The 576,716-nt window shown below is 43.4% G+C and overlaps 8 protein-coding genes, 5 long non-coding RNA genes and 2 other non-coding genes across 35 annotated transcripts in view; 7 read left to right on the top strand and 8 right to left on the bottom strand.

Annotated features, from left to right (window-relative positions):
• Nucleotides 1-9,752, top strand: part of SLC46A3 (solute carrier family 46 member 3) — a 17,049-nt gene extending 7,297 nt beyond the window's left edge. For all 3 annotated transcript variants that reach the window (XM_015243321.3, XM_015243322.3, XM_072976060.1), the window contains 3 exons: nucleotides 1,448-1,531; nucleotides 6,389-6,545; nucleotides 8,555-9,752. In XM_015243321.3, coding sequence (XP_015098807.1) covers nucleotides 1,448-1,531; nucleotides 6,389-6,545; nucleotides 8,555-8,639 — 326 coding nt within the window. In that variant the 3' untranslated portion in view covers nucleotides 8,640-9,752. The remainder of the gene's footprint in view (nucleotides 1-1,447; nucleotides 1,532-6,388; nucleotides 6,546-8,554) is intronic.
• A 25,048-nt stretch (nucleotides 9,753-34,800) lies between these two features.
• Nucleotides 34,801-46,180, bottom strand: POMP (proteasome maturation protein). 2 transcript variants are annotated; one of them, XM_072976059.1, is made up of 6 exons: nucleotides 46,063-46,180; nucleotides 44,221-44,318; nucleotides 42,464-42,524; nucleotides 40,594-40,695; nucleotides 39,191-39,284; nucleotides 34,801-34,975 (listed from the first exon to the last, which is right to left on the bottom strand). In XM_072976059.1, the coding sequence occupies exons 1-6, from the start codon at nucleotides 46,063-46,065 to the stop codon at nucleotides 34,908-34,910; spliced, it is 426 nt and encodes a 141-aa protein (XP_072832160.1). In that variant the 5' UTR covers nucleotides 46,066-46,180; the 3' UTR covers nucleotides 34,801-34,907. The 2 variants fall into 2 exon arrangements, with proteins under 2 accessions (XP_072832160.1, XP_015098821.1); XM_015243335.3 differs by lacking the exon at nucleotides 46,063-46,180 and adding an exon at nucleotides 44,464-44,745.
• Nucleotides 46,165-65,124, top strand: LOC107033993 (uncharacterized). Of its 3 annotated transcripts, none has more exons than XR_001459520.3 (3): nucleotides 46,165-46,274; nucleotides 61,213-61,418; nucleotides 63,394-65,124. It is a non-coding gene; the product is annotated as an uncharacterized lncRNA (long non-coding RNA). The 3 variants fall into 3 exon arrangements; XR_012079866.1 differs by lacking the exon at nucleotides 46,165-46,274 and adding an exon at nucleotides 46,289-46,439; XR_012079864.1 differs by lacking the exon at nucleotides 46,165-46,274 and adding an exon at nucleotides 46,289-46,639.
• A 13,803-nt stretch (nucleotides 65,125-78,927) lies between these two features.
• LOC140685478 (uncharacterized) lies at nucleotides 78,928-83,643 on the top strand. Its single transcript, XR_012058716.1, has 5 exons — nucleotides 78,928-79,016; nucleotides 79,660-79,805; nucleotides 82,526-82,742; nucleotides 82,940-83,000; nucleotides 83,384-83,643. It is a non-coding gene; the product is annotated as an uncharacterized lncRNA (long non-coding RNA).
• LOC140685477 (uncharacterized) lies at nucleotides 80,003-80,639 on the bottom strand. The gene is made up of 2 exons (XR_012058715.1): nucleotides 80,552-80,639; nucleotides 80,003-80,216 (listed from the first exon to the last, which is right to left on the bottom strand). It is a non-coding gene; the product is annotated as an uncharacterized lncRNA (long non-coding RNA).
• Nucleotides 83,644-151,415: 67,772 nt separating the features above from the next.
• Nucleotides 151,416-308,714, top strand: FLT1 (fms related receptor tyrosine kinase 1). Of its 4 annotated transcripts, XM_072976055.1 has the most exons (30): nucleotides 151,416-151,829; nucleotides 176,574-176,670; nucleotides 177,051-177,277; nucleotides 198,217-198,341; nucleotides 202,253-202,415; nucleotides 202,543-202,679; nucleotides 206,721-206,895; nucleotides 207,852-207,969; nucleotides 210,080-210,249; nucleotides 210,661-210,820; nucleotides 228,881-228,995; nucleotides 237,137-237,245; nucleotides 243,390-243,698; nucleotides 248,092-248,238; nucleotides 263,805-263,936; nucleotides 275,125-275,231; nucleotides 280,218-280,350; nucleotides 283,056-283,160; nucleotides 286,775-286,888; nucleotides 288,107-288,195; nucleotides 292,080-292,236; nucleotides 292,667-292,764; nucleotides 293,492-293,614; nucleotides 295,099-295,210; nucleotides 296,616-296,715; nucleotides 301,238-301,343; nucleotides 301,617-301,759; nucleotides 303,637-303,721; nucleotides 305,377-305,471; nucleotides 308,393-308,714. In XM_072976055.1, exons 1-30 carry the CDS (start codon nucleotides 151,766-151,768, stop codon nucleotides 308,592-308,594), a joined length of 4,017 nt encoding a protein of 1,338 aa, XP_072832156.1. In that variant the 5' UTR covers nucleotides 151,416-151,765; the 3' UTR covers nucleotides 308,595-308,714. The 4 variants fall into 4 exon arrangements, with proteins under 4 accessions (XP_072832156.1, XP_072832157.1, XP_072832158.1 ...); XM_072976056.1 differs by lacking the exon at nucleotides 243,390-243,698; XM_072976057.1 differs by lacking the exons at nucleotides 263,805-263,936; nucleotides 275,125-275,231; nucleotides 280,218-280,350; ... (11 more) ...; nucleotides 305,377-305,471; nucleotides 308,393-308,714 and adding an exon at nucleotides 249,386-249,840.
• On the bottom strand, nucleotides 205,472-209,007 carry LOC140701076 (uncharacterized). 2 transcript variants are annotated; one of them, XR_012079863.1, is made up of 7 exons: nucleotides 208,730-209,007; nucleotides 208,228-208,417; nucleotides 207,923-208,047; nucleotides 207,195-207,337; nucleotides 206,541-206,716; nucleotides 206,062-206,224; nucleotides 205,472-205,840 (listed from the first exon to the last, which is right to left on the bottom strand). It is a non-coding gene; the product is annotated as an uncharacterized lncRNA (long non-coding RNA). The 2 variants fall into 2 exon arrangements; XR_012079862.1 differs by lacking the exon at nucleotides 207,195-207,337.
• Nucleotides 216,192-307,903, bottom strand: LOC116283354 (uncharacterized). Of its 6 annotated transcripts, none has more exons than XR_012079857.1 (6): nucleotides 307,611-307,903; nucleotides 241,047-241,214; nucleotides 235,370-235,511; nucleotides 234,634-234,736; nucleotides 233,273-233,428; nucleotides 232,676-233,103 (listed from the first exon to the last, which is right to left on the bottom strand). It is a non-coding gene; the product is annotated as an uncharacterized lncRNA (long non-coding RNA). The 6 variants fall into 6 exon arrangements; XR_012079856.1 differs by having other exon boundaries at nucleotides 235,315-235,463; nucleotides 307,611-307,901; XR_012079855.1 differs by having other exon boundaries at nucleotides 235,370-235,463; nucleotides 307,611-307,898.
• A 6,352-nt stretch (nucleotides 308,715-315,066) lies between the features above and the next one.
• Nucleotides 315,067-426,381, bottom strand: PAN3 (poly(A) specific ribonuclease subunit PAN3). Of its 5 annotated transcripts, none has more exons than XM_072976052.1 (20): nucleotides 425,310-426,381; nucleotides 411,259-411,380; nucleotides 410,110-410,176; nucleotides 408,207-408,277; nucleotides 393,785-393,946; nucleotides 374,839-374,986; nucleotides 344,261-344,508; nucleotides 343,087-343,143; nucleotides 342,046-342,150; nucleotides 341,168-341,225; nucleotides 338,609-338,770; nucleotides 338,256-338,372; nucleotides 338,070-338,171; nucleotides 335,200-335,365; nucleotides 334,026-334,116; nucleotides 329,500-329,639; nucleotides 326,916-327,045; nucleotides 326,382-326,446; nucleotides 320,458-320,596; nucleotides 315,067-318,013 (listed from the first exon to the last, which is right to left on the bottom strand). In XM_072976052.1, exons 1-20 carry the CDS (start codon nucleotides 425,737-425,739, stop codon nucleotides 317,873-317,875), a joined length of 2,721 nt encoding a protein of 906 aa, XP_072832153.1. In that variant the 5' UTR covers nucleotides 425,740-426,381; the 3' UTR covers nucleotides 315,067-317,872. The 5 variants fall into 5 exon arrangements, 4 of the variants coding, with proteins under 4 accessions (XP_072832153.1, XP_072832152.1, XP_072832154.1 ...); XM_072976051.1 differs by having other exon boundaries at nucleotides 338,609-338,767; nucleotides 425,310-426,318; XM_072976053.1 differs by lacking the exon at nucleotides 393,785-393,946 and having other exon boundaries at nucleotides 425,310-426,316.
• TRNAG-ACC (transfer RNA glycine (anticodon ACC)) lies at nucleotides 339,661-339,733 on the bottom strand. The gene has a single exon. It is a non-coding gene; the product is annotated as a tRNA-Gly (tRNA).
• Nucleotides 353,852-353,925, bottom strand: TRNAG-ACC (transfer RNA glycine (anticodon ACC)). Its single transcript has one exon. It is a non-coding gene; the product is annotated as a tRNA-Gly (tRNA).
• A 23,908-nt stretch (nucleotides 426,382-450,289) lies between the features above and the next one.
• FLT3 (fms related receptor tyrosine kinase 3) lies at nucleotides 450,290-511,453 on the top strand. 2 transcript variants are annotated; one of them, XM_072937359.1, is made up of 25 exons: nucleotides 450,290-450,424; nucleotides 471,171-471,292; nucleotides 473,245-473,447; nucleotides 476,278-476,393; nucleotides 480,186-480,315; nucleotides 481,995-482,122; nucleotides 482,442-482,581; nucleotides 482,679-482,832; nucleotides 483,819-483,987; nucleotides 492,010-492,113; nucleotides 492,788-492,896; nucleotides 493,384-493,562; nucleotides 494,352-494,458; nucleotides 494,546-494,678; nucleotides 494,764-494,868; nucleotides 497,041-497,151; nucleotides 498,035-498,188; nucleotides 500,002-500,084; nucleotides 501,786-501,913; nucleotides 504,384-504,506; nucleotides 504,917-505,028; nucleotides 505,337-505,436; nucleotides 505,845-505,950; nucleotides 510,650-510,830; nucleotides 511,327-511,453. In XM_072937359.1, the coding sequence occupies exons 1-24, from the start codon at nucleotides 450,382-450,384 to the stop codon at nucleotides 510,788-510,790; spliced, it is 3,000 nt and encodes a 999-aa protein (XP_072793460.1). In that variant the 5' UTR covers nucleotides 450,290-450,381; the 3' UTR covers nucleotides 510,791-510,830; nucleotides 511,327-511,453. The 2 variants fall into 2 exon arrangements, with proteins under 2 accessions (XP_072793460.1, XP_072793459.1); XM_072937358.1 differs by lacking the exon at nucleotides 511,327-511,453 and having other exon boundaries at nucleotides 510,650-511,139.
• A 3,455-nt stretch (nucleotides 511,454-514,908) lies between these two features.
• On the top strand, nucleotides 514,909-527,374 carry URAD (ureidoimidazoline (2-oxo-4-hydroxy-4-carboxy-5-) decarboxylase). The gene is made up of 4 exons (XM_072937356.1): nucleotides 514,909-515,261; nucleotides 517,419-517,506; nucleotides 519,257-519,594; nucleotides 526,693-527,374. Exons 3-4 carry the CDS (start codon nucleotides 519,420-519,422, stop codon nucleotides 527,037-527,039), a joined length of 522 nt encoding a protein of 173 aa, XP_072793457.1. The 5' UTR covers nucleotides 514,909-515,261; nucleotides 517,419-517,506; nucleotides 519,257-519,419; the 3' UTR covers nucleotides 527,040-527,374.
• A 7,620-nt stretch (nucleotides 527,375-534,994) lies between these two features.
• Nucleotides 534,995-541,594, top strand: CDX2 (caudal type homeobox 2). 2 transcript variants are annotated; one of them, XM_072937354.1, is made up of 3 exons: nucleotides 534,995-535,904; nucleotides 539,370-539,515; nucleotides 540,396-541,594. In XM_072937354.1, exons 1-3 carry the CDS (start codon nucleotides 535,364-535,366, stop codon nucleotides 540,633-540,635), a joined length of 927 nt encoding a protein of 308 aa, XP_072793455.1. In that variant the 5' UTR covers nucleotides 534,995-535,363; the 3' UTR covers nucleotides 540,636-541,594. The 2 variants fall into 2 exon arrangements, with proteins under 2 accessions (XP_072793455.1, XP_072793456.1); XM_072937355.1 differs by having other exon boundaries at nucleotides 535,364-535,904; nucleotides 539,370-539,511; nucleotides 540,396-540,519.
• Nucleotides 541,595-569,123: 27,529 nt separating this feature from the next.
• On the bottom strand, nucleotides 569,124-573,797 carry PDX1 (pancreatic and duodenal homeobox 1). The gene is made up of 2 exons (XM_072937353.1): nucleotides 573,191-573,797; nucleotides 569,124-569,641 (listed from the first exon to the last, which is right to left on the bottom strand). The coding sequence occupies exons 1-2, from the start codon at nucleotides 573,756-573,758 to the stop codon at nucleotides 569,196-569,198; spliced, it is 1,014 nt and encodes a 337-aa protein (XP_072793454.1). The 5' UTR covers nucleotides 573,759-573,797; the 3' UTR covers nucleotides 569,124-569,195.
• Between the last annotated feature and the right edge of the window lie 2,919 nt (nucleotides 573,798-576,716).

The following is a 576,716-nucleotide window of genomic DNA, read 5'->3' as shown; positions in this document are numbered from 1 at the left end:
ATGGATTTAGTCTGTTGGGTGAGAAACTAATATGAAATTCTTGATTTAATACATTCTAGTTCAATTAAAGGTACTTTGTTAAAAGCTAGTTTGACAGAAGCTAAAAATCAGTTTACTTAAAAAAAAAAAGTAATTCACTAAATAACCACAATTTTCCAAATTTGTGTATTTGCCAAAAATTGTCTTGAGGAACATTCTTCATGTGAATCAGTTCTGTAATATAGCTTTCACTAACTTAAATATTTCTTAAAATGCTGATAAGAAGGCTACTTTACATAAAAAATTTTAAAGGCAATTATGTAAAGTAACTCAAAAGATTTATAAGGAAAATATTTATTGACTATATTCAAGAAGATTTTGCAAATTGATCTTTCAGCAGATTGGCCATTTCATGAATTGGCTTTTGATGAATCACTTTTTGGTAAACTGACTGCCTCCTTAACTGCCTGCCTCATAAGTGGCTTTTGCAGGGCTTAAGCGGAATACTGCATTTGAAAGGGTTAAGGGATCTGTAACCCTGTAAGGGATCTGGAGCCTCAGGAAAGGTCCGGTTTAGTTTTTTCTTATTTTTTCTACAAAGGCAATATTAATCCTTGCTACCTTGCAGGGAAGCAGGATGAGCAAACAGAATTGGGCTTAATTTCTGTCTATAGTACTAGGTGATCTTGGGCAAGTTACTTAACTACTCTGAGCCCTTATTTTTCATCTATAAAATGGGCGTAGTAGTACTTAATTCAGAGGGTTATAATGAATATCAGAGGAGATAACTGTAAATCACTTAGCACAGTTCCGAGTATTCAGTAAATGCCATGTAATCCCCCCCATCTCCCTTGGAGCTGCCAAGGCCAAGTACGTTAACGTATGTGAAAACACACAAAACTTCAAAGTGATCTGCAAATGTAATATCTTACTATCTTGTCATATAACTAAAAATGCTACTGACTATTAAGAATCATAATTTAAGAGCAGAGGAGATTTGTGTTCATGAAATTATTCAGCCACAGAGATGAATAAGCAAGCAGATAAGGAACCAACTTATCAATATAATAAAAGAATGCTAACACTAAGAATGCCAAGTCTGAAAGTGCAAAAATATAAAGTAGAAAATGAATTAATAGTCTCAACCTGCTAAACACGAGGCTGCTATTATAACCAGGGAAGTCGATGGATTTCAGTTAGCAGGTCATACAGCTCTGGACTACAACTTGCATGAGCTCTTGCTCTCTGCACTGGGATAAGAATTTGAGAGGAAACTAACCTTAAACTGACCTGTCTATAGTCTATCTTAATTCATCACACAGAATTCTACCGTTAAGTAACTCAGCCATTAGATGCAATGAGTGATGCTTATAGGAAATGCAGTATTTAGAGAGAAAAGTATTTCGCCTTTGAAACGGACCCGTACTTTTCCGATTCAGCCAGTAATTTCCGACTGTTCCCCTCCCAGTCAGGCTGCCGTTCCTTTTCACTGTCGTGCCGCTCTCTGTTCTACGGTCCATGATGACAAAAGTGGTGCGTCCTACTGAGCAAGGTGAGTGTCATCTGCTTAAGGAATGGAATAAATCTGTGATCCGTACCAACTCGCATCTGTGTGCCATCCGTGTTTGACTCTTCAGAATATTCTACACCCCTTTTCCTGCTCAGAACTCCTTTTGAATTAAGTGGTAAAGTCTGCATTAGGGAAAGGCGTATATTCAGGCAAGGGGACCCCTGCCCAGGGCCTCATGCTTTAGAGGGCTTCCTCTGGACATGACCCTTTCTGAGCAGAATGGAGCAGGGGGTAGCACACAATGTGGGTGGGCTGCAGCCTGCAGGATGGGGACCAGGGGGTGACAGCTGGCTTTCTCAGGGCTGTCATGTTCCTACAGAGAACTCTAAAAAGTCTGAGAATTCTAAGTTTGTGTCTGACCTTCCAAAGCATTAGAAAGGTATATCTCTCAGAGTCGGGACATAGACCATATCTCAGTTAACTGTTATTCAGAGTTATAATTTTTAAGTACTTAGAGTATAATTTGTAGGCCTCTAATTATATCCTTACACTGGACCTCACAAACGACAGAGCTGGGCCTGAGTCAGAGCCCTAACCAAAACAGGATCCCCTGAGCTGCTTCAATCGAGAGACTTGAATGGAGGGCAGCACAGAGGAGAGGATGGCCCAACAGGGAGGGAGCAGAGAAGAAACTAGCAGGGAGGTCCCCGTCGTGTAACCCGAGGGGTCAGCCTCCCAAGCACAGAGCAGGACACAGAAGAGCCAACGGCTGATGGGGCGGGCAGAGAACAACCAGTACAGACGGAAACCAGTAGTAAGGCCTCCAGTTAGAACTAGTCATCAGCTGCACGTCAGGCACATGGGGTTGTCTTCCTTTGCTTTGATCATATGAATATTATTAGAACCTTGGAGCTTTCTTTTGTTCCGTGTCTTAGCCTGATGCAAATGTTCATACTAATTGTTTATGAATAATTCATAATTATGCTTTTGTATTTCTGGCACTTTAATAAACACTAGGGAAGACTACATAATGCAATACATTTTAAAAACAGTATTTCTTGATTCTTTTCCACTCATAAGATGCAGCTGTATATTCACACAGCTGTTCATAGACTGTGTGATGAAGATTAACTGGAAAACCACTTAAGAATATAAAAAATAGTATGGAAAAATCTACCTGCTTCCTCGGATCATGCAGTGGTCTCTTAGATATGACACTAAAACTACAACAACAAAAGAAAAAGTACATAAATTGGACTTTATCCAAATTAAAAAATGTTAGACTTCAAAAGACACCATCAAGGAAGTGAAAAGACAGTCCAGAGAATGGGAGAATATATTTGCAAATCATATGTCTGATAAGGAATGTGTATCCAAAATATATAAGAACTATTAAAAGTCAACAGTAAAAAAGACAACCAAATTAAAAAATGAACAAAGGATTTGAATGACATCTCTCCAAAGATGTACAAATGGCCAACAAGCACATGAGAAAATAGGGAAATGCAAATTAAAACTACAACGAGACCCACTAAGGGCTGAATGAAAGAGACAGACCATACGAAGTGTTGGTGAGGATGTGGAGAAACTGGAACCCTCATACACTGCAGTGGGATTGTAAAATAATGCAGCCATTTCACAAAACAGTTTGGTAACACCTCAGAAAATTAAACAGAGTTACCTGGTGACTTGGCAAGTTCCACTTATAGGTATATACCAAAGAGAAATGAAAACCCATGTCCACACAAAATCTTGTACACAGATATTCCTAGCAGCATTATTTATAACAGCCAAAAAGTATAAACAATGCAAATGTCCGTGAACTGATGAACAGATAAACAAAATGAGCTATGTCTGTCCACTGGAATATGATTTCGCAATAAAAAGAAATGAAGTACTGATAAACCCTACAACAGGGATGAACCTTGAAATCATTAGGCTAGATGAATGAAGCTAGTCACAGAAGGCCACATATTATCATACAAATATGATTCCATTTATACAAAATGTCCAGAAAAGGCAAATCCATACAGACAGAAATTGGATTAGTGTTTGTCAGGGGCTGGGCAGAAGGGGAGTGAGTGCTAATGGGCACAGAGTTTCTGGGTGATGAAAATCTTCTAAAATTAGACAGTGATGATGGCTGCCCAACTCTGAACACAGAAAGAACCACTGAACTGTACAATTTAAAAGGGTGAGTTTTATGGTATGTAAATTCTATCTCAATAAAGCTATTCAGGGAAAAAAGAAAAATCTACCTGCTTTTCCTTAGAGCTAAAACAGACTTGTCAGAATGTATCATTTATTTTTATTTATATTTGGTTTAGTTTAGTTTCTCTATAAAGGCTTTCTTAAAAGTCATTTATTTCATACTGTTAAATACAGTGACATTTAAAAATGTTTAGTTTACAGTTCGGCATTTCTTATTCTGAACTGCGGTAACTGGACTGTGATCCCATTGCTCTAGTATAGCTCACTCCCTTTGTTCTTAACTGCAAATGAAGAAATCCTTTTGATGGTATTAAAATTCACATAACTGAATATATTTCCATTTATCATTTTTTTAAATTTTGTTTTTCATTTTTCTTTTTTAATTTTGGGGGGGTATTTAGATTTATTTATTAATGGAGGTACTGGGGATTGAACCCAGGACCTCGTGCATGTTAAGCACGCAGTCTACCACTGAGCTGTACCCTCCCCTCATCGTTATTTTTTTAATGGATAATTTTTGTGACACATTAGGTACCTTAAAATAATCAGAGGAGAAAGGAAATGCTACAGAGGTCTTCAGATGCCTCCCCGTCTCCTCTCTCCGAAAGGGGAGTAAAGTGACTTGGCAATTATTTTGAAATCTCTGTGCTCCACACAGCTGTGTAACTCTTGGCCAGGGCCACCCCAGACTTCCTCTTGGCTCATCATCACCTGTGTAGTCCTTGAGATTATAAACTGAAACACAGTAAAAACAGACTTGAGTCCTGAGGTCTGTTGGATTTTTTTAAAGTTTAGAAAATAAACTACACTGCACTTGTATTTATTCCAATCTATCCCCAGCAACTATTAAACCAGTTGCCTTGCTCAGAGGAGTTCAGCAGCAAGCTGGAGTGACTTCATAGGAGTAGGGTTATTTGTGTCAGAGCACAGCACTGCCCCACCGAGTTCCCGACAAGGAAGGACGCAAGCCGTCAGGTAACAGGATTAGTACTGCGCAGTCTGTCCTCCGTGACCCTGTCCCTGGCTGCAGCAAGGGGTCAGAAATAAAATGAAATGATTATGTTGTTAGACAAGTAAGAGGACACCTTCCCAATTAAACTGACTTACTGTATCATCATAAATCATGGAGGCAGGAAGTCCATACACTACTTGATGATTGATAACTGTGTCCTTGAATGAAGCTTTTATTCATTCATTTGACACACAGATATTAAATGTCTACTATGTGCCAGCACAACTAGGCCCTGGGGACACAGCCGTGAACAAAGCAGATATGTACTTGGCATTGACAGAACTTTCATTCCAGTCAAAAGAAGACACGTTAATGATAACCCAGTATTCTGCAGAGAGATGTGTGTTTTATGAACATGTGTCCTGCTGCTCAATGAAGCATTTGAAGCAATGTGAAGAATACATATAACAGAGTGAAAGTTTAAATAGGTAAAAATCAATACAGTCTAAAAGGTCAAGGGCATGGGGAAGATCAGAGCATAGACATGAAAACCACAACCTAGTTATGAAGGTGACCAAGCTTGCCTTCTCCTTCCTACCAGCCCAATCACAGAATTTACATGATCTGCAGTGTCTGTAAAAAAAAGTGCATTACAGTTCATCCCGGAGAAGTACACTCGGCAAAGCAGGGAACAGGCCCCAGGGCTTACAGACAGTCTGCGGAAACCACTGCAGGAGCCTCATAGAGCTGAAACCAGCCGGCACGTTTTTAGTGATGCAAAGTTTGAAAAGGGGGAAGAAAATTACATCAAAATGACCGGCGAGCTTTTGGAGGTTTAAGTCTTCAGTCAATATGGTCTTAGATTCTAGACAAAACTAAAAACTGTAGAATAATGACTATTCCCCTGGTTGTGAGCCTGCACTGACCACGCAGCCATTTCGGGCTGCCTGGTCAATGCCCCAAGGCCTGCCCTTTCCCACACCCGATGTGGGGCCAGCAGGAAGGACCGCGGACTCCCTCAGAGGGGAGGCGTTGTAGGCAGGTCAGGCAGAAAAAGACGTTTTAAAGAATTACTTAACGTCAAACCATGGCATAATCTTCACTGGAGCACTGGTAGTTACCTACCTAGTTACTTGATGAGTCAAACTTGCAGGAATCTTGTGATGACTGAATTTTTTGTCACTTTGGAAGAGGGATCAAATTCGAACTGCAGGACGTATGATACAATCATCTCTCTTGGCCTGCACCTGTCACTCTTGTTAGATCTGACTTTACGTTTCAAAAGGCCCCTGATGGGACATTGCTCACGGGGAGCCATCCTGCCCTTACAGTGTGTGTCACAGACTAGCACAGGGACCGAGAGGGGACGGTGGCCCCTGGAGCCTCAGGAGCGTTGTGGCTGCGTCTGAGGCTGTGGCAGGGAGGGAAGACATGGCAGGGAGGGGAGATGTGGCAGATTTCACTCGGCTCAGCATCTGGTACCTCTTAGCTTTGCCCTGTTGACACTGGAACTTCGGTGTTTCCAACTCCTCTCACCTCAAGTCCGAGAAGAAGTCCTGACCTCAGTTTCTTCACCCACAAAATGGGTTGCTGAGTTCTCAGGGATTTGAGGGAATAGCTTTCCCTCACAAGCAGCGCCCCTGTGTTTGCACTGTGAGTAAGTTTGCTCCATTATCTGTGTTTGCTGTTGTGCAACTCAGCCTGTTCTTTCTCCCTCCACACCCCAACCCCAACAGGTACCCTGTTTGCTTGTATTGCCTTCTTAGAAACACTTGGCGGAGTCACTGCAGTTTCTACTTTCAATGGAATTTATTCAGCCACCGTGGCCTGGCACAAAGGTTTCGTCTTTCTGCTCTCCGCCGTTCTATTACTAATCCCAGCCATCAGTCTATGGTATGTAATTATTTTTCATCCTTTTATCAAAGGAGAGATGGATTGAGTGAATTCCCTGAACTTGCCAGTACAATTACATAGATCTGTTGAAGTTTTGCCTCCGAATGTACTTTTCTCAAGAACTTTTAGATGTGAAGACATCTGTCAATAATTTTGGAGACTTAGGAAGAAAGAGACAGTGACGTGACCAGCCAGAACTAGAAGACAGACTAGGCTAACCTCTGAGAAGCTACCTCATCTTTAAATATGAACAACTGATGAAATTAGCAGCTAAGAAAAAAAATACATATATATTCGAACTATGATATCCTAGAGTGTAATATTCCCTGAAAGTCAAAGATCAGTACAGGAAGATATATCTTTTTCCCTATATATCAGATATATATTTATACTGTGTGTTTTCCTATCCTCAACATAATTTCAGTAGATCAGGAAGATACACTTTAATATAGATTAAATGACAAGAGCAGAGGGCATACACCGAATATTAAGAATTTTCTTTCCAGAGAGTTGGCTTTTTTTTAATGACTTCCTTTTAAATGTAAATATCCAAATAAATACAAAGTACAAAATTCTATTTGTGAATAGTACATAGAGTAAAAAGATAAGAGGCATAAACTTATGAGAAATATGTATTTCCCCATCTGCCTTTTAATTTAACAAAAAGTGGAAGCCAGTAGAGAAGCAGTTGTGAAGACGCACAAGCAAGTGTATCTGACAGACTCTCTGGGGCCCGGCGCTGAGTGAGAGCTCACCGGTCTGCCTCTGCCGGGCTCTGTCCGGCCCCCATGGCTGCCGCCCAGCACGTGATGGGGGCGGACGGAAGGTGGGGCACGGCGGTCTGGCACCTGCTCTCCCCAGGCAGTAGGGGCCGTGGCTGCGCGGGAGGGAGAACGGCGCCTATCTGCACCGGCGTTAAACTCCCCCGCAGCTGAGAACTCCCTAAGGGGCGGGCCCACGTCCTATTCAGAGTGGGACCTCAGCACACGGGGTCTCGTGGAACACTGATCTGCCTAAGGCGGGCTACAGTAGTAGTTAGGGCTCCTCTGTGGCTGTGCTATTTTTACTCAGTATCTTTTCAAAAAGACTATTCACTGATGGCACTGGCAAAATTAAACTCCATGCTGTGCTAGTGAGCACACGATGAAACCGTCAACCCTGTACCTTGCTGATACTGGTGTCATCAGCATGATCATTTTTGGAAAGCAATTCATGAACGTGTATCAGAAGTTTCAAAAAAAAAGTTCATAGTATTTGAACCAGTGATTCCATTTAGAAACTTACCCTGCGGAAATGGTCAGAAATATCATTTATATTTTAAGAAGTTCATTATGGCAAAAAAAACAAAAAACAAAAAAACTGTCATGACCAAAATGGCCAACGACAGGAAATGGTTAAAAAAAAAGGATGGTGCATACGTATCATGAAAAATGACTTTAATAAGAATTGCATTCTTATTAAAGGAGGTATAAGGATGGGTTATTTTAGTTTTATTCTTCATGTATTTGTAAATATTCTGTTATGAACACATATGACTTTTAATAACTAGAAAAATTAGCACAGAGGGCTAAAAGGTCATTATCCTTTTAATAATGCTTCTAATGTAAATGTAGGTGTCTTCTGAGATTTTTTTAGCCCTACATTATTCAATATTTTTAAAATTAAAATTACATGCTATTTTAATTCTTTCCAGATGTCTTCTTGTCCTAGTTTCAGTTATAAGTATTAAACATGAACTTCAGTAATAGCTTTAGCTGTAACTATTTTGTGTGGCCTGCACAGAGTAGACAGTGGGACAGATGGACATCTTAGGAATCTGGAAGAGAAAGAACTCATGTAGATTTTATTTTCAGAGAGCTATGCGTTAAGAAGTCTGTTGATTCAAAATATCAGTATGTTCCTCCGTTGCATAATTTATTAAAAGCCATGTAATGAGGGAAAAGATGGAACACAGATTATTTATGTATGGCCTTCATCGCAGTTTGTTAATGTCTCATTTGCTCTGGCAGTGCCGTCAAGTGCATCAGCAGGAACGCGGGAAGCCACGTCCTCCTCGTACAAGAAGAACCCAGCGAAGACACTTCAGACAGATGATTAGTTGTGATTCAAAAAAACCCAAATGCACATACCATACACTCTTACTTCTGAAGAATATAAACTAGCTCCACAATCAATACTTCATGAATAATCAATGCTACAAGTCCTTTCTTCTAAGCAGTCAGAGAAATAGTTCCTGGCTCTAGCTTCTTGGAGTACCATGCACTTTGAGCACTTTATGAAGATCATGTGATATATTTCCAACACAGAGAACAAATCTCAAGACACTTACCACTTTGGGACTTAAAAGAAAACAAATTTATTGGTATAAGGCTGGACTAAGAAACTTGATACAATCAAAAGTGATAATCTCCCTGATAAACTCCAGGAGATTGAGATTGTTTGCTTCAGTTTCTTCATCTGCAAAATGGGTTTCTGACCTCTCTCAAGGACTTTAAAGGCATAACTGTTGAAAATTATGATGACTCATTCACTGATAGGAAAAATGATAGAAGTTTTGAATATTTACAATATAGTTTTACCTCTGCTTGGGTAATGCTTTGTTTTATAGAGCCCGCCAAAGTGCTGGTGACAGTCAAAGCTTTCAGTAGATGCAAAAATCTTCAAAAGGGAAGCACTTGAAAGAATCCATGTTTTTACTTTTCCTAGTATGTTTCATCAGTGACACGAATGATAATATTTCTATAAGTAAAACAGAGGTGACTGGAAAAAAAGATAAGTAGTTTCTAAAGAAATTTAAAAACCAAGTAAAAAGCCAATCATGATGTTAAGTGATTAGTATTTACAGAGCCAGTATTCATTCCTTCTTTCAAAAGATATCCATTTCTTCCTGCCTTACACTCACCCTGGGACCGCCAGGGTCCCTGAAAACACCGCATCTTCTCCGGCCTCCTGTCTTAGCACACAGTGTTCCATTTGGCCTTCCTTCCCACCCCCCACCACAAACGTTCAAGTCTCAGCCAAAGCATAGCTTCTGCTTCCCCTGTGTGGCTTTCCACCCGCAGGCCAGCCACCGCGCTCTGTGCGTGCTTCCATCCTAGCGTTTTCCCTTGTCTTGTAAAGTCTGTCTCCCCTACTTGACAATGGGCACCTTGAGGACAGGAACAATCTTCAATTCCTCAATAAATGTTGAACTAAATGACTACAAAATTGTGTTTGCACTTGTAAAAATCATTTAAAGTTATATATTTAATGCATTATGAGAGTAACCAATGATACCATGCCATAGTCATTAAGCCAGCCTTGCAAGTAAACTGAAACCTAGTGCTAGCCCATATGCATTATAAATTGGTTTATAGTATTTTCACAGGTCCTTCAATATCTCCCATCTTCGAAGTTTCCATATGTAATAACACAAATGTCTTGAAGTACACCTACATGATTAACTCCTCTGTAATCTCTTAAAAGTAGAGTCTTCTGTTTCATAGCACTGCTTCCAGCTTTTCCTGTAGGGTAATCAGTGACTGCTTGACTAGCAAGTGGCACTCATAACTTAAAATACCAGAAATTCTTATTTCTAAGACCATTCCTTTTAGGTTTGGCTAATGTCTTATGGCTATTCTTAGATTGACTGATTCACTTTTGTTTTACTTTCTGTTAATGCTCTTCCCAAATGAAAAAAAAAGTACTTTACAGTTTACGAAATGCTTTCCATATCAACTTATTTTATCCTCTTAATAATCTTGCAAAGTAGATTTTCATTTTCCCCATTTTATAGACAAGAGAGGCAAGGCTCAGATTTCACCTGACCGAGTTTATTTAGCTACCACTAGGAACAGTACTGGACAGAGGTGGATTTGGCAATGCTGACGTTCTTCACAGCTAGAGTGTACACGTGACAGATTATAAATCCAATGTCGAGAATTGTATCAGGTACAGTATGAAGGGTCCCCCCGCAAAAAACCCACATTAGCACTATCTGTACCCAACTGCCTCCAAGATTGCTTTTTTCTGAGCTTAGAAAAGATCTATAACAAGGTCCCTTCCAGCTCAGCCTCCCCTGATTTTACACATTCCACCTGAACTGACGGGGACACTACTGGGATTGTTTAATACTGTGGGAGGATTAACAGACAGTTTCTCACCTGAGAAGAACCATTTGAGGTGCAGTAAGTATATCGGGATTGGACTGAGGTGGCCCAGGGCAGAAATATAGCACGAATGGGCTTAGCCATCTCCAAACCATCCATCCTAAGAGATGATTAGTAAATGTGACACTGAGGAGCCTAGAGAAGCATGCGAGCTGATGGGGTAATACAGTCAAGACACAAGGTGGGGTGGGAGGAGCTATGATCTAACCTCCTATAATGTGACCTGATTATCTAATTATCTCAACAAAGAATGTTAATGGAATGACTTGTTTCTAAGGAAGTCCATATAAAGAGGAACCAAAAGGAAAAACATGTTCCTTTTGAGACAGGAGGGAAGTGGGCAGGGCACAACCACTGAAGGAATGACTGGGCAGTTGAGGACAGGACAAACTGGTTAGAATAAAGACGGTGGAAGATTTGACTTCCAAAAGACCTTGAGCCTCATGGTGCACCCACAGGTGCCATGACAGTTCCTAGGCTGACCATAAAAGGTCAAAAAGGGGGCCGGGGGATGTTTCCTGGAAATCCTCATCTCTTCCCCAAAGTAGTTGGAATAATCCTCCTGCTTATTAGCATATGAAATTACCGAGCCCGTAAAAACTAACAACTCTGCCCTGGTGGCTGTGCTCTCTCTTGCTTTCTGAGATGGCGCGCGCTCTGTCTACGGAGCGCGTCTCTCTAAATAAACTTGCTTTCACTTTACTATGCCTGGCTCCTGAATTCCTTCCTGTGCGAGGCAAGAACCTATTCCCTGACAACACTTTCCCCCACCACTGTACAAGGGGGGTTAGCTATACCATATCTAATAGAGACACACTCTTTTCATCACTAGAGAGGGTGTATTTCTGTCTCTACAAGGCAGGACCACTCAGTAGGATCATCCAGAGCCTGCACTGCACAACTCAAGAAATCCCTCTTCTCCGCTGCTGTGCTCACTAAAGAATCCTCTGGTTACTCATTTCGTACCCAAAACTCTTGCTAATAAGAAGGTGCCCTAGGTTCAGTCTCTTTTAAAGACATGTCTGTATCTCAGAACCACCTGAGGAATTTTTTTAAATCTCTGGAGATTTCTAATTCAGTTGGTCTGGAGTAAGGTCTTAGAATCTCTTTTAATAACCTCCTTCAGGTGACTGACATACATTCAGATCTGGAAACTGCTGCCCTGGATGCGTGCTTCTCACCCCTAAACGCACAGGCAAACAACCAGTGTGGGGCAGGCAGGTAAACAAATGCAAGCACCGAGCCTCATCCGAGGCCCGCGGGTTCCAGTCTCAGCCGCCGGGCAGAACCGCCTGAGGGGCTTTACCGCTGCCAGCGCCCAGGGCGCAGCCCAGGACGACTAACTCAGAGCTGCCGGGAGTGGGAGGTGAACAGCAGCACTTTCCCCGATGTTCTTCAGGTGACTGCAGTACGCGGCCAGGGTCGAGCGTCACTGCTGTACCTCAGGGACCAGCAACTTCTGTGAATGGCCACAGAGGAAACTCGCTCGGCTTTGTGGGCTACACAGTCTGTCCCAGCTACTTACAGGCCTGCTGTCCTAGCACAGCGCACCCCAGACTATGCAGACGAGAATGGCGCGGCTGTGCTCCAACAAACAAAACCAGCAACAAGCTGGACTTCGCCCAGGGCAGCAGTCTGCCGGACCCTGCGCTCGGTGAGGACACACAGTATTTTGGTTTCTGCAGAGATAAGTCCCTCACTGTAATTACTGGGCTTTTAGGTTATAGTATACATAAAATAGTGTAAATATAAAACCCTTGGTAGAGCTCTTGGCTGAAAAAATCGGCCTCATTTGATTAGCGAGAGGCAGTCCCTTGAGTCAGACTGACTGTGGTTGCTCCGACAGAAGTTACTGAGGGATGACATGTAGCTGGGATGGGAGCAAGATAGGACGAAACATTACGGAAACGACAGGCCAGCCGAGAAACAAGCACCACTCGGAGGCTGCAGTACTCGGGTTTATTACGGCGGCGGATTCAGAGGGGCTTACGCTCTGAAGCTCTGAGTGCCTCTAGGACGTGTGCGTGAGGCTTTATGCAGCTGGTTACAAGCTCGGGGTCCATCAACCAACAGGCTGAGTACAGCTAGGCAATATCATAAAAGTGGAAGCAAAGGGTCGCTTGCAGAAACCCGGGGTCCATCAACCAACAGGCTGAGTACAGCTAGGCAATATCATAAAAGTGGAAGCAAAGGGTCGCTTGCAGAAACCCGAAACCAGTCTAGCAAGGTGAGACTTAAAATTCATGAGTTAGCCCAGCCCAGTCTTGGCCCAGCCCACCTCGTCCTTCTCATTCCCCCCTCTTGTTTTCACAGCCCAGGGTGGAGTAGGCACCATCCTCCATCTGGTGCAGAGGCTCATAATTGGAGGCTAACATCTGGAGCTTTACAGCCTCTATCTGTTCGCTGAAAAAACGGGTCAGGACGTTTAAGATGCAGGGCCCCAATAGTAGAGCTGCACAGATTAGGAGCAAGGGGCTTATGAATGGTGCCAGCCAGGAGGTCCAGCCTCAGGGGCCTATCCATGGGCCCTTGTCCAAAATATATTTTCTCCATTCCACCCGGTCCTGTAACTCTTGGACCATCCCCCTGACAATTCCTGATTGGTTGGCATAAAAACAGCACTCCTCATTTAGGAAGAGGCACAGTCCCCCCTCTCTGGCCGTGAGTAGGTCCAGACCCGTCCTGTTCTGTAAGACCACTTTGGTCAGGGAGTCAGTCTGACTCTGCAGAGCCCCCAGGGTTTCTGCCACGTGTTGGAAGTCCTGATTGAACTCCCTTGAGAGCTGACAACAGTAATAAGAGGATGAGGTTATGCCCCCAATTTCCATGCCCACCCCGGTCGCCACTCCCAGCCCCACAAGCAAAGGGGTTAGTTGTACAGCCCACTTTACTCTCCGCAGATGCTGGTGAGCTACAACCGAATAGGGAGACTCTGGTTGTTGGGCAAAATATCCACCTCGGGGGTGAGGTAGGCTGAAGCACACAGCCCTGTCCAATTTGCGGGGAGGCATCGGTAGGCAAACTCATCACACACGAAGTAAGTCCCGTTATTAGAACACCATCCCTGTGTGGGTTGGCAGCCCTGACCCATACAGTGAGGGGTTTTATGACATTGATTTATGGTCAGATAGCCTCCTAACAGATTGGTTCCATTGTTGAAATGACTTTCTGGTGCCTTGTAGGTGAGCTGCACCCAGTTTAGCCTGGGACTCCTAGCGGTGGAGGCGGCATCATCGTTAGTCGTGGTGAAAACCTTAGTGAGGTTTGCCAAAGGCAGAGCCAGGTGCTGGATGGAGCCAAGAAGCAGGCACAGCCAACAATCCTTTGCTAGGTTTGGATTGGAATGATTAATTCCATGGACCGCGGCCAACAGCCCATCTATTTGCGGAGCTAGATTCCGAGGCTCGGATAAAGGCGGGAGTCTTATGGGCTCCCGGCAAGGCAATCATTTCTGATGTAGCCTCTGGACCGCTTGTTGGACTGCTTGCCGGCGTGCCTGGTCTTGTACCCCTCCTCCATCACTCGTCCCATAATGTGTGTGCTTGGTCCAGCACACCGGCTTGCCTGGTGTGCCATAGCACTTGATGCCGGATACAGAGGAAGCCTTGACCGTACCAATCCAGTAGGGCCTGCCCCGATATGTGCACCCTGAAGCTGAGTCATTGACTCGGCTGATAGGTATAAGCTGTGAATCCAGGTTGGTATTTGGTTCAACGCAAGTGCATTGCAAAGCCCAAGGAAGTGAAGGCATTAGCGCCAGTAACATCAGCCTTATTATTATCTTAGACACACTGCCATCGTGAGAGAGCTAGTTATAACAAGGTATAAAAGGGCTGTCAAGATCTTTTGGCCTATGCTCCAGTCAGGTGGAGCAGTGCTGGACAGCCCCACCGCTAGTAGGCAGGCTAATATAGCAAGTAAGGAAAGGGGTAAGGGGGCACAAGAGGAGTACATTCAGTAGTTTTTCCTCAAGCTTCAGCCGTGCGTTGACTAGCCAGCCTCCGGGTGTGGCTAGAGTAGGGCTTGTAGTCTTTCTCCTGGGTTCTCCAGATCTTGAGCCTGAGTGGATCTCCCAGGACGCTCTCAGCTCTCCCGGGACCTTCTGCCTGGGATGGAGTCACCATCTTAATCCTGGAGTGATGAATCCATGGGATGATTCCTGCAACTTTAACAGCTTGGCTCACAGGGTCATTTCCTTTTTGGTGTCCCTTACAATGGATAACAGCCACTTCCTTCGGATCCCATACTGCCTCCAGTAACTGTAGAATTTCTTCTTTGTTCTTGATTTCCTTTCCCCCAGCAGTCAAGAGTCCTCTCTCCTTACAGATGGCTCCATGTACATGTAGGGTTGCGAAAGCATATTTGGAGTCTGTATATATATTGACTCGCTTTCCTCTCCCTTCTCTTAGTGCCTGGACTAGAGCCCAAATCTCTGCTAGTTGGGCAGACCATCCTGGGGGAAGGGGTTCTGCCTTGATCACCTCGCAGGTTGTTGTGACGGCATATTCTGCCCGCCACTGCCCATCTTGCACGTAACTGCTGCCGTTCATACAGAGTTCCAGGCCTGGGTTCTGCAGGGGCATGTCAGTCAGATCAGGCCTGCTTGCATCTGCTTCTTCAATGACTTCCTCACAGTCATGGTCAGGCTGTCCTTCCCCTTCGGGCAGGTGAGTGGCTGGGTTTAAGGTTCGCAGTCTCCAGGCGCACCCTGGGATTCTCGCATAGAAGCCTCTGGTAGTGAGTCATCCTTGCAGTAGTTACCCACTTATACATGGGCCATTCATCAGGGTCACCACGGAGTGGGGCACTTTTACGTTTAAAGTCTGCCCCAGCGTGAGTTTGTCTGCCTCACTGACCAGGAGGGCTGTGGCAGCGAGGGCCCACAGACAGGGTGGCCATCCTGGGTCCAGTCTTTTGGACAAATAGGCCACTGGGCGCTGCCATGGCCCCACGTGCTGCGTCAGGACTCAGAGGGCAATCCGATCTTTCGTGTATGAGCAGGCTGAATTCCCGTGTCCCATCTGGCAGGCCCGGTACCGGGGCCTGGGTTAAGAGTTTCGCTGCCTGAAGGCATCTCCTATTCAGCTCCCCACCTGAGGGTTTCCTTTCCTGACCCGGCAGTTGCCTCGTCGAGGGGCTTGGCTGTCCTTGAAAACCCAGGGATCCAGACCCAGCAGAAACCGGCTGCGCCAAGAGCTCCCGAGCTCCCGTATTTTCCTTTTCGTTTGTGGTATCGGTACAGCGCAGATAACTTGGTTTTGTTCTGGCCCCAAGGCTCGGTGTCCTTCTGAGATAATGAATCCCAGGTATTTGACTGTTTTCTTACAGATTCGGGCCTTTTTCCATGAGACCTTCTATCCCGTCGTCTGGAGTAACTCCAGGAGGACTCAAGTTCCTCTCCAACAACCTTCTCCATCTGGACTGGCTAGTAACAAATCATCCACATAGTGGAGCAGGGGGCATCTCGGTGTTCCCCCAGGGAATTTTACAAGGTCTGCAGCTGGCGCCTCTCCTAACAGGGTGGGTGAGTTTTTAATCCCTTGGGGAAGGCACGTCCTGGTCAGTTGGGTTTTCCTACCTGTAGGAGGATCCTCCCATTCAAATGCAAATATGGGTTGGCTCACCAGCGAGAGGTGAAGGCAGAAGAAAGCGTCTTTAAGGTCCAGACAAGTGAACCATCTGGCACTTGTGGGAATGAGGCCTAGGAGAGTATATGGGTTTGGCACCACTGGGTGTATGGTGATGATTACTTTGTTGACCTTCCATAGGTCCTGAACTGGTCTATAGTCTGTTCCCTCCACTTTCTTTACTGGGAGCAATGTTGTGTTCCAAGGGGATCTGCATTCAGTTAGGATCCCCTCTTGTCAGAGGTGCTGTATATGCTCCTGGATTCCTAGGTGGGCCTCTCGAGGCATGGGATATTGCTTCTGCCTGACAGGGCTGGCTCCAGGTTTGAGGTCAATCACCAGTGGTGCCTGATTATGTGCCAAGCCTGGCAGTCCATTTTCAGCCCAGACTAATGGAAACTCTTCCAGGAGTTTGTTAGGATTTTCCTGAAGTTCTCTACTCTCATACAGACGCCACTCTTCCTCTTGGGGAACCGAGATGGCTAGAATCATAGACCCTTCCTGTAGGATCAGATGTGCTTGTTTCCTGTGGACGAAGGTAATTTGAGACCCCGATTTAGACAGAAGGTCTCTTCCGATGGTATTGGGCATTCCGGCAAGTGTAAAAATTCATGTGTCACTAGATGGCCCCCTACTTGGCAGGATCGTCGAGTCCTGCCAATGGCGGGCAGTCGAGTCCCCAGTAGCCCCTATAATGGTCGCCTTTTTCTTGGTTAGGGGGGCTATAGGCTGGGTCACCACAGAATATTCTGATCTTGTGTCTACCATAAAAGTCATTGGCTGGCCCCCTATCAACATTTCAACCTTGGGCTCCCAGGGGGCCAGGGGCAAGGAGCCCGGTCCTTCCTATTCCGAGTCGATTCCGGCCAGTCCAGTGAGGTTTTCAGTTGGCGGTTCCAGTTGGCAGGCAGGCTTCTTGAGGGGTGCTCTCTCCCCATCCTTTCTATTTGGGCACTTGTTCTTCAGTGTCCTGTCTCCCGGCAGTATGCACACGGCCTTGACTCGAGGGCGTCCGGGGTCAGGGTCCCCTCCTCCAGGGTGGTGCGGGATTCTGGTTGAAGCCCGTTTTCCCCAGGGCTGCTGCAAGGAGTGCAGCTTTCTGCTTCATTCACCGGTCTGCCTCTCGTTGGGCTTCCTGCTCTTGATTTATGAAAATCTTGTTTGCTACTTCCAGCCGCTGTGTAGAGTTCATCTCTGCGAACCCATCCAGTTTCTGGAGTTTCTGGCGTATATCTGGGCACGATTGGGCTATGAAGGCAGCGTTGACCACCCGCTGGTTTTCTTGGGCCTCAGGATCAAATGGAGTATAGACTCGGAACACTTCACACAGTCTCTCATAGAAGTCAGTGGGGGTTCCGTCTGGCCTCTGGGTCACCGTGGTCGTTTTAGACATATTAGTCAGCTTCTTGGATCCCGCCTTTAGCCCTTGTAGGATGGCCTACACAGTGCTTCTCTCCCTTCCTGGGTGTTAAAGTCCCAATTTGGTCTGGTGCCAGGGGCCCGTGTCATGGCCTACCCTTCAGTATCCAGTGTGTCCCCGGGGGCTCGGCCCCACAGCCATTTTCATGCTTCAGTGAGAACGCGTCTCCTCCTCTCTGTATTGAAAAGGGTCAGAAGCAGCTGGCGGACATCTTCCCAGGTGGGCCAGTGAGAGTGGAAGATAGACTCTACGAGGTCAAACATAGCCTGCGGCTTTTCAGAGTAGGAAGGAGTGTGATGGCACCAATTGAGAAGGTCTGTGGTGCTAAAGGGTTGGTAGTAGAGTACGGGGTGCCCGGGTTGGACAGTCCCGTCTTCCCCAACTTGCTGTGGCCCATGTGTCTCCCGCAGCGGCATTGGAGGGCCGGTGGTGCTGGCCTCCCAGCTTGTGCTGAGCGGAGTCTCCTTCCTACCGGCTCAGGCTGGGGGCTGGGCTCTGCCTCTGGATCCTCAGGTTGGGGAGGTGGTGACACAGAGGCGGCAGTCTCTCCAGCTGGATGGGAGTTGTCGGTGCCCCAGGGACATACAGAGGGGAAAGGCACTTCTCGTCCTCTGTGTCTCCCTGGAAAATAGGCTTTTCTCTGTCTGTCTTCTTGGCCTGGACCGCCTGGGCTGCTAATATCTTCCATTGTCCAGGTCCATTTGTGCAGAATCGAATCCATGGGGTAGAGTCTGGGCGACATTCATCCAGGAGTCAATGTAAAGGAATTGGTCTGGGTGGCCTGGGGTTCCAGTAATTATTCGATAGACTGCTCGCATTGTTGCTAGGTCCAGAGTTCCTCCTGAGGACTACCCGACTCCAAAGGTCGGCCATTAGAGCTCACACAAGGTGCAGGGCTTGCCAGGGGTCATTCGAACTCCATAGTCTCCTGTGTACCCCTTTTAGATATTCTTAATCATGCAGTCTAGGATGGTGGGTTCCGACTTCGAGCCTCCCATTTAGTCTCGGCGTTTTAAGGGTGGTAGGCCTGCTGCTTTGGGTGCTTGGGAAGGTAGCCTTTATATCTCCTCCTTCTCCACTCTTCAAAGCACAGGAGCTCCCAGAAGGACCGCTCTCTTGCTGGCTCTATGAATCGCCTGAAGGCTAACTTGGTCAGAGAGTCCAGGTTCCAGCCACGGCTGACATCTCTGAAGCCCAAGGCAAGAGCTAGCTCCAGGGGCTTCCTCACCAAATCCTCCTTATATCCTGAACATACCAAGGGACTGGGATTGACAGTTGATGGCTAAACAAATGGACTGGAAAGGGGACTTCTAAGGCCGGGTGAGCCTAGTCTTGAAGAAATCTGTTCTAAACTCAAGTCCTGAGGGTCTGAGATTAGGCAAGAGGGACACGCATTAGGTCGGTTCAGGAGCTGGGACAGAAGTCTCGGGTGTTGTGTGACCAGGTTAGGTAAGAGACTTTCTCAAAGAAATGGTGTCCTAGCCTCTGGGGGCACGGGGGCGCTGACTCATTGGCTGTTTTATGTCCCTTTCCTTGCCGGTGTGGCCACCCTGTGCCGGTGTCGCAGACAAGACAAGGGAGGGTTTTCGCTGCGTCCGCCTGGCTGCTCCCCTCGCGGGGATGGAGATGCCTCTTAGCTTTGGCGGGTCAGTATAAGCCGCTGACTCCGATCGATACCCTGAGGGGTCAATACTGCCCTGAGCCGTACGAGGTCACCATGGAACCGCAGGTTGGGACTCACTCGAACTCCATAGCCAGAGGCTGTGGAGCTACAAATTCAAGCCTGATCGCATGCTTTCCAGCCCGCATGTTCACACACATACACAAACACACACACACACACAGGTTAACAACAGTCCTCCCACATTATCCTGAAACCTGGTGCACCATTCGGGTGCAAGAGGGGATCAGCCTCCTCTTCTGTCCACTGGGACAGGACCTGACCTTTCCCGTGGTCCTACCTTGTCCGGACGGTTGCCTGGTGAGTCTGTCTGTCCCTCCAAGTCTGGCTGAGGTCCAGCCTCATGGAGGGCTGAGCCGCCGCCATGGAAGAGAACCTGGAATACCATCAGGTGGCACCACCTTGTTTGTCACCAGAGTTTCGTCCCCCACATTGGCCAGAGCCACCAGTCCAGTGGCTCAAGGGGCCGGTGTGGTTGAATCTCGCTGGGGCCTCCAGAAATGTTATGGAAACGACAGACCAGCCAATAAACAAGCACTACTCTGAGGGTTGGAGTACTCAGGTTTATTATGGCGGCAGACTTAGAGGGGTTTACACGCCGAAGCTCTGAGCGCCTCTAGGTTACAAGCTCAGGGTCCATCAACCAATAGGCTGAGGTACAGCTAGCAGTATCATAAAAGCGGAAGCAAAGGGTCACTTGCAGTAACCCGAAACCGGTCTAGCAAGGTGAGACTTACAATTCATGAGTTAGCCCAGCCCAGTCTTGGCCCAGCCCAACCTTTTCCTTCTCACAAGCCCAAATGATTTCATTGCCAAACATTTAAGGAACAAACAGATTAATTCTACACAAGTGTTTCCAGAAAGTAGAAGAAAGGAACACTTCCCAATTGGTTTTATGAAGCCAGCATTATCCTGATGCAAAACCAGAAAAGAAACTACAAGGAAAGCAAACTATTGTTTAAAAAAAATACTAATTTAAAAGGACAGGATACAAAGTTTAACACTTCATGATGCGGACAATCTCCATGTGGAGAAATGCAAAATGGGGCAGAAGGCAGGGAGCTTTCAAAGGATAAAGAATAAGGATCGAGGAAGTAAGTCCAGTGTCCCTTGGTATTCTCAGGATCAGTTCCAGGACCCCTCCCTCCTCCTCGCCCTGAGGCTACCAAAATTCATAGATGCTCAAGTCCCTTATATAAAATGGCATAGTATTTGCATATAACCTCTGCACATCCTCCCGTACACTTTAAATCACCTCTAGATTATTTATAATACCCAATACAATGCAAATGCTATGTAAATAGTCGCTGGCATGGCAAATTCAAGTTTTGCTTCTTGGAAGTGTCTGGACCTTTTTGGCTCCCCAAATGTTAGATCTGTGGTTGGTTGAATCCATGGATATGGAATCTGCCAATACAGAGGGCCAACTGTACAGACCCCATAGCTGACTGGCATTTGGGAACTGGCTGACGGGATATACTGCTTTTCCAGTCAGGAGAAGCACCTTCAGACATAAAGTTACCTAGGTTTTGATTTGCTGATGTGGCGGCCTGGGCGGAATGAGCTCCATCCAGGGCCCAGAAAGTGATTTCAACGCCTCAGGCTAATATCCCTCATGAACATAAATTAAAAATTCACAACAAAATATTAATCAATCAAGCAGTACATAAAAAAAGATATAATGTTCTGACCGATTGGGGTTCATCTAGAAACTGCAAGGTTGGCTCAATATTTGAAAATCACTTAATGTAATAACACATCATATTAACATTAGACAAAAGGGAAAAAACCCACATGATCATATCAACAGGTGCATTAAACAGAATTCAATATCTATTCATGACAAAAATTCTCAAGGAACTAGGATTAAACTAATAAAGGACAACTACAAAACAAAAACAAACAAACAGAAACCCCATACAGCTAACAGGATACTTCATGGTAAAAAGACTGGATGCTTCCCCCTACCACTGGGAATGAGGCAAGGATACCCGGTCTTATAATTCCTATTCAACACCACACTGAGGTTCTAGCCATAAGGCAAGAGGAAGAAATAAAATGCATACAGATTGGTAAGGACAAAGTAAAGCTGTTTTTCTGCATATGACATGACACAGAAAATTCTAAACTTTCATTAAAAAAAAAACAGAACTAATAAATGAATCTAGCAATCTCACAGAATTCAAAGCCAATGTACAAAAATCAGTTGTATGTCTACACACTAGCAACAACAACTGAAAAAATAAAAATCAAAAATAATACCACTTAACAACAAAAAGGTGGCATCAAAAAACAAAACACCTGGGGATAAATTTAACAAAAGATGTTTAAGACCTGGACACTGAAAACTATAAAACAATGCTGAGAGAAATTAAAGAAAACCTAAATAAATGGCAAGATACATGTTTATGAATTAGAAGACAACATTGTTAGGATATCAAAGTTAACATAAAATTTCCAGAAGAAAACACACAGAAAATCTTTGTAACCCTGGGTTAAGCAAAATTTCTTAGCACGCCAAAGGCACAAAACACCAACACACAGATCGATTAACTGGATTTCATCTAAATTAAAATTTTCTTTTTGAAACACATCAATAAGAAAATGAAAAGGCAAGCCAAGATTCCAGAAGGTATTTGCAATACATATATCTGACAGATCCTTTATATCCAGTATACATCAATAAATAAATAAATAAATAAATAAATAAATTAAATAAATAAATAAACTTTTGAAACTCAATGAGGCAAGAAACTACGATCTTTGGCTTATGGGGTTAAATCTGGATAAGCCCACTGTAAACTGAAAATATCATCAATCAAAAATGCATTTAATACACTAACTTCTGGAACATTATAGCTTAGCCTGGCCTACTTTCAACATGCTCAGAACACTTACATTAGCTGACAGTCAGGCAAAGTCATCTAATGCAAAACCTATTTCATAATAAAGTGTTGAATATCTCATGTCATTTATCAAATACTGTACTGGAAGCAAAGTCAGAATGGCTGTCTGGGTCCAGACCGATGTAAGTTTATTGACTGTTTACTCCTGTGATAGCGTGGCTGATGGGGAGCCCTGCATCACAGGACAGTATATACTGCAGGTCTCCAGCCCGGGGAAAAGTCACATTAAAAATTCGAAATACAGTTTCTACTGATTTCCAATTGTTTTTGCACCATGGAAATGTCAAAAAATCATAAGGTATAATTTATACAAGAAAGACTACATGGGTGCTTTGAAGCCAGCACTAACATACGTTTGAAATCTTGGGTCAAGGTATAGTTGTCTAGCTTATCTTGGGAAAGACAGATAGGTGGCCAGTGAATAGGGATTTACACAGGCAAACCACTCCAACCTTCCTGTCTCTCAATTCAATTTGCTCCCTCTATACCTGCAGTTCTCAGAGTGTGGTCCCTGGATTCACAGCATCACCACCACCTGAGAACTTGTTGGAAACAAATCCTTGGGCTTCCCCAGAAACCTCCTGAATTACAAACTCCAGGGATGGGGCCCAGTAATCTGTTTTCTAAAGCTATCCCGTGATTCTGATGAACACAACGTTTGAGAACCACTGTTGTGCACTACACTAATGCCACCTGGCATCTCGGCTTCATCCAGCGTGGGCCTGAATCCAATTTTGCAAATTATTAAAAACACATTCAGCTTCTTGAGTTAAATGAATCTAGAATCACTTTGTATAAGGGCATCGCATTGATATTCCAAAAGCACATTCAGAATCTGTTCCTTCACATGTTCCTGAAGTTCTTGCAGGCATAAATTGGCAAAGTCCTCAAATTCTTTCCATGTTAGATTTCTTTGTTTGGCCGCCAGGGGGCATGCTCAGCTCTCCCCACTGGCTCTGCGTTTGGAAGCAAAGAGCACTGTGGCAAGAGGCTTATTGGCTTTCCCTGAGAGGCTGACCCCTCAGGTGAAGGAAGTCTTAAGGAAAAAAGGAACGCCATCCTTCTAAGTGAAGAAACTGCTCCCTTCAGTTGTTCCCACTTAACTCAGTTCTCAGGGTCCTAATCAGTGCTCCAGTTTTCACACTTTAAATCTGGCAGGACAGTAACTTTAACAGCCATACTGAGTCAGGAGACACATCTGTCTTTTGCCCTGTGCTCCACCTGTAAGAAATGACATTCTTTAGATTTCTGTACGTTGGTCTGCAGATTTGAGCACGTAATTTAAACTTTCCAAGGCTGTCAGAAGCAGCCACCCCACCACGCTGACCTTTTCATATCCGGTTGCTCAGAAGCTTGCTGTAACTGGACAAGGGAACTCATGTGACCAGATGAGGTAGCTGTTTTGCAACTGCCTGCCAGAAACAGCTAGATTTCCTACCTGGATTCACTGCCTAAACTTAGTTGGATAACGAATCCCCCATTTCCCGTGTCTCTCTGGGGATGTATTCCCTGTAACACCAACTGTCTGATGCCAATTACTGTATCATCCAGAGGTGCTGACTGAAAGCAAACGCATGCCTTCTGTTTATCTTAAGCACACGGAAATTCACTGGGATGATAGTAGGCGCTCACAACTTCAATAAAAAGCCTCAGAACAGGCTAGGAAACAATGAAGAGCCAGGGGAGCGCCAGAGATAAAGCAGCACCATCGCAGCAGTGATCTGCAGCACAAAGGGCAAAGGGCACTGCTCCTGCCAGCGATGAGTCCTCCTCCTGTTTCTGCTCTAGAGTCCAAGCCCAGGATGCACCCAGAGCAGAGCTGTGGACCTTCTTAGCATTCAAGAGAGGGAAGAGGCACTATCTCCCCCAAGACGGCACACGATGGAGGAAAGGTGGTTCCCCTAAAGAATTCAGTGTTATCAGGAAGTGAGGGTGGATGCCAGACAGCCAAGACAAGGCGGATGAGTCCTTCAACGTTCAAGGTGCAATAAAGAGTCATGGAATCTGGGTGCTGACCTTGCCTGTCTTTCACCCAAAGCCAAACCCTGGAGGTATTCAGTTTTTGTTTTATTAAGGGAAGAGAGAGCCTCTGAAGCCAGACCCGGTCCCTAAAATGGTAGTTTGGTCTGTGATCAAGCAAGCGAACAAAATAAAACAAAAATACTGATTAAACAATATGCACCTTCATTATGATACTGACAACAACAATAAAAATGAATTGGTCGCTGGACAGAGTATTTAAAAAAAACTTATTTTGAAAATGGCTAAAAATAAGTTAAGAAGAAAGTATATTTTCCCTGCCCTTGCTGTATCAACTCTACCCCTGGGTAACCAAATGGGAGGTCCCAGTAAGTTTCCTCTGAAGGAGGTATTCTGACGTGAAGTGGAGAAGGAATGACAGGTTCAGAATCACCATTTCTGAAGACTCTAATAAATAAATGGATCTATGCATTGTGCAGCAATGGCCACCAACATCACGAAATGAAGCCTGTTAGGCATTAATGTCTTATTATGGAAAAACACACCATCTATGAAGTGATCTCAAAAATAATGAAACTGAATCCGATCAAGGTGCAAATGGTAAAATCTAGCCTGTGGGAAACTGTAGAACAGCATGATTTCCTCAACAAATAGCAAGAAAAAGAAAAAAAGACAAGAAGGAGGTAGAACCCATAAAATAAGAGACAGTTGGCACAAAAACCAATCACAATGTGTGTAACTTACTTGAATCCAGATTCAACAAAACAGCAGAAAAAAAAAAGACACTTATTGGGGCTTCAAAAGTCTGAATACTGACTGGGCATTCAATTATGAGAAATTATCATGAACTTAGGTGTGGTAACAATATTGGCTATAATATTTACACATATAAACAATATTTACACATATAAATATTTACACATATAAACAATATCTGGAATTTCAAAATAATATTGAAGGGGTAAGTAGGTGAAAAAAATATAGATGAAATAAGATTGGCCACAGATTAAATCATGGAAGGTAGGTGATGGGAACATGAGATTATATTATCTTTTTCTATCTACTTTTGGATGTTTGAAATTTTCCATAATAAAATGTTTAAAAAAGAACAATGCAACGCTTTTGGGGCCTCATTGGATTCCCTTTGTCTCCTCTTAGATTTTCATAACACAATGCCTACTTTTAAGCCACAGTGCTGAATGAAGCAAGGCTCTAGCTGCCCTGGCTTGTCCTGATCTTGTGACTTTCTCACATAATCGGGCAAGACATCAGTAGTATTAAGGGCAGTGATGCCTCCCTACGGCAAACATAGGGTATCTTTGTCGTAACTTCTAAGACAACGATGATTGTGATAACTAAAGTAGGTGAAGTATATTCAATATTCTGTGAAATAACAATTAGTAATGCTAAAGTTTAAATTTTTAGCATTTTAATCCCAATGTAATGTTTTTTCAAATGGAAAGTCTGTATTTTCATTAAAATGATAAGATTTAGGGCATTTAGGAAGAGTAATGATAGAAATGGATTATAAAACATTAAGAATTCATGTGTCCATAAGGATACCTTAAAGAGAAAGAGAAATAGGGGGAAATCTGGCTTTACAAATATTTGTCAACCAATCAAGGCAGGAAGAATAATAAAACATCACAATTTTTCAATCCTTTCCCATCCCCAATGACTGTGTTATAAATGATTGAGGCAGTTTTTTCATGGATGCTAAAACCTCAGGGTGAAAGACTCTTAGGGAACAGGATACATGCAAGGTCTCAAACTATTACTTCATAGATTACTTACTAATTACAAAAGAAAAGCTGTACTTTTACAATGGAGAGCTCAGCAGCCACGACCTGTCAACCAAGTGATCACACTTCGCAACACCAGTAAGTGGGACAAACTGACCTCACGTGGCTCCTGACGTGACACAGTTAAGTACATGCGCCAGCCACCTTCTTGCCAAAAATGCTTATCCTGAATCTAGTCATGAGGAAATAAGACAATAAGTTGACAACTGGCAGATCTCATGAAGGTTATATTGGGTGTTCTATGTACTGTTCTTTCTGTTTTTCTCTAACTTTCAAAATTAAAGTGGGTGAAAAAATTACTTGGTTTATGTTTTGCAGGGTTTCTAAAACCAAAAACAGATAAAAAGAGTGGTCTAAGTCTTGAGTTAAAAATCAATCCGTCTCTCCAAAAGTAGATAAGCCTGGCCAAACTGAGAGCAGATTCCACCTGGTCCCTCGCTGACCCAAAGCCCTGTCCTCTGTGTGACCTCTATGTCATCACAGAGGTGAACAATATATAGCTCTTTCCTGTCTTCACCAGGTCAAGACGCCAAAAAGAAGCAAAAAGACAGAGTACAACTGACAAAGCACGTCTACTGGCTCCAGAAATAAATTCAAGATCTGGAAGCAAACTCTCAATTTTCAAGACTTGATTTTTCATCTTTAAAGGAAGAAACATTTTAAAGTCCCTTATATTTTTTCAATCTGAAAAAAAAAAAACCTCTGCTTAAATTCTATTAAAAAATCTAATAGTATGTTCTCATACTATAATAATATTTAAGGACCTATAATAAAAGTACAGGGGTTTGTTAATTGAAATATAGTTGATTATAGTATTTTGTTAATTTCAGATGTACCACATAATGATTTGACATTTGCATATATTATGAAGTGATCGTCACAGTAAGTTTAGCAACCACCTGTCCCAATACAGTCATTACAATATTATTAACATATTCCTTATGCTGTATATTACATCCCTGTGGCTTATTTATTTTATAACTAAAGGTTTGTATCTCTTAATCCCCTTCACCCATTTTGCCCAACCTCCCCTCACTCCTCCCCTTTGGTGATCACCAGTTTGCTCTCTATATCTATGATTCTAATTGTTTTGTTATGTTTGTTCCTTTGTTTTGTTTTTTAGATTCTACAGTAACTGAAATCATATAGTATTTGTCTTACTCTGTCTGACTTATTTCACTTAGCATAATACCCTCTAGATCCATCCATATGTCACAAATGGCAAAATTTCATTTTTTATGGCTGAGTATTATTCCATTGTATAGATACCACAATTTCTTTATCCATTTATCTGATGATGGGCACTTACTTTCAAAATCTTGGCTACTGTAAATAATGCTGCAATGAATGTAGGAGTGCAGACATCTTTTCAAATTAGCGTTTTCGTTTTCTTCAGAAAAATACCCAAAAGTGAATTGCTGGATCACATGGTAGTTCTAGTTTTAATTTTTTGAGGAACCACCACTCTTCCACAGTGGCTGCACTAATTAATATTTCCACCAACAGTGCACAAGAGTTCCCTTTTCTCTACATCCTCACCAACATTTGTTATTTGTTGTCTTTTTCTTAATAGCCATTCTGACGGTGTGAAGTGTTATCTCACTGTGGTTCTGATGGGCATTTCCCGGATGAATAGTGATACCGAGTATCTTTTCACGCATCTGTTGGCCATCTGTATGTCTCTGGAAAATTTCTATTCAGGTCCTCCACCCAGTTTTTTAAATTAAAGTATAGTTGATTTACAATGTTGTGTTAAGTTTCTGGTGTACAGCATAGTGATTCAGTTATACATTTTTTTCATATTCTTTTTATTACAGGTTATTACAAGATACTGAATATAGTTCCCTGTGCTCTACAATAGGACCGTTGTTTTTCTATTTATGTACAGTAGTTTGTGTCTGCTAACCCCAAACCTCTAATTTATCCCTTTCCCCTTTCTTCTCTGATAACTATTAATTTGTTTTCTATGCCTGAATCTGTTTGTTTTGTAAACAAGCTCATTGGTATCATTTTTTTAGATTCCACGTATAAGTGATATTGTATGATATTTGTGTTTTTCTGTCTGACCTACTTCACTTAGTATGATCATCTCTAGGTCTATCCATGTTGCTGCAAATGGCAGTATTTCATTCTTTTTTTTTCATAGCTGAGCAGTATTCTATTGTACATATATACCACATCTTCTTTACCCAGTCATCTGTCTATGGACATGTAGGTTGCTTCCATGTCTTGGCTATTGTAAACAGTGCTGCTATGAACACTGAAGTGGATGTATCTTTTTGAATTAGTTTTTTTTCTTTCCAGATATATGCTCAGGGAGTGGGATTGTTAGATCATACGGTAACTCTATTTTTACTTTTTTAAGGAAACCTCATACTGTTTTCCATAGTGACTGTACCAATTTACATTCCCACCAACAATGTAAAATGGTTCCCTTTTCTCCACACCCTCTCCAGCATTTATTGTGGACTTTTTTAATATTGGCCATTCTGACCAATGTGAAGTGATACCTCATTGTAGTTTTGATTTGCATTTCTCTAATAATTAGCAATATTGAGCATCTTTTCATGTGCCTATTGGCCATCTGTATGTCTTCTTTGCAGAAATGTCTATTTAGGTTTTCTTCTCACTTTTTGATTGGGTTTTGTTCTTCTTGTTGATTTGTATGAGCTGTCTGTATATCCAGGAAATTATGCCCTTGTCAGTTGCATCATTTGCAAATATTTTCTCCCATTCTGTAGGTTGTCTTTTCATGTTGCTTATGGTTTCCTTTGCTGTGTAGAAGCTTATACGTTTGATTAGGTCCCATATATTTTTGCTTTTATTTCTATTGCCTTGAGAGACTGACCTAGGAAATGCTCATTTTTTAATTGGGTTGTTTGCTTTTCTGATGTTGAGTTGCATGAGTTCTTTGTATATTTTGGATATTAACCCCTTATCAGATATATCATTTGCAAATATCTTATCCTGTTCAGTAGGAGGCCTTTTCATTTTGTTGAGTTTCCTTTGCTGTGCAGAGCTTTTTTCCCCGATTTTAATTGGGTCCTCTCTCTTTTTTTCTTGACGAGTCTGGTTAAAGGTTTATCCATGGTTTTATCTTTTCAAGAGATCAAATCTTAGTTTGGTTTTTTCTACTTTTATTTTTTAGTCTCCATTTATTTCTGCTCTGATCTTTATGATTTCTTTCCTTCCACTAATTTTGGGTTTTGTTTGTTCTTCTTTTTCTATTTCCTTTAGGTGTAAAGTGAGATTGTTTGAGATTTTTCTTCTTTGCTGAGGTAGACCTGTATTGCTATAAACTTCCCTCTCAGAACTGTTTTTGCTGCATCCCATAGATTTTGGCTAGTTGTTTCCATTTCCATTTGTCTCCAGATATTTTCTGATTCCCTCTTTGATTTCTCTAGTGACCCATTGGTTGTTTAGTTGCATATTGTGTAGCCTCTACATTTGTATTTTTTGTAACTTTTTTCTTATAGTTCATTCCTAGTTTCATACTGTTGTGATTGGAAGAGATGCTTGATATCCTTAAACTTATTAAGACTTGTTTCGTGGTCTAGTATGTGATCTATTCTAGACAGTGTTTCACTGCACTTCAGAATTTATATTCTATAGTTTTTGGACAGAATGTTCTACACGTACATGTGCACGCGCACACATGTGTGTGTGTTAAGTTCATCTGGTCTAATGCACTGTTTCTTTCTAGATGATCTATCCAATGGCCTAAGTGCAGAGTTAAAGTTCCCTGTTATTGTGTTACTGTCAATTCTCCCTTTATGTTTGGTCATATTTGCTTTATGTATTTAGGTGCTCCTATGTTGCGTTATGTATATAATTGTCATATCTTCTTGTTGAACTGATTTCTTTATCCTTAGGTAATGTTGTCTCCTGTTACAGTCTGTTTGAAAGTCTATTTTGTCTAAACATTGCCACTCCATATTTCTGTTTCCATTTGCACCTTTTCCCATCCCCTCACTTTTCTGTGCGTACCTTTAGATTTGAAATGAGTCTCTTGTAGGCAGCTTATATATGGGTCTTTTTTTTTTAACAGTTTTGCCACTTTATATCTCCTGAATGGAGCATTTCATCCATTTATATTTAAATTATTGATATGAATGCACTTACTGCCATTTTGTTACTTGTTTTCTGATTGTTTTTGTAGTTTTTTCTTTCTTCTTTTGCTCTCTCCCCTCGTAATTTGATGACTATCTTTAGTGTTATGTTTGAATTTTTTCTCTTCTTTTGTGTATTTATTACAGATTCTTGGGTTTTGGATACCATAAGATTTATATATAACAACACATATGATTATTTTAAGTTGATGATCCCAAGTTCAAATACATTCTTACACTCTACATTCTCACTCCCCCCACCATGTTTAATGTTTCTGATGTTGCATTTTACATATTATTTTGTGTATTCTTTAAGCATTTATCGTGGATACAGATGATTTTTCTACTTCTCTTAAACTTCCTACTAGCTATGTAAGTGGATAATCTACTACCTTTACTGTGTGTTTGCCTTTACCAAGGAGATTTTTCTTTCATAATTTTCATTTTCTAATTGTGGACTTTTCTGCTTAGAGAAGTTCCTTTAACATTTCTTGTAAAGCTGGTTTAGTGGTGCCGAACTCTACGTTTTGCTTACCCGTAAAACTCCTTCAATCCTGAATGATAACCTTTCCAGGTAGACTGTTCTTGGTTGTAAGTGTTTTCCTCCCATCACTTTGAATATGTTGTGCTACTCCCTTCATGCCTGCAAAGCTTCTGCTGAAAAGTCAGCTGATAGTCCTATGGGAGTTTCCTTGTATGTAATTAGTTGTTTTTCTTTTGTTGCTTTTAAGATTCTCTTTATTTTTGCTATTTTAATTATAATACATCTTGTTGTGAACCTCTTTGGGTTCATCTTGTTTGGGGCTTTCTGTGCTTCCTGGCCTGGATGTCTATTTTCTTCCCCAGGTAAGGAAAGTTTTCACCTATTTCTTCAGATACGTTACATGCCTGTGTCTCTCTCTCTCCTCCTCCTGGGACCCCTATAATGCAAATGTTAGTACACTTGATGTCTCAGACGTCTCTTTAAACTGTCATCATTTTAAAACACTCTTTTTTCTTTTTCTATTCAGCTTGGATAATTTCCACTATTCTGCCTTCCAGATCACTAACCTACTCCTCTGTATCATCTAATCTATTGTTGATTCCTTTCATTTTTGTGATTGTATTCTTCAGTTCTGTGTGGTTCTTTATATTTTCCAACTCTTTGCTGAAAAACCTATGTTCACTCATTCTTCTCCCAAGCTCATTCAGGGTCTTTGTGATCATTACCATGAAGTCTTTACTGGGGAGATTGCTTATCTCCACTTTCTTCAGTTCTTTGTCTGAGGTTGTCTTGTTCCTTCATTTGGAACATAATCCTGTCTCATTTTGCCCAATTCTGTTTATTTCTATGTTGGGTAGGTAAGCTACTTTTCCAATCTTGGAGAAGTGGTTCTGTATGGAGACGTCCTATGGGGCCCAGCAGCATGTTCCCCTCTGGTCACAGGAGCTGTATGCCCTCAGGGTGCCCACTATGTAGGCTGTGTGCTCTTCTGTTGTGGTGGGGCTGCCCTCAGCCCATTTGGCTGTAAGACCTTGTACCTGCTAGAGAGCAGGGTAGGCTTCCCACATGGTTGGGTGCTTGACCCAGTGGGGCACAGGGCAGCTGCTGGTCCACTGATAGATGAGGCCAATTCCCTGGTGCTAACAGGCTGAGATTTCCTATATGGTGCTTGTCAATGCTGGTGTTATCGTGGAATAAAAGTTCCCAAAAATGGCTGCTGCCAGCATCTCCATTCCCAGGGGGTGTCCCAGTTGCCTCCTGTTTCCCTGGATCCAAGATCAGCAAGTCTGACTCAGTTCCTTTCGAAGTATTAAATTTATGCTGGGAGTTGGAGTGCATATGCTCTTTTAAGAGCAAAGTCTACAACCTTCCAGCTCCATGGTTTTCAAAGCCAGGTGTTTTGGGGAGCTCATCTTCCTGGGGCAAGACCTCCAGGCTGGGGAGTCCGATGGAGGAGGATCTCCAAAATTCTGATACTTTTCCTATTTCCTCACCAACCTGTGGCTGTCAGTCGGTCCTGACTATACCACGTCTCTGCCCCTCCTACCGGTCTTGTGCTTCCTCCTTTATGGTTTTAGTTGTGGAAATCCTCTCCTGTGTGTCTTCAGGTTGTTCTCATAGATAGTTGCTCTGTAAATAGGTGTAATCTTGGGATGTTCATGGGAGGTGGTGAGTTCAGGGTCTTCCTGCTCTGCCATCTTGGCCACCTCCTCTTCCCAAAGTGTAAGTTCTTAATTAAGGATTTATTGTACATGGAGGATCATGAATTTCAACTTGGAAATCATGAGCTAAGTAAGTCCAATGAAAATACCACAGCATTTTTGGTTTTGCTTTATTGAAACAGTAAGTCAAAATTTAGATAAACTTAGATTCACCCAATTGGAGATTCCAGTGGAAGATAATACACTACACAGTCTTTCAGCTTTTCAAAAGTAATCTACTTATTTAGATCATCTTTTACATTCTTGAAATGTCTGCATTCAAAGGAATAACAAAATGCAGGAAAGCACTGGGCTATATTTTGTGTACTCTTGAAAGAGGGATAACACCCACTGCAAAAAGAAAAATGAATAAAAACCAGGAAGTCTATCATTTATATTTAGTACAGAGGGTAGAAGTGAAGAGGTGTGTTTAGTGAAAGAACCATCCCATGATGTGCCAAACAGTGCTAAATTGTTTGCCAACCCACTCAACACTTCCAGACAATAAAACTCACAAATTCCCTTATTCTTATATATATACTAAAACCCTTAACATAGAATAGGTTGTGCTCTCATTAAGTATTTTGTATCTTTTCTATTTGAATTTTATCATTTTAATGTTAATATTAATTTTAAACAAGCATCAACCTGTGAAATACCTCTTTAACTCAAAGATTAGTATTTCACAAACAAAACAGACAAGGAAAATACTAATTCCTAAAAAAAATCAAAATTGAAATTAAATCACAGCATCACTGCAATAAAAATGCCTAATTGAAGAGTCTAGCACCTAGGCAAAGTATCTCAAGATGAACCTACAACTGAGCCTTATGAGGGAACCTGAATTATCCAACTCCAGGCAAACACTGTAGATTGCAGAGGAAGAAACAGTAGCAAATTTTTCAGCACCAAGGTACATCTACATCAGAAGAATTAATTGATGCTAATGAATGTCACTAATATAAAAGCAAAAGCAAGCGACAAAGGAAAGCAAGCATATAAACCAAAGGTTCTAAACCCTGGAGAGTTTTTCCAAATAGACATCTTGGGATCCACCTCAGACTAGTTCTACTGGGATTTCTGAGATTCAGACCCTGCCACAATTTTTTCACAAGATTTCCAGGTGATTTTACATGCATCCAGGGATGAGGAGCATAAGTATAAATACAAAGAAGGTAAAGAGGAAAAGGAGAGGGGGGAAAGCAAAAAGACCTTCAGAAAATAAGCACTAACCATGATTACCAATTTCTGTGTTTAAAGCGTCAGCTTTTCCACTTAAACTATGCTCATTAAATTAACAGTACCCTCTACTGGTCAGGAAGAGTATCTATTATTCCTAAAACTATGGTACAGGAAAAAAATCTTCAACTTTGCTAATTAGCTGAAAGAGAACAAATTTAGAAACAATCGATTAGTGAAACTTCATTATGTCTACATTGTCTCATAATTTAAGTGTAAAATTAGTTGGCAAATATTGTGTTGACAAAGATGGTTTTAAACTTAATTCCAACAATCAGGAGCCATTTTTATTGTAGAATTTAGCACATCCCTGCCTCCACGCACTAGATGCCAGTTGGAAACCCTCCCCTACAAAATTGTGACAACCAAAAACTTCCCTAGACATTGTCAAATGTTCCCATACCCACGGAGGGAGGGGCAATACTGCCTTCAAGTGTAAATCAATGACTTATACAATCAAAACGTTCCTGAGAAATTGGTAATCTTTAATTTTTGTATACATAATAAATACCTTATTAAGAAAGAACAGCCATGGTGAAGATTTATTTTTAAGTAAGTTATTACGGAGTTTGCTCATGGATATGTGTGTACATGAATGTTCTATTTTTTTTAACTTAAGCATCTCATGATGTATAAACCTAAGCAGTACCACAGTTTAATCAGTATGTTTGTTCTTTTATTTTTCAATTTAAAGACCAAAATCAAAACCTCTGAACTTACACTTTTCAACATGAAAGAATCAAAGAATATAGTTATAATTATAAAGTAGCATCAGTACAGCAAATATTATCCCTATGAGTATTAATGGACTATATACTGAAACAAGGTAAAATATAATACTTTTATTTTGTACTTACTTTGAAGTGTTGCCACCAAAATCAACTACAAAAGTTTATTCTGAAAAATGCTACTGTGAAGCTGCAGACTCAAATATTGATAGTTATTCAAATGGAATAACTAGGAAACAGACTGAACTGGAACCCGTGGATGGTTTTATAATATTAACTAGCAACATTTTTTTAAAGACGTAGAAGGCTACTGTTTTAATATAAATGAGGAGTCTTAAAATCTCCTCCCTTTAGTGCTTTCAATTACCACATGGCCTTAAACCAAAGACTCAAATAATTTCAAATGATCACAGATACTAATTAGGCAAAAATTCTCAGGTGTCAGTACTTTTAATGTTGTGCACATCAAATCAGAGTAAAAAGACAACTATATAAACAAGAAGCAGCCCCTCTATTTCCATGAACAGCACACACTGCATTACAGTAAACCGAGCTTATATTCAACCATCAAGTGTGGTTCTCCCATTAGTTCACTTTGTGACGGGTCTGAAAACAAACAAAAACAAACATATTAAAGATTTCAAAAAGATAAACTCAATGATTCTACTCATATGAAAATTTAGAACAGGCAAAACTAATCTAAAGGTACAGAAAACAGACCAGAGGTTGCCTGGGGCCAAGGGTGGGGAACTAACAGCAAAGAGACCAAGGAAACTTTTGGGGATGATGAAAGCATTTACATCTTGATTGGGAGGGCTAGTTACACAGCTGCACACATTTACTAAAATTCACAGAACTAGACACTGAAAATGGGCGCATTCTAGTGTATGTCAATTGTACCTCAATTCAGTCAATTTAAAAAGAATATACAGATTGAAAAAGTTCTGCTTTTTCAAAGTCCTTAAGTTTTCCAGTGGCTTCCCAGATGACTCTAACAATCACTAATTAAGAGATTAAACAATCTCTTAATCTAACTTGCAAAAAAAAAGCAACACATTTTACATCTATCATTCTGTGCTCTGTTATAAACACATATACACAAACCAGAATTCTAGAGCAAGGAAACCTTAAATAATCTTCATTCTCTTGTTTGCATTGATGAGTCAAACAATAGTCTTACTTTACCTGTGATAATGCACCTAAGAGTTTTTAAAATGAATACCAACAGTAAGCTTCCTACAGACAAATAGCCTTTTTTCTTTTTCGCCCTCTACCCCTCAACATAGGACGAGAAACAGAATACTCAATGAATTAAACTGTAAAATCACTTTGTAAAAATAAATAACCATTAAAATAATGATTACCAAGAGTAACAGATCAATTTGGATGTTTCTTCACTGGATTTCCTAAGAGACTAAGGATTATTGCCTCCCATCAGTTCAGCAATCTCTCTACTCTCGACACTTGTCACACAACAAAGTAGCCTTAGCAACAAATGACACTGCTATAGTTATTAATAGAGTAAACTGCTAAGTATACAATAGGCATTCAAAACCTAAATTAAGAAAAAAATATGCACACAAGTACAAAGAACAAAAATGTTTGCTGCAGCACTGTTTCATGTTACTGAGAGAGAAAAACATACGCATTCATCAGTAATGTATCGACGCAGCATACGTGCTGTAGGATACACAGAATGCCATACCAACTGTGCTCAAAACATATACACTAAGCAATACCAAATATTTTCTGACTATATATATTTGTGTGAAGTCACAGAGAGAAAAGTCTGGAAGGATATACACAAAAAGCAGCAGCCAACCAGGGAAGAGGGAGACAAGTGGGTTTGTGCAATCATGGAGAGGACTTTAGTTTCAGCTACAATGTTTTCAATTTTTAAACAAAGAATATCCTCATTTATATAATTATAATTTTCCTTTAAACTCTACTTTTTTAAGCTTCTGACTTTAATAAAATATGTGCTTATTAAATAAGTCACTTGCACCAGAAGACAGCACAGCACGCAGGCAAGGGCTTGGCCCGTGGTTCTGCCGCCTCCTCCCATGAGGCTTCCAGGCAGGACACGGCCTCCTGGTCAGTCTCAGCTTCCACATCTTAAAGTGAGAGAACCGAGTAAACGGAAGACCATTCTCAGCACTAAGAAAAAGTCTAGTTTTGACTTTCCTACTGCCCTCCTCACATTGCCTTCCCTTCCTTATAAAATAATGTGAGGATTTTTCTTGGCCAAACTGGCTTGGCTGATGAGCAAGCAAGCAAAAACCTCATCATCTGCAACACTTTAAAAATTGCAGATTGGAGAAATATACAGATATTCATCACAGTTTAACAGTCTTCATACAGTGTTAGATTAATACATTACTCCCTCATTATAGACTTGAAAACCTCTTCTGGGTCAAAGGTGATGAGGAGAATGTGGTGAGCAAGAGCTCTCAACACTTACCGTGGATCAAACACCTTATGAGGCACTGGGGACACAAGGGTTAACAAGAAGTCCTCAGTCTCATGAGATTTATATTTAAGTTGGGGAAAACAAAGAAGAAACAAGAAAAATACCAGACAGGTGCTATGCAAAGAATTAGTGACGTGACAGGCTGACCAGGACCACTTTATATTAAGTAGTCAAGGAAAGCCTCTCTGAACGAATGACATTTAAACTGAGATCTGAAAAATGGGGGGTGGGGGGGTATTCTAAGCAGAAGGAACAGCTAAGGCAAGGCCCTAAGGTCAAGCCATAAACTGTCCATAAATTATGCAGTTACAGTTCCCACAAGGGGGAAATGTCCCAAAGAGCATTGCAGTGGTCTGATCCTGATAAAAATCACCTACTCAGTCAGGGGATTTTTCCAGTACATCACTACCTTAGAGACATGCAATTAATGAATACAAAAAAACATAAGATACTAGTAATCTTTTTAAACATGAAATTACATCACGTCACGTCACTGCTTAAAACTATTCAATGGCTTTCCGCTGCACTCTGAATAAACTTTCTGTGGTCTGCAAGACTCTGACTCCTGTACTGCCCAGTTTTTCAACCTCACCTTTTTCTACTTTTCACTTCCCTCAAAACAATCCAGCTCGATGGGCCCTCGTACTATGCTCTTATATGTGTTGGGAGATAATTCTCTAGGCGTCTCTTCAGCAAGCCTGAGAAGCAGGCGCACTGTCTGCCTTTGTTCTAAACTGTCTTTCCAAGTCTGTTTCTAAAGAAAGATGGTGTTTCCCTTGGAGCACAGAACAGGCAGGCTGACTGCCTATTATAAGAGATTCAGGCATCTTGAACTTGAGGTTCCCCTTACTGTAACAAAATATACTCCATCTGCAGGTTTCATCTAATCCTCTCTTGCTGCCCTGTGGGAACTGGGGCTCAGAAACCCAACAGAAAAGCTGATGCTCTGGCCTCTGCTACTGCTGTGAGTAATACACTGCCCTTTGTCTCTAGGAGTCTGTCTCTGCCAGCACCTAGGAAACCATGGCAGCCTAACTTGTTAGTTTGTAAGTAGGATGAGATCTTAAACTCTTCAGAGCTCTTGAGCTGATCTCAAGTTAGAGACCCTGAAAATACTGCTTCTTTTGTCTTAAATATTCTTTCTTCTACTTTTAACTCAACTATTTCATATGTCTTCCAGGAATCAAGTTATATGTCAAATTCCCAGAGGTGCCTGCCCCTCCTACCCAACAACCCAAAATGAATTCTACCCAAAAGAATACAACTGTTCTTTTTATTCTGAGAATTTAATCACAGATTGTAACTATGTTTGTGTTTTATCTATTACAGCTTACCTCCCCCATTAGAAAGCACAGATGTTTGTTTTTTCCACCATCATACATTCAAAGCCTAGCCCAGTGCCTGACACATATTTGAATGAGTGCTCAGTAAGTGCCTCTCCCTTTTACACAGCTTTACAGACGTTGATTTTTAAACAAATGCATTTTTATAACTAACTAAAAGATAATTATAGACCTGAGCTATCATTTTACTAATTTTAAATAAGGTCTAAGTTCAATGAAAAAGCTTAGGAATTCCAGGTTTTCCTGTATTTAAAAAGTTCCCTCGGGGAAGATTCCCAAATAGAAGGCTCACCAGACAGCTGTTGTGTCCACAGCATTTCCTTCCTGCACACTAGTAGCCAAGCAAAACTAATATAATTTAATCCTGTTGGGTTTTTCTATTTCTCCTGAATTGCTAGGGCATAAGACAGAGGCAATACTGGACAGAATTATAAAAAATTATAATTTATCTTCGTCAGAACCAGAAAAATAAGAGGATACTATATGTATTGCTCTTACTTTCATATATAATGCAATCCTTCAGAAAATCTTGTTAAAAATAATAGATTCTTCACTATTCACCATCTACAGAAGCACAACAATTATTGGGGGGGTGGGCACAGGGAGACTACTGCTTAAACAAAACTCTTATCTTTTTTTTCTAATTGTTTTTAAAACCAGCCATATCCCACAAATGTTCTGAATACTAAAACACTAACCTTGTTTAAGCCATCCTAAAAATACTGTACTGGACTCATCCATCAGACTTTATCATCAGGACATGAAACGAATGACTGTCATTAGCGAACTGAAATGCCTATAATCTCAGAACTCCATAAATAATTTTCATTTTTAAAACCAGTCAGAGAACAGTTATCACCATTAAATTTTATCTTATGTCAGTGAATAAACACAAGTGGATCCAATCAGCTAAAAGCTCCAAAGGGACAAAGATGCTATAGATTTTGTTTGTTGACGTTGCTTTGTACCTTATTGGGACTCTATATAAAGGTGCGGAATGACACTTACCATTAAGAATGTCTTCAAATCCAATAGTCTCATCATTACCCCTCAAAATATCCAGTGAAAGGTTTGAGCTTGGAAGAAATGGAAGACGCTGAACCTTCAGGAAAAGTGTAAAAGGGCAAAATTAGAAAAAACCAAGGGGGAAAAACATACATGATCAAATTTCACATTCTTCATTCTTTATTTGTAAAGTTCACAAAACTAAGTAAAATATTACTTTAACCAGTAAGGGAAAAAAAACACAAGTTCGTATTTTAGACCAAACCAAATTTGTAAAAATTCAAAACTTTACTCAAAATATATAAAGACACTGAAATTTTAAGCTTTTATCAACACTTAATAATCCCATGAGGTTTGCACACATTTGAGGGTTTTGCTTCTGTCCAAGAAAACCAGAGCACAAACCATGTGATAAAATGCAAAATCCTAGAACCTAATACCATTTATTCCTAATAAATGCGAGATGATCAAATTCCTGAAGAAATGTCAACTCAGTGAGAGCATTATTCTACTCAGTAAACTGTTCTTATGTTGTTTTATATCGCTCATAGTGCAAATTTAAATTACCCCTAAAACAGCACTAATAACAGAAACGAAGATCAAAGTCACCTGTGGACCTTTAAAAAAACGCAGCACCATTCTGAACCAGTATTATCTACTTTTTCAATCATTAAATACATATACTGCAAACGAATACCTAAGTATAGTGGAGAAAGCATGGGCTGTACAGTCAGAGAGATGTGTATTCAAATTCTGCTCTTCCTACTTACCAGTCCACTGGCTTTACCTAAATTACCTGACCTGTCTCACGCTCAGTTTCCTCAACCGTTTAACAGGATAATACCATCTTGCTCTTGAACCCATAGCGTAGTGCGGTATAAGGTATGGATACACACTCGTTGGCACTCAACAAACGTTAATGTAGTCAAACCAAATTTTCAGTTTTTCTGTTCTTTGTTAGTTGTCCAGCAGTAACTGGAACCAACGCAGTATGATGTGACAGAACCTAGAGCACAGACTGGGGGACAGTTCTTACACACTCAGGAGGACATTTCTGAAGATCTTACTCCTGAGCAACAGGTATATGCAGTGGTATACAGCCTGCCTATTAGACACTTCCACTTGGATATTCCTAGCGGCATCTCAAATTCAATGTTACCCCCCAAAAGGGAAAAAACATGAAAGTGTATACAGGTAAGTTTTCAGACAGAACCTATAATTTGAAGAAGTTTTCTGTTTCAAAGCTTCTTTTCTCTATGAAGTTGGAATTGAGCTCATATCCAAAAAGGGGGAACATAGGACAGGTTGTAGGGAAGAAGAAAAAGTAAGGTTTGTACAGCTGTTACTAAAACAGAAGCTCCTTCCAACTGAGATCAACACACATGCGGGATCACCCACAAACTCACCTGCTGCACTGCCTTGAATTCCATTTGTAACTTTAGTGGAGCAAATAGACCCTGGATGTTTCTCAGTGTGGAAAAGTTCATTTTATCTTGGTTGAGCTGGAACTACAAAAGACGACAATGCAATTTTAAATGTGACATTCAACTCTCTGCTGCCACAGCAGTGATACTCATGTTAACACAACACTTAGAGGAAGGGTTTCAATATCCATCACTGCAATAAAAACAAAGGTTTTTACTAATTTCTTCAATACATTTTAGAATATGTATGATTATATTTTATCTAGCATGCAGGTATATTTCATTCGTGTAAAATTACCTAAAATTTAGATTTACAAAACTAATAAATTAAGGAATGTTTTAGATACTGCAAAAAAATATATTTACAAAGCGTAACTGTATTTCAGTGCTTTTGATTAGAACTACTCCATAACTGGCAAAGAAAAGGTATAATCTGAGATCCAGGAACACTTAGATACAGTGACAAAAATTATTAAGAAATTCTAAGTGTGAAAGTATCTACTTCAAAGGATTTCATAAAAGAAATAATCAGACCCATTATACCATCCTGTTGATTAAACTACAATGTTTTAACTCCACTTTTCTAAGTAATTGAGTCTGGGGGGGGACCCCAAACTGAAAATTCTGTCCAATTTGTGTTGGGTACTAAGCAGTTTTTTTCCGGTATCACACTTTTACCGAGCCCTGATCTTCCTTCTAAAAAACAAGTCAGGTTTAGCCCATCTAAATGTGCATAATTTTTCTTGTGAACCCAAACACAGAACTTCACATTTACCTCTTTAATTTAATGGTTTTTCTTGGAGTTTGGGCCTAGGTTTTTGGTCTGTTGTGTCATCTGTGACACAGTTCACTTATTCATCAAAATGAGCTAATTTTACCAGCTTTTCCCCCCCCACAAACCTGATTTATACGCTTTCTATGGTTAATCTCAGATCTTTGAAAAACAACCCTCCTGAGTCAACTTCTGAGCCTGAAATCAGAACGTACCTGAGGCAGCCAGGGACCCTTTCACAGTCTCATCTAATTTGCATTTCAGTTTCATCTTTATATTATTTGTTCTACTCTTTCTTATAGAAAGATTTCTCCCCTTGCTAAAGAGGGAGGAAACAAAAAGGAGCAGGTCAGCGTTCTGTTAACTGGGGAACACTGCACCGTCATCCCCGAGTAGTAAGATAACCTGTTTCTTCTGCTCTGAACATGTATTTAAAACCCTTTAGGTTGTCTTTAGGACATCTGTATAGGCTATACCTTTTTTGGGAATGACCTTTCCCCACCTATTTATCTGGTTAATACTGGCCTAAAACTGTTCAAATGTCCCCTTTCTAGAAAGCCTTCCACAAGCCCTAAGCACAGGTGGTTGCTCCATCCTTCGTCCCCTACAACACTTTATGAAGCCCCTGTCCACTGCCTGTCCTCCCATTAAATTTTCAGCCCCTTCAGGATGGAGATTACATCATATTCACCGTGTACCTACTGTGCCTAGCAGTAACTTGGAGATGCAGTGCTTGAAAAAGAGATGAAGGTTAGAGACATGGGCTTGGAGAACAGTAACAAAAATGTCTGGGGAAAAATATAGCAGAAAACAGGATCACCAAATGAGAAAATACTGAGACGAATGGAGAGGTGCACTAACCTCTAGAAATGTCCATAGAAAAGGCAAAGAAGAATGTGTAGAAAGGGCGCTTTAGTGAAGCGGTGTAACGGTAACGCAAAGCTATGCTGGAAGGATACTGACAACAAGGCCTGCTGTTCTTCGTGGTCAAACGCTCAACACCAGGATTGTCTTAAAAAAAATTACCAACGGTATTTTTCTCATAGAGAATAAAAATAAAGACACAGGTAACATACTTACATTTTTTTCCGATAATTCAAGAGGATGACTGGGCAGAAGTTCATTTTTCACACAGGAAAAACTGGAAATAAACATTTGAGAGAGACTGATTATATATCACTCAATGCCTGAAGTTCAAAACGACATCTATCCATGTTGCAACATAATGAAATGACATGAGGGAGGTTTTTGGGGGAATGATGAAACCGTTCTGTGTCCTGATTGTGGCAGCGGTTATAGGAATTGATACATATATTAAAATTCATATACACCAAAAAAAAAGGAAAAAGTCAGATTTACTGTGTAATTGTTTTAAATGCATCTTTTATAGGTACTGGTTGGGCAAGACTTCAATTCACTGAGAAGCCTCCAAAACATGGTGCCAAATGATGCCCTATATCTAGAAGAAATTTAATAAAGTATGTTTATTACTATTACTCTGATGACATGATTCTTGTATTACGTAAAATATCTAAGCCTCTCCTGTTCAGAGCTAATGCATATGCGACAGTTAATATATTTTTGATAAACACATGTTGAATAATCTGACATTTCCCAAACACCAACTATGTACAATGTACTACATTAGATGACACACACCTAATGACTATCATATTGTCAACACCAGGATTTGAGAGCTGACAAAAACCTTAGCAATCCTGCAACAACAGTATTTATTGAATACTGTCTTTGTACAGAACATCATCCTTGAAGTGGAATTTGAAAATGGTTCTGCTAATGGCAGGCCTAGAGTCTGAGAAGGAGGAGCATTTCACGTGAAAAACAAAAACAAAAACCAAATCATCAGGACCTGGTTACTGGTCAGCTTATGAATTTGATTATACTATAAATTAAATTACATCTCCAATTCCAAAGGCAATATACTGCCATCTTTCACTACAAAATGAAAAGACAATAATGAGGTGTTATGTCTACTGCCAGAAACCAGTCTTAGAATGACATTCCATTATAGTAAGACTAAACACCTTAAAATTAGATATAAAACTCAAAAATTCAAAACACAGTATATACATGGGAGAGGAAGCATGAACCTCATTTGATTAAGCAGAAAAACAATCTGCCAAGAAAAAGAATCAATACTAGAAATTGAGACTAAACAGATCGAAACATAAAGGAAATCGAGGGAAAGGGTATAACCAAAGTGCTCAAACCAGAAAAGAAAAATAACAGCATCTAATACTTAGTGCTTACTAAGGTCAGGTACTGGTCTAAGTATTTTTCATGTATTAACTCATTTATTCTTCAAAATAAGATATATGCTATTACCAGCCTTATTCCACGGGTGAGGATACGGAGGCATAGAACAACTGAATAAACTGCCCAAAGGCATACACCTAGTAAATAGCAGGGCCAGGACCAAAACCCAGGCAGCCTGAGTCCCGAGTCTATGCTCTTTACTGTTATATTGTAATCTCTCCCAAAGAAATGCGAATCACTCCAACAGTTAATGACATAAAGAGACAAATGGCTCTCCAAGCTATTAGCAACAAAAAGAAGAATCCTACCAAATCGTGCTACTGGGTAACATCTCCTGAAAGGATGCCCTACCCTGGGAACCTACTACTCTCATAAAATGCTTCTTACGCTATAGAAAACATCCAAGCTTCTGCTCCCCTCCTTCCCCAGTCTAAAGTATATTACCTGCTATCCCCTAAAGTAAACATATATTTACGGCCTATCAAAACAGTTAAAGAATATTGTGAAAAATAATTCACATTTTATTATAACAAAATCAAAGTCACAATTCCCCCATGTACCCTTTTCGAAGAAGATCATGACTTTCAAAAGGTCCACTTGCTGAAAGTTCAGTAACTGGAATACTGTCCTTTAGCTGAGATCCAAGCCCTCTGGCATTCTACAACACAAATAAAAAAAACTATTAAATACAAAAAATTTTTTTTAAAAATCACACTGAACATCTATGTATAAAACATTGTTTAAGCACTAGAGAGAAAAGATAAGGTCCTTGCCCTCAAGGGGCCCACAGTCTAGATAATTACCACAAGCCTTAGCATTACAGTAGAGGGATATACACGGTTCAGTGAATAATATCAAATTTGCGGGTAGGAAGGATTACTGAGTTGATCTCTGAGTGCTGTCAGATTGAAAAGCATTCCTCTTCCAGTTTTCAATTCTGCATAGCAAGGTTTGCCTGATATGTGATCTCTCCCACCAAAGCTGTTTTAAAAAAACTGATTTATCAATGTCTTGTCTGAAGAAAATGTCCAAGGTCCTAAGCCTGGAACACAAGAACCTGGAAACAACAACTGGTTTCAATCCCCCAACACAGAAGTCATGGTTAATTAGGAAAAGAATCTGGAATCTAGTGTGGGCTGTGACTAACAATATGTGCCTGTGATGAGGCACAGAACCTCTCAGGCCCCTTCCAGGCCTAGAGTTGTATGACTCTACCTGCTACTTTACTAAATAAACTTTCTCCTCCCCGACTGCTTTATAGTAAAGTGACAGAAGAAAGGTTTCTTCTGGGCACAAAGAAAAGGGGAATTCTGATCTCTGGGTTCTACTATTATCACTTTCCCAATTACCCTCTGTAAAACATCACGATTAGTACCTGATGTTTCTAACACAGTATCAGAGGAAAACAAAACTGTGAAAAGTTAATGAACACTAGTTACGCTTCGAGTGTTTATAAAATCTCTTCACTATGATCAGCCGTATTTACCAACAAAAGCTTTCTAATTTGGATGGCCTAGCCGCAGCACTGGCATCACAGTCATGGGCAATGACAATTCAGGAATCTCTCCCAAATACCGTAACTTTTAAGTTAAAAAGAGAGAAAGAAGGGGAAGGATATAGCTTAAGTTGTAGAGTGCAAGCCTGGGATGCATGAGGTCCTGGGTTCAATCCCCAGTACTTCCTCTAAAAATAAGTAGGTAAACCTAATTACCCACCCCGGAAAAAAAAAAGAGAGAGAGAGAGAGACAGAGAGAGACAGAGAGAGACAGAGAGAGAGAGAGAGAGAGAGAGAGAGAGAGACAGAGAGAGAGAAGGGGGGGAGGAGATCCAACAATACTTAAAAGTGGGAAGCAGCAACTAATTTTTCCCCCTCCAACATCTGGCATACTACAAGCTCCCAAAGATATTCGCAGAGTAAACCGAGTGACAGAAATGCGACCTATAGTTGTGGGTTTGTTATCAAGGGTATCCGAGGGTCAGGGATGGGTAAGGCGTTTGAGGACTCGACTCCCAAAGGTTCTCTCCACAGGGGAGGGGTAGTCGGCGGCGCCGCACCCCAGAGCGTTACACTTTCGGATTTGCCCTTTTGGGCTCGGCGCCAACTACCGGAAGGGTCCGGGGATAGGACGGGGACCGGCTGGGGAACGTGGGGATGGGAACGAGAAAAGGAGGCGGGAAAGGATGAAGCCGAAGCGCTGCTCGCAGGACCAGCGCAGGAGCCGGGCCCGGGCGACCGCCACGAACCCCCCATCCCCGTGACTCGACAGATCATGGCGCCCGAGGCCCGCCTCCTCCTCCCGCCGCTGCCGCTACCACCGGGGGCCGGGCTGGGAGGCGGAGGCCTGCTCCTGCGTCCATGGGCCCGACCCCCGGCAGCTCGGGTCGCCCGGGGTCTCACTCACCATCTTCACCTCGCTCTGCGCACACCCTCTCAGCCCGTTACGGTCAGCCGGCCCCGCCGCTCACTTCCGTTTCCGGGGTTGCCCCCCCACATCCGCCGGAAGTGCGTCCGTCCGGGCGAGGAAGGAAGGAGGGCGCGGGGCGCCGGGAGGGAGCCGCGCGGGGCTGAGGCTCCCACGCCTGAAGTCCCGAGGGACCGGGGGCCAAGGGCGCAGTAAGGGTGTGGGCGGGAGGCGGGCGGGCTCGGGAGGCGACGTGCGGGGGAGGGGAGACGAGGCCCTCCGCCCCCGCTCTCATCGCCGACCGCTAGCGCCGCGTGTGGAGATGGGCAGTGCGCGTTGCTAGACGCATCGCCTTGTTAACTGAGAATCTCTTTGAGGTCGAGATTGCATTTTTCGTAAGGGTAAACGAGGCGTAGGTGGGATGAGTGACTGGCCTGCAGTCGTCCAGCTAGTAGGACAAAAGTGGAACACAAGGCTTTTTTGCCAGTTTGTTTCTACTTTTTAAAGTCAGTGTTCGATAAAGCCTGCAACGTTCAGGACCTTGTGCCGAGGCTAAGAATGAACAGAAATGAACCTGGTTGGTGTGGTTCCTGGGCTACGGGAGTAGAGGAACTTGGGGGTGGAGAGGTTAACAACTAAGTATACATTCTGACATTTTGCGGCTCTTAAAACAATTCCAAGGTCTGTACGTGAACTGTCTCATTTAATCCTTTCAATAAACTAATGAAGTGGGTACTACCATTACCTCAGTTTTATAGGCGCTAAAAGCAAGACATACAAGTTTAAGTAATTATGCCCAAGGATGCATAATCTGTTGTAGTCATAACACTATACTGTATTGCCTTCCAAATATAATGTGGCAAAGTGGACTCATGCTCTCTCACCGTGTGGTGGAGATAACTTAAGGAATCCTTGGGCTGACAGCCCAGGTATGAGTGAAGTAGGTAGGAGACTATTTGAAAAAACATTGTGGGCAGGTTTGCTTGTGCAAAAATAAAGTGGGGATGAAGACTGATACTCAGAGAATAAGGTAGCATGTAGTGTGAGATCAAGTTTAGGAGGTGGAAGCAAGCTTGTTACCGGGGCCTATTATTGTGTGCCAGGTTAAAGATAAGGCTTTATCTTTAAAAAAAAATCATTGAAGGATTTTAAGGAGGAAGTGATAAGGGTGTGTGTGTCTTGCATATCCATTGTCATGGTCCCACAACCTTGAACTCCTGGGATAATACAGACTGCGGGTATTCTGCACCGCTGTCCTTTCGTGTTTCCTTCTCACTCTTCAGAATGTCTGTGTTTACCTTGAGATTTGAGCTTGAGTGTTTCATTTGCATATTTTTCCTTTCACTCAGTTCTACCAAAGGGGAAATTTTAAAACTGCAGCTCTTCAAAAAAAAAAAGTCATTTTCATGTTTGTTGAGTGCTCATAGTTTGGTCATTAAATCCTTGTTGAGCATTTGCTTAGTACTAGATTCTGGGGCTAAAGAGAAGAAAAGCCATTTCTCTGTGCTTGATACTTTCATTTTCCTGGGGAATAGACATGTACACAAATATTTAAAATGCCAGGTGGTCAGTGCCTGATAGAGAAAAGAGCTGGATCAGGAGGTGGCTGGGAACAGGGAAGAACGGCATTTGAGGAAGAGGAAACGTGGAAAGGCAGGAATTTGCAAAAGGGTACATTTGAAGAGTATTTCTGTGTGGATGGAGTTTCGGGTGAGTGGTTGGAACAAGGTGAGATGAGATGGGAGGGCTTGCTTGGGGCTAAAATGAAGGACCCTTGTACTGTATGCTGAGGTTTTTAGATGTTTTCTCGAAGGAAACAGGAGATGATGGAGGTCTTGTCATAAAGACTTTTTTTTAATTTTTTGAAGTATAGTCAGTGTGTCAATTTCTGGTGTAGAGCATAATATAAATGATTGGTGTTTAAAAAAAATGATGCAGCACGAGGGATGTATGGAATTGGGAGAAATGAGGAACCAGAATGCCATTTAGAGTGGTGCAGTAGGCCGAGGCAGAGGTGAAGAAATGAATGAAGGTAGCACAGTGTACTGGAGAGACTTCGAGAAGCAGTGAGAAGGAGGGATGAACCTGAGAAGTAGTAGAACACAAGAGGCAACCGAGGAAGGGGAGCCGCCACGGAGACAAGAAAGAAACGGGCGAGAGGCAGACGGAGAAGCAAACTGCTGTCTTGGACTGCAGAGGGGAAGGAAGTGCTGAGAGGTTGAAAGGAAGTCAAAAGAGAGGCTAGAAAATGATTTTAAAGTAGCTTTTAAAAAATCACAAAGTCTTGAAAATAGGCCTATGGTGGCCAATGTGAAGGCACGCAAGGAGAAAAATCGTATTTTGAGCAGTGCACACACCCATATTTATATCCTTTTTAAAAGGTCTGTTACAGCATTAACTAATACAAAGCAGTGTTGAGTAGACTAAAGTAGTTTAAAGAATTAAATTAGATTTGATGCTAGAATGGTTTGATATGTTTGCTTAAGCTTTAGGTATGTTATATAGTTTGGAGGATACAGTGATAATGCTAGTTGTCATCTGCTGTGTGTCAGGCCTGTGTGTCGTTTCAGTTAATCCTCGGTTACTCTATGAGGTAGGTACTACTGCGTCCACATTTTACAAAGTAATCTGGTTTGTTATGTGCCTTGAATGACAACAGGTGCCCCATTTTACTTCACTTTTCGTTATCTTCCTTGAATTCACCCTTAGGCCTCTCTGGCACAAATCCGTGTTGACTATGTTATTGAACGTAGAGAAAAGTCCCATGGAGAATGCAGGCTGGGATTGAAACGGGTGAGGAGCAGGTGAATGAGGACAGCCAGGCAGTAGCTGACGGTGCTGATTAGGAAGTGTGAAAGCGTGCTGAGTTGGAAAATTCCCAAGGCGTCAGCTGAGTCCTCATCCCTCCAAAAGTAGAGAAAGGGTGGAGTAAAGCAGACGCGTGCACTTTGGAAGAAGAGGGAGCTAAGCGGTAATGGTAACGATCAGTAGCTGTCAGGAGCAAGAGGCAGTGGGTCAGGGAAAATGTGAGAACGAGTAGACACCACGGGACAAGCTTTGGAGGAAAGCAGCAGCATTTACAAGAGAGCTAGGTTTCCGTTAAGCTAAGTTGTGGAAAGGACTGGTAGCAAAGTGAAAAATACTGGGAAGTCTAGTTGCACGGTCCAGGGACATAGCGGCAGGGGCTTGTGAAAGCAGGACAGGTGAGTTCGGGGGGCCAAGGGCTGAGCAGGTGACGGTAGCAGAGGATTACCTGGGGTAGAGAGGTCAGGGTTCTCTCCCTTATGCCCCCATGCAGCCTGTACACGCTGCACCACAACCTTGAGCCCTCCCTGTGCTGGCCTGCTTCCACACCTCTCTGTTTCTCTCCCACAGGCTCCTGCAGTCAGGGCCAGTGTCTCACACATTATTGGATCTACATCTGCGCAGAGAGAGCATCCAAAAACTGTTTATTAAATGAAAAGTAGGGGAAGGGAATGAATGGCTGGGGTTCCTAGTAGGTAAGACAGACTAGATATGCTGATCCAAGATATTTGGACAAGTTTCCGGAAGCACCCTCCTGGGCTTGGAGCCCAAGCCTAAAGCGCAGCCCTGTAAGCCGAGTCCCTCAATCTCTATCTGGTTCCAGTTATGCCCTTTCCCCCAGTACTATACTCAACAAAAATTGGCACTCCACCACGAGGTCTACAACTCTGACATCCACTAACATCAGGAGCCACAGAGAGTGTGTGTGTGGTGTGAGGTGCCCACTCTTCCCCTCCCCCGCCGGCTACAAATTCTGACCAGGCTTGCTTGGTCTTTTTTCCCTCCCAGTCTCTGAGGACAGTTCTTCTCAGTCATATGGATTCTTTTGCTTTGAAATCAGAATGGGGGGATTTGGAGAGGGGCTAGTGGCAGGGTCAGTGGTGATGGTTTTCCCATAGAACTTAGGGTAGCAGAAGCATGAGAGCTCCCTGGTCTGAGAGAGATGAGAGCGGAAATAATTCAATCAGTGTGAAAAGTTTGTGAAACTTACTGTCTTCAAGGTACCTAATACTTAGACGGTCATAAGACCATCTAAGTTTCAGAAATTGCTCCCCTACAAGGTTTGGCAGGGGAGTTCATGTGAGGGAGTGGTACAAATCTCTACTAAAAAGAAAGCTCCTGTGTTTCAGAGGACCTGAAAAGAATCTGCAAATTTTACATAGTACATCCAACTCTTCTTTAAACTATCTTAATTCTTGTAGTGTTGGGAGAGTCTCAGTGTGCTTAATTTAAGATAAATCCTGTTCACACATCTTTCTTGGCAAGTCCCTTGTAAGTGTTAAGGGATGGAGGAATACATTACATCAGGTTTATCTGACAGACCCTTCTCTTTAACCCCGAGAGATGAGTGTTTCATATTTCTTCTGAAATACTTTGCTGACTATGATTTCAGTTGGAGCTGCTTTTAAAAGAGTGTCCTCTGATTATGAAAAGCTGGGTTTTGAGAGTAAGTACTTACTAGACTCTTGAATCCAGGTGTTTTGTTTTACTGTTTTACATGTTCATTGCATCAGACACAGCAAAGGTTTAGGATTCCGTTTTCCGTGCTTTCATAGCCCTGTTTTGGGTCTGTGTTTTTAAGAAGTCGTTTATATTTTCAGCATAGAATCTTTATTCCTTTGCCAGTGGAGCATACAGTTTGTAGATTATATGCAATGAATTTTAAGTTCTAGACCTGTTTCTGTTACCCTTCATTTGCTGGCCCACACGTAGGAGCATAGAGTCATTTTAATATTAACTAAGAAATGTAATTCAGAATGCATATCTGCCAAAAGCATTGTACAGTGCCTCAGAGAGCTTGATACATCATACATGTCTGCCTGATGGTTTCTGTCCACATACTGTCTTCACATTCTGGTGTCAGTATTCCCCTCCACTGCCATGGGTAATTGAGAGGGGAAGTTTTTGTATTTTTGAAAATTCAAAAATGTATTCCCTGAAGACAATGAAAGACTTAAGTAGAGAAAATTTGCGTGTATACAAAGTACACCAAAAGGGTTCCTCAAAAGCAATTTACTTTAATCTTATTTGGAATCAGTAAGGTGGTTTAGAATCTAAAAGCTGAAAAAGCCAGCCCAAGTCACTCTGATTGATTGTATGATTGGGTTACTTAACTTTTTTGTTCTTCCTCCTGAAGGCAATGCGTGCTCGTTGTAGAGAATTAGAAACCATCAAAAGGCAGAAAAGCGGGAGCTGAGAGCACAGGTGACCGCAGTGCACGCGCTGGCTCTCAGGTGTTCTGCTGTCAGACAGAATGTATCTGCCTGTCGTTTGAAAGAAAATAGAGTGACTCCATTTCCTAAGTGAGCTGGGAAGGTTTCTCTTGGCTTTTTTCATGACTGTGTTGTTACTTAATAAAATATGTCATTCTGAAGCCTTAGAAAACACCCTTCCTCTCCTTCTTCAAGAATGGTGAGTTACACGTAGGCTGTTTAGTCAACATTTTTCATTCTGTCAGCATGGTTGGATGCCAAGTGGCTGTTCTGAGGGATTTTTGAAGGTACGTTTTTTTTGATACTTTGCCAGGGAAATCATAACTCTTAAAATGCTCCGTAGTCCTAACCATACAATTGGATTTATGGATAGATATTATGTTCCATGTTTTGTTGTTTTCTCACTGTTTTAGTGTCTGGGATTAATGCCAAAGGCTTTTCAGCCTCACTCTATTTATTAAATTAGAGTGTACAGCTAAGTTTACACAATGGAGTTTAGAGGGGGGAAAAGGACCTTGTTTGTTTATCATTCTACCTACGTGTCTTTACACCAGTGAGAAAGGAAAGTATTATTTCTCAAATACCTCAGTGAAATCTCCTGAGAAATCAGGCATCACAGTTAACAGAATCAATTACCTGACGCCTGAGCCACAGGAATAGCTCCTTGCCTTCTTCCAGACCGTCTTTCATAGGGCTGCCAAAAACGTTTTTTCCCCTAAAAGTCAAGTCTGTGACTCTTCTCCCAAAAGCCCTCCACTTGCTCCTGGTTCCTGCCCTCCAGGATTGACTCCAGACTCTGTGGAATGGCAAGCAGGCCTTTTGTGATCTGGCTGCCAACGTCATTCTTAAATCCTTTACTCTAGTCATGTTAAATTACTTGGAATTCTCTGAAAACGGCATTGCTTGCATGCCCCTGTCCTTTTATTCCTGCTCCCCCTCCTTCTGGAAGGCTCTAGGCACCATCGCATGCAGCGTCACTTCCTCTATGAAGCCATTCCTGACTTGCTCCTCGGCCCTGTTCTCCCCCTTCCAGGGAGAGTGGACCCTCCGTGCCCCGTCACATTGACACACTTGTTCCGCAGCATCTGTAACACACTGTTGCACTTCTTGTGCCACAATTTTGTGGGCAATCTTTCCGGAGCTGTTTATATCCTTTTGTAGCGCAGCTTCCTTTAGGAACATCATGGTAGCCTTTCAGCTGGCTGACCTGCCTCCACTCTCACCTGCTCCCTGATTCGCTCTCCATGTCATCTGCAGCGTCCTGTAAGCTCAGTAAACAATAGCTGTATTTTAAAGGCTCAGTAGAGACTGGGTAAAATTAGCTTCAGGGTATAATTAGCACTGGGTCTAATTTATTTCCTATATCAAGATTGCCTAGACCCTAGCACCAGGGCTGTGAGAAATTAGGTAAAGAATTAGATGTAGACAGCCAGAAAAGTCACAGAACCAAAAAGATGCTGTTGCCAGACCTCAACCAGGGCTGCCAGAACTTGCATGGGTGGGATGTTCAGGGGTGTGTTACTGGGGCTTCCTTGTGGTCCTGGGTCAGAGTGGTAATGAAGTCAGGAAACAGTGTCCAGTGACCAGAAGCAGTAGCAATATTCTTTGGAGCTGAGAGGGATGTACAGTGTGGGAGCTACAAAGACCAATAGATTCAGTCTTGTCAAAATATATTCCCCAAGGATCTGAAATTTCAAAATACTGTAGTTTGTATATGTTTACTTGGAATACAAAATAATTCCTTCCTTTACCACTATATTTATCAAAGAATTGTTTTGAGACATCATTTTAAAAAAGAATGACTGGGACATTGTGCTGTACACCAGAAATTGATATCTTGTAACTGACTATACTTCAGTTTAAAAAAAGAAAGAAATGTAAACTGATTCAGAAGGTGTAAATTTGTATTTCTGCCACAGTTAAAATTTTTGTTGACCTGATGGGTTAGAAGTGAGAGCTCACTGTCATTTTAGTTTGTGTCTTCCTGATTACTGTTAAGATTAAGCAATTTTTCATGTTTATCATTTAGATTTGCTTTCCTGGAAATTCCTGTTCATACAGCCTTTGCTCATTTTTCTGTGGAGTTTTTCTTCTTAAAAATTTATAGGCATTTCTTGCATACTATGGTTATTAACCTTTGTCTTATACACTACAGATATTTCCCACAATCTTTTGTTTATGGTAATATTTTTCTTTTGTTTATAGTATCTTTGACCTAAACATTTATAATAAATGTCTCTTTCCCTTTACAACTCTGTGGCTTATTCCTTCAGTTGAAAATGTTTCCCAACTCCTAGTGTATAAATTTATTCTCAGATTTTATTCTAAAATACTGTTTTTCACATTTTGTTTTTAATTTACTTATGAATATAGATTATGATTGGAGTCTGGTTTTATTTTCCTCTAGAGGCTATTTTAAAATCCTGTTTGTATTAAGATACGTTTTGAGACTCTCCATTCCTATGATCTAATTTTTTCCAAATTTAACAAAATTTGGTAACATCTACTGTACATATATGTGCCAAATACTTTCCTAAGTACTTTACATATTTCAACTCATTTAATCCTGGCAGCAACATTGTAGGTCAATTTTATTATTCCACGTGAACTTTAAAATGTTTTTATCAGATTAAGAAGAGACCGTTGGGATTATGATTAGAATCACTTTAGGTTTATACATTGATTTGGGGAGAATTAACATGTTTTATATACTTAAGTAATATTTTTATACATTTTGTCATAGGTCTTAAACCTGTCTGGTCAAATTTAGCCTTAAGTCTCTGCAGTTTTGTCACTATTAGAAGTGGAATATGTAGGGGTTTCTTTCATTTTCACTTCTATCTGGCTGTTCCTGTAAGCACCCTTACTGATGCAGTAAGGGTAGCATGTATATTATTCAGCTTAGGGTAAATTATGCTGCAGTAGCAACCTGAAATTCTCAATAGCTTAAAACAATGTTTTATTCTTTTGTTTTTGTTCAACAATATCCAGTCCCTCTCTACTTCTAAGTATGCAAGATTTATACTTTCTTGTCTCTTAAAATGATACATAGCCATCAGACTCATTGTGGCCAATGAAAATGTGAGTGGAAGTGATGTATTTCACTTTGCATGGAAGCACTCAGGAGCTGGAGAATGATTCTCCATGTTATCTCCCCTCCCATAGTGATTGTGGAAGTATGTGCTGATGTGGAAATACCAGAAGACCAATGTAGCTAGGATGTTGGGCTGTTGTATAGAAGACAGTTGCCTTGCAGACCACCCAGGTGAAGGGTCTGTAGTTTCAAATTCAGAGATTTGAGGGAATTTAGTTTTTTTCCACTACAACATAACCTAGTCAGTCCTGACTAATACAGCATACATATTCTACATATTTTAACAAAAGTGTCGTGTGTGTGTGTATTCATTTATCCATATTGTTATATAGGACAGAGTTCTTTCATTTAAGTATGGGTCCACTGATTTGGATGCCAAATATCTTCTTGCATAAACCACATTCGTAATGCATCCTATACAGTTTCCAGTGTGGATTTCTTTATTATGGAGCAAAAACTTAAAAATACTTGTAGAAAAATATAAATACAGAATCTTACAACTTCCCCTTCATTTTTTGTAATTGTCACAGCCAAACCAACAGCATTTTTTATAACTTACCTTTATTGAACCTTTCTAAAGCAGACAGCTTAGTTTTCATAAAAACAATTTATTCTGTTCATATTATTGTTGGATTCTGTAGTATTTATTTAAATTACTTGTTTATAGTAACAGTACAACTGTCATAAACATGTTTCAGAGCAAACACAACTGGATATTAGTAAGTGTACAATTCAGCTGGTGAAAATGGAATACATGATTGTAAGGTCAGAACATTTAGCTTGCTGTAGGTAATAGTCTGAAGGTTTTACAGATGACATTGAGAGCTTTTTAAGTCCCAAGAGTCATTTAGAAAGAAGTGAATTAAGCGAGTTTCAGTATTATGCTTGTACTATATTTATATATGCATGTACTGCATTTGTATATGTGTGTGTCTCTGTTATATTGATCTTGTATCTAGCCACATTCTAGAATGTTCTTTTTAAAAGCATATCTTGGGGTGTCTACATATGTAATCATATTATCAGCAAAAGATAATTTCATCTCTTTCCCAAATTTATATTATTTGCTTTTCTTACTGCACTGTTATAACCTCCAAAACAATGCTCAGTAAGTGATGGTAATAGTGGGTATCCCTGTCTTTTCCTTGATTTCAGTGGAAGTGTATTTAGTGTTTCACTCTTGAAGAGTGAAATGTCTGCTATCAGCTATTTGGGAAAGGTCCTTAGTATTTTAGGTGGTTCCTTTCTGTGACAGAGACTGGCTAGACACTCACTCAGCACTTTTCCTGTTCTTCTGAGAACACAGGTAGCTTACATTTTCCAGTCCCATTTGTGATAAGCTCAATCTGACTGAATTTTACCTGTGATTAAGTAAGCCCAATCTAACTGAATTTTGGTCAAAAGAATGTGGGTAGAAAAGATTTGCCATACTTCCAGTCCTAACTCTGAGCCTGCTGCATGGTTCTCCACGCTGCCTTCCCTTCTCTGACATTCAGATGCAAAGTACTGGGTCGAGAATTCTGAGGTCCTAGAGGATGGCAGAGCTACTGATGGGAAGATCCTGGGTCTCTGAATAACTGCCTGTAGGAGACATGCATTGCTGACCCACACTGGATTATGATGTGATGAGGAATAACTCATTATGTGAAGCCACTGAGGTTTGGGGCTGTTTGTAAGATAAGCTAGCCTATGCTAATATTACATCCTCTATTAAGGTTATATGTAGAGTTTACATTTGAAGTGACTGCTCACCTTTTTCAAATGCCTTTTAATCATTTCTTTATATGAACATTTTTCCTCATTAACTTGCTTGTGTGATCAATTATGTTGACAGATTTCTTAATATTGAACCAGCCCTGTATTCCTGGAATAACCCTGCTTGGTTGTAATGCATTTTTCTTTTGTTATTCTAAAGTACTCTATTTCCCATAATTTTATTCAGAATTTTTTGCACTGATAATCTTAAGTCAGGTCATTCTATTTTTTTTAACTGTACTTTTTTTAAAAATCAGGTATTCATATTAAGATTTTGCTGGCTTTATACAGTCAAATGTGTAGCTTTCAGTTTTTTTCCATGGTTTATTTAGAATAATTTTTAAAACTTTGAGCTATCTGGTCCTGATATATGAAAAGAACTTTTAAATTATCCCCTTATCCTTACAGTTATACTCAGTTTCTCTGTAACTTAAATGTATTATTTAGTTTTTCTAACTTTTAACCTTTATAATAACAAAATCATAAAGTATATTCATCTGTGACTTCCAATTTTTACTCAGCAGTGTTTTTGGAATGCATCCATGTTGATATGCAGTTGATTCATTTTTATTGCTGTATAATACTTTATTGTGTAAACACCCTCATTTTAAAAAACCCACTCTACTGGGTTAATTAAATTGTTTCCAGTTTTTGCTAATATAGATAGTGGTAATATAATTTTTTGTGCATGTCTGCTGGTGCAAGAGTTTTTCTACCAGGAGTGGAATTGCTACGTTGTAGAGTATACTCACAGCTACTGGATATTACCAAAATGTTAGCCACACTAATTGAAGTAATTTACACTCCAACAAATAAACTTCCCATTTCTCCACATTTTTACCAGTATTTGGGCTGAATCAACTTTTGCATTTTTCTCAATCTGTTGGATACAAAATTGTATCTCATTGTGGTTATAATTTTCATTCTCATATCTACTTTTGAAATTGTATGGTCACTATATTGGCTAATTCATGTTTTCTTTCCTATGAAATGCCTGTTCATATCTTCTGTTCCTTTGTCTATTAGTTTGTGTTTTTTAAAATTGATCAATAGGTCAGCTATAGGTTTTTGATACAGAAACATTTTTAAATTAACTATGATCAAATCTATTAACATTTTCCTTCAGAAGTTTTCAAAGATTTACCTTTCATGTTTATGCCCCTAATGTAACTATAATTGTATATATACACACAGAAATATACACACATATACTGGCTGATGTAGGGATCCAGGTTCTTTCATTTTCCCCATGTGGATTATCCAGCTCTTTTCATGCTGAGAAATCATCATTTTCTCCGCTCACTTGCAAGGCCAGCTTTGCTGAATACTCTGGGTTCTCTCTTCTGCCCCGTTGGTCAATCTGTCTATCTCTGTACAAGTTCTATGTTATCCTAATGTAACTATAGGTTTATGACATCTCTTAGTATATGATAGGACAGGACTTTCTACTTCCTTCTTTAGAAGTAACTTGGCTATCTTTGGCATGTTGCTCTTTTATTTGAGTTAGCTCAAGAGGTTATTTGGATTTTTATTGAATATAGAGTTTAGGGAAGATTGACAACTTTAAGACAGAACTTCTCCACTCACTTTCTATATTATTTCTTAACCCCATAATTAAAACATTATTATTGTTGTTTTATAGTCAGTGATTGTTTAGACTTACCGTGTGTTTATCATTTTCTTTGCTGTTCTGGATCTCTGACCTTCTTTCTGGGATGAGTTTTCCTCATCCTAAAGTATACCTGTGGAAGTTTCTCTAATAAGTGATAGTAAGCTCTCATTTTGTTGTTTGTCAGATAATATTTATTTTGCCCTCATTCTTGAAAGATAGTTTCGCTGGGTATAGAAATTTAGGTTGTCCACTATTTTCTCTGCATTTTGAAGATACTGTTCCACTGCTTTCTGGAATTGTGTTGCTTTTGATAAGTACAGCCAAAGTCTCTTGTTCCTCTGTGAATAATCTGTATTTTTCTCTCTGACTGCTTTTAAGATTTTCTCTTTGTCTACATTTGACTACAGTGTGTCTTGGTGTAAAGGCCTTTTTATATATCCTGCCTTGAATTTGTTGGGCCTATTTCCATGATGAAACAGGAGGAACACTCTTTAAAAAGTCGTATTTACCCTTGTCTTTCCTTCCTCCCTCCGCCACCATCTCCTTTGAATGCAGTTATGAGATCTGGAGCTGTGAGAATCATCTTGAAATCGTGAGGTTACAAGCACAAGAATGGAGAAATAGAAGGGAAGGAATCCATGTCCTTGATAACCTCTCTGGACTTCATGCTATAAGAAGAAAATAATTGCTTTTTTTTTTTTTTTTTGCTTAATGTATACTCTTTATTCAGGTATTCTGTTATATCCAGAAATAATCTTAATCAAAACATGATCCTTTATTTCTCCTGTGAAGTGCAACAAACATTGTAACAGAGTAAGTGCTCAGTAATGTTTTTCAAATGGCTGCTGCTCATTTTGTATCATGGCCATTGAGAAGTCTGTGTTTAGTCTTTGAAAATGTCTGAAAATTTTGATAAATTTTATTTATTTAAGGATGTTTCTTTATCAAAACAGGCATATAAAAAGATGATGTTCAACATAGCTACTAATCAGGGAAATGCAAATCAAAACCACAGTGAGATATCACCTCACACCAGTCAGAATGGTTATCATTAAAAAGAACACAAACAACAACTGTTGGTGAGGACGTGGAGAAAAAGGAGCCCTCACACACTGTGGTTAGGAATGTAAATTGGTGAAGCTGCTATAGAAAAACAGAATGGAGGTTTTTCAAAAAACTAAACATAGAACTATCAAATGACCCAGCAATTCCTCTCCTGGGTATTTGTCTGAAAAAGACAAAAACACTAATTCAAAAAGATACATGCACCCCAGTGTTCACAGCAGCATTATTTACAGTTGCCAAGGTATGGAAGCAACCTACATGTCCATCCGCAGATGAATGGATAAAAAAATGGATAAAAAAAGATGTGGTGTGTGTATATACATATATATGTGAACATATACACATACACAATAGAATACTATTCTGCAATAAAACGTGAAACTTTGCCGTTTGCAACAACATGGATGGACTTGGAGGGTATTATGCTAAGTGAAGTAAGTCAGAGAAAGACAAAACTATGATATCACCTATATATGGAATCTAAAAAATACAACAAACTAATGAATAAAACAAAGAAGAAGCAGACTCACAGATAGAGAGGACAAACTAGTGGTTACCAGTGAGGAGGGGCAGTATAGGGGTGGGGCCAAAAAGAACGGTTACTATGGGATTATATGAAATCATGTGTGTGAAGCTTTTGAAAATTGTGAAGCACCGTAGAATTTAAAGAATCTACCATTCAATTAAAAAAACCTATAGCTGACCTACAGTTCAATTAAAAAAAAACTAATATTTATCAAATAACCACTAAAGTATCAGGTAGTGTTCCTCCACTACACTGTAGCTTGTTAGACTTAACTAGTGTTTTAGGAAACAGAAACACAGTCTAAGATGTGTAAAATACATGACTCCTGTGTGAGTAGGTTTGGTCTGTACCCACTGAGACAAATCATTCTTAGGGATGAGGAGATAAAACATGAAAATCAAGATTAATCAGAAGATCTGGGCTGAGGGAGTGGAGATGTAAGTGGGGAGGAGGAGGGAGAGAGTGAGATGGAGGGGGAGAGAGAGAGATCAAAACAGCTGGTCCCCTTTACCCTTCTCTCCCAATCAGCTCAGCTGTCTTTTAAACAGTAGACGTGTCTTTTAAGGAGCAGTCTGCAAGTGAGCAGGGAACAGACATGCCATCGACTGACCTGTGGGAAGCTCTCCGCTGCTAACTGTCTTCTGTAGTCTGCAGAACGTGATTGTGTGCCACAGTAGGACATGTGCTAGCTCTCTATGGAAGCTCCCAAAGCACGTATTAACCTCCTTTCCCCATCACGTAGATGTACTTTCACAGAACTTAAAGAGCTGGGCAACTGCAAAAACCAAATGTATTTGAAAAGTTTGTTTCTCTAGTTGAACACTGCTAGATTTTCCCCTCGTCCATTATAGGGAATCCCATTTCAGGTTCTGCATAGAAAGAGAACTTCCAATGGCCAGGGTAGTCACTGTAGACTTAGTACTGTTTGTATAATGAAGACATGGAGATACAGGAGCCTGCAGTCTGGCTTGGGATGTGAGAGCTGGTTCCACAGTTGGCAAGATTCCCTCCCATCCTCATGAGAAGTGTGTGAGTACCAGGATTCTCCAGGTCCACCCACCTCATGATCCCTGGTTGGCATAGCCCAGCCTTTTTTTCTTTTTCTTTTTTTATTGAGGTATAGTTGATTGACAGGGTTGTGGTAGTTTCTGGTGTACAGCATAGTGATTCAGTCATATATACATTAAAAAGTAGGACTTTGTTTATCTGTTTTACATATAGTAGTTTGTATCTACTAATCCCAAACTCCTAATTTATCTTTTCCCCCCTTCCTTTCCCCTTTGGTAACCGTGAGTTTGTTTTCTGTGTCTGTGAGTCTTTCTGTTTGTAAATAACTTACATTTGTCTCATTTTTTTAGATTTCACATATAAGTGATATCACGTGATATTTCCTTCTCTACCTGATTTACTTCATTTAATATGATTATCTCTAGGTCTGTCCATGTTGCTACAAGTAGCATTGTTTCATTCTTTTTTATGGCTGAGTAGTATTCCACTGTATATACCACAACTGTTTTATCCAGTCATCTGTGGATGGACATTTAGGTTGCATGGTCTTGATATTCCAGCCTTCTTAATGGGTCAAAATGTCACACACATTTTTAAATGATTGAAGTGGTCACATGTTAAAACAGGAGAAACAGGAGTCCAGCCAAACATTCCTCAAGCAGTTGTTTCTGTCCTGCAGAGGGTTGCAGCTTGACCTGCGAGGGAGGAGAATGGCTGCCCGTGGGGTGTTTGGATTTCCTTCTATTTCCACTATGTCCTGGTCATTAAAATGGGGGATCTCCATAGAGTTAAAGGTTATTTTACACAGGAAGCACATTCAGTATTAGTACAACAAATGTTTTCCTTTCTCCAGCCCTGGAAGAACTCTACTCAGAGGGAGTCGTGATAAACCAGAGCGTCAGCCCTTTCCGCTCGGACACCAATAAGTCTTGCACTTCAAAATTGCTGACCTAAAAAGGATACTTGAGAAGGAGCATGTCTTTTTTTTTTTTCTCAAAGAAAGCAACACCAGAAGCAGTCTGACTTCCTTGTTCACTTCGATGCATGCAAAAAAGAAAAGTGAGTCACTCTGAGTTTCTAAGTTTAGTGTATAGAAACAAAGCCCTGAATCGTATAACTTGTCAGGGAAGACCAAGATAAAGTCTGTCTAGATCATGTTCATGTCGGAAGAGTCTGAAATTCTATTTTTGTGGTAGAGTTATGGGATTGGAGCTGCAACTGTCTACTCACCAGTAATTTTGCAGATCAATATGTGACTGTAAAAAACACTCCAGTAGAGAATTGGCAGGGCCATCTCATAGCACAGTCTCCCTTTACTGGGTCAGCCACACTCAGGCCAAAGCTTCTTCAAATGCAGAATTGAAAAAGGAACTGAAATTAACATTAGGAAAAGCATTGTGGATTCCGTCCAAATATTAATGTTAATCATGCTGTGGATGAAATGAGGTTTTTTTTTTTTAAAGTCACTTATTCAGTCAATTGGAAACTAAATACAAACCTGTGTATGAAACATACTGAGTAGATAGCATCCAAGCTCCAGTCTTTCTGCAAACTAAGACAACTCTCTTGGAATGCTGATACTACAGGGCAAGTCTACCCCAAATAATTAGTCCTGCTTCCTCCCTTGTAAAACTGCTATCCCTGACCCCATCCCAATACTTTCATTATCTCTCGTAAATGTGAACTACCTTTCTAGCTGTTCTGACGGGTGCTTAATTGTAAAATGTCAGTCAACAATCCCCAGCAGTTATTGGTAACAATACCATGAAGTGATTTTTAAAACAATAGTAGCTGAGCTTCTTCATTCCACTGTTCTGCCATCCTGCCTCCCATTAAAGTAAACTGAGTGAAACAAAGTAATTTGCTGATTCAGTGCATTCCAAAACCATGATTTGGGGGAGTATCTGGTGTTTAGAATATTTGCATTACTGCTCTCCCAACCATGAGAGGTTTTTTGTTTTGTTTTGTTTTCTGTAAGATTTCCTGAAGTCATGGGATATTGTTTCTCACACACTGCAGTTCAGTTCCGTCCCATGCAGAGTTTTGAAGAAAGATTGGGTCAGCCAACCCCTCTTCAGCCTGAATATTCTGTCTTGTGTGCCTTTATCAGGGACACTGTCTTTGCTTCAGGACCTTCTTCCTTCTTCCACCCCTCACAGCATGAGCCTGTAGACTGCTCACTGATGAGCATTCTACCAGGCACTTCCAGATCATTCCATGAGATTATAGCAGGAAGGATCCGAGGTGAAAAGAGAGGTGATGTGAGACCTCGCTCAACTGCTGCCTCACATCTTTTCGGTTCCTGGTCATTGATTCAAGGTCTCGGACACATCTCCTTCCTTATGATAATGACGGTCATCATAGAACGCCAGGCCCCAAGCTGAGCCCCTGGCTTGTGTTCAGACCCTTCAAATTAAGTACCATTAATATTTGCCATTTTACAAATGAGCAAATTAAGACTTAGAAACCTTGACTGACTTGCCCAGATCTCACAAGCCAGTGGCAGAATCGGTTGGTTGGATTCTACAGCTCCAGGTTTTAACTATTTTGCTATACTTACTGGGTAGAAAATTTGGCAACGATACCATAAGAAACCAGAAATCACAATCTAGCCACATGCAAAATAAACGCTGAAAGCATTGGTGAAAAGCAGCCGATGTATTTTGAAGCTGCTTGGAGGGGGCACACAAGATAAATGGGAAGAACTGTTGTTTCTCTTTGAACAGTATTTTTGCAGCACCTGATGGGGCTTATATAACTGCCTATGGAAACATCCAGATATTGCACCATCCAAAGTGGCTCAGGCTGATTACAATGGCCCCGGAAAAGGGGGGACCACATTATACAAACCCATCTCTTAAAGGCCACCACCAGTTGAACCAAGAATGTATTTCCATCATACCCTCTACTGGCATGTCAGTCCATAACTGACTTGACTAGCATCACTGACTTAAAGAAAGCCCGAATCTGTAGGTACCTGGGGGCAAAAGGCTTTCATGCTCCGGAAGCCCATTTCTTTTCTTCTTTATTAAAGGCAGCATTAAAAGCAACACAACGTGAGAGGTGCGACGCGCTGGGAAGCAGTTGCCTTCCCTGATGGATACAGAAGCCCGCGCAGTTAGTTCCTGCTCAGTGCTGCACTTTGATTGGATCTTGCCCATACACAGAAGTAAAGGGAAGCCCAAAGTATTGCCTCTTTCTCTCATCATTTTAAAAAAGATTGAAAGACATACTCCCCCAAATGCCAATGGCTTGATTCATGTACTGTCTTCAATCACATCTCAGCATTCCATTCTAAACATGAAATATGTATTTTTAGTGTCCCTAAGTAAATGTTCCAGCGCTCCAACTATGAGGGGTGGGAATCCTTTATCTCGGTGGGGGTTGGACAGTGAAGACTTCTCCCACCCTTCTTCAAATAGCCACCGAATCCCTTAAAGTGAAAGTACTGTTACTTGTCTCTAGCAAATAAAACAAACAACAACCCTTTGATCTTTAGGAAGCCCTTTCTTGTTAAGGTAACATTCTGCCTGACTTTTATGTTTCAGCATTCATTGTATATTTAATTATTTGTAAAAGTTTTGTTTTAAACGATTATACTTTTTCATAACTTAAGATAAACATAGGCCTGCTTTGTTAAAGATTAAAAATAAATCTCACACGAAGCTGCAAAACGTGGCAAACATAATACCACATGGGGTCGGTATGTTCCAAAACACGGTTCTCCAGGGGCCCCTCCAAACACACTGCTTCATTAGGAGTCTTGTTCTGAAAAGTGTCAGGAAGCCCCTGACTCTCACCCGCCCTTTCCTGAAACTGGTGAAAGTATGAAAAAAAAGAAAATTGCCACTGAAGTGAAAAAAGGAGAATCTCAACATATCTGGGAGGCATGTTTTGTCTTTTTTTTAGATTGCTACTATGCTCAAAAATACCTTGATGCTAATCTTGTAATAGCTTTCAGACAGGGAACGCACTGGGATAGCGATTATAAACACAAGGTTGTTGACAGTGTTCAATAGGTATGTTATCGAATGACTGCTGTTAATTCAGCTGGAGAATAATTCCTAGATCTTATTACATGGAAAACATCATCTCATTCCAACCTATTCAAATTTGACTGTAACTTTATGAATAAGGGTTCCCTTTTGGAAATATCCAAATAGAGCTAAAAAAATAAAAAACAAAAAACAGGTGTTCCTTGGCGGCTCACTATTCAGGCTTATTCCCCAGAATCTTTGAGTGTTCACTAACTCTTCCATTTTATTCTTTCTTTTGATTCCAATACATTTCCTCTTTCTGCGGTCGGGAGAGTCGACTCCTCGTGGATTTGGGGCCAGGAGGTCTGAAATACTAATGCAGTTCTTGAAGCAGACGGTAGGTGGAGTTGAAAAGCCATACCTCTCAGCCAGTCCTTTCTGGAAGACCCTAATCAGAAGTGTGAGAAGACTGATGTAATGGGACACAGGAGAAAATGCTGCCCGGAGAGGGGAGAGAAAGAGCGAGAGAGACAGGAACCAGAAAACGAGGGTGTCTTCTCCTCCCTCAGACACCCACGTTGGTGACTAGGATCCAGCTTCCATAATTCCGCATGGAAAACCCTTCCACCCCAATTGAAGAAATCAGATATCTAGACCCGATGAACACTTTGCAGAAGGATTTTACTTACTCAGTGCCCGTGATGTGACATCTTCCAATAGGCCATTGCCATTGGCTAAAGCTAAACAAAGATGTACACATATGAATTCAATAAAGTATAAAAAGAGGGTTTTTTTATTTATAAGTTTAGAATTACGAGTCCTTTACTGATCTATCCTATCCTCAGATTCCTGGAAGGGAGTATTTCCCACTGGGGACAGTGAAGCAGGAAGGTTTGCTAGGGTTTCTCTAAGCGAACAGTTAGGAAGTGTATTGCCCAAAGATGTCAGCCCAAGGTACGACTCAGTACTTAGCTCAGAGTGGAATGTGATAGACCATCAGAAAGGAATGCGATCTGGGTTCACTGGAATGAAGTGGGGCTTATTCCTTATTCTTTCCCAGGACCAAAAATTGACAATTGGTTGGCCTAGATGAAATTGTTGCTATTTGGACAGGGCTGTGGGAATTAGGAGAAAGACTCAGAAAGCTACAAGTTCAAGCACATTATTGTTCTGGCCTTGGGCCACTGCAGTCTGTGAAAAGTAGAGCTAAAAGCAAACTAATGCAGGGTTAAATCTTCATAAAAACTAGACTTATATAACCTTGGAATTAGAGATCATGTGTTCTGACCTCTCTCCAAAAGCAAATATTCCCAGAAGAACATCTTTGAAAGATGACCTTCCAGACGTTTTCTGGAATGCTTTGGAGAAAGCTCTAACAACTTTTTAGAATACCCCATTCCATTCTGAACCCCTAGTTTCAGCATTTCTGAAACCATGCTGAGAACCTGGAACACACGGACATATTCTTGGAGGTCTGCATTCTAAACAAGATCTGTAAATGTTTGTCTTTACATTTGGACGACAATCTAAAAAGAGTTAAGTTGTGAATGTGCCACTTTTTAAAAATTAGTAAACTTTCTGTTTGTGAGCAGTTTTGGCGCATGCATAGAAACTGAGTGAAAAGTACAGACATGCCTCATACACCCCAACTTCTCCACCTCCAGCTTCCCTGTGATTGACGTCTTACATTAGCGTAGCACATTTGTTACAGATGATGAGCTACATATGGATATATTATTATTAATTAAAGTCCATACTTTGCACTAGGGTTCATTCTTTGTGTTGTATGTCCTAGGGGATTGACAGATGCAGTGACCACTTTTTATCTGAGGACGACCAGAGATGTTCTCAGTCTCCCTTTTGTTTATGAGACTAGTTCTACTTTGGGATGAATAAGAAAAGAACAGAGTTGGACTGAACAAGCAACAAATGATGTCAATTTTACTGAAGGACAAAGTGATATCATAGTATGCCTCATAAATGAAGGTTTGTCTGTGGTTCAAATGTGTTTGGTTTAATTTATCACAATTTATGCCGTGGTCTATACCTGCCCAAGACAAAAGCCATCACTGGTACCATATTCATGTCCCAAAGAGTGATTTTGTTTCAGCAAACATCATCTCTCACATTAAAATAAGGCTATTTAAATATTGTGGACATTGTATTTTTTTTGCATTTAATTTATACATTTGTAAATGTAGTTGTTAATTTAACTTGTAAATGTATATCAACATAAGCATAAGGACTTTATACCTAGTTGTATGCCCATAGTGAAGAAGTATTTAGGGGGTAGGGTATAGCTCAAGTGGTAGAGCGCATGCTTAACATGCATGAGGTCCTGAGTTCAATCCCCAGTATTGCCTCTAAAAGTAAATAAATAAATAAATAAATAAACCTCCCTCTCACCTCCCCCAAAAAACTAAATAAATCTTCAAAAAAATTATTTTTAAAAAATGTTTAGAGAAAATATTTGTAAATGATATGACTGATAAGAGGTTAATATCCAAAATATATAAACAGCTCATACAACTCAATACTAAACAAACAACCCAATTAAAAAGTGGGTGGAAGACCTGTATAGGTATTTTTCCAAAGAAAACATACGAGACGGCCAACAGTCACATGAAAAGACGTTCAATATATATAATCATCAGAGAAATACAAACCTAAACCACGATGAGGTATCAGCTCGCACCTGTCAGAATGGCCATCATCAAAAAGACGACAAATAGCAAATGTTGGCAAGGATATGGAGAAATGGGAACCTTCATACATTATTGGGGGAATGTAAATTTGTGCAGCCACTGTGGAAAATAGAAAACAGAACTACTATATAATCCAGCAATTCCACTCCTGGGTATAGTTCGAAGAAAACCAAAACACCAATTTGAAAAGATACATACATCCCAATATTCATAGCAGCATTATTTACAATCCCCAAGACATGGAAGCAACCTAAGTGTCCATCGACAGATGAATGGATAAAGATGTCATGTTGTGTATATATATGTACAATGGAATGTCAGCCATAAAAAGAATGAAATACTGCTGTTTGGAGCAACCTGTATAGACCTAGAGAACATTATGCTTAGTGAAATGTCAGACAGAGAAAGACAAATAGTCTGTGTTATCACTTACATGTGGATCTTTAAAACAAAACAAATGAATGTATATAACAAAACAGAAGCAGACGCACAGATATAGAGAAGAAACTAGTGATTACCAGTGGGGAGAGGGGAGAGGGGAGGCGCAAGATAGCAGCATGGGATTAAGAGATACAAACTACTCTGTATCAAATAAATAAGCAACAAAAATATACTGCACAGGAAAATATAGCCATTGTTTTGTAATAACTTTAAATGGAGTGTAACCTATAAAAATATTGAATCATGATGTTGTACACCTGAAACTAATATAATATTGTAAATCTGCTATACTTCAGTTGAAAAAAAGAAACGTTTTAGGAAAATATTTGTAAACCCTGGGGATTTGCAAGAATATTTTTTCTGTATCAGGGGGTGTGTACATGACTCAGGTTTAAGAAACTCTGCTCTAAGTGTTAGTTTGTCCTTGTATGGAGTGCAGAGCAGCCTCCTTGTGGTTTGCACACTTATCCTGGTTCTGCCTCCTGAGATCTAATCCTTTTCTACACAACAGCCCTCTAAGCATTTACATGTAACAATTACCCAGGTTAAAGTTTTCTCTTTTATATTTAAGAGGCAGAAACAGATTAATAGAGACTGAATATATGTCTAATCCCTGGAGGGCAAGTTATAAATAACTCTGCTCCACCCTCCTTCCACTGGCCATATTAAGAGCCAAGCTTAAGACTTGCCCCTCTCATTTACCAGCTCTCTCAGAAGTGAAGGCAAGGCCGTGCTGCCTGATTTGTTCTCAGCGAGTTCATGATGACTCTTAGGGCCTCTTCCTGGGCATCTTTTCTGCATGCTCACGGTCATGCCCAGGGTGGATTGAGCTGAAGGCTGCAGTTTCTGTCATTCAGCCTTCTCCCATTTGAGCACTGAGACGGAGTTTTCTTACCCATTTCCAGAGTGTTCTGGCCACTCTGTCATTCTATGTGATTTCTCCAAGAACTGAGAATTGTTCTTCAAGCAAAACCTCAAGTCATTTTTCCCCAGGACTGCAATTCCACGCCGTGGGCCTTGAATGAGGAGTGAGCAGTGCTTGCCAGAGAGCCCGATGTCGCTGACAGTGGACAGTGAGGACATTACTGCCTGGCGTCTGTGATGTTGCTACTTTGGGGATTGGGGTCAAGATAGGTGGGACCCAAAGGCCCTGTGGAATTGGGAAAGGTGTTAAGTTGCTAAGACAGAAAGTAAACACTCTCTGAAAAGAGCCCATCCTTTTTACATGAAAGATGATGGTGTATCTCAGACAAAAAATAAGAGTCAACAGAAAAACTAAAGAAAAAGTAGAAGTTGGGAACCTAAAGAGCTGAGAGTGGATTGGGGTGGTGGTGGTGAGGAAAAGCTTCTTCAAATAGGAAGTCGAGGAAAGAGCACAGAGAAGGAAAGTCTGTCCTGAAGCACCACTGATGTGGGTGCCCCGGGTGTGCATGTGAGTGTGTGCACGTGTGTGGGGGCACGTGTGAGACAGTTCCTCCAGGAAGACAATTTTGCAAGCAGTCTGATCTGCACAACCTAACCTTAAAAGCGGGGGAAAGAGGGAATTAAGCATTCCTACCTGCTACCTTTCTGTAACGTGATTTTGACTAATATCTATAGTTAGCTGTGAGGCCCTGAAGAGAAACTACAATTGTTGATCACTGAAAGCCAAGCGGTAACTCCTGTGGGAATCATCAGTGATGAGGAAGAGGTGATGGGAAAGCCAGTGTCGCCGTGCACAACCTTTGCTGATTCAGGCATTGGGTCAGATAGACTCCTGGTTGCATGAAGACAAGCCTGGATCCTGCAGATGACAAAGAGCATCGATCTTGGCGACAGACGGGCCTGGGTGAGAGTCTTTGCTCCAACACTTACTGGTCATGTGCCCCTAGGAAACTTACTTCGCTTCTCTATTGCAGTTTCCTCCTTGGTAAAAACAGGATGATAACAGTACACTAAGCCCCTAGGGTTGTTGTAAGAATTAAATGAATTAAGATATTACGGAAAGTTCTTGAAGAGTGGCATGTGGGAAGTGTTACGTCGTGTACGAATTATTATTCTAACTCGGCCTTGCCTAACTTCAGAGGAAGCTGGGAAACTGCGTATGTGGCTAAGGAGGAAGGAATTACTTCAAATGACTCAAGCCAATTACGACTTTCCCCTGGGGCTGTGTCAGGACTGATTTCCCCGAGAACAGGGACTCTCCACCTGGCATCTATGTAAAATTCAAGGAAGACCGAGGAGGGTGGCAATGGCTGTAGGAGATGCCACAGAGCGTGTCTGCCACACACCTTGGTTTCCAGGTGCAGCCCTGGGACGCAGGAGGCCCCCCCAGGACGGCACATCTACTTGGTGACTGAGCACAGCCAAATCTAGGTCTCTTGCTTCAATGTTACTTTCTGGAACCAAATGCTTTGATAGCGTTGTGCTTCCTAAGTACCACAGCCCTGGTACAAAGTGTTGATATACAAACTATATCGACCTGAGAAAATGTGGAGAACAAAGTACATCCATCACATGGACACATCCCAGCAATTGAAGTGTCTCTCTAAGTAACGGTGCATCCGATTCAGAGCAAGGTTGCCGGGCTGCCGGTCGCGATCCTCGGTCGTTTTCCTCTGAGGGGGTAGCGTGGCTCGTTTGACTGGAGGAGTCTCAGTGTGTGCAAGAACGCCTGTTGCCGCCCCGTGGTGCACAACTCCAGCTTTTAGAGCTTGCACAGAAATGAGTCAGCCCTTTGTTGCCGACTCTCTCGTTCCATTTTGAAGCAATGTAGAGATCCAGTATTAGGGGGATCGTTAAACTATGATTCCATTATAAAATATGATGTGGAAATTAATCTCATCGGGGTAAAGACTGGGCGGCAACAAGGAAGTAGAGGGAGGTGTCATAATTAGTGCGAGGTAAGCAGGAAAGGAGAGCGGGCGCTCTGGGTCTGCCCGTGTCACTTTGGGTTCTCAGTTGTTCCAGCCAAGTTTCAGCTGCCAGGAACATCTCTGAACCTGGAGGCTCTTCCCCACGCACCCCCAGCTGTGGGGACGGACACACACACACACAGACACACACACACACACACACACATGAGGAATTAGCTCCCTTTCTCCACCCGCAAGCAGCCCTTAAGCAGTAGGTGGGGGGAGTGCTCCAGTACCCCTTTGTGCTGTGTGCTTTGCACCGTGTCCCCAAATATCCTTGGGGATTAAACTTCTGTCACTTAATACACGTGCTCTTTATTGGCTGCTCTCCCTTCCCCGCACTGATTCCCCATAACCGCAGCGGTGTTGCCTGCATCTCCCAAATAAACTACCTTTGCGTAAATACCTTGCTTCTGGGAAAATTCAAGCTAAGACACCAGAGAGGGACTCGTAGACGTACCCCTGTTCACCCGTATAGACGACGTGTCCACACGCAGGCCAGGGTGCAGAGGACGTCTACAACTGTGGCCAGCGTTGAATGAGGGTGGTGAGAGTGTGCTAGATTCTTTTCCTTCTATTTTCTAAACTTTCTGTAAAGTTGTTCTATATCTAAACATTTTGTTGTTGTTGTTTTATACTTTTAAACAACTGTTAAAACATCCATATGCCTCAAGTCCACATCCACAGAAGGGTTGGAAACAGATGTGAGAAACAGCTGTTGAAGAAACTGCCCACAGAATGGTCTGTCTTAAGGAAAACAGAGGTGGGAGCCCCGGGTCAGTGAGGTTTCTGGGGCTGGTCAGGCTGGGAGAACATGACCTTGTGGAAAAATCAGACCTCAATCTGGCCCACATTTAACATCGACACAAATTTGAAGTTTACACGGTTTAGTGCCCAAAGCACAGCGAGAACTAGTTTTTCAAAGAGCAAGCTGCATGAACACAGACACACACTGTGTTCCTTCCTACCTTTCTACATTCCAGATAACTATGCGCTTTCTCTGAAAAGTTCCTTCACAAACAAGTGAGATCATTCCTGTTGTAAAATTGTGATCTACAGTTTATATGATCAGAGCTTCTTTTATTTTACTGAGCTGTTTGCCATGTAAAACCTTATTTTTAATGTGAAGACGTAAGTTTAGTGAGCTTGCTTCTAGGAACATTACAGTAGGCTGTAGAAATGAACATATTACTTGTTTGTTCTATCATTTTCTTCTTTAAAACTTTTTTTTTAATTTAAGTACAATCAATTGCAATGTGTCGATTTCTGGTGTGCAGCACAATGTCCCAGTCATGCATATACATGCATATATTCGTTTTCATTTTTTTCATTAATGGTTATTACAAGATATTGAACATAGTTCCCTGTGCTATACAGAAGAAGCTTTTTTAAAATCTATTTTTATATATAGTGCCTAAAAAAAATACACACAGGCACGTGCAATTGATTCCATTTAAAGGGAATGTAGGTCCCAAACCAAAAGCTAAACTGATCATAGAAGCCGAACTCTTTGGACATGTAGTCTCTGAGGTAAATATTGTACCCAACAATGTCACTTTTTGAAATGGGAGGAGTGGCTAGCTACTGCATCTAAGAGGGTAAGTGGTTTTATTTGGAAGGCTAATTAACTCAACTTACAACTTTTTCTTCTTCTACAGACAAAGCGAGGGTGGGGTAATTTTCTACCAGCACAATGAGGAAGGAAAATGTGCTCTTTACCTCTGTTACCTTTTTCTTGTAGGAAAACTGATGGAGGCTACAGAATAAAGTAGTGAAATACCACATACTTTAGAGCAAGAGAGATCTAGGTTCAAATCCCGGTTCAGCCACTTACTGGCTGAGAGATCTTAGTTGAGGTGTTTAACTTCTCTGTGCCTCAGTTTCTTCCTCTGTAAAATCAGCATTATACCCAAGAGCAGCAGCCCTTCATAATGAAGAAGGGAAAGCCACAGAAACGCCCATCAACAGACGAGCGAATGGAAAAATGACCCAGCCTGGTAAATGAACGAACTGCAACTCCTTGTGAAAGCGTGGATGAATCCAAGGAATGGAACGCCGAGTGGACAGAAGTGTGCCACCCTTCGCATGAAGTCCAAATATAACTAAAACTAAGCAATAAAGTATTGGGACATAAAATAGCAAAAAAAACAAGGAAATGCAAAGTTCCAGATAATGGTTGTGTGAGGAGAGCAAGAGAATGGGTTGGGGGGGCAGAGAGATGGATGCAAATTATTGTTCATGTTCTGGCTCTTGGGTTGGGCAGTAAGTTCATTAGCAAGTTTGTTTTGTTATTTAAAATATGAATAAATGAATAAAAGGTGAATGAAAGAGGGCCATGCCTGGAACAACAGTGTGTCCTGAACCAATTAACCCAATTAAAATTCACCCAGTATTGTGCCAGTGCATCTGAAACAGAAAGAAAGAAAGAAAGAAAGAAAGAAAGAAAGAAAGAAAGAAAGAAAGAAAGAAAGAAAGAAAGAAAGAAAGAAAGAAAGAAAGAAAGAAAGGAAGGAAGGAAGGAAGGAAGGAAGGAAGGAAGGAAGGAAGAAAGAAAGAAAGAAAAGGAAAGAAAGGAAAGGAAAGGAAAGAAAGAAAGGAAAGGAAAGGAAAGAAAGAAAGAAAGAAAGAAAGAAAGAAAGAAAGAAAGAAAGAAAGACAGACAGACAAAGTAGAGTTGTGATAAGAACTGAATGAGAAAATGCCGGTCACGTGCTCAACATTCTGCGTAGAAAATTGTACCTTTTTAATAGACATCTCAAATAGGTTGCTATTTTGGAAAACCATTGTTTTTGGACTATTTCAGACATTAGAAATGTCTCATATATTTGGAATGCATCGATTTCAACCAAGCAAGATGAACGCTAAGACTGTCCATTCCGTCAGCTCAGTTCTACCTGTGTTACAGATGAATAGAACAGATCCTTGGATCCAGCCGGGTCTTTGAGGGCCTCCACCCACGTGCCAGGCATCGTAGAGAAACTGGAGACCATGGTGAGTGTGGCAGAGCTGGGGTCTTGGCCGCTGTGCAGTACGCAGTGGGGAAGGGGTAAACAAATAACTGCATGGTTACCGAGGTGATCGGAACAGGAGGAGAGGGCACACGGTGACCTGGCCCTGCTGGTCCACAGAGAAGCAGCCCGGCGTGGTCCCTGCAGGGTGTGTGGGGCCACAGCTGGCTCCACCTCCCTAGCAGGCCCAGGTGAGTATTATATCAATGTTATAAATAAAAAGAAGCAAGTTTACATGCTGGAGGGTTCAGCTGCCCACTTCCGTTCGTGTCCACCACACACAGAGACCTCTTATCTGTAAAAGGGGTTTTACTTTACATTCCACCCACTGTAACAACTACCATGGTGCCTGGATGGCTTATAAACAACAGAAATGTATTTCTCACAGTTCTGGAGGCTGAGAAGTCCGAGATCAAAGGCGCCAGCAGAGTCAGTGTCTGGCGAGAGTCCACCTCCTGGTTCACAGATGGCGCCTTCTTGCTGTGTCCTTGTGGGACGGAAGGGGCACTCTTTTTTTTTTTAATTTATTGTATTTTTTATTTTTATTTTGTTGGCGTCTCTTCTTTATAAGGGCACAAATCTCATTTAGAGGGCGCCACCCTCATGACCGAATCCCCTCCCAAAGGCCCCACCTCCTAACGCCGCACCTTGGGGATCAGGTTTCAGCATATGAATTTGGGGAGTGGGGAGGATCAAAGCTTCCAGTCTGCAGCGGGTCCGCAGCACCTTCCTCCTACGGTACTTGGTGCGTGAGTGACGTGCTAAATAAGCACAGCATTCACAGTCAGTGTTACTACTGTTACCTTTGACGCTGCCCTGCACAAAACAACCTGAGAGAACGCAGCTGCTCTTCAACATTCCGTGTAAGGAAGTGGTGCTGAGTGCCCATGTAAACGTCATGTCGCCTGGGGGGCTGTGAGCAAAAAGCACCGCAAGCCTCCGCCTGGGCTCCCAGTCCTCAGCTTCACCCCTTTGAATCCACAGCACCACTGAGTCCGCCCCACTTCCTAGCCCCCGGCCCGACCACTCAGGACTCAGTTGCAGCCGTTGTTTGGGCATTAGCACAAGCATATGATCGCTCCAGAGCCAAAGGCCCCAGGGGCCTCTCTCCCCTTCCCTCCCCCCCCCAAAAGCCAGCGAGAACCAATTTGATGCAGCAAACTGGGTTCACCCACTTGAGCATTGTGCCTTATCCTCTAAGGACAGCCATGCCCTGGATGACAGACGTGATGAACACAATAAGCTGCAACCTATTCCCTCCAATGAGATTGATGGAGGCATGTGGCTACAATGACCGAGATGCTTTCCATTCAGCAAGTGCTGCTTGAACATCACGCGCACTTACCTAGACGCTGTGTAAAGAGGTATTCGCTTTCACATCACTGGGAATAAATGTTCTCATAATAAGCTTATGAGATTACTCACAGTAAGCTTTTAAATACATTTCTCTGCTTCTGTGCTACACATAGTCGATTCCGTGGGGGAAATGAGGCATTAACATGGGGAAGAGGAATCCGTAATCACCGCAGAATGATCATCTGTGACTCCTTACTCCAACGCAAAGACGTTCTCTCCTCGGCTTCGAGGCCGAGGGGCAGCTGGAATAGGACAATACTCAAAACAAGTTAGGACAAGTTGGGTTTGCTTCTTCTCTGTAACTGTGAAAAAGTGTTAGATAGTTGTGAAAATGGGTAAAACTTTTTGGAAGACCCCGTTCCTACGCAAGGAAGAGCGAATGTCCTTTGAGTGAGGCATGACTGGCGTTCAGTTCTGTAGCGGCAGGGGTGGCTGGCCAGGGCTCTGCTGCTCCACACCCGGCAGGAGGGTGACTCCAAGTGCCCCACGTCTGACCCCGAGTCACCCAGACCCTGGGCCACTCCCCAGACCCCACTCTGCCCCACCTAGATTTTGATGCTAAAATGTTCCTTCCCACGCCCCACATCTCCACATCGATTTCACATCCTTCACATATGCACAGGCCCGCGGGTGGTTGGAACTATGGAGCCCTTTCATTTAAAGCAACGCTGTTGTATTAACTCAGTTTGCCCCTCCTCGTTACACTCAGTGTGGCATCTGCTTGCAGAGAACAGAGCTGGGCAGGCAGTGGTGAGTGATGGAAAACCTGGCCTGGGAGGCGGGGCGTGGGCACCGGTGCTGGATCCCTGCCTGCTGGCCACATCCAGCCTCCTCCTCAGGTCCTGGGTCCTTGTCTCTGAAGTGACAGGCTCCACCTGGGCTGCCTCTAAAGCCCCTGCCGTCCCAGAGAGCCCAGTTCACAAGTCATGCGTTTCTGCGGGCTGTCTGCCAGGTACATCCCTTGTACAGACGGGAGGAATTCCACAGACTTGTGATGAAGCCAGCTCAGCTCATCAGCCCCGTTTCCTCCTGGTGGTGGAAGCCGGGCTCTTGCCAATTCCAGTAACTCAGTCACTTCCAGTTTCAACGCTGTTGCTTTGGGGTAACCCTGCTGTCAACTAGGATCCTCCCGTTTCTCTTTCCCTTTCCTTCTCTCAGGATTAGATCTGGATTAAGGGACGTTTTGCTATGTCTGTGACGGGGTGGGGGACAAGAGCAGAATGTGTCTGTCCTGTGGTTTTGCTAGATGTTGCCTCATCTCAGGAGCTCATCGGTGCCTGGTCCCAGGCTCCCTTTCCTCCCATTCCCTCCCCTGACCCCACTGAACCTATCTTGTCTGGAAAAACAGCTCTTGGGTTATCCTGAATCTCCCTCCATGATTGATTCATGGTATCATCGTTGGTGGTATAACACGCACTGTGTGGGTGAGGGAGCCATTGGAGGATGTGAAGAGAAGGCCTAGTTCATCCTCATGGGAACTTAGGAGAAAAGAAAGACAAAGCCATACAGAGTTTAGGTTGGGTGGGGCCAGGTCTTAGTGCTAATGATGCAAGCAAGATGTCAGCCTCCAGGAGAGTTCCTGCAGATGAGTACTCCACGATAGGTCCGCCACCAGCTTTCATGTCCCCAGGGTGAGCCACAGCCACCCCTCAACCCCCCCAGGAGACCCTCAAAGATCAGCCAGTCTTTGGATCCAGCAAATGATAAATGCACTTATAAACGTGACACACATCACCCTCGACTTCCATGCTGCTCCCTTGGATAAGATTCCCTTCTCGTTTCTTAACCATTAGAAACAGCAGAGTATGACACTCAATGTGGATGTAGACATGGGAAGAAAACGGATGGAAAGAAAACATTTCAGCTGCTGAATGGAAAGAACTGGAACATGGAGCCTTAATTTTCAGAATCTGAGCACGGCTGGGATGGCCCTCCAGCCCTTCGCCTTGATGGATTCACATGTGGACCAATAGGAAATGAGCCTTTTGTCCTGCCTTCCCGAAACAGTGAGTCCTGGGACCAATTTGAGCAAGCTTCCCTCCCGGTTATAGCTGCTCCTACCCTCACCCCACCAAAAAAATTTATAAGGAAACAGATTATCTTGAAACCTGAGAAAGGTCAGAAATGACAGATGAGACAGTGCAGTGGATTGAGCCTATTTTGCAAATTGCAATCCAGAGAGAGGGAGGGGGAGAAGGGAGTGGGAACCCTTGGCCGTGGGTGAGAAGGAAGCCCAGGACCAAGCTGGCTTAGGCGCATGTCCACAGCTGGGGAGTGAACTTGAGGTGTGTGGATTGGGGGTGGGGGTGGGGCCAGAAAGGCTTCTTGAGCAGAACAGAGCTGGTCAAGGAGGGTCGGGGGAAGATGGAGGAAGTGGATGAGCCGCTGGGGAAAGATCTGGGCAGAACAGTGTTGTTTGACCTGATGAGACGATTGCAGAGGGACCCGGTGTAGGAGAAGAGATGGCCAAGCCGGAGACGTGGTTACAGGCTGTTGAAGATCAGGCTTCAGGGAAGAGGGGTGGGGTGGGAGCATCGGGGGAGTCACTACGAAGAACAGTGTTGCAGGTGCAAAGCCGGCTGGGCCTGGTCAGAGGATTCAGATGGGATTGTGCTGAAGGGAGAGGTACCAGCAGAGGAGAGGCGGGCTCTGGAGGAGGAAGCCGCGGTCCCTGGCGGCTGCTGGTGAGTGATGAAAACCCGAGAGGCAGTGGAGATTACCAAGGCTTCAGGCTTGCAGAAGCAGCAGGACACTGGCACAGCCACGGGGACAGAGGAGTTGGGCAACAGGGCAGGCTGGGTGAGGAAGGGTGGGGAGTGTGAGGTCTCGGGGCTGTTTATTTTCCGCTGCAGACGTCCCACAGATCTTGGTACGTGACTTACAGAGAGGAGAGGCCAGGGTGTGTGCTGGGGTAGGTGGCTGGTGGGAGGCAGTCTTGGGCAGTGCAGGCTGACCGGAGGACTGACAGGGCCCAGCTCTGTGTGATGAGGAAGACACGGTGCGCTCCCTGGAAGTGTGTAAGGCAGCCAGGAGCTTTGTCAGCCCTCTGCCGCGTCATCTCTGAGCCTGGAATGCTGAGACCAGAGCCAGGACACGACCCTCTCCTTTCTCCTGCATTTGATGCATCATGTGTGCATTCCCCCACCGTACTGAGGATGAAATAGTTAAGAGGAAGCCCCTGAGCTGCAATCCCTGAAGAGTTGTGATGGACCACACACCGAGTGTCCCAGCACCCCTGGGGCTTGATCAGAGGAGGATCCCAAATTAAGAGGTCACTCTTCCCATCAAAAGAAGCTGAGTAATATCTCTTCTGACACAAACTGGAAAGAATTCAAATGCCACTGGCCAGAACAATGGGTTTTCAGACTTGTGGGGCCTGGTAAAGGTGGAGAAACCCCCTGCAAAACAGCAGTCAGGAGTAACGGGCATTTGAGTGAGCCTGTGGCAGAGAACAAACCTCCTTAGGAATATGATTACCAAATATTTAGTGCGTAAGGTGAAATTTGAGCATGTCCCATGTGGATACATAGCCCTTCCTGGAGGTGTATGACAAGATCAATATGGAAAATGCTTAGGAGAATCACCAGGCCTTGAAAACCCAAGATGGAGAGGACTTCAGACCAGACCAGAACATTCTCTTAGCCACCTCTGGCTAAGAGATTTTTGTTTTTGTTTTTTTATTCTTTAGGGAGAAGAGTTTGGGAATTTACACCAGAACTCCTTTCCATACAATGTACAATTGATTGCATAAAATAATAAGTTAGTTGGAAGTACCCAGATTGGCCTTATTTCACAGCGTGGGTTCAAGCATTCTCGATGCTTCCTTTTATCTTCACAAGGGCCTGGGTCACAGCCAGCCACCAGCTATTATTATAGCAAGATACCTGCACAGGGCGGACCCCTTCTGACTCTTGCAGTTAAAATCCTGGTGCCCGGAGTTTCCAGGTAAGCAGCAACCCTCACACAATGTTGTCTGGGTGTGCAGCCTGTAGCAATGGGGCACCACGCCCAGAAAGACAATATGCCAAAATATTAAACTCTCCTACTCAGCCTCCATGTCACGTAGGACACGCATGGCCTGGCACAAGCCAGGCCCTCGCAAGACGTCGCGGCTCTTGAGAGGGTCATTCAGAGTGATTCAGTACTTTCATATTGCTCTCAACTTTCTCAAGCTGGTTTTTTTTTTTTTCCAGGTGTTCCATGGTCTGGCCCCACCTTGAGTGACAGCATGGCAGAGGGGATGGAACAAGGGACTTTGGCTCCAGGCAGAAGTGAGGTGAGACCCCATGTCTACCTCCTTTCATGGCTGCATAAGCTTGAACATATTATTTAACTTTTCAGAGCCTCAGAATTCCTCCTCTGTAGAGTAGAATTCTAGAAGCTACTCAGGGCTATGGAGAAGAGAGAGGTGGGCAGCTGAAGGGTGCAGGATGCTGCCTGGTCTGTGGGAGCTGCTCCCCAAATGTCGTCGCTGCCCCTCCCCCTCCCTAGGCCACCCCCTCACTTCCCCTGATTCTAATTCTTGCTTCATTCTTTCTAATCTGGGAATTGGCTGGGAGGCCTTGAGCTCTTTCTCTGATGAATGCTCATTCTTAGACCCTCCCGTTCCCACACACCCTGTCAGACCCTGATAAACACCCTCTAATATTCACGAAAAGTTCATTTCTCCCGCCTTTACTCACGCTCCCCTCTTATAAACAACTCCTCTTCCTTTAAAAGAAGACGGACCGGCCTTTTGTTTCTGGGCCGTTGTGGACGACTTCCAGGTGTGTGAGCGGGACGCCAACACTCCGCTGCCTCTAACCTGGCTCTTGCTGGGACCTAGATCTTTTTCATCACGCTCCCCATCACTTGTTCCGGGGTCCCATCCCCCACGTGTGTGAGAAGGCAGCACGTCTGTTTTCTCCCTTCAATGCCAGGACCACTTTGTAACCCAAACGCCGCATCCCATTTGTGTCAGAGGCCCAGCGGGACAGCTCAGGCCCAGCGGGACAGCTCAGGCCCTGCGTGCGCTCTGGCCAGCCCCTCCTGCCACCTCCGTATCCTGCTCGGAACTTCCTCCCAGGTAGGCCCTGCTCCCGAACTTCCTCCCAGGTAGGCCCTGCTCCCGGGTCTCCACGGCTATGTGTTCGAATGAAAGGGCTGGGGTGATGACCGGGATCTCCCTGCTTCCCGCAGGGAGCAGATCAGTCTTTCCTTTCCCTTCAACTTAAAGTCAGCTTCCTCCAGGAAGCGGGTGTTCATTTCACCCGATGTCAGAAGTACCAGTGAAATTCTGGAGTTTTTATTGGAGAAGCTGAATGGAGGGTTTCAACAAGGGCTTAAAAGCAGGTACTTTTCCATAGGTCCTGCTCATCGAATTATGTCAGGCTCCTGTAGGTCCCATTCATCTAAAGCGTGTCCTTGATGTGCAGTTTCCCCGTCATCAGCAACACTGCAGACGAAGCAGTCTGCAGGGTTTATTTGTTCTCTCTTACTAAAAACAAAAACATGGAACTGTTGGTGACTGAGGGCTGCCCTGACATTTAGAAACCCCAAGGTGAGCATTGGTCCCTTGCAGTGAGCTCTTGTAGAACCGTGGGGGTAACAGATGGGGCCCGATAAAACCCGGGGCCTGGCACCTGCAGCTTTTAAACAGTGAGCTGCGGTCAGCTGCCATCAGGAGACCCAGGAGAGCATCTTGTTTATTTCCACTTTCCCCGCAGACATCTCTGGCAACATGTTGTTGCTGTTTTGTTTTGACTAAGTTTGATTCCCCCACCCCCATGATTAAAAGAGAAAACAAGCTTTGAAAAATGGCCTAATCCTTACCCAGTGTTACTTCATGGGAAATCACCAGCCTTCCCAGAGTGTGGAGTCAGGGCAGGCCTGGTGCCAGGAAAAGGGATTTGGAATTTGGAAGCTTCCAATGTGTTGAACCACCATTGAAGTCTTATGTGAGTTTGACCAGGGTTCCGCAACCACAGAAACGGGAGGTACCCTAGGTTGACTGCCAGATTTTTAAATAAGGAAGAAATTTCAAGATACTGCAGTGTGAAGAACGACATAGAGTATTATAATGCTTATAGGTAATAGAATGTAGAGATGGTGTACGTACTGAGAATCTCCCCAAGGCCCCCCAGGCAGGGCTATGATCCCGGTTGATAGTGAAGAGGACAAAGGTTTAGGGAAGCAATGTCAGTGGGAGAACAGAAGTCCTGCCCCATGGGCTACACTTGAGAAGCTTGCCCTTGACCTCCAAATCCTGGTGATGGTTTCCTCAGTGTTAGCATGTATAGATGGCACGTTACAAACGTAACCCATGCTCTTTCTAAAAACATCCAAACAACAGAAATATTTAAAGTATGTAAAGCAAGAGGTGAGGGCCTGCCTCCTCAGAAGGGGTCAGCAGGGCGGTGACCATCCACCTGGACCTTTTCCAGGCACGCACACCGAGGACTGTTTGTTTTACTGAAAGTTACATCATACTCTGTGCATTGTTCTGTGTGACAGTTGCATCTTTTATTCGGAAGTGGATGTAACGTAGGGTGGGAAGTCAGTGCCGGGTCCGCATCAGAGCTGTGGGTCGGCTCCCAGCCCCTTCTGTTGCAGGCTGTGTGTTTTGGGCAAATTGCATGACTTCTTTGAGTCTCATCTTTTAAAATGGGTATCATGCTATTTAACTGTCAGAGCTCTAATGAAGATTAGAGGTGATACGGAGAAGATGCCAGGCACATGCTAAGTAGCAGGCATCATGGTCATTTAACATCAGCTTTAAATTCTAGGGTAATTTTTATTTGAACTTCCAAAATGCTGTATTTTCCTCTTGATCTGAGGGAGCTTGGTTGTAGTTCATAAAGACGCTCTCTTAGATGCTTTGTTTCAGTAAATTCTCAGTGGGTTTCATTCCTGTTTTCTTTTCTTTAAATTGGTGGTTGTCAACCTTGGATCCACACTAGAATTCCTTGGGAAGCCCGTAGAAACCCCAAACCAGGCCACACCACAGAACAGCATGAGAATCTAAGCCTTTGTGCTTTTCTGAAGGTCCCCCCAGGTGATGCCAATACTCAGGCCTGGCAGAGAAAAAACCGTCAGTCTCTGTGATGCTGCGTCTCTCTCAAGAAATAAACATAGTGGCAAGAATGGAATCGATTTCATTCATTCAAGGTGTCTGTGTTACTGGGAGAGTTTATTACCTTTCCTCTTCCAGTGTAGTATAATTAATATAATTAATATTTATATATTATAAATATAATATATAAACACAGTAATCAATATTACATTAAGTACAATGTAATACATAATAGATTAAAATATAATATATAAATACATTGATTAATATCTACATTAATTACAATGTAGTAAAATTAATATTTAAATACACATGTGGAGTGAACGCCAGAAAAAATTACTTTGTAAAAAATTTAAAGTATTGCAAATTGTAAAGTATATATTTTTTATTATAAACACATCAAAGAATATTTTGAAAATAGAAAAAAGCAAGCAAGCAAGCAAATCCCAGCACCTTTACTTATATAACTTTCTGCTGGTGTGCTAGCAATGGAGTATATTTTTTCTATAAATAGATTTTAAAATACATAATGATCATATCACACATTATGATTCCATATGCCTTTTTATTAGTGAACAATTGTAGGGAGCAATTGTATTATACAGAAATTGGCCTCAGGCTGAAAGCACTGAAGGAGCTCAGGGCCAAGTGTGATTCCTTCTAACGCTGTCCATGGTGGGGAGTCTGCGTTCCTTCAAACCCTTTCTGTTACCTTGATTCGTTTTGTCTTTCAGAATGGAATAACCCCATGGAAATGTCCAGGTGATACGGGGATTGGCTGGAGTTGTTTCCACAGGAAACTGTGAAGCCAGAAACAGCAATTTGTTCTCCACCGTGAAAGTCTCACTTTTTAAGAAGCTCTTCCCAAAACCCGTGGAAAATGAACAATCGCGTGGCTGGGGGAGAAGACTCGCCTTCCACACCATATTCACACACTCTTCCCCCCAGAAGGTAAGTGCAGAGTCTGCAACGATCTGTTCTTTACTGAGAACTCCTTTGGTTTGTCCCTTCTCTGGGACAAGTGCTAGGCTGGGTGTTTGTGTGTGTTTTCTCACTTTGTGGACTCACATTTGCCTGGAGTAATAATTGTTCCAAAGAAACAGATTCTGGCTGGACCTTTGGAAGCTCACTGGTCTGTCTGCCCACAGGTATGCAGAGCAGCCCAAGCACAGAGAGCGAACAGTCGGCTCGATGTTGGCCTCAAAGCAGGTGTGTTGGAGGGAACACGTCGTGGGCAGAAAGTATTTAGACAGGTGGGGTGCGAGGGCAAGAAGCTCCCTTGCGGAAGAGGTTCTGGGGAAGGGAGGGAGATTTCCAAGGTCATCTCTAAGGCAGAGGCACCTTTGTGGGGTGTGGGGGAGGAAGCTGGTCCCAGACACAGCTGCAGCCGGAGAGGTTACTCAGCAGAGCAATTCCACAACCAAGGAGGGGACCGTTCACCCTGGGGTCCCACAACCTCGGGAAGTGCCCCCTGGCCCTCTCTTCATCACAAAGTGAACCCAGTGAGAAATGGAGGATGAGCTGAGGACAGTGTCAGCAAAGGGAGGTCCTCCATAGATGTATGCTGACCTCCTGCATTGATCTAACTCCAGGAGAGGAGCCCCCACCTTTTGGGGGACCCGCTGCCCTGCCCTGCACAATCTGCGAAGATGGTGCATTTCCACCCATGGCCCTCAGTGAACTGAAGGCAAAGGAGCCTAGAGGTGACATTGAAACACGGACTGGACAGTTTTGACAGCCCAGGAGGGCCTGGAGACAGAAGGGGAGGCCCTTGGCACCTCTTAGAAGGCGAAGCGGCCAGTGATGAGATGCCAAGGAGGAGGAGTTTTAGAATAAAATGGATGTCCCCCCAGATAACCCACCAGTGATGATTCTTTGGTCAGGCCCTCACCAAAGCATTCCTAGGCACCAAGAAGAAAGACAGGAGTCGCGACCATGACCGTTCCCTCGGCCCCTTCGAGCCCCCCGCGCCACACGTCTGGTCCTCTTGAGTAAGTCAGCGGCTCACAGGGTTCACGCGGTTCTGCTGCAGGGAGGCGTCCCGCCTTGCTTCTGGTTTATTTCCATCAGATTTTATTACAGCTTCCCACGATTTTCTTTCTTTGTGTTCCTGGTTGGTTGGTTTTTCCTTCTTCCACCGCACCGGACAGGAAGCCCGATGACGGCAGGGAGGGCGTCATCGGTCTGCGTTAATCACCTCTGTGACTAGACGGCGCCCAGCACAGAGTAGGAAGTTAATAACTATTTGCTAAATTAAAAGAATAAATTAAAGAATATTAACGAATAGATAAATACACGGAATTTATTAACTTACTTTAACACAAGGTCAAGCTACAAATCCTTCTCCTGTTTTCACCTGTTTCGCTCCGTGCCAGCCTCGGTCTGTGGTTTCAAATCTAATCCCAGCACATGGGTCACTACTTGGTCGTAATTTACCTACTTCACCACCAGGAGGGTGTGAGATGGCTGAGGGTGTCAGGCTAGAAAGCCTGCCCCCTGATCTGATCCCTCTGGCCTTCGTGACACATTCCGACCAACCTGAAGACCTTCCAGACTCTTGAGTGCACCGTGCTCCCTCTCACCTCCGGGCCTTTGCACATACTGTTCCTTCCAGCTTCCTCCTGCCCCTCCCCTGCTTGGGCCCCCACATTGAGTTGAGGGCCCTTCACTTGGGCTCCTATAACATCCTGTGTGTCTCCAATTTCACACTTAGCTCATTAGCTTATAACTCCATGTTCAAGTATTTGTTTTTATTTACTCATTTATCAATAAATATTTATTGAGCATCCATGATGTCTTAGGCACTGATCCAGGTACCCAGGATACAGAAGTGAACAAAATAGGCAAGATCTCTGTTCTCTGGAGCTTACATTTTAGTGGAAGGAGACAAGCAATTGGCAACTAGAGACTCACATAATATGTCATGTGTTAATATGTGCTATAAAGAAACAAAACAGGGAAGGCAGTTAAAGAGGAACAGGAGGCAGAAGGCTATTTCAGATAAGGTGCCTAGGAAAGGCATCTGACAAGGGAGTGTTTTACCACCAGCTGAAAGGAGTTGAGGGAACGAGCTATGAAGATGTCTGGGCACATAGTATTCAGGTGGCAGAAACAGCCAATGCAAAGGCCCTGAGGCAGGAACATGCTTGACATAGTCAGGACATTAAAGAAGCAAAAGTGGTGTGACCAGGCAGAGTGACCACGTCCCCCTCTATCCAAGCTGTAAGCTCCATGAGGTCAGAGACCGTGTCCACCGGGCTCAAGGCTGTGTCTCTAATATCCAGCACGGGGCTGGCACATGCCCTAAAGGTGCTGAACGAAGTCACATCTTGAAACAGTGCTTCCCCATTTGTCTTGTTTCACCGTCAGGTCCTGAATGAGATGGACCGTGAGGGAGACACTGAGCCTTTGGACAAGGTCTGGGCAACAGAAGAGCTGAGCAACTAAACAGGAACAGCAAAGGGTTGAGGAAGTGAGGAACTGAGAATAAATCTAAGGGTCCTGCTTGATGTCCCAGGGGTCAAAGCTCACTGTGGCAAAGGCTTCTGGAAACGGTTTCTTAGAACCATACTGTGTTATTAAAGCTGCGCTCTTTTAAGTCACTAGTGACTGCACACCAGATAGATCCAGTGTCCGTTACTTACTGGCAGGGTCTGTACTGCACTATGCGTTTTCCGTGGGTTCACTTGGCGTGATTGTGTTGGAGATGAGATAAGTCTCCATTTTACAGATGAACAAACTGATATTCAGAGTGGTCAAGTCACCGGCCCAAGGTTACACAATCAATGGCTGAGACAAGCTCTGCACCCAGGCAGCAGGATTCCGAAGTCTTCGCTCCCAGCCACCACACCATAAATGCCACCTCCTCCCAGTGCACCACGGCGACAGCTGAATGCAGGCAGGCTGAAACTCAAATTTGAGTCAGACTTGACCCCAGATCAGTGTATTTTCAAATCAAAGGACAGCAACTGCCCCCCACCCCCGTTTTTCTTCTGGATTGGGGTCAAGCCTGCAGAAATGAGGGTGACAACCAACCAGAGCACAAGGAATGTCTTTGACAAGAAATCCACGTCCCGCACGCAATGCTTGAAAGTAACTGAGGGCAGTATGCCTCACGAGGAGGGGGCCTGGTGAAAAAAAGAAGTCGTGTCTAGCCAGGGAACGTCTGGAATTGTTCATGAAAAATGACAGCACAGCCCTGGAAAAAACCGAGCCATGCTTATCTCTCCAAGCCCCATGAGATGCGTAGAGCTCCCACTCAGACAAGTACCAGCAGGAATTCTGGTGGCAGGAAGGACAGCAGCGCCCACCACAGGGATCAAGATATGCCTCCAAAAACAACGGGGAGTGATTCACTTGCTTACAACGTGAAGGATGCAGGGAGATGCCTTGGCTGTTGTTGCCTGGCATCACCATCCGGATCCTACGGTGGGAACTGGGAAGGGAATGGTTGAGTGGAAGAGCATCACGTTGCTCCGTGTGACCTCTGACACTGTCACTACCCTATTCCAAGGGCACATGGAACTGGTTGTGATGACGAACTCAAGCCCTGCGGAGGGTGGCAGGTTCCCTGAGAGGACCTTTCTTAGGAGTGACGTGGGCTTTCCCATCTCTGTCTCCTTTCCTCTTGGATTCTCTAAAGAAGTCAAAGGGACTGAAGGCAGGAAGTGGCCTTTATCCTGTGATCTCACTGCATCCCACTCAGTGCTTCAGTGCCCAAGGGGAGGCCTCTTCCCCAAAGCGATAAGAAGAGCTGCTCTCTGGAAGATCTGAGCTGACGGCAGTCTTGTCAGCAGGATGTCGACTGGTTGATCAGGGGCTTAACTCGCAATCTCCAGGAGGCTCCTGTGGCTAAAACTGTAAAGAGCTCACATGATGGCAAAACAATTGAGGAATTCATCCCCCAGATTGGAGGGTAATGAGCAGATGCCTGGAAGATGATGGGCTGGTTCCCTGAGAGCATCACGAAAGACTTCAGCACCAGATGAGATCTCCTTCCTGCCCTGTTACTGACTTTCTGGATCTTCTGTGGGAGTACCGACATCTTCATCAGGAACAAGGGTTACAGGGCATCTGTCCCTCAGAGGAAAGCGAACCCGGGAAAACACAACAGGATTAAAACAGCAGGACAAGCTATGACGGTGAAACTAACAGGATACGCCGGAAGCTGGTCCGAAGGCAGCGCGGCGGTGGAGCTTGTGGCTCCGCAGTTCTCGGCTGGAGGGTGCCCGAAACCCCGGCACGGGTCCTTGCCAACCGCAGCTTGAACCCCGCATATTTGAGAGCACCGGGTTGTCACTGCTGTTTTGTTTGTTGTGAACGTGTTAAGTAAGAAGCTGAGAGCTGGTAGTTGTCAGGAAGCCAGATCTTTCCAAACACAGCACAATGATGTTTGTTTGTTTTTTATGTGTTTCCACTGTTTCTCAGCAGCAGAAAAAGTACTCCGTTGAGAGTTTAGAAACCTGGGTCTGATTTCAGTCCTTCAGGATTTTAGAGCTTGTGCAATGCCTTGGGCCACGCCTAATGGAAGGTACAAAGACGAACAGTCCAAGGCAGCTGCCCTCAGGGAACTTGCATCCAAATTGAGGAGACAGGCAGATAAAAACCTGAGAGCATAAGGGAGGAAGTAATAGTTGCTAAAACGAAAGTGTCAAGTGTTAAGATAACACAAAGGATGAGCAGATTAGTTTCAGATGGGCGAGGCTCTTCATGCGCAAAATGCAGGCAGGGCATCCTAGGTGGAGGAGATTGCATTTTTTAAAAACCCACAATGAGATACCACCTCACACCCATTAGGATGTCTACTGTCAAAAAGTAGCTGGAAAGGGGGTGGGGTATAGCTCAGGGGTAGAGCCAATGCTTAGGATGCAGTAGTTCCTGGGTTCAATCCCCAATACCTTCATTTAAAAAAAAAAAGTAACCTATAATGAAAAAAATATGAAAAGGAACAAATGCATGTATATGTAGGACTAAAACATTATGCTGTAAACCAGAAATTGATACAACATTGCAACTGACTATACTTCAATAAAAATAAGTAAAAAAGTAGTTGGTGAGGATGTGGAGAGATCGGAACCCTCGTGCACTGCTGGTGGGGATGTAAAATGGTGCAGCCGCTGGGGAAAACAGCATGGCAGTTCCTCAACAAGTTAAAAATAGAGTTACCACGTGATCCAGCAATCCCACTTCTGGGAGCATACCTGAAAGAATTGAAAGCAAGGAGCTGAACAGATATTTGCACATCCTTCTTAAGAGTAGCATTATTCGTAATAGTTAAAAGGTGGAAGCAACCCAAGCGTCCACTGATGGATGAATGGATAAACAAAATGTGGTCCATCCGTACAACAAAATGTTACTCATCCTAAAAAAGGAAGGAAATCCTGATCCATCCTACAACATGGATAAATCTTGAGGACATTATGCTAAGTGAAATAAGCCAGTCACAGAGACAAATTCTGTATGAGTCCACTTCTGTGAGATACTTGGAGCAGTTGGATGCATAGATACATCAAGTAGAACAGTGGTTGTCAGAGGCTTAGGGACAGGAATCGGAGTTACTGTTTCATGGGTACAGAGTTTCGGTTTTGCAAGATAAAAAGAGTTTCGTGGGTGGATGGTGGTGATGGTTGCACAACCGTGTGAATGTACTTAATGCCACTGGACTGTACACTGGAAATGGTTATAAGATGGTAAGTTTTATGTTACGTGTATTTCAACACACACACACACACAACACGAGAAAGCTCCCAGAACAAAAAGACAAGAAGCAGCAGAGTGGATTTAAAGGGAAGGAGGAGTCTGTGAGCAAAGATCTTAGGAGATGGAGCAGCAAATAGAGGCAAATCAGGTCAGGCCAGGCCAAGTCAAACTTTGGCTCCAGGTTGTGTGACCACGAGAGCAGAGAGGATGAAAAGAAGAAATTCAGAGCAGGTGATCTATGGGGAGAAATAACCATGTCTTGAAAATTACACAATAAACATCATGGTCATGCTATGTATACATACATTTTATGCTCTTTCATTGTAAATGTGGCCCCCGGAGCTGTCCCCGTCATCATTCCTGTTATTGAAAGTGGAGAGAAGCACCCTCAGCCCATGTTAGAAAAGCCCCGCTGAGCCGTGCTCCTCACCCAGCAGCCAGAGAAGCACTCTGTCTCCGGTGAGGATCCTGGGAAGCACGTCGAAGTCAGGTATCTTAGAGAAAGCCAAGGCAAGGGCCCCTTTACAGAGATGTGGGTGGAGAACACGAAGGACAGGGTGGTATTCTAGAGCAGACAGTGGGGACTGTCACCATCCCGAGCCGTGTAGGGTCAGGGTGGGGGTGGTTCCTGGATCAAGAAGGGATGAGTCACACTCAGAGGCTGTCTTGAGAGATATGGTGACTTCTGGTGCCTGGATGCAGCCAGTCCTAGGCAACCCCACAGGCAGGGAACCTGGGGAACAATACCCTTCAGTCACCCCTCCTTCTGTCTGGGGCCTCCTGCCAGGGCTTCCCATTGGCCAAGGCCCAGCTGGACGCCAGAGGTTAGGACGCCAGAGGTCCCATGTGTCTCTCTAACCTTAACCAACTTCAACAACCCTTGGCAGGCTTGGTAAAACACAGATTGCTGGTCCCCACCCCAAAGTTTCTAATTCAGCAGGTCTAAGATGGGTCCTAAGAATTTGCGGTTTTTTTTCCTTTCTCAGTTTTATTAGCTAGAATTATTACAGTTTGACTGCACATATATATTATATTGCATGTGAATACATACATACAATACACTGCACAATTTTTTAGTTTACATGTATGTACTAATCATTGTTTCTAAGAACAGATTAGAGCTTTAGCTCTTTAAACTTACATAGTTATCAAAGGAATAAAGCCAACCACAAAATAAGAATTAACAGATGTGATAATCCAATCATAAAGGACAGTCAGATGCGCTTATACATAAAGAATTTGCATTTTTAACAAGTTCCCAGGTGATACTATGCTGCTCATCTGGGACCACATCAGAGATGAGCCCACACACGTGGGCCTCGCACAGCGAAGGGAGGAAGACAGGTGGGGGAGCAGATCTGGAAAAGCAAACAACCCACTTAATGTAGTTAAAGGTGTTCCCAGACCGCGTAGTAGGGTCACAGCTTCGCAAAGCCTCTTTTTCCTTGCCTGGGAAGTGGGGGAGAGAGCTGTAAGCTCCCTTCCAGCGCATTCTGTGACCCCACGGACACCGGGCTGCAGAACCTAACGCCACATTTTCTGAGCGACCATGAAGCCTGCTCGTGTAACAGGTGAAGCGGTGTCTCTCGCTGCAGACTGATGGGGAGGCAGCGCACTGATGGCGGGTGGGTTGTGTGGGTGGTGTCTCAGTGTATGTTTTCTACGTGCTTTTCCTATTGGATGTAGGACTGCTTGGGAAAGGACCCAAAACCTGACTTTTCCACATTATTTCTTTATAGATGAAAGGAGGTGTTTACTCTATCAGATGAACTATCTTCCAAAGTAGGGAAGCCCCATTCGATTTGTGTAAAATCAGATGTCAAGGAGATCGTTTTAAACATTGCCAGAGAATGCACCTAATTAACAAAACCCTGGTGGGTTTATGCTCATTTCACCTATGAAATCACTATTCACTATTTTGCCTATAAAAGACTTCTCTCTTTTCAAGAGCTTATTTGTTAACAGCAAAAGACACCCGTGGTCCTCCTGCTCATCGGTGAGACAGACACGTGCTCCGAGTGCTTACGCGTCTCCTCGCAGGTGTTTGCTTCTGTGTCCCGGGTATTCACAGGGATGCGGAGGATAGATGTGCATGGCTGAAAGGGGTTAGAAAATTCCCACCTGTTCCTTGGTTCCCCTTTTGTTTTCAATTAAAAAAAAAAAAAGAAACATTTCTTACATTCTTATGCAACGGCTGGTTAAAAATAGACTCCCTCACAGCAGACAGAAACCGCCACTTTCAGGAATCGTAGAACGTCTTTTGAACCATCATTTTGCTTTCTCTTCAGGGTATCTCTGACCCAGAAATTTAAGCTGCTCTTTAATCAATTATTGGGTCACGTATTCACGCGCTGGCTTGTGGCTCGGAAGTCATTCTGTTTGTAAGTCACGGGGAAGATGGCAGTTGGGAAATTTGTGTCCCGGTTCTGACAAGTCGAAGAGTTCCCAGTTTCTTCAGGGTAGATTTTCACTGGGAGCTGTCAGAGGCCTAGCCACTTTCATCCATTCGGCAAATTTCATTGAGCCCTTCCGTGCCTGGAAGCCTGCGTGGCTGTGCGGTCCGGGCTCCCGTGAAGCAGGCGTAGCTGGGCAGGGGGTGGAGGGGGGGCACCGTAGTACCAGGTGATGGGTTCTCCCAGGAGGCTTTGAGGTCCCTGAGGACCGAGACTGAGTTGGTCATTTCACGACTGTATCCCCAGTTGCCTGGCACATCCTGGGTCCTCAATAAATATTTGCTGACCAGGTACAATAACAGAAAAATAACCCAAGATCTGTGAAAGCACAGAGGTACTGATTAATGCTGCCTGGGGCCCACGATGAGTCCCAGCTCACCTGGAGAAGAAGGGGGCAGGGCACCCTCACCCCTGCCTCCCTAGGAGGCCCAGGAGCAGCCCATGTTCCATCTTTAAAGATTCTATTTGTTCTCTGCATCTGAGTTTGTTTCTGTTTTGCTGAATACATTTGTTTGTATTATTTGTTTAGATTCCACATATAAGTGATATCATATAGTATTTGCCTTTCTCTGACTTATTTCACTAAGAATAATATTCCCTGGGTGCAGGGGGCAAGAAGGGAGAGCCCAGTGGTAGAGCGCATGCTTAGCATGCACGAGGTCCTGGGTTCAATCCCCAGAACCTCTGCTAAAAATAAATAACTAAAACCTGATTATCTCCTCCCCTCAAAAATTTTTGAAAAAATAATATTCTCTAGGTCTATCCATGTTGTTGCAATTGCTAGAATTTCATTATTCTTTTTTATGGCTGAGTAATGTTCCGTGTGTGTGTGTGTGCGCGTGCGCGTGCATATATATATATATATATATATATATATATCACATCTTCTTTATTCAGTCGTCTATTGTTAGACACTTGGGTTGCTTCCATGTCTTGGCTGCTATGAACACTGGGGTGCGTGTATCTTTTCAAATTAGTGTTTTCATCTTCTTCGGATATATATCTCAGAGTGGAGTTGCTGGATCATCTGGTAGTTTTATTTTAGTTTTTTGAGGAAACTCCAAACTTTTTTCCACAGTGGCTGTACCAATTTACATTCCCACCAATAAGGGTTCCCTTTTCTCCACATCCTTGCCAATGTTTGTTATCTGTGGTCTTTTTGATGATAGCCATTCTGACAGGTGTGAGAAATCATGGTTTTGATTTGCATTTCTCTGATGATTAGCAATATTGAACATCTTTTCATGTGCCATCGGCCTGTCTTCTTTGGGAAAATATTTACTTGGGTCTTCCGCCCACATTTTGATTGGATTGTTTTTTTGTTGTTGTTGAGTTATATGAGCTGTTTATATATTTGAGATATTAATGCCTTGTTGATCATATCATTTGCAAACTTTTTCTCCCATTCCATAGGTGGTCTTTTTGTTTTGTCAACAGTTTCCTTTGCTGTGTAAAAGCTTTTAAGTTTAACTAGGTCCCATTTGTTTATTTCTGCCTTTGTTTCTTTTGCCTTAGGAGACAGAGCCAAAAAATATTGCTCTGATTTATGTCAAAGAGTGTTCTGCCTATGTTCTCTTCCAGGAGTTTTAATGTTTTAGGCCTTACATTTAGGTCTTCAATCCATTTTGAGTTTATTTTTATATATGGTGTGAGTAAATGTTCTAACCTCAGTCTTTTACAGGTAGCTGTCCAGTTTTCCCAGCACCACTTACTAAAGAGACTGTCTTTTCCTCATTGTATATTCTTGCCTCCTTTTTTATAGATTAATTGACCATCAACCATGGTTGTGTGGGTTTATTTCTGGCCTCTCTTCTTTGTTCCATTGATCTTTGTGTTTGTTTTTGTGGAATTTAAACTATAAAGCAAACGAATGTATATAACAAAACAGAGACAGACTCACAGATGCAGAAAACAAACTAGTTACCAGTGGGGAGAGGGAGGTGGGAGGGGCAAGATAGGGGGAGGGGATTACTGTCTTCAGAAAGGTAACACTCTGGTCCCTTCTGTTCACAATGAGTGAATTTTGAAGCTATAAGAAAGTTGGCTTGAATCTACCACGTGACCCTAGAGTCAAGCGAAACACGTCAAAGAGTGGAATTTACATGGAAAAAGTCTACAGACGTTTTCAGTCTGTTAGCCTTGACAGCCTGAGGTAACATGTTTAGCACAGGATCCGGGTTTGTTTTGTTCGTCTCCTTTGTTTGTCAAAACAAATAGAATCTTTTTTATTTATTGAAATATAGTTGGTTGACATTATTATATGAGCTTCAGGTGTACAGCATATTGATTTAGTATTTTTATAGATTATGCTCCATTAAAAGTTACTACAAAATAATGGCTGCAGTTCCCTGTGCCGTACAATATATCCCTGTTGCTTGTCTGTTTTATACGTAGTAGACTGTATCTCTTAATCCCCTGCCCCTATCTAACTCAAGTAACTTCTCTAAGCTTTGGTTGCCTCATCTCTTAGTGGGAATAATGATGCAGACCATGTGCGACTGTTGTGGGGATTATGTGAGGTAACATCTACAAAACACTTAGCATTCTGCCTGTGCCAGTCAGTGGTATCCGCCGACCTCTTCTCTGCTGGCTGTGCTGTGTGTGCGTCTTGACTCTGCCTTTGTTTTGTGCTGGGAAAGATGCTTCCATAGCAGGAAATTTATCCAAGTAATGCACTGATGATCTGGTAGCAACTTTATGATCCCGGCACCCTTGCAGCTCTTGCTATCTGTAAAATACCCCCAGTTGAAATACTTAATTAATAAGTAGATTTTTTTTCATAAAACACAGTTATTTGGAAAAAACAAACAAACAAACCCAAGCTTACTCCGGTTGCCAGTTGCAGACATCACATGAAGTCCAGGCTCCTCCTGCTTGGGACACTGGGCTGGTAGAAATGACCGCAGGCTCAGCCTGGCTATACTTCACGTGGAGTCTTTTATCATTTATTCATTCATTGAGGAAGTGAGGGAGAGAAACGCCAAGATAATCCACTGTGAAGACCAGGCGTGCCCAGCTGGACCCTAACTCAGCCCCCATTCTGTCTTCTGTGTACAAGTTGCCCAGACACTGTCTGATGCCAGTCGGATGTGGGGAAAGGTGTGGGAGAGACGGCAAAGAGCAGGTGTCCCACTCGGGCAGCTGCAGTTCCCTTTGACACAGAAGGGACACCTGGAGTTCCGTGGGTTTTGCAGGCAGCTCAGTAGATGGCTGGACCTAAGCTCTCTTCAGGTCCCTCACCCAAGGTTGCTGTTGCGGGACTGTGGCTGGAGAGAGTCCCCACTTGTGCCAGAGCCAGCCCTCCGTGCTGGAGAGAATGTGGCAGGGAAGGCCAGCTGAGGGCTCACGTGGAGAAGCCACAGATGTTCCGGGAGACCCGGCACGCGGCCCCTCCCGCACCCGAGGGCAGAGGCGTGGAGAGGGCGGAGCGGCCCCGCCCCCCCGGCTCCCCGCCCCTCCCCCGGCTCCCCCGGCCCCCTGGACGCCCAGGGAAAGGGTCTGCAGACCACAGCCCCGCCCCCTGGGCTCAACTGCTGGGGAAGAGGAGACACGCTTTGAGTGGAATACAAGGTTAATTTTTAGAAAGGAAACTTTGAATTATGGAAAATGTCCAACATAAAGACAGAAGAATAGTAGCTCCTATCAGCCAGCTTTAATTACTACAAACTCACAGCCAGTCTTGTTTCACCTATACCCTCCGACTTCCCCAGCCCAAATTATTTTGAAGCAAGTCCCAAATATTATTATACTATTTCACCCATAAATACTTCAGTATCTATTTTCAGAAGATAAGGGCTCATAAATATCCATTAGACGTCTGAACATCATCCAATATTCCCTGACTGTCTCACACATTTTTATGATTTATTTGAATCAGCATCCAAATAACACCAAGCATAGCAATTGGTTTTTGAGACTCTTTAACTCTGCGATTTTCTCCTCCGCCTACTTTTTTTTTTTTTTTGCAATTTTTTTTAATGAAGAAACCCTGTTTTTCCGGTAGAGTTTCCAACAGACTGGGTTTTGCTGATTGTTTCCATGTGACGTTGCTTAACATCTGCCTCTGTTTCTGCATTTTCTGTAAATTGGTAGTTAAGTCCAGAGTCTTGAGCAGATTTAAACTGGTTTGAATTTTTTGACAAGACTATTTCACAGGTGATGGTATGTTCTTCCTTGGGAAGAATGCAGTATCTAATTGTCTTTCCTTTTTTACATTGTGGTAAAAAAATTACCAGATTTAAGTGTGCATGTTAGGAGTGTTAAATACATTCACACTGGTGTGCAGCCAATCTCCAAAAGTTTTTCATCTTGTAAAACTGAACCTCCCATTAAACGGCTCTCCATCCCCCTCCCGTCAGCCCCTGGCAACCCCCACTCTACTTTCTGTCTCTATGAGTTTGACTACTCTAGACATCTCATTTGCTCATTTATAAAGGCTGAACTCAGATCCCAGAGAGACAGATGTGTGAAGGGCCTTACAGAACAGCTAGAGTGCACAAACATGTAAGCAGAGGCTGGCAAGTCCCAGGCCAGGGGACGTCCAGCTAACCGAGGGCAGCATTTGGGGAACTCAGAGATAAAACAGAGACCGTTGAGTGAATGGGATGCTTGCAGCTCGCGGCTGCCCCAAGAATGAGCTGGAAAAAGCCAAGGATGGACTGGGAGGGGAGTAAGGTTCCGAGGCCCCACGAGGAGAAGTGCCAGCAAGTGGCTGTCGGGGCTCCGTCAGAGAGAAGGAGGCGCAGGCCGGCCTTGGCAGCGGCTGGAGAAGGCTCAGCTGATGGCCGTGGCTCCGTCGGCCTCTGCGGTGGTGAAAGAACAGGTCGCAGCCCGAGACAGATATTTCTCCCCATCCCGACTGGAAGCGGGACGTCGCTGGGGCGCGGCTTGAGGCGGTCCCTCTGCTTTGGAAGTAAGTGCTCAGTCCTACAGCTCGCACCCAGGGAGGCAGGGCTGGGCGGCCCTCTCAGAAGAGAGGTTGCATTCAGTATACTTAGGCCAGTCTTTCAAATGGCCTGAGGGTCATCTGAAGTGCAGGTGCCAAATGTTGCAAAAGTCTCAGATTTTCCAGTGCTGCTGTGATAACCTGGGAGGCGCAGGCTGAGTCCCTAGGTTGCTTCCTTAAAAGCCTGTACTGGGGGAAGTGGAGGTGGGAGAATTCATTTGTTCGTTCAGCGTACTCATACGGGAATGCTAACATATGAATTTTAGCCACCACACCAACTGACTAGCATTCAGTATTGCAGACCGTTTTTTCTCTTTTTTTTTAAATTAAATTGAAGTATTGACTTCAGTTTTAATTGACTTGTTATACAGTATCATATTAGTTTCAAGTGTCCATCATGGTGATTTGATTTATGTGCATTTCAAAATCATCACCGTAAGTCTAGACGTTTCACCATGCCCAGTTATTACAATATGACTGACTGTATTCCCCGTGCTGCATGTTATGCACTTTTATTTTATAAAACTGGTTTTTATTTTTATTTGTAATGATTTACCTGGGATGCAGGAGCCCAGTTTCTCATCCCAGTCATTCCACCAACCAGCTTTGTGGCTGTGGCAAGTCACTCAACGTCTAGGAAGAGAATAAGTAATACCTACCCTGAAGAATTGTTTTATTAAATAAAATTATATATGTGGAGTTAATGTATTAACTGTGTATTACCAAAAGTTTGTATTTTATTTTTATCCTTAAAAAATACATTTTATCAAATTATCAATGAAGTCCTCTGATGGCTTCCCATTGCCCTAGAATAAAATTTAACATCCTTTCCTGGCCCAAGCATCTCCATGGTCTGACCCCTGCCTGATTCTCTGACCTCATCTCTTACCACCCTCTTGCTCACTTTTGTATACAGATTCTCACCACACTGATCTAACTTACTTCTGTTCCTTAGTCATTAGAATACTGTTCCTGCCTCGGGGCCTTTGCACTTGCTCTCTGTCCCACCAGAATGCTTCTCTCATGGTTCTAGACTTCTCCCCAGTCTGCTCTCAACTCAACTATAATTCCATCAGACCGGCCATCATATCTAATGTTGTCCCCTGGACTGTTGACAGTCTCTATCACTGTAAACTCTTTTCTTTTCTTTTTGAAGTTGTCACTCTCTTACTTCTGTATGTTCTACTTATCATCTCTGTTCCCTGCCAAAAGGGGCAAAGACTAGAATTTTGTCTTATTTCTGTATCTCTCATCTAGAATAGAGTCTGGCTCATAAAAAGAGATTAATAAATATTTATAGAATAAACTAATTACTGCTGGGGAAATTCTTTGTGTTAGCTTTTAAAGTAGACTTATTCATGGAAGCAAAATAAATGTCAAAGTTAGTCATTTTATATCACAGAGAGTCTGATTCTTGAGGCCCATATATATATATTTTCATCAAAAATTATATTTGTACTAAACATGTTCATTTATAATCTACATTGTTAGCAATGGCAGTGGATGTTTCTTCTACAGCATCATTTTTAACGGTGACATGTGGTTGTATCATAGCCATTTCACCAATTGCCTGTGGTGTACATATAAAGAAATGCTGGGTTAAAGGGCCTCGCGTAGATATCCCAAATCTCCCCCAAGAAAGGTTGTGCCAATTTACACTCATACAAACAGTGTAAAAGAGATTTATTTTCCTGAATGCCTGCCAATACCAAATTTATCGTTAATAAAACAAAACAAAGTGTTTGCTAATTTGATAAGCAGTAAAGTATCCCATTGTTGCTTTAGTTTGCATTTCTTTAATTACCTGTGAGGTTAAACTGTTTTTTTCTTTGCTTTTTAAAATCATGTTGTATTTCTTCCCTTCTGAATTGTCGCTTCATTTGTGTGTGTGAGTGTGTCAGTGTGTGTGTGTGTGTGTGAGTGTGTGTGTGTGTGAGGGTGTGAGTGTGTGAGGGTGGACGGGGGCTGGTTGTCCTTGCTGCTGATTTTCTACTGCAGTGTTCCTCTTCTATCGATTTGTGTGAGCTCTTTTTGTATTTAGGCAATTAGTCTTTGTCACAAATGGCAAATATGTTCCCAATATGTTGTTTGCTTTTTAATTTTCATTGTTGGCCTATGAATCTCTAGCTAGGCTTATGTCCTGGGACCTAAGTCAGCCAGTTTACCTCGGTGAAATCTAAGTCCCAGCATAGCAAGCCTGGGGCCCTGGGCAACACAAGGCCAGGCCGGGGTATCTGAGGTGTCGAAATAATTCAGAGCTAAAGATCCCCAGGACAACCTCTAGAATGACTGGCCCCATTAACTTACTGATGGCCTGAGGGACTACCCTCTGCCTCTGACCCAAGGTATTTAAAATTTTAAATAGGAACTCATAAAGATCCCAAGGAATGAAGCTATAATGCTGAAATAACAAGCATTATTAGAAATTTTTAAAAATTTTAACCACTTAATTTACTTTTTTCTTAGAGCAATCTTCCTTTGCCTTCTTATAAAGCAAGTGCGCAGTAGTGGCCAGACCAGTGGAAAGAAGTTTCTAGTGAGGAATATTCACTGAGTGTGTGTGTGTGTGTGTGTATGAGAGTGTGTATGTATGTGTGCGTGTGTGCGTGTGCACACGCGCGTATGTGTAAGGGGCTAGGGAAGGACGTCATATTACTTTCTATCGCCAAATGATCATTTTTGATAAAACATTTTCAAATATGTACACACATGCGTACCCTCACTCAGGTGAGGCCGCCTCTCCGGGTAACATGATTGCTAGAATTTGTTGCCTGTCTTTTGTCAAAAACTTCCGGAAGACAGGTGAACCTCCGCTTGGTCCAGCCTAACTCCTCTGGTTGTGTAGACCTTCCTCTCCCATTCCCTTGCCTGTGGATGGCGCGTGCTCTGCCCTGCTTGGAGCTCCTGGGCCTGTTTCTCAGTCCCCTCCGAGCCATCCTGTCCCTGGACCACATGACGGCTCCTTTGGCCTGGACCTTCCACCCAGCCCGGGGCTTGAGTCCCAACCTCTCCCCAGCCTGCTTCCTCTGTGGCCTTGTGTTCATTTCTGCTGGTTCTGCTTTGCAGCAAGAGTGCCGCAGAAGGGGCAGAAGGTGACTTACAAGGCGGAGGGCAGGAGGAATGTGAGAAAATAAACAGCTAAGGCCCCAGGAGTGGCGCTCCATCAGATTGGGTCTTAATTTTCTGCTGCTCCCTGAGGCTCTCACTGACGTCCCAGGTGCCGAGCAGGGGCCTTTCTCTGGCAGAAAACCTGGCGGCATCAGCAAGCGGGGACCTAGTGAGGTGAGGGACAGTGGCCTTCACCAGCTACAGGAAAACCTCTCAGGGCAGCATTTAGGCTGGTTCCCTTTAGGAAGCATGGAGCCAGAATCACCAGTGCTTCATAAACATGGTGACGCAAACACTCGATCTGAACGTTTCCCTAAGAATGTGTGTTTTGACAGAGGCTGAAATTTCATGTGCGCCAGGTACACCTACGTAAATCACGGTTTTCTCAACACACCTATGGGCTTGTTGTAGGATTTGCTGCTGTGTGTCCACATAGCTGGAACAGAGCACCAGACTTGCCATGTACCCACCTCTCCCTAGCCCAGGAGTTACTTAAAGACACAGGTAGTAGTCACCATTTGTGTGCCGTTCCCTCCATTTACTCGTCATTTCCTGTTTATTAGGTGCAAATGTGTTTCCATCCATGGCCCAGCAAAAACCCAGTTCCAACAGTTCATTGGTATTTGCTAGTTTATTGTCTGTCACTTGTGCCCTGGGGCATGGTAGCCTCCCTTTTTTTTAAGGTAAAATGAGCTATGTTTTGTCTGCTCGTATTTCTTCTAGCAGACACACAGCAGAACATCTGGAAGAGATACACCGCAACCTGCGGAAGCTCCCCTATCAAAAAGCTGTTCAGATCCCACAGAGCCAGCCGCCCTCCATGTCCTGGCGCAATCTCTAACGTGAACGACATTTTACCCTCAAATGCACAGGACACGATTTACTGTGGCGGGCATCGGAACCGAAGCCAGCAGCCATCAGACAAGACAGCGATCTGTTCCAAGCTATTTTCCTGAGGAACTACTCTGTGCTGATCATTAGTTGAGATTTAGAGTTGTCTCAGTTAGTAGAGACTGTGATGAGTGGAGGGGGAGGGTAGAGCTCAGTGGTAGAGCATGTGCTTAGCATACACAAGGTCCTGGGTTCAATCCCCAGAACTTCCAGTAGAAAGAAAGAAAGGAAGGAAGGAAGGAAGAAAGAAAGAAAGAAAAGAAAAGAAAAGAAATTCGAGATGAGTAGAAATTGGCAGGAAAGGAAAAGCCTTTTCTGATGTTACTCTTCTAGATAAGCAGGCACCTTCTTGGAGTTCTTTAGAAGAGGAATAGCCTCACCAGGGAAAGCCTACAAGTATTTCTGCAACCAGTCTACTCTGCTTCCTGGATTTCTCAGCTGACTCTGCTATGTTTACAATCTGTCCAGGCCTGGGTAAAGAAATACTAAGAGGAAGAAAGACCTCAGGACCAGGACAGAGCATCATTCCACCAAGACTTCATCCAGTTCTTCATTTTGCCTATTCTGTCCTCATTTCCTTTGTACATTTTTCCTTAATCTCTAGTATGTTTTCCACCCCACGGCATTTCTAACAGTCCCACCCATCTCCCCCACCGACAACATCCTTGGTATTTACAAAGTTTGCTAGGGGTGCCACAAGGGAAATTAGATTATAACTGAGTGTCTATTTGACAAACCAAGAAGATTTCAAAACCCTAGGCATCCAGACTCTCTTATTAGAAGTAATCTTTGTTATGATGTATTTTATGATCTCTTGGAGTTCACAGAATTGGGATTTGACTTGTCATAGCCCTGGAATGTGGCATCAGGTTCTGTTTTGTATACTGAATTCCAAAAAACAAGGACCAGAATATGTGGTCTGGTGGCCTGCTTTGAAGGGTGACAGGGGCACTTAGGTGCTAACTGCATGTTCTCTGAGGATACAGTCCATGGGAAATGGGCTTAGATAACCTTTATTCCCCTACGTCTTGGAGGGTTAGTACAAGGAACTGTGTAGGAGAAAAGCAATTTCATTTGTTGACACATATGCTATGTACTCACTGTTTTTTGCGGTGACACTTAGTACCTGATGAGCACAGGCGGTGCAGGGCAGTCTGCTGGGTGCTGATCGGGAACCAAATGGCCTGGTCTCTGCGTTCATTTGCAGGACGGAGTCAAGGACAGGGGCTGGGAAACCGTGTTGCCAAGCAGAACGGGACGTGTGTACATGACACGTGGTGGGAGTTCAGGGGTGGGAGAGGCCCCCTTCAGCTGGAGTGAGGAGGGCCAGCTCTGCACATAAGGAGGCAGAGGGCAGCGACCGGAGGGGAGCAGAGACAGGAGAGCTCACAGAGGACTCGTCTAGTGACCTGGTGGCAAAAGAGACCACGAGGGAGAGGACAAAACTCACTGGGCTTATCTCTCAATAATAATCATCATAATGACCATTTGTTGAACCTTTAATCTATACCAGTATATACTATGATGTATTTTCATACATCGATTCTCAGTAAAGCCTCCTGCAGCCCCAGTTGACAGATCAGGACCCTGAGGCCCTGATCACCCGCTGCTACACCTCTGAGCTGCGATCTAACCTGGCAGGTCTGACCCCAGGCCATGTTTTCTTCACCGCATCACGTTGCCCAGTGACAGTGAGCACGGTGATTTCTGAGCAACACGGCCATGTGTTACAGCTGTTCAGTTACCTGTCCAGTCCATTCACCCCTTTGTGAAGTCTCCCCAGTGATCTGGTTTCTGCAGTGCTGCTGGGTGGCGGAGTCCCAGGCCCTCCAGGTTGCCTGGCGAGCATTCTGAGTGCAGGACAGCTTCCCCTGTGCTGAGGCATTGCCAGAATCCCTGGACCCACAACCCACAGAACCTTCCCACAACTCACTTCTTATCTTTTCCCAAGCAAGCCCCTGAGGCCTTGGGGTGCCAGGATGCAGCATCGGGCTTCCCACATCCCACAGGCTAGATGCTGGATGCTGGTGACATCTAAGCCCCTGCAGCTTGGCCCCGGCGGATCACCCCCTCCTGTCTGCTCTGCCTCCCGGGCCACGTCGGGCTGCGAGGGCTTCACGTTCTGTCTGCAGAGTGGACAGCCCCCGGCCAGGAACTCCTGGTGGAGCCTTGCCCGACAGGCCCTCTGGCATGGCTGGACCCTAGCAGCTCGGGCGATGCATGTTTCTTTGGTCCTGGATTGATTCTCCTCGGTCCTCAGGCAGTGCCTGGCCCTGCTGCGTCTCCCGGGCAACAGGATGCAGCAGATCAGGTACCACCATCATCACAGAATCCCTCTCTCCATGGACAGGAGCTCCTTGAGGGTTGAACTGTTTCTAATTTAGCTGGAAACGATGGTCTGGGCACAGGACTTGGCACTTTGCGGCATTCCATACGTACTTGCTGGCAAAACAAACGGAGTGTTGGGTGAGGGAGAGGGACATGCAGGCAGGCTGTCTGGACCTCGGCCACGAGAACTGTGGAGGAAATTCAGAGCTAGAGATGGAACTTCACAAACACAGATACTGAGAGAATATCTGAACCGCAGAAGGGGAAGTGGGTAAGAAGATAAGTCAGGACATCCCAGGACAGTTCAGAGAGAGGAGAAGACATTTCAACATTTCTGACTTTTTAGACTTGGGGATACCCAAGAGGTGACATTTAGTCCTTAGTGCTGCACTAAATACATTTGCTGGAGACCTAGAAATTCAAAATGAGTTTGAATCCACAGAAGTCCACACTGGAGGAAGGGGAGCTGGCGTTTAAGGAGTTCCTCTTTTACCCCCTGACTTTTCCCATATCACTTTATGTCATCGTCCTAGCAACTCAGGGAGGTGATTCGGTTGTTCTCATTTTAAAGACAAAGAAATGTAGTCTCAGGAAAATTGAACAAAATTATCCAGCAGCATCGAATGTGAAGTCTGGTACTCCCAACTTCAAACAGCCTGGTCCTCCTCACTTGAAGCTCCCCGGGGGGCCCTCCCCGCGGCGTCAGATCTTCCGCTGTCTGCCCATCCCTGTGAGCCGCTGGAGAAATCCCAGCTCTTTTCAGCCCAGGAAACAGACGGGACTTCAAAGTCCCCTGGGGATGTTACCTCCTCTGCTCTTAGGTCAAATTCGTCCTTTTCATTATCAAAGCAATCTCGACTTGCGAGCCCGTTTTTCCAGCCCCAGCTGCCGGCTCTGTCAGTTCACAGAGGTTCGTCCCTGCATTTTTCCGGGCTCCGTGGGAGCCTCATTTCGCATATCCTGCTGCTTATCTTGTGTTCTTTTACGAGGGGCCTCTTGACCTTTCTCCAATTCTCTTGCTTCTTGAGGCTGAAGCTATCAAAAGAAAAAAAAAAAGACTTACTAATTTGAGGCCATATAAAAACCTCCTAGAGTAAACCAAATGCCTTTGATGAGTGATCATATATAAAAAAGGAATTACTTTTATGGCTTAGTAAGTGCTGACATGCTGGCCTGGGGATAACTGATGGCAGTCCTGCACACACGCCCGAACTCCTCGGAGTGGAGGACGGTGGCAGAGGGCCCGGGGCATCCAGGTCCCGCTCTCAGCACGGTGGGAGGACAGCGTGGGCGCCCCCTGCTTCTCTCCTCCCCGGCTCACGACTCTGGACTAGCCTAGAACCTCTCCGAGTGTAAACCTCGGTGATGCATAGGCTTGCTGCTGCTTGTAACCGATCCACCGGGCCTCTCCATCTTTCACTGGCGACTTCAGTATGTTTGCATATATTTTGAGTTCTGATACAGTTGGACTTACTCTGCTACCTACTTTTGGTTTCTATTTGCTATGCTTTCTCTCTGTGTGTGTCTCTCTCTCGGCCTTTTAATTAATTAATTGCATTTATTTATTAGCTCAGAAAAGCTGTTCTACTCACAGTTTTGGTCTTTACAGAGAAAGGATACAGGGTACAATCAGCCACAGGGAAGGCACCGAAATGGGGTCCTGGGAGGCCAAGCCCAGGTCCCAGTGTCTTCTCCCAGAGGACACGTGCAGAGGGCTTCAGCTCCCCCCAGCAACAACGTGTGACGAACAGAGCTTGTCACTAACCAGAGACGCTCACGGAAGTCTCGGTGGCGTGGGTTCTTGTTGGGGGTCGGTCACTCTGACACTTGTTACCTGGCCCTTTGGTGTCATAACCAAGAAAATCATTGCCAAACCCATTTCCGAGAAGCTTTTGATTTGTGTTTTCTTCTAAGAGTTTAAGGTCTCACATTTGGGCCCTTAATCCATCTGGAATTAATTTTTGGAGATGGAGTTAGATAGGGGTTCAGTTTCATTCTTTTGCATGTGAATATCCAGCTTTCCCAGCACTGTTGACTGAAAACACTGTCCTTTCCCCATTAAACAGTCTTGACACCCTTGTCAAAAATCATTTGACCGTAAATGTGAGGGTTTATTTCTGGGCTCTCTCTGACTTTTAGTTTTTCACTTCTACAGATTTAGAAACACAGCATCCTATTTATAATTCTTTAATGGTTCTCAGAGTTGAGTGTGCACCGAAAGATCCGGCAAGACTTGCCAACACACATACTGGGCTCCTCACCCACAGTTTCTGAGTGAGGGCCTGAGAATTTATAATAAAGTTTCCAAATAATACTGAAGATGTTCTTCTGGGGACCACAACTTAAGAAGCACTGCTTCAAAGCAAAGATGTGTTAACTTTGAGGATTCAATGCTGTTAAGTTTTTTTTTTTAATTGAAGTATAGTCAGTTACAATAGTCAATTACAATATGTACAGTATAATGTCCCAGTCATGCATATATATACAATATTCATTTTCATATTCTTTTTCATTAAAAGTTATTACAAGATATTGAATGTAGTTCCCTGTGCTATATAGAAGAAACTTGTTTTATCTATTTTTATATATAGCGGTTAACACCATTGAGTTTCTGATGAAAATCATTAATCACCTCCCTCCCCAGACCATATGGAACCAAAAAACTTTGCATTCAATTTTTGGTATCTGTAGTCCTTCCACCCAAACCAATGCATGGATTCTCTAGGAAATCGGGGGGACCTCCAGGTAAGATCTTCTACTTTAGAGGCTGGTTGTATTACCTGGTGTCAGGACACAGGTTCTGCTGTCTAGAGTACTATGATTACCTGAGCATGCAACCCATGCATTCATTCATTGATTTCAATCCGTTCATTCATTGATTCAGTAAATCTTTCCTGAACACCTAACGCACGGCAAGCGTTGTGTTAGGCAATGAGAATAAAACCCCGGCCTCCCCAGAGCGGGGAGCCTCCTCTTTGTCCACAGAGCTGCCTTCCTGGTCCAGGTCGTCCTCTCTTCTCACTGGGTTACTGCAATTGTCACTTCACTGGCTTCCCTTTCTCCTCTCCCTGCCCCTCTTTGCTGGTCCTCCCACTGTCGCCTAAGTTTTTTTTAAAATAAGAATCTGATTCCTTCCTACGGTTACAATCTTTCCCTGGTTGGAATCTTCCAATGATTGATCTAATTAAAAATTTTAATGGAATTACTGGGGATTGAACCCAGGACCTCATGCACACACTCTACCACTGAGCTCTACCCTCCCCCCATAATGATCTTTTTTTTTATTGAGTTACAGTCATTTTACAATGTTGTGTCAAATTCCAGTGTAAAGCACGATTTTTCAGTTATACATGAACATACTTACATTCATTGTCACATTCTCTTTCACTGTGAGCCACCACAAAATCCTGTGTGTATTCACAATGATCTTTTATAACTTTCAAGGTGAAATTCAAATGCCTAAGCTCAACACACAAGTCTCTTCCTCAGTGGACTCTTACCTCTTCAGCATCACCTCTGACTTGTCCTCACACCCCAGCTATGTGGAGTCCTCACTCTCCCCCGACCTCATCACGCACTTTCCTGCCTCTGTGTCTATTACTGTCCTCCTTGTCTGGAAAGTGCTTCCCTCACTTCTTCATCTAGAACCTAAATTCTAGTTGACGCCTATTGTCCTTCCAAATTCAGCTCAAGTCTCAGTGTCCCAGGAGACTTCTCTGTGTCCTTGTTCTTCCAGGCCCCCGGGTCATTGAGGCTTTCCTCTGTCGGAGAGATTACCAACAGCGCTCTCTGATAATTACTTACCTGTCTGCTTCTCTCTTAAACCAGATTTGTACCCCACCCCCGGCCTCCGCATTGAGTGCAGTGGCTGGCATACAGTAGGTGGTAAATAATCAACTGTGTAGCAGGGCTACTTACTCCTGCCTGGCACCCCTCGATGTGTAGACAAAACCATAATGACTTTGGTCTATAAATAACCTTATCATTTTCTCATGCTGCCATCACATGGCTCCTGGGAAATTTTTTTTTCTTCCCTTTTATTGAAGTGTAATCGACTTACAATGTTGTGTTAATTTCTGGTGTGTAGCATAGTGATTCCGTTATACGTATATATATGTCTTCTCATATTCTTTTCCATTATGGTTTATTATAGGATATTGAATATAGTTCCTTGTGCTATACAGTAGGACCTTGTTGTTTATCTATTTTATATATAGTAGTTTGTATCTGCTAATCCCAAACACCTAGTTTATCCCTCCCTCACCCCTTTTCCCTTCTGGTAACCATAAATTTGTTTTCTATGTCTGTGAGTCTCTTTCTGTTTTATAAATAAGTTCATTTGTATCATTTTTTAAAAGATTCCACATATAAAGTGATATCATATGAAATTTGTCTTTCCCTTTCTGACTTACTTCACTTAGTATGATAATCTCTAGGTCCATCCATGTTGCTGTAAATGGCATTACTTCCTTCTTTTTTATGGCTGAGTAGTATTCCATTGTATAAATATACCACATCTTTATCCAGTCATCTGTTAATGGACATTTAGGTTGATTCCATGTCTTGGCTATTGTAAATAGTGCTTCTGTGAACACTTGGGTACATGTACCTTTTTGAATTAGAGTTTTTTCTGAATGTACGCCCAGGAGTGGGATTGTTAGATCACACGGTATTTTTGGTTTTTTAAGGAATTGCCATACTGTTTTCCATAGTGGCTGCACCAAATTGCATTCCCACCCATAGTATAGGACGGTTTCCTACTGGGAAATTTTTTTTTTAATTTGGTTTTTATTGAAGTGTGGTTGACTTAACAATGTTAGTTTCAGGTGTACAGTAAAAGGGTTCAGTTATAAATGTACATACTTTTTTTTCAGATTCTTTTCCATTGTATGTTATTACAAGAAATTGCATCTAGCTACTGGGAAATTGTAATTTAATGTCTGATCTGGGTTAAAGCTTAGTCCACCTGATAATTTAAATCACTTCTGCAGGTAGTGCTTTGCTTCACTTGTATAACTACTCAGTGTCTCCGATGGCCTCCCCTTCCCCCTGCTTCTTTCCCCAAGATGGCATCTGCTATTTGGGGGAGGAATGTGTGGCTTATTTGTCCTGTGGGGCTGGGGGCAGGGGGTCCCCGGACTCCTGCAGGCACTGGGGTGCACATGCTGTGGCATCCGCTGGCCTGTGGTTAAAGTCCCTCATCTGCCTGGTTGTTCCCTGCCCTGCTTACCCCTGAGTCTGGGGCCTGTGGCTGCTGAACTCATGGTCTGCCCTTTTGCTGCCATCAGTGATCCTAGTATTGACTCTGCCTCCCCACGTTGCCCCCTTGACTGCAGATACCTTAGCATCTTCCATAGGGAAAACCAGGGGTCGCAATTCCCAAAACTCAGTTACTGAGCCTTTTGCCAGCGTTCCCCACAGTCCATTCTTACTCTCAGTCTTTCTTCTGAATACTCAAAACAGGAAATATTTTGTGGGGCCTTATCTTCTGTGCGTTTGGCTGATTCATAGCGTGCCGATGTTGACCAGCCCCCTGTAACGCGCTGCGCCTTCCCCCACGCTATGATTCTGCGGTCCCCGCGCTGGGTCTCCCCGCCTGAGCCTCCCGATGGGAAGTAGCCCATCTGCAGAGCGTGTGCTGCTCTGCCCCCAGCGGCGGCACTTCATCTCTGGAAGAAACACCAAAAACTTCCTGTTCCCAGGGGAAAGGATTTCACCAAACATTCCCAATCAAATGTAGTAAATAGAGGTGTGAGTCACTTCACAGAGTCCTCTGAGGAGGGGGTCAATGAATAAAGACTCGGTGTGAGTCATCACATTTATGCTGCTAGACCAGAACCATCTAAAAAGCAGTTTCCACGCAGGCAATCTGAGAGATGTGTCTAACATTTCCTCTTCCTTTAGAACATGTATCAGAGGAAGTTCACGGCCCTGGTGTGTGCAAGGCTGGGGGTGAATGCTTGCTCCCGGGCCCAAGGTCACATCTTGGTTTTGGGGTTCCCTGTCTTGCGTGGGTCCAGGATCACCTGGGCGCACTGTTTCATTCTTTGATTCTTTCTTGGCCCTCTAATTAGGCCTAGATTACCCCCTACACCCCACATCCACGTGCCTGCAACATCACACAGGCATGACCCATTAGCACTTGGTCATCAGAACCTGTTTTGACACCAAAAGGAGGCAGACCTAAAAATAAAAGGGACATTTTGAAAAACCCCTACGTATCTGAGACTAGAACTCATCTCAGGACAGGTGTTGGATCTGCTTACAGAGACTGGATAGGTCATATGTAGAAACAGGAACGTGCTGGAGTTAGGAAGGAAGGGAGCCAGAGAGCGTTACAGAGGGACAGCGTTCAGACAGGAGAAGGTTGCAGTGGAGCCAGGAGGATGGAGCCAGAGCACAGAAGGGTGGAAGTGCCAGGTGCCACGGAGCTGGGGGTGTGGGGTAAGGAGAAAGTGGTCGGCCAGTGCCTCTCCAGGCTGTGTCTCCATCCGGGTCAGGGCAGGACTGGCTTCACAGGCAGGCAAACTGCATTTGTCCAGAGTCCGGCACTCAGAAGGGCCTACACTTGGTTTAATGCCCTGTTGTTAGTCTTGAAATTCTGAACAAGGGGTCTGCCATTTTTATTTTGTACCAGGTCCCATACACAGCATAGCCAGGAAATGAGAGTTCCTCAGATGTCAAAGGCAACATTCAATTAGTAAAAAGATACTTGAGAAAGATGCCACTTCAAGTTTTATACACTATCAAGGGCCTTCTGGCAGTAATACCTATGCTGATGGTAGAAGCCATCTCTAGCCTAGATTTGAATGGACTCATTTTTAATTCTCAGTCAGTATATCCTTTGCAGAAAAATTCCCCAAAGAAATATTAACAAGGTTGCTTTTGAGTGAAACTTAAGAACTAAATACAAAAGCATGTATTTGAGCCTCCTTTATGTTTCTTCGCTTTTTGTTATAAAATTTTTGGTTTGAAGCTACGAAAGTATTCCCTATTTCAAATATTATGAACATAAGAAAGAAGGAGATAATGACTTAATTGCAGAGTGAGCAATTAAGGCACTTGTTCAAGGTAATTTGAACTTTCAAATTAATTAAAAATAAATATAGGAAAACTTCAAAAGACTCAGTGATTTCTTCATAGGTTCAATGTCTCTCTCTCCCCAACACACACACTCCCACCAACCTAAGCCAAACAGGGACATTTCTTTTTTCTTCCTAAGTACAGTCTAATTAGACAAAGGGCACATTTATTTTCACCATACAAGTAAAAACCATTTATCTGTCTTGTTCATTTCTTTATTCCTAATGCCCAGAACAGTATTAAATCAATATTTATGAGAATGAATGAATGAAAGGGATTTGGCTGAAAATGTAGGAGTTTTTCAGGGAGGGAGGGTATAGCTTAAGTGGTAGAGCACATGCTTAACATGCAGAGGTCCTGGGTTCAACCCCCAGTACCTCCTCTAAAGTAAATAAATAAATAAACCTAATTATCTCCTTCCTGCCCCCCAAAAAGCCTTTTAAAAAAGTAGGAGATTTTCCATGGTTTCAAGGACAAATGTTAATGTGATTTAAAAGAATCAGCTAGCATTGTGCACTGATAAAATCGCGTTGGTACCCCTGTGGGTCTACATAGGAGTAATCTACACATGCACACAAAGACGAGCAGCAACTTCAGAGAGAGATGGGCAGGAAAGACGTTGCGAAAAAACGCAAAAGAAAATTTTCTGTCTGGTATCTTCAGCCTCACGTTTTTGCTTCATTTTTTCCTCCAGTTCCCCTTCCCCTAAAGTCGTATGTCTTTCTAGGCTCCCATATCCCAGGGCCCATGATTTCACCTGCTTCTTTGCTAGTGAAATCTATAAATAGCAGAGTGTCATAAACTCACTTATACTAAAGTGTGAGTGGTTGCTACCATTTTGGGGGAATGGGCTCTGAATGAGTGTGTGTATACTTTAATAGAGGATAAAGGAATGGCTTACCACTGTGGCACTCCCAGAATTAAGGAATGCCTTAGAGATGTATGTTAGAAGGGAGGCTGGGGAGAAGAGACGTTTCATGCAGAAAGGACCCTGCTTTAAAAACAAGAATCATTCCTCTTTGCAATAAAATAACTGCTCTATCAGGGGCCTTTCTCATAGGAACTGCCATAGCTTTTCTCCCTTTTTACATTATCCAGATGAACTCAGTATATACTGAGAGAGACAGAAAGAGACACAGAGAAAAAGAGAAAGACGGACAGAGGCAAGTCCTACAGGAATCTGAGGTGACTGATCCAGTTGAAAAATCATGTCTGAATTCACACCCTCAGTGGGGGCTCTGTTCTCTTCTCAAAGGAGGACCCGGCCAGGCCTGCACTGGTCAAGGCAGACAGGCCTTCGTGGCTGACCACACGGCTGGACTCTCGCAGGCCAGGCCCAGCGCATCCTGCCCCACCTTGGTCAGCTCTGACAGCCAGATGTATGCTCTAAATCAGTGTTTGTCTTTTATCCTCAAGGTATAAGCTGCCAGGACAAGTCATCCTCTTGGTTTTGGAGGAAATTACATGGCCCAGCTGACCCTCAACCAACCGATCAGTGCTTACTGACACTTCCCTACAGCCAAGGTCTCAGAGCAGGGTCAGGGAGGGACCCAAAGATGGAGAAATGGAGCTAGCAATCCAGCTGGGGGATCAAGACACAGTCTCACGGAAGGTCACTAATGAAGAGGAACCGAATCTGAGGGCTCGAGCCTCTGCTGAGGAAGAGCTCTCCTCCCCATCATTGCTTAGAAAGCAAGAGAAGTGACTGTGCCAAATAAATGGCTAAAGAGAAGTGGTTCCAGCTCTCTACACACCCTCAGCTCAGGCTTTCCTCATCACCTGGGGGAGTGCCCCACGTCTACTTTCAAATTACCCAAACAAGTCAATCTCTTTAATACACAATACAACCTATACAACCTATAGGCATATTGTGTGTGTGTTTGTGTGTGCATGGGCACACCCACGAGGAAATACCTCTTTACCTGCAATAAGAATTTTTTGAGGGGGCTGACACCGTCCCTTAAGACATTAAGAATCTTTCCTTTGAAGTTGTTGAACTTTGTAATCCATGCATTTATCTACATTTCTCTTGAACGTATACATGTGTGTATGTGTGTGTGTGTGTGTGTGTGTGTGCGCGCGCGCGCGCACAGTGCAGAGCAGTGATGACTCAATCAAGGTAACTATCATTATTATTTTAGATTTTCATCCTTTTCACCAAGAGGAAAATGACCCCACACACACTTAGTAAAAGGTCACAGGAGCGTTACATCATGCAGCAGACTCTGTGTAGAGTTTAAATTATATCGCTCTGTTTTCTTCCTCTTTGTATTTCCCTTTCTGTCCGTCCACCCTCCTTCTTCTTGTCCTTTCTTTCCCCATCGCATGTGGATCTCTTTCCTCTGTCTTTGTTTAGTTCCTCTATCGGGGATGAGAGCAAGGAGGTGGAGAATAGATGCGTGGAGGCTGGGGTGGGAGGGGGAGCAGGGGAAGCTTTGGAAAGCTGAACCCATACTCTGACCTTGGGACCTGCTGGCTCTGTCATCCCTGCAGCTGCTCCAACATTAGCCATAGGGCTCGTTTAAGCTTTTGTTTTCTTAAGGACATCAGTAGTCCCGGAGACATCACCTGACCGTTGAATGGGATTATCAATATCAAAGAAGTCCCGTGTGGGTGCAGCAGAAATGCATTGCTCACATGTCCTCAGCAGCAAATAAGGGTTTCTGTCCCTCTACGTGATCATGTTACTCTTTCAACTTAAATCTCAGGTCCTCAAGGTTTCCACCACTCCAGGTCTTTCCCAAATCTAAATTAGTCACTGCATTTCCCATGAGCTAACTTGAAACAACAGAGTCAACTGACCATGGCGGGTTGGGGATTGGGGGGGAGGTTCTCCTCTGGGTTATTGTTTCATGAATAGGCACCACTGGTTCAATGCCAAACATCAAGAGTGGCTGGGTGATGCTTTCCCCACAACTTTTGGGACAATTAATCAGCATGTGCTCTACCACTTGAGCTATACCCTCCCCACAGATTGTCATTTTTACCTTATTGCTGTTCTGTCCCACTAGCACGAGAGAGCCCCGCCACCAAACCCGGCACCCTTGCTGTGAAAGGCCAGCTGTGTCTGATCCCCTGACATACCTAGGGGTTCTTTCATTCCCTGCCTCCCCCTGATGTCTTCTCCCCTGCCCACCCCATTTGGTCTGGATGACTCCTTTGGAGTGCAAAAAAATTACTCTCATCTGATCATTCTCCTAACTGTGTCATTTATAGCACAAACACTATGCCCTAAGTCCTTCAAGACCTTGTTTTTTTAAGACTGAAAACCTTTTTCTTGTATCTTATCTCTGCTCCGAGACTCAAGATCTATTTCAAAATCCAAAAGCTGAGTGTGTCTTTATTTGTTCTCTCTGCATTTCTGCTCTAAACCTTTGACCCTGAGGACAGTGAAAACAGAGCCTTTTACCATTATCTGATTAGACTGGGCTGGAGGGAGGGTGGGTAGTATCACAGAATGTACCAGGGAGATAAAAACGCGGACAAATCCATTTAACAGGACGACACCTTCACACCATGATGATGTTGAGAACTGCTTGCTGAATGAACGCATATAGTGAACCTGATCAATAGGAAACACTGAAATTAGTATATGTAAGGTCAGCAATCCTTTGAAGCAACCTTTACAGAAAATTCTAGTTCTATGGCTTTGTACTGAATGCAAAAGTTTCCACATGTTTTCCCATTCAATCTCCTTTGATCTCTTTTTCAATCTAGTATCTTTAGATGAGAAAATTGAAGCCCAAAGAGGTTAAATGACCTGCACAAGTGGCCCGGTGGTAAGGGGCAAAATAAGAATTTCCAGGGACCCAGGAAATTTCTTGGGTCTCAATCGAGAACTATTCTCATGATATCACCAACCCAGAGGGGACAGAAGAAAAGACGGGTAGGGGTTGAAAGTTATCACACTGAGGCAATTTCTTTGGCTGGGCCAGCCTGCCTCATCAGAGCAACAGTGTTGATAGAGTGATGTTTTTATATTTTGGCCTTTGTCTGGGTTCTGTGTGACAGCTTTCATGTAGCAGCTCCATTTCATTGGCAGAGCTCAGTCTATAATCAACCCATGTTTGAACTCCAAGTCCCGCCGAAATGAAGCCTTCTGGCTGAGAAAGTATGCAGTTATAGAAGACTGAGCTGGGCAGCCAGTCTCCCAGAAGACAGTCTGGAGCTGTGGCCTCCTCCACACTGGCCCCGGCCAACATGAATCAACCACGTTTCATAGACAAGTCCTTCGAGCTGCAGGGTCTAGTAGGAAATTCGAGATCGAATTCAGTCCTGGACTTAACTTCTCTATTGTCTACTAAAATTAGCTGCTCCTGTGATCTTCAGACTGGCCCAGAATCCAGACGTCTTCTCCCAAGCTTTGCCCAGTCTCAGAGGGCAGAGAGGGAGGTGAACAATCCAGGGGACTCTTTCTTGGTCAAAGTTGGGTCTTAGAGGAGGCACTGGGGAGATTCTTGTAGATGTTCTAGCTCCATGCTGGTGTAGCCCCAAACCCTTCTGCTGACCCCAGGTTGGCCCTGATCACCTTAATTCCTGTTAAAAGACCAGAGTGTGCCTTCTGTCAGGACAGACCTCAGAATAGAGCAGATCCACTGGGATGTTTCACCTAAATCTGCCAGCCCCAGGCAGAACCGACTCCAAATGGGTACACAGGAGAGAGATAAATCAGCTGGGACCATGATTTAAGATGGCAGGGTTGTGGCTTCTTGCTCAGATGGGGTGCCTTGCACGGGGAAGACGAAAAAGTGCCTGGAGGCAAAGTGATTTCAGCTGGAGTGGAGGAGAGGGCAAAATGCTCAGAAAAACTGGTGGAACCAGTTACTGGGGAGGTGGCAGGAGAGACTTAGGAGAGGGAGTGAGTGCAGGAGGAGCTGGGTGACTCGCCGGAGACAGGAGCCAGAACCACTCCTGAGAGCCGCAGCGGATGCTCTGCCAGGGCCCAGAGCAAGGGGAAGAAGCAACGTGGATTTCACGTGTAACAGAACGGCTACTGCATCTCATGGGTGTCACTGGTAACCACAGGAGTGTCTTGGGGCATGCTGGCAGAGCTGTGTCCAGTTCAACGAACCACAGGAGGGACCAACCACAGAGCAGGACAGGAACTCCCATCACAGACACCTCAAAACACACTTGGCCGCCTCTGAACTATCACCCTCTTCCTGATCTCTTTATATTCCCTATCTTGGGAATAGCACCTCTGTACACGCAGTTGCTAAGCCAGAAATCAGACTTCTTTTACCCTGATCTCCAAAGCTGATGGATCACCATGAACCATTCATGTCTCTCTTTTTTTTAAATATGTATTTTTATTGAAGTATAATCAGTTTACAATGTTGTGTCAATTTCTGGTGCACAGCATTATGTTTCAGTCATATATGAACATATATATATTCATTTTCATATTCTTTTTCACCGTAAGTTACTACAAGATATCGAATATAGTTCCCTACGCTATTAATGTCTCTTTAATTTCTCTCTCCTCTGCATCCTCACAGCCATCTCCCTTATTTCCAGACCTCATTGTCTTTTGCCACCATCCCAGCCTCCCAGCAGTTCTTCTTGTCCCCGTTCACCACGCTATTGCTGGAGAAATCTTGCTGAAATGTAACAGTGATCATGTCACTCCCTGCTCAAAATCCTTGTTGAGCTCCTCACTGCCTTCAGGGTGAAATACAAAAGCTTTGGCGTGGCATTCGAGGCTTTTCACACTTCCATCCCTGCCTGTCCCTCCAGGCTCACTTCTTCCTCTCTGCCACAGATGCTCTGTGCTCTGGTCCTTCTGAACTGTAGGCTGTGTCCTCTCCTGCCTCTGCATCTGCTCCCACCCCTGCCTGGAGTGTCTTTCCGCCCCTACTCCTACTCCTCAAAGTCTAAACCGTCTGTGGTCCTTCAGGACTCAGTTCATGCGCCCCCTCCCCCCATCTGGCTTGGGAATCCCTGCTCCGGGCTCTCCCGCCTCCTGGTTTCCCTTCATAGGCACTTGCACATCCTACACAAGACTCTCAGCCTTTGGCAGCCTTGCGGGTGTAAGAATGTTGGCATAGATGCCCAGCCATGTGTTTTCAGGGCAGATCCTCCCACCCCCCCTAGTACAAACTAAGCTCTACTTGATGACCATTTTTCACAGGGAGGCAAATCCTTAATCACTCCCAGGTGTTGTTGCCACTGACCACAAGCCCAGCGGCAACAGGGCCTGGGCTTTTGGCCAGGCTCTTCAGTAGCTGAATGGCCAATAGGGCGTCCAGACAGCAGTGAATTAGCCAGGCTTCCCCAAGCTCCTTGGCAGCCTCGAAACAATGCAAACCACCCCCTTCCCGGGAGAAGAGGCCAACCCAGGAAACTCATTGCTTGGCCAACCAGGTTTCTTCTTCCAAATTACTGATCATCTGGTAAACCATCACAAGCCACTGCTGGTAGCAAGTATGGGGGCAGAGAGAAGTGGATGGGCACCTCCTTCATTTCCCTCCTGGGAAGAGGAGTGGAAAGTCCCTCCTTCTGTGGAGACTTGAGGGATGGGACTAAGTGTGTCCCCAGCACATCTAGGTACCAAGGACCTAGTCTTACTCCCCTCAATCTCTGTATTCCTGGGGTTCATCATGGTGCCAACCATACAGTAGTTGTTTAATAAATGTTTGCCGACTACTGTAATACATGAACATACAGCTACTGGTGCTGTAAGTGGTTAAGAACGTGGCGTTCTGAAATCTGACTGCCTGGGTTCAAAGCGAAGCTCCGGCCCCTACCATGTGACCTGGAGCTAATTGCTTCACCAGCAGTGATTATTTCTTTATCTGAGAAATGAATATAATAACAGTTCCTATTTTTTAGGGTCATGAGAATTAAATGATTTAATATGTGTAAACCAATTAGACAAGGGCTTGGCAAAGAGTAAATGTTCCTTTGGTGTCAGCATCTGGGAAGGAGTGTTGCAGATAGGATCCAAGGCGGTCCCAAAGCCAGGCAGTCCAAGAACATTTCTCAGTAAAAGGGAGAAAGAAATATGATGAAATATACATTTAAACATATACAGCTATGCATATATATATATACATATGCAATCAGGTTTTTAATACTCTGAGATTATGTCCTTTCTGCTGTTTTAGTATTTGCATGTCCTGTATTGCATGAAATTGATCATGATAGTAAATGGTAATCGTTGTTTTTGCTATCTTGACAAACCAAAATATATATTGCTCCCCCAAGTGCGTTTTGAAATGTTTCTGGTCTGTGAGTACAAAAGCCTGGGAAATACTTGGTTGCTGGCCAGGGAGTCTCTCCCCCGTGATGTTGCAGTGTTAATGACAGTGGCTCCCAACCTTGACTGCACCATTAGCATCATCTGGGGAGTTTTTTTTTTTTTTTAAAAAGCATACACTGATTCCTGGATCTGACCCCCAGGAGTTCCAATGCAATAGATCTGGCTGCTAGGACTTAAAAAATTGGCCAAGGAGAGACAGGTGGGTGAGCTGGACCAGGAGCTAGCTAGAGCCATTTATTTCCTTTTTTGGGTTCTCTAATCAAATACATGCTCCTTTTTCTTTATTACTTTCAGAGTGGAAAATGGACCAAATACAAACAAACAGGGGTGGGAAAGGGCAGAGAATGGAAAGAAAAGAAAACATTTGCTTTATAATTGACCAGCATTTTGAAACCCTGTCTTATCGACCACCTTCTCTCTTTACGTTACTTAGGTTTAGGGATTTCTTGAGTCCTAATTGCATTTGAGCAAGTCTCATTCTCTTCCTTCTTATTTCATTTGTAAACAGCTTTTCATAAAAACAATAATAAAACAACATACAAAGCAAATCTCTCAAAATATTTCAAAAAAGCCTTTGGTATTTCTCTTCGTGCCATGACTGTGACATCATCCAAAACACTGGGTCACCCAGAAATGTACTTCCTCTCAGTTTTCAAAATGCCTCATATAGTAAGATACATTTCTAATCATATTTCCAATAAGAACCAGATGTTTTAAACACTTTACCTCGAAATCTCTTCCTGATTTTGTTTAAAAACTCTTAGGAGGGGGGTGGCATCTGGGCTCACCCCTTCCCTGACTCTTTCCGTATATTTCCCAAAGATTTGACATTCTCACATATTTTTCCTGGGAATTTGTAAATTTGCCTCTGACAGAAAATTGTTGACATCAACTGACCTTTCGCGAGGCTCAACCATGAGTATTAAGAAAATTGAAGCGTGGGTTTCACGGGTAGCAGCATTGCTGGAGTTCACAGTAACATTCTCGGAATCAGAAAATACCTTAGTGGCGACTCCCTCTCTCTGGGGAACCTCAACTTTCACTTTTTTTGTAAATGGCACAGCCTGCTTGGTTTTAACACTTGCTCTAACTCGGCCTGTGTCTTGCCTCAAGCATGCACGCTGCTCCTGTAATAGGGAAATGGCAAAATAATATGGGAACAATTAGCCTCAGCTTAGAATACAAATTTCTTTTCCTCCTGGGATCTTGCCAAGTCCCTCGTGGCTGGAGATCACATGTTAGCCTAGATCAAGTTCCCACCTCTCTAACTGGATTGAGCCTGAGATTCTAACCTGCCTGGGGGACAGTGGCTGGGGTCCAGGTGTGAAAGGGGTCCAGCTAAGGTCGGGAGAAGAGAAACAGAGGCTTCCAGTGTTTTCAAAAGTTAAGACTGTTGCTGTGTTTCTTATCCCCAACCAAGGTCGCTGAAAAGGAGACAAGATCAGGCTGTGACCCTCACTGGGTGGCAGACTCTTCAAGGGTGAGGACAGTGCCTTTTCTTTGTGTCCCCTGACCCAGCACAGAGATCGGCTCCTGGGAGAGGGGATATGCATTTGCTCGGTGAGGGAGGGAGGAAGGGCACGTGGAGTCCTGGTGAGTCAGCCTCACGGACCAAGCATCCTGGTGGGTGAGAGATGAGAAACATGCTGCTTCCCACTGGCACATGCTTTTTTTTTTTTTAACATTTTTTATTGATTTATAATCATTTTACAATGTTGTGTCAAATTCCAGTGTTCAGCACAATTTTTCAGTCATACATGGACATATACACACTCATTGTCACGTTTTTTTCTCTGTGAACTACCATCACGTTTTGTGTATATTTCCCTGTGCTATACAGTATAATCTTGTTTATCTATTCTACAATTTTGAAATCCCAGTCTATCCCTTCCCACCCTCCACCCTCCTGGCAAGCACAAGTCTGTATTCTCTGCCTATGAGTCTATTTCTGTCCTGTATTTACGCTTTGTTTTTGTTTGTTTGTTTTTTAGATTCCACATATGAGCGATCCCATATGGTATTTTTCTTTCTCTTTCTGGCTTACTTTGCTTAGAATGACATTCTCCAGGAGCATTCATGTTGCTGCAAATGGCATTATGTTGTCGGTTTTTATGGCTGAGTAGTATTCCATTGTATAAATATACCACATCTTCTTTATCCAGTCACCTGCTGATGAACATTTAGGCTGTTTCCCACTGGCATCTGCTTGACCCTGTAAAGATGCGAATGTTTTTCTTCATCATGGACCCCAAGCACAGGGTGACTACTTCTGGTGTCCATAGAAGACACAGGGATCTCTTCCAAGGCCCTAGGCAGGACTGGCCATCAGGCTAAGGAAGGACAGATGACTGTAATCTATGGGCAACTTAAAAGGTTTTCTAGTGTCCTTCTGACTATTTATGCGTTTGGCCTGACGAGCTCATTTGGGAACCCAGTCCCACTATAAATAGTTACTGACTGAAAGCCTCTTTCCCTTTTTAGATTTGATGAGCCGGGAAAGTAGGAGTGACTAGAAAACTTTACCACCTTCTTTCTCTCAGGGGAGGGGGGGGACAACAGAAGTAACAACAACACCTGAGCACATGAACACTTGTTATTTAAACATAGAACACTGTACAGGAGGGTACTCTGCCAGATGTAGGGGGGCGTGATGCTGGTTTAAACAACCAGAACACATCCTTGTTACCTACTCCCCAGCAGGAGGGCTTCCTTTCTGAGAGGGGAAGGGGCAGATCCTGCTTCAGGTTTATTTATACAAATAGCACAGGAGGAGACCAGCCCAACTAGCAGCCCAGGGGTCACATCAGTCCTTCTACCCTCACATTGGCAGAAAGAGGTGCCGCTCCGAGCCATCGTGGTGGCCTGGGCACTTTTGGGAGGTGGAAGTAGAGCAGGAGCTGGAGCAGGAGCTGGAGCTGGAGCAGGAGCAGGAGCTGGAGCTGGAGCTCAGCAGGAACTGGAGCTGGAGCAGGAGCAGGAGCTGGAGCTGGAGCTGGAGCTGGAGCAGGAGCTGAGCTGGAGCTGGAGCAAGAGCTGAGCTGGAGCAGGAGCAGGAGCTGGAGCTGGAGCAGGAGCAGGAGCAGGAGCAGGAGCAAGAGCTGGAGCAGGAGCAGGAGCTGAGCTGGAGCAGGAGCAGGAGCAGGAGCTGAGCTGGAGCAGGAGCAGGAGCTGAGCTGGAGCAGGAGGTTTAGCTGGGCCTTGGTCTGCACCTCGGTCTTAGACTCAGCCGGCAGAGCCTGATTCCTGGGGTGATGCAGCACCAGCAGGCTTCCCGAGTCTGGGGTCTGCAATGTAGGTAAGTCAACTGCACTTGTTGATCCCTTTGCAGTCTTGGGCTTGGCCTTCTTGCCTTTACGAGGACCTGACAGCCTTGACACCTGCACTCGTGGCACTGGCATCACGGCCTGCATCTTCCTTGGGCCCATCTTCTTGTGCTTCTTGGCAAAGCGCATGTTCGTCGGAAACTTGGGGCCCATCCCCTTAGGAGGCTCACATTTTTGTGGTCAGAGTTTCTTGATGTCGTTTCTGTGCCATTTTCAAGACTGGCTGTGCGTGGTGTGGTTCTTGAACTTGGCCATGTCTGCACCCAAGTGCCTGGACCCCAAGAGAAAGGGAAGCCACCAGGAGGGCCTCAATCTGAGAGCAAACTTGTTCCCTGAGCTTGTGGGTTAGTGTAGCCAGCTGCCCCCGCTGCTCTTCAGATCTGCCTCCGTTGTTGGCCGTTTACAACTTCCTGAAGACACTGAGCTGAGAACAGGAGGCGTCGTGCCAGGACGCTTTCCCCCCAGAAAGGACTTCACCCAGCTATCTCTGCTGGCCCCAAATTCGTTCCCTTGGACTCGGTTTCCTTTTCTTCATTCTTTCTTTCATTCATTTGATGATTATGGAACACCTGGTATGTATAAACCTGGCTTGGCCCTCCGTGCACTGGTGTAAATGAGTCTCACGTGGTTGCTGGACTCACAGAGCTCACAGCCTTAGGTGCGGGATGTACCTCAATTACAATAATTACACAATAATTACGCTAGAGGATGCTGAGGGCGCTGTTAGGAAGACACAGTGTTCTCCAAGGAACCCACCTTCTCTCACTGAGCTTCAGTTGCTTTTATATCATGGGCATAATGAAGCAGGGTGTTTCCTTTCTTTCTTTCTTTTTTTTTTTTAATGGAGGTACTGGAGATTGAAGTCAGGACTTTGTGAATACTAAGCCTGTGCTCCCTTTGAACCATACCCTCCCTCAGGGTGTGTTGTTTGGATAACGCTTCGTAAGTAAAATATCTAACAAGTGCCAATCAATGATATTATTTAAGAGCCAGTTTCTAAAATCCTTTTATCTATTTGCCAATTAGAAAGCCTAAATTAAGAAAACAGTGTAAACATGTGTAGTGTGTCGTTCAGTTGGCTGCCAGTGAGTTAATACACTCAAGAGCTCGTCAGAAAATAGGCCTACTCATTGCTTTTCTCCTCTGGTTCTTTAAGCAATGAACAACCAGCTATAGGAAAATTATCTGACAGGACGCTTGATTCTCTCTGCCTGTGCTGAAGGTGTAGTCACGTTCCGCCATGAATGAATGTGTGACCAGAACGAAAGTCACCCCTCCAGTCTGGCCACCTCTTGCGATGCTGTGCTGGGTGGTCATGCCCAGGAGGAGGGCCTCGCCCTCGGGTCTGGCTGGTGCTGGGGTGTTAGGTGCTTGGACTACGGAACACCGCGCCGGCATTCAGTACAGTGAGATGTGGCTGCAGGTTTCACTTTCTGGCTCTGCTGTCGTATCGTGTAATTACAACTGCTCCTCCCCTGCTACCCTCTTCCCTGACTGCTGCAGCCTTTGACGGGGGCTGTGGGGTGCTGTGTCCTCTGTTCTCTTCCTGCCAAGGAAGATGCCTCTTCTGATTGACTTTAGCTGAGCCTGTGCCTTGAGACTGAACTTGACAGTGCTTCTCGGTTTTACGGCTCGAGAGGACTGGAGTCGGGTCTTTCTTTCCCCATGCCAGTTGGGCTCTGATGACACCCCAGCAGGTCAGGCTCTGCTTACCTGGTGCCCCCGAGGGCAGGCCTGGTTAAGAACAGAGGCCTCCGGTGTATTTTCCCGGGGCTCCTTGCCCTTCCTCCTGCCTGAAGCGGGGCGCGGATTTTTTGCTGATATTCACAAGGAGAACCAGGTAGAGCTCCCGGGGCTAAAACTCCCCAAAGTGTGAAGGCCCCTGATGACTCGGTGTCCCAGGAGTTCTCATCTCTCAGACTTGTCCACACTGAGGCTCCAGCAGCTGGTCCATTATCGCTCAGGGTTCCCACCCCAGCACTGGTTCCCGAGGAAGTGTCTATCTGCTGGGAGGTGTCTGCTCCGGGAAGTTGTGATTCTCCGTAGCTGCCTGTGTGTCTTTCCAGTTTGGGGAGAGTCGTCGTTTGCCCTGTGTTCTCACTTCTCTTTCAGATTTAAGACGAGTTGTTAGTTTTTGGGTGTGTTCAGTGTTTTCCTTGTTAGGCTGGAGTATGGACTGCTAAAGCTGCTTACCGGCTGGGCCGGAAACCAAAAGTCTCCAGTGGGTTTTTCTTCTGCCCTCCACAAACCACTCGGAATAGACACGAGGATAACTAAAACGTGGTAGTTCACTTCAGAAAGTCTTAGTGATCCTCGTGGTTCAGAAGAACTTTCTAGAATGATTTAATTGCATATTTGAAAAGGGACTAAGTCCTCCAGGGTTTTGGCAGAGATGAGGTCTCAAGTCACGAGGGTGGAAAGGCTTACTCCTGGTTGCGTCTTACACTTGCACTGACTCATACCTTAATTCCAGCGTGATGTGATGAGGATGTCATATTGCCAGTCCCCCAATTTGAAGAGGAGCAAGGATTTTTTCTTCCTACTCCTCTAGGCCACCAAATCCCAAATTCAAGTTCTCCTGGATCACATTTGTTCTCAAAGCAAAAGCAAGTCCAGGCCTCAATGACCTCCTCTTTCCTACAGATTTCAACCTAGTAAATTCCTTACTCTTGTATCTGAGCTTTTGAGGTTTTTCTTTAAAAAAAAAAAAAAAGATACTTTACCCACCCTTTTTCATGGTTTTCAGTGGGAGGGCTGTTCAAAATAACCTACTCAACGCCGTTTCTGCAAAGGGAAGGATACCGCATTTGATTTTCTTAATAGAATTTATTCATCTGAAGTCTTCCTCCTTCCTCTTGCTTATTATCTGATGATACCAACGAGATGAAGCACTCCCTTACATTCTGTCCTGATCACTTGTGTATACTAGAGACTTGATGAGTGTGCCTGGCACATGGCAGACATCTAATAAATGACCATGAAAGTTAACAATGATGGCAATAATTGTGAGATATTAAAAGCAAAAGATCTTAAACCTGTGATGTGAGCAGTGTCGTAGCTGACAGCTCTGCCCCAGTCGCCGCTTCTCCAAGTTCTCCCACGCGTGCTGGAGATTCCACCTCGGAGTGCGGGTGCACGCCACATCCGGCCGCTCCCCACTGCCTTTTCCCCGGAGCCCAGATTTCTCCGCGTGGTATCCAGGCACGTCTGGCTGTAAACTAATTGTCTATGCCTCGTGGATCCTGTGTTCCCCCCACCAAACCAGCCTACTTGGCATTTCCCAGACTTGGGACACATCTTCACTTTAATTCCTCTGCCTTAGCTGATCCTCCCATCACCTCTTGCTTCTGTTCCAGACTTACTGTCCCCGTGACACACCGTTCAAATTCCACTTCCGCTGAGATTTCGTCTCTCATTCCCTGGCAAGAAGTAATGTTCCTTTCTTTAAATTCCCAGAGGGTTTCGGGGTTTCCTTATATCTCTTATCAATGTGCTCTGTATTACAACTACTTGCAACTTATATCCATGGGTTAACACTGTGCCCAAAACATGGATGGTGCAGACACTCAACAAAAATGAATAGAAAAATACATTGTCAAAACAAGCTTAGATTGTGGATCTCAAATAATATCAAAACAAGGGAATCTGTTTACCACACTCAGAAATGCCATATCTGTTAGGCTCTTAGAGATTTCTGAATTTGGTAAGTGGGATTAGGCATCGCCAGGTGAATGGTCACGTCATTTAAAATGATTATTTTCCAATTGTTTAGTGCCTTTCACAGAATGGTTGGGAGCCTGGTGTTTTTTCTTTTCTTTTCTTTTCTTTTTATTTTTTAATTCTTTAGCACATGTTGAAGGAATTCAGAATTTAAAGGGGTTTTCTTTTGTTTTTAATTTTTTTTTAATTGAAGTACAGTTACAGTGTGTCAATTTCTGGTGTACAGCACAATGTCCCAGTCATGCATACACACACATATATTTGTTTTCATATTCTTTTCCATTAAAAGTTTTACAAGGTATTGAATATGGTGCCCTGTGCTATACAGAAGAAACTTGTTTTTTTAATCTATTTTTATATACTAGTAGCTAACATTTGCAAATCTCAAACTCCCAAAAGAACTAAAAGTTACTGCTAATGATTCCCACGCCAGATTGACTCTGACCCGTATTTTCTATCAGAAGTTCCTGTAACCTTGTTGAATTTCTCATTTGTACTATTACCCCATGAAATGCCACCACCCTGGAAAACAGGAACCCAGGACAGCGCTTCTCTTGTTTCTAGAGGCTAGGTTCTAAAGATGGAAAATTCCAGCAAAAAAAAAATATATGTAATTGAGCATTTGAAATCCTGTGTCTTTAACATAATGTGGTATTTTTTCCCTCTGAAATAAGAGGTGGCAGCTGTTATGATATCAGTTATATTCTTGCAGCAAACAGACTGCATTATCCTATTTGGTTGACTACTAAGAATTTCCTAAGTCCTGCAGAAAAATACTTGTGGTGGCTGGTTTCCCTTTGGTACTCTTTCAAAACACTCATAGAAGGAAGGAGGCCTACTGCTAGATGGCTTCCTACGAATACCAGTACATGAATCAAGGAGATTCGATTGGTTAATGTTTTTGAATCTCCCTTTTGTTCAGGAGAAAAGTTTGAGTCGTCAAAGTAGTATGTTTGGAGTTAATCTCACAAGTAAGGGAAAATAAATCCTATAAAAGACACCGTTTTACAGCTCACACAGAAACAGCTTTAGGAGAAGAAAGCAAACGAGGACATACAAATGGTATATGAAATTAAATTTCAGAGAGAAAAACTCTCTAAGGCAGAAAATGACATGGGCCAAGAAATCTCAGTTGGGTGCCAGAAATATGAACAAGAACCCAGGAGGTGCCAAGTGAAGGAATTCGCGTTCAGTGACTGGGGGGACGCCAAATGATGCTTGAGAGCATTTCAGTCCGCTTAGAGGTTAACTCAGGTAATGTCTCAAAGGCTCTCAAGCCGGGCGTCTTGCTGATAATCTTAGCGGCATATTGGTGTGGAATGTGTTGTACCCAAACGAGGGTACGTGCCTCTAATCCGTTCTTAACTCAGCCACCACCAGAAACCCCAGCCTCTCTGCTCACCCAGAGTCACACCCACAGTCAGCTCTGGGCACCCTCGGTCGGACCCCGTCCCCACTAGCCCCCTGAGGGCTCTCCACTTTGCCATCAGCGGACCCTCAGCTCCACCCCATTCCTTCACTAGAGCCTGGCTCACCCTGAGAATGTTCCACTGCAGCTGGAGCAGCTGGAGCGGTTTCTCACGCCTCTCGGAGCTCAGGACCAGAAACATCCGTTGTGTTCTCCTGGCTCCCCACTGCCCCTCGCAGACCACATCTCTCCCTCACTGTTGCACAAACGGCTGCACCTCTCGCAGGCCATCTCCTCCTCCTCCTGATGGCCGTCATGCCCAGACTTCATACACACACACACACACACACACACACACACACACACACACACACACACACACACAGAATGCTTCAGCTCCTGGATGCCTATCTGGCTGTCCATTCACCTTATGCAGGATTTTGGCCACTTCAGTGTACATGGGGATGACACATCTACCACGCTGGCCTCGCAGACCCTACTCCTCACAGTCTGGGAGGACGCCGCCTGCAACAGGCAGATCCTCAGCAGATTAGGTCACCAGACGCCTCCCAGGCCCTCACCCCACGTTCCTGTCACACACCGCTCCTCTCTGTCTTCCTGAGGCTCCTGTCCACCTTCCTCCACCACGCGATCCCTCAACTCCACCATCACCAGCATCCGCTGGCCAGTCCCTCTGCTGACAGCCTTGTCTCCTGTTTCCCTGAGGGACTAGGAGCCCTGGAAGGGGTCTCCCTCCTCTTCCCACCCCCAAGTCGGCAAACCTCTCGGTGCCTGTTCCCTCCCTCGTTTAGGCTTTTGCTGTCCTGAAACAACACTCTCTTTCTTCTCAGGACCACCTCCCAGACGGTTTAGCAGCCCCAGCTCTGGGGAAGGACTTCCCTCTGAGGCAGTGGCTGCTGGAACTGGGTCGCCCTGGCTCCTCAGAGCCAAGTGCTCAGTGCTCAGTGAGCTTGCAAGCTGTCTGACCTTGCGGTGGTGACTTGAAATTGACCGTGCAGAGTATTTATTCAAACAAACGAAGGTTTCCGTCTCCAAAGGGGGTTCTGTTAAACATTAACCAGCACGTCGCCAAAGCTTCCTGGTGCTGCGCACACACTTCTCTGCGGGCCCTCCCCACTTCGCCCCTGTCCAGGCAAACCTTCTCGAGAGCTGTCCACGGTGTGACCTCCTGTCCCCCGTTCTCTCCTCAAACCCCCTCCAGTCTCGTTTCTGTCCTTGTCAGAGCCACTGAACTCCCCCGGATTACAAATCCAAGGGACATCTTCTCTGGTTTTGTCTCACGTGACTTTTGCATTTAACTCACCGACCCACGTCCGCATCTTAAAGCATGTTCTTCTCCCAGCTTCTCTGATGCTGCACTTTCTGAGTTTTTCTGCTGCTTCTCTTGCTGTTCTTTGGCAGGATCTGTTGCAGGCTTCTCCCTGCCTCCCTCAGACAGACACCCGACTCCTAAGTGCTGGCGTCCAGAGCGGTTCAAGGCTCTCTCCTCTCCTCTGTCCTTTCTCCCCACATGACCTCATCCCATCTTGTGACTTAAGTGCTAAGGATTCCGCAAAGGACACCTCAAACCTCTCCGACCTCCCGAATCCTCCATCTAAACGCCCACTTGACAGCTCTGCGTGGATGCACCCTTTGCTTTAAAAAGTGCCACTCCTGATTCCTTCACCGCCGAACTAGGGCCTCTCCCAGTTTCCCTATCTGGTCACTGCTGACACTGTTCAGCCATTTGCTCAAGTTGAAAATGTGGTCACTATCCCGGATTCCTCTCTCATCCTCACCCCCCCCATCCAAAGCATCAGCAAGTCCTGTTGTTCCTACGTGCGTCTCACTGGCCTGCCTGTCTCCACACAGTCTTCTGAGCCACCCCCGTGCCTCGCTTCTGGGCGCCCGGGGACCTCCTGACTGGTCTCATTTCTACTGCTGCCCCTGCTTAAAAAATTCTCTGCAAAACAGTAAATTTTTAAGAAAGAAAATCCTGGAGATTAAAATAGATTTTAATGACATTAGGGATACACAGAAGAGTATTTCACTATTGTCATTGACAATTACAAGAATGTGTAGAAAATAAACTATCAATACAATGATTCTTTAAACTGCATAGAGATGAACAAGCTTATATAAGATTTTTAGAGGGAAAGTATTACAGGAAAGTCGGAGGGAAATTAGTTTGATGGAAATTATTCATCTTTTGATGGAGCAGTTTGATAGAAATTATTCCTCTTTTAAGTTTATAGAGTTTGCGTAGGCACCATTTCATCTCCTTTCGTTTAAAGAAATTATTTTCATTACATTAATTTAGGCTTTGAAATAGTAGCTGTCATTTTAAAAACTGCAGTACATGCAAAGAGAATTTCGAATTTCAATGCTTAATATTTTTGCCAGTGACCACCAAAGCTTTCTGCATATAAGCTATTAAAATAAAGCTCCTGAATATAAGGTCTTCTGGAAATGATCTAATCAAATAAAAATTGCTCAACTAATGTTCATCCTTTGCTATGATATAAAAAGAAAATTAATGGGGGGAGGGTATAGCTCAGTGGTAGAGCACATGCTTAGCATGCACGAGGCCTGGGTTCAATCCCCATTCAGTCTCCATTAAAATAAATAAGTAAATAAACGTTAATTACCTCCCCCTCAAATGAAAACAAAACAAAAAATATTATTTAAAAAAAAGAAAATTAAAATCTTATAAAGATTTCATATAATTTACTTTTTAAAAACAAACCAGCTGCCCTCCTTAGTCCTTCCTGTGCTAGCCTGGAAATTAAAATGGCTTTAACAATTTCAAGGATACATGGAAAAGTGATTTTCTGACCCTTGAAATTGTCAATCATTTTTCTTTTGAACTTGCAGAAGTTTCCTTATTAAGACAAAAGACTCTGGAATCAAATATTCTTTTAAAAATACAAAACAGATTGCTTTGTCACGATGCCTAAAACCTTCCGGTTACATCTCAGATTAAAATCCGCATGCCTCTCCTAAGAGGCCCTGAGTGTTCTGGCCTTTACCTTTCTCTCAGCTTCATCCTGTCCTCCTCTTTCTTGAACTCCACAAGCTCCAGGCACCGTGGCTTCCTCTGGGTCCCTGGGACACTCTACCTTTCTGTTGGTGGTGGCGGCGGACATGCTGGAGTGTTTTGGTTTTGCCTCAGGGCCTTTGCACAAGCTCTTTCCATGTTCCTGTCCACCTTCTGCTGATTGCATCTCATCTTTCAGGGCTTATGCCAAATACACACCCCCTTTCCAGATAAGGCCAGGAGACAGAGGGTCCAGTAGAGCAAAATGGGCAGATAGGCAAACAGTCTGCAAATCACCTCTCTTTAAAGTAAGTAAGTCAGGGGAGAGGGAAATAACTCAGTGGTAGAGTGTGTGCTCAGCACACACGAGGTCCTGGGTTCAATCCTCAGTACCTCCATTAAAAAAAAAAAAAAGCTAAAAAAAAAGTAAATCAATATGTTAATTTTTCTGTCTGGTTGGTAAAGTAACACTTCCTGAATCGTCTTTTCATCGATTCCTTGAGGGCTGCCAGGGCCTGGCCTGTGTGTGGTTGGTCTTTCTAAGCTCTGCTTGTTCCCCTTGACAAGTGTCAGTCATGCCCCCTGTCTCGGGTCAGGGTCCCTAGAAACAGAGCTGAGATGAGATTCTCGTGCAGAGGCCCTCCGGAGGGATCTGTCGGAAGGACAGCGAAGCAGGAGAGGGAAGGGGAGGCAGCTAAGGAAAGATGTGTTTTCAGCTGAAGTCTAGCCTCAGCCTCCTCCCACAGATGCTTGGAAGGTGAACGGCAGCACAGAGGTGTCCCTCTTTGATGCAGGGGTCCTGACTTCTGTATCCATGGACTCATCAGTCACTGGCTGAGGGCGCCTCGAGGGTGGGGAACACAGGTAACCTGACACATGCTGGGAGGTTATGCAGGTGGCGAGCCTTGAGCAGCCAACACTCAGCAGTCCGGGCATCCTCCGGGGCAAAGGGATCTGGGTGGGGATCCCTGCCATCATGTTGCCTGTTCACCACACACGTTCCTTTGTGTGTGCGTGTGTGTGCGTGTGTGTGTGTGTGTGTGTGTGTGTGTGTTTGTAGTTGGGAGCCTGAGTGTCTCTGCTTTAGCAATGACTTGCTAAACTGACTGGGTCAAGCCAGGATGAAAAGAAAGATAATGAACTTGATCGCTACTTAACAAATAGCAGGAACAGAGTTAGATGACTGAGTGACCGTGACAGCTGGGTTTCTAGCATGGAAAAATGCAAAGACAGGGCAACGAGAGCAAGTCTAGAGGAAGAAAAGACCAGGTGAAATTTGGACACAGTGAGTTTAATGTGCTGGGGCCTCCCCACGGACACAGGTGGAAGGCACTTGCGTATCCAGGTCTGGGCTCCACCCAGGAGCCATCACCAGCAAAGCCAAGGGCCCAAGGGCGGCTGTCTAGGGAGAAGGTACTTGGGGAGAAAAGAAGAGGGCTGAGGGCAGAGCCATAGGAACCTTCACATTTGTGGGGGAGAAGGAACTCGAAATGGTCCCAAAGGGGACAAAGAAAGTTCAGCCATAGAAGCAGGAGGAGAGCCAGGGACAGTGAAGCCGCACACCAGGGAGGCAGGTAGGAGACACTACTGTTCAAAAAGGGAATACACAGCCCCTTAACCTGTCCCTAGGCTCCACTCCCCAAGGATGCTAGGTTTCCCAAGCTAGCTCTAGCATGCCGTCAAGGAAACGTGGCATTCAGGCAAAACATGAGCCTGGAAATTTTTCTGATCAGACATTCCCACACTTAAGGAAAACAAACACCCCACTTTTAATGCACCTATTTTGTTAGGGGAATGTGTGCGCCTGCCACACAGGCTGCCCGTATAGCACACAATTCTCCTACATAGAGATTCCAGAGCCCCCCAGTATGATGGAAGCACCACAGACAGAGGGGGACGCCTGTGTCTAAGCTCTTGCCGTGTGCCCCCTCTGGGGAGTCACTTTGATCTACAGGATTTGGTTTGTTCATCTTAAAAATAGGTGCTTGGGTGATGTGACCACCTAGTATCCTTTCCTACTCTTAGCACTCTCAGGCTCAATTCAAATCCACTAACGTTTATTACATAAATCCGTTAACAAAGGTTCCGCCCTATCGTAAGAGCATCAGAACCGTGAAGCAGATGCCCTTCAGTGCAGCAGAACAGCCCAGGGGGCTTGTTAAGGTACCGGCTCCCACACAGAGGATTCTGTTGTGTAGACAGATTCCACCGTACGACACACGGAATGGGAGGAAATACTGCAAATCATAGCTTTACTAAGGCAGTCTCCAGAATATATCTTAAAATGTCTGCAACTCAACAACAACAACAAAAACAACCTGATTTTAAAATGAACGAAGGGGAAAAAATGAACAAGGACTCGAGCAGACATTTCTCCAAAGAAGATATACACAAATGGCCAATAAACACAAGAAAAGATGCTCAACATCGCTGATCATTAGGGAAATGCAAATCGGACCACAAGAGACCACTTCATACCCATCAGGATGGCCACTATTCAAAACAAAACAAAACAAAACAGAAAATAACAAGTATTGGCAAGAATGTGGAAAAATTGGAACTCTGGTGCACTGTTGGTGGGAACGTAAAATGGTGCAGGCTCTATGAAAAACAGTAGAGCAGTTCCTCAAAGAATTAGAAATAGTATTGCCATATGATCCAGCAATTCCCCTTCTAGACATATAGAGACAGATAGAGAGATATCCAAAAGAATTGGAAACAGGGTCTCAGAGTGATACTTGTACACCCATGTTCACAGCGGCATTATTCACAAGAGCCAAAAGATGGAAGCAACCCAAGTGCCCATCGATGGATGAACGAATAAAGAAAATGTGGTCTATACATGCAGCTGAGTATTACTGAGCCTTAAGGGAAGGAAATTTTGACACATGTCATAACATAGATGAACCTTGAGTACATTGTGCTCACTGAAATAAGCCAGTCACAAAAGGACAAATACCGTATGGCCCATTTAAATCCACAGAGACAGAAAGTGGGGTGGTGGTTACCAGGGGCTGGGGAAGGCGATGAATGGGAAGTTGCTTAATGGGGACAGGTTCAGTTTTGCAAGGTAATAGAGTTACAGAGATTTGTTGCCTAACACTACTGAACCATACGCTTAGAATGTTTCACGTGATTTAAAAAGGAATCCTGCGATACTCATAGAGGAAGAAAGTTGCAAAGTAACTGGTCTATAAATACAACTTGGCATATTTTCCTAAAGCCAGCTGTAGTCTTCCAGTGATTACTAGGAGTGTATTATTCAGATTTGGAGAGTGTTGTTTTCTGATCTACCTGTTCTGAAGTAAAATTTAAAAGACAATTGCTAGATTAGAAACACAGAAGGAAATTTCGACCCTCTGGGGCAGCACGCGCACTGTTAGAGTCTTTGGCTGCCCTCCGACGGGCATTTCTCCCACATGCAGTGTTCCCCGCCCCGCCTCTTCAGACAACATTTGCACGTTGCAATATTGGGTTGGCTACTAGGCATTTCCCGAATGAAGGTCCCAACTGCAGATGAATAAGACTTCCTCAAAAAGCTGGCTTCCCAGTGGAGGTGCTGTTTCCTCCTGCCACAAGCCTGTCTTCCCACCCCACCTGTACCTCTTGAGCGATCATGGCGGGGGAAGGGGGGAGGCGTTCCTCAGACAGACAGCAGAGCATCTCCAAGAGGATTGGAGCATTTAATCTCCTCCAGTTTCATCTCTGTACAACCTGACTTCATCCGTAAAGACTCATTCATTCATTCATTCCACAAACAGTTCTAGAATGCCAACTCTGTGCAAATCTCCAGAAAATAACTATTACAAATGAGGACAGAGCTTTTCCTGAGACCATTTTATTGAGGTATGATTTGCATAAAGTAAAATTCACCCTTCTGGGTGTACAGTTCTCTGAGTTGACAAGTGTATATTGCATCACCACCACCACAATCAACGTATATTTCTTTCACCCTAAACAGTTCTCTTATGTCCTTTTGTAGACAAGCCCTCCCTTCACCCCCAGTACCTGGCAACCACTAATCTGATTTTCATTCCTACAGTTCTGCCTCTTCCAAAGGTCAAATAAATGCAGTCACACTGTATGTGTGTCACTCTTGTGTCTAACTTCTTTTACTAGTGTAATGCTCTTGAAATTCACCTGTATTGTTGTCTGTATCAGCAATTCATTCGTTTTTATTACCGGGTAGTGGTCCACGTGTGGACATACCACAACTTATTCATTCACTGGCTGACGAACATTTGGGTTGTTTCCAGTTTTCAGCATTATGAATAAAGCTGCTACAAACATTTCTGTGTATGGGTCTGTGTGGACATAAGTTTTCATTGCTCTTGGATTCACACCTAGGATTGGGATTGCTGGGTCATTTGGAGAGTGTAGGTTTAAATTAATAAGAAACTGCTCAACTGTTTTCTGAAACGGCTGAACCTTTCTGCATTCCTGCCAGCTGTATATACAAGTTCCAGTTGTTCTGTAACCCCGCTGGCCAGACAAAGCTTTTTGCAAATATCAGCATTTAATGACTTCAAACCTGCAGTAATCATGATCATTGTATAGCATCAGTAATGTGTGGCTGTAGCTTTAAACGTCTCACTCTATAAGCTGAGGCTCAGAAATACGCACTGCTTGGTTTGGTTCCACAATGCATATTTGTCTTTATACAACAGTAATATAAAAAAGCCTTAATGATCTCATTTGGTTTAAGAAATTACAGCAAGGCAGAGTTAACCCTTAGCAAAATAGAAATAGACAGATCATAGACTTAGTGTCAGAAGGGATCCTAGAAGCCTTCTCTCCACCCTACTCACCATGGGATGCTTGAAACTATCTTAGTACGTTCCTGGCCAGAGGTCACGTAGGTTCTGCTGTAATCAGTCCTTTCAGGGATCTCACTTCCCCCTGAGGCAGCGTGTTAACCAGGAGTCTGTCACCAAGAGACACGGCCAGCAGGAATTGTGTCAGCTGTGGACAGTCACCCTCGTTTCAGGATTCTTCAGCTCCCTGGTCTCGTCTGGGGAATGGGAGCCGACAGAATTCCAACCCCTTTCATTATCTGACATCTTTCCAAATATTTGAAAGCAGCTCTCACGTCTCCCAAAGGACTCCCCTCTCTTCCAGACTAAACATCGCTAGTTCCTTCCATCGTCCTCACACAAAGGGATTTCGGTCCCTCCTCTATCCCATCCCTCTCCTCTCATCTCTTCCCAGACTGGGGAGCTCAGCACTGAGCCCAGAGCTCCATACGCCCAGCACACACACAGTAGATTCTGACCCAGAGCCTCTACTTACTTTTAATGCAGTCAAAGGTCACTTTTGAGACAGAGGTCTCTGGTGCCTCACACTGAATTTACCATCAGCTTTCATCTGTGTGGCTGGCTAAGGAGTCCTACCTTCCCCAACCTGTATGTGCAGAATCAAAGTTTGGGAGACTCGAGAGAGACCTTATATGTTCTCATAATCAATTCACCCACTGCTCCCATTTGCTTGGACTTTGGGTGACCCTGATTTTAAAATCAATTATGTTTACTATATCAATTTTGTGACACCTCCATATTTGATAAGCAGATCCATAATACCTTTGATCAGCAATGAATATTTGTCGCGTGCCTACTATGTTCTGTGTGCTGGGCCAGCCACTGGGAATGCAAAGATGAATCAGAAATGGGGCTGCTTCTGAGAGGCGCTCATAGTCCACAGGAGATGCGTGTGTTGTGTTGGACTACAGTGAAAGCTTCCCGTTAGAGTCCCTCAGCGTTCTCACCAGAGCTCTGTGTGTTCTGTCTTCCAACCACTGACCTATCTACTTGTGCCAATATCCAACCCAGATGCTTCCATTACGCCCACATGGCTGGCATGAGAAAGCTTGAAGAACATCTGGAAATCTAGGTACACTGTGTCTGTGCGTCCCTGCTGAGCTAGGGGTCAGAGCATTCAGAGGGACGAGGACTTCAGTCTACTATGAGTTATATTTAGTAACTGGCCAGCCCACACTCACTACCCCCCACGCAACTGTCCTCATCCCATTTCGCTGATCTCAAAACATCACATAAACTTATATTTACATGGATGTAAAGATTACTGAAAAGATCCTAGTACGCAGTAGGGAGTGAGCTCCTAGAGTGGTCCAGCTGACATCAACAGGTAAATAGGTAAATAGGTGTGTAAGCAGTGAATCAAATTGTGTTTTAGGTCTAATCCGGATTCCAAATAATATACCTTGGGCAGCGTGAAAGGGGCTGTTGGAAATACGAGCCTGGAGCTGGACTTCTTAAGAGGTTCCGCTTGGGCTGTGAAGACTGGCAGTCTAGAGCTAGCTAAGTTTTTGCAGGAGGAGGGGAGGAGGGAGGAAGCCCAGAAGGTGCTTAGCACTGACCCAGAGGTCTGGATCTGGCTCCCGCACTGAAGGCCCTCAAACTGCAGTTGGGAGAAAGGTGAGACCTTTAGGTGTGCATTTTCAACAGCCATTTCACCGAGCGTTTGTAGTTCTCAGGTTTGGATTTTGTTCCTGTCTCAATTCCAGCTCCCTCTCCCACTCTGATCTGGTGAAGTGTTTATAGGAAGTCAAGATGGAACCACAGATGTGAGGATAGCTGACAACTAGGATCCCAAGGAGCAAACCTTTGGAAGAGAGTTGTTTCCTCAGGAAATTCTTTGGCCTCTTCTTCCAGAAAACCCAGCGCATCTCAACCCCTGCTCTAGAAAGGTTTCCTCCAGTGCCCAGGAAACTCGCTCGTTACCCGGAAAGTGACCATTGCCAATCGGGTGAAAGGACAAAGTTGGCACCGCGTTGGGGTTGATTTTGTTTTGTCCTGGCTTCCAGTGGAAGCGACCCCCAGCAGGGAGAGCCCGGGGAGGGGCGCCGCATCTGGTTTCTCCGCGGCGGAGGCTGGGTGAACTCCCCTCCTCTTGTTTACTTACTTCTCCCAGGGTTTTTGTTTGGCCCCGGGGAGGCTGCGCTGCGGCTCCTCAGATGTTATTTATCTTTTCCTGCGAGGGACTTGTGACAGTCCAGGGTGTTGTGTATCCTGTGAGATTGTTTATCGCCCAGCCCATGCGGTGGCCGGAGCCGCCTCCTCGCCGGCACTTCACGTCCCGAAACCCCGGGCTACGTGAGCGGGAGAAGGGCGGGGAGGTTACATTTGGGTGCTGGGATGAACCCGCGTCCTCTGCAGCCTGTAGCAACGTGTCCTCAGGCAGCGGCTCTGACCCCGGGGCGCCCAGGTGCAATTAACCAGACGGCCGCGCGCCGCGGGCCGGGGGCGGGGCGGGGGCCACCCGGGGGCCACCCAGGGGCCACCCCGGCGCGGCGCGCACCCGGCGGGGCGTACGCGGCGCTCGCTGCCCCGAGGCAGCAGCCGGTCAGCCCTGCCCGAGGGACAACTCCTCGCGGTGGGGTTCGCTCCGCGTGGGATCGCCCTGGACTCGGTTCACTGGAAGAGCGGGGTTGGCACAGGGTGGAGACAAGGGTTGGGAACTTTCGGTTCTGCCTGTGACCCAGGCCGGTGGAGGGTTGGAAATGAGCCCATAGGGCGACTTGGGGGCGAGTCTTGTCTTTTCCCTTCTCCTTTCCTTTCTTGTCGTTTCCGTCCTTTTCTCTTCCCGTCCCTTTTTCTTTTTGTCCCCTGGGTGTTTTGGAGGGCCAGGTCTCTTGCCATCGTTAGGAGCGCGCCGGGGAAGCGAAGGCAGGACGGAAAGAGGGGCAGTGCCCGTCTCTACCAGCCTGACACCCCTCCACCACACAGACACACAGACACACACACACACACACACACACACACACACACACACACTCTTACGGGGAAAGATCAAACGCTAAGGGCGGCCCAAGGTCTGTTTTCTCAGGCGTCCTTCCCCCATCACCACATTGTTAGCGGGACAATGGGCTCCTGTGTCAGTCTTGTTGGCACCAGTTTTGTACGATGCAGGAAACAGCATTTCCTCTCGGCGCTGGAAAATTAACTTGGATCGTGCTTTTCCCTTTTTATTGCGAATCCGCACACACCCCGGGAAACCCGAGCTCCCGGAGAGGGGAAGGAGCGGCAGCAATAGCCACCCCGCAGTCCCGCCCGGGTCCGTCCCCTTCCCGCTCAGCTCACGGCTCCAGGTCTCTGCCAGAGGAGGAAACTCCCGGAGCTGAACAATGAGATGGGGCTGGATGTCTCGGCAGTGACCCTCCCGCTGGGGCTGTCAGGACCCGCTGTGCCAAGGCTCACAGCCCTCCTGCGCCCCTTCTGTTTGGAAGGGAAAATTGACAAAAGGGAACCCCATCTCTGGAGGTACCTGCGGTCAGCTCCAAGCCGTGCAAGCTTGGGCAATGGGAGGTGTTGCCTCGGTGGTCCCAAAATGTACCCATTTGAACTATTGTTAGGCCCACGGACAGTCTAGTAAACGTTATCCTAGTCCACTTAGGACTTCCTTTTTGGTACTCATCCTACTTTGCCCAGAATTATATGGTGTCCCTTGTCTCTTGGAGCAGCACTAGACTGCAAAATCAAGGAGGCAAGGAGGGGGTCTCCTCTGTCTGCATTTATCACTATAAATGTCACTAAATATGTAGACATTTGTGACTCTCCTTGCCACCCCTGCCACCATCTCCCACTGTTCACCTTTGTAGACTGAGAATACTAACAGCTGGCTACTGACCAGACCAACAGAATTTATATGTGTACATAATTTACATGCTGTTTTCTACACATTCCACGTGTGGACACACACTCAGAGAGCACAGATGTGACAGGAGGTGTTTAGTAACTGCGGTGCGGCTACCTCCCACTCGCCTCCATCCTGTCCGTCTGGAGAGAAGGAAATGGAAACTCCATTCCAAACCCATCACAGGTATACCTCTGCTTCTTGTTCATCTTCTTTGGCAACAGACTCTTCCCACATTTTATGTGAATTTAATTTTTGAAAATGTTACTTCCCATCAAATTTTAAACTCTCAATTTTTAAAATCGACTTTCTTTTCTAAAGCTCTTTTTAGGTTCACAGCAACACTGAGCAGAAAGTACACGATTTCCCATTCACCCCCTGGCCTCCCCACGGGCCCCGCCTCTTCTGTTACCATCATCCCCCACGAGAGTGGTACCTTTCTTACAACCGGTGAACTTACACTGACACATCATAGTCACCCAAAGCACACAAGTTTACATTACATTCACTCCTGGTGTACATTCTGTGGGTCTGAATCAACCTGTAATGACCTATAGCCACCATTATAGGGTCAAACAGAGTAGTGTCACTGCCCTAAAAATCCTGTGTTGTATCTATTCATCCCTCTAAACCCTCATTTTTTGAGTTTATCACGATGCCTAATTGACGTTAAGATCAAAATAAAGCAGGATGAGAAAAGTGCCTTGAGGACTTTCTATCCTACCTGAGCAGGATGTAAATAAGTTACTGCAATTATGGATCTGTTGTGGGGACTGGCTTCTAACACTTCAGGTTTAAGTCTTCTTTTTTCCTGACCACCCACATCCAGCCCTTCTCCTTCTCCAGCTGCAAGAGTTAATGGTCTGTAAAACAATACTTAAATATTTAAATCCTCTAGGGAAGCACTAAAAGGAACCCTTGGGACTCTTTGTAATGTGAAAATCATCCTCTAATTGCTTTGCTTCTTCAGTTCTTACTGCTCTCTGAGGGGAGTGGGGGGTAAAAGCCAAGGCTGCTTAATGCTTCATGAATGAATGAATGATCTATTTTTCATTTCTATATTATTTTATTTATAAGCTTAGAAAAGAGACTATAGCTTGCGGTCTACAGGAATAAATTTGGGGAGACATAGATGGAGCAGTCCCTAGGAAGATATAAATTGGGTGCATCTAATTGCTCAACACTCTTTAGGAATGAAAATGTTGGCCTGCTCCTATGGTTAGCCAAGACGAGGTGAGACTTCCGGCAGCAGAGTGTGCAAACCCCTGTGGTGCCGTGAGTTCACTGAGGAGGGTCCTCGTTGCTTCTGCAAAATGCTCACGGCCCCTGAGAGCCTTGTTGCTGTGGCTTTTTGATAGAGGGTGCCACTCTGCTTTGACCCTATTGTCCTTGTTACTTTTTTTTTTAATATATCTGTGTTCCAGTTAGCTGTGAGCCCCGTAAAGTGTCATCTTGAATCTGCAGATCTAAGTTTCCTACCCCTAGAAATAGGGCAATGAATGTCTGATAAGGACGGTGAGAACCAGCTGGTGACCCACATAAAACAAATGCAGAGGTCAAAAGTCATCATGCAGCAAATTAAATGATGTCTAATGCCCTCCAGTGGCAGCTGTCCAATTGCATTGTCCCTGGATGTGCTTCAAGGGACCAGTGGAGAAGAACCTTCTCCAAGAGTGATTTTATATTTGAGGTCTCACCGCACAGGACAGTTTTGCAAACATCCATCTTAGAAGAATGACAACCATAGGCAAAGGCAGGTTGCCATCCCAAACCTGTTCATGGAAGAAACATTTAAGACTGAACTTTCCCCATCACCAACCGTTTAAAAAAAAAAAAAAACTTTGCTATATTCTCTATGAACTAGAAAGAAAAGAAATTTTTTTTGGATAAGAATTGCTCAGAACTAGGAGAAAATGGTGAAAGGTTTTAATCCTCTGTTCTCTTCGACAGAAATAGTTGTCAGTGTGCAACAGCTCTGATTCCTTAAGCTCCACAGGTCCACACGGTGTTGGCATTTCCACCTCACTTTCCTGCTGCCCGCCAAGAAGCAGGTGGCTCCCCATGACCCCTGCCCCACCCAGTCCTCTCACAAAAGGATTAGCCCAAATATAAGCTACGTAAATCAAGGGCTTATTGAGTTGCATAGCATCTTTGATAACCTTCTGCTGGGAGGATCTAGGGGCCCCTTGGCAGAGGCAGAGTGGTTGCATCTCTTGCCTTCCAGTGGGCTGTTCTCATGGGCTTAACTTGTGTAGGTGGCTACAGAGGAGTCTTTTCTTCCCTTCGTGGATTCTGAAACATCCCAGTCAAGCTGTTCCTTGGCTCCATGAAGTAAAGTCTACGTGAAAGAAATTCATTCAGGAAGTTAGCACCAGCCCTCTCTTGCTCCTTAGGGTGTCCCGCCTCTGCCTTCCATTTGTTGCTCTATTCCCGGGCTTCTGATCTGGTCGTTCCTACCCTGGTTTCCGGCCTGTGATCTTCTCTTTTTAGGGCTGTTGCCACGTCTCTTTTCTCCAGCTCTGTCCGGAGGCTGGGCGTGGTTGAGAGCCCCTGGCCTGCTCCTTCCTGTGACGTATGTCCGTCTGATTTCCTACTCTGGTGCTCTGTACACATCTTCAGGTATCCCTTTCCTTCGTCTTAGGCTCCTGTTCTCATTGCTGATAAATTTCCTGGGCTTGGACTAAAGGTTTCCGTCATCTGTGGGCACCTCTCTCATACGAGCGTCCACAGCACGGTCCTCCTGGCCTCTTTCCCCTCTTCATTGTTTCAGTTTATTCCAAGTATCTGGCCATTGCCCTAATGGACCCAATGACAGCTCAGAACCTTTCTAAAAGGAGACAGGTTTAACTGTTTAATATCAATCAAGAGTCAGTTACAGCAGCTAAAAAAACACAGAAACGTGAATCACAAGACTTGAAATGCCCAGTGATGTTTGCAATCGCCTCGCAAGCGTTAGCCTGCAAGCCCAGGTTCCAAGTCTGTTCATTTTCTCCTGGATATTCTGTTCAGATCCTAAGCAAGCTGCCACCAGGCCAGCAGCGGTGCCTTAGATTTTCAAGTGGCTAGATTGGCCCACAGTAAGAGTCACTGAGTCCAAGAGTAGAGCATAGCTTTAATGAATTATACGTGGAAAAGAAGGTACCTTTAATACAGAAACTCTAAGCATTAACCCTTAGTAAACATTCTTTTAAAATCTTAAACATGAACATTAAAGAGGAATATGATGATCTTTTATTGCCAATAAGTAATTTCTAAATGGCTCTACCCTGTTTGGGATCCAGAGGCTAATTGAAACTTATTATATTACTTAAAGCATGAGTTAATTACAGAAAACATCTGGATAAAAGATGGTAATCGATAAAATTCAATGACTTTGTCATGGATCTTCAGCTGTGCTCAGTCCCTGGCCTTAGGTATACATTTGGGTTGAAAACACCTTTTTAACTCACCTGAAACCTTTCATACCCACGTCCCCATCTCCCACCAGCCTCTTTCCTACATTAAGTCTGGGTTGTAAGAACAGCAGGGCTGTCCTTCCCTGACGCAGATGGTGCTGTTTCTATAAAAATGCCTCCTCTGCCTCTCTCTTGCCCTCTTTGTTTTCCTTCCAAGAGCCCTGATTGAGGAAGAGGACAGGATGAAATAAATGGTGCCAGCAGAGAAGCACGTGGTCATCTTCTTTCTAATCGAAGAATGTATGTTTTGGCCACCTTTCTTAACTAGGCTCTTTTCAATTTGAAGCCAGAGTTCACGTTCAGGCATCAGATATACTGGCACACTCCTCTGCTCACGTGTGTGCATGCACACAAGCACACGCGTGCATGTGCACCTGTGACACCCCCCCCCCAAGGACTTGACTGAGCCAACAGGACTCAGTCTGTTGACAATTTAAATCTCGAAGAGATACAGGCAGAGGGGATGACAGATGAGTCCTTTTAGCAGGGGAGCCCTACTGAGCTTGTGCAGATGGCAGAGTTTTGTGTCAAGCATCTATGCCTCTCCCTTACAATCACCCCAGGAGGCCTGCAGTTTTTAATCCTTGTTTTACAAGCCAGGAAAGTGAGGCTCAGGGCAGTTTCGTCGTTTACCAAGATCACACTGCTGGTCAGCTCAGAGGTGGGATCCAAAGCATCCTCTCTCCCTGGAGGGCAGGAAAGGAAGATCCAGGCGCCCCTTTCTGAAGCCTACTGGAAGCTTTCTTGTACCACCCTCACCTCCTCTGCCACTTTGTTTACCTGACCAAGTCATTTTGGCCTTCAGCTGGGCTCTGAGAACCCTTCAGCGCTATCGTGGAGGGCTGAAGCCTACTCTGTCTCAGGAATTTTAAAAAATTCTTTTACATTCTCCTAATTTTATAAATGAAAATATTAAGCGAACTTAGGAAAGGAGCTTATGAAATGAAGGATGTTCAGAAAAGAAAATTCCCAAGACAGATGAGGCGGTGAGTAACCGTTACTAACGACATGGAATTGGCGTGAAGAAGAGCGTGAATCAGGATGGCTTCCGGGTTGCAGTGCGTGTGCTCAGCCGGCGGTGCAGCTGTGTCCCCGGCGGAGTTGTTTTCCTTAAGTTGCTAAATTAATCACCACTTGCAGGTTGTTTTCCTCTTTTCATTCGTGTGACTTCCCACGTATGCCCTCTAATTTTTTTAAAAACACGTAGTGGCATTTTGTAACTTTTAAATTTTATGGCAGTAATACCTGGTCGTCCCTCTTGGGCAGACACTGGGAAATACTGAATGAAATTAGGCCTCGGATTTCCGTGAATGCTAAAAAAAGGGCAGAGTCAAGTTGGCAATACCCACAAACTGGTGAATCAAGAGGATGAAAGTTCACTTTTTTAAAATAGGCTTAAAAATTTTTAATAGGCTTTTTTTTTTTTTTAGAGCAGTTTTGGATTCACGGCGAAGTTGAGTGGAAATGATAGAGTTCCCATTACCCCCGGGCACCCCCAGCCCGCAGCCACTCCTACTGTCAACAGCCCCTACCAAAGTGGTGCATTTCTTACAGCTGGTAAACCTGCATTGACACACGATCCCCCCAAGTCCATAGTTTACATTAGGGTCCATTCTTGGTGTCATACATTCTGTGGGTTTGGACAAATGGATAATGACATGTAGCCGTCATTGTGGTTTCACTGCCCCTACAGTCCTCTGTTCTCCGCTACTCATTTGTCCCTCCCCCAGCACCTGGCAACCACTGATATCTTTACTGTCTCCGTAGTCTTGCCTCTTCCAGAATGTCATGCCGTTGGAGCCATACAGTATGTAGTCTTTTCAGATTGGCTTCTTTCACTTAGTCAAGGTTGACTTTTTAAACCAGCCAAGGAGTCTCTTCATATCAAGCCCCTGTCTTTGTGTTTTGCTTCTAAAGCTTGTTCTGTTTGCATTCTTCTTCCCTCTGATGGCAGGACACACATACCCGTCTCACTTTTAGTGTCCCAGGGATGTTTCCTCAAGAGCATTGAAATGGCATCCCTTTCTATCTTTAATTCTATAAACTATAATAGGATATTCATAACCAAAAACACACTCTGGCCTCCACTTACCAACCAAGGGTGACATGGACCCACTAGGGGGTCATTTGAAATGTGCGTCTTGGGGCCAGGGTATAGCAGACTTCCTGTTGCCATTCAGGAATGGTGAGTATGCCTACCAAGTTCTAGGCATTCTTCCTCTTCCTCCACTATTTTTAAAGTGGGAGCATTTTAAGTGCAAGAATAAGCAAAGGTCAAAGCAGGCTGCAGCTTGCCCAGCCAGACAGAAGGAATGGTGGCCACAGGAGGTCCAGGCAGGACAGCAGTGTTTTGGTTTCTTTTAAAGGTCTTTACCTATGCCTTCTTCCTGGTCAGCCAGATCATTGGGATGATTGAATGGGGACCAGAGGAGAACATCTGGTGGGCGGAGAGGGCCGCATCCACTGTTCTCCTATCTGAGCCTTTCTTGGGGTCCTGATAACAGTCACGGCCGGTTTCAGCTCTACTGATGGCAGGTAAAGGAAGCTTTTATCCACGCTTGTGGAATGCTGCGGGGCAGCCCTGGGCCCCCAAACACCAGCTCCGTGGTGGGATGAGTGGGAAACTCAGGAAAGGAGATTTTGGGTTAAGAGGAGGATGGGGGGACCCTCACCAAGGTGCCCCTGCCAACCTCGGTGGGTCAAAGGTTTTGCTTATTAAAGGGGCAGAGTTTTCTTACAAAAGCTTAGGGTTTGATGCTGGAACTTCAGTAGCAGAGGCCCATGGAGAGAGGGGATGGGCAGCTGGACCAGGCAGGATGGAGAGGAAAGGGAACAATGAAATGTGATCATCTTAGCTGGTCCTTGCAGGGATGGCCATGATGCCCAGCAGCTTCTTAGGGTGAGGTGTCAGTGGACAGGCCTTCTGGTCTAGAAGATGAGGGTGGCTACTGGAGGCTCTCGGCATCCTAGGACACGTGAAGTCAGGCAGGAGGCAGCATCTCAAAGGATGCTCTAGGGTAAAGGGAAGTGGGTCTACCCTTTAGGGACCAGGCTAGTAAGTGCAGACACTGTGGTGGGCCATGGGATTAGGTGAAAGAAAGTTAGTGAGGGAGCATGCAGGGGGTCATGCCAAACAAACATCACTACTGTAACCTTAGCTGACACTAACTCAGTGTTTATTTTGGTCCAGACACTATTATAAATGATTTTCTAGACTTCTCTTTGAATCTGCACAGCAACCTATTATTATGTCATCACCTCTGCTATGCAGAGTGAGGAACAGATCTTGAGCTAGAGGTTAAGTGGTTTTGCTCCAGGTAATATATCCAGTAAGAGGCAGAGAGCCCGGGGTGGGCTGGCCCGAGAAGCCGCACACGTCCCCTCTATATCCATAGAAGCTCTTTGCTCTCTGCTTTATTTTGCTTTCTTTTCTTTTTTAAATGAAGAAACTGGGACTTGAGCCCAGGACTTGGTACATACTAAGCATGGTACTCTACCACTGAGCTATACCCACACCCCCTAGGCTGCTGTCTGAGTGCAGGTGACCTTCTGCCCAAAGTGGGTGATCTTGACCTGACTGAGATCTGACCTGACCTGTGGGCAAATCCTTCCTACTTTCCTTCCTTCCACTGATTTGTCAGATCATCTCATGCTGACTTGGTGGATGAAGCAACGGGTCTTTAGGAACCAGCTCTCTTTTTATGTCTAATAGGCTTAATACGAAGAGACCAGAAGGGCTGGGGGGCTGCGGGGGTGGGGGAGTCTCAGCTATCAGCCAAGCAGGTCCTTCTGACTCAGGCTCACTGTGAGCAAAGCGTATCATCTCTCTGCCTGTTTCTTTAAAATAAAATCAGGTGGTTGGACTAGATCATCCATGAGGTTTGTTTGTACACTAGTATTTTATGAGTCTATGTTTTATTTTCCCCAGTGTTCTGAAATCTCTCTTTTTCCAACCATTGGAACTTCTCTACTTTACACGTTCTAGAAAAAAATGGCCAATGGTCTTGCAGCATTGTCTTTCTGTTCCTAAAATTTCCTAGGATGCTTGCCAACAAATCCTTTTTTTTTTTTAACACATAGCTTTTAAAGTCTTAATTCCATGAGATGATTAAGCGTGGGTTTCTATCCTTTCACCCCAAATTTCATTTTCTTTAGTTAATGATCACCTGCCACAATTTCGAAATAAACACGATGGAGAAGAAAAATGATTTTCAAAGCTTGTGCATTTCCCTCCTCTCCATTATAGACAGAATTTCTTCCTTGATTCTTCTTTTACAGAATTTTCCTATTTTCTTTCTTATTTTTCCTTCTTGATCTTGTTTCTGCTCATCCATGTTACTTCTGTACACAGCAGTACTTTTTGAATCACGTGTATTTTTCAAACCATCAGTTGTTTCCCTTGTGATTGCTTTACACCTATTCACACCTCTTTATCAACCAACACTGGGCTTTTTGCTGAAAACGCAGGGAAAGACACAGGTCCTCATGGCTGTCAGTGAAACCAAAGCTCTGGTCACCAGGGAACATTCACTGTACCTCTTTCCTCTCCAGTGTCACTTTTTTCTAGGCTCAGATCCTAAAATTGGCTTTGGGCTGATGGTTTGCATTTTCAATTTTAGACTAGGAAAGAAAAATGTGTTTTATCGAGAAAATATTTTAAACATAGAAGAAAGAATTATATATAAATTCTATATCCATGACCCAGCTACAACATTAACATGTGGCCTGTCTAGTTTCTTCTTTACTCTTCTTGGATAATTCTTTTTTGATTGTTTTTTTGTTTTTTAGGTTGTTTTAAAGTGGTTTTTTTTTTTAATTGAAGTATGGTCAGTTTACAATGTTGTGTCAATTTCTGGTGTACAGCATAAGGTTTCCATCATATATACATACATATATTCTTTTCCGTCATAGGTCACTACAAGATATTGAGCATAGTTCCCTGTGCTACACGGTATAAATTTGTTTATCTATTTTATATACAGTAGTGTGTATCTGCAAATCTCGAACTCCCAGTTTACCCTCTTGGATGATTCTGAAGCACGTGTCAGGCATGTTATCACTCTTTGTTTACTTCAGGGTGTGAAGAAAGGGAATTTTATTTAAATAAAATATTTTCTTTAAATAAAATTAAATGAACTATGATTTGGCTGAGTTTTAAATTGCACCAAGAAAAACTACGCTAGCATTTGACTTGATGCTTTGGACACTGATATCTTTTATGTCTAAAACTGAGATTTGTTTACCATATCTTGACATTAACTTTTCTCTCTTACGTGGATAAACAGGGGATATATGCCCAAAAATGAAGCAATGATTCTGATATTTTTGCAGGTGTTCTGAAGAAATTTTGTTATAAAATTATAGAAGCAAAGGCATTTAGCGTCTAAAAATTAGTGGAAAGCAGCTTATGATGTGTCTTTCGGGGAATAATTGGAAGCAGTATTCTTAGCATAGTCAGAAGTTGATTTCATGGAATATTATTTTTTCAACAGAAGAAATCTAAAGCCACTTACTATACTGAACTCTTCCCTCCACAGTTGGATCAGGTGAGCTTGGGGGTCTATCTTTCTTACAAATGCCAGATTTTGCACCTTGGGAAGTTCCGGGGCCGCGTTCCTGCATTCCGGCTGACTTCTGGTTCAGATGCGCCTGTGGTCTGGGGCAGAGAGTGGCTGGGCTTCTCCATGACTTCTGCTGCTGCTGCTGATACGCATGAAAAGTACGTCTGGGAGGAGTCTGGAAGAGATGCAGGAAGGAAAGGGTTGGTCTTCCACCCAAGCTGCCAGCAGACCTGCCCGGAGGCTCTGTCTGGAGCTCAGGGATCTTTGGAAGGAGGAAGGGCTGAAGGTGGTGAGCTCTGCTGCTCTCACCCCTCCTTTCTCAGAGGTGGAAATCCAACTCGTGGCTTTTCATAAACTTCCTAATCAGAGCCCAGACATTACCTAAAACTCACACGTTCTCTGTGTTGAAGATTTTGGTCTAGCGTTAGGGGACAGCAGTCTGATGATGAATTTCTACTTCCTTAAAGTATCTGGGCCTGAGCCAGACTATCACTTTAAACCCTGTCTTGGCTCCAGCAGGAAAATAAAGTAGGGTGCTTGCAAATGCCCTCTCACCTCACCCTGGCTGAAACCAACAAGTCCTCCCCTCTCTTCTCCCCTCCCCCTCCCCCTCCTGGCTATGCTCAGCAGCCTTAGAGTCCTCCTTGGAACCTTGGCGTCCTCCTGGGCTCCTCTCTCTCCCTCACCTCAGCCTCAAAGTGAATTTCTCTCCCCATCCCTTCCCTGAACTACTAGCCAGAGCCACCCCGCCTTCTTGTGCTCTTCTTCCCATCACCGACCTGGCCCCATCCTATCGCCTCTTAATAGTTTGTTTCTTCATAAATTTATTTCATAATACTTTATTCCTTGCGTCTCAGTCTCACTTCCCTTTCATCCCCTGTAGGCCAGTCTAACCGTCCTAAACCATCCCTTCCTAGGGCTGGTAGGATGAAACACATCTAAATTTACCTACCAAGGAGTCAGGGTCCCTCAGTCTTACCTGCTAGAATTGTCCTCCTGTTCCCTGGTAACTTCCCTCCTCCACTGGCTGCCTCTGCCCCACGCTCTCCCCCAGCCCTATAGCTGCCTGGGTTTGCCCCCTTCACAGAATGCTTTCTCGTCTCTGCTGACAACTTCCAATCCGGTTCCCAATTCAGTGATTAATAATTCCTTTTAGTACTTACGCCTGTACCTTGTTCTCTTTTAATTGCCATAGAACTGTTTCCTAATGTTTCAATGTGCACCTTCTCAAATAAACTTTAAGTCCTTCTAGGGCAATAATTCTATCTTCTGTGCTACTAATTTCAACAAGACTGACCCAGGATTGTGCTTCCGTGCCCCCACCCAAAAAACACAAAACCAAAAACCAAAAAACAAAAGTTTACTGAATGAGCAAATGCATTTTGTGGATTCTGCACCAAAAAGACATGAACTTTTTTCTTCTGATTACTTAGCCAGGTTTCTGTTGGATGAAGCTGGTGCAAGTCTCCAGTGAGACAAGAGTATTTGGGGGGGGTGTGTGTATGAAAGGGGATTAGAGGAAGGGGTACTGAGTCTGTGGATGTGCCTAATGGACTAAAAGACATTCCAGTGTCAAATTAAATTCATTTTGGAATTATTTATATCAGTGAAATGGAAATGTCCAGCAGTAGGATAATATTTTATAGCAATTAAACACAATAATTATGAAAGCTATATAGAAACAGAAAAAAAAGCACTCTATAGGAAAAAGACTTAACATTTTCATCTGTCTAAAATGTTTTCTCACTAAAACAGTGTATTAAAAGTAATATCTTTAAAAGAAGAGGAAGTCAGGAATGACAGATCCAGGCTGAGATGAAACTAACCTTTGGGAAAAGCTGCTACCTCTGTTGGTTAGATGATCAATACGATGAGCAGACTTCCTTGGCCAGCCGCTTTCCCTTCAGGAGTTAGTTCCTTCTCTGTTTTGCCTTTTCTCCTGCCCCAGTCTTCTCTGTTGATCTCAGTCTGGGCTTTTTTTTTAAACGCTCCTAAAATATTTTGAATAAAACTAAACTGTCTTGTTTCCTCTTGCTAGGACCATCAATTATCCCTGAATAATGACATGGTAAATGTTAAGCTAATGTGCAGCCTCCAATGGTGCAGCTACATCTAGAGATAATGACACAAAGAATACTTGGGTTTACTCAGCCTCTACGGATTCCTCCCTCCCTCTCACCCTTCCTTCCTTCTTTTCTTCTTTCCTTCCTTCCTCCCTTCCTTTATTCATTCATTCAGCTCTGCCCTCGTCAATCATTTTGATACTACAGAAGGCACATTTTTCAAAGTTTTGAAATAATTTGAAGCAGGTCATACAGAAAATGCATTGAACGGCAGAATTGGAAACGAGCAAGATTTCAACAGGCCAGAAAGATGCACTAAATCAAACAAGAAGTTTAATAAGAGTGTGTATAAGGGTCTGCAGTTTGAGTTGTCAGACGCTGTGACTAATCCAGTACAGCCAGACCACAGCTCCTGTGAAAGAGCCTCAGGGCTTTTAACTCGAGAAAAAGTCCCACAGGCATCCAGGGTACCAAGGAGCCAACAGGAAGGGCTCCTTTGATCTAGGGCTGCAGTAACAGAAGTATAGTGTCTACATCACAGCCTCTAGGGAGGTAGTCACGGGCTGGGTGAAGCATGTGGAGCTAAAGCAAGAGCCAAAAGGGAGCATGTCCACGCCCACAGGCCCCCAAGGGACGCCACCAGAACTTGTCAGCATCTGGAAATGGGAACAGGTGCGTCTGCCTGGTGAGCTCAGCAGAGCCTGCCTCACGGGAGCTGTGAGCATGCGCTGCTTAGAGCTAGGAGCCTGAACTGTCAAACGGAGATGCGCTAGGAAGTGTTTTTTCACATAACATGGAAGACTTCTATAAAGTCACTTGGTTCTTGTGCCCAACCTTATGTGTTTATGCTATGCAGCATGGAGCCATGGACTACAGTTTTTCTTTGCTCTGAAGCTACCTAACCCCTGGTGTGGGGACAGAGAAGGGGGTGCATGGAACAAAGTCCTGATTGAGCCCCAGTGACTGCAAGCTGACCAGCTCCACGCTTGGTCCACTGTAGGAAGATGAGGCCCTGGGTTCCCTTCTGTCTCTCACACGGATGCGCCCACACTATTCTCACTCTTGAATATTAAAGCTGTTCGTTTTTATCAACAGTGTGCCTCTGAATAGGGACTAGAAAGAATCCTCAAGAGAATGTTTGTAGCTGATAACGAGAGAGAGTGTCTGGTTTTGCAGGAGATGAAATGTTCTTTTGTATGGGAGCAGGAAGCAAGCAGCTAGTCTACTTCAATAGCTTTTTATACCCACTAAGCACGTTGAAATTGATCTTTTCCATCACTATTATCTATAAAACCCCTTTCGTTAGTGATTTACTTAGAAGAGGGCTGTAGCCCATTCTCATTCAAACGTATCTCTTTTGCAGGGAGGGGGAGTGTTGAGAATCATACTTTTATTTCCCATCATTTTAGCTTAGATAGTCATCTACCTAAATGCTAAAATTTATGCGAGCTAAATGAAATCACAAACAAAACCTTGTAACTTTTAGCATTTTGAGTTTTTTGTGAAGGAGGCTAATGCAGTTAACAAAAGAAAAAGTAGTAAAGCAATTGCTGACTATAATTAGAAGCCTGCAACTTTTCCAAAGAACAGTTGGGGAATTTGTGGAGGATCACTCTTAGTGCAGAATGATTTTGGTGTAAAGTTAGATTCAACCAGGACTCTTTTAACCTTAAATAATTGAGCAATATGCTACTGTTGTTGCTTGACATCTGAGGCTCTGAAGATTGTTTCAACTGTCCACCATATAGCTGTTCTGGCTTCACAAATGAACTCAATGTAGATTCATGCAGCAGGTATGTGGAGTGTTGTAGCTCAAATAGCATTTGAAGAGCTGTAGTAAACTTTTGTAGATTGTACTACAGACCGCCTCTTCTCTGCCTATCTTGGACCCAAGCTCCCTCCAGCACCGTGACCCTCGTACTGCAACGTCAGCCAGGGCGCTTATGGTCAACCTCCTTTCCAGATTCTAAGCCCCTTGGAAGACATCTTCCCATCACAATGGTTTCGGTCCCAACACAATGTCTGGCTCTGTGAGGGGCTGCCGAAGGGCGATGCTGACAGCCTCTTCTTGGGAGAGAGCGTCGGAGTGACGACAGCTCTGAAGTGAGGCAGTGGAACATTTCGGCTCTGCGCGTGTGTCCCAGGATATGACTGAGGATGGGGGACCGATTGTGAGAAAGATCAGGGCTGTCAGCCTCTAATCCTGAGATTCATACTCAAGTGTTCACGGAATGATCCTCCGGTTTTGCAAGATTAAGTCTGGGGTAGTAGAGAAAAGGAGCCAGGGAGAGTGGAGAGGAGCCCTGGAAAAATAGAAAAAAAGGCGGTGAAGCCTGCAGGCGCACAAAAGCTCCACGTGGTCTTCCCCTGATCTGAGCTGCGTGGGGTTGCGGCTCCCGGGCCCCAGCGCCAGGTGCGCAGACGCATGTTTCCCGCGTGGGGCGCACAGCGGGACGACCTGTCCTCGCCGTGCCGCCCAGAGGTGTGGCAACTTCAAGTTGCCTAAACCTTCCCAAACGTGGGGCAGTCCAGCCCTTCAGTAAAAGTCGCTGGCCCTGTTTTTAGGAGCCATCACATTCTGACCATCCGTCAGGTTCTAACAGAACTATTTTTCAAACCGGCAGTATCTACAGGGACAAGACTGGCTACTCCGTGGAGCCTAGGACGGTATCAGCCTTCGAGGTAATGGAGACGTAATTGGAGAACAAGGTGGAATTAGTGTCATCGCAAAAGATCTAGGGCCTCATGTTAATTTCACCTGGTTTTGTTCGAAGAGCAGTGGAGTCACTCATTCTGCGTAGCAAGCTGCCACCAGAAAGATTCTTTCCGAGCACTTAGAAAATAAAGTTCAAGTGCTCGGCCCTTAAAAGTTGAAGGACCAGCTTCATGCTTCAGCCCTTTAAAAGGTATCATGATGTTATTGCTTGTTTTGCTTCTAGGAAGCGGAGAGGTTAGGAAATGACTTGGGCGGGTGCATATGTGCGGCCGAAAAAGCCACAGACGCGCTCCCCAGGGACCTGAGAGGCTTCGCTCTCTTCCCGAAGGTGCCAGCCGAGCGTCCGGTCCCCGCGGGAGCTCTTGGCGCAGTCCCCTGTGCCAAGGGTGTCCGGCGCCTTCCTAGACGTCTGGGGAGAGTCGCAGGGAGTCGGGGGGCGGCGGGACAACGCGGGAAGAGCAAGGAAAGGGAGGGAGCCGGCCTGCGCCTCGCCCCTCCGTGCCAAGGACACCGTCGCGGAGGCGCAGCCAGCTTCCCAGGGTCGGACTTTCCGCCCCGGGGGCCGGGCGGTGGAGGTCCAGCCCTGTCCCCTTCCCAGCTTCGGGCGGCCCCCAGGGCTGAGTAAGCCGGGCGGAGGGAGACTGCAAGGATTTCCTGAGAGCTAAAGGAAGGAGGGAGGGGAGGAGGCAGAAGCCGGGAGCAGGAGCCGTGAACCTGCCCGGCGGCCCTGCGGGGCCCCGCCGCCCGCGCCTCCCCATGCACGCTCCCTCCTCCGCCCCCGGCGGTCCCCTCCCCCTCCGGAGCTGGAGGGAATCAGGTCCCGGAGGAAGAGGGTAGTTGGGGAGGCGGATGAGGGGTGGGGGACCCCTTGACGTCACTGGAAGGAGGTGCCGGGGTAGGAAGTGGGTGGGGGGAAAGGTTATAAATTGCCCCCGCCCTCGGCTCCTCTTAATCGAGATCCGCTGGAGGCTCGGAGCGCGCCGGGCGGACGCTCCTCAAGGCTCCTCCCCGGCGGCGGCGGCGGCGGCGGCAGCGGCAGCAGCTCGGAGCGGGCTCCGGAGCTGGAACGCAACGGCCAGAGGACGCCGGGCTGCGAGGATTACCGGGGGGAAGTGGCTGTCTTTCCGGCTGGAGCCGCGGAGAGGGGCGCTCGGGGCGTAGGGCCGGAGCGCGGGGCCGGCGGCGGCGGCGCGAGAGGAGACAGGCTCGAGCGGCTGCGGCGGGCGCCCGCGAGGAGCGCGGGCACCGGGCGGGCAGGCCGCGTCGCGCTCACCATGGTCAGCTGCTGGGACACCGGGGTCCTGCTGTGCGCGCTGCTCGGCGGTCTGCTTTTCACAGGTGAGGCGCGGCCCGAGCGGGAAGCCGGCGCGGGCTGGCTGGGTGGCAGGGGCACGCCCCGGGGCTCCGGGTGCGCGTGGGGAGGGCGGGCTGCAGCCGTGCGGAGCTCGCGGGGAACCCGCGGCACCAGTTGCGGTGGGCACTCCTGCGGCCATGGCGCCCTTTCTCCTCCGCCAAGCGGTCGGGGTAGGCGCCTCGGAGAGCAGCTTGCAGGGGTCCGCGAGCATCGCCGCTCTCGGGTCTACGCAGCGGCTGCCCCTTGGCGGCTGGAGTCGCTGATCCTCTCTGCCTGGCGACCTCCTCCAAGTCCGGTCTCTCCGCCCAGGCTCTGGGCTCCGAGAGCGCTGAGCACTCGGACCTGCCGGTCTCCCAAAGCCTGCTCTCAGGCGGCCTGGCCGGGTCCGCGGCGCCCCCAGAGCGGCTGCTCCTAGGACGCCCGCGAGGCTGCCCCGGGGCTGGGCTGAGACCCGCAGTTGGTGATGTTGGGCACTGGCCACGACGTCGCGCCTCCTGAGGGAAGGAGGTGAGCCCCCTTGGAGGGAATTGCGTTCCTGGTGGGAGCACACAGATCCCAGGAGATGGCAAGAGCTGTACCTTTGACCACTTCGGGCCCCCGAGCCCGCTTGCCGTGGGGAACCTTCCCCCAGCGGCCGCTCCTTCCCGCCGCTCGCCGACCGCTGGGCCTGAGCGCGCTGCCGCCGTCCCTCGAGTGGAGCCCCTGCCGCTGGTCCAGCCCAGGTCGCCGACCTGAATGACCCTAACCGACGAAGGCAGTCGAGGACCCAAATACCGTTAAGTTTCGGAATTGCAATTCTAGCCTTTACATTCCGCGAAAAGAAAGGGCAAACGATTTGGACCAAAAGATGCGGTTTGAGGAATCGGTGAGGTCCGCGGGCGGCAGGGAAAACTGCCGGGGGCCCGGAGGTGGTACTGCGATTAGAGTGGAGGCAGCTCCCACAGAGGCGCCAAAACCCAAGGGCACTTAGCGACCGGGACTTGCCATTCTGCTCAGCGGGGCTATATGGCCAAACCCCCTAGTTCAGTCCACCTGGGCGCAAAGAGCCAGATTTGGGGGCGCTTGTCTTTTAAGCATCATGGAAGAAAGGTAAAGTACGAAATTTACAATAACGTAAAATAAGTCTCTGCAAAGATCTTTGGGAAAGCCAGTAGGGTTGAGCTTATTTTTTAAAATACTTGTTAAAAGGCAGTAACAGATAATACTTTCTCAGTGGGAAGACTAATTTGACCATCCGTTTCTAAACAAGTAATGGTTCTAATTACCGAGATGCAAGGCGAAGTCCTACCTACCGTCTGAGAGCTGGCTCTAAGTTGGAACTGTTGCTAAAATAACTGTTAAATGAAGTACGGCTTTTCTATTTCAAAAATACCTTTTGGGTTTGAAAAGTCACTAATTTTGAAATATAATTGCTTAGAGCATCAAAATAACTTGCTAATGTCCGTCTGTTATGTAAAAGTAAATATCGGCAAATTACCGTGAATTAAAAACATGGCGGGAAAAGTATGTTTTATTGGATTTTCTGTTTCACACATATATATCTTTATTTTGTTTCAAAAACTAGCAAAGTCTAGTTCTGTTCGTGGTTTAGGAGCAATTTAAGATCGGTGGAAGCTTTTCAGAAACGCCAATGAGATCCTGTTAGGATTCTCTTAGATTTTATTTTACTTAAATGAGGCAGAAATCTTGGAAGTCTTTTGCGATTTTGAAATTTTTTACATGTGTGTTACAGGAAGAAAGCAAGACAAAACATTGTCAAGGTGAGAACTCCTTCACCTGCGGGTTTAGGGAATGTTCTATCAGCAGCTGGGGTTTGTAATTGCAAATGGAGCCTTTGTAAACCACAGGCTTTTGCCATCAGTTAACTGCTGCCTCCCGTGAAACAGTCAGCCACCTGCTTTCTAAGTTGCCTCAGAGCTTTCAGGCTCAACGGAGGGGCTGCGTGTCTGGGGAGTGGAGTACAGACGGGCCAAGTTTCTGCCCTGTACAAGGAGTCGACATGCACTCATCACGGGCCAGGTCTGCTCACTGTCGGGTGCTATATAATATTTATGTGTTATTAATACTGTGTATGCACAGTGCACTGAGATATAAAATAATCAGAGGTTCAGTAACACAAAGAGATAATGCATTTCCCCATAAAGAGTATATTTACCATCTTCCAAATGTCTTGGGAAATAAAAAGATGTCAATAATTCAGATACTTCCAAGACCTCTGTATTGCAGTCTCTTCCTCTCAAAAGGATACCAGCCTTCCTTTCTCCAGCTCAAAGTCACATTTTCTTACTTTGAAGGCACCACACCCTTGATTAAAGCCACAGACCCTTTTTGTCTGCTCCCATTTTTCTTGAACTTTGGAGCAACTGACACGTACAGTTTGCTATAACTCACTGAAAATGCCCCACTTGCAAATTTTGTGAGGGAAGTCTAATTAGTAACATAAAGTTAAATCAAAATGTACACGAAAATACTCATTTCCAAAATGAATGTCACAAATCTCTTAAGCTCATTTTACTGTATAACAGTTTTTATTTTCCCCAAGGTTTATGAAGCCACCGTTTTTTTGTTGTGTTTTTTGGAATTGCGTGTTTTGAAATGTTAATTACATAGCCGTCCACGTAGCTTTCCAAATGATGGAGCCTTATCTATTTATGAAGTTTTTTCCTTTCCCTGTTGAGAATTCTCTAGTGGACTATCCAGTTTCTTTTCTAGTGAGCACTAAGTGGAGTTTTTGTTTTGTATTCATTTGTAAAATTCAGACGTTAGCAAGATGGTTATTACTAGGGGCCTTTTCCAACTCAAAAATTCGACAAATGATTCCAAGAAATAGACTGACAGAGTGTCTCTTTGCCGCCCACCCCTAACTGCAGTGCATATGGGATGGATGATAACCTAGTGATGCCAGAGTTGGGGCTGGAAGGATGAACTGGTTCCCCTTGCTCTCAGTAATCAGTGTGTTATTTGTTCTTTCACTAGTGGAATGCACCTGATTCCACCCCATCTCCTTGCTCTTTATTGGGTTGTAAGAGCTAAATTGTTAAGAGTTTGCCCACACCAGTAGTAAACGTTATCTTGAGCTTTGTTTACTAACAGAATGTGTAACTCTATGAAGGAGAATCTACTTTATAACTCCAGTTACATCATCTCTTCTAAGGATACCACTCATTTTATGCTCGTGTGCATTTCTTGTTTTCTTTTTAATGAGTGCTCACTTGAATTCCCAAATAACTTAAGTCTAAAAGAGTTTCAGATTTCAACGAAGATACTAACCGTTTTATTTAAAATTCAGTCTATTTTTTACGACTTTTTAGAACCAATGAAATAACCCCTTTGTTCCTCCTGAAACTATTGAGATATTCTAAATCTACTTTGACTGTATATAATATAGAAATTGAAAATGATACATTGCCCCCAAAATTCCTTTTGTATCTATGAAAAGAAATGCAGTGTCCTTGAGGAATGTTACTCAATCCATTGGAAAGTTATGACTGATGTTTACTCTGGCTTCGGAATTCTGCAAAGTGAGGACAAATAACAGAGTAAGTAGTTTCTGTGGCGCTTTAAATTGAGACGTGTATTCGAGTGAGTATGAGAGTGGAGAGAGAGTGATAGAAGCTCTCTTGGTACTTGGGTGTTAAATGCAGAGCTGGCTGGTGTTAGGGTCTTGGTTCAGCTGCACGGTCAGGAGTTTGTTGGATATCAAGTAAATATCATCACTTTGCAGAGCATTTGTCACTGTGGACAGAGGAGGAAGGACATTTGAAATAACACCAGACCTTATTTTTTTTAAGTAAAAATGTGTCATTAGGAATGGTTAGAAGCATCTGTTGCATTTGACTTAAATGATTTAATAGAACAGTCCATTCCATTCCACTGGGCTCGGTATACTGGTGAGGCTTGTGAAGGATGACACGATCCCCTGCCAGATGCTTCCCAGGGTCATTGCTGATCCCTCGCACACTTGGGTGCCTTGGAAATTGCACGCTGCTGATTAAAGTGCTGGATTTTATACCAGATTGAGGGAGGGGAAGGAAACGGGAGGAATGGGGTAATGGAGGGAGGGCTTGAAAGGAAAGCCTCCGGCTTAGTATCTGGGACCGCGGTGGGGGGGGTGGTTTCATTAAGGAAATGGTTCCATTGAGTCTGCTGAAGATAGTGGACTGGATTTCCTGCATTGCTGCTGGGGCGGATGTCGAGGGGCGGGGTCAAGAATTCCTGGGGATTTCCCATCAGTCTTGGAGAAGCTGGAGGCCTGTGAGCCATGTCTGATTATCGCTCCTACCTGATTGGCAGCTCCTTGAGAGCCTAGATCTCCTCTCACAGACACATAGATTGGCAGCCTAGATGGAGCCTCATGGACTCAGTCTACTGCTTCAGAGATGAGAATATCCACCCAGGGCAGTTGAGGGATTTTTTTTTTCAAGGTCAACAGCTGGCTAGCGGTGGCTCCAGGAACAGAACCCAGTGTTCATATTACATTTCTTCATTCTTGACATTTCTTCATTCTTCTATTTTGTATATAAGAGGAATCTCTCTTAAACAGAGTACATATGTTCAAATATCTGTTGAATGACATTATTACAGTGCTAAAATTTCTTTTTAAATGCTGGCATCTTTTTTTAAATCTTTTTTTTCTTTAATACTTTTGTGGGGGGAGGTAATTAGATTTATTTACTTATTTTATTATTATTGTTTAATGGAGGTACTGGGGACTGAACCAGGACCTCGTGCATGCTAAGCATGTGCTCTACCACTAAGCTCTACCCTCCCCACTCTTTTTAAATCTTATTTCTCATTTTATTGAATGCATTTAATGGTCTTTCCTGCCATTGGCACACAATTTTTTTACACACATACACACAATCAGGACCATATGAGCATACTGCAGTGGTTGATACGTGTTTATAGGCTGCTCTGTGAAAAAATACATTTAAACTGCTTTTCTAAACTTAATGCTTCATTCATATTATAAGGCATCACCATTAATTTTTTTTACAACAGTGTTTTTAATGACTGTGTAGCATTTCGTGGCATAGCTGTGCTGTAATTTATTTAACTAACTGGCATCTTTTTTAATATGAAAAAATATAAAAGCCCATCAGGCGTTTAATGAAGAATGTCTGAATGGTGGCTGCTTCGTATTCCAAGAGATTTGGTAAGAAGACTGCTCATTTTTCTCGTGAGCAGTTGGAATCCTCCTTTTGAACTGATCTGGTTTAAATAGTTGTGGCTTATGGTACCAGTTTTGTCTGCCACCACCTCGCTGCACACACCCTGTGTCCCAGCCCGAAACTACCCCCGTCAGAGAAATTACTCACTAATCTTTAGCTGTGCCTTGCATTTTCATCATTCCGTGTTCGTGCTGTTTATCTGCCTGCAAGACCCCTTTTCTCCCTCTGCATCTTCTCCCCTGCCTCCAAAATTCAGCTCAGAAATCGCCAGCTCTGTAAGCATCTCTGTACAGCCCCAGACAGAAGCCTAGTTTCCGCCACTCCTATGTGTCACCTCCTATGCTCTCTGGGTCCCTCCTCCCGTTCTTGTCACCTTGCATTGCTGGTATTCTGTTTGGGTGTCTGCTCTGGCTCTTGCGGGAGGAGAGGCCATGTCTTAGCTGTCCTCAGAGCTCCAGCACCTGTGTCATGCCTGGTATGGAGGCTCTTGGTCAGTGTTGGAATGAATGAATGAATGAATGAGTGAATGATGTAGCCACACTATCATTTCAAAGGAGAAATCTCTCAGGGCCAGGTATGAATTTATTCCAGTATATTCATGCACTCCTGCTTGTGCCTTTGGCCTCAGTTACAGTGGTTTCTTTAAAGGGGCTGTTCTCAATAGATAACATTTGTCCTCGGCACTGAGTGGCTCAGATGTAGGAAATCACCTGTGGTCTTCATCTCCCTGAGATACCCATGTCCTTAGTCCTGTTCTGTTCTGTCATGATGCTTCCCTGGGACCCTAGTCCACACAGTTCTGCCCTAGCCTCTACTGGTGAGGGGCCAGCACTTTGCCTTTCCTCCAGTGTCTTACACAGCTTTTAGTGTTCTCAGATTTCATGGTTTGATTTGCTCATCCTCTCGTAGACTCAAGCCTGAGTCACTGGGTGGTGGGCTGGGTTGCAAATCTGAATGACAGAGACCTGGCCACACTCAGAATCCAGGCTCTGTTTCAGTAGGACCCTTGTTACCCAACGAGGCTTGTTGTCTGATTTCCTCCTTCCTTAGAATGAGTTCTCCTCAACCATTCATGCATATAGATTCCTGGCAGGACCCACCTGCTAGGTGTGAAACTGTTTCTCTGATCCTGGCTCAAGCTGGTGCCTCCCTTCCCCCACGCCCACCCCCACACTTTGCATATGCCCGCAACATGCTTCTCAAAGCGCTGTCCACAGCCCAGCGTCCCCTGGGAACTTAACAGGTCAGAACCTGTGCACTAATAAAGTCCCCAGGTGCTTTGTTTGCACATTAAAAACTGAGAAGCACTGATTTTAGTAAAGGGTTCTTAGCCCTAGTGTCTCTCTGCCAGCATCCTAGTGATGACCTTTGACCTGTGTGACCAAGGGACTAGACCTGGGACAGCGAGGAGCCTCTTCCTGTTCTTGTCTTTGCTGGGACACCTGTGTCCTACTTCAAGACTTTTTTTTTTTTTTTAACAGAATCTTAGACTTAGCTTGGACCTGGAATCAGAGTAAACAGAGGTTGTGCTCTTGAAGAGTACCAGAGTTAAGCACACCATGTGTGTAAGGTCAAGGTCTTAGAAAATAGGGACCTGGTGAAAAACACTAGAAACAGCATTAAATAGATGGGCTTTAATCAGAAATAGAAGTTTGACAAGGCATTTGCTTCCAGAGCAAAGCCACTTGGTGTAAAAATCAGCGAAGATTAAGTATCCTTCTCTGGAATCCCCGGCGTCACGGCGGCATTGCCGTCCCATCGTGCTGGGCTGCACCTTCTCCCTGGGCAGATTTTTTGTCTTTTCACAGGTGACCCCAGTGCTTCCGGGCACTTTTCCTCAGCCCCGTCCTCTCTCCTTCCATTTAACTGATGGAGTTTGAATGCATTTCCTTTCAAGTGACAGCCCCACCCATGCAGTTGGTTGACACCAGTAAAGCTATAACAAGGATCAGATTCTTTAGTGAAGGAGGTCTTGTGTAAATGAGAAGCCTTGGCTTTTGTTACATACAAATACGAAACCGCTTGAACTCAAGGCCACCTTCTGTGGCCTTGATTAGTAATTGGTATGCCAGCTGAGTTCTGTGAAGCCCTCTGCTTTTCTCTCGGGCCATGGTCCCCAGCCTTTGCTCTGCAGTAGAATCATCTGGGGAGCTTGATTTTTAGAATCCTTTTGCCCTGGCTGCACTTCTGACCAATTTGATCAGCATCTTTTGAATAGGACACAGGCATCAGTAATTTTAAAGCTCCCAGGTCAGATTCTATCACGCACCCAGATCACCTGGAGAGGTTGCGCTGCGGCGCTGGGCCTGCCCCAGAGTTTCTGACTCAGTAGGTCTGGGGTGGGGCCAGGAATTTGCATTTCCAGCAGGTTCCCAGGTGGTTCTGGGGCCCCTGCCCTCGGTCTGGTGTGAGAGGCCTGGTCACTGGGGAGGCACCTGACCAGGGGCCAATCTGTTGAAGGCACTAAAACATCACTGGACATCTAACACGGTGGACTTCGGAGGAGGAGTGAGTGTTAGTGGAGGAATGCCAGGATAAAGTGCTTGGGGCGACCCTGGGTGCGATGCAGTTGCCTTCTGAGGAAGGTGGGTCTGTTTTCCGAGTGAGGTATGTGAGTTGGGAACTAGAGCCGAGCTGCTGGTCTGGACAATGAGGCTGACAGTAGCCCTCCTTCCCTGCCTCACACGGTTGAGCCCTCAGCCTCGGCTTTGCAGAAAAGCTGGCACGTGCCTGCAGGGTCCTTTGGAAAGGTGCCGTGCTGTTGGCCCAGCCTGGGCCGCCACGTGCCGTGGTCCAGCCCTGCTTCCCTCCAGTGAGCCCCGCACGAAGCTGCCGGAAGGCTTGCGGTGCTCTGCCTCTGACCGAGCGTCTGTGTCTCTAGGCCTCTGCTGGGGTCAGTGTCCCCAGCTCGGGTGGCTGATGGAGCAGTCGGGCTCTGCTGACTTCCGTGATGTGCTGTGGCTCTGTCCCCACTGGTGAGCTGCACCACCGCCATACTGGAGACCGAGCTGGCCTCCCACCGTGTGGCCTTCCCCTGAGAGCATCTGAGGGCACTGGGGGCACTTAAGCCTACTATTCTGTGAGCGCCACTTGGACACTTTCATTTTCAAACACGGAAAGAGCATAGCCTTTCCCACTGCTGAATCACTGCTCCTGCAGGCCTGAGTCACCACACGGTTTTGTCTGTCACCTGTTGCCAACGTAAGAGCCTGCCCCAAGACTCTGTGGCCTAAAACAAGAACCCGAGATGTCTCCTGGGTCTGTGGGTTAGAAGTCTGGGCAGGGCTCATCTGCGTGATTTTCTTTGGACTTCACCTGGGTTGCTCCTGCAGCTTTAGTCACCGGGCGTTGTAACTGGGACAGTGGTGCTGGCTTTCCCTAGTCTCCCTCTACACCCAGCCTCCTGCCATCCAGCCGTCTAGCCTGGCGTCCTTCTTGGAGGCAGGGGCTGTCTGAGAGGGCGACAGTGGATGCCTTAGGGCCTTTGCAAGTCCTGCAGCACCACTCCTGCGACCTGACGTTGGGCTGGTCAGAGCGGTCCTAACTCAGAGTGGGGGCTGGGGAGAAGGCTCCTCTCTGTTAGGGGCTGCCCAGTCTCGTGGCCACGCCCCTCAAGCCGAACACACTGCTGTCCAGCACTTAACCTTTCTTTTCAGTCTAGATATTAGGCTGGAGTTTGGCCAAGAAAATCATAGTGAATAATGCCTTGGCCCTTCTTAACCCAGGAGCTAAAGACAGCTGAGCCCGAGGAAGAGTCCTATTCATAACTCTTGATTAGGGGCCATAGGCCACAGTGAAGGTGGCCTCTCCCAAACCCCGTGGCATCGGCAAGGGGGGACAGTGGACCCCAGACTGCGAGTGGAGGCAGTCTGCAGCTTCTTGGCTTATCTCATAGGGTCTCTGAGCGTCTTCTTCTGGATGATGTGGTGAGGCTGTGTGTGCTGGGGGCGGGAAAGGAGGAGACCAACCCTTAAGAACTGTCAGGCCCTTTGATTTACACATATTGTATTACTCAGTCCCGAGGTAAGTGTGATATGCTCTTAAATATGAGGCAACTGAGGCTTAAGTAAATTAAATACTTTTTCTAAGATCAGAGATAACCTAAGTATTTAGGTAAATTAAATACCTCCCTTAACTGGAATTATTTCAGTCTGGTTTTATCAGACCCTCAACTTCCCTTCTCTCACTGTGCCTCACGGCCGAAAGGCAAAGGGGAGAAGGGACAGACTGTGGGTGAGAGCGGGCTAGTCTTCCTTCCCTTCTTTCAAAACCATTCTATCCTTGGAGTTTTGCTGTCTCCAAAGAACATGAGACACCACTGCGACTCCAGCCTGGAGTGGCCTTGAGAGATCCCACTGCTGTGTGTCACAGGCACCATTAAAGTCTCCACTAAGACAGAATTTTTTTTTTAATTGAAGTACAGTCAATTATAATATGTCAGTTTCCAGTGTGCAACACAATGTCCCAGTCATACATATACATACATACATTTGTTTTCATAATTTTTTTCGTTAAAGGTTATTATAAGATATTGAACATAGCTAAGAAAGAGATTTAATCATGTGGGTTTTCTTATCATTGGTATTCAAGGACCTTCCCAAAAATCCAAATCAGGAAAGGATCTCCAACACCAATATAAGAACTTGACTTTATATAGGTTTCCCAACTGCTCTCCGACATGTGACGTGTAACTGATTGAGATCACATAGGGGGACGGATGAGGCTATGCTTTGATTCTGGATGAATTCCCTGAATTCCCTGAACAAGCTGGGGCTGCCTTCGGCCAGATTGTTTCCAGGAATCAAATGTCTACTTCTCTGCACCTTTTAGATCCCAGAAACCACAAAGACTTGGAGCTTTTTCTTAGTAAAACTGGAGATGAGAAAGGCCCCGAAGGCAGATGCTTCCTGAGCTGGCATGGGGGAGGACTCTGTCCCCGAGGGAAGGGGAGGAATGTGCAGCTGGGCACCTCCAAGCACAGGTGCCGTGTGCCGAGAACCTCCTCCTAACCATCCAATGTGCACACTTTTAACTCTGTTTTATGAACTGAAACCCTGAGGCTCAGGGAAACTGGTGATTTGCTGGGGTTGCATTCTTACAGAGTGACCAAGCCAAGACTGAAAACATAGGTCTTTCCGATTTTAAAATTGGTGCTCTTTCCACCAACGTTTACCCAAAAGACCTTGAATGATAACATCTAGGAGTTCAGGAAAACCACGGAGTCTGGTTTTCAGCGGTTAGTAGAGAAAGCTCCAGTGCTCGTGGGAAAAAGACAGACGTCCGAGGGCAGAGCCCCAGAGGATGCTCCCGGCGCTCTGGGGTGGGCACCGCCACAGGCTTTGGTTTCCCTGTTTGACTGACAGTCCTTGTACAGTTTTCAAAAATGGAAGCATTTCTATAAGCCCTGTTGCTCCTTGGGGCTCTTGCTCTTCCTTAGACCCTTCTTTTCAGATATTCAAAGCCTGCAAGTCAAGAAAGAGAAGCAAAGTATTTGACTTCTTCCTGGATCGTTACTAGGAGAGGGACCCCTTCTGAAACCAGAATATGACCGTGTTTATCTGAATCTGAGAAAAATCCAATTCTGCCACCTACAGAGGAGTTTTATCTTTCATCCCAGGGAAGCAGCTGAAAATGTGGTCAAATGGATGAAAGTTATAAGGAGTGGTGATATATATGCTGTTTGATTTTTATGATTGTTTTCTTTTTCTGAGAGGGCATTAGAGAAGCCAAAAATACATGTAAACAGACGGAAAGGCGGGGTTGTATTAGAGGGACCTGCAAGCAAACAACTGTAAAAGGCTGTGTAAACTCGGGTGCCAGCGCTTCGTCTATGATTAATGGCAGTGTTTTCTTTTTGGAAACCTGTTTAACTCTCTTTTCCACTCAGTGTCTCCTGCTAGATCAGATTTTTGTGTTCTGTTGTTATTTGGAAATTTTTATAGCTTTGAAATCTTCTCCAGAGGGAATTCTAGAACTGGAGGGGAAGAAGAAGAAGGGCATGGGAACTGGGCCATCATGAGGCCCCGGATGGACTCTGTGTACCTGTAACTTCTCGGGGCCAGGGGATATTTGACACACATCGTTGGTGTACAGATTAGAAGTGGTTCTGCCACTCACTCCCCCGTCCCAGCCTCTGCCCTCAAAACTGGTAAATGGAAAATACCTTAAGTCAAGCATTTGCCACACAAAGTCGCTTAGATGTGCAGGAGACTAACATGAATGCTGATTTCCAAGAATTTCTACGTTGCTTTAGCCCTTTGGGACTGGAGGTTAAACTCAGTGATTCTAAATCCCAGTAGATCTCTTTTTAGGGGGAATAAAATTCCGACGTGTGGAAATAGAGTTGTTGTTGATTTTAAATGTGCTTTGTAGTCCAAGCAGACGGGCGTGGAATCGCCATGCTCAAATAATTCACTCACCAGTTTGGAAGAGTCTTAAGTACAGACTGAGGAGAGATTTCTTTTAAGAAATGTATTTTCTTAACGATGTTTTTGTATGCCATATGTATATACGTGTGTGTGTGTGTGTATATATATATATATATATTTTTTTTTTTTTTTTTGCTGTGATTTCATGAGGGAAGACATGGATGATGTTGAATTTAATTCTCCTGATGCAGTTTCATAACCAGTCACGAGTCCAGGTTCCTGTTCAGCTGCCAGTGTGAGGTCAGGGGTGCCTGAAAGCCCGTTTTTATATTAGAACATTTTAATATATTCCCTTGAAAGGTGCTCAAGCAATTCTCACCAGTTAACCCACTATATTTTCTTTCAAGAGGGAAACAGGATGGTATTTATTGTGCTCTGGGTTCACCATTGAGCAAGTCTCTTGCGAAGTGAACTGTGAAGTTAACTGAAGCTAATCACTTACGTTAGCAAAGAATTTGTGACTCCCTGTACTCTAAAACACATCCTTTAAAAAAAAAAAGTGTGCATAGCTTTGAGGTGATATGTTTGTTGACTCAGATAATCTTGAACACAGCGTGGTGTTCACCTAATCTTCTTCTTTGTGACTCACGTCCTAAGGGGCCACTCAGGGCTGAAGGCCCTTCCGGAGAAAGGCCTGGCTTCTGCTCCATTTCCACGGCTGTGATCCAGGACAGAGCCTGGCATGTAGCAGTCACTCAATAAACAGTTGAACTGCCTGGCACTGTATCCGAGTCGGCCCTCTGGGTCTCAGAGGCCCTTCTGGAGTCATGGTTCCACATTGGTTCACCTTCTGAGAACCTATGTGTGGCTGTAGTGGAGGAGGTTGGCAGAAATATGTCTAAGAGTTGGCAGGAATTCTCCCTACACATCTGAAATGTGCTGTTACCTACCTGGGCCATCCTCTGGTTTCAGTGACCCCTTTCTTATCCTTGGCCAAGCTGCCATGTTCTCCTATACTGAATCTAGACTCGGGATTCAGAACGAGGATGTAAGTTGCCTGGCCAGGAAAGAAATGGTCACCAAGAGATACTTCCTTTAGATAGACCCTCCTGCTGGGATGCTTTTAGTGGTCAAGTTTCCCAAACAGCCCAGAAGAGAGACAGTTGATTGGGAATCTTAATTTGTAGGTACATCAGCGCAGCCTGAAGGTACCAGGTAGCATTGTTACCACTGCTGCTGGTTTTGCCATCTCGGTTAAGAACATTTGTGTTGGAAACGATTTCCTCTTGGCTCTGAACCATCCGTCATGCAGGCCAGGAAGAGGAGAGAAAAGGAGGCACAGGTTAAGTCCTGGCTGCTGTGTCACATCTGATCATTTTCGTTTATTCACATCTGATCATTTTCGTTTATTCCCCTCACTCTGCATCCATCCTTACATGATTTCAAAAAGCACAATGTGACCTAGGCATATCTTCCAGTGAATATCTCAGCAAAGAGGTCAAGGAAAGCAGAGCTGTGGAAGCAAGAGAAGAGTAGTTGGTAAAAGTGGAGGAGAGTATAGCTCAATTGGTAGAGTGCTTGCCTAGCATGCATGAGGTCCTGGGTTCAATGCCCAGTATCACCATTAAAAAATAAATAAACCTAATTACCACCCCCCTCCCAAAAAGTGTAGTTGGTAAAGAAAACAATTGTTTAAAAAGTAAAGATGAGCTTTAGAGGGTCTGGAAGCAAGAAGGAGACTCTAGAGTTTCCTTTAGCAAACACATACTCATTCTTCAGGTCTTACCTTTAGTGTCCTCCTCCTGAGAGAATGTCCTTCACTCCCTGGGCTCTGTTGGCCACCCCCATGTCAGGTGCTTCCCTGGGATAATACATCAACATAATGTCACTTTATATTTGTACAAAAACTAGTTTGTACGTATACAGTTGCATCTATCATATATATATATATATATATATATATATACAGAACACACACTTGTGTATCTGTTGCCCAGCCTAAGATATAAACACTTTAAAGAAGTGATCTTGCTTGTCATATCTATTATTGTTTCCTTCTCTTAGTATATGTTTGCAGTATTAAACGGAAGAATAAATGCTGAGGTTAAAGAGCAGAGAGAGACAGGTGAGGGGGTGAGAGGAACGGGTCACACTGGGCATGGAATTGGGAAAATAAGCCAGGGTTGGCTGGCAGGGAAAGAGAGAGAAGAAGAGATAAATGAGAGTATTGCGTTTCCAGACTCCAGGAATCACAGATGGGGACCAACCCTTAACCCAGTCCGTCCGTGCCACGTCAGGGTTGGTGGCTTTGCTTTACAGGGACCGCTCCAATATTGGGAACCTTACTGCCTCTCTTCAGAGTTCTTTCTTCTGGTTTTTTGTACCTTCCACTCACTGGTTTTGGTCTTGTCTTCCAGAAGGAGTTATTTTAAAGCCCGTGAGGTTGATGGCCAACCAATCACAGAAACTGGTGTTTTATTTTTTTTCTTCCATCAGATATGTGATATCTTGGATGATATAAAAATGCTAATTCTATAACAGATTAATGAAATTTTATGAGTAAAAATGCCCCATGCTTTAAAATCAGTATTCTCCAGGCAGGTTTGGGGTGCAAATGACTTTAAAGTCTTTCATGGATATTTGTAAGGAAGACCTTAGTATCACATACCTAAGTAAGTGAGGAGCCTTCAGTAAATTAGTTCTTTAAAAATTGAGATACTTCTGGTGCTGGCACGCTGCTTGTAACGGTTACTTTCCTGTCCAGAACCTTGGCTCTCAGCAAAACTGGTACCACATTAATTCAATTTGAGATTATATATATTTTTTTAAAGTCTGAAATCTTAGGGAGGCCAGCTCTTACAAATATTTACTATGTAAATTGAGTGTGTCTTAAGAAAACGTGAAAATTAAAGCAGACCAGTATTTAAAAGAACAGTTCAGTCGACACACCCATCCCATTGTCCACATAGGATTAGTCTCAAAAATACGTGTAATGAAAAGCAATTGTATTCCAAATTGTTTAATTTAGAAGGAAACTGATTTTGACAACAGAAACACAATGGTCAAGGACAGTGTTTAATGAGTCTTAGAAAGTATGCTAACGTAGCTTTCAAAAACTCAATTCCCCGATGATGGATAACTTTACTGCACACTCTTGGCCAGTTAAATCTCGAGGGTCAGAAGGTTTGTATATGTTATTGGTAACAAAGACGGAGATCGCTCAACTTTCCTCTTAGGGAGTGAATTTATAAAGCACCTCCTTTATAGACAGGAACTCCAGAAAAATGTTTTCTATGTAGTCAAGACTTCATAAACTATCAGGGGAAGCTTAAAATTAACACCAGAACTTTATCTCACTCAGCCTTCCAATCTGTTTTCTTTCTCTCCTACTTTTATATGTAAAGCCAATGGTATTGTGTCCTTATTTATAACAGATTATGAAGTGGAAGAATATATGAAAAGAATAGACCAAACTTTGGGTTTGCGATAATAATGTTTTCAGCCTTTTTCTCGCACGGACAGCTAGAGTGTTAAGGTGCGTGTTTGCCCACCTGCCTGCTTGCCAGCCTCCTTCTTTTTATGATCCAGAAATTTAAGGCATTTGTTTTGGATTTGAAATTAAGACTTCAGCATGATAGATTTCTTGTGGGTACTCAGCTGCATGCCAGCGTACAGCTCCATGATCTATTCATTTTTTTTCCAGAAAGAACTGTGTGTGAGTCTGAAGCTGATCCATATTACATGACAGGTTATAGGCAACGGCTAAACTGAAATTTAAAGTTCCAATTCCTGTTCCTAAGCTTTCCCCATTCTATGGCAAGCTCTTATATTGAATCGATAAAATACTTCCCAGATCTTCTCTGTGGTGCTTTCCTTCTTAAAGGATCCCCAGGGATCATGTAAAGATCTTGTCCACCTGCCGTCCTTGTCTCCAAAGACTCCTGGAACTCCAGCATGGAACAGTAAGGCACACAGAGAGGTCGGCAAAGCATCTGGTGGCAGACCAACGTGTAATCGTACTGCCGCGTAGAGTCGGGATGGCTTTAGATTTTAAATGGTGGGTTGATACATCCTGTCCTGTGCTTCCAGACTAATAATTCTTTATTTAAAAACAGAAAAACCCCAGTTGCTTCCAGTCAGCCAAGTGTTGCATGCATTGTGTGTGTGTGTGTTTACTAAGACTGCACCTCTGCTGAGCATTCTTTGTTTTAAGTGTTTATAACCTGAAAATGAAGATATTCTAGTCCTGAAATAACTTGGGAATCAACATGAGTGACGGCAGAGCGGTCTGGTGCTTACGAGCCATTTTCGATGAGGGGGCATCAGCTGCTTCCCCCACGGTCCTCTGAACGGTCGCATTGGATAAGCACAGAGGCCGGGAGGGTGTCTGCTTCGCATGTAGTGAGCTGCCCGCTCCTGGTAGAGACGCAGCCTTGTCTGAGCCCCCCGCCCCCTGAAACCTGCCTCTGCATCTTCAGGGTGTAAAGAGCGTTTGTTCTGTCCATCTCCCTTGGTGTAGCCAGATGAAAGCGGGCCATCTTCTCCGCTGAATGCTTTGCAAGCTCTGTCCCGTGTCCTGTCAACAGATCTTGACCCTTGCTCCTGGCCGCTCAGATAACTTCCCTGACAACGTACGGTAAATTGAAATGACATGTTGTTAGACGTCTCTATGGAGGTGGTTTTTGAACTGATTCAATAAAAAGACATCCGTGTGGGAGGAGAGCATTTTTGGGGAAAAAGGTAACTCCTCGGTCGGCAGGAGATTTCTCACTGACCAACCTTAATTATCTCTGATGTCACATGAAAAGGAGCTGCGCCTGGGTCCAGGTCATTGGGAGGGTAGGCTCCTGATGGTAGCTGGTGACAGGCCCGGTGATAAATGAATGTGCCCTGTTAAAACCATGACCCTCCGAGAAGCCAGTGTCAAGTAAAAAGCTCAGAGAGGAACCCTGGGGACGCGGCCCTCATAAACACTGACAGTAGGAATGTTCGTGTCGGTAGAGGACTTTCCTCTTGGTAAACATCTTCCACCACACAGGTTTTCTTTTTCTTTCCAATAACTTTTACGGAGTTTTGTTGACTGATAATTACAGTATGAACTGTGAGACAGCTTTAAAATTATTCAGATGAACGTCTCTAGGGTTGTGCCAAAAGTCACTGATGAAATTAAATAATTTTTTCCCCTGAATTCAAGACATGCATGCTGTATAGATGACTTTGGAAATTTTCTATCAAGGCATGGCGATCAGATGCTTCACATTTCGGATCTGATGACTTGGGGATTATTTAGGAGAGCAGAAATTCCAAAGCAAGAAGCCGGTGAATTCCTTTTTGTGGGTCCGAGTGAGAAGACAGTTCAGCATAATGTAAAGATGAAAAGGGAATAGCAAGTCTCCGGCGTCAGCAACTTTCTACAAGTTAGGTGAACTGTTGCTGGAAGCAGCCACCAAACTATTCATTTGTGGACCCGGAAGATCAATAACACAGTTGTCCTGATCTAAAATATCCTGTATTTGTCCACTTGAAAGTCACAGTCTTATCTCTGCGAGGGATTAGTCAGCGGTGAGTCAGAGCTTGGTGCTCTTGCTGGATGCGTGTCAATTTCTGAGTCCCAGCGTAGCAAGAGCTGTCCCTGCGCCTCCGAGAACGAAGAGTGCTGTTAAAACGCACGCGCCACCACCCCTCTGGTTTCTGCACCCAAAACCAGCTTCCCAGGAAGAGAGGCGTGCACCTCCCCGTAGGTAGCTGTCTGTGCACCTGTGGTTACGTGAACAGCCTTTCCTTTCCTTAGGTCCTTCCCTGATTTAAGGCCAGTTGTTTATGGGGGGAAAATATCATTTAAAAGAGTAACATCACCTGTCGTTGTGGGATCCAGTGACGCTGCCGTCATACAAATTCCCATGGCTTTCCCACCTTCGGTTTAGCCTGTGGATCGAGGGAACGTGAGCGCGCTGGTCCTTCTCCATCATGCTTGAAGGGAGGAAAAATGCACATTGTGATGGGCTGGTGACATAATCTTTATTTAGGGCAGTCATTCTAACCTGTGCGTTCAGTCATAATGTCCCCTCCATACTATCTACGTAAGTATCAGATAATCTGAAGTCATGACACAGAAGTTAAGACCAAGAGTTAACTTTTTATTAAGTATTACAGCCCTTTAGGAATTAGCATCTCAAACAAAACTTCTGGTAGTTTCTGGAAATTTGGTTCATCTGCAACTGTATTCGTAACCTTTCTCCCACCCTCGCCACCAACCAAAAAGATTCTATGGGATTTAGTCTGTGGGACTTAAGCTTTTAATAAGCTACATCTTGAGGAAAGAAAGTCTTCTTTTATTAGGAATTATGTTTCATTAACCTCACACAACCTTGGTAAAGGCCCAGAGTCTTAAAATCAAATTTTAGAAACATGATACTTGGGGATTGATATTTAGATAAAGAGGTCATTTATCATGAAAGATTATGTACTGTTGAAAATGTGGTAGGCAAAATCAAAGACAGATGCATCTCATTTGAAATAAACCTAATATGCAAAGCTTTGCGTTAAAAACAAATAAATGGAAATCAATAATTGTAATATAAAAGGAAATAAAATACCAGTAGATTTCTTCCAAGAACTCTAGCAACATAATTTTTGATGTGCTCAATTTTTAAAAATTTAAATAGTTAAAATTCAAATTATGCAGTTAGAAATTTTAAATGAATGTTAAATTTAAAAGGTTACAATTTGGCGGAACAATAGTAAGGTTTTTGCAATATGTTTATAAATCTACTACGTAAATAATGATGTTATTGAACAGGAAGGAAAAATTATTTCTCTAAAATCAGCCTTCTAAAGCCCTAAGCTGGAAAAGCTAAAGTATAAAAATCTAACAGCGTTGAGATTATATGTAGCAGCAAAGCTCAAAATAGCCCAATTTTGACTTAACTCTGATTATTTTAGTCATAAGATTTGTTTTTATAACAGCTCTATTGAGATAAAATTCACATACCATAAAACTCACCATTTTAAATTGTGTAAGTCAGTGGTCTATAGTGTATTCACAGAATTGCACAACCATCACCACTATCAAATACTAGGACGTTTCCACCCCCAGAAGAACTCCCGTTACTGGCCAGTCTTGTTCCCTTCTTTCCCCAGCTCCTGCCAAGCTCTCCTCTATTTCCTGTCGTTATAAATTCACATATTCTGGACATTTCATAGAAATGGAATCATATAGTATGTGGCCTTTTGTGACTGGCTTCTTTTAATTAGCATAGTGGTTTCGTGTTTTGTTTTGTTTTGTTTTTTTAACAAGAGAATGTGATTTTCTCACCATGCTGGAAGCTGGAAGTCTAAACTCGAGGTGTTACCAGTTCCAGTTTCTCCTGAGGCCTCTCTCGGTGGCCCGCAGACGGCCGTCTTCTCGCTGGGTCCCCACGCAGCCTTTCCTCTGTGTGGACCAGCAGAATGTTCTCAGGGGTGATCTATGTTGGAGCAGGTATCCGTACTCCATCCATCCCTTTTCATTGCCAAATAATACTCAGTTGGGATCTCCTACATTTTGTTTATCCACCCATCATTTGGGTTGTTTCCACTTTTTGGCTATAATGAGTAATGCTGCTCTGGACATTTGAGTACAAGTTTTTCTGCAGACATATGTTTTGGGTTCTTTTGGGTGGATACCTAGGAGTAGAATTGCTGGGTCATATGTTTAACCATTTGAGGAACTGCCATCTGTTGTCCAAAGCAATAGCGCCATTTTACAGTCCTACCAACAATATACGGGGGCTCCCGTTTCTCCACATCCCCATCAACACTTGTTTCGTCTGTTTTATTGAAGCCACCCTAGCGATTGTGAAGTTGGTGTCTCACTGTGGCTCTGATTTGCGTTTTCCTGAAGACTAATGCCGTCCAGCGTCTTTTCCTGCGCTCGTTAGCCATTTATATATCTTCTTCGGGAAAATGTCTATTCAGATCCTTTGTCTGTTTATATATTGGGCTATTTGATTTTTTTCAGGAGTCTTAAGTATTTTACAATGTGATTTCTAACTTGTGCATTATTAATTACTGTGGATTTCAGAATCATTGACTTTTTAGGCTGAAAGCAAAGGCCAAAATCTCAGTCCAGTCCCCTCTGTTGGCAGATGAAGATTCAGGGGCTTAAAATGACTGGCTTGTGGCCACAACAGAACTCGTTAGTAGCAGAGCTGGGGAGATTCATGATTCTAAATCAAAAATGGAAAAATGCAGCAGTTTCACGGGTCCTATCTGAATAAAGCCCCTTTCTTACAGGGAACAGCTCTTTGATTTCAGTGAGTAGGGACAAGGAGGTGTCACCTGGAAGGAGGAGCTCAGAGACTTGACTGAAGTTGCATTCAGCTGTCAGAACACTGTTATTATTTAGATCAATAAAAATAGCTGTTTTCTACCCCACAAGTCACTGGCTATCTCCAGTATGGTTGCATCTCTGAGCGTGGTTTACTTTTTCCTGGCCATAAAAGTAATACATGTTAACTACTTTTTTTTTTTCAAGTTCAAAAAAGTACTAAGAAATGGGGAAAAATTATCCGTAATGTTACAACTCAGAAACACAATCCTTGCTAATATTCTGGAACCTTCCCTTTCACTGATTTTCTGTTGCCTTCTTATTTACATACTTGAGTTCATATTGTTTACACAAAAGTTGTAGGTTCTTCCCACTCTGTTAACATTATAGAGCATAAAATATTTTCCAAGCTAGTAAAACTCTCCGTGAACATCCAAAAAAAAGCTGTTTTCTAAAGATACTTTTAGTCAAACTTTACATAAGAATCTTCTCTCTGCCTTAAAAGTGATGGGCAAGACTGTGTGGCTCATAATGGCCCATGGTGAGAGTTCCTGCTTTTAGTGTCCAGCACAGGAGCCTTGAAGAAAGAGCTTCAATCACTGGGCCTTTGATTTGGTTGCAAAATAAAGCCTGTCTTAGAACAGTCTGTCTATGGCTTCTTCCTGGAGGTTCATCATGTAGGAAGAGAAGGGTTTTGCCTTGTTTTGTTTTTGCAATTGGGTTTATTTTTTATTCTTTTAAAATGGAGTTGCTGGGGATTGAACCCAGGACCTCGTGTATGCTAAGCGTGCACTCTACCACTGAGCTATGCTCTCCCCTCTGAGAAGGGGTTTTGTTAAAGAGCCACAAAACTATTCTCTTTTTGCCTACCAGATAATACAGAACAAACAATGAGGAAAATATTCAGACAAGAACAGTACAAAGTGTTGGCGTGTCGGCAGACATGTCCACGGACACGCATTGGCTTTTTAATGTTATTAGCCCACTCTGCTTGACCTTAATAGTTTTTTCTAATAAAAAAGCATGTGATAAAGCCCATTTCCATAGTCTGCATTTGGTTTGTTTTGGTTTGGGGTTTTTTTTGGATTCCACAGGGAAGTGAGATCACAGGGTATTTGTCTTTCTCTGACCTCCTTCACTTAGCATAATGCCCTCAAGGTCCACCCATGTTGTTGCAAATGGCAGGATTTCATTCTTTTTTTTTATAGCTCCATTGTATACGTAAGTATGCCACATCTTCTTTATTCATCCATCAGTGGACACTGAAGTTGCTTCCATGTCTTGACTATTGTAAATAGTGCTGCTATGAACTTGTGAATGCTTATTTTTTCAAGTTAGTGTTTTCGTTTCATTCAGATAAATACCTAGAAGTGAAATTGCTGGATCATGTGATAGTTCTATTTTTATTTCTTAAAATGTTTTTGATTATTTTTAATTATTTGAGGAACAGCCATACTGTTTTCCATAGTGGCTGCACCAATTTACATTCCCACCGGCAGTGCACAAGGGTTCCCTTTTTCCCATACCCTTTCTGACACTCGTTAACTTCTTGTCTTTCTGATGATAGTCATTCTAGATGTCGAGGTGGTATCTCATTGTGGTTCTGATTTGCATTTCCCTGATAATTAGTGATGTTGAGCATATTTTCATGAACTTGTGGGCCATGTGTCTGTCTTTGAAAAAATGTCTATTCGGATCCTCTGCCCATTTTAAAAATTGGATTGTTTGTTTTTTTTCTATTGAGTTGTATATGTTATTTATGTTTTGGATGTTAAGCCCTTATGAGATACATAATTAGCAACTATTTTCTCCCATTCAGTAGATGGCCTTTCCGTTTTACTGATTGCATTGAGTTTTTTATTTGTTTTATTTAAATAATAATTTGCCCGATGTAAGGAGATCTCTCTGACCCTCGTGATTATACTGCAGTTGACTTTGATGAAAACAATAGCTCACGGACCACCTAGTTCACTAAGGGGACAATAATTCTTTTAAGCCAGACTTCGAGACTGCCATTGCAAACAGTGGAAAATTCTGATCCCCATCTGAGCTTCACAGTGGGGGATCATTGTTAAATTATAGCGCTCCACCCTTGGAAAGAAGCAGCCTGTGGATGTATTTCTAAATGGACAATGTGACTTTGAGCTACTCAGGAGAAGAGCAAACTGAGTTGTCTATGGTGGAGGCGGATCCTGCACTGGATCTTGGCTGTGCGCGCATTCACGTCCTCATACGCATCACTACCGAGGCTGAAAAGGTGTCTGAAGTGCAGGAGAAACTCCAAAAATGTTAAATATCCATTATTACTCAAGTGGGTTAAACTGCTTCAAAGAAATATTTTAAGGCCTGATGTAATTTCAGGGCATTTGAGGAAGAAAGATTTCACTTTCCTTTTTCCTTACTAGTTTTCCTGTTAAAGTATAGTCCTGGCACCTCCTTTCATCTTTCTGAGATTCTGGTTTCCTATTGGCTGAAGAATGGTGACATCTCAAAGTACCCAGTTACTTAGAAATGCCGTGTCTTTTCACTTCTCTTTTCTTTGGTTCCAACCAACCACTTTTATCTGGCTTCCTCATTCCAAGTGCAAAAGTCATTTTGTCCACGGAGAAAATTATATAACAAAATAACTCTCTTCTCCACATTTCCCCCTGAACTTTCCAATAATCCCATGTCTCTCTCAGTGTCATATTTTAAGTACTCAGCTGTGTTGTCTTCTTTGGGTTGGAGGGTGGAGTTGGACAGGCAGATGGCATGTTTTTAAGGAGATCGTCTCTACATAACACTTTTATCTGCTGAGATTTGGGTGGTTCCTTATGGTTTAAGTTTCTCTCTGATGAGGGTCAGGAGTACCGGTGTTCTAGGGTGTTGATAGAGAAAGTTCCGGACGATGTGGAAACCAAGATAGCAGGCAGTAGGAACCACCTCACCCCATGAAAAGGAAGGCGTCTTCCCCTCGGCCTCCCCTGGGCGGGAAAGCTCACTGTCTGCCCACAAACCAGAGAGATACCTGCAAGTGATGCCAGAATTTTCCGCAGGAAGCTTGGCTAGCTCTTTGCCGACACGTGAACAACAGCGCAACCACATCAGCAGAGTTTCATGCCATAAAGTAGGGCAGAAACGAGCCTGCCGGGACATTTTCCAGGGCAGGTGTTATCAGTTGCTGGCTGTGGCTTTAGTAAAACGTAGTGTTCTCGTAGGTGGATCACAGCCACCCAGGGATGCCAGACTACAACAGCAAAACAACCATTAAAAAGAAAAACCTAGTCTTCTCCTGGGTCACTGATTCTGAGCTACCTGTTGCCTCAGGAAACCCATCGAGATGAGGAAAGTACAAAACTTCCCCTCAGGTACCCGAATGGGTTGACTTGTTCAATAGGGTTATTTGATAGACCAATGGGATCTTTCCGAAATAGTCCTTTACATTTAAATTTAGCTAATAATGAGCCGTTTGTTCCAGTCGTAATTTGATACCAGGACCTAGCGCACATAAAAGTGACTTTTCAAATATTAATTTAGAACACCAGCAAAGCAGATCATGTCAGTTTAACACCGTTGCAATTACATACTCAGCAAAACATCTTCTGGTGGAAGTAGGGGAGGGGGTGATCCTGCTGGAGGGCATGACAGGGGGCGTCTGCACCGTGTCAGGCGGACTACACAGCACTGAGTCCACACACTGTGCCTGTGATGTAGGCCGTGGGTTGTGCAGTTTCACACACAAGGATGCTAAGGAGCAGCACACCAAGTCATGCCGAGGCCAGGGCGTTAGGAAGTGGAGACGTTTAGATTCCAGGGCAGGCCTCTGAGCCTTGTTTCTTTCCTTCCTCCCCCTGACACTTACCTCTCTAGTCCTGAGCCCTGATCTCCTATTTTTACCAGGAGGAGGAGGAAGGACAGGTGGATGGACGGACAGATGGGTGGGGGTGGGGGGGTGGAATAGGAGATGAGGGAAAGGAGGGAGGAGAATTCCTGATGGAGACCCCTGCTGAGCAGTCAACAGGAGCTTCAATCTCTATGACACCAACGGCTCAAGGAATCGTGGGTCTGGGAGTGTCAGAAATGGACAGTCAGAGATGCAGTCACCTGGTCCAGTCTCCCGTCTTACAGATAGGAGAACTGAGGCCTGGAGAGAGGTGACTTGGCCAGGGTCTCCCAACCTGCCGCTGGGGTGGACATCAGTATTGCTCTGTACAGAGATGTGCGGGTGGGGACCACTGCCGCAACGCTTTTCTCACCGTCTCAGCACCCCCGTGAAATACACTTGTCAAATGTCACGTAGGAGCGGGTGGTTCCCTCTTTTCTGTTCCACTCTAGAGGGAACTTGGGGATGATGTAAGACAAACCAAATGGCTTCTAAAATTGGTTTTGATTTTATGATTAGTCTTCCAAACGAGGAAACTGATTCAGAAAGAGCAATGACTTGCCCAAAATATCATGGTTCAAGTAATGACTGAACTATGTCTAGAAACCAGGAAAATTTCTATGCCTTTTATTCAGAAAAAAGATCAGACAGGCCTATATGTCCAGGTGACCCATGCTGCTAGTTCAGTGTTAGGAATATATTTTGCATGGCACTGATATTTAATCTTGAGTTTTTAATAAGTTACTATCTATTCCTCATATGGTTGCATTTTGAACCATGATTGGATTTATTAATGTTCTAAATTAATGGGCTTTTGGATATTTAGATCATTTAGCAAAGTAGGCTGTTTAATATCCGTAAGCAAGTCGTGGGCTAGCAAAAATTTGCAAATGAAATATGTGTTGGGGCACCTTTTTGCATATGAAAGTAAGAAGAAAAGTTGCCTCTTATGGAAAGATTGAAAAAAAAAGACGAGAGGACAATCTGTAAATAATACATTTCAAAAATTTGTTTTCCAGGATCTAGTTCAGGTTCAAAATTCAAAGGTCCTGAGCTGAGTTTAAAAGGCACCCAGCACGTGATACAAGCAGGCCAGACGCTGTATCTCAAATGCAGGTGAGTGGCTGCGTTGGTTTGGGGGTCATCTGGTTGCTCTTCCTAAGGCAGGATCATTTCCCTGGTAGCGTAGACAGGTGGCCCCCCAGAGCAGACAGGTAGATTTCAGTGGTCTTCTGTGATCTGCCAAGTGCAAACCACACGTACCCAGCTTCCTGTGGATAGTGATTCATTCATCTGAGGGAGAGAATGACTCACTCCTGGGAAATCAGGGGAAGGGATGCCCTGAACATTTTCAGTTGTTTAAAAGCTTTTCTAAACATGTTGCTTTTATGACTGTACTTAAGGAAGGACCTCAGAATAGCGCTTCCTGATGGAATGAATGCTTCGAAACTGGCCCCAGCCATGACTGAGTTTTATTTTTTTCTCTGTGATGGCAGAGGGGAAGTGGCCCATGCGTGGTCTTTGCCTGCAACAGTGAGTAAGGAAAGCCGGAGGCTGAGCATAACTAAATCTGCCTGTGGAAGGAGTGGCAAGCAGTTCTGCAGTACTTTGACCTTGAACGCGGCTCAGGCAAACCACACCGGCTTCTACAGCTGCAGATACCTATCTCCACCTGCTTCAAAGAAGAAGAAAGCAGAATCCACCATCTACATATTTATTAATGGTAAGTCTCCCGCCTTCCACGTGCTGTTTGCATTAGCTTTGCAGTGGTCGTAAACCCACCTGAGCCATTGGAAAGAGGACTTTCCTAGGGAGTGTGCAAGCCATGGCCCTGGCAAGAGAGTCCCCCCGAGCTGTAGAAACATGTGGAGTGCATGTTCATGTATTTCTGAAGTGTCAGTTTCAACCAGAACTTTCAAGGGCCCATCAGTAGGCTCCCTGAAGGGAGAGATGCTGGTCTGTTTTGTTCACACTGTATCCAAGCACCTAGAATACCGTCTGGCGCATCGTGGAAGGAATAAATGAATGGCAAGGCTTTAGTTCTATTTCTTAATGATTGAGAAGCCCAAAACAGAACACAAGATTTTTGTTCTTTAACACAACTGCGTTCTCGGATATGTTGGATATGTAAAATATTGTTCTTTACTAGATTCAAAAGTGTAATGTCGCTAATGTCTCTTGAAGGTTACACAATTCATTTCGGTTGATGACGCTGTGTTATTTCATGCTCACTAAATGGGGACCATAATGATGTAAGAGCTGGCACGTGTCATTATGTGGTGAGAAGGGCGAAAGACAAACACGAACGATTTTCTGGGTATAATTTTTATGGCGGTGTTTTTCCTGCCTTGGAGGATGAACAAAAGAGGGAAGAAGTGTAAACTCCTTACAAGAAATGGAAGTTGACGATAGAACTTCCCTGGAAAGAAGGGAGATGCCCTGTCCCTTTTTCCTTCCTTGCTGAGCTCCAGCCAGTCTCCAAATCTTGTTGAGAGAGGTTGAAAAGCAAACACAAGGCTCTAGCTTTAAAGCTGGAGCCCTAAGAAGGCATAAAGCTCCATCAGTAGGCATGCCAGGCACTAACTCAAGTTGAAAACCAAGACAGCCAGTCATCGGGTGTCAGCAGACCTGCCTCTCATTGCAGGTCTACCTCCTGGTGAGTTTAAGAACCAGGTCTCTGCCCTGAAGGCAGCACCAGAGAATTCCGTTTGGGTGGTAATCTTTTTTGAAGTAAGGCAACTAGAGAGAGAGCGTTGATTGTGTGTCGTAGGACGTTACTGTGGAATCCTGTGAATAACAGACACGTTCACTGGGAAGAGCTTTGTGACATGTTGTTTTTGAATAGCACTAGTACTAAAAGATACTTTAATCGACAATAGTAACCACAGAAAAGCACTTAAATCTTCTTTCTTTGTTGCTTAATTAGCAAGTATTTAGGGAACACTTGCTAGGTGCCTGTCACTGTCCTGCCCTGAAGAGTAACTCTGACTGTTGTCTGTTCCCTGGGAGATACTGGTCTCAAAACCACACTTTACTAAAATCCAAGTTAGCTGTGATATAATTCATCAAGCAGTTGTAACTTTTCCAAGTATCCTACCATTTTGTGCATTTCCTATTTTCATTCTTTAATTTTATTTCTGAGAAAGTTTGGCTTTAAGCTTCCATTTTTAGGGAATACGTACAACATGACAGGTTTAATTTTATTCACGGGCACAAAACTTGTCTCTGACTCAGGGTGACGCCAACCAGTTCCTGATACACAGCTGTGATTACTTACTAGATATGAACGGGTTATCACTTGTCTATTATTGCTGAGTATTTACTTTAGAACATGTTACTCTGTTTGGAGGGCCTGCAGATGTGTTGTCATTTCATTTTGGTTTCCTGTGACCATGAGGAACACTATTAGACGCGTCTTTTGAAAAGGCATAGATTTGTAGGCAAATAGGGCTCTGAGAAAAAGAATCAGGGTATAGCTTTGTCTCCATAATGTCAAACCCAGCACGTGGATTATAAGCAAACTATTATTTCGACATTATTGACTGCCTGCTGTCCAACAGACGTGGCTCCCGTGAGCCCCGATGTGGACGTAACATCTGATATGCATATGTAATGTATAGAAAAATCAGTATCACCATTCTGTCATTGTAGCTTGTATAAATCCACCGAACCTCTTTCATAATGCATTAAAATCAGTTAAATTACTCAAGGAGTAATATTGAACTGCTTTGCTTAATTACTAAATTGTCTGATACATTTAAATTTCCTTTAATATAATAACGTCTTACACTTGTGGTTTCTTTTCATGTAAATATATAGTTTATTTTTACATTTAATTCTCACAACAATCCCATGAAGCTTTTGTCTCTTCATTTTACAAGCAAAGGACCTACGATCCACTTCACATGAGGCTACCTGGGGAGTAATGGAGAAGTGTTAGCAGCAGAGTAAGGTGGTCAGATTTTTCCCTCCAGATTCTCAGTGGCTGGAGGAGATCAGAGGTGCAAGGCTGAGGCAGGAAGACCAGGTAGGGGCTACTGTGTGCGTTGAGGTGGGAGAGCTGGTGGCCTATGGTCACATCAGTCATATAGTAGCTGTGGGAAAGTAGAGAAGGTGATGAATAGAGGGATTCAATGGGCCTTAGTGGGTGAGGGGAAGGAGGAGGGAAAGTGACGCTTGCAATTCTGTAGAGGCACCTGGCCAACGCGCCCCAGGTCCCATGGCCAAAGAGAGCTTCATCTCACTAAATCACACTGATGCTAAGACTAGCATCATCCTCTCCTTGGCCTGATCTTGAGAAATGGCTGTTGAATGAAAGTAGCTGGAAAAAGCTATATACATTTTGAAAAATTGCTTTTGTGAAAATGAATGGAATCCCCCAGCAGTTATAGCTACAAAATTCTGGGTCCTAAAGAAAAACAAATTGTAAAGTACTCATCAATACCTTGCTAACTACAAAACAAAAAGATGTTAGACGAATGGTAATGTCAGGGCTGCTTAGGTGCTGTTCATCCCCTTTGCAGAGAAGAAGGAACGCATTTGCATTTCTTTGCTGACCCTCTGGTATACATAAGAAATTTGCTCCAGATCAGCCTTGTCTAAAAGAGGATTTCATTGCAATTAGTCTTGTAGTATATGAGTTGTGACTGTAAAGGAAGGAAACTGACCAGAAGAGTTTTTAATGGCATCTCCAAAGTATTTAGTACTTTGTCAGTGTCTCCAATTTAGTTAGGAAGACCTTGAACTTAGCCTGTTGAGCCCTCTACGCTTTGAAGTCAGCCTATATCCAGGCCCGAGACTTTCATGGCTATTTAAGTGTAATGTCTTCTTTTGAAAAATTGTAATTGAAAAGGGGCAGGGGGGAATGGAATGGGAGTGCATGTGTTGTGGGCAAGTGCATAACTTCTCGTCTTTCCCTATAGAAGAGACTCATCTCTTCTGCTTCTCTTTACTTGATTGATTTTCTCTGTGTGTCTGTTAAAGCAACCAGGTTGGAGTATTGTCATAACAGATTTTTCTTCCTTTGATTCTCCAACGTGTATAAAATGGATGACATTTGCATAGCCGCTTAATTTCAGGTAGAAAAATTCCCAGACACACCGAGTATATAATTGGAAAGTAGTAGAAATTCTCACAACCTGATATTTTGGGGGAAAATGATCATTGTGCCTAGACATTAGTATATGTCGTGGGGAAAAGCTCCACATGGCTGTGGGACTCAGCAAGTGAAGATGCTAGCGGTGCAGATATTCTGAGAAGGACTCAGTGTCCTCGCTGGCACAACACCTCCGATTTTCCTGAAGAGCTTTGACATAGCTCTCTGAGAGAGAAACCACGCTGGAGTTCCTTCTCCCACTTTAGATATGAGAATGCAGCCTCCATGCCCTGCACAGGGTAGAGCTAATAAAACGACAAGCCAGGGTGAGGCTCCAGGTCAGACCCCCAGGTCAAGGCTGTTCCCACCACACTGGAGTTTCAGCTGTTGACTTCAAACTATGAACCAGTTGTTGTTTTAATCTTTGAACACATAGATTATATAGTTGTTTGTTTTTTTTAAACATTTTGAATTCCGTTTTTTTCTCTTTTGAGGAGTGATAGGTTACTCTGGTTTCAGGGTGTTTTTCTGAGCGACAGACCTGAGGGAAACAAACCCCGACCCCAGAGATGTCACCTGTGGGGTCAGGACTGGCCCCTCACCATCTGCACGCACCCTTCCCTCGCTGCATTCCAGCTCACAGCACAAGGGGAGGAGACGCCACTTACTGTGATGAGTAGGGCTCTTAAAAATCTCAGCCATTGGTGGGCTGTGGAGTCAAATGAGTGGGTTGTGATCAGCATTAAAAAAAATAGAGCAGAATAAAATGGAAAGTAGACAAATACATCGCAAGAAGTAATGATATGTATTGTTACAGTGAAACTTTTTTTAATGAAACCTTTGTTTCCATTTTATAAACACACGCACACATACATACTTTATACCCACATATGTTTAAAATGTGTGTCTGTGTGTGTTTAATGGGACTGTGAAATGTATTGTGGAACTCAGTACAATAAGTTGACAGGTTTTGATCTTATTTAAGTTGAAACAGGGAAACTTACTAAAATTTTAACAGATTTAGGCAGGTCCTATCTTTGCTTTTTATTTAAGAAAACTGATCGTAAGCACCACGGTGGTTTTCACACACCGCTGCTGAAACAGGCGAGACACCTGAACGTGGTGGTGGAAACCACCTCTCCTCCAGTTGATGTGGCTCTTGGGGCTCCAGTGTGGCTTTATGTGGTGCACACTCATCACATTCCTGAAATGGGGTTTCCCACCAATAGGTCTGACCCAGCAGGTGTGGTCAGCAGGTAGCATCTGTCGGTGGATGTGAATTACACACCTGCGGTGTGCAAGGCCCTCAGAGGCACAAAGAGCAAAGCAGTGGCATCTTAGGACCTAGGAGTCCCCTGGTCCCTCTATGGGACCATGACTTACAGTAGATTTATGAGGATTTTAAAATGCACATGTTTAACTTTTTAAAATAATAGCTATTGTCCCAAAGCGGGTCTTTCCAGGGAGTGAGGAGGACTCCTCCAACAGCCCTTACTGAGAGCGCCCCAGAACTTACTGATGTTCTGTGGATCCCGGAAGTTCTGCTCCAGCACCGCCCTCCACTAGACTCCTACCAGAGTCTGATGCCCCGCCGAGCACACACAGGATGCTGGGGCCACACCGCTTAGCTGGGTGGCAGCTGAGCAGCTGGCGTTTGTTGCTGGATTTGCCATACTTGTATAATTGGCAAGTCCAATCAGCACGGCCATGAAACGAGCAGGGACACTGATGAAAAGAGTAGTGATCAGCAGATTAACTCACAGAGTCTCACTGCTTCCACTTTCCCCCCGGTGGTGACAACATTTCTAAGGTGAGGATGCACTGGAGATACCAGCCCTCCGGCCGAAACTAAAGGAGGTCTGGAGAATATGAAAACAAATAGATGTATGTATATGCATGACTGGGACATTGTGCTGTACACCAGAAATCGACACATTGTAACTGACTGTACTTCAGTTTAAAAAAAAATTAAAAAAATAGTAAGGGAGGTCTGATGCGCTCAGCTGCACCACTGGCTACCTCATTAACCCATTGCCTTCTTGTGGGTCGGGACTGGGATGGGCTGAACAGATTTTCAGATCCTCTAAAACATTTTCAGTGGCATCACTGTCCTATTTTTGTGTGGAGAAACTTTAAAGAGAACTGTTCATTTCTAGTCATCAAAATTTTCCTCTGGGGGAAAAACAGGCTAAAACAGCTTACATTTTGTGGGAAGAAAAAGTTAAGAAACCAATTAGAAAAAAAAAAACCCACTTAGCCACAGATTGGCAGAAATCTCAAGATCTGGATTTCTCAGCGAATTTATAACATTACCTGTTATTGCTGGGTTAATGTCCAGAGTCTCCTCTGGTTTTAAAAGCCCGTTTTCAGCAGGTACTCATCACCCCTTCCCATCCGCTCACCTCGCTTACTGCACCTCCATTCCCAGCTCGTGGCTGCTTCCATGCACTTTCTGAAACCTGTGTTTATTTTAGCATGAGTGTTTCAGTAAGAACTGGTTTCCAAAGTTTTGGTCTCAGGGCCTAAAATAGATGCTGCCTGAGCCGAAAGTTGTTGAGAAGAAAGTATACCAGACACCTTGTACCACCAGGACGCAGCCAGTGCAGACAGGACGGGTGATAGATCGTGGTTCTCATTCTTTTCACATCATTGCCTGCCGTATTTGATCAGGAGACAGATGAACACATTGGGGTGAACAAAGTTTGGACTCTCAGCCTCTGGATTGTGTCAGGAAACCCAGGTGGGTTTCCTAAAATGGCAGCAGTTTGAGTCTGCCTTGGATTTGCTGAATTCTACTTCAAATGATCTTCTATAAAGAATTCCTAGGAGTTTGGGGGCCTGCCTCTCTGCATACAGCTTCAGCAGAAATCTAGTACAAGGTCAGGTTTGGCTGGGTTTTTTCTTTCATTTTGATGAAGTTGTGAAAAAGAGGAAACCAGTATTGCTGGGATTTAAAAGATACACTGACGACATTGTTGATTGGAATTGCAGAGTTTTCCTTGGGAAACAGACTCCTCTATAGCCCTGCGCTGGGCTCCCCCTAGGGCTGAGGCTTGAAGGAGATAATCCGTTCTATCCATCATGGGGAGGGACAGCTGATTAGGACCACATGGCGAGAGCTCAGAGAAGAGTAACTTAACTCTTATCCATCTTCCTTTCCGGCTACATGAAAATTTGATGGAAGACAGTCTTGATATCGTTAAGCCCTGCCGTTTCACATTTCCCTTCTAGAGACATTTTTGTTGTTAGACACCAAGGGACTTTCAGAAAAGACTTGCATGTGATTGGGACAGAAGCCACTTGTGTTGGTGGATTTGGTGGCTGTCAGGAGTGCCCCATCTTCTTTCCTTAGATCCTGCCCCAAACCCTATGTTGACCCAGCACATTCCTAGGAATTTCATCCTTGGTGCTTTTTTTTTTTTTTGAAGTATAGTCCCTTTACAGTGTTGTATTAATTTCTGGTGTACAGCATAGTGTTTTAGTTATACATATATATATTTCCTTTTAGTAATCTTTTTCATTATAGGTTATTACAGGATATTGAATACAGTTCCCTGTGCTCTGCAGTAGGTCCTTGTTGTTTATCTATTTTAGGTACAGTAGTGTATATCTACAAATCCTGAACTCTAAAATGTATCCCTAACCCCCGATCCCTGCTGTAACCATAAATTTGTTTTCTGCGTCTGCGAGTCTGCTTTTGTTTTGTAAAAAAGTTCATTTGTGTCATTTTTTCAGATTCCATGTGTAAGTGATGTGGTATCTTTCTTTCACTTTCTGGCTTATTTCACTTAGTATGACAATCTCCAGGTCCATCCATGTTGCTGCAAAAGGCGTTATTTTATTCTTTTTATGGCTGAGTAGTATTCCATTGTGTGCATGTGTATGTGTGTATACACACATACACATACACAGTACAATTTCTTTATCCAGTCATCTGTTGATGGGCGTTTAGGTTGCTTGCATGTCTTGGCTATTGTAAGTACTGTTGCTGTGAACATTGGGGTGCACGTATCTTTTCGAATTAGTTTCCTCTGGATGTATGCCCAGGAGTAGGGTTGCTGGATCATATGGTAACTCTGTTTTTAGTTTTTAAAGGAATCTCTGTACTGGTTCCATAATGGCTGCACCAACTTACATTTCCACCAACAGTGTAGGAGTATCCTTCGTGCTTGGTGGTACCTGCCAGTTAAATGTTCAGGTCATTCCTTGAGAAAGAGAGCATTTCTTGACGCTCTCTAGGCTCCATACCAGACGAATGTGACAGGCCAGCTCTCTAGAGCCACACAGCTATTATAGACAGCATTGTCTATCACCAGGCGTTGAGTTCAACTACATAACTCCTCAAAAATAATCAGAACGAACTTACTCTTGAATGAGCCACTTGGATACGACCTAACACTTGGAAAAAGTTAGTGATTGAGGTAGAATGATAAAATCTCAAGAAGGGAGTGACGTCCAAGGAAAAGTGCAATAAATCTGACCTTATCCTCTCATTTCCCCCTACAAACCAGAAGTGTGAAAAATAGGTTAAAACTTTATGGTTTTAAGGATTTAAAAAATCTTCTCCACGTAATTTTTTTCTTTTTAAGAAAAATGAGCAGGGGACTTTTCAGGAGAAATTCCCTTAAGCTGAAAAGGTTTTAAGTTTCTGACATTTCCTAATTTTCTCTACCAATGGTAATGAAATGCCAGCCCTGCCTGGGGACAAAGAGGTGCCCTGGTTTGATCTTTGGGCCTTGCCGTTCGGACACTCTTCCGTTTTCTTTACTGTTGAAAATATTTGTCGATCGGTCATCTGATGCATTTTTGCTGGGTTATGTTGGCAGCCATCGTGGCTCACTGATTACACTATTCAAAATCGGAGACTTACTAATGCAATGAACGCCCCTCCCTTCCTTCCTTCATCAAATATCAATTAATAAACTATATTTGAAACAACATGAACCAGGGTTCAAATTGGGTTCAAAGCCCTGTTCTGATACATGGGAGGTCTTTGACTCTGTACAGATTCCTTAGTAAGAATAACCGTTCACACTTCAGACCCACTGTGTGCCGGCTGCTGTGCTAGGCACCTGTGTCTGTTAAAGGGTTCGTTCTTACAACCCTGCGAAGTAGCGCGGTCATTTTCAGGTCTGTTTCACAGAGAGGTTAAGTATAAGTAACTGCCCATATAACTAGTCATATAACTAGTACCCGCTGGAGAAGGCAGCACGGCTCTTGTCCTAAGCCGCATCTCACATCAGCAGTTCGTCTGCTAGAAACAGTTGCAGTGTCTGGCGTGTCGTGTGCACTGTTCACATGTGCCCATTTCTGTTACTAGTGTTCCCGCCTTCTGAGCCTTGGTTTCCGCGTGTGTAAAGAGAGAGGAGCACACTCCGGGGGGTTTTCAGGGATTCAGTGAGGTGACGGCCACAGCACTGCGCCCACAGTTAGGAGGACTAATCAGGAGTGATCACCGCGGTGAGAGGCGCTGTGCCAGGCAGAGGAGTGAAGACGAAGATGATCCCGTCAACTTTCCTCCTTTTTTTTTTAATTTTTAAAATTTTTTTACATTGCTGTTTTGTAGATTTTTATTTATTCATTTGTGGGGGGTGTAATTAGGCTTACTTACTTCCTGTTTTTAGAGGAGGTGCTGGGGATGGAACCCAGGACCTTGTGCATGCTAAGCATGCACTCTACCACTGAGCTATATCCTCCCCCTCCCAGTTTTCAAGGGCCAATAATTAATTAGTAAGGTGAGTGAAGTAGGTCACAGCTAACCATATTGCAAAGCACCATGGGAAGAGAGCGGTGAGAGTGTCGCAGACAAGGGATGCTCCCAGAGAACCCTCCACCCCTCCCCACCCTCTCCCCCCACCCACTCTTCTGCACCACGGTGCCCTCACTCATCTTCCAGGTCTCGAGTTAAACATCACCTGTCCTGAGAAGCTCCCCCAAATTAGGTTTGACCTCCCTTCACATAGGACTCACCTCTCAAAGCTCTGTGAGGACCAGCACTATCTTGTTCACCCTGAAGGCTTCCAGCACAGGGTCTGCCATGTAGGAGATGCTTGGAAATGTTTGCTAAATAAAAGAAACTTGGGGTTTTCTCTTACATTAGTCTCACCTGTCCTCCTGAACGTTGATGAAGAAACTGAGGGCACAGTGAGCAAAGGAAGCAAATCTGGGAGCAAAAACTCACATATCGTGTGACAGAATCGCCATCCAAAAAATGTCCAACGGGCTAGAACTGTGACCTGGGATTAATGAGCAAATGAAGTTTGACAGGAATAAGTGTAAGAGTCTGTATTTGGCTTGGAAAGCCCGCTAACCACCCTGGGACTGAGGGGGAGGCGGTGGCTGGGACAGCACATGGGAGGAAGGCTTCAGGCTTTCAGTGGACTCCACATTCGCCAAGAAAATGAGCCCAAGCTCGGACTGTGTGAATAAATGTGTGGTCTTGGGGTAAAGGTGGCCCCAGTCTTACTGTTTAGTTTCCATTTCAAGAGGGACCATGAGAACAGGAATTCTAAGCAAATTACTTAACCCTTCTAAACTTCCTTTTCCTCATCCATAAAATGGGTACCTGCCAGATAAGGTTAGGAGCATTAAGTAATTTGACAGGTTTCTTATTTTCATTAGCAAGGAACAACTAAGGGTACTGAAATGTTTTTAAAAAGTAAAGAATTAGGTGGGAAAATAGGAGACACAAGTGTGTGACAGTCTCCTTCCAACTTTTCCAGATGATTAAGCTCCATCTTTGTCATCCCAGACAACAGAACTACTGTCTAAGAAAGAGAGAAGTCAGGACAGGCAGATCAGCTTGACATAAGGAAAGACTTCCTCGCATCTGAAGCTAACCACCTGTAGAATGAACTGCCTGGGGAGATGGAGAGCTCCCCATGTGGCTAGGTAGTCAAGCACAGCACCAGTGCTCAGTTGGTGGGATTGGACAAGATGGTGCCCCAGGGCCTTTGCACTGTTGAGATTTGGGCAGGGCCTGGCGTGTGTCACTCTCATTCACTGACATCCGACTGAGGCTCATTACCATATATCATCTCATTTCATCCTTAACAGTCAGTGGGATAAATTCTATTTATCAATCTCCTTTTTCAAAAAAGTTGGAGACATTCAATACCATGCTCAAGCCTGCACACTTGGTAAGTTCCCAAGTCAAGCTTTGGACCCAGCTCTGGCTGACTTTGAAGTCCCTGCTCTTTCCAACATGGCCTTGCTGAACTCCCCCTACCCGCCCCCCACCCCAGCTCCTCGGAGCTTTGTGTGCAGGATGAAATGGAGTTGGGGGTGACGGGGCGCGGTGAAGGGTTACAGACAGGAACTGTTCAGGCCAGATTCAGCTGACTTACGTTTTGATTGGCAGGCGTAGTGCTTTGGGCTGCCAGTATTCAATAATTGGAGGAGTTCACAGAAAAATCTGATTTCCTACTTATCTTTAAAAACTGGAAATTCTAGCCACGCTGGCCCATAGCCCCACTTGGCAATACCTGGCTGCAGCCAGCAGGAACTGCCCCTGCCAGACCTGGCCCCACATCCTCCACTGCCACCGCTCCGACTGCCTCCCGTCCTGCTTGCCGCCATCCTCCCCACTCCCCAAACAAGCGTTTGCCTCCCTTGCTCGGCCCCTGAGGGATGTCAGTGTGCTACAACCAGAGAGAACATTCCATGTGAATGCATAACAAGTCCTAAGCCGGGGGACAGGAAAGTGCCAGTTGCATTTCCTGGAGGAAAACACAGTGCTGGGCCTCAGCAGAAGCCTGGTTCCCGACTCCCGCTGCGCACCGCCCCGCGCACCGCCCTGGAGGGGCTGTTCTCCTGGCGGGAGACCTCGTCTGCCCTCCTCGCCCTTGCAGTCTCGTCAGGTTTACTGCCCACCTGGTAAGTTAATTGAAGACTCCACTCTTACGTGGGTCTTCAACTAACTGATTTAGATCTTCGCTGTAAATTTTTTAAAAATGTGTTCTCCTTCAAGGCAGGATTTAGCACTTACTTTTCCCTCTAATCAGGAAGAAAGTTTCTGTGGGGGGAGGTATGTGTGTTGTCTGTGCAGCTAGACTCTTAAGGACCCTGAGTTCGTGGATATGCTTTGTGCACAGGGCTGGGTACATAATATGTCCTAATTTTACTTTTTTCTGGCTTCGTCTGGTATCTTCTCCATAAACATCAGTTGACTGTGCACCGTGTGCCCAGCCGGTGCTGGACGGTGGGGTGAAATGATTGATTATCCTGATCGCCTGCTGCTAGCTACCCACATTTCAAGGGGTAAGTTCGTAGAAGAGATAAGAGGAAGGAGAGAGGGTGGAGCACTGTCCCGTTCTCTTCTCTCCTTTCTAAGCCGTGTTCTTTTTTACCCTCCTGCTATCCAGTCTACTGTTATAAGTAGACAGACAGGGCTTCAAAGTGAGATAAGGGAAAACAACATGTTTCTCTTTTGATACAAGGTAGGTAGTCAGGAAAGAGCTTTTTGGAAAGAGGCACCTCTTATTTTGTACCACACAAATAATACATTTTTTAATTTTTAATTTTAGGATGGCATCTTGAGTCTGGAATATAGCGACCTTTCTCTATTTACCTTGCTCTAATGGAAATATTTGTGTAAGGTGACCTTTTTATTGCCAAATAATATTCCACTGTGTGGATCTCCCACATTTAAGCTCTCCACGTTTCAGTAGCTGGACAGTTGAATCATTTCCGTCGTTTGGCTATTATGAATAATGCCGCAGTGAAGAGCATTCACATGTTTTTGTGTGGATGTAAGTGTTCATTCTCGAGGGTGGATATCTAGGGGAGGAGATGCTGGGTGGTATGGTAACTCTGTGCTTAACCATCTGAAGAACTGCCAGACTGTTTTCCACAGTGGCTGCACCACTTTACATTCCCGCCAGCAGCGTGTGAGGGTTCTGGTTTCTCCAGATTCTCGCCATCACTTGTCACCGTGTCTTTCCTGTCGTAGCCATCCCCATGGGTGTGAGGCGGGATCCTCGTGGACTTGATGTGCGTTTCCCTGATGGCTCGGATGCTGCACTGTTTTCCATGTGCTTGTTGATTATTTGTGTATCTTCTTTGGAGAAATGTCTGTTCAGATCCCTTTTCCGATTTTAATTGGGTTATTTGTCTTTGTTACTGAGTTGTAAGAGTTCTTCAATTTTTTGTTATTAACATTATATATTAATATATTCTATATAATTTTCTAAATATATTGTGTTATGAAATACTTTATATTCTAGACATAATTTGGAGATATATACTAAGATACACATAATATGTATATGTAGATTTAATATATTCTAGCTATATAAACATTTATATATTCTAGATACAAGTCCCTTATCGGATATATAATTTGCAAATATTTTCTCCTATTCTAGGTTCTCTTTTCACTTGCTTGATAGTATCCTTTGAAGCACAAAAGTTTTAAATTTTGATGAAGTCCAGTTGATCTAGTTTTCTCTCTTGTTGCTATGTCATGTGGAGGAATCCAGTGCCAAGTCTGAGATCATGAAGACTAACCTCTATGGTTTTAAGAGTTTTAAAACTTTAGCTCTTAAATTTAGGACTGATACATTGTGAGTTACTGTTTGTGTCTGGTGTGATATAAGGTCCAACTCCGTTCCCATTTGGCTTGTGGAGTTGCTCCAGCACCATTTGCTGCAAAGACTATTCTCTTCCCATTGAACGGTCTTGGCAGCCTTGTCAGAAACCGACTGACCATGGACTCCTGGGCTTATTTCTGGACTCTTGATTCTACTCCATCGATCTGATTGTCTGTTCTTACGCCAGTACCACGCTGTCTTTATCACTGTTGTTTATAGTGTTAGTAGTAATTTTTGAAATGCAGAAGCAGTCTCAGGGCTACTGAGTCCCTTTCAATTCTGAATTTTAGAATCCACTTGTCATTTTCTACAAAGATGTCAGCTGGCATTCTGATAGGGATTGCAGATCAATTTGAGGAGAGCTGCCATCTTAACAATATCAAGGCTTCCAATTCATGAACATGGGATGTTTTTCCATTTATTTAGATGCTTAGTTTCTTTCCACAATGTTTTTGCAGTTTTCAAAGTATAAGTTTTACACTTCTTTTGTTAAATTGATTCCTACATATTTTATTCTTTTTGATGCTATTATAAATGAAATTGGTTTTTTAAATTTCATTTTCAGATTGTTCATTGCAAGTATATAGAAGTATGATTAATTTTTGTATATTGATCTTGAATCCTGAAATCTTGCTGAGCTCATTTACTAGTTCCAATTAACAGTTTTTTTTAGTGGATTCCTTAGGATATTCTATATATAAGATCATGTATTTGAAAATACAGAAAATCTAGATGCCTTTTATTTCTTTTTCTTGCCTAATTGCACTGGCTGGAATGTTTATTGCAGCATTATTCATAATAGCCAGTGGACCCCTAGTACAATGTTGAATAGAGTGGACAACTTGTCTTGCTCCCAGTCTTGGGGGGAAAACATTCCAGTATTTCACCATTAAGTGTGATGTCAGCTGCTAGGTTTTTTGAGTATATGCCCCCTATCAGGTTGAGGAAGTTCCCGTCTGTTCCTAGTTTGTTCGGTGTTTTTCTCATGAAAGGGGTTTAGATTTTTGTCGAATTTTTTTTCCTGCACCTAGTGAAATGATCATGTGGTTTTTATTTTTTATTCTATTGGTATGGTATATTAATGACATTAACTGATTTTTGGATGTTAAACCAACTTTGCATTCCTGGAACAAATCACATTTGGTCATGATGCGTCATTCTCTTACCTGTATTGAATGCCCTAGGAATTTGAGGGGTTTTGCATCCACATTTATAAAAGATGTTGATCTATAGTTTCCTTGTGATGTCTTTGGTTTTGGTATCAGGGTAATAATGGCCTCATAGAATGAATTGGAAAGTTTCCCTTTTGTCCTGTTTTTTAGAAAAGTTTGTGAAGAATTGGCGTTAGTTCTCTAAACGTCTGATCGAATTCACTTGCCTTCTGGGCCTGGGCTTTTCTTTATGGCAGTGTTCTGATTACTAATTCAATCTCTTTACTTATTTTCAGGTTGTCCATTTGTTGCTGAGTTAGTTTCAGTAATTTATGTCTTTCTAGGAACTTGTCCATTTTACCTGTTATATAATTTATTGGCATACAATTATACTACTGCTTTAAAATGCTTTTTATTTTAGTAATGTCAGTAGTAATATCTGTTGTTTCTCATTTTACTAATTTGTCTTTTCTTTTTTCTTGACTTGTCTGGCAAAAGGTTTTTCAATCTGTTCATCTTTTCAAAGAACTAGCTTTTGATTTCATGGAGTTTTTCCTGTTGCTTTTCTATACTCTAGTTTAATTTCCACTTTAATCTTCACTATTATTTAGGCTTAGTTTGGTGTTCTTTACCTAGAGTTCTAAGGTGGAAGATAGGTTATTGATTTGAAGTCTCTCTCCTTTTTTCAATGTAGGCATACCACTTTAAATTTCCCTATAAACATTGTTTTAGTTCCATCCCATGAGTTTTGATATGTTGTGTCTTCATTTTCATTCTTTATTTTCCAATTTTCTTTTTGATTTCTTTTTTGATTCATTAGTTATTTAGGAGTGTGATATTTAATTTCCATGTATTTGTGAGTTTCTTTCTCTTGCTGGTTTCTAATTTAATTCCACTGTAGTTGGAGAACATTCTTTGTATTGTTGCCATCCTTTTAAATGTATTGAAGTTTGTTTTATGGCCTAGTATATAGTTTATCCTGGGGAGTGTTCCATGTCCACTTGAGAAGAGTGTATATCCTGCTGTGCCGGGTGGAGTGTTCTGTTTATGTGTTAGGGCTAGTTGGTTATTAGTGTTGTTCAAGTTCTCTGTTTCCTTTTTTAGCTTCTGTCTAGTTGTTCTGTCCATTATTGAAAGTATGATATTGAAATCTTCATCCATTATTGTTGAATTTTCTATTTCTCTTCGTTGCTTCATGTGTTTTGGTGCTCTGTTGTTAGTTGCCTATATATTTATAATTATTGTATCTTCCTGCTGGCTTGGCTCTGTCATTATTACAAAATGCCTTCTTTATCTCTAGTAACATTTCCTGTTTTAAAGTCTGTTTTATCTAATATTAGTATAGTTACTTCAGTTTTCTTGTGGTTGCTCCAAAGCTTTGATGGGCAATGAAAGTCATTGAAGAAATTACCTCTTCTCCGTTTTTTTTTTGTTTTTTTTTTTTTGCTCTTATCTCAAATGAAATACTTCACCAATCAGCAAACTTCCTTGAGCACTAGGTGTGGTTCACAAAGACTTGCATGATGTGAAAACTCTCATGTCTAGACAGAATCCTTTTCATGGATGGATTAATTAGTTTCTGAGCCTCTTCACTTCATCCTCAATAAAGTAACATCACGTCCTCCTTGAAAATAACTAGGAGTCCTTATGACCAGGACTTAGAGGTCAGGAAAATAAAATCAAAGGGAAAGGAAAGCAAGAAAAAGTTTATGAAAAATGGGAATAGACAAGAGGTAGGAAGCAAGATGTTCACCCTTGCACTCCTCTTCAAGTCAGAAAAGCTCCCTAAATTCGTTGGGTCATTCACTTGCTCCAGGCCCAGTGGGAGAAGTCGCAGGCGATACCTTTGGGAAGTGGAGCGGAATGAGAACTGGCACGCTGGGGCCTCGATGTCTGTGTGCTGTGATGTGCCAGTGTGATCACAGATTTCCAAAGGGAAAAAACACATTTGAAAAGCAGGTGTAATACCACACTGAGCAAGGGTCCCTGTTTGATCCTTCCCTGTGTCCGAGCCTGCTCGTCCTGAAGGATAGCCCAGCTACTCCCATCGGATGGGAAAACCTCATATTCTGTGCCAGTTTCCTGTCACTGCTTTGAGTTCTAAGAGTTCAGAGGGGGGAGTGGGTGGCGTGACCTCTCCAGAGCTGTGTGTTGGCATGCGTCCCTGGTGACAGTGTGTCTGTAGCTGCGGGTACACCGGCAGTCTCGGGAGCAGCTCTTCCTCACTCTTTCAACAACCAGCCAATTTGGGCTCAGGAAACCACTCTGCAGTGCTGGCTGGGTTTGGAAGTCATTTTTAATTTTGTGACAAAGACAAATGCATCCTATGGGAGTAGTAAGTGGTTTTACTGGTGATATTAATGGAACCGTGACCTCTTCCGTATCTAGGTCCTTCAAAACAAAAAATGTTTGTATTATAGTACGTCAGGCAAGTGCATTCTTAGCCCTTCCTTGAAACAAATTGCAGAGGAAATATACTATTAATAAGCCCAGAGAACATTGTGCGTGCGTGTGTGTCTACAGGCATAAGCTCATTTGCCAGCATAGTGGGTTTATAAGGCCACTCCTAACTGTGCTGCGAAGGATGTGTTTTGCACTGTGCTGGGATGGACACAAATCAGGGAAGTTCTGATATCTAGGAACAGACTTGCAGGGGACCCAGTGCTAAAATGGGTATTGGCTTTTAAAGGCCAATAGCTCTGATATCATTCAGGTGTTTAGGGATCCAGAACAACTGACCGAAGGAAAGTTGTGTTAACCTTTTCTCTCTCCTTTCGGAATCGGCATTCATTAGCCTAAAAATGACCACCCTGATGCTTACTATTTCCTGCAGGAATTTTTATGCCAGTGTCCTTTGTTGAAAATGGTTGCTTAAGGAGATACTAAATGAAATGTGAAGGATTTACAGCTCAGTTACATGAATTCAGCCATTTCCTGGTGTTTATGTTTACCTTGGGACTCACAAAGGAGACAAAAATACAGACTCAGAGGAGGAAGGAAAAGAATGATCAAATCCCAGTAGTCCCTGCCTGAACGTCTAGCTCAGCAGTTTCATTTAGGGGAGGAATTTCGAGCTGATAAGTGAATCTTTGTCTCTGTGTAATTAACTTTTCCTCTCCACAAACGCTGCTACCCCCCAGTGAGCCTTCTTAATAGACGTAAAACTACTTATGTGATAGTTAGGGTCTCGTTCTACTATATTGGACAAAACTGAAGTAAGCCAAACACAAAATTCATAGTTTTCCTCAAGTAAAAATGGATGATGCTTTAGAATTTGAGACTTAGATACAGTAATTTAAAATGTTATTCCTATACTTCAATTTAAAAAAATCAGACAGAAAATAAAATGTTATTATAAAATAATACGATTATTCTAGAAAATTTGATGAATACAAAAGAAGGTTAAATAAAACAACTCATAATACTCAAAGATAATCATTGCTAAGATTTTAGTGTATTTATTTTGTCATTATCTGTGCCATTATATGAGTGTATATTTATCCTTTTTTATTTTTATTGATCTCAGAATGCTTTCGTTCTTTTTTAACAGTTTGGTGGTGGGGTTAGTAATTAGGTTTATTTATTTAATGGAGGCACTGGGGATTGAACCCTGGACCTGGTGTATGCTAGGCATGTGTTCTGCCACTGAGCTATACCCCTCCCTATATTTATACTTTTTATAGTTTGGATCTTGAATATAATTTGTGATTTTAATACATCCTAACGCCCTCTCTCCTTAAGTTCCAATCTCTCGTAAGAAGAAGAGAATTAACAGCTGACACATACATAGCACTGTCTGCCGGGCACCGTTCTAAGCACTTTACACGTATGAATTCACGTCACCCTCATAATAACGCTTTGAGGCAGATTTTACAAATGAGGCACAGAGTGTAAAACGAGTTTGCCTGGCTCTCACAGCTAGGAAGGGGTTAGAGACTGGAGAGGGTGACAGCTTAACCATGCTCTGCTGCCTGCTGCTGACTCTAAGCCTCGTGCTGGCCAAGTCCCAAAGCCGCCCCACTGCTCTGCCCTGGGTGAGTGTCCTTGTCTCAGAATCCCCCCAACACGAGGTGGTGTGACATAGCACCTACTTTCCCCTGGGAGCCGAAAACAGTGGCCACCTACAGCCCTTCCTTGGATGGAGGAGGGGGCCCCACCTAGGGAGAAGGAGGCAGGACATCCAGGTCTGCATCCAGGGGGGCGGGGAGGAGCCCGGAGCTGGAGGTCAGGACGGACTGGCTCCAGGCCTGGCTCTGACCTCAGTGAGACAATTCACCTCTTCACACCTGTTTTCTCGCCCTTAAAATGACGGGGCTGGATAGTAGTTCACTCGCTTGTTCCTTTGTTCATTTAGTACCCATCAGGTAGAGATGGATACGGCCTGTCTCCTCTCCTCTAGGAATCCTTCATCCAAAGTGTTCTAAGCGTGGTCGTAGGAGAATGTGCGGGGGTGGTGGAAAAGCCCCCAGGGTGGGCTGGGGCCGAGAGGGTATCAGACAGAAGGGCCGGCTTAGCCAGGCGTCCCCCAGGACCAGTAGGAATTTTTGCGGCTTCTCGGGGCACACAGGGCACACTGTGCTGATCGGGTCTTTCCGGGGCCCCCTCGAATGTGTGTCAGACTATCCCGCGTTCAGCAGGCTAGGTGCTGCTTGCCGGTGGGGGTGCGGGTTTAGACGTCCAGAAGTTTCTTGTCTAACATTCTCGAAACTAGAATTCTGAAGTCCAGGTGCCAGCCCTCTGAAACCTCAGGGGATCCTTTTTTGCCTCTCCTTGCCTTCTGGCGGCCGCTGGCAATCCTTGGCGGCCCTTTGATACAGGAAAACGGGGCACGAGAGGATGGCTGTGTCCCAGGTCCCAGGTGAGTCCCTGGGATGCACCCAACTAAGTCAGGGTCCCTGGCTTCGCACAGGAAAGAATTCAAAAGCGAGCCATAGTTGAGTGAAGGTGGATTTATTTTTATCTGTATCTGTATATCTATCTATATCTATATCTGTCTGTGTTTTAGCTATTTGTGTTTGTTAATGGAGGTGCTGGGGATTGAACCCAGGACCTTGTGCCTGCTAAGCATGTGTGTACCACGGAGCTATACCCCCACCCCCCAAAAGTAGATTTGTTCAGAGAGATGCAGACTCCATAGACAGAGTGCGGGCCATCTCAGAAGGCCAGAGGGAGACCTCAGGGTGCGGGGCTGTTAGTTTTTAGGGGCTCGGTAGCTTCAATATGCAAGCGGGAGGATTATTCCAACTACGCTGGGGGAGGGCCGGGGGTTCCCAGGGAGGGGGCCACAGCCCACTTTTCGGCCCCTTATGGCCAGCCTCGGAACTGCCTGGTGCCTGTGGGGGTGCCATTTACCTTGCTGATGTATTACAATGAGCATAAAATGAAGCTCAGGGTCTACTGGGAGTCTCCCACCACCTGGGGCCTCAAGGTCTCCTGGGAGTCAGATCTCCACCTGCTGTGTCACTCCTTCAGGGGCTGCACCCTGCCCCCTCCCTCCTGTCTCACCTTGACCTGCAGCTCCATCACTCCAGCCTCTGCCTCGTCTTCGCCTGACATTTGTTCTCCCCATCGCTCCTCCTCTGACCATCTTCTTACATGGATACCAGTCATAATGGATGGGGCCCGCCTTACTTAACTGAAGTAATCATATTGACGATGACCCTGTTTGATCCTAGTGAGGTCAAATTCTCATGTACCGGGATTAGAATGTATCATGGCATGGGGGCACAGTTTGACCCACAGTGATGTCTACAGCCACCATTTAGTCTGGGAGCCATAGCCTACTCTTCGCTTTGTTCTCCATCCAGCATCCAAGATGAGCTTCCAAAGCTACCGCAGGCAGATGGAGGCTCAGGTAGTTCTTTCAGGCCCAGACGGAGAGTTAACACAGGACGTCTTTCCATCCGGGCATCTAAGGCTGGAGCCAAGGGGAGGAGGTGAGAGCACCTCCTGAAGGATGGTTGTCGGTGGATTCCCGAGGGCCAGGGCCAGGTGGACTGTGAGGATGTTTCTGAAAGGTTCCGAAGCCCATTCTGGTCCCCAGAGGGATGACAGGGAAGCCGAGCAGGTGGTTTGAGCCCTTCTGACCCCTGAGACTAGCCCAGTGCCGCACATTTAAGGGTGGCCTTTTCCAGACCTCTCTGCGTGCACGTGCACATACTTGGCTGTTAGCAGGTGTGCAGTGCAAGCCAAAGAAACAGATGTGAAGTAATTGCAGGATTCATGCTGCTGCTCCAGCCCTTCCCCTGCCCTGAAGTCGCTCGCACCTTCCTTGGTAGTTGCCACGAAGGTCTAGAAACCGGGAAGGGATGCTTCTGTCATTCAAATGCTAATCGCCCCTCCAACCTGACACCTCTCTATCACCCTCTCCGCCCTCATCTGTGCCCCAAAGACAGCTGACCTGCACCCAGCCCCTTTGACTTCTTACAAAGGCTCTGGAGGGCGCCTCCCCAGGCACTTAGCATAGCTGTGGGAAGAAGTTTATGCGGAATGTTCACCTTTCTCTCCCCCTGCCCTTTTATGGCTTTTCCCCTTAGTGGTCTAAACACCTCCCCAGCCCACCCCCAAGAGGTCGCAGTTGCAAAGGAGGCATAAGAGCAATCTGATTGGAGGCCAAGCCCGAACCAGGATTAGGTTTTTATTAGAGAAGCACTCTTTTTTTCTGGGCAGAAACACAGAGGGCCAGTCTCAGAAGAACCTGGATTTATGGGTTCCTGGACAATGACGTTAACTGCGGCAAGGCCCCCGTACCCTTGCCAGCCCCAGAGTCCGCGTGTTCACAGTACGATCATTTATGTATGTGTGTGTTCATTTTCTTCTCATTCAGATACAGGTAGACCTTTCCTAGAGATGCACAGCGAAATCCCCCAAATCATAAACATGACGGAAGGAGAGGAGGTCGTCATCCCGTGCCGGGTCACGTCACCCAACATCACTGTCACTTTAACAAAGGTAAAGCCGAGCGGTGCTACTTCCGCAGTAGTTTTGCTGCCAGAAAGCACGGTGAATTTTGAGTCGTTTTATGTCTCTGGGATGCTTTTCTCATAGACCTTTGGGCTGTCGATTTCTAGGTAGACTTTTCTAATAACAGCTTTTTACTTTAAAGTGTATGTCGTGCTGGAAGTTATATCCATGCATGCGTTTCAGTGGAATAATATGATATTGTCTAAAGCATAAATCTATGTGAATGCAGGAAGGAAAATGAAACGAAAATTTCTATGTATTGCCACCAATTCAAATGCATGTAAGTGTCAGAAAATCCAATTCTATTGTGCATACAAATCAATAATCCAGATTTTTGCTCGAGGCAGAACTGTCAGGCTGGGTGTCTGACTCTCTGGGCATTTAAGAGCTCTTGCTTTGCTTTGAGTTGGGAAGTTCCTGGTAAGAAAAGCCGTATCTCCTGCTGGACATCCAAACTTAACCTCTTAGGGGGAGAAAAAAGGGAAAGGAAGTTATAAGTGAGATTGTTCTTCATATTATGTTGTAAGTTGTGCATGGAGAGAAGAAGATGATTCAGGGTAAAATCTAATAAAAACAAAACAGAACAAAAACCTAAAATGGGACGTGCCAGCTGGTTCATCTGCAGCAACTTCAGGAGTAAGCTAGGTCTGGGAATCGGATTAAAACCTTCCCAAATGGGAAATCACAGTGAATCCTGAGAGCATGGAGCTTTTAGAGGAAAAGTGAAGGCTGTCCCAAGGCAGCATTTGGGAGCAGGGACTCAGCAGGTGTTTGGTGGTGACAGTAGTCAAGTCGGAAAAAGCCTCCAGCGATTTGCGGTATCGCCGGCTGCCCCTGAGTCCTGAGCTGTGATGGGCGGTCTCCCTGTCGTCTTCCCTGGCTTTCACCCTCCTACGTGCTTGATTTAAGTCCTCAGTGTGGCCCAGCGGTGACAGGTTCTGGCTTCCCTTCCCTCACCAGGAATTATAAAAATCGTTGTATGTTGGAGCTGGAAACACCAGAGGAGCCAAACTCCGTTGGCAGAATTAAAAATGGAGATCCCCAGGGGGTTGGGGACCTCCGGGCCCCCCTGGGCATTGGAGCTGAGGTCCGGACTTCTCCCTCTGGCTTCTTGCCATCCTTTGCTAATAGTTTAATTGGAATTGGTGTCAGAGGAAGACCGGAGTGTTCAGAGCAGGGGCCGGGGCCACACTGCCTGGATTCTTTACCTGCTACCACTGACCTGCTGGACAAACTGGCAAGTTCTCAAATCTCTCTCCACGTCAGTGTCCTCATTTGAGAGATGGGAGCGGTTCCAGGGGCAGCCACCTCACCTGGCTGCTGGGACGGCAGTGTGCTGTGCTGTGTGAACAGCACTGAGGACCGTGCCCGGCCCGAGCCCTGTTCCGGGCTTAGCGATTAATGTCATACATCTAACCCCCAGATGCCCAATAATTGATTTATTATCAAGCGATGTTTTCAGTGGCCTGACATCACTCTTAGTCCCGGATTGTAATTGCTCCATGATTAACATGGGACAAACCATGAGGAGAGGGAACTTCTCTGTTTCTTTCAAACCCCTTGCCTTTTTGCCCTGATGCAGATCGCTGGTCTGTTTGAGGAACTTTCTCACATTGCCACATGCAAACATTCCAGGGGAAAAAGCTTATTTTCTCTGTCCTGCCACCCAGATCTATAATACAAAAACAGAGAGAGAGACGACTTTATTACTATGTTCTTACAGGTCACTTCCATTCTTAGAGAATGTGAGTGACTTGCCTCACTCAGGAATGATAGAAAAATCACGAACGGAAAGGTAATCCTGAGTAAGTTAAAATGTCGTTACATTGACAGCATGTAACAGAGTTCTTGTTTCTTGTTCTAACGGGGATTTTGGTTTGCCGCAGATATATTGCAGATATTCTAATCCAGGAGCTTTCCCTCCCGTCTCTCTCCCCTCTCCCTGTCCCCATGTCTCCCCCCGTCTCTCTCCCTGTCCCTGCTGCCCATCTGCCGGCCCGCCCTCCCCTCCCACGCCCGCTCTGCCGCGCCCTGGTCAGCTGGAGAGAGTGCTTGTTCCCAAGGCTGTTCACCTGTCTGCCTCTTGACATACAGCAACACAGCTGATGAGCTACGTAGTCTTTTGTTATTTCAGCTCCTATCAGCTAGAAATAAAGTTACTTTGTCCATGGAGCTCTCCTAGCTACAGTAATGGATAGATTAAAGAAACACCTTAGAGGAAATTTTCACGGGTTTTTAACCGGTGCAGAGGAAGGCCATCAACCAACCTTTTTTTAAGATTCAGTGCATGCTTGTTTTCACATGTTTTTATTTTTTATTTATTAATTTGGGGGGGGCATTAAGTTATTATTTATTTATTTTTAACGGAGATACTGTGGATTGAACCCAGGACCTTGTGCACGCTCAGCACATGCTCTACCACCGAGCTATCCCCTCCTTCACATGTTTTTAAAGCATCACAAGTTTCAGTCCCTGACGTACATTTTTCTGAGTTTTTCCTTTGATAGCACCAAATTAGAAGAGAAAGTTCTCCCCCTCCACTGAATGTGGAGCATTCGTAAATTTACAAGTAGAATCCTAATTTACTAAAACATGAAATGCATCCTTTCATTGCTTTCAGTTTTGCATAAACAGGATGCAGTTCATCTCAAACCCAGGTACCACTCTGGGAACATGGATCCACGCGGGTGTGTTCACTGGGAGAGGGAACTAGAGGCTTTTGGAATAGAAATCTGCTGGATCACACATCCCAGCTATCTGTTTTCTCCTTCCACAAGCAATAGAAATAAATGCTAAGTGGGTGATCTAAGGTGTACTTTTTTTTTAATGGAGGTACTGGGGATTGAACCCAGGACCTCAAACATTGCTAACCATGCGCTTCACCGCTGATCTGTACCCTACCCTCTGAGATGTACTTTTAAAAAGAAGATAGAAAAGATTTGAAACTTTTTCATGACAGCTAATGCTGTGAATCTTTATAACCTATTGTGGGAGGGTGATCTGATACTTCCCCCCTTTTCCAACTGGAGATAAATCACAGTAGTTGGCAGATTTCAGCCTCTGAAAGTGGCAGGCATTCTGGCATCAGGGGAGTTTGGTCGGGCGATGACCCTTTACAAAGTCAACCCCAAAGTCGATGGTTTAAATTACATCCTTGGCAGATAGGAAAAGGCAGAAGGAGAGGATCAAACCGTGGACTCTTCTGTTTGGACTCGCTGGGTTTGGGACTTCTAGGAATTTGAGAGCACTCCATCCATAACTGTCTCTGGCCTCGCATCTCTTTTCTGCTCTCTTCAAGCTCAGCAGCCGCAGCCTCTGGGCGTTTCCCTCCCAGAGGCAGTCGATACCCTCAGTCTTCCCCAGAGTGATAACCCCAGTGAGTGTCAGGTGAACGCTAGCGTCTTGGGGGACCTGGAATTATGTACCATCCTTTTCAGGCAGCCACCTCTTTAACAAGTCACGTTAAGGTGGGAGGGGAAGGTCTGGCTTGTTAAAAGCTCCAGGTGGTGAGACTCGGAAGGATAACCTGGCAGCCCCAACGGAAAAAATACTTTTTTTTTTTTTTTTTATTGAGCATAAGGCCAGTTTATTACCAGGATTCCCAGAGGCCAAAGAGATTCAGGCTCCCACCAGGAGGCTGACGTGACAACTAGGTCTGTCCCAGGTGGATACAGCTTGTTGCAAGGCCAGTAACAAATGATCATGTTTACTATAACTTATCATAGTAAATGTATAGTTTGCTACACGCAAGGAAAACCGAAGAACCAATTACAACAAACTGGAGTTTCTACCCGCGCCATTCTCATCTTGGACAGAAATGACATTTCCACAAGCTGCGACTGAAGCTGCTGTCATGGCGCTAATACAGTTTTGCTAAAACCTGTTGCTTCCTTTTCCAGTTTCCACTTGATACTCTGGTCCCAGATGGGAAAAGAATAACCTGGGATAGCAGGAAGGGTTTTACAATATCACGTGCAACCTACAAGGAAATCGGGCTTCTGACCTGTGAAACGGCTGTCGGCGGGCACTTGTTCAAGACCAACTATCTCACGCTCCGACAGAGTAAGTGGCCTCCGGAGGCGTCAGCACGAGCCAGAGTGCTCAGGGGCTTCTCTGCTGAATGAAACGGTTGGTTGGTTGGTTGGTTTTGTGTTTTTTGTTTTTTTAATGTTATTTCTTATCCTCGCAGCCACCACAATCACAGACGTCCAGATCAGCACGCCCAGCCCAGCCAGGTTACTGAGAGGTCACACTCTCACCCTCAACTGCACGGCTACGACTCCCTTGAACACGAGAGTTCAGATGACCTGGAGTTACCCTGGGGAAGTGAGTGACCCGCTTTTCTTTTCTTCTACAGGACAGTATTTCGTTTTAGCTACTGAAAGGCTACACTGAGTTTTTGATGTGGGGAAAATCAGAATATTCTGACTCCTGTAGCTGTCTGAGTCAATACAGAAGCTTTGGGTTGGGTTGGGAAATGTCCCCTGCCTCACATGTCATGAGTGTGATATGCAGAGATAGGGTCTTTTGATGTCTGGAGGTTTTGTTTTGAAGTGTATAGGCTGGCATTTCTACTGCAGGATTCTGGGTGGAAAAAGGGATTGTTTCCTCCTTGGAAACTATTCTCGAGGATTTAGAGATGAGAGAGAAATTTATCACTGCGTGCCAGGCAGGGGCTATCTTTTGTAACAACAACAACAGAAAGTTGTTGTCAGCACATTAATTTAAAGGACTGGCAGACAGGCAGGCACCTGATTGGAGCATGTTTGGGAAAGATAGTACAACTCAGCCGTCCCGGTGTTCTGTTTGTTCAGTGACAAAGGAGCGATTCTGTCCTTCAGAAAAACGAGAAGAGGGAAGGTTGAGTTGGCTTCCCTTATTCAAATGAAACATCCTTGCAAACAATCGTTGTTTTACAAATGTGTAGGTGGACAATTTATGATAAACTGTTCAGAAACATTTGACAGTGTTTCCAGCCCCATTTCTTGTGCGTCTGTATGATTTATGTGGCATTTCCCAACTAAATCATTTGTTACAGCATTTAGGTGACCGACAGTCCTGAAGTCAGCTTGTGATTAAATTACGTATGGGCAATTGATGCACTGGCCCCAAACTAATTTGTTTAATTGAGGTCTAGTTGATTTACAATGTTATGTTGATTTCAGGTGTACAACAGAGTGGTTCACAATTTTTATAGATTATACTCTTAAGTTATTATAAAATATTGGGCTATATTCTTTGTACAATATATCCTTGTACCCAAGCTCATTTTTTCTCATCAACGTTTCTTGCTATGAAAATAGAATAACAACAAATGGCAACAAAAAATTGTGTCACAGGTGCCCTGTAGAGACACATTAATAACTCATCAGTCATAAAGTATTTTCTAGAAAATGGCATTGGTTCATTTAAATAAAAAAGCTACGACTTGTAGCAACATTTTCTGGGTTTTGATAGAAATCATATATTTGTTCTTTTTTAAACGGAGGTCCTGGAGATTGAACCCAGGACCTCATGTGTGCTAAGCATGCACTCTACCACTTGAGCTATACCCACCCCACCTCAGAAATCATATATTCTTAATAAATGCAAAGAGGGAAGAAACTTTTATCCTCTTGGTGTTGCTACTATAAGTAAGAGTAGGGTAATACATCTATCGAATGCCAGTAACCTTTGAAAATGGCGCGGTCCAGGAGAACTTTCTGTGATAGAAGCAATCCATAGCTCTGCTGGCCAATACTCTGACCACTAGCTGCATATGCCCTAATGAACACTTGGAGTGTGGCTAGTGGGACTGAGAACTGAATTTTTTTTTTTAAACGAGAAAATCCATTTATTTAACTACAAAAAATCATATCACCATAAAAAAGTCAAAAGACAAAGGACAGATGGAGGAATTTTTTTGTAATTCATCTCACAGACAAAATAATTTCCTTAATGTATAAGAATGCTTACAAATCAATAAGAAAAAGGTCAACATTCTAGAAAAATGGGCAAAATCTCAGGAACAAGGAAGTATATACTATGAGAAATGCAAATACTGTGACAATAGGGTATTGAGAACTGAATTATTAATTTTGTTTAATTTTATGAGCAGAAGACTTAAACAGACATTCCTCTAGTGAAGACATACAGGTGGCCAACAGGCACATGAAAAGATGCTGATTATTGCTAATTATCAGAGAAATGCAAATCAAAACTACAGTGAGGTATCACCTCAGACCTCACACCTGTCAGAATGGCCATCATTAAAAACTCCACAAATGGTAAATGCTGGAGAGGGTGTGGAGGAAAGGGAACCCTCCTACACTGCTGGTAGGAATGTAGTTTGGTGCCGCCATTATGGAAAACAGTATGGAGAATCTTTAAAAAACTAAACGTAGACTTACCATGTGATTCAGTCATCCCACTCTTGGATATACATCTGTGGAAAACTTAATTTGAAAAGATACATGCATCCCAATGTTCATAGCAGCACTATTTACAAAAGCCAAGACATGGAAGCAATCTAAATGTCCACTGACAGATGACTGGATAAAGAAATTGTGTATATGGACACAAACACACAGTGGAATACTACCCAGCCATAAAAAAGAATGAATAATGAAATAATGCCATCTGCAGCAACATGGATGGACCTAGAGATGATCATACTAAGTGAAATAAGTCAGACAGAGAAATACAGATATCATATGGTATCACCTATATGAGAAATCTTTAAAAAAAATGACAAATGAACTTATTTACAAAATGGAAAGAGACTCACAGACATAGAAAACAAACTTATGTTCCCAGGGGGTCAATGGGAGGGGAGGGATAAATTTGGAGTTTGGGACTCGCAGATTCACACTACTGTATCTAAAAAAGATAAACAACAAGGCCCTACTGTAGAGCACGGGGAACTATATTCAATATCTTGTAAAAACCTATAATGATAAAGAATATGGAGGAGAAAAAAATATATATATATAAAACAACTGAATCACCGCTGTATACCAGGAACTAACACAACATCGTTAGGTCAACTATAATCCAACAGAAAAAAGAAATGATTGGAAGAAATTAATGAATTTTGTTTATTTTTAACGTCAATCGCATCACCCAGCTGGAGGCGACGGTGCTCACAAAGCACTAACCCTGGGGCAGCTGCTTTCCGAGGCAGAAGCAATAGCGCTGTTACTCGAACTTGGGGAGGGACACATTCTCCAAGGGAGAAGGGAGAAGTAACACCCACGTAACAGTGCTGCCCAGAGTCCCTGCGTCTGGTGTGCGGGGGACTGATTCTCTGAGTTTTGATGGCGATGACTGGTGTTCTCTCTCTGGTCAGTGCGGAGAGTGGAGAAGGTGGCGTCACGTGCATCTGGTCCAACAGGGCAGCGAGAGGACAGGTGGGTGGGATTTGTCGCACAGGGCAGGGCTGAGTCACAACCCAGGGATCAGTTTGGCCCGCTTCCAAAGGCTTTTCCAGCCCTTCTCATGGGGCCAAACTGAGGGGAGGAAATAACATATTATGTGTTATAAAATATAATGCTTAAAAAAAAAAGAAAGAAAAGAAAGAAAGGAAGGGACAATTAAAGGAAAAGGCAATGTGACTTCATCTTCCAAAACCAGGAGTGGGTCATTGTGGCTGGTTTCCACGGCTGAGCCTGAGGCCAGCTCTGGGCTCTCCCTGAGGGGACAGCCCCTTCCCCCGTCACCCCACACTCACTCCCAGAGCGATGGTTGAACTTGTCAATGGCTTTGGGTGTCCCCAGATCCACGTAGCGTGATCTAGCAGAAACCGGCAAGCATTTCTCAAACAATGCAGCAATGAAGCCCGGAGTATCACACCTTAGTAGGTGGAGCTGGATGCGTGGTCTTTTCCTTCATTTCTAGGAAGAAGGCAAAGGAAAACCCGCACAGTGACTTATTAAGAGAAACACTGTCATTAAACCCAGATACTAAAGATAATTACTGCCTGCGATTGTGTGTGATATCCATGCTTAGAGGACAGGTTTGTGCTGGAGGGAAGCTGTTAGATTTAGCCTCAGAAGACCTGAGTTCCCAGCCTACTCTGGTCAGTGTCTCTGATGCTGTAATTTCTCCATTTGTAAAAGCGCATTGACCCTGTCAGTCTCGCTGGCTTGTGGTGAGACACCATGGAGATAATGTGTGTGAAAGTCCCTGCGAAGAAAATGAAGTGCTCACCAGACGCTCCTGCAGCCCGTATCTGACACACCTAGACGGAACTGTGCTTTCCCAGCATCCTGGTCGAGGTGCGCTTGCCTCTTAGCATAGAATACTCATGCTAGGAATCCTCTGGGAAACGCTGTAACTTGAAGCCCAAACTGTGACTACTTCCACATTTGTCATGCATTTTCTTTCTAGATAAATAAGAGAGCTTCTATAAGGAGAAGAATTGACCGACGCAGTTCCCATAACAATGTATTCTACAGCATCCTGATTATTGACAAAGTGCAGAGCAAAGACAAAGGACTGTACACTTGTCATGTGAAGAGTGGCCCATCCTTCAAATCTGTCAACACTTCCGTGCATGTCTATGGTAAGCAACTCACGCCCCGCTTCCTAATCGTCGCAGATTTTGGAGGGTTCTACAACACATGTCAGTTTTCTTTTGGCCAAGAGGCACACTGTCACGCACAAACACAATTTCCCACCTCCCCACCACTGCCAAAGAGCAAAAGCACATTAAGTGCTCTTTAAATGTAACACTTTTGCACTGGACAGAGAAACCTTTCCTTACGAGTTCATTGTGATGAATGACTCAGTTAGATTGTATGATAATCTCTGTGGCATTCTTATTTTAGGGTTTCCTATAAACAAAAATACAGTCAGTTTTACCTTTATTTTCTGGGAGAAATTTCTCAGGTCCTACTAATTCAGAAGAAAATGTGGTGTGATAAATACTTTAGAATTGATGCTCTTTTATCCTTGGTTTTACTCGTGAAATTCTGATATCGTTGCTTAATTCCAAGAGGCAAATTCTATAAAGAAACTACTTAAACTTAGAATGCTTAAAAACCTACTTTATTTCTACTGTTGAAAAATTGTGAGGAGCAGAAATGAAGGGGCTGTTCTATCAGTGGTCTTGGTCATTCCAGTTGATTTTTTGTGCCAAACTCACTGTTTTAGAGCACGTGAAACAGCCTTCTCCCATCACACTCATATTGCCCAGGTAGATTTTTAGAAGTCTCTTTCTCCTTTTTATGTCACTGTGACATAGATGGTTAAGTGTTTCCCCTTCTCTTGCCCTGCCTCTGTGTTTCCAACTTTTGTCTCTGGGACCATTTGGTTTTGAAAGTATTTCACCAGATAGGCAACTTTTAAATCATTTTATTCACCGAGCAGTATGTGGGCTCACTGATGGACTTGATCATCATTCAGCTCTATTTCTTGTTGCACCTTCCTTGAAGGAGGCAGTGCGTTGGGGTTTCTGTTACTGTTTTGTTTACAAAAAGAGAGTCTTTCCTAGTGGATTTATCCCTTCTCCTTTCAAAGATAAAGCATTCATCACTGTGAAGCATCGAAAACAGCCCGTGCTGGAAACTGTAGCTGGCAAGCGGTCTTACCGGCTCTCCATGAAAGTGAAGGCGTTTCCCTCGCCGGAAGTTGTATGGTAGGACCACAGTTACGTTCATATCGGTTTAAGATAGGCTTTGTCAATAGAAGATGCAGGGGCCCGATGACTTGAATTCTTGGGAAAAACAAAACAAAACAAAACAAGAGAAGTTTCCTAGACAGCCGTGGAGAGACTGTGTTGCTGGGCTGCGAGTGGTGTGGGTGGGAAAGGTTGGGGGTGGCGGAAATAATGTAGCAGGATAGAGCGAGGGATGAGGGTTTCTGAGTGCTCATTTCAGTGTAGTCGTTCACTCACTGTGACTAAATTTCTGCTTCTCTAAACCTTCCTATGATGTCAGCGTCCTCTGAATGGACTATGCCGGGCATCTTGAATATGTAACATGCTCTATTAACCCTGAAGAAGTGGGCCCTTGTCATGAGGATAATAATTCTTTTATTATCGGAAAATAATTCTTTTAGATACAGCTGGGCTGAAAGTTCCAGTCCTGTTTTAAAATTAAACAAACATTAATAGAGACAAGACTTAATTCAGTTGCAGGGGTGCACGAATGGACCTCCTTGAACCAATTAAATGTTTTTTGGCTCAAGGTTTGTATATTCAGAAACTCCTTAAGCAGCTTTTTGCTTTTTTTTTTTAATGCTAGCACAACACCTGATATAAAACAATGTAATCTTTCAAATCTGCATCATTTTGTTAAATCATTTTTAAGTGCCGGTATCTTTGGCTCAAGCCATCATATTCTAAACAAAGAGTATGGTGCAAAACTGATGAGAAAAACCACTCATACAATACAGACCTGGTGCCATTTTAGAACCTCCTCAACCAGGATTTGTTTTGCTTTCAGGATCATATGGGTGTGGTGTTTGTTTTCAGCCTCCTCAGTTAACTGGGAATTAGAGAGAAAATTAGACTTTGTACTGTGCTCTTTCGTGCTGCTGGGAGTAGAAAGGAGATTCTTCTTGGTTTCATAATATCTAAAGAGTTGAGTAGTAACTTTCCAATGAATGTGCCTTCTTCCTGAGTAGGAACTGAGTCACAGAGGAGCTGTATTTCCTCTTTCAGTGTCTGAGCGCATCCACTAATTTCTTCAGGAACTAAGGAGCAAGAACCTAAAACAAACAAGCAAAATCAGTCCATTTTTGAAAATACTGACTTGTTAACGGGAGATAATGTAGAGGAATATGGACCTGTAGTCACAGAGCAGAGCGCGCTCACTTCAGCTGCTTTGGAACCGAGACCCACGAGTAAGGGGATTGGTTCCCGTGACTGTGACACATTCACGAGCAGGACGGGACGCTGTTCCCACACGAAAGCTCTGTGCAGAACAGTCGCTTCCTACACACAGATTTAAGGTGCCCATTTAAAGAACTGTGTACCTGAACAAAATCAGAGAATTTTAGAGCTAAAAGAGATCTTTAAGAAACCCAGAGAAACTGAGGCTCACACGGATAAGGCAAGACCACAGCACGGGGCAAGCATTCAGGCCTGACTCTCAGTTCCGTATGCGACTGCAGGATACCTGGGCATTGACTCTGTCTCTAAAGTTAAAAAAAAAAAAGTTGTATGTTCATTTATGTTTTGTTTGTGAGTTTTGTGCCTTAACTGTTCTTCCTCAGGGGAAAAGCCCTGATAACCTTGGTTTCACTATAGCTTACGAAAGGGCAACTGGCGTGACCATTGAGATAACTAATAAGAGCTCCACATGAGGCCACAATGGGAAAGTCTATTTTTGTTTTTATCTGGAGAAGAGATCTAGTTGATCTGACTTACAATGACGCTTATACGGCTGTGGGAGCCTTGCGGAGAATTCTGGAAAACATCTCTGGTAGAATCAGCCTGTGCTTCTGGGTTAATACTTAAGTCACAGTGGTGACCGGCATCCCTGTGGATACAGTGAACCATCACTTACTTTTCTTTCTTCCTTCAGTTTATTTCTTCCTCTTTGCCAACAAACGTGAAGTGTTTCCCAGTCCAAAGATCACACTTGGCTTTACTGGAAAGTCAGTCTGTGTATTTTTTTTTAATGACTATTGAGGATCAAAGGCTCGAGATGTAGAACCACGAGCTCACGTCCTTAAATGGCAATGTTGAAGTGATGTCTGAGAGGTAGTGTCAAATGACTTACTGACCGTGCGCTTAACCACAGGTTAAAAGATGGGTTACCGGCCACTGAGAAATCTGCCCGCTATTTGGTTCGTGGCTATTCGTTAATTATCAAAGATGTAACTGCAGAAGACGCAGGGGATTACACAATCTTGCTGGGCATAAAGCAGTCGAATGTGTTTAAAAACCTCACTGCCACTCTGATTGTAAATGGTAAGTTTGCCATTTCATGCCTTCTTCTGATTCTGGTAGGGATAAAATTAGTGATAAAATTTACAAGTTGAAAGTCAGTATGGCAACATCAGAGAAAACAACATTTTAAATAACTGTTTTAAAACCATGTCCTCCCCCATCACAACTCTGTCATGTTTGCTTCTTATCGTCCATAAAGCAATATGATTTTTTTTATTATTGTGATCATAACGGACGTACCATGGAATCCATTTTTTTTAAATGTTCTCAGAACACTTCTACTTCTTTTAAATTGGCATAAAATGACAAATATGAAGGTTTGATTTTTGTTCATGTGTTTGTTTCCTTGACATCAAAACCAGTGAGACTATGTGGTCCAGGAGAAAGTCATTAGAACTGTCTTGACTTCTGTCGTTCTTTATCTCCTTTCAGTGAAACCCCAGATTTATGAAAAGGCTGTGTCATCATTTCCGGACCCGATCCTCTACCCACTGGGCAGCAGACAGATCCTGACGTGTACCAGCTATGGTGTCCCTCAACCTACGATCAGGTGGTTCTGGCATCCCTGTAACCGTAACCGTTCCAAAGCAAGGTAGGAGCCGTTCGCTTCTGGAATAACTCTCAAATGCTTTTTGACACGTGGACTCACGGTCTTTAAGGGACACAGATGGGAGCCTGCAGCTGGGATGTGCAGTGCATTGAGGGCAAAGGTTTTCCCTGCCTTGGGGAAAGGCAGGCAATTATCTACTCTTCTTCCTTGCTTGTGTCTAACCGGTTCATCATTTTTCTCTCTAGTTTGTAGTTTGAGGATAGGCGCACACAGGGACAGAATTAAGGTCACCCCGTGAGCCATCCTTTGGAACTCGGGTTGGAATTCCAGTCTCTTGTTTTCCACTCAGGGACGCCCAGACTTGGGCTCCAGTGCTGCGTCATTACACGGGTTTCCCCCGTTCCCATCCTGTAAGCATCGAGTGTGACGTGAAACCTTCCCATTGTTGAAGACGAGCCCTTTGCCCAGGCTTTGCTCCTGCGTGCTCTTCCTTCTGTCAGAATTGAGCGCCAGCCCATCCCCCGCCTCCTCAGAAGTCCTTTATCCTCCCAGCTTGATCAAAAAAATAAACAAGACTTAAAAGAGGCTATTTGGTTTTCTAGATTCTACCCACAATTTCCAGTCCATTATCTTGTGTTTAACTTTTTGTTTGATTCATGTTATTCTGATTGCAAAAGTTACTGGTGAGTTACAGAATTCTTGAGAAGTCGCTGTTTCCACATATCTGATTTCTCATCTGATTGAATCATTTGCTAAGAATAGAAATATGGAGAACTTACAAATCTTGAATACCTTCTTTTATCCCTGGGATGATTCCACCCAAAAGAAAGTGAGATCTACTGAGATTTTGTATTATTTTGCTAATTTGGGGGTAGGCACGCACATTTATGGACCCTTTGAGGCCTTGATATTTGTGCTAACATGCAAATAAATTAACGAAGTAACTTAAGCTATTAGATTTGGACAAAAGTATGATTGAATTTTTATGAGATAAAATAGCCTTTTATAGATAACGTTAATTTCTTGTTTGACAGTAGCAAATCTAAGATTTCACCTCTATTTAGGATAAGAGTTAGTAACTATGTGAAAATAACAATTATGAGTGAGAGCATATTATAAAGCGAGGTTTGAATATTGCTGGTGAAACATAGTTTGGGAATGAGACCTGCTGAGGTGAAAGGTCGTCCTCTTTTTGCGATTTCTGTTTGGTCTGTGGGATCCTTCTCCCACATTACAGAGCAAGTTTGCTGAGGCTGGAAAGATGTCTTACTCCTCTTGGAATTCTCTCAAGATTCAGAGCAGTACCTTCAGTCTTCAATGTTTGTTGGCCTTTTGACTTATTTGCTTAATGTTAAACGCATTCTTTTTTTTTCAACCAATCACAAGATAGATCCAAAATGAAAGCTTTAACTCTTTCATGATGATTTATTTTGAAAAAACATGTTGTTGTTTGAAATTATCTGCTGAACATGCACCTTTCCATAAGAAGTTCTCGTTTTTTAAGTCAGCAGACTGATTGAGTAGCTTACCTGTGTCAGGTTCAGATTTGATGCTTGGTGGTTAAATCAGTACATTTAACTTAGAAATATTTCAGAAAGATATATGGGGCCTTTGTGTACTAGGAAACAAGCAGAGTAACTCTGTTTCGTCCTGTCACAGAGAGAAAAGCTCAAATGGACAGATAAGTGAAACCCTCTTTAAATGTGAAAATCTTTCAAATATGTCTTTATATAAGTCTATTTTATATGCTTAGATTCAGTTGCAGACAGGAATTTTAGTGACATTTGAATATGGGATATTCTGTTCATGAATTTAAAAACCCTTATTTATTCTGGGGCACATAGTATGTATTTGCATAGCGCATGTTCATGATCGTCAAAAGGTGATTAACACGTACACATTACTCTTGAATATGTAGAATAATTCTTGGTATTTGAATTTTAGGCCCTAGTGAAGGGATATATCTATATAAGGACCACAACCAAAAAATTAGTTTAGTTTAGAGGTTAGAATATGTTTGCTTAAAGTAGCTCAAAATTAATTGGTTTAATATAGCCAGCTGGTCAATAGATCTCAAGTAACGAGGTTCAGACTTGTACAGTTTCCTGGACTCCAATAAGTATATATTTTAAAATTATCAGGACTACTGCTCAACTCTTTCATTTTTATGGATAATTAAATACATTTAACAGAAATGTCCTCCTTTAAAAAGAGTAAGTGTGGTAAGCTACTGGGCTGTGTTGTAACTGAATAACATTGTCGTTTTTGATTCACCTAGAATTTGTTTTTATAAAACATTAAGAATAGAGGGCAGGGGGAAGGGTAGTTATTTTTTTAACTCAGAATCTTTCCCCCTTTTATTTTTCTGCATAGTCCGGGTGGTCAAGTAGTAGAAGACAAGAATGTTCTTTTTGAACGTTTAATAACATTAAAATAAGTTATTAACACCGAATGGGGTGGAATTGGGGATTCTTCTTATCCTCAGCAACTGGCAGGGACTTCTCAATAGATCGTCCTAAACTTGTCCCCTGTTGGCCTGAGCATAAACTCAGGGCGCGCACGGAAGGGTATGGAGCGTGCAGTACCTTCCACACGTGTGTAGTTTACAGCTTGTGTTCATAAGAAATAGAGAGAATTACGTACACGTCATAGAATGAGAATCAGAGGAAGTGGTAACATATCTGGGAAAGGCATAGAGCGCTCCAGAAATGCGAGCATGTAGTTACTGCTGCTGTCAGGGTAAATGTCTCTAAACAAGGCTCCAAAACTTTTAAGGAACTTGAACAGAGCTTTCCACTTACTGTAGAACTCGTTTCACAACAGGGAGGATTTTTACCTAATACTGCTAAGAAATGAACACAAATTGTGGAAAGTGAAATGTAATTTTGCTGTGCTTTATTTAGACGTAGAAATTTAGTAGGTCTGGGTGGTAGGAGTGAGGAAAGTAGAATCTGTGATTTTTCAGAAGAAGCAAAAAGGAAATGGGAATAGAGATGAGTAAGTTAGGCGGAAGTAGAAGTAAGAATGAACAAAAGTGCTAGAACAGGGGAATGAGTGACTTCTCAGTTGGGTGGCCTGTCCCATTCATCTGTTTCCCGTCATGGGAGGAAGTGGTTCCGACCTGTGGGTGGGCTGACGCCGGCGTGGGGCAAAGTGGGACGGTCCCAAGAGCGGACTCCTGCTCCGAGAGCCCACACTAGATTTCTAGAACTTCACCTCCCTCGCTGGATTTTGAGGGACTAAGCAGGACTCCTGAACCACCCATGCCGTGAGCTGGTCTTGACCTCACAGCCCTGGGTGGGCTGGTCCAGTCTCAGAGGAAGCCTTGTTTGGATAGGGTTGCCCACCCCTAGGAGGACGGACGGTCTGTGAAGGAACAAGGAACCCCACTGGAGTGTTGGGAAGGGGCCCCTCTTTGGGGAGTGGATGGGATGGATTTGAGGAACCCAGAGGGCATTGTGAGAGGGCATCTTGGCATAAGAGCAGACAGTCTTCAGATCCCAGGTTTTAATTCCTTCTCCGCATCTCACAGTCACAGGTTATAACTGCCAGGGAATGAGTAACCTGGTAAATTACACTAGAGTTGCAACACATACTGTGTTATTGGTCTTCAGTGGGAAAAATGTTGGGTGTATTGGGTTCTTTGCAAAAGCCTCATTTTCTTTATCAGCTATCTGTGATGAACAAAAACAATATGCAGAGAGAAACTTCCACTGTGTTGACAACGCTCACATCTTACAAATGCATTTTACGCATCATCAGTATTCAGTCGAAAGATGCTGTCAGCCATCTGTTAACCACACAGATATTTACTGGGCACCAACCAGGTGCAAAACACAGATACATACCATTTGTGTTTAGCATGTATGTTTGAATTATGTAAAATTCAATGAATGAATTTGGTGATTCCTTACTCTATCTGTGTATGTACCTACAGAATCTCCCTTCCACAGCTGAGGGGTGGAGAACTGGGAATCAAGGAAATGGGTTCTATTCTTGGCACCGTCCCTGACTTCTGTGTGACCTTGGCCAGTTATTTAATCTGTGCTTCAGTTTCCCTTCTGTAAATGGTAACGGTTCTGCTTCCCTTTTCCTATAATACGCAGCTATGAATGAGTGAAACGAGCAAGTCGCTTAAAATTACGTCGTCATCTTCAGAAAAGCTTGAAATAATTTCCTAGTTGTTGCGCACTGCTTTTTTTTCCCCTTCTGCTTCTTACAAATTATAAAGTAATTTGGCCCAAGGGCGAACTCTGGGGATCAGGGCCAAATTAAAAGGGGAAAAATAAAACCAACTTATGAAAATAGAATGAGAACTTGAAAAAGAATGTGCATACCTACGTATAACTGAATCACTGTGCTGTACACCAGAAATGAACACAACATTACAAATCCGGGGGAGGGTATAGCTCAAGTGGCAGAACATATGCTTAGCCCTGGGTTCAATCCCCAGTACCCCCTCTAAAAATAGATGAATAAGTAAACCTAATTACCTCCCCCCAAAAAATGAAAAAAATTTTTTTAATTTAAAAAAATTGCAAATCAATGTTACTTCTATTTTTTTTTTAAAGTAGAATGGTTGTAAGAGAAGTCTTATATGTAATTATGTATTCTGTGGTACAGAATTGACTCCATAATTATAATGTCAATAATGTCCTGTGAAGAAAAAAAAAATACAGCCACTGCTCCACCGCTGGTGTTGAGCCCTGTGTCCTTCACTGCCAGCCGGGGGTGCCTTGGTCAGTCATGGTCCAGCCCACACAGAGGAAGGCGCTCTCACTCTTTACCCAATTAGCCCTAAAACCTTGCTTGCTTTATTTGGCCTTTTGCCAGCGAGCCCCCTTTAGATGCAAAAAAAGTCATTAGATTCTCAACTCATGGAAGGGTGGGGGGGGGCAGAGTATACTTTATTACTTTCTTGGCTAAAATAGTCGATTGTTTAAGAAAAGCCGGATAGACATGCATGGCTCTCAAGGAGCTGCTTCCAAACCTCTGAAGTCAGGCAGAGCTGGAGTCTCAATTGCACGCTTTAGAAGTTGGCTAGAAAACAGTACTTCCTGCCACACGGTCTGATGCCCCAGTTCTGACACCCTCGTCCTCTGCCCCAGCAGCAGGTGCGGCGGGGCGTCGAGAGGAGGCGATCACTCCAGGACTGAGTGAGCTTTGCCAGGGTTTTTACTGGAGTGCAGCTGGGGGCAGGGTGGCCTACAAACTGAAGGAAGGCAGGGGCACCCAGGAACTCTGAGGCGGCCTTGCCTAATTGCATTTCTTTGTTGTTTACGTCACCAAATTGGCAAAGAAAGGAAGGCCTGAATCATTAGGGACGTGTTGGGGATAGATCATTTGGGAGAAACAGTTTTGTGCATCAGTGGGGTATGTGAAATGACCAGGACAAAAACAAAACAACTGTTAATGGTAGTTAATTAGAAATGTATTCAAGGACCCAAATTTAACTGACTACCAGCATGAATGTCCATTATTTTTATGCCGAGACAGTTTTATGTCCCATGTTCTCCTTGCTAGCTACGGAATGAAGGTTTGTAGCAATTTGAGTATCGCAAGTCACCCTTTCCTGGGGGCTGCATATAGGTCAGACGTCTGAGGGAGGCTGCCACTGAAGACGACTTCTTTTGGAAATATGGTCACAAACCACACGTTTTAATATCCATCGCTCTCCCCTTAGTGTACATATAGTTTGCATCCGTGTGCCGTGTGTACGTGGGCAGGCATGCTACAGGGAATTTTAACTTGCCACACGCAAAACCTTGAATCAAAACGGAGACCGTGTCACCAAAGCCCACTTTAGCAGGACTCTGAGTGTGAAGGAGCCACCGAGCAGGAGAGCTGGCCATCTTGTACAGGAAGCTTTCATCACAAGCCAAAAGGGAGCGCTCACGTGCTAATGGGACATGTCCTGCTTTCTCTTACATAATTACGGGATGGGAGGTGCAGGTTGCCCCGCGTGAACGTTCGGACAACAGCCCTGATTAATGTTTCAGGCAAGTGCTGAGAACAGAGGGCGCTCATCTGCCAAGTGCCTCTCTGCCACTTTTCTGTGCTCTCTGAGGTTTTCCTCCTTTCCCACTCTTCGTGGGAATACAGGGAGTCGGATGAAAATTAATTGTTTCTAATGAATTAACTGTCTCCTGTAATTCCTATCAAACGGTTCATTCTGGGTTTAAATTAAACCAAAAGGCTGAGTCATAGGAAGTCTGCACCGGATGGTTTTCAGAGGGGTCTTCTGAGCACACTTTAGCGCGGCTTCCCAGGGTGAGGAGCAGACGGGAGGGACGCACAGTTTGGGGAGATTTCTTGGGATGACTGGCAGAAACTCTCAAATTTTCTTCAGCCCATATTCACAGATTTTAAAGATTGAATGGACATTCTCATAACTGAATCTAGAAACTACCGCCCTGACCCCAGGCCTCAGGTGACAGATGAACAGGGCAAAGCAGCTGTGAAACATGCCCATTTCCTTGGAAAGCTGCGTTTTAGTTACACCTCCACTGCCTTGGGAGACTGTTTCTTGAAATATGGACCCTAGTGTGTGGTTTTAATGTCACTTCGGTGCCCTTTTAGGTGGAGAAGCAGAACCTGGTGGATTTGAGTAGAAGGAAAGGGTGTGATGGATTTAGACTGTGGCCCCGGTGTACCTTTCTAATGATCGTCAATACTTGTTCTTCATACTTCCTCGAAGCCTCATGGGGTGTTTTGTCCCCTTGAATGCAGCTGACCACTTAATGACAATGGCTGTCACGGATGTCATCAGTGAGCCCTTTCTGGTGCCAAAGCAGTGTCTATCCCTTTCTATGCATTGTCTGTAATCTGTGCAACAATTGCGCACAGTGGACATAATTTCTCCAACCTTCCCATAAGGAAACTGAAACTCAAAGTCATTTCCCAGGTGTTTTCAGGTAATGGAATGAAAAAGGTCAAGGGGGCTGGCATTTCAGAAGGTTACGGTTCATTGGTGAGCCACGGGGCTCCTCGAGGTGGGTCCCGGCAGGTTCCCAGGCGAAGGAGCGGAGATCTTTCAGGGGACAGGTTTAGGAGGGCGCTGGCCTGATATATCGGTTTACTCTTGTCACCAGTTGAGTTCGACTTGAACTGAGGATGGGAGAGGAGAGGAGGAAGGTTAGCAGCTGTTGGGAGAATTTGACTCCAAGTTCACAGTTTCTTTGGGAACCATGATGATGTGGAGCTGGTTCGGCCCCAGACCTGCAGGTGGGAGCAGACCCTTTGACGAGGTGTAGAGCCCAGTGGGGTGGGCAAACCTCAGTAAGACCAGCCTCAGGAGGACAGCAAGTCAAAGTGTTCATTTAGCACTTTTCCCCTAACAGTGCAGCCCCTCTCTGGGACTTTCCCAGCCCGTGGGGTCATTTGATCTCTTGCAGGGAAGTCCCATTCCCTCATTTATTGTTCAGGATTAATTTTGTGAATCAGGGTTCAGCAAGCCCTCAGCGGGCCTCACGAGGCTCGTGGTTGTTCATGCGAGAGACACAGGGCAGGGGTTAAAGGAGATGAGAAAGCTTAAGGGTTTACAGCTGATGAGTGAGTGAAGTGGGGACACGGGGGCTGTGAATCCCAGCCTTGGCGTGCCTAGATCTGGTCCCTCTCAGTGATGAATTCACTTAGAATTTAAGGCATTTTCAAGGTTTAAAAAAAGAGAGAGCTTGTTTTATAGATGAGAAACAGGCTCCAGTATCCCTCACCTCACAGCTGATGATGGCGAGCCCAGGACAAGGCCCAAGTCTGATTTCTGTGTCTTCTCACTTCCACCACGACAAGGTGCTGGGCCCCACGGGAGATGCTTGTAAGCTGGGGGACTCGGTGAACCAACATGGTTTCAGTGGCAGGTGGTGCAGCTTAGAGGCGGCACCGTGGGGGAAGGAAGATCTGAGTCCGAAAGGTGAGGGGAAGGTACTGGAAGGTCAAGTGGAAGGAGAGAGGGACAGATGGGGATAGAGTGGTGTGGGGATAGGAATGGGTTGAAGAGGCATTGGGCTGGCTTAGGTTGGGGGAAAATAAAAACCAAAACTTGGCCGGGGAGAGGGGAGGGTACAGCTCAGTGGTAGAGCACGTGCTTAGCATGCATGAGGTCCTGGGTTCAATCCCCAGTGCCTCCAGTACTTAATATTAAATAAATAAATAAACCTAATTACCCCCCCCCAAAAAAATAAAGTAAAAAAAAAATTTTTTAATAAAAATGTAAAAACCCAAACTGGAAAGGGGGGTTTGGACCTGAGGTGGACTTTCTTGAGTGGGGGCTACATAGCTGAGCAAGCCATTTTCCTCCAGCCCGCCCTCCCTGGCCAGTGCCCAGGTGGTCTGCTCTCTGCTGTTTCCCGGAGGCCCACCCTGGCCTCCTGCAGAGGGACGGACTTGCGCGGACTCAGCGGGCCGGGGGAGTGGGTGTTTGGAGACTACCTAGAGCCGAATAGATTATGGCCAGTAGAGGATGGTAAAGCGAGGTAATTCTACCTGTATTTACTTATTTTTATTTTTCTAACGGAGATGCTGGGGACTGAACCCAGGACCTCGTGCACACTAAGCACGCACTCTGCCACTGAGCTCTATCCTCCCCAGCGTCTGTTTATATTCCTTTCGTAGCTGAAGGTTATTAAGCGCCTGTCTGGAGGGCGCTAAGGGCTTTGTGTGTGCTAGCTCACTAAATTCTTACAGCACTTCTGGAAGCGGGTACTGGGGTTACTGCCCTCCCATCTCCAGCCATCTCCTCGATGAGGCACAGAGAGTTCCAGGTACCCTGCCAGGAACCCAGTCCTGGTCGGCATGTCAGACAGGAAATGAGTGGCATCCTAGCATGTCATCGACCAGGCACTTCATCTGTCACAGCGAGGCTCAGTGTTGTATCAACTACTTAGAAATTCAGATGAGTAATTTTTTATCAGAAGCTCATGATCCAGAAAGCAAGTATGTTTTGAGAAGCCTGTGTTGCGGACACCAAGGGCCAACTCTACAGGGTGAGGCTGCAGCAGGGCCATGTAGCCTTGGGCGTGCGAGCACGGGCTCCTGGGCCCGAATCCCAGCTCTGCCACCCACTGCCCCTCACCAGCCGTGTGGTGAGCCACACGGCTCGGGGCAAGGGAAACCAGCTCTCCGGGTCCAGGTTTCCTGGTCCGTACAGTCGAAGTAACAGCACTGACGTTGTACAGTTGTTGAGAGGAATTAAATGAGAAAACATACAGGAAGTACGTAGCCCAGGGGCTGGCGCCGTTCAGTTTGCTGGAAGTGGTCCGGTGTTTTTAGCTTGGGGCTGCCCACCACAGAGCTGCTTCCCTCTGAAGTGGCATCACTGCACCCCAGTGTCCGGGGGAGGCTGACCCCCGACACAGCGGTCCGTGCTGCTGGGTTCACGTTCTCCCGGGAAAGATGCTTTTGCTCTCTGGGCGGTTCTTCTGGCGGTGGCTGATTCCCTCCAAAGCAATGAAGGTGGGACCAGAAATAGAGCTTTCAGATTGTTCAGGAGATTAGAGGAGCTGTAGTATCCTGGGCCTACTGGTGTTTGTGAATTCTCCCTCCCTCCCTCAGACGTTCACTGCCCCCAGCCCTGTCCAGCCTAGGGTGGCCCACGGGCTCCACGTGCTTTACCAGCTCGTGCTCAGCTGTGTTCTGATGGTTCCCCATGTATTGGACTTACCTCTGGTAAACATATTCTTAATAACAGAAGGAACTAATTCCTCTACTTCTTTTGGAGGATCTGAGTTTACTTCTTAAATAGAATATGTGTGAACCAATCATTTTTTGTTTGAATAAGATGGTGCTGGTAATTGCCTACCCGTGAGAAAGGGGAGGAGCATTTTCTGGTAGACCAGAAGGCTCTTCTCCACATGTCAGTGTCACTGCCTGAGTTGAAACTGTCCACGATTCTCAGTTTGTCAGATACGGATATTGCTGTGATGGGTTCATCCAGGTCACAGCCAGGGCCTTGTGTCATTAATGCTCCTCCTTGGGAGCAGGCAGCCCTGAAGGTGGTGACATGGCGCTTGGTTGAGGGGTTATGTGTGAGGTCACTGGAGGGTCAGCAGTGCCCCCTTTTTCAACACGTCTGAGGTAAGTGATGGATGGGAGGGTTGACACACGAGGTTGAGTCCACAGCTAGTCAGGGTCCACTGAGCTGTCACTGAGCGAGACACCTGTGCTCTTCTGCGGTCCCCCAGGTAGCTGGGCTAAGCCCTGAGGTTAGGATGATGAATAAGACACAGTCCCCGCTCTTAAGTAGCTCTCAATCCAGTCCGGCGATGAAATGACCACTAACGTTAATGACCTGACCGCCATGTTCCAGGTCTCACAAGTCATTCACTTAATATCACCCTTTCATGTGCTGAGGATTTCCCTTCTGTTTGTTTTTGAGCCCCTATGAGAAAACCAGTAAGGCGTGGCAACGCGGGGTTGCTTCTTTTCAGTTGGTGATGTTAAGGCCACATCCGTGTGCAAAGAATTCATGATGGTTCACAAAAAGGATGATGAATAATTTAGCAAATTTGGATGAAAGGAGAAGGACATGGGCCAAGACCAGGACAGAGGTATGGTCCACGTGCTTTACTTGTTGTCGAGAGAGGGCAAGAGGAATGAAATAGACATTTGCAAGATTAAGGGGCTCATAAGATAAAAACCGACCAAAAGAACTACAGCTTTTCAGGGAACTGAGATCTGAGAGAAATGACTTCTCTCGCACTCTGTGGGCTGCAGTAGATAACCCCCTCGACCGCGCTTCTGCTACAGGGAGCGTCACGGGACTGGTCGCCACAGCCTCCTTCCGTGGTGACTGGTGGCGTGACTCCAAAGCAGGATTTATTAAAAGGGACTGTGTGGGCCGGCAATTTCAGAACTATTCAAGGGATGGAAAAGACCCCCAGTCCTCTGAGCAATTTCCTAGGAGGATGATTCTCCCCCTCTTGCTGTCCAGGGTTTCGTAACCAGAAAGTTGCAAAACCGTGGTTTGAGCTCAGGTCGGACTAGCTGTAGGATCCGTGCTGGGTGTGATGCCCCGCCCCCGCCGTCCTCCTGGAGATTTCAGTCTTGACCGCTATGTAGGAAGTAATCTGCTCTCTTCCTTTTTATGAGAATAAAATGTCACAACAGCTTGAAATAGTCTTCACTGAGTGATGGGAGTTGATACCTTAAGACTCCCCGAATGTGTCAGAGGAAAGGATGTTATTTGTAGCCACTCCTACCATTTCCCTTAAGATTTTTCATTTATTGAATCCCCCTTCCTCAGCTGGCCAGTCTTTCACTAGGAAGGAAAATGAATGAAGAAAATAGATGGCCTCTCGGAGGCCCCTGTCTGGGTGCAGCCGAGCATGTGTCCACCCTTCAGCCTCGCGGTCGCCCCGGCGTAGCTCTGTCAGGATGCCTTGGCCCCTGGCTCAGAGGCCCTAAAGGAGAGAGAGTCAGCGTCAGGGGTGGGGGATCCCTGGGGCTTTTGGTGGAAATGAGCAGGAGAGCGAGGAGGCAGGAGAACAGAGGCTGGGAAGACAGGCCTTGCTCTGAGGGTGAATGGAGCCCAGGGCCTTCGAGAGCAGGAAGCAAGGCAGGCCAAGATGCTCGCGGAAAAGCTCTTATCTAAACGGAGGTGGCCAGGACTCCACCATTGTCCGAGGAGCCGACCCACAGCCGTCAGTCCCCGAAGTCTTCCCTGCTCCCAGCTCCATTCAGACGAGGAGTCATTTTCATTGTGGGCTCCATCCAGGGCGTCCGAGGGTCTCTCACAGCCGCAGGAAAGTCACCTCTCCAGAACCTCCCCAGCCTGACCCGCTGGCCACCCCGAAGGCCCAGGCCCTTTTCCTGCAGCAGAAGGAGCAGGAACCCTTCTGTCTGAACACTCCTCCCCCACGCTGTGTCTTTCTCTGCCAGCATCCTCTCCCCTGTATTGTTTGATTTGTTTGAAGAGAACGTGAGAGAAGGGGAAAAGATAGTGCTGGCCAATTCTGTTAATCTGATGGCTCGGACACACAGTCACTAACGTGTTGACAACACCCCTAGCAGCAGCGGGAAGTTTACATGAGGCCCTTCTGCAGGCTGGCGGGCCGATGGGGAGCCGGCCCTGGCCCTGCCCTCTGGCAGGCTGCCAGTTCTCTGATGTATTTTTCCTTCTTTCCAGTTTTTAAAAAGACATTTACAGCCTTGACTTACTCTTTTTTGGGGGAGTAGGGGAATTAGATATTTATTTGTAGCTGAGGTACTGGGGATTGAACCCACAACCTCATGCATGCTAAGCACACACTCTACCACTGAGCTCTACCCTCCCTCCTCGACTGACTCTGACTGCTCTACCCCTTTGTTTCCTAACTTAGAATGATTCCACATTCTTTACACATGGATTCTCGTCCCAGCATGTGCAGTCAAATCCCATTAAACAGAGAAGCAGAATCCACGCAAGAAACCCTCACCTTTCATCATCCAAAAAAGAAAAAAAGAGAGGGGGAGATGACTCTGTCTTGGGACTTTGCAGAACTTTCTAGAGCCTCTTTTTTCCTTCCCCAAGTTAAATACACTTTAACTATAAATTAATATATACGTTCATTCCTGGGCAACGGCTCAGACTCCCAGGAGGCAGCCATGGGTGGGGGGATGCTCAGCTCCCACTGTGGTCCCCCGGCCCCATCCCACAGGCCCTCTTGAAAGCCAGCTACCTGCTGTAAAGGTAGTGGTGTTCTTCATAAAACAGGCCAGCTTCATCCCAAACATGTTCTGGAATCATGCAGACAAAAGTGTTATGTTATCAGGGGGAAGAAAGTTGATAAAAGTTGGAGTTTTAAAATTTTTGCAAGATTTTTTAATATAATGAAATTCATCAAGCCTATAAGAAGGCCAAAATTTTCTATATTTTAGCATTAAAACATCTTGGTAACTAAAACTAACCAGAATGTATGTAAAAAATGTAATGATAAGATAAATAACAAGGTCCTACTGCAGAGCACAGGGAACTATATTCAGTATCTTATAACAGCCTATAATGAAAAATATGAAAAGGAATATGTATATAGCTGAATGACTACGCTGTACACCAGAAACTAACACGACTTTGTAAATCAACTGTACTTCAATTTTAAAAATGTGACTATTGAGTTGTCCTCTGCCTCAGAGGACTGGGCGCTACTTCTGCCCTGAAAGCTAGTGTTTCACTTCTCTGGGTGTCTGACTTTGTACCTGCTGGATTCAGAGGACCCCAGAGTTTCCTCTCTAAAACGAGACTCTGAGGCATGGTGGTAAAGGTTTTTTTGCGGGGGGGGGGGGGGCAGTGCTCCTTGGGAACGAATTCATCCTGTGTGACGGACTGAGTTCTGGCGTGGTGGAAAGAGGAATACTGGGTTCTAACCCCAGGTCTGCTACTTTCTCCCTGAATCTGAGCAAGACGTTTGATGTTTCTGAGTCTCAGTTTCCTTATTGGTAAAAGGATCTGTGAGATGAGGCCTGTGATGCCTGCTTCACCGCGTAGCTGAGCATTAGCTGAGCTTCAGTGTGTACAGCTGCCCCCCCAGCTGCCCAGCAACAACTGATACCCCTTCAGCCAACCAAGAGTCCGATTTAGCAGAAGAGAGATTTTGAAAGAAAGATCAGCTTAACATCATTTATCATAGGGTGGAAGGAGACCCTAAAAGAAAACCACAAAACTCTTAGGCAAGATTCTGGTTGTAAAGTAGACCTTCCAGTGTCGGGGTGGTTATTAAACATGCTAGAAACCACTTGTGAAATGAGAATTTCACACGGGGCAACTACACGAGTCTTGGGTACTATAACAGGCACATAACAGTACTAAACCGGGCAATTTCTAGAAGGGCTGAATGAAGGGTTGAACCATCCCTCCTCTGGCTCTTCAGAGAGTCTGCTGTTTTGTCATATGAGAATCCCTCCAAAGAAAACACAGGTCTGAACCGTGAGTGGCTAAAGCTCACCTCTCCCTTCTGGTCCCCCCAGATACAACAATCCATCCTTTAAAGAAAGTTCTAGCTCGCATTTTAGGCTGGGGGAGGGGAACGGAAGGCAGGAGGGTTCAAGGACATCTGAATCGGAATGGTTCAAAGCCAACACCTAAGGAAAGCACAGGTGGGCCCGGAGGGTACCTGTGGGGGCGCAGTCTGCGTTGTGTTTCCTTTGCTGGATTCATGAGGGTGCATGGGAACTGAGTTTAGAAACCTTGGGGTGACAGATGTGAACTGTCATGGCAGATCACACACACAGTGGGCACTCAGTACATTCTGGTTGTGTCTGATGGGAGCTGTTTGCCAAATTTGGGAAGAAGCTGATCATATTATGTAAAAATGGCTGAAAAAAAAAAAGACATTTCATCCCCAGTGCAGGAATGGGATGTGTGTAGTGAACACCTGAAAAGCCTTTTCTTCCCACATACAAAGAAGCGCTAACGTAGAACAGTTTGTTTTCAGAAGACGCGAGACCACGGGTGTCACATCACACGCGGTGTGCAGGTTCCGTGCGCAGACTCCAGGATGGCGGGTTCTGCCTCTGCTGCTCACTGACTAGCTGTTTAGCCTTTAGGTTAACTTCCTTAACCTCTCTAATCCTCAGTGTCCTTATCGGTTAAACAGGGGGTGACAGTGCCTACTTTTCAGGATGTTGTACAGATCAGTGAGACAGTGTGTATGAGTCACTTAGCACAGTAGAAAATGACAGTAGAGTGTATTATCACATAGTGTTTGGTATAAATATTACAACCTGTGGCTTGCTGGCTGGAACCGGCAGTCAAGATAGTCAAGATTGTCAAGATTGTAGCTTGAGTCCCAGGGTTGGCTCTGCCTTTGCTCTGGCCCCGGTCTGCCTTCATCTTTGGCCACCGAGGAGTCAGATATTTATGAGCATGGAGGGAACAGGGCGAATCCATTAGCGCGACAGGAAAAAAACCCAGAGCGTGTAACACGGTCAGTAACATCCTCTTCACCCACGGAGGGAGGTGCTTCCCCACCATGTGTCTGGTGGCGTTGACCAGAGGGGAGAGCCTCACAGGTGTCTCCCACGTGGCATTCGACGGACTGCTGTGTCATGTGGAGGGTCCCAGCTCCGTGTGTTGGAGGCGTCATTGGCTGCAGTCTTTTCATTTATTTTCATCAATCTCTAGTCTGAAACGAATTTGTTTCCACTCTGGGGCAGCTGAGATGACACGGAGTACACTCTTACCCCAGAAACCTTGCCCCGCCTCTCCAAGGTTATAAATACCTCCACGATATTGTCCTTGGCGCGCGGCATGCAAATGGAGGTAGGAGTCCTAAAGCTCATCAGGACAGGCCCGGGGCCTGGAGCCCCGAGAGGACGGCGAGGAGCTGAGGTTGATAACGGTGGCCTTGTCCAGAACAGTGCCTGGGAGCTTTCTTATCTCCCTTTGGCAGGAGGTGCTGAGGGCTTCCTGTGCGAAATCAGGAGCGAACGCCGCTTTCCTCTTGTTGTTCGATTTCCTCCCCCCTCAAGACGGTTCCCAGCACAGTGATTATCTTTGCATCTTCAAACATGGCACAATCTACTTCCTTAAGAGCTTGATGTATTCTTAAGGCTGCGGCAAATCCCCCTCCCCCTAAATCTCTTTTCAAGTGCTGTTATATAGTCAGGCTCCTAAATGACATTCTATTTTTATGGTTCCAATGACAAAGAGGGAAAAATAACAGGCCCCAAGTTGGAAAAGAGCCACAGAATCTGTCCTTTTCGTTTGGAGGAGCTAGCAGGCAGTCTGGCCTGTAGTCTCTCTACCAGAGCTTGTGCAAGTCAGTAGCTGCCCTTAGAGTGATGGGCAGGCGGGGGGAGGGGATGGGTGGCGGGTGGAGGTTGGCGGCCACGGCCCCGAGTGAACTTGGGCAGCCGACTGCGTTTCCCTCGGGAAATGCCTCGACTTGCTTTACTCCAGCGAATTTCTTTGCATTTCCTGACAACCAAGAGCATGAAATTAAGAGCTTTGTCTAAGGCCTCCCTTCTCTTTTCTACTTCTTGGAGGAAAAAAGGATGAAATTAAAAGCTGCTCTTTCCGGTGCAGAGAGCTTCAGCTCGTAGGCGTCACAGTACCAAGTACGACTCGAGGCGTTCACGTCCATTACCTCTGTGCACACGGGCCCCTGCGAGCGTGAAAGATGTGAGATCAAACAGGAGTTCAAAACAGGTGTTCTCGTCTAGAGAATGGAGGATACTGGTGGTAAAAAAATAAGGCAAAATGACCTGTCTCATGACTTTAAAACTTTATCATTGAAGTACGTCCAGTAAAGGAGAAAGTATGTCATTCTCTTTGGTTCCGTTTTCTCTACTAATCGGTGAGGTAGGCTGTTCATTTATCTCACCTGATGATTATAAGGAACTGCTGGTCAAAATCACAGAAATTCCTTAAGGAATGGTTAGTCCTTTTTTTTTTTTTTTCAATCTTATACTCTAAACTGTAAAAAACAGACATTTTAAAAACATTCGGAGGAATCTGATGTATGGATCAGGTCCAGACAGCACCAGGGAATTACTGCTTATGCTATTAGGTATGATAATGGGGTTGTCATTGAATTAGAAAAAGTGTATAATTTTTAGGCACATGCACTAAAATGGGGCTAAAATGACATGCTTTCAATAGTTCACAAAAATAATTTAAAAATTGGGGTAGATGAAACAAAGTTGGCAAAGTCATGGTAATTATTAAGTCTGGGTGATGGGTGATGCTATGTCTCTGCTCATCAATATGTCTGAAAATAATGAAAAGCAATGAAAATTCCTACTAGAAACAATATGTGTCAGAGCCCCAGGCCTGTATGTCTACAAATGTTTATGGAACGCTGGTGAGTGAGGATGGAGGTCAACTGCAGCCCTTTGTGACACAGGAAGAATAGTCTCTCACTTTTCTACAGTGCCTGTAAGTCACAAAGCTGCTCCGAGCAAATTAAGCCATTTAGTGCTTGTCTAATCCCATGAGGCTAACAGGGCAGGTGGCATTTTGGTCTTGTTTTTAAGAGCAGGAAACTCATACAGCTAGGAGAAGTCGGGGTGAGACTACAACGCAGGCCTTCTTGGGAGGAGCTGAACCAAACTGCGGTTTACCTGGGACCAGGGGTGCCTGTACGGGCGAGGCGGGAACGGCCGGTCGGGACTGACCTGCGGGCGGCCCTGTCAGTCACAGGAGCCCAGGCCTTCTTCAGGGCAGTTGTGGAAGCTTCTGGAGCAAAAAGGATTCCCCTAGAACCCAGGCCGTCAGAGGGTTGGCCTGGCAGTTCTGTGGGTGTTGACTTGGGAAAAGCCATAGCACAGCGAGGCCAGTCAAGGTACTACTGCCCCTCCTGGGTTAGAGTGGACTTGAGTGTCTTTTTCGTTGCTTGGATTTTTGACTCCTGCATAACCTCGGGTACGTCGGACATAATAAACAATCCACAGAGATTTACACCAATAACCTGGGGAGTAAACTGTCTGAGGACAGAAATCTGCTGATGATAAGGCGTTGGAAAGACCATGCTAAGGTCCAGATGTAGGTCTGGTACCCCCCAGCTGCTTTAGTAAGACTTTGTAGACTTTTAGAAGGAAAAAAGATCTTAAAGATAACCTCACACACTTATAATACTTGAGGCTTGAGACGTTGCAGAGTTTGCCATGGCCCCCAAAACCCAAAAAGAAACAGACTGAATATAATAACTGCTCCGTGATGTGCGTTTCCATACACACTTAATTAGCCCTGGAAAAAATTAGCTGTAATATGGAGTCTTCTCATTAAAGGCCAGCCTTTTATAGATGTAAAATGCTTATTTCCCTGAGGTTTCTATTCGTTAACGTAACTTCGTTCTTTTCCCTGTGTTTGCATGTCTCCTCCACTAGGAACTAATTAAAATCAAAACGCTAAATTTTTGAATATGCATTTTTATTTAATATTTAACATTTAGAACAGGAAGGTATGGATGGAGAGACACTGGTGTAGGGTTTTTTCCCCAGATCAGGTAAAATCTGTTTGCTACTTTTAAGTTTTGAGGATAGATATTAGTAGGGGGGAGGAATCTAAGGAAAAGAAGAAAATGTGTGACTCTGTTATCTGAGGACTTAATGATTTTCTTTTCATGCATTACCATGGGCTGGACCAGGCTGCAAAGCAACATAGTGATGACTTCCTTTCTTTAAAAATAGGTATGACTTTTGCTCAAGTAATGAAGAGTCCCTTATCCTGGATGCTGACAGCAACGTAGGAAACAGAATTGAGAGCATCACTCAGCGCACGACAGTAATAGAAGGAAAGAATAAGGTATTGTTTGTATAAAAAAAAAAGTATTGGGATATTTAAACCAAAAACACGCACTCAGCTTCCAGTTCTGGGTTAATGGGAGCCGGAAGTAATTCAAAAGCTGAAACAAAAATTCTGAGAGAAGAAAGGCAGTATGTCTTCAGACTTCACAAACTGCTGTACTCACCAGCTGACCACCGGTTCCAAGGGAACGGGCACTTGGTCCCAGTGGAAGAGGTGGAACCAGCCTCCTGAACATCCGACTGGCCCCCATCAGTGGCTCTCGGCCCTGGCTGCCTGTTAGTGTGCTCCACCAATTATTACTACTCTACCAACTATTTATAAATAAAAGATCACAGAAGCTTTAAGGTGGAGCCCAGGGTTCACAGAAGCTCCCTGGGAGATTCTAGCATAACCAGGACTGAGAATCTCTGGCATTTATCAAGTGGGATGTAAACAAGCAAATGGTAGTACAAGAGTGTAGGCTAAAATCAAATGTTCCCATTTCACCTCATGTCTTGTTTTCCCCTCTGTCTTTGCAAGGACAAAGCCTCACTCAGTTGGGGTAGAAAAACACACACAGTATATCAGATTCCCTGACCTGAGAAATGCAGATCAAAACCACCATGAGCTGTCAGAATGGCTGTCGTCAAACAGACAAGAAGTAATAGATGTGGGTGAGGATGTGCAGAACCCCCCGTCCCCTGTTGGTGGCAACATAATTGGTGTTATTATACAGCCACTGTGGATAGCAGTATGGAGGTTCCTTAAAAAGTTAAAAGCAGAACCACAATGTGATCCAGCAATTCCATTTCTGGGTAGAAACCCTTGAGGAAAACAAAAACACTAACTCAAAAGGTATCTGCACCCACATGTTCATTGCTGCATTACTTACAGTAGCCAAGATATGGAAACAACCTCAGTGTCCATTGATGGATGAATGGATAAAGAAAATGTGGTAGAGATACACAATCTAATATAATTTGGCCATAAAAAAGAATGAAATCTTGCCAGTTGTGACAACACGGACAGACCTTAAGGGCATTATGCTAAATGAAGTAAGTCAGGCAGAGAAAGACAAACACCGTATGACCTCCCTTATATGTGAACTAAAAAAACAAAAAACCAAGCTCACAGATTGGTGGTTGCCAGAGGCAGGAGGTACGGGGGTAGATACATGGGTGAAGAGGGGCCAAAAGGTGCAAACTTCCAGGTAAAAAATAAATAAGCCATTGGGATATCATGTACAGCACTGGGACAATCATAATACTAAAATCCATATTTAAAAGTTGCTAAGAGAATAGGTCTTAAAATTTCTCATCACAGGAAAAAAATTTTAACTACATATTTTGATGGATGTTAACTAGACTTACTGTGGTCATCATATTGCAATATATACAAATGTTGAATCTTTATGTTGTACACATGAAACCAATATAATGTTGTCACTTATACCTCAGTTTAGAACAAAATTCCCTGACCTAACCGGGCTCTGGCAGGCATGTAGAAAAGCCCCTCTCGCACATACTTCGTTCACGCCCCCGAGCTTCCTTAGACGCGGCCAGAGCTGACAGCTCGGGAGCCAGGCAGATCTCAGCAGGTCTCAGACCTAGCGGCTTGTTTCTCTGTTGAATGAGTGAAAAATACACTCAAACATCTATTATCAGGCCCCAGGGGTAGGGATGCTTTAAAAAGAAAAAAAATTGATCAAATCACCACTTGCTGAAATGTCTACTTACACATGCATGTCTTCATTTCGAATGATCTTAACACAGACACCATCTGCTTTAGTTTGGTTATGCTCGTGTTACCTGTTCAGCTACCTTCTTTGCGTTTGAAGGCAACAAGGTGGGTGGCCTTGTTCTCCATGTAGGACTTGATTACTGAGTTTTGTTTGTTTGCTTTTTTTTTTTTTCCAGTGGAGGTACTGGCGCTTGAACCCAGGATCTCAAGCATGCTAAGATCTGCCACTGAGCTGTTTTCCCTCCACCACCCATGTAGGGCTTAACAATAACAAATCACACCTGGATTCTTCATTCTGTAAAACTTTGTGACCTATGCTAATGTCTGCATCATTCTTTGGCAGGCCAGAGTGTTTATCTCCATTTTAAAGATGAGGAAAACTGAGGCAATAAGATGATTAATTCAAAGTCATACAACTTAAAACTGGCATATGAGGTGGGGGAGGGTGTAGCTCAGTGGTAGAGTGCATGCCTAGCCTGTAAGAGGTCCTGGGTTCAATCCCTAATACCTCCATTAAAAATAAGTAAACCTAATTACCTACCCCCACCAAAATAATAATAATAAAATAAAATGGACAAAGAGAATTTAAAAAACAAACAAAAAACTGGCATATGAGAAACTCAAACCAAAGTCTTTCTTTGCCAAAATCTAGTGCTCTGCCAACTAAGCCAATACAGAAATTAGTTAAGGTGCTGATCGCCTGCCTGATAATATCGGCAGTCACTTGTTCACTTAGGAACAGTCGTTTTAGCTACAGCCATCGCTGTGGGTGGCTTACAGCTCCTTTTCTCTAAAACGCTCCATGATGTGTGGCTCTAGGTAAGGGAGCAGCTTAATGAAATACTTAAAGAGGAAATTCTGTAAACCTGAAAGTTTTAACTTGAGTGACACTACATGACAAGAAAGGAAACTGCCCCAGAGTAGAAAGCAAGCGAGGGGTCACGACGTACTAGGAAACTCCAAGATGCCCTTGAGCTTGTCAGTGCAGGCTTGCCTTTTCCTGACCAGACCAGGTGGTCGCACTGTGAACTGCCGGATAGTAAAACAAGAATTTAAGAGCTTCATTTCAAGTGTAGCTTCTAGTCCTATTTTGGTATCCCAGCCACCTAAATATGCAATAGAAAAGAAAGTGGAAATGAAAAGACTAGGTGAGATTTCTGCTTAGCCTGAACCATGAAACAGCAACCTGATTCCATACAGAGTAACTATTTAAAAGAAGAAGATTAAAAAAAAAAAGATGGGAGTAGAGTTAAGAAAACCTGGGTGAGAGGGAGGGTATAGCTCAATGGTAGAGGGCATCCTTAGCATGCATGAGGTCCTGGGTTCAATCCCCAGTAGCCCTATTAATAAAAAAATGAAATGAACCTAGTTACCTCCCCACTCCCATAAAAAAAGCTTAAAAAAAAAAAAAAGCCCTGCATGAAATAAACGTACCTGCTTTTTTTTCATGCATGCTTGAGCCAAATTTATTGTCTTGTAATTCTGTAGTTATACAGAGGTTTTAAATATGCACCTCCAGACACAGTTGGCCCTGGTGCCGTCCAGCCTGCAGTCAGGAGCCGTGGGTTAAGCTCTGCCCTTTCTAGTGTGCGTAACCACGTGCAATCAGTTCACCCCTCCGAACCTGAGTTTCCTCCTCCAGAAAAATGGAGCTCCTATCTGACCTACCTCATTTGCCTGTTATAAAGATTGTCATATATACCCTGCTGCAGTCCCCCAAACTGGCTGAACATATACAATGAAGACTGTTTGCACTGAAAAAACTTTGAATACTCCTTCCAAACTGTGTGTGTGTGCGTATATGTATATACGCACACACACACACATCCTATCAGTAACTAACATTAGACTATGTTATTAACTTGTCCTAAATTTAGAAGAATTTACTAATTTTACTTTTAGCATCTATAAATATATTTTTGTGTATGTGTGAAAAAAATCTAATGACAAATGGAAGTTTTGCTATCTCAGAATTCTTTGCACTGGTCTTTACAATTAAAACTGCTTTTATTTTCTGTACATTTTAAGAAAGCAAATTAAAATCCTAGCTTAGAGCGCAGTGACCCCTCGACCCACAGGCATGTATGTAGTCAGCACATCCGGCAGCCCCACTCCAGCCAGCAGTGGAGCGAGGTCCTGCTGGACCACCTGTTGGATTTCAGGGACAGGATTTTTCCCCTCACTGTTGTGTTTTGTTTTGTTTAACCCAAGGAAGGGTGCCGAGGACAATAAAACTCAGTTTCCTTATGGCCAGGTTTTGGCCTAGATTTGTGAAAAGTGAGTCAGCAGTTGGAGCTGCTGTTAGCAGATGTGCAGCTTTGGTATTGTTTAGGTGCAGTTGCCAGACTGTTGGTTTGTAGAGATGGAGTAGGAAGCAGAGGGAACCCTGTGTGAGGGGGGAAAAAAACAGGACATGCGTTTTATAGCATTAATTCTGTGAGGCTGGAAGATGGCGACAATTTAACATCTTAGCAACATTCCTTAAATCTTTCTAAGGGTTCATTGAGAAATGTGTGTGCCGTCAGAGACACGTCCAATCACAGAAGCAGGAGTACCTCGTCACAGAACGACAGCTTGGGTTCCGTTTCCCACACGCCACCCAGTTTTGTCTAGTTCTCACGTTCTGTTTTCCCATCAGTTGGCCCAAATGTGCCACCCTGAGATAATTTTAGATTCTTCCATGACCTTTACGTATCTGCTTTTATTTCTCCCTGAAACATTTAAAAGGAAACTGTATTAGAAGCATCCCGAGATTAAAATCACTGTTCCATATATAGATTTTTTTAAAAAGCTAGTGCTGGAAATTAGGCTGAATTACACACAGCATCCCATTCATTCTATTCCGTGAGGTTCCAACCACATTGTAGTAGTGAATCACTGGGTTAGCGAAAGGGAAGGAAGGAAGGAGTATGAATAACTTCCAGATTTACAGGACCTGACGACAGTTGTCATCAGCGTTCCTGGGCCATACAAAAAGACCCAGAGGATGGATTTTAAGGGTCTGTTGCTAATATCTTAATCCTTGCAGTCCTGGCCGGGCCAGTAGAGGCATCCAAAGTGTAGGTTCGGAACTAAGAACATTGTGGCAAACGGAAACTAATTATAGAACTAACACGAGCAGACATCCTTGAGAACTTATTTCGGTATCCCTTATAACGTATGATTTTAATTTCAAACACATTCTGCAACTCAATCTTGAGTCTGAAATACTTTCTCAAGTGATATTTAGTGTTCCAACTGTTTTACTCTCTCCATTTTTTTCCCCTCTTGAAACAGTATTTGGTTACGAGCACTGGCGATCAGATTTGTCCCCTTAACTCAGAAAACCTCTGTCCTGTAAAAAAGTTGTCTTCGGTCCAAACTACACTGACCTGCAGTTCACACCTGACCTCCTTTTCTGCCTCTATAGAATCTGTGCATCAGTTGTCATATAATCTTTTGTTTTTCATGAAAATGTGCTTTTGATTTATAACTTAAATATCCTCTAGAAGATAAATTTTAATGTTGATCACAGGTTATAAGTTCCATCTTATTCCTAAATTTTCCTTATTTACAACTTTTGCATTATCAATCATATTTTAAAACCATATTACACTATCATTTGGAAAATAGCTTGCAGCTTGTGTAAAATACTAAAAAAAAACTTTTTTTTTTTAGCTGAAGTGTAGTCAGTTTACAATGTCATTAATTTCTGGTGTACAGCATAACAGTTCAGTCATGCATATACATGCATATATTTGCTTCCATAGGCTTTTTCACTATAGGTTAGTACAAGATATTGAATATAGTTCCCTGTGCTGTATGGTAGAAACTTGTTGTTTATCTATTTTATATATAGTAGTTAATATCTTCAAATCTCAAACTCCCCGTTTATCCGTCCCCACCCCTGGTAACCGTAAGCAGGAGTCAGTCTTACCTGATGTCTCTCTTGTCCTTCCGGCCGCCACCAGCTAATACTTCCGTTCTCACTGCCACCTACAAGCTCCTCTTCCAGCTACTTTAACGTCTCATCCATGACTCTGAAGTGGTAGATGTAGTCATTAAAAGGAACAGCTGTCCAGACTTTGTTACTGCCCACCTCTTGTCAAGATTAATAATCAAGATAGAGAACGAGACACCTGAGCTCACCCCATACTCTCCTCCACTGGTTATCTGCCTTCGTGAGAGTGTTTCTCTGACAAAGAGAGAATAATATACACCTGACCTTCAAGTAGGGCCATTCTTCCCCGTTGCCTTAAAGTAGTCCTTTGAGGTTAAGAATAGGGTTTGCATCAGATTAACCTCCCTCTCCCTCATGTCATCTGGACAGTGCCTTCACAAACAATAAATGTCTGCAAAGTTGAATGAAAAGTGCCACCCAAGGCAGACACTTTCACTTCCCATCCTTTCAATAATACACAGAGGCTAGGTCAGTAGATGTAATTGAACATCCAACAAACAGAAGAGGAATCATCATGAAATACTTACTGTAGTGAAAACTACAGAGAATTGGGAGCAGTGAACTTGCTGGCTAAAACAAACAGGCATGTATTTTTTAGTCTTCCTGACAGAAATGCCTTAATTTATTGGAAGGGATACGAGAACACAAAGTACCCACCACATTGCTTAGCAACTCAGCAAAGGGTTACGACCTCTTGTAGAATTTGTGTTACCGTCTTAGAAAGTCTGTCGTCACATTTCAGCCTCTGTATGACTTTAGCCCGTGAGTCTCTGGGTCGTCACACTCCAGCTCGGACACTCGCTGGTCTACAATTGCAGAGTTTGTGACCAGTTTTGTGTGTCTGAGGAGACAGGCTGCAATGATTTATAAATAACTAGAGCAAACTTTTTTGTTGTTATTTTAAATATGAAAAACTTAACTAGCTTTTTTTTCATATATAGCACGCATTCCCTCTTTCGCACAATTGGGTTAAATTTTTTAATTCTCAACATTTCATACTGCTAATCTTTATCTTTAAACGGAGACAGCAAGGGCAGTCTAAGCTGTATAAATTCATGTCTTATTACTTTTTAATGTACTTTTTGTATTTTTTGGGGGGGTGAGGTAATTAGGTTTGTTTATTTTTTAATGGAGGTACTGGGGGTTGAACCCAGGACCTCATGCATGCTGAGAACGTGCTCTACCACTGAGCTATTCCTGCCGCCCCCCCCCTTTTTTTTTTTTTGGAGACATCACTTTTTGCAACATCACAGCTTGGAAAGTGTTTTCAAGGTCACCCATTTTTGATGACTTGTGTTTCTGTGAGAGCTCATTTGCCAAACAGCAGCACTAAAATCTAGTAAAACGATATTGTTAATTGATAACGTATAGCTTCCTTTTGTAGAGCACGAATGGACAGGCTGAGAGACTCTAACCTACAAACACACGCAAGGGTCTTAGGGAGCTGTCTGCCCTTCTCGGTCCTTGCTCACTTAGCACACCCGTCACAGAACCAAACAGCAAAGAGTCTCCTCTTGCCACGTGGTGTCCACGATTGTGGGTCCTCCCAGCAGAAGGGCAGACCTGGGCCTCACCTGCCCTCTCCCTGACGAGGAGCTGACCACCTCGTTAGAGTAGGACGTGCCGGCCTGCAGCTCAGCCTCAGGTTGGTAATTGTTACGCCAGCAGCACCAGATAAATAAGCCTGAAGCCCTCGAATGAGTCGGATGTTGTAGCCCCCGGTCTCCTGAGGACCCGCTTTCCTGTTATTTTTCCATTCCTGCTGGGGCTCGGCGAAGAGAGTTTCTGGGAACCACCCCAACTGCAATGCTACCTTTGTTGAGTGATGGCACAGTCGACTCCTTTCCCCTCAGAAGGACCTGATGGCTGTTCCAGTGGTTCTTTGTCGTTTTCTTTTTTTTTCAATTTCATTGCTTTACAATGTTGTGTTGGTTTCAGGTATACAGCAAGGTGATTACACACACACACACACACTTTTTCAGATTTGTTTCCATTATAGGTTATTACAAGCTATTGAATGTAATTCCCAATACTATATAGTAGGTTCTCGTTTCTTTTATATATAGTCGTGTGTATCAGTTAATCCCAAATTCCTAGTTTATTCCTCCTCCACCCTTTTCCCCTTTGGTAACACAGTTTATTTTCTATGTCTGTGAGCCTATTTGTTTTGTAAGTAAGTTCATTTGTATAATTTTTTTTAAGATTCCACATATAGGTGATATCATGTGATATTTGTCTTTGAGTGACTTAATATGATGATCTCTAGGTCCGTCCATGTTCCTGCAAATGGCATTATTTCATTTTTTATGGCTGAGTAGTATTCCATTGTATATATACTACATCTCTATCCAAGCATCTGTCGATGGACATTTAGGTTGCTTCCATGTCTTGGCTTTTGTAAACAGTGCTGCTGTGACCACTGGGATGCATCTATAAATGGTTCTTTGCCTGGTTGCTAAAGTTGACTTTTCTTTTGCAGACGGCTAGCACCTTGGTTGTGGCTGATGCTAGAATTTCTGGAATCTACAGTTGCATGGCTTCTAATAAAGTAGGGACTGTGGAAAGAAACATAAGCTTTTATGTCACAGGTAAGCCACATACCCTATACTCACAAAAACAGCCTGGTGATCTCAGTCTCTCTTCACATTTTGTTTTTTTCTCTGAGTGCACTTGAGTGATTTTAATTTAAAAAAAGTTTTCCATAGAATTGTTCAACTTTGAGTGCCTTCATCCTTGCTCTCAGGAACAGTTTCTCCATCACTGGGTCTCCTAAAGAGGTATTTCCCTGAATTCTCCTGTCGAGCTATTTGTGTCTGTCTCCTTCCCTGGCTGGGCTGTGAATCTGGGATCTTGTCATATGCATTTTTGAACCCCCTTCAGTACCTCACACAGGGCCCAGCACACAGAGGTTGTTTAATAATAATCAAGGAAACTAGTTATAATATGTGTGATGACATTTTTTTTAACCCAAGAAGCGAACTGTTTTACAACTTCAGTAATTTTGGGGGAAATGAGGCTTTCCTAAAGAAATCTGAAACTGACCTTCACTGACAATTATTCACGTGCTACTTTTTGGTAGCATTTCAGAATCTTTCACCTTAAAAGATGATGGTGTCTGCAAATCTGAAAATTTCCAAGGCACACAAGTGGCACTCCCTGTGTCCCTCCAGGTACAGGAAGGAAGGAAGAGCTCAAAGTATGAAAACAATTGCCTGGCTCCACACTCCCCCAGTTTTCTGAGGAAACCTGGGCAGGCTGCCAGCTCTCTGGAAACTTCGCCCTGTGTGAGGCAGGCCCTAGCAGTTGCCTTGAGTTCTCCAGAGAGAAATAGGTCGGTCCGATTTCATGAGAAGCGTGGGCTGCCAGATTACAGGGAGACTTCTGGCAAGTTCACCAGCCCTCAGGGAAGCCGTCCACGGGAGAGAGCCTTGAACAGGCCCTCGCAGACCATCAGAGCCAGGGCAGGCATCAGGGGCTGCTGGGCCACACGGCCTGCAGTTTCCAGACGAGGCAGTGGGATGTGGGGAGGAGCAGTGGCACACAGCAGGGCCTCTGAAATGAAAACCAAGCCGTCCCTGTCCTCCCACGCTCCAGAGGTGGAGGGAAAGTCACGCTGACACCCGTGCCGTGTAGGACAGCCCTCTGTTTAGAGGAGGATTCAGAGCCCTTTCACACATTGATTCTCTAATCAATCGCAGATGATTGGGACTAATTAGGTCCAAAGGTTTGTACTGTGCTTTGTATTTGGTTGGAAACAAGTTACCACTCACGGCCGCCGTCTGCGTGGCGTGGAGTACCAAAGACGGAGCCGTGCCTGTTCTGCACACCCGGCCGCGTCGCTGCGCTGAGCAAGCGCCAGCTGTGAAACAGCGCGGCTCAGCTCCGCGCTGAGCTCGCGAAGCGATGCCAGGAGGCCTGTCTATCTAGGAAGACAGTTTTGACACCACAGAAACAAAGAAACGTTTCGTGTATCCTACTATCCAAAGAAAGAAATGAGCAGGAGTAATAAGATAGATGAATTTACCAAAGCTCAGCCCACACCTTCCAATATCGTGTCGGCCACATACATGACTTAAAATTGTCTAGTAACCATTTCTTTTAAATGTAAAAGGGAAAAGGTGAAATTAATTTGATTTAACCTAGTCTATCCAAAGTACTATCATTTTAACATGTAATAGGTATTTTTTTTTAAAATATCACACTGCTTCCATTTTAAAAACTGAATTGAAATAAAATTAATTGAATAAGATTGAGTTTAGTCACACTGGCCACATTTTCAGTGCTCAGCAGCCACTCGATGCCCTGTTCTGTACAGTGTTGCTCTGAGCCTCTGAGAAGGAAGCCGGGCTCAAGGTAGTCCTGGACTCAAGGTGGTCCTGAGGGGTTAGAACTTCAACAGGTAGATAGAGGACAGCCTTGTCCTGACACTGTCAGAGCCGAGGCGAGAGCGCCCCCGGAGGCCTGTGAGCTGTATGTCTAGCTTTAGCTGTTAGACGACTGCTTCTGTTTTAATTACTAATTTTCCAATGTGAATGAATCCCCAAACAGAAGTATATTATTTCTTCTTTTCAAAGAGTACTATCATACAACATTTTAGTATAGATCATTTTCTTTCAGCAAAAACACTGAAAACCTGCAGTCATTAGATATTTTTAAGTATTCATTGAAGTTTGTGGATTTGTAAGAAATCATTTTACCCTTCAGGCTCTTGAGAGCCTAAGAGCAACTTAAAAACTGGACCTATTATTAAATATCACAGAACCTATTATTAAATTATCAAAGGATTTGGGTTTGTCATAATAGCAATTAACTACTTGCGAGTTCTGTCAAGCAAACAAGCTGTTAAATATGTTTTAGCCTCCAGTGGACAAACAGACTTTCATGATGACCTGAAAGGTCAGGTCCAAATGTAGAATTCTGGGACTGCTCGGAGCAGATGGTGGCAATGCCTAGAGGTGCAGGGAGAGCCCACCCGTCTTCTCCTTTGGCTCCTGGCTCAGCCCCTGTGGCAAGCAGCCATGTACCCAGGTGGATGGTCCCCAGCCCACACATCCAACTCTGCCCACACCTCCTGGTCCGTACAGTCAGTCTCCCTGGGCCATAGGAGGGTGCAAGGCTGACCTCAGGAGGGCAGACTGAGCAAAGAGGGGAGAGGCCTGAGACAGTCAGGAAGCAGACTCAGAGACATCTTTGCAGAAGGAAGATGAAGAAATAGAGGTAGGGCTCTGGGTGGGCATGCTCACTTGGCCCCGCAGACTCTACATTGTGGAGGGATACAGCCAGCACAGAGAGCCCTCTTGACTGGGTCTGAAGGCGGTACTGGCAGCGGATGTACTGAGAGGAGGGGGTGTCGTGCTCTTTTCCTTATTGTTCAGAGATCCCAAGAAAGGGGTGTCGAGGCCAGTGTTAACGGCAGCACCATCTAGCCTACCTGTACCCCTGAGTTCTTCATTGCTGTGTCCGATATCTGTGCACAGTACTGCTGCCCAAAGGACCCCAGTGGAAAAGCTGATCACCTGCTGAATTCAGACAGAAACCACCTCCCACCACCTGATACTGTTTATAACCGTGCGACGGTGGGAACCTTTTCTAGATCCTCCTGAAAGGAGCGATGAGAACTCTATTCCAACATATCTAACTTGAAGCTCCCAACACTTTTCCTCCAGAAATGTAAGAGTTTTCATATTAAAACCAAGCACAAATTCATCCATTCAAGCCCCACTGCCTGGAACAGAATTCTTCGCTACCAGTTTTGAAAGATTCTAGTTTGGTTTGGTCACAATAGAGTAATTTACTTACATTGATTATTTCTAAAACTATTCTCTCTTTCTTAATCTCTGTCATGAGATTTATTCTCACTAGAGATTAGGGCTGTTGCACCTTCCATGACTGTCTTCTGAAAAATGAATGTATGTTTGTTCCATGTTTATACTTGACCTAGTACAGTTACTGTTTTGAAAGATGTGTCTACAATGTAACTACTCTAAATCAAAAAATCTAAATTTGGATCTTTATTGATCCTCATTTCAATTACGTTGCCCCTTCCTTAAGAAACAATAACAGAGCTGCCTTCCAAATTGATGCAAACTAGTTCACTCTGGCCATTCACATCCTTGCCTGCTGCTTCTCCAGACTTTGCGGTTCACTGGTACATAGAATCTGTTTGCAGCCAGCAACAGTTCCTAGTAACCCCTCACTGTCTTTTTCGAGAATGCTATTTCTATTCTTCAGTACAAGTAAAACCTTATTTCTACCCGACAAATGAGATAACTTTCATTCTTTTCATTTCTTTGCTTGTCTCTTTCATGAGCTCAATTCACACATTGGATCCAGTCAAGTCAAAATGTTCACCCCCAAATGTGCCCCTTTGTAAACAGATTTCACCTAACCTTCAGTGGAATGTCTCTCCTGAGCAAGGGTTGACTTCTCTCCACGGCACCTTCCAAGACGTGATTTGTGTCAGACGGCTGAGTGTCTGCTGATTGACATCAGCTCCTGAAGTGTGGGAACATTTCTTGTTTTCACTCTGAGAGTTAGAAGGCAATTCTTTCTTGGGTCTGTTTTAGTACTCAGGGAAAAAAAAAACAAAAAACCTACGTAAATTAAGGGAAAAAAATCCCTCTGGATTCATTAACTAGTTTAGGACATTTTATCATCTTCCATGGATCAAAAAAGAATAGCAGAGGGTCTATGCTGAGAAACGCGTCATCATTCTAAGAGCTGTCTGACAACATAAACCAAATTCGCCACCGAACAGTGTCCCCTATGTGAGAAACCTACCGGGTTCTGGGTTCTTTTCTTTTCCAGCGTGTGTGCTTTTGTTGTTTTGCTGGCACTCAGCATGACCATGGGTGTGTTAGCAATTACTGAGGGTGAAACAGGAACAGCACTGCCTTATCTCCCTGGTTTCCCAATGTCACTAAATGCATTTTATTTTGAGATTCCTGGTGGTGCTTGGCAAAGATAAACAAAATCTTCCATCAGGAAACCTGTGAGCTATTTCCACAGGAAGTTTCAAATCACTAAAGTAAATAGGAACTCTCTCCACGCTCTCTGTGGTGTTACTTGGGCCTGCCTGGGTTCTAGCCACCAGGATGAGACTTCGCAAGTGGAAGTCCGTGGTCTTTGCAGACATGACTGGGGAGCAGCTCGCGCACAGTGCTTCTGCCTGAGTATCTGTGTAGAAGCTGATGGCCGATGTCTTACTCCTCGTGCTTGGAAAGCGTCCCAAGTGTAAAAAGACGCTGAACTAGAGGGGGCGATTTCTGACACCTTGTTTTTATGTTAAAAATGACGGTCAGCTGCTTCTGCATTTTCTGGAACATTCTTAGAGTTTCATTTTAAAAGCAGGAAACCCACCATGGGCCTCCTCTCTCTCCCGTTATTGACCACATCGTAAGCCACTCCCCGCTCCCAGGTTTCAGATGAATACTTTGGCATTTCTTCAGACGTGACACTTTATAATAAAGCCAAAGCCCAGAAAAATCAGAAAAACAAGCAAAGTGGGATTTAGGAAAGAGTTGATATGATGTCTAATTTTGGACTATTGTCCCCTTAAGGTTTAAAGGTTTCTTTATAGCTTTGTGTGCAAAGGATAATAATAATAATAGCATAACATAGCGCTTTTCATCTTCAAAGTACTTTGTAAAATGTTGGCCCCAATTCTTTACTTAAATACAGATGCGCCACTAGCAACTAGCAATGGGAGGGGTCTGAGAGCAGGCCAGTTCAGGGCCAGTAACCAATGATTTTCTAAAATCCTCTGGTGAAATGGTCCAAAGGGAGACTAAGGAACGCTGAGTGGAGAGGCTCAGTGATTGTCCAGGTGTAGAAAGCTGAGGAGGAGATCTCACCAGGTGCGGCCAGACGCACTGAGAAGACGGACATGCAGGTTAGCCGGAAACTGACCTTGGAGAAAAGGACTTCAAATGATGCAGTCACTTTTAAGAAAATGGTTCATGTTGAGAGTAAATTTGATTTAAAAATGATTTTCCCTGACGCTGCCCCTGCTCGGGAATCTGGCAATTCTTCCAGATTTGCTGTCCACATTTTCAGAAGAAATCTTGCTCTTTTATGTCTGAGTAAAACAATTACCATCAAAGGAGCCCTGAGAAAGTGAACCGACTCCTCTCTGCCCCTCAGTACCAGCCAAGAACAGGGAAGGCGATGGACCAGTAGCGGGAGGAGACGGTCAGTCCAGCTGCAGGACATTCAGGACGTCAGTGGGTTTTTTACTGAAAAAGTTGAGGATTAAAGGGTTGACTGTCAGGACTGAAGTCCCCTAGTGTGGACCTGGGACGTCCTGTTCTCACTTGTTCACAGCTCATTTAAATAAGTGGCTGTAAAAGCACGTATGGTTTTTAGTATAAACTCCTCTTACACGACTTCCCTGTTTTGCCCACGCGCCAGGAGGAGTCCTGGACGTGACAAGGAATGGAAGCATGCCACTCTGAAGAGCAGCTCTGGGCAAATACGGAAAACGTACATCCTCATTACATCCTGTTTTGCATTTCCTGCCTCACTTCTGATGGAACAAACTTGGTTGGTTCCTACCTGCTGTTTCTGCTCAGTTCCCCTAAAATAAAAAGACAAACTCCCCCCTTTTACTGCTGACACCCAAAGAATTCGTGTGGGAACCGTTCTTAAGATCTTTGGGGATCTCGTGATGAGATACCGTTTCAGGAGCAGGCTGATTTTCCTGCGGACTCAGGTTCTTTATTCTTATTTTACAGACGTGCCAAATGGATTTCACATTCACGTGGAAAACATGCCTACGGAAGGACAGGACCTGAAACTGTCTTGCACAGTTAACAAGTTCTTATACAGAGACATCACCTGGATTTTGCTGCGGACAGTTAATAACCGAACAATGCACCACAGTATCAGCAAGCAAAAGACGGCTGTCACTAAGGAGTACTCCGTGACTCTGAACCTTACCATCAAGAATGTTTCCCTGGAAGACTCAGGCACCTATGCCTGCCGAGCCAGGAACACGTACACAGGGGAAGAAGTCCTCCAGAAGAAAGAAGTTACAATTAGAGGTGAGCACTGCAACAAAAAGGCTGTTTTCTCTCGGATCTCCAAATTTAAAAGCACGAGGAATGATTGTACCACACAAAGTCATGTCAAACATTAAAGGACTCGTTAAAAAAAAAGTAACAGTTGTCTCATATCATCTTGATTTATTGCCACTGTTGCTAACTTTCCGGCTCAGAGGAGAAGCTCCTCCCAAAATGAGTTTGGAGATAGTAGGAGTAACAATGAGCCCCGGCCCCAGCTCTGGGCGCCCGTTCAGGCCGTGGGGGCCGCTCCCTGGGGCCGGCCTGGTGCACGTTTGGATTTGGATGATCCCTGCCCTGCGTTCTCTGTGTGCTCTGCTCTTTGCTGTCTCCTGCCTGGTAAACCACCACCTGGGACTGACCCTTTCCTCCCACTTTGATGCCAACCTCTTTGTTATTTTTATGTGTCACAGCTGCAAAAAACCGAATAATTTAAACAGAGGCTGGTGTCTGCCAAAGATGGACACGAATAAGTTCGTTTTCCAGCTCAGAATGAGTACAGTTGAATTTGAGACTGTCGGACCTCCACCGGGTTTTATGTTGTACTGTTTCACCTGCTCTTGATTTGTAAATAGCACCTGGATAGCAAGTTATAAAGCTTATTTATTTGAAAATGCTTTTTTTTTTTTTTTTTTACAGTAAGCACGTTAATCTTAAACAGGAGCTTCTAAAATGGGCCCCAGGGGTGCAAGGTGTTGGTGTCATTCCAAGGGATTAAAGCTTTGTCACAGCATGAATTATGAAAGTCCACCCAGATCAGGCCCGCTTTCCTCTTCTGCAATTCCAGTTGCTAGTAAATGTCCATTAAAAAAATCTGCTTTCGCCATATGCAAAAGTTAACAGGATTTTTAAAAATGGGGATTAATGGCAAAACTAGAGAAGCAGAATTCAGAGGCATTTAAAAACGCACACCATTTGTGAATCAAGAGAGATTTGTAATCTCTTGTGTTCAGCTTACATTTGTGGGGAAAGTGACTTTTTCACCAATTTAATATGCATGGTTCTGCTGTTTTCATTTATGATTGATCATTATATGTGACTCACATGAACTACTGGAAAACAAAACTATAATGACCAAAATAGCGCCGGCCGAGAACACAGTGGCTGAGCTGTTCAATAGGAGGTGACAACATGACAACTTTCCAGGCTTGGGAACTCACCAGACTGTTTCCTCCTTTAGGGAACAGACTCTGTCCCACGGCTAAACTTGTCTTTCACATGGGAATTGCTTGTCAAGTGTGAAGGAGTAAACAATAGCATTTCCCCAGAATGCCAAATGCACCAAAAACAATTAGTAACCTGGAAGTTGTCAGCCCAGAGGAAAGAATAATCAATTGCATCTGGAAATTTTACCGATGGCTCTTTGGCTCGGGCGTCTTTGTTCGTTCTAAGTCAGCGTGTTCCTTCGGGAAACAAGGCCTTAGAACCCCAGGGCCTGGGGGCCTTGGTCTTTATGAAAGCTGGAAAAGCAAATGCAGTGGTTTAGGGGATTGCTTTGGAAAAACATGGTGAATTGGACATGCAAAACCTATCATTTCCTGGAGAGGGGAAGGGGGTCCCAATTTACAGAAGAGGATTTTCAGTACTCTCCAGGAGATGATTTTTTTAAGTGCCATAGAGGAATCAATTGTTCACGATGTAATTATTCCTTCCAGAGAGCTTCAGAAAGAAAAAAACAATTTGGTAGGTTTTGTTTTTTATTAGCTTGTCTCTGGGTGTGAGAAAGAAAAGAGGATTGGATGGAGTGGAGGGCTCGAGGCTGGTTCCTCAGTCCCTGTTCCATATGGAGAAAAGAAACTATGCATTTGTGGGGTGTGGCACATCTCTGGGGCTTCAAAAGAACTTGCTGGGAGCTATCTTTGGCTTCTGATAACCAGCAGAAATAGTCTGTTAATTCTGATTTTCTCAATGTGAAGGGATCAGCTTCACTTTGTTCCATTTTAGAATGCAACGATCTATTTCCATCAGATAACTTCGGTTTGAAAATATGGGTTCCATGTCCCTTCCTTACTGAAAGCGCCCAAACAGATGACTAGAAAGCGGGAGTTGCTAAAACGATCCCTTTGGTGATCGCTTATTTAGAAATTTGCCCAAAATGAGACTTTTCACCTAGGAGAACATTTTTTCAGAAATGGGTACAAAGGAAAAAAAATCGTACTGCTGTATGTTTCAGACATGTTTGTATGAACTTTGTATTTGATTCAGAGTCCTCTGTTGATTCTGCAGCCACTCTGCTGCTTCTCTTCAGTTTGTATAGAACAGACAGGGCCTTGAGGTTTCTCTGTGACATTGATGTTACAAGAAAATGTTCTCTTTTATATCAGCACTGTTTTCTAATTCACCTGTCAGGGAAGCCAAATCCTATGTGTTGATGATATTAGTTTGTAGCCATGAAAAGAGTTTGGGTGTGATAGGCCATGTATTCAGACTTCCTTTTTATAATAAGACCTACAGGCAATGGTAGATTATTTTATCACATTTAGTGCATGGGAAATAGCAGATGTGCTAGGAGAAGCTACCACAAGTATAAGTCAGTGAACTGGGTCTGTTCTGAGTTTTAAATGAGACATGCCAAAGTGGGCTTGCCCCTGTAAAAGATACTGAAGAGTAACATGATACTGTTCTTTGTTATCTTGTCATGTTTCGCTGACTTGTTTGAGGTCTTCACTGTGGCAAAATGTCAAAATTGTAATGATCAAGTGTGTAAAGTTTATCAAAATTGGAGATTTTGATACATGGCTGCGCTTTCAATTAGGAAAAGCTATTTGACAGATTGGACAGGATGCAAACACAGAACTATTAAAACGGGTCTGCCTGGGGCGCATGCTAGACCAGGAAAGCTATACTGAAACAGGCAGAAGGACTTTCGCTCTCATCCGTTTCACGCTATTTTTGAAGAGTTTATAAACTAGCACTCCTTCAACTCTCTTCTTTGCCTTCATATTTCATTTTGTATAAAATGAGAAAAGACGAATGATAAACTATAGAATCAAAATTGAATGAGAAATCTGTTTCTCCTAACAGATAATAACCCTGCCATGGTATACTCTGTCAACATGTTATGAGTCATATGGTAATATACTTTTTAACCTGAGATTTCTCAATTGCTTTAATGAATGCTAATCCTGAGAGTTTCCCTGCAGGAATAAAAACAGAGAGGTTTGGGGACTCAGCAGAATTCTGCAGGGACATGGAATCAAAGCCACTGAAAGGTGTCATCTCTTACAGCATTGTAATCACTCCTAAGCTGCTTTCACAGTTTATTTAGTACAATAAGATGAGGAAATCAAATACGGTCAGAGAAAGTTCAGACTGTGTAACTGAAACCAGTGACGCAGAATATGTTAAGTTATGCCAAAACTCTCTCGATTTCTGTTCCAGGATTTGCAAGAAGGTGGGGAAAGGATGACTGGGGAGGGTGGGAAAGACTGTAGATGTCTTTGTTCTTTTACCTTGGAAGCTTGAGTTACCAAGCCCGCACCCGCGCAGCTAGAACGTGCACACGCCAGCGGGACTGACTGCCTACTTCCTTACGACAGGCACACTGTGCCCGCGGGGCCTCGGGGGTGCTGCTGTTCCTGTGTGCGATTATAATGTTGTAATGTATTGCATTCTAATGTATTAAATTCATTTTGTTGTACTATATTGGTTGGCATTTTATTAAAATAAATTGTATTGTATCATATTTGTATGTTTTAAGAGAAAATAATATAAAATACAGTATTTGTACTATTATATAGTGCAAAACCTACAAATCTGTGCCTCTGCCTCTTGAATTGATCCTTTGGTCGCTTGCATTTGGGAAGGGACTGGAGGAAGGAAACAATCAGTAAAGCTTTCAAAGTCCAAGAACTGCTCCCGTTTGGTCTGCTGCCTTACAGTCTAGGCTGCGGACAGCTGAGTAGCGCAGACATGCCCTCACAGACACAGCAGTAAAAGCATACCCTTACGTCAGTGCATTGCTGTCACTCTGCATATTTAGGTAAACGTTCATTATAAGCCTGTATCCAAAAGTCGTGACTTTTTTTCCTTTTTAGTTCCTAAAATGTCATACAAAATCCTCAGGTTTTAGGAAAAGCTTCTCTCAAAAAGGAAGAAAAGTAGTTGGTCAGGCAAAAACCATGGTATTGAAATCTAACACTACAGAATTCAGTTCTTGATTTTACTCAGTGTTCTAACAGATTTCAATTTATTATAGTGACTTAAGAGGAAGCAGTAGGTTAACCATCAAAGAGAAATTTAGGGAACAAACTGTGAATGAAACCTTACAGTGGAGTTTCACTCTTGTTCCATATATTTTTAAAATGTTGATATGCGTCTGTAACAAAAGCATAAAATTGCAGCGTAGTAACAATCCCCTTTCTTTATTCACTAGATCAGGAAGCACCGTACCTCCTGCGCAACCTCAGCGACCACACAGTGGCTCTCAGCAGCTCCACGACCCTAGACTGTCATGCAAACGGCGTTCCAGAACCCCAGATAACCTGGTTTAAAAACAACCACAAAATACTACAAGAACCTGGTAAGAGACTTTTTTCCCCTTGTGTTCACTCTTTCTCCTTCTTCCTTTAACCTTCCTATCACCTTCTTCCGGTTTGTTTAGAACCCCTTGCTGGTAGAGCTGCAAAAAAACTGGGCTCTGGTCTGGGTTTCGATCACTTCAGGTGAGGATTGTTTGAGCCAGTTCTTATGCAGACATATTCCTAAGCCTATAGAAGGAGCCTCATGGAATCTGCTTTAAATCGTGCATTCAGAAAGAAACGCTAAGAGCCGCTCAGAAAATATTTCAGTTTGTGACAACAACAGGGAAAGTAAATCCATTCCTTGGCTTGCAGTATAACAGTTTGGAAAATATATGCAGTTAAGAGCAGATTTATCATCTTCTTAGTTCACCTACACCGATGTTAATGATTTGGTAAAAAGAAGAATATTTTAAATTATGTTTTATCATACTGGTTAAAAAAAGAAATCTAAACTCATGGTCATGTGTTGATCTTCTTTCAACCAAAAATATATTTAAAGACGACTAGACTGAAATCAGAAAGTAGAAACAGTACCTATTGTGTGCCTCATGATCCCATGGTTAAATAAGATTAAAATGAACTTATCTGTAAGTTTGATTAATAATTACGTTTATATTGAAGATAAACTTGCCATTTATTTGCAACATTCCAACGCCCTAAAACAAATAACTGGCACATGGGGTCATCCTTCAGTGTGAATCCTCTCCTCTAAGTGAAGTCTCCACTTGAGTTTGATGCACCAAGAAAGGTCCTGGTGTAACATCTCCAATTTTCCAATATCTACAAATATCTTAGGAAGGCCTTACACTAAGCAGGTCCAGAACTAATCCCATAACACCATTCTTCTCCTCTTGTATGGACATCAAGTACATCACCCACGCTAGGAGGTGACCCCTCTCCTTCCACCTCTGATCCATCAGGCTGAGCAGGCTGGACCCACTAAACACAGAACGTGTCTCGGCCCAGCCTCTCCTCTGCTTATTCTTGTCAGTCTCTCGGGTCAGCTGCTGCCCATCCCCTGGACATCAGCAGGGCTCTCCTAACTGGTCTCCCTGCCTCCCCCTCCTTTCTTTACATCTACTTTCCACACAGTTGCATAAGGTGTCACTTCCCCGTTTTGAGCCTTCCATTGGCTCTCCGTCGCAGGACCGGGTTCACGCATCTGACGAGGAAGACCCTCAGCAGCACGCCCTGCCTGCAGCTTACAGCTCTCTGCTCGCCCTCCCCGGCCTTGAACTTTAAATTCCAGCAACTGCCAAACTCGTAGATCACGGCACGTGTTCTGCTGCTTCATCTCCCATGCTTTTTTTGTTCTCGTGTCCCCTTTGCCTGGAGAAGCTCCCCTTCCTCTAATCCATCCCTTAAGACAGACTGGACGTCTTCTGTCCAGAAAGCCTTGTTCCACCCCTGCGAAGAGGAGGCAGGTCCTCCGTGCGTCTTAGGATCTGTGAGCATTTCTATTCTCTCTCACTGAGTTGTTTTCTGGTCATCAGTTCATGTGTGTCTGTATGATCTATGCCTGTTTCTACTGCCCTCTGACTGCAGTGTCATGACTTCCTGTGGACACTCTCTTCCTCTGGGTGAATCCTATCACACCTGCATCCTGAGGACCAATAGTGTAGAAACCACAGTGCATGGCAATCAATAAATGTTTTCATGAATGAAGGAATGAGTAGTTTTCAGAAAATCTTATTCTATCCTTAGCAAGTTCACTTGGGAGCACAAATGCCCAGACTTTGGGAGAGGAGAGAGGCTATACCATAGAATTTTAAAACTGAAGGGATCTTTGGAATATCTTTAGTTCCATTTGTAGAAGAGAAAATTTAGGCGCAAAGAGGGAAGGTGATTTGCTCAAGAAGACACGCTATTAAGATGAGTAGTTTCATAGAACGCTAATCCCTTGAACGATTCTACCAAAGTAAAAGGATGAATGAATATGTGAGTTAGTAAACAGCCTGTGAAACAATGGCTGTAATATCCTCCCCCTGGAGATTCAGAGTTCCCATTAGTACATTAAAGACCCAAAGAAGTCCCGTAGTGAAGAAACCAGGTAAACCATGGTTTTACGTTCTGTATGCCTCAAGTGTACTTGATCACAAAATATATTTTATGAAATGTTTTTATAAGATGTTGGGTGGTTCTTTGAAAGTAGTAGATTTGGCTTACATTCAGGTTTCATACTTTGGATGTGGGTTAAAGAATTGGAGTTGAACCGATCTGAAAGTTCACGACCACCCTGGGATTAGAGGAAAGACAAGGCAGTTACTGCAAATGGAGAAAGACGGTGAGGCGCTGGGAGGGGCTGGTCCCAGCACCGTCCTCAGGGGGCAGAGAATCTGGGCGACTCAACTGTCCTTACTCTCTGAGCCTCTGTTTCCTTATTCACAAAACTGGGATAATACTGACCACATAGGGATGTGGTGTGATTTAAACACGTTAATATAACTAAGCTGACCTATGTCATGGCTTAGTAAATATTACCTTCTGACCGACCTCATTGATACAGAAATTGGTCAGTGAGTTGTCAGAATTGATTGGGTGGTATCAGAGAGTTAATTAATAAGTCAGCTCAAATGTCAAACGACTCTAAATCTAACAAAGATGTCCTCTTCACAGCTTTCTTTGTTCTTCTGAGGGTCAAAAGAAGAGTATCTAAAAAGAATCATATAAATTCTTACATAAAACCTTTCATATATATCATCCTAATATGTCATATTATTAGCATTTTTTGAGTTCAGCAATACTGTGTCAATTTTCTCTCTCTCTCTCTCTTAACTTTACTCTCTAAAACTACAGTAGCTTTTTGGAATGGAACTTCTTAGTTTTCTGGAGATAATCTTTCTTACACGGACATGGTGTTTGTAAGGTTTCATACGTAAGATTCCCATCTGAGACGGCAAACTCAGCAGCCCAAGCAACACACTCTGTGACCGTGACCCGCGTGTCCGTGCGTGTGGGCGTCTTCAAAAGTACCAGTTCTTTTTATAGTTATTTCTTTTTACAAATCTATAAGTAAAGATTATGGGTAACCAAAGTGCCCATCCTTGACTCACTGGTTGTTCCAAAGCTGACAGGGAAAACCATCAAGATCACCCCCCGAAAAAGACGGAAAACTAGTTCACTGTGTATGAAGACTTTGGAAAACTCAGCTGAGTTTTAAAAACCTGAGAATAAACTACATCCTTTGGAGACTTGAGATGCATCTTTTTATGAAGCCTGGCGACCCAGAAAGCACTGAATGCGATACAGCGAGTATTTTGGTGACCCTGGCTCATGGCTGGGATGGAGCCCACTATCATGGAAGCAGGGCACGCGCCAGCGCTCCCGCTCCAGACGAGCGGCGGGGGAACGCCTGCCTCCAGAACTTAGGGGGGGTCGGACTTCTTCCCGCCCTTCTCATGTCCTTTCAGGGAAACCCTCAGTGGGGCACACGCATTCTAGGGAAAAATATAATTTCAAGAAAGTTCTGTGAAAGCCAAGTAGGAAGTTCTTGGGATTAAAGCATCAAGCAGCAACAGGAGGGCCTCTAAGCATGCAGCCCAGGGAGTCATGTGCACAGGGACACAAGGTCACCTCCCCAGGTACCCACGGGGTGGGCTCCCTACTGCCCGGCACACAGCTGCAGGCTTTCCCGGGCCTCGACTGCCCGGCCACCCTACTAACTACCCCCCACGCCGCCCGGACAGCCTTTACTGTTTTTGTTTTTGTTTGGGGGGGGTAGGTTTCTTTATTTATGTATTTAATGGAGGCACCGGGGAAGGAACCCAGGACTGTGTGCATTTTCATGCGCTCTACCACTGAGCTGTACCCTCTCCCGGAAAGCCTTTACAGGATCCTCTTCTCCCCCCCAGCCTCTGGCCATCAGGCTCCTCCCTTCCTGTCCCAGCACATGGACTGCTGCCTTCTCTCTGATGCCTGGGCTCGTGTACAGTCCGTGTCATGCCTCAGGGAGCCTCCCTCGTTGTTCTCTCGTGTGATGTTTTGAAGCTCTACACTCTTCATATGTCTTTATTGAAAATAATTATAAAAATGCATTGAGCATCACCAGGCACCCAAGAACCGTTAGGAGTTTTACAACAGTCTCAGTTTCTTTTCACCCCTGTCACCTGTGGTAGGTGCCGTTACTAGACACATTCCCAGCTCTGCTTGGACTTCACACACTTGCTAGGTGGCTGGTGCTGTTCTAAGCTCTTTGCTAAAATTAATCTGTTTACCCCTCCTAACAAGTCTGTGAGGTTCCCTAAATTACGCCTGTTTTCCAGGCTAAGGTTTGAGGAAGCAAAGACACAGGAGAAATAACTGGCTCCAGGTGGTTGAGTTAGTGGGTAGCAGACCAAGCTTCAAACCAGAAGAGGAACTCGGAGCACGTGGAGCTAAACGCTAGTTTGCATCACTCAGAACAGAACAGATGCTGGTTTTAAATGACTCCATGCACATTAACAAGCATTTAAAACAATGACTATTGTCTCATTTCCAGTCCTTAAAGATTAAGCTTCCTGAAAACTATAGTTCACTCTTAAAATTTTATTTATTTTAAAAAATGTAATGCATGTTAAAAATATTAAAGCAATTTTTAGAAAGTGGACATGCTCTATATAAAATTTAAAATTATTTTGAACCAAAGTCTAGGTCTTTTTAAGTTTTAAAAGGTCCAGAATTCATTCCATATCAGCCCAACAATCTTACTCATTTAACAGACTTTCTCTTTTTCCCCATTTGAGAGATTTAATCCCATTAATGGACTTTTTTTTTTAAACTGAAGTGATGTCAGTTCAACAGTGTTAGTTTCAGGTGTACAGCAAAGAGATTCGGTTACACATATATATACATATATATTTTTTCAGTTTCTTTTCCATTACAGCTTATTATAAGAAATTAAATTAAGGTCCCTGTGCTCTACACTAGGTCCTTGTTGTTTATCTATTTCATATATAGTAATGTGAATCTCTTAATCCCAAACTCCTAACCTATCCCCACCCTCCCCTTCCTACCCTGGTAACCACGGTTTGTTTTCTATGTCTTTGAGTCCGTTTCTGGTTTCAACAAACATTATTAAGGCACTACTTTGTGTATGGTGCCATGCTAGGCTCTGTGAACACAACAGTGACTAAGAAAACTAAAATCTGAAAAACCACATAGCTGAAGTAATGAATTAGTGTATGTGTTTAAATGATACGGTGTCTTCCCGCAGCAGCCACATGGGTCCCAACTTACTCTTTATCATAGTGTCAACTGGGCACCAGAGTTAACGAGTCTAAAAATGGAATCAGGCGAACTAGTAAACAGGACAGGTAGAAAATGTGGTGCAATCACAGGATTAAAATATCTTTAATACATTAGATACATCCTTTATGCTTTAATTTGCCTACTTTAATGCTGAGCATACAAGAGATCTGCGATCATTCATTTTTAGTGGAATACACTGAATGGTAGAGAGAGAAAAAGGAAATAAGAGATGCGCAAGAAGTAGTAAAGGGAGAAGCTGCCAACCAGAGCCAAGTAAAGCAGCAGCTGGGAATGATTCCGAGGGACAGATAGGTGGAAAGAGAAAGGTGATTTGAGACATATTTACTTTTTTTTTGTTTTCTTAACTTACTGAAGTATAGTCAGTTTACAATGTTGCATCAGCTTCTGGTGTACAGCGTCATGTTTCAGTCATACATATATACATATATTCCTTTACATAATAGGTCGCTACAAGATATTGAATATAGTTTCCTGTGCTACACAACAGAAACTTTTGTTTATCTATTTTATATATAGTAGTTAGTATCTGCAAATCTCAAACTCAAGACAACAGTGTTACTTTGAGGAGACAGGTGAAAAGAGGAGCCAGCTAAAGTGAGTATAGTATGAAGGACCAGACTTGAAAGAAAAACGTGATGTGGAAGGACCAGTTCCAAAAACGCACCCTGAGCACTCTCAGCCAGAGACAAATCCTACCTGCCAGTGGCTGCTTTGAGCACAGTTTGATTCTTAGGAGTATACTGACAACAAAGCTCCTTTAGGAACATTCTTTCTGTCGGGCTGAACATTTTAAGGGTTTGCACCCAGACTTGGGACAGTAGTCTGAAGTCACCTGGGAGAACAGCTGCCTCCCCTGGGTGTCTTCATTTCTCTCCAGCCGCCTGCCCAAGGGACTGGCAGTTCCCCCCACCAAATGATCAGAAAGTCACCTTTCTAGCTCACACTTTTCCCAGATTCTCCAATGAGGCCCTAAAAGTGTTCAAAGTTGTGACAGAGCTGAGTTAGCACTGCGAGTGGAGCTGCTGGCCACTGACTTTGGAGCAACGCTGGAAGGGATCAAGGTCAGTTTGCAAAGCAGAGGTGGCAGGAGGCGTCTGGCTTGGCTCTACATGAAGTGATGCAAGCAAGCACCAGCTCCCAAATGATGGTACAGAGAAAATGGGGTTCCTGGGGAAAAAGCCATTCAAATGCTGAAAAAAATCACGAATTCTTCTTCTCTGAAAATATTTAAGAGAACAGAAGGCAATGTGACCTGAGCTGTTTGAGTCAAGTCCACCTGAACCGAGAAATCATCATCAAAATTTCTAGGACGGCAGAACATTTTCAGAATATTTTAAGATTAAAGCAGTAGAATTGGAACCACAAAGTGTTTAGGAAGCATAAATTCTGTCTTGACTAGATGAAGGCTGGAACAGGAGAGAATCACTTGAGCCCACTGATCACTCCTCCTTCCTAAGTGGGATCTTGGTCACTAGGACTGTTTATTTAATGATCTGAAAGGGACATCTTTCCTGTCATCACTGTAGCACTGACACCAAATACCTGTACTTGGAGGCACATATTCAGATCAGGGTGCCCTCCTGTCCTAGTACCCGGGGGGACAGAATTACAGCTGAAGTGCAAGGTGGCTGACAGAGATCATGGAAAGATCCTGAGGAAAAGCAGGAGAAAGACGGATGAGGACGTTGTAAGGCTCATAAACTGACTGTCACTCTCAGGCTATTCGAGCTTGATTTCCTAGAGTAATAAAATTCAGAAATATCAATTACCTTTTGCAAAACTTGGGTAGTAATTGCCTTTTCTTCCTCATGACATCTACCCTGAGAGTGCAAAATGAATTAAGAAACGTTTCAGGAAAAAAAATGAGTACAGGATCCCCAGGCACACGCGGGGCAGTGCATGGAAGGGGAGGCCGGCTGCTGTTACCCTCGCTAAGCCCGTCAGTCTGCTCACGTGATTGGCTGCTGGTGACTGACTAAGCAGCCAATCACATCACTCCTTCCTCTTCAACGTGCCTTTAAGGTGAGGAGGTCTAGGCACCCAGACCAAGAAGGGCCAAGCTTCACTAGAAGCTATACCAGGTGCTCTTCTCCCTTGCAGAAGCGTCTCAAGGTTTAGTTGTTCCTCTAACAGCCACCGAAGCACAAAGGACATCCTGAACAACTGGCAGAGCTAAGGCTCAGTCCCTTTCTGGGAATAAACTTCCATTTAGAAGGTGAGGAGAAAGCACTGCAATTAAGGAGTGGAGTTGAGGGAACAGCAGGGAACACAGTTCTTTGGTTGGCATCACCAGAGTCGAGAGCTACAAGCCCAGCCCCAGACAAAAGAGGACCCCTGGACCCTAACCACTGCTCCAATCGGTGAGAAAACAGTGGAGACAGTTACCTTCTGCACTTTTTGCAACGACTTGTTAACATTTGGCTAGTTCTGTGAGACTGACCCACATGGGGCAGTGGAGCTGTAGGGTTTACACCCAGAAAAGTAACGTAGCCCAGGAGTAGAATCCCATTTTGTATTGGAAATAGAAAGTTACTTATGAAGACTCAATCCTGACACCCGTAAATATACCTCTTTTTATTGTCAAGTTCCACTGTACTGAGGTCTTGCATATACATACACAGCATCATATCCTAATGCTTTGCCCCCAAAAAAGCTTTTTGGATGCATTTTCCAGCCAACATCCTCATCCCCGTTCAGCCCAGAAAATCCTCCTGAAAGCTGTTCGCTACAGCAGGACCCGGCTGAGGATCACAGTCCAGCTGGCACAGACTCATTTATATAAATAACAGGGTCCCTTGTTAGTCGAGTTCAACTGGGTGCCTTTTTAGAAGTCATCTTGAGTTTTCAAATGAAAAACTTGGAACCTAAGAAATGGGAGAGATCTTGCAAATGGGGGCATCACTTTAGAAAGAGCCGCTTCCTTTAAAAAAAAATTGTGGCAAAATACACAAAACAAATTTTACCACCGTACTCTTTAAAAGTGCACAATTCAGGGACACTATGTATATTCACAGTGTTGTTAGACCATCACACCACTATCTAATTTCAGGACTTGTTCGTCACCTCAAACGGAAACCTCAGACCCATTACGACTCTTCCCTTTCGACTGTGAATTAACCTCCTCTTTTGATCCTTTTCTGTGACCTTTTGTGACACACAGAACTGTACTTTGAGCATGGCCACAATCAGAAGCCTGCTTTGTCGGAAGAGCAGTCAATGTCTGTGAAGCCAGGAGCAGAGGGAAATAGGGAATGAAGAAAAACAAAGAGACGAGAAATGTGTGGAATATGAGGGGGAGGAGGGAGGGCCGACTCTCCCAGGAGTCATCGCAGAGACCGTCAGGGACTGTGCCCCGTCCAACGTCACTAACTCCAAAACTAAGATCCACCATCTGGGCTCTTGGAGTGGAAGGGGCTCTCCAACCCCAATCCACAATTTCCTGCTTACACGGAAGCCTGGGTGACTAAGAAAGAAAACTCAGATACTACCTAGATAAGTTTTCTCCTCTAATCTCTCGGCAAAATAATTAGATGAGGTTTTTCTGTCTCACGAGTCCAGGATTTGCATGGAAGCCCCACCTGCCGCCAAGTACAAACTTTAAACAGCTTAACCAGGACTTAAAGTAACACAAGGCAAAGTAGCTGGGGTCACCACTGTGCCTAATTCAATTAAGGAAAATATGCACACAAATAAATTCTCAGATGACCTTAAGCTCAGCCCATCATTTGCATGACTAAATTGCTGCTGGAAAAAGTCAAATCAAGGAAGTTCACTCCAAACAAATATATCTAAGTATATGCCTAACTAGGACATTGTGCTGTACACCAGAAACTGACACACTGTAACTGACTGTACTTCAACTAAAAAAAAAAAAATTCCTCCTCCACTCCACATTCAGGTGATAAGCTTGATTTTTGCATAATCTGTTACTTAGATGTCTTAAACAATAAGGTTATATATTAGCTTAAGCAGCCATCTCATTTGACTCTGTCATAATTAAACTATCAGTGAAAAATCAAACACACACACACATTCCATAGGGGCTAGTCTTCTAATGGAATAGGTTTTGGTTTGTCCTCTTATTGCTTTAATCCAAAATTATAATTTATTATGAAGCAGAAATCTGCTTTTCTTGCTTCAAAAACATTTCATCATTCCATAGTCAATATTATAAAGTTTTGCAAATGTATACATATTTGGATCCATTAAACTTTCATTCGGTGTCTCTTTGCTGATCATAAAGAGGACTACAATTTCATTTTTAAAACTACTGTCATTTATTTTCATTAAATAAATAGTACAAGAATACGTTTTTGTTGTAAAAGATCACATAGTACCAAAATAGAATAAGCTATAAAGATTTCCATTATGGAGAATTACACATGCTAGCTGTTTGATGTGTATGTTGTCAAAGAGTTTTCCATTTTGCACCTATACATGTGCATACATGCAGCCGTGGGGCTTAGCTGTATGTGGGGCAAATGACAGGCAGGAGTCATTCACTCATGCATTCAGGAGCTGTTCACTGAGAGCCAGCTCTGTGGCAGGAACACATGAGGTGCTGGAAACAAATCAGGCACCTTGAATTTACTTTCTAATGGAAAAGCACAGGTAGTAAATTTAATGAACAGAACTATAAGCATATAGCATACCATTACATAGAAATACCTGCCGTGATGAACAAAACGAGGTAATGGATTGCAGCAGGGCTGCGTGGGGAAGCAGCCTAAGGAAAACCTGAGTGAGATCATACTCTGTATTGTGACTTGCTTTTACTGCTATGTATCCTGAAGGTCTTTCGTTGTTGGGATATATTGTCTGCCTCACTCTCTTAGGAGCCATTTGCTATATTTTCTTATTTTTATTTTTTATTGAAGTATAGTTGATTACAATGTTGTGTTGATTTCTGGTGTACCTCACAGTGATTCAGTTATATGTATATATATATTCTTTTTCATTATAGATTATCACAAGATACTGAATATAGTTCCCTGTGCTCCAGAGAAGGACATAGTTGTTTATCTGTTTTATATATAGTAGTCAGTTTCTGCAAATCCAAAACTTCCGATTTATCCCTCCCCTTCCCCTTTTCCCCTGGTAACCATAAGTTTGTTTTCTATGTCTGTGAGTCTTCTTGTAAATAAATTCATTTGTGTCAGTTTTTTAGATTGCACATATAAGTGAAATCATGATGTTTATCCTTCTCTGACTTACTTCGTCTAGTATGACCAGCTCTGAGTCCACCCATGCTGCTGCAAATGCAGCAGCCATCCACTATAATGTGGCATGTGTCCCCATACTTTATTTAGCTATTCTCCAACTGGCAGAAAAACACTTTTCTGACTTTAACAGGTATTCTACCACTGAGCTACACCCTCCCCACCTTCAAAGATTTGAAAAGTGTAGGAAAACTATAACCCATCATCAAGATAATCAGATGTCAGCATTTGGCCATATTTGCTTTAGACCCCACCCCACCCCTTTTATATGTATGAAATTTGTACTGTCCCCACTCTTCGTCCCTCTCTCCAGAGGCACCACTGCCTTCTCAGGCCCGCTTGTGTGCTTGGCTGCACAGAAGTGTGTCTCTGGAGAGTGCAGAGTGCTGTTTTGTGGCCCAGCTGATGCTGACGCTCCCACGTGGATCCCTTGAGTTCATCTTTTTTTTTTTAAGTTAAAAAAATTTTTTTTTGTTTTTCTTTGTGGGGGGTTAAATATATTTTTAAATGTTTATTTATTTTAAGAGGAGGTAGTAAGAACTGAACCCAGGACCTTGTGCATGCTAAGCATGCACTCTACCACTTGAGCTATACGCTCCCCCTCAGCCATCCTTTGTTACAGCAGCACAGAGTGAGGCAAAGTCAGAAAGAGGAGCTGTGCTTGTTGACTTTGGACCCCCTCGCGCCCCATCTCCGCTCCTCCCAGTGACGGAAAGAAGGACCTGTGCCAGACGATGTCAGCTCACCAGCATCCGTGGCACCACCCTCTCACCTCCACAATGACACATCTGTCTCCCTGGGTGAAATCCAGGTCCTCTGGCTTTACTTGTTCGTGCTGTTAGCCTTACAAGTGGAGATCTGAGCGACAGAAACTTGTTTGACAGTGGAGAGGACTGCGGGTCATCTACGTGTTCACTGCCCTGACCGCCCACTACCCAGCCACGCTTTCGCTTCCTGTGGTCGCCACTTCTACTCTCTTAAACTTTTCAAAGCTTTCACTTAAATTCTTTCAGTTGATCCTCAAAGCAATACCATGAAATAGGTAAAGCAGGTTGTTTTGGGTTTTTTTTTGTTTTTTTCCAACTAATGAGAAAACAGCCCCAAAAGGACTAAACGATTTAGCCAAGGTTACAGGGGAGAGCTCTCATGTTTTCCTGGAATCATCTTGGACTCATCTGTCTATATTCCTGGATCCAGAAGCACCAATCCCTATAGGTTGTTTCTACAAAGGGTCTGTTTCCATTCCTTCCCCTCCACTTCCTTTCCCATCCTCCAGGTTTGGAGCCTCCTCATTCCCTGCCTGAATTACAACTGGTGAGCTGGACTGCCAGAGACCCATTTTTCCTCATTCCAATCCATCCTGCATTCTCCTTCTAGACTAAACTTCCTTAAACATCACTGTCATTATGTCATTTCCCTCAAAAATCTTTGTGACCCTCTCTTTCCTTCTACATTGAATGGAAACTCCTCAGCCAGGATTTCAAAGCTCTCCATCTGAGATCACCTTTCCCTGACAAATACTCAAAACAGGTGCTGTCATTGAAAATAAAAACGGCTAACAGACACATGAAAGGTTGTGCCCCCCAAAATACAAATTAAGACAGTAATCATTTTTATCTAGGAAATCAACAAAATTTTGTGTTTTATATTTTGTAGATGATACTGCTCAGTCCTGGCAGGAGAATGATAGATGGTCTCTGCTCACAGAAGTGTTAACGGTGGGGGGAGGGGAGGGGAGGGGAGGGGGCGGGTAGAGCGCATGCCTAGTGTGCAGGAGGTCCTGGGTTCAATCCCCAGTATTTCCATTATAAATAAATAAATAAACAAACAAACAAACAAATAAATAAATAAATAAACAAAGCTAATTACCTCCCCCAACAAAATAATTAATTAATTAAAGACTTTAAAAAAGAGTATGAAAAAGTAACCAACAGCAACAACAAAAAAGTGTTAAAGGGTATAATCTTTTTGGAAGGCAGTTTGATTATGAGTCAAGAGCTTTTGACTCAATAGATCTGTTTCTATAAATCTATCCTAAGGAAATAGTCTGAAATATAGAAGAATCTTTATGCCTAAAGACACAATGGCACTGTTACTTGCAGTTACAAGCAATTAGGTATAACCTCATACCAATCAGCAGGGACATACATATAATGAACCATCATATTCAAAGCATGTAAGGCCATGGGAGAACACTTATGCTATGATATTGGGGGGGGCAGGGATCAGTATTTAAAGTTGTAGATGGAAGGAGGTATATAGCTCAGTGGTAGAGTGTATGCTTAGCATGCACAAGGTTGTGGGTTCAATCCCCAGTACCTCCATCAAAATAAATAAATAAACCTAATTACCTCCCCCCTCCAAAAATAACGTTGTAAACATTTCTCCTTTCTCCAAATTGTTCTGAATTTGTCTTTCTCTCCCAGCACACTCTTTCACACCTTTTTCTCTCTCTTGAAAGCTTCAAAATTCCTTCCTCTTCCTCAACTGAAACAAATGAGGACCTCTTATCTACTGAGAAAATACATCACCAAATTGTCCAATCTACCGGTCCCTTTATGCTTAGCCATCCTTTCTGTTGAGGTGAACTATTTATCCCTACTTCTTCCCAAAGCCAATTTGGCCACTGAATTCCGTCCTCTCTCACTTCTTCAGGAAGCCACTCCAGGCGTGGTTCCTTCTCTTCTCATTTTCTCTACCAATCTCTTCCTCCCGGATTATTCCTATCAGCACATATACATGCTGTAAAATTCCACATTTGAAAACAGAATTCATTCCTTGATCCCCTGTTGATCTCCAGCTGCCTCCATGAAAGTAACCTCCTAACCAGCTCGACTCATCACCTCCTGTCTTCTCTTTAAGTGACATCAATCATGCTTTTGCTCCCAGACTTCACTGAACTGGCTCATTGTCAAACCCAGCGGTGAGTAACCTCTCCTCTCCGGCCCTCAGCGCCGCTGACCGTCTTCCCCCTCTGGGACCTCTTCCCTCGCGCTCCAGGAATCACGGTCTCCTGGTTTCCTTGCAACCTGCGGGGCTAGTCCGTCTTAGTCTCTGCTGTTTCCTCTTCTGCTTCCTCTAAGTTCCTGCAGCTCAGCCTTCAGACCTGCTGTCGGCCCTCCCTGCACTCACTTCCCATGAGGTCTGTTTCTGTTCCCACAGCTTCACTTGCCTCCCGAATGTTGATTCCACTTTACGGTCTCCAGCCCTGATCTCCTCCCTGAGCCCCCGTGAAACCTCCTTTGGATGTGTCGTGGGTCCCTCAAACTTGGTGTGCACGAGACAGAACTCTGGCCTTTCCTCTCTCACACCTGGCCCCACAGGAGAGGGACCACCATTCTCCTTGGTTCAAGCCATCAACCGTGAAGTCAGACACTTACTACTCTTTTATGTACCGCAAGCTAATACAAAAGCAAGCCTTCAAACAGATCCCCGAGGCCACCAACTCCCAGCTCTTCCCACGGTCGCTCCAGGACAGAGCCGCCGTATCTTTCCCTCAGCAAGCTCCTTCCCGCCCCATGGGCTTCACACAGGTTACTCCCTGTGCCACCTCCCCGGACACCCCACCCAAAGCAGCCTCCCCGCCCTCCTTAACTCGTGACCCCCTTCACCCCATTTATTTTCCTCAGAGACTATTTGGCTCCTTGAAGTGACATCCTTCACTTTTACTTCTCCCAGACTATAACTTAAGCCCTTTGTAGGCAAGGATTTATTTGCCTGGCTTATTATCACATGACCAGCCTCTGGAATCGTGTCTAGTACATGGTGGAGCTCAAAATATATATTTAAACAACAACTGGAAAAAAAATAAGTATGACGTCAATAAACAAAGCTGTGCAAAAACGTCCTCCTCAAGCAGACGAGTGCAGAGCTGACCGGAGGGGAGACTGCGGGCTTGTCTGTATTTCTACATTTTCTTTCTGCTTGCCTGTATTTCTCAAGTTTTCTATATTGAATTTATTTTTTATAATCAGGAAGGTACAAGCTATTTAAAGTAACAAAATAATACAGCCGCTGTTCTGGTCAGGCCCATTTTATTCCAGAACGAGCATTCAGGGCCTGTTCCTTTCAGAGTCATGCCTTTTATCAATGCCCCCATTTTTCTCATCACCTCTGATAATCCTTGAGACCTCAACTCAAGGCCTGCCTCCTCCAGGCTGCCTTCCCTGATTATTACTGTTCTTACTGATCTCCCTGCCCGGGCTTTGCCTTTAATTGGGTGTGCTCGCTTACACGTGTTCATTCTCACTTGTTGAACATTTTTCTGTTTGCTGGTGTAGGTGTGTGTCTGTGACAGAGCGTGTGTGTGTGTGTGTGTGTGTGTGTGTTTGGTATGAGTTAATTTTCCCTCCTCAAAAATAACCCTGTATTTACCGAGCACCTACTATGTGCTGGGCACTTGCTGTTCATTTTCCCATTGATGGAGTAGAAACTGCTTTCATTTTCATCCGAAGACCGAGGAAGCGGAAGCTGAGAAAGGTTAAGGAACTCGCCTAAAGGGACAGAGCCACAGGCGGTGAGACCCGGCTGGAAGCCCAGCCCGAGCTCTTTCCCGCTGTGAGCGAAACGGGACTGGCTTCCAGCTCTGGGCCACAGAGTGCTTTCTGTCCAGCTGCGTACTCTGGGGGGCAGCGCCTGAACCTTGCCAAACCTCAGTCTCCCCGCCTGTCAGAGGGACAAGGACACCTCACAGGGTGGGCGCCAGGAGACAGGTGGCGCCCAGAGCCGTGCCTGGCCCCGGCAGGCGCTGAGGAAGCGGTAGTTACGTGGTTAGAGGCGCCGCCTCCTCGATGTTTGCTCTCTCCAGTCGGGGACGGCAGCCCCATCGTGTCTTTCTGCACAGTGAGTGGCCCGGGGCCGGTCTCCATCTCCAAACCCAGGGCTCAGAGCTCTGCCTCAGTGGTGAAGGTGCTTTTAAAAAAAAAAAGCCCAGACGAGAGAAAACAAAAAAGCAGACCTGGTCCAGGTCCGAGGCACCTGGACCAGAGCTCGGATTTCCTCGTCTGAAGGCATAATGATCGGAAGAGGGCTGTGTTACAGAAGTACCTGTTATTGTTTGCCATCCAGGCTCACTAATCTAAACACCTCTCACTCCTCAGGAATTATTTTAGGACCAGGAAGCAGCACGCTGTTTATTGAAAGAGTCACAGAAGAGGATGAAGGCATCTATCACTGCAAAGCCACCAACCAGAAGGGGTCCGCGGAGAGTTCAGCCTACCTCACCGTTCAAGGTAAACAGCTGCTTTGGGAAGCCACGAGAAACTGCTCAGACATCTCTTTCCCTGTTTGTTTAGCTTTCCACCTCCCGGTCTCCTGCTGCAGCTCCAGCCCATTCCTTTCCCTGACCCCTCCTCCTCTCCCCATCCCTCTGGGGAGGCCTGTCTGGTCCCTCCTGGAAAGGCCAAAGGTGAGGACACTGGCCAGCCACCCTTGAGAGGTCACCATTGGAACAGCCTCCGTAGGGGAGGTGGTTCCTGGAGCACCAGCTGCTGCGAGTGATGACACTGACCCGCAGAGAATGACCGGACTGGCCAGACCTCTGAGACAGAAATCCAAGAAGGAAGAAGATGAGGGGAGAGGCAGGGGAAAAAGTCCCCACACTGGAAATTATTCTTTTTCCTTTTCCACTTCCCACGAGTCACACATCTGCTGGCTCTCTCTCCAGGGTTTTCCTAAGCTGCTTTTTAACACGAAGTAGGCTGCAAATTATCAGAGAGAAGCAACAGTAGACAGGCCCAGTTAAAGAAAATATTCCAAGTGCTTCCTCAGTTTGTGCAGCAGCAAAATCCAAAAAGGTCTAATCCTACCCTGGGCGATGGCCACGTGGCTTCCATTTAGGAAGGAGATTAGACCTCAATTTCAATTTCCCAGTGCCAAGAGTCAGCCAAACACCTAACACTGACAGCACCATAAAGTGTTCAGATTGGCGCCCCTTCAGATGTAAACAGCCCTGGCATGCTGAGGTTTTACAGGAAAAGATGGAATTTGCTCAGTAGCCTGTTTACAAAGGCTCCCCAGTAGACTTCAGAAAATGAGGCATTTCTGGAGGAGGAACTAAGGCAGAAGGCAAAATACATCAGTTCTTCCGCCCTGGAAACTTACACTGCTTCAAGGTTGTAACTGAGAATTCCTTATCTCGTTCTTTTACCAGGAAATGATTTTTAAGTCTCCTGAAAAATCTGAAACGACTCTACCACAAATTTATATCTTCAGAAAAAGCCCGGGGTAACATTTCCCAAATACTTTCAGTAATGGTTCTGTTTGTCTCTCAGATAATCCTTGTTTTAAAGTATTCTTTCTACCCTTCTGCTAACACATGGAGGAAACAGTGGATTAAGTGTGCCTCTCTCTTTAACACCTCCATCTTTAAAAGGTCCTTCATTTATCTTTTAACAAGGACCCCTGCCCCTCAGGGAGTAGCTGCCCCAGGCGAGGGAGGGACACAGGTCTGATTCAGGGATAGCAGGAGGGAGCGAGGAGGCATTTTCCCCACATCCTCACAATAACCCTGTCCAACACACAGGACAGTCACTACGAAACGTGGAGAAAAATGGAATGACTAGCCCAAATCCTACAGCCAGTAGTAACAGACGTGCGGGGCTACCTGCTTTGATTCCCTCCAGCCCCCAACATGGCTGCCTTCCCTCCCCGACCTCCTTGACCAAGGAATGTTGTCCAGCAACGGCTGGGCAAAGATGGCTTGGGAGAAACCTTTGCCAATAGCAGAGATACTTATGCAAGTTTGTAGGCTTCCTCGTCCTGTCCCTTCCCCTTTTCTGCCAGGCTGATCTGGGTTTCCTAGAAGCCACGTTATCTTATGACATCAGTGAGTTAGTTATTTATCTGTAACAGAGGCACTGGGGATCCAGCAGTGCTAAGCACGTGCTCTACCACTGAGCTCTACCCTCCCCACAACCGGTGTTTAATTAGTATCTTTGTGTGTGGGCGCCTGTACACTAGACACTTGTAGTACTTAATCCCACTGACTTCGTGAGAATCCAGAATAAGTCGACTGTCTTCAGTCTACAGATGAGAAGATGGAGGCTCAAAGAGGTTAAATTACTTGCCCAAAGTCACACAACGCACATGCGGTGAGGCTGAGACTTGAGTCCATAGCTGTAAACTGGAAAAGCTTCATTCCTTCCTCCTGAGGCACCTCAGAACTTGTCTGCAAGGCCTTGGTGTAAAACCGAGCCTGCAGACTCTTCCAGTCACCTGTGATGTGGTTTTCCCTCTGCCTGCTTCTAGATTGCCTCCAACGATTCCTTTTCCCGCTAATCTTATGCTTTTCAGAAAAGTCAGACGACATTAAGAGTACACTGTCACTGATCATTTCTACAAGTTTCTATCAGCCTGTATCATTTGCACTTGAGGAAAGGGGAGACCATTTTCACTTGAATTGCCCCCTATCAGCTGCCACTGCAGATGTTCTGACGCCCATCATCCCTGGGCACCATCGCTGAGCCGCCCCAACAGCCTGCCCGCTTGTGCTGTCACCCTGCTCCAGCCCGCTCACAGATCTCCAGAGGGAGCTTTTTAAATGACAAATCAGTTGTCCCCCCGCTTCAGATCTCGCCGTGGCTCCTGACTACCCACGATCCTCATCCAGGCACACAGGGTCCTCCACGTGCTCCTTCTCCAGCCTCGTCTCTTCCCCCTGCCCACACGCCCCAGCCCCCAACTGCACTAAACCACTCCTGAGTCCCTGAACACACCGCAACCCCTGACTCTTCTGCTCTTACACAGCACTTTCCTTCTGTCTGAACAGCCTTCCTTCCCAAATGGTTCTTCCCCAGACAATCCAGCTCATCTTTTAAAACTCACTTTTACTCCCATGTCTTTCTCTACACCCAACCTCCTGTTTTACCGTCATTTTCCCTCCGTGCTCCCACAGCGATTGACGTGGCCCTTTAATGCAATGCTTATCCCTTTTCTCTTCCAGTGCACTCAAGAAATATTTGTTGGATTAATCTATTTAGAAAACCACCACTGAATGTCTGACAAAAAGAAATGTATCAATGGGAGGGTATAGCTCACTGGTAGATTACGTGCTTAGCATGCTCGAGGTCCTGGGTTCAATCCCCAGTACCTCCATTTAAATAAAGAAACAGACTTAATTACCTCCTCCCCACCCCACCCCCAACACACATAAGAAAAAAATACATCAATATATTGTTTAGGGCAATAGAGAGAAGGCAAATTAAATTAGTCGTTAGCTCCAAACTTATTTATTTGCCCAAGACTATGCAGGATATGAATGTATAAGTCATGATCCCTAACCTCCGTGGATTTTGAAAACCTAGTTGGAAGGAGATTAAGGGGAACATGAAACAACTAGAACCAAACCAAGAAACATCTTGAGCTTGTCCTAGAGGTAAAAGAGGAACACTAGCTTGTATAAAACATACTACACAATGCTGCTAATAAGGGCTAAAGGACTTCATAAACACAATAAATGATATAGAGAGTGACCCGACCTCTGAAGGAGGCATCGCAAGATGTCAGATTAGGAAAGTGAATGAGCCAGGAAAGAAGACAGCAAGTTATGAGGCAGTTTGGGGCTTCCTACATGGATATCTCCCTTGGCAATGATACAGTCTAAGTAATTCTAAACATTTCTTATTGGCTAGTCCATTGAATTTTCTGAGGAATTGGTACTTTTGATTCATGACCTCTTTCTCCTCATGTGGCATTAACCTTCAACATCACTTAAAGAGATGGTGTAATATGCAAGGTAGCTGCAGACATTACATAGATGGCTCCTTCTTTTTACCCATTATTGTCCCAACAGCTGTGCTTTTTCTAGTTTTCCTGTCTTCTCCTTTGCGCTTTGTGATTTTTTTTCTACTCTCAGAGTGATGGCCGTATCCAGCCTCTCTGCTGAAAAATTGTGGTTAGCTGAGAAAATGATGACCTGATCAGCGTCATCAAACCACACCTGAAATATTGGTACCCATTTCTAAGAGAAGCACAAATAAATGAAGCCATGTCCTAACAGAGTAATGGTAAAATAGTGCAAGGAAATGAGGATGTTTAGTCTAAAAAGGGGTTAATTAACTTCATGGTGACATGATTGTTTCCTTCAAATATTTAAGGAGCTTTCAGACAGGAGGCACTGACCTCATTCTGTGATACACCAGAAAAGATAACCAGAACCAAGGAAGGGAGATGCTGGTGAAGTTTCAAGGAGGCAGATTTCAGCCCATATAAGGATATAATTTTGCCTAGGAAGAATTTTTGAAAGTTGGTATTATGTAGATCTTATAAAGCAGTATCTCGAACAGAAGTACTTTGGGCTCACTGAATAAAAATTTGATCCTTGGATGCTGTTCAGAACAGTTGAACGCCGTACCTGCTAAGTGATTTCATCGCTGAAATTAAATTCTCGCTTCCAGAGTCTAAGTCAGTCTTCTTCTCACTCTGGTGGCTGCGAAACGTTCCCTAATTTTCTAATATAGGCAATACAGACCCTTCACACTGACCTATCTTGTCAGGTGGAGTTTAGGAAATGAAACCAGGCAAGTAAGTTGTGTCTGTGGCTATGTTTAACAGATTTAAAGAGGTTCGTGAATTAGCCAGGAAGGAAACTGTCTGCTCTTTTTATTTCCCTTGAAAAAGGATTCTTATACTCAGAGATAAAACAATGTGTTATTTTTGTATCTGAAAAGGATGAGCGGACTGGGGAGTCAAAGTCATTTCTTTAAATAATCACAGGTCGTGTTTGGTTTGGACCGCGCAGGAGCACATGCCGAGTGCTCAAAGGGGAAGTTCTAATATTAAAAACAACAGCAACAAATCTGTTACTAACCAAAATAACTTCTGAAATTAACACAGCACTCCACAGCCCAGGGAACTCAATGGGACTGTTATAATGGAAGTGTGGCACTTTTTCATCCAGGGACTTAAAATAAACTAGACTTTATCATTATTACTGCAAGGAATAACCACCATACATATATAAATACATTCGTATAACAGATTTAGGCCTTGCTCTTGAAATGCTATTTCAACAGCATTTCTAATTACACAGGAGAAAACAACTTGAAGAATAGCTACCATTTTTAACATTTTTTGAGGATGACTGATGGATGCAAAAATCACGGGAAGCACAGAAAGACTGCCTCAAGGGTCCTGCATACTTGAAATGGCATTATGGGTGGGAATCTGTAAATTCTGTGCCACAAAAATTGCACGTTAACACATGTCAGGAAAGGACTCACAGCAGGAAGGATACACTATGTTCTTTAATAAAGTCCCAAGAGTAAGAAGAGGAAGAGCTCAAAACAGACTCATCTTAGGCATCCAGCCTCTCCTGTTCACCGCCCTCCACCAGCGTTCAGTCTCCACCTCTCTTTTCTGAGCCTCCCGTGGTCCCTGACTCTCCACCAGGTTAGCGCCTCTCTTCCTGAAGCCGGCCCCTAGTGCTCTCCCAGGGCTATCCGGACACCAGGAAGGATGTGATAAACTAATTCACATGAAGATGCTGGTGACTGATGTCACCCCTCTCATGGGTGTCGGCAATTCCGAAGGGTTTCCCAAGGAGAAGACCGTCTGGAGACAGAGAGTTCACTGTTCCACATGGGAGGGCTGGGGGTGGGCCGTGTGTGCCTTTGCACTTAAGCCTACACAGTGACACGCGGCTGGCCTTGATCAAGAATTCAAAAACTGGTGATGGAATTCGGCTATAACATCTTGTGCTTGTGGAGCATGCCATGCACTGTGTTAAGCACATAACATGCATGAGCCTCCTTAACTTTTGCAACAATCCAGTGAGGATTTTTTTTCCTACTTACAAGCGAGTATCTGAAGCACTGAGAGGGTTAGGACTTTGTCCAGGGTTACAAAGCAAGGAGGTGGCAGCGCTGAGAACTGAGGCTCTCCTGACCCTCAGCTCTAAGGCAGCAGGACTGCGTGGGGCAGAGGCCCCGATCCGAAGCTAGGTGCATCCCTGCTTTGTCACCTCAGGCAAATGACTTACATCCTGGTGCTTGAGTTTGCTCATTTGTAAAATGGGTGTGAATAACAGCCTCCCAACCTTACAGGGATGTGGCAAGGATGAACACATTTAAAACAGTATCTGACATGTGACTAAAAAGAATCCTGCAAATAGTAGCTAGCATTACTGTTTGTTAATATGATAAACCAAATTCCATTACAACAAAATTCTCCATGTTGTAGTTTTCTTACACTGAGCCAGTAAGTCACACAAATGGTGTTCCAAACCACAAAATTCCTATTGGACCTAAGGGTTTAACTTGCTGTGATAAAAATGTTATGAAACTGACAAGACAGAATTTTAGTATCTTTACCTAAAATTACTCTTGAAATGCATTTCAAATTTAATCCGATTATAGTATGTCCACACCTCACTGTCCTTAAGAGGGGTTCCAAACTGGTATGTGTACACTAATCTAGGTAGAGTCCTAAAAAGCTTCATAAACAGGATGAAGGCCAATTTTAATATCCAATAAGCCGTAGAGAAATTGCATAATCAGGTTAACTGGATCACTGGTTACTGGATTCGAGATAAAAGGAGGCAGCACTACTTGAGTGGCTCACGGGGGGAGCCAGGTCCAGATGTACCTGATTCATTTCATTTTTATCCACACGTAAATACGTGTTGAGACTTCCACTAGGCCAGAGCTTAAGATGCAAAATGAACAAGAAACACATCCTTCCCTTGATGTCCTGATAGCTTCACAGGCCATAAACCCACATACACAGTTACCTCAAATTACAATAACGACAGAACCAGAGGACAACACCCAAGCCACACTACAGTGCCAGGCATAATTCTCAGGGAAAGTAACTCGGCTGTTTGCAGAAAACAATCGGTACTTGGGTCAAAGGCTGATTAGTTTTAGAACAAAAGGACGGACTATGATTTCTGCAGCATGTTTGGATGAAAAGAAAAAATTATCTTGTACTTGGAAGTCCAGAGAGAGGGGAAAAGGGGGAGAGAGGGGAGCAAGAAGCCTTCAAAATAACAGCTCCCACTTGTTTTCTCCACCTCCCCCGCGGGGCGGGCTGCTGCCATCACCTCCACACTTTAAGGATGAGGGAGCTGGGGTGCAGAGTCCTTGTCTCGGGCACAGCTGCTTGTAGGGCCACATAAAGACTTACCGCCCTGATCAAACCTGCGTTCAGTCTCTGAGGTCCAGGCAGGCCCTGGGGCTGGGGGCGTTACCCTGACTTCTTGGGAAGTACCATCTACTTACACCACGTGAGCTGAGCTGCCTGTTGGTGTGAGCAGTCTGGTGCCTCGTGTCAGGGTGGGTGTGATGCTTCCAGCGCCACAGCCTGGGCCTTGGGCAGATGGAGCTGCGTCACCGTCAGAAAAGCTCAGGGCAGGATGACCCAGCTGCCCAGGCAGAGGGGGCGAGGCGCCCTTCAGAAATCAGCCTGACCCCTGTCAGGCACCCGCCCGCTCCATCCCAGGAGGGATGGTGCGAGCCTGGGAGGGTAACTGACATGAACGCTCTGTACAACAGGGCAGCAATCTGTAACAGAAGGTCCAGTTACCCTAACTCTTCAAATCAGCCGCCTGCTGGTCGGTATTCCATGTAAATGTACCCTCGTACCAGGTCCTGGTGCCGGCCTTTCACACACGGCAGATGGGAGGGATGTCCCTGAGATCCAGGGCTAACGCCCAGGTGTTGTCAACTCCCACCCACGTTGCACTGGCCTCCCTTCCCCTGCCATGTGCAGCTGGGCTGTGTCACGCACTGAGTTAGCCAGCCGACACCAGCGAGGTGAGGCTGGGTCTAGTCAGGCCAGTGTGTGGATGTCTGACCTCTGAACAAACCTCCGAGAGCTGGACAGGAAGAGATGCTGCCGACTCAACGTGCAGCAGCAGACCACCTTCATGGTTACTCTCCAAATAAAGACAGAGATGAAGCTATCGAGTGAGAAGAGACAGACGCTGCCTCTTACGCAGTTTAGTTCTCAGTAAATAGTAACAGGATATTAAATAGATCTTCCCCTTCTACTAATGAGTGTTCGTCCTAAAGATGTTTTTAACGAGTTGATTCCGGAAATGCATAAGTGCACATAAACACATTTGGTCCCACTGAAAGGAATTCTGCCTGAGTAAGGACTGTGGAATTACTCTGGGGGTCCACGGCCTACCCTGGGGAATGCGGTGGGAAAGTTCCCACAAGGGGCGGGGCCTCTCCCAGGGCAGTCAAGCCAGAGGCATCTGCAGAGGTTTTATGCAGACAGTGCCTGTCTCAGGGTGCCTTCAGCACCTCCAGCTGCCAGAGGCCACTGCACCCTGAGCACGTCCCAATCAGTTTTTCAGTTCCACAAAACTTATTTGCAGCATAAGCAAGGAAGTGTGCATGTGTGCATCTGTGCACGTGCATGCGTGTGAATACAGCGAGGCAGCATTAGACCCCTCACTGTGGGGGAGGAAATCCCACCATTACCTTGCACTTATAGTACTCCCATCAAGAGGATGCGTACTGAGAGGAAAGGTTAGCATCCTTTGAAATTTCTCCAAGTTTCAAAGGAGGCAGCAGGAGACGAAGCTTAAGAAATAGACAAGGTCGGGCACAAAGAACCTAAGAGTTCGGGTTTTTATTCTGACAGTGACAGGGCTGGGCAGCAATGATGGAATTTAGAGGAGTCACGAGATTAACTTCGTGATTTGGCGAGGTCACCCTGGCTAGAGTGTCAGAGAGGCAGGGGGGACTCAAGGCTGCTTAGGAAGCTAATGGTGGGGACTGAGGAGGCGAGACTGTGTAGGACAGGAGGTGAGAATTTCAGGGCCTACAGGAAGTGCGTGTACGGGGTGGCTGAACCGATAGGAGAGGAGAGGGAAGATGCCCAGGTTTCCAGCTGGTGTATCTGCTGTTGCTCAGGGCCGGGAACCTTCACTGGCTCCGACTGCCTGCACAGGGATGCTCAGAATTCTCCGTGGTCTGGTCCTGTCCTGTATCTCGCATCACGCTGCCATCAGTGTCCTATCGCTTCCCGATTCTGGGTTTTTATTCACACTGTTCCCTCTGCCGACAACATCCTGTCCTGCCGTCATCCCCGTTAGGTCAAAATCCATTTCAAATGTCACCTCTTCCAAAAGGCATTAGCTTCCCTCAATCTCCAAAACTCTTTGTACCCTATCTCTTAGTGTTCGGTTAGGCTGTGGGTGAGCTCCTGGAGTGACAACTCTCCCTTATTCAGCTTCCTACTTCCTTGCCTGGAGCAGGGCTTAGTATGTCTTTGCTGATTTGAAGCAAAGAGCCTGCAAGACAAAGTGCTCATCTACGAAAGGGGGTTATTTTTGCTACTGCTTCATAGGGCGGTTGTGAGGATTTGGCACATAATAAATGCTCAATTAAAATTACCATCACCCACATCATCATTTCTAAAAGGAATAAGTTTCACTTGCTCTTGGCCTAACGTAATGATGAGCCCGTCTCCTTTTAGTAAACTTAAAGGAAAAGGGCACTGCTTCAGAGTTCCTAGGAAACTGTCCACTAGAATCAATAAGCTGGGAACAGAGGGTGTGGAGAAAAGGGCCCCATCCTACACTGTCGGTGGGAATGTAAATTGGTGCAGCCACTATGGAAAACAGTATGGCTCCTTAAAAACTAAAAACAGAATTACCATATGATCCTGCAATCCCACTCTTGGGCATATATCCAGAGAAAACTCTAATTCAAAAAGATACTTGCACTGCAATGTACACAGCAGCACTATTTACAACAGCCAAGACATGGAAGCAACCAAATGTCCATCCACAGATGAACAGGTAAAGAAGACGTGGTGTATATACATGCAATGGAATAGTACTCAGCCATAAAAAAGAATGAGATAGTGCCATTTGCAACAACATGGATGGATCTAGAGATTATCATGTTAAGTGCAGTAAGTCAGACAGAGAGAGAGAAATATACAATGTCACTTATATGTAGAATCTAAAAAAAATGACACAAATGAACTTACTTATAAAACAGAAATAGACTCACAGACATAGAAAAACTATGGTTACCAAAGGGGAAAGGGAGAGAGGGATAAATTAGGAGTTTGGAATTAACAGAAACACACTACTGTATGTAAAATAGGTAAACAACAAGGTCCTACTGTATAGCACAGGGAACCGTATTTAGTAGCTTACAGTAACCTATAATGGAAAAGACTCTGAAAAAGAACAGATGCGTATGTGTAACTGAATCACTTTCCTGCACACCTGAAACTAACACACCATTGTAAATCAACTATACTTCAATTTTTAAAAATTTTAATCAATCACAAACCTTTCTATCCATGAGTTTCAATAAGTAAAATATATATAGAGGGAAAAGACTATATGGAACCTCTGACAGTGGTCACCTCAGGGAATTCAGATAATAAAAATTTACCTTCTTTACAAAAAAGAAAGAAAGAAAGAAAAGGCAAAGAACCACCATCCTGGCTTACTGGAGCATTTCTTTACAAATCCGAGAGCTTCCTCTCTGCGGAAGCTTCTCTTGGATACTTTAAGTCTTCTCTTTTTGGTCATGGAGAAACAGTGCTTGGCTTTTGAGCTTTGTGATTCTGGGGAGTAAGGTGTTTGGGAAGAATCAGCCTCAGAAGGGAGCTCTTTGCATCTCAGCCCTGCAGGCTGACTGCCCGAAAGGCCAGAAACAGCCCCATATGTGAGCAGCAGGATGGGGAGGGGCCGGCCTGGCTGGTCCGAAAGGAGTGAGCTGGCGATGGTGACAGTCCTTGAGTTTTATTTTTATTCTTAAAATATACTTTGAAGAATTTGGTGAGTCCCAAAGGAGCTTTTTTATGTCATTTTTTCCCTTTTCTTTAGAATTTCCTCTAAAACCCATTAGGGAGATTTAACATAGTCCAGATTTAGCACTTTAATGGGCTTTGGTTCCTGCCTTAATTTTTTCCCATTTTTAACTTCTCTAATTTTTTTTATTCTTATTTTTTATTGACGCTTAGTCGATTTACAATGTTAGTTTCAGGTGTACAGCAAAGTGATTCAGTTATACATATACATACATACATATTTTTTTCAGTTTCTTTTCCATTATGGCTCATTACAAGAAACTGAATATAGTTCCCTGTGTTCCACAGCAGGTCCTTGACGTTTGTCTGTTTTATATACAGAAATGGGTTTCTGTTAATCCCAAACTCCTATGATTTTTAATGAGCTATTTCTGGGCTTAGAAAGTTTCCAAACTCCACAGCAAGATTTCTGAAAAATCTTTTAGTTTACATAGGAGTTTATGATGATAACAGCGTGGATCCCGCCTGACCTGGAAGCTACGAGGCTCTGTCCTGGAAACTGATCTCTGCGCCGGCCGACAGGGACCGCGTCTGCCATGATGAGCATTTCGGGGCCCTGGCCCACACCTGTCAGATCACAGACCCTGAGTTGGCGACTTGCCATTCAGCGCCCTCGTGGTGTTTTTGTCTCTCCAGGAACCTCGGACAAGTCCAACCTGGAGCTAATCACTCTGACATGTACCTGTGTGGCTGCAACCCTCTTCTGGCTCCTGTTAACTCTCTTTATCCGAAAACTGAAAAGGGTAAGAACGTTTCAGATGAAGTTCTATGCTCCATCTTATGTAAGACTGCACAATGCCTGCCTGATGTCTGGTGTGGCCCTGAACCAATGCTCGACCCTCTTCTTACCCCTCTACCCCTTGTTCCTGTCTCTGACCTGGCAAACATGGAAAATGAATCATTCAAATGTCTCTCAGCCGTAATGTGGGGTAGTCAAAAGAAAAACTAGAGTAATGAACAGATGACTATTTCCCAGGGACAGAGGGGACATTTTTTATATTAAAATATGTAATAAAGTCCTTGAATTAAATTCAACATGAGACCTAGAAAGCTCTCCTTTCCTCAACCTCACTCTTGGCTAAGAAACAAAAAGGAAAAAGCAAAATAAAGACCCACCTCTGCCTTATCTCTCCGAAGTTTGTAGAAACAGACACCAGCACGGCTGCTCCATGCTCTCTGAGCCCCATGATAAAATCCCATCCCTTACTTAGAGTGTGACCTTCAGGCTGGAATGCAGGGCATCAGATTTCCATTATCAGGCCTGTAGCATGACCTGCTTCTCTGAAGTTTGGTGGGAAAGCACCAACACCCACTCACGCCTCAAATACTGGCTGTGGGCCTGCTGGATGCGAGTGCCAGGCCCTGTGTCAGGCTCCTGGGTGGTAGTGCAGGGCAACTGTGCTTCCGTGTGCAGCCTGGGGAGAGACTGACTTTAACCAACTGGACAGACAAACGTCAAGCGGCAACTCGGGGTGGCCGAATGAATGACATCCCCTGGAGGGAAAGTGTTGCAGGCAGAGAGGACAGCACGTCGGCGCCGGGGGCTGGGCAGAGGGGACACAGTGAGGAGGACAGACTGACTGAGGCGGCGATGGGGACGAGGCAGGAAGTGAGGCAGGAAAGGAGATGGTGGGAAAGGCTGGGAAGGAGTTTCGTCCATGTTTCAGAAGTAATAGGAAGCCTTGTGGGCAGGGGGGGCGGGGGGGTGCTGTTAAGCAAAGATAGGTGATCGTAAGTGTGAGAGATTTGTGTCTTGGAAGATGATTTTGGCCATATGAGGAGAATGGACTAGAGAAGGAGCAGGAGTGACTAGAGGAACCCAGTAGAAGACTTTGTAGCGGTCCAAGTAAGGAATGATGGTAGCTTAGTCTAAATGATTAGGGTCAAGAGATACTTAGGACTGAGATTGACAGATACAAACTAATATACGTAAAAATAGATAAACAACAAGTTCCTACTGTAGAGCACAGGGAACTATATTCAATGGTTTATAATAACCTATAATGAAAAAGAGTATCTATATAACTAACGATAATTTAAAAAACAAAATAAGGGGGGGAGGGTATAGCTCAGTGGTAGAGTGTGTGCTTAGCACACACAAGGTCCTGGGTTCAATCCCCAGTCCCTCCATTAAAAATAATTAAATAAACCTATCACCTCCTCCCCAGCAAAAATAAATAAATTAAAAAAATAAAAGACAAAACCAAAAAGAATATATGTATAACTGAATCACTATGCCATACACCAGAAACTAACACACAATGTAATTCAACTACACTTCAACTTCTTGAAAAATAGAAAAAAGAGAGATATTTGGGAGATAAAATGAACAAGACTTGCGAAGCACCCAGGAGGCCTCCTCAATTTCTGGAGATTTATTAGCCCCTATTAATGTACCTGGTCTTCTGGGAAGCTCTTCAGGTCGTATCTCAGTTAATCCTTCAAAACAACGCAAAGCTGGGAATACTATTACTCCCATTCTATAGAGACGGAAACCAAGGCTCAGAGAGGTAAAGTCACTTGGCCAGAGTCCCTCAGCTAGCTTGAGTCAGAGCCGAATTTTGAACCCAGGTTGTCTGACTTGCTGTTGAAAACCAGCAAGGGGTTCTTCACAGTGTTGGTGTGAGAGGCCAGGCTGGAGCCACCCTCCCTGGTGAATGTGTACCATTAGGCTTTTGTTACAAGGAGTGATTGGTTCTGAGACGTGACAATTACGGCTACGGCTTTCGAAGGAAACGAAAGTTAAAACAGTGGCATTCTGAAAGGGGAGAGACATTGTAAAGGGAAACAGATCAAACAAAAAGCAAAACTTGCCAAATCTGTAAGGGAGCTACACAGACTACGGGAGTTCAAAGGAGGAGATGGGGAGAAAAACTTCAGAGAAAGCAGAGCTTCGAGACAGACCCTGAAGGTGGTGCCTGGAAGGAAAAGCAACAGAAAAACACAGCCCAGGGCAGAAGTCTGGTTCCTTTGCACATCGGAGCTCAGCAGAAATAAAACTGGAAAGGTGCACTGGGGCTAAATTGAAGACATCCCTTGATTTAATGAAAATTTATGAAATTTTTAATAGCAATAAGAAAGGATGAAAACAAGAAATCGTCACTGCAGTAACAGAATGCCTACAGATTTTGAGAAGTAACTCGTTGTGGAAAGCAGAGAGGAACAAGGCATCAAAAAAGATTTCCATGTGATTTCTTTAACCACCGTGTAAATTCCTCATTGATAAAGGCTGCATTTTATCTTCTTATCCCCAGCCTCCACAGGCCAATGGTTTAACTAGAGATAATATTTATTCATGCCTACCATACACCAGGCGGTTCTAACAGCTTTACCTGGATGATTTCGTCTGATAGTCACAGCAACCCTGGGAGATAAGTACTATCGCCACCACTATTTTACAGATAAGGAAACTAAGCTTAAAAAGCTTAAGCAACTGGCCCGAGGCTATACGCCACGCCGAAGCTGAGCTAGGATTCACATCCAGCCCCACGGGCCTGGGCTCTGAAGTGCCTGTCCGTGCACCTTCCTAGTCCGGCACCTGGTAACTGCTTAGCGTTAATGTCAGTTGAAAGAATAAATATTTGTCAACCAAGATTCTGCTGTCACACTAGCCTCAGAGCCCTTCCCTAAGGCTGGTTTGGTGTTTCCTCTCATCTGCCTGATTGAGGTAAACCGTAAAATTCCACAGGTGCCCCGTGGGAAGACTGTCTCCGTGGCCTGCCCCCCACCCTCCTTCAACACCACCGCCCTCCCCTTGCTCCCTGCAGAACCCAAGCTGCCCCTCGCTGGGCTCCGGCTCTCCTGTGCTCTTGGAAGCCTGGGGATCATTTCTCATGGCTTTGGTTAGACAGGGCGTCGAAAGGTTTAGTCCTCAAATGGATAACACATCTATGCCTTTTTAAAGGAAAAAACAAAAGTTTAGTCCTGAAACCCCCTCCGGCATCTCTACTAATGAGCACCCAGCACCCTGGTGCAGGAACGGACGCTCCCCTGCAAGCTTGCACACTCGCGAGTGTCTGACGGGCTGGGCCCTCACAGTCTAACGCCAGTGGCGAACGCAGGCCATGACAAACGTGTGCACCCCCTCTTTCCCTGTTTTCCGCTCTTGGTGGAGGCCAGGCACGTCTTCCTGCCTTGAGCTATTTGTCACCCATTTTAGTGATAATTTTTGTGATGGATGAAGTGAGGGGTGACAGCACAGAGCAGGGTGAGTCAGGGCGGAAGAACGCAGGCGGGTGTGAAATGCGGTGCATTTGAGAGGTTGTCTTCTCTGCTGAACTCTGAGCCTATTTAGGGAAATGCGAGGAAAGACAGGGCCCTAAACTCATTTAAATGTGGTTTACACAACTTCTAGGCAAGAGTTATCAAAACCCAGCTGATGTGGGCAAACATACTTCCTCTCTGTCCTGCCCACGGAAATGCAGTCAATCCTACAAGAACCATGAACAGGGTATTACCCATTCATGTGACTCTAAGACAGTAAATGCAAATCCAGTGATGTATGATTGGAAATAAAGTGTCTTTTCTGGGCTTAATTTGCATTACCAAGATAAAACAAGCACTTGAAGCTCAGAGATGCCGCCTTACTTACTGGACATACTACCAAAAGAACTTCAAATGTGGCTGTGCGTAAGTCTTACCCTTTGCCCTTTGCAATAATCAATTTTGATTTCTTACTGAAGATAGATCTTTTTTTTTCTTTTGGGGGGGCGGTATTAGGTTTATTTTTTTTTAATTTAAATTTTTTTGAACTCAGGACTTCAGGCATGCTAAGCACACATGCAACCCCTGAGCTACAGCTTCCCCCCAAATCTTTTTTTTTGTTACACTTTTCCTTTTTCACTTTTTCTTGTCTTTTTCCTGCTTGTGAGTCACAATAACGTATGGTGAATATAAATTTGCGAACATATTTAATACATTTGCATTTTACGTGAACTTTAACTTACATACATTCAAAATGAACAGTGTGAATGAATCCAATCCACTTGTGAACAACGACCCACAAAATTTTGGTCACCAGGACACTTGGGTAGCCTGCTTGTTGGTGGAATCCTTTCCAGCCTTCTTTCAAAAATGCAGACTTTTCAGTGTTAAGTTCTGAGTTCAGAATGCTTTTCCTTAAAACTCCTCCAGGTAAATTTTATTCTGATCTCACTAACGGACCCTGCAGTCTTTCCAGGGAGCTTCTGAGTGTATTTAAACACCTCATATGAACAGTGCCTCTCAACTGTCCCAGGGGTCCTGGGTTCTCTCTGCTACTTCTGGCCTTTCTTGCAAATGGAGAAAAGCCGCAAACATGGACCCCACTGTTGCCTTCTATAGCACATATTCCTGCTTGTACAGAGGGTCATGGAAAGTTCTTTTTCATCATGCTTGGAATGATTTATAAAAACACTTTGCAGTTTTCCAAGAAGGACTGTCAGGTAATAAGAACTTGTTTAAGAACAAGCAATGTGGTCACTGGAGGACCTGAGTGCCTTCTGTCTGAGATGGGACGGGGGAGCTGGTACCACAGTGTGGGGACAGTAAGAGGTTGTTTGATGGAAACCACACAGTCGGCTGTGCTGTGTGTATGGGTGTGCACAGGGTACTTTCTGTACCTAGCCACGTGGGTTCAACCAAACGCACCAAAACAGCAGCAGATGTTGCCAAGGTTGGTTTCAAGCTGGCTATCTGGGGTTTGTAAGTTGTTTCCTTGTTGGTGACTTTGGGATCTCTTTATTTCTCAGTCTTCTTCTGAGATTAAAACTGACTACCTATCGATTATCATGGACCCAGATGAAGTTCCCCTGGACGAGCAGTGTGAACGGCTCCCTTATGATGCCAGCAAGTGGGAGTTTGCCCGGGAGAGACTTAAACTGGGTAATGTATTTGTTCCACAGATGCCTAAACCCATACTGAGCATCATTTCCCAAATGCTGTGCTTTGAGGGAGACAAAAATAAACCAGTCCCAGGATTCTGCCCTCCTACTGCTTTCCAACTAGCAAGGGAGACAGACACAGAGGTAAACAACTCTAACAGAAGCCTAAGCCAGCAGGTCCAGGGGACCCGGGAGCAGCTGTTTATTCTTTCAACAGTTATGAAGCACCTTTGCTGAGCAGCAGGCACCTAAGTCCTGGGGACACAAAGGTGCTTGAGTCTCTCCCCTTGAAGGGTGAAGGACACAGAAAAGCAGGTAAGTGAAGGGGAAGGGGAGAGACCCCTTCCAGCAGACTCTTACCAGGATAGACACTATTCAATGATGAAATTTTTGAGGGTTGGACATTTGTGACCTAGACCACCATTCAGGATGGGGAGGCACAGTAAAACCAAGTATTTGGTCAAAGAGTTGGCCAAGGCTGTGGATCAAAAACTCCCTCTGAACAAATCTACAAATGACATGCTTCAAATTTCCTGGGTGTCTGAAATGACCAGAAGAAGAAAGTCCAAGGAAGGGTCTTTAAGTTTTGTTTGTGAAGAGCTGCTGTTTCCCAGGTAACAGAGATGCCATCAGTCCTGCTTATCCCAAAGTTCCTCCCACGCAGACATCACCACGCAAAGTAGCCCCCAGCCCGTGGTGCAACAGAACGATACACAGGCAGACTGCACTGGGATGGGGCCTGAGGGCACAGAGGGAAAGCCTTGAAATGATTCCACTTCCACTTCTTCCTACCTAAGAAAGAATATCTGGCCCCCCAAATATGTTCTGTTTGGCTTGGGGAAGACAACTGGAAATTGATTAAAAGCTGGCGAGACAGGCAAAAGCCAGCAATGGCTGCTGACGGGGAAAAAAATCAACTAAATTGGGAGCAGTGGAGGGCAGGTGACACACTGGATGGGTTCCTTCTGCGAGTCTAAGTTGCACGGCAGCTAGCCTAGCCCCTCGGTGACCTAGGCAGGGAGCATCTTCCCACAACTGTAAGCCGCTGTCAGGCCACACTGCTTCCCAGAGTTGTTAGTCACAGCAGACATGCGTCTCCCAGTGTAGGATGTGGGAGTTTTCGGGCCCATTTCTTCATTCCTTGGCCGAGTACCGTTGTGATGGCACTTCCAGGGAGATGGCCAAGCCTGCTACCAGAAGTGCCTGGGGGCTCTGTGGGTTTAGATAATCTGATTTCAGAAGATTCTCCTATAGTTCTTTCCCTTCCTGGAGTTGCCAGAGGCTATGATTCGGCTAATGTGCATGTTGAGTATCTTTGATGGGTGAGAGAAAATATGTCAAACCCACTAACTCTGCCTTTCAATGCAGAGTGTGGCTGCAAGGGCCAGAAGAGTCCTCTCCTACTTACGTGGGAGCAGAGAGGCCCAAAATGTGTTTGTTTTTTAAGCCAAATAAACGACAGAAAGTAAACCGAAGTGATGTCTGGCAAGTGAAAGTAACCAAAATTATGCCTGGATGGATGAGGAGAAAAAGCTCGGCTGAGGGCAGAGTTACAGTGGGTTATAAATGGAGAGAAATACACCAAGCAAACAGCTTCTTACTGCAGCTGAACGTCCTCCGTAGGTTACAACTAGCAGCCCTGCTGAGAGAAGACAGAGTTGATAGCACCTGATGGATAATCGAGTTGGAGGTTGGGTCAAAGGTGTTGCTACCATGGAAATTCCTGAAACCCAGTATTAAAGAAATATGTTTTATTACTGATGCCTCACTAAACCTGGGAGAGAATTCAGCTCCTATAAATTTATCCCAGAAGTTGGGATAACGTCTGACCTTGCATATTCCTATTAGAAAATAAAGTCAGAGTTATCTAATGTGGGAAACACAGAGTCCGGAATTTGGCAAGTGGATGTTGCCTGGACTGGTGCTGCCTCTTGTAAGACCAGCCTACAGATGAATAACAAGGTCCTACTGTACAGCACAGGGAACTATATTCAATACCTTATAATAGCCTACAATGAAAAAGAATACAAAAAGGAATATATGAATATATCTGAATCACTATGCTGTACACTTCTCTGTGGTTGAAACAAATTACTACCAGTGGTTGATAGGTCCGTGTACTGAACCCTGAAGATTTGTAATCATCATGTAATGATGCGTTAGAAATACTAAGAATATTTTGCCTGGCAAGGACGTCTGAGAAACGACCCTGATTTTTTGGTAGCTCTGATGCATTATTATAGCCAACAGCAGTGACCACCCTTCCCAGTTTCTTCCCTCCTGCTGAAAACAGATCAAAAGAAATAACCTTAAGTGGCAAGAAAGGGGGCTTAGTTTAAACACAGGAAAATTTTTGCAGTAATGATGTTATTAAACAATGGAAGAGACCACCCATGATTTGGTAGCCTCTCCCCCAAAGAAGGGCTTTGTAAAAGAGGAAACAGGCCATCTACCTGCACCAAATCCTTTCTAGGGGCTTAGCTTAGCGATGAAGGATGAAGGCAACTCAGAAGCACACACACAGCTGGAAGGAAGATGCCCCAGAAACGTGGCCCTTACTTCCACTCTTGGGGTCAGTTCATTGGAGATTCCACTGAAAGCTACATGCCACACAAACATACACAGGGAAAAGGGCCCTTATGTCTGAAAGACATAAACTCATCCTGCTGGCTTGGCAAACAAACCAATTTCTCCTTTTCATTGTAGGCAAATCGCTCGGAAGAGGGGCTTTTGGAAAAGTGGTTCAAGCATCGGCTTTTGGCATTAAGAAATCCCCCACGTGCCGGACTGTGGCTGTAAAAATGCTGAAAGGTATGGATGCTGTAGTTTGGCTTTCAACTCACCCATTATGTTCCCTAAATGTTGGTGCATGTTGGATCCGGAGCTGGCCTAGGAGCAGACAGACGCTCGCTCTGCTGTGGCCACATAACTTTCTTTTGCTAGAAGTCCCTCTACCTCAGCGGCTTGAGATTGGGCCAGCAAGAGCTCAGAATAGACCTGGCAATGAAACCCAGCCCCGCCCTGGGAAAATGACTGGTCATCTCAAAGACCCTTCTCCCACCACATCTCATCCAGGGCCTTAAGTCCACTATAACCACAGTTTCAAAATCTTGGAATGATCCACAGTGACGTTATCGTGGAAACTTAGCTGTCCATCACAAGTCTCAAAGGCTTAGCTGGGTCTGGACCTAATTATAAAGTAAAACTATGAAGCTGGGACGATTGACTTGATCAGAACCTCAAGCTATTTTATACTGTCAAGTCCCGCCCATTAAACATTTCCTCTTTAGAAAACAAAACAAAACCTGTACACGAGAAATTGACACATCATAAACTATACTTCAATTTTTAAAAAAATTTCTAATGTTGAAGATACCACCACTTTGTGAAGCACTGGGAGGTGGAGCCAAACCACATGGTGATTTACAACCACATCCTAACACAGAGTGAAAATGAAAATCACTGAAGATTGTGTAAACCAAACATCTCAAAGACTCCTAGGTCCTTTAAAGGGTAGACAGGACTTCATTTCTTCATTGTGATGAAACTGTCATGTTACTTCAACGTGTTTTAAGGTTCCAAAACCAAAAAAGAAACTAGACTAAGAACCCAAAGGGCAGTTTATAGCTTTCCAAAGTCTCCAAGAAACCGCCACGGGATTTTGGGGGAGGGGAGTGGGGAGCTATACACCCAACTAAGCAGGCAGCCGGCAAAGACTGCAGGACAAAGGGCCACCTGCCCAGGGAGACTTCAGTCTTCGTCTTTGTCCAGCAGAGACACCATCCCTGCAAAAAGTCCCATACGGTGATGTTTTCCACTTCAAAAGGCTGTCAAGCGAAGGCTCTGCTAAAACTTTACAAAGAGCCCGACAGTCCTGCTCTGAGAGTAGCCAGGAAAGGAGTTTCACCTCCACGAATCTGCACTTGTTTGAGGTGGCCTGTCCAGACAACGGTGGGCGTTTCTGGAAGCAGACCTGCTTTCCAGCACCTCACCCTGTACCCCCCACCCCAGGTTCTGAAGAGAAGAGGCATCAGTACGTCTTCCATGGGAGAAAGCACCAGACTAGGCACTTTTTTTTTTGTTGGTGGAGGTACTGGGGATTGACCCCAGGACCTCATGCACGCTAAGCACGCGCCCTACCACTGGGCTGTGCCCTCCCCCTAGACGAGATACTCTAACGCAGACCGCATGAGATCGCCACTTTCCTTCCTGTTCTCGCTAAGCCTTTGGCGGTAGATGCTACTATCCCAGCTTGCAGGTGAAGACATGTGGCCCAGGAAGGTTAAGCAGCCTCTGCAAGGCCACACAGCTCTCCAGTGTGGAAGGGAGGTCTGAGTGCAAGGCTTGCAGCTTTGAGGGCAAGCTCTTCCCCACCCCACCCCCAGCCTCAGCGCTACAGAGAGGTTGCAGAGGCCCGGCCTGCTGGATATGACCCATCACTCCAAAATCCTACAAAGGATCCTGCCTGCACTCTGGAGGCAAGCTACATCCAGCCTCGAGAGAAGTCAAAACTCAACCTGGAAGCACCTGCTTCCTTGGCTTGCTGCGCCTCCCTGTTTGCTTGCTCGCTTGCTTCCACCATCTCTAGGCGAGGCAAGTCTGCTGCCTGTGTCTGTCGATTGTGGGCCTAAGATAATACCTATGACCCTGCCCATAAATGGGACAGTCTGAACAAAAGAACCTGGTTTTCCCCCTGTGCTAAAAGGGGCATAAATGCATGGAAGGATGGATGAGTTTGAGGGGGGGATATTCTGACCTGAGTTGTTTTTGTTTTTGTTTTTATTAAAGCCCTGGAGAATCTGGTCTATGCAATATAGAAAGGGCGTGTGTAATAGCTTTATAAATGCTTACTTTTTTTTAAAGCCATCAGCCTTGATTGAAAAAGATTGCCAAATCACTCATTATATAAAATTCCTAAAAAAAACTATTTTCATTCAAGCTTTCTTGTTTAAATTGGTCAGCCATCTGTTTCTGGGAGAAATTAGAAAGGCAGAATGTCAAGCAAAGGCCGTAAGTCAGAAGCTCTTTCGAAGTGCCCTTGGAGTAAAACCTTTAACCTTTTTGGGCCTTAAGCCCATGTCTGGAATGAGAAGAGTCGTCATGTTGCTAATTTGTCTAACAAATATTTGTTGAGCATCTACTGTGAGCCAATCCCAACCCCACTGGGAGGTTTCTAGAGTTTCTCTGGTTATTATTAAAAAGTGATTTGTGCTTATGAAACCCCATGTCGGTGTCTACCACAATGTTAAATGCACATCCTTCAACCCACTTCCAGGACTCTCCTGCAGAACACTTGCACATGAGCACAAAGGTCACAGGCTGTCTATTACAGCATATTTGTAATGGCAAAAACAAAACAAAACGAAACAGTAGACAGTCTAAATGTCAGGAATGCCGTTAATCAATTTTTAAACATGGGAAAAGTCTATGATGTATTAAAAAGAGGGAAATCACCTGAAACTAACACACATTGCAAATCAACTATACTTCAATTAAAAAAATTTTTCAAAGAAGGGAAAAGCAAATTAAAAAATATATATATATATAATCCCATTTATGTAAACAAACAAAAAGGATCTTTGATTGGGTATATATTTATAAATGCATAGAAAAAGGTGTGCAACTGCAAATGACTAACTGTGGTTACTTCTAAGCAGGTTGAAGTGGCTTTCACTTTTTACTTGATAAACTTCATATTGTTGAAATACTTTACAGCAAGCTTATATGATCTTTTTTTTTTAAAACTTCTAAACATAATTTACATTTTTAAATGCCTTAGACAGTAACCAATAAAAACAGACAGAACAAACTTAATTCAGGCTTTAGGCTCTGCTGAGTCTCAGACTGATACTGTTTATCTCCGAAAACGAAGCTGAAGTCAGATGCCTATGCATTCTCCCGACTTGAGATAACCCTGCAGGCTGCTGGGAGGAAAAGGTTATAGGAGAAAATAACACACGGCAAAGATGTTTACACAAGCGGCCATTCCGCTCTTGCAGGCCCCCTCTCGCTCCTCCTCGGTAACTCTCCAAAGGGGAAAAGTGCGAAAGACGTGAGGTGTGGGTGCATCCCCACCTGGAAGGTTCTTGCTGGCTCTGGTTCCGAGGGTAGGAAGCCTTTGGAAGGCATTCTCATGAGGTGCCCAGCTCTGAGTCAGTGCATTACTGAACAGGACCACCAGGGCCACCAAGAGGAAACATCCAATGGCAAACCCCACTACCGCTCTGGGCCTCACTGTAATCAAGAGGATGTTGGCTCAAGAGGATGGGGAATAAAAACAGGCTGGAGGCTTGGCCTTTCTGCAGAATGTGGAGAAGTCAATGCAGTAACGGCTGAGCAGTGGCAAACCTGGCGGGCAGGACGGCCGCCCCAGAGGAAGAGCCCCATTGCCCTGTCACCCTGACTCTCCCTTGCTCCTTACACAGAGGGGGCCACGGCCAGCGAGTACAAAGCTCTGATGACCGAGCTCAAGATCCTGACCCACATCGGCCACCATCTGAATGTCGTCAACCTGCTGGGAGCCTGTACCAAGCAAGGAGGTAAATGGGAAGGGAGGGCCCCTGCTCCCCCATTCACACGCCAGGGGCAGCTCCCCATCCCACAGCTCCTCCTCATCTCCTGGAAGATGGCCCCGCAACAGCCCAGAGGGAGCAGCCTGTTCGATTATGGAAGGTGCTCCCATCCTGGAAATGCCTTCCTTATATGTACACTTAACTTAAAGGCTCTGAACCGAAGGACGCCCTTTTAGACCTCCTTCCACAGGCCTGAGGTCAAGTGGAGGGCATTTTTCTCAGGATGACTTGGAAGGAGTATGAACGGGGCTGAGGTATAGGCATAAAAGGGTGAGCACTCCTTGAAGCCTCATCTGGAGAAAGGAATCAATCCTGGTAGGATCCTAGGAGGAGGTGGTGTGGGGACAGCACCTTCCCAGGCCTCAACCACTGGGGCAAGTGCAGGAACAGAGCTGTGGTTATGACTGAGGACTCGAAGACCATTCCCTCCTCCCTCCTAGGGCAAGGTTAGCACTCCCAGCATGCCCTAGGGCAGGGCCCTTGGGAGCTTCTCTGAGGGCACTTCCACTTTAACCTGGAACCGGAAGTTTTTCTTCACCGCGGGCCTCATCGGAGGGGACAGATGAGGCAGCGGAATCTTTCAGGGCTTCCTGGGGATCCGCAGTGCAGCCCCAAGTTTTTCTTCCTTCCTGAACACCTTGCTACTTTAGCCCAGGGGTCCGCAAACGATGGCTGGCCAGCCTGTGAGCTTAGATTGACGGTTTTAAATATTTACCCTCTCTCCCTTTGCAAGAAAGTTTGCCGACCCCTGCTTTAGCCTTTCCAAAGCCCCGGGGCAATCTCTGTGCAGATACCCTCAGGTTGCTGTGCTGATGGGGACAGTCAGGCCAGTAGGACCAGAAGGGGGCAGGGTGGTGTGACAGTGTCCTGTGGCTCACAGGTGGAGACGGTGGCTGGCAGTTAGTTATAGGTAGAGCCCTGACCATGGCCCTTCCCCTCCCCAGAGTCTTTTGTCTCTTCTCCTCTTTTTTCTGCTTCTTCCCCATCCCCCAGGTGTCTCCTGTTCCTTTTGTATTTTTCAAACCCCTACTCAGATTCAATTGAAAGAAGTCTCTCACCCCTAAGTTGCATCTCCCAGACCCCGCTAATATAAAGGCAAGTTGGATGGAGGTGTCTCAGGCCCACTGAAGGCTGGCATATGGCTGGCCGGCTCGATGTGGCTGAGCATGTGCTGTTTTGCTGCAGGGCCTCTGATGGTGATCGTGGAGTACTGCAAGTATGGAAATCTATCCAACTACCTCAAGAGCAAACGGGCCTTGTTCTTTCTCAACAAGGTAAGGAACTGAGGGTTGGAGGTTTGTAAAGACGGCAGTGAGTTTCTGTTTAGGCTGTAGCAGCATAAAGCAAGGGAAACCTATATTTTTCCACTGCCAACTCAAAACGAATGTCGCTAGCTATCGCCTGGCTGTAAGAGGGCTGAGTCACTCACCGCTGCTGTCGGTAACCTTTAACACACCCCGAAAGGAGTTCTGGGAGGAGATTAGGAATGGGACACTCTGCTCTGGGAAAACTGGCGGGACAGGCCTTCAGATATAGTTAGGTATTTTCATGAAAAATTTTTTTTATGAACCTGGATTCCTGCATCTTCCCATACTTAGAAAAGCCCTAAAACCATTAACTAAGATATCTGTTTCCTGTGACTGTGACACGTAAGATGTGTGTCTGGTTGTACTTACCCTCTTTGCCGAAATCTCAGACATACTGACCTCCCCCTACCTCATCAGCACAGTTTCTGAGAGGCTGTCTCCTGGGCTATTGTCCTCAGAAAGACACTGAATAAACTCGAATCACAGCTTTTACACTGTGCTTTTTTTTTTCCTTTTCAGTCAACACTGTTAATGACAGCTTAAAACACAATTTCTGCTTTTTCCTTTTAAAAAATTCTTTTCTTTCCATGCTAATATATCATACTCTTTTTGTGTACAGCACAGAGAATATTGGATCCTACTGTATGCAGTGACAACTATGGATTAAAATCTACTAGCCATCCACCTGAATACCTATCATCTTGATAAATTTATCTTTATATATATACACACACGCACACTCTTAGACGTGCACAAATCAGTCACTCGTTTCTTAAAAGATGATTGCAAGTATAATTGTTTCCATTTATTAAAGACTCAATCAACAGACCAGTGATGGGGTCAGAGAAATCATTGCCTTCCCTTCCAATTACCCTTTCTCCCTCTCCTCCAACACCCTCCCCACCCATGTCACCCCTATACACACACTGAACCAGCCTTATCCACTAAAATAAGGCTGTGCAATTAAAGGAACACATGGGTCCAAGTCCTAAGGCAAACAAAGTTTAAAAGAAATTACTGAATGGAGGAGAAGGACTTTAATAAAGCTTTGCCAGTGTGACCTACCTCACCAATGTTGTGCCCTTCTCTGGACTAGGGAAGCTCTGGAGACAGTGATTTGACATGATTAACCTATAATCAGCAGTGTAGGTGATAAGTCCATGTAGTGTGGTGGTTAAGCATTCAGACTTCGGAATCAGATTTCCTGGGTTTAAATCCTGTCTGTACTACTCACGAAATCTGGGACCTTGGGCAAGTTACTCCATCTCCTTAAGTTTCAGTTTCCTCATTTATTAAATGCAGGTAAGAATAGAACCCACCTCATGGAATTGTTGAGTCAGATTCCATTAATCACTCAATAAATGTGAACTATCTTCATCATTATTGCCCCACTGAGATAGAAAGTTTGGGTCAGTCCAGCTGAATGCCACTCATCTCTATGAGCTGTATGACGGATAAAGTATATGGCGTCCAAGAACGATGCCCATCTCTGTCATGCGGGCAAGATTCTTCACAAATAAGAACCACTAGACAGCTGGCCCATTCTCTCAGCTCTCAAACTCTGATCCAGCCGGAGACACAGGTGACCCACCATACTGGCAACACAGATGCAAGAACATATTTTCCCCAATTTTAAACCATGGCCGCTAATAATTAGAATCCGAAGCAGAAAGGGACCTCTGTGATCAGCTCATTCGCACTCACATTATAGAAAAGTCAAGTGATTGGCTTAAGAATGCACACTTAGCAAGAGGTGAAGTCAGGGAGAAAGAACCCAGCTCTCTTGATTCCCCTTCAATGCTTTTTCCGTGCACTACACTGGATAAGGAGAAGAAAAAACCCTAAGAAAAACTGGAAAGTGGTGCCCTGAGCTGAGAGCAGTACAAATTCTCTCCAGTCCTGAAATCCTGGGCTGGCTTCAGGAAGAACTAAGCCAGCAGGATACCCCAGGGACCTGGGCAGGATGGAACGTTTGGGTTCGTGTGTCCTTTGTTTTGAAGAGCTTGCTTCCTTCTCTGGCTATATTTAATGATTCGCCTCCCTGTTGGTGGAGCTTAGTGTTTTCGTGGAAAACACATGGCTGTATTTCATACTTGGAACCTCAAGTAATATAAAGAGAAGGTGAAGGAAAAAACGAAAGGCTAAGTAGAAACGGGATATTTCATTTTCCACATAAACTCACTAGGATCTTTGAATATTATTTGTAATAAATCCACTGTATTCTGTCAGAGTCCTGAAAGTTTAGTAAATCAACCTTTATTTACCAGAGACAGTTACCAATAAGCAAAGCTCGGGATACCATTGCTTGGGGGTCGGGAAGGGTGTGGGGGAGTGTGAGTTAAGGTCCTTGGAGTCACGCCCCAGGCTGTGGATTTTGCGAGGAGGAGGAGGAAGGCTGCCCAGGGAACGCTGAGTGGGCCCGGGAGCCCTTTTCACCCCATCACCTCTGCCAGCACCCCTCCCTGCTGCCTTCTGTCCTGGGAAGGGTCTTTTGGAAAATAAAACTTCAGTGCCCAACTGAGCAGAATCAAATCTAACTGCCTCAGGGAGATACAGTAACCGAGAGTTACCCTCTCTATCTGTTCTCAGGCGGGTTATCTGGGTGGCGGCGGGTGTTCACTCTGAGGCCTCCCTCCCCTTCTGCAGCCCAGGAAGGTCTCTGCAGGGACAGGAGCCTGGGACCCTCCACACTTTGAGGGTTCATGGGGCAGAAGCACCCTTCTCGGTCCTCTGCTTGCTCCCACTGCGCCCTCTGGTGGAGGGATCACCCCACTCTGTGACACTCCAGAGAAAAGCCAGGGTCGGATGCAAGCCTGCTTAATCTTAGCACTGCCACACCACACAGGTAGACCAAGGGACACCACTGAACCCCAGTCCCTCTCAGCACCTGGTTGGTGCTGCCTCCTCGTGGACCTGAACTAGGTACATGTCGAGTCATGAAGCCCCTGGGAGTGCTGTTTCCGTGTCACAGCTATTAGATGAAGTACAAAAGGTGATTCAGGGTTTTTTCTGGTTCCATCCAGAATCAACAGCTCCTTCCCTGGACATACAGAATTAAAAAAAAAAAAGAAGATGATCGAGCTTTTCAGATGAGGAAAAAGAAATCCAGAAAAGGAAGGTGGTTTGCCCAAGATCACATGGTTAATGAAAGGGCCAGGTACACGCCAGGGTTTGGGCGCCCAGTTCAGGATGAAAGGCCTTTCCTACCCTTGTTAGGATCAAACTGTACCTTTGTTTTGAATGGAGGGGAGAAAAAGAAACGAAACCAGAGAAGTTGACAACTGCAGCCTTGTCTGATGACTCCTCATCAGGATTACAAAGCGAAGCCCCAGCACCAGTGGGCTCCTGTTCCAGCGCTCCAGATCACCTTTCATGGATGGCACACAGTTTGGAAAAGTTCTTAAGTGCATAGACTAGGGCTGGCCAAACCTGGGTTCAAGCTCTGCCATTTACTATCTGCATGTGACTTTGATTACTTGATTTCTCTGAACCTATTTCTTCATGTATAAGCAAGAACAACTTCGTAACATTGTTGGAAAGATTAAATGAGAAAATGCCCCTAAGATGCTTAGGATACTGGCTCACACAGAGCAGGCTCTCAATAAGTACCAGCTTCTGTGAATACTCCCTTATCCTGCCTACGATGCTGCCTAGAAGCCCCGTCAAGAGCAGGACAGACCCACAGCCCCAGAGCAGCCAGCCACCTGGCCACCGTGGGGCCCCTGCTACTAATTTACTGTCTATTTTGTCGGGTGATATTCTCCCAACTCCAGTGATCACCAGCTTGAGGGACTGGTTTCCCCATTGTTGTTCTGTCCCCTTCATCTGTGTCTTTCTTGGTCTGCTCAAAGGATGCAGCATTACACATGGAGCCTAAGAAAGAAAAAATGGAGCCGGACCTGGAGCAAGACAAGAAACAAAGACTAGACAGTGTCACCAGCAGCGAGAGCTTCGCAAGCTCCGGGTTCCAGGAAGATAAAAGTCTGAGTGATGTTGAGGAAGAGGAGGGTAGGTATTAATTCCTTCCTGTCCTACAGTCTGAGATATTTTTACAACATACTGTGCATCTCTGAAATTTTTTTATTTATCACCTTAATAAACATCCGTGGGAGACTCGAAGGGTAATGTCCTGGGGAGATAAGATGTGGATTTAGATTATTTACAGAGTTACTAATTTTGACAAGGAACTGTACAACTGTCTCCCCTTGGGCCTTTTTGCCTTAACGAATCACCCCCCACAACCCCCATGCCTGGATAAAATGGGCTAGAGGCCTGGAAAAATCTCTGATACTCATGTTGAAACTCAAATGCTCTTGAAAATGAACTCTGATCAACTTGTTGGTTTGTTTTTTGTTTTGCTAACATTGTTCCAATAACCTGGGATTTGGTGGACTAGCGTGAGCCATTACAAACAGTTACGGTTTTTAATGCTTTCCAGATCCTGACGATTTCTACAAGCAGCCCATCACGATGGAAGATCTGATTTCTTACAGTTTTCAAGTGGCCAGAGGCATGGAGTTTTTGTCTTCTAGAAAGGTCAGCCTCACTCTCCACTGTTTATTTCTCAGCCAGGCCTGGACTTGTGGGTATTCACACAAACATACGTCTTTGCTATAAAAATACTTTTCCTCATACTCACTTACATTTATGTCCTTAGAATGTAGAGTGACCATCACCACACATGCCTTGGTTTGTCCTGATGTGAGTGGAGAGTTTTGAGAACAATGAGTCTTGGGGACCAGCGTGTAGCACTTAATTGCAGGAGAAAAGCTAACTGGGTTTCAGCAGAGAGAAACCTGACACCCGTGCTCCATCCGCACTGTCATTTGGCTGTTTTCAAAACCGGCCAGAATCTCAGAGTACCCGACTTCGCAGGAGCGTGTCTATTAATACATCCATGTGGAGTCCTCCCAGGAAACGCAGCTGCATCGTGATCTGGTCTCAGCAGCTTAGGATAAAAGGCTGTGGGAAGTTGTGCTCCCTGGGAGAGCCTGACTGCCCACTTTGTTTACTAGGACGCTGTCCTGCGAAACAGTAGCAAAGGGGAGTCAGGGCATTTCTTGACTTTGGGGCCTCGAGGGGTCTGTGTTTGTCAAGAAGTGCTTCAGGTCTGTGGTGACTGCACGCCCATCGGGAGCTGCTCCCTTCATGGAAAGGAAGCAGGTGAAATGGATCCTAGAATTAAGAACAGCACCGAGAAGACACAGGAAACCAGTGGATGAGATTAAGGAGAGGCACTGATTATGCAACTGCTTTCTTACAGTGCATTCATCGGGACCTGGCCGCAAGAAATATTCTTTTATCTGAGAACAACGTGGTGAAGATTTGCGATTTTGGCCTTGCCCGGGATATTTATAAGAACCCCGATTATGTGCGGAAAGGCGATGTAAGTCAGTTCGATGTTTATTTGCCTCGTTTATGCCTGTCATTTCTAAACCACAGACCGAAGCCCTTGGTAAATATTTACACTTCCTTGGCAGAGGGCCCTGAAAACCATCATGTGCTTTCTGTGAAGACAGGCAGTCCAGATGGGCTGTGTACAGAGAGCTCCTGCTTGGGGCTCAGAGAGGCCACTGTCTCCTCGCCCTGCTCTTCCCCTGGTCCTGGCTTGGTTCCGTCCTCTGGGCACCTGTGCGCCGTTCAGGGGGCCCTGGTGAGACCGTGTCATCCCCTCCTTTGACCTCTGTGGGAGTTTCCTGTGCTGCTGGAAAGAACAGCCTGGACTCGTCCCCTCAAATAAACCTGGGTGATGGATTCAGCAGGTGTGCCTCTCAGGAAAGGGTGGGGAGGGCATCAATGTGATCTCGCAAGGAAGGAAGCGGCGTCCCTCCCCGTCTGCCTGCCCTGCTCAGCGTCTCTGCTGGCTCCCCCGGCCTCTCCTCCCCGCCTGCTTCTGGACAGAGTGTTATTTTCAGTTTTGTGGGTGACCTCTGTGTCCCCTCTTTTCTCTGGCCTTTACCCTGAAGGCCTGAGTCTGTCTCTGGGCTCTGACGACCTCTTTACAGTCATGGTTCTCAAACTCGAGCAAGCACACAGATCACCTGGAGAGCTAATTAAACGGGGTCAGTCCGTCAGGGGTGGGACCTGAGAATGTGCCTTTCTAGCAGCTTTCCAGGGGCCGCAGCCCCAGCTGGCCCCAGGACCCTGCTTTGAGAACCGCTGCTCCACAGCCTCTTTTCACAAAAGGGAGATGACACGCACGAGCTCACCCTGCAGCCCGAATTTGCAAAGGTGGCACCACCTGGGTGTCGGTCTGTCCTCCCTTTCTGTCCACCTGCGTCTCTTTCAGCCTCTGTCTCTGCATCACCGCATACTTCCTGTCAGTTCCCATCCGTCTGAAGCAGCAAGGCCTAACGCCTGGGATTCCTGCTTGAAGACCAGCTGTATGGTGTCCCAAATATTATGTCACCTTCCTCTTTCCAGCACCTTTGCCTACTCCCTGCCCCCATTCAATGGCTTTTAGAAGCCGTCTTTTTACAGTGGAATGCCTCTCAGAGCCCACCTTTTTGAGAACAATTCCTGGAAACCATCGATTTTCAGGACAGCTACTAATTCAGATCGCTCTTCACTCGGTCTCCCTGCGGAGCGCAGGCTTTTTAGGGGAGAAGGATGTCTTACAACTGCTGAGTGAGGACGTACTGACAGCTGACGAAACACTCCTTGCCGTCACCGAAGTTGGTGCCGCATACGGCCCTCTCGCTGCAGTGTCACACTGCGTGTGACGAGTTTTCTGCATGTCAGGAAGCCACAGCTGCTCTGGGAAATGGCTTATGGGCCGAACGCCGTCTGGGCGGCGGCCGCATGGGTGCTTGGGCTGAATGTGCTCTGTCTGCATGTCCTTCTGCTCAAGACCCCCTTGCCCTTTTCTAGACTCGACTTCCTCTGAAGTGGATGGCTCCTGAATCCATCTTTGACAAAATCTACAGCACCAAGAGCGACGTGTGGTCTTACGGAGTACTGCTGTGGGAAATCTTCTCCTTAGGTAAACCTGGGGAGGGAAGAGATCGAATAGCCCAGCACGGAGCAGCGCCGCCTCTGCCCAGTGTCCCTTGGGTAGATCAGCATCGAAAAGAACTGCAAGCCTACACAGGCTCTCAGATGAGGAGTGGTGCACACACGTGTCCCTGGGCCAAAAAGATGTTCCTACGAATGTTAACAAGGCTGAACCAGGACAAAATCTCAACTCAGATGTACCTTCAGCCCATCTGGCTACTCCTTCCCGTCCTTTGTCCCCTTCCCCTGATTCCTCAAACAGCCAGATTCCTAATACCTATTTCTCTTTCTTTCCTACATCCCCCCTCCCCTCAGAATTTCCCAGGAAGGCCCCAACAAACACAGCTCAACCAGCGCCTCTGATGTTAGCCCAGCCAGCCCTGGACATTGGCTTTTGCAGGATGAACAACAGGAACACTGGCTGTGTTTACTCTGCTTCCAACAACACCCACTCTGGGTGGCTGGAAGCCTTGTTTAGGGCCCCACGCACACACGGGCGCACAGGGCCCACATCTGCTTGCAGACACACACTGATGCTCTGAGGCCTCCCAAACACGGGGTCTAGCCAAGAGTCTTTTGGACTTGGCCAAAAATTTGCCTTTCCGAGCAAATAAAAGTCACCCAGTAACATCCCTGGTTTCCTGTAATGTGTGAAAACCATTCCCCTGCTTTCGATGACAGGCACCTGTGGCTTCCAGTCTTTGAAAGCAGCTTGGCGGCCCCAGTGGCCCCACAGTGACACAGTGCCAGCACTGCACGCCTCCCAGCTGCTTCCTTCCAGCAGTAATCACTAGAAAGTGCAGACAAACAAGTGTTCAGATAGCCAAGGTTCGAGGTCTGGAACGGAGCAGACTGGGAGGCCTTGCTCACCCCACCGCCAGCCTCATCCTGCGGCTCCAGGCCCCCTTCCCTTGGGCATATCACAGCAACCAGTCCCCAGCCGTGTGCCGTTTACAAGAAAGTGAGTTAAAATCATTCTCAGTGAGGTGCAAATGAGCCACAAGTAACCTCAGAGTCCATTGACTTTTTCAAAAGAAGCTTATTAACCCAAGGAATGAGTCTCTAAATGATGGAATTCTTTTAGAGTTCCTCACAGGGACAGGGGAGGGACCAAACCCTTCAGATGACACCCTTTCTCCAGACCAGACAGGAGTGGCTGCGGGAATGTTTGCATCAGGCACCCAGCACCAAGCAATCCAGCGTGTGCCACTAGCGAGGATGCACTGGGTTTCCCTGTGGCCCGTCCCATGCTCTGAGATCCAGTCCCATCACTGGGAATTTATTACTAAACCATCACTTTGAGGGGAGGAAATACACACGGTATTGGCCCCTCATGGCCTCTCGTGCCCTGCAGCCTTAACGTGCCCTGTGTTTCCCCACGTTGCCCTGTACAGGTGGGTCCCCGTACCCGGGCGTGCAGATGGATGAGGACTTCTGCAGCCGCCTGAAGGAAGGCATGCGGATGAGAGCCCCGGAATACGCCACTCCTGAAATGTGAGCCCTGCCTCCACCACTGCCCGCCCGGCCCCTCAGGAGAGGGGCGTTCTGTTCACCCTGGGGGGTGTCTTCAGGGATGCCCCTGAGTAGCCCTGTGTGGCCCAGCTGTGCTAGGAGTATTTTCCAAAAGTGGGCAGCACATCCTTGACCTTTCCCTACCTGTGTCTTCTCTTGACCCCTGACATGACTCGCCAAGGCCTCTAGCTGGGAACTGACGTTAGAAACGCAGCTTCTAGTGTGAATCCAGGCACAACTGAACAGACCACCCAGGAACTGAAGGCCAGACCTGGTCCTCACTCACCAGGTGGGAGCCAGCGAGCTCAGAGCCTGGGATGGAGGGCCACACTGCCCACCCTCCACCCACACCGGAGACCCGAGGGGGCTGGTCTGGAGTGGGGGGTGAGGGGATCTCCTGACAGGAGTAATCCTGCTCCACAGAAGCCCACGTGGGGAATGAGATTGTTTAGACTCATGTCAGGACACGTGTAAACTCACTTTAGGACTCTGCTTGGCACCATCTGGAGCCGCTGCTCACGGTGGTCCCCTGCCGCGCAGGCCTGCGACTCCAGGAGGACCACAGGCCCTGTGCGATGCCAGCCGGCCCCCTCCGACCCTGCGCAGATGCTTGCTCCTTCTCTCGGACACTTTCTTCCTAAAGCTTTGTGGATGTTTTGCACTTGGGGCCCTGGGCGGGAATGTGATGACGCTGGCAGTTTTGTGGAGCTGCTGACAAGGACTTGGGCCTGTCTGAGGTGGCACCACATTTCCTGAACTGGCAGGGGCCCCCCCACCACTCGCACAGTGGGGGCCTGGCAGGAGCCCTGCGATGGCCTTTGGGAGGAGTCACAGGCAATGAAGGAAGTGAGGGCTTGGCCACAGTGCAAGGCCTCCGTCTCTCCTCCACTGTCCAGAGACAAGCTATGTCAGACCCACGATGAGGACAGGGGACTCGGGCCGCAAAGGCAGGGCTAGGGAGCAGCCTGAGGGCAGAGGAGAGAGGAGGGGCCTGTTCCTGTCAGTCGTAGGTGGTGTCCTGGCCAGGAAGGCACTGGAGGCAGGGCCCAGGGCCACCTCTGGGCCGCAGAGAGAGCTCCCCACTGCTCGCTTCTTTACTTGCTGGAGAGGGGCAAACGCCAGGAGGTCTGGTTTAAAATGAGGGCACTTCGCACTTTACAGCTAAGTATTTCACATGGGCCTCATGTGAAGACCCCAGCCTGCTTCATAGGGCAGGCAGGCTTCTCATATGAATTTGATGAGCAATGAAACTAAGCCCCTGAGAAGGACCGTGACTTGTCAGCTAAGTGGAGAGGACTCTGGTTTAGAAGGCCGTCCTCAGGACTGAGCTCCCTAGATCACAGGGCTGATAAATGAGGAATCTACCCACATTCCTTAGAAGAAATGTTTCTCTAATATGGCCACTCATGCTTTGAATTAAGTATCTCCATCCACTTTTCATATGATCTGAAAATCACAAGGGCAAGTTCTCAATGACTAACAGTAATAATAATCATTGCAGTCATTAATAATAACATTCAACATTTATCAGTTACTTAGTGCTTATTAAGTGTCGCACTGTTTTAAACACGTTATGTATTAATTTACCCAGTTCTCATAAACAACCTTATAAAGTGGGTACTGTCATCTCCATTCACAGATGAGGAAACCTAAGTGATGTGCCACTTTGCTAATAAGTTAAGCAAACCGAGCCTGGGTCCAGAGTCCACAACACCATGCTACAAACCTTCAGGCTGTGTTTCCAATTCTTATCCTGGTTCTGGTCCAAAATAACTCTAAAAGTACAAAGTCACATTGGCCCCAAACCTCCCCTGGACCTGATCACACCTTCACGGCTGTGTAAGGCAGCACTTGAACCCCAGCCTGCAGAGAGAAGGGTGGCTCCTCGATCTGGGGCGTTCATTCTAGAAGTTATAACAAGAAAGCAGGGGCTCTGTGCAGTGTTTGCTAAGAAGTCCAGGACTCTGACCTCCAGCCATCCTCGAGCCTTTGGAAGCCCATGGAGTAATTTCCTTCCTGTTCGCTCCCACAGTGGGAGGGCCTGGGCGAGGACGAGAGCGGCACTCCGAATCGGGTTCTGTGACCTGAACTTGGCCTAAGTTGGCAAGCACTTGGGAGCCTGGGTGACAGCTTGGAAAGGAAGCTCTTCCCACATCCCCCACTTATCTCAAGAAGCGGTGTGAGGCTTGGGGCAACTGGTGTCCCCTTTCCTTACTAAACCTGTTTACTCAGTGATGTAAGCCTGTTCAACGTTGAGTCACGGGTCCCTCGCCCAGAGCCTGTTTAATCAGGTGTCTTTCAATAAGATGATAAGTAATGAATGTCTTGATATTTTTTCTCCTCCTTTGGTGTTTGCTGAGATGATCTGCATTGAATTTTAGGCAGAGGGATGGAAACCAGAAATCTGAAACCAAGAATCAAAATAAAAACCAGCAGTAGTCGTAGGTGGTCCCTCTGGCTGGTTTCAGCAGAAAGGGACCTACGCACGGTCCCTGTGCTCCCGACAGCTGCTTCTCGGCGGCCAAGTGGTGCTGGCCGAGATAAGCCTGCGGCCTCGGCCGGCCCGAACACTCTTCACTCTAGGCCTCTCTTTTTTGCCTGGTTCAAGCCCTTCTCGCTCTGGCGACCTTTGAGAGAATATCTGTGTATATTGTTCTTCCATGCCTCTGAGAGTGTTTATTTCAAGAGACAAGGGAGCCTTAGACATAGGGCTGACGCAGGCCAGCCTCCACCACAGCCCATGCACCTGCGGTGCGGGTCTCAGCCTTGCGTCTGGTGACCACCTGTTTCTGCAGTATGCATCTGTGTACCTGTCGCAATAAACTAGCACGGGGGTAAACAAGCCTTCCCAGGAGGGCCGCGCAGGCCCGCGCAGGCTCCGTCCTGTGTGCCTCAGACCTCTGGCCACCAGCAGGCTGGCCCAGGTTGTCTGAATGGAGCCCGTGCCTGGAGCCCTGACTGTGCAGCACTGCTGCGCAGGGAGAGGTAAGGGGTCTTGGGCACTGCAGCCCGTGTCCTGTGTCCCCAGAGAGCAGGGATAACAGCCCAGGGTTAAGAGCCCCCTTCTTCACTTGCAGCCTCCTAGGTGCCTGTAACTGTGCCTAGTGCAGTGGTGCCTGACCCTGGCCCCTGGTCACACTCAGCCAAGGGCCCTCGCAGCTCAGAGCTGGTCGACCCCCGGGAGTTGGGTAAAAGGGGTACAGAAGATGGAATACAGGGTGGGAGGGACCAGAATCAGCTTCTGCGGGGTCCTGACTGGAGGTCTGGACCTAGGTGGGAGAACTAGTGATTCAGACGTGTGATCTTTATGAGCTCTTGTCCCTTCATCAAAGGCTTAGGGCATCTGCCCACTGGGTACTTTTCAGAAGGCAGCACCTCAGCTCCACCCCCCAGCCATAGGAGCTTGCTTGCGCTGACGGGTGCCCGTGGTACCACCATTCCCCCAGGCACCTAGAATTTTGTCCTTGGGTTAAATCAGAACCTTTGGACACACACTCCAGTTTTGATCTGACCCCACCAGAGTCCTCCACAGTCCAGGTGGTCTTCTGAGAGAAAAGACTACTTACGATAAACATCTCTTGAGGACAAAGAGCCCAAAGAGGATTAACCCTTAAGGCAGCGTGTGTGCGCCCCAGCCCACCCACCGCAGGTGTTTTGCAAAGGGGCAGACAGAGACCTGTCCTCCCCGCAAACGTGACCAAGAGAGGAGACCGACGCCTTTCCGTCTAAACAGTCAGGAGAATCACGGGGGAACCTGCAGACATTTAAGTCCCAGGACAAGAGCTGGCTTCTGTAATATTAAGATAAACAGTTTCAAACCCAGAGGCTCAGCCTGCACCTTTTGTCTTGAGTGGGGAGAGGCCAGTGTTTACGAGGGCAGCTGTGAAATGTGAGGTGGGGCTACGCAGCCACGTGCAGAAAGCTCGCACTCGGCCAAGGAGCGCCTCAGGCTGTGTGGATGGCCACCTTTTAAAAGGAAGTGACGTGGGAGGTGGACACAGAGCCTCCCCCCGAATCGCCACAGCCGAGCTTGGTAATGGACGTGGACGTGCTCGTGCTCACTAACAAGCCCAAGCCGACTCCCATCACAGCCCTGTCGGCAGCCCTATGGCCTCCGCACCCACGGAGAGCTGGGTCTGCGTCACCGCCCCCCCCCCAGGACACTGTCCTGCTCTTGACAAGGCGGGAGGGCACCACACTCCACAGCCCAGTGGCCGGGGCTGTTTCTGCTCCACTCGGAGCACAGGCCTCCCAAAAGCCGGGCCGTCAGGGGCTCCGGGGGCTGCTTTACTGGTTTGCCAGTGCAGACCTATTTTCCACTACCGGCAGGACCTGACCCAGGCAGCCTGTGTGTGTCGCAGCTGCGTCCCCAGATCTAAAAATGAAGCAAACACCACACACGTGTGGTCTTCACTCGCGTGCCCCCAGCCCCTTTGCTGGTGCGCAGGGAGACCCCGGGAGTCGCCTGCTCTCCAGCGACTTCTGCTCTACTTTCTCCCGGCAGCTATCAGACCATGCTGGACTGCTGGCACAGAGACCCCGCAGACAGGCCGCGATTCGCAGAGCTTGTGGAGAAACTAGGCGACCTGCTCCAAGCCAACGTACAGCAGGTGAGCTTACCCAGACTATCAGGACGCCAGACGCCTTGAATGTAAGGCAGGGGGTCTTATTTGTCTGGTGTTATTTTAATGGCTGTTAAAAGCTGAGATCAGCAGTAAAAGAAAAATTGTGTGTGTGTGTGTGTATACACGTACGAGCAGAACTGGCTTCCCCGAACACAACCAGGACTGTGGCAGGCACACAGTAGAAGCTGACGCGGTGGTCCGCAGAAGCGGGATGAAGTGGGAACGTGGGCACCCAGAGCTCCGCCCTTGGTCTTGCAGGATGGGAAGGACTACATCCCACTCAACGCCATACTGACAGGAACCAGCGGGTTCACGTACTCAACTCCTGCCTTCTCTGAGGACTTCTTCAAGGAAGATATTTCTGCTCCAAAGTTTAATTCAGGAAGTTCTGATAATGTAAGGTAAGATTTCTTTCTTTCTCCAAATTCATTTAATAAAATTTTAAACGTATTAAAAAAGCCCACCTCCTAAGCCCAACCAGAGCATCCTGCCTGTCCTATCTCTCCCCTCCGAACACGCGTGTTTTCCTTTTTGCTGAACCATTAGAAAGAGGACAGCGGGCCCTGTGACACTTCCCTCTGAACACTGGTCCACCTCTGGGAAGGCTGCTCTCCCTTCCCAGACACCACAGAAACGGATGATTCCTTCATATTAAATTTTCAAATTTCCATTATTTTCCCCAAATGTCTTTTATACTTTTTAAAAAGCACCCTCCAATCGAGAATAACACACTACATTCCCTCTGGTTTCTCTAGTCTGTCTTATTCTAGATGAACTGCTCCACCTTTCTTCCCCCAATGACCTTGACTTTTTTCATACCTTCCATAAAAGGAAACAAACTGGATTTTTCCCTCTTACCTGACAAACTAACGTCTCTCTCATTCCTGAAGAGGAGACTGAGGAAGGGGTGAGATACTGGGGGCGGGGAAAGGGACAAAGATGCACTGAGCACATCCGCAGCGCAGGGGATCCACACTCCCGTGCCAGCGGTTACCGTGTGTCCCCCACTCCCAGGGCCAGCGGCTGCAGACACGTGCTGGGTGTGGCCTGGCGCTGTGCTAGGTTCTCTGCAGACTCCACCTTCATGCTCAGAACAGTGCTATGCGGACATCCAGATATCCTTCCTGTCATACAAACAGCAACATCAAAGCTCCACAGCTCGCCAAAATTGTGTGGCTAGAAAGCGGCAGAAATAGGATTCCTAACCCAGGCATCTGACATGCCCTCCCTGTCCCCTGCAGTCAGGACTCTCTCTAGGACTTTTAGACTATCCTGTGAGCCTTCTAGCATCTTTATATGCAGTAGGTACAGTCCCAGGGCTCTGACCTCAGTCCGGCCAACCTTGCCAGGTGACCAGGCAAGGCGAGGGAAGAGCCGCAATTACTGAGAGGACTGAGCCTGTCACAGGCCTGGAGCAAGCCCTGGGCCAGCCGACATTTGTGAATGGCTTACAGGTGAGCGGCCCTGTTTATACTTCACAACCAGCCCAAGAGGCTGAAAGAGATGAGTCCATCTTTTGAAGATGAGAAAACTAGCTTGCATTAAGTCCATTAGCAAAGTCGGACTGGGTCAGACCTCGGGAGGAGGCGTCAGAGCTACGTGGGCCCGTCCGGCCTGCCACTTAGCCTAACAGGGTGCCTGCCTGGGAAGCGGGACCTCGTCTACAGCGACGGGGCATCAGCCGAGTGAGCATACAGTGATGTCCCTGCTGGTCCCTCCTAGTACATGGTCCACAAAAGCTCAGTGGGCAGTTACAGGGAAATCATGTAAACACCGCCCCGTCCCCCAGTCTGTAATCAGAGAACAGGGTGTGCAGGCCTGGCCCCAGTCCCCAATTATGCCACCGAACTGGCTGTGTGGCCTGATGGGTCCTGGCCTTTCACGGTAACAGCTGCTCTGATGAAGCCGTGTCCCCGCTCTGGGCATCACTTCTCCCCTTTGGGATGTGGGTGTTTAGACCAGATGACGACTCAGGTGTTTTCTTGGCCTGACACCTGATTCTTCGAGGGACCAGAGGCCCGACCGCTACTGAATCTCTGAAGGGTTCCCCTGGGGTTTTGCTCAAAACCATGCCATGTGGATTAGCAGCCATGGGAGGAAGTAGCATCACCTCAGGATTCCTAGGAGGACACAGCCAGAGACTCACAGCCTCCCAGGGAGCGAGGCGAGACCTCCTGGTGTTCTGGCTCCTCGTAGCAGGGCTGCGGTGCCCACGGTCTCCCGACTAACCAAAGCCGGAGGCACTTCCCTGTCCTGACTACTCTTTCTGCTTCTTTAGATATGTAAATGCTTTCAATTTAATCAGCCTGGAAAGAATCAAAACCTTCGAAGAACTTTCACCAAATGCCACCTCCATGCTTGATGTAAGTAATGGAATTAACCCACCAGTGCCCGCCTGGCAGGACCCTTGGCCAGACCCCATCCAAACACAAACCCCAGTGGTCTGGTGGCTCTCGGTCCACGGGGGCCAGTAATCAGCGGTGGCTGAAATGACAATTTCGGGGGACTGACAACAAGACTTAGCTATACAGAACTAATTAGAAAGTAATTCTAGTTTGAAGATGACCCAGAATTCACTCCAGGGCCTGAGTCCTTGCCTGGTCATAGTCTAGTCCCTCCGTGGTGGGTTCTCAGCTTCTGGGCTCTCAGTGACGGAACCCTGCTTTCAGAGTAACAGAGGGACCCAAAGCTGTGTGAGTAGCCGGGCCTTCACAACAAAGCAGAGAGCCCTCTCCTACGAGCAGCTTCAGGATCCTGCAAGAAGCCTGCCTGGGCCTTCTGCTCCCTCCCGCTGAGGTTCCAGAGGCTGAACAGCCATGTTCCCACCCAGCCACACAGGGAGTAGCAGCCCAGACGGCCCGGCAAATGGGAAGCTAGACCCGCCTGTCCCTTAAAGATCTGGCACACGGGGAGGAGAGGGAGGCCTGGGCCCGAGTGTGACCTCCAGACACCCTGCTGCTGAGGGAGCTAGAAATGCTGACCTCAGGGCCACCCCTGTGTACCAAGCTGGCTCTGCACCGTCACAAGATCTCCAGGGGCTGCGTACACGTTACAGTCTGAGAGGCGCCGGGACTGCCCGTGACCCAGAGGGGCCCGGGAGACCAGCTGCGGTGCGAAGGTTATGACTGTGAGCGGTGTGGCCTTGAGGCCCAGCACAGCCACCACTGGAAACACCCAGCCCTCTCAGACACCAGATATAAAAAGACTTAAACATTAAAAACACTGTTAATAAGCTGGAGAATACAGAAGCAAGGTAGCTGGAAATTCTGCTTTGCTGCTCAGGATACTGGTTTTGGGTTTTCAGTCCAAGGAAACGATACTGAGCAAAACATGGAAGATTTCTTTGAACCTTAACCCTCGGCTCCTTGACACAGAGGGAACTCGAGCAGCCCCTTCGCTGAGACCCCTTTCCTGGTAGTCAAGGACGTGCACACAGCCCTGCTGGAGACGGGAGGGGTGGCAGAGCACGTGAGGTCCGCTTACTGGAAATGCCTGATTAACCGGGTAGGAAGGAGTCTGTGTAAAACTCGATGCTAAATGTGAATCAGTGAGGAAGTAAAATTGCTGGAAACTGTGACCGAGGAGGGCCTAAAAATTCTATAGAATCTTCAAGAAAGAAACTTAAACCATGTCTTTAATCGTGTCTCAGAACCTTCACATATCATAGCCAATGGTCATCTGCCAAATTAGCTTTAATATACTTATGCAGTAATTTTCATGAAAGTTTACTAAGAAGAATGCTCACCTGTTGCCTGCAGTTTTCCATTCTGTTTACATTTACTTTGTTCACCTTCAGGAAGAAGGGCCTCAGGGTCACTGGGAATAGGGATTCCTGCAGTGGACAGTTTAGACTAGCCAATACGGAGAGAATGCTTTGTCTTCACAGGCAGGGATTGCGAGAGGTGAGGGCAGAGCCTGGAGTGACTGCACATGTGCATCCCAGCATCACGCCCCTCCACTTGGCAAGGACCCCTCCGGGTCAAGCAGTTGGTGTAACCTTGTCCTTCTTCCCCGCCAGGACTACCAGTTGGACAGTGGCAGTCTGCTGGCATCCCCCTTGCTGAAGCGCTTCACCTGGGCTGAGAGCAAACCCAAGGCTGCGCTGAAGATCAAGTAAGGGTACTGGGTGCCTCTTCTAGGGTCACTTCCCAGAGCGGGCGGGGCTGGGGTGAGAAGGAAGATGCTGGGGGGTGGGCTGGTTAATTGTGATATTTGAGGCCTACTTGCTCCCCTGAACTAGTGTCCAGGCACTGCAGAAAGCACTCTTCCCCCCGAAGGACAGGAAAGAAGGCAGAAAAATCAGGTACATGAGTGCAACGCTCTGGAAAGACTGCGATTTCAGAGAAAAACAGAAAATTCCAGCAGACAGGCAGCCCACGCATAGCCCCTTAGTTGAAAGGAGCCAGACCCACTCAACTGTGAACAGCGCATGATTCGGACAGAAGCGTGCTTCTAGGGGCGGGGAGAATCTGCACCTGGTACCGTGCCCGGGGCCACGGTGGAGCCAGTCCCGAGACAGGCCATCCACAGAGCCCGACCTTTCCAGGTGAAGGCTCATTCCCTTGCGGTCCTGGCCCTCCTTCCTCCACACCTGACCCCTGACACTGCTGTCCGAATTCCCCACGGCCCTGCTCCTCTCTGCCCAGGGACAGGGCTGGACAGGGTGAGGCCAGGCCTGTCAGCCATGCCCTCCTCTCCTGGTCCAAATGCCAGCCCCTGTCTCACCCACAGGCAGAGCCGGCTCCTCTTTTATCTACATCAGGGGTCTGCCGACCTAGTCTTAAAGGGCCAGATAGCAAACAACCACTCAGCCCTGCCACTGGAGAGTAAAAGCAGCCGTCAACAGTACCCAAGCGAGGAGGTGCAGCTATGTCCAAGTCAGTTCTGCGCACAGAAACCGGTGGCCATGGCCCAGGAGCACAGGAAAATACACTTATCATTAGTCACCAGGGAGATGCAAATGGAAACCACATGAGCTACCGCTTCACACCTGCTAGAACTTAAGAATCAGCACAGGCCGAAGTGGAGAAGCTCGGGCTCAGGACGCCTGCTGGTGGGAACATGAAGTGACGCACCACTTTAGAAGACGGCCTAGCAGTCCTCCAAAGGTTAAATAGAGTAATCGGCCCCAGCCTTCCAGCTTCTTAAGGAGACGCCCACAGCAATGAAAACTCATGGCCACACAAAAACTTGCACATAGATGTTCATAACAGCATTACTCATAAAAACCAAAAGTAGAAACAACTCGAATGTCCACCAATTAATGAATGGATAAATAAACAGTAGTATATCCATACAATAAAAAGTATGAAACACTGACGCACGCTACCGCATCGGTGAACCTTGAATACTTTAGGTAGACAAGTCTAGTCATAAAACACCATGTATGGTACGGTTCCACTTATGAAATGCCTGGAAGAGGCAAATCCAGAGACAGAAAACCCATCCGTGGTTGTCAGGGGCTGGGGGTGGAGGAGTGGGGAAGAGGAGTGACTGGTACACGAATGGGTGCGGGTTTTGGAGGATGACGAAACTGCTCTAAAACTTGTTATGGTGGCGCCAGCTATGAATATACAAAAGAACACTGACCTGTACGCTTGAAATAGATAAAATTGTATGTAAATTATGTCAAGCTGTTGTTTAGAAAAAGAAAAAAAACACCACCGCCAAACAGGTGGCCAGTCCACAGGCTGTAGTTGGCGGACCCTGATGTAAATCAAAGGGCGGTAACAGACGCGTCCGAGTGACGGCCGCAGCACAACCCATCCGCTACGAGAGAATTCGCGGGACCGCACCGACTCCAGGCAGACACCTCGGCTCCCGCGCACAGCCGGGGTGCCAGAGCCGAGTCCCGCGGAGAGCAGCAGATTAGAGGACTCGACGCGGGGTGAGGGGAGGCGCTCCTTGTTTATGTTTGGGGACACCTCTAGATCTTGGCCAAGAAAGGAAAAACATTCATTGCATCCTCCACTCTGAGACTGAAATACAGGACCCGAACCAGACGCCGGCGCCCAGAGCCAGTCTCACAACGCGCTGGTGCCCGGGGTTTTCTCACTCGCACCCCGGCTGCCGACAGAACCCCGCACGAGAGGACAAGAGCGCCTCCCGCCCCCGCGTGTCCTTCTTAGCCAAGCTGGTGTAACAGCTCGCACCCGGAAGCAGGTGTCCTCACCTCCGCCCTTGCTGGCGACATACCGGCCCAGAACTTCAGTTTCTAGAACACAAACACGATAGGGAAACCACTGTACTAACCTTTTTGTAGGACGTTCTAGTCGTTTCTTGAGGCCGTTGTAACAACCACAAACTCGGCGGCTCCAAACAAGAGAAATGCATTCTCTCGGCACTCCGGAGGCTGGAAGTCCAAGGTCACGGCGTCAGCAGGGCCGCGCTCCTTCCGGAGGCCCTGGGGAGGGTGGGCTCCTCGCCGCTCAGCCCTGGCGTCCCCCTGGGCAGCCCCGGCTGCGGCCGCGTCCCTCCTCGGCCTTCCCACCACGTCCTCCCGCGTGCGCGCGCGCGCGCGCGCGCGGCCGGAAGCCCCGCCCCCTCCTTTATAAGGACGGGAGTGATTGCGCCGCGGGCCCACCTGGGTGATGCGGCCGCGGCGCCTCCTCTGAAGGTCCGTTAGCGTAATCACAGCTCTTGCCCTGGAAGGTTTGAGTCACAGGTTGCAGGGATTCGACATGAGTGTATTTGGGGGTGGGGAGTGTTTTTTAGCCTATCCCAGCAGCTCACTGACCCGAGAGGAAGGGAGGGCTGGACCCAAGCCTGGGAGTCCTTTCCCACCAGGAATTCTGGGTTTGCAGTAACTAACCACACGCTCCGCCCCCTGCCAGTGGACCGACTCTTTCTGCCAATGACACGAGCTGGGGGGAGAGAGGCCGTGTGCAGCTGCAGAGAATCTGAGTGGAGGTCGGGCTGGGATTCAGTGGCCATTACTTGCGGGGCAGTTACGAACAAGTGACCCACCACTTCAGTGTTTGTTTTCTAGAAACCAATTTTGTTCAATTGACTTTTGTTTCCTTTTCTTTTTTTAGCTTGAGAGTAACCAGTAAAAGCAAGGAGTCCGGGCTTTCTGACCTCCCCAGACCCACATTCTGCCATTCCAGCTGTGGGCACATCAGCACGGGTCAGCGCAGGTTCACCTACGACCACTCGGAGCTGGAGAAGGCCATCTCCTGCTGCTCCCCTCCCCCCGACTACAACTCTGTGGTCCTGTGTCCCACCCCGCCCGTCTAAAGCCTGACGCACAGCCTGACGCACAGCCTGACTTCTAGAGCCACATGTGTACTTATAGCCCCCCAAAACTAGCTTTTGCCAGTATTATACATATATAAATGTACACCGCCCTCTCCCCCACGGGAGCAGCTGCTTGTTCTGATTTGTAACAGTGCTTTTTTCTCTTTTAACTAACAAGAATGTAACCCCAGACACGCAAAGGGCACCACGGCTAATCCTCACTTCACTCGGTGCGTAAGAGCCGTCCTCTCTGAGCCCAGCGACTGACCTCTGCTCCCGGACCTCAGCAGGGCCCGGAGGGCTCGGGAGACATGCTGGTCGCCAGCAGCGCGGGCTCCACGCCAGCTGCTGCGGCCCCAGTCCTGGTCCTCCAGCAGCCGAGGCACGTAGGAGGGGAGGGAAAAAGGGAGCGAGGAAGAAGAGGAGAGAAAATAGGACAGGCCCCTGAGGAGGAAAGGGAGGGATTTGAGCTGAACCGCGCGCGGGAGGGAGGAGGGGAGTCCGTGACAAGGCCACCCGGTGGCACGTGAAAGAACCCAGCCAGGGAGCAGACAGGACAGAGGAGTGAGGAGAGTGAGCAAAGGACAAACATTATTTTTGGAATTACATGGCAAATTTGTAAACGTCAGTGATGGGGACGGGTTCTGTGCACACCACGAAGGCGCACATGGTTTATTTCTGGCATTTCTGCCCGGCCTCTGGCCTGGCCGCTGGACCCACACCACGAGCCAAGTGTGCCCTGGGCTGACAGCCTCACACCCCGCATACCTCCCGAGTGAGTCTGATCTGTTAGGTTATCTGCTGGGCTTAAAGCCACGCTTTCAACAGTAATGTCAGAGTCTATTTTAAGTATGAATACCTAGTCAAGACACCTTTTTTTTTTTTTTGTATTAACCTGTTTCATGCAATTAGTTATAAAAGGACGCTGAGAAGGAAAAAGCAGTCTTGTGGAGGTTTTCTCTAGATCCAAACTAGGAGAGATGGAATCATTTAGACCCCAGTTAGGATAGATGGAATAAAAGAGAAGTCAGAGTGAAAACCCCATCTCTCCACCAACCAAACCGACTCCCTGAAACAGTGGGGACCCGAAGGACAGGAAGTCAGCCTGGCCCCCCCTTGTGTAATGGGGGCCTCACTATCTCATGTCATCTCCCAGACAGAAGAGCATTAACCAATGTCTATGAAGCACTTTATGCTCCTTGAGAAAAAAGGTGGTATGTAATGTATGCAAGATATTTCTAGAATTGGGACTCAGGATATTAGTTAATGAGCCATCAGTAGGAGAAATGCCTCTTTCGTCTACTGTGGGCCCTGCCTTTGGTCTGAGGCTGATGGAAATGGGAGACAGGGTACCAAAGGGAAGCCCTGGTCTCTCACTGGCTCTGCATTTAGGATGTCTGCATTTTCTGGGGCCAGTCAGAGCTGGACAGGCTGCCGGAACTGCTGAGAATGGAGTCCTGCCAGTGGCTGAACGTGAGGGCCTTAGTCATAAGGGGCATGCGAGCCTGGACCCCTTCCCTGTGTGCCAGTCTTGTTTCAAGGCTCTTGGAGTGAAGAGATTGGGAGAGGAGGCCTGTCCCCGGCGAGACAGTGGCTGCTCCCGTGGGGGCCTGGCTGGGGGGACTCTGGCCAGTCTCCACCAAAAGTCACATCCACACACAACCCAGCCAGGGCAGGCGGGGGCAAGGACTTCGTGCGCCCTCTTGTCTCCAAGCACGAGAGCACCTGTGACCGCTGGCCACAGTATCAGTCAGGTAACCCGGAGGAGGTGCAACAGGGAAAATGTAAGAAGACCACGATCGATTCTCTTGTTTTTTTCAGATCGGTTAAGGATCCAGCAATTGGGGAAAACAAAGAAAAACCTTAGTTATACCTGTAATGTCTCGATTTCAATACTCTTAACTCTTAGTCATCAAGAGACCTTAATGATACCATCTTTCCAAAACAAAAAGAACCTGTTAGAGGATGTTAATTCGCCTCCTTAAGGCTCGGGTCTGTCCGCAGGCCAGCTGTTCCAGTGGGAGTCCTAACGCAGAGAAAACCAGCTGGGGGTAGTGAGTACGTCTAGCTGCAAAGGGCTTGCCACAGACTAGTTCACTGGAGCAGCACTGAAAATTTCAACACTGATTAACTGAACCATTTGCCATTTCTGACAAAAATGGTAGGTGGGAACAGTGCAGGGACAAGCACGTCCTTTCAGGACTGGGGGGACGTGTACCCTTGACAGGGAGTGGGGGGAGGGGGCTGGACCCACGCGCAAGCCTGCATCTAGTCTAAGCATGATGCTCAGACCCGAGTCTCAGCCTGCAGAACCAGTGTGCCCAAATTCTGAAAATGTTGCCTAGGTCTTCTGGATATGCCTTATTCCCTAGCCCACGAGAATGGCAAATGTAATACTTGCCAGCCCCTTTTAATTGATTAAAGAAGGAGCGCATCTTTGACTGACAGTGGTAGTAACTATATGTATATGTGTGTGTGTGTGTGTGTGTGTGTTTTGTGCATAACTATTTAAGGAAACTGGAATTTTAAAGTTACTTTTATACAAACCAAGAATATATGCTGCAGATATAAGTAAGACATAATGTGGTCCTACATCTCTAGTCACTATGAATGTATTTTGTATGCTATCTTCATATAATAAAATTAACTTCCAAAAACATCTATATATTTTCTATTTTGTGTGCACATTTTTAAAAGGGTCTTTTCCTGGGGGTGGGGGACAGGCGTTCCGGGAGATCTCATGAGATGCCAGTTACTAAGCACAGCATGAGAGCGAGCACCACTTAAGACGGGGCACAGAGCTTCTGTCCGTCAGCCTACAGAGCAGCTCCTCTGAGGGATCGAGACACCACCACCGGTGAATCAAACTCAGCGGGCGGCCCAGGAAACGAAACACTAAAGTGAGCAGGGTCACAGTGGAACATACAGACTCGGTGCGTGCTGGCTGCACAAGGAGTGCCCTCAACTCGAGAAGAGGCATGTTTTCCCAGACGCTAATCTTCAGCCAATAGTTGCCACAGTGACAGAACGGGTGTGTGTACATGTCATGTGTATGTGTGTGTTTTACAGATTGTGCAGGAAAACGTAACAAATAATTAGGCAAAAGCCTAAGACACAAGAGCTTCCTTAAGGATGCCAGCTAAGTATTCTTCAATTTTGTTTTGTGGATTGAATCCTAGAAAGAGAAACGATTTCGATAATCACTAACAGACATAGAATAAGTGACCAACACACTGTCTTAACACCATGAACAAACGAGACTGGAGAAACATTTTCAAAGAAAACAGGCCTACTTTCTTCAGGACAAAGGCAAGAAAAAGGTATAAATGACTAATACCAGTAAATTTGTGGTTAGCTGATGAGGGCAAAAGGCATTTTATCTACAAGAATTTGAAACCCCTTTAAAACATTATTGCTTTTCATAACATGAAAGTCACTCATTTGGGCAAATGATTTGAAGAATGCTTGAGGAATTGGTCTCACGTCATACTTTAGAAATTTTCTCATGACTCTAGAAACTAACAGTACATTTGGGAATTGATTTTTTTTTCTTTCCTCCAGCAGAAGGATGGCCCAGTAAGGTTCACTGGACCCTTCAGTGTTAAACATATTACCAGACTTTTGGGTTTCACAGCCCCAGAAATATTTCAAAAATATCCTGGGTCCCAACACAGGGATGATCAGCCTTCTATTTTTTGAACTAAGGAAATTTAAGAGAAAAAAACAAAACAAAACAACTCCAAAACCAAGTAGATGTCACTAATGTTCTATTTCTTTATCTGGGTGTGGTACATACGGTGTGTTCACTTTGTGATAATTCATGGAGCTGTACACTTACTGGCAAAAGTGTGTGTGTATGCTACTCTTCCAAAAAGATTATTAATAACAAAAAAATGTAAAAAGATTAAAAAAAACCAAAATAAAAAGTTTATTAAAAGGAGAAAACAAAAAAGCTTATTAAAAGGAAAAAACCTGATGTACTACCACAACTTTCCATAGAAACCCATTTTAAAAAGAGTAAGGGCTTAGTCTGAGGCTAGAACGTATTAACTGCATTTTATATGCCAGCAAATATTCTAGGTGCTTTAGAAAAAGAAGTCCGTTTCATTTTCAAAGCAATCCAATGTGACAGGTACTACTAGCATACCCTTCACATCGATGGGAAAACTAAAGGCATCAAGAGAACTTCAAAATCCCAGCATGACACCTGCCCACCCACCAGCACCTGTACACACGGAAGTCCTCCCTTCTGGACGGCCGACTCAGAATGCGCAGTGATGCCCTCACCCCTTCCTCTCATCTGCTCGAGGGCTTGGCTCCAGCAATTCACCGCTCCCTCACCCGTCAATTTCTCCCTTTTCCATTGGACCATACGAACATGCTATTTTTCCTCCCAATCTTGTGAAACCAAACAAACCTCCCTCCCTATTTTCCCCTCCAGCTACCACCTCATTTCTCTACTCCTTTGCACCGCAAAATTCCTCAAAAGAGCTGGTTATACTCCTTGTTTCTGATTCCTCCTGCTCAATCCTAGCTTCCACTCTCACTAAAAGGAGCTGCTCTATGATAAGTTTATCCATGACCGCCATACTGCTTAACCCAATGGCCATTTTCAGTCTCAATCTTTCTTGACTTTTTAAACACCTTACCCTTATTCCTAGAAACATTTTCTTTGATTTCCAGGACATTACAGGTTTTTCTTCCTATCTCATTGGTCATTTCTGTCTCTTACTGTTTTTCTCTGGTCAGTCTATACTCTCTTCATGATCTCAACCAATCTCAAGGCTTTAAATGACATCTATATGACAATGACTTGCAAGTTGTACGTGTAGACCAGATCTCTCCCCCTAACTCCAAACTCACGTATGTGAGTGCTAAATTGACATCTCCTCCTGATGCTGTGGCAGATTTTTTTCTCCAAAAAACAGTTCCAACAGTATCTCCATCACACGTGATCTTTGGCTACATGTTCTTGCCACCTGTCCATCAAATTCCTCTCCCCTAAAACAACCTAAATGTCCATTTACAGATGACTGGATAAAGAAGTTGTGGTGTTTTTGTACAATGGAATACTATTCAGCCATAAAAATGACAACATGTCATTTGCAGCAACATAGATGTCCCTGGAGAATGTCATTCTAAGTGAAGTAAGCCAGAAAGAGAAAGAAAAATACCATATGAGATCGCTCATATGTGGAATCTAAAAACAAAAAAAGAAAAAAAAACCCAAAACACATAAATACAAAACAGAAACAGACTGACAGACACAGAATACAAACTTGTGGTTGCTGGGGGGAGAGGGGTGGGAAGCGACAGACTGGGGGTTCAGGATTTGTAGACACTGACAGCTATATATAGCATAAACAAGTTTCTACTGTATAGCACAGGGAAATATATTCAAGATCTTGTAGTAGCTCACAGTGAAGAAGAATATGAAAACAAATAAGTGTATATTCATGTATGACTGAAAAATTGTTCTGTACACCAGAAATTGACACAACATTGTAAACTGACTATAACTCAATTAAAAAAAAACAATTCCTCTCCCCTAGAATCAGAGCTGGCTTTGTTAGTCACTTGTATCAACAGGATGTGGCAGCAGTGACACTGTGTGATTCCAAGGTGGGGTCAGAAAAGATCATGCAGCCTCCACCGGAGTCTCCAATTGCACATGTTCTCCAAAAGCTCCCACCAGAGACCCAGGCACCAGGCTTGGAGACGCCTCAGCCCCATGGAGAGGCCATGTGTGGGTGCTCCCACTGACAGTCCCCAGCTGAGCCCAGCCTTCAAGTCCTTCAGTTCAGGGGCCAGATCAGATGATTTCAGCCCTCAGCCTCTGGAGTTTTCCAAGCTGAGACCCAGGGTAACACATTAAAGAAAAGCCATCCCGGCCCAGTCCTAGTTCCAGACCCACAGAATCCCTGAGGAGAAATGGTGGTGGTTTTATGCCATGAAGTTTGGAGTCGCTTGTTACAAAACAATAACCAGAACAAATGTGTACTAAACATCTCAAACTTAACAGGCCCCACACCAAGTGCCTTCTTGATCTACCCTTAGATTCCGAACGATGTTTCTGGAGGCTGTGGGGGGAGGGGCACCTTCACCCATACTGTCAGTTCCCTGAGTCCCGAATCAAGGACCAGCTGGACGTCATTCCTTACCCTTCCACGGAAGCAGGAGCTCTCCCCTGAACTGCACCATCTGGCACACATGATTCAGAAACGCTGGGTATAGCTGAACACTCTGTGATTAACAAGTATTCCTCTCTGCATTTTTAGTCCCCAGAACACATCCAAATTAGGCAATTAACAGATACTTGGTAAATTAATGAATAAATCTTCTACCATTTCATCCAAAGATTGAAAATTCCTCCAGAACACATATGAAATACTCAGCCTTTTAAACCCCAATCATAAGACAAGTATCATCTTGTGAAATGAACTGGTATCAAAAAAAAGGGGGGGAGGGACAATCTTCTCTCTGTAATTCTTTATTAAAAATACTGCTGTACACATAGAGACTGAAAACCGGATGAAAGATGAATAACCCATACTGGGATCATGACATTAGAACTTAACATACTGGTGCTTTTTAGGGAAGTTGCTGACACCCAAACCACAGAACCAAGGTCAAAAGCAAAATACAAAGGTACCCTCGAAAATATTTACAATGAAGTAAATACACGAACAGAGTTTAAAATAGGCACAAAGATGGAAATGACCACGTTGCATGATCTCAAGGGTTGTCCTTTCTGTGCTTTTATCTTTCGTAACAGGAAGACGTGGGAAGTTTACATCCTTAATTTGAGTGCTCTCGGATATTAAAATCTTCCTATGGATTAAAAAGACTAATTTTTAGACAACCTCTTAAGTTGAATTACACTATGGATAAGAGGGCTCCCCCAAAAAAACACCTAAGCAGAACTAAGAGTTCTATTGAAAACCATTCCCAATAAAAACTAGATGAAAAATAAATATAAAACAAGGCTTAAAAAAAAAATGTATCACCTGACACCAACTCTTTTCTGGCTGACAATATTTACTCATGAAGACACATCAGCTGTCTACCTTTTATATTCAAACCAAGTCCTGAGGTTACCAGGGGCTGAAGCAAACTAGCATTTATGATGCAAACACTCTTGGGTTTGTAATTTGAGCCTGCCTTGCAGAGGGAGGTTTGCTGGTCTACACAGAGTGAGAAAATCAAGCCCTATTTTACCCCTGCCCTTCCTTAGCTTCCATAAAACATTGGTCCACAAATGAAATTTTCAAAAAGTTCCCAGACCCCAAAACTAAAATAGATGATCCCCTTTCATTTTCAAAGAAAATAATATTGGAAAAAATCTCCAGCCCGCTTATAAATTAAGCATTTCATATTTCTTCTAGAATACAAGTAGTTCTTTTTTGTACAAAAAAATTACAATATGATTTGTCAAAAAACATATAAAAAGACAGCTGCTCTTTCTCAAATACATGAGCTAATAATGATAAAAGACTTTTGCATGTTAATGTCTCTAAGTTCTTGTCCTTTTACATAAAAAAGAACATTATGGTGGCAAATGTTAATTATCCTTTGAATATTGAGCATTATGTTCTTTTAAAATCCATCCTGATCAAATGCAGTAATTGATTTTCTTTTTAACTCAACAACTGATGCTACCGAACGTGGACTCAAACACACTTGGTAAAACATGGAAAGCATGTCTCTAGTCTTCAAAGCTTTCAGGTGAACAGAGGTGCTTTTTCTTGATGCAAATCTCAAGGCAGAGAAAATCATTTTAAAGCTTATAAAAAGTGTACAGAGAAATATTAAAAACTTCTCTGAAAACTACAAATATGTATAATTATTAAAATTGAAGACTGTAACATCAGTTGCAAGTGCTTGGAAGTCTTTCCTGACCTTTTTTGAGTTTCCACATTTTCTTCATGGTTGCAGGGTGAGCACCCAGTGCAGGTAAAACATTCAGTGCTGGGAAAGGAGACGCAGTCTTCATTACTGTTTTTTATGAAAGAAAATTCCTATGTATTTGGCAGTCTTCAGTATCAAAGTACAGGTATTTCATTAGCTAGAAATTCCATGAATACCCAGTTTGGCGACAACTGCACGTCCAAATATTACGAAAGTTAAGAGGAGGAGAATTCCAAACTTTTGAGATTGACTTACTCAGGAATACCCCACATAGTTAAGTTATTATCAAAAGTACTATTACTTTGGGCGAAGCAGTGACTGCAAAGGCACAGCAGATTGTTATTCCTCCAGATTCAGGCTGTAAAACTGCAGAAAGCTCTTGATGCCAGACCACTGCCGTGTTCAGTTCACCTTCTGAACAGCGTCTGTGTCTGTATCCAGTGTCAAGTACCATAATAAAGCTGTGGTTCAAAGAACAGAACTTTACACAAAAAAGCAAACTGGAAGTAACCTAAAGCAATATACTCCTGAACTTCAGGCCTTTAACACAATTTCTTAATTTTTTTTTCTATTTAAAAAAATGGCATAAATGTAAATGTATCTGATTAGCAGGGAAACACCTTTTTTAAAAAAAGGCTCCGGCTAAATTTGGAGCAAAGAGCTCTGTGTGCTCCTTCAGTTACTGTTTATCCAATCCTCATTTGGAAAGGATTTCAATCAACTAACAGGGGAATTTATATCCAACAACTCACTGATATTTCTCTTTGTGTGTTCTTAAAAACAAAACAAAAAACACAAATAATCTCAATTTGAACTAACAGTGGGTGGCATACAGAGCTTGCATACAATACTCTTACAAGAATTATGCACTATACTGTACTTCCATGAAATCATTACCTGGTCCATTATGTTATTCAGGGCAACCCATCCCCAAAGGAGCAAATTCCGCAACCCTCAGTGACAAAAATGCTCCCCAGCATTGTTTCCCCAAGATGTCCTTGCAAATAATTTCCCTTAATAAGTATACAATGTGGCAAAAGTTCAAAGATCAGAAAAAAGTCTTTAAAAAATTAAAATTAGTGCATATACAAGTGGGAAAAAGAAAAGCTGGAACATCATTCACCTAATGGTGCTCCTTAATCTAAAATAAAATTCTTCACAGGTGTGGCCCCACCGGCAGCCACAGCTCGAGGAAAAGTGAGACATTCTTCCTTTCAAGTAACAGTGCACCTGACTGACGTGCAAGCAGCTCCGCTCATCTGCTGTTTGTTTCCCAAACGCGAAATGAGATGACAGAACAGTTCAGCTGTAGTGCAATTTGCTATTGGTTCAGCTCCTCGGCCAGATCCCGCCTGTTTTTTCAGCAAATACTACAACTGACCATTCGCAGCTGCAATCAGCTCTTGAAAAGTATTTTCAAAGCATCGCTTTAAGTCACTGTAAGTCACCACAAGCACACTCTTCTCATCTCTGGAAATGAGGCTTATTTTTTCTGGCACACCAGCATCTAACTGAAACAGACAGGTACACAAAAGAGGAGTTTCAAACCATGCAGAAGATAATCTACTTCATCTCTTTTAGGACAACATTTGAAACAATGATACACGAAACATTTTTAAATATTCTGTCACATCCCCCTCTGTATATACATAAACACTTCACACCACTAATCAGTATGCATATACGTTTCAACCCGGTTGTGTTTTTTTAAAAAACTGTCCTATGTTGCTACCTATCTCTTTCATGCTTAACATCTGTTTGCATTATATTCCATCCAGCTGTGTATTCAATTTTGGCATACTCAATGATTACTGCATAATTCAGTTACTCCCCCAACACATTCCAAGTTTTTGGCATCATGAGTTACAGTGCAATGAGCACATTCAGCCACCTATTTTCTTCTTCTGTAGAATTACTTCCCTAGGAGAAACACTTAAAAGTATAAATAATCAACCAAAACTTACGAGTAATTTTATAGCTTAATACATACAAACTGCTTTCCAACGGATATCAGACACCACTGATTTATTGAATCATATCAATTTACCAGTGACTCTATACCAAATGAGTATCTTGCTATTTTAATTTAAATTTTTTTATTAATATTATGAAATGTTTTCACACATTAACTTTATTTCCACTTGTGTCAAAGCCAGTATGTGACCTTTATCAAATCCTTATCAGGATTTGGCAACAGTATTTTAATGAGGCCTTTATAAAGCATAAGGACGAATTCTTAGTCCACAGTCCATCAAATAACTTCTCGTTAGGGTTTTCACTTTACTTTTTATAAGTTTTCAATGTACATTTTCCCTTCCTTTTTCACTAATTCATTAAAATGTGTTTAAAACTACTTCTGATGGTACAACCATTCAAATCATTTTACCACTTAATTTGTCATCATTTCATGAAAATAAGCGATGCAAAATTTTAATTTTTATATCATCAAATGGTCATCCATCCCTTTTAATTTATTATACTCTTTCCAAACCTAAAAAAAATTGTCACATTTTCAGATTTAAGGTAAATTTTACTTGCTCCTAGTTATTTTATGAAATGAACTAGAATTTCTTCAAATTTTCAATTATTCTAATATTCATTAAAGAATCTTCATACAAGATATCTGCCCACAGCTTATCCTACAGGATCTGCCTGTCAGTGCTCACACTACCTCTACGTATTTTTAATTCCTGGGGCTTTGATACTGGGTACTGTTTTTGAAAATCTGGAAGAATTATTCTCCACTTGGTGCTCTCAAGAAAAACACCTTCCCTTCATGGGAAAAGGGAAACTGAGTCTATAAATCATACCAGATGAGCTCAGTGGTACATACGGTTCTGTCCTGTCTTCATGTGCGTTACTGACAATGTTCTCTAAAGAGCTCTAAGGAAATTCAAGCGAGGAAAAGTAGTGCAGGGCTTAAAAACAAGACTCCACGTGTTTCACCTGAAGGGTTAGCATACCAGACAACAGTCCTAAATCATGTGCCACCGTAGGTATCTTCTCCTCTAGTACCTGCAACTTAGGGGCAGTTTAGGCCAGGGGTCAGCAAATGTTTTCTATAAAGGGCCAGACAGTAAATGTTTTAAATTTCAGGGCCACATATAAGTCTGCCACATATTCTTCTTGTTTTTGTTTTCACAATCTTTTAAAAATGTATAACCTTTTCTTATCTTGCAGGCTGTACAAAAACAGGCTATCAAAAGGATCTGGTACAAAGGCCAGTTTGTCAACCCCTGATTTAGACATAAACCTATTCAAAGGCTAGGATTTACTTCTAGACCATTCTGCTCTCTGTAATTCCCAGTAATTCATAAGGAAAATGCACTCCTCCCTTCCTCTGTAAATTGTCTCTCTCCTAGCCCTTTCAGAAACACAAAGCCCGCCTCTCAAATCATGACATCTCTGTCTACTCAATTCATCTGGCGACCTGACTCCCCACGCATCACAGTGGGGCCTGCCAGTGCTCGTGGTCCTGCGCGTTTCCGAGTCTCACACTGACGAGGACCCACCGCTAACGGTGGACAAACCGACGACACGAGCACGTTCAACACGACTCACGATGACTCAGAAGAAAGGAATCCAACTTTTGAAGGATACTTAAACACAAAATTATTTTTGTTTTTCCCACTCATTGCTTTATTTGTTGTAACAAACTACATTTGTTAAATAAAATACAGTATGCGGAGGAGAGGCAGTCATTTTGTGACATTTTATCACAACAAAAGGATTCACAATGAAAAATTCTGAAATTATTCATGTAGTTGCTAAAAAAATTTTCTCCCCATTCTAGAAATTAGTATTAAGTAGACATATCAAACAATTATTAATAAAATGTCTCCTAGATTACAGTAGAATAGCACCTTAATTTCTTAAGTCTCTTAGTATTTGCAAAAGATGCAACTCTATAAATTGCAGACAGCATTCTGATCTTCAAAACCCAGATACAAATTACCTTGTTAAGACAAGAAATGATATGACTGAGGTCAATCCAGGGAGCACCCGCTTCTGTCACCTGATGAAAAAGATGATCCCTAAAGAGTTTCAACAGATAACGGTCTCCAGTCTCTGACCAGGTAGGATCCTTCTGAAACCTGGGGGAAGGTAATATTTTATCTCAATAATTCACACTGTGGACCATGTGGCTACATGTTTATACTTCAGACTCAAAACTAGTTTAATTTTATTGTTTATAAGAAAGTTGGGGTTTTTTTGTGTGTGTAGTTTTTTTTTTAATCCTCCCAAAGTTATGGGAAAGCTAAAAAAACTTTTTTTCAAATTTTATGTCCAGACTGCTCATAGATGTTTTTAAAAAAATAATCTCACTAAACATCAAAGTATGAATACCAGTTTCTACTCGAGGTGATCACCCCCTTACACACTCCTTTTTATAATTTTCAAAATAGTTTTAAAATAATTTTATAATCACTTCCTTATTTAGGCCCCTACCATTAGATAAAATGGGGAAGAAAGCAAATGTCTTTAGATATCTTTAGAAATAGGATGAAAGAGAGTAACCTTTACTGATGGGCATAAAATAGGGAAATGTTTAAGAAAACAAAAAGAGGGTAGATTTCAGTTTCCTCCCATCATGTGATGATATGAAAGTGAGCTACAAAGAACTGAAAAACGGACCAGATGATCACGGTTAGTTTTCAGTGATCTACGGAACATGCAGGCTGGTGGGAAAACACAGACATTCGAACAACCAAAAAAAGTTGTAACTGCGTATTTAGATAACGCTATTAAGCAAAAGGGATAAGGCATAGGTCAGAGATATGAATGCATCTGGGAAGCAGAGGAAGGCCCTCCAGAGGAGGGAGTGGAAGGAAGCCTCCCAGTCACGGGCAGCAGCACTTGCAAAGCACAGAGGACTGGGCGTTCAGGAACGGTCAGCGTGGCTGGACGGGGCTTGGGGGGAAGAGGAGGAGCAAGGACACGGAGGGATGAGAGACAGGAGCACAGAGGACGGGGCGCTCAGGAATGGTCAGCGTGGCTGGGTGGGGCTAGGGGAGAAAAGAGGAGGAGCAAGGACACAGAGGGGTGAGAGACAGGAGCACAGAGCACAAGAGGCGAAAGGACATTAAAAGGAAAAAGAGGCAGATCTGAAGCAAGTATAAAAAGGGAGAGGTCAGACCATGCAGCCCTGGATCATGTTTAAAACTCAGGTCTGCATTCCAAGAACAAGGAGGGAAGCCCAGCACAAGTATGTATCTGCTTTACAAAGATCATGCAAGGGACTTCTAATTAAAGTGCTGATTAAATAAACATGCCCATTTATCTCTGGTCCTTTTCAAAGGCCCACCAAACTGACAATAAACGTCTAAGAAAGGGTATAAACATACAAGGACAAAGGGATCCAAAACAACAGGAGACAAAACATACTGACAGAAATCTAGAAGGTAGAAAGCAGACAGGCAAATGTGTGACCTGGCAGACCTGAAGACACTGAACTCACGCTGTGGCGGGTGCATCAAGGGGGGGGTGCCACAAGACACAAGCCACCCAGGGAGGCTCAGGCAGTGAGTGAGTCATTAGGTCCGACTACAGGTGCAGGCGTGCACCCAGGCTGGAAATAGAACTGATGAAAGATTCTATAACAGCAAATAGATAACCCATTTCTCATCCCCACCCCTGCTTCTGCCTAACAGAAATCTGCGAGAAAGGACACTAGACAAAGTTAACAGACACTCCAAGCCTCCGGAAGGCCAGGTAAAGCAAGCCAGGAGATGGGCGGTGGGCGAGACTATTCAACCAGCGCTTTCTCACTATTTGGCTCCTCAGTGCTTGGCTATGGGTTTATACTACAGATGGTGGAAAACTCTTTTCTGGAGAAGCTGACCTTCCCAAGAGAAATATTAACATTTGGGAGTCTACCAACAACAAGCAAAAACCATACATAGAGTATCACAATGTTTTCCCACACATTCTACAACCCCTGCCCAACAAGGAGCTTCCCATTAGCTTTTTAGGACCTCATTTTTAATATCAATGAATAGCCAAGGATCACAAATTCTTTGGGGAATAAATTAAAACAAGGCAAACTCCTGTTTCCTATAAGATATTGCAGGGAACAGAATGAAATTTAAGGCAGGGAGGAGGTTGGACATAGCTCAGTGGCACAGCGCATGCTTAACATGCACAAGGTCTTGGGTTCCATCCCCAGCACTTCCATTATAAAAAAAAAAAGTTAAAAAAAACCCCACTAACCAAAAACTATAATTGACAGCCTCAAAGAAACAAGAATTAGATGTTGTAAGACAGAAACATTTAGAAAGCAGAAAGCTCCTGAAAAATTCAAAATATGGTAGTAGAAATTTAAAAATTCAAAGGATTAGGGGAAAAAAATCTTTGACTTTAGACAAAATAAGTTGAGGTAATTGCCTAGAAAGTAGAACAAAAAGACACAATATAGAAAATAGAAGAGAATATTAGACAATCAATTGCAAAGGTCTAACAGCTAGGCAATGGGAATTCCAGAAAAAGTCACGAAAAGTTATCAAAGAAACAGTAAGACAGCTTCCTAGAATGGAAGGACACAAGTTCCCAAGAGTAAAAGGCCCACTACTGACTCATCAGAATCAACCCCAAACCCACACCAAGGCACATCCTTGTGAATTTCTGTACATCAGTGATTTAAAAAAAAAAAAAAAAAGGTCCTAAAAGCATGCGGGTTGTGGAGAAGGATTTGGAAAGAAAATGGCTTTGAATCTGCCTGGACATTAAAAGACAATGGAGCAAAACTTCAAATTCTGAAAGAAACTGTCATTACTATTAACTAGAGGTAGTAGTTAACACAATCATGTAAGAGAAATAAAAAATACAGAAATTAGAAGGGAAGAAACGTAAGCATCATTATGTGAAGACATGACTATACGCCTGGGAAACCCAGAAGAATTCACTGAAAAACCATCCAAGCACTAAAGTACTAAGGCACAAAATTCCTAGAAATCAGTCATTTTCATGTATACCAGTAACAAGCAGTCTAAGAAGACAGAATGGGGAGAAATTTCCATTTATAACAGCAACAAGGAAAAATACCCAAGATTAAACTTAGTGTGCGGTGGCTATATAAAGAGCAACCTGAAACACCGAGTACTAAAGTAGACGCCAGCAAATATAATGCCGGCCATCATCTTGATTGACTCCATGCCTAAAAACACGAACGCTCCTTCAGTTTACCAACAAACTGAATAAAAATACCATCAAGTTTACTGATTTTTTTAACTAAAAAAGCTGACTCTAGAATTTATCCAGAAAATTAAAGTTTCAGGAAAACAAAAAACAGTAAAATGGAAAAAAGAAAGACCTCTAACACAACTATATTTAAAGACATCTATCGTTAAGACAGTGTCAAAGAAGCACTGCCTTAATAAACCAGGGAATAAGCTGGACTATTCAATGAGTAGCTTTTGAACCACTGGGTAGTCACCGGGGGGGGGGGGACTGGCCTCATACCTTATAGTTTATATAAATTTCAAATATATGAAAGTCTTTAATATGAAAAAATGAAACCATAACTATCCTAGCAGAATCTGTAAGATTATTCCTTCAGAATCTTGGAGTAAAAAAAGCCTTTCTAACTATCTTATTAGACTCAGAATCCAAAAGCACAAAAGAAGTTTGATCAATTAGACTACATATAAAAGAGTCTACATGGGAAAAAAATAAGGAGGTCAAAAAAAATGACAAACTTAAAAGAAAATGATCACAGAGGGTAAATCTCTCTGGCTTCTGCACATCAAAGACAGACAATCCAAATGAAAACAAAAATAGGCAAAGGATCCGGACAGACAGGAAAGAAAATAGAAATGAATCAAAAACATAAAAAAAAAGATTGGCAACATGCTCATTATGAGCAAATACAAAAAAAAAAACAAACTGTACTAAGATTCATTTTCTCATCTATTAGGTTCACAAAAATCCAAAAGTTTGAGAGAAGTATTGTTGGTGAAATACTCTAATGCCCTGTTTGCTGGTAAATTCTTCTAAGCTATCAGACTACAGTGGACCCTGACCTAACAATCACTGCTGGGCCCATATTTATGCACACACAAAATTAAGTGTGCCTAAGTCAGTCCCCACAGAACTGCTTATGCTAGCAAAAGGCTGAGAGCAACTCAAATGCCCACTGATGAGGAACTGGAGAAATAAAGGACAAGTATGTACAGGATGGACTATCACACAGCTAGAAATCGTGGGGCAGCACAGCACAGTGGTTACGAGCGCGGACTTGGGAAATACGTGCGAGAGACTAATAAAATGAAAGACTGGTGGAAGGAACAGGGTAGACTGAGGGTGGCGGGTATGAAAGAGAAACTTAACATTTTTCACTACAAATCTCTATTTCTTAAGAAATTAGTTAGTATACAACCTATTCAAAGGATTTAATTAATAAGAATTTTCTGGGGACAACCTGGAATTATATGCCCAATCCTACTAACAATAAAGTATGGAACTAGGATACAGGCATTTTCAGACTTTCAGAGAATCAAAAAACTCACCTTTCCCAGGAAGCTACAGGAGGATATGCTCCGTTAACTCAAAAGGATAAACCAAGGGAAAAAGCAAGGAACAGGGTATCCAACACAAAGGGAGGGACACGAGGACCCCCAGGGCAAGAGTGAAGGGAAGCGCCAGCTCTAAAGTGAACGTGCGCAGGCTTTAAGCACAACCAGCCCAGAGAGGAAGAGGAACAGAGCCGCAGGGGCAACTTCTCTAGGGTGGAGGGAAACGGGGAGCTGACAGGGGGCCTATTTTTGACCATATGGAAAGGTCAACTCTGGCAGAGAGCCGGCAATGAACTGGTGGTAAGTATTTTTTTACTTGTTTAGTTTTCTATATGAGACAATTATTAACACCAGGAAAACAAAAATCAAAAAACAAAATACAAAAGAAAGGAAATGTGTTCGTGATTTACTATGTGGTACAGCTACCTTGTTTTAATAACGTCAACACTGAATAGAGATTTCTCTCAAAATTCATGGGTTACAAAGTGTATGTGTGTGTCTAGTTAAGGGAAGGGGGTCTGAAAGATACGGCCTCATCTTCCAGGACAAGGTCATTAGCTGAGGAGGATACTGAAGAGAAAGCAAGAAATGGCACTCAAACCATATTTTTATATAAAGAGATAAATGCCAAAAGAAACAGCTGGTCTTTTACATGGGTCAAGTCATGTTCTCTTTGTTTAGAAAGAGCAATAGGGAGAAGTGCTCACTGAGTCCCCCAAGCAATGGTATTTCTCCATCACCTACCTCTGCTAACAGAGGTAACAATCCTGAAATGTAACTTAACTGCAGGCACAACAGCTGCCCTGCTGTTCTGTCCGTCTTTGACAGGTATAAAGAGCAAACATCAACCCTGCTTCTTTCTTGAGCGTATGATTAACTTAACTTACAAGCACGGCACAGCGAAACAACAAGTAATAACGCTGGACGGTAAGCCCTACCCAATGTCAGTGATTACGACAGTGATCAATACCGCACTTTAACAGAAGATAGGAGGCACGCAACAATTAGAAATTTCTGACGTTATCTGAATCTGACCAAGGCCAACTGAACTGAGCAGGCTTCAAAAAGGAGGCAGGACAGAGGAAGTACTGATGGTCGTGAAACGCTCCCTCGTGTGCAAACCACGATGGATTTCTAGCACAGTGTCTTTTCTGCATGCATGTGTGTATGTGAAATCTCAGGGGCAACCACGCCCAGGCTGGGGTTAAAAAACAGCCCCCTAATGGCTAACAACAAGCTTAAGGTCACTTCACCTGAGAATTCTTCCCTTCTTCCAAATAAAGCCAGTAAGAATAAGGCATACTCATTCTTGTTATGCAAAATAGTGCCCTTGATTGACAACACATTGTAAAATACTGTAAATCCTTACTCCGGCCTCTCATTGATTGTTCCCAATTTTGCTAGAAGCCTAAACAGTCTTCCATTTTGAACCTCCTATAAAACATTTTAAAAAGAGAGAGAATATTAATGTTCCAGCTAACTGAATATAAAAGCAAAAGTTTACAAAACTGGTATCCTGTATCAACATTACCTTTAAACAATAAATCCTAACATCTCCACCTTCTGGTTGTACTTTTGAACACAACAGGTCCATTTCATTCAACAGTAATACTCAAGAAGACAATGCGGTTGTCCATAGTTAAGAACTGATAAAGTATTAACAATTAAAAAAAAAATCAAGACTGTCTCTCACGACTACAGCAAAGTCATGAGCAAAAAAAAGAACAAAATAAATGCCCAGCAGATCTAAGAAATCAGAATACTGAACATTAAGTTTGGACAAATATATCTGCAAACCATCTTATTCAGCTTTGCACTATATTCAGCACAGTGATTACTGTTTTACATCTATTTACACACACAGATGCAAGTGTGTCAACACTCTTTTAACTACACAATTTACCTTTGCAAGGTCTTCCTCTATGACATCATTTCTCATTTGAGCAGCATCCAATTGAGTATAAAATCGAGCACCAATCATGGGCATGATGTCATTGACACTCCGCATCCTGTTCTGGTCAGTTAACAAGTATCTAACCAAAATAAAGAAGGATCACTTGAATGCCAAACATGCAATTTAAAAAACATAACCCACAAGCACACGGGTCCTGCTGCCACCATCATGTTAGTGTGCACAATTTTGAAAAAATTTTTCATGCAAGTCAAGTTCATTTTTAAAGCTTAATAATTACATTTCTTTTCTCTGGAAGACTTTAAAAGACAATGGAGAAAACTGTAAAAATGTTTCTTTCTCTAACTTTTTTGCTATTATGACAATGGGAAAGGAAAGGTGGGTAGGGTTACACTTACCATATTTCTATTCTCAAACCCTCCTTTACAATAGTAGGAGATGAAAACATTGTTACAAGCTTTTCTGGAGAGGGGATGGGTGGCTGTAGGTAGGGAAATTTTTCCATTGCTCTTTGAAAATAACTTTTGTAACTAAAACTAGGTCTCCCATCTTGGAAGTCAAACAGGGTTCAGCTTTTTAGGAAGCTGTCTCCTGCTCTGCGACTTCTTTTACCAGCAGCTGTCACAGTACATATATTTATGAGAAATCTTCATGCACTAACACGTATCAGAAAAGACCAAGTCAATTTCTTCTATCATAATTAAAGCAGAAAGATACTACGTATGTCAAAGGGTTACCTGTCCGAACACAATGATGATCATCACCTTTTTATTGCTTATTCTGATAGGGAAGCCATGTCCTAACCATTCTCATTAGAGCAGCTCCCACTCTTTCACTCTCTGTGAAATCTTTCTTTTATTTTATTCATAGGACACCTTACTGGCTTATATGTTTAGCAGCTCCTCCTCACTGGGGTGGAAGCTTCAGAGCATGGGGAATTTTGTTCATCTTATTCAAAGTACTGTCAGCATCTGGCATACAGTAGCCATTCTTTTGTTGAATAAATGAATGTTATAAATCCATGTGGATAATCTATGTCTTAACCATTCACCTATAATTACTGACATATTTTACATCTAACTACTCATACTTAAAAGTCATTTTAAGCTATGTTATTTTGGCAAGGTACTTTACATCTCCAAGCCTCACTTTTGTCATCCCTGAAATGGAGCTAAGAATGGTACCTAATATATATAGTTATTGGGAGAATTAGGTGAATTAATTTGCATCAATCATTTCAAAAGTGCCTGACACATAGTTTATTGTTCTATAAATTTTAGTTATTCGTTAGTATGAAAGTATGACTTTTTTTATTCTTTTATTAAAGAAAATTTCAAACATTTATAAAAGTAGAGAGACTGTATGATGAATCCCCATGTACCCATCACCCAGTTTCAGTAATTATTAATGTACAGCCAATTTGTTACATTTACATCCTTTACTCTCACTTTTTTAAAGAAGGAAAATTGTAACTTGGTATTATCTACGACGTCCTAGGCATCGCAAGGCACGCTAGGAATCACTGTCGTGGTAATACACGAAGCAAATATTTTCATTTAAAAGAGAAATCATCTCATTTGATTGTTAAAAGGAACCAGGTAACCACTGGCTTCCAGGGCTCTGTCACAAGCAAGACACTTATGCCAGTGCAACAAAGCACAGGTGGGCAGCCCCATCCTCCAACCCTCGATTCCATACCACAGGGCTAGTCCAAAAAGAAACTGGATCATCCAGGGTTACACAGAAAGATCAGAAGGAACAGCTGGAAGCTAAAAGAGACTGAAAAGGATCAATAAGCTCTAATTGCTTCTAGAACATAGTAGAAAAAAATTTCACAAGAGACTTCCTCGCATGTGTTCCCTTGAGTAACTTATGTTAAGAGTTATGGCTGTCCATCCTCTGGAACTCCCCAGTGTTAGATGTACCTTAGACAGGGAGAAGTCCTTCTGTGGGGACAGCAGTCCGCACTGGGCTTCTCTTAAGCCAAAACCACGCAAACCCATACTCAAGAATCCCCCGGAGTATGACGCTACTGGAGGAGAAATGCGGGGCCCCTCACACACACGCTTTCTGGAGCTGGGCTGCCTCTGAGGTTGTTTACGCCAGGTTGCTTTCACAAAGATACCTGATCCCTCTCCGGAGCAGCACTGCCTCATGGAACTTTCTGAGATGATCCAAATGTTCCATGTCCACACTGTCCAATTATTATACAGAAGCTACACGCGGCTTCTGAGCTCTTAAAATATGGCTGGTGTGACTGAGGAACTGACTTTCACATTTTATTTAATTCATTTAAACTTAAAAGGTCACATGTAGCTAGAAGATACCAATGCAGCTTTATAGGGTCCATCCTTTGGCCAAATGTTTAAAATATCAGTAACTAATTTAAACACACTGGTTTATGAATGTATTCCAAGAAAGATACACTTAGCAATAAAAATAAAGAAATTAAAAGCTGTTTAATTATATTTCCCCTGATTTTAAATAGTGGAAACTAAAATACACAGAATCACTATAAAAGGTCCTCATGAAAAAGCTCTATCTTATCTCATATGATCATTATATTAAAACTTACAAAATGAGATTCTTCAGGTCAGAGGAGTAGTTGATTGTCACCAGTTCCATGGCTTTCTGTAAATTCTCTCGCTGAATTCCTGCCAAAGAGTTGCAAGCCAAAGCCAACACAACTTTTCCTAATGATATCAGATCTGCTTGCTGACATGAAAGAATAAATATAACTTTTAATTTTTCTTTTGTAGGTACAAATTTAATACACTGACACTACTGCCTGCATGGAAAAAGCATTTGTACAAAGAGGCTGAAAAACAGCACAGAGCTGTCAAACACTGGTGCTCATCGGAATCACCCGGGAGCTCATTAAAAAGGCCACTTGTGAGCCACTCCACCCTTGGTTCTCATTCAGCAGGTCCAGGAACAGGCCCAACATTTTTAAAGCACCCAGGTAATTCTCATTAAGGTGATATTTTAAGAAACATTATTCCAAGCAATTCACATGCCAACTACAGAACTGCTGCTTAAAAAATTTTCTTTCTAATTTTTGTATCTAAATAGAACAGATATTCTTACTATCACAAGAAATTTAAGGCTGGTTACCCATACAGTTGCTTTGCAGTGATCATTACAATTCACGACAGGCACTTTTCTCATTTCCCATGAAGCACAAAATATAGTGGGAGTTTGAAGAATTACTTGAAGAGAAGTTACTCCCTTACTTCAAACACAGCATCAGCATTACCTGACTTCAGAACACATCCTCCAGGACATCGGAAACGCTGCAAACCATCTGCCCTCGTTTCCAAATAGACAACTTTTACTGTAAAAAAGCACTGAGCTCTGTAACCACCTGGTCTCCTACCCATTAAAAAAATAATAATAAAAAAAGATTTGCCACTCTCAGGCTTTCCTTCTAAACGGATTTTCAAAAGACAGCTGGCTCAACTGAGGTAAGCTCTCAATCACCCACTGTAACTCCAGGAAACAGAATGGTCACCCCAAGTGGCCCTGCCTCGCAGGTAGCTATTAATGATCATATTCCTAGAGAGTGGAGGAGCTCAGAGTTCAGTGAAATCGTCTGAAGTAATTTCTACAGAAAATTTACACGAATCTTCAAAACCTGGATCTCATCGGAATTACCAGATACGTGTTTATTTACAGAACAGCGCTTTACTACAGGAGTGCTCAAACCTAGCTGTACATTAAAATCACTGGAGGAGCTCAAACAACAAACCGAGTCACCCAGAGGCTGTCCCTTCATTCCAGTTCTGGCGTTATTAGTCTAGGGTAAGAGCCACATGGTGGTACTTTTCAAAGCTTTGTAAGAGACAGATATGCAGCCAGGGCTGAGAACCACTGGTTTTGTGGATGTACATAAATGGTGTACGTGAGAAATCAAGGGAGTATTCCAAGGCAATCGCTAATGAAACTTTAGGACGATAAAGCTATCCTTAGCAACATTCCACACAAATAATAAAGAACAAACGGAAGTAAAATAAATCCCTTACTAAAATAACACATAAAAATTCACATTTAAAAATTTATCCCAAACTAGCATCTGTAAATCAGACACTTTGAACCTGATTAGACAAACAATTTGACTCTATCAGGACAAGAGATGCCAAGGATTCGTGCCAGAAAAACTAAAACCTCATCCGTGGGAGAGTCAGGAGCCCAGACCGGCAGGAGGGAGGGGCTCTCACCCTGCTGCCACGGCTTATGCTCTCTGGAGGGCACTGCTGGGAGTGAACTCAAGGAGGATCTTTCTCAACCCTTCTCGAGAATGAACATTCTTTAAAGTAAAATATTCCGAGCCGTGTTGATGAAATCACAAAAATGCTGATCAAGAGAAATCAGCGCACGTAAATGCTCATTAGAAATTTGTACAAGCGTTTCAATCCAAAGCCACCGGTCAAGCAAGCTCAAGGTTCTTGGTATGTATCAGGTATTTGGGGAGCACGTGCCGACACACAGCCTCCCAGCCCTAAACAGCAGAACTTCCGGTTTCGCTCCACCCTGAATCTACCTAGAACATCTCATCGTTCCCTATTGTACCACGGGAAGACGAACGTGAAGACAACTGACAGGCTGTATGGGTTCTCATTCTGAGCACATCCCACCACCTTCCTAAAGCTGGCTCAAGGTGGGAACGCCAACTAGTAGGAATGAAGTACACATGACATGAAATCCAGATTAAATTAGAACTGATTTTAAATGAAAGATGTTATTAGTGAAGCCCTGCTTAATTAAGAGAGTTTGACAGCAGAGAAAGTCCATAGCTCTCCTTTCCTATTTCCCAGCTTAACAATTTTCCATTTGCTACTTTGCTTCTTACCTCCACCTGGCTTTCCCCTCATTTGCTGAATTCTGGAGGCTTTCCCCCCAACTCATTTTCAGTTTCTTCCTGATTCTTGATTTCTTGGTTATTCACTGATTCTATCTATGGCTCTACTTATGTACATTTTACTGAAAGTCAGTCTCTATTCACGTATCTGAAACAGACTATGAAAAATAGACTACAAGAAACAATGCACTCCTTTCTCATGCACCCTCTTCTCTGTAAAAATCACAAACCCCTGTTTGGGACTGTCTCCTGTACCTTACTATAAGCTATATGAAAAATCTTCTACATATATGCACCCATCCAAAAAAAGGAAAGAACGAAAACCTGATATGTCCTCTACCACTGAAAAATAAAGGGAAGGTGACAAGTGGCTGAAAGCAGCCTGAGTTATGAATGAAGGCAGTTCCTAACTTACCAGTCAGTTGCCCCAAATGCTTACTTTAAAGCTGTTTGTTTGGAACTCTGGAATTATTTTTTCTTAAGAAGAGCTGTTTTTCATGGTAACTATACAACCCATAACATGATGCAAATTATGTACATTTGCAAAGAAAAAATGGAAAACAACACTTTGATACAGAAAAATAAAATCAAACTATTCTTACCTTACACTAGTAATTTTTAAAAAAGGAATTCTACTCAGAATAGAGAAGAATGAAGAGGTACTGTGAGGCTACATTTGTAAACAAAACAAAACAAAACAAAACCTAATATAGACACGGGGTTTCCAAACACTTGCAACAGAGGTTGATGGCACTGGTTCTAAACAATGCCTAAATTCTCTTCAAAAGTTTAATATTATTTTCCTGGATATATATAAAAATCACTAGTATTTTAACAGTCAACAGTCACTTTCAGGAGCACAAAGATTATAAGAAAAAATTTCAGAGCCAATTACTTAGGCACTAAGTGTAAGACAGAAGTTAAGCAGAAAAGTAGCTAAGAAACAACCATCCTAGATAAGAAAGAAGGCGTAAACTCCCTTAGGCAGAAGACAGTGGTGGGTCGGGGTTTGGTGGGGGTTGAGTCTTCCACGCAGTGCCCACTAGATGGCGCTACCAACCAGGACAGCTTGGCTGCTGCCGCGGTTAGTGGGAACCAGCAGAGGGGAAGGACCAGGCTGTGAAAGGGCTACATGGCAACTGAGTGTGATGAGCGCCTTCAAGTCTGGGGACTGCACCATCCGTGGTCCAGTAGAAAAAGGAAGAGGTTTATGCATGAATTAACTGGAATACTAAACATTACTTAAACTCTACTGCTCATTCTGGCTTTCCTTTTTGTTCTGAAATTTTGTCTTATATAGTGAACTAAAATCTTTCAAAGATTTAAACAGAAGAAAATGAAAAGAGAAGGGCAGTGGAAGGTAAGATGGTCTTCTCCTTGTTTCTCCACATAAATAAGAGATTCTGCCTTATATCAAACCTCTGTAAGTTAATAAATATTCAGAAACACCAGAAATTTCTTACATGAAAAAAACTAACATTATCTTAAAATGACAGCTGCTTTGCATATCCTCCAAACAAACATAAAGCACTGTGGGACAAGCTGAATGATATATTCACTTTAAACAGCTACCTTACTTCCATAGGGCAATCAAGGCAAAAGCAACTACACTTAGTGCTCCTTGCAGAGATAAATTCTTACTCTCCCACACCTTGTGTTAATCAAGAAAGAAGAACCAATAACTAAGAACATAATGGGACCTAAATCCACAATGTTATGCAGTCATTCTGCAACCAACTTCTAACAATGTACAAGACATGAGTGACAGGCTTTGATTAAGCAAAAGAAAAAAATTATTTAGAAAATGGCAACACAACAATATTCCTTTGAAAATAAAATTTTTGGATTGGTAGTGGGACAACTGTTCTAAAAGTAAAAACTAGGTGTGATTTTAACACATTAAAAAGTGGGAAAAAGTACAATGTCATTTAATATGTTTCATTTAGCTAAGTAATCTGTTTTAATCTATGCTGAGGACAAATCTCCTAGTCCTATAAATGCATTTTCATTTGAACAGCTACTGTCTCTAACACTGTCATTAATTCTGTGTATCCCAACTTATAAGGGCTCTACACTAAACACATCACAGTGATTAAGAATACAGGTTCAAAATTTGCAGAGAGATCACCCCAGAATAAATTGAAATCTAGACTTAAAACCCTGAAATACCTTAAAATAAAGTTTATCTTAAAAAAATCAAGCCTTCAGTTATTAAGAAAGTATCCATGTTAATTCTTACTCACCTGGTATTGAGCCATTAATGCCAATGGATTATTATTCTGACTGTTATCAAACGTTAAAACATCAAAAACTCCAACACAATTTACTCGCAACCTTTGAAGACCAGAAAATTAAAATAATTAAAATGAGATTTTAAAAAATTATATACTAGTGGAACTTTAACATTTCCTATAACAGCAAGGATCTCAGAACACTATCTGGTCTTACTTCCTGTCCATCCCCACTTTAGAGATGAGGAAATTGAGGCTCACAGGTATCAAGAGACAAGGTTATGAAAGTCAGGAACATGTGAAACCAGGACTATAACTCACATCTTTGGACTACCAGGCCAGTGGTCTTTTCACCACACCAAGCTGCTGCTTTATTAGTTATTCAAGAAAAGAGACTTAGTTTCATAACACTTGCTGAAAAGGTCCTAGGCCCCACTCAAAGCATTTTATATGTATTGACTCATTCAATCCTCTCAATAATCTTACGCGGCAGGTATCTTATAAACACGGACAATGGAGGCAACAACAGTGCCTGTCTCACGGATTGCTGAGCACCAAGCCGTCCAGTAACCTGCTGTTAGTTAACGAACAGAGCCAGGATATGAACCCAAATAACCTGCAACTGGATCTTGAGCTTTTTATGCCAGGTTGTCCAAGACAATTCTCAAAATTTCAGCAACTCAAATAAAAATCCTGCTAATGTCAAGGTCTGTTTTACTTAACTCTGCATCAGTGGTTCTCAAAGCATGGGACCCAATCCAGCAACAGCACCTCCCAGGAACGGGTCAGAAATGCACACGCTCAGGCCCGCCCCAGACCTCCTGACTGAGAACTCTGGGGGCAGAGCACAGCAGCCTGTGCTCACTGAGCCTGCTGGTGACTCAGATTCACGCCAAAACCTGAGAAGCACAGCTGCATATAGAAAAGCTGTACTGGTATTACTCAGATATCTGCCCAACCCTAACCATATATACCTCCCAAACCCTTATAAGATCTTGGTTAACAATCAGCATTTTATTAAGAAGTCAACATTTTAAAAAAACTTACAAATGAAACCAAAGTCACAGCAGTTCTTCTGGATGGAATATATGAAAAGGTAGAATTAAAACAAATCATCATGCTATGTTTACTGAGCTCTCATAGGTCAGATGCTCAATAAAGAAGCCAACACTCAAAATGCTAGTACCTCGTTTTGCCAGTTATCAGAATCTTTGTTGGGTCCATAACTCGACAGGCCAAACCTGCTGTATGAATGGTACGCAGCGCAGAACTCAGCTGGACAATATATGCCCAAATGAGAGATTCTGGCAACAACCCAGCATGCTGTCTGGGCAGAGGTCCATCATGTTGACCTATAACACAAACAAATTTTAAAATGGCATCTTTACTTAAGTAATCAGCTAAAAGACTAAAACAAACCAAAATTAACAAAGAAAATTCATGTTCATTCACTGCACAACTTGTTAATTTATGTGTGTGTGTGTATATATATATATATATATATATATATATATATATATATATATATATAAAATTTAAGTTTAGGTTTTTAGTGAGAACTTAAAAGTAAGAACTTAAAAAGTTTCTTATCGTTCTTAATTCTCAGCCTCCTCTACTACACCACGTCGGTTAGACAGGATGGCATCCAATTCACAAAAACATGAATGTAAAACACCGAATATGTCACTTATGTGTAATGATGAAACACAAAAGTAATCTGGTCTACCATGGAAAGTGATCCTTTTGATTCTCTCAACTCTTGGAAGTGCTTCTTAATACTACTTTCTGCATCACTGTTAATCAGTAGGAAAGGAGCCATAAAAATTTAATCTAGATTCTGTCAATTATTTCAGGGAATATGACCTGATAATCCAAGTGCTCATATGGTTGTAAACAAACTTTTTCTGAATCTGTTATAAAAGAAACACAGTTATATGGTTAACTGTGGAGAAAATAAACAACAAATAAGTACTTATGGCTTGTGACAAAATTTCTAGGGAAAAGCAAATACAAAATTCAAAAACTACTATCCCTCAATTTAGACAGAATGAAAAAATATAACCTGGAAAACAGTGTTAGATGACTCAATAAGTGGCTCTAGTGATAAAAGCCAAGACAAAGATGAGCATGAAGAGTTTTAACAGAAGTATTTAATAAATGTGGTAATAGGAAAAGAAGCATTTATAGCAAACACAGTTCACAGTGTGCCAGATTCTGTCACTGTAAACTTCTCTCCACAATCCCTGCACGGCATGGCATTATTATTCCCATTTCATAATTACTGCATCTTACAAAATGAGATTTTTCAGTTTGTGCTAAGTTAACAAATTAAATAATATAAGAAAGCATTAGACTTCCACTTAAGTCTCTACAAGTTTAAACGAACACTGGCCTTTTTTTCCTTCTTTGTTAAATATTCACACTGGGAAAACAGAAGGTTGCCTTGTAATACAAGTGGCTGTGATTTAAGTACATATGGTACATTTGGGGAAGTTACTAACTTTTAAACAACACTTTCAAATATCTGAAAGAGAACTTATTCCTGCAAAAATGTAAACATACTGTATCAAATAACCAGTCAACACTTACAACAGAATAATTAAGATTAAAAAAAAACACTGGAAAGGAGTGTTATAAATCAGCGGTTCTCAACAGGGGTCAATTCTGCCCCCTGGGGACACTTAGCAGTGTCTAGAGATATTTTTGGTGTCACAACTGGAGGAGGTGGTTGTAACTGGTGTGCAATGGGTGGAAGCCAGGGATGCTACTGCACACCCAGCAACGCATAGGATGGCCCCACAAAAATAAGGATCCAGCCTCAAACATCAGCAGTGCTGAGGTTAAGAAACCCAGCTATAAATTAAAGCCAACAGTCATTTCACAGATGTTATTACTAAAATAAACTTAAACAACTCCAGCTATATTCATCTATAGGAAAAGTTATACCACATCCCCTTCAACAAAATTATGTATGTGCTCCAGATGACACGGCAAAAAGGGAAAACATGCCCACACTATGCAACCAGAGTTTTAATGTGAAACAGCCATGTAACCACAGCTTTCTTCTTCCAACTGTCAGAAAGCAGTTAGGAGTAAACAGAAGTAACATATTTTTATCCATAATGCCGGTCCTTAAAGGAGTCACGATCCAAAAGAGATTGGAACATGGACTCAAGTCTTCTCCCTCCTCACTTTCTCTCAGGATATAGTCAGAAAAATCTTAACCAAATTAAAAACCATAGCAAAGAAGGTAATGTTTCTTTTCTTTCCCCAAACAGGAAAATGATATATACATTTTCCTTCTGCAAATAAGTAAATTAATAGACATCTCTAAAAGGATTTTTACTCTGAAATGATTTTATACTTTAATAAACATTTGTTAGAATGTAATTAAAATATTTTGGTTCTGTGTAATATTTGAACTATAAAACAATTCTTCAAGTAAATATTAGAAAGGGGCCCCCCTCAAAATAAGTATTCTCCATTAAAGTAAAAGTTACCTGAATATTTGTTTTGAAGACTAATTCTTTAAGTAACATGGAATCCTACCTTTAAGCAAAAGCATTTGTTTAGGGAAATAATTTCATAAATGGCACACAGTCACGCTGGACAATGCAAAGGCAAAACGTAAGACCAAGACTGAGAAGAAATCCACAAGATTTAAACATGGCTGTGCTTTCAGTGATGAAGTTACAGGGATTATTTTTCAATTTACTGAATTTTCCAAACCATCTTTATTCAGAAAGCATTGTAGGTTTGAAAAATAAAAAATTTTAGGAGGAAAAAACTTTCATCATAGTTTCAGTCACTTAAGTTTCAAATATTTACATGATTCTTTTACAACCCATCTTTATCTCAGTCTGTACACATAATACATTATTTCCTAATTTGTTACGTATTGTCTCCATTTCTTTAATATATTTCTTTTTTAAATGCCGTAAAGTCTTTAAGCTGAATGATTACAGGGCTAAATTCACATGTATTTTAAAATACAAAACTACTCTTCCACAGAGCAAAGACATGTGTCAGACACAGCTTGCTGAAATCTTTTCTTACCCCACTTTCTCTTTGTGAAATAGGCATCGGCATTAGGGTCATTGAAGTGTCTGCTCATCATCGTTTCTCCTCCGGCGTGGAAATCATACGCAAACACAAGGGCTTAAAATAAAACACAAACACTCATTACTGCAAGCTGGCTTCAAATCCTGAAGCCCTCCAGCAGAACAATTACAAACTACTTACAAGGCTCTGCAAACGCTTTAGTGGTGAATACTTCACGCAGGGTTACAATATTTGAATGCTGAATTTTTTTCCACATATCAACCAATACCATGCACTTTGTGTTAACAAGACGAAAACCTGAAAAAGAAAATTTTTCTACTGAGCTGTAAATGACACCTTCCCCTTACTTCATCAGAAATGTGAAGAAAAGGCCATGTTATACATCATTTATGAGATACTACTATCCAGATGAAATAATGCACTTATTTATTATCCTTTAAATTCATGTTAAATAACTAAACCTATTCAGGAATGTCTGAGTAATCTTAGCCTCAATAATACGCTCCTAAGAGAGGATAACTTATCTTCCTCACCATGAATCCTCCGAAGGCAATATGGCAGATCATCTTTGCTGTTTACAGCTTTGTAGCAAGACGTAATGTATCCAAAATTACTTGATTTCTGTATCCGGTTGGGTGGTGGCAGTGGTTCTAGAGGGAAGAGGCTATGGTAGCTGTCAACTTCTGTAGGGACTGCTAGAGTAATTCACAGGAACATGACTTTAACTTGCAGGCATTCACAGTCTCTCAGAGTAATCAAGAGAAATCAAATCTATAAACTATCAGTATCAAACACACTTTATATCCTACAACAATGTCTACATTCATAACAATTCTATAGAACAAACTGGTTTCACTATCAATAAAAATAGGCATTATAAAACAACCAAGGAACAACTAGATTTCATGAACTCAAAAATATTTATCTTTTATAGCACAACTCTTGTTTCTCAGTTATTAGAAACAATTTGCACTATCACTTAGAGATATTAAACATTACTGATTCTGCTGTGAAATAAAAATCAAGACAGATTTCTTCATTAAACATTTTATTTTGTACAAAACGTAGACAATGGTGTTAAAGCATATGAATTCTGCTTTTTAAACAAAAAATTCAAAACAAATAACAATAAATTAGAGTATATATGCAATACGCCCGTGTCTATGTGCATGTGCAAATATGGCAATCTGTATCAAACTCTCAAACTATTCAGTGGAATAGTTTTAATCCCTAGCAAAATATTAAAAAATTAAAAAGAAAAATCAAAACAACTTTGCCTACCACATTCCCCAAAGAAAACACACAGTAAACAAAACCTCAGACCTTTAACTGTCATCTAAATATACGGTTCTCTCTAACCGCCGCCGTCCTTCTCTCTTCCTCCCCTTTTTATATAGTATTATTACACCTATATGTACTCCTCAAAAGACTGTGTATGTATATATACATATATATAAATGCAAATACATATATAAATTTTAACTTCATAAAAAGGTATACTAAATGTAATCTCTCTCCTTTTTTAAATTTCTTTAGCAGGAGGGTGTAATTAATTAGGTTCATTTATTTATTTGTTTGTTTTTTATGAAGGTACTGGGGACTGAACCCAGGACCTTGTGCATGGTAAGCACACACTCTACCACTGAGCTATACCCTTCCCTGTTATATATAGCTTCTTGAAACTCATTTTTTTTCCCCTAACATTACATTACTAAGATTCTTCTGTATTGTTGCTTTCTTTCTGAAATGTCCTTTCTTCATTTAAACTACTGTTTAACATCCCACTGTCTGACAGTATCAGCTAATCCATCGGCTGTCCTTCAAGATGGGCATCTGAAGTGATCGCGGTATCTGCGACGGCGAGCAGTGATGTTATGAGTACTTCATACATTCTCTGGTTAAAAATGTACAGCTTCCCTACATCTAGAAGCGGAGCTGCTAAATCACTGGGTAACAGATATTCAACTTAGGAACTGTCCAAACTGATTACAGGCTCACCCATCTATTCTACCAGCAGCAACATGCTGGAGAACCCGCAGGTCCATATCCTAACGCTGCCCACGGTCAGACTGTCAAATGATCTCTCGTCTTCCCCTAATCATCAGTAATGTTCAACATTTCTGCACGTATTTTTGGTTGTGTGAACTTCCTCTTTCTTGAAACACCTATTCCTATTTTGCGGCCATTCTTCTGTTGAGTTTTTTACGCTCTTACTGGTTTGTGGTTTTTATTTTCTTTGTCAATTGTGTAAGTATCTTCTCTGAAGTTTTTCCTTTACTACAAATATCCCTGGACTGTTTTTAATTCAATAAAATTCATCAGTATTTTCTTTAAGCATCAACAATCTGTATTTGTCTCCTATATAGGAAATCTTTCCCTATGAAATGTTAAATCTATTCATTTATGTTTATAGTAGGCGTTTTAAAGTTTTGTTTTAGACATTTATGCTCTTAAATCTATTTGGAGCTGATTTTTGCATGTGGTCTGAGATAATGATATCATCTTTTACCTTAAAGAAAACCATTTTCCCCAAGCCTTCCTTTTCCCCACCGATGCGCCCCCTCCATCACAGAGTGTGCCAGGGCTCTCCCGAGTCTGTTCCATTAATCAGCGTGTGTAACTCAGCACCATTACCACACTCTTTTAGTTACTGCAGATGCAAATCAAGCCTCTCCTCTCCCAGTACACCCAGATTCCTAATCAGAACCTTCAAAGTGCTTTCAGCAGTCGTGGACCTTTACTCTTTGAGAAATTTTATCATATACTATAAAAAGCTCTGCTATGCTGTATATAATAAAAAACAAATAAAGACCAAATCTTGATTAGAAGCATGGAACTTTCAGCTCCACCCCCAGCCTTCCAGGGAGAGGGGAAAGGCCAGCAACGGAGTTAATTACCAATGGCCAGAGATTTAATCAGCCATGCCCAGACAACCAGACTTCCACAAAAACTCCTGAAGAGTGGCATTCGGAGAGCTGACAGGCTGGTGAGCACAGTGAGGTGCTGGGAGGGTGGCACAGCTGGTGAGGGCATGGAAGCTCTCCACCCCACCATCCCACCACTCCTTGCCCTATACAGCTCTTCCATTTTACCTGGCATATCTGCTTGATCAATTTGAGCCATTGTTATTAAATGTCTGTTAATCAGCTCCTAAGAAAAGAAAATAAGTATATTTACATCTAAACACGGATTCTGAAATCTGGATTTTCTATTATTACTAAATAGCATAAGTATCAATATTCTTGGCATGTGAGTTTTTAATGTTGATATCATGAAATAACATTCCTAATAATGGTAAAGTGTTCAAATTCCAGTCCTAGATAGACAGCCCTGCCCATAATTCAGGACGGGTGCAAGCAGCAGGCTGTAACCCAAAACATACAACTAATTCTGTGGCTAAGCTCTTTAATAATCCACTCTATAAACATTATACTGGTGCAACCTACTTCCGTGAAATAAAAATATTTCTGAGATCTAAGTGTAAAAATAAAATTCTACACATCAAATAATATATAACTGTTTACAAAAAATTATTTTATGAAACCTACTTGATAGAAAATATTGAGCTCTCTTCAAATGAAGTTTATTTCTAAGCCAAACTACTTACTAGCTACTCCTTAGCTAACTACTACAGATATTAGCAAAAAGTTGTCTAGCAGTTAGAAATGATTTAAATTATTGATTTATATACTTCACAGAGACCTTCCAATGCACTGCTCATGAGATGCAGAAAGGCAGCCCATTTGAATCGCTATTCCATGCTTTCTATCCTAACACAATTACTTGCAATCTTGAAAAACGGGTTTCTTTAAATAAATATATCAATTAGAACTCACGAATTCTAAGTTTTATCTGCTTTAGTACAGCGTATTGATTAAATCAGATTTGAGAAGCGCTCTGTCCTTTCTCCAGTTCTTTGCTAAAACAGAACAGACATGACGTCTTCCCACAATGAATTCTGACAGCCCACCTGGCGGAGTTCGTCAGCCATGAAGAAGGAAGGTGCATTCGCTTTTGGTTGCATGTAAGCAACATGAGGTGCAGTTGGAGGGTAAATATGATAGTTTGGAAACACCTAAAAGGTAGGGAGGGGGAAAGTGTAATGATCAATTTTTCTCAATTGATAGGCTTTATCTTTATTTTGATAATTTTTAAAACTCTGATGAGAAAAGAAACATTTGTTCAGACACAGTAAAATTTTAGTTTCAATGAGAGGCAAAACTAAGTCTTTGAAAGAAATCTTACACAAACAGTTGGTAAGAATTTTTTAAAACAACTGGAAGAGAGGAAGAAAGTAGGTACTAAAAGTGCTTGGGAAGAGTCAGATAATGAAGCAACACTGCCTGGCCGCCCAAAGAACTGCCCTCTGGAAGGGTTTTTTGCAGCCAAACTAAACAAAGTGTTATCTAGATACTTGTTTAATACCTCAAACTACAACAGCAGAGGACCAACATACTCCGGGGTCAGCAGCTTAAATGAACAGAAGGGGGCAACAATATATTTACCTTCCCATCAAACTACAACTAAGTGACTAAATTCTGCTTCCGGCTTCTTGTCTTTCATTTGTCCAGTTGGACTCTTCCCACCGCCCTGCTTTCTGCCCTTTTCCTCTGCCTCTCTTTGCCTTCACTGTATCTGCACAGTGGTTTGTAAGGTTTCCTTTAACCTATATCTGCAATGACAGTACTACCACTTTTTCTTGCCTTGGTTTCCTTACATCAGAATGTAGCAGAGTTTGGCCTGACTACCTCAGCTTTCCCAGGAGCGTATTTTTAAGAATGGTTTGAAGAGTAAAAACATTATAAATATGTGCCATATGTAATCTCTACAAAAACAGCTGAGGCAGTTTTGTGACAGAAGAACCTCTTTATACATTACACCTTTTTTCTACAAATGTGATTAAAAGAAAGCATAATAAAAATGTAAATAACTATGAAATATAATAACCCCCCCAAAGTAAAACATTAATGGAATTCTTACTTGAAAGAATCAAGGAAAGTCTCTACTCTACCTCAATTATTTGACCTTCTGTTCGGCAAGCTGTTCTGGGATAATTTTTGAAAGATCTCTGACCAAAAACAAAACAAAACAAAAAACTATTAGCTATTTTATTATTTTTTAAAAAGTATTTTACATGATTTACAAGTACTTCTATAAATACTTTCTCATTTACTTCTCACACGGTAGTTAGGCACTATCATTCCCATTTACAACTGGGGAAACAGTCTCAGAGGTACCAAGATTCCAGAGCCACAAAACAACGGCAGAACTGGGACTCTTACAAAGGAAAAACAAAAAAACCTGTTTTCTGTCCACTCAAATTGCCTTTTAGTAAAAGATTCAATACAATCAAAACGAAATCATGAATTTAACTTGTGGGATCAAAATCTGCTTCCGAAAATCCAAATGCACTTTTCATCTAAGCCTACTGTCCACAATCTTCTCAAATGTCTATGGTTCAGACCAGCTTTCATACTTTGATGGAATTTGGTTTTCTTACTCATGAGATCTTCATCTACTACTTATTTTTCTATAGTTAAACCATTTTTCAACATAGACAAAGTTATGAAGCTAAAAAGGTACAATTAATTTATGGAACATAGCACTTCCCTCTCTGCCCCCTCCCCCTCTCCTCTCCTGGCAGCTCTTTGGTAGCTCTTTCCTCTGGCACCATCAGAGCTCCCTAAACTTCCTCCCTCCTTCTCAGTGACCCACATTGGAGGCCCCTTATGACAGCAGCCACCACTCTGCAGGGTTCTAGCTATGAAATCACTGCCTTGTCTGAGAAAGTGTTTATCATCAGTCCGCTTTCAGTAAGTACTGATAAGAAACCATACACTTTCTCTAATTTCTTACTAGAGGTGCAACTACCTATAGCTAGAAACAAATGTCAGCAAACATCAACTCCAGCTAACAAAAGTACGAGGTAACCCCATAAGCCATGAAGCACGAAACCAGAGCTGGAGTAATCTAACGTCTGACTTGTCCAAAACTATACAGTTATTAAAAATGCAGAAACAGATTACTTTGAAGAGATAAGAACAGATTAGAATTATCTAAATTAGGAAATTACTTTTTCACATCACAGTAAAAAGATACAAGAGGGGATAACCTCCTCATTAACTTCATTTACAAGAAGAAACTGTTCTAGGAGCTCTGTCTTCTCTCCTTTAGTGCAGACCTACCATTCCAGTCAAAGCTGCTGGGGTTGTGTCTGTATAAAAGTAAGTCGTCCCCCCGACGGTTTCCTTTTGGATCACCTGCCCAGAAGACGGAGTCTGAGAAACGGGATTACTGACTGACGTAGAGGCACTAGAAGGCACCATGTAATTTGCTGGATTTGGAGTGTGACTTCTTCTTCTGGGAGCAGGAGAAGTATGTGGAGTGATCTTGGGGGAATGAAGAGGAGAAGACCCAGCAGACAGTGACATTCCTGAAGAAGATATAAAACTGCTTCTTAGAAAGGAAAAATTGCTTTTAGAGAAAAAATCTGGCAAATAAATTGCAAACATTCATTTGGAAGAAACGTCTTTAGCAAAACTCTTTAAATGTAAAGATAAAAGACAGTTTTAGTTTGTTTCAGAGAAAGCTCTGATTAAAGAAAATGCAAAGAATTTTTTTTTCAAATGTAGTCTTTCAAAATAAATTAGGAAAATTGCTGTTAAAAAAGTCTCCTCCGTATCAAGGTTCACACAGGAAAAACTTCAATAATAAGAATTACTGATAATTTAATAAACTGATTTAGTGGAAAACTGGGCCTATTATAAAATACCTTTTATAAAGGCCTTTCTTTTACAAAAAACAGAATTCCTTTTTTGCTAAGAATCATTTAAAACCATAGCTATAAGAAATACAAATACCACATTTCCTTAAAATATTACAGTATTAAAAAAATCAAACTACTTAATGAGATTTATTAGATTTCTTTTGGCAAAATACAATTAACAGAATGGCTTGAAAAAGCAAAAAAAATTAAGTCCAGTCTTAGCTGAAACACCCAGCAGCTTAAATATCGTATTTTTTAAATCAAGAAGTACACTGTTGTGACGCCTCTTAGCTTTAAACAGGCATACACTATAGTAGACAACTGAAAATGTCTGCACATGCACGCTTCCATTAGGCCAGCTGACGCCAGTCTGTTGTCGTGCAAGGTTCACCTAAACACAACTAGTCAGAAACCGCTGGGTGCAGAGCGCCCTCTTCCCGGGTCTACAGTGAAGAAAGGGAAGGACAACTGTCCTCACCTTTCAGGAGACTCCAAGCTGGCTGAGAAAACAAGACCAGGTCACGTGTAAAACACATAAAATGACTTACAGAAACACTCAAATACAAAGTAACAGACTGCAAACTACATGCATAAATGCAGAGGGAATGCAAATTAAGTAAAACTAGGTAGTCAGTCAAAGGCTCAACGGAGGTGATCAGTTCTGAGCAGAGACTGAAAACAATTTCTAGAGCTACAGTCATACTTCCTGAAAAAAATCAGCTTGTCCAGGGACTGTTTTCTGGCTACCTGGGGAATGACTCAAAACCTTCACTTTGAATATGCCACCTCATGATTCAAGAAAAAAAGCTACCAGAACACCTCTGGTCACATAAATCTGATTAACAGGGATGTGAATTTCACTTCCTAAAAATTTATAAAACACCAATACTGTTTTTTGAAAAGACGTAGATGAACAAAAACAAGGTGAGAACTAAGATAATACTCATCTTTGCTCTGGATAGCCCTCCTCTCCTAAAGAGCCCTAACATAATTATTTCCTCTGATTTTCTCAGCAACTAAGTGGGCAGGTAGGTGAGGCAGGCCAGGCTACAAGCAATGTGGTACAGACTAGAACTCAGACACAAGGTGTTTGTTATGTGACCAAGGACGTACGTGTAAAGTCAACACCAAAGCCAGGCCTCAAACCCAAGTCTCCAAACTTCCAATTTCATACTCCTCCTGCTGTACTAATGTCTACTGCAATGACATTAAAATAGGCCAAGAATTCTCAAGTATGCCTTAACTATATCTAAGAGAAACTTAAAAAATCTAAAACTCCTACAAAAAATATTTATAAGGAAGCCAAGCTATTATATTAAGATATAAGCCTAACTTTTAAAAAACTGTTCCAGAATTCTATGTTTTTCTAACTCTGTATTATACATTTAATTGTAGGTTAATCCATACTGTAAAAATTGGATTATTTTCAACAATTTTCAAAAGATAAATACTCCCCATTTATCTGATATAAAATGCATTCAGATAGTTTTCCTAAAGCTAGTCTCTAACCGTTTCCAAGATAAAACTAGTCAAGTCACCAAAAATATGTAAATTTGTTTACTACCTTTAAATTAAACAACAGCAACAAATACAGCTACTGATTCTTAAGCACCTTCCATGTGTCAGGCATTAAAAAGAGCGCTTCACATACACCAGCCTATTTAGTCCTCACAATAACCCTGTGAGGCAAGTGACATAGTCACCTCATAGAGGAAGAAACAAGCTTAAAAACAAAAATTAAAAAAAATTATTGCAAGGACAAACATAAGTTATTAAACAAAAGAATCAAGATTCAAACTCAGGTCTGTGTGATTCCAAAGCCCGTGCTCTTAGCCAATCCTCTGCACACCGCCCAGTCCCTCAGCCTCACACCAGAGCGCAGAGGGGGTCTTCACAGCAGCAGCACCAGCGGGACCACCTAAGCGGGGAGAGGGGGGATTCTGACACCAGAGCAGTGAAACAAAGGCTAGAATCTCTCTTTAAGGCTAAATAAGTGGAAAAAAATTACCAGAAACAATGGGAGTCAGTTAGGAAGGAAATTCATGTCCAGTAGAATTTACAAGTTCTAAGTACAAGCTTTCTCTTAAGAATTGTAAATATTGTGGCTATTTCAGCACTGAAATCTGAGTTTGTATATCTGAACTGAGGCTGACTGGAGTCATGTAAATATATTCAAAATAAAACATGTGTGGTAGTAAGTATCACCACCCATAAAGGTAACAGGATACGGAACCTTCAATTTACTGAAACATCAAATCTAGTCACAAAAGGCAAAGTTTTGTCCCACCAAAATATTTTACAAAAACGTTAAAGAAATGGGTAAAATACACACATACCCACTTGAAGAGAGTTATTCTGTGCTTGGTATTGTGAGGATGACAACCACAACACAGTTAATATTAACTGCCTACAAGTAACACTAAATTATAACCAGTACAAAGGGGCAGAACCATACTACAGAAATGAGTAGTTAAAAATAAAGGTGAATTAAATGAACAGGTGCAATTTCACCTCTCTCACATATAAATATTCCTTTTTAAGTTCCATCTTTCCGTGTGTGGGTGGGGGGAGTGAGGGCGCTACTCGTGGTTATGACAACAGCCTGCTATTAACCAGCACTCAGTCACTAGAGCATGTAAGCAAACACAGTCACACACTGAGGACACCGTAAGAGACAATCTTTAAGAGTGAAAATTTGTATTTTAAAAAATATGAACTAAAAATACTCCATTTGTGTGTTTATTTTTTGCATTACTGTTGTAATTAACTCTTAAAATGACATCTTGGTGACATACATGATAGTTTCACTATAATTTCTTATTAAGTCAATATGCAAACTGAGATATAAATTAATTGCTTTAGAACATTTTTTTCTTGATTCTTCTTAAAAGTATTCTTCTTAAAAGTGAATAATAATACAGAAATGCTCACTGGACGAATTAACCAAAACAATTAACAAAATAAGGAGATGAGATATAAAATTTTTATGGCTAACTTATAGAAACAAAGTGTCAGTGTTTTTGGATGACATAATTCTATTCCTGAAAAACCCAAGGAAACAAATAAAAAAAAAAGACTCTTGTAAATAATGACAGAACACATAAAGTAAATGCCCAATATTAACATACACCAAATGAACACTGTTCCTAAATACAAACAACCACTTAAGCTAATACTACTTCTGGGAAATCAGAGGCTGAGCTAACATGGATACGCTCCCTCGATCCCAGCCAAAGTTACGAATACATAGAACTACAAGATAAAATATAAGACCTAAATTTTAAAATATAACTGAAATAAAAAGAACAAAAAATTCCAAGAGCAAGAAATTGGGGCAAAATTTGGAATTAACAGGTGATGCTGTAGGAAGTAAAACTTGGAAAATACAAGAATGGTTAAGAAGAAAAAGCAGAATGAGAAGGCAAATCTCCAGGATTGCCACCCGAGGCCAGATGTAGTTTCTACGAGGTGAGGCTTCAACGCCCACATGGGCAAATGAAACGTGGCCTCAAATGTGGAGACTGGAACTCAAATCCTAGTGTAAAGTCAGTGAAATCCTAGTGAAAAAGTTGTAACATTAGTCCAAGTTCGAGGAGAAAACTTCTACCTATCAGCCCAGAGGAAAAAAGTAACTTTGTTTGTGGAAGAGAGATGGAGGAGGAAGAGGGCTGGGGTGCTGTCAAGAGAAATGGAAACCCAACGCCTGTACCATGCACAGGAGGAGAGAAAATTCCCAGGAGAGTCCACGTTACAGAACCGCCAGAGAGAAACTAGCAAAAGTTTAAATTGCATCGGCAATGGACACCTGGATAAAGCAGACACCAACTATTCTGACAAACACTTCTACAACCCAAAACACAGAAAAAATAATCCCACTTGAAAGAACTCCCAAAATGAGAACCAGCATGCACAATATACTTGAGAACCAGCACCTGAAAGCAATGAATCCCAGGTAACAGAACCTTACAGATATTTTTTAAAACGACAATTAAAATGATTAAGAACATGAAAGAAGAGATAAATATCACCAAAAAAAATTTGTTCTTCTTAAACAGAACAAAGTAGACTCTATAGGAGGAAAAAAATATAACCATTAAAATTAAAGGGGAAAAAACTTAACAGATGAGTTAAACAGCAAAGTAGACACAAAGACAGGAAAAGTAAACCAGAGAAGAATCTAGAAGTAAAACTTGGAAACACAAAAGAGTGGTTAAGTAGGAAAAGTAGAATGAGAAAGCGAATTTCCAGGACAAAAAAGAGTACCGGAGAAGCAATTTTCAAAGAAAAGATTTGGGATTTTTACGATCTAATTTACCAAAGAAATCCTCATTCCTGAAGTCCTGAACAAGAGTTCTGAACAGAATAAGCAAAAACAAATCCCTTCCAATTAACCAGACGAAACTGTGGCATGCCGAAGACAAAGAGAAAAATCTAAAAAGCTACGAAAGCTAAAAAAGATAGACTATCTTTAAAGAAGAAAAACATTAACAGACTGATCAGTAACGCTAGATAGACAATGAAATCATATAGTCAAAGTAAGTAGGGAAAATATACTGTCATCTTAAAGTTTATACACAACGGTCAAGTGAGGGGACAAAAAGAGTTTTAAGGTTTGTCATTCACACCTCCCTAGTGAAGAACAATTTAATGATCAGTTACCTCTTTCCTCTTCAACAATTTCATACTTGGTAAACCATGCATGTTAAAATTCTAGGGGTGACTACACATAAAATGGAAACATAGTATGTAACATTCAACCTCTACCTCACACCATATACAAAAACTACCTCAAAATGGATCAAAAATCTAAATATAGGAGCTAAACTATAAAACTCTAAGAAGACCAGTATATACTTCATAATCTTCAGTTAAACAATAGTGTAAGTTATGACACCTAAAGCACACATAACCAAAGGAAAAAGAAAAATAAGTTGGATTTCACCAAAACTTAAAATTTTTTGTACTTCATAGGAAACCAGCAGGAAAGTAAAAAGGCAACATACAAAAGAGGAGAAAATACATACAAATCATACATTCAATGAAGGTCTAGTATGTAGAATATACAAAGAATTTGTATAACTCAACAATAAAAAGAAATAGCCAAATTTTCAAATTGGCAAAGGATCTGAACAGACATTTCTCCAAAGAAGATACACAAATGGTCAATAAGCACATAAAAAGAAGCTCAACATCATTAATCCAATTAGGGACATGCAAATCAAACCACAATGATACCACTTTATATCCACTAAGAAGGTATAATCAAAAACAAAAATAACAATGTTAGCAAGAAAATGGAGAACTGAAATCCTCACACATTGCCGGTGGGAATCCAGCAGTCACATTGGAAAACAATTGGGCAGGAACTCAAATTGTTAAACACAGAGAAACCACATGACCCAGCAATTCTACTCCTAAGTATGCTACACAAGAGAACTAAAAGCATTATGTTCACGCAAAAATTGGTACATGAATGTTCACAGCAGCATTAAGTATAATAGTCAGAAAGTAGCAACAACTTTAATGTCTATCAACTGATACATGGGTGAACAAAATGTGATCTAGCCACACAATGGAATATTACTCACCTATAAAAAGGAAAACATACTGATACATGTGACACTGTGGATGAACCCTGAAAACACTGTTAAGTGAAAGAAGCCAGACCAAAAAAGGCCACACAATGTATGATTCTTTTTATATAAAATATCCAGAACAGGAAGACCCAAGAAGACACAAAGTAGCTTCATGGTTTCCAGGGACTGAGGAGGGGGAAATGAGGAGTGACTACTAATAGGGATGAAGTTTCCTGCCGGAGTGCTGGGAATTTTGTGGAATTAGACTGTGATGGGGGATCGCTGCTAAACACAGGGCAGAAGGATCAAGAAAATTCCATTAATCCAACAGAAGACTGTATGTGTGTGCGTGTGAGTGCGCACGTGTGTGTGTTGGGGGCAACAAATAAACTGCAAAATAATCCACTTACATTAATTGGCCCTTATAAACAGATAAAATACCTAGGCACAAACTTACCTAGAATGTGCAAGACTTCCACAAAGGAAAGGGAAAGACTACTGTCAGAAACAACAGATAAGTTGAACAAAAGAAAATAAATACCTGTATCTATCTGTTGTAAAAATGTCAATTCTACCCCTAACTAATCTAAAAGCATGCTAGCTCAATAAAAATACCAACAGCATCTTTTTTAATTAGCCAAACCAGTTATACTCACATGGAAAAATAACCATTAAGAATCGATAGGAAAATTATTAAAGTAAAGCAAGGACACAGGAAGAAAAAGAGAAAAGAATGCAAAAGGAAAAGGGGAAGAAGTATGGTACAAGGCCACTAGATACTAATAAGTGATGAGAGCTGTAGTTACAAAAATGTTTGATAAAAGCTCCTATGAATAGTGTGTCAATGCAGTAGGGTAAGCATAAAACTTGAGCTCAAATACTTATGAAAAATAAGCATAAGATAAAACTTCAGGGGAGGAGGTGCACAGTAGTCAGATATGCCAGTTTACTAACCGTCTTTAAATGATGGAATGAATGTATCAAAATAACCAACATACAAATGTCAATCACATATCTACACACTAGGAATAATCAGCTAGAAAAGTTTTATTTTTAAAGGTAACAATCATAATACCAACAAATACCACGAACTGTCTCAGATTATCTACCAATGTATGTAAGACCTGAACACAGAAAATTATGTACCTTTGTGGAAAGGCATTAAAAGAAGACCTGCAAAAAAGAAATGGAGAGAGAGACCACATTTGTGGACAGAAAGACAATACTGTGATGACGACAGTTGTCTTCAATCCACCTAGAGAGTCAGCACAAGTTCCCTGAAGACACAGAGCTGCTTCCGGATCCACAGGTCTTCAAGGCTGTTTCCTCCTCTGGCACGTTTGTCAACACCAAGTTCTCTACTCCCCGTCCTCACAGTAAATTCCAATCCAACTTTCTGAAAAATCTCTTACTCTACAAATGTTCCTGGTATCCAAATTTAAAAATTATCCCCATCATTTTGTACTTTGTATTCTGCTGCAAGTACCTCACAATTCAAACTGGGCCCTAATCCTCTCCGTATCCCCAACTACACACATGACGGCACACAGCACATTTGTCAAAAAGAACAGAGGTGGAAGTTTCCTCCTCTTGGTACTGCAACGGCTGTGATCAGGGAACGGAGAGTGCCACCACCAGAATTATCTGAGTGTAACAAGAAGCTGGGAGAAGAGAAGCAAATGTTCACGCCATCAAGTGGCATACATATCAGTCATCACTGTTTAAAGGCAAATGTGAAACAAGCGAATGCGAAGAAAGACTCTGAGGTGGAAGACATCCTTCTGACAGAGCGCTCTGATAATTCTCGCGCTACTCTCCCCAGGTCAGTGGAGTCTGGGTAAACCTAGGTCACCCTAATGTTATTAACTTAAGTCATTAATGCTGCTGTAACTGAAGTTGTTAACTTTCACAAAGTTCCAATAACCAAATTAAATCCTTAGAAATAAACTGTCACGTATGACTAGACTGAAGAGCATGGTTTAGATTAGAAGTTACCAAAGCATACCTCATACTGAACAGATGAACTTGAATTAAAGACAAACAGAGGGAGCATTATCTTCATAAAAACAAGGCCAGTATTTGGGGCCTCATTCAAGAGAAAATCATAGTAAGGAATTTGCATGATCATATCCAGGAATATAAAAAAGTTACTATTAAAGATTTATTTCTTTATTGATATTTCTTAACCAAATTCCCCAAACACACCCCCCCTTCCCAAATAAAATAATGCACGGTTATTATAGCCCAAAAAGCAGACACTAAGTTTATGCTCCTAAATTCTAATAGGATCTTAAATATACTAAGAACTAATAAATTCTTTCCCTTGGCATTGTTTATGATGATTGAAAGGGTGGGTATAACTCCAAAATGAGCTTGGAGCACTTTCCTCCACCTCCTACCCCCTCTTGTTCTTTCAGTGATTCAGAGACAAGCTTTCCTTCTTAGTCCGCTTCCATCACTAGCTGTTCTTAGCAGAAGGAGAAAGTGAGTTTAAAGAAAATTTTAACTGTAATTATTTTAACAATTAGAAGTCTGGGATGTCACAGAGTTATCTGCAATTTGATGCAACCTGTCAAACAAATTCCCCAGGATACTCTAGGTAGCTACACTGCATGCAGGGCAGATTACTATTGAATAGAACTTTCTGAAATAAAGGGGTAAGAGTCATGGAATAACGTCAGAAATGCACTCTCCACATACTGCATAAATAAAACAGCTTTAAAATATAATCCTTTGAGTTTCCCAGTAAACTTAATAACAAAGATCCTTGATTGGGGGTCCCCAAGACCACTCCCATGTTCAGAAATTCACTGGAACTCAAAGGACTCAGCATAGAGTTGCAGTCAGCACTAAGATTTATCTCAGCAATGCAGTGAATGTACACGTCCAGATCTCAAGACAGAAAGACACGCGGGAATCTAGAGGAATCCATGTGTGGGCTTCCTTGTGCTCTCCTCCTCACGAGGAGTCACACAGCCCACCCTTCCTCCAGGTGGAGAAGCCCATTAGAGACTTGGCAGCCAAGGCTTTTACAGGGGGCTGGTCACACAGACACCTCTGCCTAGCCCGCACCAGAATTCTACACTCCCAGAAGGAAACCAGGTGTGCTGCATAAACCACACTGTTTGCACAAAGAGTCTAGGAACAGTAAGCCACCCTAATCAGGTAAGGGGTGAGGGGAATACTCCCCAGCTCTGAGCTACAGGCTCCAGCCCAGGGCCAACTCTGCAAGCAGGCTTCGCTAAGGACAGCAGCCCTCAGCCTGCTGTGTTAACTCGTTCCTGCACAGATACCTTGAGTTGTCCCAGTATAGCCACTACTCTCTCATAATCCCACTCTATAGTATAGCGAACATTGTTACAGAGAAATACAAGGGCAAACTGTTTATTTTTTATGAGGGGAGATAATTGGGTTATTTATTTATTTCTATTTGGAGGAGGTACTGGGGATTGAACCCAGGACCTCGTGCGTGGTAAACATGCACTCTACCACTTGAGCTATACCCTCCCCAGCAAGGGCAAATGTTTTGCTTCTCACATCTAAACACATGCCCTGGGGAAGAGAGAGGAGGGGAAAAAAAAAATAAGCCTTAAGTTAGGGCAATGGATTTATGTTGATTTTTGTCCATACACACTGAGAAAAATTAACTAGTGATGTACACTACATGGCTAGGAAATACAGCAGAGAAAAATTAAGTGCACTTCACATAAACACGAGCTGAATCTATGTTTCATCAGCTTCTTCAGTATCTGAATTATCTAAATATACACAGTAAATACGTACACTATGGTTTAAAATAAGATTTCAGCTACTAATATTAAACAGAAAAGGCTTTGTAAAATCATTAGTTGTCATATTTTAGCTTCTAGTATACTGGAATTATAGAAGCCATTCAAGAAGTTTACTTATTTAAAAATTAAGTATATGAAACACAACTTTATTCTTAGTAAGTAACTGTTGGACTTCCAGAGTAATCCCAAAGAGGAACAGCTAGGCTATGATCCAGTGTATGTGTCATAAAAAATAGCTGCTTTCAACTTCAGCAGCTTAAACACTAATCACAGCCATTGTCCCAGAAATTCTAGCTCCGGAAAGTATTCTGAAGAAATAGTCTTAAATCCTGGAAGACATTTATAGTTAAAATAAATGTATATACACACAGACCATATATATATATGATGCTTTTTAAAAGGTAACACTGTAATTCAATGTTTAAATTGATAAAATAAATTTTTAAAAACTGAATGGCAATTTGAAGGATGGAGAAAACACTGTCAATCAACTGAAGTCTATTAAGGTGGTAAGAATGGGTTTTAGAGGAAAATAGCTCAGTATAAGTGATGTTCTATGATACACTAAATTTTTCACATGACACAATTATTTAGTTCAGTTCAGAAATGACAAAAAGCCATTTGAATACTTACTAACTTTACCTAAAATAAAATCAATTTCTTTTAAGTTTAGATTTTGAATAACCTTGAGCAGTGATGATACAAATGAAACTAGAATCCAGGTCCCTTGAGTGTTACTACAGCCCAGTGCAGCACTCTCACGCTGTTGAATTTAACCTAAATTTAAATCCCTAATGGCCATACAAAAATAATGCACTTAAAAGAAAAAGTTATAAGGGGAAAATGTGATTAAAGGTAGAAGAATTCTCAAATTTTAGAATATATAAAATATTACAGGAGGGGAGGATGGTACAACCAACTCAAAACATTTATCTGTTTTAAGTGTCTGCATTTCTACAATAAGCCTCAAAATTATACTGTCAATCCTAAAGGTTTAGGTACTGTGAAAAGAAACAAGTCACTATGAAGCTATGTATAGCCACTATGGACAAGGGTAATTCAGAAAATCCTTGAATTTAAACACTGAATTAGAATTAGACTTTAAAGACTTGAATTAGTGTTTCTGAAGAATTCTAGTCATATGGAAGTTTGAATTATTTTCCTTACTAAATTTTTTTAAAGTTGTATGTCTAGTCACACTGTTTTTTTCTACTCTCAAAAGGCTATTATTACGCTGGTATTTTTGTAACAGATGGCATTTTAGAATCCAGGGGCTAAATGGCAACAATCCTTCAAGATGTTGACATTAAGAAAGAAAGTCACTATTTCACTGAATTTTATTTTGGGAACATTTTACCATCACTTTTAAGCCACAAACTCAGATAAGAAAGGAGCTTTAAAAAATGGACATAAATATTTAACTGAGACAACCACCATTTAGGCATGTTTGCATTTCAAATGTAGATCTAATCCTCAGACTGTACAAAATAAAACCACTATTCAAAAAGAATTGAATTAGGAAGCAAAAGTTAAGATAATACTAGCCTTTACTTCTTTCCCCATAAAAATTTCATCTGTCAAATTCAGCTTTGCAGATAATTATCAAAACTGAATAGAAATGTTATTAATCAAAAGTGCCAGATACAAAGAAATACCAACTGTGCTACTAATGAACCTAAAGTTGAACTGTATAAAAGCTTGCTGTCTGAAGCCCCATTTTCCAAACTCTGACATGATAAAGGATCACTGAACAGTAAAAGATATTTAATAATCAACCCAGATGTTGGCTAGGTAAAATTCCCATTATTCCTTTATATTTTAAATCATACTTTCAAGTGATTAAAATAAAGTTAATATATTTATAATCCTTTAACTCGTAAACCACAAAATTATGTGTCATCACACACATATATGTACCTTTGGCCAAAGCATTTCCTATGTTATACTACTCTCTGTTTTTAAAAGCCTCCAAAAAGACAACCCACAGAATTCCTGCATAATTTATAATGGCAAAAAAATATTGTAAGCTTTTAACATAAAAGCTGTTAATTATCAAAATCATATTACAATATTAGCCAAAAGCCAAAATATAAATTATTAACTAATCTAGTAAAATACACACTAATCAAATTACATTCAATTTAATCCTAAAAGTTTCAAGCCACAAATACAAACTACCTTTGCAAAGATGAAACAACCCAAATGCCAAAAGGTTTACCTGAGAGAAATGTTTATAACCCCGTGTAAGAAAAAGGGTAACTTGGGTTGGTAAGTAGACTGCAAAAGTCCTACGCGGACCTCTCAGGGGCATGCCAATTCTTGCTGGAAACAAACAGCAGTGTAACTTCTACACTTGTAAAGGACTGTTCCAGCAGGTGTGGTGATAAACGAAAACAAAGTCATTAAGAATACTGATGTTAATTGCCAGAACCAATTCCTTCACAAACCCTGTTTTCACAGCAGCAACCCCTTATGATCGGGGGAATTAAAAGTTGCTGAACTCAACAACCCCTTCAGTTAAACAAACAGACCCCTCAGAGCTGTCCAACGCTGCCCAAACTATCCATCCTTTAGTCGGATCAGTCAGTTTCATGAATTGTAGGGTTTATCTTCAAGTCCAGTGCTGACTCAGAGGGTAGCTTGTTCCCTAGAGAAAACAACCAACAAAAATCAGAACAGCTACTGCTCATAAGCTCTTTCAAACCCAAGTGGAAAGGACAACATAATGGGTCCAAAAATAGTTCAGCTTCCTTTCAGCTACAGTAGTAGCCAACAAACTGAAGGCGTCTATACACCATAAGCAGTTCTTGGTTAAAGCTTTCACTCATTTACAGTAAGAAATGTTAAAACTAAAAAGCTTAAAAGAAAAGCTATCACACAAACCATAGGGTTTCTCACCCAAGAAGAAACCTGCAGAGACTCAAAATAGAAAGTATTCCAAGGGCCAAAGATGTCGTTCTGCTTTAATCTTTGAAAAGTTGGGGGGGGTGTGTATTAAATATTTCCACCCCAAAAGTGGTCTATATGTCCAGGGCAGCTTTGCTTATGGTCATACATAAAAAACTAGTAAAATGGTACTTAATGCCCTAAACGCAAGGTCCTCATTCATTAGTCAGAGAAAATATTCTGAATCAAAAGATAAAAAGGGTAACATGTTGTTACAAGACTTGTAATAGTGAACTACCTTCCCTGTTATCTCTAAAACCAAAAAAAAAAAAAAAAAAAATGTACAGCCTCTGAGCCTCAGAATACACCGCAACAAGGAGGCCTTCCATTCCACGAGTTAGGGGTTCTGTCTACAACAACATGTTGTTACGAAAAAGAGGGGAAAAAACCTCCGTAAGAGAGGCAACCAAAGAGCTCAAGTTACTTTCAGAACACTGAAACATCATTTTTTGTCCTTTCACATGAATTAGGTCGAAAGCTTCTCATAAAACATGTTACTCAAGATTGCCTCCAGAAGGAGGCATGAAGGTGACCAATAGACCTCATTTAAAAAAAAAACTATTCATTCACTTATTCGTATAGGAAAAAAATTCTAATTAAAAATTTTCCCTTGTCATCTGCAATGTGGAAAATTCTTGATTCTCAACCAAGAATCTCAGTGTCTCAGAGCTCAGATTCATGGAGGACAAAACTAGCAGTGACTGCACATTGTCTTGAAAACTGTTCTGATTTGAATACAGGCACCTGGCAGGTTGCAAGGAGGTTTTGGTTTGGTTTTAAAGCCTTGCTCACTCCTCACTTTCCCAGCCTTTCTCAGAGAAAGTAAAATCCTAATGAGCTCAGATCCCCACTGTGTGCAACGAATGCACCTGTGGTGTGCTACCTTCGGGAGAATCCATCAACAGCCACTCAGACCACGCCCTGTGTTCTCGGGGTTCAGGTAAGGAAACCACCCTCGCAGTCTCTGGCACCTGTGTCCTGGCGGGCTGTCTCCCGTCAAGAGGCAGGCCTCTGTGCCAGTGGTTCTCAACTGCATTAAGCAGAACTCCAGGCTTCCAGAAATGCTTTAGGGCTCTGTAAAATCTTAATCTGATTTTCACCTATTTTTCACTTTTATTAAATCAATAATAAAATCACAAATGCAGGTCCAAATTAGCATGCATTCATTTTTTAGCAAACAAGAGACCATCACCAACATACTCAATCTGTGTTGGGTTAGGGTGTTTTCATGGAGACCTCAGAATAAACGTCTCTCTTCTGTCACCCCGTCAATGTATATGGATCTTTTATTAGGAAGGTAGTCATTCAACAATAATCTTTAAGTGCACATGCACTCAGATAAAAATGAACAAATGGGTGCACAACTTATTCATGTGAATCATGATTTTTACATTACTATATGACAGAAAACACAGAAAAGGAGGCCAAGGAATGTAAGACTAATGATTACCCTTCACCCAACAATTTCAAGTTACTGTGTTCAACAAAATACCACACAGACTTGTTATTCCCGCTGAATAACTTTGTGAGTAAATTTAATAAACCTGACCCTGTAAATGCCAGTTTCATCTGCTTTATATAATTTTAGATTTGGGGACTGCATATAAATGCCACAAGAGTTCTGCTGCTTTTAAAAAAAAGTTTGAAAGCCACCGTTCTGCGCTCTAATTAAGCTCTGGTATTCCTGGTTCACAGGTCCTCTAGAGGCAGAAATGGTAATTAAGTCTTAAGTTTCTGATGCAGGTTTCCTCTACAGATGTGCTCCAAACTCTCTCTAGTCTTGTCTCCTCCTAGTGTCCTCTCCCCACATGCTGACAACCCTCAAAATCCAAGTGCCAAACTCTGGAGTGCTAACGGCAAATAAAATTAGTAAAATTGAGAGGTACTTCAAATACATAAAAATTTTATCTCAGTGCTATTTTTCATTAATTTGTCCAAGGTCCTGCCCAACCTAACCTTTTTACTTGCCTAGCAATTTTAAAACGAAATTTCCCTCTTCCGGTATTTCAGAGATGGCGGCTCTCCACATCACATAAATGGCAGGCTTCAAAAATATTTCTTTGAAAAGATAAATGAGAAAGAAACTCCACACAATAAAAGCAGTGACCAAGAGCCTAAGGTAGAGAAAGAGAACTAGCCACACATCAGGGGCATCACCGCACGCTGCCGGGACCAGCCCTGCCCAGTGCTTCCAAGGCAGCTCCGCGCACTTCTCCACCACCTACCGGCGTGTCAGGGTAGCGCCTGCTCCAGCAGGACCTGCTCCGAGTCTGTGGCTCGGCACCAGGCCTGAGTTTCCTTCATGTCTGTTCAGTCTTTTCCTAACTCAGACTGGATTACTTTTTGAAAGTTCACTGACTAAGGGAGAATATTTCTCTACCATGGTAATAAACTGGTTAAAACAGAAAAAAAATAAACTTCACAGATTTGCAACTGTGTTAAAAATGTTTAAAATTTCTGTGTATCCTATCCATCCTTTACAACCCATCTCACAGGTTTTCCGTAAACCTTTACTCCTAGATACTCTCATTCCAATCGATAAAATCTCACCTTCCAATTTTCTGGAATTTTCAACTTTTTCTTTCTAAAGTAAAAGGTAAATATCAGAATTTCCTGTGAAATTTTAAACATACAAAGGCCAATGCACCAAATGTGGAGTTTCTGGTTTCGCAGGTCTTAGATGGGAACAGGGAAAGTTGTATGTTCAGAGCACCACAGGTGATTCTAACCTGTCACTACATCTGAAAGCTTACTGGAACCACTGTATGAGATCAGGCACTGAGCAACGTTCCAGGAATTCAAGAAGTAAGATCTAGTCCTGATCTCATGAAGTTCATACTCTATTCATAAAACCAACTACAGTGCTTAAAAATTTTCAACTTTAGTATTTACTCTAGGTATAAACAAAATGATAAAAATGCCTCCAGAAGCATTTAACTTTGGTGAAGGAAATAAATATGTATAAAACATACAGGCAAAATTTTAGAAACATTAAGAGGCACTCAACATGTTATAGAAGCACAGAGATGGAAGACAATAATACTGACTAGAGAAGTAGAGGCGGCTTTGAGTAGAGGCAAAAAGGCATCTGACCTAGTCAGTGAAAAACGGCCCGATCTCAAGAAACTGAAGAGCCTTCCGGGTAGCCTAAGGCCACAGCAAAGGCACAGAGATGGGAAAAAAGCTGACCGTTTTCAAACACATATTCCCAAACAGAATGAGTAGGTCCTCCACGAAGTAGAATTAAAGGGACCAGGCATAGCTAACCAGAAAAGCAAGCTGCTAGTCATTTCATAGTAATCTTCAATTATTTTAATTCTAAAAGTATTTTAAAAGCATCTAGACTTAGGTGGTTCCTGCCACAAAGGAGCTTATGTTCCGATGGGCATGAAGAGGACCACTCATTTAGTTTTTTTTTTTTAAAGTTCCAATTATAGTAAGTTCTACAAAGGAAATAAACAGGATAATATGATGAAAATTAATGATAGGAAATTTCTTTTTTATTAGGCAAAGGCCTTTCTTTGTGACACTTTAAGTCATTTTGTAAGTGACACCTAAGAAAAGGGAAGGAACCAGCCATGGAAAGAACAGATAAAAATAATAAATGCAGAGAACATGAGCCAGAAAGTGACTTGACAGATTTGAGACAGACCAGGAACTGAATACACAATGGAAAGAGAAGGTGAGATTAAAGAGGTATGTAAGACACAGATTATATAGGCCATAGTTAAGGGCCTGGATTTTACTCTAATGCCAGTTAGAAAGCCATAATGTGATTTATATTTATGATTACTTTTGCTTTTAACGTGGAAAATGAGCTGCAGGGGTAGACCAATAAGACTGTTTAAACAGATGGAGACAATACATATTTGAGATACAATATAAAGGATGAAGACGAAGGAAAGAGTAAAGATGAGTCCTAAGTTTCTTGCTCAAGCGTCTTTCAAAGGGTTATAGTAGGTTTACTCTACATCCTAAGAGCCCAGACAAGAAAAAAACCTTACTCAGCAAATATACTGAAGAAGAAGAATTAATAAATTCCAAAATGAACTGAGGTACTACGGGAAGTTGGGACATATTCTTCTAAGATAATTAAGAGATTTTCATATGGCTTAGCTAATTTAAGAGGGAAATGAATCTGTGAAAATGAATTAAGTAGTTTATGATTTTTGCTACCTATAATTTCTTAATAACATGTAGAAAATACATTCATGTGCACACAGACAATAAAAACTGCGTAACAGTTACAGCAAAACTCCAAATTTTAAGACAATTTTCTTTTAATTATAAACATATGGAACTCAGAGTGTCTGAGGGGCAAAAAGGTCCTGCTCTACCTCCCTGTAAGAAGACTTGGCTTCTCTGCTGCCCCAGACCTCCTCAAGCACTGTTCCTAATGGACATCAGAACTACTGGACATGAGAAGCAGAAGAAAGGCTTTCTAAAAACAGATGTCAGAACTGGAGGGAAAAGGGAGGGAGGCTCTGGGTGAGAAACTGAATGGCAGGTTTTGGACGGATCCTGGTCAGGAGTATATTTATTTTAAAAGCATGCTGGGAAATGTTGATACACATCTTTAGTTAATCTTTAAAAGAATTACACAGAACCAAACTCAATTTTCACAGAACTTTAATTAGTAGCTTTTTGTTTTTTAGTATTAATGGCTGAAGCCATGAGATACATTCATTACTGTCAGAAATATTTCATGAACACAAGCTATAGTATTTTGTCTTATATTAGTCTTAAAAGTCAAAATTATTAAAGCAAATAAGGATTACTCTACACAATTATTTTTTTAAACCTTTCTTTTTGGGGAGTGGGTCATGTTCTCCACTGATTTTAGTTTAACTATACTATTACTTTATGATAAAACTAAGTCTAAATATCTGCTTAAAAGTTTCTCCAAGCAACTCTGCCATGGGATACTGATGTTATTTTCTGAGAATATAGGTATATACAAAATTATCTCCAGGAGTTAAGTATGAGAAACAAAACCCCTCAATAAACCTTAAATTTCTCAAAATTTAAAAAATTAGAGATGCATTAATATTTATTTTATCAAGTAATTTTGTTTAATGCAATAAAACTGAAAACATTTCTCTGGAAATAAATTACTTTCCATTAGATAAAATTTTTTAATTACAAATATACATGGAAAACTCAGGGCTCTCTTATCAGAGAGATTAGATAGATGGGAAAGACTATAAAGTTGATTTTTGCCAGTGAAACAAAAAATCTGCTTCACCCCTACCCTGAGTGTATGACATCCTGAAATAACTTTAAATTTTCCTCAAGGAATAGATTAAATGTCCAATACAAAAAATTAGTCTGCAACATAAACAATGCACACAAACCACACAACACACTTTTCCTCCAAAAGAAAGAAGTCACAACTCCATGAATTAGACTGCCATAATTTCCAAATACTAGGAAATAATGCAAACAAGCAAATCACAAAAATCTTGCTTCTCAAGAGAAGAGATTAAAATGCATGACCAATTTTTAAATACTGTGTGAAGTAACTGGTAAGATGAAATGGAACAGACATGTTTAACACAAGAAACTATAGAAATGTATGAAAACAAGAAAGCAATACTATCCTATTTACAATGATTTTCTCAAAACATTTTAAGATTTAATTTCATCATTAATAACTTACAAAAAAATACGAGGTTATTAAAAGAATTTCTCCCACTGTTTTAAGGATTACTAAAAGCAACCACCCAAAGTTACTATCTATTGAATCTTTTCAATTACACTAATACATTTGCCTTCATTTGAAATTACTACTTAAAAATGAACACTTTCTAGTTTAGCACTATACATGCTGGACATTTGTTAACCTACTCAAGAAAAAGAAAAAGACAAGAAAATAGTATTCTAATCTGTAAATTCAGGTAAAAAGTTTTGGACTGGGCCTAACCTAAAAACTCATTCTGTAAAAATGATAGGGAACACATATACTCACAGACCAGTATTTAATAGAGGTATGATTCATAGATCCTACATAAAAACATAAGGTGTTTTCCTATTAGAAGATTACAGCTTTTACCCAACGTGATAAAAGGGAGCATTAGAAAAATAACTGTGGATAAAGGTGATTCATGCCTGAACTCAAATTAAATTAACACAAAGTAAATACCTTACACTTAAATTATATATATATAAAATTTGTGGACATTATTTCTATGCTTATGGAAATTAAATTCTCAATGATGTATGTATTTCATATATTTTTTAAAAGTTGAAGATAGTAAAGCTTCACATTCCATATGAAAATACATCCCACACAGAGGGGGACAGAATCAAATCACTGGCTACCACTGAAACTACGTTTTCTAAGATGTGATAAAACAATATACTGTTCTTGAAGTCTTCAAAATCTAGTTTCATACTAAACTGAGCCTTGCATTCAAAGACCCTTTCTCCAGTATTTGTGGTGTATCTGGTTCTTCTCTTATTTTGCCATCCTTCAATGTGTACCTTAAATCTTGTAATATGTTAATGAGAAGAAACTTGATTCTTGTTTTTAAAGCCTCCATCAAAAATAAAAAGAACTAAAAATTATTTGAATAGGCCCATGAAGATATCACAAATAGAGGATCCTTTTTCATTCTTTTAAGACATACACAGAACCAGCATTATTTTTACTCTAGGAAAACATAAAGAAAAAGTACAAAATGTTTCTCTACTGATTACAGTAACATTTCAATTATAAAAATCATATTTGATTAAAAGTACAAATAATCTCTCTTCATTCCATTACACAATAAAAATAACAAGTTTCAACACATTCCAAAATGCTTTGCTTTTTTAAAACGTAAGTAACCTTTCTAAAAGCTATGTGGACCTAGCCAAAACAAATGCACCTCAGTTTCCATCTCTGGTTTTTCCCTCAATATCTAAAGGATTTCAGCACCTGACTTATACAGTCGTATTTTATTCCAGTTGAGTCTATCTGTGAAAAAAGGTTTTTGAACTACCTGGATATCAGAAACACTAAAAGCATTAATAAAACTATTAAGTGTGCTAAAGCTTCCTCACAAAATTTATTTAATCTCACCAAATTTTGGCAAATTTACTAAAGTCAGTTCACATTATGAATTTAGCCTGAGTTTTATCAACCACACACTCTTACATAATATTTGATGGAAACCACAGCCCTGCACAACTATTTTGCTTTCCATGTCTGTACACAGTAATCTTCCATTTAGCATAACTTCAGCCTTACCTCCATCAATAGCCTCATTTCCATATGAGTTTTCATTAATTAATTCAACATGTTATTAGATCATGTGTTAACTACAGTGCCTAAACCTCTAAAACTGTGAGTAACCTGTCCAGATTTTTAAGAACCGTTGTTTTAAAAACAACTGAATTACAATTTTAAAAACTATACCCCCTGGCCTGTATATTAGGCAACTTACTTTGATCACTGTAATATGTGAAGAGACAAAACAGTGACCTTGTTACCCCTAAACTTGGACAAATTATCTTCCCTAGCCTCTGCAATGGTGGCAGTCTTTTAAATCATAACACTTAGGTTATTTAAACGAAATCAAAACAAAATGGGAGGAGGAGAGATGCTAGCTACCAAACATTAACTCTTCTGGATCAAAAACATCACTTTTCTTCTCAAGTGGCAGTGAATGTTTATGACTAAATGATGGCCTTCATCTATAATGATAAACAATGTTGTATTGTTTATAAATAATAAACTTACTCCAAGTGTGCCTGATTACAAAAAGTTATAGATATGCACAAAATAATGTAAGATTAATATTAGTTAACAATGTAATTTTAATTTTGCATTTCTTTCCAATGAAGAAAAGCTAATACCAAATTAAAAAGAAAAATTAAAGTTTGATTTCAAGAAATGTTCTCACTGACTCAATAAACACTTCCTATGTTTTCTTTAACATTAGAAACAATTCAGTTGATCTTTACATAAAAATCTTAAAACATGCATATTAAAATGTAACATACAAACAAAAGATGTGTGATTACTAGTTCTAGATCCATGAAATTTAAAATTTCAAACAGCCAAGGTACTTTTATGCTATTCATTTCTCAGGTATACTGAACACTTTATTAGTTGTATCAATAATCAGTTTACATTATTTGTGTCCCATTACTACTACTATGGTAGAAGAAATCCCTGTTGCCTAAATTTTACTCAAAACTGGTATTGGTGATCTTGGCTGAGCTTCAGTAACCCTTGTAACAATTAATTCAATGGTTACTTATCTGATAACTCAGTTACTCAGAACATAGACTGGAACCAGGAAAGTGAAATTAGCCTCAGGCAAAAGATACTTTAAAGCCTCATGTACCTTATTCACAGGCAACAATTCAAGTCCTTGACTCAAAGTCTTTTTTTTATTTAAAAGAAGATTATTTGTGTTCTCAGCAGATCAGGAAGAGAAGAAAAGGGTTCCAAGAAAAAAGAGGAGAGAAGGCAGTAAAGAGCATTAAGTAGAGCAGTGGTCCTCAAAATGGTACCCCAGGAAAAGTAATCTTAATCAGCACCACCTGGAAACACATTAGAAAAGTAAATTCTCTGGCTCACCCAGACAGACCTACGAAGTTAGCAGCTCTGGGAATGGGACCGAGGGAGAAGCAGGTTTTAATAGGTACTCCAGGTGATTCTGATGGACTCAAAAATTTGAGAGCCACTGTCCCAGAGATAGGAATCCTAACAGCACCACAGAGTCATCAATAAGAAGCCAGTAAGAATTCACTAAAATGGTTCAAATAAACTACCACGAGTATGTTCATTCAAGGCACTACATTCGGGCACTTTACCAGATTTGGGGATCAAGAGAAATTACCTCCAAGGAGTTATAATCTAACTGGAGCAGGAGGACAGTGGAAAGGGTAAAGAATCCAAGAAATTATACAAAACACCAAAGCAAACTGCTCTTCAAACTCTTCCCTTAAGGGTATCAGCTGTATTCTGGTTCAATACAATCACTGGAGCACATCAAGTCGAGCATGAGTCATCACCGAAAGGTTCAGTTCCTGTGAAACAACAGAGCACTACAAATCTGGGGAATCTTTCTGTGAAAAACTGCTGAGAATATAAAGCTTTGACAGTAAAATCCAAAAAGCTACTTATACCCAAAAAGTTCCAGATAGGAAACCTCATTTCCCACGATGCTAGACAAATCAGTTACTATAGCTGCTTTGGTGATTTCTTTAAAGTAGGTAAGTAGATACAAAAGATGTAAATAAGATAATGCCTCAAAAATGTATTTACATGAGATAACCAGGATCAACTTTAAACTGGGCATCCAAAGAAGACTGTAGATGAATAGATGCAGGGAATGTAGGATAGCTGCTTAAAAAAGTGAAAGTCCGGATTTTGGTGGACAATCATGATTGGAGAAGCTTTCAGACAACTTTCAGGTTTGTCCCTAACTCCCCACTCATGCTCCTCCAGTGCTTTCCCCTTCCAGCCAACTGGAGAGAAGCCTACAAGCCACTTGATCTGGGTCCTTAACTGACTATGTGAAGGAGAGCATCCTGTCAACCTGAACAATCTGCCCTGTTCTGTTACAACAGTAAGAAATAAATTTTTGTCTTGTGAAGGCATTACTTTTGGATTTGCATGTTTAAGCAATTTAGCCTACAACATCCCAACAGTGGGCAGTAAGGTTATGGTCCATAGTAACTATGGCTTAGAGAGTGTTTCGGTGGCTAAAATTATATTAATATCCTATCAATCTGTACTGTTTTCTAAAAGGCACAACCCACCCCCCACAAAGGGACTATTAGTTACTAGCTAATATTTATACGAATACCAGTCTAAAATTTGGATGACCACATCTCAAATATGGAAAAGATGTTTATGAAATCACAAACCATCTCATTTCAGACATATCAGTGTATGAGATTCATGACTGAAAACTCCAGAACCAAACATGAATACCACAAACACGCAGTCCATGCCTGACTGTCTGCCAGTATGCACGGCTAGGTTTTACAGGCCTGTGTGCACGGGGGATTTTAAAGGGATGCGTCTCTGATGCCTTTCCTCTTACTCAGATCCTTCCCACATGCCCTACTCTAGGGTAACTGCACACCCAAAAGTCAAAAAGAGTAAGAAGAAAAGATGACTTTCACATATGAATATGACTAGCCAAGCTGAGAAGAATCAGGGAAAATTCAAGAAATAAAAGAGGCTGCCACCATTCAGTTCTTTCCTACAGAATTAGAGGACTGACCTCACTGGCACGTTACAAACAGTATAGTAATTTTGTACACACAAACTCTCTCTACTGAGTACCTACAGTGTACCAGGTACCACTGAGCCCAAAGTTTAAAGAAAAAATGATCCCTGGGGCTCTCAACCTATTTGACTCAAAGGAAATTTAAAAAAAAAAAATTTTCTGACTCTCCACATCCAGCTGAGAACCAGGAGTGTTCTTGGGCATTTACTACACGCTTTCTCTGCCTCTTAGTTCACTCAGAGGCACTACGGTGCTCTGATTCGCCCTAGACGCTAACCTTACACTGCTAAAACAAAACTCACTTCATCTCCACCTGTGACACAAAGGATCTTCCACTTACACATCCTTTATCAAGGAAGTCTATATGCCTTTAAAGTCCTTTTTAAGTCCAGGACAAAAATCAAACCCCTCTTTCCCTTCTGATACCTCTCATCACTGTCTTCATTCCTGTCTCCTTTTAGTGTATCTATCTATTCCCTTTTGGTCAACGTGTCACAAAACGATAGTATTTTAGATCTGGAAGGCACTTTAAATTATCTAATATCATCTTTTAATTACAGAAATGAAGATGCTAAAACACCAGGATCAAACATGTGCTCAAAGCTACACAGCTGCTTTAGTAGAAGAACTGGTACCATGCTCTAAAGACACCAAGTCATTATCCAATGAAAGCAGCCCCAAAGCAGCAGGACATGTTGCCGCAGTTGTAGATCACTGAACCTACAGCCGAAGGGAACCCCTACCCTCTTCCATCCAGCCCCTACCTCTTAGTTAAGGGACAAGTTAGCCAATACATGAGATTTAAACAGGATGTCCACAATAGGAACTCTCAAACCTAACGGGACACAATAAACCAGGGATTCCCTAACCAGCAGAAAAGGATCTACCAGTAGCTATTTTAAGCCTTACCTGACCGGTCTCCAAGCCAGCTGCAGCAGCCACATCCCCCTCTGCGCCATTAACGTCATGCCTCAGTTTCCTGAAATTCCCAACTGGGAAGAAAATAGAGCCAGCAGGCACAGCCAACCCAGTTACGGTTCTAGTCGTACTGTTAGTACTCTTCCCTGGGACGTCCCCATCTGCATCCATACACATGCATGCACAGGGCAGCCTCCACCTAGGATGAGCTCCACATTACAGGGCAATGGAAAGACCTGCTTCACAAAAACCTCAGGGACCCCTGATCTTAATATAAAGTTTTCTTTTATTTTTTTAATCCCCAATTAGAAAACCTGGACAACTCTGAGTGATTCTGCTGAATACACCTGAAAAACAAAGTAGTTACAAAAATAATTTTAAAATAATACAAAAATTTAACTGGTTTTAAGAATATTTTAGCACCTCAAAACACACACTGACTCTAGTTTTGATGAAGTTAAACTTTCAACAGGCATATTTCTGTTCCTCATGTGACTATTTATCTACATCCTCTTGAACATTTGCAGTTTTTAGGAGTTCTTCAAAGATGTTTACGGAATTATTAAAATTCACTGAATTAAGAGATACCTACCAATTAAATTTTTTTTCTGAGATAAAAATGCAGCTTAATTAAAGGAGCGTTTATTAGGCACCATCTTTATGCCTAAATTTGCACTAGGTAAGAAATGACACAGCCTCTTCTTAAGGAATTTGTCATGTGCTTAGGAAACCTAGATTGATATTTAAAACAATTAGAAGAATATTTTAATAGTAAATTACCTCTAATGCTATTAAGTGTCAAAATAATTCAGCGAAATCAGTTAAGACTGAAATATCAAAATAAACTCATTATAGAATTACTTGACTGTCCCACAAAATCCATTTAATAAAAAATAATTACAAGGAAAGTCTAAGTTACATCCTATAAAACATTGTGATGTTTTGGAATTACATAAGTATTTTAAAAATAATTTTTATTTTCAGCAATTATACTACTTAGTAAAATACAAAATAATCTAAAATAATAGCTTATAGTTTTTATGCCTTGAATGATTTTAATATAGAGCATAAAATACACAGTGAAATTTAAAATAGGAACATAGATATTTACCATCTGCAAAGCCATAGCTTCAACCTGTTAGCAGCCTATGTTCCCAGTGGTACATACACTCTTAGCTGGGTATCCGAGTAGTCATACAGTTAGGTAGACATATTTGTGGATTTAATACTACCCATATTAGCTGTTACATTATGACCTACAAGAGTCCATGATTTTTGACCTATACAATTTGTTAATTTTACCAGTACTTTCCCAGTTTGTCCTCTTTATGAGTCACACAAACATCAGTTGTATGGACACACACATGCACGCCACTAGTCTAAAAAAAAAAAGGGAAAGGGCTATAATGTAGGAAAGATTTTAATTTATTCCATTCAATACAAAGGGAAAGAACTAGGACTAGTGGATAAAAAAAGACACGACAGAGTTTAGTTCAACAAAAGATATTTTCTTTTTTATTCAAAATATTAAAATGTTCACTGGGCTGCCTTGGTTAGCTAAGTAACTCCTTAATACTAGGGGGAGGGTACAGCTCAGTGGTAGAGCGCCTGCTTAGCATGTACTATGTCCAGGGTTCAATCCCCAGTACCTCCCCCCAATAAATAAACAAATAAATTTTAAAAATTCCCTCTTACTGTAAGTGACAAAGCAGAAGCTATATGATAATCTCTCAGGAATGCCATCTCTAAACTGCCACAAGGCTAAACTACGTAAATCCCAAAATTTCCACCTACATCAATGACCAATATCAGACTATCACATAAGCCAACTACGATGCAACTTAAATGAGGTAAGCCTCCATTTCTTCATTATGGTCTGAAATACTACAGAGCTAATGAATCACAGAACTTTATTTTTTAGCATAGAACCTTAAAACTAAAAAAAGATCTCCTTTTAACATTATAATAGTTTTAAATAGTACATTATACATATATAAAGTTGAATATTTTTAACAAAGAATGATGAATAAATATTAATTTCCCCTTTTTCTTCCCCTTCTTTTCCCCCACACCTTGCCCAAGCCAAAAAAATGAAGAATATTAGCCAATCTTACCTATCTATCATTTTGGTACCCTCAGGAATATATAAGAAATGACTAAGTATTTCAAAAGACTGGATCTAAAAATATAGTTTACATTTATCTAAAATATAATAAAATTTGTAATAAGTGAATATATTTAATAATGGTAAGTTTAGTATAATAATTAAATGCTTCTCCCCAAATCTCACCTGAGATATTTGAAAATACTGAAAAGTCACTTACAGCTCTCTTTCTCATTTATTAATCAATAAAGGCATTTTTAAATTCAAGAACTATCCCCCTCAAGTGTGCACAAACAATTAAGCAGAACAAGATTCATGAGTCACAACTGTACATTAAACTACCAGATGATTCATCAAAACACCACCCAGAAACGTTCGCTCCTGTTGCTACCTCTCTTAAAATCACTTTTAAACAGATAGTGGCCAAGACTGAAGTAATTAAAGTACACCAAGACTTAGTTTACTAAGTCTACTATCAAATCAAAATACTCTTAGGAAAAATTCTGATAAAAAACTACTCAGCATTTAGTTCTCATAATAAAATTATTTTTCATAGCACAAAAACCTGAAGTATAAGCTGCCTTTTCACATACTTAGTGACTATTTCTAATGACTATTCAAAAAATGTTTGCCTAAAGCAGAGCTATTAGAAATCTGTATTTTAACACATTATTTTAAAAGTATTCTTACTACATCATACTCAGGAAATAAATTTTGCTAAGGGTGTGTTAAACCAGTGCTTCTTAACTTTTGGAAGACTGTGAACCTCCAAGAGAATAATACAAGCTGTGACCAGAGAAAAATGCGTATTTACAAATAAAAAAAATACGTATATAATTGTAGGGGTTCTAAAAGACAATGGAGCCCAAGTTAAGTGCCATACCCCAAATAACTTCATGAAAGATATTCAGAAATGTAGCTATTGTTCTCAGGTTAAATGTACACAAAACAACTAAACCTAAAGATCTTTGATTTCTTAAATTAAAATAAAATGACTGGATATACAATTCAATGGAAACTTGACATGTCCAGCTTATTTTAACACATTTAAATCCCTTTAAACCTAATTAGCTATTTAAATTCAAATAACTTTTGTATAAAGTTTTACTTATTGCATTAAAACTTTTTTAAAATATAAACTGTGCTTTTTAAAGTAATCAGAACAAGTTTTAAATGAATTTGATTCCCTCAGGATCTACTCTGTTCCAGGCACTAGTGGGGTGTATGTATCTTTCTGAATTAATTCTTATTTTGTGGTTGGCTTTATTCCTCTGATAACTATGTAAGTTTAAAAAGCTAAAGCTCTAAACATTCTTAGAAACAATGAACAGTACATAGATGTAAACTAAAAAAGAGTATGTACAGTATATTGCGGGTATGTAATTACACGCAATATACTGCATATATGCAGTCAATTTGTAACAATTCTACCTAATAAAACTGAAAAATGAAAAAGAAAAAAAGAAAACATAAAATGAAACAAAAAATAAATAAATCATGTTTTTAAAGTAATCAAAATGAGTTTTCAAGGAACTTGCTTCACTCAGGATCTACTCTGTTCCAGGCATTCGAGGAAATTTGCTTCTGTTCCTTACAATTTGAGGAAATTCAAAATCTTAATATCTACTCAACTTTGCTCAAAAGATATATTTTGAGCATACATTTTTGGTGAAAAATATATTAAAATATGTATTTTTTGTATATAATGAAAATGACATTGTTCTATAGTTCACATTTAAGTGTCAAAATATTTAAGTTCTTGTATCTTTTAGGAAAACAGTAATGTGACAAATTTTCAAGGATAATAATTTCTGGAATAGAAATTGGAAAAAAGAGAAAATGAAACTTTACAACAGAAAGTTACCAGTTTACACCTTCAGTAGACAAGGAGCACTAAAGATCAATTAAACAACCACTGAGGTAGGTAAAACTTCTAAGACCTTCCTTATTCTACAATCTTAAATAAGTGGAAATGCCAAGAACCTTTCCTAAGTCTTCAAAAAATAACAGTTATGGGTAAGAAGTAACGGAAGATACTGAAGGAATAAAATGGTTTTTTGAAAGTAGGCAGACCTAATTTTTTTTTCTTTGTTCATCTCCAGAGTGTTAAGACATTAAAAGGAGAAAATAAAAAATGCAAAACCATTCATCACTCCAGTGTTTTTTAAAATATTTTAGCTTAGTTGATTGTCACTTGAATGAAGAAGTTTTTAAATAACTGGTATAAAGAGTTCAGGAATACATTTAATATAATATAGTGACCTATTTTCAATTATTCCAGACAGTAATTATTTTTATTAATAGGAAGTAGAATGACCATTTTAATGTTAGAGCTAAGCAGAAGAGTAAATAGTTTCTCAACTAATTTTTAAATTAATGCATTTAATCCTAAATTTAGGTTGTGAAACCGAATTGGGACTAATACCTACATACAAGTTAACTCCTACTGAAAAGCTTAAACAAATACAACAACATTAATGGATTTTATAATTAGATGTTTTCAAGATCTAAAATTCCCTTTGACATTTTTAACTCCCCCAATATTTAAAAAGCCTATCTTTTTAATGACAAGCCTGAACTAGTCCGTGCAAAGATATGAACAAAATATTTTCTCATGAAACAAGGGAAGATGTGTTGTTAGGCTAAAATAAATTGGTAATTAAGAAAGCCAAAGTTTTCTGTGGATACCATTTCTGTAGGTGCTTTATAAACACTGCTCAGAAGTCAGAACCATCCAATAAGAAACTTTAGATGTATAGCTGACATGTAGATTTTATGCTCATGTAAACACTGTGAACACACCTTAGAGGGAGAAAAATCATAGTAGCATATTACTTACAAGTAAAACTTTAAGGCTACCAGGGACATTCAATTATGACATTGCTCTCTAGGGAAGAAGGGAAAATGTTTACAAATTTAACTGAACCTGAAAAGAGCCAACGTAGAAGAAAAGGTAAAGGGACAAGTAAGGGCGAGGGAATTGCCAGGTACATCTCAAGGCCCTCCGTATAAAATTACTGAGGAAGTTTCATCAGAGAATGATGTAATTCTTGCTTGTATTTTGTTAATAAAATGATCAAATGCTCACTGGGAAAAAAAAAAAGGATGAGTGGGGGATGAGTGGGGAGGAAGGGAGGGAGAGAGAAGGGAAGGGAGGGGGAGATGGGAGAAGAAAGGGAAGGGGGAAGGAGAAGTGGGGAGAGGGAGAGACGGGGAAAAGGAAGCATTAATAAAACCCTTGGCAACACAAAGTTATTCAGCCTCTGAGAACATTGGACACTTTAGAGCTACACCAGGTGCTCTGTTCTATACAGCTATTATCATTGTCTCTCATTCTTCTTCCCCAAAAGGTCCTTCAATATCAATATCAAAACCAACGACCTATCTGACTGATTAGACTAAGCCCGGGAGGCAGTAATAGTCCCAGGCTGACCTAGATAGATCTTTTGGCTTTACTGTATATATATTTCATCTTGTTTCTGTTTCTTGAAACATTCAAGACCAAGCAATGAGTATCCAGTACAAGTTCTAGAAACATAATCTGTGTGGGCAGCTTAACCATTTTACAAAGGTAACCCGCTCAGCACTTACTATGAATTCAATATAATTGTGCACACCTTGCTTTTCTAATTAAGGTACAAAGCAGTAGGAATGGGTGATGTTAAAATTACCTAAGAAATTTTCATATTTTTATATAAATGTTTATGTTACAAAGCAGAATGCAGAATCCACATAAATTTTTAAGAGGACCTTCTAAGACAATAGGGTTCCCAAAGGGTCACTATAAACTATGCCTCAAGAGCATTTGTTCAAATTCTTCTGCCACTAGGGGTAAACTTGGAAGAAAGTGACTGTGAAGTACTGTTTTCCCTACCTCAATGACCCCTAATGTTTTACATTTCTTTGCTACTATAGTTTATAATACTTTATCCAATTTAAAATTACTACTATAGATTTACAATCAAACATCAGAAGGCAATACGTTCTAAACTTTTATTTAGAATGATATAAATTATCTTTTAGAAATTTATTTCAAAAGGAGGACCCTGAAGCATATGTATACATCAATATTCTATTTTTTATGCTTTTACAAAAGTTTTTGAGTGAAATAGCATTATCATTAACTTTCAAAAATAGGGAACTATTAAAGTCCAGGTAGATTTTTTCTCAATAACCATTTTCTCCTTTAAATTTTATTTTTGTGCTTTTATACATCTTTATATTTAATTTTTGTTCATATTTAAATTTTGCTTTAAAAGTTTCAACTACACATTTGATCTATGGTACCAGGACCTACAATATAACACTCATAACGTGTTCAAATGTGAACTGCTGAAAAATACAATTTCAGTTCTGATAAACTAATGGCAAATAAATGGTGCTTAGAGATCTGATACCTGGAACTCACTGGAAACAGTTACTCAACTTACCTGGTGCTAATCCAGCAGCAGCAGGACTTCCCAGGGATGGGTGAGAGAACACTTGAGAGAAGGCAGACATATTTGACTGGGACACGTTACTCAGCCTGGAGGTTGATCCTCCTTTAGGAATAAACTCGCTTGCAGTAGGATTTGGTGTCTATTTAAAAATCAAATATAGTAAGTTAACATACTTTAAGCCCAAAAAATACAATGAATCTACTAGGCATTATTCCACAGTGCTTTATTTACTGAGTAAAATATTTTATTGAAAGGATTTACAGGGTTTTTTGGTTTCCATATTTTGAGGTGGTATAATTAAATTTCTTGAAGGAAATGTTTAAATCAAATTTGAGTGTTTTAATCATTTAATTTGCAGAATTTTCAGAACATGAAAATTTGCCTTTATTGCTAAATAGATATCATTACTAAACTATCCTAACACATTTTAGAGAACTGGGAGGTTGAAACTACCTCAAAACTGAGCAACAAGTTTCAAATTTAATATCCTTAAACCACTTCTACCAGGATAAAGGTCAAAACTGCCTTTATTCCAAAATTAATCACTTCCTTCTTTATAAGCTCTTAAGACTTTTCCCCAATAATACGGTGCCATGTTATTTAAATAACTGTAAAGATGAGAAAAACACTTAAAAACAAGGTAAACATGTGGGAGGAATCAAGATAAAAGAAAAACACAACAGAGGCCCCAATGTATACAAAGTATCACATGTGACTTCTGTTATATTAAAAATATTTTACTGAGATTACATGAAAAAAATTTCCTCCCAGTTGTACAATGTCACATTTTATCTAGTCAAGTGGCACAGTACTTTTGGCTTTAAGACTAGCACACTGTAAGACTGTAATTCAAATTCATAAACGGCCTATATTTTGTTTGTGTGGAACAAATGAATATCCTAAATATTTTTTTGAAACAGTGACCTACATGCTTAAGTATAATGAAAATTCAATGACCATCCAACATTAATGATATTTAAATTCAACTTCCAAAAGGGTCAACCAAGGAGATAATTTAGTATATTCGTACTTCAGCCTACAGTTTATGTGTACGTATAAACTAAGTTTAAAACACACTGAATCATGATGCAAAAATTTTAACCACCTAGATTATTTTAGAACTGGTCATTGGAATGTAAAAATACACTTCCACAGAAGACAGAAAATAAGAAGATGGACTAATTACGGTACAATCCAAGAACAACTTCCCTTTTTGATAAACGACACTTTAAACTGCCAAGTTAAGAGTCCAAAACAAAATACTAGATTTAGAAGACAGCTAGTCAACAGGCTAACCTAATTTTAAGCTCTAAAACAATGGTATTTTACTAGTTACATTCCAGCTAAAATTAAATACAAAGTGACAAAATAGAGAAGAAATGTTAAAATCTGGGCTGAATTAAAATATATTAGGTATACAGAGAACCTCTTTTACTACCATATCTAAGACACGAAATTCTGAAGGGAAAAAAAAAAAAAAGAATCAGGCGTGAACGAAAATACATTTTCCGAAGAGGAAAAAAAAGTCTTCTTCTATCAATTTATGTGTCTATTTTAAAACTTTCCAAATTCTAAAGTTTTCAAAAATACTGTCATGTCCTTTAAAACTATGGTCAAATCCTTACTTTCTGAAGGAGAAAATAAACCACCACATTTTATTGAAGTAGTAATCCTGCGTTATAAAGGAACAAATGGCTACCAACAGGACCACTTTAGAGCTTAACCAGCATGTAGCAGTTAATGCCAAATCTGTTTTAGAAGACGAGAGTAATGATAAAATCAAACAGACTGATAACTTGGTAAAAGGGTTCAAAACTCTTAGGAGAGGTGGGGACCTCAGGACTAGAAGATTACCAAAACACAGCAAACTTAGCAACATTAAGAAAGAATATCTAGTCCTGAGGAGCAGGTAACATCCAGTTTCCAGTTCATTTATACCCTACATTTACCGTGAGTAACAGACTTGATTTCAAAGCTGAGTCTCTCTAAATTAAATCAATTTTAAATTAATTTGAAAGACTACTTTTAAAGGATCCTATAGTGGAGAAAAAGGGGGGAAGAGTCTATTCTGCCTTTCCCAAACAAGTCATATATAAAATGTCATTATAACAAATTACAAAGGTCCTCCAAATCTATTATGTTATTAAAAGTAATGTAAATGAAAATTTACCACTAACTGCAACTTTCAGAGACTCAACAACCATAGATGCAAAAAACCTAACAGCAGTGAATTTTAATTAAGAAGTAAAATTAAGGGAGTAAACTCTTCCATCCTTTTTCACCTAATTTAAGATCGGTGGTTTGAGAGTTAATTTCAGATGAGTTTGAAATGAGAAAAAAGGTAAAAGAATCTAAACGGTAGAAAAAAGACATGGGAGGTACAACACGAAAAACAAAATCCAAGAATAAAAGAGTAGAGCTACTATTATTAACAGATAGTATAAATTCATCCAGCCCAATTAGAGAACTTAAAGAAACACTTCAAGAAATAAATTATTATAATAATTAGATTATTTTTCATGGTAAAATTAGTTAAAATAATAAAAATGCATCCTTAAAACCACTTTAATATTACTCATTTAAGACATAAAAATAAGGGTTTTATAAAGTAATAAAATAGCATGGACACACACCTTTAACATGTTAAAAAGAGTATTACTTGTTTTGAAAGATAAAGCAAAACCGGCAACCAAAACCAGGATCACATTGTTGATGAAAATGAAATCTGTTCATTAGAAAATAAACAATTTCTTTTGGCTTTAGGAGGTGAAAGTCATTTCTAGAAAAAAGACTCAAGGACTTGGGTAACATAAATTTGCCTAACTTCAACACCACCGCAGAGAATGGAATAAATGAGAAAAGAAATAGTGAAAAAGAAAATCAAAGTTTTACTATTCCTGCCCTATGATTTAGATAATCCCTTCATAACTTTCTAGCTATATTCCTATAATTATAAATGTATGGGTTTTTTAATATACAGATAATTATATTTCTATCCATAATTTCTATTCTAATTCCTACTCATATTTTAAATTCTAATTTTCATTCATATATTAAACAGCTTTAAATGTACATTTGGAAAAAAATCAATGTTTATTTAAGTCAAACAACACATTTACTTTGTGAGAATTCATTAATAAAAATAGATTTTAGGTTCTCATACACTTAAATCTACACTGCAACTTTCACGTCCAAAACAACCAAGTCCATTTTATTTTGTGAGTTCTCCAAACTGACATTATCCCCCAACATTTGGATATGATCCCTGTCCCTACTCACTGGACAAAAATATACTAAATCAGGAGTTACGACCCTCTGCTTAAAAAGTACTGTTGTCTAATTAATGTCATTATATTTTAAATGAAATAATAATTATTCAATTCAGACATCCTAACCAAACAAAATGAGAGTATTTCCTATTTACAAATGACCAATAAAGCTTTTTTTAACAAATGAAATAATTTCCTGATGAGGTTTCTAACTCAGGATTAAAACAACTTTATACTTTTCTATGATTCCCTGGAAACTGTTACTTTTAAAGTATAATTCAGTATTTAATACTCTGCTGGACTCCACTACAAATAAGAGTACTTATTAAGAACACAATAAAATTATTCAATTCCATTAATTAAGGGACTAATTTAATAAACAGTGCAGGAAAATAAAAATTTCAGCCATTATTTTTTTTAATTAGATAGAATGACAGGAAGAAGTTTATACTAAATGAAAACAGAACACAAAATATTATGCAATATTTCATTGAAAATATGCCAAAAGGTCTGTAAGACCTAGAAAGTTGTCTTAAGGTGATGTGACAAATGATTGAGAAGTCACTAGTATCCCTGAACATTGGTCAGGCTTTTAAAAAGTACATAGTAAACTCAAAAAAACATAAAATATTTTCCAAAGTATATCTCCTTGTAATGAGCTTAACTTGCTCTACCTCCTAATAGCTTTATAAGGTGCTAACAGTAATCTTTCTATTCCAAATGAAACATGAATGACCTGGTAAATTTTTCTTAACAGTTTTATTCCGGTAACTGCCATTTAACAACTGCACATACTTAAATGTAAACTCTGATAACTCTTAACATAGGTGGACAATAGGAGGTCACTACCCAAATCATAAAAATGACTATCTCCATCATGCCCCAGAGTTTCCCCAAGTTTTATGAAATCCCTCCCTCCCGTTCCTTTCTGCTCCCCTGCTTTGGACTCCAGGAAACCAATGATCAGCTTTCTATCACTACAGATTAGTCTGGATTTCCCAGAATTTAATATAAATGAATCTTACATACATATGTATGTGCTGGGGTATTTTTTTACTAGCTTCATTCACTTTGCAACAAGATTCATCCATGTCATTGCCTCTATTAATATTTCATTCATTTTGTACTGATTAATATTCAGTGATAATCATTGATTTGGGAAAATTTCTCCTTTTCTAATACAGGCATTTAGTGCTATAAATTTCCCCTCTGATTACTGTTTTAGTGGCAAAACTATTGACCTGTTTCATTTTCATTCAGTTCAAAATACTTTTAAATTTCCCTTTCTAATTCTTCTTTGATTCATGAGTGATATTTAGAAGTGCATTTTTCAGTTTCCAAATACTTGATTCTTCAAGAAACCAAGATTCTGTTATTGGTTTCTAATTTAATTCTACTGTGGTCAGGAACACATCTGTATGACTTGAACTTTTTTAATTTACTGAGATTTATTCCATGACCCAGAAATAGTTTGTCTTGGTCAGTATTCTATGTGCACCTGAAAAGGATATGTATTTAGTTCTTATTGTACAGTGTTCTATAAATACCAAACTGATTGAGTTGTTCGTCTCCCATCTCCTTTTAATTTTATTTTTTCTTCCTAACAGGCACTGAGGATTGAACCCAGGACCTTGTGCACACCAAGCATGTGCTCTACCACTGGGCTATACCCCGTACCCCTCTTACTGATTTTCTTTCTCTTCTATTACTGAGAGAGGAGTATTGAAATCCCTATCACTGTCTATTTCTCCTTGCAATTCTACTAGTCTTTGTCTCATATACTTTAACCTTCTGTTACTAGGTGCATAAACGTCTTTAAGAATGGTGTATCTATGCTCCTAATGAACTGTCCCCTTTATCTTTATCTAACGTTTCCCAGTATATTCTCTGCTCTGAAATCTACTCTGTCTGATAGGAACACAGCTATGCCAGCTGTCTTTTGACCAGTGCATAGTGTAACTTTCAATCTACTTCATGGTTATATTTAAAGTAGCTTTCTTGTCAGCTTCTTACAGGTGGAGTTTGCTTTTTTGTTTAATCCAATCTGAAAATCTCTACCTTTTTATTGGGATGTCTAGACTACTTACATTTATTGTGATTACCAACATGGTTGGGTCTAAACCTACTCACCATCTGGCTATTTGCTATTTGTTCTTCTTTGGGATTAACTTGACTGTTTTAAACTTCATTTTATCTCCTCTCCTGGTCTGTTAGCTGTAATCCTCTCTGTTCTGTTATTGTAGTGACTGTCTCAGGTTCTATAGTATATACATATTTAACTTATCACTGACTGTCTTAGTCTGCTAGGACCATAACAAAATGTCACACATTGAGTGGATTAAACAATAAAAACTTATTTTCTCATAGTTCTAGAAGGTGAGAGAGTTCAAGATCAACATGCCAAGAGGTTTGATTCCTCCTGAGGCAGCTCTCCTTGGCTTGAAGAAAGCCATCGTCACTGTGTTCTCACAGCAACAGCCCTTTTCTCTGCACCCGTGCATCCCTGGTATGTCTTTGTCTTCTTCTAAGGATACCAGTCATATTGGATTAGGGCCCATCCCTACAACCTCATTTAACCTTAATTAAATCTTTAAAGGTTCATTTCCAATTACAGTCACATTAAGAGTTAAGGTGTAAAGTAATCTGGGGAAGACACAATTCAGTCCATAACACCGACCATCGCTGGGCCTTAAACCACTTCAGATACAGGATAACAAGCTCACACTGCTATACTTCCATGTCTCCCCTCCCAGGCTTTGTGATATTACCACCATTTATTTGATTTCTACCTATGCTATAAACCCCACAACATTCAGTTATCTTTCAAAGGGACTTCTTGACTAAGGGGGAGAGTCTCTTACACATACTCATGCAGCTACAGTTCTCAGTGCTCTTCACTTGTTTGCACAGACCCAGGTTTCCACTGGGTATTTTCTTCCATCTGCCTGAAGTCCTTTAGCATCTATCGAAGTGCACACCTACTGTTGGTAAATCCTTTCAACACTTGTGTATCTAAAAAGTATTTATTCTGCTTTTTTAAAAATCTGTAATTTTGAAATTATTTCAGATTCACCAGAAGTAGTATCCTTCATCATCTTTCCCCAAAGATACCATCCTGTATAACGAACCAGTTTTGCAAAACCATAAAATTCATGCTGGTGCAGTAAGTTTAACTAAACTACAAACTGTCATTCAAAATTTCACAAGTCTTTAAACATACTCATTTGGTTGCATTCTTGTAAGAGGTCTTCCCCAAGAACAGGGTTCTAAGGTGACATTTTTTCTCTTCCTTATTTTTAAAGTTACTGCTCCACTGTCTTCTGGCTTGTATTATTTTCAGCAAGAAACATGCTGTCATCTGTACCTCTGTTCCTCAATAATGAGTATTTTTTCCCTCTGGCTGCTTACTTGGTATGTGCCTTGGTGCAGTTCCCCCCACCTCTACCCCAGCCCCTGCCTTGTTTCTTTTGTGCTTATGTTCATTGAGTTTCTTGTATCTGTGGGCTTACAGTTGTCATCCAGTTTGGAAAATACTTGTCCATTGTTTAAAGTATTTCTTCTTTGCACCTCCCCCAACCCTGGTAAAAGGTAAGAGTGTGCCAGGTTGCTTCAGGTTATCCCATGGCTCACTTTTTCTCTACTTTTTTTTGGATAATTTCTATAGCTGTAACTTCAAGTTCACTATCTTTTCTTATACAATTTCTAATTTGTCATTAATCCCATTCAGTGTATTTTTCATTTCAGAAATTGTAGTTTTAAATTTTAGAAGTTTGATTTGGATTTTTTAAAAATATCTTCCCTGTCTGTACTAACATGTTTAATCTCTAGCTCCCTAAACATATGAAATATAGTTATGACAACTGTTTTGATGTTCTTTTATTTACTATTTACGTACTTTGGCTGATTATATTTTCTTCTCCAAGGGTCATATTTTCTTACTTTTTGCATACCTGGTAATTTTTGATTGGATGCCAAATATTGTTACTTTTATCTTGTTGAGTGCTAGATTTTTTTTTAATTGCTATAAATATCCTTGTGCTTTGTTCTCCATTGTCATTAAACCACTTAAAAATTAGTCTGATTCTTTCAGGTCTTGCTATTTTAAGCTTTATTAGGAAAAATGAGAGTAGCATTTAGTCTAAGGCTATTTTGGTCCAACTACTGAGGCAAAAGACTTCCCGTCACCCTACTTAACGCTTCATGAATTATGATGTCTCCCATGTTGGCTGGTGAGAACAGGAACAACTCTTGCCTTACATGAGCTCTGAGAACTGTTTCTGTGATCTTTTCAAGAATTTCTTTTTCCAGCTTAAGTAGCCTCCTCGCTACTACTCTCTGATCAGTACTCAGATAAAAATTCAAGGGGAACTTTGGCAAGTAACCAAAGCTCTCTATGTATGAGCTCTCTCCTCTCTAGTACTTCTCTGGTAACTATAACCACACTGGCTTCTGTAAACTTTCAGTTTGGGCTCCTTAATTAGAGAGGTCACTAGACTCCACTTGAAGTCCCACTCCAGGCACCAGGCCTGGATGCTGCCTCCAGACAGTGCGCTAAGGTAATCGCGGGGCTCACCTCCTTGGTTTCCCATCTGTCAAGGATCTTTGTCCTTCACTGCCTGATCTCTAACATCTCGAAAACTGTTGTTTCATGTATTTTGTTCAGTTTTCCGCTGTTTCTGGAGAGAGGGTAAGTCTAACTCCTGTTCTTCCATCTTGGCCCAAAGACAAATGCAGTGGCGATGCTGTCAAAACGTAAAGCGTTCCAAGTTTCATCTCAAGTTATAAATAAATAAAACTTGGCCAACTCCTTGTTTTGGTTAGATCAGACACCCACAAATAAAGAGGTGCTTTGCAACCCTCAGTTCAGACTATTTATGAAAAAATACATTACTTCCACATAAAGTTGGTTTTTCTGTTCAAGTTTTATCGTGCTTTCTATACCATCTCTTTCCTAAACAGATAAAGTATGTCACAACTATCCTTTTGATAATCCATCTTGGAAGCATCAAGTCACGGAGTCTATTCTACATCCTAAATACTTTCACCTACTTCTACCCACGTCACTGTCAGGGCCCTAAGTTAAGGCTGTTATCATCTCAACTCAGGTTTATTGCAACATCGTCCCAACGGACCAACTGGACTTCAGTCTTGCTCAACTCCAATCATTCTACTTCTACTTTTCAGCCAGGATGAGAGAGAGAAAGGCAGAAAAAGAAAGGAAGAAGAAGAGGAGAAAAATGAGGGGGAAATGGGAAGAAAGAAAGAGAAGGGAAGTTTTGTTTAACGACTTTATTGCTAAAATCCAATTAGATTGATCAGGTCAAGTCCTCACTGTCCTTAACTGAGTGAAATCATTTTGAAAAAGAGAGAGAAAATGTTGATACTAATCTTAGCTTTGTCTATTTTTTTCACAAAATCTCCCATCTTCACTACTCTTCTTCCCTCCTCAGAGTGGCAAAGGAGCCTAGTTGGGACTAATTCAAAAGATTCATGTCCAAGGTAGAGGGGGTGTGTGTGTGTGTGTGTGTGTGTGTGTGTGTTCTGGCAAGGGCTCCACTCAATTATTTGGAAAGGCAGAACATGGGGTGCTGATAGTGAGGAAAAAAGGCAGAAACAGTCAAATATTTTGCTTTGATAAAATTATCTTAAGTGGCATGAAAAGATGAGACCCATGGACATGAAGGGCAGCACTGTTCAGAGCTATTTCCACTAGTCTCCAGTGTTCATAAATAACACAGAATAAAGAGGAACAATGTACGATGGAAAGGAGAAGTCAAATGGCTAACCAGAACCTCCAACTTCACGTTTCCAGAAGGTTTTTTTTTTACTTAATGGGTTGTCATTTCTCCTATTTCAAAAGTATATCCAAATATGGTCAATTTAAAATTTATCAAAATATATCCAACTTCTGGGTTATTCAGAAACTGATCTACTTAAGATCAGTCAAGTTTCATCTCGTAAGTTAAAAGCTAAATATAAATACTACTACTATTGTGAAATTAGTCTAATATCACAATTTGAAAATTTTCTGAAGCAAACTGAGCCCTCTGATAAACATCCTGACAGAAGAAATACGATTTTCTAAATAAACCAGATTCAGATTTGTGGAGACAGTGGAGGAAAGCTGGTCACTAGTGCTTCCAAGAGATTCACATCAGTGTTCTTTTAAATACAAGTTCTCATACTAATAATTTGACTGTCTCAAGGCGAAAGTAGCATGTGTATAACAGAACCTGCCAGATGAAAATCAATTAGTAATAAGCTTTATGTTATCGTAGTTAATGAACATTTTCATGAACTCAGCTTAAAGTAATTCTTTGTATTTAAGAGCATGAAAACTATAGGTACTTAAATTTCCAAAGATGCTTGTGAGTTCATCTTTCAAAAGTTTTCCAGAAATGGGTAACACTATTCTTGAGAACAGTTTGATACTATGCATCAAAATGAAAAATAAGTATGCCCTTTGACCTAGTACTCCCACATCTAGGAATTTGGGCTAAGGGGAAAAAAAAATCACACAAGTAGGAAAGATTACATTTAGCACATTTTTAAATGATTTTTTAAAGGAGAGAGGCAGCTAACTAAAATATCTATCAACAGGGATCCAGTTATGTGGATTACAGTACACAGAACAGTGTGTAGCCATTAAAAATCATGTGAATTGATATATTTACCAAGATAAGAGGCTCATACCACTACTGAGAATAAAATCAAATAAAAATTAGGCCACAAAACAGTAATTATTCCAAACTGCTATTTGTAAAATGGTGTGCACATGCCTAAGAGAAAGGGGAGGGGAGGGAGGGGGAGAAAGAGAAAGCGTGTCTGTGTGTGTCTGTGCCTGTATGCAGGTGTGTAAAAGGATGACAACTAAAGATGCTCACTAAAACATTAAGTGAGACTGTGCCCCTAGGTGGTGAGGGAACTGAAGACATTTTTGCTTCCTTCTTTGTACTTCTCTGTAGTATTTGTATTTTTTTCGATAAGTATATGTAATTTTTACCAAAAAACTTCTCAGAAAGTTTAAGATTTGTAAATTACAAAGCCATTTACACCATTCCCTTTCCTTTGCAAATCATCATCCCTAAATGAAGTGGTATTACCATAAGTCGCATAGAATACGCAATATTCAAACTGAGACCAGTAGGAGCAATGTCGATAAAAAAGCAAAATCTGTATCTGTAGGACAGAAACCATTTAAAAACAGAAACAGATGAAATGCTCCTTTTATCATGTCAAAGTCAGAGTTCTCCAATGACAGTAATCATTAGCAGTCACAGAAGCAATCTCAATAATCTGCTTAGTTCATCCTCAGTATTACTCTTTCTGTTTATGTGTCAACTACCTCAATAAAGCTGGAAAAAATATTACTCTACCTAAAAGGAGCACAAATATCCATTCAGATCAGTCCATGAGTTGTCCAGGAGAGAGGAAGACCATCGCCACGTTTCAGAGGTGGTAACTACCTTGTACAGCAGTAATTACCTTGTAAACCCATGTATGTCTTCTGTCCGTAATTACGTAACAGTAAAAACCTATGTGTCACATTGCACAGTAAGAGAGATTTACTTAGAGGCATTCTCTCTAGCCCAGAGTCCTGCCAGATTTAATCACAAATTTTAACATATATTAAGATTTTTCAAACATTTTCCCATGATGATATTTTATGTCATGAAACTGTACCAAAGGAAAGATTAAGAAAATGTACAAAGCATTAAATTTCAGAACATTAAATTTTAGGCCAAATACTCACCTTACAATATAATCATTAATCCAGGTTAATTCATTCAATTATTTGAATAGTTAATAATAAAAGGCACTGTGCTAGGCAATGTGAAAAACAAACATACATAAAACACAGGCACCATGTTCTAGCAGTTTACAGGCCAGCATTTCACATGTATAGAATGTACCCTGAACCCAATTTCACAAAATACTAAGTGTCTATAGTGTGCCATACACTGCTAGCCTGTAAGACAAGTTATACACACATTAATCATAGCAACATAAGAGCTATGGGAAAGTGATTAGGTCATAAGACCATAAGTTTGAAATGAATCCTAAAAGACAAGTTTGCTGAGTCAAGACAGAGAGAAGAGTAAGCAAAGCAAATGTTCAAAGAAACTGAACGTGCAGAGGCAGAGGCGGGAAGAGCATGTTACTCGTTAGGCGCTGCAGACAGCTGAGCAGGTCTGCACCAGTACTCACAGCGCGATCCAGAGACACCCCGGGGACCTTTCTAAGGGATTTGGATTTTATTCTAATGACAAAGAACAGAAGACAAAGATGAGAAACAAGATCAGATAATCATTCAACTAGTGGTTTGAAACATAAGACCAGAAGCAGAAACCATGAAAGAGACTACAATAATAGCCCAGGTAAGAAATGAAGATGAGCCCAAACTGCACCTCGGTAACAGTAAAAGTAAAGAGCATTTCAAAGTAGCACAACCAACAGATCTTAGTGGCTGAAGGATGTGGCACAGAGGACAGAAGAATCAAGAACTCACAAGTTAGACAACTGGATTTAGACATACTGAATTTTAAAAAGCCTTATTTCATACTAATGAAGATGTCCAGAAGAAGCTAGAATTCAGAGTGAGTGCAGAGGACTGGGAAGAGAAAAAAATTATCTATAAGTCAACTATGAATCAGGAGCAGATGAAATAATGAAGGCAGTGAGATCCTCGGGGGCACCGTGGGGAGGGAAAGAGGAGTATCAAGGACAGAGCCTGGGGTAGTCCCGGAGGCACAGCAACAGACAAGGGGTCCTTGAGAGAGACTAACAAAGAACTGTCTAAGAGCCAGGGGTACAACAGTTCCAAGGAAAGAGGAATGGAGTACATCACAAACCAGCAGAAGTGAGAATGGTCAATTTTGGTAGTTAGGGAACCTTAGCAAAAAGAGTTTCTGTAGAGCAGTAAGAGGGAAAGGCGAGCACTGGGGATTGAGGGATGAATGAAAGGTGAAAAGTAGCACTAAATAGGAAGTATTTCTCTAATTGTATCACCAGTTTTCCAAATGTTTCCACAGAACATTTCCTCATGTAGCATTCCTTGGTCCTGGGGTTCCAAAACAGAAGAGATTAAACATGACATGTCTGTATGCTGGGAAGAAGGAATCACGTCAAGGGAGAGTGCCCAAAGCTGAAAAGGGATAAATCATGAAATAAATTGCTAGAGGGACTAAAGACAGGCTCTGAAGCATGTAGTAAAGGAGCACCTCTTGTCTGAGACAGGAGGGACACGGAAGGGTATGAGTGAAAACGTGCACAGGTAAGAAATCAACACACGAGGCAAGTCATTCTCCATGCCCTCTTTTCCCCTCCTCTAAAGAACACAAAGCATTTAGTCAAAAGTGACAGAGAGGGCATGAGCAGGTTTGCGGAGAACGTTAAAGTTTTAGAAGAGCACCTACAGAGAAGAGAAAAGAACAGATCTGGGATGTGCTGAGGGTGACAAAGTAGAACATCTACAGTAGTGTCATTCTAGCTGCACCCCAGTTCTGTGACTTCTCAAAGCCCTAAGGAACTCTGAGCAGAGAGGCTGAAGCTTCACGCTTATAAATTGGAATCCACTCCATCTAAAACTCAAAAAAACTCCATCTCCTGGGGCATAGAAACTAGAAATCTCCTTAAATAACATGAAAAAAATCAGTGAGTAACTAAGGAGTGAAGTATATCCAGTAAATTTCTAAAACCTCCCTAGGATCTTAAAAGCACCAGTAATAAGCAACTAGAATTCACAGAAGAATTTGTGAGCCAAGAGATTTTAATGTGAGTATTCTTATAAATAAAATACTTAACAAGAAACATCATTTAATCAGACCACAGGGAGAAAAACACCATCAAAAGAGGTGTTAACAAGTATGACTCTTCTAGTACACCCCACAGCATCATTCTTGGGGTAAGCTAAAACAACAGAAATACTAGTAATTTATGATTCATAACCCCACTATTTCCAAAGGTCTAAGACAAAATGAGGAAGACTTTATTTGATATGTCATTACTTTTAGGTAAATCTTAACCTACAATAAATACCCTGAGAAGTTTACAAAATCATGCATTTCCCAGCCTTTCATTCAAGTTGACATCTAATTCTTACAGGAGGGATGGGAACACAGTTATCCCTTCAAAACAAACATTTTCAAAATAATTTTTAAAACTACTCAAATGAGTCAGCATTAAAATGAGAGCCCCTAAAAGACACTCAGTGTCACTACCTCATACTACATCCAGCACGATGCCACATACATCTGAGCACCATTAACTGAGAGACAGCGCCCAAAATAAACATAAAGACAAAGTTTAGGGGTGAGAGCGCAAACCACCATGTGCTTAGAAATTTGAATCCTGACAACAATTCTGGAAGGTAGGTAATATTTCAATCCTGAACAATGGCATTTGAATTAAGGAATCACAGAACAAACGAAAACTCGTGAATTCACATACAGATTGGTCAGGCAGAGCAGTGGGCAATCATCCTAGGCGGAGATAAAAGTGAACTTGCACTTAGGTGAAATAAAGAATGTGGAGTCTCAGGTGACCTTCCATCTGCCACCTGCTTGGTGTTTAGACTGAGACCATGAGAAAAGTACAAAATGGAGACGCTCTGTCACTTCACAGCACAGTAAGAAAGACTACTACCAGGCTCAGAAAATTGAAAAATTATCAGTATAACTGAATCTGTCTGTTGTACACCTGAAACACTGTAAGTCAACTAAACTTCAACAATTTTTTTTTTAAAAATCAAAAATACTTGCGAGACAGGCTGGAATCCTTTACTGGAGTGCCTGCATCTGGACAAACATCTCCTCAAGATACAGAATACAAAGAAACTTAGTACAAGGGACGAAAAGTAACAGCACACAGTGGGGGCAATTATGAACAAGATACAAAAAGACCAGAAACCCAAAAGGCACTTCTGAGGTGTCGGTAACAAAAGCAGGTACTGCGCATGATCCCTGCACACAGCACCAAGGGGGTAGGCAGACCATCTAAGCCAACCCTCTGGCCCGAACCACTGATCCGCCCCTACGCTCACCCCATTTAAGGAAGCAGCTTGCCACACACACCCTTCTCTGGGGAGCAAAGAAGGGCACCTGTTACTTGTTTTTGCTCCTTTGTGCTACAGCATGAGCCCCCATAAAGCCTTGCCTGAATTTCTCGTCTGGCCTCTTACCAATTTCTATTGATGAAAGAGTCCAAGAACCTAGGCTGGTCTCACTGGGAAAACGTTAAATTTTGACTTTAAAAAAACAAAACAAAAAATGAAAAAAAAAAAGATCCGTTAATCTTTCAAAAGAAATCACCACCCTATATTCTAAATCATATATGATAATAAAACTACACAATAATAATATATGGTGGCTATAAATCCCAAAAAACCTATGATCAACTTTTCAAAATATACAAATACTTAAAGTAAATTACCACAAATTTCACATACTGCCTAAGAAAAGAAAATTAAACAACATTCAGAGATAAGCAAAATACCTTAAGGGTACAAAAATAAACAACACATGCCTAGTCACACATATTTACAATCCAGTGGGAAAAGATAAACAGGTGAACGAACTTAATATAAAACAGAATGAGATAAACAGTTAAATGACACCAAGTATTGTGAAAACAGTAAAAAAAATTTTCTTTGAAGTGTTGGAACAAGTATTTACAGAAAAGGTAGCATTTGAGCTACTCTCAAAGGCAAAGGGAAGAAAGATTTTTTTTTTAGTCTCGATTTACAATGGTACAGAGATATAAAGGTACTGAGAACTGACAGTGCATTTCATATCATATAAGGTATGAAAGATTCCATATGATTAGAATTTAGTATGTTCAGACAGTTAAAAAGAGACAGCCCTAAAAGGCAGAACAGACCCTGAAGGGATTTGACAAAAATTATTCAGAAAATACACTTAGGGTATATTCTATGTCAGTTGTATTAAAAAAAGGAAAGAAGAAAAAGATACTGCAGAATTTTAAGGAATGGGGATTGGAGGCAGAAGATACAGTAGGAAATCTCAGGACTAAAATTTAATACATCTGGGCTGGAATCCCATCTGTATCACTTACTAAGAATAAGCCTTTTCTAAATTGCAATTTCCACATTTGTCAAATGGGGATAATATGTCATCATTGTGGTAAGGCTTTAATATGATGGTAAATGTAAGCTGCCCAATGCATCATCTTTCAATTAATGGGCAGTCAAACCTCAGTAATTTCCTTCTCATAATAAATGGTGGAATGTGGGTGATAACAGGGAAGAAGTGAAGATATGTAGTCTCAGTAACTGGGAAGATGATAAAGCCATTAACTGAAGAAGGAACGTAAGAGAATATAAAAAAAAGCAGTGTATCTGGAGAACAGAAAACACACACTGTTTCAGACATGCCAAATCTGCAGTGACAGAGGGATCTGTATCTACATGCAAGGATACGAGGAGGCATGAAAGATTTGGGTCTTGAACTCAGAACACACTTCTAATAGAAATAAAAATTTAAGACTTTAGGCATACAAGGGAAAGCAAAGAAGAAGTGAGTCAAGGATAGAAGCTCACAAGAAGCCAGGGATGAAATAGAGTCAAGAATGCACACAGGAAAGAGTTTCAAATAAAAAGGCAGCCAGCAGTACTAAGTATTGGAGCGAACTGCTGGGTCTGTTGATTAAGGAGATCTCTGATAAACTTTGAGAGCAGTTTCAGCAAAATTTTGACAACACCAAACTGCAAGCATTGAAGGAAAAAATGGGTTGTAAAGAAAGCAGAGAAAAGAATAGAATCCATTTCAAGACTCCCTAGGAGGGAACTCCACAAAAGCAGTAAAGGAGGCCAGATGGGCCCTATCAGTATCTCCAATAGCCATATGAAAAATAAATTTAGACTCCACCAACCTACCTGTACAATATAAGGAAAATATTAAGTTTCTTTTATTTTCTGATTAGCATATTATATACATATATTTTTTTAGAATGAAAGCATGCATGACTGTTTTACAATTGTCATGAGTTCAGGAGACAGACTATTCCATATCATGAGATTCTTGGTAGAAAATAAATAAAAGATTATTAAGCACTAGGTGGGAATCATAGGGCTCTTGAAAGAAATCTGGCACTGAAGCAAATAAATGCACTTACAAATGATTCAGGTAGAAATTTTCAAAGAAAGTTTTTGTTATTGTTGTATTTGTTTTAAGATTTGTGTTAGTTGTTTGGTTAGTTTTCTTTTGTTTTCAGAAGTGGAAAAACTTCTGTTTCCAAAATTTGTTTTCCAAAAAGATGTCAGGACAAGATTAAGAAATCAGTGTAAAGAAATGTTTAAATTTCTAGAAAGAAATGTCACTGAGAAAAAAAAAATGGATCACGAGGGAAAAAGACTGGCCTCATAAATACTGTAGAGTTATGCATAAGTTACAGTCCATGTCTTGAAAACTAAGTATGCATTCTCATCCTTAAAAAAAGTTGTCCTATAGAAGTTCAGTTACCAGTTAGATAATTGAGCCAATTATCACAATAATACAGTCAGAGCCATGTTACAAGAAGTGAAGAGATTCTGAAGCCTGACAAAAGTAGATTCAAATTTCGGCTCCTCTACCGACTACCGTTTCATCCTAACGTTACTTAGCTTCTCTGCAGACACTTTTTCATTTAACAATAAAATTTGTCCCATAAGCTATTTGGAAGACCAAAAGACACAAAATACATAAAGAGCTTAGCACAGTGCCTGGCACAAGGTAACAATTTAAAAGAAATACAGCTATATATCACTAAAATAAAACAGATAAATATTTCTCTGACCTTAGAATTGAGAAGACCTAAGCTTTAAAGGAAAGGAAACAATAGAAAAAGGAAAGATTAATATGCCTGACTACACAATCCTTTAAAAGTTTTATATGCAAAAAATTAAAAAGAATTAGTGCAGAATTTATTTATATAAATCATTTCTCTTATAGAACAAAAAGATAGAAACCCCAAAAGAAAAAAAGTGTACTGATATGCTCTTTGCTCTGCATAAACAATACCAGGTGCCCAATTCAGGAATCCACAAGGACAATAATGGACACCAGGTGGGTATTTTTCAACTTCAACAGATAGTGTAAGGTATTACTGCTCTTCCAGTATTAGAGCAAACTAATAAGGCATTCTTCATATCCTTAAAAATATACATATATATGTGAAGCACAAAATAGTATTAGTATTTGAAATATTAGATTCAGATACCACCAATTCAATCTTTAGCACACTGAATGCATATCTAGCTTTTTAAAAATTAAAACTAAAGCATAATTCCAGCATATATTATTAAACTAACCTAATGATTTTTCAAGTTGTGATAAAAAGAAGCACCTCAAACGGACACTGAGATAAGAGATACAAGTTGGGGGAGGTCAAGGGGCTAGCCCTCTGCACGGTCAGTGCTTCACCCCACAACCGACAAGCAGCTCCAGTTCCACTAGGATCTGTTCTTACATAATCAGGGCCCAATTTATTTTCGGACTTTCTTTTTAAAACTGAAAAATAATTCTAACAATTCACATCAAATCTCTCTCCTGATTCCAAAAATAAAAATTCAGTAAGCTATATTACTAGTTATAATTGACATGTCCAAAACTTTCCATTGAAATTTTAAGTCTTTGATCATGTGGACTCCCATTTCCCTGTTTTTCCTTATATTTAGAAAAATACTACCAAAATTTCAGTTGGGACAAATACCATGTTTTGCAATAGTTTTGGAATAACTTCTTTATTTCTGTGCCCAAGGCAACACAGATACTGATATGGCAATAATACTAAACAGACCAAAATACTGTGGAACCCTTTATAATACAAGGTTGGTAACAGAAATAGAACCAATTTTTTAACTTTGTTCCATCTTTTCTGTGTGTGGTATGTGTATGTGGGATTATATATAGGCTTTTGGCTAGCAATATATTAAAAATGATAATTTACTCAAAGTTTGGGAGGAAAGATATTCTACTTCTAGTTAAACTGAAATTTTGATTAATAGAGCTATCTGTATTATACAATTACCAAATTCTTTATATGAGAATAACTATAATTCAAATTCAAATGGAATATAACAGATTATTTTGTAGTTACTTCAGATTCAGTGTTATACAAAAGCTAGCCTATGAGTTACAAAAATTCATTTTCATTAGCACTGACAATGCAAAGACTGAAATGTATCTGTAATAACTCTTTGGCAACATACCATTAAAGTTGGTTTTAGAGCCAACACTTGACAAGTTTCTTTACATACAATTTTTATTTCCTAGTAAAAATGTACAAAAAGACAATATATGGAGCTTCCTATTGTTCAGATTCCAAATAAATTAGATTTTCTGTAATAAATTTTACATAATGATTTTTTAATGTAGTACCCTGGAAAGCTTTGTGTGTTAAAAATAATTAAAATTAACTGTTAACAAAATCCAAAGAAGGAAAACTATATTTAATAAAACAAAAGGAAAATATACTATAAACAGAGAACACTCAAGAAGCCACCAAATAAAATCATTTAGTTAATGGGTCACTAACCTTACTTTGATAAAAATTAAAAATAAAAAAAAAATTTTAAATCACCTAAGTGTATCAGCTAAGCCATCCCCCCCACCCCCACAGAGAAAGCAGCCAAAATATTCACTTTCAAAAATGTCTAATAAAATTATTTTTACCTGTAAATTGTTTTCTGTGACTCTGTTCCACCAAACCATATTGATGGGTACTCCTGATTTACACCTGTCAGCAAGGCAGCCGATAGGGTTCTTTGCTTTTCGTGCCTTTGATCCCATCGGAACTAGCCTCTCCTCCAGCATCCCCAGGCGATACTTCCTTGGCTAGGAAAAAGAAGGAAAGAAACCAGGCCACTCCTAACATCCCCCACACTAATCTAAACTAACATAACTAACATACAGAAGGTATCAGGAATGGTGGAATAGGAAACAAGGAAAATTTATAGACATTCCCTCTAATGTCCTTATCACCACCCATCACTTCCCACCCCCACTCCCAATACACACCTCCAAAACAACCCACAGTCCTAACAGGCTGAAAAACAATATTACATAAAGCAACAGATGTTTTCATGAAATATAATCTAGTTTTATAAGACTTTAATGAATAGAAAATTAATTTATCAGCAAAGTAAATGCTTTGCAAAATATTTCCCACTGGCACTTACCTATTCTCACTGCAATATGAAGAAATGGCTTCAAGGGAACAAAATACACGTAAAAAAATTCCTCAGACCTTATGTTTTTCTGCTCTCCATCTCACTACCTTATTTCCTGAGAACTACTCTGCTTAAAAAAGGAAGCTAATTCCTAAGGAATGGATTTTTTTCATTTTTAAAATTCTATGCACATTAGAGCAGACTACAAATCAATCTAAAGTCGGCATTCAACTTAAGGTACTCAATGAAAAGAAATAATCTCAGACTTAAAAAAAAAATACACAAATTTCATTGGTCTTCCAAATTCAGTAATTTGAACCATCCGATATTAATTAAATAAATTCTCCAATAAAAGCATAGATTCATTGGCTAATATTATAATAAAGTTAGTAAACAATCTTAATAGTGGTTGGCAGGGCTTTTTTACATGTCAAAGTTAATGATAGTTTCCACTGTCTTACTTCTCTTTTTTATAGCAAATTTGAACAAAATTGCACCTTAAAGGAATTTGTATATTTTTTTTCCCTTTAAGGAATACTGACACATTCTTGGGAAGTTATCTAACTTAAGACCTGAAATAAGAAAATCTGTATTACTCATTGTTCCGCTGTAAGATTGCTGAAGCAAACAGTTAAAATTAACTTTCTTCAGGTGTCAATTATATAAAATATATAAGAAAAATAATTTTCCAGTACAAAGACAACCAATTTGAAAACACCTGATTCCTAAATTTCAAAATGATACTGAAAATAACGCCTATGGAAATTATTCTATGTAAATTAGATTCTCCACTCCACAAATGGGCCTCTGCTATGCTGTATTTGATTTAAGGAGGGGGAAAAAAATTAAAATTGAATAATAAAGGCAACTAGACTACCTACCTTCCCAGTAATTACAGCTCTTAGTACGTTTCATGTGGCTAAAACATGTCCACCTCCGTACAATCTTGAACCAACTGCTCTCTACATCTACATCACAAGTAACTTTTGCGAATGAGAATAAAAATACACCCTTCAGAACCATATTATAAATGAAAGAATTTTGACTGAACTATTATGCTATACACCAGAAATTTACACACACTATAAACTGACTATACTTCAATTAAAAAATTAAATTAAAAAAACAAAGAATTTTAAAGCAATCTATTTTTAATAACTTAGTTCACAACTATAAGGCTTTGACATACAGCAAAAATAATGTAGCCTTCATTAAGTCTTCACTAATTTAAAATTTATATTTTAGAAAATGTCTGGACTAAAGATTATCCTACCAAAAGCTCAACAAATCAAATACTTATTTAAACAAAGTCACAATCTGTGAAATAGGATCTATATAAGGACACCTCAATTCCAGTCATATATTTGAAAGCAATAAAATTACTGCTTTAAATGTTTTCCAGTCATTTAGATCCATCACAAATCCAGACTTGCTTTTGACCTGATTATTACAATTAATGAAATTTATTTTCTTATAGGAGTGCATTAAGCAACATAGAAAAAAGGGTTTAAATAAAACCAATGTGTAATTCTCCCTCCCCAACAACTTTTATTATATGTTTCTTGTTTTTTCCAAAGAGGAATTCATTATTCCTCTCCCTCCACCCCATCCCCTCTAAAACCAGTAATTAGCCAAAGTCCTTTCCTCCTAGGTAGGAGATCCCCAAACTTGTATCATTACAGATTTGAGCTTCTTCAATAAATAGCCAGAGATTAAAGTCTAAACAAGAAGTAAAACCTTCTATCTGATAGTGAATGAAAACGCCTAGGGTATCAATACCATGTAAGTACCATTATAAGCAACAGACGATAAATGACATGTGAAGAGAGGGCAGTAATACAAAGAATGACTGGTGAGGCAAAAAAGATCACATGTAAATTACAGTAAAATCTCATCTATAAGCTAATTTCCAAATTACATGAACTATTATTTATACCTTGAAGGAAAAATGTATTTTCGACTAAACATTGGAGAGTCTACTTTGTATCAAGAACTGTTCTAAGTACCTGGAATACAATGACAGATAAAACACACACCTTTCCCTCAAAAAGAGGACATAATCTAGTAGTCAACAAAGTCACGCAAGCAGGTCACACTCATTGTGATATAATAAATGTGTATATAATCAAAACACAAATAGAAGAGAGGCAAAGAAGCCTTATCAGAGAACGCAAATACCTGAGCAGTGTTGAAGGAGGAGTGAGTGTACCTAGACAGGGGGAAAAAAAAAAAAAAAGGCAGGACACGGGGATTATGTATTGCAGACAAGGGAAAACGTGTGTGTACAGGCACACAGGCACTGTGTGGTTAAGGGAAAGCTACAAGTACTCAGTCTACCATTAGTAGAGGGCCAACCAAGAGATGAGGCTTGAAAGCAACAGAACACCATGAATTGTTTTACATCCTATGCCAAGGAGTTTGGACTGCATTCTGCCGGCTATGGGAAACTCTTTAAAGCCTGTGAATGACAATTAAACTGGAGACAAGTAGACCAATTAATGGACTCTGGCAATAATTCAGGTTAGGGTTTCTCAACCTCAGTACTACAGACTTTGGATAAACCTTTGCTGTGGAGGGCTGTCCCGGGCCACTGTGAGATGTATGGCAGCATCTGCCGTGTTTGTGACAACCAAAAGTAACTTTGACGGCCTGTGGGAGTAGGGGGACAAAATTGTGCCCATTTGAGAATCACTGGTCTAGGTGAGGGATGGGAACAGAGAAACTGCAACAGAAAGAGAAGGTGAAAGCCTGGCCAGGGAAAGAGCTGCTGGGTTAAAAACAGCTATTGGTGATTAAATGCAAGCCAAGGTTACAGGAAATGGAAAAGTAAAATGAAGATCAGGAGATAAAAGGGCAAACAAAATTTTGTGGGAAATGTTTATTTTCCCCTAGTTTTCTGAGTTCTACAAAACTCCAAACTCCTCCTCCAGCGCAAACACTGGCACAACCCCTCTTCCCTTCCCCGTAGCTGCTAGCCATCCTTCCTAGAGCCATCTTGAGGACGTGATGGTTCCCCCACACAAGACAAAAGGAGGTATGTCACCCAGCTGACCCACTACTCTTGACAGCCTTGCCAGTCCAGCCCCTCATTATTATGAAATGGAAGCATTTTAAGATGTCATGTCCTATCAGTAAATAATTTGCCTTCCTACTCCACCTCCTAGTCAGTCAACACAGGTCAACACCAAAATTCCCAATCTCTTTTTGTTTCTGTGGCACAATATCCAGGAGAGCATGTAACTCTTTTTCTCCTCCCTCTAACACATGCAATTTTTACTTTAAGTCTCAAGATTCACTACACAACTGATTGATCTTTCTCATTCTTCATAAAATCTAAACAGCACAATAAGATAGTAGCTGAAAATAGTCTTACTCTTTTTTTGGACATTGGAAAAACAACAACTCAGGGCTCGAACAATAGTTTTTAAGGATAAGAAGTTTTCAAGGACAATAAGAAGAAATATACTCCAGACTAGCACTTCTCGATTATAATGAATATATGAATCTTCTGGGGATCTTGTTAAAATAAAGATTCTAATTCAGTAGGTCCAGAGTGAAGCTTGAGAGTCTGTATTTCTAAAAAGCTCCCAAGACTGCTAGTGCTGCTGGTCTGGTGATCGCCCCCAAGGTCTAAAGCTCTAGAGAATCTCAAGGAAAAGCCCTGCGTGAGAAACAACTCGTGGTGAAAGAAACTGGAGCCACTCCACAAAACAAAAAGGGACAGGGGTTCAACTATCTCAAAATCCCATCTCATTACAGCTTCAACTAAATACTCAGAGCCTTCAATAACATTACTCATAGCCTCCAAAGCCTTGGCTCTTCAAAAATCCTTGCCCTGGTCCACAGAAGTCCACTCCAATGGTTCAGGACTAAGAGACATCTACTCTCATTCCTAACCTTTTTTGTTAGAGACTTATTTATAAGTCTCTAGATTCTGTCAAAAGGAAGAACAGTAAAAGTTAATTTTTAGGACTGTTTTAGTTCAGAAGCTTAAATGTACACACATTTTTTTTCATTCATTCACTCACTTAACATTTCAGCACGGGGCTCTTTACCCTCCCTAAAAATACAATGATAAGATCTATTCTCCTCCCGTAAAAAGGTCACAGTCTAGCAAAAAAAAAAAAAAATCCCATAAATACCCCTGCTTGTACAGAAAATGTTGTTACAGATCAATTTTCAGAGCACAATTCTTTTGGTAAAAGTGCAAAACAGCATCATCTCTACGATGCTTCACATTACAGGCTTTGTTATTATATATTATAATTAATCATTAGTGATAAAACTAACTAGAGAAATCAATTGTTATCCTAGGACAACATTGTTTCCAATGCTCTGAATTTTAAGAACTCCCTTTTGAACATTAAAAACATAATAACTGCTTTCACTGTTTATACTCTGAAACAGAGAAGGATGATTTAGAGTTACTATGAAGGGCACTTTTAAATGATTTGCATTTTATTAATCAGAACATCTTCACACACTTGGAAAATAGCAGGACACATATATGGAAAATTAACGTCCCTCCAGACAATATTTAATGAATATATTAACCCACTGCCTTTTGCAGTAACGACTCAGCCACTTACCTCTTGCCACCCCTATGGGTCTGAAGTCCACTAACAGAAACCTCTGGCCTAGAATTTACTATATATTTATTTGGAAGTAAACTTGCATTTCTCTTTTATAACCTCTTCTGGTTCACAATGGTCTTCCCTCAATTAATCAAATGCCCTGAGAGTTTAGCAGATTTGTAATTATGAGGACTAAATATAAGAGTATAATTCCATTAGCCATCAGCGGTTAGTCTAAAGTTACTGGGAAAAAACAGACCCCAAACTGATTAAAAACATCTAAATGTTTAAAATCAAATAAATTACCATATTTCCATACAAACATAGAGAGCTATCTCTATCTAATTTATTAGTTAACTGGGTGTTTTAATACACTTGGATTTTAGTAAATCCAAACCTTACAAATAATTGTAGATTAGATTCCAATGTTTCTCTACAGGTTAAGATTTCAAAATCAAAAACAAGTCAGTCTCAAAGATTATGCTGTTATTTTTTCCTGCCATTCACTATCACTAACTGTAGGCTTTTCATGGAAATACATTAGGTTCCTTACGTTTCATTGTTTAAATAAAGACAGTTGTAGGAGCGATTGTGGGTAGGTCAAAGAAGGTAGGTCTATGTTAAAACAGACTGTCACTGTTAAAGCCTCATGGGCAGGTAAACAACTGCAAATTAAAAAATACCTTTTAATTTGTAGGGTCAATACACATATCACATACAAATTGAGAGGATGAAAACAGAGAGTGCTGCCTGGTAAAAACTGATCTAAATTATAAAAATACAGCAAAACAGGAATTACATACAAAGAAACATATTTTTAAGCTCTACTGAGTCAGATCCTCAGAGAAGAAACTATAATATTATCTACATTAATGTAAGAAAGCCTACAAAGCAGTTATTACTTCCATTCTTAAAACCTCAATGTTACAATGCAGTTTTATGCCACCAAAAATGAAATCAGTTCGAATACCTTTGTTAAGCAAGGCCACATTCAATTCCTAAAAAACTGGGACACGAAACTACAACTTTTTTTCTTTTGCTTTAGAATAGAACCAGATTACAAGATGTAGGAAAATAAAATAATATCCCAAAGTTATTAAAATATTTTTAGTGCAAATAAGTAAAGTTTTAAGTTGTGAAAGTTATTTTTACAACATCTCCTGTAATAACCGTAACAGTTTTTACATGAATTTCAGTCCCTTGTCAAAAGCAACAATCATGCTAAAATACCTATTTGCTTATTAGCAGAAGTTTCCTTTTTGATTTATTTGTATGTGTACTCTTGCTTAAATTCAATCTTGAAATGAAGCAAAGTATCTTCATAATACCTTCACCTTTTACTAAGATTAAACTTAAGGCAGGCAGTGGTTAATCAAAAGTAATCTTACACACATTCAGAAACAGGTAAGCATGTTTTTAAACTGCAGATTTAAAAGCAACAGGAGACTGCAGCAACAACTACTATTTGACAAGCTCAAGGCACCAGGCCAAGCACTTAATACTCAGTGTATTTAACACTCAGAATTCTGTGAGATAGGCACAACAATAACACCAACTTTCCAGATGAGATGGGTGAAGCTTCGAAGAGGTTAAAATAAACTGCCTGTATAATCTCAAAATTAACATGAGGCCAGGCTTCACAGCTCGTACTCTTAACTATGGTATTCTGCCCCCAATTTAAAAAAAACTCATCCCACATTCTTTAATATTCCTTAACATATTACAGTCTTAACATTATTCTAGCTAATCCTAAAATGACCAAATATAAATTCCTAAATGAATCAATCTCTCTTTGAATATAACCTGCATGGATGAGATCGATGAGAAGCTCTAGCTACTGAGACTTCATTCAAAGAAATAAAATTAAGCCACTCTTTCCTCCCCAATTTCAAAATGTAAAGAGAACAAATTTTGGAAATTAAATAGAGTTGAGAAAAATTACATAGCTTTGGTTAAATTTAGCTTAAAACTTAGGCTAGCATGTTTGTGAATGAGAATTCTAACTCACCTTTACTAATTTATTCCTGACCCCTATACCTCCTAGGGAAACAGGGATGAACCACCAGTAATGCCCAGCTCTTAAATATCAGCTACTACACTACGTAAACACAGTGATCAGAGTAGAGCGTAATGAAGCCAATCAGATGATCTCAGAATGATCCACGAGTTCCTGGGTCCAAGTGGCAAATGCATCATACTTTTACTAAGCTATCATTATTAGGTAAGAAGAAAACCTCAAAATCTCCAAAACTAAAGCTGGATAATGACTTCAGTCAACAGCATCACACACCAGATAGAAAGGCATGCTGTTCCAGGTCACATATTTAAATATGGTAAAGGGTTAAACATCAAATCACCACACACACACCCCCAAAAAAAGCCTCCAAAATGAAAAATCTCTCATGAGATCCTTTTTCAGTCAATCAATAGAATAAAATTCCCTTGCAGTTATAAATCAAAAGCAAGTTGTCACTGCACACAAAGTACCAATAACAATAAAGTACAGAAAGTATGTGGTTGAACTAATTTGTTAAAACAAAATTTAATCTGTTCTTTGCAAAGCACATCTTTATCTCAACGCAATCCTGGAAAGTCAACCTGGAGTACTCATTTATTTAGCAGGAAAATAAAATTAAGTCTTTCAAAGTTTAGTCCTTTTCTATAAGAACTATCATACTAAATTTCAATCTAATCTAATCTATCATTTTAAGAAAAGAATAGAGACTGGAGTTAAACAACAGGAAGAATACCATATTTAAGTCTGACAATTAAAATGCACTGGAGAGAACATATCCATTTGCTAAGGGAGGTTGATTACTACATAGATCATTAGCAACAAAAATGATAGTGGATTCAAATTACATAAAAACAGTGATAGTCCCTTCAGTTTAAAACTCACTAGCTCATCAGACAGGAAATTATCATGCTATTTTAACAAAAAGGAGCTTAATATTTTCCTCTTTTCTTAATGTACCTAATAAAAGATAATCAACTTAAGTATGACATTTCAGAATTGACAGCATGAATTACTTATGAAATTCAAAACCAAAAACAAAATGGGGGGAGAAACGGAAGCATCTGATAGAAGAAGCTTAAATGCTTAATATACCAAGTGTTGACAACAAGTTAAAAAAGACAGTCCAACAGAAAAGTGAGTGAAAGATAGGAAAAAACACCAAAGGTCAATAAACATAGAAGCTCAACAGTTCTGGTAATCAAATTTAAAAGTAAAACAATAAAATGACAAAGACATGAAAGCCTTTTACATCTCAGTGTTTTCAAGGCTATAGAAAAACCAGCACCCGTGAGTATAAATATAAATTTGTGCAGCATTTCTGAAAAATTACCCATCAATCATCAAAAGCTTAATTGTGTATTCTTGCCCTAGAAATTTACAGTTTACAGAAACCTACACTGCAATAATCACATAAATGGGAGAAAAAAAAAAGGCAGGCATAAGATCAGTGTTTTAGCTTCCCTCTGTGTGTTTCCAGCGGCATCTCTCCACCACCTCTTCATTTTTCACCTTACAGAAGACTCAGTCATCCTACCCTTCTCATATTGCTCTAGATAGACTTGTTTTTCTCTGAAATTTAACTAAATATTATTTACATTAGCCCAAGTAAATTACTTGATCTCTCAAAACTTCCATTTCCTAATCTGTAAAACAGAAAAAACAGTACCTCTCAAAGAATTGACGGAGTGACTAAATAATATAATAAAATATAATACATTTAAGTTTATAAAAGAATTATTTAAGTATATCATATAACCTGAAACAGATACAGGAAATCATTGTCAACATAATGAAATCGAGTTTCTATCTATTTGCCACTGCATCGTGAGAAAATTCCAGATGTATTTTTACCATATTTGAAGAGTATATGTTTGAAAAGCTAACAACTATGTCAAGGAGGAGGCAAAACATTAATGTTGGGGGAGGAGGGGCCAGAACACCTCAAAGAGAAGATGGACATCCTCAAAGCAAGTACAGGAGAACGGCTTTTCCAAAGGGCAGTACGAACGCAGCCTGACCCACAGTGAGCAGCAACAGATATTCACTTGTTTAGTAATAGTTAACAATTCTCAGACTAGGTTAGAAAGGTTTGGCTAAGACCACAGATCACCAATAACAGATACCGCTCAGCGGAGCTTCTCATTTAGTCCTCTGAACAACTCTACCCAGCACCCACTAAGTACTATTCTTTTTGCAAATGAAGAAACAAAGATTTAACTAAGCTTAAAGACACAGAGGTAATCAGTGAAGATACAGGGATTCAATTCGGACTGCCTGGCATCCAACTCCAAACCCTAAAATCTAGATCATTATTCATCACCACTGGGTTATAACTATTCCTAACTGTTTGCTCTTTGAGAGAAGTGAAAACTCATCAGCAGTTCTGAGCAAGTTATGAACAGGAACCACGGTGACCCCGCCTACAGGAACCTGGACTCCCAACAAGTCTACAGCTTCAGTAAGGGACCCAGACACATCCTAAGTCCACAACCTCACCCACATCTGACTCGACGTGGGGCAGTGCACATCCCACCGTGCAGCAAATGGAGGTGAATGTAGGTTTAGTCGATTCCAGCAAAAGAAGAATCGTTTCTGGTGTGTTAATTTGGAATTCTAAACACAATTTTCCATAGAAACTTCACTGCACAATACCCACGGGTAAAAGACACTAATGTGACTAATCTGAAAAACTGAATACTAAGTAAACAATATTTGAGAACATACATAAAATTTTAAAAAAGGTTTTACAAATGAAGTTTTAGATTATGATTCCCATTAAGATTTTGATTATTTTTCAGTATCTTCTCCATTTTCTCATCTTTTATTTCCCCTGAGATCAATGCTTGGTTCCATCTTCAAAAATGAGCCTAACCACCAGAAGGATTAAGGCAAGATTTACACCCCAGATTGTCTACACCATAATTCTATTAATTTCTCCAAATTTACTTTAGCTTTCTCCATAGAAGAACTCTACCATAAAACTCTCCAGTTTGTTACTCCTAATTTGTTCCCTAAAGTAGAAATAATGTAAAAGTCATCTTTCAAAGACATTAGTACAGAAATGCTACACAAAAAATTTTAAATGTCAGATTAATTAGAAAAGGTATGATACATACCATCAGTAAATTTTGTAATAGAGATGGTAGAAAAGGGGACATATGCTCTTAAGATTGGAGAACAGTGGGAAAGAGGGTCCACACTGAGATTAAACAGGGAAAGAAGTGAAAAAAGTGCTCTTAGTAAACTTTTACCTCAAGCAGAATAACCCAGAAGCAGGCCTCCACCAGCTGTGTCTCCTCACAAGTACGCCTCCGCGGTAGATAAGCAGCCTCTCGTGACCCCACCTCCCTCGCCCTAACAAAGAGCTTAAAAATCAAGACAGAAGAAACAAACATGGTACTTCACAAGCCTCTGTCCTCTAACGCCAAAGAATTTAACGTGTTATTAAAGCCTAAAAACCTTACGAAAGTAGAAATTTGTTATCCCACCATTAGAAATAAACTGCAAATGCCCAGGTAAAGCTGCCTATGGACTGAAACATCACACTAAAGCACAGTTAAAACAAGAAACGCAACAGACAAGCACCAGAACCGTTTTGCTTTAATGTGGGAAGGGGGGAAAGCTGAACAGGAAAATGACTAGATTTTAAAAAAGAGGGCAAAGAAGGGCCAAGGATATAAAAGGGAAGCCAAGGGCAGCAGACACAAATACTAAGGGCTTCTCATTTTGCCTAAGATTTGTCTCAGTCACCTGTGGCTGCACTACATACAAACTCACAGCTTAGCAAGAATAGTTAGCAAGATGTCATCACTACTTTTATGAATATCTGTATCTCTACATCTAACTTTGTTACAAAGGTACTTTGTTCCTAGAGGATTTCTTACTGAAAATCCTCCTGCTGTCTAGATCACATTTGTGATGCACAGCGATTCTGATCTCATGCCTTTTGCTGTCATTCCAGCTCTCAACTTTACCTACCTTGTTGTTATGGTTTCCAAATGTATTCATCTCTAATATATTAACTCATTTTCAACAAAACTCCATCTCCAGTGTTTTGGGAAGCTTAATTCTCCCACTGACTATATAGCCATAATTCAATTTCTTCCACCACCACCCTTGGCTAACAATAATTATACACATTTTCAAATAATAGTTATTTTCCTATCTGTATGTATGTATTCCTGACATAAAAAATTTAAAACTCAGTGCTTCTCAAGTATCAACTGTGGGGGATTACTTTTTTAAAAATTTTCCAATACATCATGGTCTTACACTTCTGTAAAATAAAAATTAAATAACTAGAAAAATGATGACATATTCAGATGCTGCAGTATTATCAAGCTGTTCTACGAGTTTCTAAACATTTACTTTCAATGTTTTAACTTATTTCCCTACAGTCAGGTACAACTCATGGACTAGCTCTGGTCCCCTGACACACTATGAGCAGCAGGCATAAATTCTCAGCACACAACTCTTCAGAATTTTTTCACATTATCTAACAACAAGTCAATTCAGACGAATGGCTATGACCCTCTCTGTACTGTTTTTCACATCACACATTTTGTTTTAACAAGTCCTTATAGATACAAGGCCCTCAGCCACAGTGTCTTAGCTCATCTATGATTGAAGAGAATTTTAAAATTTATTGAAGATTCCAACTCTCCACTAGTTATCAAAAAGAACCTTCTGCTTAGTATCTTTGCTTCTCCATATTCCTCATCTTCAAAACCACAACTCAAAACCTATTTTCCCCATAAACGCTTCTGACCCAGAGAGCTCCCTGCTATCTAGCAGTCATCCGACATTTAACTGGCACCAGTCACCGCGCTGCTGTGTAATGTTCTCTAGAAGATTCCTCCATTGTCTCCTGAATCAGATTTGGGGAAAGCAGGAAAAACATCACCCCATTCTTTTTAAATTTTCCACACAGCTCACAGTAAGACTGCCTACAGTAAAAATATCTGACTGATCTGATCCAAATGATTCACAGATCCCACGTGCAAAAGGCAGCATACGTGGCCCAGGGATTGGGCCAACAGAGATTTTCAGAAAATAACTTAGCTAACTAGCTATGAGATAGTATTAAGTAAGGCTTAACTACTTGTTTTCCAAACTCATTATGAAATAAAATGTCACTGAGTAATCATGATAGCTTGCTTAGATCAATCTGGAATTACGATTAAACATTTTCATAAATTGGAGTTATTTCCACTATAATTACATGATTAAACTGACATGAATTACTACAACAAAAGAAAAATAGACAAAGTTCCCATATGCCTTCAATTCACAGCATGCAGTACTCTCATGTCAAGAGTATGTCTAACATAAAGGGATTTTAAACCTTCTCAACTCAACCATTAACAATTTTAAAATATATGCAGCCTGTACACACACAGACTCCTAACTTTATATAGCACACGTGTTGCAGGGGGGACACCTCTATGTCTCTACATATTTTAAATGTAAATGGCAAGAAAATATGGTCCTTCAAAGATATACTATATAAGTCCTGAATTTCTAAGTAGAGGCTAACATGCAGGTCCTTTTAGTTTAACTAGACACTGAGTTCTAGAGATGAGACACACCACAGCAATTACCCAAGCCATGCTCGTCGTTTCACAGATGTGAAGATTACAGCCTAGGAAGCTGGCCCAAGGTCACAAAGCTAAAGATCCAGGACCTCAAGCATTGCAGCGAAGTACGTGTTTCACTATACTAATCTGTTTCCGTTTGGATATATTCTAATATTTCTCCAAATATAGGGGTCATACTTGTAGTAACATTTCCTTCTACTATTTTCCTCAACTAAAATAAAATTTTTAAATGGGTATTATAATCTCCTTTTCCCAATCTCCAGAGATTTTTACTCTTTTCTCAAAAATAAATGTCAGTAGCCCTAAATCATATGTTTCAACTTTAAGATGCAGTCCATCAAACCCTCACATTAAGGAATATTTATGTGTATTTGTCATTCCACTTTTACTTTCTACTCATACATCAGAAATGCTACTCATCACTTTAACTGATTATTATTTTTTTTAATGTGAAAAAACCACTGGTGGGCCCCTAAGACTACTTAAGGGCTTTTTATTTCCCTCAATGCTGAGTAGCTCCAGATAACCTGATTTCCAGGCTGTACCTGCTTTTCAGCATTGGACCATTTCCTTCCTTACTCAGAGGCTTTGTCTACCACCCCTGCTCACCGCCCCCAATGAGTCTGGCTGTGTCCAACTCTATGCAACCTCTACTCTGGGGGTTAGGAAATACACACCCCTATTTATGAGAGCAGTACCTAAAGCAAGAGTAAAAGTGTTCATTGTGAGAGCCTATAAGGAAGTCTACAAAATCAAATTAAAACCCATACATTTTAGTCTACAAATTCCAGTTGCTTAAAAGCATTTTGTAATTACCTCCTTGTTCTCATCTATGTCTCAAAATGCAGATAATACTAGGTACATGAGGCACTGATGTAATTTGTACCTGAGCCTATAATTTTTGGTCTTCAAAACACCTAGTCTTCTTGAAATTCTATCTATCCGACCCTCAGATCAGACACTTCCTAAAAGCATCATAAGCTCATATCACTTCTCTAAAATTAATATTCTTTTCCTCCAGATTTTTCTCCTATTACTTACAAATCTGAATTAGTTATAACTCTAATCTCCATCAATCTCCTGAATATCTTTAGGTGCTACTGACCTTAACCAAAACACCACTTTCTCTAGATTACAATTATTATTAACATAATGATTATCATTAAGACTCAAAAGCATCAAACTATAATATACTATAAAGTCCTTAAAAACCTATTCATGGTCTACCAACCTCAATTTCAAATAAAATTAAATTTCTAATATGAAGAGATTTTTAAACTGTTTTTAAATAGTGAGGCCAATTATGAATAGTTGACAATTTTAAGTTTAATGAGGAGTTTAAATTAGGGGAGAAATCTTTGAAGTTTAAACAAAGCAGTCAGAAAATAAAGTTAACAGATGATGAATATGCCTACAATGTGTGACATAACAGCAACCACAGCACTACATCAGATGTTACCTTGAAAACAGAATATGCCAAGATAAAGAAAATGAGGAAAAATAAGCAGGAGGATTTCATCCCTTCACACAGAATGTCTCTATTTCATGTACAGAGATCAAATAAAATTCTACATGTAAGAGATATGCAACAAGAAAAAAGGTAAACAAAAAGCAAGAGAAGTATTACAGCCCATAAGCAGCCCTCCCCCAACTTAAGAGAACACTGACCATCACGTAAACATCCCAGTATCCCCACTACATTCCATTTAGTTTCACATAAGTTTCCATCTCACCTACCTTTCTTCTCTGAGAGATGTTGAGGGCACCAAAGTCATTAAACAAGGATGAAGCAGGTGAAGTTAGAGGATCTGGAAGGTAAGTTACATAAGTTTCCATACAGACAACTCAGGAAACCTATCAATTTCATAAATGTTTAATTTGAATGCTTATAAAATAGTAATAAAATCCATATACCACAATAATAGTTAAACTCAATGCCTAACACATAGTGGAAGTTCAAATACTTTCTGAGTGAATGAGACACGAACAAGTCATTCAGCCGATATTCAGCACACATTTATTCAGAAGCTGTATCGATTAGGATGCATCTGTTTGCTTAAAACCAAAAGAAAAATCAAACAGGAAAAAAAAGCGACTTTTAACCATGTTATCAGGAACGTGTTCATGAAGGAAATCTACCTCTAGTGTGTGTTCCTGAGACCAAATGATAAGAAAAATAAGAACAGGGTGGGGTGAGGGGAGGGAAGTCAAACACACTCTAAGGGACTGGATACAGATTTTCATACTCAGGCCCTAGAACCATCTACCCTACAGGACTGTCCGCATTTTTACACTTGTCACCAGATGTTCGATATTCTTAGTAAAAAGAGAAGGTAAATTAAGTTTTTAAAGATGGAAATGCTATATATTTCACAATATAAACATGAAATCCAAAGAATGTACAGGTTCAAAGCTCTATTACTCCATGGCCAAAAGTTACAAACAAAAATATATCTCTAAATTGTTTCTCACTTAACAAATCAGAAGGGTTTCTGAGAAGGAATGTATGATATACATTGAAATATTTTTCATTTCATTTCTGAGCTTTAGTCAATCTTGTTTCTCACTAAATAACCTATGAAATCCTACAAAATATAGTAAATGTTCTTAAAGGAACCTTAGATCTCCTTATAATGCAGTACATATAAATTGCTGCTTAATTTCTCTGGCTTCATCTGGATTTTCATAGTCTAGTTCTTCATCAGAATTAGCTTTAATTTAATATAACTAATAATACAAAGAGAAAGAAGCTAATAAAAGACAAGATTTTTGTGTAATTTACACATTCAAGACTCTTAAAAATAGGTATTACTCATCCGTTACGCTACCTTTGAGATCATTTAAAAGTCAGCCTATAAACTCTATGGGCATGTCAAAATATTATAATACTACACATCAGTTTCTAATAATTTTATTCAGTATTAAAATGCTGTTTTTTTCCTACAGCAAAGGAACAAAGGTTGAAATTTCCAAGTAGTGATAGACACTTGATACACACACATAAAATGTCTATCTCAGGAAATAAATGCAATTCTTTTCCTCATCATTATTAATAATTGTTAACACTTTACTGATAGAGAATATAACACTCATTTGTTACATTTTTTTTTTTAAAAATTACTGAACATTTATTTTTAAAACAGGATACAGAAAGATACTTGTTTGTAAACTGGGACACAAAAAGGAAATTCTGTATCAGAAACCTTAAAAATGTCCATAATCTTTGAAACAACAATTCCACATCTAAGAACGTTCCAAAAGAAGTAACTCAAAACATGAACACAGATTCATACACATAGTCCAATACTGGAGTGTATTGGACTCCAACAGTCTTTTTTTAAAAAAGAACAGAAACAAAATTAGTTAAGTAAGTTATGAAAATAAACAACAAAATTCAATTTATAATGAGCAAGAAACACTCACATTACCATTTAAAAGTATATTTATTATGATCTTGAGTATTATTATGTATTACATATATGTGTGTGTCTGCATATGTCCAAATCTTAATGGTTATCTCTGAGTGTAAAGATCACATCATTCTCATTTTCTTCCTTTTATCTATCAATAACTTTGAAAATTTCTATAATGGACATATTACTTTCAGAGTCCAAGAGAGAGAAAAGAGACCAAGTCTTACCGTGGCCTCCATATGGCTTGGCACTGTCATTTAGAAGGCTTGGGGAACTGCTACTATTAGTCATTCTCTGAAAAATAAAATATAAATACATAATATCACGAGGAATACAGAATTAAGAATATTCAACTAGTTAAGCTAAAATTGACCCTTTTTGCACCTTCCCCTCCAATCCATGGTTCACATCACACTCTAATCCTCCTATAAACGTTGCTGCTTGGATTACCATCATCTATGCGAAAACTTCTAAATACTCTAACACATCAAATGAAAATTTTACTCACTAGCCAAGTATTTAAAACCAATGTCACAGACCTATTTTTCTGTTCTAATTCATGTGTGGTTGATCTACAGTGTTGTGTTAGTTTCTGGTGCACAGCATAGCAATTCAGTTATACATACATATATATATTCTTTTGCATATTCTTTTTCATTATGGGTTATTTCAAGATATTGAATATAGTTCCCTGTGATGTACAATAGGACCTTGTTGTTTATCTATTGTTTATATATACTAGTTTGTATCTGCTAATCCCAAACTCCTAATTTATCCCTCCCCTCCTTTTCCCTTTGGTAACCATAAGTTTGTTTTCTATGTCTGTTTTGAATTGCACTATTTTGAATTGCACTTCCGTAACTTATCAGCCTGGGCAAGACACATAACAACTACATTTCCTTGTCCATAAAATATAAATTACAATATCCATCCGAGAAGATGTAAGGTGACTATGCATAATTCAGTAAGTGCTCTCTAATATCCTCTCCCAATGCGTATGAGCCTTTGTATACTCTACAGATGCTATAAAATTAGGCTACTCTCTGCTCTCTAAATATGTCCCATGTTTCCTTAGCACCCTCCCCAGCTTCTATGGTCTCACTATCCCAAAAGGCCATCATTCCATACTCACAAACACACAGAGGTGTGAAACTAGTCTCTCTGTAGCCATTCTCTACATACTCCGACCCCACTCTTAAAAGCTCACCCTGACTCCAAACCTACAGGAGACGGCTTACCTGTACACCCCCCTCCTCAGCACCTCCTAAAACTCCACCTCCCACTAAACAAATCTGGGGATAAACGAAGACTCTACATGTCTCCCTCTTTGGAAAAACTTCAAAATTTAGTGCCATATAAATTCACACTAACAATACCTGCATCAAGGGATACTTCGTTTCTACAGGACTTCCAAAGCCATTAACGCCAATGAAGCTGGTGCTGAAATAGGAATCTGTGAGACTCGTATCAGTCAAAGCACCTCCATCTATTCCAGGAACTGAAAGAGAAGGAAAATCCAAGTCTAAATTATTTAAAAACACAGAACACTGATGTCGTTTCTCTGTTTCCAAATAAGTTTTGAAGTTTCAAATCTGTCACACTTACTTTTATTTACTTGTTCATAACAAAAGGCAGAACCAAATAAAACTGGCTCAACTCCAAAAATTTGTTAAACAATACTCAAGTTGAATAATTTTCTTCCCACAGAGATAGCTATTTTGTATTAGTCACCTGAGAACCACCAAGCACAACATGAAGAAACAAACCACACTGCATCTGTAGTTTTCTCATTAAGTTTTCTTTAACTTTGCAAGAGGAGAGGGGACTATAAACCACTGCAATTTCTCCCAACTCTTCATATGCTAAACGGAGACAAGTTCGTCAGGACTGTTTCTCATAACACATCTCATGAAACAGATCAGCAATCCCCCATTAACTCACAATTCAGTAGAACCAATTCTCCAGTGGTAGCAATGGGACAGAGCTGAGGAATACAGACAAGCTGTTGGTTGGCTCTAGGGTAGAATAGTCAGTAGAGAATGACTGACTGTAACTGCAGAAATAATCTACCATACATCAACAAAGCGATGGACAGTACCTTTTAGATGCTACTTCCTGGTGAGTACACTCAACCCTTGAACAATACAGGTTTGAATTGCATGGATCCAATTAAACAAATACATTGGAAAATTTTTTGGAGATTTATGACAATTTGAAAAACTCACAGATGAACTGCATAGCCTAGAAATATCAAAAAATTAAGAAAAAATTCGGTATGTCATAAATGCACAGAATATATGTAGACGTAGATACTAGTCTATCCCTACACAGGCATAAGGTAAGTGATAGTTAACATTAACAATGTGTTAGGTTTTTTTTCACTGTTTTATAGCTTTGCTTTTAAAGGATTACATTACTGTACAGTGTGCCTCACTCTCTCCTACCTGGAGAAACCGCGTATCAACCTATCAGCACAGGTAAGTGGTTTTTTTAAAGTAACATTTCCAGTGCTATATTATGAACATGTCTGTAGCACTGTGTGCTATAGAGATTTTATAACAATTCATTCATTAGTGTACAGGCTAGGCTATTGTGAAGCCGTCATATCACTTCTATTGCTGCTGCTTCCTTATCAACGCACAGTAATTATACCTATAAATAAATATGAATTTCCTTTTCACATTATCTTTTCATCTTTAACGTCCAGTGTTAGTAAAATGTATGACACCTCTAGTATTTTGTGTCATATATATTGATGTAGGTACTGACATAAAATGATTCATCTGTTAACAGATGACATGAACTTACAGTATCAATAAATACAGTACAGTACTGGAAATGTGTTTTCTCTTTCTTATGGTTTTCTGAATAACATTTTCTTTTCTCTAGTTTACTTTATTGTAAGAATACAGTATATAATACATATAACATAGAAGAAAATATATTAATCAACTGTTTATTTCATCAGTAAGGCTTCCAACCAACAGTAGACTAATAGTAATTAAGTTCTGGAGCAGCTTGAGAGACTGGAGTTCCATAGAACATACTTTTTAAAAAACAAAAGGAGCCCCGCTGAAAATAGTGAGTGGTTCTCCTCTGCCAAATAGGACAACACAGACAAGATGCTGGCAATGCTCATTCTAAGGGATGAAATCCAGACTTCTTAGCGTGACATTAAAAAGCCCTCACCTATCTGTTCTCAACTTACTCTAGTATTTCCTAAAAGTGCTGGGTTTGAGTTTCTTTTCTGCCACTTACTAGATCTAGACTACAATGTCTTGGGCAAAATGTTTTAAAATGGATATTATACCGTCATCTGTAATTGAGACTCACACCATCTACCTGTAAACATCAATGAAAAGTTATGAAAAGCAAAGAAACAGTATCTTAAAAGTTTCTTGTAAAAATCGTGATTGTTGCATGACTGTAAATTCACTAAAAACAACTGAACTGTACATCTACAATGGGTGAATTTTAGTATGTAAATTGTACTTCAATAAAGCCACATTTTAAAGATCAGTGAAGAAAAAGGGGATTATTCAGTAAATAGACTTAAGACCTATGTATCCATCTGGGAGAAAACTGAGTACCTTACACAGATGTTTCCAAAAGATCAAAGATTACAATGTAATCTAAGTCTCATTGATATTATTGCCTCCATTTTTCTGATGAGGCAGGGAGACAGAGATGCTATGAGACAGAGCAGTGGATGCAGGTGCAAGAAACAGGCACTCCTCTGACCACTCAGGAGACACTCACACCATCCTTTTCTCTACTGACTGTGGAATGAGCACAGACCAGACTTTGAGAAAATACAACTGCCCACAACGTCTGTTTCAGTCAGTTGCCAACAACTGATCCTCGACAGCATTTTTAGTCTAAGTCTCAGTTTGCACCTCTGTAAAACGGAAGTCGTAAGATCTACTTTCCAGTGTCGTTGTGTGGATAATTCAGTATACTGGCATACCTGGACATTATTAGGTGCCAAGCGGTTACTTTTTGTGGTTAAAACTTTTATCTATTTATAAATTTACTTGTAAAGGTTAGCTTACTTTCTAATGAAACACTAATATGTTCTTTGTATAGAATGCATTATGGGAAATTTCTTATGGTTTTTTAAAATATAAATAATGAAAAGGTAGCTTGGAACATTTGACACATCTATTACAAAACCCACAGGAGTCATCTGGAAGCAAAGACTTGAATCCAAAGCAGGTGGCTGGGCAGGACATACTGATCTGTCTGAAGAGCTGGAATTCCCTCAAAGCTAATCAACTAAGAAAAAAGTCCAAGGGAAGTATGAGAAAACAGTAATTAATGACTACAAACACTGTATTTCCAATCCTCACAATAAAGTTTCTGTGCAGAGCCATAATGAGATCAATTCCACATTTTAAACTCCTCACCCAACAATGAAGCATCATTATCCAATACCAGTGATTATCAGAGAGAAGTGAGGCCTCAGCAGCACAGAGCACTGATCATATGTCAAATGTCCGAGGCATTTTATGTGCACTACCTCATTGTGCTACCTACTCAACAACTGTTACAAGTTGAACTGTGCTCCTCCCAAAATTCCTATGTTCATGTCCTAGTTCTCAGTACCTCAGAACGTGATCTTATTGGCTATAGGGTTATTGCAGGTGTGATTCAATGAGATGAAGTCATTAGGGTGAGCGCTAATCCAATACGACTTATGACCTTATAAAAAGGGAGAATTTGGACACAAACACACACACGTGAAAATGAAAGCAAAGATTAGGATGATGCTTCTATAAGCCAAAGACACCAACGATTACCAACAAACCACCAGAAGCTAATTGAAAAACACAGAATGGATAATTTCTCACAGCCCTTAGAAGAAATTAAACCAGCCAACACCCTAATCCTGGACTTCTAGGCTCCAAAGCTGTTAAGGCAATAAATTTTTGTTCTTTAAGTCAAAAAAAAAAAAAAGTCATGTAATAAAAATGAAAGATTAAAATGGGAACCATTAAACCAAAAACATAGGCTAAAGAAAAATATTTCAGATGAACAGTATGCTCAGAAGTTTATAAAAGGCCAAGATAAAAAAAGAAAACATTTAAGTTAAAAAAAAAACTCACCTGATAAAATAACACCAATTTCTTAGAGCAAACATACTTGCTAGTACTAAACTCTTTAGAGAAATTATCACAAGGATTTTTATATATGGTGCACTTAACATAATGCATCTTCAATACAGTTGTAAGGAAGATTTCCAGAAACACTTTATAGTCATTCTCAATAGAAGCAGAAAACATAATATTAAACCACAACCCAACTGAAGTAATTCCATAAAGAGCCAACAACACGGTTCAAGTACTTAGCTTTTCAGTGATCTACCTAGACCAATACTTTCCTCTTGAATTCCATTCTTTTGCTTTGAAACATTCATTCCTGGCTGAGATAGACAGACAGATATGAACTAATACCAGTCACCATGTATTGCTTTATATGCACAATCTCAACAGTTCTTTCAGATGTACATCATTCAATGACCATTTTGGCGGCAGTGCCAGTGATGAGATTTGAAACCAGAACAGTCGTACTTCAAAGCCTCCAAAAATCACATTCCATTTCTGTCATTCCTAAAGTCCAGACTTACATTTACAACTGCCTATTATTAAATGTCTCCAACTAGACATGTGAGAGGTACTTTGAAGCTAAAGTTTATCCTTAGCTCCTTTCTCTCTCTCATCCATCCCCCCAAGTAGTTGCTCTGTCCAATCTCTCGAATATGCCCCCTATATTTCATTTCCACTTGCCAAAATCAAGTCCTTAGTATTTCTCCTTCCAGCTATTATTAAGCCTAATCTGAATGATTTCCCTATTCCCACCTTTAGAAGCCCAAAAAAAGTGTCTTCTTAAGACACAGACCTCATCACTTCACCAGCACGGCCCAGAATGGCTTTCACAAAGTGGCCACACAATCTGTCCTCTGACACCACTCTCCATAGTAGAGCCTACTCACCACACTAGAGGACCAGAGAACAAAATCATGTATGACGCTTTCTCTCAAAGCCTGCGTCCTTGTTCTCATCTGCCTGGCATGCCCGTCTCTTCTACCACATGTGCATCATACATCTTTCAAAAACCAGTTGAAATAACGCCTCTTCCAAAACATCCCTGAACAGTGTTTGTTACACACTTTATATCTATAGCATATCATACTATGCCAAAATGTATCCATTTCAAAATCCTTTACTAGGCCACGCATTTATAAATGGAAGGAACCATGCATCTCTTACTCCCCAACACCTGTATGCTATCTGGCACAAAGGTGTTCAGGAAATGTTTGATAATTAAATTAAGCTTCCCAGTCAGTGCCCAGTATATGTGTGCTGTGTCATTTACTAAAGAGTAAGTCATTTGCACAAAGTACCAGACCTCCAGAGAGGTAAGCTGGCATTGTTTTAAAAGCCACAAGGTCTATCTGGCAAACTGGTCCTTATGGAAGTCATCCTAGCTTTGCACCAAGATTAGCCACAGCAATGCCTATAGCAAAAACAAAAATAAAAAGTCCTGAACCAGCAATTTTAGATGAATCAAGAGGCTTAACAAGCAGCCAGCTAAGATCCTACTATTCCACACCACAGCATATACAGTACACTGTTTAAACATTAAATTTTTTTTAAGATATACATTATTAGTCTCCTCAATCAGAAAGTAACTGCAGTGCTGCAAGATGCTGGTGAGCACGATTCTGAAGGGAACGACAACACTAAGGCCTTCCCAGGTGAGCTGACTACCAGCCTGACCACAACAACTAACGATTGTCAGCTGCAGCTACTTAATATTTAGTACTGCCCACCTGATTACTTACTGAAAAATGTCTTTCAGTAAAAGACAGTTTTAGTTTGGGATCCATGCCAAGATAATTGCCTTTCCTAACAATCAAAAGCTGACAACAAAGCAATAAATGTTTTGAAAGTCTTCCACTGTTCTTAATTGTTTTCTCAGTAAAGTGACTTGGAATTTAAAAATGGAGAGAGAAATTTCATTTCTAAAACCAGCTTATTCCTTGTGCAAAATATCAGTTCAAGATCATCTAAACCCATGTCTTATTGAGAAATGAGAAGTCGTCTTTTGCTTTTTTTTTTTTTAAATAGCACCTGTCATCTCTTAACATACTATAAAATTACTGGAGCTGTATTTATAAATACTGTCAACTTTACCCATTAAAATGTAAGGACCACAAAGGAAAGGATCTTTTATTTATGTGATTCACTAATGTATTCCAAGAATCTAAAACAGTACCTGACACAGAGTAAGTGCTCAATAAATGTCTGTTACATAAATGAATGAATGAATGAACGAATCCCCACTTTTAGCCCAAATTATAGTTGAGAGCTTGCCATAATCTTTTTTCAAGCACACCACTTGTACACATTTAAATCTTTTTTACAATATGTGTCAGAGGACCTTGCTAAAACTTTAACTTAAAAATAAAAAGCTGCCTTGATAATTCTTCCAAGCATTGAGGACAGGAGTAAGATTGCCTGCCCTGTCTTTGTCAAGAAGACTCTCCCTCAAGATAGCCGACATATTGCCAGGAAGTCTAGGAACCATAAATTTACGGTCCCATTCCATTTGTCTTTCTTCACCCAGATCTCATCCTTTCAATAAAGGATACAGTCAGATTCAGGAACAGCAATATTAATAGACAGAATAAGTTTATGAACAAATAAGCGAAATAATGAAGCCAAATGCTATGTAAAGTCCTTGCCAGCTCTTCCAGCTCCACCTAGTATCTTTGAAGGCAGTCTAACGTATCTATACTAAGAATGTAGACGAACAATGAAAGACTATTAAGTAGTAACACTCGTCTTTTATTAAATACACAAATGCAATTCTCCCAGAGACTTATTTACAAATACTAGCTTATTACGTTGCAAAAGATGTGATTCACATAACTATCTCTAGATATATGAGCCACTGGGAAAAATTTCTTTCTGGGGAAAATCTTGAGATGGATGACTATTTCAAACATCTTATTTTCAGCTAACAGTGTGTAAAATACAGGTTTTTTTATTAAGATATAACTGACATATAACATTGTATTAGTCTTAGATGTAAAATTTGACTTGATACATGTTTATATTGCAAAATGATTACCACAATAAGTTTAGCTAACATCCATCACCACACAGTTATTTTTTTCACATGATGGGAACTTTAAAGATCCACTCTCTTAGCAACTTTCAAACATACAGTATTGCTGTACATTATATTCCAAGGACTCTTTTATCTTAGAACTAGAAGTTTGTACCTCTTGACTACCTTCACCTACCCCACCTACCCTCACCTCTGGCAACCTCCAATCTGTTCTCTGTAATATCTAAGAGCTTGGGTTATTTTAAGATTCCACATGTATGTGAGATCATACTGTACTTGTCTACACAGTTCTTTTTTTCTTTTAATGAACCAAATTTGAACCAGATTGCTGAAGATTCTGTATGCTCCTTACCATTTGTGTATATCGTATTTTGCATAAATTTATGTATCAGTATACATAATACATTAGGATATAACAGCTTTGTGCCATCATTGGTAATAACAAAAGACTATAAACAATCTAAATATCCACTAAAAAGAATAGTACAATTATACAGTGGAATAGTATGCAGCTGTTAAAAAGAATAAGGCAAATTTCTATCTGTGGATGTGGAACAAACTACAAGATATGCAATTCAGTAACAACATTCAAAGAGCATTAGGCTTCCATGTGTGCCCACACATGTATACATGTGTTGGTATGTGCAAGAGATAGGAAATACAAACACAGTGATGGTACAAAGAATATTTCTGAATAGATACATCATAAATTGGAAAGAATAACTGTCTTTTGGAGAAGGATCTGGGAACCAAGGAAGGAGGGAGACTATTTTTCACTGTGTACCCTTTTGTGCTATTTAAATTTTTAACCAGTGCATGTAGTACATTTTCAATTCCAAAAACAAGATACTGTTCCTATTTTTCTAAAGCTCGAATTTTAAATATTAAAAATATAATTAAAAACTAGCTTGAGAAAAATAGGAATAATATTTATTTTTTAAAGGAAAAGCAAGAGATACCAAAAAAAGACATCAAAAAAGGGAGAGGTTTTATTTCTTAGAAGAGTGTTATCTACATGCCAATTAACTCAGCCAAGGTAAGTGAGATCAGCATGCTCTGCCCTAAAGTTAAGCTGCTGAGAGGTCAATATTTTTAAAAGTTGTTGGGGAGGGAGGAGGATGAATTCCAAAGATTGAACATAAAATAATTTGTTTTCTAGAACATAAACATTTAGAAGCAGAGAAACATTTTAGAGCTGAAGGAATTTTAGACATCATGTACCACATCCCATTCTCCTGTTTTACAGACAAATAAATACATTTCCACATGGACTAAATTACTAGCCTAAGATCACAAAGTTATTTTGTAAGAGAGAGTACTAAAATCAAAACCTCAGGACCCCCAGTCCAGGAGTAATTCCTATATACTGAAAGGAGACACCAATACTCTAGGTATTGATTTGCTAACAACTATGTAACAATATATAAAACAAATATTTTATCATATTCCTTTATATAGCTTTGGCCTAAAAACTACTTGATAAACAGAATATAAAGTAAGTTAATAAGGAAAAATAAGTGTAAGAAACTTGCTACAAAACTTGACTGTGTCTATGCAAGCACATGCTATGGACTGAAATGTTTCCTCCCAAAATTCACATATTGAAGTCCTAACCCCCAATGTGACTGCTTTTGGAGATGAGGCCCTTAGGGAATAATTAAGGCTACACACACAAAAACTATTAATAATGATTAACCCCAGGCAATAAGATGAGGTTGGTTTATTTTAAATTTTACTGCTGTTTCAATGAAAATGTTACAATGTTTGACTTTTATAGCTTAAAAGCTAAATTAAGTAAATGAAATTCAACACTAAAATAGGTTTTTAAAATATTTCTAAGTACTGTAAATGTTCATAGTTTTGTATACAAAAGCAGATATGCCTAGAGGAAAGCAAACCAAAAAAAGCTGTTCCAAAATAAAGATAGATATAAATTTTCCATGTTAAAAAAAAGAAAAATTCAGCAAGAAAAACGGACTCTTGATACACAGAACTTGCCTGAAACTCAAGGGAATTATGCTGAGAAAAAAAAAAAAAACTAATTCCAAAAGATCACATGCTACGTAACTCCATTTATAGAACATTCTTGAAATGACAAAATTATAGAAATGGAGAGCAAATTAGTGGTTGGCACAGATTGAGAGGGAGGGTTACAAAAGGGCCACTTGCGGGTGACAGAGCTGCTCTATGTTTTGGTTGTTGGCAGGCACACAAACACACAATAAAACTCTATAGAACTGAATATGCACACGTATGCACACCAGTACAAATGAGACTTGGGAAATCTGAACAAGGTAAGTGGCCTGTCAATCAGCGTGGTTGTGATACTGCACTACAGTTAGGAAAGGTGTTACCACTGGGGGAACACAGTAATAGGACAAGCTCTTCCTGTGTTGTTTCTTACAACTGCATGGGGCTCTACAGTTACCTTAAAATAGAAAGTTAGTTTAAAAAAAAAAAACAGAAAGAAAGAAAAGAAAAATTCTATAAAAGGGTAAAAACGGGAAGACGTTTTGGCAACCATTTCTCTTCTCACAGGGTCATTTCAACTGTTACTTTCATGGAAAGAAGAGTTTTACTCGTTAACTGATTCTTACTGAGACTTATGTTAGTACAGCCCTTTTTGAGCATTTCTGAGAAAGCTTCAAGCTTTCCTCCTAAAACTTCTCAAGATCTAATACTTATGCACGCATTTGTATTCCCCACTAGAATACAATCTCCATGAGGGATGAGGGCAGAATTCTGTTTCATTCAATGTTGTGTTCCTATCACCTAGATCAAAGCTTGCCACTCTGCAAGCACAATGTTAAAAGAGTGAAAGGAATGGTGTTATAAGTGTTAGTTATCCACGCTACCGTCAAATAAAAATGTTTAAACCTACACCAGCTCTCCTCCTGCCAAGTTCCCAGTACTTGCTTCTCTGTCAGCTGATTCAGGGTTGTGGGATGACACGCGTAATCCTGCTTAAACAAAAACAGTTTTGCCATATTCCTTATCATACATTCCAGAGTTTGTACATGAACTTCAAGTTATCCCCTGCTTTCTTCCATTTGGGCAGACAACCACAGTTCAATCATCTGTAGCTATTTTACTAGTCTTGAAAATATTCTCAAAAACTCTGAGGTAAGGAAAGGCACAGGTAAGTCGTAGGCTTATTAGTAGGAAATATTCAGTAAGAGCAGCAGCCAAGACTGAAGCCTCACTACGTGCCAGGCAGTGCTCGGAGGGACACGTGCAACCCGATCCCCTCTCTGAAACAGGCACTACGACTAACTCCATTTTTTTAAATGAGAAAAACCGAGGCCTGAAAATTAAAAATTTGCCCAAGATCACAAAGCTAGCAAATAAGAGAACCAAGCCCCTTTTAAGTATGTCTTACAGCAAAGCCTTCATTACTAACTAAATCAGTGGAACTAAAAATGTCTGTTTTCATAAAAGAAATCTACTGAGTTTCAAATAAAATAAGCACATAAAATACAAATGTTGGCATAATACCTTAGCTGCTAAAAAATGAACTTGAAGATGAAAAGTCTAGCTAGTTGAAAATATGAAAATTACATCATTAAAATGTAAAGAATCAATAATTCAGCTGAACCTAAATCAAACCACATTTAAGCCTTAAAAGATACCAAGTCCAACAGAAATATGAAATGTCAAAGACTTAAAGTAAATGCTTTTAAAAATAAATAAACAAACTTATTTTCCAAACAACAATCCTGAATGCCAGAAGATGTTTACTACATTGCCAGGTCAACAGAAGAGCTGGAAGTAAGAAAACATAATACTCTGTATAGACAATAAATAAGTAACAAAGAAAGTATAGTTCCTTTACGAGATTGAAACATCATTGCAACAAACTATACTAAGAAGAAAAAAAGCCTTTGTGCTTCAGTTTTCCAATGTTTGCAAAATAAGTATAAAATTTTCTCTTGCATTTACCTCTAAAGTTTTCACACACAATCTGAAACACTAACAAAACAATTCCTCAAATGTGAATTACTAAAACAAGGGTCAAAAACTCAACTACCAAGAGGAGCCAGGCATATAAAAGTCACCCAGTCAGTAAGGAGGAAATATGGAGTCTCGCCCCATCAACAGTCCTAATTTCAATAAGAGCTGCCCTTCAAAGGAAGCCAGAAATCCACATTTCTATATTAAACCTCCTGGTGTTTTATATGTTGTCAACTAATTAAATTACAACCCACACACATGCAAATTAAAAACACAAAATTATACCATAAATTATGGCCACCAAAATGGCTAAAATTATAAGATGGCTAATATGAAGTGTTGGGGAGAATGTGAAGCAACTGGAACTCTCATACGCTGCTGGAGGGAAAGTAAACGTGACACAGTCACTTCAGAAAACCGTCGGGCGTCATCTACCAAAGCTGAATATACACATGCCCCAGTACAAGCCTGCAATTCCACTCCCACGTGATCCAACAGAAATTCGTAGACTTGAACCAAAAAACATGTTCAAGAATGTTTCAAACAGTGCTCTCCTTAATAGACAAAACTGGCAACATTCCATTGCCCACTAACAGTAAAATGAGAAAGTAAAATGTGGTACATTCATATCATGTAACACTACAGAGGAATGAGACTAAGGAGGCTGCTCCTACATAACATGAATAGATCTTACAAATATGCTGAAAGAAAGCAGCCCACAAAAAGAGGGCACACTATCTGATTCCATTCCTATAAAGCTCGAAAAAGTGAACAATGAATGCACAACGTTAGAATGTGGTGTCTGCAATCAGTAGTTACCTTTGGGAAAGGGTGGTGACTTGGAGGGGCAAGAGCAGGGTGTCAGGGGGAACCGATCATGTTCTAGTTCTTGATCTGTGTCCTATTCTAAGTAGGTGTTCATCTGGTGAAAATTCCAAGAACTGAGGATTGGTATACTTTTTCTTGGGTACGTGTGCTTCAAATAAAAACTTTTAAAACACATACACACGCCTAGAAGATACCCAAGGAGCCCAAGCAAAATATTTCTGCAGGTAGAGCCCGCTTACCAAAGTAGATCTGTTTATGACCTCTCGGCTAAGGAAATATTGTACATTTTTACTTTAAAGAAGAGCAAAGAAATAAGTAAAAGCAAAATAAAACTGTCTCAGTGACGCTACATGATCAGGTCAGCAGCTAATAAAATTCAAATATCTCCTAACAGGAACACCTCTTAGAGTGTGTTGTCTATTTTAATTGCCTTATACGCTTAATTAACAAATCAAGTCTGTCTCAAAAGGGGAGGTGGGTAGAGCTCAGTGGCAGAGCACATGCTTAGCATGCACGAGGTCCTGGGTTCAACCCCTAGTACCTCTATTAAAAAAAAAAAGTCTGTCTCAAAAGATAAGAATACCATAAAATGTAGAAAGTAGACTAAAAATTAAAGTATAAAAATTCAAAGCACCAACACAATCCACTTCCCTGATTCCTGAACAAATTGACTTGCCATTCGTGATATGAGGCAATTTTATCTCATTCTTAAGGAGTCACAACCTGTACCACTGAGTTACCAAGAAGCCTACAGTAGAAAAGAGACTTAGGCTTCATTTAAGCCCGACAGAATCCAACTACATAATGCAGTTACCTAATGAAATAACTGTTAAATGACTAAATGTTAATTTTAAAATGCCTCTTATCACTCCTGCCAGTCCTCTCAAGACCCTACATCCCAGACAATTATTTCCCTTTTCTGAGATATATGAAGGATCCCCCACCTTCAAGCCAGCACTAGTATTTCTCCTCCACCTCCCATTTTCACCTGTCCTATCTTTCATGTCCCAAATCTACTACCTCTGTGATTAGAAAATCCTAGAAATATCATGTAATAAATCAAATCCCAGCATTTCTGAAAGTGCTTCCTCCTGTAGGTAACAAAACTACTGTTCAGTTTAATTGCTTACTAATCAAACATTACTCTTGCATTAATTTGAGCCACAACTCAATATACTCAGCAAGTTTACCTTGAAAATGCAAAGTTGCTGCTCAAAAGTGATAACATTCCACAAACAAGATAACCATTTTTACAGAACATTCTAAGTTACAAATTAATCTTCTTAGCGTATCACCCTCAGGAAATATACTGCAGTAAAATCCAGCCCACCACAGCAAAAAGAAACAGTCTTTTTTCAAAAAAACACAAATCTCTTCATTGAGCAAATTAAGTGCTAAAGCATCAAGCCAAGCTTACAGTTTAAAAAACAAAAAAGACAAAAACGTTCTGACGTCCAAGTTCAGCTGCCTATCAAATTATTTTAAGATCTAAAAACTGTCCAGAATTCCCAAGAAAGCAGGACTTTCCCATTTGGTTTAGAAATGCTCAATACATCAGAAACAAAAAAAGAAAAAATTTGACACTTGCTCTACTCTTTCCTTCAGGGCAACATTCTGTAAACTAGATCACACTTACACAACTATAATTGCAAACGCCACCCACGAACAACTAAAAAGTTGCAAGTCAATAGATAATAACAAGGGAAAGAGTGAAAAATACACTCCTAAGACATCCGAACTCAAGGGCTCAGTCGCACATCCCTGGTGGCTCTCAAGGCTCCAGGCTAACCGTTCGCTTGATACAAAGCAGTGGAAGACAAGATCCTGACTGACACCCCGCAAACTTCTTCCAGCTTTTGGGAAAACTATATTGAAATGCAAGTCTTGTGAAATTCCTACTCTCAACTCTCGGCTAAACCCAAGCATACTGCAAAAGCTGCTGTCCCTTCACTCCTAATCCTTAGAAAGCATTTCCTGCCTGGAAAACCTCTGTCCCAGCAGCTTTCCACAAACTTTTTCCGTTCGTTCGACCTACTCCAGGAAGCCTAGAGCCCGCCCTCACCTCCCGCCCCTACCCACACACACCCACTAGGGAACCTCCGCGCTCGGCCGACTGCACTCCACACGGGCACGCAAGACACATGTGCCTGCAAACCCAGCCCCTTTCCACACCCCCCGGAAACGACACCCCCTTTCCCACACCCCGCACGCCACAGCCCATCCCCCTTCCTCCCCGCCCCCACTCCCATCACCCCAGTCCACCACCCACGTTCCCGGGAAGCCGGCCTCCCCTCGCTCCCGGGCTCGCCGACGGCTGTGGGGAGGGGAAGCGGGAAGAAGGACGGAGGGCTCAGGCCGGGCCTAGGCCTCCCAGACCGCCCAGGGAGGCGAAGGCGGAGACCCGCGAGCCGGGCTCGCCCGCAGGGCCTCATCCGGCCCCCCTCCGGCCCCAGGCCTTCCCTCCGCCGCCGCCCCAAGGCCGAGGCCGCCCTCCCGCCCCGACCACACTCACTTGCCAACCGCGGTCCATCGAGGACGCCGCTGCCACCTCCTCCGCCGGCCGCGGCTCCGGCCCCCGGGCCCCCCAGGTCCGGCTTCTTGGGCCCTGGCGGCGGCCCGGCTCCCCCTCCCGGGACCGCTCCGGGCGGAAAGCCGGCCACGGGCGCGCCCGCCAGAGCCAGGGGGACGCTGTTGCTATGGAGGCCGAGGCCCGGGGCAGCCCCGGCGGCCGGGTCCTCATGCAGGAACTGACACTCCTCCCCGTAGAAGCAAGTCTTATCCTTCGCGTAGTAGCGGCAGTACTTCAGCTTCACTCCCGCCGCCGCCCCGCCGGGGACACCCCCGACCCCCGGCGGGGCCACCACCGCCACTGCCGCCGCCAGCGAGGGGGAGGAAGAGGAGGCGGCGGCCGAGGGGGGCGGGAGGCCGCCGCCACTGTTCATGGCAACGCCGCAGCCTCGTCTTCCGCTGCCGCCCGAGGAGTCGCCGCCGCCGCCGCCACCATAGACCGGGGAGGGGAGGAGGACGCCGCCGGTGCCGGAGAAAAGCCTGGGCGGGTGGGTCTGTCCCGCTGCGGGAGCCGGAGCCGCCCGGGGAGCGGGGGGAGGGGAGGGAGGAGGGGGTAGGAAGGAGGGAGGGGAGGGGGAGAGTTGGGATTCTCTCTCACTCACTCTCTCGTTCTCTTTTCTTAAAGGGGCCGCGCGGGACGACGGGGTGGGCGCGCGGGCCCAGACGGGGACTCCGAGGGCGCGGGCCAGGGGAGGGGCAGCGGCGGCGGCGGACGGGCGGGGAGGGCAGAGGGGCCGGTTTATTTTTAAATTCTGCCTCCACTCGCTCTCTCGCGCTCTGGTTCCTCCGAGTTGTTTATTCCATTTTCCTCTTCCTGAGACGGCCGTCGCTGCTGCGCCTGCGCGGCGAGGCGCGGGGGCTTGTGGGTAGCGAGAGCGGCAGGGAAGCCTCGCCGGGCGTCGGGCCCCCGGGGCATCCGCGAGCTGGCGGCGGTTGGACGGGAGGTCCGCCGAGCCGCCTGGCCAAATTCTCACGAGACGAATGCCTTCCGTTTTCGTCTATCCTCTTACTTAGAAAGCCAGACGTCATTTTTTTTTAATTGAAAAGTCAAAATTAACAATGTGAGCGGTCATTTTGACGGCCCGCACCTGGGGACGGAGCCAAGCCCTTGCTCTGTCGGAAGAAGAGCTTCGTCTGTTCGCCACACTTCCGCGCCCTCATTTTTTCACCACCCTCTTTTTCCTTCCCGTTGAGGGTGCTGAGAACTACAGGACTGATTGAGTTAACTTCTGGGCCTTTCATCCAAAAATCGAACCGAAGAAGGTTGATTTAGTCAAACCCCCAGCTGAGTGCAGCACCTGTTTTCTCTATTTATATTATTGAAAGCCTGCAGTAAAATATTGTGAAAAAGTAAGATGCCACCTGGGAACAAGGCTGCCTTGACAGCGGCAGAAGGTTCATTGGTAACTGCGGTTGGTTTCTCTTCTCCAATCAGCTCCGTCGTGATTAGGAATTCATTTTTAAAGTGTAGTTTATGCCTCAGTGGTCTCTGATGTTCTGCTCTGCCATATTTAAAAAGGCAATTTTAAATTTTCAGGGATTTTAAAGAATTGCTATGAAGGGAAAATAACTTTAACATTTTAGTTTCCTCTGTGAAGGGTTGTCTAAAAAGGCAGTTGGAAGGGGGATGTTTGCTGGCAGTATTTGGGGAGTTGTGGCAAACAGTAGAGGTCGCAGGAGAACGGATGTAAGCAGGGGTGCCATGCTACAGAAAGGGGGGAAGTGGAGTCCATAGACCAAAAACGGGTAAGCATGGTGATGTTCCTTAGCCAAATTAAAAATAGTAGTAACTGTCTTATGTCTCTGTTTAAAAACATGTTCACATGTGTATGTATTCAACAGATATTTATTAATGCCCATTACGTGTACCAGGAGCTGAGCTGGGAGCTGGGGAAGCAGAAGTAAACAAGGTGCAGTCTTGTCTGAGTTCAGATGGCTTGTTTATACTCTGGTTGGAGAGGCACAAGATTCACAGGTGATTACAAACCAGTGTCTTAGGTGCTAACCTTATGACATTAACCACTAGAGGATATTAAAGATGCTAGACTTCCTGGAGGAAGTTGATACTTTAATAGCAAAGAGTTGAGACCATCTGCTTTGAATTCACACAGATCTGAGTTTTGCAACCCAGTGCCTATGCTTAATAGCTGTGTTACTCTGGGTAAGTTGCTTCACTTCTCTGTGCCTAATCCTTAAGCCAGGTAAGAATAATAACCTGTTTCATAAAATAGAAACTAATAATGTATATGAACTGCCCCATGCTTAGTAAATATTCAGTAGGTTGTAGCTAGTAATAGTATTGCTGCTACTAGTAGTTAACGTGTGAGTGCAGGAAGGGGCCTTCCTGGCAAAGCAAACAGCTTGTGCAAAAGGCTTTGAGGTGAAAAAGAGCTTAGATTGTTAGATTGGTGATAGTGGAGAATTGAGCAGGGACCATAACACAGAAGTCCTTGAAAGGCATGTTAAATGATTAGACTTTTTCTTGAGGGCAATAGAAAGTTATCACAGGGTTTTAAAAAGTCAAGAAATGACATCAGATTTCCCTTTAAAAAGAAAAAATTGATTCTCTTAAGAAACTCATAAGAAAAGTAAGGAAGATGGGTTATCACCAATTTGTAGATGAACAAACCCAGGCCTGGAGTTACCAGCTTGTAAATTGCAAAGCCAAGGCTTAAACTCAGACCTTCTGATTACAAAACATGTGCTCTTCCCATTACACATTTTACCATTTCTACATGAGCATATATGTCTATCGATAGCTTGGAAAGGAAAGTGGTTCTGTGCTGAGACAACAGAGATTCATTAAATTCATGCCAAATTAAGCATATCATTCAAACCTTTATCAAGAATCTACTGTGTACTGTGTACTGAGCAAGTTTTGCGCTGGGCCCTGATACACAGAAGTGTGTGAGATACAGCCTTTGTCCTCATGAGTTAGTACAATCATGAGAGAAATGCCAAAGATAAAGTAAATCATTCCTCAGTACCACACTGAGTACCACGTTTGACAAGAGTTCTATTAAATCCTTGTGAAGAAGATGGAGAAAAGTAGGCTCAGATTCCATGATTAAGTGACTTTAGTATTCTGATTAGTCATAATCAAAATGTTAATAAAGCTGGCTTTGCCTCTCCTTAAACAATATCCAGAGTATTGATGAATTGATACTTGTCAGCGTGCTCTTTACTGTCCTCCTTTAGACTGTCCTTAACCTATTTTTAGGGGAAAAAAAATGTTATCTACTGCCTAGATGAAGAAATATATAGCATATTTAGCAGATCTGCAATGTGTTGCAAAAACAGGGAGGATAGATAATGTGATAAATGACAGGTTAGGATTTGTCAATCTCCATCATCTGGAAATATGGAGCAGTGCTAACAAAATGAAACCTAAAATAACATGAGGGAGAAAAAAGCAAACGGGCACTTTAATACATCACTGATGATACAACCTCACCCACCCCTCAACCCTGCCTTCTCAGAGCAAGTTGGCAAGGTTGTTTCAAAGGCCTTTAAAATGTACATCACCTTTGAACTATTGAACTAAAGTTCAAATACATCCTAAGAAAATAACCTTAAATAACAAGTTTTATGCTGCAATATTACATATGAAAGCTAAAAAAGAGAAGTTGAAAACAACCTGAATTCTAAAATGGGAATGGTTAAATAGTAAACTGTCCATGTTGAATATTATGCAGCCATTAAAAAGCCATGAATTGTGCAACAGTGTTTATGATACAGTGTGAATATTTAACATGATACGAAATTGCACATGCTGTTTTATTGTAATGGTGTAAACAGTAAAACTCTAATAGAAATAAAGGTTAAAGTAACTGCCTTAAAACATTAGCAGTGGTTTTAAGACAGTGGTAAGATGACAGAGTACATTCTTCCTACTTTTCCTTTATTTCCCAGATTTGTATCGTGAACATATATTATTTCTGTAATAGAAAAATAAACGTTAAATTTGTAGTGTAATCTAAACCTTTTAATGCTGAGGAGTACACGGATGTTTGTTACAGTGGTCTCTGTATTTTTTATTTCGTTTTGTTTTCAAATAAATTTTATGAAGATAAGCTGAACACTTGGTCATTTCTTTCAATTTTCACTAGTCGAGTGTTTCTCAAAGTATATTTCATGGAAGTCTGGTTTAAGAGTATATTAATCAGTATTACACAAAGAAAAAAGTTCTGTTGTTGCAAAACTTTGGGAAACTGAGTTAAGCAACTTTACTTCAGGTCTTTTTCAGAGCTTTTAATGTGTTGATATGTTATAATTCCCTAAAAGCGGGACTTAATATGCAGAGTTAACCAAAATTTTTACGACTTTTTTCAGAACACTTTATACTTTGAGAAACACTGTCCAAGTCATCTGCTTTCTGATTTTCCCTCTGTTTTAAAATTTGTCCACATTCTTCAGTTTGCCATCCCGACCATGCTACCCTGCTTTCTATTTCTGTCCAGCCGTAAAAAGGAAATACTACCTCAGCTCATCAGAACAGGGGCTCCTTCCACCTGGGACAGTCCTTTTGCTCCAAACCTCCTCTGACATTTCCTTAGGAATCTTGTCATTCCCCATCCAATATCTTCTCTTTTCTGACCCTCTTCTTAGTATATGGATATGTAAATTTAAATAATTTTTAAGACCTTTATTCCTTCCTGTTGTGAACCTCTTGTTATCAGAAACAAAAGTGTTTTTGTTCTGTTTTTAAAAGTCCCAGAAACAAACACTGCTAGTAAGCAGGCTGACTGATAACAGCCACATTGGAGGGCAATGGGCAATACTTATAAAACTGTTAAACATCCATACCCTAGTCCCAGCCGTGCCGCTCTTGGTATCTCCCCTAGAAAAGCACTTTAGTGCTCAAAGAGGCATACACCCAGTGCACATTCGAGGCATTGTTGATAATAGCGAAATTGGAAATAACCTCCATGTTCATAGATGGGTCTATACGTACCATGATCCTTGAAGACCTATTGTTGAATGAAAAAGGCACGATGCAGATAAATATGTGGAATATAGCACCTTTTCTGTAAAACCATTAAAATATTTCCTGTAAGAATATATATAAATGTATACAGAAAAGACTGGAAGGATAAACATTAAATTGCTAACAAGATGGGGGTCGGGAGTAGTGATCAAAGAGGATTTCATTTGTAATGTTTCAGACTTTAGAAGAAGGTATGCCTGCTTTTGTAATTAAAATTTTATTTTAAAAATTCCCATTGGTTTCCCTCTTTTGCCTTGTCTTCATGGGCAGTTTATTTGAATCATCCATTCATAGCCAGTCTCTTCATCTCCCATTCATCCCTTAATCAAGATTAATCTGACATTTGCCTTTCCTATGTTAAAATATTTTTTTTACAGGAGCCACCACTGATAATAGTTAGCAAATTTATTACATACTTTTCAGCCATTTTATATTTCCTCTGTGATACTCAATGGCATTAACCATTTTCACAGCACTCCTCTCTCCTGGCTTCCAATTACCTCTTTTTCTTGTTTTTCCTGCCTTTTTAGCCCCTCGCTAATGTTTCCTCTGCCTCTGCCACTCAGTGCCACCTGCTTGGTAGGCCTTGCAGAAATATTTGTGAAATAACATTTCAGGTAATTCAGTTATTATAATTCCAGACAATTCACAAGTTATCCTCTGAGCTTTAAGCTTGTATGGTGAACATGAAATATAATGTTAATGAGACAAAAAAGAACACTGGATTTGGAATTAAAATAACTAATTTGAAACCTAGTTTTTACTGCATTATACCCTTGTGGCTTTTAGCAAATCTCTTAACCTCTCTTAGCTTCAGTTTCTTAATTTTTTAAATGGAAATAATCCTTACTTGATGGAACTGTCCTGAGGATTCAATGATATAATGAGAACCTCATGGAGAAAATAATCTCTCTGCCACTAGGTAGACAAAGTTTTTATTTGAAAAATAATTTTAACCACCTCTCTGTATAGAAGGCATTCTACTTCTTAATAACTTTTATTACCTTTAATATTATTTCTTTTAGCTCTCTGTCTCTCTCATGCATCCCTTAACTTATATGATGATGATGTTGGCAATTGCTGTAATGATGCTTCAAATTCCATAATGTTTCACAGCTTACAAAAGCAGCTAGGCATGTTTTTTACTTCTCCTCCCAACTATCCTGTGAAACAGTTAAAATGAGGATATTATGTTAATATTGGGCTTCTGAGACTTTGAAAAGATCTATAAAGTTCTATGACTTGCCCCAAAATGAGTCAGCTTAGGCTCTCTAAACTCCCGTGTTCTGTGATCTTTCTCTCCTGAACTGCAACCATCTCATTAGAGTTAGTTGCTCAGGCCACCAAAGGGGTAGGAACCACCCCTGAGGGGTCTCAGCTGTTCTTCCCCAGGCTCTTAAACAGAACGTGGAAATAAGGTTGATGGAAAATAAAACGACAAAGACTTTCAGTTTGGATTAGGAAGAAAAGAAGAAAGCTGTATGTGTATCAGGATTCCATTAAAGACGCACAAGCACTATGAGCAATAAAGAACAAGGGGCCTGTTACAGAGATCAGAGGGCCCACGACTTGGCGGCGGGGGGTCCCTGCAGTGCCGGCGTCTGCATCAGGTGCAGAGCTGAACCACCAGGGGTCATCCTAACCAACAGTGTGGAAGGACCGCTGGACGTGAACAAGAGCAGGGCCAACCTGGAGCCGAAAAGGGCACCCAGGATTCCCGAGGACAAACTGGAACCCGATCCGTTTCTCACTGACCTCTGTGGTCGTTGTGGCACTGCACGTGCACTTGGCCCAGGAATCAGAAAAGCTGAAAGAAGAAGCTGAAGGAACTTCAGGCCCCAGCGCTTCCCCGCACCAGGAAGGCCAGCTCGCACATGGTAACCCGTGGGCAGGTGGCCACAGTGCCTGGTGCCCTGCCCCGGCGGCTCTTCATCTTCACCCTCTGGGTCACACACAAACTCCTCTTGTGGTCAGTACTAATGGAAACCATACTGGGAAATAAATTCTGCTAAATACAAGTTCCAGTTTGGCTAATTTGACAGTACAGAAACCACCACAGTCCATGATTTATCAACTTGGTGTCTGCATGCTTTTTCTTTAAACATCCTTAAAATAAAAATAAAAATAGTAGTAGAGTCATGCTTCCAGCTTAGATGATCAACTAACCTTCATAAACTTAAAGCAAGCAATTCTATCCCCAAAAGAGGATACAAAATTTCCTTGTCCATCTTTAGGTGATACTCACTCCCAGCTGAATCACACTCTTCTAATAGCCTGTAACTTAAATACTATGTTATAAGGTTAATTACTGTTATTAAATATTTTAACACAAGTCATGTTAAATGGCAGGGGAATGGCAGAGGAGAGGAAAGAGTTGTTTAATATGCACAAATATATTCAAATCAAAACAAGAAATAGCTACTTCAACCCTTGTTTCTATAACTTAGTCACGTGGCCATAGCTTTATGTTACTTCCACGTGGCCCGCCATCGGTGCAGACCCCAAACTGCAGTTCTCTGCTGATCCTGAATAATCCCTGATAATAAAAGATGAGTGTATTCAGGAATGAAAGGGTGGTTTAATAGTTGAAAATCAATGTATTCTACCATATTAACAGAATTAAAGAGAAAAATCATCTTAATAGTCACAGAAAAAAACATTTTATGAAATGTTTTTGAATGCCCATGATATTAAAAAAAAAACCCATAGCAAACTAGTAATGGGAAAGAGCATATTTAACCTAATAAATGGTATCTATTAAAAAATAAATCCTATAGCAAATAGCATATTTAATGGTGAGATGTTGGAAGTTTTCCTTTGGAAATTAGAACATTGGATGCCCATTATAACCACTTACACTAACATGGTACCAGAGATTCTAACCAATATAAAAAGGGAGAGAAAAAAAGAATTAAGGATTGGAAAGGAAGAGATAAAACAAAAGAGCTGCAGAAATTATGTATGTGTATCATTGATACACAATTTTTGATTGTCAATACAAGATCAACATGCACAATTCAGTTGTATTTCTGTGTACCAGCAAAAATTAGAAAACTGAAATTTTAAAAATGATATAATTTATACTGCCATACCTAGAAACAATTCTAATAAAATGTGTGGAAGACCTCGAAACATAGAACCATAAAGCCAGTTAGAAAAACATGAATTATTATTAAAAATATCTAAATATGTAGACATAGCAGGTTCACAGATTGGAAATATTAAAAAGATATCAATTCTCCCCAAATTACTATACAAATTTCGTACAATCTTAGTTAAACCCAAATAGAATGTGTGTATGTGTGTGAGAGAGAGAGAGAGAGAGACTGTTCACTACAGATCAGTGAAGAAACTGTTGTCTTTTCAATAAGTGATGCTGGTTTGATTAAATATCTATATATGGGGGGGGAGAAAAGAAATGTGAACCACCTCACACCACTTAGAAAAATAAACTTAAGGTAGATTACAGATTTAAAATTAAAGCCATAAAGCTTCTTAAAAATAACATGGTAGACTATCTTCATGACCCTGATGTAGCAAAGATTTCATGAACAAGACATAAGACATTAACAAAAGGGAAAAGCATGAAAAATACATTAAAATTAACATCTTAATCTTTAAAGTGAAAAATGGGAGTGGGATAAAATATTATAACATGTATAACCAATAAAGGGCTTGTAAACATAATATATAAAGAGCTCCTCCAATCAATAAGACAATGATAAACAACCCAATAGAAAAATTAGCAAGAGACTTGAAAAGCACTTTTCAAAAGATGACATGCAAAAGACCAATAAGCATATGAAAAGATTTTTCAATGTCATTAATAATCAAAATGAAAATTAAAACAAAAATGAATACTAACAACATAGCTGACAAAATGGCTAAAATTTTTTAAGTGATAATACCAAGTGTTATTATCAAGAATTGTAGAGTAGCTGAAATCTTTATATACTGCCACTGGAAGTTAAAATTGTTACAACTACATTGGGAAACAGTTTGGCAATATCTATTAAATTAGACATAAGCAGACACAGAAATTCAACCCCCTGGTGAATTCCCAATAGAAATGCATACATGTGCATCAAAAGGCATGTACATTATTCCTAGAAACATTGTTTATTGTGGGCCAATACTAGAAAAAAATGTGTATATATATGTGTGCATGTGTGTATATATATATGTATATATATATACACACATACACACACCATATTTTCTTTATCCAGTCATCTGTTGATGGACATTTAGGTTGCTTCCATGCCTTGGCTATTGTAAATAGAGCTTCTGTGAACATTGAAGTTCATGCATCTTTTTGAAACAATTTTTAAGTATTAATGAAGATTTCCCACTACCATCCCATCAAATTCACCAAGAATCCTCTCAAATATTTTCCCTTATTTTCAAAAGAAAATGAAGCTAAGAATAGTTAAATAATTAACCTAAGATCATACAGCTAAGTTCAGAGAGCCATGTTCAACCTAGACCACCTAAATTTGAGAGCTCTGCTCTGTTTTCAGTACCCCATAGTATCTCTCCAGCAGAATGAACATTGTTATTCCTTTTCCCCAAATACATCCCTCCCATTCCACCTGTCTCCACTTTCCCTTCTCTGTTCTCTCTCTCTCAGGTAGGGGTAACTGCTCTGTAGTCAGGTGTGTATAATTAGGTGATTTTTGTCTAGGCCAAAAATTCATAGTGTGTCAAGGAAAGTTGAGCATACTACACAGAAGATATAATTCCTCATTAAAGGTATTCTCATGCTAGAGAGTAGTTTTTAAATTTGATTATCATTTTCAAAAGTAAAGAATCATCAAAGTAGAAACATAGTTGTGGTAACTAATGTTAGAGGAATAGTTAATTGTGGGTTTTTACTGCCCCTGAGATTTGAATTAAGCATATGTGCAAGGGAAGATTCTTAGAGGATATCGATTTTGATAGTCATATACAAGACACTTGCCAGCATTTGTGGGCTCAAATTTTTCTTAAAAGCTAATGCATACAGCTAGAACTGTTGTCTCCTCAGCATACAATTCTAGTAGGATTATGTACACTTAATAATCATTCTGGGCAAAAAGTAAATGCTTATTGAATTATTTAATCTGGTACCATTAATAATAAATGGCAATTTTTAAAAGTCAAGGTTTGTAAGAGAAAAACCTATACTCGGGAGCAAAAATGGTTCTTCTCAGTATGCACATGCTAGGAAAGAAAAAAAGAATACTGGCCATCAGTACCTCCAGAGCAGCAACTCAAACCACTACCTTGAGATTTCCCTAAGACTAGCTGACAGGAGGGTGTCAGGAGAGGGAAATAACTGTTCTGCCAGCAAGGAGAGGATAAAAGAGGAATCGAGTTGTAAGCATTCACATCTCTGTATTTGAAGATTTCATGCTCCAACCAGAGGTAGTTTTACTGTGAAACTAATGAGGTAGAACTTCCAAAGGGCCCTGCTAAGGCTTTGGGAGGGGCCCAACAATGTGTTCCCATGGCCACATGTATTTATATAATTTTCAAAAGTGATATATTTTAATCACAAGTGCTACAACAATTGTCTCTTTCCATTGAGACTTCCCCTTGTGTTGGGTTATGTTGGTGATATATTTATGTAATTTAGGTGTAAGTGGGATATATTTATGGGATTCATAGTCACTTCCACGTATAATAAAGTCATTGATCGTCATCCACGTAATAGGAATGGCTCCCAAGAGCACCCCTACTTCCCAACGCCAGCTCGCCATGATCCATGACACAAAGATCTAGGACCAGAGGTTGCATTGCTTTACAGAGCATGCAGTATCCAGGTCATGGAGGAGAAGCAAGATTGAAAATGTGCAAATCTGGAGCCTAATCTGTAGAAAATTCCTCCAGCCATCAAACATGTGAGATTGTAAACTGGAGGCTTTGCTTCTCATCAACACCTAGTGAAAATGGAAGTCTTCTGGTGAGAGGGTAGAGCTTAGTGGTAGAGTACATGCTTAGTATGCACAAGGTCCTGGGTTCAATCCCCAGTACCTCCATTTAAAAAGAAAACAAAAAAGGAAGTCTTCTCCTTTTGGGCAACTTACACAAGTGTAAACAACTCATTCATTTTTTTTAAAAATGGGAGTGACCCAAAATAGAATTTGTCAGAATCCCTGTGTTTGCTGGACAAAGCCTATAGCAGTATTACAGATGGCAAGCATGTCTCGTGTGAAGTTATATGTTTTATGCTTCTATGATTGAATTGATTCTTAATATATATCTTATACATCCTTTCATGACAAAGTCTGGTGGTTCTAAACAAGATGGCATGCAAAACTGGGACCAAGGCAGGGAAATGGCACTGAAATCTTACTGCTCATATGTGAAAAAATTTCATTGAGATTTTCCCAAGTTTGACAATGGTTCTAAAAACTGACATGGCATAACCTCATGAATTGTGATGCAGAAATTTTAAACTAGTAATAAAAAAGATTTGATTGTTTTATAAAAGACTCAATTCTCTTTCTATTCTCTCTATAGAACATGATTTTCTAAAAGCAATGCGATGAAAAGAGATAATCAAAAATCATGCAGCCAAATATATATATGTATAACTGATTCGCTTTGCTATGCACCAGAAACTAACACAACATTGTAAATCAACTATAGTTCAATTTAAAAAATTATACAGCCAGAAAAGGTAGGAAAAATTAATATACACATATGTTAGGCTGTTAATTATTAATTAAAATAATTTTTAAATGGAGATAAAATTGCCTTGATTTTGTGACATCTCTGGTATTTGTCAACTTTTTAAAATCTATCATTTGTAGGAAGATCTTTTCCAATTCTAAATAAATATTTACTTTTGTGTCTAATTTGATAGACATTTGTAAAGTTGCATTTTTTTTAAAGAATGTTCCCCAAATTACACATGATTTAGGTTGCCCCCAAACGTGGATCCTCCCTTTGGCTCTGACAAGGGAAAAAATACCCAGGACTTAGAAAGTGATAGATCTACATAAAAGAATGAATGAATGAATGAAATTATGAACCAATGGAAAGTGAAACCTGCCCACTGCTATAGTCCACTATTCAGAAGACTGGTTTCTCGTAGACTATGCGAATACACTTGGGCATCCTATGTTCTGGGCTCTCTTTGCTCCTCCCTCCGGACTGTCTCCCTAGGTGACCTCACTCAGCAGTCCCATGGCTTAAATACCATCCACAGACTAATGACTCCCAATTTTATATCTCCCAAATTATCACATGAGTCAAAAATACAAATAAATGAGTGTCATCAAAGAAGTTAAACATTTCAGAGGGACTCTCTGATGACTCAGATTTCAAATTTCACTGTGCAGATCAGTCAGTCAGTCTGCAGGTATTAATATAAGTAAAACCACATAAAACTGAAAATACTCTGATTGTTACAAACAGATAATTATTCCTAACAATTCTTTTTCTGGAAGAAATCTCAGGCAGTCTTTTGCTTTAATTCATGGCTAATTTAATTGGTGAAATATTGTTGCAAAATTAATTCACCCAGCAACTATTTATTGAATGTGGACTCTACACCAGAGCTATGCTGTGAAGTATGATGCCCACCAGTCACTTGTCACTGCTGAGCACTTAAAAGATGATCAGTGCAATCGAGGAATTAAATTTTTAAATGTATGTGTTTAATTTTAATCAATTTGTTTTTAAGAATTGATATTCAATTCAGTTATCGGAAAACTTTTAAGTATGTTTGAAACAACTTCGGTACGTAAATCGACTTTTTCAATTCTAAATTTTATGAAATGCAAATACAGTTCAAGTATTTATAAATATAAATTTAGCATCCAAGTTGAGATATACCGTAACTGTAAAATACACACTGGATTTTGTACACACACACCAAAAAAACCCACTGAAATAGCTAATTAATTTTTATCTTGATTACATACTGAAATGATAATATCTTTGATATTTGGGGCTAAATAAAATACATTATTAAAATTAATTTCACCTGTTTATTTTTCTTTTAAAGTGTGGCTACTAGGAAATTTCAAATTACATACGTGGCTTGCATCATATTTCTGTTGGATGACTCTGTGCTAGAGACCTCTAAGGTAGAGTCAAAGATGATTTCCTCTGTTCCTTGATCTCAAGAAAGCAACCACTTCAGTTTCAGTTAGCCGGAGCCATTTGCTCTCATCAGCTTTTTCAGCCATCAGTCACACCAGACATCCCACCCAGTACACAGATACAGGCTATTGGACCTAAAGATGGAAATGTGGATGGAACAACACGAATGCATTCATCCTCCTAAAAAAGGGCAGCCCAAGGGAAACTTTAAATTGATGATAGAATAAAAATATAATTTTTATATACGATTACTAGTAAATTCTAGTAAATTTCTAATAAGTTCTCACTATTTTTTATTTTCAAACCCACTTCAACTTCTCCTTTTGGAGAATTTAATAATTTCCTGCTTGACAAAGTCCCAGGCATTTTTCAATTCCCTAAGAAAGGCGGGTGTATTAGTTATCTATTGCTGCTTAACCGTTTACCCCCAAATTTAGCAGCCTAGAACAAGGAACAGCTGCTATCTCCTGGCCTCCAAGGCCAGGAATCTGGGCTTGGCCAGGTCGGCTCCTCTGGCTTAGTCTCCCACTGGCTGCGTCAAGCCGGGGCTGCAGGCCACTCTAGACTTGACTCAGGGAGAATCGCCTTCTGAATTCACATTGTGCGGCTGCTGACATGCCTCCCGCTGTCCTCACTGGCTGTTGGCCCAGCCCTTGGTTCCTTGCTGCTGGGCCTCTCCACGGGGCAGCTTACAACAGGGTGGCCGACTTCCCTCAAGCACGAATGAGAGAGGAGAGAGGACAGGCAAGATGCAAGCCTCACCCATCCTGTAGCCTCATCTCCCAACAGCATCCAGTCACTTCTGCCATTTTCTGTGTGTTAGAAGTGAGTCATTAGGTCTGGCCTACCTTCAGGGGAGGTTATTACACAAGGACATGAGTACCAGGAGGTGGGATGACCCTTGGGACCATCTTAAAGGCTGCCTACAAGGAGCACGTTAGTTGTGAGCCATTTGAACTTTAATCAAAACTGGTTAATGATCCTTTGAATAACTGAGACCGATTTCAAGGAAAGTCTTTAGTTACAGTGACTCTTTTGTCATCGTTAACCATAAATCTGCCGAAGTAATCAAATGTTTTTGATACCTGTGTATATAATATTGTAGACATTTGGTGACTATTTGCTGAAACACTGGGATTTTTGGACTTATGCTTATGATTAACGAGAAAAAAAATCCCAAAGTATATAAAATATGGCCCATCCCCTAAAGTCTTAATAGCATCATTAAAATTCTCTGAAACTTGTATTTTAAAAATCAACAGCCAGAGGTGCCCAGGAGTGGTTTTGCTCATAGGCAAGTAAAATTAGTCCCCCCCAAGACTCCTCCATGTTATTGGCAAGGTTTAAGTATTTCTGCTGCCTTTCCAGGGCACAAAAACGTGCTGCTTTGAGAATGACACCCAATCCCCATTTCAGATTAAAGTGCTCAAATAAAATTGCTTCCCCTCCTTCCATGTAACTAACTCTGCTCTCACTATACACCCTGACAGGAGTTTTCCTTTGTGACCAGACTCATCCAGGGATCTTCTCCCTACAGGGCCAGCACATAGCAATCATTTGGATTGATGACAGAGCCCTTATATTTCTTTCTGTCAAACCATATTCTTCCCTTTCCTTCCTTTAAAGTTCTACTGAAGCTCACCTTCCAGACTAACCCCAGCATATTTTTAATCACAAAAATCTAATCAGACGTGAATGAGGTGCAGACCAGGGAAGGATTGGAAGGATTGGTATATTGAAATTTAAGTTTTCAGAGGTAGAGGATTTTCAAGGTGTAACCATGACAATGGACTGGTAGACCTTGATCAAAGTTGTTGGCGGCAATGGTGTGAATATTCTTCCAGGGTGGATGGTTGGATGGGCGTACAACTTCATAACGGCTGGATGGAGAGAAGCAAAGAAATGAAGAGAGTAACTAGATGGGGGTGCAACTTGATTCAGGAAACAAAAAGTTGTGTAAGAAGCTACAGTTAGAGAAGGGTGGCAGTGGTCAAGAGGAGTACAGAGTGTACCGGATTTTAATTTAAACCAAAAAAACCAAAAACATAGTTTGAAGAAGTGATCAGCCAAACAGAGACTGGCCTGAGTGAATTATTCTGAAAGATGCACCCAGGTTCTCAACTCCTGAAGCCAACTCTATAACCTGTGATTCTAAGCACCTATCACAGCTGGTCTGAGATTCTCTTGTCAGATAAGTAAACTTACAACTCTTGGAAAATGTAAAAATCCGTTTTTATTTATTTTTAAATTAACCATTTTATTTTGGGGGAGGAGTAACTTGGTTTATTTATTTACTTATTTAAGTAGAAGTCCTGGGGATTGAACCCAGGACTTTTGCATGCTAAACACCCACTCTACCTCTAAGTTATACCCTACTAGCTAAAAATAAGTTTTTAGATCATAAAAAAAAAAGATGCCAAATCATAATGTTAATATTTTTGTCTAGGTGTTGTAATAAGTTTTGTAGTCATTGTTACAATTTCCATGTTTTGTTCATGACTTTGAGATATTTGATATGCTTAAGAGAATCTGATAGATTTAGGTTTTTTTAAGTGAAATACACAGAAATATTTAACTGGTTAAATTTATAATCAATGTTTAAGCATTTAAGGAAATCTGATTGTCAAATCTACAAGTTTTGCTTTATTATGAGTGTAAATACTCTTTAAATGCTGAGGGAATTTGATTAGGCTTTATTAGGTATTTGAGGTGCTAAAGAGGGATAATTTTATTGAATGTGTGACTTACGGTTTGAAACATCTAGGAGAATTGGATAAAACTGCTAAGTGTTTAGGGGAATTTAATAATAAATTATAAGGACTAATTTAAATTTATAAGATAAATATTTACCAAGTACAAGTAACAATGAGTGCTTTAAATTACAAGACAAACTATATTAGATTTATAAATAAAGTAAGATTTGTACATTGGGCTCAAAAGCTTCAAAAAGCTAAGTTCTAAAATTTGCAACCATAACTGAATATTAATTAAAATAAAAATAGCTGTAAAATGCCCCCAAAACACTGATTGGTTAAATAAATTATGATTCATCCATATGATGGAATTTCTAACTATTAAAAATAATTTTGTAGAAAAATCAATGTGGACAGCATTTTGATTTTTTTAAAAGCGAGCTATAAAAGAGTGTGTATAAGATGCTCCTATTTTCTAAGAATATTCATATTTTAAAATGTCTATGTATACATATGTGCATAGATAAAAATTTGGATGGACTAACATTAAATTGTCAGCAGCTACTATTTGGTACTTACAGATATTTGTGTATGAGTTTGTGCTTTTCAATTTTGGGGGGTATTAAAGATATATACTTATGCTAGAAAAAGAATATTCTTTTCAAAAGAGAAAAAAGAAAGAGATAATAGTACAGAAGTGACAATGAAGAACTAGGAGAATGCCCACATCCCAGGCTCCACCGCACAGGTGTCCCTCAGTATCCACAGGGGTTTGGTTTCAGGACCCCCATGGATACCAGATTCTGAGGATGCTCAAGTCCCTTATATAAAACGGTCTGTTATTTGCATATAACCTTTTTTCCTCCTGTATACTTTAAATTACTTCCAGATTACTTATAATACCAAATCCATGTAAATAGTATGTAAAGATCTGTAAATACATTGCAAATAATACGTAAATAGTTGCCTGGGTGTGTTAAGTTCAAGTTTTGCTTTTTTGATACTTTCTGGAATTTTTTGCCCCCAATATTTTCCCTCCATGGTTGGTTGAATCTTTGCATTTGGAACCTTCGGATACAGAGCCCACAGACAGAGAGGGCCGACTGTGTACAGAATCGGGGGAAGTAAGCAGCATCTGAGAGGACTGCAGTGAAGCAGTTTCCTCGTGGGTAAAGCCCGGTTTCTAAGACCCAGAGGTGGAGGCAATGTTTCATAGGGAATTGACCACACTTTCCTTTGTGACCCTGTTATGCCTGCCACATTTCTGTCAAAGCCCTTGTCACACTTTGGTGCAAGTATTTATTTATTTGACTGTCAAGCCATATTAGATTACACACCTCTTTGTATATAGAGACGGAGTCTCACCTAGGTTCTTGCACACAGAAGGCATTTAATAAATGAAAGAAGGAATGGAAAAATAACTATTTCTCTTATTTCCTCTCTACTTGAAAATGTAGACTCTGATTTGAAGTCCTCCTCCCCCTTAAAAACCAACCTGCTCCAACATATTTCCTTACCAGCTTGCCAGAGTGACTGAAATTCTCCCGGTCGAAGTAAGCTTTTATAGTTAAAGTGCTGTCTCCAAAGATTCTTTTTTTTAATATATTTTTATTGACTCTTGAATTCTGTCCATTCCCAGGAATGGCGGAATGATCGTGATTGTTGAAACTGAGTGATGGATACATGTATCATTATATTGTTTCCTCAATTTTTGTGTATGTTTGAAAATTTTTATACTAATAAAAAGTGTTTTAGAAACCTGTCCAAAAATTCAACAAGCCATGCAACAAATAGTTAATGATTTGTGAGAGCATACACATGCTAGTCATTGTGTTAAGGTCTAGGAGTACAAGTTAGGGGTGTGGATAGTAGGGGGTCAAACACAGTGCCACATACAGTCATGGGGAACTACAGGCTATACCTAACTCACAGCTGCGGGGAGGTGGGACTGATAGTGTGAGTGGTCCAGGACAAATCTAGTTGGGGAATAGGAGTTAGGCAGACTGGACGTGGTAAGGAAAATGGTGGGAAGTGGAGATGCTTCATTCCAGAAACAACACCAAGCATCAGGACGTGGCAACCAGGTAGAACATAATGAATCTGGAGAAACTGCAGATGGAGAACCCGGAATCTTTGGCATTGAGAGGGTACCAAGAGTAGACGTGATGACCCGGAGGGTGGAGGGGAGAGTGGGGAGAAGGCTTTAACTCCAGGACAGAGAGAGAAGGTGGAGCCAGCAAATAAGATTGAGAAGGTATTATCTGAGAGGTAGGACCATAAGAGAGAATGGTTGGAGTTAATAAGACATTAGCAGCTTAGCTGGCTACCCTCTAAGAGAAGTCTGAAAGAATAAAAACTAAGGCTAACGAGCTCTGCGTGGGCATGGAGGAGTGCGGAGAAAGAGATAAAGAGAAAAGTGCCCTGGGTAGGCAGGGAGCAGCACAAAGACCCTAGGTGAACAGGTTTGTGCAGGAGAATGTACAACCGATAACTAATTAGCATTCCCTTTTCCTCCGTCAACCTCTTGACACTGAGCCGGAGTGGCTTTTTCCCCTGCCCTAATAATTGTTTCCTTTCTTCCATCATCATCTGCTCCCCCGACTCACCACCTGGACCCCGAGAGGAACAGAAAATGTCACCAGCTTTACGGTTATCATCTTGTTATCAGACACAAACACATTTTCATGTTTTTGAATTATCTTCCTTCAAGAAACTACAAGAGAAATAAGGAGAAAAGAACAAAAAGTGAGTGAAACAGAGGCACAGAACTCTGCAAAAACAACAGTAAGAACTCTTTGTTAGTTACTATTTTCTCAAAATGTGAACGAGTCTAGGACAGCTCTCAACCCCCTTCTCTGAGAACCCTATGAGATGGCTGGGAGAGTTTCCTTAGTTGGGTTGTGTCCTGAATCAAACGATTTCTTTTTTAAACCCAAGGTTACTTCTGCTGTTGACTTTTGCACACATATAATTCTGTTTCTTTCTTCCCTTTTTTTTTTTGTGAAAAAAATACATTTACTGAGATATAATCCCCATGCCACCAAAGTCACTCACTTAAAATGTACAACTCAGTGTTGATATTATATTCCCAGAGTTGTGCAACCATCACCATGACCTCAGTTAAGAGAATTTTATCACCACCCTAGAGAAACCTTAGACCCACCAGCTGTCACTCCTCATCTGTACCACCTCCCACCACACACCCCTCACCAGCCCTAAAACACTGCTAAGCTACTTTCAGTCTCTCTTGATTTGCCTATTGTGGACATGTCATATTAATGGAATTGTATCACATGTGGTCTTCTGTGACTGGTTTCTTGCACTTAGCTTAAAATAAGGTTTACCAGGTTGTAGTATCTCTCTTCCCTTTTTCTGGTCAAATAGTATTCCATTCTATGGATACACCAAATTTTTTCCATTCATCAGTTAGTGAACATTTGAGTTGTTTCCACTTTCGAGCTATGATGAATGAAGTTGCTAAGAACATTCATGTACAGATTTTTGGGTGGACCTATGTTTTCATTTCTCCTAGGTATGTACCTAGGAGTGGACCTGCTGGATCATACGGTAACTGTATGTTTAACCTTGTGGGGAACTGCCTGACTGTTTCCCAAAGCAGCTGCACCATTTTACATGTCCACCAGCAATGTATGAGGGTTTGGATTTCTCTTCATCCTCACCAACACTTGTTATCTGTCTTCAATTCTTGGTTTCTTTTGATCAGTCCTTTCTGCTCTTTGGTCTGGATGTGTTATACACCCCAGCTAAACTGCCCTACTACACTTTAGCAGCCTCTGGTAATCATGAGCCCTGTGGATGAAAAAAATAAATCCTTTTTCAGTCTCTAAAAATTCCACTGCTAGGCTTTAGGCCAAGCTGCACTCAGCTGGCCTGCCTGTCTTTGCCCTTCCTGAAGTCCTCTTTGTCTGGCTCCCTACAGAGGAGGGATCTAGGATGCTATCCCACCCTCCCCCACCAACTAGTCCCTTTACCCTTACCCCTGCAGGGTTGTGGCTCCTCAAAGGCCTTTCCTCTCTACTGGACACCAGCACAGTAGAGTCACCTTTGGTCCTTCATTGATATGTGAATGGACTAAGTTTGCTCCCTCCTCATCCCCATCCCATAGACCCACTCTTTTCTAGTCCATTTGTGTGAAGTACATTAATTAGCTGGTTGTAAGACTTTCTTGGTTGGCTAAAACTCTACCCCATTCTATCAATTTTGTTCTTATTTTCAATATTTTATATATCGCTGGTAATTGAGTTCATGATTTCCTCCTTGAGCCCAATATTACTTAGCAGAGTGTTTAGAAACTTCTAAGATCTTGGAATAAAATTATAGATCATTAATCCTTTGGCTTTACTGTAGTGTGATCAGAGGGCATAACATATGCTTTTGAGATTAATTGATGTAGCCTAGTATATCATCAATATTTATAAAGTGCCGTAGAAGTCCAAAATGGAGATATTTTCTTGGCTTGTTAAGATATAAATTCAAATAAATATGCTAACTTTTTCCTTGTTAATTATCTTGTTCAACTCCTCTATATCCTTAGTTATCTTGGGGGCAATTTAAGATGGGCCAGGTAGTCACTAAGTCATCACAGCGGTCATCAAGTCATTACATTCACAACTCGTCTTCTTTTTAGGATCTCCGTCCTTTGGCCTCTTGAACCATCCATCTCTCCCAGCTTCAGACTTTATGCTCATATTAGACTTCTTTGGTATGGAAATAATGGTACCTAACCTACGGCATTGTAATTAGAATTAAATGAGACACTAGTTGTAAAGTGATTAGTACATTGTTTGGCAACTTGTCGGCACTCAGATGGTAGCAGTTATTATACTGAGGTAAATGGTTAAAAGCAGGGGATGTGATGCAAGCCAATCTGAATTCCATCAGCCTCTTACTAGCTGAAAGACCTTGGGCGTATCGCCTGACAGCTCTGAGCCTTAGATTTCTAATTGGAGAAACTAGTTCCATCTCACTCCTAAGGCAAGTCAGAGATGACCAGTTTGCACTTTGATGTACTGCCTTCCGGTCATCTGGGCAGATATATATACTTCTTTATTTGTTTTAACCTAACATGGGTCATACCATATAGTTTGTATCCTTTTTACCTTACACTCTTTGAAAGTATAATTTTTAATTGCTCCTATTTTTGTGTTAACTTCTAAGTTACCCATGCTATATTTCTGTGTAAAAACAATATCAAATTGAAATCTGTTTAATATAGCAATTAACAACTAATCTATAGGAGAATCACATGGATTAATTTCTAGGCATTGATTTTGAAACCTGTCTGTTGTACATTAAATTCCTTCCCCCTTCCCCTGCCCCCTAAATATTTTGGAGTCCTAACCCCTTGTACCTCAGAATGTGACCTTATACATTCTGAGATAGGGTCTTTTACAGGGGTCATCACATTACAATGCGGTCATGAGAGTGGGTCCCAATCCAATGTGCCTGAGGTACTCATACAAAGGGGAAATGTGGACATGGAGACAGACACACAGGGAGAATGCCATGTGAAGATGAAGACAGAGAGCAAGGTGATGCACCAGAAGGTAAGGAATACCGGAGATCCCCAGCAAAGCACCGGAAGCTAGGAGAGCAAAGTCATCCGTTATCCAGTGCCAAGAATTCTAAGGAGACAATTCTTTTGAAATCATCTTGGACATAAACAGTTATCTTGAAATTCTGCCATCAGAGTTTTGCAGTTCACCTGTGTACCACCAAGTTTCCATCTTGGAAACAGTTCCCGCGGTTATGCTACAGTTAATCTCATTAAGGTGGGTTAGTAAAATGACAGATGATGTCCCAGGAAAGAGTTCTCTTCTACACATTCAGGATGACTTCACTAATCAATCTTCTCAAAGCCTTTCCCTCCTACCCCCCAAATCTTTTTACTACAAAACACTTCTAAGAGAATTGTAATGAGCTTATTTAATTATCAATTGGGTTCAATATTAGTCACTCATGACCAGTTTTGACTCCTCCACTAAAACCTCCCACCTCAAATTATTTTGAAGTAATTCTCAGACTTTGTATCATTTTTAAACAGCTTTTTGAGATCTAACTGACATGTCATATGGTTCACCAATTTTTAAATTAAAAAATTTTTATACAATTTTTTAAATGGAGGTACTGGGGATTGAACCCTGGACTTCACACATGTTAAGCACATGCCCTACCACTGAGCTATACTCCCACCCCACTAGACTTCCCCAATTTTTTGATATTACAAATGATAACGCTACAGACATTCATGCTCATGGCTCTAGGTACATGTGGGCAGAGTTTCTCTAAGGTGTACATATGTCCAAGGGTGAAACTGCTGGAATAGGGTGTGCACATTTTCAATTCCAGTAAGTGATGGCAAATTATTTTCCACAGTGTTTACACCCATTTGGACTCCCATGAGCAGCAGACAAGAGTTACCCATTGATCTGAAATCTTGCCAATGTTTGGTATTGTCAGATTTTGCCAATTGGTAGGTTCAAATTCTCTATTAATAAAAGATGTGTAAATTTGTACTGTACAGTTGATATTTCAGCTGAATTCACAGGACTCCTATTCAAACATTCCTTCTGCTTGTCCCTTATTATTTGGAAAGCTTAGTATTTTACAAGTGACATTACGGCATTTCACCTATAGACTTTCACTGAAGATATGTCACAAGTTTTGAAGGGGGAGAGAGAGAGATTTGCATCACTTTAGGGCTGGAAAGATGTTTATGAGATGAAGGACCACTCACTCATAGCTATGCAGTCTAGAATCTAGATAAAATGTATCTTTTGTAGGGCCAATGCAAGACCCTCCATTCAACCAAGAAACAAACTTACTCTTCTCTTCTCTCTATTGTTTCTTCTTTCATCTCATTCCTCCTGGTTGCTTCTTGTTATGAACTCAGGAATCAAAGTTTTACACAAGGGTGTGCATAACTAGGCATGTAGTCTAGGGCTCCAGATAATGTAGGGTTATCTTCCTGAAGTGTTGCTGTGACGAGTAACTTGGGTATCATGTTAGATAGGACTCCTGCCACACTTCCAGGAGCGATGGACATCCTCTCACCTCCTAAATGTTAGCCTATCCCTCATACTCCGAAAAGTTTCCCGCCATAAAATTTGCTTTTTCGAGAATTATCTTCTCCACCAATTTCCAGGGAGAATCAAGTGCATAGAAAGCATTCCTATTTTTCCCCTCTCAGAGATTTCTGCCTTGTGTCTAAGATTCTTTAAAAAAAAAGCAGTAATATCTTCACGATTTTGTGACCTTGAACAATGCCCCACCCAAGCTGATATGTTGCAAACCTGTACTCAGCAGTTTCTTTGAAAGCTTGCAGTAATCAAGCTGTAAATAAAAGGTAACGCATTAGATCTCGGCAATTGGAAGGCTTATAGCCCACCTTTCTTCCCATTACCAACCCGTTTCATTGCTTTTATCTGTTCATGTCTCACTTAACTCACGTGTCTTCCTCTAGTTCTGTCTGACCTAAGGTAGATGCTTAAACAAAATTTTTTAAACTTTCAATTGCGGTAAAATGCACATAACATAAAATTTACCACCATCTTAACCATTTTTAAATGTACAGTACTGTTCAGAACATGCACATTGTTGTGCAACCAACCTCCAGAACACTTTTCATCTTGCAAAACTGAAACTGTGTACCCATTAAACAACTCTCCATTCCCCCATCTCCCCTCCTACCATCCCAACCCAACCATTCTACTTTCTGTCTCTAGGAAAGTGACTACTCCAGGAAAGTCACGTAAGTAGAACCACAGTTTCTGTAACTGGCTCATAGCACTTAGCATGTCCTCAAGAATATCCTTTTTAAGAAAGCTGAATAATAGCCCACTGTATGTATATACCACATTTGTTTATCCACTCATTTTATTTTGTTTATTCATTCACCTATGAGTGGACATCAGGGTTGCTTCCACTTTTGGCTATTGTGAAAAATATTGATATAAATACGGATGTACCAGATACCTTTTCATGACCCTGTTTTCAATTGTTTTGAGTGTATACCCAGAAGTGGAACTGCTGGATCACATGGTAATTCTATTTTTAATTTTTGGAGAAACCGCCACACTGTTTTCCATAGTGGCTGCTGCACCACGGCGGACACGTCTGAAGTTTCTGTTGTGCTCTAGGGGAGAAAATTATCCTGCTATACAGACTACAGCTGAGGAAAAGGGTTGTATGGCCAAGAAGGAACACTGTCAATTATCATCCTTGATTAGAACATGATTAAAATAATTAAAAGCATGGAATTCCTAGAACCTAGGGGCACGTTAAAACCATTTGGTCCTCTCTGCCCACTGACGGTGGGGAAACTGGGATTCTGAGAGGACAAATTCCTGGTGAAGGTCAGGGGCTGGCTGAGAGCAGAATCAGAGCCAGCCTCAGGGGCTTTCCAATCGTCAACTTCAGCAAAGGAAATCAGTTCAACTTGAAATATTACGTGCCAAAGAACAAGAATTATGGAGTGGATAATTGAAAACATCCCCGGGAGGTGCACTTTGTGTTTTGCTTTGGTTTCTATGGCTGGTTTTTAGCCTCCCTCATTGCCTTGGTTGACATTGAAACCGAGCCTGTTTTTCTTGCTGCCGCTGTTGACTGGGTCCTGGGCATCTAGGAGATGGAAGGGGAGACAAAGAAAATCAGTCCGCAATTAGGCTCCACCGAGCGTGGAACGCGACCCTCCGCTCGCCTGCGCGCCGGCCAGAGGCGCCCGTGTGCGGCGCGGATTTAGCTCGCGTCCTGCGGCCTCAGAGACCCCGGCGCGCGCGGGGAGGACGGTAGCTGGCTCCCTGCTGTCCTCACGCTCCTGGACCCAAACCCGAGAGGGTTCAGGGACTCCCGGGGGCAAGGCAGCTCTTGTCGTGCGTCCTCCCCAGCTGGAACCGCAGAGCCCCTGCGACTTCCCCGGCGGAACCGCGCCCAGTCTCCGCCGCCACAGCCGGGGAGCCCCGGGCGCCGCGGAGCGCGGGCTGCGGACCACGGCGGGCACGTGGGCTCGGCCGCAGCGCTGCGCCAGGCACCGGCGCCCCGGCGCAGCCCCTGACGGTGGGGAGAGGGATCCTCCCCCCCCTTCTACTTTGCACCAGTCCGAGGGAATTTGCGGTCGGTGACGCGCATCCTTAAGCGAGCCACCTGCAGCGCGGGGCGCGCCGCGGAGGGCGGCATCGCAGGGCTGGGCCGGCGCGGCCTGGGGACCCCGGGCTCCAGAGGCCATGCCGGCGTTGGCGCGCCTCGGCGGCCGGCTGCCGCTGCTCGGTAAGGCCCCGCTCGAGCCCCCGCGGCCCCCGGCCCCCTCCCGGCGCGGGGACCCGGCGCGCGCCTCCTCCGTCCCCGCCGCCGCGCTCCGCTCCTCCCCGCCCCGCTCCTACCCTCGCTCCTGCGCGCCTCCCCTCTTTCGCGCCCTCTCGACTCGCCCAGAACTCGCCCGCGGCCCCGGCCTTGCCCACCCCACGTCCTCCTCCCCTCCTCTCGCGTCGCCGCTCCGGCTCGGCCCGCGGCCCCCGCCGGCGGCCCCGACTCCCCCGGCGGCCTCGCCGAAGCGCTGCCCGGGGCCGGGGCCGGGGCCGGGGCCCCACCGCCCGCCTCCCTGGCCGCCCGCTCGGCCCGCGCGCCCGGGTGTGGGCAGGCCGCCCGAGTCTGCGGCCCGGAGCTGGGCGCCAGGTGGCCCGGACCTCGCCTGCACCGACCCTGGCCACCAGAGACTCCTGGGGGGCGTCTTCAACTCTTCTTTTGAGGTTTTGATTTAAGGAGTGAACTCTGATGGGGAAATGTGCCCGCGTTCTCGCTTTCCCAAGCGAGTCGTCTTGGGTAACGACCCCCACCCCGCCGAATTTCAGTTGGATCAATGAATAGTTACTTTGGAAATTTGGAAACGGGTTTTACATCTTAAAATACTAGCTACCCTCTCCTCCTGTACTAGATTTTTATCCTGACATTAAACCCCAAGAGGATTTTCAAGGACTCAGCTGACCATTCCCAAATAATCTAGGTGGAACAACTGTTACTAGGGAAAAAATATTCCCCTTTAGATCCAGTTCATCTATTTGGAGACATGAGCGGGTTGATTTGCTTATATGGTGCAGGAGACAGTTTTGGGAGCTAGGGAGCCTAAGGTCCCTGTCCTAGTTCTGCGACCTTGGGACCAGCGCTCACTGCCCCTGGTCCCGGCGTCCTCCTCTGTCCAGTGAGGGAATCCAGCTGTGTCTCCTCCAGCTCCAAAATTCGAGCATTCTAACTTGAAGCCTCTGTGGCACATAGAGAGAAAATATTGGCAGTATAGAAGTGCAAGAATTATTTCCAATAGCTTTTGTTGTAAATAATTCAGAATTGCAGAGTAAAAAAATGTAGCATAAAGGAGTGGGCAAACATCTTGCATTTCCTAAACATCTCTGTTAACTGATAAATATGTATATTTCAAATGTATAGTTCAATATGTTTTTCAGTCTGTGACAAAAAGCTTTCTGCTGTGTATAACATTAAGTAGTAAGTGAATTTTCCAGTAGCATAAAAAGGCTTTCTTAAAGTATAAACATCAGTACATGCAACTATATTTAAGCTGCATTGAATTCTTACATATTTAGGGACAGTCTCAGAAATTCCTACATCTCTCTCCAGATTTTTATAAGTGAGGCATAATTTGCATACAGCAAACATGCATACATCTTCGTAGCACAACTCCATTAGTTTTTATATATGTACTACCTACCTAATCATTATCTGATCAAGACACAGAGCAATTCTAACTCCGCCCCCTCTCAGATTATACCCCTCAAAGGTAGCCACTATTCTGATTTCTAATACCATAGTTTTGCCTGTTTTTTCAACTTCATTAAAACAAAACATCATTATGTATATTTTTAAGCTTAAGTTCAGCTTCTTTGACTCAACATTGTGATTATGAGATTCAACCTTGTTCTTAGTAACAGTGGTTTTGGGGTTGGTTTGTTTTTCATTGCTAGGTGCTGTTCCTTAGTATGAATAGACTATACCTCTTATTTATCCATTCTTTTGTTGAAGAACTTTTAGGTTGTCTCCAATTTTGTGTCATGGGGAACAACATTGCTATGAACAGTGTTTTACGTGTTTTTGATGGCCATAAACACCCGTTTCTCTTTGGCTGATATCCTCGAGTCGGATTCCTAGCTGATAGGAGGAGGCACACGTCAGTTTTGATAGTCACTGTCAAAGAGTCTTCCGAAGTGGTTGTACCATCTTACATTCCCACTTGCGGTGTGTGGGAGCTCCAGTTATTCACATCTTTGCCAACACTTGTTATTACAGATTTTCTTGAATAAAGAAGCATACAGTGAGGAGCTTAAAAGTGAGAACTGTAAATGTTTAAAAGCTTTAAATTCCTTGAATGATAGGATGCCACCCCCATTTCCCTTCTATTGTAAGTTCAACCTTTTGTGAATAATGTTGAGATTTTCCAATTAGTATTTAAAGGATGGAAACATATTCTCCGCGGCCTTAACTGCACTGTGTGCTGATAGTGGCTCAGAGGAGGGGGATTTCAATATTTCAATAACTGTGGTACTCTTTCCTTAGTGTCAGAAAATTCATATTCAGAGCCTTGACTTACACATTTTAGTTGCCGTCCTTTGCCCTTGCTGTTTATCTTACTTTATCTGCCTTCTAGTGAACTGCTAGCCTAAGATGGGGGGGGAGGTGTTTGGGAAGAGATGGAGGGTAGGGATACTGGGCAAAGACTGGTTTGGATTGGATAGGACACCAGACCTGGTGAGCTGGTGTTAAGGTCCCCTTCGATCTAAAAGTCTAGTCCTTTGATCCTAAAAGGGTAGTTCTAATTGTGGCCATCATACAAGTTAGATTGGTTATTCATTTCTTCTTGGATAGTTCACATGGATCTATTGTAAATTATCCTCTTAGGTTTAATTGTGAACTACTTGGCTCTCCTTTTTGTAACTAAAAAGGCACTTTCATTAACTCTTAGTTATCAGTGATTATTTTGGTGGTGGTGTTGAAGGCTCCTGTTATTTAGCTGAAAAACAGTCAGGTAATGAGATATTAAATGTGGAGGAGGGAGACTTACTTATATACCAGGGAAGACTTTGGATAAGAAAGATGAAGAGGAAGCCTGCATGAGGAAGAAAAAAAAATTTTTTTATTTGACAAACTTTTGTTGAATACTTATTTCTGTGCTAGGCCCAAGGGGTACTAAGATGAAAGATGAAGGGGGGGTACGTACTTATAAATAGCTAATTCCATTTTATTTTAAAAATGCATGGCCATCACCTTTCCCCAAGAAAACATTTTGGCACAAAGCTTGCTTTCAGTTAGTTAAACCTTTCTACACAGGTATGAGGATCACTAAATATCAATAGATGAAAAATGGCATGCTTCAGTAAAGAAAGCTGCCACCAGGTCAGAATAGGACTCCCAGAAGGTTTTTGTGCCCTAAAACTGCTTAAACATGGATATGCTGTACTGCATGGTTGTGGGAAAGAAACTAGTCTTCCATTTAAAATAAAACCAATGGACTGTTCCAGAGTGAAACATGACCGTTTTTCAGGTCCTAGCAAGAAGTAGTTTTCCAAATGGTTCTTCGAACAAATTTGTTGACTGTGTTTTACTCTCCAGAGAGCACTCCCGCTCAGTTGAAAGGCCCACAGGATAGCTCAGCTTCGTCACGTTCGCCACAATTCTTTTTATTCCTCCCATCTTGTCATTCTCTAATGAAACTCAAAGTCATGTGACAAGAACCCTTATCATTCAGTGTTCAAGACTGCAGTCTTGCTGAACCCCCAAACAGCCACCAGATGTTGCCTTAATCTTTACAGATTCTGATTTGGCAAAAAGCAAGGAATCTCAAAAGGAGTATATCTTATCATTTTTCTTGGTTTTTGAAAGGGACCTTGCAGAGAACAGGAAGAAGAATTTGGGGAGGGGAAGTGGTGGGGCTGCCAGTGAGCTTGGCCTTTCCATGGTGCTGTGTCCTTTATTCTCTCCGAAACAGCAGAGCCTTGTGAATCTCACAGTAGGCGGTTTGTCTGAGTAGAGCTTTTGGTTTTCGTCAGATGACTTTGTGATCTTAAGATTTTTCCATCAGGATTTTCAAAAAAGCCCACGCTACTGCTTAGTTAGGCAGCCACAGTGACATGACCAAAGGTTCTTCTGTCTCTTTGGGGTCCATGAGCTTCACACCTCTGTGATTTACTTACCCTTGGGTGATACCTTCTATGGCTAGATCAACCCTGGTCCTCAAGTGATGAAAGCTTTTGTAGAACTCACTGATGGTCGTTAGTTGGTATCGTGCAATTCTGTTCCATGGGTACCAACACATGGAGAGGAAATTTAAAAATAATATAAAAGTACACACACGCACTGTTCTTTTGTGGCTAGAGGAATTGCATAAGATCCTAAAAGAGGAACTATTGTTATTTTTTAGGTTAAACAGTAGAAGTATTTTTTCACTGCTGTCATTGTAAGTCAACTGGTAGCCAAGAATACTCTGTAAAATTATTTACGGTCTGCTCTAAAACAGGATATTGTCATTATTTATTTAAACCGTTGTGCTTTGATTGCAAGATAGCTGCTGAATTCAGTCTTCAGCTGCTCTGCTATTTGAGTTACAGTTTTCCTAATGTCAGGGATTCTGTCCTTGGAGCAATGCAGTTGGATATGTTAGGACTGACAACACAGTTGAGAAACGTGAGTTTTTATTTGGGCAGAGAAGTTCTCTGCACTTAAGTTCCTCATCTGTGAAAAGGAAATGAGCCGTATCTCACCCCTTCATTGGGCAATACCTGGAAAGTACAGTGGCGTCCCTGGTCAGGCAGGTGTTTTGCAGAAAGAGAGATGCATCAAGTCTAAAGAAATCATTAGAGTTTAGAGTCCCAGGATGCTCCTCCTTCCCTTCTTAGACACATGGGAGCCCTATGTATTCCAGGACTTATGTTAGCTGCCGCGTAGTCCTGGTTCCTGCTCACAGCCCAGTGTCAGGGGTGTTGGTGGGAAGGGGCAGGCTTGTAAGAGGAAAATCTCAGTGCAATTTGAGAAATAGGCCCTGAGGTTGAGCCTTTCCCGCAAGGTGAGAAAACAAGGCAAGGCCTCCAAGAGGAGGTGAGGCCAGAGCCTTGGCTAGAAAGGTAAGTAAGAGTTGACGGGGAAACAGGAGGGTCAGGACACTCCAGGCAAATAGGGCAGCGAAGAAAAAGGTACAGAGGTCCAACACACGGAGTCGTTGAAAACTGTAACTTCATCCTGGGCTGCTGAGGCACAGTGTAGAAGGCCTCCAGGATAGGGTGACCGTCATTAAAAACTTGTAACTCAGAAAATTGAAAACTGTTCAATGGAGAGCTTTTTTAAAAAAATCAGGGTTGCCAGAGGCTCAGTGTATAATGTGGAAGGAGTATTTCAGTGATGAGATAAAGGACTTGGACTTTATCATATGGACCAAGAGTCTCTGGATGGAATTCAGGGGGTCCACTTCATCCTTTATGGTGTGTGTGCGTGTGTGTGTGTGCATGCGTGTGTTTGTGTGTGTGTGTGTGTGTGTGTGTATGAAGGTAAATTGCTTCCATCAGATTTCAGTGGGGTCTGTGACTCAAGAAAGGGTAAGGACCATCACTGTAGGTTATTGCAGGGTTTTAAGGGGAGGAATGAGGTGCTCTGATATGTGTTTTAGAAAGACCGTTGGGGTATCTGTGTAGAGGGTGGGTGTCAGGCAGACAGGACCATGGCGGGGAGGCCAGCTAGGAAGTTGCTGGCAGGAGTCCAGGCCACAGGCGGCAGGGACTGGAATTAGGGCAGGGGTAATAGAGACACAGAGCCGCGGAGAGATTTGGGGATTATCAAAGAGGTTAAAATGTCAAGGCTTGGCAGCTGCCTGGATGATGAAAAGTGAGGGAGAGGGATGAGTGGAAAATGACTTCTGGGTTTCTGGCTTCAAACAGTAGGTGTGTTGGCATCAACTTATGAAGAAGGAGAGGAGGGAGTAGATTTAGGAAAGAAAAGGGGAGATTAAATCTGAGTTGAAGATTCCTGGGGACGACCCAGATACAGAGCCTACACACAGGAAGTGTGTGGTTGGAACTCATGGGCTAACAGAATTTACAGAGAAAGAGCATAGACTGAGTGGAGAGGATGAGAGGTCCCCAGTTCTAAGGAAGAACAAGCCCTGTGTGTCTCCTCCCTACTCACAGCACGGCTCACAAGGACCGCTTCTGGGCACCACGTGTATGGGGTGGGAGGGGTCCCCACTCCAAGCAATTCTCAAACACCAGTTGGATGTCCTACACTTTAACTCAGTTCTGACACTCTCTACCTGGAGAGAGCATCAGATCCCACAGGATCAGGGTGCAAACCCCTCTCAGCCCCCTTCAGAAGTCAGTCTCAGGTGCCCCCTGGGCTTCTGACGACCGGCTGTAAATCAGAGGTTCCCATGACTGCCTCCTTGAATTTGATTAATTTGCTAGAGCGGCTCAAGGAGAACAGAAGTCAGAAAACATTTTACTTACTGGATTAACAGTTTCTTATGGAAGGATGTGGCTCAGGGACAGCCAGATGTAAGAGGTACACGGGGCCAGGCAGATGGGAAGGGGCCTGGAGCGTCCGCGGCCCACCCCCCAGGCAGCCACTCTCCCAGCAACCACTCCTGCTCACCAGCCCAGAAGCTCACCAAATCTCAAGAATTTTTGTAGAATTTAATCAGCACACCCTCTTCCCTTTTGCCCAGAGGTCAGCTTTCAGTCCCACCCTCCAGTCGCTCAGTCTTTCTTACAACCAGCCCCATCCTGAGGCTACCGGGGGCCCCACCCTAAGCCACCTGGTTAGCATAAACTCTGCTGTGATCAAAAGGGGCCATTATGCGTAACAACAGACACTCCTATCACTCAGGAAATTCCAAGGATTTTAGAGCCTTTGTTTCAGACACTGGGAGTAAGACCAAATATATTTACTATACCACTCTAGTCTGCTGCCCTTTTATACCAGGGAAAAGTGGGACCCAAAGAGGTGAAACGACTTGCTGAAATTCAGGGTTATCACAGCAGGTAACTCTTGAAGAGGGGCTTAGAACTCAGGTCTCCAGGTCTTACCCAGTTCTCTTTGCCGCACTGGAGACTTGACTTGGAGAATTTGACAGTGAGGTGCCCTGACATTGTCTGATTTGTTCTGTAATGTCTAAATTCATCACTTTTTCGATAGAGTAGATTTTACTTTTACTTAAAATTTTGTTTCAGATTGGTGCCAAAGTTTTTCTCCACTCCCCCCACCCCACCAACACCCCTTTGGGAACTCTTCTAGTTCTAGAGCTGTCCTCGTTGCTCAGAATGTGTTTGAAACTGGACTCTGGGACAAGCCACCAGGGTTCTGGAATGGATTCTCAGAAAGAACCTTGATAATCAATGGTGGAAAATTCTTCCTTCGGCTTTTTAAAAAGTCAGATTTATTGAGGTACAATTTTCATTTAGCAAATTCTGCCCTTTTTAGTGTATGGTTCCATGAGTTTTACCAACACTTACAGTCACATAACTGCCACCCCTATCAAGATATAAAACATTTCCTTCCCCTCAAAACTTCCGTTCTGCTCCTTTGTAGTCAGCCTTAATGCCCACTTCCAACCCCTGTCAACCAGTAATCTCTTTTGTTCCCATCATTTTTCCATGTTCTAGAATGTCATATAAGTGGAATTTTACAGTATGTAGACTTACTTTTGAGTCTGTTTCTTTCACATAGTGTAATTATTTGAGATTAATCCACATTGTTACATATATCAGTTCTTTTTTTCCTTTCTATTGCTGAGTAATACTCCATTGTATGGATGTGCCATAGTTTATCTACTAATGAGTTGAAGCTCATGTGTTTACTTCTAGTTTCTGACAATTATGAAAAAAACACTATGAATACTTGAATGTCAGTTTCGGTGTGAGCATAGGTTTTCATTTCTTGTGGGTAAATACCTTAAGAGTGGTGTTGTATTGCTGGAATGCATGCTAAGTGAATATTCAGCTTTGTGAGAAACTGCCAGTTTTTCAAAGTGCTTGTACCATTTTCTGTCCACACCAACAAGATACGAGAGTTGCAGTTGCTCAACATCATTGTCGTCACTTGGTATGGTCAGTTTTTTGGTTTTGTTTTTTAACCTTTCTAATAGGGGTGTAGCAATATGTCATCATGGTTTTAATTTGCATTTCCTAATTGCTAATGATGATGATCAACTTTTTGTGTGCCTAATTGCCATGCTACATTTTTTCGGTGAAGTGTCAAAATCTTTTACTTGTGTTTTATCAGGTTATTTGTTTTGAAAATATTTTCTCCCATTCTGTGGCTTGTCTTTTCATTTTTTTAGCAATGTCTTTTGAAGTTATTAATTTTGATGAAGTCCACTAGTGGAAAAAAATTTGCCCTGTACTAAACACTGCTCACCTAATGAAGCTTAAAAGCAAAGACCTAAAAAGAGCAAGGAACTTAACTACATCCCAGAAAAAAAGTTCAAGAATATTTAACAGAATACGAAAACATCTGACACCTGGTTAAATTCATAATGTCATCCCATTACAAATTTACAAACACAGGATAAAAATTCAGCCCATAATAAGGAGAAAACTCAAACATCCAAAAGGGACCCCAAAATGACATAGAATATACAATTAGTAGGCAAGAACATTAAAATAGTTGTTTTAACTATATTCCATATATTCCTGAAGCTAGAGGAAAGCTTGTACATGTTAAGTAGGGTAATAGTAAATATGAAAAATCACGCAGATTAGACGTCTAGAGGTAAAAACTATAAATACACTGGATGGGATTCATAGCAGATTAGATACTGCAGAAGAAAAGATTAGTAAACTCAAAGGCACAGCAATAGAAACTGTCCAAACTCAACAGAGAAAACAGACAAAGTGAAATGAACAGAGAATCAGTGAGCTACATGAGGACTTCATTTGGTCAAATATACCCGTAAGTCTGATGTGTGAATGCATCTGTTTTCTCTGGATGCATTAAAGATTTTCTCTTTATCATGGTCTTTAAACAATTTGATTATAATGTATCTTTTGTAGTTTTCTTCCTGAGTCATGTGCTTGGGTTTTGTTGGGCTTCTTGGGTATGTGGATTCATTATTTGCATCAGATTTGGAAAAACTTTCTCCATTATTTTATCAAATATTTTTTCTGTCCTCCTCCCCCCCATTCTCTCCAAGAACTCTAATCACATGTATATTTGACCATCCAAAGTGGTCATTTTACTAAATGTAAGACATAAAACAAAGAATAGGATACTGGTCCTAGATGGCTATGGTGCACATCAAAGGAATGATTTCAATAGGCCCAGACTCTTGCATCTATACAGAAAAGCGCTAAATTCATTGATTTGAGATGTCTGGTTTTCTTTAATTAACAATAATCTTTTGATGTTTGAATACTTGATTTTTATTGCAAAACTCCTATATATCGTGGTCCCTCCTTTGCCTCCTTGGAGCAGTCCCTCAGAGTAATCTGAAGAGTCTGCCTCCCAGGCTTGAAGTCCTCAGAAAGTCTGCCACATAAAACATAATTCTCAACTTTTAGGTTGTGCGGTTTTTTTAGTTGACCTGCCTGATGTGTAGGAGTTGCTTAGTTTCTGGATTTCTTTCAGAGTGAACTGTTCCTTGTGTACCTGTAGATTTGGTGTATCTGTGGGAGCAGGTGAGCTCAGGGGCCTCTTTCCTGGTCATCTGTGAATTTTGAGTTTTTAAAAAATACATATTTTGGATATAAGGCCTTTATCAGATAAGTAATTGACAAGTATTTTTCTGCCAATCTGCACTTGTTTTTTGGAAACCAGACATTCTTAATCTTGAAGATATCCAATTTATCAATTTTTCTTTCATAGATCATGCTATTGGTTTTGTATCTAAAAAAAAAATCTTGGTCCAATATAAGATTAGAAAGATTTTCCTCCTAGAAGTTTTACAGTTTTAGGTTTTACATTTAGGTTTCTACATTTGCATTTTAGTTTTACATTTAGGTCTATGATCCATTTTGAGTAAACTGTTTATATGGTATGATGCATGAATCAAAGTTTTTCATTGAATACATTTGGAAATGAATATCCAATTGTTTCAGCACCATTTATTGAAATATTATGATTTTTCCATTGAATTACCTCTCGACTTTCATAAAAAATAAACTGACTACATATTTCTAGAGTTCCTATACTTTTCCATTGTTCCATTTGTCTGTCTTGATGTCTACTCCCCACTGTCTTAAATATTGCTTTATAATAAGCCCTGAAATCAAGTATTATAAATCTTCCAACTTTGTCTTGTTTTCAAAATTCTTTTGGCTATTCTAGGTCTCCTTCATTTCCATGTGAACTTTAAAATTGGTTTGTCAATTTCTGCAGGAAGTTATGCAGAGATTTTGATAGGAAAAACACCTGGCTCTGAAAGCCAAGGGGCTTGTGTTCACAAGATCCACCAGATTATGGCAAACAAAGAAACGGTTCATAAATGCTTTGCAAGGACTCATTGTGACTAGATCCCCCAGGCTCAGTGCAGAGGCAACAGACAGAAAACATCCTTCTCCCAGTCTTTCTCTTAAAGAGGTCAATGTTCAACCTGAGGGTCAGGCTCCTAGTTTAACATGCATCTAGGAACTGACTGCAATCATGCCTGAAACGGAGAAGGCTGGCAGGCACCATCTACACGATCCCCCTCTGGTATCTGTCTGAAAGGAGTTTGCGCACATATCTAGAGCCCTGGCCTTTGTGACTGCCACCCAGAGGACACACTCCTTGATCTGGTGGCCAGCAGGACTTGTATTTATGGGTCCCACTGGACTGTAGCAAACAAAGAAGTGGTTATTAATCAGCTGTCCTTTAGGGCTCAGTGCAGAGAGAGCAGACAGAACACTAGCTCCCATTCTTTCCCTGAAAGAGATCTTTTTGCATACTTTAAAATCTACTGCCTGAGAGTCCAGCTTCCAATCCCTGTGCATCTAGGTGCTGGCTGGGAGCCCCTCCTTTGAGACACTGACAAGTCTTGTCACGCCGTCACTACTGGGAGCCAATAAGCACAAAGAAGGCAGTTTGAGAGACAACCAAGACCTAAGCCTGGGCTGACCGATAAGGTGTATCTGCTGCGGGAGCCCAGTATGTGAAGACGGAGAAGGTGGCTATTTTATCTGATCCACAGGAACCAACACAGAGAATCAAGGAAAATGAAGGAGAGAAATATGTTCCAAACAAAACAACAAGATAAAACTCCAGAAATAAACCTTAATGAAATTGAGATAAGTAATTTACCTGTAAAGTGTTTAAACTAATGGTCGTAAAGATGCTTACTGAGGTCAGGAGAACAATGCATGAATAAAATGAGAATTTCAACAGATAGAAAGCTTAAGAAAGCATTAAACATAAATCATAGAGCTGAGTGATACAATAATGGAACTGAAAAATTCAACAAAGGTATTCAACAGCAGACTGCATGAAGTGGAAGAAAGGATCATTGAAATTGAGGACAGAGTGGTGGAATTCATCCAATCAGAGGAGTAATAAGGAAAAAAGAAAAATAAAAAGATTGAAGATAGCTTAAGGGACACCATCAAACTGAACAATATCATATTATAGGGGTCCCAGAAGAAGAAGAAAAAGAGAAAGGGACAGAAAGTTTACTCAAAGAGATAATGGCTGAAAAACTCCCTAATCTGGGGAAAGAAACAGATATCCAGATCCAGGAAGCCCAGAGAGTCTAAATAAAATAAATCTAAAGAGACCCACCAAGACGCATTGTAAATAGTCAGAAATTAAAGACAAGGAGAACATTTTAAAGGCAGCAAGAAAAAAAAAATCTTGTTACATATAACAGAACCCCTATAATACCATCAGCAGATTTTTCAGCAGCAGCTTTGCAGTCTAGAAGGGAATGGCATTATTTAGAATGCTGAAAGAAAAAACTGCTAACTAAGAATACTCTACCTGGCAAACTGTTTTTGAAAACTGAAGGAGAGAGAGTTTTCCACATGAGCAAAAGCTGAGGGAGTTCATTACCACTAGACTAGCTTTAAAAGAAATGTTGAAGAGGACTTTTCAAGCTGAAATGAAAGGACATTAATTAGTAACAGGAAAACATATGAAATTATAAACATCTTTGGTAAAGATAAATATGTAGTTAAATTCAGAATATTTTAGTGTTGTAAGGATGATGGATAAATCATTTGTAAATCTAGTATGAAAGCTAAATGACAAAAGTAGTAAAAATATAATCATGATAATTTGTTAATGGATACACAAAATAAAAAGGTATAATTATGATATCAGACTTGCACGAGGCAAGGTTGCCACAATCCTTCAATTTATTAAAAGTGCAATATCTGCAAAGCAAAATAAGGCAAAGTGCAATAAAGCAAGGTATGCCTGTGCTATGAACAATTATATACCAACAAATTGGACAACCTAAAAGAAATGGATAAACTTCTAAAAACATACAGCCTACCTAAAACCAAATCATGAAGAAACAGAAAATTTGAACAGAATTATTAGTAAGGAGATTGAATCAATCAAAAAAAAAAAAAAGCTCCCAACAAAATCCAGGACCAGATGGCTTCACTGATGAATTCTAACAAACATTTAAAGAAGAATTAATACCAGTTTTTCTCAAACTCTTCCCAAAAAAAACAGAAGGGGAGGGAGCATTTCCAAATTCATTTTATGAGGTCATCATTGCCCTAACACAAAAGCCAGACAAGGACACTTCAAGAAAAGAAAATTATAGGCCAATATCCCTGATGAACATAGATGTAAAAATCCTAAACAATATATTAGCAACCCAAATCCAATATTATATTAAAGTGATCATATACCATCTTCAAGTGGGCTTTATTCCAGGAATGCAAGGACCATTCAACATCCACAGACCAGTCAATGTGATACACTATATTAACAAAATGAAGGATAAAAATTACATGATCATCTCAATAGATGCAGAAAAAGTATTTGATAAAATTCAACACCATTCATGATAAAAACTCTCAACAAAGTGGGTATAGAGGGAATATGCCTCAACATAATAAGGCTCTATATGACAGGTCCACAACTAAAAATCATAATCAATGGTGAGAAGTTGAAAGCTTCTCCTCTAAGATCAGGGACAGGACAAGGATGCCCACTCTCACCATTTTTATTCAGCAAAGTACTAGAAGTCCTAGCCAGAGCAATTAGGCAAGAAAAATAAATAAAAGGCGTCCAAATCAGAAAGAAAGAAAACTGATTCTATTTGCAGATAGCACGTTATATATAGAAAAATGTAAAGACCAAAAAACTATGAGGACTAATCAATGAATCCAGTAAAGTTGTAGAATACAAACTCAATCAATATACAACAATCACTTGCAGTTCTATCCACTAACAACAAACTATCAGAGAAATTAAGGAAGTAATTCCATTTATAATTACATCATAAAGAATAAAATAACTAGGAATAAATATAACCAAGGAGGAGAAAAATCTGTACAGTGAAAAGTATAAGATATTGATGAAAGAAAATGACTAACTCACAAATTCCTGGAAAGAATTTATGTTCTTGTGGATTGGAAGAATTAATATAGTTAAAATGTCCATATTATTTAAAACAATATATAGATTCAGTACAATCTCAATCAAAATTCAAATGGCATTTTTCACAGAGATAGAAAAAAATTCTAAAATGTGTATGGAACATAAAATACCCTAAAGAGCCAAAACAATCTTGAGAAAGAAGAACAGAGTGGGAGACATCACACTTCCTGATTTCAAACACTATTACAAAGATACAGTGATCAAAACAGTATGGTATTGGCATAAAAAACAGACACATAGATCAATGGAACAAAGTAGAGAGCCCAGAAATAAATCCATGCACATATGGTTAATTAATTTATGACAAAGGAGCCAAGTATATACAATGGGGAAAATATAATCTCTTCAGTAAATGGTGTTGGGAAAACTGGATGGCAGCACCCAACATAATGAGAGTGGACCCATATCTTTTACCATCCACGAAAATCAATTCAAAATGGATTAAAGACTTGAACATAAGACCTGAAACCATTAAACTCCTAGAAAAAAACATAGGAGATAAACTCTCTGACATTTATCTTAGCAATTATTTTTTGTATTTGACACCAAAAGCAAAGGCAACAAGAGCAAAAATTAGTTAACAGGGACCACATCAAACTAGAAAGCTTTCACATAGTCAAGGAAACCATCAACAAAATGAAAAGGTAACCTATGAAATGGGAGGAAATAGTCCCAAATCATGTGTCCAAAAAATATAAAGAACTCTTACAACTCAACAGGAAAAAAAAAAATACGCCCAAACAATCTGGTTTAAAATGTGCAGAGGAAGTGAATAGACATTTTTGTAAAGAAGACCTTCAAGTGGCCAACAGGTCAATGAAAAGGTGCACAACATCACTACTCATCAGTGGAAGTGCAAACCGAAACCATGAGACATTAGTCATATCTGTTAGAATGATTGTCATTAAAAGGCAAAGCATAACAAGTGTTGGTGAGGATGTGGACAAAGGGGAACCCTTATGCACTGTTGGAGGGAATGTAAATTAGTGCTGTTACTACGGAGATCCATATAGAGGTTCCTCAAAAAATTAAAAATAGGACTACCATATAACCCAGGAATTCTACTTCTGGGTGTATATCTGAAGGAAACAAAATCACTATCTCAAAGAGAGATCTGCAGTCCCATGTTCATTGCAGCATTGTGTATGGTAACCAAGACATGTAGACAACTTAAGCGCCCTTTGATGGATGAGTGAATAAAGAAAATGCAGCATGCAGTTGACCCTTGAACAACAGAGAGGTTAGGGGTACCGACTCCCTGTGCAGTTGTAAATCTTAGTATAACTTTTGACACCCCCATAACTTAACTAATAATAGCCTGCTGCTAACCAGAAGCCTTACGGATAACATAAAGAGCTCATTAGTAATTATTTTGTATGTTATCTATATTACATGCTGTATTCTTACAATAAAATAAGCTTAGAGAAAAGAAAATGCTATTAAGAAAATTATAAGTAAAAGGAAATACATTTACAGTACTGTCCTGTATTTATCAATAGTGTAAGTTTCCATCGTGTTTGCAGAACGAATTGTCTGTCAGTATCTACATTAATATTGTCTTACATGGTACAAAACAGGGTAGATGTTATATGTGTTACTAACACTAGGCTTCAAAAGTAAAAAGATAATGTGAAAAAGAAATTCATATTTATTTACAGGTATAATGATTCTTGCATTGATAATGAAGAAGCAGCTTTACAGTAGCCTAGTGTAAGTGATATGATAGCTCTTCACGGTAGCCTAGCCTATACATTAATGAATGAATTGTTATAATTTTTATGACATACAATGTTACAGTCATATTCATTAAACAGTATTGGAAAGTTCATTAAATTTTTTACAAAACCTCTCACCTGTGGTGACAGACTGATAATGCAATCACTCCAAGTATGAGAGAGAGAGAGTCATATTGTACGGTAATGTAATTCTTTGAAAGCAAAGTTATAAACCAGTAAGAACACTAAAACCTTATTTATTTTATATTAAACATCACTCACCTTATGCCTACATAAGGATAGGCTATCTATATAAATACGAGTCTTGCATATAATGTTCTACATGATGAATATGTAGGTGATGATGATAATGACACAAAAAACATCTCATACAGTTCTTGCTTCCCATTTATTAGATAGTCCCACCAAGATGCACACACACACACACCAAACAAGTTTATTAACTGTAAGACATGGTAATGATTTACTATTCATTAAGTGGAAGTGGATCTTCATAAAGATTTCCATCCTCATCGTCTTCATGTTGAGGATGCTGAGGAGGAGAGAGAAGGGGAGGGGTTGGTCCTGCTGTCTCAGGGGCAGCAGAAGAGAGAGATGGAGGACAGGGTGGGGGAGGTAGTCACACTAGGTGTAATTTTATGGAAATACATCATGATTTCTGTCCGACCTTTTTGCCTTTTAATTTCTCTAAAAATGTTTCTATATGGTACCACTCCTTTCCCCACCATCTGCTTTAATTTCAGCCCTTGTATCCTAGAAGGGTCCATGTCATAAATTAAGAAGTCAACAGCAGCCTTTAGTAGTCAGAACCCTTCTGCCAGATTGTCTGATGTCAGTCTGTTTTCTGGCACTCCTGCTTCTACCTCGTCTTCTTCCTCATCATCTGGCACTGGTTAGAAGTGTTCATCTCCATCAAACTGTCTTCGTTAATTCCTCTGATGTGGTGCCTGTCAGCTCTTGAGTTTCTCCAAGATCCGTGTCTTGAACCCTTCACCTCCCACGTCTTTTGCCAGGTCCACATCTCTTTCATGATATCCTTGATTGGCTCTGTTGTGAATCCTGTGATGTCAGGCACACCCCATCTAGACTGTTTTCTCCAGCAGGAATGTACTGTTTGGGGCTTGGTGGCTTTCACAGCTTTTTGTATAATAGCAACGGCATCTTCCGTGGTGTGAGCCTTTCAGACTTTAATGATCAGTCGGATTCTCCTCCACAGCACTGACAGTCCTTTCTGTACTGTACTGTGTATAATGAGCCTTAAAGGTCCTTATGACCCCCCCAATCTAGAGGCTGAGTTAGAGATGTTGTGTTTGAGGGCAAGTAGAACACTTCAATGCCCTCGTGTGTTAAACTCATGGGGCTCTGGTTGGCTAAGGAGGCATTGTCCAACATCAAAAGAACTTTAAAAGGCAGTCCCTTACCAGCAAGGTGCTTTCTGACTTTGGGGACAAAGCATCAATGAAACTAGTCCAGAAAAAGCATACTCGTTGTCCAGGCCTTCTTGTTGTGCAACCAAAAGACAGGCAGTTGGTGTTTACCTTTCCCTTCAGGGCTTGTTATCAGCTTTGTAGACACAAGCAGCCCTGATCATAAACCTGTTGCTGAACCCACGTTCATGTGCCTGATGTACAGTGAGGCTAACCAAACCACAACATCAAAGTTTGGAGCAGAGAAAGATTTATGGAAAGAGCCATGCAAGAATGGGCAGCTTGTGCTCAAAAGACCCGGATTCCATGATGGTTTTCAGAGGAGAGATTTTAAAGGCAAAATTGGGCGTGAGGGCAGCAGCAGCTGTGACTTTCTTCTGATTGGTTGGTGGTGAGATAACAGAGAGGCGTTCCAGGATTCCTGTGCTCGGCCTGAAGTTACCATCCTCCCCTGGGTGGGGGCCTTGGTTCCTGTAAAAGAACTCAATGGAAGTATCAGATTGTTATGTCTGTCCACAGGGCAGGAACCACGACTCTGCTTTATTGCTTCACTATTGTTTCTTGACGGTTTTCCTTTGTTTCTGCATTCCCTCCCTTTCCTAACTAGTAACTGTTTGAATCTGCCCTTTGGAACTCAGGGAAGGTCTAGGAGGCTGAAGCCTTTTTCCTACAAACTAGAAACGGGGGACGTGGAAAGACTTTTGTACCCAGGAGAGCCCCCCAGGTTCCCGCTTCGTTTCAAACCCAGCTGCATTTGCACAAAGCTGTAGAATCAGCCTACCCCTTCCTGCCTTAAATCTCGGTGCTCTTTCTGTTCCTTACTAATAAATGTCCTTTGTGGCATTTTTTTCCAAAATAGGGTGCTTTCATCTGCATTAAAAGTCTGTTTAGACAGATATATATCCTTTCTCCTCGATGATTTTCTTAATGGCATCTGGGACCTGACTGCTGCCTCTGGTTCGGCAGAAGCTGCTTCTCCTGTTATCTTGACATTTTTTAAAGCCAAACTTCCTTCTAAAATTATCAAACCTTCCTTTGCTGGCATTAAATTCTCCAACTTCACCTTCCTTTGGCTTTAAGTTGTCATATCATGTCTTTGTTTTTCTCTAATCATATTGGAATCCACAGGTACGCCTTTCTTATACCAATCCTGCACCCACATCCTGCATTTTCAATATGAGCTAAAAAGTTATTTTGCAAAAAGTGCAATATTTTCACATCTGCTGGTGTAGTTGCAGCAACTGCTTCACAAATTTCCTTTTCTTTTCTTTCTTTCTTTTTTTTTTACAATGGTCCTTAAGGTGAATTTATTTGTCTTGAAATGGTAGACGACCACTGCAGACCTCCATCTGTGGCACAGAGCAAGCAATTCAGCTTTTTCCTGTAATACCATGACTTGTCTCTGCTTCTTGGGAACACTTCCAGCATCACTAGTGGCACTTTGTTTGGGTCCCACGGTGTGATTCAAGGTTTATGGCAATGGACTAAACAATGAAAAATACGCAAGAACCTAAAGAGACTACTTTTTACCATGATGTGCAATTTACCAGAGAGGAACTGCTCACTGGAGATCATGAGCATCACATGGTGTTTTAAGCAGGTACTAGCAGTACTTGAGCTCATCACAATAGCAGCAGGAGGTGGTTATGAAATTACTACAGTATGACAGTGTGTATGACAGTCAACTTTATGCAGCTGTGATTTAGTATCTCATCGTTACATCTGTTTACATTTCTTCCAACTGCGCATGGTGCCACATTCAGTATGTAAGTGTTCGTGTGCCTAAGTTTTGATAAGTTTCAACTTTCATAATAGATTTATGTTTATTTTATGGTAGTAAGTGATAAAATAGACTAGTATCTACATATATTTTATGTGTTCATGCATCCTTTACTTTTCCTTAATTTCTTAGATATTTCTAGGCTATGTAGTTCCTCTGTGGGTTTTTTCAAATAGTCATAAATCTCCAAAAAATTGCCTAATATATCTATTGAACAAAATCCGTGTATAAGTGGACCTGTGCAGTTCAGACCCACGTTGTTCAAGGGTCAACAGGATATATACAATGGAGTATTATTTCACCATAAAAAAGAAATAAATCCTGCCACTTGTGACAACATAGATACACTTTGAGGGCGTTATGCTACATGACGTAAGTCAGGAAAATTCTGTATAATCTAATCTCACTTGTATGTAGAATCTAAAAAGAAAACCTCATAGAAATGGAGAACAGATTGGTGTCTGCCAGAGGTGGGGTTAGGAGATGGGAGATATATGTGAAGGTGGTCAAAAGGTACAAACTTCCGGCTCTAACATAAATAAGTTCTGGGGATATAATGTGCAAGATGGTGACTATGTTACCAATACAGATTTCCCCACTATCTCAAAGTAGAGCATTCCTGTGGAACCTCTGTAAAGCTGAAATGATGTAAAGTGAAGAAGCTATTACCTTAGGACACATCTAGATGACAGATACACAGAATAAACAGATAAAGCACAGATGCTCATAGACACAGTTCAAAGCTCTGGCAGCTTGATGCCAAGATGCTGAGTATAGTTTCCAGGGTAAGAGCTTGTCAGGGCCCCTCTCCTTGCTTGGGGTTCAAGCTGCCTCTGTAAGAGTTCGCCACAAAACATACTCTGAATGCTGTTTTTGCTTTTCATCTTTTTTCATAAAAGCAAAAATCCTCTTCAGATTTCTTTCAGTTAGTGAAAACAGGTACTAACGTAGGTCTTTTATGAAAGGGAAGCGGCGTAAAGCGAACTTTCGAAAAGTGGGAGATACCTGTAGTCTTTTATACATTTGAAAGTTGCTAAGAGAGTAGATCTTAAAAGTTCTCATCACAATAAATAAATGCTGTAACTCAGTGAGTTGACAGATGTTAACGAAATTTTTGTGGTAATCTTTATCTATCTATCTATCTATGTCTAATCATTCTGTTGTACACCTGAAACGAATACAATGTTATATGTCAACAATATCTCAATAAAACTGAAGGGTGAAAACTCTCAAAACTCAATAAAATACCCCAATTGTAAAAGACTTGATTTGGGCAAAAGATGTGAACAGACACACTACTAAATAATACGTAAGATGTCATCTAAGCACCTGAAAGGATGCTCCAAATCATTAGGAAAATGCAAGTTAAAACCACAGTGAGATATACTACACCTATAAGAATGGCTAAAATTAAATATTTTCATCATACCAAGCGTTGGTGAGGATGTGGCAGACTGGAATTGCCACATACACTGCCAACAGGAATATTAAGTGATGCAACCTCTTTGGCGAACAGTTCACACTTTCTGAAAAAGTTACACAGACACCTCCCACATGACCAAGGTATTCTAGTCCTTGGTATTTACTCAAGAAAAATGAAAGTGTATGTCCATACCATGATTTTTATACAAATGTTCCTAACAGCTCTGTTTGTAAGCTCACCAAAGTAGAGACAGTCCAAAGTCTACCAACAGGGGGATGAATTTAAACACTGTGTTGTATCCATGCAATAGACTACCACTCGGCAATTTAAAGGAATGCGCTGCTGGTATAGGCGTACCTTGTTTTACTGCCTTTTGCTATGCTGTGCTTCGCAGATACTGCATTTTTTATAAATTGAAGGGTTGTGACAACCCTGCCTTGAGCCAGTCTAGGGGCGCCATCTTTCCAACACAATATTTGCTCCCTTCATGTCTTGTGCTTTGTTTTGGCAATTCTCACAATACTTCGAACTTTTTTATTACTGTTATATTTGTTATGGTGATCTGCGATCAGAGATCTTTGATGTTACTACTACAATTCACTGAAGGCTGGTGACAGCAGTTTTTAGCAAGAATGTGTTTTTTAATTAAGGTACGTACAGCTTTCTTAGGTATAATGCCGTTGCACACTGAGACTACAATATAGTGTAAACATAACTTTTGTATGCACTGGAGAACCATAAAGAAGAAAAAATGGCTTTTATACAAATAATCAGTTCCTCAGTTGCACTGGCCTCATTTCAAATGCCTAATAGCTGCGTGCAGCTAGTGACTACCATATTGGACAGCACAGATTAGGAATGTTTCCTTCACTGCGGAACGTTCCCTTGGACAACACTGCTCTGAGTACCTCTGCTCCTGATTTATAGTAAGACTTTGCCTTCTATGAAATTACAATCCCTACATACTTTCCTGTTGGCCTCTTTTCCTTGGTTACATTTCATTTTGTTGTAAGATGAACGCATATTTCTTTTTAGGGTGTGCACGTATCAACAGCATTGTCTTTACTTTGCTTTACAGTTGTTTTTTCAGCAATGACATTCAAGACTATTACAAATCAAGAGCTGCCTGTGATCAAATGCTTTGTAATCAACCATAGGAACAATGATTCATCAGTGGGGACATCGACATCGAATCCGATGGTAAAGTAATATTAAAATTATAACTTTAGCTATTTTCTCTAGAGACCATACTTTGTAAGCTATTGAGACCTGCCATGGCTTATGGGCCTTTCTGTTTGGTATTTAAGTATACGATGCACTCATATCTGGTACAGATGAGAATCTGTGCCCATTCCTGGCACTTCATTCCATCAAGAGTCAGGTCCATTTTGGGTTTGAATTCAGGAAGGGCACTGACGGTCAGAATTAATAAGAAACAGGAATTTCCCTTTCTCCTTCCAAAGAAGCCAGGCTTCTCACTCAAGCCTAAATCCCTTATTTCCAACTGCCTCCTGGATATAGATAAATAGATTTCCCATTTGTTCATTAAAATCCACCTGTATGATTTTTATTTCTATTTCCCCAAACTTGCTGCTATTCTCGTTCTTATCGACTTCTGTTCGTGGCCCTGTCCAGTTCCTAGGCTTGACAGCTCAGTGTCGTGGGCTGCTTCCTCTCCCTGCCTTCACGTTCGGTCAGTTACCAAGTCTTATCAATTTTCTTTCTTGACTAGTCCTCATATAATCACCTCATGTGCTCCAGTCTCGCTGCCACTTCCCTAATCCAAGCCCTCATTAACTCCCTCCTGGTCAAAATAATATCGTAAGTGACTTCTTCCTTCTACAGTTCGGCTCAGGTTGGGCTGCCACGCTGTTCTTCCTGAAGCACAGCTACATACTGTGCAGCCTGGCTTGGACTCCTCTCTGCTTAAAACTGACATGCAAACTGCACACTGTAATCTTGCTCCAGCTCCTTCAAGTTCCAGCCTTGTTTTTTCATTACTCTTCTCCTTCATGGTATTCATCTCATGGAGCCTAGATATTTACTCCAATAAAGGAAGCCTAAATGATAGAGAACTGAAAATGCGTGAAGTCTCTATACAACAAAAAGTGAACATAAAGTAGGCAGTTCCATGCACATTATCCAGTTAAGGATTCACACAAATATACAGTCACTCTGTTTTGTTTTACATGAGTGTGATACATAGACACATGACGTGATGCCCTGGGCTCCCACTCCCCCCCGCCAAAATCAGAGATATTAAAAATATTCTCAAATTTTAAACAGCATGAATAAGTTTCAATAACAGCATTCTACATGAATATAAAACTCCTGATTTATTCATCATTAATACATGATTTTTTTATGTCAGAAGCATGGTTAGTTTTAATTTTTTAGCAGATATTGGTGTTGTAAAACATTGGCTTATTAATAATTAAGACTTTTTACATATACAATATTTCAGTGTGGACAGAAGTTTTTTAACATTATTTGCTATGATTTTTTTTAAACCTTTAGTGTCTTTTCAATGTGAGAAAATAGCTGCACATATTTAAGTGTTTTCTTATAAAATATCATCTTAAAAAATTAACTTTGAAGGGTCATGGTTTCTAGTATTAAGCCCTGCATTTTTTTTTTCATGTAACATAAATCGGTATGCAGCACTCAGGACTGTGTTAAGACCTAGTAATTCTTAAACAACATCAGACAGCCATGCAAACCCTCACTGTGGCAGAGCCGAGCTTCCATCTTCCTGATGTGGAAGCCGCTCCTTATGGATATTTTTCCACTTTGGTGTGAAGTGGCTTGTTAGGGTGTCGATGGCTTTTAAAAAAAATGGCTTTGATTTCTTCTACCATTTACAGTTCTCAGATGAGACATCTTTCTAAAAATCCTATAGTTCAGGTGTGTTTTGAAGAACGAAGCACTCTTTTGTAGAAGCAACTCCATCCTTGGCTATATTACAGAATATCCTGGAACCAAAATAAGAGGATTTTATTGTTTCCACAATGGTAGAGCTCATGCCTAGCATGCACAAGGTCCTGGGTTCAATCCCCGGCACCTCCGTTAAAAAAAAAAACAACCTAATAACCACCCCCTGCAAAAAAGCCATGCATTGGCAATAAATTCACATTGCTTCATCTATGACACAGGCGTCAGAATCCCCAGAAGACCTGGAGTGTGCCTTGAGGCCCGAGAGCGCAGGGGAAGTCTACGAAGCAGCCACCGTGGAGGTGGACATGTCTGTGTCCATCACACTGCGAGTGCTCGTCACCACCCCAGGGAACATTTCCTGTCTCTGGGTCTTTAAACACAGCTCCCTCAACTGCCAGCCACACTTCGATTTACAAAACAGGTGAGAGGCGGGGATGTGCAACCATGAGGATTTGGGGAAGGATACTTTATTGCTATACAAGTGCTTTCTTGTTTCATTTAGAGTTTATTTTCAAATTTCTGTACATGTCCCTTGTAACTCTTATCTGCAGTGAAATAATGAACCAAAAATATACTTAGAGCATGAATATGTGACATTTTATAGTGGTTAAAAACCTGTAAGATGTACAACGCAGAAAGAGAACCCTAATGTCAACTGTGGACTTTAGCTGATATCAGTATTGGTTCATTAGTTGTAATAAACACACCACACCTTTGCAAGATGTTAATAAGAGAAGAACTCGGTGTGCGTGGGTGGGAGAGAAGGAAGGGGAGGGTGTATGTGGGATCTCTCTGAGCTTCCTGATTTTTCTATAAACTAAAATTGCTCTAGAAAATAGTCTATTAATTTAAAAAATGATATATAGATATATTTAGGGCCTGAGAAATCAGTGAAAGCTGGCAAAATGTAAAATAGTGAAAAGAATATTTGGAATTTTAAAGATGGCTTGTTTTCTTTTTTTAAATTTAATCATAGTGAATTTACAATGTGTTAATTTCTGGTGTGCAGTTATACATTTTTATATATTCTTTGTCATATTCTTTTTTAATATAGATTATTATAAGATACTGAATATAGTTCCCTGTGCTGTGCAGGAGGATCTGCTTGTTCATCTGTTTTATATGTAGTAGTTAGTACATGCAAATCCCAAAGACGGATTGTTTTCTAATTGGATTTTGTCTTACATAAAAAGTTAGAAAGTTTTCATTCCATTTTAGTTGCAGTAGCAAGGAGCTTACCAGTTGAAGCAGTAAGATGCTTCTTGCTGGGTGATGCTTGGAGAAGAACATTTGTCTTTACCTATTTTGTTCCCCAGTATGATGAGCAGAAATTGCAAGGATGTGTGATATCCGCGAGACATTTTAGTATGAAGTTAATCTGTGTGTGTAGAACATTGGTCTCATGATCCAGAAAGATGTCTGAGCCAGGGTTTATAGGTTGATGTCCAAGCCTGTATCTAACCCTGTGCTGACCACTGCCCCCTGCTGTCCCTCTCCTCTCGCGAGACCAGGTAGGGCAGGGAGCAAGGGGCACCTGCCATTTAAATGCCCACTTAATGATTCTAAGGGCCTTTGTTTTCTAATTTTGGGGGGTCCTCTGGTGCCCCAAAGCTGTAGAAGAGGCACTATCTCTAGAACAATGCAGCCAGTGGCCCCCCCAGGGGTCTAAAGGGGGTTCCAGGCCACTTGACCGAGGGATCCATCTCTGTGACTGACTTGTACCAAGTATTTGCATTTGTTTCTTTAAGGTCAAACCAACTTTTATGTAATTTTCAGGACAGGAGCAGCTACAATTCTGAAGTTTGGTTCTAAATCTTGGAGCACATTCATTTTCCTTTCCTCTTTTGAGAGCATACTACTCACTTCTGTTTTTTGGTTACTTTTTTCTTGGGGTTAAACCAAAACACTCTCCTGTTAAGCATTTTGGCTTAAAGAAATGTTCCGGTAATCTTATTAAAACTTGATGCCACAATAGTTCTTGTTGGATTGAGAACAAAAAGTAAAGTAAAAAAGTAGGATTCTTTTTACTCTGCTGAAACTTTGCCTTTTTTGGTTCTAGGACAGACAGCCAAAGTCAGAGGTCTTGTGTAGATTAGTTAACTTAGTATCAAATATTTTTAACAACTTTTCCACACTTAAGAGTTATAGAAATTAAATCCAGACTCAGACTCATAGCCAGAAAGATTGCACACTAAGTTTTGATGCCCAGGAGCTCACCAGTGGCCCTGTGAAAGTGAAGTGTTCACAGGGAGAAAGCATATCACCAAAATACCTGCATAAGCAGGTACTTTGTATTTCTTACTAGTATTTCTTACTAGTTTACTGCCTATGTGAATGCAGGCACAGTGCTCTGGAACCATGCTGCTTGGAGTTCTAGAGCAGGGCTACTCCAATACTGTGTGCACTTGGATTGGCTGGGGATCTTGTTGAACTGCAGATTCTGATTCAGTAGGTGTGGGTAGGACCTGAGATTCTGCATTTCTGTCCACTCCCAGCAGATGCCACACCTTGAGCAGTAACATCTAAAGGTCAGAAAGTGTCCATTTAAATTCAACAGACTGCTAGATAGAATTTAAGCTTTAACGAGAATAGATATCACCAAACATACACCAGTGTTGTTTCTTTGAAGAGAATGCTTCCAGCCAAATTTATCCTCAGCAATTATCTGAAAAGTTAGAAATACTCACATTGAGTATGCAGCTCTCTTTGGATCTATGTGATATGTCAGTGTGATTACCTGATAGGAAGATGTATTGTGTCAGATTTTGCTTGAATTCTTTCCTCGAGAGAGAGAGAGAGAGAGAGAGGCACAAAACGAGCTGTTCTTTATCTCAATGTATCTTGCTTGTACCAGAATCTGGTTCTGCAAATGGGGAACCAAGGGTGGGGACCAGGTGACCGGGGAAACACGGCTGTGGAGAGAGCTTGGTTGTGGGAGCAAGTGGTCCACTGCTGCCGATGAGGGCAACCCAACCACCTGTGGATTTTTTGTGGGAGTTTTTCCATCAGGGGGCTCAGGCAGCATGAGGTGATGGGGCTCACTCTCCAGAGAGGAACAGGTTAAAGGTCAAGGTCCAACTGACAAGGCCCAGGCTGCATGTTGAGCACAAGACAGGAGCTCCCTCCCGCCACCACAGTCAGAGATGGACCAGCAGAGCCACCCAGCCGCCTTCTGACTCAGGGTGAAATTGGATAGTTTTCGTTTCACACAAAATTTTCCAAAGTAACCAGTTCTCTTTCTTGTGTTTCAGGGGAGTTGTTTCCATGGTCATTTTGAAAATGACAGAAAACCAAGCTGGAGAATACCTACTTTTTATTCAGGCTGAAGCTACCAATTACACAGTATTGTTTACAGTGAGTATAAGAAGTAAGTGCCTTTTGCTTCCAGGTATTCTCAATATTCCAGGCCCAAAGCTTTCCCCAGTTGCTGCAGACACATAAGCCAGGTTTCCCTCCATGTGTAGTTGAATTAACTGAAGTCACATCAACCACCCCCACGCCTGCTGAGACTCTGATGTGCCCCATGGATGTCAGAGTGAGCGCTTCTAAGAATCTGGGGTGTCCTCTATTTTCGGGTTCCCCACCTTTTTCAGTGACGGATGATGACAGGCAAGAAATGGAAAACATTTTGACCTTGGTGTCAGAGTAAGACCTGAGTTCTTATTCTGGATCTGACAGGACCACCTTTGTTTGGCACGTCTGGTAGTTCTCTCTGAGCCTCAATTTTCCGATCTGTAAAACGGGGGTGAAAATAAACACCTCCCAGGATGGCAAGATCTTAGCACCATCCAACAGAGGCCTCTGAGGGTGAGAACGTGCCTGCTTGACAGCCGCTGGCCATGTGTGGCCTTTGAACACTTGAAATGTGGCCAGTGTGTCTGGGGGCCAAATTTTCATTTTATTTAATTTTTGCAAATTAAAAATCAAATTTGAATACGTGTCCCTGATGTGTTCATACAAATGCCAGATCGCTGCGCAGAGCGTCAGGAGCAATGCAGACATTCTCACCCAGGCAGGCCGTGGTGCAGGTGGCGGGACCACCGCCTGCCTGTCTCCTGGCTTCTGCTGGTTTCCGCCCAGTTACGCGCAGACCCAGGGGCTGCCCGGACTCGATCCCGAGCCCGCTGATTGCTTTATCTCAGGGACAAACGAGGACTGGAGGTGGGGGCATTCAAATGGGCCCCAGTGCTGGCGGGGGCCAGGGCAGGGCCCGGGAACTCTGGGTTTATGCCATTTTAAATCAAGCCCGCCGGCTGCACCTTGGCACGACCTGCCAGGCCCGCTCCCTCCCTTGTCAGCGCCTCGAAGTGACAGCGGCGGGTGGGTGCAGCCCGCAGAGGGCCCGGGCTCGGGGTCAGCACGGCTCCCGGCTCCCGTTTGCGGAGGGTGTCCTGCGCGCGGAGATAAACGGGGAGGCGTGGAAGTGGGGTCACAGCCAGAGGCCGAGCGTAGCCAGGTCTAAACCTGGCGTCACTGCACTGGGTCTTGAGGTCAGGGCTGCTATCGGCAGAGGACTCCTGGTCGCTTAGACTCCCAGGAGTGTCATCTGATGGGGCGGGGGCGGAGGGGGGACGGGGTAGTGCGTTAGGTTCCAAAGTCAGCCTGTAAGGCAAAGCTCAGGCCAAATCAAAACTGGTCAAAATTTGTCTTGAAAAGTCCTACGATTACTCCGAGATTTGTAAGACCAGGGTCCTAGAAGGTCAAAAGTCAAGAGGGCCCCCTTCGTTTCTCTTCGATTTTGATCTAATTCCCGGTCCCCTCCCCAGTCCCCGCCTCCCTTCTGTGGGACAGTAAGTCCTCACATGGAAAGAGAATGAGATTGTTGCTCTCTCTTTCTCTCTCTCTCCTTTTTTTTTTTTTTTTTTTTGCGAAGTGTTTATATTTGAGTTTGTGTAGAGTAAGTGGGCATCTGTTGTCTTTATTATCTTTCGGGTGACTTTTTACTTAAGATTTACAAAGTACAAATATCACAACGATCATTCAAGTAAATTGTGACTATTTTTAACACACTGCTGGGTGGTGGGGGTCTAAAACATCAGGTGGGGGAGACGTGGCAACAGTCAACTTGAAAAAGAGGGAAGTCTTTAGTGACCCACACGTTCAGTGTTAACCAGCAGTTTGACATGATTGCTAAAAAAAGGAGATCTGAACTTTGGCAGCATTCATGAAAATGTAATGTCTGGGTTAAGGAAATTAATAGAAAATTATTATTTTCAGTTCTACATTTTTTTTTCAGGTGAATATTGACAAAACAGAGCAACCAGGAGAGTGAAGAACTTGTGATTCCTTATATTAGGAGCTGCCGGGGGAATTAAGAATGTTTAGCAGAGAGAAGGGACTGCTTTGAGGAGAGAAGGTCGATTTCAGGGAGTGCAGGGGAATTTCTCCAGGCATGAGTCAGGAGACCTGGGCTAACTGCTTAAAACACCTTCGATGGTAATGGTCTCCCTTGGCCTATTTGATTTTAAATATTTGAAAGATTTTCATGTGGAAGCAAAGCTACACTTAAAAAATTTTGCTCTGGAGGGAAGAATTGGGACCAATAGTCAGAAATTTCAGGGAGAGAAAGTAAAAACCACCACAAAATGGGAAAAGATGTTTGCAATCACGTGATCAACAAAGGATGAAGAGTTGTAATAGGTAAAGAACTTCCATAAATCAATAAGAAAAAACAGTAGAGAAGTGAACAAAAGACATGAGCAGGTATTTCACGATTGTCAGTCAGCATATTAAGTTAAGTCATATTAAATCACTGAGAAATGCAAATTAAGGCCACAATCAGGTATCATTTTAGACCCACCAGATTGTTGAAGACAAATTGTTACTATGTGTAAAGCTGAAGTTCTCATACCGTAGGAAGCACCTCCACCCCCAGGTGTATTGTTACAGAAACTTACACACTTGGCAGAAGTGTGCAGTGTTCATAGCACCACTGTGGGATACAAAGCCCTGGAAACAACACAAATGTCCTCAGCAAGAACATGGAATCATGAACTGTGATCTGTTCACCAATGGAATCCCACGTGGCGGTAACAAAAGGAATTAAGCATAGCCACGTACAAAACTGTGGGTGAATCTTAAAAACATAAAGTTGGATGAAAAACTGAAGTTGTAGAAGACTGCATATTGAGTCATGCCCCGTGTTGAACCTCAAAAACACACAAAACAAACCAATATGTTGTTTAAAGCTACACAGCCATGTGGTGAAAACATTTTTTTAACGTGTGAGAATGATAAACAAATTCAGATTAATGCGTACCCAGGGTCAAGAGATGGGGAGATGCACTGAAGTAGATTCAAGGGCATTTATTATTCTTCTGGTTATTACGTTGACCATCAGTCCAGTATTCGTTTTTATTATCCTGCTTCAAAATTTACTCTTCATATATTATTTTGTGTATATATATACACATATGTATTTATGTATATATATATATAAAGTACTATATACTATTTTAAAACTATATTAAGAAGGAAGACTGACATTTAGCATAGGGAAACTTTCTTTAAAAAAAAAGTTTGCTGAAAAATGGAAGGATCTACTCTGGGAGGTAGTGATCTCCTGTCCCTGAGGGGTCGGGGCAGAAGGAGAGAGTTTACACATTACGCACGCAGGGTGGGGAGTGCAAGGCAGGGAGGTGAGGGAGGGGAGAGGTGTGATGGTCCACCGTGAATGGGAGGCCAAACTAAACCTCTCATTTCTTTTCCAGTTTCAACTCCATCCTACTGTGTTTCTGCATTTCTAAATGGTTGTATTTCTGCTTAGTTCTAGATAAAATTACAGGAGGAAAGTTGGGTCTCACACTAAATAAGGATGTGTTTTAAACTGTGTTGTTTCTAGTTTTCTCTTTCCTCTGCGTACCAATACTTGTATTTTTACACAGCTTCGCTCCACTTAACTTTTGTTGTCTTTGAATTTATAAAATACCCAAAGAAATTAGCTAAGAGAATAAATGCTGAAGTTGACATTTCAGCCAGAGTTGAATTTAAACATTGGCGAAGAAGCACTATACTATTATGCATATTTGGAGTGAAGCAGAAGACACTACTATGGTATAAAATATTAACTTTTCTTAACAATGTAGAGTTCTTTATTTTGAGGGAGCTGCTGAGACAACTTTTTTTAATATTAAAATGTGAATCGTTTATGATGTTTTAGATACACTGCTTTACACATTAAGGAGACCTTACTTTCAAAAACTGGAAAATCAGGACGCCCTGGTCTGCATCTCTGAGGGCACTCCAGAACCGACCGTGGAATGGGTGTTCTGCGAGTCCCAGGGTGACAGGTATGACACCTGCAGGGAACCTGCTGTTACACCTTCCTTTCTCGGCCTTTCTCTAATGAAGCTGACATCGGTCTGCATGTGCAGTTTGTCACCATGTCAACAGCAGGCTCTGGCTGTTTACAGAATGGTTAGCATGGACTTCCCGGGGAGGATGGTGGGGTGTTTTCACGAGGAGGCCTTCCGGGACTCCTTGTCTGTCCTGTCACTGACCTCTAGGACCCTCCCTGGATACCACACAACACAAATAAAAGCACTTTTTAAGTTACAGGATTGTCGGCTCTTTAAGTATCTGGTTGGAGAAAAAGAGAGGTATAGATTTCAGTGCATAATTCCCTGTAAGTAAGAAATCTGTGAATAAATGTTTGTGATTATTCTGTTTATTCTGGAAGAGCAGTTTAATATGATTGTTTAAGGATGTAGAATCTGCCTGGGTGGCCTTGGACAAGTTGCTTAACCCCTCTTCACCTCATCAGAAGAATGGGGATGGTAGCTGTCCTTACCTTATAAAATCGCTATGAAAAAAATCAGTAAATAAAATTGCTGTGATGATGAAATGAATTGATACTTGTGAGGCACATAGAACAGTGCCTGGTAGGTAGTAAGGACCATATGAATGTTTACTTTTGTTTTTCATACGTGTCATAGCTAGGTGTTCACAAAGTAAGGGTTCATGCCTTTTGAACTAATTAAAATCAACTAAACAACTTTTATTGAAAAATGGGACTAAAGAAAAGGAGAAAAAGTAAAAAAAAAAATCAGGTTACCAAGTGATATGAATGGTATCCCAAATTTTAAAGGCAAAAGTGATTACATGTAGATATATATGTAATATGTGCATAGGAAAAAAATATTGAAAAGCCACACACCGCTAAATACTGACAGTTGTTCTCTCTGGCTGCTAAGAATATGGGCAATTTAAAATTCTTTTCTTTGGGGTTTTCTGCATTTCCATAATGCATTTTCTGCATTTCTATAATGTTCACAATTATTGTTCTCTTCTAATTAAAAAAAACCCTCAAGGAATAATACATGAACAAAGAAAAGAAGACACTTGACTAAAGTGATAAAGAGGAGAAAAGTGACCTCAGGCAGATTCCGATAGCCGAATCTGCTCTGGGAAGGTGATGGTTAGGGAGGCGGGAGGGGCAGGTGGTCCCGCAAATCCGGGTGTGGCCGCTTCCCTCCAGTGACACCTCGCCCCCCTCCTCTCGTAGTTCTGGGAACTCTGGCCCCTCTCCCTCTCACCAGTTGTCCTCTTCAGAGCTTCAGAGCTGCACCTCGTTAAGCAGTATTAAAACCTCATCATGTTTTTCCTTTTCTTCATTTTCTCTTTCTCCCCCCGCCCCCTTTTTCAGTCTCATCTCAATTCTTCCATTCTTTGTCTTGAAACAACAACAAAAAAAAGGTCACCAAACGCAAAACCTTTTAAACCCGTTTATTATGTGATCCTCTCTTGGGTTATTCTCATTGGTCAAGGTGATAAGTGACTGGCCAGTTCCCTTACGAGCTCTGGGCTGGCGCCGTAGATTTTGATTGGTTAACATTTCGGCCTGCTGTCGTCTTTGCCCTTGTCCCCAGGCCCTTAAGCTCTAGAATCTTTAACTTTGTTCTACTCCTGAGCTTCCGTTTGTAATTTTAAAAGATGTTTAATCAACTGACGTTTATTTCTTTAATTGCAGCTGTAAAGGAGAAAGCTCAGCTGTTGTTACAAAGGAGGAGAGCGTCCTCCATGAGTTATTTGGAACAGATATAAGGTGCTGTGCAAGAAATGAGCTGGGCAGGGAGTGCACCAAGCTCTTTACTATAGGTACGACCATTATATCCTGCCCTTCTGTTTTCAGTGACTGTTCCTTAGCGACCATCTAGGACTAAGTGTCCGTCCTTGGGCCATTGTTCAATTTCAGAAGTTGTATAGTTCCTTCAGGCCATTTCCAGGGCAATATTAAGGATTCTGTAAGTCCTTCTCTGCCTAAGAGACAAGCCAATCTCTGAAAGACTCGTTTCTTTTGAGATGGGTCGTAACCTTGAGATGACCTTACAATCTCTGTTCTGTGGGATATTAAGGATATATTTTGTGATGTGGGAAAAAGCACATTTTTCTTACCTGGGATGTTTTCGTCTCCTAGATCTAAACCAAACTCCTCAGACCACACCACCACAATTATTTCTTAAAGTAGGGGAACCCTTGTGGATAAGGTGCAAAGCGGTTCATGTAAACCACGGATTCGGGCTCACCTGGGAGTTAGAGAACAAAGCACTGGAGAAGGTGAGATGATGAGTTTGCATCCTGAAAATGCAGAAAAGATGAACCAAGAGTCCAGGTGGAAACCATTCAATTCAAACTCTGTTTTATTAAAATCTAGGGCAGCTACTTTGAGATGAGTACCTATTCCACAAACAGAACTATGATACGGATTCTGTTTGCTTTTGTATCATCAGTGGGAAGAAACGACACTGGCTATTACACTTGTTCCTCTTCAGAGCATCCCAGTAAATCAGCTTTGGTCACCATCCTAGGTAATGCCGGCCGCTCGCACAACCTGTGCTCATGTTTTTAGTCGTTTTAGAGAGCAATGTGGGGTACATACTGCAAGTTCTGCTTTCAGCATTATGTTAGTATCAAAAAGTGAGGAAGAAACTGAATATGGATGAAAATAAGCTGCCCCCTTCCTTCTTTTTTCCAGTTGAACCGTGCCCGCTTGAATGCCACCGTCTCACCACGTTGTAGGGCGACCCTCTATGGATTTTTGTCTTCCAGTTGACTGGAAGTTTCCCAAAGACCGGGACAATCCCTTCTATTCTTGTAGTCCCAGACCTGACAGAGAGCCAGACAAAATCAGCCCTCAGTAAACACCTGTTCTAAGAACTAACTGGGGGGGGGGGTGCGGGGGAGGGCAGAGAGCAGTGGCTGAACTGGACAGGTACTTAGATGCGTGGAATTCGGGTGGGCTGTGTAGGGTCTGACAATAATCCCAGGTCAAGCGATGTCAGAATAGGTGGCAGCCTTCAGTCATCATGAAGATGCCAAGATGTGAAGCGATTCTCTTATGAGACTAAAAAGGAGGTGTTCCATAAGGAAACCTTGTGATTATCACTGGCTAGACTGTTTTTCATTTGTGCCCTGAGATTATCATCTGTAAGATGTGTCACTGAGAGAGCCGTTCTGGCTGAGGACAGGGGCTTCCAGATTTTGTCAGTGGATCCCTGCTGGATCCCTGGTTGGTAAGGCTAGGGGAGCCCTTCAACCTCATGAACTTGTCTGAAAAATCTATAGCTTTATTTATATGTTTCTTTGGAAAGAGAATCAATTATTTATATCTGATTCTAAGAGGATTCAGGAGCTGAGGTGTTCAGGCTTGTAACTGGGACAAGACCCGTGTTTCTTGTTGGACCATCAAATCTGAGTTTTCTTGCATTAAACCAATGAATAAAAATTTATCTTCTCACTCTATTTCCATATGAATCTCATCCTCTAATTTATAAATTCCTCTCTTTTTCTGCAGAAAAGGGATTTATAAACGCTTCAAAATCAAATGAAGATTATGAAATTGACCAGTATGAAGAGTTTTGCTTTTCTGTCAGGTTTAAAGCGTACCCACAAATCAGATGCTCATGGACCTTCTCTCGAAAATCATTTCCTTGTGAGCAAAGTGGCCTCGATGACGGGTACAGGTGAGCCAGCAAAGCCCGGGACCCATCATTCTTGGCACAACCCTTCTGGTCGCCTTCGAGAACAATTTGGTATTCTAAGTTTGCGTGTTACTACCTTGACACTGAAGGCGAGAAGACAAGCAGCAGATACGAGGGTAACAGTTCTTTAATCAGCTCAGATAGTGTACACCCACCACACGAAAAACGAAAAAAGCTGTGTGTTTGAGGATGGTTCGGTGGCGTTTTCTGAGTCACCAGATCGTTACTTCCTGTTTAACAATATGTGCTATTCTGTACAGCGAGTCTCCCTCAGCACGTTTGCAGACAATTGAGGAAGTAAAACCCCTTAAAAACAGGAAAACCTTACCTATACGTGTCTTGATTTAAGTTTTCAAAAAATAAACGCAGAAAGAGCCCAATGGTAAGTGATAAAGGGAAATTTCATTTTCCTGGGGATTTGTACAGCTGCACTCAGGGTTCTTTTCTGGGAGAAATTCTTCATTCTCTCTTTGGAAAACAAAAACCAACTCTTTCTAGTGTTTTCTATGCCTAAGATACCTCTTATCTCTTAAAACTAATCTTGTATAACATGGTTTCAAGATAGACTGTGAGCGACTGACAGGCACCTGTCGTCTCTCAAGCCAGCTGATGGTTTAGAGTCCGTAGTCAACTGTGTAGGACTCATCTGAGTAAATGTTAACAATGTGGATTCTTGGCTCCCGTTCCAGACATGCTGACCCCAAACTGAGGGATAATGCCCAGATTCTACATTTTTAATGAGAACCTCTGGGGATCCCAGTCACCGTTCTGTATCTGTGCTCTGTGGTCCAGTAGCTTCCAGCCACATATGGCTGTTGAGAGCTTGAATTGTGGCTGGTCAAAATGGAGATGTGCTGTAAACTATAAAATGCACACCAGATTTTGAAAACTTAGTATGCAAAAAAGCATGTAAAATATCTCAATAAGTTTTATCTTGATTGTATGTTAACACAGTAGGATTTTAGATAAATTGAGTTAAATAAATCTATTAAATACGGTTTACTCCTTTTTACTCTTTATGTAGCTAACTGGAAACTTTCAAAGTACATATGTGGCTTGAGTTATATTCCTACTGGACAGCGCGGGTCTAGGTGAAGAGTAAGAGTTCAGCCCTTTCCATCTGATTCTTCGTGGTGTTTGTCTCGCGATTACCGCACTGTTGTTCATACCCCGGAGTGATCTGTAACTGACCCTTGTTTGCGTTTTTTGAAAGAGTTGTAATGCAGGGTTTGCATGGAACCATCTACCCTCTCTCACCGAAACCTCCTGACGTGTTCAAAGCATTTGTTTCTCAGGTAGTTAAGAACGCAGCCTTTGGCCTGTGAGCTGACGAACACACAATCCCCTGACTTGGGGTTTCTCAACAGCAGCACCACTGACATCCTGGGCGGGGTAATTCTGGGTTCTGAGGTCTCTCCTGCAAGTGGTGGGAAATTTAACGGCATCCCTGGCCTCCACCCACTGGGTGTCAGTAGCACCACCATCCCCAGTTGTGATAACCAAAAATATCTCCAGACATTGCCACACGTCCCCTGGTGAGGAAAAATGCCTGTGGTTGAGAACCGCTGCCTTGGAGGGGTCATTCCCTTGTCGTAAGCCCTTATTATCAGACTTTGGAAAGCAGAAGGCCAGGGAGTCGGCACCTCTCTTCCCGGTTGAGTTGACTACCTGTGTCCAGGATATCAGTGTCGTCACTTTCCCCGTCCTCCTTTGTACTGTGACCCCATGTCAGAGAAGCCCTGAGCACTATGGGGTTCTCTTTTGAACCTGATTCAAAGAGACAGAGGATCCATTCAATTTAGTTCAACAAATACTCCTTTAATATCTTCTTGATGAGCCTGATGCTGTAAGGGGCTACAAGGGTGAATAAAGTACCCCCACCCTCTCAATTATCCAGGCACATCTAAATGCCAGGGGCCACCTGGGAGATCATTGCTACTTGTGCTGGTGACACCTGGCACAATCCTTAAGATTTTACAGACTCACTGATTAGAGGACCGTGTCTCTGATATACAGGTCTTGGGCCATTCTAGTGGGCTAGTTAATCTGGTTTCATTGTGTGATCCCCATCTGCACCCCTGACAGAAGTCATTACCTTGTAGAGGTGGCCAATGAATAAGTCACAGCAGGTCCTGATTTTGATGGTGTTGTGCACCGCTCATTCCTAATTACCTGGCCATAGAGTTAACCTCTTCGTGTGTCGAATCCCACCGGTGAGTTTATAACCTGCATTAGAAGAGGTGCTGTCATTTCTCTGTCTTTGTACAATGCCTTGTTCAGTCAACAGCTGATTAATAAATGAGTGAATTCATCATCACCCTTTCTACAGAACTCAAAGTGCATAGCCTGAGCCAAAGATGAGTCAGTGGCATCCTCTTTGCACTGCAAGGACCACACACACAGCACTTACCACAACACCTAACCCTTGGTGTTTATTTTGTTTAAAAAGTTCTTGAAGAGCTAGGGTATTAATTGGTGATAGTGATGCGGCTGCTTGATTCACAATGTGAAGACAAGATGGAGCCTCTTTCTTCATGAAAAAGATGCTCAAAATATTGAATAGAAAAATGAACTACAAAAAAATTGAACACACGTGCTCTAAATGTCTTTTGCTCTCCACACGAGGCTCTGTGTTGAGATCAGAGATGCAGACTAAGTTCTAATCTGAGTTGTTTTCAATTTTTTGTTGTAAAAAGTTTCTAATTTACTAACAAACTCAAAGAACAGTACATTGAGCATCCTTTACCCACCACCTAGATTCAACAGTTGAGTCAAACTGAATTTTCTCTGTGAGGTACAGTGTTTTAATCATGTGGCAAGAGATGACTTTACAAGCAAAGCAACACAAGTTTTTATATGTAACTGAAAAGTCTGTGTAATAACAGTACTCTTGAAAAAGGTGTGGTCAGAGGGTTTGTGCCAGAAATCTTTCAGCTTCCCCACCTTCACAGCTTCATTTCTCCAATTTACTTCCTCAAATGTTACACTAAAGTTTATTAGGGCTTGCCTTTGTGTGTTTACACTTTATGAAATTATAATTTTCCAGCAGTCCTGACAGCGTGGTCTTGGGAAAAGATCCTAGGATATTTTACCTGTTAGTTTGCATCATTTCTTATCTCTGTAGACTTAATTGTAAACAAGTCTGCCTTAGCTTTTCCTTGTTTCATGGTGAAAAAAAAACCCACACACATAACTTCAGATGTTATAATTATTTAAGTAATTTCTTCTGAGAGACTCTCCTTAGATGTGCTCAGTCCCTGTGTTTTCCTTTTCCCTGAATTATTTAATTTCCCTGCTCCAGAAGTCTAAGTTCTGCCCACAGCAGACATTACCTGAGCACTTGCTGTAACAGCAGTGCGGGAGAAGTCTGGGCTTCTCTGGACAAGCAGAGAAAAGCAAGCTGTCGAATCAATCAGTGGTGGTGATTACAGGAGTGTCCTCAATTTCTTTGGGAGGATTTGTTGTTGTTGTTCCCTGAAGATAAGCCACGAGTGAATACAGAAAGGAGGGAGAGACGTTTGGGTGTAGTGACGTAGCAGGAGCCTCCAACCAAACCCTGCCCCTCCGCTGCAAGGTGTTAACCACGTCATGTGCAGCCGCTGACTGAGACCAAAAGAAACTTCTCTGAGCCCTTACCAGTGCCAGTGTGCAAAGTCCTTTATGTGCATTATCTCATTTAATCCTCATAATCCTATTTTATGAAGTATGGAACCAGGCTAAGTTACTTTCCCCATCAGCTGGGGCAAAGTCCACACCTTTCAGTCACTCTTGTTTTCTGAAATTACCTTTTTAAAAAAACCCAGAAATAACACCCAAACTCCATCTGTAGGGATTGTATTTCAGGCCTTGTGTATGTAAGCACCAGAATAGAAACATGTAAGTATAGGTTTTCGTACAAACGTGGTATTAATTGGGCCATTTGTCACCTGATTTTGGACTTTAAAAATTTCACCTCTTGCTATGTTAATATTTTTATTTATATTTTCATTTTAATGGCTACATGAGATTCCACTTTTCCGAAAATTTTATTTTAACTAACTTGTCGGTGGGCATTTGATTTTTTTTTCTTGCATCTTTCTTTTTATTTCTATGTAATTTTCTCACTTCCTGTATACCCCAGAGTAAAGCTTCTAAATGTCTTTTTATTCAAAATGATTACTGGACTTAATAAGCCTCATAGTGATGATAATCTAACAAATATATCATGTTTACTACATACTAGGCACTGTTATAGGCGCTTTATACAAAACTGCTTTAATAAAAACAGAGTTCTTCTCTAGCGATGTAAAGTAGATACTGTTACTGTCTTCCATTTTTACAGGGGAGGAAACTGAGGTACAGAAAGGTTCAATGACTTGCCCAAGGGCACATCCAGAGGCAGAGGCAGAGTTGGCTTCAAAGCTTGCTTTTTTTTTTTTTTGATTGATTGGGGTTTTTTTCGCGTTCTTTTTTTATTGAAGTGTGGTCAGTTTGTGTCCATTTCTGGTGTGCAGCATAATGTTTCAGTCATCAGATATACACATGTATTTGTTTTCATGCTCTTTTTCATCACAAAGCCTGCATTTTTAACCATCACTTTGGTCCTGCCTCTTGACACAACTCATTTCAGAAGTGTGAGATCCTCAAACCCAGAATATAAGAAAACAAAAATACAGGCATGCTCTTTGATTGTTTAAAAGTGCACCCCTCCTTAGGATCTGTGCCATGCTTCGCTATTGAGTTTTTAACGGTTGTACTTCCCCAGGCTTGTCGCTCCCCTGAAGTAGAATTAAAGTGAGCACAGGATGACACAGAGTGATATAAACCCCTCAGCAGCTATCCCCCCCCCGCCTAACTCAGGACAGAACTGTGTGCAGGTTGGATTCAACTTCTGTACCCCGCTCCCCAGCTCCCTCCCACCCCCACACCCACGCCCTGCAGTCCGAGGGGCAGGCTCTCCTGATCAGGGGTCCCCCAGTTCCAGATAAAGTCACTCAGTCCTGCCAGCTCCTCGCTCCCCAGTTTCAGAAGCTGTCAGCTTCCCCCATACGTGCTTTATTATCCTCTGTTCTCTGGTTTGACTTTGATCATCCTTTGGTCTTTGAAAAAAGCATTCTTCCCTTTATAGTGAAATGTCTCCTTGACCCATTGGAAAGACCAGCCCCTCCCCACTCCTCCCCTCTGGGCACTAGATGGAAAATAAAAATCACCTGCATTTTGCTTGTAACAGAGGCGAAAACCCTTCCCATAGCTGTAATGAGAAGACATCTCAGTCTTAGTCACCAAGGAGATTTCACTGTAAACTCCAGTTTCCTGACATCCCATCTCTGCCCGCTGGCCATTTTCAGAAAAACCCGAGGGAAAGAGGAAGCTGTGAAACGCCCCGTCCCTCGCTGGTTAGCGCCCTCGGAGTTTCCAGGGGAGGGTCAGCGGTGGCCTTGTGGCTCTTGCCGGGGTTACCTGTCACAAACAGGATGACCAGCGGCTTGGAACCGCCTGGGTATTCAGCTTCACATTCAGGCTATTTCTGTGACTGATTTCCCACCTGGAAGAGTGAGACTGTTTCCGATGCTGCCTTGTCTGTCCCACGGCAAGCCACGCTCCTAACGGACAGCACAGAAGACCTTAGAAGGGGAAAAGTTTATAAAACAGTTTGCCTTGGGCTGTATGAGAATCAATAGTTGTATTGGTGATTTCTTTCTCTTCCATTTTTTTTTTTCTAATCAAATTGCTTGGTGTTTTGGCCTGGTCCCTGACCACCCACACTGACTCCCCTTTTCTTTTTTACTTTCTCTCCTATTCCTTTTCAGGGTCTTTGGCTCTTGTCCAGTGAGAGTTACACCTTCCCTTTTAGAAGCTTACATCTTTCTCTTCTTGGTCCACTTAAACTGCCTTCGTAAAGTCTGGAAATCACATGTATCTGCACTTACCTGTCTCCCTAAAGTTATCATTTGGCTTTCCACCAACCTTTCTGTCATTTCCACTTCACCAACCATTTTCTCCTTGTCCAGAAGTAGGTCAAGATAAGAAATTCCCTTCTAGTTCTTCAGTCTTCTGGTTAACAAGGCAAACAAAAAGCTTGAGAAATGGTCACTTGGTAGGTCAGAGAAATGAAATCTCCCGGCACTATACACAGTCGGAGCTAAGGACGCAGAACGTTGGTGTCAGATAAACCTGGGCTCCCAAGCTGCTCTACCAGTTGCGAGGTGTGTGGTTTGACTCTCAGGGATCGACTGGGATTCTGTCCCCTCCTTCGTCTTCCCCGTCGGATCCAGCACCTCCTGCTTCTTGTTTCCTGGTGCCTCTTGGCTTGGCTCTTTCCTTTCCCTTCCCATCTCCCCTGCCTTAGACCCCTCTCTTCTTGTCTTGTTGTCTGAACTCTCAGCTCTGAGCACTCCCCTCCCCTCTCCCAGGACTTCCCACATTACCCCAGAGCCGCTAGTTACTTGTCTGCCTTCACCCCCAAACTGTCAATTCCCTGAGAACAGAAACCTGCTTTTCCTAACTCACTGTTGTATTCTTGATTCCTGCCACAAATAGCCTCCACCCTGGACCAGAGAATGAATGAGTGAATTCACGAAGGGATGAATGACTTCCTGGGTTATTTCTGCAACTCCCTCCAGACGTCCCTCCCATAACCTTTCCCGCTGCCGTCACCCTAAACTGCAGTGGTGTTGGTAACATTCCTCTCCTGCTCAGGGATCCACAGCACCTCCTCCCCGCTTTCTCCATCAGGTTTAAATAATTAGGCTTGTTTTTCAAGGTCCCTGATCTGACCCGTTGGACCCTCTTTTCTGCTACATCGCAATGTGCACCCCTGTTTCGGCCAAGAGGCCTCCCCACTGCTCTCCCTGTGGCCTCTTGAATTCCCCCATCTCATGTCTTAAGTCATGCTGTTGCCTCCTCCTTGGATGTCTTTTCTTTGCTCTCATTAAAACGAACTCATCTGTGAAGACTTAACTCAATTCCTGCTTCTCTGAAGCCCTCTGAGCGTTTCTCGCTGTCACTGGCCCGCCGCCTTTGGTCGTCTGCGGGCCTTCAGTTTAATGCTTTAACTATTCCATGTGGGCAGGTTTGCCCACCCACATGGCTTATGGTGTGTCTGAGGACAGGAGCCATCCTTATAGGTCTTCTGCATCCTACACAGTTCCTCTTGTTTATATTTCTTGCCCATACATAGTCTTGTCTGTCTGTCTGTCTTTCTTTTCAAATAGGCTGTATGGAAGTGGCCTAATTCAGTATCTTCTGAACAAGTCTTAGATTTTCTTGTTCTAAGGGAATTTTTTCTATTTCTTCAATGCATGAAGGCATGTTCAGCAGCTCCTGGGTCCCCCACCCCTCCTGTATTATCCACCATCCCAGGTACCTGGTAGGCTCAGTGGATAATCCCCAATCCTGTATACCTGGTAGGCATGGCGGATGAGCATTTCAAGTAGATACTAGAGTCTGCTTAGAACACCCAAAGACTTCTGTACAAACTCAGTGAGTTTGAGCCCTCTTCACTGTTAATCACTATGTAAGGGCACCAATGTCAGAAAGCTGTCCTTTCAGGAAGCTGGGGAGTTACGGGTTCCCCCACCTACAGAGGGTCTTCCATATTTCTGGGGAGTTAGACTAGTCTGGGATGTGTATACGATTAGAGGCTGGAAAAAAAAAATAAAAAATAATAAAAAAAAAAGATTAGAGGCTGGAACCTCCTTGTCTCTCTTAGGAGCCCCAACTTCTCAACCTTTAATGTGCGTATGAATCACACTTAGATTATCTTAAAATGCAAACTCTGAGTCAATGGATTTGGGGTGGGGCCTGAGATTTTGTATTTCTAGCAAGGTCCCAGATAATACGGAGTCTGATGCTGCCTATCCGTGGACCACACTTTGAGCAGCAGGAGCGCACAGGCACCTCCCTGTCCATTGAACTTTAGAGAGTGAGTGTCTCCAAGAAGACGCCTTCCATGTCCACCACCACCCATTTCAGCATCTCCTAAGAGAACCTGACTAAGTCTGTCTTCAATTCTTTCTCATACAGCGTATCTAAGTTTTGCAACCATAAACACCAGCCAGGACAATATATATTCCATGCAGAAAATGATGACGCCCAGTTCACAAAAACGTTCACGCTGAATATAAGAAGTAAGTTAAATTGCCAAGAAATTTGATTTTAATCTCTTAACTCCTTAATTATGTACTAACGCGGACCAGAAAGATCTAAGCAGTGGCTTAGGGAAGGAATGCTGTAAATCTGTTTTGACATGCTGACGTGTTTTGAAATTTTAATCCGTATCTACTGGCTTTGTTTATACACAGATCTCTTTCTGGGCTCATCCTTTGAAGCTCAGAGGCTGATTCCATGTCCTCTCCGAAGGTGCTTGAGTGTGTGGCTTTACTGATTTTAGTATTTTGAAAGGTCATGTTAAGGAAAGGCCAAAAGTCATGTTACCCGCTGTTGTTCTGATATTTTTTGTGTCTTTGGTCGATAAAAAGATGAGAGTACATCTCACTGGACTTTTTGCAGATGCTTCTCCTGAAGCTAAGACTCATTTTGAGGGGCGCAGGTAGACAGGGGGCCACAGCTCAGCTCTCTCCAGGAGGGGCCCAGCAGTGGAAAAGGGGTGCTCCCCAGAGAGGTGGTGGGGCTGCCCGCACAGGTCTGCATGACAAGGGGAAAGAGGGAACATCCAGTCATCCTGCATGAGACCCTCCTAGAAGCACGAACCGCTTGGCGCACTCGGGCAGCCTATGTAAAGCTGACTTTGAAGCCCTTTCTAGAAAGTACATGATCTTATTTTTCCTGTCGTCTTCTGCAGGGAAACCTCAAGTGCTCGCCGAGGCTTCGGCAAGTCAGGCTTCCTGCTCCTCTGATGGGTACCCGTTACCATCCTGGACCTGGAAGAAGTGTTCAGACAAGTCCCCCAAGTAATAAGGACATTGGCGTCTCTTGTATTAGAAGAATGTAACACTCACACTCTTTCTGACATATTAACATTTTCTCATCAACACAATTTCAGAAGAAACGATAAACATTTAAAATGTTTACCTGCCGCGGGGAGGTATAGCTCCGTGGTGGAGCGCATGCTTAGCATGCACAAGGTCCTGGGTTCAATCCCTAGCACCTCCATCTAATAAACAAACAAGCAAATAAATAAACCTAGTTATCCCCCCCACCAAATCCCCAAAATTTAAATAAATAAATAAATAAACAAATAAATAAATAAATGCATGCATGCATGCATGCATGCATGCATGCTTACCTTCCCAGTCAACCATAATTCTAAGTGGTCACAAACTGTTTCTGATAACATACAATGGCTGCGTCTCTGGTAGAGCCCACTCGAGAAGCCCTCACTCCCAATCCAGTGAGGGCGCCCCCCTTCTAACTTCTCTGTCTGCCCTGTCTTTTCAGCTGCACAGAAGAAATCACAGAAGGAGTCTGGAATAAAAAGGCTAACAGGAAAGTGTTTGGCCAGTGGGTGTCCAGCAGCACTCTGAACATGAGTGAGGCCGTCAAAGGGCTCCTGGTGAAGTGCTGTGCATACAACTCCCTGGGCACGTCTTGTGAAACGATCCTGTTAAACTCCCCAGGTAGACAGCGGTCGCTGCTGTAAAGCACCACCGTCAGGAATTCCCCACGAGAAGTTAGTCCCCGTAGTTCACTTTTATTTGGGGAATTTTACAAGAGGATGTAGGTTCAGTGTGTGAGACAAGGCTTTTGGGGTCAGGCAGGAACCCCCACTGAACATATATGTTTCATAGTTCAAGGGCAGAGTGACTTCTGCTTACGTCATTGTGACCCACGAATTCGAGTGACGTGGGAAGGAACGTAAACCCTCAGTATAGTGGTTACCACCCGAAAGATCCCAGAAGCGGACTTAGCCATTTGGAGTCTACCATTTTCCCTTTTGGTTAATCTCCTCATTTACCGTTAGCCTGCTGTTTTATCGTTTGGGTTCCGTTCTCAGAGCCCTCCTAAGTTAAGCACTTCTTAAACCCAGCCACCTACACGAACAGTTTAGCATCCCCAAACTAACTTCTCCACGTTCACAGGACATCTTCATTCCGGGAACATGAACTTCTTTTTTTCTTTAATCTGACTTGCGTATCCTGTGGGTTTAAATGGATGCAATTCTTAAAACCCTTGGTACATGGTGTTTCTAAGTGGGTTCAGAATCATTTAGAATTTTCTGGGAAGGAAGCGTCCTTTATTATGAATGTGGCCTGATTTTCTGTGGGGAGTAGCATGTTTGCAGAGGGCTTGTAAGGATGAAAAGAATGGTTCCTCTAGGAGCATGTGAGAGGCTGTAAGGAGCACCCTGGGCTGCAGTGTCCCCCAGGAATTCTCACCCGCTGCTCTGCGATGCTCTTCTGTTGCAGGCCCCTTCCCTTTCATCCAGGACAACATCTCATTCTATGCAACGATTGGCCTCTGTCTTCCCTTCATTGCGGTTTTGACCATGCTAATTTGTCACAAGTACAAAAAGGTAAGAGCGAAGGTTAAAAAGTCATCACTGTGTCCCACTTCTGGAGAATGCCCTGTGGCTAATCGACTCCTTATTTCATCTCCAAAGCAATTTCGGTATGAAAGCCAGCTGCAGATGGTGCAGGTGACCGGCTCTCTGGATAACGAGTACTTCTACATCGATTTCAGAGAATACGAATATGATCTCAAATGGGAGTTTCCAAGAGAAAATTTAGAATTTGGTAAGGATGTTCCCAATGTTTCTGTCGCATTTTGTTCCTGTCGGGAGCTCACTGACGTGCACTCACTCACTTGTTTATCTTGCAGGGAAGGTCCTGGGATCTGGTGCTTTTGGAAAAGTGATGAATGCAACCGCCTATGGAATTAGTAAAACAGGAGTCTCAATCCAGGTGGCAGTCAAAATGCTGAAAGGTACGGTTACGTGGAACGTACCCATGGAGATGCACAGAGCGGGGAGGTGCCGTCCCCCACCTCCTCTTTTCCATCATTTTTATGGCTACCGCTTGCCGTGTTTCAGAGCTAAAGAGGGAGCGAGATGCGGTTAGTGTCAACCAAGTCATGAATATAAAATGCAAGTCATGAATGCAGAATGCCACCTCTTCTTCCTCCTCTCACTTTGTATAGGTTTTTTCAGCTTCAATATTTGGGGTGCCATTGCTAAGGCAGCTCTTGTGTCTTACCTTTTGACACAGAGTCTGGGTAGAAGAGGGAATTGGAACCTTCTGTACAACTTCCCACCCATTTCTCATCCGCTCTTATCTCCCCCCACCCCCAGCTCCTCCCCTTAGCATCGCTCTCTTTTTGAGAGCACCCCAAGCGGGCTTTGGCTGAGTGCTCAGTGACACATCCCCACCAATGAACTAAGTCTAACAGGCGTTCTTCTGTCCTTGTGTTACTTGAACTTTGAGAAGAAATTGGCACGACTGCCTGTCCTCTCCGTCTTTACAGGCTTCAGTCCTTGGGTTTCTGTCTTGCCGTATTCTCCTGGTCTTCCTCCCACTGCTCTGACTGCGTCCCAGTCCTCTGCTGGCCCGTCATCTTCTCGCGCAGTTTCTCGTGCCGAGTTCCTGAAGGCTTGCTCCTGCGCCTCCTTCCATTTCCCTCCACGCCCTCACCATCGGCTAGCTCAGCTCTGCCCGGAACGCCATCCTACGTCCCAGGGGTTCTCACAGTGGCATCTCCCTTCTGAGCTTCAGGTTATGTCCAAAGGTTTGCCAGTCTCAAAAGTCCCTCTGATTCATCCAGAGTGGACTCCTCCAACCCTGGCCCCCCATCAACATTCCTTCTCTCACTGATTGGTTATGGGTACCGAAGACTAACCACATTCCACGCAATTGGGCAGACCAGAAGCCTAGGACTGACTCATCCTTGCAACCATCTTCATTCTAGTCTTCTGCTGGGTGCCTCTTGAGTGCGTCCTCTTTTCTCTTCATTTCTATTACTGCCCCCTGGTCCAAGTCTAGCTCTTCTGAATGGCCTCACTAGCCTTTCGAGCAGCTCCCCTATGTGTGCTCTTCCCTCCTTTTGGATTCTGTTATACTGGAGCTCAAGTGATGGTTATGAAATGCAAAGCAGATCATACACTTTTCTTACTTAATGTCTTCAGTTGCTTTCAATTTCTCTTGGACAGTCCGTACCTCCCAGGACAACTTGGCTGCTCACCTCTCCCCTTGCACCCTCTGCACAGCAGCATGCAGCCATCTCTTGGTTCCTCTGGAGCTCCGTGCTCCCTCCTCCCACCTCAGGGCCTTTGCACAGGCCATCCTTCTGCTTCCTCTTTCACACAGTTATCTCCCACTCCTCCTGTAGATTTTGGCTCAGATACCACTTCCTCAGGGAAGCCTTCTCTCACGCCACAGATGAGTGCAAGCTCCCTGCTAGATGTTATAGTCTATATATAGACTACGTAGCCTGGTCTGAGCTGTTCCAGCCCGCAAAAGGCACATTATTTGATTCAGCTTTCACACTAAAATCTTTAAAATTCTGTCTGAAAACACAAGGTGTTATTATTCCAAATGTATGTATTATTTTATGCATTTAAACATTTTTTTGAGGGTATAGCTCAGTGCTAGAGTGCGTGCTTACCACACAAGGTCCTGGATTCAATCCCCAGTACCGCCATTAAAAAAATTAAAAAGAAAGAAAGAGAGAAAGAGAGAGAGAGAGAGAGAAAGAAAGAAAGGAAGAAAGAAAGAAAGATAGAAAGAAAGAAAGAAAGAAAGAAAGAAAGAAAGAAAGAAAGAAAGAAAGAAAGAAAGAAAGAAAGAAAGAAAGAAAGAAAGAAAGAGGGAGGGTGCAGCTCAGTGGCAGAGCGCATGCTTAGCAGCGTGAGGTCCTGGGTTTAATCCCAGTACTTCCTCGAAGAATAAATAAATAAACCTAATTACCTTCCCCCTCACAAACAAATTAATTAAAAGAAATAATAAAATGAATAAACTCCATGAACACCTTTTTTAAAAAATTAAAAAAATTAAAATTTTATGCAAATCTTCTCTGACCCGAGGAAAAATGTTAATTTTTTTAAAAGACATAAAATACCTGTTTGACTTCCACCTTCCATTTGTAATGCTCTTCCGCTGACAGAAAAAGCAGACAGCTCAGAAAGAGAGGCTCTCATGTCTGAACTCAAAATGATGACTCACCTGGGCAGTCATGAAAACATCGTGAACCTGCTGGGGGCGTGCACGCTGTCAGGTAACTGGTTCCCCCTGGGGACACCTAACCGGGAACACTGTAGCCTGAAGACAAAGGGGACATTTGTGCTCATTTTCCTCTCCTTTTCTCAGTCCTGGTGGGGGCCCTAGAATCCAAGTGGGGCAGAACATTGAGTGCCCTGTAGTCAGGTGGGTCTGTGTAGGCAAGGCCTGTCTTCACTGGGATGAGCCAGTTAATTCTAACCTACTTAAAACAATATCAACGCGGCAAGTGCATTTTGTGGCGTCTCTCTCCTCCCCGGCTGTGAAACTGGCACAGATGCGGCGGTGAGGACAGCTGAACAGCTTGGCCGCAGCCCCCGCTGGACTGCTTCAAATGAGGCACAGCCAAAGAGGCATGTCCAACTTTACTTTCCCAGAATCCGATGGAGCACATGCCCTGATTCTCTCACTTCTGCCTAGAAGTACCCAAACCATGGGCCCAGCAGTTGTTCCTTCTGGGACAGCCAGCCTGGGACTGGGATGAAGGGATAAAGAGAAGATGAACTTAAGAGGTGACTAGGGATGTACCTCTTCCTCCTCAGGCAAACGACAGATCAGCCTGTGTTTACCAAGTGCTCCCCGTGCAGTCAGCATCTCATCCCCAGTTGCAAACTGGAGGATCCGGGTGGCCAGTGGTTACTGACGAGGCTACGTGGACCACAAGGGGGAAAGTGGGAGGCAGGAAGATACAGCTTTCCAAGCGGATTTGAGCAGAAAGCTGAAATTGAATTTCAAGTGTAAGAAGAGAGAGGTTCAGAGAAAGGGGTACGCTTCCCAAGTCAGGGGAGAAGGGAGCGCTCATGTATGTTTTCTGCTACACAGAAAGCTGAAAGAATTATTTGGTGTTTGTACACCTGTAAATAAAATTGTCACTATTTCAGGACCAATCTACCTGATTTTTGAATATTGTTGCTACGGCGATCTTCTCAACTATCTCAGAAGTAAAAGAGAAAAATTTCACAGGACGTGGACGGAGATTTTCAAGGAACATAATTTCAGCTTTTATCCCACTTTCCAATCACACCCCAATTCCAGGTAAGATGCTGGGTCAGTTTCCTAATTAAAGATTATAGAACAGACAGAGTAAGATGGTTCAGCACCCCTCACCGGCCAGTTTCTAAAGGCCGTCGTCCGGCATTATGTGGTCTGTGGGTTCCAAGACTAGAAAGGCCAGTTATCTTTGCTCTAGTTACCCCGTTGACTTGGAACAATGAGGCTTTTCCTTTCCTGTAGCAGGTGCTGTAGCTGAGCCGGTCTCTGTCCACCTGCACCTAATCGCACCCTAGACACAGATTCCGTCTTGGGAAAGATGCATTATTCGATCTTTCAGGCCTCCTGGTTGACACATAGGAATTGGCAGAAAGAATGAACACTTTTCCCCAAATCCTTGACATATTCATGGAAAGTAGTGCAGGTCCTGGGAGTATTGCACAAAAGAGTTCTAATCTCATGAACTGGACTTTTTAAAGTGAGGATGGATTGACTGACTAATGACAAGGACAAATAGTCCCTCTGCCCTGCATTGTGTATTCTGCCATCCGTGGGACCCTGAGTGATTCTCGGTCCCGAGAGGGCTGTGGGTTTGGTAGGATGCTCTTCCTCATCCTTGGAGATTTCTTACTAATCACTTGAACATGGTAGCTCTAGACCACCCTCCTCTGAATGAGTTCACAGGCACTCTGTGAGAGTGACTCCTCCAGCCACAGTGCATTCCTGTTTCCATCCTACATGGAAGCGCTCCCTTTTTCTGAAGGCAGATGTGTTTAGAGACTTTTATCCTTTACTGGTAGACACTTGGAGAATGAGTTTGAGATTCCAGCCGTGTTTTCTCAGCACATGAGCTTCAGAACAGCTCTCTAGCCTTCTAATGCTGAGAAAGAGGCTCTGCATGATAAGCTGGGAACCCCGTGGAGACCTCCACGCACATCTTCGTGCAGCTGCCCTCAATCCATTTCCACCAGTCTTCCCTTTTCCTCTGAGTTCATATTCCCAAACCGAGAGGCTTCGGTAACGTCACCTGTTTGCCAGAACAGAGAGTCAGAGCCTGTGACCCTCCACTCCTTGGTTAGTGCCAGCAGCGCTGGTCAGCTCAGGGCCTTTGATTCATCCCAGTCCCTGGGGTATTCGATACACCAGAGCAATTACTTTGGGAATATTTGTGGTCTGAAAACATTAAGCCACTTTCTAAAGGTGTGGAAATTGTAATTGGGGTTAACTGTTATACTGGAATGAATTAAATCACTGTATAATGCATACAGAATTCCTCGGTGAAGAGTTCTATATTATGTACCATAAAAGGGGTTGGCGTTATTACTATTATTAATTTAACAGGAAGAGGAAATGAGCTTTACAAAAGGCCAACCTGGGGAAAAAGGGATGGTGAAACACTTAAATGTCTCTACAGAAAATCTGCATTCCATGAGCTGTTATAGGGAGTGGGCTGAGTTCAAAAACAAGAACAAGGTGGGAGTCCTGGTCACACTCTTTCGCAGCTTTGTGATTTCAGCAAATCATATTTATCTCACCAAATTAATTTTTCTTTTACAAAATGTGACTTTGACACCCAGTTCGTAAGGTTGTGGGAAGGACTGAGTGAGATCCTCTTGGAACCATAGGAGTCCATGCAGATAACAGAGATCCCTCTTACCCCAGCTGGACTGGCAAGCTCGGTTACACAGGTGTTTTTAATGCCCACAAAAAAAATAAAAAGGAAAGGTTGATGCTATGCTTTTAATTTAAAAGCTCATTTATAATTGGAATTCATTTCTTTGATGAACTGTGTTTTTTAAAATAAAATGTCTACTCCAGAGAAGAACATAAATAACGAAATAACTTTTTTTAAAAATAGTATGCCTGGATCAAGAGAAGTTCAAATACACCAGGACTCAGATCCTGCCTCAGGTTTCAATGGGAATTCATTTCAATCCGAAGGTAAGATTTTATTCTAAAATAGTAGCACTTTAAAATAGAAACGGATACAAGAGGTCTGTGTGTTAGCTGTTTTTACAAAGTGTGTAAGTGTGACAGCATGTTTTTCTTTGCTAATGTCTTCTGTAGGTTTTATTAATGCATATTCGCTTTAAAGGCAGTGAAGATTGAATGGTTTGTATATTATGAATTTCATGTCACTGTTTCAACTAATAAACACTGAGGGTTATTTTATTTGATCAGGTTATTCTTTTAAAAAGTCATGAATTAATTAGCGCCATCCTTCTCCCTGGCAAGTGGAAGAGGTACTGAGTTGTGGAGTCAGACAGAAGTTGGGGGGACCTCCGGTTGCCCCACTTTCTGGGTGATGACTGTGGACAGCCAAGCCGCAATGTTCTCATTTGTAAAATGGGCCTGCTCGTACCTTCCTCATAGGACTGTTAGAGGATTAGCTGCAAGCACAGTAAGTGAACAAACAGTCCATAAAATGTGGCAGATGATTGTAATTCTTTTACAATGTGACGAAACCACTTAGCGCAGAGGAAGGGCGTCTGTAAGTGCTGCCTCACCGGGCGGCCACACATCACCCAAGGGCTGGGAAGGGGCTCCTCTAGCCGAAGAGGCTCTCTGGGGAGCCGTCCTGGGCCGAGCAGTTCCCAGCGCAAACAGGTTAGCCCTCGCACTACCAGGAAGACCATGTGATGGCGTGGCGCCTTTTTTTTCTTTTTTTAACATTTCTTCTGAATTCTTAGAAGACTTGTTAGTCAACTACAGTCTCCCACAAAGTTAATTTCCCTGTGAAATGTAAGAAACTCTATAATTCTATAATTTTTATAATGCTAGGCAATTTCAGATAATTATTTGAGCATTCGGTTAAGGCAAACTTTTATATCTTTATGAGTCAGCATTTTCTTTTTGTTGAAGAGGGATTCCTGATGCTGTCTTTTTTTTCTGGGTGGAGGTGTTGAACCCAGGACCTCGTGCATGCCAAGCTTGTGTGCTGCTGAATAAGCTATACGCTCCCCTGCTCATTTGTTGCATCTAGTGTATCTTTAGCTGGTTAAACACTGTTTCTGTTTATTCGTCTATTTATTCAAATGTCAACGTTCAGACAGATTGCTCTGTGAGTGCTCTTTAATTGTGCGTGAACGCTGAACCCAGTTACAGTGAGTTGAATGTGATCCAGTTTTCAAATTTGATGACAAAAATGCGGCTGCTTTGAATCAGAAGACTTTAACAAGTTGCAAATGTTTTCTGACCTCTTTCTGACTCATTGACCTTTTTGTGAATCCAGCCAAATGTTTCTTACCCAAAAGGACACTCAGTGCTTAAAGAAAGATGACGAAAGGTGGCTGGGTGAAGGAGTTGCCTCGGCAGAACCCTGAATAATAGCTGCTTTTGTATGTGAGGCCCTCACAAAGATTTCACAAGGCAACTTTTCTTTTTCTGACATGTAACTGATGATATACAATATTATATAAATTTAGGATAATACAGTGATTCACAATTTTTAAAGGTTCACTCCACTTACAGTTATTATAGAATATTAGCCGTGGTCCCTGTGCTGTGCAGCATTTCCTTGTAGCTTATTGTATAGATGCTAGATTGTACCTCAGCTCCCTACCCCTGTGCTGCCCCCACCCCCCTTCCAGAAGGCAGCCTCTTAGCATTTTGGCGAAAATGAGGACCAGTTCTATTTTACAGATGAAATTGAATATGAAAACCAGAAGAGGCTGGAGGAGGAAGAGGACCTGAATGTACTTACCTTTGAAGACCTTCTTTGCTTTGCTTATCAAGTGGCCAAAGGAATGGAATTTCTGGAATTTAAGTCGGTAAGCTCCTTTGAAAGAGGAAACTCACCACCACCACAACAAAAAAAGATAATTTTGAAAAACAGGTGTGCTTTTTTTCCCCTGGTGTAACTTGTATCCCTTAAAGTGTGTCTTTCCTGCCTCTTCACTGTTGGAGTCACCTAGGATGTTACATGGGTTCTTGGCTAATTACAGTGTAAAAGCCCCGAATCTCTTAGCAGATGTCGGTTATCACAGCCCTCCAGGCTGTGCAAAGCCCCTGAAGCTTCCAGACAGGAAACACTCGGGAATCCCTCCTCAAAACAAGGTGCAGCGTTGTCGGGCCTTCCGTGGACAGTCAGGCCAGGTCATTCAGGCTGTGTCCTGCACGCGAGCGTTTGACCCGGGGGTGAGTGGAGGCTCAGATCCCAGGCGCTCTGCAGCCAGACCCGCCACCCTGGGCGCTGTGTGCCTTCTGAGTGTCTGCTGTGGGCCAGCAGCCACCCTGTGGGCCCACTGGTGTTACCCGGTCCACGCTCACACTGCTCGCCGCACACAGGCCAATGAATCGAGAGACAAGTCACTGGGGCAAGGAATAGTGATTTTATTTGGGACCATGTGGCCCGAGTTAGAAATCAGGCTTATTTTATATGAAAAGGGGAGGGTGTAATGACAAACATTTCCTGGTTCCAGTCAGCCTCCAGAGGGGCTGTGTTCACTTCTTCCTGCCTGCAGCCGTTCCCGGGTGGGCCTGGGCAGGCAAGCGGGCAGGCAGATCAAAGATTACCCTGGAGTGAGACAAATACCATGTTCAGCCAGGTTCTGGGAGCAGGGCAGCTCCAGGCCCAGCAGGCCTAGCAGACAGGCGGTGGTGCAGAAAGGCTTTCGGGAAGAGTTCGTCCTGGGCCCAAGGAGGTTTCTGAAGGAAAAGGACGCCCAGCAGGGAACACGGGCTAGGGTAGGGGACCTGGAACCAGGAGGAAGTCCACTGAGAAAGGTCAGGAGTTAAACGTGTTAAATGTCAGGTTCAGGCAACACAGGGGAGCTGAGGCCAGCAGATCCTTGGACGTTCCTGCCCGGAGCTGGAGGGGGGCATTCGGGCTGGAGACAGAGGTCTGGGTGACGGGGGTGGCATCCCTGGGTTTGGAGGCAGCGGCTCAGGGAGGCCGTGGGCTGAGAGGACGCGGCCATGGGGGTGAGGGTGCCGCGCAGAGGCCACGGAAGGGAGGATCTGCAAAGGGAGGAGCTGCCAGGCGGGACCAGGTGCACCGAGGGTCCGGGTCACGTCCCTGCAGGTCACTACGGGGCTCAGCCTGGCAGCCGAAGGCAGGCTGCGGGCAAAGTCAGGAATGGACCTGGATGACACTCGGAGGACGGGGTGGGGAGGGGCGAGCCGGAGGGATTCTGGTCTTCGTGGCTTTGGCTTTCATTTCTTAAAGACTGAAGAGAGCCCTTTGGACCTTTGCTCCCAGTGCCCTGTTCTTTTGAACTCTTCCTGTAACCGAGCAGGAGCCCATGTGGTCTTCCTGGGACAGACCTCCTCCCCCATGACCTCTGTGGTAGCTCCTCCCTGAAGCACCCAGATAATAGTATCTCACACATATTTCCTGAGTGTTTCAGATGCTAAAAACCACCACCAAATGGAAGAAATTAACTACGTGATGGTCATGAGCCTGTAGACCCCAGGCCTTCTGGCGCCTGAGGACTGATCACATCAACCAATCAGAGAACCGTGCTCCGCTGGGCACGGACCCTGGGGCGCCCCGCCCTCAGCTGGCCTTTCAAAATGCTCAGCTGAAACCCTTTGGGGAGTTCGGCGGTTCTTTTGGGCTGAGCCACCCGTCCTTCTTGCTCGGCCCTGCAGTAAACCTCTCCCTGTTCCAAACTCTGATGTTTCGCTTTGTTTGGCCTCATGGTACGTCGGGCACAGGAACTTGGCATTCAGTAACATTCCTTCGTGGAGTTAATTTTCTTGCCAGACCACTCGAATTAAAGTCATGTCATCTCTCAATTCAGAGTCTGCTTCCAATTCCTCGTTAGTCAACCTTCCCAAACTTCTAGTCTTTTCCCCAATTTTTTTTTTAAATATTATGCCATTTTATTGCCAGAGCTTTATTCCCTGGTCAGAAAAGACATTCCTGTCTCCACTCTCACCAGGAGAGTGCTCTGAAAGCCCCTCCGGGAACCCAGCTGAGGGCCTGGGCCGTGTCTCTTACCAACAGTAGGATATGGCACCTGGCCAGGTGTGACCCCCTTTCTCAGGACCCAGCCCCCTCGGCCTCTGGGAATGTTCTGTAAGCAGCACACGTGGCTGCAGCTGCAAGGGCTGAAGAGTCGTCCACACACTTGTCCCGCATGGTGAGGACGATTCGTAGCCCAGTAAAGATAAGAAACCTTGATGAACTACAGCTCCGTCATGCGGAACGCCTACTGAGCTGGAAGCTACAAGGAAGATCACGGTCCAGGGTTATGCACGTTGTGGTAAACAGCACTTCCGCTCTGTTCTTTCCAGTGTGTTCACAGAGACCTGGCCGCCAGGAATGTCCTCGTGACCCACGGGAAAGTAGTGAAGATCGGTGACTTCGGGCTGGCTCGGGACATTATGAGTGATTCCAACTACGTGATCAGGGGCAACGTGAGGCTGCTGTTTCTTACCTTGTTTATCCTGTCATTTTGTGTTTTGTCATGGCTTTGGGGGGGTGGGGAATTAGGTTTATTTATTCTTTTTTAAATTTATTTTCTTATATAGAGGGACCGGGGATTGAACCCAGGACCTTGTGCATGCTAAGCACGCGCTCTGCCACTGAGCTATACGCTCCCCAACAAGTTTGCGTTTTAAAGAAATATGATTGGTTGGTTTGTTTAAGGCCGCTATGTTAGAAGGTTAATTTGAAGGTGAAAAACATCCCCTTGAGGAATATGATTTTCTCCATATTACTAAGAGTGGCCTTAGGGAGATAGTAAACGTTACCACCAGCCAACGGGAGAAAAGGACTGTCTGTGCGTGGAAAACTCACCATCGATCTCCTCTTGGGTTGTACACAGGCCCGTCTGCCTGTAAAGTGGATGGCCCCCGAAAGCTTATTTGAGGGGATCTACACAATTAAGAGTGACGTCTGGTCATACGGAATATTACTCTGGGAAATATTCTCGCTTGGTAAGTTCTGCACCTTGCTGCCCGCCTGCCCTGGGCTTCGGCTCTCTCTGCTCCCTCCCCCACTCCTGAGTCAAAGAGTGGCGGAAACGCCACCTCCCAGAGTCCCCTGGTCTTACTTCTGTGGCAACATGAGCCCTTTATTTTTATTTGCTGCTGTCCGTCAGTCTGTCCTGCTCTCAAGCAGGAACCATGGCTTCTGCTGACGCCACAATGCTGGGCCAGGGAGCCACAACCGTGTCTACTAACTGAGTGACTAATAAACAAAGGAAGAGTGAGTGGATGGTCAGCCAGCCTCATGTTTTTCTCAGGTGTCAACCCTTACCCTGGTATCCCGGCTGACGCCAACTTCTACAAACTCATTCAGAGTGGATTTAAGATGGATCAGCCGTTTTATGCTACGGAAGAAATGTAAGTTCACATCAGACTGGAAGTTCTGAAAGCAGAAATGTCCAGGCTGTCTAGTTCCAAAGCCCTGAGAAAAACAGTAAAACTCCTTAGTGCAGAGTTCACGTAATTCCTCTTACAAAAAGAAAAGAGTCTTCCTTTTAGTTTCGGGAATTTCTGAACAAAACTGAACCTTTTCTGGGTTTCAATTCCCTTCCTTGAAGGGCCCTTCTCCTGACGTCTGGTCCACACTGTATTTTTCAAAATGCATCATCGATTTGACCTTTCTGATGTGAGTTCAAAATTGAGGAGAGTACTTGCCTCAAGACAACGTCCAGAAATACGTAGCTCCACAGATTCACTAAGTGGGAAGTGACCCATTTGGCTTCCTGCACATTTCCTATCTTGCTCCTGGTCCTGTTGTTTTTACAGATACTTTATAATGCAGTCCTGCTGGGCTTTTGACTCGAGGAAACGGCCGTCCTTCCCTAACCTGACTTCATTTTTAGGATGTCAGCTGGCGGACGCAGAAGAAGCGGTACGTAGCACGGTGTGTCTTATAAACATTCCTAGAAGGAGCAATAGCTCAGAAAACTCCCTGTGGTTTCCTAAGGACCAGAGTTACCAACTTGTGTCTCTCACCGCAGCTGGTCTTGATTACTCTTTAAAATTGTATGGGGTTAGGCACAGCGAACTATACTCAATACCTTATAATAGCCTATAATGAAAAAGAATATGAAAAGGAATATGTATGTATGTATGTGTAACTGAATCACTGTGCTGTACAGAAGAAATTAATCCAACATGGTAAATCGTCTATACTTCAATTTAAAAAGAATCCCCAGGGAAAAATAAAATAAAACTGTATAAGGTTAGATATAGTTATGGATAAGTGGTTTTAGGTGAAAAGGGGGGAAAAAAGCTTTTCTTGAAGATTTCACCCCTTTGATTAAGAAATTAAATGCTTTTCAGTGACCAGTGCAGAGGACTAGACAAGTAAATAAAATGTAGTCACTAACCTCCGGAAGCCACTGACCTTTCCGAATTCAACATGAAGCTTTAGTACGGAATAGTCGTATAACTCAATCATGTCATAAGGTGGAGTGGAGAGAGCACTGACCTGGAGAACCTAGTACCAGCTCTGGGCCTCAGTTTTCTCACCTGTAAAATGGGTTGCTAAGCTGGGCGATCTTTGAGCTTTGAGAACTTGGAATGACTTTGCTGACTCGTCCCGCATCGGTACCACCTGATGTAGTGACAGGAGCCATCCCCTAGACGGAGCCAACAAAGGATGGGGCCTGAAACTCCCACTACCTCACTTCAAATCTTTGCTTCTTATATGGGTTAATTAGGTTGCTTTGTTACCCCAAAAGGTAAAGACCCCAGTGTTTGTGATATCCGAAAGGTAAGTTACAGTCAGGCGACAGTGCATTCTGTAGCGAGAGATTTTAAAGATTTATTTAGAAAAGGAAAAGTACGCCAGGAACAGGAGGCGGGCTGGCCCTGGGGGAGGCAACGCAGTGGCTTCTGTCTCCCTTTCTCTCACACCCGCGCTGAGAGGTGGGCTTTTGATTGATTGGCGGCTCTTGTCCCTGGAGTGCTTACTCATGTTTGGCCCCTTTTGCTCATGTCCTTACTTATGGTGTCCACAGAAAAACCCATGGAGGGGGGCCTAAACCGCAGTGTTAATTACAATACAGAGAGCACTGGGTCCTGTCCATTAAGTCCTCTCTGCTGCCCCACAGTCGCAGCTGTCAGGTTTAACCAGTTTCTTGCTGACACTCATTTAGAAGTAAAGTCTCTTTTTGCTGGAGGCGGGTCATCTTCCAGACCATCCTCCCCCTCCTCCATCTGTCTGCCCAGTGCCCCCACTTATCTAACTACCTAACAACTTAATCTTTCTGGGGGGGGTTGGGGGCTCAGTTTCCTTTTCTAAAATATGGGGTTAACAAATCTTCCTTCATGGATGTGTACAGAGTGAATAAGACGATGTAGTAAAAAGACGCAGCAGGCAGAGGGCACTTAGTAGTTAATAAACATTAGTTAAATGTGAATCTGAGTCTTTAAATGGATTGTCTGTCCTCTTTTTCTAAATTAGGAAGAGTCTGTTTTCAATTCTGTAGCCTCTCCAGAGACCTGCATGGACGGTGTGTGTCTTCTCCTCCTATCATGATTTTTTTTTAAAAAAATCACATATGGAAACTCAGTTATTGTCAGGGAATTAGGTCAAAAAGGAAAGATGGAAAGCCCCCAGGGACTCTACTGAGCAGATGACACTGTCAGATAAACTGAGAGGAGAGCTATTTAGAGACACAAGGAATGAGTCATTTTTATCTGTTGGGCAGTTGGTCACGGATCCACAGAGGTGTCATTTGAGCCAAGCTGTGAGGAGTGAGTAGGATTTGGGCTGCTTGCTGGGGAGTGGGGGCCACCAGGGTGTCCCAGGCTGGGTGAGGAATGTGAACGAAGGTTCAGTGTTGAGAAAGTAGAAGAGAAAACAAAGGGTCGCGGCTGAAGTAGAGGCTGGTGGGGGGACATGGAGGAAAGCGAGACTGGACAGCCGGTGTGAGCAGGGTGCAGGGCCCACGGCTGCCGGGGCGGCCTTGGCTTTGTTCCGCACAGCCTTGCGGGGCAGCTCCGCCCACGGTGGGCAGAGCCTTGCTCCTCCTGCGTCTCCCCTCTTCGCATCTCCTAACACAGTCGCATCCAGTCCCTTGGATGGGAAAACAGGCCTTGCCAGCATGCCTGGGCCCATCTTTACTGGCGTGCACCTGAATGGTTTTTCTAGAATCTCTGTTTCTGCTTCATCATGGACCAGGGAAGAAAAATGGCTCTTGGAGAGCAAGTGGGACAGGGAGGGAAACACATCTGGAAAATGTGGGTTAGCCCTTTGGGTCTAACCCAACCCCAGTGGTACGGAGTGAGAGCAGAGAGATCACTGAGTAACACGCTAAGGCATTATTTAGACAATGAGGCTTTTGGAATGGACAGACATGCTTCAATATTTGTCTTAAAGACCCAGATCACTGTGTGTGATGACGGGTGTTTACTGGACTTATTGGGGTGACCCTTTTGCCGTCTATACAAATACCGGTCACTGTGATGTACACTTGAAACTAATACAGTGTTGTATGTCATTTATACCTCAATAATAAAGAAAGAGCCTGACCCAATGTTCCCTCCTCTCCAGAGTCTCCCGCCAACTTCCCCAGTCAGATTTCAGGCTGCTTCTTCTGAATGCCCACAACACTGTATATATCACTCTATATGGGACTCAAGTCATGTTGTGTGATAGTTCTGCTTTAAGAGTCTGTCTGTCTCATCACTAGACTTGATTCACGAGGGCAAGGATGATGTGTCCTCATCTTTACATCAGCTGGTGTCACCCCATAGTCAGGAGACAGTAACAGGTCACTAAACGAATGAACGTCGGCCTGAAAGTAGGTGAGGGCCGCATGTGTCTTGTTCACCATCGTATACCTGGCTGCTAGCATCATCTTAGCATAAAGCAGGTACTAAGCAAATATTTTTGGATGGAAGGAAGGAAAGGAGGCATAAAACTAAGTCTGGGAAAACAAAGGCAAAGAGTGGAAGGAAGGACCTCAGTGAAGAGGTGACCACAGCAGCAGACAGGAGCAGGCAGGAGTAAGGGAGGCGCTGGCAGTGGGAGGAAGGGGCGGGGGCGGACATGCGTGTGCCCTGCTTCCAGAAGGGGGCCTGGAGTCCTGCCGTCTCTCTTCTCCTATCAACCCCTATACATTATGGGAAATATATACATCTTTAAAATAGGACTGAGGCCATATTTCCCTTTGAAAGAAAGAAGGAGATCTCTGTGGACCAGGAATTAGGGACAATCCCTGGGACAATGAAAGCAGTTAAAGATGAGGTGGGAAGACCCACAACAGACGATTCTTTGAAAGACTAGAGAAAAGTGCTTTCCTAAAAGGGTACAAAGAGGTCTGGTGAGATTCTGCAGAAGTTCTGCAGTGGGAGCAACACCGCTGTTATAAACACAAGAATAAAATGGGTTGGGGGAGGGTGTAGCTCAGTGGCAGAGCACGTGCTTAGTATGCACAGGTCCTGGGGGGTTGAACCCAGGACCTCCAATAAAAAATACACAAACCAAGTTAGTGCCCCGCCCCCAGTTTTTTTTAAAGAATGAAATGGGTGTTAAAAGTGCAAGTATAACCCCTGGTACATAGGAATATATAACCTCAGGTTCGGTGTAAAAGGGAAAAAGAGAAAACATGATCAATCCAATAAAGTGGAAAAGAGAGAAACAAAAAGAATTCATGGAAATAGAAAAGACAAAATGGCAAGAATCAGTGAACTCACTTAAGAAAGAGAATTTCAAAAGTGGGTCCACATCTCGAGCCCTGGAGCCCTGGGAAGGCTCCAGAGAAGAGTGCTGGCAGACCCAGATGAAGTAAGGCCCTCTGCAGGGCAGCCCGGCGATGCGATTCACAATTCAAGGTGCAGCATCTCTGACCCAGCAATTCCGCCCCCCTCATTTATCCCAAAGATAGACAAGGTCACGTGCGCACTTCTCAGTTTATATTACACACCTAAATTCGTCAGAAGGTTGATCATGGTACGTCAGTACTGCGCAGCCCTGGGTTGCCAAGGAAAAGATGAGATGTGTTCGTGTTTAGTAAACAGTGAAGAGGTGTAACACAGGTAACATATTAGCAATTTACAACAAAGTGCTACAACAGAATCTACATCCGCGCCTGCTGACACCAAACTGGGTGTGAATAGCAAGCTCCCTCTAATGTCGATTTTAGCTTTTTTCTATATATCTTTCTATAGTGTTCAGATTATCTATATGAATGTGTATTAGCTTTACAATGAGACCAAAAAAAGTAGAGCTGTTCTCATTTTGGACGAAAATTTGAAGGTCACTAAACTCCCAAGTAAAAGCCCAAGAAATCGGCTGTTTTTATTGCCTGAAGAACTGATCTCCTTCTGTGGCCTTTGTCTTTTATGTTCTCTCTGCCTGGCCATAGGAGTTCTAGACTGAGATTTTACATCTAAGAGAAGAAACAATAATAACATAACATCTTTGACTGTGACTTGGTGTCTCCATTAATAAAAGGACCAGATTTGCTTTGTCCATTAATACGTAGATTATCCTCTAAGATCAAAGCATAATAAAGGTAGTAATTTGCACTGTAGGCACGTGACATGGAAGTCTTAATCAGACGGTAACCAGCGTCCTGTCTCTTTCCCACTTGCAGATGTATCAGAACATGGATGGCCATGTCTCCGAGCGTGCTTCCATCTACCAGAACAGGCAGCCTTACAGCAGAGAGGTGGATGCCGGGCTACCCTCTCCACAGGCTCACGTCGAAGATTCAGAGAGAAACGATTTAGTCTAAGGACTTCATTCCCTGCCCCCACACCTACCTTAAACAGGCTGTAGGTTACCAGAACAAGATTAATGTCATCACTAAATGAAAATATATTCCCAACTGCTGCTTTGCTGGACTTTTCTCTAGAAGCTCTCTGTATTTACTCTTGTTTCCAAAGGGACTTTTGTAAATCCAGTCATCCTTTGCACAAGGCAAGACGAGCTTTATTGGAGCATCTGCCTACATCCAAAGGCCTTCTCAGGCTGGCTTGAGTGAAAATTGTGTACCTGAAGTATACTATATTCTTATAAATACATAAGACAAAAGCATTTTGCTAAGGAGAAGCAAATATGATTTTTTAACTCTATGTTTTAAAATAATATGTAACTTTTTCAGCTATTTAGTGATATATTTTATGAATGGAAATAAAATTTCTACTATAGAAATGTTCATTATTGAATTGTTTACATAGTAGATTGAGGGTGAGACTTAGCTGGTGTTCACGAATCTTCTGAAACCATGTGAGATGTTTCGTTTGTGCCTGTGTGTTTTTCTTCTTGCAGGAAGGCTGATTCCTTCATCAGATTTTTGAGTGGATCCGTGACTCCTGCCCCCAGACTGAGTGAGGAACAGCTGATGCGGACTTCAGCTGGCTTCCCTGAAGCGGTGCTTTGCTTCTGTACCCTTCATCCTTTGAAGCTCACCATCCTTCATCCCACAAGCTTGTAAACTTGGATTTGTCCTCATCCCCTTGGCGAGGAACTTGGTGAAGTTCTGCCTTTCTTTCTTTTTCTTGTCCCTCTTCCCCTGTAGTGATTGCAGAGAAGAGCTCTCAGCCAGTCAGTCCTCTTCCCACCGCCTCTTAGCTGTGGGACCTTCAGCAGGTAACTCAACCTCTCTAGGCCTCAGTTTCCCCTTCCAGAAAATGGGATAATAATGGCATCTATCTTACAAGATTGTTGTAAGAATTAGATGAATTACACATGTAGTATATGTACGTTACACATACATACATATACAGTCGTCTTTCAGTATCCGTGGGGGACTGGTTCCATGACACCCCTCAGATACCAATATCCACAGATGCTCAACTCCTTTACATAAAATGGGATCATAGAGCTGGCCCTCTGTGTTTGCGCCTTCCGTATCCACAGATTCAACCAATCGTGGGTACAGGAGACCAACTGGATTAGATAAACATAAATCACTTAGATCCACGCCTAGCTGGTGAGTATAATGTGATATTGTCGTTGGCCCATAACTTTCTGGCTTTAATCCTTTGCTTTAGACCAGCTGCTGTACACTCAGAGCACACTCATCCTTTTTCGCCTAACTCTTCTCCCAGTCTCTCCACCCCCGAAGTTTTCTGTGCCGCTGACAAATTCTTCTTCCTAACGCACTGGTTGGCAGGTACGGCGCCTCGGCTGGAGCGCTTTCAGTGCCTCTGGGTCCACCAGTTAAAACCCACTGCTCATCCCAGCTTTCCATGGTCTCTTTAGCCAGACCCACTGCTCATGTCCAGCGGGAATGTCTTGGGCAGCCCCATGTCCAGTTTTTCTTTTCTTCACCCTCTATCCGGGATGCCAGCTCCCTTCTCCCCATACTTGAGTCCTTGCTGGGGACGAGAGGACGAGACCTGAGTGCCATCTTCTCCCCCGTCTCTCTCGGCCCCACCCTGAGTGACAGGTCCTCCTCTGAATCCTCGCGGGGGCTTTTTGCCTGGGTCATCCCGTTGGCTCTTAATATTGAACCTACCTACTTTAAGTACTTACCTTCTTAAGTAAACTTCAGTAAAAGCCCTTTCTTTTTTTTAGATTGAAGTAGTTGATTTACAATATAGTTTCAAGTCTACCACATAACGTAAACATCCTTTCTCTGGCTTGGATTTTGAAAGTAGGTGTGATTTCCTCTGAATTCTTTTTTTTTTTTTTTGATTTCCTCCGAATTCTATGCCTGACTCCCTTTGTGCGCACAGTCAGGACACAGTAAGTCTGAGCAGTCAATTTTCTACCTCCTCAAAGCATACCATATGCGTGATGTTAAAAATTCAAGTAATTTTATATTTTTACTTGTAGTAATATGTGAACTTTCCCCTTTAGGCACCCAAACCCCAAATTCTTCTCTGAGGAGCTACCGTTACAGTTTCAGCTGTAGTTTTCCCATCCTTGTATTTGCTATCATTTTATTTATTGTACTTTTAATAGTGGTGGGGAAAAAACATGTAACCTAAAATTTACCGTCTTCACCACTTTTAAGTGTACAGCTCAGTAGTGTTAAGCGTAGTCGCTTTGTTGTGAAACAGACCTCCGGAACTTTTTCATCTTGCAAAATACGAAACTTGGTTCCCATTCAACAGAGGCCCCCCCACCCTTTCCCTCTCCCTTCACCCTGTGGTAACCATCTTTTCCGTCTGTAGGAATTGGATGACACTAGGCACCTCACAGAAGGGGGATCGTACAGTGTTTGTCTTTTTGTGACTGGTTTATTTCATGTGGCACGATGTCCTCAAGGTTCACCCATGTTGTAGCAGGTGTCAGGACTTCCTTTTGAAGGCTGAGCCGTATTCCATGGTATGGATAGACCACATTTTATTTATCTAGTTGTCCATCAGTGGATATTTAGTTTGTTTCCACCTCTTGGCTATTGTGAATAATGCGGCTATCACCATGGGAGTGTAAATACCTCTAAGACCCTGCTTTCAGTTCTTCTGTTTATACACCCAGGTGTGGGATTGCTGAGCACATGGTAGCTCCATTTTAGATGTTTTATTGTGCTTACTATTTTCAAAGACCCTGTGGCAGTGATCAAGGGTTTTGTTAGCCATCCAGTTACCCACTCCGTTTCACTGGTCACAGCCCCGTGATTCGAGGACTTACGTCTCCCTGTTGTATGCAGTGAGGTGGGATGACTGTCAGGGGGCTTTGCCGTGAAGCCAAGGCGGGTCCTTGACTCAAGCCAAGTTAATAAACTTCCCCTTGTTCTGGAACTTTGTAGCTTCACTGGATCAGACAAGGACGGACAAGGAGTTGGAGCTGATAATTCACACGTACCGTCTCCGGCAGGAGTGACAGCAGCTCTAACTTCCTGGGTCCTTGGGGCTGCCTTGGTCCCTCCTCTTGCCCAAGCCTGGGTCACTGGCCTTCCTGCTGGGCCTGTGAGCCGCCCACGTGCTGCCCTAACTTCTCCAGAAAGTCCTCTATTTTTGATCATCCCACGGTCTTTCTAGCTTTGAGGGCTGCACTGATTTATTCTCCTCTGTACCTTCTGCGATCTTGATAGTAGTTGAGGAGGGAGTCGAGCGGCAGGCATTGGGGAAGCCCTCTTGAACTGCTTATGTGTTGGTGATCACAGGGGGGAAAATAAAAGTGAGTTAACGTTTACAGGCATGTTCTCCTTTTCCTTCTGCCCCAGTGATTGTGGTCAGGACACACGTACTTTCTGAACATGACTTCACTGTGGATGGAGCCAAATAAATACATTTGTACGTGGACTGACCTGTAGAGCACCCCTCTGGTTGCTGCAGTATTACAGGCACCAAACAATTTAATTTTCTTGAAAATGAATATTCTCTTGTTCAGGAGCTTTATAAAAATAAGTGTTGGGGGAGGGTTTAGCTTAGTGGTAGAGCACGTGCTTAGAATGCAGGAGGGCTTGGGTTCAATCCCCAGTACCTCCATTAACAAACAAAACAAAACAAAACACCCCCAGAATGTGTCATACACCATATCGACTTCCAGAGGTTAATTTCTTAAAGAAAAAAAGAATCTACATTATGCTAGATTTCACTCAAGGTATTACATGGAACTGTAATATATATATTAATATATATAATTATGGAACTGTAATATATATATATAATATATAATTATCACTGTTTATTCATGATCGGGGGAAGGGTACAGCTCAGCGGCAGAGCGCATGGTTAGCGTACAAGAGGTCCTGAGTTCAGTCCCCAGGACCTCCATTAAAAATAGATAAGTAAATAAATAAATCCAATTACCCCCCCAAAAAAAATTCATTTTCACATAATGACATTTGAAGTTTCGGGGGTTGGGTGGGGTCATGGGTTCACAGGTGTTCCTCATGGTATTATCCTTAATAACGTAACTTTTGTAAACACCAAATATGATATAAAAAAGCCCACATTTTCTTAGGAAGGATGGCGTTGGAAAATGAAATTAGACTCTTTTAAACCCAGCCCTTATCCCAGATTTGGTTTTAGTTTGGGTCAAATTGTGTCCCTGACACACTACACATTTTTGTCTCGTGTCAGAGCACACCTGCCCCGATCTCAGGGAAGTGCTGCTGCCGCCGCCTGGACAGCCCCGCGGCAGCCCCTTGCAGGGGTCTTGCCAGCAGGTGGCGCCCTGGGACTGCTGTTGTCCTTCTGGCAGCCTGACTCCAGGACACACCCTGCCTTGGGGAAAGCACATTTTAAGAAGCGGAATTGAAGGGAAGGCCAATGTGTTGATTAGATGGAAAAACAGCCTCTATGCAGGTAACTTCACTTCATTTATTCACCAACTGTGGTAGGGATTGTGCACTCCTTGTGCACTATTCACACAGTCCCAACAGTGACAGCAGCCCGATGCCAGATTCCTTCACAGGACCTGGTAGTCACCACTCTGTTGGATGCCGTGCGTTCATTTGCACAGGGAATTGACTTTTGAACTTATTTTTCTTGGAGTACCTTCTTTGTTGAATTCTCTGAGCCTGGACTGGCCTCCTGTACCGAAAACGAAGACTGTTTCCGGGAGTAAGAGAAACACCCCGCGGCGAGGGCTTGCGGCAAGCAGATGCCTGGGTGACCTCCCGTCACAGAGGCAGCCCTTCTCCCACTGCCCTCACTTGTCTTTCTTCTTGATCGTGCTTCTCTCCCCTCAGCTCTTCACGAAGGATCATCTCAGTAACAGATTTGTCTGCGCTCCCCTGCCGCGCCCACTATCATTTTTGTCAAAAATAAATGACATATCGGTGTTCACATTTGTTACTGTCTGTGTTACAATCACCGCCAGCAACAGAGAAAAAGTAGGAAACACTTATCACCTAAAAAAACACATCTTTTTAGTTCCTGGAAATCCAACACATATTAAGTTTTAAATTATCTTAAAGAGGCAGAAAAATCTTCGATGATTTTTTTTTGCGGTAAAATATACATAAGTAAAATTTACCATTTTAGCCATTTTGAATTGTACAGCTGAGTGGCATTAAGTACATTCACACTGTTGTGCAACCATCACTGCCATCCATCTCCAGAACTTTTTCATCTTCTCAAACTGAAACTCTGTTCCCATTAAATAGTCCCTATCCCCCCTTCCCCCAGCCCCCGGCAGCCCCCTCTCTCCCGTTTTCTGCTTCTATGAATGTGGTTACTTCATATAAGTGAAATCATGCACTACATGTCTTTGTGTAACTGGATATTTCAGCTAGCCTAATGTCTTCAAGGTTCGCTTTGAAGAATTCTTTATATTATACTTATTTATGGATAACACATTGTGTGCTAAAGCTGTGCTGAATTTACATGGACTGCTGCACTGAACACATTGCGAGGTAGGAGCTGGTTCTGTGCATTCAACACACAGTGAAACCAAGGCTTAAGCCTAAGAAGGTTAAGTCACTTACTTAGATACGTGGAGATACTAAGTGCAGGCTTGACGTGTCACCCACGCCTGCCACCTCCTCACAGCCACACCGGCCGCAGCAGCCCCCCTGGGCTCCTTCTGCTAGAAATTCATCTTGCTTTGTCTCAGTCCTCAGCCAGTGAAAGGAGCCTGGTGACAGCAAGATTACAGGCGTTCCAACGCCCAATGCACCTTGAATTTACAGTGTGCACATAGGAAAGCAATTTGCCTTTCTGGTATTTTACTGAGAAAACATTTCTGCACAAGCTCTGCTCATGCAAAATTAAGGGCTGTAGTTAGTTGAAGGGAGCAGATGCTGGAAATGTTTCAGCTAAAAAACAATGAAAATTTGACTGGGCCTATTTAAGAATTTTCTCTAAGTACTGTTAGAAGTCTCTTATCTTACAAGAAAAATGATAATGTCAAATATAATCTATTCAGCCATCAGAACAGAAGAATCATATCTTGAATGGTTAAAGGCAAATTATGAGGTTACCTCTCTGTATAAATTAACTTGAAAATAATAGCTTTATTGATACATAACTCATATTCCAGACAATTCACCATTTACAGTGGACAGTTCAATAACTTACCTTTTTGCTCAGATGAAAATTGCCTTACCTCTGACCGTCTTCCATGCCTTTGATAGATTTGACTGGAGAGAGTCAAACAGCAGACACAGAGCCCACGCAAGGGTTGCCAAGTTCCATTTTAGGAATTTGGGTGTGTTTTACGCTTTTGTTTTTGGAGGGTTTTTTTTTGTTTTGGGGATTTTTTTTGGTGGATGTTGTTTCTATATCCATGACTATTTAATACCTTAACCTTTTGTGTCTTGAAGGTTCAGCCCTTAGTAGGCGATTTGGAATTAGTAGGCTACTGTTATGCAATAGGTAACACAAAATAAAAGGAGGTTAGCTTCCCAGTCTCTGGCAGAAATTCAGCACTGTCCTCAGCCAGGCCCTTCCTAACGCTCGTATCAGCATTTCCATGAGAGGAGTTTCCACTTGCAACTTCAGGTGTCTGTCTCTTTTCAGCTGCTCTCAGAGGACCTGAGAACCGCCAGGCTCCAAGTCCGGGCCAGAGGACCATTGGTGGGGGATCCTCCGTGTGCAGAAATAAGAGGTAAGGGTCACACAAAATGGGAGGGGGCAAAGAGCAGTGGAGCCGGGACCCCTTCTCCCTCAGCTGCTGTGCCCATCTGCTAACCCAGGACCAGGGTGGGAACAAGGCTGGGGAGCCTGGACAGATGGATGGTGGGGGCTAGACAGACCGCACCCTCCCATCCCCACAGTCAGAATGATCCCAGGCTGAGGGCGCTGGTGGAGGGAGAAGGGAAGACATGGACATTGGCCATGAATTGAGTCTGTGGAGAAACCTGCAGGGACAGGAAAGGTGGCAGAAGAAAAGAGAAAATTCCATGGTTGGTCCCTTGCAGAGATCGTGCACAGGAAATGTTATGTCAGTCCACATTTCTGCAGTGCTATGAAACTTTGATATATGAATGCACTGAATCTTTGCAAAAATCCCATGAGGGAAATACTCTTATTATCCCCATTGTACAGACAGAGAAACTGAGGCACAGAAAAGTTCAATAACTAGCCAATGTCAGACGGCAGGTGGCAGAGCCTGGGTCATAATTCTCCCGGGCCTGTGATCTCCACACTGTGCTGTTTGCCGGAAAGTGCACACAACACTGCACCCAGGACCCAGTGTGTTTCCACATATCTCTGTGAGGGATACGCTATGTAAGTATTAATCTTACATATACAGCTTCCTTTATATTCAGAGACATGGCCTATAATTGTGGTATTTCTGGGGTCAGATTTACCCCTTCGAAAAGCAAATTTTATCAACTGCTTTTCAAGAGACAAGGCCTCTGTGGGTTCTTCAGTCGTAATCCTTTGGCCCAGGCAGTCAGCGCGAGGCCTGCGCTGAGAAACGCCAGCGACAGAGTTAGAACAGATATCTGTGGCTGCTGGTAGATTTTCATGGGCACTATAGTCGCCTGTCACCTCTCATAGACCACAGGGGCCAGCGTGACCAATTTACTAACGCTAATGTGGTTGCCCACTTACCAACTTTTCATTCCGATGAAAGCAGGTTTGGAAGTAGCATGACTTTTGGAGATATGTTCGCATTTTCAGTTCTAAAGGGAAATAGCAATATCTTTCTTTATTTTGAAATTTTGACCCCTTCTTTTCTCTGACTTGATCTTCCACAGTATTTCTGTTTTGAGTATATGTCAAAGATGTCAGGGTGAGAAATTTAATCTACGTGGTCATCAAATCAGCTAATTCACTACATGGTGTTTATCACATGCCTACTGTGGGCAGGGTTCTTGGCGCCCAGGACACGGAAGCAGACAAGGCACACCGTCTCTGGGTTTGTGGAATTTGCCATGGCTGAGAGGGGTATGCAAAGAAGTAAACACAAAGAGCAAGGTGATTTCAGACAGGGACAGGTACGTCCAGGAGGAAGACAGCACAGCGATGTCTGAGTGACTGAGAGTGGGGCAGAGGGATTCCCCAGATGCTGCATCTTGTTGACTGAGTGTTCATTAAGTGCCTATTGTGTTCCGCATGGGAGATACAGAGAAAGGTTGAAAGTACTACCTGTGCACAGCAGCAACAAGATGGGAAATTGAAAGTCAGGTGTGTTGACTTGTGACCCAGCTGGGTTACCAGGAAGCGTTCCCTGGGATGACAGATGTTAAACCCTTAATGGCACCAAAAGTATATCTGGCTTGAATGCTGTGAGGGAAATACGGCCTCTGCTGGCTTTGATGGTGGGGAGAGTTTGGACACGTTTACCCCTTTGCAAGGTCTCCGCTCCCTAGATTAGACCTTAAGCCTGTGTTTGTTCATTGCACAAGGACTCCAGGTCTGATTCTCCCAGAGGCATTTAAAACATGCCAAGCTGGTGTTGCATAAAAGACAAGCTTGTGCGTTCGGCAAATATAACCAGTGAGCAGAGCCGCGCTGCTCACTCGCCCAGTGGGGGACCGAAGACCTGCTGCCTCTCGTGGGACACAAGCGATGGACATTGAGAAGGTCAACTCCATGGACTTCAGAGAATTTGTGGATGTGTTTGGGAATGTCATCGAGAGATGTCCTCTGATCGCAGCCGCTGTGTGGTCCCAGCGCCCATTCTCTAACTTGGAAGATTTAGAGAAGCACTTTTTTGCCTTTATTGATGCTCTCCCGCTGTCAGGTAAGGCTTTGGCATTAGACACCGAGATTCTCCACCAAGGGCTTTCAGATGCACTTATCAAAGTATACAGATTGGTGGGGGAAGGTCTGGTGGCTTCTTTTTTTAGTTTGTAAATTTTAAAAAACTTTATACAATTTTAAAGGTTACTTTCCACTTACAGTTAGTACAAAATATTGGCCATATTCCTCGTGTTGTCCAACACATCCCCGCGTCTCAGCCCCAGCAGTCTGTACCTGCCTCCCCCACCGCGGCCTGCCCTTCCCCCCTCTGGCAATCACACGTTTGTTTCCCACATCAGTGAGTCTGCTTTTTTTGTTATCAAGATATTTTTAGATATTTTAGCCTCATTGCTCATCACTGGTGCACATATTTAGTTACTTTTGGGGCCCGGGTCTGTTTCCTCAGACTTTTTAAGTGAGAACCCGGCGCTTGTGGCGTCAAGCCGGGAGCGGAGTGAAAGAAGGTTCTTGGCTCAGCTAAACTGGTTGTTAAATATTAACGCTGGGGTGGGGTGGGGGGTCCCAGGAACAGGCACTGTCTCCTCAGGCCGCACAGTGGCCCAGGGGCCAGAGGTCAGGCGGGGGGCCCACCCTCCCAGCCCCATGCTCACTTTGGGAATGTCCTGATGCAAGAGAGGAGACAGCTCCGTATCAGAGTATCTCCGGAGCCCAGGGGAAAGAGCAAAGGGCTGACATTTTTACCAGAAACAGCCGGTTTGGACCAGACTGCTAAGGAACGTCCACCACTCGGGTCAACACTCCCCTGGGGGAGTGAGGGGGACAAAGACAAAAACCTGAAGGAATCCCTCTGGAGAAAGGGGGGAAATGGCTGGTATCCTTTGGGTGCAGAGAGAAAAGGAGGCACTTGTGGGTGTGGGGTGTGAGGTTAGGGTCAGGCCAACCCCAAGTGACTCAGAATGACACACAGCCCCATAGGAGTTCAGAGGCCAAAGGTTAGCAGCCAAGGCTGCCCCCTGGGCTGTCCTCCAGCCAGCTGAAGGGATGGCGAGGGAGAGGGCTGCCTTGCTGGGGGGCTTCCACAGAGACCCGGGCGGGAGAGAGGAGGGTGGTCTCCTCTCTTCCACAGTAAGGACCCCAGTCTTGCCTGTCAGCCCCAGTCTTTGACACCAGGCATGGTTTCTGATTGTCAGAGGAATGGCTCCCAAATAAGGAACTCGTTTTAATTCATTTCTGGCACATCTAGGAAGAGTGGAGGATGGGGGATAAAATCAGACTGACAGGAATTCAGGGGCCATGCTGACACTCACCCACTTCTCAGGACCACTCCAAAGCTCAACCCTCAGCTCCACCACTGGGCTCAGACACCAGGGAGCCTCTGCATGGTGGCCGGTGTCAGAATCCCCATCACTCCGTGGATAGGAAATTGGGACTTGATAAAGGCCTGCTGAACGAGTGAATGAAATTGTTCCTAAGAGGATTTTGAAAGATTCTGGTATTAGCCCATCCCCACACATTTTAACTAGAGGGACTTCAGTGGCAGTTCAGTGGGACCAAGTGCCTGGAGGGAGCTAGGGCCACCTGGACAGTTGTTAGCTGCTGCACTGGACACAGTTCATTCGAGGGCCCTCCCTGATGGTGGAGCCTGCTTCTCAGCCCTAGGCTGGTGTCCACACTCGCCTCGGGCAGCTGGGAGCACAGCCCGACTCTTATCACCTTGCCCTGTATCTAATCACCTTAATGGCATTAGACGGGTGGGGCTAGCAATAGTAATAAATAAGTCACTAAAATGTATTTAATCCTTGCTATTGGTGTGTTTCAGACAGTTTTCCAGACACTTCAAGTTTGTTAACTGATTTAATCTTCATAATAATTCTATAAAACAAGTATTATCACTACTCTCCCCATTTTACAAATAATAAAATTGAGGCACAGAGAGATTAAGTAACTTGATCAAGGACACACAGGATTCAAACCCTGATGGTCAACCCAATACCTTTTGAAGGATTTTCCAGAGAATCAAAAAGTCTAGAAAGAGTTTCTGGGGGTTTCATTTATTTATTCATTAATTTATTCAATTTACATTAATTCTCTATGTCCCAGATCCTATGGTTGTTTGTTTATTTTTAAATAATCAAATAAAATACGATTCACTGCATAGTCTAGCTTTGCTCCTTGGATAGTCAGCAAAACACTGGGTGTAACAGAGTCTTTGAATCCTAAAACTAAAAGGGACCTTAAAGAGATGTTCAGGATATAGTGATCTACCTGGTCAAGGATTTATTTTAGATGATCCAAGAAACTCTGCTGCCGTTAACAGAAAACTGATCATCCTGTTTCTAGAGTAAACCAAGGTTGACAACCCATTTAGGTGACGCTATGATGATTATTAACCAGTAGGTGGCAGTCCAGGATTAATATTCAGCTCCAGCACTAATTGGCAAAGAACCCTTTCAAGCTAGTTTCTGATTTCCAAGCCAGAGGAATGGGAATACTAAAGGGAGGAAGGTTCACACATAGACACACACAGACACACAGACACACAGACACACACCCCAATAACAACCCAATTCAGTACTGATTAGTGATAAAAAATAAAAGAGCAATAAAATTGTCATAACAATCATGCATCTCTTTGTGGCATTTCAGAATTGCAATAATGCCATAATTCCTTATTTAATACTTATTTCAGGACATAGTTGTTGAGTGAATGATACAGTTGGATACTAAACATTTCCTTAAATACAGGGTATAAGGTATTTAGATGAAGCTATTAAAATGTGTTCATTCGGTCAAAGAATATATAACACTCCTTTCCAAGAGTGATGTGTTAGTCGGTAAGCACTTACTGAGTGCCTGCTGTGCCCAAGGAATCGGCCCAGGCATCGGGATAGAGCCATGAACAAGATGAGTCCCTGCCCTCAGTGAGTTTACGGTCTAGGGAACAGAGACAGAATTAACATAAGTAGGATCACTTCAATTCTAGACACTGGTAGAATGTAATGTGTTTTTTGTAATATGGTAGCAAATATGTAATAAAAGAGGTCTTTCTTAGGAAGTGATATTTGAGTGTGAAACCAAAAGAAGAGAAGGAAGCCATCAAAGATCTCAGAGGACGCCACCCTAGGAAAAGGAACATGAGATTTTTGACATTTGGTGGCGGGGTGGGGCACAGAAAGACCAAGGTGTTTGGAGAATGGTGGTGAGTGGAGGGATATGAGGAAAGAGGGCTCGGGTGGTGGAACTGTGGCAGCAGGAGAAGTGAGAGGTGATGGCTGGGTGGCCCAGGGTTGGAGCAGGAGGGATGAAGAGATGTGGCTGGATTCTCAGAATAGGTTTTAGAGTCAGAGCCATCCGATGTTTTTGATGGGTTTCTTGGGGGAAGGCAGGTCAGAAGTAGAGAAATTAAAACTACCTCCAATGCTTTTAGTCTGAGCAACTGAGTAGGTGATGGTGCTCTTTTCTACAATGAAGAAGAGTTCAGAATTGAGAGGACAGGATGGAGAAGGGGAAGTTGTGAAGTCTGGAATGCCTAGTAATCATCCAAGTGGAAGTATGGAGTGTTCTGTTGGCCCGTAACAAAGGAACTCAGTGGAAAGCCATGGACTAGACTAGATCTGGGTGTCATGAAAGAACCGATGGCATTTAAAGTCATGGGACTAGATGAGAACCCTTAGGGCATCAGTGTGGATACAGAAGGGAAGAGGTGTGAGTACTGAGTTAGGGTACTTCAGTGTTAGTGATCTGGCAGAGCAAGGACCAGTGATGAGAGTAGGCAAGTGTGGTAATCTTCCAAGGAGAGAGAGTCAACCATGTGACATACTTAGAGGTTGAAAGACAAGAGGACAGAGCACTGGTCACTGGGCTCCAGCCAGAGGTCATCTGTGACATGATGGGTGCAGATTGGTGGGTGGGTGAAGCTAGAAGCTTAATGGAGTGAACCTGGAAGGAGAGGTGAGGAAGTGGAGATGGTGCGTTGACCATTCCTTTGAGGAGTTTTGCTGTATAAAGGAGCAGAGCCCAGAGAGGAACTAGAGGACACCCGAGAATCAAGGGACGCTTTTAATTTTGTTTACAGGATGAGTGATTCCAGCGCATGTTTGTGTGTTCATGAAGCCAAGGTGGTGGTAGTGGGGCAGGGGGGACTGATGTCTGAATTGTAGCCTTTGAGGTGGAAGGAGGGGCTGGCTTCAAGGACACAAGTGAAGAGGCTGGTCTTTGACAGACAGGACAGGTGATCCATTGTACCTGGAGGAAGAACACACTAGTAGGGGCACTAGTGGACTGTAATGGGGTTCAAGGCCAACTGCCTGCTCTTCAGTGGCCATGACTGTCTGGCCTGTTCTTCTGTTGAAACAGGGAGTGTCAGCTCTATGTCAGGAACTCTTCTAGGTGCAGAGAGTCATGATTTGCAGTTGCAGGAAGAAAAAAAGCTTGTCCACACCTACATCTCTAGAGGTCGCATACCAACAGCACAGGCAGAACTGTCTAAGGTTTTAGGAATGACTGAAGAACAGGCAGCACTGAGAGGCCCTGTGAGCCACAGGACATTGACTGACCGGGCTGGGCTTGGGCATTCCAGGTGGGAGGCCCCCAGGACTGAGGCCGGGAGGTGGGAGGCACCCAGGCACAGTCTCCAGCCCCCTCCTGGGGTTTAAGAGCACATCTGGTGATGCAGCGCCGTAGGCCAGTGTGGCTGGGTCAGTGCTTCCTGGGCAACACCCAAGGGGTCAGTGGCTTGGGGCAATAAAGATGAAGTCTTTGGGTCAGACTCTGTTTCTTCGGAGCTACCATCGCCTGCACTGCTGGACTCCCCACACCTTCTTCTTTTTATCTGCAGCTGAGGGTGTGTGTGTGTGTGTGTCTGTAAATTCCAGTTCCTCTTTTCTGGTCTCTTCTTCTCTTCGCTCTGCCCTTTTCTCGGCCTCCCTTCTTTCCTCTTCCTCCTCTTCTCCCGCAACCAGTGGGAAACACATGCTCAACCCTAGGCAAACATTAACCCCCGGTGATGTTCTCAAGGGGGGAGACCAACCAGAGGAGTCAGCAGCGAGATGCCAGGACCAGAAGGGAGAGGCGGGTGCGGGGTGCGGGGCGGCTGTGCCCCGCGTGGGAGAGGGAGGGCTGTCAGGGGCGGCAAGGGGACCGACCCTCCCCTCCTCCCCGGGACCCTCCCACCGCTAACTGCTTCCTCCAAGCTGGGCCTCCGCAGAGTAAAAAACAGGAGGAAGGGAAGCCCGAGAGAGGGGGAAGTCTGGTGAGAAGCCGGGGTCTCAGTCCCCTCGCCTCCAGGCGACTTTGAAAATCGGAGTAAGCCGGGAGGGGGCGGGGCGGGCCCGGGGGCCGCCCAGGACTCGGCTCCCAGGCCCCGCCCCCCCGGCCGCCCGCAGACCCCCCGCCCGCCGCCGGTGCGGCCCAGGCTGGGTGGGTGCGGAGCAGATTCCGGCGCAGCTCGGCCTGAGGCCCTGGAAGAGGCTCAGCACAGTCACCTCCCGGCCCAGGGCTGGGCCCCGCTCCCCAGGTAGGGAATTTACCGCCTGCATTTTCTCACCACCCGGACACGGCTGCACGCGGGAAGCGGGAACCAACCAATTCCGGTTTGCAGTGCCCGAGGGACAGGGCCCAGGAGAGGGGTTCTAAAGCGGTGGCGGTACAGAGTAGGGATTATTGGTGACATGCGTCTCGTTGTGAACTCCTCTTAACCTTGTAGGGGCAGCTAGTGCCCCAAGACGCCCGCGGTTTGGAGCCCTGGATCGCGGCACAGGCGGCCACTGGCTAAGTGACCTTGGGCAGGTCACCTAAGCCTTTCTGAGCCTCTGTTGAGTCCTCTCTTCAATGCAGATGTTTCCCCCCAGTTCTCCCTGCGTCTTAGGACACTGGTGCACAAATTAGACAGCACAACCCCAGTCATCCTTTAATCGGGCAGAAACTGTAAGATTTAAGCAAGGGAAATTTATGCCATAAATAAAGGAGGGGGTTAATGATTCCCTTTTCCAGTGGAGACCCCTGCCTGTCCCCAGCCCCAGGGTCAGTTGCTTCCAGCTGCACCCAGCGCAGTTGCACTGAGTTTACTAGGACAAATAATATGGCTATTTATTGAATGTTTGCTAGCGTTAGGCGCTGTTTGGGTATATGAGTTGTGTCTAATCCTGGCCAATACTCAGCAAGTTAGGTGTCATTACCCCAGTTGTACAGATCGGGCTCCCTGCTTACCAAATCTGAAATCTTGCCCAGCCCTAAGGATCCTAACTCTCTTTAGAGAGCTAAGCAAAATGATTGGCCGGAGCTCAGGAAAACCTCCTGGATTAGGACTTAAAATCCCAGGTATTACACCAGGGGTTGCCAATTTTAGGAGATTATGGGAAGCTGTCTTCTAAGGAAACCTTACGCTCTGAGATCGCTTTAAGATCGACAGAGAAAGAAAATGAGCCTCAGACAGGGTGGATGGTGAGTGGGTGCTATTTTCCTAGAAGGAGGAAAGCCACTTTCGTTCAAAGGGCCTGAAGAATTCGGCTGGAAATGGGTTTCTTTGCAGTTAATCATCTGCAAAGCTCTTTGGCTGCCTGATTCCAGAAGCCCAGAACTCACACTTAGGGTCACAAAAGCCTGGGCATTTATTTGCCAAGTCCCATGGATGTTATCCCTATGGACCCTCCCCGCCCCCCCCCCCCCTTTGGAACAGAGAGAAACCCATTCCATGGCTTTTGCAGGAAGTCTTCAGGCCCTTGTGTCCGGCCCTCTTCGACATCAAAGCCCCCCTGAGAGCAAAGGACTTTGAAAAGATACGAAATGCTCAGGCTCCTTATCGCGTCCCTGCTCCCTCCCGAGCAAGTCGTAAATTCCGAGCCTCAGCGGCCTCTCCCTCCGCTCTTCTTACCCCAAGGTCTCAAAGGACAAACTTGCCACTTCCCGCCCCGCCCCTGGGTCCTGGCCGAGGCCTAATGAAGTGGGGACAGAGGGGTGCAAGGTTCGGGACGTGCTTGAGGGGCGCCCCGAGCCTCCAGGACACCCCCTTGTTGTCCCTCATCACCGCCCGGGACACTGCTTCCCTCTGAAGCCCTCTTCGGGGCGGGGCAGGAGGTCCGGCTGGGCCCGCACGCGGCGCCGTCACGCGCTCCTGCCTCCTGTCTGTGCTTCTCCGCAGGCCAAGAGGGCATCCTGCGCTGCCACCCGGACCTGGCGGGCCCCGAGCTGCAGCGGGGCACGCTCACCCCCGAGTCGCAGCGGGAGCAGAGCGGCGCGGGCCTGATGAACCTGAGCGCGGCCGAGCGGCTCCGGCTGGCCGAGCTCAACGCGCGGTACCAGGCGCGCTTCGGCTTCCCCTTCGTGCTCGCCGCGCGCCTCAGCGACCGGGAGGCGGTGCCGCGGGAGCTGGCGCGCCGGTTGCGCTGCCTGCGGGCGCAGGAGCTGAGCACCGCCATGGACGAGGTGAAGAAGATCGGCCGCCTGCGTCTCGCCGACCTTCTCGGGAGCGACTTCCCCAAGCCGTAGCGGGACCCGGGACCCCGGACGCACGTCGGGCCGCGCGGGGGCCGCGGTTGCACGCGGTGTGCCTGAACGGCGTGCGCACCCGCGCACTTAGGCCGCGGAGAACCGAGTCGCACAAATAATGAACCCCTTTGTCCACCTACCCCTATGCGCACGCTTCGCCAAAATATCCAGACAGTTTCGTGCTTTGCCCCCAGTTTATCTAGCTCACTGCTTCCATTCTTCACTCCTTTGCGGCCCATGGCACACCAGTCTTTGTGGATACCAAAGCGCTTATTCAGCCCTTTTTGTTTCCCCCACCCTCTCCTGCTAAGCCCGAACCGCAAAGTAAAACGGACGAAAAAGGAATCTTTTATTCCACAGCAGTTGGTCTGTCTGTTTTTTCTTCTCCCACCTCAGTGGCTGCACCCGACATTTACATGTGAGCGGAAGCGGCTTCCTCGCTCTGGGACACCTACGGGAGCCGGTGTAAGGACAGCAAAGCGCCGGGGAAGGCACGCGAGGGGCACGGTGGGCGGGCGAGAGCCCCACAGTGGGCTGCGCTGGGAAGGCGCCCGGTGGGGGCAGGCAGAAAGCGCTGGGAGTGGGGGTTCTCCAACCCGACAGGCCTGAAGGTCAGGGCCAGCGGCCTCCTGTCTCTCCCGAAGGTCGGCCCCTGAGAGCAGGTTGGTCAGAAGCTCAGACTGGCCCTGGAAACCATGTCATTAAACATAATTTTTAAAATAATTGAATAATACTCATTGACTAGTGCTGGATATTGTGGTCCCCAGGATGAAGATGGGACCCCATAGCTGATAAAGTGGGTGATGGAGGAAAATCAGTGCCCATAGAAATCTTTCTGACTAGAGAAGCCCGGCTCTGGGGAGCTTGTCAGCTCGGGCTCCAGAGACTGTCCGCTCACACAGAAGGAGCCCACCCATGTCTCTCTCTCTCAGCCATACCCACTGGAAGATCTAACCGACCCCGACAAATACTACTTAGGTTTCTGTTGGCAGAGGAGAAACGAGCCACAGTGTCCTCCTCAACACACACCGAGCAAGGAGTGAAGGCAGAGTCGGCCCTTTTGAAGACAAGAACCTCCCGCTCGGGTCTGAGTTGGCAGCAGCAATGGCAGCCAGAAAGCCTTCTTTCCATAAAAATCGGTGTGGCTGCACCCTCAGTTGGGGGCTAAATTCCTCAGAAAGAAGCTGAGGTGGTAGCGCAGGAATGTAAAGGAAACCTCCCCTTTCCCATCTTACAGGTGTTGCCTGCTAGCGGTAAGGGTGAGGGCCAGAGCTGGTGAGGGCAGTAGGTGGGGGTGCCAGGAAGCTAATTGTGGCCTCATTGTCCCTGTAGACCAGCCCCAGGGCCCCCTCTGCCATGGGCTGTGCCAGGCGCCTTCCCTGGGTGTAGGAGCACCAGGTGCAAGCCACAAAGGAAATGCAGTGACTCAGTGTCTGTGCTCTGGACCTGGATGCAACGGTGAGGCCCTTGGGCCTGGGGCTAGACGCCTGCCTCCCTCCAGCCAGGGTAACTTGGGGACTTTCCTGACTCACACACAAAACCTGCTGCTTAGCAAGGAGGGTTTTCTGGCCCAGGATACAAGGGCCAACGGCTGGGCCTGAGACTCAGAAAAATGCATTATATTGAAGGCAGTCACCCTGTCCAACCCCTGGGGTGAGTGCAGCTCTTAGATGGACCCCAAAATGCAGAGTCTGAGCTCTTTATGTAAATATGCTAAAGATAGGCAGGACTCCTCAGGTCAAGATTCCCAGCCGTCTTTTTAGAACGAGAGGGGAATGTGATCTGGACCTCTAGGCCGATCTGGTGTCTCCAATTACACAGTTAAATTTCAAGGGCTCAACGCTTGTCAGTAAAATTGTTTATTTCTGCAGGAGGGGATACAGGTTGGGGAAGACGCTGGATCCGCCCCTTCAAAGGAGCTGGGGGAGAAGGGGGAGAAAGAGCTGGCTGCACAGCATCTCTTTCAAAGACCTGAGTACTTGCAGACGCAGGGGCGGGCGCGGGACACAGACCTGGGCGCCGGCTGGGAAGACCCTGGCAGAAGCCCCCAAAGGCTGCTGCTTCCTTCTCGGTAGGAGCAGAGGCGAGGTGGTGCTCCTCGTGCGGGCGGGTCACCTGAGGCTGCCGGGGTCTGGTAAGGCAGTTTTCTCCAGTCACTTCTGGGCTCAAACAGCGACACGCCCTGGGCTTCTGCCGGCCTCGGAGATGTTTTCTGGTTTCCGCGCTCCGATGCGCAGGATGCGGGAGACGAACCCCGACGACGGGGACCGCGGCCCCTACTGCAGCCTCGGCGTGCGCACGAGCGGGGGCGGCGGGGTGGCCCTGAGCTGCTCAGAGATGTCCGGGGGCGCAGAAGCGGTGGGTGCAGAGTCCAGGGTAAATAACTAACACCGTACGTACTAATTCGTTTATAAAGCACGACGGCAACTCTAAGAAGAATTGGAGAGCTACGAGCTGATTTCAGTTTCCGTAACCCTTCAACCCCTCCATGCACGCTGCCTTCCGAGGTGGGGGGTCGCTTCGCCGACTTTCACTCCCCCTTAAAATGGCCAAGCCCAGCCGGCGAGTCTCCGAGCTGAGCGCCCCCGAGAGCGCTCGCGCTAGGGTTTCCTGAGCCCAGTCCCATTCACCTATGTTACCGGCAAACGGAATGGGGGCCTCCTTTTCTTCTCCCGGACAGGTGGGCTTTTTGATCTGTGCGTCCAAAAGATGGCACGGACACTGACACCGGAAGTAGACAAGGGGCAAAAAGACAACCCAGTTTCTTCGCATAACTTTTACTCGTTTTAAATTTGACACATCTCCAGAGATCTGTCACAGAATATGAATTCCGATTCAAAAACCAAGATGAGTTCTTTTTCAGAAAGTAATTTACTGTGGGACAAAAGGAGATGGGTACCTTCTTTGGCAACTGAAGAAAAATCTGGAGTGGAATTTATGGAAAACTCGCCATTCAATAAACTAACTGCAGTTAGCAGGTGCCTGTGAAAGGTAGAAATAAATAGGACGGGGAAAGCAGGCAGAATTGTCGCCACAGCTGAGCTCCATTGTTCTGGTACTATTTGGTATGCGGCGTGGAGTGGGGAGTTTGGATGTGGGCAATGACATCAGTTGGTTTTGGGTTGGGGAGGCAGTGTTTCCAGGGTGGCACCAGCAGCCTTAGTAATCATTAACATCTGTACAGGGTGCTATGGGTGGCAAAGAACACACCTAGAGTAGCTCATTTAATGTTAGTGACTGGGACAGCTAGCTGTGCAACCTTGGGAACATCACCCAACCTCTCTGGGCTTCAGATTTCTCCTTTGTAAAGCGGAAGGGATAACCGGACACTAAGTCCTCTGCCTCCTCTCTAGGGAGAATAGCTTCCCAGTGGGCCCAGTGACTCCAGGAGAGCTGAACCTTTGTCTGAGCCCCTTCCCTCAGCCGCATAAGGCTACTGTGTAGGGCTTCCTAGGAACACATTTTCATGACAAACAAAGGACACTCTAAGTATGAGACACTGGTGAGTGACCAAATGGTAACTCCATGCCAAAGCCATGTGACATGATAACTTTAGCTGTTGCTGGCCTTAGGGCCTGGTCCTCCCCGGCATCAAGGGGGTCTCTATGAGGTGAGGCCCCACGCACTCCTTGGGCTTTTAAATCATTCTCTGTGCTCATTCATCACAGAGAATGAGTCTGTTATCCAATACCCGCACTGCGTCCACAGACTGATTTTAGAAAAAAAAAAGGGGAAGAAAATGAGCAACCACTATTTATTTTCATAACTGTCAGCCACTGACAAAAACTAGATTTCTGCACCCAAATATCAGCCCCCCTCCTGAGGATTTTTATTTTCCTTGATTCAGCTTCGAGCAGAAAAGAAGTATTCCTTGCTCTGGATCAGAAAGCGTAGTATTTCCCCCACTCTCCTGCACCCCGAGTATTAAAATTCTAGTCCACCAGTGACCTCCCACAATTTCAGGAGCTTTTTCTCAGGTGGAGAGGACTGGACACTCAGTTTGCTTGGGGGGAAACATTCTTGTCCACTGGGCGGAGCCACATCTGCTCCTGTAAATGAAGCCTGGGCAGCTATGGGCAGCTGCGGCCCCTCCGTGCTGTTCAGGGTGAACACGTTGGGCTCCATTGTGATCTGACAGGGCTAAGCAGGCCATGGACTCTGGGGAGGCCCCACAGAAAGGACACTGTGATCGATTTTCTTCCCAGAGACGTTAGCTGAGTGGGTTGTGGCCGGGCAGGGTTGGTTGGGGTCAAATCACCCATTATAGAGCCTTCCTTTGTGTGGGGCATTGCTGATTGAGTGTAATGACTGAAGAACTCCCTAACTCCAAATTAAGTAAAGATTGAGTCATTTTTCCACAGCAGTGTAGACTGCCAAGCTGAACCACTTTATCAGACAACACTCTCTTCCTCCTCACTCTTTCTGAATTATCCTGGAAACTCAGGTCAATGCAGGGTGAAGATTTCCTGTGCAGGAGAGAAAAGGGCGCCTTCAAGAGCTGCACTGTTTGGATAATTTCCTTGATCTAAAAGGAATTCAGAAAGTAGACTTGCATGCTGAGATGGATGTAGACCGCCTGTCCTATCTGGGTTCCAAGGGTCACAGGAGCCCCAGTTCCAGGAACCATGAATATTGGTGGCAAGCAGGGTCCCCCAAGCTGGAGCAAACACTGGGGACCTTTGAGCAGGGAGGGAGCCCTGTCAATGATCTGTGGATTCAAGGAGTGTCTCATCTGCCAGGAGGAGCAGCCCGCCCCTTCCGGCGCCTCCCGGTCCCCACCTCACTCATGTGCCTGCCCTTGCCAGCAGCCGGGATCCCGGAAGCCCTGACCCTCTCTGAGAAATGTGGCATGGCCTCTACACTGTCAGTAACAAAGAGACATCCCTTTGATAACCAAGTCATGGCTGCTCCTGGAGTCTTCCTGACGCTTTATTTACCTGGGTCTCTTTCTTCTCTTAATAGCCCTCTCCAGCTTTGGCTCCACGGGGGGTCACAGCTTCAGCTGCAGCCCAACTCCAGCCCCAAGCTTCCAGAACAGGGTTTCCTCCTCCAGAGCAACTTGCTGAAGGCTTCTTTGGAGGCAGAGGTACTGGCTGGAAGAAAGCCTTGAGCAGTGGAGGTTGGGGATGATCATCCAAGATAGTTCTCTGCTCAGGCCACAAGTTTCTTTAAAAAGCCACCAAGCACTTTGGGTCTAGGGCTGAGAACACTCTGCTTGGGGCCCTGTTGCAGGTGTCATCTGCATCATCCCAGGGACACACACCTGCACCCAGAGGCTGGAGGAGCACCTCCTACCCACTGACCCCCTGACCAGAGCGGGTTTCCAGGGGGTAGGCACCCAGCAAAGAGCTGGCGGAGGCTACACCATCAGAATGAAAAGACACCCAGGCTTCCTTCCCGGAGCCACCTTCCACCCCTCTCTGACTGCTCCTGCTGCCCTGAGCCTGCAGGAACCCGCATGGACCCTCTCTTGGCTGAGAGGGCCACCCAGATGCGAGGGGACACCTCCGCTGCAAGGAGCTTGTCCAAGTACATCATCATTGGCTCCTTTCCCCTCACCAAAGACCTCAGACCCCAGGACTATGGGTGGGGCCGTGCTACTGCCATGAGGGGCCCATTTTTCATGGAGGAAACTGATCAATGTCCCTTCCCCAGCCCTCACACTCCAAACCCCAAGTGACCAGTAGGCTTCGATGAGTTCTGGCCAGCTCTGGGGCCTGGTGTGACCCCTGGGGCCAGATCAACCCTGGCCGCTCCCAAAGCATTCGGACAGGCAGGCCAGAGCCCTTTCTCCAGGGCAGAGCACAGAGACACAGCTGGAAAACCCGGACAATTAGCCAGCAGCCCGGCGGCCGAGCCATAAAAACGCAGGAAGCGGCCACCGCAGGGCGGAGGGGATGGCTGTCCCCAATAAAGTGATTGTTTCAAAGAATGCCCACATTCCGAAGACGCAGTCTCAAGCCTGGGCCTCGGCTTCCAGAGCTGGAGGCTTGGGCGGGGGTTATGGGGGGCGGAAAGAGGGATTGTGTCTCCCAGGAAGAGGAGGAAGATGTTTGCTAGATCAAAAGTCTGCAGTGCCCACCACTTAACCTCCCACATTCCCGACCCATCAGGACTGCAGACTCCTGCCCGCCTCTTGTATACCCCATCCCCATTCAGTGATTTGGATTCTGTAATTTGTTTTTTTGCAATTTTTTCCTATTTTATTTCTCCAGGGATGGTATTCAGCTGTCCTGAATGCAGCCAGCCCCCGGAGGTCCACAAGGGTGATCTGCTCTGGTCTCTACCACTAGAGCACCCAGTTTGCTGCCCTACCCCCTACATTTAACTTTCCTTTTTAGGAAACACCGAGGACGGGAGGAACCACAAGCAGGAGGTCCACAGCCCTGATCTTGCTTGGGCCTGGCCTCTCTGCCCTCTGTAGTGGGGTGGATGTCATCTTGTAAAACAGAGAAGATGACAACACCCATTTATTCCCCATCCAGGGAGAAGTGAGGGTCTAGGGAGATAAAGGACACTGGAAGCAGCTCCAGAGATGATGAGATGAAGTGACAAATGCCAGAGAGCGCTGGCCAGTGAGAACCGACAGGGGCAGACCGGGAGGAGAGTGGCAGCGCACCGCTGGTTCCTAGAGCGCTCAAAGCCAACCAGCCAGCCTGCGCCGCCCGCGGCCCTGGCCGCCGCAATCGTCAGATCCGAGTCGGGCAGCGCCGTCTGGGTTTGAGAGAGAAGGCAGACGACGACCGCGGACCCACTCCCCGCTGCCGCACAACCGAGATGGGCGCCTCCGGAGCCGAATCTAGTCGCCCTGCGCTCCTGTCCCTGGTGGCAGGTCCCGAGCCAGGCTGAGCAACACAGAGTCCCAAGTCACCACTGCCAGCCCTGGCCCCTGGGACACTGTGCTTCAAAAACCAAGGAGGATCCTTTCTCGATCCTTCCCCACTCGGTGCTTTTCAGAAGCAATCCTTAGTGATGGCCCCGGGTTTCCTACACATGCCCTGGAGATGAAAAACAATTTTCTCCAAAGAATGTTTTACTTCGCAAATGACAAAGTGTTTTTAAGCTTTTATTAATCATGACAACATATAAAGACCTACTAGCAGAAATTCTAGACTCCGTTTTCGTTGATTTTTGACCTCGTATTTAAGTGTGATAAACATACATGTGTAACTCGCTGAACTTTCACAAACACCAGACGCCGTGTATCAGCACCCTGCTCAAGAAACAGTATGTTACAAGCTCTGTAGGAAGCTGTCCTGCACCCCTCCATTACCGCCCTCCAGTAGCTTGACTTCTCCCACTGGCTCCTTGGTTTGCAGTCAAGACTTTTGAATCTTGCGTGTAAATGTTTTTTAAAAATTAATTGCTTTAATTCAAATTAAATCCCAAATGTGAGATGAACTCAGAGATGCAACCTGTAGCTACAGTCTTAGATTATCTCGTGTGAAGGGCAAGCAGTTTCCTTGGGGAAAAAAAATAAATGACTAGCGGTGACAGTTGTTCAGGGTGCGCAGTCGTTTTGACCAGAGGCACAGAGCGTGAAGAAACCGGCCCATTTCTCCTGGCCCTCCTCGTCACCTCCCAAGTTGGCCAGAAACGTTGTCATCAAAGCAATGGTCTCCCTTTTCTTTTCTCTTTGGGATGGAAGGAGCTTCTTGACAGCCCCCCCCCCCCGCCCTTTCCTGCAAAAGCGTAAACACGTCGTCTCTAAACTAAGATTCCCACCAAGATAGCTCTTTCCCCTTCTCTTTTGCAAGTCTCTTGATTTCATTCTTTGAACCTGTGATTGGAGGTTAAAGAGCACCAGGTTGGAAGGAGGAAGCTCTTAACAATAAAGGTTTGAATATTTAGCTGTGATGGGTCGTTGCCCTCTCGCGAGCTCCCCCTCCTTATCTTTTAAAATGCAAATCATGTTTCGGGGGGTTGCGCGCCGGGTGCGCGCTGCGCCTCGACGTCTCCAGCCATTGGTGTCTGTGTCATTACTAATAGAGTCTTGTAAACACTCGTTAATCACGTAAGGCCGCCGGCCTGGGGCTCCGCACGCCAGCTTGTGGCGGGTCTTCCCCGCCTCTGCAGCCTAGTGGGAAGGAGGTGGGAGGAAAGAAGGAAGAGAGGGAGGGAGGGAGGGAGGGAGGAGGCAGGCCAGAGGGAGGGACCGCCTCAGAGGCAGAAGCGCCGCGAGGAGCCGGCGGAGCACCGCGGTCTGGGGCGCAGCCACCCGCTGTTCCTGTGCCCCCTCGACCCTTCCCCATCGCGGCCCCCAGCAGCCTCCAGCGTCCGTCCCCAGGCAGCATGGTGAGGTTTGCTGTCGGGCCCTCGCCACCATGTACGTGAGCTACCTCCTGGACAAGGACGTGAGCATGTATCCCAGCTCCGTGCGCCACTCTGGTGGCCTCAACCTGGCCCCGCAGAACTTCGTCAGTCCCCCGCAGTACCCGGACTACGGCGGCTACCACGTGGCGGCCGCGGCCGCTGCCGCCGCGAACTTGGACAGCGCGCAGTCCCCGGGGCCGTCCTGGCCGGCCGCGTACGGCGCCCCGCTCCGCGAGGACTGGAACGGCTACGGGCCGGGGGGCGCGGCGGCCGCCGCCAACGCCGTGGCGCACGGCCTCAACGGGGGCTCCCCGGCCGCCGCCATGGGCTACAGCAGCCCCGCTGACTATCACCCGCATCACCACCCGCACCACCACCCGCACCACCCGGCCGCTGCGCCCTCCTGCGCCTCGGGCTTGCTGCAGACGCTCAACCCCGGCCCCCCCGGGCCCGCCGCCACCGCCGCCGCCGAGCAGCTGTCCCCCGGCGGCCAGCGGCGGAACCTGTGCGAGTGGATGCGGAAGCCCGCGCAGCAGTCGCTCGGCAGCCAAGGTAAGCGGCGGCGGCGCCCCGCCGGCGGGCGCCCGGAAAGGCGCGGTCCTAGCCGCCGGCTGCGGGGCCGCGCGTGTCCAGGGCCGACCGCCATCCGGGGCGGTGTGGGGACTCCGGGCCAGGGGGGCGGGGCGACAGAGTCGGGGCTCCGGCCTCCGGAGCTTCTCTAATCCCTGAGTCTGGGCTGATGGAAGTTGGGAGTGAGTATTTTGGTCTCACGAGCCACGTTCAGTTTAGGGCAGAGGAGAGGCTTCCTCTTTCCAGCGGTCCCTCATTCATAACGTCCGAACACTCCCGGGAGACTCCCGGGAATGTCGGCGGAGCTTGGCTGCACGGGAGTGGGGATGCCCTCCCCACATGCTGCCACTCGCTCGGTGCGCCGCAGCTTCCCAGCACCTCCATCGGGCCGGGCTCTAGACCAACTGTGCACATCCTCCTCCCGCGTCGGAGCCACTTGGGAAGAGTGGTGGCCTGGGGGCCAGGAGGCGGCGAGGCTGCGCGTGGCACCAGGTTTGGCCATTAGATCCAACTTCAGGAATCGGAGCTCCAGCGCCTAGGGAGAACCGGCAAAGTTGCTGCAGCTGGAAAGAAGGTGTTAGCCCCAGGAGCTAAAGGAAGGGGGGCACCCCAATCTTGAACCTTTGATCTGCAAAGGGATTATTTCAATCAAAACCTGGAGGACTAGGACAAGATGCCCTGGGAGTTCCTTCGTGTCTGCAGAGGAAGAAGGGGAGGAAGTGGTGGTGGGAATTCGGCCGCTGCTCCAGACAGGGATCATTTCTCCGGAACCCTCCTTGCCAGGATCGTGTATGTGTGTGTGTGTGTGTGTGTGTGTGTTCGCGCGCGCGAGCGAGCGTATACGTTCAAGAAGCTTGCTCCAGAGATGTCTCTGCAAAGATCCTAGGTTTGCCGGACTGTGGGGGCTCTAGGTTCCGGGTCTGCCCCTTCCGATGTGATAATGTGTGTCAAGGTGGGAAGGAAGTTCAATAGGTGTGTTGGGAGAGTCCTGATGGCTCCCCTTTTACTCCATGGAATCTTTCCCAGTCCTCCGCACTTCCGCTTTTTCCTCTTCCCTCCTTTCTAGCCCAGCCCGGCCTGCATGCAGGTTATGGCCACTTTGCAGAGGTTTATAGCCAATTACAGCCGTATAAATCAGAGCAGCCGTTGGGGGCTGTCTCTGGGCATCAGTTTTTGCGTCACTGGGCACATGCTGAGACCGACCGGGTGGGAAATACAGCCTCCCTGGGAGAAGGCTTCAGGGCCAACCTGGACCCTCGGCTGGGTCCCTTTCCTAAGAGGAGGCGCCCTCTCTGTACAGAGTGCGCTCCCAAGGGACACCCTTTTCCACAGAGCCCGCCCGAGGAGCAGCTGGCGGGTCCCGGGGCGGCCTAAGGGAGACCTTTGGCGTCTCGGGGTAGTGTCTATGGAGCTGTGGCCGGGCAGGGGGGAGGGAGGGGAGCCGCAGGAGCCCAGGCAGATGAGAGGCCGCTGTGATGTCCCTCGCAGAGGTGGCAAGCCCGCAGTCGGCGCCGGGCGCCCTTGTGATGTTAATGTGGGGAGGCCGCGGCCCGCGGGCCGGAGCCGGACTCCTCTGCGGAGTGTCATCTGTCAAGGGGCGGGGGGGGGGGCTGGTGGTACTCGGCCCGACCCGCTTTGATATACACCTTCCCAGCCCTGCCATTGTCTCTTTTAGGGCCCGGAAAGAGGGTGGTGACTTTCGCAGTCAATAATGAATTCTGACAAGTCCCTCTCATCTCTCCCCTCCTCCAACCCCCTCCTTGGTTCCCAGGGGGTGCGGGGCCCTCCAAGGCCCTTGGGGCGCGGGCTGCAGAGCGCACAGAGGTCCTGGTCACCGCGCGCTCTGGCCCCTCCGGGATACTGAAAGGGCAGCCCCCGAGCCAGAGCCGCTCCCAAACACCCACAAGGCGAATATCACTAATAGAGAATTCGGCTCGGAGAATTTTGTGTCTGGCTCTTCAGCCCCGGAGGTGTCTTTTGTGGCTCCAACCTGGCTCCGGTGCCAGCCCCGCTTTATACTGTCTGTGTGACCTAGTCTGATTCTCAGTTTCCTCCTCCGTAAAAAGCGGCCGCCACCACTGGCAGCTCGAGTGGGTTGGAGGCGGCAGCGCAGGCTCTCAGGACGTGCCGGTTCCCTTTACTGTCTTCGCAGGCGCGGGGTCGGGGCCGCTGCGCCCATTCAAATGCGCCTGCCGACCGTGTTGATGTTAATGCGCCTGGCGGGGAGGGGGATGAAAGCCGGGCCGCCATTTGCTCAGTAGTGGTAATTCAAACAGAATGCGGTTGTTATTAAGGCATTGAAAGGGCTTTTCTTTGATAAGATCGCCTTGTCCTGCATTGTTTGCGACTGTGTTCTCCTTTCAGCGGCTCGGGGGAGCCTCCTCTGATCCCGCCTGTATCCTCCCAGGGCGCTTTTGTTGTGGTTTGCAAAGAGTTTTACCTGAACAAAGTCGGCCTGCGGGGTATTAAACACCTCCAAGCAACTCTCAGACCCTTTAGATCTTCCTGTAGCACTGAGCGCCGCGCGATTGAACCTGTTCTGCTGGGAGAAGACCCCGACCTGGGGCCGCGCGGGAGAGAACAGCTCCTCTCCCAGGTCTGCCAAGGGCTGACCCGGGACAGACCTGGTGGAGACGCCAGGCTCGGGCCTGCTCTGACTGCGTTGGACTATTTGTCAAGGCCCTTCAGTAAAACAATCAATCCAAGGTTTAATATGTTGACTCAATCCAATGAGCATAGATCTCTGGTCAGGATAGCTCTGGCAGGGTTTGCAGCAGAAATAAATGGAGGATTAAAAAAGAAAGAATGCCAAATGCCAAACCAGGTTTAGCCAGGTATACAGTGTCCCCAGCGAGAGGGATTATCTGCCTGCCAGACCCCGGCTTTGAATTCCACCCGATAGGCCTGGTGAGCGGTGTGTGTGTGCATGTGTGTGTGTGTGTGTGTGTGTGTGTGTGTTTCTGGTGACTTGAGGGAAGCCACCCCCTTTCCATTTCTAATAAAACAAAGTAACATACACACCCATACCCACCATCCCAGCTGTTTTTAGGGTGGACTTCCCTAAAAAGCCTGAATATCTGAATATCCTCAAGACTGTGGTGACTCTCTTCTACCCTTTTTCCCTTTGGGCCTCACCAACTCCAGGATGTTTGATTTACAAAAATGGTAGTGGGGTTCTGCTATCTTCTGTGTGTATGAATTTTTAGTTTTTCTTAATTTTAGAAAACTATTTAATCCCAAGACTGATTTAGCTGTCTAGGATAGCCCCACACCCTCCCCTCAGGACCCTCTGGGGGGGTCTTGTCAGACTCAGCAGGAAACAGCCAAACCCTGGCCCCCCAGGGCGGCAGAGGAAGAGAAATGGCCCTTGGTTAGGGAGGTTTGTCATTACCCATGACTGATGGGCTGCCTTGCAGTTCTCAGCGCTAACTTCTCCTTCCTCCACAGTGAAAACCAGGACGAAAGACAAATACCGAGTCGTATACACGGACCACCAGCGTTTGGAGCTGGAGAAGGAGTTTCACTACAGTCGCTACATCACCATCCGGAGGAAAGCCGAACTGGCCGCCACGCTGGGGCTCTCGGAGAGGCAGGTGAGACCCCTCCAGCGCCTGGTCACTGCCCTGGGGAGTCCCGCGGGGAGGATTAGAAGCCAGGTCCCAGAATCCACCTAGTTCTGTGGGCAGATTAAAGCAAGAGGATGGAGGGTATTTTCTTCCCAGATGCTCTTTTAGAAGGCTTCTTCCACCTCTAGTTGTCTTTTTTGGATGTTGTTGGATACTTTTTTTTTTCTGTTTTGGGAGATCTGGGAGGTACAAGAAAAAACTGAGTCTAGTGTGACCTAGAATTCTGTTTGTGTTAATAGAAACTTAAAGACTTACTCTTTGGATCCAGCACTATCCTGGGGGCAAAATTAGTATAAGACCCTAATCCCTGCCCATAAAAACTAGAAGGTGAGGCTTGGCGCATGAATTCTCTATATGATCTGGGAAAAAAACAGGTCAAACTCACAGCCAGGAAGCCCCACATTAAAATTCACTCTCAGCTCCAAGGTGAGGAATATTACATTTCAGTTTAGCTATGAGAGGCCAAAGGTTGTCATTTTGAAGCACTTCTGCACTGGCTTCCTCTTGCTTGGTGTGGAAAGGGCCTGGCAGTTTCTGTTTCCATTGGTTCTAAGACTCTGAACTTTTCCAGTAAAGTTATAGATAAAGGCTGCCTTGGAACGAAACATGGGGAACAGGAGGGAGGGAGGCTCTTCTCTTTTGAGGCTGAATGGGGCTTGGAAATGCCCCCCCCCCACCACTCCAGTGGACAGCCTGGGACAGGCTGTGCGAAGGGCTGGAGTCGCTCAGGTCCGAGGGCACTTCTTTCGCTGGAGAAGGAGGTACTGGTGCTCGTGCTGAGCACAGTCCCTTTTTCTTTGACACCTTCTTCACCATCTCCTTTTTTCCTCTACCTTTCCATGTCCAGGTTAAAATCTGGTTTCAGAACCGCAGAGCGAAGGAAAGGAAAATCAACAAGAAGAAGTTGCAGCAGCAGCAGCCGCAGCCCCCGCCTGCCCCGCAGCCCCCCCAGCCTCAGCCCGGCCCCCTGAGGAGCGTCCCCGAGCCCCTGAGTCCTGTGTCTTCCCTGCAAGGCTCGGTGCCCGGCTCTGTCGCTGGGGTTCTGGGGCCAACTGGGGCGGTGTTAAACCCCACTGTCACCCAGTGACCCGCAGCGGCCTGCAGCAGCAGAGCTATTCCAGGCTGAGCCACGAGGAGCGTGGAATCTGCTAGAATCCTCAGGAAAGGCCCCTCCCCTCCCACCCACAAATGTTTGCCAACTTCCCTAGCACTCAGAGGGAAAAGCTGGGGTAAAGACAAGTGTGGTTGGAGGCCTCAAGGAAGACATTCTCCCAGATTTTGACTCTTTCTGCCAGGGAGGAGATGGGAAATGACCACTGGGGCTTCCTCTAGTACTGGCAGAAACATTGCCTGGACTGGCTAAACAGACCAGCCTTTCAGCTCCCTCCTCCCTGGCTCTTTGCCTCCAAAATCTGCAGGCTGCAACTCTCATTGGAGCCATGGGGAGAGAGGGACTCAGGGGACTGGCAGGGTTGGGAGTCAAAGTGGCTGCTGTCTCCTCACTGCCCTCCAAGGACCAGCTGGCCCCTCTTGCCTCAAGGGCAGGCACGATTTAAACTGCAGGAGCCAGAGACAGCTGAGATGGAAACCTGGACCTACCAAAGCGTACAGAACCCCCAGGTCTTTGTATTTTTTCTCTTCCCTTCCCAGACCAGGCAAGGCTTGGCTGGTGTATGTGTGGTGTATGGTGTGAGGGGGTGGTTATTGGACTCCAGGCCTGACAAGGGGGCCCGGGACAGGGCCTTGTTTAGAAAGCCTGTCACCAGAGCTTCTCTGGGCTGAATGTATGTCAGTGCTATAAATGCCAGAGCCAACCTGGACTTCCTGTCATTTTCACAATCTTGGGGCTGATGAAAAAGGGGAGTTTTTGTTTTTGTTGCTGCTGTTTGGGTTGTTGGTCTGGGTAACATCCAAGCCAGCATTGAAAAAGCCTTCTGGATCCGTGGGGAGAGAAGTGATATGGTGAAGGGCAGTGGTGGGGGTGGGGGGAATTTGAACACATGGATTTTTTTTTAAAAAGAAAAAAAGATAAATGAGCTTTCCAGATTTCGTATTTTGTATTTACCATCTTCCGATTTTGTCTGGAATTATTATCTTATAAGAAATGAAATATTTTCTCTACTTACAAGTGAGAATTAGAAAGAGCAGGGAGGTGGGGTGGAGAAGGTTATCTGCACAACCTCATTTTACCCCTGAGCGTCAGAAGCCTGAGGGAGCAGGTTCCGAGACCTTCCCTGCCCCTGAGCCTGAGCCCAGCCTTGGATTGTGGAATGTGTGGTTCTCGTAGGGGTGCCTGTGGGCAAAACGCACAGCTGAGCGCACAGCTGCTTCTCAGCTGGGGGAATGATGGGGAGCGGGAGGGCGCTGACAGCCCGCTCGTAGCGTCTCCTCAAATCCCCACTGCGGCGACTGCGCGCATTCCCCTCATCAGTGAGTCACTTTTCCCCAAGACGCCCCACAATCCAGCGAAACACAAGCATCGAGTTAAAAATTCGATTTTCTATTCTCCTAAGGCAACGTTTCCACGAACTTAGTCTCCTGTAAATAACTTTCCGAGAGGCCCCTCTGACTCCATCCTTTTCCTTGTCCCGCTCGGTTTCCTTTCCCCACCCCCTCCTTCCCAGCTACTCCCACAGAGAGGAATTTGAGACCCAGCAAAAGAAGATTCTTTCAGTGATGGTTGCTTGTTATCTGGCGGAGCCGCTGGGGACCGGGCTACTGCCCTTGAGGTTTTTGGTCCTGGAAGCCATCGACCTGGGCGCTGTCGGCGGGGCCTGGGGAGAAGGGCTTTGCCCTCCTTGTCGGTCTTGCCACAAGCACCTTCGAGCCCTAATCAGCGCCTCCACCGAGGGAGGAGATGCCCCCAGGGCTGGGCAGGACGAGCCGAGCTGCGAGACAGAAATACCCCCTGCAGCATCTCCCCAATTCCGCGGCCCTTCCGGGTAGCGCATTCCGCTCCAGGATTGAGAAAAGGGCTCTGGGGTTGGGCCCGCGGCGCCCGGAGTTAGAAGTTGGAGGGAGAGTGCCTGGCCCGCCTCTCGGGGCAGAGGCTTCCCGACCGAGGGGGAAGCCGCACCAGGGTCTGCTGAGCTGCAGGTGACCCCCAGGGGCCCCCGCGGACCCCGCGCCCGCACGCCCCCCCCAACCCCGGCCGCCGCCGCGGTTGCTATGCGTTGCTGTGAAACGCCTGTCAATAAACCCTGTTTGGACAGTGGAGCGAGAGCACAAGGGTTGTTTGCTTAGTGGTTACAGGTTCAAAAGTCGGCATTGTCCCGCTGCAAGCGATTACAAGTTCTTCCCCTTCCCGTGGCTCGGCCCCCGCGCACGAACGCCCGCGCGCGGCGCGCATCCGGGCGCGGAGGGGCGCTCGGCTGGTCTCGGACAGGCCAGGACCCTGCTCCGGGCGGCGAGCGGCCCATCGGTCATTCTGGCCACGGAAAAGGCCAGGAATGAGGGTCCGCGCCTCCGACGCCAAGGCACTACCCCTGGAGCAAGCCCAGGGGAACACGGGGACAGGGCGCGAGTGGGCGGCGCCCGGACGCCCGCGCATATTTTTGACAACACAACTTTGAGGCTCCGAGCGCCTCCCGCGCGTTGCGGCGGGCGGGGAGGTGGGGCGGGGCCGGGACCCTAATCCCTCCATCCTCCCGGCGCGCAGCCTCTTGTTCGGGCCGCCAGGGGGCGTGCGCGCTCTGGGAAGAATTGGGGACCCCGCTCGCGCTCCTTGCCGCCCCTAGAGGAAAAGGGGCGCAGTTCTGACCCAGCTGAGAGGTGCAAGGTCCACCGCCTCTCCCACCCCGCTGCTCCCAGACTGGGGCACCGCGAGACTTCCCCGCCATGGCCACCGGGCTGTTGAAAACTAAGTTCAGAGTAAGTCAGGCGCAGCAGATTCTTGGATCTGGTGAATGTTTAAGAAAAAAAAATGGGGGACAAGGGAGCTATCTACCATTCTGAAAGGTTCTTCGTGCACGTTTCTTTTTAAGAAATTACAGAAATTTGGGTACGATATTGATATACGGAAAGAGTGAGAACTCAGGATAAATATGGGGAGTGGGGGTAGGATGTACCAGTATTGTGGAACTCATATCAAAAAAGGTATATATGGGGAGAAAACAGCCCGAGTCTTTTTAACTCGATCATATTCATTTAATGAAGTTAACAAGATGGACTACTAATGAAAGCAGTGAAAAGTTTCGTGAGTTTAATTTCTTTGATACTATCTCGTAGGATGCCTACATTAGCCAAGAAAACTAAATAGATACCTAAATATATAAATAGCAATATTCTCGCTGTTATTCACAACCGCTCAGGAAAATAAGAGAAGGCAAACAAACAGAAATAAAGACATCTCAGCTACAAATCTTAAGTGATTGTACATTTTAGGGGCACTATTTGCACCTTGTTTTTGAGTTTGCTGTTTGCCAGTTTAACAGCCTTGGGAAGATCACAACCTCTTAGCAAATGCAAGTTACAGGGTATCCTGATGATTAGACCCCAGTGATGACATGAACTCCTTTTAATCATGAACCATCTTCTCCCAGGTGCTCAAGGGTCCTTGTAAAGTATTTTTGAGCAAGGATAATATCTCAAATCACAATAGAATAACCCCTTCTCTGAAGTTTTTCTAATGTATTCAGCTTTGCTTACTTTGTCAAAATAGCCTCAAGTCTGTTGTCTCTTGGTCTCCACTGCACGAAATCTCAAGTGGCAAAGCACAAACATTCCAGATGAGAAGATGGGTTGCTCCGGATAGCTTACTCGCCCTTTCATCTAGGAAAGGAAAGACATCCTCAGACACCTCTAGTTGTGTGTAGGAGACTCAGATCAGTTGAAGATGCAATTGGGGGCCTCCTCACAATTCATCAGGATCCTTCAACCCAAAAGGGGCAGAGACAGATACTCTACCTAGATGGTATTAAAGTTTCTTTATTTTGAAACAATTTCCATTTTGACACCTCCATATAAGTTCTGTACTCTTCCAGGAGCCACCCCCAAAAAGCCACTGTGAATTTAATTTTTCAAGGCTGACTCTTCCTTTGAAGTCGTTTTAAGGCAAGCATTTCAGTCTAGTCCCCACAATTTCTCCCCACATTAAAACTACAGCAGCAGGTCTTGTGTTGAATTGGTTTTGCTTTGGATACTAAAAAAGAATAAGGAAAACGTTCATATCTAAATAATGTAGATTGCCTTGTAAATGTTTAAAATTGATATTTAAATTGTCTTAAATTTATTACTTTTAATTTTTTATTTTAATGTTAATCTAATTTTAATGTAATTTACTTTTCTTAAATCACATTTAGAATATACCACCTTCCAACTCCCATAATTCCTACATTTAGCCTTTTTTTTTTTTTTGCCTTTCTCCTTTTGCTGCCTTCTCTTCAAGAGATACTATGATTTTAGGAAACCAAGTAGGTTTTATTGACAACTGTGGGACGAGATGACTGATACTGGACCAAAACAATTAGTAAATATTTTCTTTACTTAGCTACAAACCAGAGGGCATATATATATTTCTTACATCATCTGTTTCTTGAAGATTATGAAATAAGATCTAGGGGGAAAAAAACCTTAAATTCCAAATAAGGAAAGTAGAATCTGTCAATTTGAGAGATTATACATTTACCTTGACATTCTTCTTGAAAGAATCAGTTAAGGGACCGTGGGGGCAAGTGCATAGGTGAACTTTTGGGTCTGTATCTCTAGTCTCCAAACATTTGCTTTAACAACTTTTTCAAATTGGAATTTGTCACTAACCTCAGTGGATATGGATACTATCAATTAAGTTGCTAGAGACCCAAAGTTAAGTGACCAGTTTGTTCTTCTTTCTGCAGAATCCTGGCAATTCTGTGCTGGAGATCTAATCCATAAACCAGAACACAAACCAGTTTTGATCCACAAAGAATAGTGCCCTGGGATTCAATGACAACCAAACTGTCCCTTCACACACAAACACACATTTACTTTACAAATAATATTCAGGTCATATATTGGGTTTAGGCATCAAATAATGTTATTGGTAAGTAGGGACCTAGGTATTGCATGCCTTTAATATTTGCATTTTAATTTCTAGGAAAGGAATTCTTTTCTAATTGTTCATGTGTTATCTCAGAACTTTCAGGATCAACAGTCTGTAAATCATAACTCTTTGTATATGACAATAATAGGTTTTATATAAGCAGTGGTTGATAAATTCCTCTCCCACCTCAGGAAAGTAAACAATGAAAAACAATGTAAAAGCTCAAGTCATTGCTCAAGACAATTGCTTGTTGGGTGGCATTTAAATAATTTTAACTTACTGACAATTAGTAGAATCAGGGACAAAGATTAAGTGCCTAAACCACAAATTAGGAGCTGCGAAAAATGCCCTGGGCAGGCTTCTTTACTCATGAAAGGCAGTGAATGTTCTTTCACTTTGTGTATCAAATGTATTGAAAACAATAACCACAACAAAACTCAATAGATCTAGATTATATGTTCAGCTCCCCCCCCCCATTTACTAGGCAGAATTATGATAGGGTGTGCACGAGCATTGCCAGAAGCCAACAGAAGAAAGACATAAGTGAGAACCAGAGAGCATTATCCAATAAACAGCAATATAGGAGGATGCAGGAAGCACAAAAAGAAAGACTGCTCGTCCGGGAATCCACACATATAAAAATAAAAACATAATTGTTCCCCTCAAGTCACTTTATTGAAAATAATGCACATTTCAGAAATCCATATTCCTCTAGTCAGTTTCATGTGTTCCTGTTAAATTTTCATCATATTTATGAATTTCATGTAACTGTCTTTATGCTTTTAGATATGTTAGTGATATATATTGTTAAACACAGTAGACATTGACTCAGAGTGACATTGCTTGGTCATGACCTTAAGCCCACGGAAAACCGACAACCAACATTTATTCATTTCTCGAGTTAGACTTGAAATGTACTACAGTGTAATGATGACTGCTGTTGTGTGGACACATGGCCAGAACTGAGAACCCAAAGGCCAAAGGACCATGTAATCGTGCCATCTGAAGCTGTTCAGGGAGTAAATTTTTAGATGGACTTGGTATTAATTACTGAATAAAGCTGGGCGCTACTTTTGCAAATGTAAAACCAGACAAAACAGACAAGCAGCAAGGTGCTCCCTTTGCGGGAACTTTTAATTTATTCCCACCTCATACCTCTGTCTCAGAGAAACTAATGCCTGGATTTGAGTCTTTGAATGTTTTTAGACAGAAAAAGGAAAGCAAATTTGGCTCGCGCCCAAATAGACTAGTTGTCTCATCAGGCCTGGGGGAAGCATTCGGCCTGGCATTGAGCTCGGCGGCGTCTGCATGCGGCACCAGCCATCCGGGAAGAGGCCAGCGCCACGAGCCGCAGGAGCGCACGGCGGCGTCTGGGCGCAGGTGTGGCCCCTCTCCCGCCCTCGGACGCCGCGCCGGGCGGACGGAAGGCCGCGCTCGTCTCTGCGGCGGCCTGGCGCCTCCGGAGGTGGGAGCGCAGCACGGCCCCCGCGGCCGCCGCGCCAGCCCGGCGGGGAGCCCGGGAAGCCCGCCGCCACCCGCGCCCCGGAAGTAGCGCCTCCAGATCCCAGGCACGATCCTTTTCTTCCTCGGAGCAGCTTGGTTGCCACAGTTGCTTTCGTCATTACAGTTAAACTACTCTGACTCTCACCGGCGCGCCCCGCTATGGGCGGGGGAGGTAGGTGCCAGGAGCTCGGTCCCCAGGCGCCGACGGGCCCGGGCAAGGAGAGCGGGCAGCGGCTTCCGCCGTCCGGCCTGAGTGCCCCGGGCGGCGGCGGCAGCCGGGCGGGAGGGACTTGACTTTGAAGGGGAGGCGGGAGCTTCGGCGCTCGGCCCCACTCCCCGCCGCTCCGCCCGCGGCCGCGCTAGCGCCAGGTGCCCGGCAGGCGGCGCTGCTGCTCTGGTGGAGCAGCCGGGTCCCCGACGGTCCACGGACCCAAAAGCCGAGACCAGCAGGGCGTGAAGCGGGAGGTACGGCAGGGGCAGCAAGAGCGGCCCCAGGGAGAGCCCGCGCCCCTCGTCTGCGTCTCTCGCCTCCCCGCGGAGGGCAGGAAGCCGGAGTCCACGGCAGGGGGTGTCGCCTCGCACTGTGGGCAAAAGATCCCACATCTTTCTGCCTCTCCCGGCCGCTCTCTGGCACTTTCGCCCCCAGCCCCCTCCCTGCACAGCCTCTAGAAGGCGAGGCCGGCGCAGAGGCCACATCCCCCAGAGCCCGAGGCGCCCGCTGGGTGCCCGCCGCCCTCGCGCCTCGTCTCGCAGACAAACGTCTTCCTGGTTTGCTCCTCACCAGACTCCAGATATGTCCAGCTTAAAGGATGAGTGGCGGTTTGAGGGCTGATTCCCAACCTGGCCCCACTTCGGGGGATGTGGGGAGGGGTGGAGGGCGGAATCACTCTTAATCTCGTCGCGCGACTAAATAATTTACTCAGGGTTTTCTCTTCCTGCCAATTCCCTTCCCTGCACCACTGCCCTGGACTTCCGGCTCTGAGAAGCCCCGGGGAGAGAGGGGCCAAGTCTTAATAAAAGTTAATATTAATAGTGGTGGAGGCGCCAGGCAGGTACTTCAAACCTCATCTTCCCCTCTTGCCCCCTCCTCCTCTAAGCCCAGCCCCCTCCTGTGGTATTCTTTCTAAAACTGGAGATGAGCTTTGTGCTTTGGGGCCCCCTTGGGAAATAAGGACGCTGGAGTAAGAAGCCTTGGGCCACGACTTTGTAAACCACATCCTCCTCCAGTTCACGTGAGCGCGGCAAGTGGCAAAGGTCGGGCGTGCACACGGTGGCTGCCCCGCGGCGGCGGCGCCCGCCCGCGCCGCGGCTCCGCCTGCAGAGCCCCGGGGAGATAAGCGCGCAGCAGGTTGGACGGGAGAGAGACCCGCGGGAAGGGGACCGGCCGTGCAGCCTCTGGAGAGGTGTGTGTGTTGGGGCGGTGTGGTGGGGAGGGAGCAAAACTCACTGGGAACGCCGTGAACTGTTCAACAAACACAAACATTTAAAAGGCAGCAAACCAGTAATGCAAGGACGCTTTTTCCTAACGCGGGAGCAGAAGACTGCAACAGGCTCCTTTCCCATAGCAAAGCCTGGTTTGGTTTAAGCTTGTATGAACACAAGTGGAGGGCGTCCACGAACAATTCCTTCCAACAAATTTAAACAATGCAGAGGTGTGGAAAAAGTGAAAATTTCCCCATTCTTTCAATCTCATACCTCTGGGATACCAATGGTAACACCCTGGTTCATATCATTCCAAGAATTTTTTTGTGCTAATACAAACCTGTATCACATATTATCTTCCTCTTCCTTTGTCTCTCTCCTTAAAAAAAAAAAAAGCTTTTATCAGTTAATATATCATGGGCATTTCTCCAGGTCATTTATGTATAAATCCAACTGACTCTTTGAAGGCCACTGCGTTTTACAAATTTGGATACACCAGAATTTTACTCACTTATTTATTCAACAATTTCTTTGAATGTTTTTTATGTTCTAGGTGCTGGGAAAACAGCATTAAGATCACAGATAAAAACCTTTGCTCTTGGGGAGGTCACATACTAGTGTGTAGAGACTGAAAATAAACATTTATTCAACCACTTCCCTATTGATGGATTTTCACGTTGTTGCTACTATAAGTGGTATGAAGGTAAACATCTTTTTACATGTATCCTTTTGTGTGTTTGTATTTTTAAGGGATAGATCACTCAAATTGGAAATCCTAGGTCAAAGGAAATGCTCATTTTAAAACTTTTTTTCATTTCTTAACTTTAATAAATACAGTTATTGTTTTCCAAAAAGGTTTAGCAATTCACACTACCGCACAGGTGCCTATGAGTTCTCCTTTCTTCATGGCCTCTTTGCGCTAGAAGTTACTGCTTACATTTTTGTTAATCTGATGGACTAACTAGAGAATGGTGACTAATTTAATGTTCTGTAATTACTAAGCAGGTTGAGCATATTTTCATATTTTTTGGCATTTGCATTTTTTGTGATCTGCTTGAATCTATTATTTTCTATTAAACAGAAGGAAAAGAAATGAAATGTTTACACATCCTGGGTCTTGTGCTTGATTCTTTAGCTTAAATGATTTCATTTAATCTGTGCAAAAACCAACATATATCTCTATGAGATAGATTATAATCCAGGCCTTTCTGACATCAAATACCGTGCCATTTTAACCACTCTGTGAGAGAATAAATGTGCTGTTTTATAACCAGCAGATTTGTGATCACTTGTTCCAGTAGCCACAGGAAAATGGATCTAGTGGTGTTTTTATTGCATAACAAACAAGTCCAAACTCAGTGTCACATAACATGTATCTCCTTAAGTTCACGGAGTCTGTGGGTCAGGAATCTGGACGAGGTACAGCAAGAATGACTTGTTCCCACTCCACAGTGTCTGCACCCCCAGGAAGACTTGAGTTGCTGGGGCAGAAGTCATCTGGACGTTTCTTTACTCATGTATGTGGTGTCTAGGCTGCAGTGAGCCAAAAGTTAGGATTGTCTGAGATTGTTAACTGGAGTTCCTTCCTCTTCGTGTGGCTTGGGCTTCTTCACAGCATGGACGCCTCAGGGCTGTCGGGCTGTTTATATTGTCGTTCAGAGCTCTGAAAGGTTGTGTTCTGAGTGAGCCAGAGGGAAGCTGTGTGGCCTACCTTCCAAAGTCACATTGTGCCACTTTCACTTTCAATTTATTGATCGAAGCATTGACAAATCCTCTCAGATTCAAGAGGAAAGGAAGAAATCCACCTCTCTGTGGGAGGATGTCAAAAAACTTGCCCATATTTTAAAACTGCCAAGCTTTAAAACTGTCATAGTTCCATGCCCACAAATTATTCACATTCTCCCTATCCAAGTTCTCCCCTCCTAAAAGTTTATCTTACTTACTAAGGCATTGGGCTTAGGCTCAGGTTACAGGGTCTCCTAATACAAATCAGGTCCAGGTAGATGTTAGGCTCCTTGACTTAAGCTCTTTGGGTTTGGTTCCACTTGATCTGAAAGCTGTTGAATGAAAGAGACAAGCTTCCCGCCACTCCTCCCTCAGGTAAACCCAGCATACAACAGCGGGACAAGTACAGGATACACGCTGTAGATATTCCTGTTCTAAAGTGGAGAAAACAGAAATGCAGAGCAGTCACTGGTTTATATTAATTTTGAACTCCACCCAAGCATATGTTGTTTATTGATTAGGACTCTGTCCTTCTCCCTGGGAGTGACTATCTGGGACTTTTCCCTCTGTCCTCTGGGCCTTTGTCCCAAGTCTCTGAATCCTCCTTCCTTTTTCCATAAAACGTAGTCAATGACTATAATTTTTTTCAGCCTGCTTTCTGCCTAAGTTTGGGGAGCCAAAGGCCTCATTTCATTTTGTACCTTCAGTTCCTCTAATTCAAGCTGATATAATTCCCTTAACAGCCCCCATGAGGCTGTTATGCAGCAATTCCCTGAAGATTTTTAGAAGCCCTATTGTTTGCCAGAGATTGTTTGTAAGGCCTGCCCTAAAATCCTTGGAAGGCTGAAGAGGTCCAGAATGTGCCGTCTCAAAATGTGCCACTTTGGCTTGAGCTGTAGGCAACTGAGAGTCAGTAGATCCAGAGAGAGTGCTCTGTCTTTCCCTTTCCTGCCTTAAAGTAGGGCATACATTTCCCTTTGTGAAGGTATCACCACTCTCCTGTACCAGGAACTGGAGAGGAACTTTTTATCTTTTATTAAAGTATAGTTGATTTACAATGTTGTGGTACTTTCTGGTGTACAGCATGGTGATTCAGTTTTTTATATATACATATATATTCTTTATGTATGTATATATACATATATACACATTCTTTTTTAGATTCTTTTTCATTATAGGTTGTTACAAGATATTGAATGTACTTCCCTGTGCTCTACAGTAGGACCTTGTTGTTTATCTATTTTGTATATAGTAGTTTGTATCTGCTAATCCCAAACTCCTAATTTAGCTCTCCCCTCCTTTGCCCTTTGGTAACCATAAGTTTGTTTTCTATGTCTGTGAGTCTGATTCTATTTTGTATATAAGTTCATTTGCATCATTTTTTAAGATTCCACATATAAATGATATCATATGGTATTTGTCTTTTTCTGTATGACCTACTTGACTTAGTATGGTCATCTGTAGGTCCATCCATGTTGCTGCAAATAATGCAAATGGCATTATTTCCTTCTTTTTATGGCTGAGTAGTATTCCATTGTATAGATATACCACAACTTCTTTATCCAGTCATCTGTTGATGGACATTTAGGTTGCTTCCATGTTTTGGCTGTTGTAAACAGTGCTGCTGTGAACATTGGGGTGCGTGTGTCTCTTTGAATTCGAGTTTTCTGGAGAGCAACTTTTATCACTGGAGGTGGAGAGCCAGCACTAAGATGAGCCTGCACAGACACACTTTACTAAAGTAACTGCATCTTCCATTTGTTTCCTCATTTATTTCCTAGTCACTTTCCACATTTATCATTTCTCAAAGCCCAAACCTCCTTTTCTCTGTTAAAATGGTTTATAAGGCCCTGAGTCTAGTCACTCCTTTGAGTTTCACTTCTTTTCTGTGAACTCCATGAAGGTAAAATATTAACAAAATGTGTGTTCTTTTTCTCCTGTTAACCTGACTTTCGTCAGTTAAATTCGAAGGCTCCCAGGTCCAGAAATCTCCTCCGTCGGATTACTGAGTATATTAAGTACATTTCCTATTTTCCATGTTACCACCGGTGACCGTGTTGACCAACATTCTGCCAACACATAACACAGATCTCCTTTCCTTACCGTCCAGTAACGTTTTCCTCATTCTATTCAATCCTTCACCATCAGCTTTTCCCCTCCAGCCAGTCCCCAAACAAATTCCACACTTGAGGCATTTTAATGGCAGTAAGCTATTTCCAGGTAGCACATTCTGTTCCTATAATCTACTACTGTGTAGCCAACCACCTCAGACGCCAACTAGTTCACTATGTTTATGGGTTCTGTGGGTCAGCAGCTGGGACAGGGACGAGCAGTGAGAGATGCCCTTCTTTCTCTACCTTGTGCCCCCATGAGGCTGTTATGCAGCAATGGTCTGTGTTCAAAGTAACAATTGTGTCATAAATGACACAAATGTCTTGTAAGTGTTTTATTTTATAATTTTGTTTTTTTAATGGGGTACAAAAATGGTTCACAAATTATTATTGGTTAATATGTCTCTTACGGCTTTATTAATCTATGGTAGAGAGACCTCAGAGCCTCAATCTCTTTGTTTTTTTAATCTTACAGTTTAGTTGTTGAAGAAAACAGGTTTGTTTGTTCCCATGGGGAAGTCTACATTCTGATTTGTTGGTTATATCATCATAGTGTATATATATATTCATAATAATACTTATAGTCCCCCTTTCTGAGCTGAATGGTAAATGGAAGTGTGCTTCACATATGAAGAGTTATTTTGAGAACATGACTGTAACTCTTAACTGAAAGAAAATCCAAGCAGGCTCCTGAAATTTCACCAGGAACCGTGTTAAAGAGGATCAGAGAGTAAAAGTGATAAATAAAATGAAAAGTATAAAGAAATCCACAGAAGCTATTGGCATCAGGGGAGGCAAAAGAAAGAAGTGAATCCATTGGGAAATTGTAACCTAACAATGAAAAACCAGTCAGAAGCATGACAGGATGGGAAGAAGGGAGATGCTGGCTGCATTGAATTCCTTCAGGCCTTCGTTCCTTCGGTGAATCTTTCCCTGTTTACTGAGCAGCTGTCAAGCACAGGACTCTGTTGTGTCTTACAGTGCTGATAAGCCTACTGGAGGAAAGTCAAGTGGGAAAAAGGAAGTACATGGAAAAGAAACATGGAAACTCTGTCTATAGTTCCCTGGGCACTTGTTTGGCTTAGTACATCCCAGAATCATAGGTCAAAAGGAGGGAGATGCAGTGGGCTGTCTTGGATGGTGGACCTTCGTCACAGTTGATGTGAGAGGTGTGAGGTCCACGCCTGGCAGCCCCCAGGAGTAGACTCTTCAGTTTTAGGACTTGAACATTGACATTCATAATGAAAAAATTTAGGGAACTTCTGCAAATTTCTATTACTTTATTTAAAAATTATGTCTTTTTTAGTCCAAATGTGACAGTGATTGTGAAAAATACAAACCATCAGGAATATAAGTTATTGAAAGTGAAGCCCTTCCCGCCAACCACTAGTAAGGGTGTTCTAAATTTTTCAGATATGCAATTTAACTTTTTAAAAATTTAAATATTTTAAATTAAGAAGTAAAAAGGAACAGCTGGAATTGATGTTAATATGTTTTATGTAACCCAATATCTCTAAATTATTGTCATTTTAACATGCAAACAATATGAAAATCATTAATGAGATATTTAACACTCTTTGTTTTCACCCAAAGTCTTCTAACTTTGATGTGCATTTTGCATGTCCAGCAAATCTCAGTTTGGATTAGCCAGATTTCAAGTGTTCAGTAGCCATGTGCGGTCAGTGGCTACTCTATTGGATAATGTAGGGCTAGGGAGTTTGATCTGTTCATTCACAGATGTTTACTGCAGGCTCACTATGTGTTGAGTGTCAGGTGTGGGGGAATCTGTGATGCATGAAACCTAGGTCTCACATTCTAGTGGGGGAGGCAGAGGAAAAGCAGTAAATAAATAAATACACGTCACAGGCAAGTTCATGTGCTTGTGATCATTACTATGAACAAAAGAAAGAAAGAACCAAAGAGATATGTAGAGGGTCACTGGAGGGACTGCTTTAGGTAGGGTGGCCAGGAAAGATGGTCCTGAGAAAGTGATGCTGGAATAGAGACCTCGGTGATAAAAGCAGTGATGGTGACAATAACAATAGAAGTCTAGTTCTTCTGGAAACTTATTATATCCAGCTCTGCTCTGAGCATTTTCCATACACTAACTCATTTTAGCGTCACAAAGATGGACGAGGCTGGATCTCTTATTATCCCCATTTTCCAGATGAAGGGACCAAAATACGAGAAGTGAAGCTAATGGCCCAAGTTTATACAGCAACTGGGAAGGAGCCACTCACGCAGACCCGAGGGAGAAGAGCTGTCCAGGCAGGAGAACCCGGGTAAAGCCTCGGGGGAAAGCGGCAGGCTGAGCCCTGGCCCCCTGCCATCGCCAGCCCGTCCTGGAACCTGTGACTGTGGCCTTGCAGGGCCAAAGGGATTGTGCAGATAGGATTACGTTAAGGATCTTGAGATGGTGAAGATCACTTTGGATTATCCGGGTAGGCCCAGTGCCATCTCAGGGGTTCTGATAAGAGCTGGGGATAGGAAAACAGATGTGATGGAAGCAAGACTTGGAGCGGTGGGAGGAAGGGGCAGTAGTGGAGGCGGCCAGCAGCTGGAGACACCAGGGAACAGACTCTCCTGAAGCCTCCCACGAATTGCAGCCCTGCCAACACTTTGGCCTCTGACCTCTAGAACTGTAAGAGAATACATCTGTGCCATTGAAAGCCACTCAGTTTGTAGTAATTCAATGGCAGCAATACTTGCAAAATGAATATAGGAGCTACTTGTGTGCCTTTTCTCTGCGCCCTTTCTGGCCTCCAGGTTTGTCCATAGTGTCCTCTGCACAGAACATCCTCTCTCGGCCCCCTCTCTCCAGCTTGCCTCCTTCAAACTCTGCTAGGTTCCCTTGAATTCCCCGGTTCAGTGTCTCCTTCCTCTGTATTCCTTGAACGTTTTGCATAAAGCTGTGTTAAAGCACGTATTGCACTGTATTATAATGTCTGATTCTTGCTTTTGATGATGGACTTTTTCTTTTTGCTTTTTTTATAGTTGAGATGTAAGTGACATGTGACTTTATGTTAGTCTCAGGTGTACAACATAATGATTTGATGCTTGCATACATTGCAAAACGATCACTGCGGTAAGTGCAGTTAACATCCCTCACGACACATGGTCACAATCTTTTTCTTGCAATGAGACTTTTAAGATCTACTCTCTTAGCATCTTTCAAATATACAATACAGCATTATTAACTATACGTGACAGATGATGAGTTTTTGAGAGCAGGGATCCTATATTTTGTCTCTTTCTATTCCCAGTAATTGGCACAGGGTCTGGTAAATAATAAGCAGTTCATCCAAGTTTATTGAATAAAAACAAACAAAAAAAATCAAACAGAAAACCTAGTGAAGAATCACACCACATGAAGTCCTATCATAAAGGTGACTCACCCCACAGTCCGGGAATCAGGTGAGTCTGTGTCTTCCTGCCCCTTCACTCTCACAGCCCCGAGCTGTCCCCTTCGCGCCCCAGGCAGTCTGACCTTGACCTGTCCCATATGAGGGCATCCTGAGTCTGACAGCTTCCCAAGTGCTGTGCAGTTTGACCCCTGCCCTTTTTCTGATTGTTCAAGCTCACAGGTCAGCCAATGATGAATGAGGTGAAGAGGGGTTTAGGACATCTGAGAGCAGACCCAGCTGTAACTCGATACATTTGTTGTACTTTCTATAGGAGAAGCAACGATTTAGTCAATATTCTGTAAATCACTCCCCTTTCTTCTCCACATAAATTAAGGCTCAAATGAGAAAAAAATTTAAAAACCATCTGCAATCCCTCTACTCATAGTTAATCGTCAACAACATTAAATATAGTATTATTAACGCTAAAATTGACATTACTATTGTCAAAAATATAAACTATGCAGAACATAAAGTGTAAGCCAATACCGAGTTCCAGTCGCCAGAATTAACTACTAATTAATATTCGGTTATAGGTTCGTTTAGCCTTTTAAAAAAAAGTAAATCAACTTTTTTTTTATAATTTCATATTTTTATTAAAAAAACTTTTGGGGGGAGGTAATTAGGTTTTTATTTATTTGTTTTTAATGGAGGTACTGGGGATTGAACCCACGACTGTGCATGCTGAGCACACACTCTACCACTCAACTATCTGCTCCCCCTATGAAGGAACTCTTAAAAAAAACCCAACAAGATCTCAACAATAGTAATGTCAATAAATAACAAAAAATTTCACAAAACCTACTAAGATCAGTTACTTTCTTTAAAAAGAATCTTTATGAATGGCTAAACTACTCACGTGGGGGGTTGTTTTGTAAGTGTACAGGAGCAGTGTGGTCACACTGACCCTCTCAGATATTCAGTCTGCGGTGGATGAGGATAATGGAATTGGTGGGGATTCGCCCAATATTTGTTTGGTGACCCATCTAATAACTGCATTTTACAAATGGTGAAAATAACATTGTTGAAAACGAGCTCTTAATCTGCCTGGACTCGTTAATGGCTAAACTAAGTAAAGAAACCTGAAGTCTTGAGTTTCTATTTCTGGTCTCTGGTCCTCATCCCTGGGGAATCAACAGCTATGGGGCACTGTCGTGACAGCTTGGATAAGTACATAGTACGTGTGAAATGATTTATTTAACCTCCAAGGTTAAATAAAGTTCAAGGTGAAGCCATGGAGTTTACCTGTCAATGTGGGCCTTAGTCGTGACTGCTTTCAGGAATCGAGCCTCTGTGGCTGATTTATTTTCTTTAAACATGCTTTGTGTTTCCGGAATCAGATCCAAGGCTGGCTTTGGAAAAGCAATCTCCTTATTTCCAGGAGAACTTGGTTACATTTTCAAGACAGGTTGAAAAGTTAACACCTGAAATGGATTCTGTATTTGCCTGTTTACTTTCATAACAAGACAGGGATACAGACTCCACAAACAAACAGCAGTGAGAGCCTTATAAAATTCACCCCACCCCGAGGTCCACCCATGCCATGACTCAGCTCCACCCTCAGATTTTGCATTTTGGGGATATTTATATATGTGTGTGTGTGTGTGTATATATATATATATATTTTTACCATACAGTCACCTTTTCCTTCACAGCATCCAGTGAGGAAAAAGTCCCTAACAGACCTATAATTGTAGGCTAGAGTGACTGATTGATAAGCTAGTTAACTTGTATATTCATCCATCCGTTCAACAAGCCTGTCCTGAAGACTTACTACTTACAGGGCATTGGGTCACGGGCTGGAAACGCACACGTGTTGTCCATTGGCCCTCATCATCCATTTCTAACCTCATCCAGCGTCTCCCCTGTTGGGCATTAGCTGGAAGGCTGACATCTACAATTCCCAGAAGTCTTAGTAGCAAGACTCTGGGGTGCAGTTAAAGTCCTGCCGGTGAGATGCACTGATGTGATATCTGGAAGACAGGAGGAAGGCAGAAGTCATTCTTCCTGTGAGAGCTGCAGCTGACTGTTTCTGGCAGATGTGGGTATTCCCGGGGCCACATTCCACATTCCGCTGTTCAGCCATCGTCTCCTTGGGCGTGGGGCAGCCCTTTGCAGAGCTTGGTATTACCACCATGGTCAGATGACCCTGCAGCCAAACGTCTAGTGGCGGCTTGCCTGGCAACGACTTGGTAAATGCTGAATCACCTTTTGCTTGGAATATCTCATGCGGTTTCTTTTTTCATACTGAATCTTCTCAGATAAAAGAAATAAATAGGATTGCCCTTAAGAAACTATCTATTAGGGGAGAAAGACAATGCAAAGTGATTAGGAATGTAAGGGTGCGAATGCAGAAGGTGCTGTGGCAGCAGGGAGCAGTAAGCACAGACCTGGTGGAGGGGTGTTCCAGGGGTTTATTACTGCACAGCCAACACCCCCAAACTTAGGCCTTTGTGTCCCTCGCAGTTTTGTGGGTTGGCTGGGCTTGGCTGGGTGGTTCTCCTGCTCTTCTCGTGGAATTGCAGTCAGGGTGGCTGGGGCTTCCAGGGGCTCCACTGACACTGGGATGCAGGGCCTCCCTCTCTCCCCGGATCTCCCAGGGCCTCTCCTCTTCATGTAGTCTCGCCAGCAAGGTGGCTCCCCAAAGCACACTTATCAGGCCCCTCTAAGTTTTAGGCCCAGAACCGGCACAGCATCCGTGATGCTGCAGATTTCCGGTCAAGGTGAGTCACAGGCCCAGCCCAGGTGTAGTGGGCAGGGACGATGCCAAGATGTGGAGACGGAGAGGCGTGATTCCCTGGGGGCCGTCTCAGGAACCAGCTACCATAGAGGGGCACTCTAGAAGTCAGGGAAGGTCCATGGAGAGCACCCAGTGGTTGAGCAGCTGGTAGACCTGATGGAGGAACTAGGGCCTTGTCCAGAGCCCAGCATAGCTATTCCTCAGTAAATCTCAATGTAAGGAAGGGTGGGAGACAAAGGGAGGGCAGGCAAACACAGGAAGTGTCAGCTGGTGGCCCTTCGGGTCAGGCCAAAGAACACTGTTTAGTAGGGAGGAGAGTATAACTCAGTGGTGGAGCACGTGCTTAGTATGCACAAGGTCCTGAGTTCAATCCCCAGCACCTCCATTAAAAAACAAACAAACCTGATCTCTCCTTATCTTAAAAAATTTTTAAATTAACAAAAAAAAAAAAAAAGAAAAAGAACATTGTTTAGAGGCAGCACAGCGGGTTTCAGGACCTGCACGGATATGCATGGGCTCAGAGGATGGAGGGGCTGGAGGGTCTGGGCTGGGGGATTTGGACTTGACCTTCAGGCGGTGGAGGCTACTGAACAGCTTTGGGCAATGGAGAGGCACGACCACATTCGTATGTTAGAAGGATCCTTCTGGCTGAAGGACAGTGAGGAGTTGGTCTGAGGAAGGGGGTCCTGGAGGCAGTGAGACCAGTTAGACTATGGCAGTGGAGCCTGTGAGGAAGGAAGAGGGTAAGAAAAAATCTAGCAGTGGGGAAGCAGAGGAGGAGGAAACAGATCTGAGGTGGTCCTGGAAGGCAGAGTGAACGGACCCTATCACCTCTGATTTGTGGTGTGACACAGAGGACTGGGATACGCATGAGGACATGAGCTCTCCCCACCGCACTCCTCCCCTTTCTCTTTCATTTTTTAGCCCAACTTTCTCCCTCCAAAGAGAATTTGAGTTGGTTTCTACTCCAGGCACACCCTAAAGAGGACATTTAAAACAAAAATGCTTAAAACTATTCTGAAATAAACATTTTATTGAAAATTTGTCACATAGAAAAAAGGCTTAAAATAAGGATCAAACAACATTTAAAACAGTGTTTTCCAAACTTTGTACGGCAATTAAAGTAGAAATACATATTTATGTTATGACTTATTAGGCATATACATATATAACTGAAAAAGCTTCATGAACCAATCCTTAACCTCGCTATGCATAATGCACTCTGATATTTGCTATTTTATTTTATTTTTTAAAATTCTGGTAACAACCCACTAAACTGACTTCATCAGTGGTTAATGGGCTGCAACCTCCTCTTCGAAAAACACTGATTTAGAGGATGGGGAGATACAATGTTTTATAAAGACATATAATGTTCAGGGCCCATTTCATACCAAAGGTACTTTTGAAGTACCTTGTTGTACGCAGCAATCCTGCGAGGTGGATATTTCCCACAATTTACCAATGAGAAGACAGGCTTAAAGAGACCAAGTCATTTGCTATGCAGTTCAGAAGAGTGATGGATGGTGAACGCAGAACTGGAAGCCAATTTTTCTCCTTTAAAAATTTTTTTCAATTGAACTATAGTTGATTTACAATGTTGTGTTAGTTTCTGGTTTACAGTAAAGTGATTCAGCCATATATACAGTCATACATATACACACACACACACGCTTATATCTTTTTCCAGATTCTTTTCCATTAAGGTTTATTACAAAATATTGAATATAGTTCCCTGTGCTCTATCTTGCTTATCTATTTTATATATAGGATCTTATTTATTTTATGTATAGTAGTGTGTATGTGTTAATCCCAAACTCCTAATTTATCCCTCCCCCTCTTTCCCTTTTGGTACCATAAGTTTGTTTTCTATCTCTGTGAGTCTTTCTGTTTTGTAAATAAGTTCAATTGTATCATTTTTTTGGATTCCACATATAAGTGATATCATATGATATTTGTTTTTCTTTGTCTGACTTACTTATGATAATCTCTAGGTCCAACCACGTTGCAGCAAATGGCATTATTTCATTCTTTTTCTGGCTGAGTAATATTCTATTCTATATGTATATTACATGTTATATATAAAACATCTTCTTTATCCATTTATCTGTCAATGGACATTTAAGTTGCTTCTGTGTCTTGGCTTTTGTAAATAGAGCTGCTATGAACACGGGAGTGTATGTACCTTTTTGAATTAGAGTTTTCTGCAGATATATGCCCAGGAGTGGGATCATATGGTAAGTCTATTTTTAGTTTTTTAAGGAACCTCCAAACTGTTCACCAATTTACATTCCCACCAATAGTGTAGGAACATTCCCTTTCTTCCTCACCCTCTCCAGCATTTATTACTTGTAGACTTAATGATGGCCATTCTGACCAGTGTGAGGTGATAATCTCATTATAGTTTTGATTTCCACTTCTCTAACAATTAACACATCTTCTCATGTGCCTATTGGCCATCCATATGTCTTCTTTGGAGAAATATCTATTTAGGTCTTCTGCCCATTTTTTAATTGGGTGAAAGCCAGTTTTTCTGACTAAAAATCTCAGCCTTCCTCAATATGCTTTGCCTGGATAAGAGACACAGGTGAGCTCTAACTGAAGACTGATTTTAATTTTGAACTCTCTGACATACAAGGCAAACAGGTGTCTGATAAAAACAAACAGGCAAGTTTGTCCAAACAAGCTTCCCTCCAGCACTAAATCCCAGGACGTGGGCTCCATGCGTAGCCCGGGCTATGTATGATAATGACTATTGTTTTCATCTATGACTTTTGCAGAAGATGCCAAATTATGAGTATAATTTTTTAAACACAGACTCTTGGTAGCAGTGGGGGGGGGCTGTTAGCTGTCCCCAGTATCCGTTCTACCCTTCCTCCTTCGATGTTGCCCCTCCTATTTTTACTTAGAAAAACAGCCACCCAGAATGAAGACTGCGCCGTCCGGCCTGCTGTGCTGCTGGGTGTTGTCATGCACCTAAGCCTGTTAATGAAGTGTCAGCATCCTCCAAGTGCCACTCAAGTAAAGGGGACTGTTTTCATTTTCTATTGCTGCAGTGACAGCAGCACCGAACAACACAAATGTGTTATCTCCCAGATTCTGTAGGCCAGGGGTCCCCTTTGTCTCAGCAGGTTTCTCTGCTCCAGGTTTCACAAGGTCAAAATCAACTTGCTGGCCAGCTGGGCTCTACTAGGGAGGGTCTGGGCAGAACTCAGGCTGCTGGCAGAATCCAGGGCCTGTGGTTATAGGACCGAGGTCCTCGTTCTTGGCTGATTGTCACGTGGGGGCATCTCTTGGCTCCTGGAGGCCTCTCCCCAGTCCTGGTACATGGGACCTGCATCCCAGAGCCAGCAGTGGCACATGGGATTCTCTCACACACTGAATCCCTCTGACTCTTCCCTCTGCTGCATCTCCTGGATTCCAGCTGGTGAACATAGTCTGCTTTTAAGGGCTTGTATGATTAGATTGGGTCCACCAGATAATCCGAGATTAAATTAAGGTCCCTAACCTAGCTATATCTGCCAAGTCCCTTTTGTTCTGTAATGGAACATACCCACAGGTTCAAGGGATGACAATGTGGACATCTCACAGGGACTAAAATTCCACCCTTATCACAAGGTCCTACACTTTTTCCTTGTTTCTTCTCTCCTGTTGCTTAGAAAGTGGGTGTCATAGAGGAGTGCCCTATGGGCCTGTGAAATGAGGGGCACAAGTTAGAGGCGGCAGAAAGGGAAGGCAAAGTAACCTGGGCCCCAGATGACTCTGGAACAATAGTCCAATCCTGAGCCCCCTCCCTCCAGACTTCTGTGTAGGAAGGAAGTTAACTTCACTCTTCAGCCACTGCTGTTTGCGGTTTGTAGCAGTCACAGCCAGGCCTAGCCCCACAGTAACTTCTAAGGGAGTGACTTACTAAGGGGGTCCTGGGACAATCACCTATTCTTGGGAGCCAAAGACCCCTAAAAAAAGTCAACTGTGTAAAGAGACTTTCTATTGCTGGTCATCAGATGATTCTTAAGCTACTCGAAACATGTGTGTCTTACATCTAAAGCTAGTTGAAACATCAATGCTGTTTGAAGTGTAACTTTAGTGGGACTGGCTTTTGCCTCTTGGTTTTACAGAGTTGGTGGTTTTTTTGCTCCTGCCTGGTCAGCACCAAGGTGACTTTTCAGCCCAGACACTCTCTTGTGAAGACCCAGACAAGACCTAGCTACCCCCATCAGAGGGAGGGAGGACCTACGGGCCCCGGGGGAAACACACACACACACACACACACACACACACACACCTGTTTTGTATCACTGTTGTCACGCTTGAAGCCCACTGAGCCAAGTGCTGTCCCTGCTCTAGGGGGATGAGAAAGATCGCAGTTTCTGGAGGAACCACCCCACACACCCATGCACGTACTCTTTACGTACGTTATTTTATTTAACCATCACGCAATCACAAGAGGTGGCACTGTCGGTAATTCACAGGTGTGCAGACAGGCCCAAAGCGATTAAATTACTTGCCCTAGTCCGGAAGAGCAGTAACTAGTGGATGCGGAACGAGGAAAACAGGTGGCATGAGAGTTGGCTTGTGCTTTACAAAGTCTGTGTGTTTGTGTGTCTGTGAAAGACCTGCTCATCCAGGGGAGAAATAATCTGCTGTATTGCATTTCTGGGCTAGAAAATTAGCCTTTCAATGTTAAGCTGAAATAAAGCATGCATTTATTTATGGCAATAAATTCAATCATACAGTATTTTCAATGTTCTTAAATCTTGGAGGCTATTTTATTGTGTTTTTAGAACTACCAAAGCAGAAATAATTCCATGTAATATATCAGTTTCAAACTGGCAGTATTTCCAGAGGCATCTAGACGTGTGAAACATCTGAATTTTTTAGAGCATGTATAGTTAGAAGAAAAGATTTTTCAAACTCTCATTCCCTTGGAAATAAGACTTATTGAGAATTTGGGGAAATAATAGAATGTATTCAAGTAATATAAATAGCTCCCAGCAAAAATACTGTTACAATTTTTATATGTGTAATTATGACCAGATGTGAGAGTTCAGTGTATTCTGTAATGCAGACAAGAATGCTGACTGCATGCTGGTGATCTGACACATATTCAACGTGTCTGTATGCTCCATGTTTAGGGAAAGACTCTAAGCAATTCAACTTGAAAGTGAATTACAAAATATCACTTGAGGTTGGAGCTGTCTATGCTTTCAACAGCCACAGCATTTCCATAATAGAGAAAAATAACTTTAATAAAAAAGGAATAAAATTGTATTACCATTCTATCTCATGATCTATAAATACAGCATACTTTAATATGGGCACCTGGCTTTGGCAGGTTATCACTAGGTAGTCCGAAAGATGAGCAGTCACTTTCACTCTTAAGACAGCTATTGGTACCTCTTCTTCCTACTGGGAGTCACCCGCAGATCATTTCTCCTGGCTCCAGCTGTCCACGTGGAGCGATTTCCTGAAGGCTGGCTGCCAGCTGAGGCTACATCACTCCTAGTTCTTTTGCAGAGGAGCCTTTCTGCTTCCTGCTGCCCTGTCTCAGTTTCCTATCAGGTTTACTGCTGCTCCATCCAGCTTGTCAGAATGGGCATGAATATAATTTGATTTAGTGTCAACCCAGAACATCCCTCTTCGGACCCTTCTAAGTACTTGATTTTCAGGAGGTTTCCAGGTAATGCTGCTGACGTATGAAAGACCTCAGCTGTGAACACTTTTTCTTCAAAAGAAAAACAATTTTAATTCCTTATGTAATCATGCAATCCTTCAGCAATTAGCCAGCTTCTACCAAAATTCCAACTCGTGTTCTTCTAAAGATAGCGTTTCCTGCCTTCAAACATTGTATCAACACAAGGAATTGAGACAGTTACCTGAGTGGACAGTTTTCATCAGCAGCAATGTCATCAGGCACTTGGGAGATGGCTGTGAGTATATATGAAGATGTCCCTCGTCCCTGCATACACATTTGACTGTCACCACGGCAACCCACGTAAAACACACCTTAAACACACGCACACAAATGCACACTGGCCAACAGGAAAACACAGAGGCATGAAGATAGAGAAGCCCACCCTAAGACACACCCACACCTACACAGACACACCGATCTAGAGAGAAAGAGAAGGGGTGGGGGGAGAGAGATTGGGAATGGAAAAACAGGCAGGTTTCACGCACTTGAAAGGGCAGTGCAATTCTTAGATTTCATTCAAACTTTAATGCTTTGAACTGAATTAGTTGAAGCAGAGGATATGGAGAAGGTGACAGCGCTAGACTACAGGGGCCAAAAATGATTTGGGAAATCAAAACAGCCTTTGCTGTTCTAAAAGGAGAAATTTGGGGACCCTAAATGACTCCTATATACTCTGATAAATTCACCCGTAATCAATCCAATCCCCATGACTGTGACGACCATCAGGAGACGAGGTGATCGGCTTTTTAAAAACTGAAAGCTTCCAGGGCAAGCACTGTACGGTTTCCAGGGGTGCCCGGCACAGAGTAAGAGCCTAATAAACGTTGCTGGATGCACTCAGGCGCCAGTCCAGATCGAAAGTTGCAAGCGAATTACAGATGCCAAATCCGTTAAAAGCAATAAGCAGGACCTGAAATCACCACCAACCAACTCTCAGATGTTGTTCTTGGGTGGTATGAATTTAGCTCTTAAGGTGAGAACTTCTTGGAGTAACCGTTAAACCTACAGGAAAAAATAAATCGCAAAAGAATAGGAGCCTTTGCCGCGCACTGTTCGTGGCACTGTGTAACACGATGCTCTGCACCAGGAGGCCCCCGGCCGCACAGCGGCGCGCTCTCCCGGGTTCCGCATCCCGGCCCCAGCTCTCGGCGGCTTCTGCGTGAGGATGTGCGTGGCGAGGAGCCCACGTGGGCTCTTCCAAATCCCGGGACCGCGGCTTTGGCTGAGCCAGGACGGTGCTTCGGCCGTCAGCGCGCGGGGAGCGCTCCGCCTCATCTGGGCGCGCCAGCAGCGCCCGGTGGCGCGGCACAAACGTCCCTCACGGAGGATGGAAGATTCCAGGAGGAATGGTGGGGCTTGTGGTCCAGCGTGGATGACCTCTGGGGAGTGGGGGTGGGGGCGGCGGAGGCGCGGGCGGCGAGCCTGGGACGCGGGGCGCTCGGGGCGGCGCGCGCTCGCGGGCGGACTGCGCACGGCGTCGGCCGGAACCCTGGTCTCCCTCCGCGCCGAGGACGCTTTCCCCGGCGTTCGAGGGCCGCCGCGCTCTGTTCACTCCGCGTGAGGAGCGCGCCGGCCTGAGGAGCGCGCCGGCCTGAAGAGCTGAGGGAGGCTGCCAGCCCCACCGGGAGGTAGGTGCCGCGGTCACCTCTGGGGTTTTGACACCTGGACATCGCTTGACTGGCAGAAGGAGGCCTTGCCCCAGGCCCGGCTAGCTGACGTTTTTCGGGCTCCAGGGCGGTCTAATGGTTCAGGCCTCGTCACTCGGGAGCCTGGACTGCGCGCGTGGGTTCAGCTGGGAGCGCCGAGCGCCTGCTCTCCTCCGCCCGGTTCGCGGCCGCCCGCTAGTCTGCCGAGGGTGGCGGCGCTGGCTTGGAGACGCGCAGGTCCGGCCTCACTCGGGTTGCCCTGTGGGCCAGACCTGGACCCTGCGGCCGGAGGGTTCGGGATCACGGGCTGCGCCACGCTTCTGCCGCTCGGGTGGGGCCCCGCTTGGCTCCCGGCCCGAGCACGGCCGCCCCCTTCCTCCCTTCCAGGCCCACTTGGCTTCGCTCTCCGCCGCCTCCCTGGGCCTCCCAGGAAGGCCGGCCTCGGTTGGCAGCACCACCTCGCCTCCGCCACCCCCACCACGTGTCCTGGCTACTACCCCCCAGGCCCGGTAGTAAACTCTCGAAGGACATAGTCTCATTCCATCCTCGTTTTGAGCTCATTTTACGGAGAATTCAGGGATTTACTCCAGGGCCCGCGTAGTTAAGGGCGGGAGGCGGGTCAGGGAGGGCGTAATTAAAGCCCAGGGAGGCGCGACTGAAAGCCGGGCCTCGTGTGCGCGGCGGTACCGTCCCCAAGCCCCGGACCGCGGCCCAGGCGCGCTTTGCGCCCAGCTCGGCGATCGCAGCACGCTCAGCTGGAGGCGGCGCGCGGCCCAGAGTAGGACCGCGCCCTCCGCCGCCGAGCCCGGCGCCGGGCGCCGCGCGCCGCTTCTCGGGTCGGCGAACCCCGGAACCCTCGAGACCCCGCGGAGAGGCCGCGGCGCGCGGTTGGCTCGGGAGCCTCGGAAGGGGCGGCTGCTTCCCCGTGGAGCCCCGAAGACCTCCTTGTTCTCCGAGGACGAGTCTCCGCACCTCGGCCAGCTGGGTGGCGGAGCTCCAGCAGGTCGTCCCTCCACTCCAGCATCAGCTTCCCTTCAGTAAGATGAAGATAGCCTCACCTGGTGCAGGGTGCTGTGGGAAGTCAGAGGACTTTATTTATGGGGAATGGCGTAGTAAAACTAGGACTTGCTCAAGAAAGATCAGTCGTTGTGTGAACAAGAGGCACAGCGACGGCGGAGGTCACGGGTGAGGGGGATTTGTCAAAGGAGACCCGGAAAATCTCGGCAGCCGCAGTTCCCCAGCGGCTTCTGAAAATGATGATGATCATAAAACAATAGCTGATATTTGCGGATGGATTCTAGACACTGAATTAAGCGCTTTACGCGTATTCCTTGGTTTAAACCGCACCACTTGATCGGGTAATATTCAGCTCCACTTTACAGATGAGGAAACCGAGACACTGGGAAGTTGAGTAGTTTTATCAGGGTCGTGGGCCAGTATTTGAAGGACCCGGGGTTCAAAAGCAGATTTGCTAGACTCCAGAGCCCAGGCGGGTGTGGAGAGGCTGTGAGGGAATGGCCCCTTCTTCCTTGTGAGACGTAATGGATGAGATCCTTCTGATCCACAGAACCTTCGATTTCTCTCTTTCTCAAAAAGTAAAAGCAAAACCCAACAACAAAACAAAAACTTCTTGTCTCGTTCAAAAAAAATTAATATAAGCGACTCTTGGGATTCAGCAGATGTCCGGAAACTGGTTAGAGCGCTTAGGAGGTGCTACCCAGAGGGGCTATGACCCCGGTCCGAGAGCTGCATGGAGCAGCAGGGTGGCCCGGGGGTTGAAAACCCACTAAGTCAGAGCCTGTTGGCCCTAACACAAGACAGTCTTGACCCTCGGGCTCCAGGAGTGGAGACACCCAAAGCAACATCTCCTTTGGAAGAACCACAGGAAAACGTCTCACCCAGGACCGCCAATTTGGGAGGAAAGAAGAGACGTGGCAGGGCCCTGGTCTTCGAGTCACCGCCTGCCCCGGTTTGTGCAGGCCGGCAGCTTTTGGCTCTGCACCTGTTCTGTGACAGCCAGTGACACTCCAAACCCCTGGTGCCTCTGGCCTGTATTGCCCAAGAAATTCATCTTCAAAAGTGACTTTAAAATAAAACAAAACAAAGCCCAAAATTCACCCCAAAATTGCTCATATGGTGCCCCAACCCAAAACCCAAGCATGGTGTCTTAATTACCAGGTTTTCCCTGGTTAGTACCCCCCAAAAATACTGCTTTAATTTTTAGAAAATGAATTGGAATCATTGCACCCTAAGAAGAGTTTGCTACAAGCGAGAGGAATCAAATTTTATCTCTTTCCATGTTACCTATATTTATTAAACATTTCTCATACACATCACCTGAATCAAGTCCCGGACTCTGAAACAAGCAACTGACCTGGAAACCACCGACCTGTTTGTAAAGAACTGTTAGGTAATTTTAAAACTTTAAGTAAAAGTAACTATTTCCACCCACACTCCCTACACACAAACCTTTTTGTCATTTCTAAGGATGTGGAAGTCATACTGGCCCTGTGACTAATGTCCAGGGTGGGTCAGGTCACCCTACTTGCCTCCCACATACTCTTCTCTGCCCCGGGACCAGGCACTAAATCCACATCCTGAATAGAAAGCTCCACGTGTCTTCAGTTTAGTGATTGCTCAGGGGCTGCCTTTCTTACCCAAAACCTTTGCTCCAGGTGCATCTCCCTTAGCCCTCTCGGAAGTATTGAAACGTTGGGGTGTACAGGGACTCAGGCATTGCCCCTACACCCTAGCCCTGCCGCTGCCCAGCCACCCTTGCGAGATGTTCCCTTCTCCAGAGGAAGGAGGTCGAGGTTGAGGGATGGGGGTGAAGTATGTGACTATGCTAAACGGATTTTAAAAAGAGGAAGGATTATTCTAGTCCACAGGCGTTGATTTTACTACGTCTTTGAAACCTCTGACATTTCCTTTCAATTATTTCTAAACGTTAAAGTGGAGGCTGGAGTGAAAATGGCTCTGTTTCCAGGAAAGTTAAGGCGCTCTATCCAGCTTGCCTGCCGTGTTGGGGAGTATTGCAGTTTGTATAGTTTCTGCTGTCTTTTGAAGAGTTGTTTTCTCTAAAGAAGTCCACGGTTCTGGAGTGCTGGGACCTGTGCAACAGGCAGCAGACGTCAATCCAACAACGTCACCAGAAGAGGCCCCAGATATTACAGAAAATGTCTCTTCTCCTTCCAGAAGGTAGGGCAGCTACGCGCCCCAGTAGACACAGGCGCCTCGCGGCGCGGGTTATCCCCTCCAGTCTGCGGTGCGTCCCTCAGCTCCTGCCCCATCGAAGGACCAGGACCGATGGTCCACACCCGGGGTCCTAGCTCCGCTCCTCCCTCCTTTGCGAGGGGTCGAAGCCACCTGGCGGGAGGAGCCCCATCTCTCACCGGGGTTCCTGTGGCCGTAGGGGCGCGACACTGGAAGGCTGAGGCGAAGCACTCAGGCCAGGCGGCAGGCGGCCCTCTCGGGCGGCGGCCGGGACAGCGGGCGGCACGGCACCCCCGGGGGGCGGCGGTGGTGGCAGCGCCAGCAGCTCCTCGCCAGAGGTCACCGCGCAGTCCTGCTCGGGCTCCGCGTCCCCGCCACCTGCGGACACGGTCCCGCAGCTGCGCTTCTTGTCCTCCTCCTTTTTCCACTTCATGCGGCGATTTTGGAACCAGATCTTGATGTGTCTCTCGGTCAAGTTCAGCATAACGGCCAGCTCCACCCGGCGCGGCCTGGAGATGTATTTGTTAAATAGAAACTCCTTCTCCAACTCGAGCAGCTGCGCGCGAGTGTAGGCGGTGCGCGTCCGCTTGTTCTCCTCGGGCTCGGCCGCGTAGGCACCGCCTGCGGGCGACACAGCACGTGAATGTGGTCCCGACCCCTGGTGGCTCCTCCGGTCTGCCCCGACCCACGCAGCCCAACACTTCAGCCCCAGTCCTAGGAACGCTGGACCCCTCGGATCCTCTCCAGCCACTGAATCTCAGCCCCCAATCCAAGAGCCCGGTCTGGGGCACGCAGCCCTTTCCTAGTAAGACTGCTTTTTCCTGAAGACTGAAGCTGTGCGGGCTCTGTCAACCAGTGGTTCTAGAATGAGTTCACTTAATATTTTGGGTTGACATTGATTAAAATGCACATAATATCTAAACCGACTGGATTCTGCAAAGGCAAAAATGCCTTTCATACGGGACTAAAAAAAGAAACTTTCTGAGATGACCCTGGGTAAAACAGATTTCAGATCATCTCCCAGTTCACACACCAATATGTAACTGGTACAAAAAATTCAGGACATTAAACTAAACTTTACCACATATGATGCTATCTAGTTTTTCCTACGTTACTATTTCGTTTAAAAAAATGGTCTCAACCCAGTTAATTGATTTCATGACCAATGGGTGCAACCCTCAGTTTGAAAAACCTTGAGCTAATAAAACTCCCGAGGTTATGACATACTGTTATATCTGACCTATATATTATCTCTATATATTGTTATATTGTAATCAGACCCAACTCAAGAGCTGGTAAATCCTCTGTAATTGTCATTCTACCCTCTGCTGAGCCCCTGCCCAGGGCGAGAAGGGAAACTGTTCTGAGCTCTGGAGAAGATCGCTGTCAGCCCCAGCCTCTGCGTCTGGGCCCCAAATGCTGGCAGAGGTGGAAAGGGAGGCTGGGGGAAGCCTGGATCTCCCACTGGGGAGCTGAGAGCCCCGCCGGTGGCCGCGGTACTGGGGGGTGGCAGAGGAGCCCCAAGCCCGGTTCGTGCGGAAGCAGCAGCCACCTGGCTTGGTAGACCAGCGCCGCAAGCCCAGTGTTTGCGGCTGCGCGCCTCCAGGTCCCGATCTTTTCCTGAGCGGAATACCGGCGGCACCGGGCTGTGGACGCTGGGGCGGTAAGGGGCCACCAAAGATGGGGAAGAGGCCTGAGTCGGCTTGTTGTAGAGCAAATGTATGCGACATTTCTCCCGTGACTGTTGGCTAGAGTTGAAAAGCTAGTGTGTGTGTTTTGGGGGGGGAGGGTTAGTTACTGGATACAACCCGCTCCGGTTTCTCCCCAAGCGGAAAGGAGCCAGCCAGGCGCCAAGGCAGAGGCTCAGGCCCCAGTCCGCGGAGTCCTGCTCTCTGGGGGGGCTTCTCAGAGTCTTAACACTTCCAAGCCTTCCTTGGCTTGGGAGAGAAGCGAGGGAGCCTTAAAAGAACATTTAAAAGGTCCCCCAAACTTTGTAAATTCAACCCACAAAAGGCTTTGGCCCTTTTTCGCGGGCCTCACCGAGGTTCTCTGAGAGGCTGCCCTCGGTCCAGTAGCCCAGGGGTCCTGTGCCCAGTTGGCAGGGAACACAGGTTGAGGATGGAGGCTGTTGTTGATGGTGTTGGGAGGATGTCAAGGGCCCTGGGGCTGCACTTTCTCTGGGGCGCAGAGGGAGGCGTTTAGGCACCAGCCGGCCAATGAGGCTGGTGCAGTTCATTTTTTTAGGCTGACAATTTTGAAAGTCCCTATTACTAGTATTCATATCCCTGCTATGAATGGAAGCCCCTTGGTCATCTCATTCTCCCCAGGGGCATGAAACCTCACTAGGAGCGGCAGGCGGTTCAGACCTTGAAGTTCGGCTCCTTTCAAAGTCCCCAGGGAGGACCGCAAGCACCGCAGCATGCAGCAGACAGCTGCCAGGGTGCCCCCCCCCCCCCCCGCCACGAGCTGAGCATGCAGTGGGTCAGAGGGGTTACAACCGCCTCTCTGGTCCCAGCTCTCCAGCCCCAAGAAGTCACCCTTCCAGGGTCCCTCCCATCTGCTCCAAGGTTGCTGATTTTCCTTCGGGTTTTTCTTTCTGGCTCCTTCGGTCTGCCGGAGCCCAAGCTCCATCAGAGCAGGGGTAACACCCGCGGGGGTGGGGAAGTTGTCCCACCTCGGAAAGGCTCTTTCAGAACCTGCATGCCTTTTTCCTGAGGAAGCTGTGAGGAGAGCCAGGAATTCGGGAACCCTGGCCCCCAGTACACAGCTGGAAGGGAGACCTGGAGGGAAGCAGCTCCCATAGGAAACTACAGACTGAGAGTCCCGCTGCCCTAATCGAGGGGCGCTGTCCTCCCGCCTCCCAAGAATCCCGTATTAACTTTGGCGGCAGTGCGCAGGCAGGGTAAGAGGGCCTCACAGCATCTGGCCCCGTTTCTCCCGGGGTTTCGCCGGAAGTGGAGGAGAACGCAGCCGAGTTGGGCCCTGTCCTGCCTCAGGACCTGCCCGGTCCCCACACAGCCGTTGAGAGTGAGGAAAGCCGGGCCCCGGGGATCCTGGGTGAGCCCAGATCCCCCCTCCAAAGTCCTGCCGTGTCAGGGTCAGTGTCAGGCAAGCCAGCCAGACCTGGCAGACCAGGGCCGAGGACTCTTGGGGTGGCGAGGATGAGGAGCGGGGGGCTGGCAGCTCCAGCCTCTTCCTCTGAGTCCCGACAGTTAGTTGGAAGGAAAAGAAAAGTCAACTATTTGCAGGGCAGGTGCGACTGGAAGCGGCTTCGGCACGGAAGCGATAACACTGTGTAGTGGTGACACCGGCCGCGCCGGAACTCGTCACCCGCTGGGGCAGGGGAGGGACCTGGGAGCCCCCTCCGGCGCCCCGTCCGGGGAGACCTTCCGTTACACGCCGGCGCCTTGAGGCCTCCCTGAGCCCCGGGCCCCTTCTCTTTGTAAGGAGAGCATCTCCTTCCGCAAACCGACTCGCTGGGAGCAGCGCGAGGAGAGCCCTTCAAACACTTCTGTTTGCTCAAAAATGAACTAGCATCGCAGTCGCCTCTCTCAGCTGCCTGGCTACGAGGGTGAGTGGTCATCCTCGGCCTTGCGGTGAGCCCCCCACCTCACCCCTAACCCAGACGAGGCAGCTGGACAACTTGGGAAGCTTGGGTGCACCTACTCGGTGCCCTTGAGATGGCCTGGCTTTCTTTAATGAAGCCTCCGGGGAGCGGGCTCAAGGCGAGAAGGATCCCAGGGCTCTGAAGGTGGGCTCAGGCCGGGTCGGCAGCATCCCGAAGCCCTGCTCAACTCCTTCAACGTGCACTGCCGGGAGCCCTGGGCGGGTGGACCCCTTGCTGGAGGAGGATTGGAGCCTTGAGCTCTGCCAGGCCTAGGCTGGCAGGGAGCGCGTGGGCTCCTGGACTTCAGGGTATAGGGAAGGACGGGGTTTAAGCTCCCAGGAGGAGCTTTCCACTGGAGAAGATGCTCCAAATTGGACCGGAGAAGCTCTTTTGTTTAGGATAGCCTTGTTAGCTCCCTGCACGGTTTAGTGGTTCAGTCCGACTCTGGGTTATCCCTAGCGGCAGGGGACGCGAACTGGGAGAGAGTCCTGGGGAGCGCTTGGAGGTCAGGGCAGTCGGGTCGAGAGCAGGTGAGGACAAAGGGGGCGGGGAGCCAGGCTTACCTGCCCACTGGCCTTTCCACGCGTGAGCCTTTGTAGACTTCATCCACGGGAAAGGCAGCTGGAAGCGGCTCGGCTCCTCCAGGGCACCTGATTCGGCTCCATCCGGGAAGGGCCCGGAGGGCGGATGGGGGAGCGAGAGCTGAGCCGGGAGGTGGTGGTGGACGTGCGCCACCTCGGGGTCGTCGGAGAGCGGGGGCACCTCGTACGGGGAGATGTCTGGGGGGCTGCCCTGCTCCAGTGCGCCCAGGGCGCCGGGGAACGGAGGCAGCGGCGGCGGGGGCTGGCGGCCCATATACAGACACGCAGGGGGGCTGGCGCTGAACTCCGGCGCCGGGCCCCGCTGGAATGCGCAAGGGTCCTTGTACAGCTGTGTGGCCGCGTAGTACTGCTCCTCGCCATTCATGATTGCCTCCCGGGCTTGGCGACCCGGAGTAGGTTGCTGGAGCCGGGGTCTTGGAGCTGTGCAGCGCTCCCGCTCCCGGCGCCACCCCTTCTGCTTTGACAGCTCGGCACCGCTCGCAGAGGGAACCCGCTGCCGGCGGGGACGGGTGGGCAGCCTCAGCGCCATAGGCTCCCCTGTGCCCCACGTGGCTCAGCCTGAGGCCATTATTGGCCTGGCTGACTGCTTAAGAAGCCAGGCCCAGGTACCCAGGAGCACCTGAATGTATCAGTTTTCTCTCTGAGCTGAGTTTACCGCACACACCTGTATGTGTAGTTGGCAGTACTCTCCAGAGTAAGGCACACATGAAAATAATAGACCTTAGTTCATTTACAGAAACATTTTCATAGTACTTTGATCTATTTTCCTTGTATGTTTGATGACGTACATAGTTCATTAATATAAATTATAAATATACATATGTTGAGGTTGTACACTTAAGTATTTTTTTTAAACTGTTAGGGAATACGGTCAAAAAAGTTTGCAGACCCCAGGTCTACGGGTCGGAAGCAGCTGGTTCTATTTTATTTATGAGATTTGTACACAACCACGAGTGATGTCAGTGATCTAACACATGAAGATCCAGCATTCCTAGTATGTTTTTGTCTGTGGCTGTGCTCCGGGGATTTCTGGAGTGCAAACTATAACTTCAGAAGCATTCACAGTGGCTTTTAAATTTCTTCTTCAAATAGGAAGTCATTAATTCTGATTTTGGGGAAATTGGGGCTTATTTGGCCAACTCAGAATGCAGTTTCATAATGTGGCAACGGGGAAAAGAAGTGGCGTCCCCTCTGTGGCTGAGAGGCGGGGGCGGGGGTTGGGTTCCAGAGCCTAGACGGCTCCCTGAGGACCCTGAGACTTCTGCGGAGACGTCAGCTGCAGAAGTCTACTCCTGCGTCCGACTGAAACAAGGCAGGACAGGGAGAGGAGGAGAGTGTTCAAAAAAGAAGTTAAAGCGCAGTGTTCTGATTACAAGTCAGTGTTTGGCTTCCACTGGTTCGGTAACTTCTGAGCACTCTGGGGTCCTCACTAAATAGATTTTTTCGGACCCAATGGTGCAGACAGAGTACCTCCGGGTCGCGGTGGCACCTAACCCCTGGCATGACCTTCGCCGCCGACCGGTTTGCCCTGAGCATCCTGTCCAAATGACCACAATCCAAGAACCGCCACGAAGGTTTTAGAAAAACTGCACACCTTTGCAGGAAAGCCTTAGAGGGAGCGTGAACCACAAGGAGCCAACAAGAGAAGAATCACTGCACTGACTTTCCTAAACTACAGACTACTAGCAGCCCTTTAGGAGGCAGCTTTTTAATGTATTTTCTCCTGATGGAAACATCCGTATGCGTAAGGATTGAGTGTGCTACTTTGAAATACGCCTCATTTTCATTAGAAAGCAGAAGCCCGTTGGGAGTCTGGACTTCTCTGCAGATTCCTTCTTTGAGATGCTGGTGGCGTGTTAACATCAGTGATCGGATGAGCGCTGGGCATCGGGTGGTCCGGGTGGTCCGGATGGTCCGCACGAGGGTGAGAACGCGTGTTGCTCTGGGGCTCGTCCGAGCAACGGGTCTCCCCCAAGGGCAGACTGAGAGAGGCTGGTTGGTGGGGGAGTTTCGGCGATTTCTTCAGGGAAAAGGGCCACCTGCAGTCCCATGGGGCAAGGGAGCAAAAGACTGTGGGACCAGCGCACCTAATCTCTCTGCGCCCGCGTCAATGAGTCCATTGTTCGCGGCGTCCGCGGAGGACCCGGCGTTATCACCCGGCCGCGAGTGACCACATCGATCATAAGGGCAGGGCCAGAGGAGGTTGCCCGGCCGCGGCGTGTTGACCCTCTGAGATAATCTGCCGAGTCGCCACGGGTTGACTTGGCGACCCGGTTATGAGCGGGCGGCAGCTCCGCTCAGGACAAAGATCGGCCACCTTTCCCCTCCTCCTCTTTCTTCTCCTTCTCCCTTCGCCCCCTCGGCTGCCCCTCTACTCGGGACGCGGCTGCGGCCCCCTCCTCCCCCCACCCACTCCCGACCTCGCCCGCCCCCCACCCCGACCCAGAGTGTTTGCTTTGCACTTCTGGTCTAATTGCGTGTTTCGTAAATTGGTCTCCATTTCGATGCTTCATTTGCTCCCATTTAATATTTTTGCTCGGCCCTGCAGAAAGAAAAGAGGCGCTCAGCAGAAAGCGAATCCGCCTGGGCTCTCGCTGGAAAAATCCGGGGACCCCCAGCTGAACAACAACAACAAAAAAAATGGGGGGGGCACGCGGGGGCGAGGGGCACTGAAGGTGTTTCCCCTAGGCCCTCCCACCCTCACAGTAGCTTATTAGTAGCTGCTGGCTACCTAAAGGAGCGACCCAGGAAGCTAAAGTCAAACAGCCATTTGTTACTGCTATTAGGTGGGACAAAGGTAACAGGATTTTTGGATTGGCTAATTATATTGTATATACATATAAAAGACGCACCCAGCAGAACCTGCCACTGGGCAAGATCGTGGGTTGTGTTTCTTCTGTGGATGTAGCTCAGGGTATCATAAAAGCGCCAAGTCCATTACAGGTGAAATGCGTTTCCGCTCTGAATCCCCGCTGACGCCTGCGCCCCTCTCGCCTCCCACAGGCCCGGGAGCGATACCGAGCCATTAGGCGAGCGCCTTGCCGAGCCATTTAACAGCAGCTCTTATGGATAAACAAACAAAAAAGGCTGTAAACCAATTATAGTGTGGACAGTGAAAAAGTCGTTTATTAGCGGGACGTCCTGATGGCCCTCGCTGATATTGGAGGCCCTGGCCTGCCCTCTTCCCCCTTCCCTTCCCGAGATGCAGTTTGTACCTGGAAAACACAGAATTACCTTGTTTTTGGTAAATGGCTGAGTCTGCCTTGGTGGTTTCCCAAGCATGCCAAGGGCTGAATTTGGCTTGGCAGTAAGAATTTTTAAGCCATTGTATCCCATTAAAGGAAAACAGTACATGAACATCACTTAACTCCATGGATGTGTTTGTGGTGAATTTGTGTGGAGCTTAGTTTATTAGAGTATATATTTTTTATAATTAATTTGCTCTCAAAATTAAATTATACTCTGGGTTGAAGCAGTAAAGCGAATG

Source organism: Vicugna pacos, chromosome 14 (genome assembly GCF_048564905.1).
Source record: "Vicugna pacos chromosome 14, VicPac4, whole genome shotgun sequence".
NCBI classification, from domain to species: domain Eukaryota; kingdom Metazoa; phylum Chordata; class Mammalia; order Artiodactyla; family Camelidae; genus Vicugna; species Vicugna pacos.
Note: the sequence above shows the minus strand (reverse complement) of the source record. Positions and strands in the feature narration are given on the sequence as shown.

Bases quoted from the DNA above. Each gene is read 5' to 3' on its own strand.
- PAN3 (XM_072976052.1), bottom strand. From the start codon at position 425,739: ATGAACAGTGGCGGCGGCCTCCCGCCCCCCTCGGCCGCCGCCTCCTCT. The intron at 343,144-344,260 runs GTAGGTCTGCAC...GTTTTTGGTCAG, and splicing joins CAGCAGCTTTGACTGGAATG to AGATCTTTCAAAAATTATCC. The intron at 326,447-326,915 runs GTAAATTGTGTA...AATGTTTTATAG, and splicing joins TAGAGGAAGACCTTGCAAAG to GAGGTTCAAAATGGAAGACT.
- PDX1 (XM_072937353.1), bottom strand. From the start codon at position 573,758: ATGGCGCTGAGGCTGCCCACCCGTCCCCGCCGGCAGCGGGTTCCCTCT. The intron at 569,642-573,190 runs GTAAGCCTGGCT...TGTCGCCCGCAG, and splicing joins GTGGAAAGGCCAGTGGGCAG to GCGGTGCCTACGCGGCCGAG.
- FLT3 (XM_072937359.1), top strand. From the start codon at position 450,382: ATGCCGGCGTTGGCGCGCCTCGGCGGCCGGCTGCCGCTGCTCG. The intron at 450,425-471,170 runs GTAAGGCCCCGC...TTTGCTTTACAG, and splicing joins CGGCCGGCTGCCGCTGCTCG to TTGTTTTTTCAGCAATGACA. The intron at 494,869-497,040 runs GTACGGTTACGT...TTCCGCTGACAG, and splicing joins GGCAGTCAAAATGCTGAAAG to AAAAAGCAGACAGCTCAGAA.
- URAD (XM_072937356.1), top strand. From the start codon at position 519,420: ATGGACATTGAGAAGGTCAACTCCATGGACTTCAGAGAATTTGTGGAT. The intron at 519,595-526,692 runs GTAAGGCTTTGG...GCTTCTCCGCAG, and splicing joins TGATGCTCTCCCGCTGTCAG to GCCAAGAGGGCATCCTGCGC.
- FLT1 (XM_072976055.1), top strand. From the start codon at position 151,766: ATGGTCAGCTGCTGGGACACCGGGGTCCTGCTGTGCGCGCTGCTCGGC. The intron at 283,161-286,774 runs GTATGGATGCTG...CTCCTTACACAG, and splicing joins GGCTGTAAAAATGCTGAAAG to AGGGGGCCACGGCCAGCGAG. The intron at 293,615-295,098 runs GTAAGTCAGTTC...GCCCTTTTCTAG, and splicing joins ATTATGTGCGGAAAGGCGAT to ACTCGACTTCCTCTGAAGTG.
- CDX2 (XM_072937354.1), top strand. From the start codon at position 535,364: ATGTACGTGAGCTACCTCCTGGACAAGGACGTGAGCATGTATCCCAGC. The intron at 535,905-539,369 runs GTAAGCGGCGGC...CTTCCTCCACAG, and splicing joins GCAGTCGCTCGGCAGCCAAG to TGAAAACCAGGACGAAAGAC. The intron at 539,516-540,395 runs GTGAGACCCCTC...TTCCATGTCCAG, and splicing joins TGGGGCTCTCGGAGAGGCAG to GTTAAAATCTGGTTTCAGAA.
- POMP (XM_015243335.3), bottom strand. The intron at 42,525-44,220 runs GTACATGGGGGA...GTTTATTTCCAG, and splicing joins CATGATCTTCTTCGAAAAGG to TTTTTCCTGTGTGAAAAATG. The intron at 40,696-42,463 runs GTAAGTATGTTA...CGTCTTTTGTAG, and splicing joins TTGAATTATCGGAAAAAAAT to TTCCAGCTCAACCAAGATAA.